Source organism: Pseudochaenichthys georgianus, chromosome 13, assembly GCF_902827115.2.
Source record: "Pseudochaenichthys georgianus chromosome 13, fPseGeo1.2, whole genome shotgun sequence".
NCBI lineage: Eukaryota > Metazoa > Chordata > Actinopteri > Perciformes > Channichthyidae > Pseudochaenichthys > Pseudochaenichthys georgianus.
In genome coordinates, this window is record NC_047515.1 from 10818160 (window position 1) to 11394875 (window position 576716).

Consider the following 576716-nt stretch of genomic DNA (forward strand, 5'->3'; position numbering starts at 1 on the left):
TTAGAACACATCATAGCACAGAGACAGCTCTGGTTAAAGTCACAAATGACATTCTAATAGCCTCTGACTTGTCTCTATTCTTGTTTTGCTCGATCTCAGTGCTGCATTTGATACTATCGACCATGATATCTTATTGCAAAGACTAGAGCACTTAGTTGGCATACAGGGAACTGCTTTAGGCTAGTTTAGGTCCTATCTGTCTGAACGCTCTCAGTTTGTACGTGTCAACAATGAATCTTCCACGCAAACCAAATTTAGCCATGGAGTGCCACAGGGCTCAGTGCTCGGACCTATTTTGTTCACATTATATATGCTTCCGTTAGGCAATATTATAAGGAATCATTCTGTACATTTTCATTGTTATGCGGATGATACTCAACTATATTTATCAATAAAGCCTGATGAAATTAATCATATAAATAAAATTCAAGACTGCCTCAAGGACTTAAAAATGTGGATGACCTTAAACTTTTTGATGTTAAACACGGCCAAAACTGAAGTTATTGTACTTGGCCCAAAGAATCTATGAAAAAAATTATCTAAAGATATACTAACTATGGATGGCATTAATTTGGCCTCCAGTGAGACTGTAAGGAATCTTGGTGTTATATTTGATCAGGATTTATCCTTTAACGCCCACATAAAATCAATTTCAAGGACCGCCTACTTCCATCTACGTAACATTGCAAAAATCAGGCATATCTTGCCTCAAAACGATGCAGAGAAATTAGTCCATGCATTTGTTACTTCAAGGCTGGATTATTGTAACTCCTTATTATCAGGGTGTACCAAGAATTCAGTCAAGTCGCTTCAGCCGATTCAAAATGCTGCAGCTCGTGTACTAACCAGAGTTAGGAAAAGGGACCACATTACTCCTGTGCTGGCTGCCTTACACTGGCTCCCTATAGAAAACCGCAGTGACGCGTCGTAAAACCCGGAAGTAAGTTAGCATTTTTAGCACTTCCGGTTCCTTCGTCAAAAAGCAATGCATTTTCTCCATAGGGTTTTGGAAAATAGCTCGAAATAAGGTCTGTGGTTGACACAAATTTAAGAGATAAATCACGTTTTGTTCTACGACATTAAATACATCAGCAGTGACCCCACTGGTGATTTTTGAAGAATTTACGTGTCTGAAAAACGATGGTTGTTACCGAGTGGCAGAATAGGACTACAGAAATTGTCGAGGCCGTTGTACGTCATTACGCCTAACACGTAAACACTCCCGCTAAGTTTTCCCCCCCCTGTGTTCTGCTTGAAAGCAAGTACCTGCCTATCTTTAGTATCTGTATCTATATCTGACCATTAGAATCTGTATTTTTGAATTTTTTAACACCGTAGTTTTACAAATTATAGAATAATTAATTACCAGTGTTTTCCAATTTTACTCGGCAGTTCGTTTCGTTAGCTAAAGCTAGCGCTACTCAGAGCCCTAGAGAGCTCCATCTCTCTAGGGCTCTGGCGCTACTAGTTAGCTACGCAATGGTTTGTTGCTTTGCTCCGGGTTGCAGCCACAGGTCTTCGCATGAAACGTGCTCGTTCTATCGTTTCCCGGCTAATGTTTTCCAAAGGAGAGTCTGGATTCGTGCCATGAAGTAAGCTGACGTTACATTTTTGTCCATGTCACGGCGAACTTAAATGATGGGTAGTGACTGTATCGCCGTTTTAGAGATGGCGCTGCTGAAAAGACCGCAACATAAGTAAAGATAATGAATAAATCCTATTAAAACCTGTGTGGCTTATATGATAAGTCTAATTAGTACAAGCAGCATAACGTTTCACCATGTAACTAAAGATTGTAGTCAGAGAAATCAGTTTGACATATTGAACTAATAACAAATCACCTCTGGCTGGCAGAGAACTCTCTGCTCCATAGCTTCTCTTGGACGTAAAATTACATGTACATTTTACATTTATATTCAATTTAATATTCCATCCCTCACATACTTTTGTATATATAATAACTTATATTTTGTTTTTCTTGTTATGCTGCTGCAACACAAACATTTCCCAAATTGGGATCAATACAGTAATATCTTATATTAATTAATTAAGAAATGTAACTATTATAATTAGTGTAGCAGCTGACACCTATTTTCAATATGGATTCATCTACCATTTATTTCGTTAGTTCAATTTTCATCTATAAAAATGTCAAAATAGTGAAAATGTTCACGAGACAAAGTGCAAGGTTATATCTTTAGATGTTTTGTTTTAGCCTATGTACTGTATGTCTTAATGCTCTTATATGTGACGGTGTGACTTCCATGAAACTAATATTTTATATCTTCCCAACAGACGAGCTGACAGGAAACCTAACACTCTAACAACCACAACATTGCAAAGGCGAGTAAATGTAAATTAAAAACGATTCACAATTTTTTAATTTCTTCTTCTTTCTTGCAGTGAGTTGAAGCTGACCTTGTACTTGGTGCCAATAAGGATGTTCCTCATTCCTGATTGGAAGAGCCACAAACCTGACTCATGGACCTGCATCTGGGTTGCAGTGGTGAATGCCCTGACGCCCTCACATTCATTCATAGTCCCCCACTGTACAGACAAAACACCATCAAGGGCCTGTTGTTGCCCTAGCACCCTGGCAATAAGGGAAGCAGTCACACGCTTTGACCTCATGACAGCTCCAAAGTTGCTGGCAGTCAACCTTCCTTTCCTGAACAAATGCCAGTTTGGGTTGGTTCGCTGACCAGTGGTAGCCACCTGAATTGCCCTCTGTTGCTCCTCAGACAATGCCATGCTTGCCACAATTGCCTCAGGTCCCTGATGCCCAACAGATTTGAGAATTTCAGGAACAGTAAAGTTTCCAAGCTGTAGTGTTCCTCTTCTGGCTCGGGAGAGAGAAGCCAAGAAATTCCTGAGAATCTGCCCCAGAGTCTGTCCCTCAGCCAGTCACGATCTTCGGAGGTGGGCTCTCTTGTCAGCGGGTTAAATTAGTTATTCGTTGGAGGAAATAGCTCCTCCACTGAATGCGTACGTTTAGCTGCCTTTGGCTTCTTCCACTGACAGGGGGTGTCAGTGCAGCTGAAATTGCGGATGGCAAAGATGCCTAATGCAGCCGCATGACTGCATTTCCATTCTCCACGTGGGCATTCACATTTTGTCGAGAGAATTCCCTCTTCTCCTGTAGATACCTGTGGTGGTGGAATTGTTTTATTATTTAAAATATATTTACATTTGTAATGCCTTCCCAATTATCCCTTTAATTGTTTATAGCCTATACTGTATGTTTATTTCATGGATATTTCTGTGTTTTCTGGTGTGTAATATTTGTAATCTTGGGGCCTCTTCTCTTTAACATCTACATGCTACCACTGGCTCAGATAATGAAGAACAACAAAATAAGTTACCATAGCTATGCAGATGACACACAAATTTACGTAACCATTTCACCAGGAGACTATGCTCCAATTCAAACACTGAGTAAGTGCATTGAACAAATCAATGACTGGATGTGTCCGAACTTTCTCCAATTAAACAAAGATAAAACTGAGGTAATGGTTTTTGGAGCCAAGGCAGAGCGTATAAAAGTTAGCGCTGAGCTTCAGTCTGCAATGTTCAAAGCAACCGATAAAGCCAGAAATCTAGGTGAAGTGATGGACTCTGACCTGCGTTTCAACAGTCACATTAAAACAGTTACTAAATCAACTTACTATCACCTAAAGAACATATCTAGAATTAAAAGACTAATGTCACAGCAGGATTTGGAAAAACTTGTCCATGCTTTTATCTTCAGTAGACTGGACTACTGCAATGGTGTCTTCACAGGTCTCACTAAAAAATCTATTAGAAAGCTGCAGCTAATTCAGAACGCCGCTGCTCGAGTCCTCACTAACACTAAGAAAGTGGAACACATCACTCCTGTTCTGAAGTCTTTACACTGGCTTCCTGTGTGTCAAAGAATAGATTTAAAAAATACTGCTGCTGGTTTATAAAGCTTTGAATGGTTTAGGCCCAAAATACATTTCTGACCTCCTGCTAAATTATGAACCATCCAGATCTCTCGGGTCTTCAGGGACTGGTCAGCTTTCTGTCCCCAGAGTCAGAACTAAACCTGGAGAAGCAGCGTTCAGTTATTATGCTCCAAATATCTGGAACAAACTCCCAGAAACCTGCAGGTCCGCTGCAACTCTGACTACTTTTAAATCCAGGCTGAAGACTTATCTTTTTGTCGCTGCTTTTAATTGAACTATTCACATGTTAAACTGCACTGTAACTTTTATCCATGTATTTTTTCTTTTAATGTTTATTTTATAAGCTTTTCTTTTTAATGAATGATTTTAAATGCCATTTTCTTAATGTCTTTCATTTTTTGTAAAGCACTTTGAATTGCCTTGAAAAGTGCTATATAAATAAACTTGCCTTGCCTAATAAAGATTTCATGTGACACATAAAATGGATTTGTTGATGGGAATTAATGTGAATAAATTAACTCTAGGTTAACGGTACTCTTGCTATCACTACTAACCAACACTATAAACCTTGTCCCTCATGCTAGCCCTGACAACACCGGTAAGCACACCTTCATCTGATAAAGACAGTGATGCCCTGGAATCAGTACAAAGAAAAGGTGCAAGATTCATTTTTGGAGATTATGAATGGGACAGCAGTGTCACAGAAATGCTCAAGCGGTTGAACTGGGTGGAATTAAGTGAAAGGCAGCGATTGGCTCGTTTGGTTCTCTTCTTCAAGATTGTCAATAACATCTCAGCCATTGATGCATCAATGTACCTAGAGCCAGTTAGAAGAAGTGCAACCCGCAAAGCCAACTCTTTGAACTTCGAGCGAATTTTCGCAACTAGTGACACTCTTAAATACTCCTTCTTTCCGAGAACAATCAGAGAGTGGAACTTGCTACCAGAAGAAGCTGTCATCGCAGAAACCGTGGAGTGCTTCCGGCAAATTTTAAGAGACATTTAGCGGGGATCATCCATCCCCCACTGAGCGTGATACCTCTGGGTTAGGGATGCATGTTGTTGGGCATGATTATGGGGTGCTTTGATTCTTCGGGCATAGCAGATTTACTGAGTCGACTTCCAACTCTCAGAACGCCATCCAGCAGCACTGGGTCTCCGAATGGGACTATTACCTTTGACCAGTGTTTTTTCGTTTTTTAGAGCAGAAATCTCTGCCGGGAAACTGCGGCGTTGACAGTAGCGGATGATTTCCATCTCTGATTCGTTTAAGTCCTCCACAGTAAGGAGCCCCATGCTTAAGGTGCCTTCATACTGCTGCGTTTTCTTTTTGGCCCTTTGCCCGTTTGAATCTTCGTCGTCTTTGTGGATACGCACCTCCAATTCTTGACGTCTTTTACCTAGAATCAGGAGACCTTTTCTTAGTCTGAGCATCCATGCGATGGCTCTTTTCAGACGATACCAGCTTGAATAGTAGCGCATTAGCTTGTCCAATGCGTCCATGCCTTCAACAACATCTATACGGTGCATGAAGACAGGTTTTCTCACCTCATTGTCCTCCTCGGGGAGTTTCACACTGTCCTGTTTTCAGGCCATTTGTAGTCTGGGTCTTTTAGGATCGCTGGTCCTTCCATCCAACTCTGTCTGGCCACAACCTGCTCTGCTGTGATACCACGAGAGGCACAGTCAGCTGGATTTTCTGCGGTGTTGATGTACCTCCATTGATCCACCTTTGTTTCTTCATGTATTACAGCAACCCTATTGGCCACGAAGGTCTTTAGATGTAGGGCCTCATTTGCTATGTACTTCAAGACTGCAGTACTGTCGATCCAAAACACTGATTCTTGTAGTTCTAACTGGAGCTCCTTTCTGAGCAGTCTGTCCATCTTTACAGCTAGTAGGGCAAGGAATCCTAGTGGGTCATAGATGGAGCTTACCACTGACAACACTCCTCTTCTTGTGGCTGCTCTCAGGCTGATGTTGACTCTGAATGAATCTGATTCTATGCACCAAAGGACGCCGAGTGCTCTTTCGACAGGTAGTAGTCTCCTGGTTTAAGCTCACCAGTGCACTTGAAACTGCTGTGTTGTCTGACCTGGCCACCTTTTGGCTTTCTGCACGTGCATGATTGGAAACATTGTCGTTTTTGTGAATGTGCAGCAAGCTTGGGTGTCTTTCTGAACATGTTTGGCATGTCATTCTCTTTTTGCAGTCTTTACTCACGTGCCCTTTAACTAGGCATCCAAAACATAGTCCAGATTTCCATATAAAATCCACCTTGTCTTTATGAGGTTTTTCTGCAATCTGATGGCACTCCAATAGTACGTGGTCCTTTTTGCAGAACAAACATGGCTTCATGAAGGCAACATTACTTGACGTCCTGCTATTTACTGTCAGTGGTTTGCAATTATCTTCCTCTGTTGATGTGGCCACACTGGTTGCAAAGATGCTTCCTTTAATCCTTTCACTCCTGGTATTTTTCTCCATTTGTAAAACGTTCCTGCTTTTCGCTTCGGCAGCAGATCCCTGCAGGTCACCAAAGAGAGGGTCAGCCAGGATTTTGGCTTGTTTATCCACAAAGTCGACCAAGTCTTTGAATCTCACTCTTCTCTGGCTCCTTTCTTGGATCTTGAATGCCAGCACTTTCCATCTTTCTATGAATTTATAGGGTAACTTCGAGACGATAACTGTCATATTTGTAGGGTTATCCAGCTCCTCCATGTAATTCACATCCTCCAGGGCGTTTCTGCAATTTAAAAGGAATAGGGAAAACTTGTTGAGTGCTTGTGAGTCCTCTGGTTTTATTTGCGGCCATTTTAGCACCTTTTCCATCAAAGCGGTGGCAATCTTCAGTGGGTTGGCGTAGCGGTCTTCCAACATGTCCATGGCTCTCTGAAAACCACGGTCGGGGGGCATATGCTGGCAGCTTTTTACAATGTCTTTGGGATCACCTCTTGTATACTGTTCCAGGAAGTACATCTTATCTGCAGCATTGTCTGTTCTGGAGCTGACTGTGTGTTGGAATGCCTTAAGAAAAGATCTGAAGTCGAGCAAGTCACCATAAAAAACAGGAATATCACGCTGTGGGAGAAGGGCGAGCTGCTGATATTTAACAAGCATTTCTGTTATATCAGTCTGCTTCTTGATTACTTTGCATATGTCCTTTTCATAGTCACTTTGTCGCTGATGTGCCCCACTGGCTAATGTACTTGAGTCCAGAGCCTTTGGTACTTTAGGTCTAGCTCCAGGTGCTGAAATAGACTGATGGGTTTACATGACTGCTTGGGATTAGTGGATGGCTGTGTCCTGCTTGCTCTTGTGCGTCTTCTTTCTGCCGTGTGTTTGCATTGTCCAAAAACGTGTTCATTGCATCACTCTTATCCTGTGCGTCATACTCTTCATACATTTTAATTTTAGCATTTGACACTGCTAAAGCTGTTTTCATTTTCAGCTCTTCTTTCTCAGCCCGAAGATGTGCCTCCTTAACTGCCAAGGCTTGACTTTGCTTTAGCGAGGCAGCCTTGGCTTCCAAAGCTGCACGCTTTACTTCCTCTCTTAATTGTGCTGAGGATGCTGTTGAAGCGGATGAAGCCCTGCTTGCTCTACTGGATCTTGACACCACAGATACACTGTCCAAATGAGAAACCTCATCAATGCAGGCTTGTGGTATTTCTTTGCAATGCTCCTCACAATTAATCCACACATCAGATTCTTTAATAAAGTCCTGAAACCTCTGAGATTTAGGCTCAAACCAGCTCTCTTGATCATGGCTCTTTTCTTCTTCGTCCATAAAAAGCACAACTGAGCAGTTACAGTCTTTAAACTCTTCAAAGATTACCTTGAAAAGTCTCATCTTTGAGATAACTTCCATCAAGTTACAGGTGTTGCCCATTAAAAGCTCAACTTCATTCATTTTGGCAGTGAGTTGTCTTAATTTACCTCTCCTTGCATTGATGCAGAGCTGTAAAAATAAAATAAAAATAGCCTTACTGTTGCATTTAACTCTATATTAGATTCTGTTGGTTTCTGTCAGAGTGTAAATAAACCAACCCATTGCTATAATCACACTCTCGACCTTGTTCTGACTTATGGTATTGAAATTGAGCAACTATTAGTCGAACCGCATAATCCTGCTTTATCCGACCATTTCTTAGTAACTTTTGAAGTACTGTTACTAGACTACAAAGCATTAGTCAAAAGCTCTTGCAGCAGAAACCTATCTGTTAGTGCTATAGCGACATTTAAGGAAGAGATTCCACCAATACTTAACTCGATAGCATGTCTGCATGTAGGGGAGGAAACTTATACAAAATGTACACCACCCCAAATTGATCATGTTGTTGATAGTGCTATAGATGCGCTGCGAATAAAATTAGACTCTGTTGCTCCTTTGAAAAAGAAGAAAATAAAACAACATAGATTAGCTCCATGGCATAATGCCGAAACCCGCAAAATAAAGCAAAAGTCTAGACAACTTGAAAGGATATGGCGTTCCACTAAACTTGAAGAATCTCGTTTAATTTGGCATATTACTCTCAATGAATATAAGAAAGCACTGCGTAAAGCGAGAGCAGCCTACTACTCTTCATTAATAGATGAGAATAAGAATAATGCAAGATTTCTTTTCAGCACTGTAGCCAGGCTGACAGAGAGCCACAGCTCGATTGAGCCTTCTATTCTCATAGCACTCGGTAGCAATGATTTTATGTGCTTTTTTAACGATAAAATTGTTACTCTTAGAAACAAAATTAATGACCTCTTGCCTTTGACCAGTATAGTGTTATCAACAGCTCCCGGAAACGTAAGTTCTAATATTACACTAGATAGGAAACTAGAATGCTTTTCAGCCATAAGCCTTGAACAATTAAATTCAATGATTCTCTCTTCTAAACCATCAACGTGCATGTTAGACCCAATTCCAACTAAGCTGTTGAAGGAAGTTTTTCCATTAATTAGCACTTCTTTATTAAATATTATGAATATGTCTTTATTATCAGGCTATGTTCCACAATCATTCAAAGTAGCAGTGATAAAACCGCTTCTTAAAAAGCACAACCTCGATCCAGAGGTTTTAGCCAACTATAGACCTATTTCTAATCTTCCGTTCCTCTCAAAAATTCTTGAGAAAGCGGTCGCAAAACAGTTGTGTGATTACTTAAAAAACAATGATTTATTTGAAGACTTTCAGTCTGGCTTTAGAACACATCATAGCACAGAGACAGCTCTGGTTAAAGTCACAAATGATATTCTAATAGCCTCAGACAAGGGACTTGTCTCTATTCTTGTCTTGCTCGATCTCAGTGCTGCATTTGATACTATCGACCATGATATCCTATTGCAAAGACTAGAGCACTTAGTTGGCATACAGGGAACTGCTTTAGGCTGGTTTAGGTCCTATCTATCTGAACGCTCTCAGTTTGTACGTGTTAACGATGAATCTTCCACGCAAACCAAAGTTAGCCATGGAGTGCCACAGGGCTCAGTGCTCGGACCTATTTTGTTCACATTATATATGCTTCCGTTAGGCAATATTATAAGGAATCATTCTATAAACTTTCATTGTTATGCGGATGATACTCAACTATATTTGTCAATCAAGCCTGATGAAATTAATCATCTAAATAAAATTCAAGACTGCCTTAAGGACTTAAAAACGTGGATGACCTTAAACTTTTTGATGTTAAACACGACCAAAACTGAAGTTATTGTACTTGGCCCAAAGAATCTACGAAACAAATTATCTAAAGATATACTAACTATGGATGGCATTAATTTGGCCTCCAGTGAGACTGTAAGGAATCTTGGTGTTATATTTGATCAGGATTTATCCTTTAACGCCCACATAAAATCAATTTCAAGGACCGCCTACTTCCATCTACGTAACATTATAAAAATCAGGCATATCTTGCCTCAAAACGATGCAGAGAAACTAGTCCATGCATTTGTTACTTCTAGGCTGGATTATTGTAACTATTTATTATCAGGGAGTACCAAGAAGTCAATCAAGTCGCTTCAGCTGATTCAAAATGCTGGGGCTCGTGTACTAACCAGAGTTAGGAAAAGAGACCACATTACTCCTGTTCTGGCTGCCTTACACTGGCTCCCTATAGAACACAGGATAGAATTTCAAATTCTTCTTCTCGCCTACAAAGCCCTTAATGGGCAGGCGCCATCTTACCTTAAAGAACTCATTATACCCTACTGTCCTACTAGGGCATTGCGTTCCAAGAATGCAGGGTTGTTGGTTGTTCCTAGAATCTCTAAAAGTACAATGGGAGCCAGAGCCTTTTCTTATCAAGCTCCACATTTGTGGAATCAGCTTCCAGTTTGTGTTCGGGCGGCAGACACCCTATCCGTTTTTAAGAGTGCGCTTAAGACCTTCCTTTTTGATAAAGCTTATAGTTAGGGCTGATTAGATTCAGCACCTAGTTTTGCTGATATAGGCTTAGTTTGTCGGGGGACATCTTACTTCTTCCTTCTCTCTGTCTATACCTGTGTACTCTCATGTTCCGATTAACCCAGCTTCCCCAAATGTCTTTCTTTTGGTGTCTATATACGCTGGGATCCGGAGTCATGGATGATCCTGCGGTCCTGGATCGCGAATGCTGGATCTTGAGTCGTGGCTGTGGTCCTGGATCATAAGTCCTGGATGGATATCCTCGTGGATTCATCTTCCTATTATACACACATGCATTTCCAAACATCTGGACTACCTATGCTGCAAATGTATTATCTTTTCAATTTACACACGGCATCTATTGCACGTCTGTCCGTCCTGGGAGAGGGATCCCTCCTCTGCTGCTCTCCCTGAGGTTTCTCCCATTTTTCCCTTTAAACTGGGTTTTCTTTGGAAGTTTTTCCTTGTACGATGTGAGGGTCTAAGGACAGAGGGTGTCGTATTGTCATACTGATATTCTGTACACACTGTGAAGACCACTGAGACAAATGTAACATTTGTGATATTGGGCTATATAAATAAACATTGATTGATTGATTGATTGACTGTAGCCGCTGCTCCATGGCCTTTTCTGTTGGTTTTGCTGCCCTCTTGTGGGCGTCGACCTTAAACGCACCCTCAGTGGCGCTGTCCTCCGACATTATTCAGCTGGTTTGGCTGAACAAAAGACAACAGCTGTTTTACCAATATTCAAAAAATCAGATACCTTGCTCGTTCCATTCAGGTGCTTTATTGAGAGGTTCAATAGATCAGCTGGTGGCCCACTGCCGACGTGCAACATTTGCACGGTATTTAAACAAATAAACAAACAAGATCCATTGGTCATACGGATGTGTGCGGTCAAAAACTTTTTCCAACTGCCTCTCTAGACTTCCTGCTGCGTCATGCTGGCAGCGTCATTTATACCTGAGCACGCCCCTACCAGCTCCATATAGATAGAAGAGTTACGACAACGGAAGTCCAAAAACGGTTATCGTCACGTGGTTCATGTAGACGAGGATCGTTCCCCGGAAGTTCATGGCGGGCAATATGAATGCATTGATAACAGGAGATAGAACTACGATTTTTGGTAATTATTAGTGAATAAAGGTTTTGATTTGCAATATTTATACAACAAATCGATATGTGTATGTATTTACATCAATATGTTTTAAAAAATAAAATCGAATTTGCTAATATTAAGTGATAATATTAGGATTAGTGTGAACAACTAGTTTACATGTTAGGCTAACAGTGCCTTGGTTAAAGAGCCTGTTGCTGTTTATTTATAGCTTTGAATTCTTTCAAACGAATATTATCTTCTTAAACTTGTATGGTAGTCAGGAGCATCACTTTCTAAAGTTTATTGATACATTTAGAGGGAGGGGATCTAAAGTAATGCTTTAAAATTCAGATTGGATTCATTTCTACCATTTTCTTAAATTCATGGTAGTTTCAGTAATCCCCTGGTAATTGAGGACACAAGTTATCTAAATGACTAATGTCATCTTTATGGCTTTCAGAAAGGACAGAAGACCGACAGGTGACTATCAAAGGACTAGCAGCAGCAGCATGATGATGTTAAATGTGTTGTTTTAGGAACATCCATTGCAAATACATGGAATTCAATAAACATTGAATAGCATATCATGCAGTTTGTCGGTGCCTTTTCCTCCGTGTTGTCCTGGTTTGCTGTGCTGCCTCCTAGTCGCCACCATGGTTTGCTGTGCTGCCTGGGGATGCTCAAATCGCTCAGAGAAAGGAGTACGAAAGTACGGCTTCCCCACTGACACAGAACGAAGGAAAAAATGGCTGGCTCAAGTCAGCAGGAGCAATTTCACGACCAACAGCAACAAAATATGTGATGTAATCATATACAAACACTGCATTTGCACTTTTTCACAAAACGAAAACCACACCATTGGGAAAGCTTAATGTTTTGTTTAATACAAAAAAACAGGGAAAGGCTTGAGAGTTGAGACTCAGGGTGCAGGGTGAGGGTCTCAGTGCAGGTATTCAGGCTCCATTGAATCCCCCTCTGGTTCTTGTGCTGAAAGAGGGAGTAACAGACAGGAGAAAGGGTTATACACACACAGCACACCTATTGGATGGGAAATGCCTTGGGGAGATAAGGTGTTTACTTATATAAAACAGTAGTATTAAACTTACCTTGTGTTTTCACTCTCACTTAAGTCCCTCTCCCTTTGCCATCAATCCAAAATCAGCTGAGCTGCAACATTATACAGACAGGTAATAATCAACAGAATCACAAGGACACAATATGGCTCTGCTAAAACACTCACTCTTACACGCACCAAAGTTATATTTATCTAATATTTAACTCCCTCCACCCCCGCATACAATCCCGTTTAGAAGCCCCTCTTCTCTAATTCAACATGTTGGACGAAATGACATTAAGAGAACGGAATTTACAATTAACAGGCTGTTTAACGTGTGTTGCTAATTTGCTTCGGTATGCTAGCTTAATCTGTTATCTGTAAACGTTCCCTAAATCTACTAATTTAGGGATAATCCACTGACATCCTTTAATACACATGTTCATTTGAATCAGATGTACTGATAATATCCGCAATATAAATCTTTAAACTTCTTCTTACCTTTAAAAGTCCGTCACGAACGGTCTATTATGCTGCAACTCCACAGCTCTGCCAGCCTTGGCGCTAACTTCCGGGGAACGATTGAGAGGCTCCATGATCCGCCATTGCTGTAAAAAAGTGGTCCATTGGAGTGAACGGCGATGTCGTAACTCTTCTATTAAATGGCTCTGGCCCCTACTATTGCTTTGTATAAATAATAACAAAACATAAACTAGAGCTGTCCATAAGCAAGATGACACGTTACAAAAACAGTATAATAATAATTATTCAGCTCATTTAAGTTAAATTAAAGAATATTCAATTGGCTCACAAAACCATAATTAATTACCATAAAATAATGTGCCTAAATGACTCTTACAGACGGGTCTCAGTTGGTTTGGTGTCCTCTGCTTACTTTTAATACTTGTAAATACAACTGTTGGCCCGTAATTTCAATTCCCCATTTCAGCGACCAGAGAGAGAGGGGGGGATATATCCAGTCTCTGATTGTGTTACGTTATTATGAGAGTGCTCTACTTGTTTGATTCTGAAATTGTATATATTTATATAAATATATGTGTGTGTATATATGTCCGCATATGTAGCCTGTTATTGTCTCATTATACCGCACTGTCAATGAATTAAAAGTAAATATATAAGTTGTCAAGAACACATCTGTCTTATTATACATCCATGGTGTCGGTTATAGCTCCTCCAGAGAGCCTCTGTTTGTAGATGTATGTGCATTAATGAATAAGGCAACTCAGGCTGTGTCTCAACGCCGTGTATTCACATTAAGCAGGCAATCATACAACTGAGGTATATTCACGTGAGGCAGATATATCTATAACACAGGCACAATACGTCCACAGGGTGGAGCTGCAACCTAGCCTAAACCACCCTGTAACATCTCCCTTCCTTTTGTTAAGTAACAACACAGGATCAATACTGCCATTAAACTGTTGACCTTCAATCAGAACATTAATCAAATGATTTCAACAACAAATAGTGCACATAGCAGAGACACTTCAATAATAGCCGGATCCGAACACATCAGCAATAAACTCAGAACAATCAATCACATTTGTTTTACAATCTCTCCACTTCCTTTTTTTCTTTTTTTTTTCCAATCTTTATCTTCCATGTGTGTTTGAGTGCGCACAGTCCAAGTGTGTGTGTGTGTGTGTGTGTGTGTGTGTGTGTGTGTGTGTGTGTGTGTGTGTGTGTGTGTGTGTGTGGTGTGGTGTGTGTGTGTGTGTGTGTGTGTGTGTGTGTGTGTGTGTGTGTGTGTGTGTGTGTGTGTGTGGTGTGTGTGTGTGTGTGTGTGTGTGTGTGTGTGTGTGTGTGTGTGTGCGTGACCTAGAGGTCAAGTCTGTCAGGAGGTCTAATCAGCCGAGATGGCCCGGCCCTGTAACTCACGGCATGGTGTATCCCCAGTCTGCGGGGAAGAGCGCGACGACCCCGGGGTTGATGGCCTTGGAGACTCCTCGGGGACGCCAACGACCTCTCTGGCGCTCCCCCCACTCGCAGGCTGCTCCGGGGCCGATTCTGGGAGAACTGACGGCTGGAGAAGGGCCGCCTCTGCTGGTCGAAGATCAACCCTGTTGCGCCGATACGTGGTCCCCTCCACACCGACCAGATAGGACCGGAGTCCCAACTGCTGAAGGCACACACCTCTCCTCCATCTGCCCGTCCTGTCTCCTGGGAGTGGCTTCATCCGTATGGGCTGGCCGACGTTCAGCTCCGGCAGATCCTTGGCTGATCTGTCATATGTCAGCTTTGCTGCTTGATGTTTCATTTTCAGCTTGTCAGGAACACCCATGACGACCTGAGGCACCAGTAGCTGGTCGGCCACAGGGAGAAGGGTTCTCAGTCTCCGCGACATAAGCTGCTGTGCTGGGCTGCAATGCATACCCTCAGTGGGCGTATTTCTCCAATGCAATATGGCCCTCCAGGGGTCCTCTTTGGCATGGTCTGCCCTTCTGCACAGGCTCTTTACAATTTCCGTTAGCCTTTGGGTGCCTCGGTGAGGACATGACATGCTCAAAACCCCACTCTCTCGCAAACGTCCGGAACTCTCCACCGGCAAACTGGCCTCCACCATCAGAAATGGCCCTGTCTGGGACACCGTAGCGTGCAAACTGTGCCTTGCATCTACGGATCGTGGTGTCCGCTGATAGGTCAGGGAGGAGGTCGATCTCCCAAAAGTCAGAATAATGGTCCACCACGAGTAAGAAGTTCTGTGCTGCGTAGCTGTACAGATCCATGCTTACTAGCTGCCAGGGACGTGTGGGGAGCGGGTGTGACATCATAGTCTCTTTCTGTTGTTCGTGTGCATACTCATTGCACACAGAGCACTTTTGCACATAATCCTTGACTTCCCCTTGCATACCGGGCCAGTAAAGTGTATCACGGGCCTGCCTGTAGCACGCCTCGCCCCCCACGTGGTTGTAGTGGATCCGTCTCAGCATTTCCGGGCGCATAGCTTTTGGAATGATGACGCGCTGACTCCTGAAGAGCACGCCATCCTGGGCACTTATCTCATCTCTGATGGCCCAGTAGTCCCTGACGGCAACAGGGGTCTCCTCTTTGTGTCCTGGCCATCCCTCCAGCACGACAGACTTAAGTGTTTGAAGACACACATCCTCCTGAGTGTGTGTCCGAATCTGTGTCAGGCGTTGGCTGCTGACATTTAAATAGTCTGCCTGCTGAATGGCCGCCGTGTCACCCTGCTCCTGCTGCATGCTGCAGACCATTTCACGTTGGTACAGTGTGTCTGTTCTCTGTGGCGGGGTGGTGGCTCTGCTGAGCGTGTCACTTATGTACATCTCAGGGCCTGGCTTGTATACCACAGCAAGGCAGTAGTTCTGAAGTGTGAGGAGCATGCTCTGAAGGCGCTTTGGCGCACTGAGGAGGGGCTTGGTGAAGATGGACACCAGCGGGCGGTGGTCGGTCTCTGCAGTCACATCACTCCTCCCATATAGATAGTAGTGGAAGCGTTGGCAGGCGAATACAATACTCAGGCACTCCTTTTCAATCTGTGCGTAATTTTGCTCTGTTTGGGTCAATGCCCGGGAGGCCAATGCGACAGGCTGTCCCCCTTGAAGCAAGCAGCAGCCCAGACCCGCCTGACTGGAGTCGCTCTGTACGGTGACTGGCTTGCGGACGTCATAGTACCTTAGGACTGGCACCGCCGTGACCAGTGCCTTGATTTCCTTCATGGCGGCATCATGTTTGGGCAGCCAGTGCCACATCACATCCTTGTCCAGCAGTCTCCTCAGCGGCTCACATACCGCTGACAAGCGTGGCATGAATCTGGACAGATAGTTCACAAATCCGACACACCGCTGGACCCCTTTTGCATCTGTGGGGTTTGGCATGTCCAGAACCGCCCTGACTTTTTCAGGGTCAGCCTTGAGGCCCTCCGCGGACAGTATGTGGCCGTGGAAGCGGACCTCCTTCACTCGGAACTGCAGCTTTTTCAGGCCCAGTCTCAGTTTTACTTCCCTGCATCTGTCCATCAGAGCGATGAGGTTTGTGTCATGGTCGCGATTGGCCTCATCCTCTGTGTCCCCACAGCCGACTATAAGGATGTCATCGGCTATGGGCTCAATCCCTGTCAAGCCGGCCAGCAGCTCATGCTGCTTCCTTTGATACAGCTCCGGGGCAACTGACACACCGAAAGGGAGTTTCAGCCAGCGTTTCCTACCCCACGGTGTCCAGAATGTTGTCATCAGGCTGCTTTCTTCATCCAAGCGGCACTGCAGGAATGCATCACGTGCATCCACCAGGGTGAATATACGTGCCTTTGGCAGCTTATACAACACGTCATCTAAAGTGGGCATAAGGTAGTGGGACCGTTTCAGAGCACGGTTGAGAGCCTTCGGGTCAATGCATAGTCTCAATTTGTCTGGCTTTTTCACTATGACTAGATTGCTAATCCAGTCCGTGGGTTGAGTGACTGTGGTCAAGTGTCCCTCCTCTTCATATCGATCAAGCTGAGCCTTAACAGCTGCCTTGAGGGCCACTGGAACATTCCTGGGAGCACACTGCACCGGTGCCACAGTGCTGTCCAGCTCAAAGTTAATATCACCGGGCAGAGACTCAACAGGGCTGGTGAACACGTCGTGGTAGGTGCTGACCAGACACTCCTTGGTCAGGTCTCCCTTCCTGCAGTGCTCCACCTTATTCAGCTCCTCAGGAATGGTGAAGCGTATCAGACCAAGTCTCTCACATGTCTCACCCGAAAGCAAGGGCCTCTGGCCAGTATGCACAATCTCAAAGTCCAGTCTGTGCGTCTTACCCCTAATGACGCATTGTGTGCTGTACACCCCTAGTGAGCTCATCCACTCACTGTTGTATAGTTTTAATCTGGTGAGACTCTTCAGAAGAGGGGTTCTAGGCGCCAGTGTCGTCTTATCCTTGATGCTCATCACATTGCAAGTGGCTCCAGAGTCGAGCTGGCACCTCTGAACCCCACTTTGCAGTGGCAGGTTGACAAACCACTTTTTACCTCGAGTGTTCACAGCCCCCACGCTCTCCGCTGTGTACACGTCTCTCTCATCGCTGTCCTCCAGTTCCCCTGGCAACGGGTCATCCACAGCATTCAACTGACGTGCCTGCTGGCCTCTTTTCATGCATACTTTTGCAAAATGGTTAGCAGTGCCACACGAGCGGCACGATTTACCAAAAGCAGGGCACAGGTCCCGCCCACGCTTGTGCCGTGTGCCACAGTACTTGCATTCACCAGCGTCTCTCATGCTCTGTGGTTGTGCAGATGTGTTGGTGGACTCGGATGGCCTGCTGCCAGACCTCCGTCCATATCGCTGTCCTTGTGTGGCATTAATGCTGTCCCCAGGTCCAGAGCTGCCCAGTGACATGGTTTTTAACTTGCTGTCCATGACCTCGGCTGCACGGCAAATTTTAATGGCCTCGTCCAATTTAAGGTCCTTTTCCCTTAGTAAGCGACGTCTAGCACCCTCGTCAGTTATCCCGAGAACAAGCCTGTCCCTTATGAGTTCATCTTTTATAGCTCCATATTCACAAGAGGCAGCCTTTTCCCTCAGCCTGGTAGCAAACGCATCCAAGAGCTCTCCATCCTCTTGTTTAAGGTTGCCAAAAACGTACCTCTCAAAGATTACGTTCTTTGCGGGTGTGAAGTATTGCTCCAGTGCCACCAGTATAGCACCCGCATCTTTTTGTTGGTCCGCGGTGAGTCCCAGGTTGTGTTTGTAAACATGTCGGCAGTCGTTCCCCATTAGCCTCCTGAGCGCAGCTGCTTGTACCGACTTTACTTTCTCGCTGAGCCCGGTCGCAAGCAGATAATCCTCAAATTCTGCTCGAAAGCTCACCCAGTTGCCGTGGATGTCCCCCGCCATCTTCATAGGCTCCGGAGGTGGGATGCTGGATGCCATTGTTCCAACGTGACGCTAATGCTAACAGGCTAACTGAAACTGCTAAACCTCACCAAAACAAATAAACGCACTCTGTCTCAGCGACGGACAGTAGCATGCAATCCACAGCTGGGTCCTATTTGAGCTTCTGACACCATGTTTGTAGATGTATGTGCATTAATGAATAAGGCAACTCAGGCTGTGTCTCAACGCCGTGTATTCACATTAAGCAGGCAATCATACAACTGAGGTATATTCACGTGAGGCAGATATATCTATAACACAGGCACGATACGTCCACAGGGTGGAGCTGCAACCTAGCCTAAACCACCCTGTAACAGCCTCCTCGATGCTCTATGCTCGGTCCTCGAAGTGCATTTAGATCAGGGGTCTCCAACACGTCGATCGCGAGATTTTTTTTTATTTTAGAATTGTTTCTGTCACACGAATATAAAATTGGTCGGTGACGCAGAGATCAAGGAACAGACGTAACAGCGGCTGGGCGACACGCCGACACCACACACGGACCAACGGCAGAACCAACGGCAGAATGACCCGCTCTGAATCAGGCCGCGTCGCTGCGGCTCAGAGACACACAGGGAGGGATTTGTGTTTTTGAAAAACACTCGTTATCGTAATGTCAGGTTTTTGGTCGATTTAATCAAGTCTTGGATTGCAGAGTATGAATGTCCTCTTGCTATTTTCAGTTGATAAATACGCGTGTACAGTTTGTGAAGGCAGGAGGAAAGCTTCCGCGATCACCGTCTCCTCTCCGTTCCTCCAAGCCCCGCCCCCTCCTGAAAATAATGAGTGACAGGCTGACAGTGATCCGATAGAAACTTTATTATTCACTTAATCACTGAGATATAATGAAGCTAACTTAATCTCATACATTCATGGGATTCATGTAACAGTAAGACAGAGAATGTAAGTGTGCACCCACATGCACTATTTTTGTTTTTATAATGCTGTTGTAAATACTCCTGTTGTGTTCAGACTCAAGTCATGTGTGTGATGCCACATTCAGGACATTCAGTGTCCTTTTTTTAACAGAAGACCGTTGCTAGAAGCTGCAGCTAGACTGCAGCTGTATTAGTTTTTTGTTTTTGAGGATGGAAAAATGTCACACACAGATATAGGGAGACTAGACCTACAATTGATTAATTATGGTTTATAATTTCATGTCAACACGAAGAAGAAGAAAAGATGGCTGCACTGTTCAGTAGGGCTGTGCATCTTCACTGGTCTCACGATTCGATTCGATTACGATTATCCTGTCAACGATTCGATTCGGTTCGATATCCCGGTGCATCACGGTGCATCACGATTCATACCAATGCGTTGCATCCTCAATTTTCTATATTACTGCACATGGCTTATTTTTCATCAATGCAAACATGCAGTAAATACATATGAACTCTCTTTTTATTATTTAGAAAGTGCTTCAGAAATCAATAACATAAATGTCTTGACATTCATTTATAAACCAAAATAAATTAATTGTATAGGTCTAGCCTCCCTATATCTGTGTGTGAAGTTGTTCCATCCTCAAAAACAAAAAGCTAATGCTTCTGCAGTCTAGCTGCAGCTTCTAGCAACGGTCTTCTGTTAAAAAAGGACACTGAATGTCCTGAATGTGGCATCACACACATGACTTGAGTCTGAACACAACAGGAGTATTTACAACAGCATTATAAAAACAAAAATAGTGCATGTGGGTGCACACTTACATTCTCTGTCTTACTGTTACATGTATGAACACAGCAGACAACAGGAGTATTTACAACAGCATATACAAACACAAATAGTGTTCAGTGTCAATCCTGTGGAGTTGGAGGTTATAAATCTCCAAAATCATGTTCAGCTTAAGTCTCAGCAAAACTCACAACATTTCTGGAGCCTTGTATATGCCCAGAAAACGATAAGAACATTCACCAAGCAGCACTGAACATGTCTGCTTTATTTGGTTCTGTATACATCCCTTTGTGAAGCAGCTTTTTCTGGCATGAATGAAATCTAAATACAGAACAGGACCGACTGATGAACCAACACATCCTCACTCCCAGGTCGGCCTATGTTGACGTTATGTCAAGTCCCCTGCCGGCTTTTTCCAACGCAAGGGGGGGGGCCTTAGCGTCCATTTTCAACGCAAGGGGGGGGGCCTTAGCGTCCATTTTCAACGCAAGGGGGGGGGGCCTTAGCGTCCATTTTCAGCTTTCCGGGATGTCCATGTGCTTCTATGGACGCTCATGGAAGCGGCATTCATTTGTGTCGACTGCCCTTAAAGGCAATGTGAGCGTCCATTCTCATTGGATAGCGGAGAATTGTACACCCGGAAGTAAATATTCCCCTTACTGACGATTGATTTTACAGTGATATCTGCACTACTCATCGACTAAAAAACACCAGATTATCCTTGTTAATTACACAACATTGATTGGTTTAAATTGTGTGCAATGCTTTGTATTTTTCCCCTTCGATTCGGAGAAACAAATCTTTTTTCGGAGTAAATGATGGCAGAAGACACTACACTACCCAGAATCCCCAGCTATCATTTCTCCCTGCAGAAAAAGAAAACATGGCCGAACTTCGTTTTATTCTGGGTGTAAAATGCCTATTTTAAAGTTAGTTTGGCTATTAAAATGCGTTTTGATGTCATTTGATGCGAGAAATATGAGTTGTTATTTCAGATTATGTGTGCAGTGGATGTACATGATCTTTAGTTTGCTAGTTATTACGAAGATTACTTCAGGAAATTGCGTCCAACGTTTTCATTGTTACCAAGGTGGTTGCTAGGGACGCTGCTATCGATATTATTTCTGTTATGTTGTGTAACTGTTTAATGGTGTTATCTTTATTGCTACCCCCTTCCCCGTCAATGTATAGTGTTGGTCCACAGCGCAAACATATTAGTTAACAAAATCCGCATCTAAAGATACGTTATTTCCCCCTGTGCAATTCCAGTCTCACATCTCACAGCACATCGTCATTAACAAATACCGGAAACAGACCGAAAACGTTTAAAGAAAAATAAAATAATACCTTATTCCGAGTGTGCTTGCATTTCTCTTTGAAAGTCATCACATAACGGCATTGTAATACACGGTTCGGCTGCATTAAATATTACATATCTGCCGTAGTTCTGTATTTATAGAGCCCTGATGAGAAGACAAACATGAGGAACTGAAAACGTGACGTGGATCATAAATATATCAGCCATTAAACAACATCTTACATTTCTTTTCACACAATACGTCTCTTTGCCGTATCAACACTAATTCGGCTCACTTTTATATTTGATCCAATTGGTAGATAGGCTGTATTTACACCATAAAGGTGCACAGATGATATAAAGAGACACCTGGTGGTTAAAGCATGTTATTGAATTTCATTATTTTTATTATTAGATATTAATAGGATCCCTATAAAGTATATTCATTACTCGTTATTCTCTACTAATAATTAATTAAAGACTGTATATAATGACTATTTTGCACATCCCGTTCAAGATTTCAAGATTTTCTAAGGTTTATTGACAGATCATATAGGCCTACACAACTATGGTGTAGTTCTGCACTGAATGAAAAACTTGGGTCGCAGGTTCCTCAATAGTGCATTACAAGACATCTATCAATATTTGTGCATACCTCCAGCAATGTTAACTATGTTGAAGCACTTATTTTAACTGATATTATACATAATGTATTATGCTCTTATAAGATGTATGCAGATATTTCATCTCCGGCCTTGTCAGGTATTGAACAATCAATAAATAAAGAACACAGAATTGTTAAATATAAAACACAGAATTTGTGTGATTATACTAAATGATTTTCAAATAAACACCACTGCAGATTTAACTGTTACACATGCTGATGTAACGCAAATGTTCCAACTTGGGATCAATAAAGTATATCTTATCTTAAGCTGATCGATGGCTACTGCCATATTTGCAAAATGTGCCTATGAACCTTGACAAGTGCATGTTTCAGGCTTATCAATTAATGTAATGTAATGTAATGTTATCAATTAACAACAGGAGGGGTCACAAACATAAGTCCAGCTGTTAAATAAAGCTCTTCTGAGCTTAGCTGGCGTGTGGGTATATATATTAATACTGCCCATTATGGGCACCAGCAATTTTCACCCATTTATTAATTATATGTTTTAAATGTGAGTGTTTCCTGTCCCCTAAACCTCCAGGGATGTACACAGTTTAATACTGGCAACTTCTTATTATGGGAAATACGAAAACGTCTTTTAAAACTACAACTCCCAGTAGAGACGTGCCATAGAGAACATGTTGCGAAACAGAATAGCCAGCATGTGTAGTTCTGGGGACGGGGTGGGGGAGGGGGGGGGGGACGCGGTGGACCCGTTCAAATCCAGTTTTGAACAGTCTGCCATGGTTCCATCCCATTTCAAGTGCTGTTCGAGGCTCGGTAACCCTCGGAGCACACTCTCCAATCACAGAGCTTGAGGACTATCACGGGGTTTGTCAAACAGAGCACATGGTGTAGTCCAAACGATAGCTGGGGATTCTGGGTAGTGTAGTGTCTTCATTGCCTTTAAGGGCAGTTGACACAAACGAATGCCGTGCTTCCATGAGCGTCCATAGAAGCACATGGACATCCCGGAAAGCTGAAAATGGACGCTAAGGGCCCCCCCCTTGCGTTGAAAATGGACGCTAAGGCCCCCCCCCCCCTCGCGTTGAAAATGGACGCTAAGGCCCCCCCCCTTGCGTTGGAAAAAGCCGGCAGGGGACTTGACATAACGTCAACATAGGCCGACCTGGGAGTGAGGATGTGTTGGATGAACATGTAAATGACTCTATTAGTGAACCTAAGTGGGTCCAGCATACACCTGTATGGTAGACTCCATGCAGCGCCAGTCATCTCACGAACTGTAAAAAAGAGTGAATGCACTTATTTTACACACGTGCCATAAGATGCTTGCAAGGTGGTGATTAAGGCGACTTATTTACTATGTGGGCCATACTAAGAAGTGAAAACATTGTAATTTGCTCTTGGACATGTGTGAATCTTCAGTGAAGTACTTACTATGTTGTCCATATTAATATGTTAGAAATTGTCGTTTTCTTGGACCTTGATGTGAAGTTAAGATTTTAGATAAGCTTTAGGTATTGCAATTTCACACAAAAATAGCTTAATTCAACTGATGAGTGCTATGTGAATAAATGTAAGCGATGCGATGCAAGTAGCTCTTGGCCACTTTCATTTTTTCAAAGTAGCTCTCAGGTGGAGAAAGGTTGGAGACCCCTGATTTAGATAAATGAGATGTCCTTCAACATGGTGCGCTGAAATTCATTTCCGGGTCACGACCGGAGGACTAAGGAGTTGAGGAGTCGAGGAGGGGACATTTAAGAATTGAGAAGCCTCTAGTGCTGCTGTGCCTCCTGTCATCATTGATGGACGTCTCTTTAAAATTACCGCTCAGAAGAGAGGAGTTCTCATTTCTCTAACCGCCTGCTGCTTGCCCTCCTCTCTCCTCAGTTCCCCTCCTCAGTCCTCCGCTCGCAACTCCTGTGGGCGGGACTAAATCTCGAGGATAGGAGTCGAGGGGGGACATTTGAGAATTGAGAAGCCTTTCTTGCGTCTCTCCAATCTCCATGCTTCCCTGGTGGGAGGGCCTAAACGCAGGGAAACGACGAAAATAAAGGACGCAAGGATTCCATTTAACAGACTTGAGATGCAGCCACATGTCCAACTGATTCTGACAGGTCGCGTGGGAGTGGAGCGCACGTTTCCTCCAGGCAGTGGGCGTGGTCGTCATCCTATTATGATGGCAGACTGAGCGTCTACCTGACAAACAGGTGCAGTCAACTCGGTGAGCGGTTCGAGCTTCGCCCAGCCACAGGAATTGGGTAGGTTTTTTAATGTGTATTTTGAACGTAGCCTACATTGAGCTCAATAACGTTTTCTGACTTTTTAGTTTAATTTTCAGTAGTTGTACAACATGGGAGGACGGTGCAAACTAGAGGAGCTCGAAGAAAGAGGTTATGAAACAGCCGACATTGGGGCAGGGCTCTCTCCTCGGCCAAGGGAAACCGCGGCGGGCATACCCGAGCCAGACTCACCTTTTCACCGCGGGACTTTCCAGGATGTGGGTGGTAAACGAAAAGGTAGAACAACTTATTCAACAAACAACTTTACTCGTTCAGTTTCAATGTAAGCCGGTTTTAACTGGTTGTTAAACTCAGTAGACCTATTGCTAAACAGTATGCCATGTACAACAATGCCTTTAATTCTCAACTTTAGAGAGGCACTAAATGGTAGGTTTTGATTCTAAAAGCAATTAAAAACATATACTGAACATTGCCGTGTTTCATACACTGCCAACTGAGTGTATGAAATATGTAAAACTGTAAAGCAGGGGTGTAAAGTAACTAAGTACATTTACTCAAGTACTTGTTCTTGAGTTCAATTTTTAGACTTTTACTTTACTTGAGATAAGACTTTAGTTACACCTGGAGTAAATTCACAAGCTACCCTGCAGTATAACAAGTCATTAATAAGCTGCACCTTTACCAGCTGTGATAAACACATGAATGCATCAATAATTATAACAAATATGCATAATTATTCATTATTCATTCATAACTTTTAAGTATATTTTGTTGCTAATACTTTTGTACTTTTACTTAAGTACAACATCTCAGTACTTGTTCCACCTCTGCTGTAAAGTAACAACCTGTCAAGTAGTCTAAAGTTGTATACATTTTCACAACATCTTTTTTGTAGTCAATCAAATTGCATAAAATGGAAATACTCAAGTTTGTAGGCTACAAGCCTCAACATTCTACTCAAGTATAAACTTAACTTAATATTAGTTACTTTCCACCACAGATGGAAAGCTGTTGGCTTTGAGGTACCTGACTGCTTTTGCCATTTTTGATAACAGACAGTAAAGATACAGGCGGAGGAAATAAATATGCACTGGGCAGTGCCACATGACGTTGTACTATATATCAGAGCTATTTGAAGCTAGTTAAAGCTTGTTCAATCAAAATATGTTATGTTTACTCAAGTCAGAGAAAACAGTGTATTTAAAGAGTGTGTGTTTCATATTAATAATTATCTTTTTGACAGCAAGATAACTATGCTGATCTAAATGCTACACATGTGTATAGACTGATAATGACCTCCAATTGAAGTGTTAAATATGTTGGTCTGTCAATTATGTATAGTTGGATCCTGCAATTAATCATCCATTGTTACCTTAACAGGTGAAAAATGTTCCAGTTATGATGGTGACAAGGTCTACCTTGGGGTCCGTGTCAAAATGCCAGTAAGGGATTTACTGAAAAAAATCCGCATAGACCAAGGCTGGGAAGATAAAGACTTACAGGTAATCTTTTGTTTTGCCCAGGTGTACTTCGCTCAGTGAAACAAATAAAAACTGATATTGGTTAAGATATTCATCAAGATAGGGATTTTCAGTGAACATTTAGACAATCATTAATATTAAAATAACATTTCAATCAGGAGAGGCTTAATGTTGTTTATAGAACATTTATTGACACATGCCATATGATAAATGTTAAGTCTTTGGCGATTAGACCCCAATCCTGAAATCGTATATCTAAAGGGGGAAATGCAGCCGTGAGCATATAGGGAACCCCCCGGGGTCTAGACACTGGTGATGATGCTGAAGATCTGGATTTGATGAGGAGGTGTGATGAGGTCTTTGGATTAGCTCTCCTGGCACTGGATATGATAAAAGGAGGTGAATGGGGTCGGCAGCATGAACACCTGAAGTCACAGCTGACTGCAGGAGAGAGGAGAACCATTTTAAAGTGTGGCTGCCGCACGATGATTGGCTGCTGGAGATTGAGATGAAATGTAATGGGTTAAAAAGAAAGCTTGTGATGAGCTGATTATAAGCAGCTGCGGAGTGAATGTATACCAGTCTTCCTGAAAGAACTTGCGCAGAGATTCATTTCATTCTGTAATGCATTTTAAAGTTGGTTTCTTGATTGTTTGCTGTCTTATATACATAAAGTGTAAAGAGATACAAAAGTTGCATGGGCTCAATAATAACCCATATTTGAAGAAGTTTTTGATATGTTTAAGTGGCCTATTTGGATATGGTTCTTATTACTTCTGATGAGCATTATTATAGCCAAATATGTTGTCCCTCTTTCTGTCCGTCTCCCTTTTTTTGGCAACAACTTCTTCAGAGAAGTCAACATTTGCACGATGAGAGGTCAACATGCTGTCTTCTGGCTCTCTTAGCAGGTTCACACAAACAGTAAGGGGCTATAAAAGCTGACAAATTGCCCATTGTCAGTATGAAAATAAATGACAAATCAGAGTTGAACTGGAAGCATAGAAAAAATAGCACTAAAATATGAGAAGACATTGGCTGATTTGAACAACAACAACAATCTAAATGTTAAAAAAAAATGAGTTACAAATCAGCCATTTGAACTTTGGGTTTAAAGTTTCATCGAAATCGATTTGCATTTGATACACAGAAGACATGGGCTTATGAATGTTTTTGATTTATTATTTGTATTTGGATTATAAAAATGTGCCTTTCCTTGTGTTGAATATCCACCAAGAGACTATATACATAATATACATGATAAGCGACAGTACAGTTTTGCTTAAAGGAAATCTTTGTTTTTTTATCTGCATAAATATGCTGAGCGATATAACTTGAGATGTTAACAAACCACTGACTCCTGACCTCAGGCAATGTCGTTTTGCCTATTAAAAATCTGTACTTTTATACCGGTCAGCAGGGAACTCCTATGTTTGTGTCTCAAAAATCTGAATCATAAAACTACCACTGATGCTACTGTTGTTGTTTCTTTTGGTGTGAACAGGAGATGTACAGCAAAACAGTCAAAGGTCAGTAAAAACCAGATCTATTAAAGTTAGTAACGTAATTTGGTACAGTGAGATGTCTGAGAGCAAATGTGTCTGAATGATCTTAATGTGTGTTACAAGTTGGTGTGCATATAAATAGTCTGCAAAATCCCAAAGTTCGCTCCAGAGGGAGTTTCTCTCCCAAAAATACTTATGAGTAACATTGAAATTAGAAAAAAACTGACATTTCTAGTCATTGCTAAATAACTGGAAGCTTAAGCCTCAAAATGTGTGCAGATTTCACCAAGTTCACCAAAATGCTTTTCATAAGCTGAAATTCACAATAGGAGTAGAAGTTGGAGGGTTAGCACTATTTAAATAGCAGCTGATTACATCATAACCTGCCAAATGACAGTTTAAACGTCTTCAATCTAACCGTGAGAAGTTGCAAGGGCTCAAAGGAAAACAGAAATCTCAACATATAAAGCCACACAGCTCCGTTGGGGTTCAATGATGACTAAAGGGAACTTACACGTTTCTGGACTGGAAAACAATTTTAAATTGAAATAATTTGTTGGGAATAAATTCTTCAGGAGCCAAAACAACATTTGGTGTCTAACTTAAATATATAGTAAATATATTTCTTTTAATCTTGGTTTAATAGAACAGTACAGATTTGATTAAAAAGTAAAAACATCAAATCAACTCTGGAATTATGAACGTATAAACCAAAATGTGTATATTCTGTATGAATAGGTTGTTTGGCTAATAAACCAACAGGAAGGAACAAAAACCTTAGGCCAAATATATTCCACTCTTCTTTGATGGAAAACACTGTAAAGTCCTCTCAACCCTGAACTTGACATTTTCTTCAACAGAAGGCAAGCAACGAGTCAAAACTCGCAGGGGACGCCGAACCGCCAAGGTGAGTGTTGAGTGTACGAAGCAGGTTTATGGAAAGCTGTAAATCACGTGTCAATTTTAAGAAGCTTTTTTATATAATTCTGCATACCACTTTGGCTCGCAGAGAAAAGGCTCCACACAGAGCCTGGAGGAGCTGGCAATTATCGTGGAGGTGCTAGAGGAGGACCTCAGGACTGGCAGCATCTGCCACTCCCCGCCACCTCTTATGTCCTCTCCAACTGGTAAGTCATGGAAACCTTGATAAATATGCTATTATTACCCTGCTACTTACAATATTGATTTTCTAATTACTTGTATTGATTTTAAAATGATCGTACTATTTCGCTATGAAGAAGTAGTCCATTCTGCTGCGGCACAGGAACATCAAATAAAATGACGGCAGAACTGATCAAGCTTTTTCTGCAACTGTTCAAGTCTGTTCACATTTTCTTTTCCATTAACCCGTCTTCTGACACTGCCAGAGCCCATAGTGTTCCTGTTAGTGTTTACTTCCTGTCTGTCTTCTTCTGCCATTCCCTTTAGTGTTTACCTTCTTCTGTTGATTTCTCTGACGTCCAGCACTCTGTCATTTAACCTCTTTCCTTCTCTTGTGCTCTTTTTCCCTTCTTTTTGTCTGCGGGGTAGTTAAACCATGAATCCAAAGGTTTGTGCTCTCCACAAATACAAATACAAAATAATATTGAGAAGAATTCCAAGGTGTTTCTGACAGAAGAAACAAATGTATTTTAAATTGACCCGACTTCTCTTTGTGGATTGATATGACTGCGCATAGTCACTTAATCCTCCTTAGCAACAGTCTAGCGAAAAATAGCAGACCTCCGAATGTTTAAAGTTGACCAATCAGCATTGAGTATTCAACTAAATCGAATAATAACTGCATCTATTACCAGCCCTTACATGATGCCACATCCTCTCACCGTTTCCCAGGCTATAACAGTGATGATTCTGATGAGATGATCCCCAGCCCCCAGTCCTACATGAGTTACTCCCCCCTCCCAATAGACTACCAGCAGACCTTGTTCCCTGATGGCGTCATGCACACCAGCCTCCAGCCTTCCAGCATGGGACACTTTGGAAGAAGAGGGGAGTGTGTCGACCCCCAGAACCACGACTGGAACCTGAACAACTCCTCTTACTTCCTGGCTCAGCTTAAGAAAGAGGAGAGCCAGCTCATGGACGTCTCAAACGCCGTACTGCTCGCTCCCGATGAACACGGCAGGACGTAAGTTTAGTGACTGTAAATGTATTTGGAAATCAGCATCAGAGTTGGGTTTATTGCCAAGTTGGTTTACACATACGAATAATTGGTGTTGATGTATAACGGTGCCAACTTTAACACAAAAAAAGGAATTATTTGGTAAAAAAGGGATCAAATGAGCACTTCTGTGTTAAAGGAACACATTGTGTAAAATCTCTAAATGAACAAACAAAACAAGACAACGCGTATTTTACACCCAGTCAGCCATCATGCGCCATCTTTATCATCTGATGCAGTTGAGTTGGCGGTGAAAATGAAAATCCCATCATCAATTGTCGATACAAATTTCCATTGTTAGACCAGCAGATCACTTTCTTAAAGGGGACCTATCATGCAAAATGCACTTTTGTATGTCTTTTATACATGAATGTGTGTCAGGGAACTCACCAAGTGTCAGAAAACACAGCCCTCTCTTTTCCTCCGTACCCATATCTCTAAAAACGGGGCTACAACGGAGCTGATCCAGATTTCCATCCGCTGTGACGTGTCCATCCGCTGTAACGTCATGGCGGCGGCGGACCCACAGAAAGTTGCTATCAGAAACAATGCCTGACGTGTTTTGGACGTAAACTCGTCTTTCTTTACATTAGCAAGCCTCGCTAACACTCAGAGCTAACCTGTACTGGATAGTGTTTTTAAAAAGCAGGAAATAAAAAAAGAACTCACCTTGTGATAAACCTGCAAGAGAAAAAGCATTTGAGCTCCATACTGTTTCAGAAATAATCCTTGACGTGGTTTAGAACAGGATGGCGTATCATCACAGCAGAATTTAACTTTATAGCCGGTAGAATTCTGATCAGGCATTAGCTCCGCCTCCTCTTCTTTTTTGTTTCAAGCTAAGGACCCAAGATCCGCGTTTCTCTAACAGGGCTTCAAAAGAGGGGTTTGAGCAGAATGAGGCATGGCTACAACGGGTGATCTGTTTGGTATTTTGAAAAAAAAACTTCACAGACATGTTTTCTATAGGTATGGCCCGACAATATATATTTCAAATATAGCATGTAGGTCCACTTTAAGTAGGGGCAATATTTTTTTAAATAATAACAACTCAACGTAATTTACATTGCGGTACTTTAATAGTCAAGTTACAATTGTGACATTTGAAAACTAAGAAAGTAAGACCCAAGGGGCACAGAAGAAACTGGGCTAATACTCCACATGCTGTCAACATTTTCAATATGTTTTATGCATTGGTCGTGCACAGGTTTTATTTAACCTGTGTGGTGTCTTATTAATGAAAAGCTGATCCTAGTTTGCTCTTTAAAGATTAAACATATCTATCTTAGCACGTAGAAGAATACTCCTAGAATGGAAATGTTCTACCACCTAAAGCATCTCTATGGCTTAAAGATTTAATGTTGTACCTGAACTTGGAGAAGATTAAATATAACCTGAGGGGCTCCTCAAACCTATTTGAATCTGTCTGGGGCTCTATGATAGCCTACATAGCTGAACTTAAGACACTACATTAAGAAGAAAGGGGGGGGAACTACGTATGTATGTATGTATGTTTTGTTTTTTGTTTTTTTTCTTCCTTGTGTCTCTTTTTATCAGTTTGTTTTTGTTATTTTAATTTATCTGTTCTGTCTTTGTATACATGTATGTACAGTAGGTACGTGTATGTGGGTATGTACAAACACGTATGTATACTGTATGTGGGTATACATGTGTGAGTATATGGGTACAAGTATTACTGTTACTATTCTTTATTCCCTTATCTATACATTTTCTTTTAATATTATCTTCTACATTACTTTTACCTATACATGTATCTATTTTATTTAGTTATTTAATTTACTAGCTAGGACCGGGAGGGGGGGGGGAAAAGGGGAAAAATAAATAAAAATATTGACTGTGTCACTGCATCCTGGTAAAATAAAACTCATTGTGCCTGACTCAATAACAAAAAAAAAAAATATATATATATATATATATATATATATATATATATATATATATATATATAAAGATAAAACAGTATTTATTATTGAGAATGATGATGGCTCACCTCTATTTAGCTCATAGGCGGCGCGTGAGGCTCAGGTTTGGGAAGGCTAAATAATTTTTTTTTTTACCTGACGCTGCCCGCTCCCGGCGTCTATAGAAAAGAGATCAACTCAGTGAAAGCACCGCCTGCTGACCAATCAGAGCTCAGTGTGCGGAGTTTAAATATATAAAGTCTTATTACCATGGCTTAGTTGAATACTCGATTCTGATTGGTCAATTCAGAACACGTGACACGTTGTTAATACCCGAACAGACAGACCGCTGTCAAGGACTTATTGACCCGTTGTTAAGGACGATCACATCTTCAGAAAGGAAGTCCGGTCGATTGAACTGTATACAGTTGGGGCCGAAAAGCAAACTGCATGCAGTTTGCTTTTCGAACTGGGACAAAGAAAAAACTGCGGAGAAGTAACGGGCAGAACCCTCCTTTTTACGCAGCGGTCCAGGACATAGACATCAAACGGCGACACATATTCACTTGCCAGTACTTTGTCATTAGGGCAGGGATATCTAGATACTTTCCAATGTTTGACATCATGAATTGTGCTACTTTTAAAGCAAGAGAGCGATGTTTTTCAAATCTGTAATCAAAAAGCTCCTCAAAAAACGCTATCGAAGCCAGTTCCCTGCCGTTAGTTCAAACGTTAGTTCAAACAGTAACAACGGACTATTTTTCTTCTGCGGATGCATGTCAATTTAAATCGATACATACAATTATTTTTTTAAAATCAATAAAATCATTTTCTAAATCCATAAAAGGCATTTCAATTAATATTGGGAGTCATAACGTTACTTTGTTGAGAATGTGGCCATGTAATAAGCGGGATAATGTGCAGCGACTTGGTCATTATGGGGAAAAGAACACCTTCATGCCGATCTAGATCCCTCCGCTTCGCGTCGGGCTCCTGATCAGGCCTGTCGGTGTTCTTTTCCCCATAATGACCGCGTCGCAGCACATTATCCCTTACATATTACAGGATAAAGGAAATACAGTTTAAACTGCTGTATGCAGAGAAGACGCAGACGTGTCGCACTTATCATTCATATCACACTGATATCACATCATCAATCAGATCATCGATCATATAATATCACAATATTGCCTTATCTGAGTCAGCTTCTCGAGCCGTATCTGGCCGTGCAACACTTACATTGTCACATATAGGCTACTGTATGCAGAAGTATTATTTTAAGCAACACATTAAGTTGAAGAAACACTCAACTCAAATGTAATTAAAGTCAGATCCACTCGTGTCTTAGATGGGGCAGTGATATCATAAAACTGTTGTATGCTTTCAAACACTCGGTAGTTTATTTATTTTTTACCAGTTGTTCTGTATTCACCTTGCAGGTGCAACTCTGTGGCTTGTATCCTGGATTATATGTTTAAAAGTCATGGATGTTTAAAGTTCATATTTGTCTAATATTAGTTTACTTTTTCATTACTGAAGTATGACGCTGCGCTGTCAGTACACTTGTCCCTGTTTGTGATTGGTCAAATGTAGCTAACCCCGCCCTTTCACGTGAACGTGCTCTCAGCTGGAGAGAGAACCTCTGGCTTGATTTTACCGAGTTTGATAACCAGCGTCGTAGGACCGCTTAGCGAGATCTCGTTTGTTAGGGTTAGTTAAGATAGACTCAACATATCCAGGGTCTGTTGAACTGGCTTCGTGGTACAGGGCACAGTTGGCTGCATAGCAGCGCTAATGTCAAGACACAAACATTATACATTATATTCTTTATTTTACCAGGATGCAGTGACACAAGTATTTGGGAAGGCTTAGCCTTCCCTAGCCTACAGTACCCGCCGCCCCTGATTTAGCTGCTTCACCTCCTGGCAGTGTGCATGTTTGCTAAATGTCACACCTTATTTACCTTAAGTGACACTTGATCACATTGTTAATACAGTTGTTACACCCATCCTTGTTTTCTTCTTTGCCAAGTCGAAACGTCTGCTGTGAAAAAAGACCTGTTGTTGTTGTTCAGCTTGTTGATCTCGCTGAAGGCCACAGGCTTCTTGTAATTAGAAGCAAAAACGGCTTTTCCAAATACCTCCGCTAACCACATGCTATATAACCCAGGTTCAGACCTGTTACCCTTTTACAGGACTGCCTTCTGGTGTCAGGAAATACTGATGGTGTGAAGTCATTTTTTAATGTCTGATGTTTCTTTCAGAGCCTTCCATAAAGTGGTATGCGTCGGGAAGAGGGCGCTAGGCTACGCTATCGCAAAGAGGATGGCTGCGCTCAACAGCCTGGACCTCAAAGACTCTGATGGAATGGTGCGCTATTTAAACTATAAGATTTAGATCTCTTGTTAATGCAAAAAAACATAAACAACTATCAAGGGTGCAAGATTAGCCTAACTGTCTGTATTGTATTACATAACAAATTCTGGACAATCAGAACTGTTATGCTTATACTTTCTGTAAAATACATGTTTAAGATTAGGGTTTTAAGAACTAATGTGCTAAAAGAATAATGACATAAATACCTTCTGCAATGCAAATCAACACATAATCTATGCCACAGGTGGGTTGTTAAGATAGATTGGATCATATTGTATACTCAATTGTTTATGTCCAATTATCAAGTAAGTCACATTCTCTCATGTGTAACTCTCTGTTCATAGACCGCCCTGCTCCATGCAGCAAAGCACAACCAGCACCTGATGGTGGCAGATCTGATCCGTCTCGGGGCCAACGTTAATGAGACCAACAACCTAGGGAAGACCTGCCTGCACCTCAGTGCTGAGAAAGGCTACATCAGAGTCCTGGAGGTGAGAGCATTCCTTCATCTCTAAAGAGGACCTATGAAGCTTGTTGGGGTTTTCCCTTTCCTGTTGGGAGTTGTATATTTCTTTGTGCAGGTTAATGGTCTGCAAAGGCTGTGATCCCAACATCCCCACCATAATTGTAGAGAGGCTTGAATGGTTGTCCATTCGCATGAATAATGAAGTCGTACGTGATAAGCTAAAGTGCGATCACAACCGAGCCGGCCAGCTAACCAATCGGAGCAGACTGGACTGCAGCACAGGCAGTATGAGAGAAATAAAGACCTTTTTGAACATTAAAGCATGGAAACATGTCGCAGTAGAGAAAACATATATAAATATGAACCTGAACATGAGAAGAATAATGCCCTCTTAAACTGTGGCAATGATGGGGTTTCCTCTGTTTGTCACGAGACACAAGGTATTTCAGACGTAGGTTACTTTGAGGCTGCGGCCCCACGAGGACGAATTCGGTCGTTTGCGTTACTGTTTAGTGTCATATAGACCGTTCGGCCACACGAGGACGACCGAATATGGCACTAAACGACTGAGGAAACGACAACGGGTCCCAAGGTGGATAGAAAGGCATACGCAGCTCTCTGGGGGGTCAAACAGCTCCGTGTGTGCGCCCTATACGGACATTTTCAGATCACTGATAGTGATTGCGCAATAGCCCCGCCTCTCCCCACCTCTTCTGCTCCCTCCGCTTACCCCGCGCCAGTGCTGAAGTGTTTCGCCACCACCAACAACAACAAAATGGCGGATCGCAGAGTTGCTATCGTGCTCCGACGCTATTGACCATGCTGTCTGTTCACATTTTCTTTTCCATTAACCCGTCTTCTGACACTGCCAGAGCCCATAGTGTTCCTGTTAGTGTTTACTTCCGTCTGTCTTCTTCTGCCATTCCCTTTAGTGTTACCTTCTTCTGTTGATTTCTCTGACGTCCAGCACTCTGTCATTTAACCTCTTTCCTTCTCTTGTGCTCTTTTTCCCTTCTTTTTTGTCTGCGGGGTAGTTTAAACCATGAACCCAAAGGTTTGTGCTCTCCACAAATACAAATACAAAATAATATTGAGAAGAATTCCAAGGTGTTTCTGACAGAAGAAACAAATGTATTTTAAATTGACCCGACTTCTCTTTGTGGGATTGATAGGACTGCGCATAGTCACTTAATCCTCCTTAGCAACAGTCTAGCGAAAATAGCAGACCTCCGAATGTTTAAAGTTGACCAATCAGCATTGAGTATTCAACTAAATCGAATAATAACTGCATCTATTACCAGCCCTTACATGATGCCACATCCTCTCACCGTTTCCCAGGCTATAACAGTGATGATTCTGATGAGATGATCCCCAGCCCCCAGTCCTACATGAGTTACTACTCCCCCTCCCAATAGACTACCAGCAGACCTTGTTCCCTGATGGCGTCATGCACAACCAGCCTCCAGCCTTCCAGCATGGGACACTTTGGAAGACGAGGGGAGTGTGTCGACCCCCAGAACCACGACTGGAACCTGAAACAACTCCTCTTACTTCCTGGCTCAGCTTAAGAAAGAGGAGAGCCAGCTCATGGACGTCTCAAACGCCGTACTGCTCGCTCCCGATGAACACGGCAGGACGTAAGTTTAGTGACTGTAAATGTATTTGGAAATCAGCATCAGAGTTGGGTTTATTGCCAAGTTGGTTTACACATACGAATAATTGGTGTTGATGTATAACGGTGCCAACTTTAACACAAAAAAGGAATTATTGGTAAAAAGGGATCAAATGAGCACTTCTGTGTTAAAGGAACACATTGTGTAAATCTCTAAATGAACAAACAAAACAAGACAACGCGTATTTTACACCCAGTCAGCCATCATGCGCCATCTTTATCATCTGATGCAGTTGAGTTGGCGGTGAAAATGAAAATCCCATCATCAATTGTCGATACAAATTTCCATTGTTAGACCAGCAGATCACTTTCTTAAAGGGGACCTATCATGCAAAATGCACTTTGTATGTCTTTTATACATGAATGTGTGTCAGGGAACTCACCAAGTGTCAGAAAACACAGCCCTCTCTTTTCCTCCGTACCCATATCTCTAAAAACGGGGCTACAACGGAGCTGATCCAGATTTCCATCCGCTGTGACGTGTCCATCCGCTGTAACGTCATGGCGGCGGCGGACCCACAGAAAGTTGCTATCAGAAACAATGCCTGACGTGTTTTGGACGTAAACTCGTCTTTCTTTACATTAGCAAGCCTCGCTAACACTCAGAGCTAACCTGTACTGGATAGTGTTTTTAAAAAGCAGGAAATAAAAAAAGAACTCACCTTGTGATAAACCTGCAAGAGAAAAAGCATTTGAGCTCCATACTGTTTCAGAAATAATCCTTGACGTGGTTTAGAACAGGATGGCGTATCATCACAGCAGAATTTAACTTTATAGCCGGTAGAATTCTGATCAGGCATTAGCTCCGCCTCCTCTTCTTTTTTGTTTCAAGCTAAGGACCCAAGATCCGCGTTTCTCTAACAGGGCTTCAAAAGAGGGGTTTGAGCAGAATGAGGCATGGCTACAACGGGTGATCTGTTTGGTATTTTGAAAAAAAAACTTCACAGACATGTTTTCTATAGGTATGGCCCGACAATATATATTTCAAATATAGCATGTAGGTCCACTTTAAGTAGGGGCAATATTTTTTTAAATAATAACAACTCAACGTAATTTACATTGCGGTACTTTAATAGTCAAGTTACAATTGTGACATTTGAAAACTAAGAAAGTAAGACCCAAGGGGCACAGAAGAAACTGGGCTAATACTCCACATGCTGTCAACATTTTCAATATGTTTTATGCATTGGTCGTGCACAGGTTTTATTTAACCTGTGTGGTGTCTTATTAATGAAAAGCTGATCCTAGTTTGCTCTTTAAAGATTAAACATATCTATCTTAGCACGTAGAAGAATACTCCTAGAATGGAAATGTTCTACCACCTAAAGCATCTCTATGGCTTAAAGATTTAATGTTGTACCTGAACTTGGAGAAGATTAAATATAACCTGAGGGGCTCCTCAAACCTATTTGAATCTGTCTGGGGCTCTATGATAGCCTACATAGCTGAACTTAAGACACTACATTAAGAAGAAAGTGGGGGGAACTACGTATGTATGTATGTATGTTTTGTTTTTTGTTTTTTTTCTTCCTTGTGTCTCTTTTTATCAGTTTGTTTTTGTTATTTTAATTTATCTGTTCTGTCTTTGTATACATGTATGTACAGTAGGTACGTGTATGTGGGTATGTACAAACACGTATGTATACTGTATGTGGGTATACATGTGTGAGTATATGGGTACAAGTATTACTGTTACTATTCTTTATTCCCTTATCTATACATTTTCTTTTAATATTATCTTCTACATTACTTTTACCTATACATGTATCTATTTTATTTAGTTATTTAATTTACTAGCTAGGACCGGGAGGGGGGGGGGAAAGGGGAAAAATAAATAAAAATATTGACTGTGTCACTGCATCCTGGTAAAATAAAACTCATTGTGCCTGACTCAATAACAAAAAAAAAAATATATATATATATATATATATATATATATATATATATAAAGATAAAACAGTATTTATTATTGAGAATGATGATGGCTCACTTCTATTTAGCTCATAGGCGGCGCGTGAGGCTCAGGTTTGGGAAGGCTAAATAATTTTTTTTTTTACCTGACGCTGCCCGCTCCCGGCGTCTATAGAAAAGAGATCAACTCAGTGAAAGCACCGCCTGCTGACCAATCAGAGCTCAGTGTGCGGAGTTTAAATATATAAAGTCTTATTACATGGCTTAGTTGAATACTCGATTCTGATTGGTCAATTCAGAACACGTGACACGTTGTTAATACCGAACAGACAGACCGCTGTCAAGGACTTATTGACCGTTGTTAAGGACGATCACATCTTCAGAAAGAAGTCCGGTCGATTGAACTGTATACAGTTGGGCCGAAAAGCAAACTGCATGCAGTTTGCTTTTCGAACTGGGACAAGAAAAACTGCGGAGAAGTAACGGGCAGAAACCCTCCTTTTTACGCAGCGGTCCAGACATAGACATCAAACGGCGACACATATTCACTTGCCAGTTACTTTGTCATTAGGGCAGGGATATCTAGATACTTTCCAATGTTTGACATCATGAATTGTGCTACTTTTAAAGCAAGGAGCGATGTTTTCAAATCTGTAATCAAAAAGCTCCTCAAAAACGCTATCGAAGCAGTTCCTGCCGTTGCTACGTTAGTTCAAACAGTAACAACGGACTATTTTTCTTCGCGGATGCATGTCAATTTAAATCGATACATACAATTATTTTTTAAATCAATAAAATCATTTTCTAAATCCATAAAAGCATTTCAATTAATATTGGGAGTCATAACGTTACTTTGTTGAGAATGTGGCCATGTAATAAGCGGGATAATGTGCAGCGACTTGGTCATTATGGGGAAAAGAACACCTTCATGCCGATCTAGATCCCTCCGCTTCGCGTCGGGCTCCTGATCAGCCTGTCGGTGTTCTTTTCCCCATAATGACCGCGTCGCAGCACATTATCCCTTACATATTACAGGATAAAGGAAATACAGTTTAAACTGCTGTATGCAGAGAAGACGCAGACGTGTCGCACTTATCATTCATATCACACTGATATCACATCATCAATCAGATCATCGATCATATAATATCACAATATTGCCTTATCTGAGTCAGCTTCTCGAGCCGTATCTGGCCGTGCAACACTTACATTGTCACATATAGGCTACTGTATGCAGAAGTATTATTTTAAGCAACACATTAAGTTGAAGAAACACTCAACTCAAATGTAATTAAAGTCAGATCCACTCGTGTCTTAGATGGGGCAGTGATATCATAAAACTGTTGTATGCTTTCAAACACTCGGTAGTTTATTTATTTTTTAACCAGTTGTTCTGTATTCACCTTGCAGGTGCAACTCTGTGGCTTGTATCCTGGATTATATGTTTAAGTCATGGATGTTTAAAGTTCATATTTGTCTAATATTAGTTTACTTTTCATTACTGAAGTATGACGCTGCGCTGTCAGTACACTTGTCCCTGTTTGTGATTGGTCAAATGTAGCTAACCCCGCCCCTTTCACGTGAACGTGCTCTCAGCTGGAGAGAGAACCTCTGGCTTGATTTACCGAGTTGATAACCAGCGTCGTAGGACCGCTTAGCGAGATCTCGTTTGTTAGGGTTAGTTAAGATAACTCAAACATATCCAGGGTCTGTTGAACTGGCTTCGTGGTACAGGGCACAGTTGGCTGCATAGCAGCGCTAATGTCAAAGACACAAACATTATACATTATATTTTTATTTTACCAGGATGCAGTGACACAAGTATTTGGGAAGGCTTAGCCTTCCCTAGCCTACAGTACCCGCCGCCCCTGATTTAGCTGCTTCACCTCCTGGCAGTGTGCATGTTTGCTAAATGTCACACCTTATTTACCTTAAGTGACACTTGATCACATTGTTAATACAGTTGTTACACCCATCCTTGTTTTCTTCTTTGCCAAGTCGAAACGTCTGCTGTGAAAAAAGACCTGTTGTTGTTGTTCAGCTTGTTGATCTCGCTGAAGGCCACAGGCTTCTTGTAATTAGAAGCAAAAACGGCTTTTCCAAATACCTCCGCTAACCACATGCTATATAACCCAGGTTCAGACCTGTTACCCTTTTACAGGACTGCCTTCTGGTGTCAGGAAATACTGATGGTGTGAAGTCATTTTTTAATGTCTGATGTTTCTTTCAGAGCCTTCCATAAAGTGGTATGCGTCGGGAAGAGGGCGCTAGGCTACGCTATCGCAAAGAGGATGGCTGCGCTCAACAGCCTGGACCTCAAAGACTCTGATGGAATGGTGCGCTATTTAAACTATAAGATTTAGATCTCTTGTTAATGCAAAAAAACATAAACAACTATCAAGGGGTGCAAGATTAGCCTAACTGTCTGTATTGTATTACATAACAAATTCTGGACAATCAGAACTGTTATGCTTATACTTTCTGTAAAATACATGTTTAAGATTAGGGTTTTAAGAACTAATGTGCTAAAAGAATAATGACATAAATACCTTCTGCAATGCAAATCAACACATAATCTATGCCACAGGTGGGTTGTTAAGATAGATTGGATCATATTGTATACTCAATTGTTTATGTCCAATTATCAAGTAAGTCACATTCTCTCATGTGTAACTCTCTGTTCATAGACCGCCCTGCTCCATGCAGCAAAGCACAACCAGCACCTGATGGTGGCAGATCTGATCCGTCTCGGGGCCAACGTTAATGAGACCAACAACCTAGGGAAGACCTGCCTGCACCTCAGTGCTGAGAAAGGCTACATCAGAGTCCTGGAGGTGAGAGCATTCCTTCATCTCTAAAGAGGACCTATGAAGCTTGTTGGGGTTTTCCCTTTCCTGTTGGGAGTTGTATATTTCTTTGTGCAGGTTAATGGTCTGCAAAGGCTGTGATCCCAACATCCCCACCATAATTGTAGAGAGGCTTGAATGGTTGTCCATTCGCATGAATAATGAAGTCGTACGTGATAAGCTAAAGTGCGATCACAACCGAGCCGGCCAGCTAACCAATCGGAGCAGACTGGACTGCAGCACAGGCAGTATGAGAGAAATAAAGACCTTTTTGAACATTAAAGCATGGAAACATGTCGCAGTAGAGAAAACATATATAAATATGAACCTGAACATGAGAAGAATAATGCCCTCTTAAACTGTGGCAATGATGGGGTTTCCTCTGTTTGTCACGAGACACAAGGTATTTCAGACGTAGGTTACTTTGAGGCTGCGGCCCCACGAGGACGAATTCGGTCGTTTGCGTTACTGTTTAGTGTCATATAGACCGTTCGGCCACACGAGGACGACCGAATATGGCACTAAACGACTGAGGAAACGACAACGGGTCCCAAGGTGGATAGAAAGGCATACGCCACTCTCTGGGGGGTCAAACAGCTCCGTGTGTGCGCCCTATACGGACATTTTCAGATCACTGATAGTGATTGCGCAATAGCCCCGCCTCTCCCCACCTCTTCTGCTCCCTCCGCTTACCCCGCGCCAGTGCTGAAGTGTTTCGCCACCACCAACAACAACAACAATGGCGGATCGCAGAGTTGCTATCGTGCTCCGGACGCTATTGACCATGCTACAGTTGTTTGTGCAACATCTACAGCAATAATGATGAGGCAATAGCCCCGCCTCTCCCCACCTCTGCTGCTCACCCCCACGTCAAAGTAAACTGCACCCTGAATTCAGATTATTTATCTTTCTCTCGCGAGTGAAGTCTAATCTGACAGGACGGAGACACGCAGCTCTGCCCACCTGCAGCTCCTCCCGCTGCAGCAAAACACACACTTCAAGTCAGATCATCACCCTTAGCTATTTTAATTACCTCTCAAACTCCCTAAACTAGTTATAAATATGTTTATTTTTTACTGTCGGCCGGGTCACTCATTACTGGATCAGCTGCTGCATGAGACAGACACTGACGCTGTCCGAAGAGAAGGAGGAAAAAGAGAGGCTCCGTGTATTTTATCATTATATTATATAGAGTCGTTATTCATTTGTTTTAAAGCTCAATAAATAACAAAGAAGACCTTTGACCGGCACTTTTATCATTTTGTCCGGAAGATTTCAACTTTAATAAACGCTGACTGGCGAAAAACTCTGCCCGGTTCCCTCGGCCCCCACCGCGGAGAATAAACAGAAGGGCAACCATGACAACCGTGCTTCTTCGCTGCTTTTGTGGAGGAAGTTACAGCGCCACGTAGAGGCTCCTGCATATGTACTGCAGCTTCTCCAGCGGTTGGAGCTAAACGGAGCGGTCTCGTGTGGGCAGACACTATCCGGATAATTATTGCATGTGGACGGAAGCCGTTTGCGATTGCGTTTGCGTTAATCCTATGCGTTTAGCCGTTTTCGTCCTCGTGGGGCCGCAGCCTGAGTCAAACAAGTTATTCAGATCTTTGTTTTAGGCTTTTATGGCTGGAAGGTTTGTATCTGTGTGGGAGGTAGTATATCTGTCAACTGATGAGAGGAACACATGTGACAAAGCAACAGAGCCGGTTCTGTTAAACACATTGTACAGAAAGTCATTAACTTCTCATGGGTGCAGCCAAAGAGCAACTTGGGTAACCTGTCAGTATGTGTCACACTGTTTTTCACAGAACTAGATTTTATGTGTGGTATAATAACGCTTATTGTTACATTTCCTGGCATCTCATCTGTGGGAAAACTAAAGTGTTTTTTTAACATTAAAGCGTGGAAACATGTCACACTAGAGGCACAAAATACAAATGTGAATCTGAAAATGATCATAATACGGCCCCTTTAATATTCCTGCAGGCCAACTGTGTTTATGAAATGGCACATTCTAAGTGCAAACTGTAGATGTTGTTTGGCAAGACAGGCGTGTTCTCCGCAGATAGACAGCAGAACAACATTATAAGGGTCAACAATCGCACACTATTTGTATTATGGTGACTCGCCAAGTCAAAAACAAAGTGGTATTCTTTTATTAATTTGCATCTGCCCCTTAATGTCTTGTACACAAAACAGATTTGACTGATGTAACTGAACAGCAATCATACTGTCAGTATTAGGCAGACGCCTCCAGACATCTGAAGACGCCAGGGCCCTTTCTCATTTCTCGAACTCCCCTCCTCGACTCCTATCCTCGATACTTAGTCCCGCCCACAGGAGATGCGAGCGGAGGAGCCGAGGAGGGGAACCGAGGAGAGAGGAGGGGAAGCAGCAGGCGGTTAGAGAAATGAGAATTCCTCTCCTCTGAGTGGTCATTTTAAAGAGACGTCCATTAATGATGACAGGAGGCACAGCAGCCCTCTGTCTGAGGGACAGATGTGTTCATGACCACTTCTATATTTACTTTGATTCATTCACAGTGCGGTGTAATGAGACAATAACAGGCTACAGATGCGGGGACACATGTATATATTTATATAAATATATACAATTTCAGAATCAAACAGAGCACTCTCATAATAACGTAACACTATCAGAGACTGGATATATCCCCCCCCTTCTTCCCTCTGGTCGACTCGCTACAATGAGGGAAATAAATTACGGGCCAAAAGTTGTATTTACAAACTATTAAAAGTAAGCAGAGGACACCAAACCAACTGAGACCTGTCTGTCCGCTGCATCTATGCACACACTGTACCACACACCACACACACACACACACACACACACACACACACACACACACACACAGCTCCTAAAACAGGCTACAGCCGTTGTGTATTTTATTGTGAAGCACTAAATGGTTTTAGAAAAATATCGACTCTTTGTTTGTAGATATCTACTAAACTAAAGCAAATAAAGAGAGTAGGCCTGTTCTACTGAGTGATATATATTGTACACACTGCTCTGCTTTCTGCAAGGACCTCACAGCTGTTCTCAATGTAAACATCGCGTCGCGATGAAAGCAGTTAATAAAATAATATCCAGGGGATGCATGCAGAGCTGTCATTGGCTGAGATAAGTCCGGCCGTGCGTCACGACTCTTTGAAACATCTCTGTTGCCGGAAATGCATCCTTGAAGGAGCCGTGGAGGACCCATCAGTGTATCCTTGGTTATAGATCCTCCAGAGAGCCTCCTCGACGCTCGGTCCTCGGTCCTCGAAGTGCATTTAGAGAAATGAGATGTCCTTCAACATGGCGCGCTAAAATTCATTTCCGGGTCACTACCGGAGGACCGAGGAGTCGAGGAGGGGGATTTGATGAAATGAGAAAGGGCCCTGGTGTGCGTTCCTTGAGATCCACTCTTAGTGAACAACACCACTGATATCCTGTGGTGTTGTTCACAAGTCTTCACAATCATTATATAGTAACGGTAGAAGAACCATAGTCTTAATATCCTCCATTTAAAGTAAAAGTATTGCATTACAAAATTGTTATATCAATTTAAAGTGCAGTCGACTTCTCTTACATAATAAAAAATATATTTCCGTCTTGAGTAGAAGTATAAAGCAGCAGAAAATGTAAATATTCAAGTAAAGTACATTGTGTGTGTGAACTTCTATCCTGAACTAGTGTTTATATTTTCCTTATAGGTTCTAAAACAAACAATGATGGATGGTGTGTATGTCGACGTCGAAGCCACTGATAGCTACGGTAAATACTGTCACCTTTCCAATTCTTTCCAAAACCCACTTTGTTGTCACATACTGACAATAATGCATGCCATCACTTAATTGGCAATATATGGCATGAAAGCTGTCGTATCAGGCATTCAGTATCTGTGTCAAGTTAAATAGTTGACTCAACCAAAATAAAAATAAATCCTGCGAATAAGTTAATATAATTCTTCTTGTCAGTTACCATTTTACAGATATGTTTAGATGTTATAGTTGAAGACTGTTTGAGTGGATGTAGTCTAAAAAATATGTGTGTGTGTTTTCAGAAATGAGCGTCATCCAGTGCGCTTCTGTGGCTCTGAAGGCCACCGTACGTCAGCTAAATGGCAGCATGACCCCGAGTCAAAGCAGAATCCAAATGCTGCGCCAGGAGCAGATGATGGAGACGCTGGAGTGTCTGCTGCAGATGGGCAGCTACCTTCATACCATGGTAGGACACTCTGTTAGATGCCATTATGGTCTCTTTCATTAGCTTTTGCATGCATATTAATTGTGATTAAAGCTGGGATTTCTACACAGCTGCAGATAAAGACTAGGCCAACATTAGTTTTATACTGTAAATCTAAAATAAAAAATGTAAGAACGTTGTGAAACCCATTTAATGGTTTTATCTAACAAAATATTCTGCCTCACTCCATATTCCGTTGGCGTTTAGTACGGTAGCCGACAAATGGGCTACAAAGGCCAGAAACATTTCCATTAGGGAAACGGGCTGCAGATTCAGAAAACTATTCAAATATAAAGAAAGAAAATGTGCTGAAACACATGCAAATGAAGAAACATCTTCACAAACTAGTAGGGATGTAACAATACCAAAAAGTCCACGGTACGATATTTATCGCGATATTGGAAAACAATGTGATTTATTTTTCTTTATTAGATAATAAGTCTCATTGTACAGCATTTTAGTAGGATAGTAGTATTTTAAAGTGTCAACAATATAATAAAACCCTGAAATAGAATAAATCCAGTTTCACTTTAGTTTTTCTAACTCACTCACTCACTCACTCACTCAGCATCATTAAGGTTATCTTTTAGGAATATGAGCATGTCCACATTTCCAGGTAGAAGCTGGGATGTTTGGGCGTTTACAATATCCCCTGCTGTGGACAAAACTCTCTTGCTTGGTACTGATGTTGCTGGGACAGAGAGATATGCTTTGGCCGTGACAGCAGTGGGTCAAACTGTGCATTGTCTCTCCACCACTTCAAAAACAATACAGTGTTTGCCAAGAAGGTGAGGCTTATTGACAGGGCGAGATATAAACCTACTGTTGGTACTTGTCAGTGTCTCTAGGTGTGTACATGTAGCCCTCGATGTCCTTTATTGTTATCTGTTGTTTTATGTCCATGTTGTAACCTACTTGCTGCCATGTTGGACAGGTCTCCCTTGAAAAAGATATTGATGATCTCAATGGGACCACCTGGTTGAATAAAGGTTTAAAAAAAAAAAAATCTATATTTAAAAAAAATTATAACAATTATTAAAAAAATAAATAAAAAAAAACGCGGCATATTTTGTCAGTCTCACGACAGTATTGAGAAATGTATTTACCGCGATATTCGATATATCGTTACATCCCTACAAACTAGACCACACATGCTCTCACATAGTTAAAATAAGCTGATAAAACGTACACTTTAGGAAACTTGCCAACAACAATGACAGTGGGCCAACTTTATCAATCCCGATTCTCCGTTTGCCGCTCACAAAGACATGCACACATTTCTATTAACGGGGTAGTCTAAGAGACAAAATAAGCTTTGAATAAAAATCAAAAAGACATTCAGAACGTCTTGTTACAACTTAAAAGCACTATTAAAATTCAATTTGTAGGAAATGATGGTGAATGACACGTGATCATGCTATGGGAAAACTAATCCAGTGTTTAAGAAGCAGTTCAGACTGGGGATGTGCATCTCCATCACTGAGGCCGATACGATGCGCATCTCGATACGTTGCCAATGATACGATACATTAACGATACATTTGAAACACCAGGCGATGCGATACGATACGAGTCACCCCTGTTGCGATACAGTTCGATGCGATTTGATTCAACATTATGCAAAATAATGATACAATTCAATTTGGTACGACAGAGGATTTTGTTGTATTCCTTATATGCAGCAAATCATACATTAACAAATAAGTGCTTTACATATTTGGTTCTCTCTACAAGTATTGCGCATCGCATCATGCTGTTTATTTTTTACCTTAAAAAAAACAAACACTTGGACCTTTCACAAACTGGCCCTCTCACAAGTATAGTAGTGTTCTCTGTCTCCAGATTAAAGTACAATGTTATACTGTAACACCTCACAGTTAAACAATGTAAGGATGCATTGCTCATGATTAACAATGTGCAAATAACAGCTACCATCGAGCAATGCCCATCGGCTGACTCACCAGTGAGCAGAAAGCAGTGGGTTCTATATGAAGAATAAAGAATACAAAGAACCTTTCACAAACAGGTATTTCATAACTGCTTACAGGAAGACATTTAAACTATTATTGTCCGTCACAGGCTGCTGTAAACTAAACACCACTCTCTCTGACAGAACACCTCACTGAGTGATTTAACTCATAGTCTAACTTTCAGGTTTCTCTTTTCAGCCGCAGACCCCATGTCGCCTCTTTATGTGCGTCGCTAAGTTCCTCGTACTACGTGTGTACTTTAAAGCGGCTTGGCATCGTTTACAATTTGCGAGCGATTTTTCAAGTTGTCCGTCTTTCTTGAAAAATCCGAAGTGTTGCTAAACGTTTAATTTGTAGGTATTTTTCGGTGCGCTGTGTTTCTCTTCCTCCTCGACTCCGTAGTGCGAATCAAAGATCGTCTCTGCTGAGTGCTGACAGGATGAGAGGATATTACATTACATTGCATTTAGCTGACGCTTTCATCCAAAGCGACGTACAATAAGTGCGTTCGACCAACAAAATACAAACTTGAAGAAAACAGAATGATAAAGTACATCAGGCTTCATAGAGCAAAAACATTTCAAGTGCTACTCAACTGGCTTTAGATAAGCCAGTCCTTTGTTAGTATATAAGTGCTTTGTTGATAGTTCTATCGCTCGAGGTGGAGTCGAAAGAGATGAGTTTTCAGTCTGCGCCGGAAGGTGTGTAAGCTTTCTGCCGTCCTGATGTCAATGGGGAGCTCATTCCACCATTTTGGAGCCAGGATAGCAAACCCACGTGTTTCTGCTGATGGGAACTTGGGTCCCCCTCGCAGTGCGGGTGCAGCGAGCTGTTTGGCTGATGCAGAGCGGAGTGCACGTGCTGGGGTGTACGGTTTAACCATGTCCTGGATGTAGGAAGGGCCAGATCCATTCGCAGCATGGTACGCAAGTACCATTGTCTTGAAGTGGATTCTAGCAGTTACCGGAAGTCAGTGGAGGGAGCGGAGGAGCGGCGTGGTGTGGGAACATGTAGGAAGGTTGAAGACCAGACGAGCTGCTGCATTCTGGATGAGCTGCAGAGGTCGGATGGCACATGCTGGTAGACCAGCCAGGAGGGAGTTGCAGTAGTCTAGGCGTGAGATGATGAGAGCCTGGACCAGAACCTGCGTCCCTTTCTGGGTCAGCGGGGGACGTATCCTCCTGATGTTGTAAAGCGTGTATCTGCAGCAGCGGGTTGTAGCAGCTATGTTTGCAGTGAAGGACAGGTTGTTATCTAGGGTCACACCCAGATTCCTGGCAGTCTGAGTCATATTATATGAATGAATCGTTTTTTTACCTATGCAAAGACGCTACAATCGATGCATCGCGAGTTCAACCCAAACTGTAGCCGATGTGCACTCTTTCAACCGGTGCACTCGCATCTTGAACGTTTATGCCGGTGCACCGATGCGAATTGGTGAATCTTAACATCCCTAGTTCAGACCCCCTCCCACACAGCCGGAGATGCACACACTGAACAAACAGTGCTGTAGACACTAAGCACGGATGTTCCTTGTTTGTGGTTGAGCTTTTTGGCGCTTTCTGGCCTTATTCGAAGAGCATGAACTAATGGAGTCAACGACAATGTTAAACTTGGTTAACAAATGTACTTGGGCTCTATTGATAAACGTCCAAAAATGTCTGAAATTTTAGGAGGGAGGCATAAGTAGTGCTATTTTTTTATTTAAAGGTGGTAAGTTTGAGAAACCGGCTCGAGATCGCTAGAATTTGAAAATACACAACCGGAGAAAATCTGCCACTTCCTTACAGAGCCCCTCCTCCAACACACACGAACGCGCACATGACCAATGAGGGCACGAGATAAGTTTGTGCCCCGATGGAAGGCTGACAGGCAGGTAGGCGGTCCGGCTAAACGGATTGGTTGTATAGTATTACGGCTTCTACAGATGACATTTTTTTATGGATTTTTTTGTGAAAGCACTTAAGATATTCATTGCTATCGGGATGTTAAGAGCATTCCATGGAATATAACAACAATTCTATAACACATAGGTGTGAGCAAGCTCTCTGATTGGTCAATAGGCGTGTTTGATTCCACGATCAAACAACGGTCAAATAGAACGTGCCTTTCACAACAAGTCAGTATCCCTCCGCGTCTGAGAAAAACGGTATACCGTTGGGCCGAAAAGCAAACTGCCTGCAGTTTGCTTTTCGAACTGGAACAAGAAAGCAAATGCCCGAATCAGCAAAGGCTTTTACCACCATCCAAGGAAGTCGGTGAAGCCTGGGGATGCGGTGTGGTATAGCATGGAGCCCTTGGGGGTGAACAGCCTGGGGTCCATGATGACCCGCATTAGTGAAGAGGCTGGCACTGCTACGCGTTACACAAACCATTGCGTCAGAAGCACCTGCATACAGCGGCTTGCGGAGGCAGGGTTGGAGGCCAGAGAAATCATGTCCGTTAGCGGGCATACAAATGAGTCATCGCTTCGCAGCTACTGGGCTCCATCTCTGGACAATAGAAGGATGTGGAGCAACGCGCTTTTTGCCGGTCCGGGACACGCCATGAAACGGCCACTGGAGGAAAGCTCTTCCGATAACCTACCCGTGAACACCACAGCACCACCTGCAAAAAAAGTCTGGCATGGAGTTCATGGAGAGCTGTTTCAAAAATTGCACTTTTAATGGCAGCATGAACATCCACCTTCATTCTGAAGCCAAAATGTTAAATATGTAAATAAATAAATAAATAGCTTAATTCAAGAATTGTTGTCAATAAATTGTTTTCAATAAATTGGTTAATAATATATTATTTACTATAATTATATCAATAACTGTAAACGGGGAAGCAGGAGTGTTCGATTGATCGGCTAGCGTTACCAAGGGAACTACTTTATAGGAACTACTTTCTGACGGAGATTAACTCAAGCAGAAAGTGTAGGTTTGGGAGCAAATTAGCCCACATTATGAAATAATTTTACGATATTGTTGATTACAATGATAGTTTGTGTTATAGAATCGCAATCATACACGAGAGGCCGTTCTTGAACGTCATTATTGGTACTCCAGTACAGGTGTACGGACCTTGGCGCAAGCGCCTCGGTCCTGCCGCAGTACTGTCGTACCAATAATGACGTTCAAGAACGGCCTCTCGTGTATGATTTCTTAAGTGTATCTCGAGCCGGTTTCTGAAACTTACCTACCCCACCTTTAAGAAGTATTGAATAGGCCTTTTTTAAAGTCATTTATTCGTAAAGGTGAACTCGCACCCTGAGGCCTTGTTCCTATCTGTTCCAATGGTGTTGTAGAGTACTGTGACTGAGTATTCTGGTATGCTTATGGCGTGTCAAACAGTCATTTGCTTCTTGAAGATGAGTCGGCAAAAAGGCTGGTGCCATTTGACTGGTGCCGTTTGCTTGATTGGTCTTAAATGTACTTGCTGTCACCGCAGAGCCAGCAGCGTGCCTTTAGGGACTGAAATGTCTTTCCTCCAGTGGAACACTAAGTTCAGATTCTTGATAACAATAGGAGAGGATAAAGGGGAGGCTACAAGTCAACCGCCTCATGACATTTTACTAAGACTACAATTTACCTTGAGCGGAATGATAATTATGGTGGAAGGAGCTGCCTATTAATATCAGGACAACAGAAAAGCTACACACCTTCTTCTGTAGACTGAAACCCTACCCGTTTTTCTGGTACCTTGGCCATTGACGCCAAAAGAAATTAGCACTTGAAAATATTAATATTTGAAGCTAATGCACCAGCAATGGTTTAGCTTACTTAAAGGTGATATATCTGCATTTTTCAACCAAATTATACTTTTTATTCTTCGTAAAAACTGAAATGAATATCATTTTGTTGTTCTAAAATTGAAATAAGTAAATGTTATGATGCTTGATCAGCTGGCTTTTATAAAGTCATTTTAATGAATAATATTACTAAAAACCTCCAAATTGTTCAATACTGACCGCTAAACAATTGAACACTTTCCAAATATATTTATGTGAAACCCTATATTGCATTAAATGGCAAAAAAAAACTTTGTGTTCCAATAAAATGTACTCTCATATTAGGTATTTTGTTTAGATTAATGTGTATTGCGCTTATTTATGTATCTAGTACGGTGGCTGACGGGTGCATAAACGCTACAACGGCCCAAAACATTTCCATTAGGCGACTGAACAGAAATATAAAAACACAAATGTGCCAACTTGACAAAACATCCGCAGCATTTAGGCAACATTCACCAAACACAACTGCGGTAAACACAAACGCTGTTTCATAACTGTAAGCGTTTTGTCAGTATATTCAAAATGACTGGGTTAGGTAGCTCGCTTACAGCAGATCTGCAATCATATTGAGAATGAATCATGTGATTACATTGTTGAAATAAGCCAATACAACAGTGACATTGAAAGTTGGCCAACTTTAAAATCCAGTCCCAGCTGTGTGCATCACTTTTTAGTGTCCCCGTTTCCGTTGTGTTTCGAACTTCTTGCAGCGTTTGGTATTTGCAGCATTTAGTTTGAACCTGTCAGACACCATACTCTTGATGCACTTACTTTTACATTTGATACAGACTTTTGATGACTAACATTATTTTTCCTTCTCTTTCTCAGGGGAGCCTGAGTTTTCAATCTCGAATTGGATGACTCCCTGGTAGTTCGGCCCGGCAGGGCTTTACGGAGACCCGACAGTAATGTTCTGAGTTGGTTCAGGCTTAAATTCAAATGGAGAGTTTCATTTCTCTCTAAACTTGAGTTTTGCCATTTAGGTAAAGCATCTGGAGTTGTGTGTGTGGTAAAAATGCCTGACTTGCAATCAGGTGTTTTTTGTAACCCGCACAGAAACGTTAGATTCCCATAAGTTTGGTTTCTGTGAAACTTCCATTGTTTGTTACATTAGAGTAACAGGTTGTCCTCAGTTAGTGTGTCCGTGGAGATTTAAATGTACAATTCTATGAGAATATTTTTTATTATGACAAACAATTGGCTTTTTGGACCGTCTCTAGGGTCAACTATTGTTTTATAAGGCTGGGTAGAAGAAGTGCCATAAAACAATGTTTTATGTAATATTAAGGGAGCACTGAACCACAGTTTGTAGTTCAGTGCTGTATACAGTATTCCAAAATGCCTGTGGTTACATGAACAGGATTATTCTCTTGGAAGAACAAGATAATTTCTCATAGAATTTCCATGTCAGATCTTATAAAGGACGTTTGCACCGAGGACTTTTAAATAAGTATTTTATGGTGATGGGTAGTAAATCCACTTTTCATATGTGTTGTTCCTACTGGGAGGATGCAGTTTAATCTCTGTGTTCTATAGAGAAGCATTACAAATGTGTTTAGCCTAGCTAGCTTAGCTAAATTCCCTGTGTAGACTCTACTGTATAAGAGGTTCTGTGATGACCTGATCTTAGTCTTCTATACTCTTTGTTTACTATTAAAAAAGATGGGAGTATTTTGCCATGCTAGATGGTAACTAAGTGGTAGACCACAGCTTGTATGACATGTATTGGTTTGGAACGAAACTTTAGTCGTGAACTTATTTAACCTTGAATTAAATGTCTGGGTGTTTTTTTATGACAGTTTCATACATATTCATTTATATGGCTATAATGTGAGGGGTTATATATTATAAGGAATTAATAGTTCTCTGAAAGTGCAATTTTTCAGTTATGCTCATTATTTTACCTTTGTATTTATCCACCAAGTGAACAATGTTTTTTCTCTTTTCAAAGTTGAAATTGTATGAAAAGTTTTGGTTAACAGAAAACTTGAGTCATGTGATTCTGGTTTAAACGTTTATTACATTACACTGCATTTATACCAATTATATCTTGTATTTGTATTACTTTATAAGTCATGTGATTGGTGGTGGGCACGATGCATGCTGTGTTAACAACATGTGAGTTTTCATCATTAAAAAACTCAATACACTTTTGGTTTATTGAACACTGTCTTTTAAATTATTTCTTGCTTGACGTTAAAGTGCAAATCTTTAGTTGATTTATTTATAGTGTCGTGGACAGTCCCCATCGATGAACTGTCACAAAAACAGTAAATGGAGCAGCTTTAGCCGACATGGCTAATTTACAGCTGTTGGCCAGATGGTAATAGACACCCTTAAAATTACAATATATCAACAGCATTAGTTATAAGAAAATATATAAAAAGGAGGAAAGAGGATAAAAGAGAACAATAAACAACACACGTTACTATATACAGTACATGTCACATATAGCACATCACAATCACATCACAGAAACGAGGGGCAACATCCATGATCACAACATGTAACACTCACGCCATACTTAACACAGACTAGTGTGTGCAGGTGTAGTTCTCAGTGAACCATGTTTTTAAGTGAGCTGTGAAGGTGGGATGTGTATGTATGTATGTCTTTGATTTTAGTGGGTAGAGTTCCAGTTTTGTATTGCTGTGACCGAGAAAAATACATTGAAAAAACCCTAGAAAGCAAGACTTGATTTAAAGGTCCCCTATTATACTCTTTTCCATCAATATATTATAGGTCTCAGATAAAACATGTCTCTGAAGTGGCTGAAATACCAAACCGATCACCCATTGCAGCATCCCATAATCCCCTCTGTTTCAGCCCTGTTTAAAAAGTGCTGATTCTATGTGATTGGTTATACAAGCCAAAAACAATTTATGACATCACAAAGTGGCCAAAATCTGATCAGCTCATTTTCAGACAGGTTTTATACAAATGGATCAGGACAAAAAGAGAGTGAATCTTTTTTCCTGAAACGTTCAGAATCCCTTTACACAGAGGGGACACATGTTGATGTGTAAAAGACATGAAAAAGTGGATTTGACTGATAGGTGACCTTCAAGATGAGATGGATGAGTGATTTAACTGTCGAGCCTTCCTCCATTACAAAGCATTGAAGCAGAACACTCCCCAAGCTGTCGGCCTCTTTCATGTGTCACACAACTATTCCCTAGATGTGTTGGTGCTTGCTGGGCCAGCGTAGGTAGATGAATAGCTGCGAGTTGTTTGTTTCTTCGCACCACAGTTTGATGGGAGAACAAACCTTTGGCATAACATGAGAAACCGTGTCATGACACCCAGTTAGGAAACATATACATATGACTAAACAAGATCCTGTGCCAGATGTAGAGACATTATCTCAGGTCAGGTTTACACACCTTTTTGTACAACACATTTCAGAAGCTTTATCACAGAAACATTTCAATCTTGATCATTTTAAAGTAGTGTTTTTATGATTTGGCTGTGTTTTTCCTCTTTCACACATATTTCTATCTTAAAGTTTGTACATATCATTATAGAGATGAATCCCCAACTATGTGCTAAATTCACCACTTATTTTTGGTTTTTGACCATGTAATTTGCAATTGTGTAGCTCAACTTACATTAAATGACACACAGGTAACGCTGTGTGCTGAAAAAGGAAATGAAAAGCAATCATAAACACATCGAACCCAGCCAATTTAATCAAAATTGAGTGACGTTCAATCAGCTGAGGAAAAAAACCACTCTGACATCAATGATATGGGTGCGGCCAGAGGTGCAACATGCTTGAGGGTTTAATTCCGGAGAGCTGTAGCAGTAGTTTGATTCCTGTAGATGTGTGCAGAGGGCCTTCAACAGGAACACTCGCCACAGTGCTGATCATGTCCTAGCTATTTGGCCTATCTCTCCATAAAGCTGTATTCACATGATACGAAATGTTGTCTTTGCTCACAATATAACTGGCCAGCTCACCAATTTGATCAGACTGGGCTCTGGTTTCAGACAGAGGGTGAACAGAGGTATGAAAAAACCTTTTTGTACATTAATGCATTTAAACATGTCCCAATAGAGGCAAACAAATACAATTATGAAACCTGAAAATGAGCATAACAGGGCTGGTAAAACACAGAGTTGCACCACTTGTTTGGTCTCTCCCAGACTGGCCTTATTCTACCCCCTATCTACTCACCAAGCAGAATTAACCTCACCCCCCACCCCCTACTGTTCCTCCCCCACTGGCTGCACATGCTGCTCATAACATATTTAAAACATTCTTGCTGGTGTACACACAGCCTCAAACAGAGCTGCAGGCCATTCTGCAACACTGAGCTCCATCTAATCCTCTGCTCTCCACCATTACTAAAGTCTCACTGTAGGCGTCCCCACCCCCTTCCCTCTCTTTCCCCCCGTTCTTGCATCACATACCCTCTCCCACATTGCCCACCCCCCACTGGCTCTAACGTGATCCTGTGTTGCCTTGGTATTACCTCTTTTTTTCTTAAACCAGTATCTATACTCACAACCTTTTCAATATTTCACTGAGCAGTGGCGAGCCGTCAGGGCCCTCTGTGAGGGCCTAAGATATTCTACAAAATAATATTTTAAAACATTAAAACAAATTATATATTTTTTTAGTTATATTTTTCATTAGTTTTACCAAAATAACTTGATTTAATTGTATTTAAAATTACATTTCCAAAGAAATAAATCCTTCGAATCTGCCTATTCAGTTTATGTTGGAATGTGAAGGGTTAAATTAAAGAAGCTCGTCTCTGCGAGTGAAGAGAGAAGCTGTTGGACGTCCAGGCGGTCCAGCTATGAATTCACAGAGGGCCCCGAACGAGAGAGTAATGTCAAATGACAGTACAATTGACCAATCATATCTTCCCTCTAAATGGGTGGGTGTTATTATCGCGGACTTTATGACAAGTTCCGCCCGCTGTGAAACTTGTCTTGTTTCCATAGCAACAACAACTTCCTGTCAACAGCATTAACTCGCCTTCAAAATAAAAGCATGCCAAATTGCACTTAAGACATACAACTGTAACGAAAGTAACAAACACAATGCAATATCCTTTTCAATTTCAAAGAACACAAATAGGTTTATTTACAGGTGTTGTTTTGTGTGGTAGAGGGTCGCTTTCATTGATGCGTTTTGCACCCCGTGCTGTTGTTTTGATATTCCGCTGAAGTATACGCTGTGACGTAATAACTCGAGGGAAGGGGTGAGGGTCAGAGGGCCTAGGTATAAAAGTCATGGCTCGCCACTGTCACTGAGCATGGTTAAACCTGTTAAGCCCGAGAGACCCCGGTACCGGGGCACTGCCACAACATCTTGCAGGAATATAAATATAAATATAAATGTTTTATATCCATGTTACGGGAAGAAACTCATCTAACTGATCATTATTTTATTTTTTTCAAAATAAAACCCACAATGCTAACGCTGAGCCTCCGAAATCGCGACTTTATAAACAAAAACAGACATCAAAACATGTGGTGCTACGTAGCTAAAAATGCTAACATGGCTCACCTGTGTTGTAGTCTGGTCAAAAGTGGTCTTCAATGGCATTACAACGATTGGTTAATCCAATGTCCCTTTGAAATCATTTCTGATAATCCATGAGCAATAAACCTGCTTTTCGGTTTCCAGATGTCAGAGCTAGAGACAGCTTCACTCTCATGCAAAACTGCGTGTACGAAGCCCACACCTTTTTGTTTTACCATGTGTGTGAGTGGGGAGAATCCCCTTCGATTCTATTGGCTCTAACGGTCAGAAAGAGATGTCAATCACCAAAATCGACCAATTGGTTCCAGAGAAACGGTAAAACCCCCATTTTCACCCAAATCACCTTTTTGTTTTACCATGTGTGTGAGTGGGGAGAATCCCCTTCGATTCTATTGGCTCTAACGGTCAGAAAGAGATGTCAATCACCAAAATCGACCAATTGGTTCCAGAGAAACGGTAAAACCCCCATTTTTACCCAAATCACCTTTTTGTTTTACCATGTGTGTGAGTGGGGAGAATCCACCTCTCTAAAAAGGTCAAATGTCACTTGTTTTGCATCAATCTTGATGCAGGGTACTTATTATATGTTGTACTTTGGATTCCTAAAGCTTTTAGTCTACCTTACCATCATCCAAGGGTAGTTTTCACCAGTGCTTGAATTGGGCTGGTACTCATTGGTACGCAGTACCGGCACTTCTGATTTTTACCCATGTGGTACCGGCACTTCTTACGGAGTACCGGTACTCAACCGCCGGTGGAACGTCATGACGCATGACAACAAATATGCCCAGCCGGCGGCATCTCATGACCCATCTCATGACCCATCTTATGACCCATCTCATGACCCATCTATGGCGCGCTGCAGCGATAGACTAGAGCAGAAAAGACATCACATAACGTTAGCATTTCGAAAATGTTAGCGTGGCTTAATAATAGTGCGAAAAGACAGCGGTTGTCGCTGGACAAGGATTCCCTCTCTCCTTTCCTGCTGAAAGATGGTGAGTGTACTCGGGGACGAGGAGTCATTTAACCAGCCACCAGTAGGAGTCAGGCTTTACTTTCTTTTATATCCATAAAGAAAAAGTAAATCTGTTTACAGTTGTTTCATATGGATGTTGAGAGGTATCCATACATCTCTTCATTTTGCTCTCAACGTGCACCAGATTGATGCATCTAACTTCAATATTTAAAAAAAAATCTTCCCGGGGAAGCATGCCCCCGGACCCCAGGGCCACTCCCCATTTATAAAAATAGCACTTTACAACTGCACCCCCTCTAATCTCAGAAGCATCCCGAGTCATTCTGTTTAAGTAGTGAGCCTTTCTAAAATATACAGTAAAGAGACAACCCCACCAGCATTATAGGATATACTACATGACTTTGAGCCAAATACTTGTTTTTGGGCTGTATAAATAAATTGACTTGAAACAGTTGCTGATTTTTTAGAGTACTGGCACCTTTTTTATTCCAATTCAAGCACTGGTTTTCACTATAAGTAAAAAAGAATTTTTGGACGGACACTATAATTTACAGTTTTTTATGTTCAATCTGAATTTTCTTTAAAATAAAAAACATCTATATTGTTCTGACTCTTCTATATCCAACTCACAGGTTTATCATTACTGTGAAGCTGACCGTTGAGCGGCCCAGACCAAGCAAGGAGGCAGAGGCAGAACGTCCAAAAATATAACCCGACGTGGGCATTTATTAAAACATGGGCACAAAGTTCACAGCCTCAATCCTGCTGTTCTCCTTAGAGGCTTCTCAATACTCAAATTTCCCCTCCTCGACTCCCCTCCTCGAGACTTAGTCCCGCCCACAGGAGATGCGAGCGGAGGACCGAGGAGGGGAACCGGGGAAAGAGGAGGGGAAGCAGCAGACGTTTAAAGAAATGAGAACTCCTCTCCTCTGAGCGGTCATATTAAAGCGACGTCCGTTCATTATTACGTGGCAACAGCTGCATCAGCTGTCGAGTGTTTTGTCATATTTTATAATCTCTGTTAGATCAGCTGAACATTGTTCCCCCACATATTTACCTTGAATTCATTGAGAGTGAGGTATAATGAGACAATAACAGGCTACAGATGCGGACACACACACACAAATATATTTATATAAATATATGCAATTTAAAGTATGAGAGCACTCTCATAATAACGTAACACAATCAGAGACTGGATATATCCCCCCCCCCCCCCCCTCTCTCTCTGGTCGCTGAAATGGGGAATTGAAATTACGGGCCAAAAGTTGTATTTGCAAGTATTAAAAGTAAGCAGAGGACACCAAACCAACTGAGACCTGTCTGTCCGCCGCATCTGCGCACACACTGTACCACACACACACCTACACACTGTACAGGACATACCTACACACTGTACCACACACACACACACACACACACACACACACACACACACACACACACACACACACACACACACACACACACACACACACACACACACACACACACACACACACACACACACACACACACACACACACTGTACCATACACACCTAAGCTCCTAAAGCATAATCAGGCTACAGCCGTTGTGTATTTTAGTATGTGAAGCACTAAATGTTCTTAGAAAAATATCGACTCTTTGTTTGTATATATCTACTAAACTAAAGCAAATAAAGAGAGTAGGTCTGTTATACTGAGTGATATTTATTTTACACACTGCTCTGCTTTCTGCAGGACCTCACAGCTGTTCTCACTGTAAACATCGCGTTGCGATGAGAGCAGTTTCTAAAATAATATCCAGGGGATGCATGCAGAGCTGTCATTGGCTGAGATAAGTCCGGCCGTGTGTCACGCCTCCACCGTTCCCGGAAATGCATCCGCGGAGGAGCCGTGGAGGAACCATCAGTGTATCCTCGGTTATAGCTCCTCCAGAGAGCCTCCTCGACGCTCGATCCTCGGTCCTCGGTGTGCATTTAGAGAAATGAGACGTCCTTCAAAATGGCGCGCTGAAATTCATTTCCGGGTCACTACCGGAGGACCGAGGAGTCGAGGAGTCGAGGAGGGGAAATTTGAGTATTGAGAAGCCTCTCTTGTCCACATCCTGCAGCCACAAGGATCTCACACACACACCCAGGCCCTTTCTCATTTCATCAAATCCCCCTCCTCGACTCCTCTGTCCTCCGGTAGTGACCCGGAAATGAATTTTAGCGCGCCATGTTGAAGGACATCCCATTTCTCTAAATGCACGTCGAGGACCGAGCATCGAGCGTCGAGGAGGCTCTCTGGAGGAGCTCTAACCGAGGATACACTGATGGGTCCTCCACGGCTCCTTCGCGGATGCATTTCCGGGAACAGAGATGTTTCAAAGAGTCGTGACGCACGGCCGGACTTATCTCAGCCAATGACAGCTCTGCATGCATCCCCTGGATATTATTTTAGAAACTGCTTTCATCGCGACGCGATGTTTATAGTGAGAACAGCTGTGAGGTGCAGAAAGCAGAGCAGTGTGTACAATATATATCACTCAGTATAACAGGCCTACTCTCTTTATTTGCTTTAGTTTAGTAGATATCTACAAACAAAGAGTCGATATTTTTCTAAAACCATTTAGTGCTTCACAATAAAATACACAACGGCTGTAGCCTGTTTTAGGAGCTGTATGTATGTGCGTGTGTGTGCGTGTGTGTGGTGTGTGTGGTGTGTGTGGTGTGTGTGTGTGTGTGTGTGTGTGTGTGTGTGTGTGTGTGTGTGTGTGTGTGTGTGTGTGTGTGTGTGTGTGTGTGTGTGTGTGTGTGTGTGTGTGTGTGTGTGTGTGTGTGTGTGCTGTGTGTGTGTGTGGATGCAGCGGACAGACAGGTCTCAGTTGGTTTGGTGTCCTCTGCTTACTTGTAATACTTGTAAATACAACTTGTGGCCCGTAATTTATTTTCCTCATTGTAGCGACCAGAGGGGAGAGGGGGGGGGGGGGGGGGGTATATCCAGTCTCTGATAGTGTTACGAGTTATGAGAGTGCTCTGTTTGATTCTGAAATTGTATTTATTTATATAAATATATACACATATATGTGTGTGTGCGTGTCCGCATCTGTAGCCTGTTATTGTCTCATGACACCGCACTGTGAATGAATCAAAGTCAATATATAAGTGGTCTTGAACACATGTGTCCATCAGACAGAGGGCTGCTGTGCCTCCTGTCATCATTAATGGGCGTCTCTTTAAAATGACCGCTCAGAGGAGAGGAGTTCTCATTTCTCTAACCACCTGCTGCTTCCCCTCCTCTCTCCTCGGTTCCCCTCCTCGGCTCCTCCGCTCGCATCTCCTGTGGGCGGGACTAAGTATCGAGGATAGGAGTCGAGGAGGGGAGTCGAGGAGGGGAGTTCGAGAAATGAGAAAGGGCCCCAGACAGGGCAACAGAGCCCAATACCCACACTCCAATCATCACAACACGACACAGGTGAGGGGGGAGGAGACAACACAGGACACCAGGTGCACACAATCATCAGCCACAGATAACATATACTGTGCAATCACGCTAACAAAGTGCCACATTACCCGGCCTGAAGCCGTCAGTCCATAATGACGAAGCTGCCTTCGTCACAATTACTTTGAGGAAAAAGATTATTAATTTAACCCTTTTAGAAGGGAAGATAAGGTCATTTGTTCTGGGAATGTTATTTTTCGAGCCTGAGACCTGAAAAACAGGCTCAGGGCTAAACTGGATGCTGCTGGTGATGGAAGTTGTCATATGGAATTTGGAACGCCTCATGTTATTGGTTATTAACTGGGTTTTAAGCCACAGTTCTGAACACAAAACTAATTTCATGCAGTTTTTTTAGCTGCATTCACACTTGAAAATGACAAAACCCAGTCCAGTCAACGACTTGTTTTTCAGAGTGTTTTTGATGGACCACAATGCAACGCATAAACGAAATTGAGGAGCTGTTCACGGCAGGAAAAAATTACAAAAATGTGGATAATTATAGACAAAACCTTGACTATGAGATGAGATTGGTGTATCAACTTTTGTTTACAAGGTCGGGAATGAACTGTGATGCTTTATTTCACTTTTTCTTCTCAGTTTAATTAGCAGCAGTGTTCCAAGGTTACCATTAGGTTTACATCCATCTGTGCATGTATTGCATCATTTCCAGTAATATATTTGTTCGTGTACTGACTGCAAAAACAGAATACAATGACAATGTGAGTATGACTTCTGTTGAGGTCAGACTTCTCAAGGAAAAATAATGAAGTTGCTTTCATTTCGATGTTCTCTCAATAAGACTCTCATTAAAATCAGCTACATGTCTAATGAGCTCACACAAATCATAAAGCTCCTGATTTTACAGCAAAGCCCATCAATATGTTGGTCAAATAATGTTCAGATTGCCATGACGTTTTGTGTGGATTTTCACAAGCCAACTGATGACTTTTGTCTTTGAAATTAATTTAGCGATTTGCTATCATGTGTTGTAGTCACCATTTGACCATCACTTTGAGTCAAGGCAATGTATACCACAAAGTAATAGACTATAATGAAATTAGCTGTTTTATGCTTGTTTGTATTTAAGAATGAATCGTCCTGTTTTTGTTCCCATACAAGAAATATTCAAATCCATTCTCGGTTTTGCTAGGAATTGACTAAATGTTTTCAAGCTCCCCAGAGGATACGCCCTTTTCATTTTGAACACTCGATGACTTAAGGACAAAACATTCAACATTGGCAAAGTGAGACGGTTTGATCCAAATGATTACATGTTTTTTATATTATTCTAGGGGTTGAAATGATGGTCAACAATTGTGGTCAAGACTAAAATATGGTCCCCAGATATTAAATTCTACACACTTTGGTGATCCTCTAACATTTCCACTGGTGCCACAATAAGGTTGACATTTGTGTTTTTTGTGAGATGTCTGAGGATGTCCATGTCCCTTAAGGATGTTTTCCAGTGATTTTAGTGATATTTTCTCAAATGCCACCAGCATGTCAAAGGTTTAAGTTCCTCAGTAAAAAAAAAACCTATATTAAGAATATATTGTCACAAAGTTTGGGACAGAAATGAAAGGTGCCAAGAGGATGTATTGTAAGGAATTGTCGATCACCTGACTTAACTTCTAGCATCACGATCCAATTGACAATTTAGGTTTTCCTTGATATCAATAAAATAACTGGTAGTTTACTTAGGATAATTAATAATAACTTTTAGATTCCTGACCTCACAGCTTGACACATACATGTACCTGCCTGGTGTGAGAGTGTTTGAAGAAAGATGTATGACCTTAGCCAAAATGCCAATTTACGGTTTCAAAACCAGAGTCCACAAATGAATGGGGGCACTACGTCCACTTCTTATTTAGAGTCTAATTTGTTTTGGTGTTTGGGGCAGAGTATAATATTTCAGTTTTTAACATTGAAAAAGCTTTAGGTCATCTGAGTTGAGGCATATTTCAAAAAAAATATGTGATTGGTTTCCTCTGGCTTGATCGGTATATAATTGGGTTTCAGTTGCATAACAATGAAAGTGATTCTTTAAGAAGTTGGCTTATGTAAGCATATATAAGGTGAACAGAATAGGTCATAGTACAGAACCCTGTGGTAACTAACTATGATTTCATTGAGAAATTGTCGTTAACATTAACAAACTGAGACCGTTCAGATAAATAGTACTTAAACCATTTTAATGCAGTTCCTTTTATTAGTTGCTTAGTGTAGTTGCCCTGTTGTATACGATCTACATACAAAACAAATGGCTTGGTTTATGGAATACATGTTATAGATGAAACTATATTCTTGCATGCATTATATTTTAGTGGAAACACTTTATTGGACATCCCGCCTACAAAAAGTGAATGGAGTATTTGTAACATTTCAACAGCTTTTTATATTCTTCCATCACTGGTGTTCTACTACCTTTTCTTCCTTGTTTGCTTCTATGCCTCTTCTTCTGTAATTTGTTTTGATTGAATTGGACCTTTTTAGAAAGAAAACTGTACAAAGCTAAACATCTGTACTGGAATGTGGTACACTATTTCTTGTTGCAGGACTACTGTGTGCGTGGCTTTTTCTCAGCTTAGAGGGACACCTGGTGGTGAGAGAGATCTCTGTACAGTAAATCTGAATGGAAATATGTGCGCTTACTAAAACTGGATTCACTTCTCCCTGTAGACACGGTATTTCCACCACTCTCACTAGAACCATTCATTTGAAATGTGTTCAAATGTGCATATCCAGTCAGTTTTAAACAATATTTTATTGGGTGGATTTGATTCTTGGTAATACTATATTATTTGCTTAGTATGTCAGAATACATACAGGCTACACAGCTTCATTCTGCTGATCGATTGAACATATATTGCTCAATTCAAAATGAAAACATTTGTAATGAAGCACAATTATGGCTCTGAATCAATCTTATGTATAGCAAATGTATCAAGGGATATCAAGTGTGTTTATTTGTAAAGGAATCCTTCTCCTGACCCTTGAGGTAGCCAGACTTTAAAAACATCAACAGGAAGACAGCAGGTCACATTTTCTTCAGTTGTGTCCTTGTTATAATGAGTCAACAATATCTATTGACACTGACTGACTCACCCCTTGAATGCACATCATGTGACCACATCTTGTTTTGTTTAATACTGTGAACCCTGCACATCCCAGCGAATATTCTGCACCTTTCTGTTTAACACAACCTCTTTTAAAATCTACACAGCCCTCCACTTTTAATATACTGTACTTTGTCATATTTTGACTTTTTCGTATATTTATATTCCATGTAAATATTTCTCTTTATTTTATAAATGATAAATCGTTTTTTATATATTTGTATATATAAATAGTTATTTAACTTTGCACCATACTTGATAATAAACGTAATTCTGATTCTATAATAACTGTCTGTTAAAAATCCAGTAAGGTGTTAGTGATCTGTCAATGACAAAACGGTATGCTTATTTCAATGTAGTCCTTTTTTTAAAGCTTGGGGAAAAAAGACCAGGATGGGTAAATTGTGATTTTATCATTTTGTATAGTTATTTTATGCTCTGGTTTAAGGTATTTTTACGTATGACTGAAAGAATTGGCAGAAAATATGTTATTTAAATAATGTATATATAGTACATTGTTAATTAAAATGTATTTCCCCACATATTCTCTTATTTTTACATGTGCTTTTATCCTTCGATTACACTTATCATCTTAGATATTATGAGCTATGATGATTTAAACAATATAGAACTCGTTATTAATGTTTCAACAAGGCTCCGTATTAATGTTAGTGGATTAAAATGTTAAATAAATCCAACTTTAAATGATACATTTTCCCTCAACATGTATTTTAAATGTATTCGCTATATTTATATGCTTTTTTAGATAGTCATTTAGCCCACTTCTCTGCCTTATATTCGTGTTATTGTATCATCTATTTAACAAATCAATAATCTGACATGAGTAATATGCAATGGCGGAGATCACTATTGAACAGGCTGCAACATCCCATTATAAATCATGTGTCGGCATTACAATCCGTTTTCACATTGCATCTTTATCAAACAACCAAACAGAGAGAATCAATAGATTTAACGGCATTCTCTGTCAACCCTCTACTTTCTTATTCTGATAGTTCACTCGCATCTCTCCTCCTCCTGCAAGTATTGTGTGATATTGCCTCATGCACTTGAAAGGCCTACGACTGCTAGGAGAGATACCAAGAGATTTCACACACACACACACTCTCTCTCACACACACACACACACACACACACACACACCCTCAACGAGCTGGGAGATGAGATAGGCAAATTATGTTGTCTGTTGACTGCCGGAGTTTTGATATCACTCCTGCCCTTAGGCTCAATCATAATGCTGAAATATTGGTAACAAAAACATTAAAGATACTTATTAGTATTTTCATTTGAACATTTCCTTCTGTTTGGAGAAGTTGCCTCGATCCAAGCTCCTGCGTCTAGAGGGAACATGTTGTTTTGATGCTCAGATGTCAATCAAAACCTCACGGAAGAAACTGAAACGTTGACTTAAATGAATTATGTCAACAGATTTCACATAACTGTATAATGTTAGTTGAAAGCAATACTATTAAGTCTAAATAGGTTCAACTTAATATGATTGCTTTCAACTAACCTAATATATAGATGATAGATATATACTTTATTAATCCCAAATTGGGAAATTCTTTAAATACAGTTTAGGTAAAGTGAACATTTCAGTTTTTTCAGTGCTGTCTTGCTGTGCTGCCGTCCAGCGGTGAATCCTGGGAAATAACTTTAACTGCATTGCAGCCCAGAAAGAGGGCAGCAGTTATTATGGGCAGGGTAATGGGAGTGCCCCTCTCTATCTCTTAATCCCACCCCTCTTATTCTGCGTGTGCTGTTTTGGGTGTGATACACTGAAAAAACTCAAATGTTGACTTCAATTAAATGTATTATGTCAACAGATTCCACATAACAGTATTAGGTTAGTTGAAAGCAATACTATTAAGTTGAACCTATTTAAACGTTTTACTCTGGCTGTCAACTTACCTAATATAGTTATATGGAATCTGTTGACATAATACATTTAATTAAAGTCAACGTTTCAGTTGTTTCAGTGTATGGACGGTTGTGTTGTAATGTCTGCGGAATGAATGAGCAGTGAAAAACAGTCCAAAAGGCAGAGGTCAATGATACTACATAACTTGGTTTATTTGGCTGTCATTTTCCTGATGTATAATATCCTGACATTGACATCGGTTATTAGTAAAAGGACCTGAATTTCAGACAAATTGATTGATTGAAAGGAACATTCCCATGAAGTTACCCAACAACGATTTATTGTTGCGTCAACAGGTGATTGTTTGTCCGCGAAATACAGCCGAAAGAGACAAGAGAAGAAGAAAAAAAGGAAATAAAGCCAGTGAATGTTTCACATAGCGGGGAAACAAAGAAAAAAAGGCCTGAGCATGAATCACACTGGCGGGGGGCGGGGGGCTCAGGGGAAAGTCGCCAGCTGATGAGAAATCAGTTGAAATTGGAGATCTTGAAGCCATGCAGTTAACAGAATATTGCCTTCAAATAACACTCGCACATGCTTTTTTTTCCAAAATCAAACATGCATTGGGTATTCCAGTGGGGGGGGGGGGGTAAAAAGAGTGTAAATACTCAACATTTTAGCAATGCAAATTCTATAAATGTTTCCGATTTGTAGAGCACACTCTTTTTTATTTCCAGCAATCCCTTTTATTTCAGTCATTTGATTGTTGAAAGCAAATGATAAATGAACATTATTAAGTAAAAATATAAAATAAAATATATATTTAGCGTGGATCTGCCTCGATGTGTGTGTCACAAAAAAAACACAAGCATATTCCGTCACTACTAACTAATTCAGTTTGTAAAATCATCGCAAGCACAGAGTCAGTCATCGCAAGGCTGTGAGTGCAGTTCGGATCACAGTGGTCACGGACAAGTCCAGCATCTCCTCCACCTCACTAAGGCTTCTTAGAAATAGTCACTCGTTTGGAAACTTCCCCGTTTCTTTCTCCTTTTTTTTTTGGGTCATCCTCTTGGAACATATTTGTTTTGTTGTTGTTTAGAAAAGAACTATCAAAATCATGCAACTACCATTTCATTCCTGTGAGACGAAAAAGCCAGTCTTGACTTGATTTTTCTCTTGGTGCTGGTTTTTGGGGAGTTCTGGAAACGGAGGTCGGCGTTTCTTTTATTCATTTTTTTCAGGCACTGCCGTCTGTTTTGTGCCGCTGACTGCGAGCCTTGTAGACCTCGATGAGTAAATCTTTGACGTACTGGATCTCTCTCTCCACAGACTCCGCCTTGTCACGAAGCTCCCGGTTCTGCCCCTCGAGGCCGTGCAGCTCCTCCTCCAGACAGTCCAGCTCCGCCCTCTTACGCAGCCTGTACCTGCAACACAAGGGACCGCTTAGTTCCACATTTCTGCTGCCTTGCATCTTTGTTAACGATCCTTGCGAGCGTGACCCCTGAGCTACATCACACAGACATCTCTCCCCTGAGAAAACTCTGATCAGTTTCTTTTCCTTCCAACTTTTTACTATCATTTTTAAGACTTTTCCTGCATATTTAGCTTTTCACATCTCATACACAGACAGAGCAGACTTAAATAAATGGTTAGGTGGGGCTGAATTTGGCAGGCAGTGAGGGACTTTCCATTCCCCTCCTACACACTGCAGGACATTTAAAGCTTTATGTAACACTCCTGCCATGTTCAGTTTCTATTGACAAACTTTCACTTCTGACTACAAGTCTAATTTGTATACGTTTTTGAGGCATGCTTTCAAAACGAGGAGGAGAAGAAAAGAAAAGCTTACCTGTGAGCAGCAGTTTTGTTCTGGTCTCTCTTCTTCTGCTTCCTCTCTCCGGGGACGCCTTCCACAGGAACGCTGCCCATCACCAGAGCCGGCTTCATGGAGCAGTGCTCATCCTTTAGCCTCTGGGTGGGGCGGTGGATGGGGGCACCCATCAGCGTCCCCTCGCCCTCCCCTCTGGACAGACATTCATAGCTTTGGTCTGCAAGGCATTCTGGATAGAGGTAGTGGCCATGTTGGGGCTCCACAGCCTGAGGCTGTGACGGCTGCTCGAGGTCCCCTATAAAGCTATGGTAAGGCTCCGTGCTGGCCATGGACTGGTGGAAGTAGCCGTCTCCGGCCACCATTGTCTCTTGGGGAATCCCCCCGGAAAGTCCTCCATCCTTACCGCAGTGCAAGACCTCCAGCCCCGTGCTGTCGTAACTTACATTGACCTTCACATTGTGCATCAACTGTCCTTCGCGCTTGTGGTGGCTGTCGTACGAGCCACCCAGACAAAACCCTCGAGCGATCTCCTCGCTGCAAAACATTCCCTCGGAAAAACAATAACTTTCCTCTTCCTTCAACGATAAAGCACATTCTCTCACCTTCTTGACGCTGCTGAAGCTGTTCTTGCTCACTGTCTTCAGCGTGGAGTAGTGGTTCACAGACAACTCCGCACTTCCTGAGTAACTTCCCCTCGAGCCCCACGTATCGAGTCCTACTTCCTCCCCGACCTTCACTGCCTCGCTGATGATCCTCCGCCCGTTATTGTGGTGGTAACGGTGGTGGTAGTTGTACGGAGCAGGCCGTGCAATTTTGGTTCTGGCGATTGGACCGCCACAGAAGCTGGCCAGGTCCAGTTCCCCTGTTGCCAAGGTAACAACCACAGGGCTGGTTTCTGATTGGCTGGTCCCATACGAGCTGTAGGGTAACTGATAATAAGACTGGGAGCCCATGGCTTGAGCACCCTTGTCACATTTTGAGGATTTCTCCAACTTGTTTGTTGTGGTTGTGGTCTCAGAGCGGAAGTAGTCCTCCAGCTGAGCCAGCTCCTCCTGCAGTAGAGAGGTCATGACCTCCAGATCCGAGGGCACCTTGACATCTTGTTCTAACGGCGAGGGTGGAAGGGATGAGCTGGGAGAAGACTCGGTCGTCGACACAAATGAAGACAAATCAACTTTTTCCGTCATCCAATCTGAGTGACCATCACCTATGAAAAAAATCAAAAAAGAATAATAGAATCAGTAAAGCAATCCATTTTTTTTCATTTCAGCTGATTGTGTAAAATAGCTGAAATAAAAACTACAAATTTAGAAAAAAAATCTTAAATCACGCAAAGAGGATAAATCAAATTAAAAATAAGCCCAAAATGAAAGAATACATCCGAGAAATCCAAGTGAACAACTAACCGATCATCTGAAAATGATTGAACAGCATCGTCTGCGTTCGATAAATATCCACTTAGCTGTACTCACTGTACGACATTAGCCCCGTGCTGCACTGCGGCTCCGACCTCGGGATGTGGAAAAATAAAAAAGCGTCTTGGCAAAACTCACCAATTAAGTGCTGCCTCTCCGCTGGCTCCGCCCCCTTCCTTGGCCGTGATTGGCTTTGGCTAGCCTGTCGGAGAGGGGGAGCGCCAAGCTCGCTCGTGGAAATGGGAGGAATATTCCTGCGAAGGATCGATGCCGCCATTGTGTCTTCTGCCTCGATTAAATTGTTCAAAAGCGAAAACCATGCAATGGGTGGATGAAATAATTGTGGAAACACCTGAAGACCTGTGGGAAAGAAATTAGGAAAATAAACAAATGTTAAAAAATATATATATATATATTAATGTACATTTCAAATTCCATCCAATAAAGCGTTAAATATTTCCCCAAAAAGTAAAAAATAAAAATGCATATACATATTTGAAAGCTAAAACAACAAAATAAAATAATTATAAAAGTGTATTCTGTTCAACTTAACCCTTTACATTTGTGAGCACCTGTAACCTCATGCTGTGAAGCCATTACTGATTAATGTCAAAACATAACAATTTCCCAAAAAAAACTAAAAACAGTTAGTTGAAATACTTTGAACAAACAATAAACATGAAAAGATAATAAAAAAACATTGCAATTTGTTTAAACATGATATAGTCTTAAGCACTACCTTCATAACCTAATTATATACTAAAACATACATACATACATAGATAGAAAGCTATTGTTCAGAATGTAAGTAGTAGTTGTCAAGTTAAAAACAGTATTAAGGAACACAAAATAAATAAATTCACATTTTAAAATAGTCACAATTACTTTAACATAGTTATTTTAAAATACTAATAAAGGCTAATAAAGTCCTGTAAAAGATGTTAATACAAAATAAATTCAGGATTAAATTAAATGTTATTTTAAAGAGTGTCTAAAGTGGTTTGTTAGCTTTAGTAAGACTTTATTCACCTAACTTTCCCCCAAAGCCAGAAAGCACTTCTTACTCACCCCATAGTTTCAGAATAGTCTTGGAGTGCGTCGCGAGAGCAAAGCACGCGGAGCTTTATGGTGAGGAAGAAGACGGTCGAGGTTTAAAAAGCCATATTATCCCTTTTCATAGTCAGCGAGTCTTCCTCAAGTGCTATTTCGACGAACAGAAATGCAGACAGAAAGTTTTTTAATCCGCTACTTCTGCAAACTCCTATTGCTCCGGACCGGATCACAGCAGACGAGATTCATCCGCAGTTTACAGAGTTCAGCTGGCCGTTACGTCATGAACCTGGGGACTTTCCCATTACCCAGAGACACGCTCAAATAACATCTCCTCATTCCCTCACTGTATAAACACACTGTTATTGTATCTCATCTGAATTTTCTCCTTTAATTTGACTAGTTGTATGTTATTCAAGTTGCCTTTTCATGGTAATATTGACATAAAGTACAAATAAGATGCATTTAAAATGACATAATTTCGCTTTAACAGTATTAAGGATGTATCTAGATGCTGAAAGTATTGCAAACAAATGTATATCGTAACTAAAATATTGTAGGTTGCCTGCCGGTAAAAGCTTTTTGACAGAAAAACATGGGCATGAACTCTATCTTATCTAAAAGTCCCGTCACGCAACAAGAAAAAACATAATAAAAACACGTAAAATATATTATTAAAAACCTAAATATCCTTAAAGAGTTGACCAGAGACAGTGTGGAGAGCATTCAGGGAGAATTAAGCAAACGGTGAAGCCGGTACTAGTTTTCGTAGCGCCACAGCGGAAGGACATCATGTTGCAGTTCGAAGGTGTAACTTTAGTTGCAGCCCTGTTGCATCAGATCCGCAGGGGATTCGCTGAGCGCTGTAACAATGTAGCCTCACCATTGGTTTATGTAGGGGAACTTTTTTATTTCTATTGGCCTGCCATCGGTCTTCCACTGATTGCTAATCATTACACATTAACACCAGCCTGGGACTGCTTTGTTGTAAATTATCACAAGTTAATAAAGCATAACCTACAACTAGGATCATAACCTGACAGACAGCCACTTAAAATCTATAACAACTCCAGATATGTTGCTTTTCTGAATGGTTCCCACTTTAACCTCAGTGTATGCTACTTAGTGTATTGCTGGATTAACTTTAAAAGATTCTCAATTGAATTAAAACATTTAGCCTGCTAACATAAACACTGAATACAATCCCAAGTAAAGTCACTTTATTAAACTTTTTATTTTAGTAATTAAGTTACCGGCTATTTCCACGGCTTCTATTCAAATGTGTTATCATATTAAACACTTTACTTTGTTGTATCTTAAGTGGGAAATATAATTTAAAAAAACATTGTGTGAAACTGCAAGAAATATAGATATTATGTCACTGTGTTGATGGTTAAATGGTTTTATTAAGTGTAATGACTAACGCAATATATTTCTTCATGATATACGTATTGAAGGACATTAAGTTCAATTGAAGTTAAGGATATACTTTATTATTAATCCCCCACTGTGTTCACCCATCCTCGTTTTTTTTAACCTAGTTGTATCTAACTTATATTCCTTTTTGGTAGATGTACAGTAGAAGAAGCTAGTAGAAGAAACTTAAGCAACCTCCACACATAAAGTAGTCCTTACAGACACCGATTCAAATGGTGTATTTGAATCTGCAAGGATGCAAAAGAGCAGTGAGGTTAGATTCAAAAAGTAACTTCTATGATCTGAATCCAAAACAAGATAGATGCTCACAGGTAACTCTGCCACTCATAACAGTCAGTTTGTGAATCATCAGTATCCAGCTCGTTGATATTTAAAGAGAAAGACTGATCAGTTTATATTTAGAGTATACATAGGAGTAATACAGCTCCTCATTTGACAATATTAGTGCAGTACAAAACCCTGTATATCCATTCCCACTGTGCATGTATACTGAAAGGTGTATCTGAGTCAAAATGCATTAACCGATGCCACCACACACATCGTTCTTTACACGTAACAAATCACTGGGGTGACACACACACACACACACACACACACACACACACACACACACACACACACACACACACACACACACACACACACACACACACACACACACACACACACATGTTGAAACACATAACCTTCAAGAAAAATACCATCTTTAATTAAAAATAAAAGTGGAATGTGTAACATTTACAGTTAAGATATCAACACTGCACTACAGTACACTGTGTTCACCTCACCACTGTTTATTCTAATTGTATTACAAAATGGTCAGCAAAGTCAGTAAGATATAGATGTGAAATATAGTAATAATATGTATTCTTTTGTTTTTGTTTGCTGCTGTGGACAACCATAAGTGGAGGTGCCTAAGTAACAGGTAATATATGAAAATAGATGAAAAAAACACACTTGTAATAATAAGAATTAAGATATCATTTCAACAATTACTGTTTTCTTATAAACTTTTAATACATATAATTATATTTAATAACAACTACACTAAAGTATATTATCATAATTCAAAAATTGAAAAAATAAGAAGAAATATCTTTAACAAAACGGCTCTTAAGTTACCTCTGGCATATTTATATCGAAGATGGAAACGGCAATGTTGATTAATGTGCACTGTCCGTGTTAAAACAAAATATACATAACAATCAAATCGCTTCAAGTGGTCTGCCAATAGTTCAGATTGTATGTGTGTCATATAAAACATGCTTTTGGTACGCCATCACCCGGCTCTCTACTCTTCTATGGTGATGAAATCCTCGTCTCCGTCACTTCATTATTAATCAACAGGCTTCACAAAACATGATCTTTATTAATGTTTAATGTGTGTAACGTGTTCTCATGAGTTTTTTTATGACATGTGCTTGCCTCTTTATTTAATACTGTTTTATTTCGGCTTTTGATCTATACTGTGCCCCGTTGCGGTTACAATGTCCATCGAGTGAAGGATTTCTGATTCTGATTTGACCTTCTTTAGCCTCTTCCTCTCGGGCAGCACATACCCGGAACACTGTACCCACAGAACTAAGGAACATTACATCTCTCAAATCTCTTTCCAGATGTGTAAAACAGTGGTTACTGAACAATCCAACTCGCTGTCACAAACTGGAGTAAGGTTTATATCATTGTTTTTCATCCATTCTGCTTGTATCTTTGCTTATGTATGTGCTTTTGTGTTGTATCCTGTTCATGTGCATTTACCTGCGCTTAATGTTGCCGTTGTGCTCATGTGTTTGTCTGTGCTTATGTGTATGTTTTATTTTAACGCCATCAAACTGCACTTTCAAAATCCAAATGAGCCCCATGGCTAGATCTGGCACATGTACATGATGGACGAGGCACTCATGTTCATTAATGTGCATTGTCCCTTCTTAGATAAAGAAATACAAAAAACACATTTCTAATAAACCATAGAAAAAGATATGCTAGAGCTGCGATGATTGCAAGAATAAAACAAGTAAAGACATGTAAGTTAATGCAAAAGACGTAGAAGTTATTGACAGAGGAAGAGGAGGTTACAGACAGTGGAAACACAGCACTCTGGTGACAGCGATTTAAACCAAATAAAATGTGTGTGTTCTTCTGAAAATCCCTCTGTAAAGTGATGCCGGATGTTAGTCCCAGTTTTGCTGTCGCTCTGTTTGAGCCGCTGCTCGCTGACCTCTGCAGACAGGCAGCGTGTCGGCCGGTGACAGGCCACTATGGGATGTGTGGAGGCCTCATTAGTAAAACCAGGAGGACTCTGCATGTCTGCCCGGCTGGAGCTGCTCTGCCTATCCTCTGCCTCTGACACACCAGAGCTGATTGAAGCAGCCAGGTCTTCTTGTTGCTATAGTAATAGGCAACACTGGCTCACCCCTCTCCAAATCAAAACATGTTTTTTGGCACCCCTGTAGCCGTGGGTTTAATATGGCCTCCCCCTCGGAAGCTCTTACACCCCCATTGTTTACACTCTTCCTCTTGCTATTTTTGCAGACAGTGCAGTTTTTATTATGCATCATGCGCCGCATTAAATCGTAATTAAGCGAGGTCGCAGGGATCAGGAGAAAGTTGGGGTGATGTGTGCAATAACCGTGCAACAATTTAATATTTCATCTGTTTCTAACCTCTAACAAATCACCTATTTGAATCAGTCGTGAACGCATTTTGTTTTTAATATTCAAATGTTGCAGTTACACTAGGATATAGAGAAACACTCTTTATTTCTTAGATTTTCAAGAAACAATAATAAATAAATAACTGTAATAATATACAGGTATTCACAAGACCAAGAAATAATACATCTAAATAAAATATAATAAATACATATAATATAATAAATACATAAAATACAATAAATATAAATACAATTGAATGAATATTTTCTTTTAAAAAGAAAAAAAAATGAATAAAAAGATAAAATAAATATTTGTCCTGAAACTAGGAAAACCAATGTCTAACTGTAATGCATGCAAACAAATTCAAATGATTAACTCCAGCATATTTTTGATTATGTTTAATGTAATTGCTATTTCATTGACTCAAAAGGCCAAGAACCTGATTATAAAATGCTGATTTGTAGAAATAAAAGAAATCACAGCATCTCAAAAATGTAAAATCTCAGTGACCTTGGCATAAAATTACATATCCTGATGAAATGAACCCCCCATACTGTAAATACATATTTACAGTAGCGTCCACATATTTCAGTGTTGTGTGCAATCCACAATGAATTCCTGAACTCGCAGCCGTTTTTCTGTATTGCGGCAAAACGATTGCTTGCTTTTCGTGCAGTATTGCCCCCCATCTGTCCGTTTGTACTGTACAAGCACATACAGGAGCCCTCTCCAGCAGTGCATCGTGGGATGGGAAGAGCCTCCTTCAAAGACGAAGGCGGCCATGCACTCCTCTACCATGGCACGTTGGTATCAGTTACACCATCATTTCATCACCAGCAGCTCCCTGTGAATCCCGCTTACATTAACTTTTTACAGGGATTGGCAACACAGACGCAGGGAAGCATGGCAGTGCCAGCACTTGAACCCATTTTAGGATTTTAAACAGTGGCTCCCGACGTATTGTTATTTGTTGATTAATTGTTGTATTTGTACGGACAAATGGCGGTGAAGAATCCCTGCCGTTACAGTGGGATTACATTGAGAGAAATGGGAGAATGGGGGATTAAAAAAACAAGAGGACGGGGGAGACTTCAAAGTGGCAAAGTATGCAGGGCTGTGTGTGAATGATGGCTGGCGTATTGTTTTGATAAGTGTTCCCTGAGGAGAGCATGTGAGGGAGCGTGTCACTTTCTCCTCTCATCTCCACACAAAAAAAAGGGGCACCGAGAGAACATCAAAAAAACTGCCGTAATTACAACATTCATGCCTCACATACACACATGCACATTTAGAATACAACATGCAGCTAAATGAACATGCTATAGTCCCTGAGATGATTATGGTGATATTACCGGTGCACAGGGAGCAAGGAGGAATCAAAATGTAGACAATTGAATTCAATCCCCCTGATACACACATGCTCGTTGTGGTTTTATTAGCTACTGCAATAGCATGTTCGGAGACAAAACACAATGTCAGATACACTGTGTGTTTCTGGATTTGTTTACAATGGAGCTGAAGCGTTAATTAATTGTGTAGAAGTGAATGCAAATGAAAGCAGCATGAATAAAGATGAGTTCATTAACCCATTATTGTGGCCATGAATGTCTTTTATATGATGGAATGGTTATGAAATTACGTTTCGACCTAATTTACAGATTTGTAGACTGCAACCAAGTTTTTCTTAACATGAAAACAGACAAATTGCAGGTAATGTCACAGATGAAAGTGCAAGCTATTTGGCAACAAATGTAAATATTCAGACAAAAGGAAAAGGCCTTGACAACAAAAACAATACTATTCAACCCATTGTATTCTGTCAATTCTTTCTTTTGCAGTTCCCCCCAGTTGTTTTTTTTGTTTACCTCTTTTCAGAATCTTTGCTTTTGTCTTGAAATACTGCGACGTTTTATTTACTCGTGCCTTAAAAAGGAAACAATTTGAGCCGCTCACCGCCCGGAAACATGAAGCCTTTAATGAAAGGGTGCAAGAAGATGCAGCTTTTGTCAAGGAGATGTCAAACAGAACAGTGATAGTGATTTGATTTATATCTGTGCCAAAAAAGAAATTACATCCGGATAGAAATTGAAGAGCAAAAGAGCAGGGATCCCTGTGCAAAAAAAAAAGCAATGCAAAAAAACCACTGTTTTAATGATGCAATGGGATCCTTTTCCCCTATGACTAATATTTGGTTGTATTAGGAATTTATTTTACAGATGAGGGTGGAACAGATCAGGGGTATGCTGTTGTTTACCAAATCCCAAAACAATAATATTCCGAGGCAAGATTTTAATACAATTCCACCTAAAGGAGCACTTTACTGAGAGTGTAGTAAACCATTTGTAAATCATAGCGTTTAATAATTATCAGTACTTGTAGCTGAGTGGTTTCATTCCGTCAGATTGCTTTTCTTGCATGTCGTACCATTATCGAGTGGCCCATGGTGGTGGTGGGGTTATGGTATGGACGACGAACACAGGCCACTCGATTCACAACATTACCCTAACCCTAACCCTACCCCTCACACCAGATACTGACTGGTTTTCGGACCCCCCCAGACCCCCCCAATAAAGCAAAACTGCATATTTCAGAGTGGCCTTTTATTGTGGCCAGCCTAAGGCACACCTGTGCAATAATCATGCTATCTAATCAGCATCTTGATATGCCACACCTGTGAGGTGGGATGGATTATCTCGGCAAAGGAGAAGTGCTCACTATCACAGATTTTTTCAGATGTGTGAACAATATTTGAGAGAAATGGTTATTTTGTGTATATAGAAAATGTTTTAGATCTTTGAGTTCATCTCATGAAAAATGGGAGCAAAAACAAAAGTGTTGCGTTTATATTTTTGTTCAGTTTAGTTGAGTGTCAGTGAACTGAGAGAAGAAAAGGAGCGAGTGCTAAATACAATTATTTCTGTGCAGAGCTATTCTTTCATTGCAGGAAAACTGATTATATCCTCAAAACGCTGGTATTTATTAAAGCTCAGATATTAAACCGCTCTCCAAGCAGGATCACACACACCGACACACACACATGGAGAATCCAGCAGAGCAGTTTACATCCAGAGAAATCCACATTACTAGATTACTGTTGTCTTTCAGGGTGTTCCACCGCCGTAACGATGCTGTGGTTTGGGGGGGGGGGGGTGTACCGAGCCGTCCCAGCGATTTCAAGTCATCGTGGTCTCATTACAGCAGGCTGTTGGTAATCCTCTGCCTTTGATGTGGGAGCTGAAGGGAGCTGTGTTTTACTGTAGTTTAAACAATGTTCTGCCTGCTCCCTCAGCACCTCCACCAGGAGCCCTGTGGTGGCGGAGCAGCCACAGCCCCACAATATGAGCAAATTGTGTGGGGGGGGGGTGGTGGTTTGTTTTTCAGCTAAATAAAGGTGAGACAGTAACACAGATGGAGCATTGTTGGGGTGAATCTGAGATTAACCAGAAGGAGATTCATTCCGTTGGGGGGGCGGCACAACAATGGGCTCAGATGAAGCCTGCTTCATATATTCAATTCAGAATACTTTATTTATGCCTTAAGGGAGGATTCAAGACAGGCGGGCCACAAATAACAAGAGCACAGATTATCATTCATACACAAGAACCCATGAATAAAACAAGAGATGGAACAACAGCGTTATCATCACAAAAAGTGCATTTATTTGTTTATATATCTGGTTTGAATTATAACGTTTATTTATAGGGTCTTTTTTAAATGATGTTCCTGATCATCCAATGCGACCAGTGTTCTTAAAACGTTGATGACCTATTTTTAACTTACTTATGTACTTAACCAATGTCATATACGTAACACATTTTACTTCATACGCAACGCAACTAATTAAAGGGGCCCTCTTACGCTAATGTTCACGTTTCATATTTGTATTTCATACTTCTACTATAACATGTTTACATTTTTCTCATACTGCCTGTGCTGCAGCACCTCTTTTCACCCTCTGTCTGAAACCAGAGCCCAGTCTGCTCTGATTGGTTAGCTGGCCAGCTCTGTTGTGATTGGTCAACGTCTTAGTGAAATACTGCCTCAAAGCCTGTCATGTACAATGTGTTGGAGCGCTAGCCAATACAGGCTTGAGTGTTACAAAGTGATGTCACTATGTTACGAAAGTAAACAAAGGAGTCCAGCCGAAGCATTTCAGAAAGGGGGACGAGTGTGTGGGAGAGAAACTCCCTCTCGGGGGAACTTTGGGATTTTAGACTTTGCAGACCATTTACATGCACAATAGCCTATAACACACTATAGGGAAAGGGAAACCCCAGAAATAGTGCCACTTCAAACACAAACTATGATATTATACTAAACCTAAAGAAGAAGTTGTCTTTCAATTTAAGTTAAACGTAGTCTGGAAGACAACAAGTCTCTCTCGAAATGTAATTGATAAGCAGATGGTTGTGTGATGAAGTAGTAGGACACATGGGTTGCTCCTAGAGTAAAATATGTCTTTCTTCTTGTATTTTGTTTTTGCGTAAAAGACTCAGTAATATTTTTGAAGGATGGCTGAAAACAACACAACAAACATTTTTTCTTTTTAAAGAGGCCGCTATTAAATAACATTCAGTGCTACGATCACTGTAAGGGATGCAAACTAACATAAGTGGAAAGGTGATCATACTTTCAATAAAAAAAGTCCCCAAATGGTTTTTGCCTACACCAAAAGACAATCACATCACACTGACATCATCTTTGAATTCTGAAACTATGCAGGAAATCCCATCACAAAGTATTTTGCTGTTTGTTGGCCTTATTAATATAGCATTTGAAGGCATCCAAAGAGTCACAACTACACACTGGGAGGAATCCATCACAGATCAGGCAGATATTTCATAGTTTACAGTAGCCTTATTTCGAGGGGTGAGAACCAGAGGGGCGTAAGTGACATTTGACCAACTTTACAGGAGAGCCAAAACAAAAAACTACCATACTTTGTCTTGACTTTGTTTTTATTAAATTTAATTTAATATGAAAACTTCATAAACATGTGGATGACAATATACTTAATGAACAATATTTTGACTTTCATTGAAATATTCTTCTATCCTTTTTTTATTCGGAAGAAAGTCACATGCGCCTTTTTGGAACTAAGATTTTATCTCATATGAACTAAGAAAAAGGGCGTATCTGATCAAAATAGGAAAAAGGCTTTACATTAATGAGGTCAAAAGTAACAGTAATCAATTGTTATAATAACAGTAATATATGAAAATATCCTTATATTATATTAGTTCATTGAATGTAATTATTTAAAAAAAAAAAAACATTAATAACCATTTTGCCAAATAGTTCATTGTTTAGCCATTTCCCCAAATAACCAATTGAAAATAGGCTACAGAGTCCATTGTGATCATATCAAATATCAATATCACATTAGTTCACTGAATAACAATACATTACATTAAACCTGGCCTAATAACTGTTTGGCAAATCAAAAACTACTTTAGAACATTGTATACCACAATTTCCCCGCAGCGAGGCCCCCCCGCCCCCCTGTTGACAGTTCACGAGCGTGCCCCCTCGACTTCATCCACCATATCACAGTCATCAATTAAGGACACGCTTTACAGTGCCACGGCCTACTCAACCAGCTCGCAAGGACACAAAGATATAACACATGCCATCACATTCCACATAGCTAAAGACATGTGCCCAGTTAGCACGGTTAGCAACCAGGGGTTTAAGCAACTGGCTAGTGGCTAACACTATGGACACTATGGACAAGCCATCTCGGCATCATTTCACCAGATCTGCACTGCCTGCCCTATATGACAAATGCCGTGGGGAATTTAAAAAAGATGTGGCTTCAGCTAAATACTTTGCAGTTGAGTTATACTTAAAGTTCAGGGTAATCAACTGTTAAAAAGATACTGTTCAAATTATTATTTTAATTTTTTTAAGTTCAATATGTTTTCAAAACAATGAATAATCGTATTTAATAATCGTGATATCAATATTGACCAAAATAATCATAATTAGGATTTTTGCCATAATCGAGCAGCGTGTTGTGAGAAGGACTTGAAATCCAGAAAGTCACTGTGCCCAAGCTCAATCACCTTCTATGGCATGTTCCTCCTTGCCATCCTCACAACAGTGTAGTACCCCTCCGAACTGTACACAGGCCCTTTTTTTCTGTCGTCTCAATGGCATCATGAACATTGTCACATTCCATCTCGCTGTGTCCAGACTCCATGAATGGAGATGGGCAAGTTGTTGACTGCAGACACATGGCACTAAAACCAGCATTCCTGTTCTGCCCACCACATGTGTCAGAGTACAGCACCACATGCTCAGTACCTGAAAGAGTTGACAGATACTGGAACATGCATGTGCTAATCTCTGATGAGGTGAATTCTCTGTTGAAGATGGATCTGTAGAAACTAAGTTTCCTTTGTCATTCAGCATTGACTTTGAATCCTGGATTATTTCATTCTCTTCATCAAGCTCTTCTGCATCTTGAAATAAGCTTAGTAACACTCAGGGGCGGCGGGAGCTGTAGGCTAGGGAAGGCTAAGCCTTCCCAAATATTTGTGTCACTGCATCCTGGTAAAATAAAAATATAATGTATAATGTTTGTGTCTTTGACATTAGCACTGCTATGCAGCCACCTGTGCCCTGTACTACGAAGCCAGTTCAACAGACCCTGGATATGTTTGAGTTATCTAAACTAACCCTAACAAACGAGATCTCGACGCTGGTTAATATCAAGTCGGTAAATCAAGTAGCCAGGGCTTCTCTCTCCAGCTGAGAGCGCGTTCACGTGAAAGGGGTGGGGTTAGCAACATTTGACCAATCACAAACAGGGACAAGTGTACTGACAGCGCAGCGTCATACTTCATTAATGAAAAGTAAACTAATAGTAGACAAATATGAACTTTAAAGTTCATATTTGTCTAATATTATTCATCCATGACTTAAACATAATAATCCAGGATACAAGCCACCTGCAAGGTGAATACAGAACAACTGGTTACAAAATAAATAAACTACCGAGTGTTTGAAAGCCTAACAGTTTTATGATATCACTGCCTGTAATATCAACAGGAATATGAAAAAGGTTTCTTACAGACTGAGCAGCTGAATGGTTTCTCTCCTGTGTGGACTCTCATGTGTTTCTTTAAATATCCACTCAGTGCTACTGTACTGCTAAGACACGAGTGGATCTGACTTTAATTACATTTGAGTTGAGTGTTTCGTCAACATAATGTGTTGCTTAAAATAATACTTCTGCATACAGTATGTGACACTGTGAGTGTTGCACGGCCAGATACGGCTCAGCTGACTCAGATAAGGAGATAATATAGGCTGTGATATTATATGATCGATGATCTGATTGAATGTGATATGAATGATAAGTGCGACACGTCGGCGTCTTCTCTGCATACAGCAGTTTAAACTGTATTTCCTTTATCCTGTAATATGACTTGATAGTTTTAAACTCCGCACACTGAGCTCTGATTGGTCAGCAGGCGGTGCTTTCACTGAGTTGATCTCTTTTCTATAGACGCCTTAGGCGGGCAGCGTCAGGTAAAAAAAGTTATTTAGCCTTCCCAAACCTGAGCCTCATGCGCCGCCTATGGTAACACTTCTTCAGCAGTGAAAAGCTTTCTTCTCACGGTTGACCTGGCTTGCTTACATATGGTGTCAGCCATTTTGACTCAAGTGCTATCCAAAGGCTTTACCCACAATACATTTCTCAGGGCCAAAAGGGCGTAAGTGCACTTACGTCCTTTTGGCCCCAAATAGTTCAGTGTGTTCTGTGTTAGGTCTTTTGGTTTTTGATGAATAACTCTGGATTGGTTTTGAATTCACATGCACCCTTTTGGCAGCAGAAAGAGCTCATCGAGAGCTTTCATTTGATATATATAACTCATTTTGGACCAAAATGTCACTTACGCCCCTCTGGTTCTCACCCCTCGATTTGACCATAATGCAATGCAGCTGCTGAGCATGTTCTCTGAGTGACAGATGGGGCCAGAGGCTTAAAAACACAATCAGGTACAGTAAAGGTAAGAAATATCATCTTTAAAACAAACTGTGGCCCTTTTAACTTTTTTTAATCAGATCATGTTCTTCGAGAACATATAAGTTCAAAGTTAACATAAAGCCAGGAAACAGGGGGAAACCGCTAGCCTGGCTTTCCCCCAAAGGTTAAAAAATCCACCTCGCAGCATACACTGTATTACATGCAGAACATGGTAAGTGTTTCTCCAGGGATTAAAGCAACCAGTGGCTTCATGGTTTATTACTGAACCTAATTTTAATAACTTTATGAAGTGAGTTGGAAAAACTGCTCATCAATTCCCTGAAGAGCTCTTTGAGGCATTGGGGTGTTTCTATTCTTCATTGCTCCACTGGGCTTTCCCCATGGATGCTTATGTCATCATCTCAGAGAAAACAACCAATCAGGAACAAGCAGTTGCAATGATAAACAACAATTGCAACATGAATGTTACATTGTTTTTCTTGTTGCACGAATTGTAATATTTCTGCATTGAATGACAATAGTTTCTATTTCCTATTTTACCTAGTGTAGCTCTTTTCACGACACAGAAACAGGTCGGGAAACGGGCATTTATTTCTTGGAGTTTTAATCTTGTAGCCTCCCCTCGTCAGTTACGCCGTGAGACCTACAACAACGAATTACACATATACATAGCCAAACACATTAGCATAGTGTGCTACACATATATGAATGAAAATATATAAAGGAAAATAGGACACATGAAAACATAAAACAAATACCTCATTGGCCGCTTGTCATGAAAGGATATTAATCTTAAAAGTTCCTTTTCCGAATAACCTTGTCAAAATGATAACTTTGTCACAGACTTCAGCAGAGCTTCAAATAAAGACGTCAACCCACGTTGAGTTGTCCAGTGTATCAACAAAACAGCAGTACCAGTACATGAACAAACATTAGTTCCTAGGCACAACAAACACTTACGCTTATTGGTTTAACATATAAAACAAACTGTATTAAATCATGCCATATTTAACGATTATAATATTACATGAAATAAAGTACCCATTTATTGAATTCAACTATGAAACCAATTGTGTTGTTATTTTTGATTAAGGCAACTTTGTTACGTAATTTACACCTAGAACACTAAACTCGTTATATTTTTATTTTTTTTATTTTCCTTGAGTCACTTGCAATGACTTATACATTGTTATTTCAAGATAGATTAATTTTCAGACACAGGTTTATTTATTATCTGTCTGTTGTTCATTTTTAAGCTTTGTTGTGCTACGTGCACATCTAAAACAATGACCACATCTTACCTGCTTAGAAACAGGCTTTTCATAGTGAGAATGTTAGCATGAAGACATTAGCTTTCATTAGGCACCACTTCTTTGTGAGCTTGTAAGCCAACCCAGTCTCACGGCATTTCGTGTTATAGTCACGACATTTAATCTATTGATTTTTTTCGTGTCACACAGAACTATTTTAAAAGCAATGTATTTCTATTGGTAGTGTGTTTCGTGCCTGCACCACGTCTTTTTGTCCGGTCGGGTCTTGGAAGACCAGAAGCTGTGGGTTGATAAAAACATGTTCTTACTCAATATCAAGCCACGATTATTGTTTTTTATTTTAAATCGTATAGTGTCGGACTTTCTTTGCCGTCCGCGAGAAAAGGAAATGGGGCTCAGAATACTGAAATCTGTATTTTTGTAATCTTTTTTCCTTCTAATTTGTTATTCTTTTCTAACTAACACACAATTAAACACTATTTGTTTGATTCTATAATATCGGGCTTATTTGGCGTCCGTCAGGAACTGAATTTCAAATAAGAAAAAAGCTTTGGGGGTATCAAAAGATAAATATTAAGCCTGACAAAGTACTTAACGTCTAATATATTGCTTTCCTGCAATGTTAACTATGTTGAAGCACTTATTTGAACTGATATTATACATATTAATTATACTCTTATGTATGTAGATAGTATAAGAAATGTGCAGAATAGGACAGTTTAATGGTGGAGGTACACACATATTGATAGATGTCTTGTAATGCACTGTTGAGGAACCTGTGACCCAAGTGTTTCATTCATTGCATAACTACACCGTAGTTGTGTATATGATATGACAATAAACCTTTGAAAATCTTGAAATCTTGAAAGGGATGTGCAAAATAGCCATTATATACAGTCTTTAATTAACTATTAGTAGAGAATAACGAGTAATGAATATACTTTATAGGGATCTGCAGATACATGTTTAGTCTTCTCAAGCACCAACTATCAAATATCTCTCCTGATTGTTGGCACTTGACAATCACCTACCCTGAATTTTACTCAGGTGTAACTAAAGTCTGCTTTAAGGGTTGTTTATATTTCACATAATTAATCAGAATCAGCAAAGTAACTAAAATAAATGTAGTAGAGTCAAAATACCAGGTTAACCTCTGAATTGTAGTGGAGTAGAATTACAAAGTAACAATGAGCTGTCATATATTAATGCTGCCCATTATGGACACAAGCGATTTTCACCCATTTAGTAATTACATGTTTTAAATTTGATAACACCAATGTGTTTAATACTGGCAACTTCTAATTGTGGGAAAAACGAAAACGTTCCCAGTAGAGACGTCCCATAGCACATTTTGCGAAACACAATAGCCAGCATGTGTAGTCCTGGGGGGGGGGGGGTTTATGAACCCCACAGCTTCCGGTCTTCCAAGACCCGAGCAGACAAAAAGACGTGCTGCAGGCACGAAACATACTACCAATAGAAATACATTGCTTTTAAAATCGTTCTGTGTTCATGAAGAAAAGGGGGAAATCGTGTTGGTGAACACGAATCAGTAGATTAAATGTCATGACTATAACACGAAATGCCGTGAGACTGGGTTGTGTAAACTGCTAAAACGGCATGTTAGCATACTCACTTCATTATCAGAAATGCCAGATTGCTGATGTTAGCATAAGCTCGATAGTGCAGGATCACAGAGCTTTAATAGACTGATGCTGTGTCTCAGTGTGCGTTTTTAATTACTTTCGTTTAGTATTTTAGGTGTCGCTTAGCAGTGATAAATATGGCAAAATTAAGTGCAATTCCATGTACCCACTTAGTGTACTCATAACCAGTGGCGACTGGTCATTAGGGGCAGGTGGGGCACAGCCCCACCTAGTGTCAGCAGAAAGTATTACAAATAATGATTACAACAAAATGCAAAAAATAAATTAAAAAATATATAAAATATATTTTAAGATCATGTTTAATCATCCGATTAGTCTGTACATTGCTGTTTTAGTATGTGTTCTTCTAATTAGTGTCTACAGTGTGTGCCTATTGAGCTGTTTAGAGCCATGTGGGACAAAACCTGATCCTGCCCCTCCCTCTGACTGTCTAAGTGAACGATGACTGCAAAAACTACACTGCGCATGCTCAGAGTATTTTCCTATTTAATGTGTGTGGCAAAAAATAATGACCATAGGGGCAAAGTGCTGCCATCCCCACCATACGTCATCTCACATAATTCAGAGCTGATTGGCTGTAAGTACGTGTGCCGCGAAAAGTGTGGTGTGTGAAGAGGAGACGAGTGAGCTGCAGTGAGGCGTCCTAAAACCAGGAAGTAAGCTGCGCATGGCTTCCCTCCACAAAAAGCAACGAGATTTCTCCATAGGATTTTAGAAAATAGCTCAAAATAAGATCTGTGGGAAACGTAGCTGTTAGATAAATGTACGTTTTGTTCAGCCGGATAATATCCACATGTCTACCCTACTTTTATCATTTTCGAATCAAAAATCTATTGATTAGATTAGATTTATGATAGACTTTTGAAACTACAAGAAGATAAGGAGGACTTTTACAAAAAAGTAATAGAGATTTTTGTCCAGAAGGATAGGCAAATGGACTTAATCTTCAAGTCAAGGTAAGACTGCAATTTTATTGAAAATGGGATCTTACTAAGAGAGAACAATTCAATATTTAAATGATAAAATTACATTTTTTTGGGTATCCTTCTGTTGAACTGTCTGTTTAAAAGTAATTGAAGCATCAGACAAAAAAAGCTTTTGAAAATAATATTATATTTTGATTTAATATATTTGTAAACCTGAAGAGTCAGTGCCAGTGCCTCACCAGCCATGAACCTCTCTGCAGAAGCGTATATATAGACATCTGAGTTTTTTGTGCCCCACCACTTTTGTACATATAGAAACGCCACTGCTCATAACTGTAAATAAGTTAAAAGTGGAACAGTGGACACTCAATTGTCGCCACCTTGGCTACAGTGTGGCTGTAGTGTGGTTCCTACAGTGAACACCGCACTATACAAATATAAGTTATACATATGGGCTGTTTTTGACCAAACAACTGCTGTTAAATTGAAGCCATCAGTATTGGCTTAATTAATGCTCTGTAATGACTTTATACTGCGAACGATATGCTAGCTAGCTAGCCTATGGCTACTACAGTGAATTGTAACAAAGATATCTAAATTAGTTTCTTTAAGAATTAATTATTGTAAGAATTGATACAGTGCTTTGTAAAAACACAGTAAAAAAAGAATCTGCAATAGATAAGATGGTGGTAGATGATTTCACATTTCACAAACATTTCACATTTAATAAAAAAGTTATCAAAAACATGAGTGAGTCTTTTGGATTTTACAAAATGGACATTTCTACCAACCTTATCAGAGTGGGACGATTCCTTTTAATTGTAAGCCACACAAAGCATACATAAGCTTTAAGGCAGTGTCCAGGTCTCTTGAACACTCATGGGAATCCAACCAAGACTGCGCTTAATACACCTCTAGAAACTATACGGCTAAAAGAACTGAGGGAACCAAAGGTAGCCAGCTCTCTGATAAATCCACCACCTGAGGCTCAACATATCCCTGTTCAAGCTCTGTACACACACAGACAAACACACACAACCCGTGGATTCTGTTATACCAATATGGGAATCATATGGCTCGAGATGGCCTCACTGACAAAAATTCTCTGGGATTGTGCTCATCGCTGGCTCATGTACCGCCGCTGTGCACTTCTGTTTGTCCCTGATCTTCAACATTTTGGTAGAAGTGTGGATTCCAATAAAGGCTTGTTAAACAACAGATTTCATTCTCCGACTCAAGAGGGTCTCGCATGGCCCAGAGGCGTAAGCTGCTCCTTTGAACATCTAAATCCCTATGCAGCGTCTGACTTCCCTTTGTTATTCGCTGGTGGATGTTCCTTCACTGTTTTTCCGTGTGTACTATCGCTCTGGAAAGGCTCCAGCAGACCGTGTAGAGGGAGCTTTTAGCTGTAAAAGATCATCTCATTGAGATCATCAAGCCCCAGTTAATTGAATTTTAATATGATATCTTTGTAGGGGCGCAGGATGAACATATTGTATTAATAAAGAATTCATCAGCCAGAGATGGGGAGCCAGATTTAATGAGCCCCTCCCTGGATTGGAGACGAGAGACATGAAACAAACAGTGTGCTCTCAGCCTGAATGTCTGCTGCCCTCTCCTGCCTGCTGCTGTGAACACACACGCACGCACGCACGCACACACACACAGTCACACAGTCACACACATTCATTTTTAAAAAACACGATATAATCCACAAAAGCTGTTGCTATAATTGCTATCAGTACCAAGTTGCAGGAAGTACTGTACAAATGCAGTTCCCAAAATCCAAAATGTATTTTATTATCTTTCTGCTAATATTTGTGCGCGTACATGACCTACTTTTTTAATTTCAGATAAATGTAATGACATTACGGCAAACTAGCTGTCAAAAAAACTGTGGCCTGGTACTACTCCAGTATTGTTTGCCATTCAGGGTACATACACAGGCTCCAGGGGGCCCCACTAACATAAAATGTACATCTGCCCTCCTGAAAAAACCAGCATAGGCCAATTTAAGATGGTTGCTGGTTTTAGTTGGTTTTAGCTGGTGTTAGGCTGATTTAGTTGGTTCACCAGGCTGGACAAGCTTGCATGATGGTGAAGCTGGTATTCATGCTGGTCTACCAGAAGTCTTGCTGGTGAAACTGAAACAGACACAGACAGACAGAGAGGGCGGGACACGGGGGAACGGCAGTGGTTGAAACAAAGCAGTATAAAACATGGTTTTGACTGGCGCTAACGGTCGGGGATTGAAGATCTGTTGAGCATTTCTGTGACTCCACCCAGCAGCTGCTCTTCTGAGAGGAACCGCTCTGACAGCTCTGTCTACTGTGAAATGCGCTAAAAGTCCTTCTAGAGGGAAGCAACACTACACAATTTCACCCAGTCAGAGAGTAAAAGGTTCGTTTTGCTTTCTTACAACGTTACATTAATGTTAACTTCAACTTAAGTTTGCTAGGAGGCTATATTGTTACTTCCCTTAATGGTCCCATGTTATGCTTTTGTCCCCTTGTGTGTTATGTATCTTTTTCTGCATGTAAACGGTCTTCAAAGTCACAAACCCTCAAAGTACACCCTGTAGCGAGTAAAACTCTAACCTGTCTATGCTGCCCCAGAACGCCTCGTTGGAGATTTTTCTTTTTCCATTTTTTTCTTCCTGAGTATGGTGACGTAACCATACCCAGGTCCAAATGGACCAATCCGTGGAGCCACACACACAAACTCAATCAGCCTTATCTTTTCTCAGCCGCGGTACTCCACGGAGTTTCGCCGGCACACTAACTCAGCCTTATCTTTTCTCAGCCGCGGCTCTGTGGATCTCCACTCACAGTTCGCCACACACTCACGTGTGTGTGCTCAGACTGAGTTCCGCTGTGTCTCGCTGTCTCACAGACCCCACGCAGCAACCAGGAAACGACACCAGTAACCCAGCTCACACTGTCCGCTCCTCGAGCCTCAAAGGGCGGAGCAGCGAGCGGAGCAGCGAGCGGAGCAGCGAGCCCTGCAACGTCCCGCCAACACGGCACCCAGACACCATGCAGCGTTCTCATCTGTTTGTCATTACTGGTGTCCTTTTCTGGTTGCTAAGAAACTCCATTTTAACACATAAACACACATCAGAGCACAGTGGGCTCATAGGAAGGGGGAGCTCCAACAAGGCGTGTAGGACAGAGAGTGAATACACATACTATACAGAGATGCTGTATGAGAAACCAATGTGATTTTGGAACATTGAACAATATAAATCTATTCTAGTAGACCTCAACAATGGAATTATGATCAGTAGAAATTGCCATGACATGGGCCCATTAACAAGAGCTAGCTGTCTTAGCTGTCTTAACGTTTTCTGCAGTTTGTGTTTCCCCTAAAAAACGTGATGTAGTTATTTAAGGGTAAGTTAACTTAACGTTTTCTTACAAGTTGAGAGTTAAGTTTTGTTTAAAATCGTCAATGTAATGCACGTTAGAGGTTTTGTGTTTAGCTAACTGTAGCTCACTCTACCAAAGGTTAGCATGTTAAGCTGTACTTTCTGTGGCAGCTCGCTTAGCCTGTTAAGCCCCAAGCCTATTTTTCAGGTCTCAGGCTCGAAAATGACATTCCCCGAACAAATGACTATTATCTTCACTTCTAAAAGGGGTACATTAATAATCTTTTTTCTCAAATAAATGATAAGCCTGTGAATTGGTTGTAGAAAAGTCAATATAGATGTTTTTATTTTAAAGTAAATTCCGATTGAACATAGCAGAGTTCCCGTTACAATATTTTTTCGCCGGTCAACATGTCCGTTAAAGTTGAGATCTTCCGGACAAAATGAGAAAAATGCCGGTCATAGGTCTTCTTTGTTATTTATTGAGCTTTAAAACAAATTGAAATGATTCGATATTAAACAAACTAATTATAGTAGATCAACTATTCAAAAGTTAACAGTAACTTACAATAACACGGGAATAATAAACGGAGCGCGCTCTCCCTCTCCTGACAGCCCGTCAGTATCATGCAGCTCGAGGATCAGTAATGAGTGACCCGACAGTAAAACTAAACATATCTATAACTAGTTTAGGTAGTTTGAGAGGTAATTAAAATAGCTACGTGTGATCAGGCCGCCGGATTCATTTTAGAAGTGGGGGGGGCAAATAAAAAGTGTGTGTGTATGGCCCAATCCCAAACCACGCCCTACACCTACACACTCCCCCTCCGTGACACATGAGGCTCCCTCCTGTCAGATGGAGGGAGTAAATACAGCAGCAAGCTTTGGGACAAACTCCCCTCTCCCCGGCAGAAACAGGAAATGCCGTAACTGTATGTAGGCCTAACAACGGTTTCAAATCAGCATCTCTTTGACAAAAAATGTAAATGAATAACTCAAATAAAACTCCAAACATCTTTAATTGTGTTACTTTTTTGTAAAGCTCTTTTAGTTTTAAACCTGATGTTTATAAGCTTCTTAGTTTTTGCAATAGTCTGTAAATATACACAACTTTATAATAAAATGCACACATTTACCTTTTTCTAGACTAAACACAGGTATGATCCTAAGTTAAAAAAATATGAGGTTATCATGAGGTTGTTAACATCGCAATTTATCACTATCGTTTAGTGGTTTTGCAAAGAATTAACCACTCTCTGTTTTTGTACCATTCTGCGTTGAAGTACCTTCTCTTTGCTCAAATAATCCACTAGCGGTCTCCTTTTTTCCGATAGTTAGCTGTACAGCTTTACCCGCCTCAATGTCCCTACAACAAACCTCCATACAGTCGGAACCAGCCTGTTTCGGTTCAACGACGGTAGGGGCGGCGGCGGCGGTTTTGACAGTCTCTGTGGCCGCAGAGCTGCTGCTTTTGGGTTCATCTGGCTTCGCTGTTTCTATGATTGATGAAGGTCCAGGCTCCGGAGATGTGGATGTCAGGGATGTGACCTTCCAGTTGTTAAATTTAAGTTTAGATTGACTGTATTTAGTTTTCTTCTGCGCTGGTTCTTCTGACATGTTTGCAAGTGTATATATTATTTATAGGTTAACGCCGGGCTGACACACACAGAACAACGTAACAAATAAAGTAAACAACGTAACAAATAAACAAATCTAAGCTTTTTTATTGGTTGTAATTTACATGGATACATTTGAATGGTGTGACAATGTCCTATTTGATTGGGTTAAAATGTACATATTCTTCCTGTTATGTCTGCTTGCTTTATTTTACCTAATGCAAAGTGACCTGCTCCATCGAAATCAGTCGCATTGACCCGAAGACACATTTTGATTCCTTGCTTTCTAATGATATCAGGATTGTTTTTGTGCTCCAAATATTAAGCAAAATATGTCACATTATATAATGACTGTTACAGAGTCATCATTTTGAAAAAAAGGCCTTTAAAGTTTTCTCTTCTCTGGAATCCATCATTTCTCATCATCATGATTGATTATTAGCGGAGCAAATGATCAACATACTACGGAGGGAAGATATTTTCGTTTGGATTACTGCACTCACGAGAAACACCGGCTGTTGTTATGCCTGCTGTGACGTTAAACTACTCCGTTCTCCGCTTTTAATTATGCCGAAGCTTCAAAGTTGTATTTATCATCTGAATTTGCCGAAACAAATTTAATATTCTGAAAGCCAAGACTTTGCTTATTTGAAATCAGATAAAAACAAACTGTAACGGACCCTGCTGTGTTATCTATGATTACTATACACCAGTGGTTCCCAAACGGTGTGCCGCGGCACACTGGTGTGCCGTGAGGCAAGTCCGGGTGTGCCGTGGGATTTTGTGACAACCATACGTTATTATTGCAATATACAACTACACAGAAATAATAATTTTTTTATTTACTATAGGCCTATCAGTACTTTGTAGGTTTATATGTACGTAATCTGCGCGACTTGCGCGTCCACATCTCCACGTGCAGTGCTGCATAAACATGGCTGAGTCAGCGATAACTTTCGAGGGGTGGAGGTATGCCCATTACTTTGAGTTCGTCCGAGGAATAGACAGGAATGTGACGGTGAGGTGCAAACTGTGTCCAGGCCAGAAGCTGTTATCCACTGCTGGAAACACCACGTCAAACCTCAACAAACACCTGCAAATAACACATGCTAAGGTGAAGCTACCGCACACGCTATTTGTTGTTTTGTTTATATCAGGTAGTTCTTCTTCTCTGTCTTCCGGTTGTTGCCTGTTTTGAATGACAAATACACACTACCGCCGCCTGCTGGTAAGGAAAGTTATTGCCACTCACGCATGCGCAGTTCGTACGTGCTTGGCGAGTAAAGTAACGAGTTACTTTATGTAGATAGTAACGAAGACGAAGTAGTGTAATATATTACATTTTTTTAGTAACGACCCCATCTCTGGAGTTGGCGTTCTCTACTCTGATTTATATGAAGAACAACAGGAGGTCACGGCTCTCTGTTGAACAGGACTTGCGAGTGGCCCTCTCCTCAGTGCCACCAAGGATTACAAAATTCTGCGTGCCCCGACAGGCACATGTATCTCACTAATTTGTAAGTCGGCAACAATATTTACAATAGCACATGTTTCAATGCTGATTGCTGAAATGTTACATTTATAATTTGTAGTTCAGGACCATGGAAAATGCAGCTTCCTTGCATTGACAGTTCTCTGTGCTGAATTTCTGCTGAGTTTCCTTTGCCTCATTTTTAATGTTGTGACCTGTCTGGTTTAAATGAGTGTGTTGCTGTTTTGATGAAGCCTAATTTGATACAGTTTCAAATTAATTTCTGAAATATTTCGTTAATAAATATTTCATGAGTAATATAGTTGTCTTTGTCACATTTTATTTGGCAATAGTAAATAATTATTCACATTTACAAATATTTTACATGATATGAGTGATAACATGTGTTATAAGGGCTATTGTGCACAATAGGTGTGCCTTGAGATTTGTACTTGTCCTTTGGTGTGCCTTGGGCACAAAAAGTTTGGGAACCACTGCTATACACCTTACATTCATAATTTCAGCGGGAGGGAGGGGGGGCGGCGCTGAGGAACAGCAGAGTGGCGAGAGCTGTCATCTTCCCTTTACAAGCTTCAAACATGCCTGTAGCTAGTGAGATTGAATATAACAATCAAAAATAACAAAATATACACAGCTAGATTAGATCACGTTTTAGATGCGACTTTAGAGTAGAGGGGAATTATTGAAACGGGATTTGTACAGTTTTCCGCGGCACAGTTTCATGGAAACACATCAGCTTTTGGACGACAGTCAATATGGATTCAGGAAAGACAGATCAACATCTATGGCACTAATGGAATTAAGTGAGGAAATAGCAAACTGCATGGACAATAAAAAACAAGCAGTGGGAATATTTATAGACTTACAAAAAGCATTTGACACCATAGATCACAATATTTTACTGATAAAACTGGAACGGTATGGCATCAGAGGGGTGGGATTAAACTGGGTGAGAGATTATTTAAGCAACAGACAACAATTTGTTGAAATTGGTGAACATAAATCAGAATACATGAACATAACTTGTGGAGTACCTCAGGGGTCCGTGTTGGGTCCAAAGCTGTTCATAATATACATCAACGACATTTGCAGAGTATCAAATATATTGAAATATATTTTATTTGCAGATGACACTAATATTTTTTGTTCCGGTGACAATTTGAAAGAGCTAATGGAAGTGATAACAGCAGAAATGATTAAAGTAAAACATTGGTTTGACACAAACAAATTATCATTAAATATAAGCAAACAAAGATTATGTTATTTGGAAAATATAAAACAAATCCACAGATACAATTAATACTAGATAACATACACATAGAAAGAGTATAGGAAATTAAGTTCCTTGGTGTGGTTTTAGACCACAAAATCAGCTGGAAACCTCATATCACTCATGTAAAAGCAAAACTGGCTAAAACTATCGCAATATTGGGAAAAGCCAGATACATTTTGGACTATAACTCATTGTATACTCTATATAACACACTAATATTGCCATATCTGATTTACTGTGTGGAGATTTGGGGAAACACGTACAAAACCAACCTACAGCCGTTCTGCACATTACAAAAAAGGGCTATAAGAGTTATCAATAATGTTGGATATCTTGAACACACTAATGTATTATTTTTGAAGTCACACATATTGAAGTTCATTGATCTGGTTAAATTTAAAACGGCACAAATCATGTACAGAGCCAGACATAATCTACTTCCTAGGAAATTAAAAACATTGTTCATAGACAGAGAGGGTGGGTATAATTTGAGAGGAAATCTACATTTTAAACAACTCAAGGTCAGTACATCTGGTACAACAAGTATGAGTATAACAATCTGTGGGGTGATTTTATGGAATGGTTTGGAGCAGGAGTTAAAACAAAGCACAAGCATAATTCAGTTTAAAAGGATGTACAGAAACACTTTTTTGGAAAAATATGAGAATGAAGAAAGGTGATTGAAGATGAGAAATGATTGTATATGTATGTATAAATGTAAATCTAATTAGGAATAACTTGCATAATGATTTAAAGGACAATCATTGATCAAGTAAGGGGTGGGAATTAATAAGCATTTGCTTCCTCCTACTCCCTTTCGGACACATATGATTTATTATTATTATTATTTGTTATTTTTTATTTGTTATGTTATCTGTTCGAAATAAAGACGGGAAAAAAAAAAAATCTGCTGCTGCGAAAATGTGGGGCAGGGCTGAAATAAGTTCATGTTACTCTGAGAACTGGGGTTACGGAGGCAGGACGAACAGACCTGGTGTGTGTCTGTGCCCGAGATCTTCAAGCCACCGAGTCCCTGACTCCTCTGGTGTGAGGGACAGGGGCGTCCATTTTGTTCGCCTCGTGGCATGGAGAGGGCCCGCTCTCGACAGGTGGGACGGGAGAAAAATATGTTACCACCTTGTCCTTAATCCGGGGAAAAGGACGGTGGGTCTTTTATTCCCGGAGAATACTGACTGGTGTGGCAGTATGCTCCTTTTTAATCCTTTCCTCCTCCGTGGAGAAGAGAAAAGAAAAAACGTCCTCGCTACCGTGGTGTCGGTAGAGAGGGAGCGAGCTAGCAACGGGTGTGCTGCTAGCTTGAAAAATCTGACCTACCTTACTTTCTCGGGAAGAGAAGGGCGAGGTCGATTTTAAATACTAACAGCGTTAGTACTACCGTCTTCCTGCGAAGCAGAAGGAGTAGCCGGCGAGCGCCCGTCGACCGAAATGGGTATTTGGGTTCAGTCTGTGGACAGTGAAGCTTGCCCGGCTACTGTGAGATGTGCTCTGAAGCGAGAAGAGGTGTTTGAATGACGCATGCGTCGTGGCGCAAGCTACTTATAGGGGGTGATTTCCCTGACGCTGACGTCAAGATCACCAGCCAATCAGGATTGGCGTAATGAGATTGATGCTTCTGTTTGCTCCGCGATGAGGTGCATCCCATAGTGAGACATTGAACGGAGTGTTATGAATGAGAACTGCTCTCATGTCAAGAAGCATCAGATCAGCATGCACTGCCTGTCCAATCAGTGAGCGATACGCAGTAAGGGGGCGGGGAGAGTGTCTGAGGATTTCATCGAAGGATGGTCTGGTGGTTCCTCGGTTATAGCTGCTCCATTATCGCTCCTCGATCCTTCGGCAAAAATAAGGCCATTGGGACGCTACTCAAGATGGCGCAGACAAATCAACTTCCGGTGAGACCAAGACCGAGGAGCGAGGAAATGAAAAATAAGAGAAGTGAGAAGGGCCCATGCACTCTGAATGCGAGGATGGCTCCTCATCCTCCTCCGAGGACTCAGAGGCTGACACAGAAGAGGCCTCAGAGTCCACGGAGGACGCCTCAGAGGTGGGAACAGACCAGCTAGAGTCCAACTCAGACTCATCTGAAGCTGAGAGCGGAGGGGAGATGGAGGAAGCAGCAAAAAATGGAAAAGTGTTTTGGTCTCCCACACACACTGAGACGCTCCGCTACGTCCCAGCAGCCAGAAGTTTGATCCCGGTGTTGCAGTACAACTTGAGTCATGACAACTGGCGACATTCTATTATTTTCGTCATAGAAATCCGGGCGTGTACATTGAGGACCCATTGTTGACTTACCAGGAAATAAACATGTTGATCGCCTCGTTTGTCGTTTACGTTCATCTTTTGCTATATCTGCCTTCCTAAGATCACTTTGATGCACATTCAGTACTCGTATGTGAGGTTGTGGGGGAGAGGTCGATATCGTGACGCTTACAGGGAGGTATCGAACATTACAAAGTAGGTGACTGTGTGGATGCCTGTTCAAAACATTGCAAACTTGAATAAATCATTTATATTATAAAAAATGTTGTCCGACATTCATTTGTACATCGTTCTTAATGTGATGTATAGTAGCTTTGATAGCTGTCCATACCTTCAGACAGCCTAAAAGTAAAACACAAGTCGTTTATTCACAGCTCGAACGCTCATCGAGATGACTGGATCACTCATGACAAGTTGTGATCAGCTCCGATTCAATTGTGATATAAATGCTGTAGCTATTCTGCAGCTAGCACGTTTTTTTATGAAATACCTGTATCCCTCTTGTGACGAAGGTAACTTCGTCACTGTGAACTGACGGCTTCGGGCCTGGTAACTCAGCACTTTAGTGAACAGTTTTGCACTTTATTAGCGTGATTGCACAGTACCGTTTGGTATGGCATATTTGCACATTTTATATAATTTATACTAATTATTGAGATAGTATTTATTAAAGGATTAAACCGTATTAATTGAAATGTCGTCTGGCAGGTGCTGGTCGGGTCCTCGGCTCCACCTGACAAGATAGGGGAGTTAGCGAGAGCTCCGAAAGTGCTTATGCTGGTGTAGAATGACAGCGGTTAAGAATAATCCGAGTGCAAATAATATGTGGAGGGTGTAGACATCATAGCGTTAAGTGGCATTAATTGTACAAGTGCTGACTGCGTTTAGTTGGGTTTGTATGTGTGTAATTCTGTTCAGTTATATGTTTGTGTTTGAAAAGTGTTCCCCCTCCCGTTATGTCTGTTGCTGGATTGTGTTTACCTGGTGCCCTGTGTTGTCTCCTCCCCCCTCACCTGCGTCTAGTTGCTGATTAGTGTGTGTGGGTATTTCGGCTCTGTTTCCCTGGCTGTTAGGGGCAGGGAGTGTGTGTGAGATCCTGGTGGCTGCAGGCTGGGCTCACGTGAACAGCAGCAGCAGGATTGAGGCTGTGTGTAATGTGTCACTGTTCATGTTTTAATAAATGCCCACACCGGGTTGTATTTTTGGACGTTCAGCCTCTGCCTCCTTGCTTGGTCGGGCCGCTCAATTGTCAGCTTCACACCTCTCATCACAACAAGACTCTACACTGTGCAGGAAAAACAATTACATACATGAAAATATAACCTTGATGCATAAGAATAAAACACACAAACTATCTTCCGTGGCTATACTGATATGTCACAGTAACAGTCAACCACAGAAAAGTAAGTCCAGTGGGGCACAAGTTGAATATATAACATTTGTACATTGTTCTTAATGTGATGTATAGTAGCTTTGATAGCTGTCCATACCTTCAGACAGCCTAAAAGTAAAACACAAGTTGTTTATTCGCAGCCCGAAAGCAGCAACGAGATGACTGGATCATCTGCAGTGTTGGGCAAGTTACTTCCAAAATGTAATACAGTACATTACTTATTACTGTCTTTTTTAAGTAATAGCCTATGTTACATTACAATATTACTGTCTCTGAAATGTAATGAGTTACACTACTTTTATATTAACCTACTTTTGAGTTACTTTACCAAAAGAGCATCAGGACTGTTTTAGGCATATGACAGCTATGTGATTAACATGATGATTCAGCCTCTATGGAGATAGACATATGACAAGCATGATCATTTCTGACGTGGAGCTAAACATAGAATACTGCTTTATATTCCTCCATCTTGTGACTGTGTAACTCCCTCTCTTGGATATCAGCATGTGAAGGACACTGTTCAGGAACTAGTTGATGCTCTGTATGTGATGACTAATTCCATTCTGGAGAGGATCACAAATACATGGATCCTGAGATTGAAGCTCAAGCCGGTGACGAGTGAGATTGTTCTAACAATTTCCAATAAAGGTTATTCTGAAACATAACTATCACTGTTGTCTTTCCTTCTATAACGGTAATGTAGGCCAAGAAAAACTTTGCATTGCATAATATTTAAACTTACATTTAGGCACTATAAATTAAGCCAAAAATATGTCAAGTTGGGGCTTAGCCCACCAAAAAGTGCATAGTTGCAACTTAGGCAGTTAAGCATTTTATATCAGTGGGTCCTAATGGTGCAACACGGAAGGCAGACAGAATTGCTAAGACACAGGTGTCACATGAAATTTAAATGTTCTGGAAAGTTCCTCATACAGCTTTAGCCTTTTTTATCTCATGAAGTCCCAGTGACACACCCTGAACAGTCTGGTGGATCATGGTCCTTGTCATTTGCTTTTGTGTTCCCATAACAACATGTCAAAGATGTCCATGTGACAGAACTAGCTACATTTGGAAAGGTTTTTTGTTGCTAAAGTTAACATTCAAGACATTTAAGAATAAAAATGCTTACATGACATTTGTTAAACATTAAGCTGTCTTCGGCTCTTTTCGGCTGTAACAAATTTAAATGTCACCTCTGTGGGACGAATAAAGGTATTCTGATTCTGATTACATTTAACCTGTTGTGGAAACATTTCTTGATTAAATTGATATGAAACAAATGCCATAAATATTGCTGTGACACTGGTGTCACATCGGGACTTTAGCCCTAAACATTCACAGTAAACCCGGAGTGACATATATGCACAATTAGAAATAAGATTATGATCTGGTCAGTTAATTTAGCTGATTCAATTATATTTAGTTAACATATTCTTTATTCTTCAATTCAAAGTATGTTCAAACAAATGTAAACCAAAAACAATACTAATTGTGGGCTTATCATGTTGATTCGGTCACAACAGAAAAAAGAAAAACAAACTCTCGCTCTCTCCAGAGGGGCAGGTCAACCAAAAAGGCCAAACGGGCCGTTGCCCGGGCAACATTAGCCCGTACATGTGCACGTCCCTGCTCGTTAATTAAGTTATAAATAAGAGTTACTTTACCATTGAAGCGCAGATATTTGACACTGGGGGGGTTACATTACATTTACATTACATTGCATTTAGCTGACGCATTTATCCAAAGCGACTTACAATAAGTGCGTTCGACCAACAAGATACAAACTTGAAGAAAACAGAATCATATAAGTACATCAGGTTTCATAGAGCAAAAACATTTCAAGTGCTACTCAACTGGCTTTAGATAAGCCAGTCCTTTATTAGTATATAAGTGCTTTGTTAATAGTTCTATCGCTCGAAGTGGAGTCGAAAGAGATGAGTTTTCAGTCTGCGCCGGAAGATGTGTAAGCTTTCTGCTGTCCTGATGTCAATGGGGAGCTCATTCCACCATTTTGGAGCCAGGATAGCAAACCCACGTGTTTTTGCTGATGGGAACTTGGGTCCCCCTCGCAGTGAGGGTGCAGCAAGCTGTTTGGCTGATGCAGAGCGGAGTGCACGTGCTGGGGTGTACGGTTTAACCATGTCCTTGATGTAGGAAGGGCCAGATCCATTCGCAGCATGGTACGCAAGTACCATTGTCTTGAAGTGGATTCTAGCAGTTACCGGAAGCCAGTGAAGTAAGCGGAGGAACGGCGTGGTGTGGGAGAATTTATGAAGGTTGAAGACCAGACGAGCAGCTGCATTCTGGATGAGCTGCAGAGGTCGGATGGCACGTGCAGGTAGACCAGCCAGGAGGGAGTTGCAGTAGTCTAGGCGTGAGATGACAAGAGTCTGGACTAGAACCTGCGTCGCTTTCTGGGTCAGCTGGGGACGTATCCTCCTGATGTTGTAAAGCGTGTAACTGCAGCAGCGGGTTGTAGCAGCGATGTTTGCAGTGAAGGACAGTTTGTTATCTAGGATCACACCCAGATTCCTTGCAGTCTGAGTCGGGGAAACAATAGAGGTGGCGATGTTGATTGTTATGTCAAGAGTGGGACAATCTTTTCCCGGAAGGAAAAGCAGTTCAGTCTTGTCAAGGTTGAGCTTGAGGTGGTGAGCAGACATCCACTGAGAGATGTCAGCTAGACAAGCAGAGATGTGTGCGACGACCTGGGTCTCTGAGCGGGGAAAGGACAGAATTAATTGGGTGTCGTCAGCGTAGCAGTGGTATGAAAAACCATGCGGGCTAATAACAGATCCGTGCGAGTTTGTGTACAAGGAGAAGAGGAGGGGACCAAGAACAGAGCCCTGAGGGACCCCTTTAGTTAATTGACAAGGGTCGGTCTATTTAGTCTAAATGACGTTCCCCCTAATTTCCCCAAAAGTAGAAATGGGTCCGGGTTCTTATGGGTTAAACGTATAGGCAGCGGTGAGGATCTCAGCCTGCCGTTACTGACGTTCAACCAGAAAACATCAGCCATTAGCTGTTAGCACACAGAGATCACAGCTCCTCATATCTGTTCAGAAACTGGACAAAAGTTAAACAAGTACAAACCACAGACTGTCTGTGTCATGGTGAATACAGTCGCTGGTTTATTTATGTCTGTAGGCCGTTGTTATGAGTGTGGAGTGAGCAACGTTAGCTTAGCCTGGTCGACCCAATCTCCATTCAGAAAACAAGCATTTTAAAAGGTTTTTCGCCTGCCGTCTTGTCTGCAGACTTGTCAAGCATTAATTCATGGTTTTTACTAACCGGTATCAGTATGTTGTTATGTCGGCATAATTTAGAAACGTGTATTACAATTTAATCACGGTAAAATATGTTCATTTTGTTGTAGTTGTAGCTCCTGAGCCAGCGCGTCTTGTTTGAATGATGCGAGTAAACACAGCTAGCAGTCGCGGTGAAACTCGAGCTATTAGAGCGAAGCGAATATTCGCATCGCGTCCGGTGTGAACGCACAATTAGACTAGAGCAATGCGATAGGAGAGATTAGAGCGAAGCGAATATTCGCATTGCGTCCGGTGTGAACGCAGCATTAGTAAGATCCCATTTTCAATAAAATTGCTGTCTTACTTTGACTTGAAGATGAAGTCCATTTGCCTATCCTTCTGGACAAAAATCTCTTACTTTTTTGTAAAAGTCCTCCTTATCTTCTTGTAGTTTCAAAAGTCTATCATACATCTAATCGATAGATTTATGATTCGAAAATTATAAAAGTACACTGTAAAATGTTTGGCTGTAAAATTACAGTAAATGACTGGCTACTAGTTGCATGGATTTCACAGTAATTGACTGTAAAAATGTCACAGTAATTGACTGTAGATATTTTACAGTAAATTAGAATAAAAGTACAACTAAATACTGTGACTTTACAGTTGCCATGCCCATGGAATTACTGTGATATAGCAGTACAGAGCTGTGGTATTATGGTACCTTGCTGTACATAAATTACAGTAATTACTTGTATTTTCACACTTTTATTGTAGAAGTAATGCAACACATTAGCCAGTAATTTACTGTAAATATAAAAATGTAAATAATACGTATTATATATTGTAAATCTGACTAGTTAACTGGGATTTTACCACAATTCAATCAGCTCAATCAACATAGAAAAACAAAGAAAATGCCCATTTTAACTTTGTATTACTCCATTGAAGTACAAAGTATATTTCACAGTGTCTTGGACACTACTCCACGGTAGTGGCTCGTGCTGAGACCCGCAACATGAAAGAATACACGCAATAACCGGTACTTGGTAACAAGCATTTATTGATAATCAGCCGTTTGCTCACACAAGCGAAACAGGAAACAAAAAGAGGTCTGGAGGACAAAAAAGAAGGAGGGAACCCGAGCCAGCCACACACCGGGCTGTAGGGCCTGGGGTTACGTACTGTAACCCAGTTTCTATGAGTATAGGCGCAGCCCTCTAAGGCTATCGCTATTGGGTAATCCCCACTGCACGTGTGCAGCACTGACAGACTTATTTCACGCCCACCTATGACGTGTGCCCCACCTCCAGGTTCACTTCCGTATAAATAGGAAGTAGGCCCTACAATCCACTCCAACAGCTTTTCTTCAGCTATTCACGGAACCAGTGGGGCCCGAACCTTAGAGGGCTGCGCCTATACTCATAGAAACTGGGTTACAGTACGTAACCCCAGTACTATATCGTATAAGGCTTCGCCCTCTAAGGCTATCGCTATTGGGTTAAGGGCGAAGCAGGATGTAGTCTACGCCCCACTGGTTCCGTCCGTTACCAGAAGCACAAAACACACCTACTCAGTTAATAACCCATTTCCATTTCACCGTGCGTAAATGGAGCATCACATTCCCAGGGAATATAGCATTAAAAAATGAATATTTCTCCATCAGGGAACGAAGGTAAGCTTACTCGGGCTACCTGTCGTTTATAAAAAGTAGAGATCGAATCTCACTTGTTAAAAACGATCAAGAGAGGGGAACAAAAGTCCGCTCTCTAAGTGCCGACAGGCAGGAGATCCAACCCAGAGGAGATCCAACCCAGAGGAAACATACGCCTGTGACACAGCCTCACACAGCCAATGTGACAGGCGCTGTGCAGATAGAGGCTGCCCTAATGAGCGCTCTCTATAATGCACAAACAGACGCTGGGATTTGCGTAAAGCAGCCGTGCGTGCAACATAGCATGCCAGCGTGCGCACGGGACAGAGGAGATGAGATGTGGCTTCCTCCTCTGATGTGTGAGGAGGAGGAAAGAAGCCATCCAAGGTTATCACTCTCGATCTAAACGAGCTCGTGATCACCTTTTGGCATAAAAGCCGGGTTCGGGCGCAACACCGCTGAGCTGCCATCTCCTTGGATCTGGAGACATGACAGAGCCACAGAGAGAGCAGACAAATCACTCACCCTTTTAGCTGATGTCAGAGCCAAGAGCAGAGCTACATTGGCTGACAGAAACTTCAGGGGAACCTGATCTAATGGTTCAAAAGGAGCTTTACTTAGTGCGCGCAGCACTACAGCCAAATCCCATTGAGGCGCTAAAGCGCGTGATACCGGTCTGAGTCTCTGTACTCCTCGTAGGAAATGTTTTGTCAGAGGGTGACTAAACACCGTGCTGATCTCAAAACCTACATGGCATGAAGAAATGGCAGCGCATATGTTTTTATCGTGCTCGAGGCCAAATTCCTGTCCAGCAACAGCTGGAGGAATGACAGCACATGAGGCAGGGGCCACGCAACGGGGTCCAAGCCTTTCCCTACACACCAACGCTGGAACGCTGTCCATTTGGCTGTGTAAGACGCCCTGGTGGACGCGGCTCTAGATCCCTGAATAGTACTCACAACATCTTGAGAGAGGCCGAGCCCCTCTAAGTGTTCCCGTTCACGGGCCATGCCCACAAACGTTGGCCTAACACTGGGTGAGCGCTGATTGCTCCCTCCACCTGGGAGAGAGCATCCCCGCGCCACGAAATTTCCCACGGTCTCCCTGACAGCATCCGCTGTATGCAGGGAAACCAGGACGCTCCCGTGCGCTTCGGGGCTATTAAGACCGCTATCAGTCGCTCCTCCTGCACTCGGTCCAGGAACCGAGGAATCAGAGGGACTGGTGGGAAAGCGTACAGTACCACCCTGGGCCAAGGTCTGTGTGCGAACGCGTCCACCCCCAGAGGGGGGTGATCCTGCCTTCTCAGGGAGAACCAGAGAGCACATTGCGCGTTCCCGCGTGCAGCGAACAGATCCACCTCTGCTCTCCCGAACCTGCTCCACACTTGGGAGACCAGCTCGGGGTGGAGGCTCCAGTCCCCTTGTCGAGGACCTCCTCTGGACATGAGGTCTGCCCCTCTGTTCAGCTCGCCGGGAATATATACTGCTCTGATCGAGAGTATGTGTGTGCGCGCCCAGCACAACAGCCGTCTGGCTGTGTCCAGCAGCTGCGCTGATCGTACACCTCCCTGATGATTTATGTAGGCTGCCGCCGTCTTGTTGTCTGTTCGAATCAACACATGATGATTCCACAGCAACGGGGCGAAGTACTGGATTACTCTCCATATGGCGAGTAATTCCAGCGTGTTTATATGAAGGGACATGTGAGGCGGCCACTGTCCCCCCACTGCTCGCAACATGCATGTTCTCCCCCACCCTGAGAGCGATACGTCTGTAAACACCGAGGTGTGTGACGTCACTCTGCCGAGGGGAACCCCCCCGGAAAGGACGTGGGGATTATTCCAGTAGGTCAGATCTAAACCTACGGATAGAGGAATGCACACCCTGCGTCTACTCTGACGCACGGGGTCGATGCGCAGGCGAATAAACCACCTCTGGAGTCTCCTCATGTAAAGGAGACCCAGGGGAATCACCACGTCAGCTGACATCATGCCCAACAGCTGCATCACGGAAAGGGCTGTCACCACCCTGCCGGGTGTGACGCGCCTGAGGAGAGCTGTCAGATTCTCCACTCTCCGCTGTGAGAGTCGTGCTCTCATGCGGGCTGAGTTGAATTCCATTCCCAGATACATGGTGATCTGGGAGGGAAGAGGACAGCTCTTCTCCCAATTGATTATGAAACCCAGGCTTGACAGGTGAGATACGAGTTGTACCGTCTGTAAAGCAGCTTCCTCTCTGGAGCGAGCCAACAACAGCAGGTCGTCCAGATAAAATAACACTCTCATCCCTCCTCTGCGTAGCGGCTCCAGCGTCGTCTCCACACACTTTGAAAAAGTGCGTGGATTCAGGGAATATCCGAACGGCAGTCGATTGAACTGGTACGCTATTCCCTGGAATGAAAAACGCAGGAATTTCCTGTGTTTTGGGATGATGGTTATGTGGATGTAAGCATCCTTCAGGTCTATGCACCAATCTCCCTGGTGAACACACTCCATTACCTGTTTGATTGTCAGCATGTGAAACGGTCTTTTCCGTATCACTCTGTTGAATGCTGACAGATCTAGGATGGGTCTCATCCCCCCGGTCTTTTTCGGGATAAGAAAATAACGGGAGTAAAACCCCCGATTTTCTTCCCCTTGAGGAATCCTGGAAATTGCTCTGTTTAACAGGAGTTTCCGCAGCTCTGACTGGAGCGCAAGACACTGTTCTTGGGATGACAGAAGTGTTTCCTGAATCCCCTCGAACTGCGGGGGGGGGGGGGGGGGGGTAAGGCAAATTGCAGAGAGTACCCTCTGCTGATCAGCCTGCTCATCCATCCGTCCATTACACATAGCCGCCTCCACTCTGAGCACCGCTCTGAGAGCGGGCGTACCTGTTTTTGTTGTGCTGTGGTAGTCATGGTGACAAGCCATGCCAGAGCCCTTGTCGCCGTTGCTTGTGAAGCAACCCAAGGGGGGCCCCGCCATAAAGGGCTGTGAAGGGGTCTCCACACGCTGCATCACACACCGACTCTCATCCTGTCTCTGTTTAGGAGAAGGCTCATAAACAGGACCCTGAGGTGGGTTTACGCTCCAACCCGCGGAGGTGTGTGCAGTGCTTTTCACCTCGTGCGTAATAGCCGCACTAGGCTTAATACAACTGTGTGTAGGCACAACTGAGACAGAGGAAAAACCGCGCTGCTTGTTACCCGAAAGGATAGAAGCGGCCGATTTAAATGTCAAGCCCTGCTGTCTTATAACCGACTGGTTAAATACCGCAGGCTTATACAGCGAGCCTAGCTGTTTGCTAACCGACAGATTAGAAACAGCTGGCTCAAACGGCGAGTCCCTCTGTCTATTAACCGACAGGTTAAAAACAGATGGTTATGCAACAAGTCCTGCTCCCTTTTAATCAATAGATTAATGGCAGCCGGCCTGACTAGTGTGGGGGAAATGTGAGACACAGTTGCTACAGACACACTGTTGAGATTTGAATCATTTTTATTAATAATTCTCTCTTCCCACATAACCCCCCTAAAGAGTCATCTTCGGTTCTGCTTCCTCGGAGGTTCTCTCGGAGGAGCAGACCAGGAGCGGGGGTTCATCCTTCCCCTCCGACTCGTCGCCTGCAGATCCTGTCTCTGCGGCGGAGGAGCGGAGACCTGGGACGGAGCCCCTGCAGCTGCCGAAGAGCGATTCTGATGCCGTTGCTGCTCTCGCCGCTGTCCGCGCTGCCCCCGTTGAGACTGTTGCGGGGGCTGCGGGTGCTGTCGTTCCTGTCGCTGCTGTTGCTGAGGACGTTTGTCCTGAAGCCAGCTAGCGTGACACCTTATGTCGTCTGCCTGCTCTGCCGCAGACTTCATAGTCTCCACCATGGTGTGGAACTGTGGTCCAAATAGTCCGTCCGGACTGATTGGAGCCTCCAGCAGATCCTTTCCTGCACCCTCCAGTATATTCCCCTGCTGTAGCCAGAGATACCGGTGGACCTGTGTCGCCCAGGTCGCAATCCGCACCTGCGAGACTGCGACTGCTGCGCACAGTGTAAGTGCAGTACTGGCCGCCTTACCTATCTCCTCAGCCTCCACTGAGGACATGGTTTTTGACTGCTCGGACATTTCCACCATGGAGTTTGACAGCAACGCTATATTGTTCGCCGCCGCTGACGCCTGAAACGCACACTGGTGCATTCGGTCCGTCTGTCGGGCGACAAACCGATCTTTGGTGGCAGCCAGCATGGGTTGCCGTCAGGATCACTCCTGACCCTGTGTACCCGGGAGAACACCCCGGACATATCATCCGGAGGCGAGCTCTCCTGAGCTAGGGGAACGGGGAGATTTCTCAAGACGGCCGCCTTAGATATAATCTCCGGAAGTTCCAGGAGAATCCCGCCAATCGACGGCAACGCCGTGGTGGCGGAGATAGGGATCACGGGATCATACACCGGACCTACACCGGGTCCCCTACCTGTCTCCTCCGTCCGGAGGGGAGAGATAATGGGGGAATCACCCGGTGATCCCTGAATGGAGGGGACGTAGTCGTCCGACTCGTGCTCGCCATTCGGATCCAGGAAGTCAAGGGCTTTGTCCCCGGAGTACTCTTCCTGGACGGGCCAATCGTCCTCGGCAGCCGCAGCAGCGAGAGCGTCCACTCTCTGCTGTCTGAGGGCCAGCGGGAGACGGGCACAATGCGAGCATGATACCCCGGGAGGGAGAGCAACGTTCGCATGCTCTATTCCCAGGCAGGACTCACACTGTGAGTGCCTGTCAAAGCTCATAATGTAGCCCGACCCGCATACGAGGCAATCCCTGACGCAACCTTGACTTTCCTGCCTAGTCTCCATCTTACCAGAAAAACAAAGCTTTTTAGGAGGAATGTTTGCTTTTCAGTAAGTAGCTCTTAAAAGAACTTGTTTTGCCTGTCAATGCTTCTGCAACGGAGTGCTGAAGAAAAGTAGGAGTGGATTGTACAGTAGGGCCACTTCCTATTTATACGGAAGTGAGCCTGGAGGTGGGGCCCACGTCATAGGTGGGCGTGGAATAAGTCTGTCAGTGCTGCACACGTACAGTGGGGATTACCCAATAGTGATAGCCTTAGAGGGCGAAGCCTTATACGATATAGAACCAGAGCTCCCCCCCCCTAACCAGAAATCAATTATAATCCCTATGGGAAACAAAATAAAGCCGCGAAAACTGGACTACCAGGTCCTCCAGGCTAAACATAAACACATCTGCAAAAATATGGCCTACAGCTCAAAATGGCAAAGAGGTATTCTAAGGAGAGTGTCTCCCGGCGTTAGGATAGGCGAGACATCCTTCTCCTCCAGCTTCTCTTTATATACACGGCTGAGTGGAATTTGGAACACCTGGGCAGAGGCAGAGCCAGGGGCAGACCAGGTGCACCTGGGCAGCAGGGAGACAGAAAAGAAAACTAGGAGGGGTGCACATGTCTACACAGACATCCACTCGAAGTCAACAATTTTCTGAAGAATGTGCTGACATGGGGGTTTAAATTGCCATGCCTCTTTTTGGCTTTCGAGCCCCTCTCAGGGTTAATGCCCAGGAAGCACCTGAAAACAATAAGCCAAGACAACAATTTCAATTTTACATAGATGTATATGTTGCATAGTTTATTTTAAGGCACATGCAGCGGTGCCCCTTTCAATTTAAGTAAAACCTGCACCAAAGAAAGAAATTAGTGTTTAAAGCCAAGCAAGAAAATCACTTAATTTGTTGTTTTATCACAGAGGATGGTCTGAATACAGTATTTTACTGTGAAATAATACAGTAACATGTTGTGAAATCCTAGTAATCATGTATCCTGTACATTCACTGTACCTGCATTGATTTCACTGTGAAATTCAAAATTAGAGTATTATATTGTGAACATTACAGGTAAAGACTGTAAAGTGGTAAAACAGTAATTTATTGTAAAATATTACAGCTAAATATTGTGAAATCATGGTAATATTTTACAGTGTAGAGTAGACATGTGGATATTATCCGGCTGAACAAAACGTGCATTTATCTAACAGGTACGTTTCCCACAGATCTTATTTTGAGCTATTTTCTAAAATCCTGGATGAACAGCTCGTCCCATTCAGAGGCAGGTGCAGCTTCAAGCAGTACATACCAAAAAAGCCGGCCAAATACGGTATAAAGATTTGGGCAAACTGTGATGTAAAATCATCCTACGCCTGGAGACTGCAGGTGTATACAGGCAAAGCAGCTGGCAGTCCTTCTGAAGTCAACCAGGGGATGAGGGTGGTCCTGGAGATGACAGAGGGGCTCCAGGGTCACATCATTACCTGTGATAATTTGTTCACATCCTTCGCACTGGCTGAGGAGCTGCTCAGGAGAAAACTGGCCCTGGTTTGCACAATTCGCCAAAACAAGCCTGATCTTCCCCCTAATTTGCTCCAGGCAAGAGCGAGAGCCGTCCTCTCCTCCACCTTTGCCTTTACGAAGACCCACACACTGGTCTCTTACATCCCTCGACGGGGCAGGAATATGCTGCTTCTAAGCACGAAACACCGCAGTCCAGACGTAAGCGACGAAATGAAGAGAAAGCCAGTCATAATCAAAGACAACAACCGATGCAAAGGAGGTGTCGACAACAAGGTAGATGCCATTAATTACTTCAAATGAGCATTTTCCTATAAAATAAATAATATCTGCATCATGAGAGAAAATACTTGGAATCATTTATTCAAATTGTCTTGTTTTATGTTTTTGTTAGGTTGTTGCCACCTACTCCTGCAGGAGGAGAACAAATAGCTGGCCACTTGCCCTCTTCCACGACCTGGTTGACATTTCCATTACAACGCCTACGTCCTGTGGACATCAATCGAGCCATCCTGGCAGCAGCAGAAACCGTACAGGAGGAGGCTCTTCTTTGAAGAGGTGGGAGAAATGCTGGTGACCCCACACATCAAGAAGAGAGGGCGCCTTCCTCCCTCATCAGCCACTGCAACAATAGTGTCAGATCTGCAGGGTGCTGCAGGCCCCTCTCTCATCAGTGAACAGAAGAGCAGGAGGCAGTGCCACTTTTGTATGGACAGAAGAGTTTGCAGCACCTGCTGCAAATGTGGGAACTTCACATGCAAGGACCACAGTCTGTCCATTTGCAGCCCCTGCTCGACCTGAGCTGGACTCTCACAGCCAGACACACAGTGTTCATCATTCAATGTTCATCTTTGCAAAAATAAATGTTTTTCTGGTTCAACATGATCTTGTATTATTCATTTTAGCACACAACAGGGTAATAGGCATTTAGTGGGGAAAAAACTTGTGGTAGGAGACGGCCTAGTAAAAATCACCATATATCATTATAGGCTAAGATTTTAAACTTTAATCTGACACTGCAGAATAACAATGCATTCAAATCAATGTTGGTGCCAATCATTGACCAATCTAAGGACCTAATAATAACAATAATCAAATATTCCTTGAAATGTATTTTTTGAAAATTATTCTAGTTTTTTGTTTTTTTCAATAAAAAAACAGTGGAGTTTTTTCAACAAACTGGCATTTAAAGGGTTAAAATCCCCAAAATATAATTCATATTTCATATGTGTATGTCAGGCTGGAGTAGTTTAAAAAAGATTGACTCTTTTAAAGTGGGAACAAATATGAATATATAATTTTTTGCAGTTTTTGTGAAGGTGACATTTTTTGGCCTTAGGAACAAATACGTTGGTGTTTTTAAGGGACTCTTAAGGGTTCCTATAATAATTGTTTTGTATTGTTGATATTGTTTTGTTATTTGTTTTTGTTGTGACAATCACTTAGCAATTGTGTAAGTGCTATATAAATAGTTGTACTAATATTATTGTTGTTACCATCATTACTATTATTTAAAATGTTTTCTTTGTATTCTTTATTTATCGCTGCAGAAAGGATCATGCCAGCCCACATCAAACACCTGATCAAGAAGTTGTGAATCTTCAGGCAGAAAAGATGAAAGTTCCAGTTTCCTGTACATGGAACCATGCCTGTCTGGGACTCTGTTCCACATGTCTTCAGTCAGTTCTGGACCCAATGACTCGGACACTAGTTCTACCGAGGCTTATTAGAGGTAAGAGTGGTAGGAGAGGAGTGGAGCTATCTTTGTATTTAGGCTGCAAGTCGACAAAGGTGATCAAATGCTGATGCTAATAATGATCCGATTCATTTGATATTGATTGTCTGCCAAACCAGCCAACCATTCCAGCCTAATATCTACTGGCTGGTCAATTTAGCAGGTCAAAGCTGTTTTTTTCAGCAGGGTGGCATGGTAAATGTATGTTTACATTCACATAGATAGACTATGACAGTGTTCAGTAGCTGCCAATATACTTACACACAGTATCACTAACAACTGTGTACAGTAAGTTAAGTACAGCCTGCTTGAATGTACTTTGACAGTAAATTGATATTATGAAGTCATCGAACTGTGTCAGTTTTAAAAGATTCTTTTTTTCCTGAATAACTACCAATAGGTATTTATATGCTTCATTAATCTCCATAAATCACACTGAAATACTTTCATGTTGGCAGCTACTGGGCAGCATGTTTCTCCCACAACACACTGGGAATTGAATGCAGCTCATGTGATGCCTGCACACCATGGCCATCTTTGATTGAAAGCAATAGTGCATCTTATCCTTTAGGGCTGTAAAAAGACATTCTGGAATATGTGACATACTGTATAAGTAAGGGATAATGTGCATTGAGATGGTCATTAATGAAAAAAGAACACTGTCATGGTCAACCGGCGTCTCGACGCGAATACTAAATAACGACTTGACTCACAATATTGATTCAAAATAATTATATTGGTTTAGAAATTGACGTAGTCCGTTCCACTGCAGACCAACGGGTGGAAATGAAGCTTAGCGCAAATTCAGGCAGGAAGACCTATCACTCCGTATTCCACGTCATGGCAATACTCGCTCCCTTCACTAGATGACAGGGAGCGCCACTCCTTAGCTAACCTATCACTTCCCTCCATTCACAAGCCTAATTATCGCACCTGTTAATCCCTCTATATATGCTCTTTCCCCTCAGCTGTCTTCCAGGTGTCAACGCGCAAGTTGGTAGCTTACACTCCTCTTACGCCTAAACACTCGATACCAAAAACCTCAAACATGTCTAATTCAGACTCTTCAGAGGACCTACTTTTTTCGAAGGATCTCGATCCCATCTCCGATGCACTTCCAGAGGAAGCGTCAAACTCCTCAAGTCACCGTCGCCTCAGTTCTCGTCTGAGCGCCCGCAGCGGCTCTAGCACAGCAGAGGCAGAATTCCTCGTCGCCCATCTCCAGAAGCAGGGCATCACCCCAGCCCCAGATCTCCTGCTTTCCCAGCTCTGTGAGCTGTCGGACCAAGCCTCCGGTGCGGTCTCCCAGCCCAGGCCAGCAGCTCCAGCCAGCCCCCCCGGAAGAGGGCGAGGGCGCTCTCGCGGCCGCGGGGGCAAAAGCGAGTCCTCCAGGAGCTCGCTCGGCGAAGAAATCCTCCACTCCTCAGGCTCACTCCAGCGCCGCCCAACCCAGCGCCGCTCAGCCCGGGAGCTCCGGCACTCAGCCCCTCTTCGATGGCAGCCTAGCCAACACACTGCAATCTCTGGCAAGTTCTATGCTGCTAATCGACGCTCGCCTTCAGTCCATGAAGAGAGGTCAGGCCGGAGCCTCAACCTCTTCGGCGGCCCCGCCGGGTCAGGATCTTGCATTTGGCACGGTAGTTCCTTCTCACACTCTGGCTTCCGCCCTCCCGGCTCCTCCCTCAGGTAGGCCCTACATTCCCCAAGCCGCTAACATCTCCTCACGGCTCAGAGCAAAAATCCTCGACGGGAAAGACATTAATTTGGTTAGCCTTATTCTGCCTTCACCGAAGTGCGACAAAGCCATCGCCACGGTAGGAAGCATTACTGCGGTATTTAAATCTGCAGACCCCCGGCTCCTCAAAGACCTTTCTATAGGGCAATTCCTGGTAGCTTTTAGCATCTTCCGCAATGTCCTCTGCGCAGTTTACCCTGGAAGGAGAGTGGAGTTAGATGCTTATCTGGCCATGATCGGCGATCTTCACATCAAATGCGGGAAATCAGTGTTCTATCAATACCATAAAAGCTTCTCCAGCAAAGCAGCGCTACACTTAGCTCATTGTAATACCGAGCTGCTCGTAATGGCGACCGGCGGGCAACAAGTCGTCTCGTGCATTAGCTGCGGAGCGCAGGGCCACACCTCTCCGCTCTGCCCCTCAGTGCCCCTCTCCGGGTCTAGCGTCTTCCCCACGCAGTATTCCGGGAACAATAAACCAAACCTTCTGGCGATCAAGCAAAGGTATAACAAGATTTGCGTTTCTTTTAATGAGAACGTGTGTTCTTACCCTTACTGTACTTTTCTTCACATTTGCAGTACCTGCAGGGATGCTCACCCGAGTTCAGTTTGCCTCAGGCGCCGGCCCCCTTTCCCGCTCCAGAATCAACGTGGCCGAAAAACCTTTTAAAACATCACCCCTCGACTCCCATTAACACCACACACTTAGCAGCTGCGCTTTCCACTCACCCAAATCCCTCGTTCGTTGATTATCTTCGTCAGGGCTCTCTCAAGGGTTCAGGGTAGGGGTCCTTTCTCCCCCCTCAGTGACTTTAGTGGCAAAAAACCTGTAGTCAGCCGCCAAAGAACCCACCATAGTCTCTCAGCTCATTTAAAAAAGAGCTCTACAAAGGATATTTAATCGGTCCTTTCCATTCCTCTCCGTTCCCAGTGTTCCGGACAAGCCCAATAGGGGTCGCTACACGCAATACTCCGAGAAGAAAAGGCGTCACCTTCTCCTCCGACTCCATGAGATTCTCCACGGACGCTGCCCCATCCGTGGGTTTTGGGGGGTTTCTTCCAGGGAGAGTGGTCGCAGGCTCGTGGCCTCCGTCATTCCCCAGCCATGCTCTTCCTCCGCTCTGCATGAGATCTTTCTGATCGCTGTTGCTGCCACGTGTGGGGTCACCTCTGGCCCCGGAAGCGGATCTCAGTACTCTGTGACAACCAATCAGTGGTCGGGATTAATAAAGCGCGCTCCCCGTGCCGCGACATCATGCCGTTCATGAGAAGCATCACGTGGTCTCCCATCACCCACAACTCTCCACTCGTCACGTTCCCGGCCACCTTAACTCAGTGGCTGATTCCCTCTCTCGCTTCCACTTCCAGACATTCCGGAACCTCTGCCCAGGAGCCAGCGCTCAACCCGTCAGGATTCCTCCCATGCATCTCCTCTCTCTCCTAAATAGAAGCCCCCTAGCAAGGCACCTCGAATCCGCCAGGTTTTTTAATGAGGAAGGGCTTAGCCGCGTCCACCCTCAAAACATACGATTTCGCTTGGAGAACGTTCGCGTTATTTTGCTTTTCCGTAGGCATCACACTTAAACCTGTTCTCATCTCCACCGTGTGCGCCTTCATGTGCTACTGCGCCACTGATCGCCACCTCAAACCCCAATACATCCGGGGCCTCTTAGCAGGAGTTCAGTTTAATGTTCGCTGTTTCGATCCCGGCTTTCCCAGCCTGTTCGCAAACCAGTCAGTCAAACTCATTCTTAAAGGTCTTATTAAAACGTTTCCCCCCGTCTTAGACCGGAGACGTCCTATTACACTCTCCACTTTACGCCTTATGCTCTCCAAACTTAGAAGTGGGTTGTTCTCCCCTTATATCGATGCGCTACTTGATGCTCTATTTCTCCTAGCTTTTTATGCTTTCCTCAGACCAGGTGAATTTACCACAGCTTCTCTTACGTTCGATTCCAATCGAGACGTCAGCTTTTCTGATATATCCTTTCACGTCAGACATTTTAGCTTATATCTTAAACACTCCAAATGCGGCGGCGCCTGCTCCGTCATCGCCGCCCGCAACGACTCCCAGTTCTGCCCTTATAAATCCATGATCAAATTCCTACAGCTTAGACCTACCTCTAATCCTCTCTCACCATTATTTCTTATCTCAGGGAATTTTCCCTTAACTCAACGACAGTTCAATCACTATTTAAAGCAAGTTCTCATTAAATCCGGGTTATCACCCCTTCTATACACGGGGCATTCATTTAGAATAGGTGCAGCTACTTCCGCTGCTAATCAAGGCGTCTCATCCTCATCCCTGCAACAACTCGGACGGTGGTTGAAGTAGTTGGGACTACTTTTCTCCGCGCCGTTCCTAATGAGCTTGCTTTAAAAGAAGAAACACTCAAAACAACCAGGACGAGGGTTAAACAAAAATCTGTTTTAATCATAAACGGTAATAATGCAATACCATATAATACATTACCATACAAAGCCATATCATATGCGTAATGTCAGGAGTATGCCTACTCCTGGCCTTGTTCACGGGCTGCCCTGACCTCCCGGTCCGAGCCGCGCGTGAAGAGAGGACGAAGCAACAAGTTGCACGTCCCAAAACCAACAGAAAGGGGTGGAGTTTCATTTGGGAGATACCAACACGCTGTCTCACAGGGAATTAGCGCGGGCAGCTATGAAAGCCACAGGTGTTGGGAAGGCCTGCAGGATGCGCATCATTATATCTGGGGGAAATGTCCCTCGCAATTTGCAAAGCCTATCGATGGTTTAACCCAGAAAAACACTCTGGGATAATCTTTTCACTCAAAACAGAAATCACCATTAATTCTGCATCTTCCTTCTTCACAGAAAAATGTACTTTTTGTTCCTTCAACTATTAACACACAGGAATGTATAAACCCACACATATATTAGAGATATGTAGACTTCCCTGAAACATGATGTGCTCGAGATCTTAAGCAGAATATACTATTCCCCCACCAAGCACCCTGTCCTGCATACCTTCACCTCCCCCACATGGCAATAAAACCCAGTTTACTCTTAACAGCCCTTTGTCTATCGCCATTTTAGTCCTCACATTTATGAAAGGATAAAACAGAGAAATCAATATAAAACACAAACACAGGTATTGTTTGAACAGTATTCACTTAACTGCTACTATTGATAATTACCAGAGAAACTCAAAGGGACCTCTTTTAATATCTGGAAATTGCAACAAGACTTTCTGCCATTTTAAATGTAACACCCTTCTTCGGTACAATATCTCACATCAATTTCCACATGGTCCTCCTCCGCTTTCTCATTCTACATTCGTCCGGACCTCAGTGCCGTGCTGGCTATCCAAAGGTCTCTCCAACCTTAACAATTGGTACGTATGCATATAACTGGTGGTGGTTCTTAGCATGTCAGCACGTATATTCGCCTCGCGGCTCATGTTTATTCTTGCCATGTCTAACCCTGTATGTCCAGGTCGTAAACCTTCGGGTCTGTATAAATGTGTCCCTGCTAAGTCAGGTTGCCCCGCACGTTCTGGAAGCCCTGCACGTTCAGGGCGCCCCGCACGTCTGGGATGCCCTGTATGTCCGTGAAGCCCTGTATGTCCAGGACACCCTGTATGTCCAGGACGCCCTGTATGTCCAGGATGCCCCGTACGTCCGGGAAGCCCCGTATGTCCGGGACGCCCTGTATGTCCAGGATGCCCTGTATGTCCAGGATGCCCCGTACGTCCGGGAAGCCCTGTATGTCCGGGACGCCCTGTATGTCCGGGATGCCCCGTACGTCCGGGAAGCCCTGTATGCCCGGGACGCCCTGTATGTCCAGGATGCCCTGTACGTCCAGGAAGCCCTGTACGTCCAGGAAGCCCTGTATGTCCAGGAAGGATGCCTGGGAGGCATCAGTACGTCTAAATTCCCACATGTATTAACCTCTCATTTTCATCCATAGATTTCCACTGCATCCCACAAGGTAAGATTTATTCACGTTCAGTACTTCATACTTCACTTCTTTTGGGGGTAGTGTGAGAAAAAGTTTTTAGAGAGTACTTGTCCATGGACAAGTGAGTTTGGCAATTTACTTGTCCAAATACATTTTTCACTTGTCCAGAATGGACAAAAATTGGGACCACTGGAATCTTCTTCTTCGCCATCGTATTTTACATTTTCCCACGGTTTTTACGACACCGCTAACGTAAGTGAGCGGTACAATTTTACTGCATCACACATAGGGTTGGGTATCGTTTGGATTTTAACGATTCCGGTTATGTTTTTCGATTCCGGTTATTTTCGGTTCTCGATTCCGGTTCTTTGAGAGGGTAAAAATAAGTCCCATGACAAACTCGGAGAAAAATATATTTATGAAAACATTAAGTCAAATCTGTATTCCTATTTACAAATCACTTCATACTGTTGAATTTCGTTATGGTTATTGAATAAAATTATATAAAAATAATCTCTGCATTGTTTAGTTAGTTCTAAGTGGTGCAGTTTGAGAATGTACAATTGGCCCAGTCTCCTCTGATGTTACACTGCAACCTGCCTGTGAGACACAGTTCAACCACACATGTCCAACACATAGGACATAACCTAATAATAATAATACATTATATTTATAGCCTATAGGCCTAGCGCTTTTCTACAACTCAAAGATGCTTGCACGCTTATACATGTCCTGCAATACAGATGCTGCAGCTGCCCAGCTGCTCACTGTTTCTAAAAGTAAATAAATAGTATTTTCATTTCAATAATGTACTTTCTATACCCTGCTTCATAAACAATACTGACATCCCTGTGCTCCTCCGAGTCTGGGGGTCCGGGGATGTGAGGACAGCGCGAGGACAGACAGGGAGGCTGCTTCATAAAGGAAATGGCGGTCAATATTAACAACACAGGAGCTAAAACGCTTAATAACCTTCAACAATGGCGGACACGGACAATTTGCGAATGACTTCTGCCTTTTGTAAACTGAATGTATCAATAATTTGTCAATAAATGAGGGCGAAAAACGTCACTTGTCCGCCGGACAAGTCAATTGAAAGATCTACTTGTCCGATATCGTAAATAACACGTCCCGGACGGTGGGACGTGTACTTTTTCGCATCGGAAACGGTTCTTTCCCTTCCCGAATGATGTCCTACAAAACCTGGGCCTAATCGCCAAAACACCATTTCATTCACTTGTTATAAACTGTCATCATTATGTTTCATGTATATAATCAGACCGATAATAAACATGTATTCCATACATCACGTCTCTCCTGATTGAACTGTGGCGACAACAACTTAACTTAAAATGAGGGCAGCACTGTTTTCTGTAACTGTGAAGTCTGTTCACATTTTCTTTTCCATTAACCCGTCTTTAAACACTGCCAGAGCCCATACAGTGTTCCTGTTAGTGTTTACTTCCTGTCTGCCTTATTCTTCTGCTGATTTATCTGACGTCCAACACTCTGGCGTTTAACCTCTTTCCCTCTCTTGCGCCTTTTTCCTTTCTTTAATGGGGACCGTAAAGCCATCATGAATCCAAAGTATATATTTTCTTTTAAACGTATGTTTTGGTTTGTTCGTCTTTTGAAAACATTTTGAAGTAAACACGTAAAACGTACCCAATTGTACAGAGTAAACTCTGTGAAAACGAATACACTTTAGTCTAGCTGTGTAAATAGACCTTGAAACTCTTTTTGTGTTAAAAAAGGCTCATTTGAGTAGTCACTGATAAACATATAAAAGCTATTGTCAGGGGTATTTGGATTGCACTGAAGCAATGCGATTAGCTCGTAAACTGCTCTTAATGGTCGGCTTGATTACTTTGAATTGTTTCTACATAGGCCTAAACTCTACCCTTCTTCTTTATTCCCCATAATGTCGTGAAATAAACTCCCCAGTGGACACATAAAGTCCTAATATTGACTCTTGGGTGCAAGCTTGATCCTAGACCCCGGTTTTGTGTACATTTCAGTTTAATTGCCCAGAGTAATGTTTCTGACCTCTGTCTTTACTGAAACGTCAAATGCTGCACTGTGGATACATCTCATAGCAGTATAGCAATAATGATACACACAGTCAGACTGAAATACAGTTCACTATTAACATTTCTGCGGAATTCAGTCTTATCTTTGATAGATTTGTGTAGCAGAAGAGATCAAAGGCGGGAGGAGACAAAAGATAAAAGAAGATAAAAGACAAGCTGGAGGACAGATATCCCGGAGACTGTCACTGTGTCACCTCGAATATCATGTCAACCTGAAATGAATGAACGACTCAACACAATGCATTTTCAGCACTTGCCCTATAGTATGAATTGTTATGCAGGTTCCTGATGGTATTTGAAAATGTCAGGCCACGCCACCATATCTCCTCTGATATGTGTTCTGTTTCCTATCATCATGACCAGAGGGCGATTCAGAGGGAGGACTTTTAATATCCTGCCTGTGAGTTATTCTCCCCATATTGTACCCTGTTCTGTTTTTCAGAGGATGATGCGCCATTCCTCAAACCAGAGATTACTCAGCTGTGTGTTTAAATGACTCACCTCCCTCTGGTTGTATTGAACCTTGTTGTTGCCAAAAAGCACAGGTAGGGCAACATGACCCCAGCTGCCTGCAGGATCCTAATGTTGGTAAAACGAGAATTCAATTGAATTGATGCTGTGACCCCAAGCTGTATCAAGTGTTTTCATATCAAAGTGAACCATATTAAAGGAGTATTTCAACTCAATCTACAACAACAACAACCTACATGGTAAAGTCTATTTCTGAATACTACTTCCTGTGTAGATCACTAATTTATAAATGATAATTACTGACTTTTTATTTTATTTTGAAAGTAAACAAATATAAGTTCAGGACAAATGTTAGATAATATTGCATAGCTGCAATACCAAATTAAACATTGTGGCCTTCAATACAAAAGGTTAAAAGTAAAAATTAACTTATTGCAGCAGTAAACAAAATAGATTTATTAGATACGTATAAATGGTCTAAATATTTTTTTCCATTTATAGAGCTTTTCCAGTCATTGCTACCTGCTCAGGGAACGTAGCCATGCCATCGGGAGCAAATTGGGGTTCAGTATCTTAAGGAACACATATACATGTGGAGTCAAACATCAAATTGTGTTTATTTAGCCCAAAATCACACATTTCTATCAATGGGCTTCAGATGTTATATAAAAATAGCCTCCACAAATCCACTGAATCTGGTATAATTTATGAATCTCTGCTGGTTATACTAGATATTCACCCCATCCACATTCTTGTTGATTGTGGGACAGAGGAATATTCATTCAAAACCTGCTGATATTTGGTTCTATCTTTAAACTCATCAGGAGACAATCTTATGCTGTCTTTAGCTAAAAACTCCCTCCTGGGACCATTTAGTTCTGCAGTCTGGGTTGTTCTGCAAGTATGGTTAAAGGAGACCTATCATATTTGAATAATATATTGTAGGGCCATACCTATAAGGTATATTTATATGTTTTTTTTTTCAAAATACCAAACAGATCATGCATTTTAGCCATGCCTCATTTTGCTCTATTTTGCTCTCCTCCACCCTGTCTTTGCATGCGCTGCAGCTGACCACGCCCCTCTGCAAAGGAGGGGGCCGAGTTACGAGCGTCATGTTACCATGCTGTTACCATGCCAGGGCAACCTCTCATTCCCCTGATTGGTGGAGAGTTGGCCATATAGGCGGAGCTCCTCGTCACTGACATCAGACTATTTTTAAATCTGTATCAGTCTGTATCAGATCCGTTGCAGCCCCGTTTTTAGAGATTTGGGTATGGAGGAAAAGAGAGAGGGTTGTGTTTTCTGACACTTGGTGAGTTCCCTGATGCACCGGGGACACATATTCATGTATAAAAGACGTACACAAGTGCATTTTGCATGATAGGTCCCCTTTAATTTAAGATTGAGGTACAGCCCTTTGATTGTTCATAAGATATTCTAGTACCAGTTCATACTTTCACATGTCAAACACATGCTCCCATTCTCTTCAACTTAATTTTCTGTTTAAACCACATGTATGTCTTTTCTTATCTCTGTAAATTATAAATGGTATGCTTATTATTTCTAATGTTAATGTTTTCTATATTAATTTTAGACCTCCTATTTGTCCAGTGCAGCTTCAGAATCCTTGGCCTGCCTACAAACAAAATAGAACTCCAACATCTTTAGGTGAACTAAATAACATATTTTAATAGCTCTGAAATTCTGATGAGCATCTGTGTTATTATTAAATCAAATCCTTGAAATCCTATTTAAAATCTAAATATAATAATGAACTGCTCATGTTTCTGGTAAAGAAAGAAACACACTAATGTTATGGATTCAATAACAACTAAAATCATGATACTTTCAAAGTGAATGATTGCCTGGCAATACTGCTTCTACCTGTCAGTGCTTAGATATTATCAAGCTGAAAAAATGAATACAGAATTCCATCATACTGTCATCAAATGTATTTCTATTGTGAATTTAAATTGCCCTTGTGAAACTAGTCTTGTGTTCATTTATATCCCCATAATGACCTAAACCAGTGGTTCCCAAACTTTTTCTGTCAGGCTTTGGAGAAAAAAAAAAGTTGGGCCCCCCCAACACAAGTCCGGCTCAGTGGCGGCGCCAGAGATTTATTTTGGGGGTGCTGTGGGGTAGCTTGACGTTTCATAGAGGGTGCTCAAACATTTAAGGTTTCCCATTAATGTCCCGGGCGCTACAGTGGAATGTTCTACTGCAACACTCCCCACGCATAATACAATGTACCCGCGACTGTTACAATGAAGGGTCGATAATCAGCTCACGGCATATAGGTGTAAGCAGGGGTAAAGTGCTATTTTTATAGGTGGTGTGTGGACCTTACATAGGAGGGTCCGGGGGCAAGCTCCCCCGGGAAGATTTTTAAATATTGAAGTTAAAAGCATAAATCTGGTGCACTTTGAGAGCAAAATGAAGAGATCTATGGATACCTCTCTCAACACCCATTTGACAGAACTGTAAACAGATGTACTTTTTCTTTATGGATATTTTACAAATCATCCTTTTAAACTTTATTCTTTTTTTACTGTCACATACCTGTTTTTCATTTATTCTCTTATTTTTTTATAATGATCATATAAACGTGTGCCTCGGAAATAATTGTTTACATTAATGGTGACCAAAACGTTTGAGACCCACTGAGATAACACTGAGAGAGTCCTTTAGCTCACTGAGTCTCTCAGTCTGACAGGAGAGGACTCTCCTCCACTTTGTTGTTGAAAAAACTCCTTATATCTGTTAGCGTAGCTCGCTAGCACCAGAAGCTAACAACAACGATCTCCGATACCGGTGCGCTCTCTCTCGCTCACGCACTCACACAAAATGGCTCGTTTCACACACACACAGAGCCGAGCTTTAATGAAACACAGAGAGCCAGACGTAATAGTGCTGTACTGTATCATATTATTTTCTAATCAATCATTTTTCAAATTATGATTTTTTTTTTTTTTTAAATCTTTTTTTTTTTTTTTTAATAACCATTTTTCCTCCTGGTCTCTCCCGCCCCCCTGTCATTCCCCACACTTTGGGAACCACTGACCTAAACAATAAAGTCTATGGCTTTTACTTCTAATTATTTACCAGGCTAGAGACAGAATGTTGTCTAAATTAAATTCTGTCTCATTACATTACTATGTTTTAGCTTAACTTAACTTAACTGTAATATGTTCTTTCTACATTTCAAACCCCACTTACTCTAACATCTGTTCAAATCAAGCCGGTATCACGGCAAGACGTGAGCATGTGACGATTTACCATGCTGGGAGACGTGAAGATGTCACGATTTCGTCCCTTCAAACGTGACAGTTACACGGTATTGTTAACATGGCCCAACCAGTGGAGATATACCTGGAAATGCCAAGCAAATGCTACCCCAACGGTCGGTTGTTATTGTCAATATTAATATAATCATGATTTATTTTGTAATAGTCACACTCGATTACGCCGATTTTCTTATTGCCCCAGCTGGTCGACACCTCTTTTAGCAGAAACAAAGGCTACATTAATGTATTAAATCGATATTAATCCATGTGTGTGGATGTGGAATTAACGGACGTGACGTTGTGCGATTGCGTTTCCAGGCAACAGCTTCGGTTCATGTTAATTGACAAACTCTTCAACTAGAACCGTAGTTATATTTAAAAACATGTTAGAATGCCTCACGAAATACTTTAATGCAAATTTAAATTTAAATGTGAAGGAATGTGTGTATAACAAAATGTATACGTCATAAACAATACCAGAAACGGACGTGGGCAAGGCATGAGGCAAGGTCCTCAGCTCGGTGATTCAATGGTTTAGCCGCAATGCACGTTGGGAAATGGCGAAAACATTTTTTTTAAATAAAATGATACTTTATTCCGAGTGTGCTAGCTTTTCTCTTTGAAAGTCATCATATAAGGGCATTGTAATACACGGTTCGGCTGCATTAAATATTACATATCTGCCGTAGTTCTCTATTTATAGAGCCCTGATGAGAAGACTTCTAGACAAACAGGAAGAACTGCCGCCAAAACTGAAAACGTGACGTGGATCATAAATATATCAGCAATTAAACAACATCTTACATTTCTTTTCACACAATACGTCTCCTTGTCACTCTTCAACACTCTTCAACACTAATTCGGCTGACTTTTATATTTGATCCAATTGGTATCCAATTGTATTTACACCATAACGGTGCACAGCTGATAGAAAGGGACACCTAGTGGTTAAAGCACGTTATTGAATTTTATTATTTTATTATTTTTCATAAAAATGAAACCATCAATAGCATAAAACTGAATCAACTGTCATTAGTAAACCACTCAAATAAAAAGATCATAAGTGGTTTTGTTTTACATATATTTTAAGGATAATAATAGCAATGTAAAACGGTCTATGACACTTATAACACTGATTTGAAAAACATATAGAACAAATTAATTCACTGCCCTTAATAAAGTATTTAAATATACATTTCAGGTGTGCTGTTTTGTTTAGTAATGGCAATTAGTCTCTTGGCAACACGACCTTCCAATGAGCATTCGGCCGGCCTGTGGAAGTCCCTCCCTACTCTGGCACCATCATACGTAATTTGTTTTCGCTAACGTTTCTACAGAAAAAGTGGAATCTTCATAAGGCTTTTTCCTAGCTATGTGTGAGAGCGGAGCTCACCTAAAGCTCAAGGCCGGAGTGATGTCCTGTTTATGAATAACTCTTTGTATTCTTCCAGTGTCTGCACCTGACCTTGCTACTCTGTATTGCAGGCTAAAGACGTCTATTTATTCCAAAGTCTCAGCCACATAAAATGAGCACAATAAGCTTATAATGTAATAATAAGAATCAGTCTTTCTAATGTTATATAAAAATAGCCTCCACAACATTGTAATTGTAATGTTATGGTAAATTGTTCCTGCGATGCAAGAACACTTTCAGACTTGATTTGACAATAAAGTATTATATATCTTATTGTAAACCAGCCATATATAGACATATAGATAGCACTTTTTACTGTTGTGGGGGCTCCTCAGGGCCCCCACAACAGTAAAAAGTGCTATCTATATGTCAATACTCAAACAGCCTGTTGTAGTCAGGCAAGTTGTTGCTCAACAGTTTTAAAAGTGCATGGTCATCATGCCTATATCAGACAATGGCTCCTTTATTCCCACCTTCCACTGTTTTTCACTTTCTTACTGAAACTGTTGTTGATTTTTTGAAATTATTTGGAAGAGGGGAGTACTGGACTGTGTGATTCAACTTTTGGGAAGTGGAACTCTTCAGGGAATAGGGAGGAGGCTTCCGAGCTCCAACGGATTTGGGGGGGAGTGACTCCAGAGGGAGGGGTGGCGTTGGTTTGGAGTTATTAAAGCCAACCACCGCCTCCACCCCCCCTACGTTTGAGCAACTTGCCCTGCACATCACTGTCCACTCTCTCTGCATACGGCCTGCAGTCAGTTGGTCTGGAAGTTCGTGCTCCTCCGGTGCACTCTGCTCAACTTACCCCGCTGCAAAGCTCTGTCTCCGGTGTGCAGACATGGCACCGCCACCTGTGCTGCTAATGCTCGCGGTCGTCATCGCATCAGCGCTCGTGCAAACTGCAACATCGGCCACTCTCGATGGAACGTGAGTACAATGTTTTTCCCCCCCAAACTGTCGGAACTCGTGTTATTGTTTGCAAAAGTCGCTACGTGCGTCCCGGCACGCAGTGTTTGACGGTTGAGATGAAGTTGGCTAAAAGTAAAATTCAATGTGGTGAATGTTTGGCATCACTAAAAGACTTAAAATCCAGTATCGTGTCATGGAGAGGCAAAAAGTCTTGTAGTTGGCCTCAGGATCACTGTTATGCAATCTATAGTGGTGTGTGTTTGTGTGTGTGTATGTCTCAGAGAGTACCCCCCCACCTGCTAGCAATAACCACCATTTGAATTTTAAGCTACCAATAAGTGGTGTAATGTAACGAAATGCAAGTACTGTACCAATTTTGAGGTAATTTACTTGAGCATATTCATTTAATGCTACTTTTGTACTTACTCCACTACAATTCAGAAGTAAATCGTGTAGGCTACTGTATTTCTACTCCACTACATGTATTTATCTTAGTTTACTCTGCATATTTAGATTAATGATACATTCACAATCTACCCTGCAGCGTACAAAGTTAAGTAATTAACATGTGTTCAACCTTTACCAGCTTTGATTACTCTGTAATGCAGCAATACTCATCAAAACATTATATTATTCTAAAATGGGCCAATATTCATAATGAGTACTTGTACTTTTGGTACTTTAAGTATATTTTAAGGCCAATACTCTTACTTGAGTAACATTTTGTTTGCAGGACTGTTACTTGTAACAGAGTAATCCGACACTCTGGTTCTTTAATTTTACTTACAAGATCTGAGTACTTTTTCCACCTCTGGCTGGCCATATCTGCTAAATTACTGAACAATGATAAAGTATTTGGTTAATCTACTAAATCAAGTGGTGACCATAAGTTTAAAGGGAACACTTTGTGCTGTTTTAGCCTTAAAGCCAAACATGTCTTTTTCCTAAATCAAGATAGGCCTTCTAGCTCTTATTTTCACAGACACACTCTGCATATTGATCGAGTTCTGACCTTTGTTTCGCAGCCCTCCGTGTTATCTGCTCTGTGCTCATCTTGACTCGCATGCCTTTCATAGTTTAGTGTCAGAGTCAAATGACTTTTCCTCATCATGCAACTTTTGCTCAGGCTGAGATGACATCAATATTCTCAGCAGCACCACCCAAAACTCAATTAAATGTGTCCTTTATTTCTCATTGGCGGCAGTGCAGGCCCCTGTGTGCCAACCAGCCTCAAACACAGCATATTCAGCAGAGTTTTGTTTGGGCGTGTCATTTCATGCAATTTACAATAACACCAGATTTCAAACACCAATTTGCATAGGTTTTTTTCAGTGGTGAAAGAGGAGCTCAATTCCAGGAAAAAACTGAACTGATTTTATTATATAAAATATATTAAAGACTTAAAGGTGGGGTAGGTAATTGTGGAGAAACCAGCTCGAGTGCACTAGAATTTGAAAAAATCTGCCACTTCCTTACAGAGCCCCTCCTCCAACACAAACGAACGCGCACATGACCAATGAGGGCACGAGATAAGTTTATGCGTTTATGCCAAGCGGCAAACTCTGGGGAACAGCCCGGAAGCCAATACGGAAGTGCCACACACTGCAGTTCATACATGGGCCGCTAGGGACTGGCTGCAGAAAGGAGCAATTTCCATAGACCCCCATGTTAAAATGCCCAACTTTACAGCAGAATAAAACATGTTTCTACTAGGGCTGGGCGATTTGGCCTAAAAATAAAATCTCGATTTGTTTCTAACTAATGGACAATTTTCGATTTAAACCTCGATTTTTTTCTGTTTTTTTCTAAACAAACCAGACCAAGGCAACATATAAATACATATTTTCTTTATTAACACAATACAAATAAATGAGATTACCAAGTAGTCTAGGCCTATGTGAACAAATCAGTTGTTCAAGAATAAAAAATAAATAAAATAAAAACAGCACCACGGCACTTGGCTGTCATTAATGCGCAAAGATTTTTTTAAATCAAAGTTTTTTTTGCGGAGGGATCTAGATCGGCATGAAGGCACATTATGCAATGTGCACATTATCCCGCTTATTACACATGGCCACATTCTCAACAAAGTAACGACATGACTCCCAATATTAATTTAAATGCTTTTATGGATTTAGAAAATGATTTTATTGATTTAAAAAATAGTTTTATGTATTGATTTAAATTGACATGCATCCGCTAAGAAAAGTAGTCCGTTGTTACTGTTTGAACTAACGTAGCAACGGCAGGAACTGCTTTGATAGTGTTTTTGAGGAGCTTTTTGATTACAGATTTGAAAACATCGTTGCTTGCTTTAAAAGTAGCACAATTCATTATGTCAAACCTTGGAGAGTATCTAGATATCCCTGCCCTAATGCCAAAGTAACTGCCAACTGAATATGTGTCGCCGTTTGATGTCTATGTCTGGACCACTGCGTAAAAAGGAGGGTTTCTGCCCCATTACTTCTCTTCTTACTTCTATAAGAATAAAACACGGAGGACGGAGATCTCTTTTTCTCCCCCTCTTCTGAAAGCCCAGCAGCTGATCTCAGAGCACGCTCCCCTCTCCTGCACGGGGGCGTGGTCAGCTGCAGCTCACAGAATCAGCCCCCTGCAAAAACAGCGCTGGAGCAAATGGAGCGAAATGAGGCATGGCTAAAATGTAGGATCTGTTTGGTATTTTGAAAAAAAAAATATATTATATACTTTATATAGGTCGATACAGTAGCCCCTTTTTTTAAATAGTTTTTATAGGTGTTGCCATCTGTTTTGTGTAGCGTGGTTCTACAAGCAAGTCAATGCATTCATTGGGTGGTATCAGAGAGTTACACGGGTCTGTAAATGCAATGAAAACAATTGGCCACAGCAAATCATTTATATTAAACATGTAATTTTTACTTTTGAATACTTCAGTACAAAGGATGTATTGAATAATTTAAGTGATATATGTGTACACAGAGCTGCAGATCGGGTAGTCACAGGCAATGTGGCTGAGTATTGTGCGCGTTCTGGAAAGTGAGAGAGTAAGTTACTACGGAGTCCCTTAAAGCTAAACAAATCTGCGGAGTCTAGAAATGTTTTTAAATCGCGATTTTTCGGTTCAGCCATTTCACAAACCATAGGAAAGTAAAAATGCAAATTAATCGTTAAAACCGAAAAAATCGCCCAGCCCTAGTTTCTACCCATGGATGCAATAAATATTATTATCGATATAGTTAGATTCCACCTTCATGATTATGAATCTGTAAGTGAATTGTTTTCTAACACGACCCTTTTATTTATATTAGGTCTTAACGTTTTTGCATAAATTAGGGCGCGGTCATGTTGATGGACACGTACATGCCTCACTGTCAGCTAACAGCAACTTGTCCACTCTGCTAGGCTACAACCATAGAGGCTACAACGTTAGTTAGTCATAGTACTGTACTTGACCCTTTAGCTTTAGCCGTGTTCGTGGTGATTGTGCCTTTTAGGGAATATTGTTACAAATACTGTCGGACCCTTTTCCGGTGAGGGTTGGCCAGGGCTGCGCTTTGTCACCAATCCTGTTTGTAATATACATGGATCGGATTTCGAGGCGTAGTCGTGGGGGAGGGGGTCTGCATTTCGGTGGACTAAGGATTGCACCACTGCTTTTTGCAGATGATGTGGTTCTAATAGCTTCATCGGTCTGCGACCTTCAGCACTCACTGGATCGGTTCGCAACCGAGTGTGAAGCGGCTGGGATGAGGATCAGCACCTCCAAATCTGAGGCCATGGTTCTCAGCAGGAAACCGATGGACTGTCCACTCCAAGTAGGGAATGAGTCCGTACCCCAAGTGAAGGAGTTCAAGTATCTCGGGGTCTTGTTCTCGAGTGAGGGAACAATGGAGCGTGAGATGGGCCGGAGAATCGGAGCAGCGGGAGCGGTACTGCAGTCGCTTTACCGCACCATTGTGACGAAAAGGGAGCTGAGCCAGAAGGCAAAGCTCTCTGTCTACCGGGCCATTTTCGTTCCTACCCTCACCTATGGTCATGAAGGATGGGTCATGACCGAAAGAACGAGATCGCGGATACAAGCGGCCGAGATGGGTTTTCTCCGCAGGGTGGCTGGTGTCTCCCTTAGGGATAAGGTGAGAAGTTCGGTCATCAGGGAGGGACTCGGAGTTGAGCCGCTCCTCCTTCACGTCGAAAGGAGCCAGTTGAGGTGGTTCGGGCACCTAGTTAGGATGCCACCTGGGCGCCTCCCTAGGGAGGTGTTCCAGGCACGTCCAGCTGGGAAGAGACCAAGGGGTAGACCTAGGACCAGGTGGAGGGATTATATCTCTTCGCTGGCCTGGCAGCGCCTTGGGATCCCCCAGTCAGAGCTGGTTGATGTCGCCAGGGAAAAGAAAGTTTGGGGCTCTCTGCTGGAACTGCTACCCCCGCGACCCGACCACGGATAAGCGGGAGAAGATGGATGGATGTTACAAATACCAGACAATTAAAATGTCGTGCTGTGCGCTTGAATGTACTAACAGAACTTCCAAGAAGTCTAAAATGATAATATTATACATGTTAACCCCGTTCACAGGTGTTTGTGTGCTTGGTAGCTTAGCTTGTTACTTATTAGCCAGCTAAGGACGTAACCCTTTATGCATACATATTAGGGCTGTCAAACGATTACAATTTTTAATCAGATTAATCACAGTTTATAAATTAATTAATCACGATTAATCACCATTCGAACTATGTCCAAAATATGCCATTTATTTATGTATATTGTTGGGAATGGAAAGATAAATGAAAGAAGGCGGATATATCCATTTAACACAGTATCCATGTTTATTATAACATTGTTCTGCGTGTCAAAATGAAAGACAACCCACACACCTATCAATCATCAAACCGTGGGGTCTTAATTCATTACTTGTTGATTTCTATCAACGGGGGAGTACTTCAGTAAAGTCGACAGAGGGGGGGGGCGCTAGTGGAGTACTTCGTGACCACAGAGTGGGAACGTTGTGATCAGCTGTTTTAGCGCAGTTCTCCAGTGAGGGGGGGAGTCTCCCTCCGCAGCCGGTTGGCGTAGTTTGGGCACAGTTCCGTTATACAGACCGACGTTAACAGCAGCCCTGTCTGTGCACACGGAGACCGACTCTGTCGTCCGGTGATCGAACCGCCTTCTGAAAAGCTTCACAAGTACGTCGGTACGCAAATGTGCTTTGTGACACAAGTGACGGTACGCATTTCAGATTAGGCACATAACCTGCGTACCAGTTATGTGCACCCCTGTACCAGAGCCATATTATTACTATTATATGGCTCTGCCCTGTACTACAGCAAGAGTATTCTCCGTCGATACTTCCTGCAACAACACCACGCCGTTATCAAAGATGTTCTATTGAGAAGACGATCACTACGTGACAAAAGTTTTCAAAACCGTGGCTACTGAAATCAATCTTACTAACTGCTGTCTGTGCAATTTACTCCGCGAGTTGGCAGACTTTCTTTTGCTTACTTTAACATCATTTTTCAAGGTGGGGCTAAGCCATTTCTTGGTATGGGTGTAGCCTACCCCAGCCATACCCTGGCGCTGCCACTGGTGGCACGTATGGGGCGGGCCATTCTGCACATGCGTTAAATGCGTTAAATATTTTAACGCAATTAATTCAAAAAATTAATTACCGCCGTTAACGCGATAATTTTGACAGCACTAATACATATACATTTTAGTTTATGATTCAGCCTTGGGTAAGACTTTTATAGTCTATGGCTATGACGCCCATAATGCTAAACGGGAGCAAATGTTAATAGGGGACCCAATTATCCCAGTGGTGGCCGCCGGAGCTAATGGAGCCGCAGGGGGCTAGCTCCAGCCGGCGTCCCGGAGCTAGCCCACTGCGGCTCCGTTGGGTCCGGGCGGTGGAGTCCGTCTTTTCTCAACGTGTGAATGACAAGCAGTAAGAATAACAAAATATAGCTAATTCTCTTGCAGATTGTCTCATTTGATTATGAATGTAACGTTTATATAGGGGAACTACATTGTTAGCAGTAACTTGGTATGCATTTATTTCATGTTAGCTTAGCTTCTTAGCCTGAGCTAGCTCTGTTTACTTCCAGTTCGGAGGCAGCAGGTCCCGCCTCGGCTCCGCCTCTTTGCCCTTATTTGGAGTAGGCGGGATTAGACTCTGACGTCACAGTCGAGCTGTTAGTGGCCGACTCCGCCTACTAAGGGCTTCACGGCAACTCTGCAGAATCTTATGGGTGACGTCACGGACACTACGTCCATTTATATATACAGTCTATGGCAGGGATACTCAAATACATATCTTAAAGGTCCAAAATAAATGTTTAAATAAGACAAAGGTCCATTTATTACGGTCATTCAAACTTTTAAACAATTGCAACATAACAAGATTCTTAACACGAGGTTGCAAAAACAAAAAATAATCTGTATGCAGCAGTTTTCATTGTTATTGTGTCTGTGCTTGACCCCTCTGAGTCGCAGTGTAAGAGCTGCACAGTTATGAATAAAGGCAGCTGCATCCTCTTTCATTCAGCATTCCCCATTATTGCTTTATAAATGTCTTGCCCCCTTGTGTGTCCACTGAGGTTCGTCAGGCCCAACACATCTTCAACAAACTCCCCCTTTGCCTCATCATAAAAACTCACAAACACCAGCAACTGAGCAATGTCAGTGGTGTCAGTGGACTCACCCACAGCTAAGGAAATGCACTGTGCATTTTTTATTCCATCACAAAGCTGATTAATCAAATCACCAGCCAGTATTTATGTTCTTCTGGTTGCTGTGGAATCTGAGAGGGGGATTTGCTTGATTTGACCTGTTATTTCCTCTTTTTGTTTGCCTTCAACATGGTCTCCATCACTTCAGTCATGCATTCTTTTATACTTCAGTTATTATCCAGTGGAATGTCCTTACCTACTGGCCTAGTTAAATCAAAGTGGTTACTTTTTTTTGGCTGGGCGGTGTAGTTTTACACACTGTCTTATTTGACTTTCTCAGGACTTAAAACTGTTTTTTTGGGGCAGATCCCCTCAAAGAAAAAAATATATTTACACACCTAAGGTCATCATCTTAATAGTTTTGTATGCTCATCCGTGACCAGAGCATCAAGTTGACATGTCTATTACAGCTGAATGCGGCGATTACCATTTTGTTCAGCAAAACGCCTAACAAACGTATTAAGATCAACAGCTTTAGTGCGTTTTGATTCAATGCTGAGTACAGCCAAACTGACAGTCTTTTCTCTGTCAGTGTAGACCGCAAATACCTCATTCCTTCAGTGCTTGGGTCTGAATGCTTCTCGTTTTGCGCCGTCCTGTTGAAATGAAATCGCCGCCAATAGAGATGTCCCGATCACGTGATCGGGGATCAGAGCCGATCACGTGATTTTCAAAAGATCGGAATCGGGAGAAAAAAATCGGGGATCGGGAATTTTATTTTATTTTTATATAATTTTTTTAAATAATTTTATTTAATGTTACAAAACAAAAATGACCATGTTCACGTCTTAAAGTCATCCTGAGGACTTAGTTTTGGTTTAAAATTACACAACATCATGTATGTGTTGCTTTCTTTGGGCTTGTTTTCATAGACCTGGTTGCTTATTTCTCTGAAATATGGCAACAGAGTGGGTGCAGTGTCTAATAGTAGCAGTAAGCTAACGAGAGGCTACGTTTAGCTGGTGACTCGGGAGTCGGGACAGAGAAAATGTCAGGAGTTTGGAAGTATTATAAAATTGAAAGCGAAGGCAGTGTAACAGCCAGATGCAATGTTTGCAAGGCAGAGGTTCCGCATGGTGGAAAGAACAGAGCTACATTCAACACGACTAATCTAATACGCTACCTGAGAAACAAACACCAACAACAACACGACGAGTACACAGCGGCCACTCAGGTAACGGCACTGAAACAACCGACACTTTCAGAGACTTTTAAAAGGAAAGAGAAACTGCCCCAGAACAATGAAAAGGCCAACAAAATAACAGCCAAGATAGCTGAATTCATCGCATTGGATGACCAGCCGTTATCTGTTACCTTTTTTTTCTCTTAATGCATTGCATAAAGATCGGATCGGGAAAAATCGGTATCGGCAGATTGTCAAAATCAAATGATTGGAATCGGATCGGGAGCAAAAAAAGGTGATCGGGACATCCCTAGCCGCTAGGGCTGTAACGGTACACGTACCGAAATTATTCGTTAAACGTAAAAAATTGAGAACGTGAACAACTTCTTGGAAGTAATCTCAGGTGCTGCGTCGCAGCATTCAGAGTAATTTGTTCCCATTGTGTTCAACGCGTCATAGAGCGAGCAAGTCATTTCATTGGACGAGCTGGTCAGAGGGATGCGTTCAAATGTAGTCAGTAATTTGAGGAACTGTCGAAATGGCGAACGCAGATAAAGTTGAGCTCGAAAATCCTCCAGCATCATTGAAGTCTCCGGTTTGGGAACATTTTGGTTTCGCAGTTACGTACAAGGATGACGGACAAAGACAGGTGGACCGAACCAAAGCTGTTTGTCGGCATTGTTCAACTAAAATTAGTTACGCGGCTGGCAATACATCAAACTTGCACACTCATTTGAAAAGGCATCACCCGAACGTGAATATCACCGGTACCAAAAGACTGAAGTGCAAACCCAACTCCCATTAGCATTTAGCCTCCACCACTCGCAAAAACTTCAGACCGAGCCAAAGCTATTACAAACGGCAAATATCCTTATGTTGCCATGTTAGCAAAGCGCTACCTGGCTGTATCTGCTACTACCTCTGTCCCTAGCGAGAGGGTGTTCTCCACGGCAGGAGACATTGCTAGTGCCAGCTGATCTGCCCTTTCGGCAAGCAATGTGGACAAGTTCATCTTTCTTTAAAAAAACATGAAATGACAAGCAAATCCTAATGTCAAGCTGGCTGCTTAGGTACTAGTACAGTACAGTACAAAAACAGATTATTTCAGTTCATCGAAAAGCTGCACCTTAATGTTTATTTTATTATATTTTGTATTTATTAGAGTGAATATTCATAGTTTAATAATAATTAAAAACCCAAAACTAATAGTTTGTTTTGTGAGTACTAGTACAGTAAATTTCAAATACAGATTATTTCAGTTCATCGAAATGCTGCACCTTAATGTTTATTTTATTATATTTTGTATTTATTTGAGTGAATACATTATTCACAGTTTAATAATAATTAAAAAAATATATGTTATGTTTTGTGATAATTTTTTCTGCTGTACCGAAAACGTACCGAACCGAACCGTGACCTAAAAACCGAGGTACGTACCGAACCGAAATGTTTGTGAACCGTTACACCCCTACTAGCCGCCAATCATATGTCCAGGCTCGCGCCAGGACCTGGGGAGGGGTTACATGACGTGCATCTTGTGCTGCATTCACTTGCACTCGGACATTAGAAACTTTCTCTCATAAATGTCCGATGAGCCACAACTGTGTCAGTTGCCACCCCGGTAGGTTAAACTAGGCTACTAGCTACAGTACAGATGGAACTAGATGAGCTGTTAACTCTCGCTCTGAATTTTTTTTTTTAAACTCTCGCTCTGACTAAGACGGGTTGAAAGAGACGAGACACACATTTTTCACACCCGCATTCTGCGAAGACCCGCCCTACTGTGCCTCTGATTCGCAGATTGTTTGGGGGGAAAAAACGCTGACGGGATGCTGAATGTGATTGGACCAATGTGTTGATAGATAGACAGACACACACAGACAGTGGAACAGGACATGCAGAGCGCTGTTTGCAGTCTATGGACATAGCGGACCATTTTGACTCGTTGCGTTGTGGCGATGTCTCGCAGATAACACAGATAATGCATATGAAAAGTATAATTTGCTCAGAGTCCAGAGACAGTTGTGGTTCGGTCCGGATCCGGACCGGAGTCCGGACTTTGAGGATGCCTGGTCTATGGTTTATGCACAGATGATAGGCTGACAGGCAGGTCCTTTTTGCCGGGCCGGCTAAAATGATTGGTCGTGCTTTTTACAGTACTACGGCTTCCACAGATGACGTTTTTTTAATGGACTTTTTGTCAAAGCACTTCAGATATTCATTGCTATCGGGATGTTAAGAGCATTCCATGGAATATAACAAAAAGTGTATCTTGAGCCGGTTTCTCAAATGTACCTACCCCACCTTTAATGAGATTTAAAAATAAATTTCAAAAGACTCCTCTCCAGTACAGTTAGCAGCACAAATGACAAGGTTGCAACCAAAAAGACAATATAAGAATTTAGCATAAAATCAAAGAGCAAATTAAAGGCCGACAAGAAATCAAAATACATTCAAAGCATGTTATTATTTTAGAATCACTTTTAAATGCGTCCAATTAGACCAGGTCCTGAAGGTTCAGAGGATTTTGCAACAGATTCTGAACTGCAGAAGCAGCATACTTGGATGGCATTTTTCCAGTTCGATATGGACTTTATGGAAAGCTAGTAGGAATAAGTCCTACTGTAGGAGCAAAACAACAACTTTCGTTTTTTATTGCAGGGTAGTTCTAAAAGTAAACATCCTTATAAAGTACAAAATGCCATAAGTTAAGTCTGCCAGTATACAAAGCTTCTGGCTCCATCTTTCTGGCTAAATTAGCGCAAAAAATGCATGGCAGAAGTAGTTGGGAGAAAAAAGACTCCTGGACAACTGCAATACTAATGCTACTGTCAGAATGTAGAATTCAACGAGGCTATCAATTTAGTAAGCTAGCTAGCGGGTATATAATACATAAACTGACAAAAGAAAAATGTATAAAATAAAAACATTTTGTAACTAATATTACAAAAATAAAACCCAAACTCGCTCTTTGATCAATGTCAGCTGCTGACACGCACCACGATCAGAATCAGAATGCCTTTATTAGTCCCACAGAGGGGACATTTACGAGCCACAGACAGCTTAATGTTACATGCATTAAAAAGTACTAAGTTATGATATAATAAAAAATAAAAAGTTACATAATTTTCAAAATACACATCCTGTAACAGTTCTTACATTACATTGCATTTAGCTGACGCTTTTATCCCAAGCGACTTACAATAAGTGCGTTCGACCACCAAGATACAAACTTGAAGAAAACAGACACACACACGCGCGCACATGCGTGCGTGCGCGCGCACTCACGCACGCACGCACGCACGCACACACACACACACACACACACACACACCTACCTGATAAGTACATCAGGTTTCATAGAGCCAAACATTTCAAGTGCTACTCAACTGGTTTTAGATAAGCCAGTCCTTTGTTAGTATATATTGTGCTTTGTTAATAGTTCTATCGCTCGAAGTGGAGTCGAAAGAGATGAGTTTTCAGTCTGCGCCGGAAGGTGTGTAAGCTTTCTGCATAGGGTTTTTAAGTGTTCAGCTCCACCTTATGGCTTTAATTGATGTAACCGGTGATGTCAATAACGGCTAATTAATTCCTTCTGCTCAGCCTCAATGTGTAGTAGAAGAAATCCATGACTCCAATAGTTGATATAGGAGCATTTTGGCAATAACCAAACACATAAGAATGAGTACTAAAAACCCTGCTTTCTGTTCTGATGTGAAGCACACATGTCCTTTTTTTTAACTAATGTAATGTCCTCTTTCTGGCTGCAGTATCTTTGCAGTGACTGTGAGCTCCCAGGTGAGAGGAGGGAAACAGGAGACCCTGTGTGCTCACATCCATGGCCCAACGAAGCCCGTCAATTTGACCATCACCCTCGAGATGGGCCCCGGCAAAACCACCATACTCGAGCAGGCTGTTGACAAGGACTTCTATCACTGCTTAAACTTCCAGGTCTGACTCAGCATGTGTACACCCATATTTTGGCAATTTGCAAAGTGTTGTCTCAAATTTCAGTCAAAACAAATACAATTTATAACTGCTCTTAGTCATTTGCTTCTGCATGTTTAGTGCCGAAGTAGAGTATGGAAGATCGGGAGGGGAGGGAAGTTGTTGTTAGTGGTTAGATGCATTCATGAGCTTTCAAGGCACGTTCCTCTCGCCCCCCCATTAAACGAATGGCACAAAAACTATGGAATTATGATGTACCTAATCAGCCAGTTGGCTCCATGACTGAGGCTTTCAACACCAACAGTTCTCTATAAAGTACTGATCTGGGTTCTGTCACAACGCTGCTCACTGTTATGCAACTTATGGGCCTTGCTCCATATTGATGGAAATGACCCGCCGACCCCAATCAGCTCTGTGACAATAGCACTTAGTTTCACTTCGTTCACCAGTGTTCCACCCTGCTTCAGGCATAGTCTGACATTTGGCTTTCTGCAACCAACCAAAGGCTGCTCTTTACCAAAGGCACCTGCATTCTTCTGGAAAACAACCCTTACCCTCAGTCTCACGACACACACATGCATACAGGAAAATGCCCATACACATTTTGGAAGTAGTCCCTGTTATATAACATCACAAAGTTCTCTCCAGAGGGAGTTTGCCCCCACCCAGCGCTCCAACACAACGTCCATGATAAGCTCAGGGGAGGGACATTTTAGTCATCTCGAAAAGGTTGAACAATCACAACAGAGTCTGCCAGCTAACCAGTCAGAGCAGACTGGGCTCTGGTTTCAGACAGAGGGTGAGCTGCAGCACAGGCACTATGGGGAAAAATAAAGACCCTTTTTAACATTAAAGCATGTAAACATGTCACAGTAGAGGCACAACATACAAATATGAACCTGCAAATCAAGTAACATGTCCTAAGCTTTAAAGGGGCCAGATTATGCTCATTTCCAGTTTGCTCTGATTGGTAAACTGGCTGGCTTTGTTGTGATTAGCGCTAGCAAATAGAAGCACACGTGTTACAAAGCAATGTCACTTTGTCGCAGAAGTAAATAAAGGAGGCGTTTTAATTTAATGCAAAAACGTATGCAACACACTACAGGGAAGAGAAAACTCCAAAAAGCATAATATGGGCCATGTCACCCTCTGTGAAAGATGTATGTGTTCTTCTTTTACAGGTCCCCACAGTGCGTCACAGAACTGTGGCATCCATTAATGTCAATATTATGGGTGAGGGTGTCTCGATGAGCAAGAAAACCAAAATCCTGATTGAGCGTCCTGCTTTCATCCACATCATCCAGACTGATAAACCCATCTACAAACCTGGACAGACAGGTTAGTATCACATGTTGTGGGTTTCCTGCTGTGTGGTAAAATGACTGCTCTGCTGCAGTCGTGCTGTTCATACAGCCCACATTCTCCCCTCTGCAATGCTTAACGATTCAGCTGCACTTGCACAATTTTGGACTACATAATGCTGAGCCACTACTTGACAACTTTAGGAATTATAACCATATTCAACACACAGAAAGATGGTGGTTGAGTTCTTGGTGCAGGTTTAATGCAAGAAATATCACCAAAAAAAACAATCAAACCTAACTTTTTAACGTGCATTAATATAATGTGTAATGTGCTTTTTTTAATCACCACTTTATTGCTAAATTAATATTACCGTGGTATATTTCCTATAGAAAGACGAGACCGGTGTCCTAATGTGACAAAAATACTACAATTAGGAGAAACACGCTGCACTTTAAAAAACGATGCAAATACAAAAGAAGCATTCACCAACCTGACTAAGGTACCGGCATAAACAAAACCCTACAAACTGAACATACAAAAACGCTGCAAGATGCTCAAATGAAAACGAGGACACTAAAAAGTGATGCTGGAAGAAGAGCGCTTGTTGACGTTTGTCTGTTCCATAATTAAGTGTCGTCAGTATATTTGAAATGACTAGGTTGGCTACGTTCCCAATAGCTTACAGCAGATTTGCAATAATGTTGGAAGGAATCGTGCGATCACATTGTTAAAATAATCCAATAAAAAGGACATTTTTATGAAAGTTTCCAACAACAGTTACAGTTGGCTAAAATTATTCCTGAAGGTGCTCCAGAGTGCATACATTTTAGTGTCCCTGTTTCCGTTGGGTTTTGAGCCACTTGAAGCGTTTTGTCTTTGCAGGGTTTCGTTTATGCTGCGCCTTCAGTAACCAATGTGCATTGTGAAGTTGGTGAAGATGTTTCCTCATTTGGATGTGTTTTGGCAAATTTTAGTCTTTATATTTTAAAACTGCAGGGAAAAATGTGCAAAAGTGTGTTTGCTGGTTTTGAAGAGTGTTGGCACATGCTGGCCACTGTACCGTACATATGTAATCAAAAGTGCTTCGGTAGTAAAAGGCCTTTCACGAAATCGGGTTGTATTTTAAAAACCTAAAGAAACGTTTCTATGGTGACCTCCCCTACTAGCTTAATTCAGCTTTCATCTGATTGGTTATCTGTCGAAAAGGCAGTGGTAAGAAGGTCTTTGTCATCTTTACCATAAAATCCTCTATGATTAGACCCTACCCCCATTGATTCTCTGTTTCCCTTACCGATGTTATGTATTGCTATTTGTGTTTTATGTTGAGAGAAAACATTAATGCTATTTATTTTATTTTTTTCCTGCTTTTTATTTACAGTCCAATTCCGAGTCGTCTCGATGGATTCCAATTTCATTCCTGTAGCCCGACTGGTATGTATATTTATTTGTTACCGCCTTTCAAAATTATTCTATGTCGAGTGATATATTTAGTTATTCCATCCAGGGAACTTTGCAATCTGGTGTGATTTCTACCAAGCAGTCACTGAATCTGAGGAGCGAGGTCTATTTTGGTTCAGGAGAGTGGGAGGTGAAAGAAGGGCTGTTTGTTGATTTAGAAGACAGCGTGGGCGTGAATCGCCGTGTGGAGTAGTGTGATAAATATGCCGTCAGAGTTCATTTGGCACACACTGCATCTGACCCAAACATCTGAATCAATACAGGCTCGCGGCATTTTCCCTTTGTGTTGAGAGGATATAAACAAAACTGTGTTGCCAAAGTGAAATAAATTCAAATGGATCATATCATGCCGGTAGAAAGCTACAAGTAGTCCATTTAGCTGTGATATTGTGAACCATTTAAAATGCGGGAGTGTGGGAGAGAAACTCCCCCTGGAGAGAACACATGGAATTTATACCAGTTAAATACACCTAACACACTACAGGAAATAGCATAACATGGCCTCTTAAAAGTATTTAATACAAAATGCTAGGTAAAGTGCTTCCGATGTGTTTTAGTGCCGTTTGAGAGGATTTTTCTGATTAATGGGATAATATTGTTAATTTTAATTAATTCATAATATATGTGTAATACTGTCTGACCTACCATACAAGTCTCTAAACTAAAACATGTGAAACATATTGAATATGTGTGAAATTCTGTGAATATATAAAATGACAGAACAGATGTGTTCAAATCAAATGTTCAAAGTCAGAAATGGATTTATTTTGTATTATTATACCCCTGCTGAAATGTATAAGGTTTATTTTTTAACTGTATGAAACTGCATCCAAAACGATGTAGCTGCTGCTTCCAACACTATCACAGATATATCATTATATTAGTAAGTGAATGAAAGTGTATTTTCTTTTTCTTTGATTTTCTGTATTTTGCACTTTTGTGTTCAACCAGGTACATCTTGCCCATTACCCAGTACTCCTCCAGTTTGTGGATTGTAAATGTTTGCTATTGAAGCTGCTAATGATTTATATTCTGTGCATTTGCTTTACAGTTGTATTCTTCTTGCATAATATTGTACAAATTCTACATGCAACTGAAAATGTTATTTTCTTTTTCAGTACAAAGTGGTGGAGCTCCAGGTAAGACTGACAACAAGTTATATATAGTATGAGTAAATGGCTCTAATGATTACTGTACAAGACCCTTATACACATTGCCTGCTCATTATATAATTATATGCTAATGGCGTACATAAATGCAGTGTTTTATTTTGAGAATGTTTTATCATTGGCCTATTGGCTATTTTAAAATCGTTTTGGGCTTTCCGTTTGATTATGGCGACCCCTAGTTGTAGTGCCAAACATACAATCCAATCAACAAACATTGACATGAACTGAAGGTATTACACTTAAGTATTATATTGTCTTTATACAAACTGCCATCTGAATAATTTAAAAGATGTAACTATTACAGGAACAAATCCCTAAGGTTTTTGTTGCCTTATTATGAAGGATAGAAAAACATCCTTGTGAGCATAGACACCATGAGCCACCACCATCAGTCCACAGTAAATGTTTGGGTCTCAACTCAACCTCAAATGACCCTCTGCCTTCATGTAGGATCCCAATTCAAATCGCATTGCTCAGTGGTTGGATAGGAACCTTGTTAGCGGTATCCTTGATATTGCCCACCCCGTAATTCCTGAGGCGGTTCAGGGAAGCTACGTGATCACTGCCACAACGGACCAAGGAGAGCAAATATCCCACAGCTTCGACATCAAGGAATACGGTCTGCTGCTGTTATTTGCTGAATATTACCAACATGATTGATATGCTTGATCTATGTACCTTTTCAGCAGTTCGATTTTTAAATACTTTTCCTCTCCTTCAGTTTTGCCCAAATATGAGGTAAAGGTTGAATTACCCAATGTGATCTCCATCCTGGACCGGGAGGCAACGCTAAAGATTTGTGGAAAGTGAGTGTCTCACATAAAAGACCGACAGTGGTTAGCAATGGCAATGAAGTTTAGCATAGTGGCTATTTTATAAAAACAAATAAAAAAATGTAATTCTCCTCAATTTACGGCTGCAATTTTGCACATTTTTTTCTTTGCAAGAGTATACAACTGTTTTAGGAAATGGTGTCCGAGTGTGCGTCTCACACAGAAAGCTGTTCACTGGTATCTGAAGGCCAACACCCCAATAGTCCAAAACATGTCCCACTGGACCGAAAGCTCATTTGTCCAATGGCCTATTGCTTCACAAATACACAAACAGCAGCTTATAGCTATTGCAACAGACCTTAAAAGTTATTTGGGGATTTTTGGGGAATAACGTACAGCACTGCAATAAATACACATTTTAAATGTCCATTTATCCATTCCTGAAGAGCATTCCTCAATCGTTGTGCTCTCTCCTGCAGATACACCTATGGGAAACCAGTTGTCGGTTCAGTCAAGGCAGTTTTTTGCAAAATTGCTTCCCAAATGTACTGGTTTACAAGTAAAAGGGAAAAACATATCTGCAAGACTTATGAACTGACGGTGAGTACTCCAGATTAATGAAAGACATGCCGCTATTTCTCTCTAATTCTCTTTTTTGGGTTGAAATTGACTTGTGCTATTATCTTCCAGACTGACAAAGCTGGCTGTGCTACACAAACTGTGAACTTGGCGGTGTTTCGACTCAACAGGAACATGAACGATGGCACCTTTGAGCTGAATGCAGAATTGGAGGAGTACGGCACAGGTAGCTTGACTGTTTACACAGGAACATGGACTGTTCATCGAGTAATCACCATCTTTTCCTGATGAGCTGTGATCTGTATGTTTTCTACCATTTAGGAGTCATTCTTGCAGGCACTGGGCGCACCAGCTTCAGCGCTATTGTCAGAACTGTCACCTTCGAGGATGTGCCTGAAGCATACAAGCCTGGCATCTTGTTCGAGGGAAAAGTATTTAGAGAGAGACCACTGGGAGCTACGATATAGCTGCCGTCACCACATGATGCATAGTTATTCATATCCATGCTAGTGGATCGTTAGCTATACCACAGTTTGGGAAATTATCCACAAACAGTTGAGAGGGTATCTTTGAAAATGCATTCCGTTACAGTGACCTGTAAAAAAATAAATGTAACCTAATCTGAGTATCTAAATGTAAAGGGAATTTAACCTGATTTGTTACTTTTTGATAACCTCAATATCAAATAAATAAAAGAGGTACAAAATATCAATAAGATGTTTTTTACTTGTAATGTAATTTAACCTTTAGAAAAGAGAAATACAAGATATTTGGAAAATGAGCATATTCAGGCAGTAGCCTATACACCAACAATGAAACGTATGAGGACACAATACAGTTAAAGAATTCTGAGCTGACAGAAAATGCTTTTTTATATATACAGTTAAGCTCACACACACTATTTTATGAACATAGGTTCACCTACTGAATTAAAAGTAGGCCAATATCGCCATTGCTAATAGGCTAGCTTATACTGCATACATATTTACCATTTGAATATTTCTTTCACACAGAGGACCAGAGGGAATAACCCCTTTCGGCTTAAACCCTTAAATGACCAGCATCGCAAAGTGTACAATTTTAGAGCTACAGTACTTGAAAGTGTCGCCTTGTTGAATGGATGAAGAACTTTTAGCTTCTGCTTGCTCACTTATTTACAGGTCAAAGTGATCGGTCCAGACAACAAAGCTGTCGCCAATGAGGCCGTGTATGTGTCTGCTGGCAACTCTCAAGGAGTAACGCTGACTACAGGCACGAATGGCAAGGCTTCATTTTCCTTTGACACCGCCCTCTGGAAGGACAATGTGAATCTACAGGTTGGTTACTGCAGAATAATGAATTCAGTTCAAGAGCTTCCTATTTCTAACCAATTCACTATTGATCAATTATGCAATCCAGAAACGTTCCACCCTATTGATCATGTTGGAGGTGAACAAGACGGGCGTAGATTATTTTTTAATTTATCCCATTTTGAGATCATTAAGGTTCATATGTGATAGGTAAAGGTATATAGAGTGCAGGGATAAGGCCTAACATCTGGAAAAGACTTGGTAATGTACCACTTCCGGTTACATTGTCTCAACGTTTTTTCCAACGTGTTTGTGGTTAGCAGCCTGAAGAAAGGTCTGTGGCTAACACAAATGTACGAGATTTTCACATTTGGTTCTACAATATAAAATGTCAGTAGGTACCCCACTGCTGTATATCCAAAGCTTCAATGAGTCAGAAAAATGGCGCTTGTTCCCATCATGTAGTTTGTTTATAGCTTTTTACTTCTGCGGATTGTGTTTTACTCTTCAGAAATCATAAAGTGGTGTTAATATGTGGAGATAATTCTGCGGAAAAAAACTTGTGTTTGCCACAAAGCTTATTTTCTGCATTAGACGGAAATCCAATAAGGAAATCCTGTTGCTTTTTGACGATGGAACCCTTGAGATGCTAGACTTCAAAAATACGCCAATACTGCACCTTTCTATTGTGGAGGAAACTTCTGTGTAGCAATGCAGTGGGAGTCACCGACTCATGAAGGAGACACAGGACGAGCAGGAGTTCTGATGTCAAACACTGGCAGTTTATTACAAGCATCGGCCGGAGAATTCATATCACAAGTCACAGCAGCAGAACGTTCTGACTGCTCAGGTGGGTTGCCATGTCAATTCTGAATCCCTTCTCCCTTGGCAGACCTCTTAATTAGCTTCACTCAGAGTCGACCCATATTTTGGGGGGAAGGTGTACGTGACCACCTGTAGGCACTGAATTACTTATTTGACTTTATGGCTCTTGTGACCGAGAGTTGACCGGTCACAAAACTCATGTCAGCAATAGCTGACAGTTCCCATTCCCTAAGACAGATAACAGACTTCGGCTTCGTCGTAAAACGTCAACAGGCCGAAAGGTCAAATATCTTAGGAGTAAGGAGAATTATTCTTTGACACTTAGGGATTAATTTTGTCTTTACTCCTAACATCTATAAGTGAAGGCGGTTGTTTTAAAACCTGAGATGTGATTGTTTGGTCTACAGGCGCGATCCAGAAAGACGGAAGTGAGTGAGCCGTATGTGGCAGACGTGCGCAGACCAGAGTACAGGACTGCATACCACAACGTCATAGCATTTTACTCCAAGAGCAGTAGTTTCCTGAAACTCATGCAGGTGAACGGGAAGCTGGCTTGTGACAAAGATGCTACGGTGCGTGCTCAGTACATAATCCAGGGGGCGGAGCTGAAGAACGGCCAGGAGATCCTCCAATTCTTTTACCTGGTAAGACTCGTGTAATAAGTTATGAGGTACTGTCAGTATTGGCTCATTGGAATGACTAGTTTTGCAAAGATCAGCCACATGTTGCCAGCTTTTTGTTTGTAGCTGAAGCACACTAACGGACTGGGAAAGTTAGTTGCAAAATGTCATGTTTTTTTTTGCGCTGTTGTCTAGTTGGACAGTCTTTTGTTTTTCTAATCTAATGTCTGACTGAACTTGAAAGACTGTAGGATGCACTGCAAAACTATATCTAATGTAATTATTTAATTGATCTGCCTGCGTCATGTTTCTTCGTAGGTGATGTCCAGGGGTGGAATTGTTCAGCATGGCAGTCTCCCAGTTGCTGTTCAAGCGGGAATTGGTAATAACAACTGCTACTTAAACTAAGATGGGCATCAACATGGATTAGTCATGATTGTATTTCTATTATTGTCAACAGATGCCAATCACAAGGTAGCCACGCCCAAATGCACAACCTACTTCATTGTCTATTTGACTCTAAATGGGATCATAATGTACAAAATTAACATCATGATGTATTAAAGATAATTAAAACTACTCAATGAAACCATAAACTCATAAAGAATATATTTACCGAATTATTATATTAGGGACTTTTTTTTCATAGACTTCTATGCATTCAGAGTTGTTGCAACCAGTGGAGTCTCCACCTGCTGGGCATTTATTTAAAAAAAAGAAATATGTAGGTGCCTATTGGTACCTACATTAGCATCAGGCTACTTTCGCAGGTTATTATATTATGTTCGTTGAATGAGAAGTATATTATTTGTGTTTACTTATTGTGATAATTGTAATTTCTTTTTCTCTGTGTGTCATGGTTCAGTCAACAAAGGAGAGTTGTCTGTGCCACTGCGGCAGGTTACAAACCTGGCCCCTTTTGCCCAGGTGGTCGTGTATACTGTGATGCCCAAAGGGGAGCTTGTGGCAGATAGCATGGACTTCCCAATCAGGCTCTGCCTCAATAACAAGGTATTCAACTTCATGGTTTTAAGTCTTTACCATACAGTAGGTCTTTACTTCTTCACTTCTTTTGGGCTGTCAAACTAATGCTTCCCCACCTCGGTGTCTTCTCTGTCTGCAGGTGTCTCTGAGGTTCTCCTCTCTCCAGGAGCTTCCAGCAGAGAAGACCACGCTCACCCTGCAGGCTCACCCAGGCTCCATGTGCTCCGTCAGAGCCATCGACCAGAGCGTCCTGCTGCTGCAGAAAGAGCAGGAACTCACTGTTGACTCGGTATGAAGAAACCATATCATATCTTTACGCACACCTGAGCATGATGTTTTTGCTTAAAATGCTTAAAACAAGGCATGGATTTAAAAGGAGTAAATAGTATAGGTAGAAAACAAGGATTCTCATTACGCAACATATGGTTGCACAACCAAATGTCGTTGTAGCTTAGTCCATTATGCTAGACATGGAAACCCGATGGAACGGAGAGAAAACACTTTACAAATCGACCTAGTTAACATTAATTTAGCTTCCTCTTAATCCTGGAGTCAAGTGCAATAGCATGATATTGGATGATAGTATGATACTACTACAGTATAGCCCCTGAAATATCTTTTGAATTGTTCAGTAATGATTGTCCTTGATCTGACTGTAAATCATTTTAACACTCAACAGAATCGGTAAATGCAATGACTTCCTGCTAAAGATAATATTCAGATCAGTCCTTTTCATTTATCAGTTAACAGTTTTTTAACATAGAGCTTACATTTTTGACACTTTTTATAGCCTACAGTTTTCACAGAAAGATTCAGCAGAGCTGACCTGTGGTGCTGTGTAGCTACTGACTATTCACACTACTTAACTTGAGGAATCAGTCTTTTGTTTTCCCGCAAACTAACATAAATTAACCAGTTATAGAAACCAAAAATCAAGTCTCCAGATAAAGGCATTACAAATATATTTTCCCCAATGTCCGCTGCCAGATCTACACTGAATTTGAAATTAGCTCAGCAGTACAGCTGTTCTTTTTTAATTTTAACTTACTTTTTTTTAAGATCATGATTTAAAAGGAACTTGAAACTTGGACTGATCTTTACCTCCTGTGTAAACTGATGACTTACCCTGACTCATGTGTGTTTTTATGCAGGTGTACAGCCAGTTGCCTGTGCAAAAGCTCTCAGGATACAGCTATGAGCTTGTAGACGCTGAGTCCGATCCCTGCAAGCTTCTGCCAGAGGATGAAATCGAGATAATAGAACCAGAACCAGAACTGGAGCTTGCCCCTGACGTAGAGCCAGCTAGTCGAGCAAAGCGCTCATTCTACTTTCCAGAGGACGATCAGAAGAATGACGTTTACAACATTTTTAAAGTGAAACATTTCCTTTTTTTATTGGTTTTAAATAATGGGCTGTAGATATTGATCGATATAATATACATTTTTAAGGAGAAAATGTATCCTTTTGTAATTTCTGTCAGGGTCATTTAAAACTGTGACTGCGTTAAAAATGTGTGACCAATCATATACAAAATATGACTTCATATTTTGTTGGTTGACTAATAATCTCTCTCTTTCCCCTTCTAGGGAATAGGGATCAAAATTGTGACCAACTCCGATGTTAGAAAACCTTATGACTGCGATCCAGGGGTCTATTACACCGGTATGTTTTATAGTTTGCTACTGATATCCATTGATATCATCAGTAGTGCAAGAAATATAATATACTGTACACTATTACAGCACTGATTCTTGAGGTAAGTTACAAAACAAGTTTTAAATACAACCCTTATTTTAATGTGGTATATTTATTAGACAGAGGAATGAGCCAACAAATCAGGTAAGGGAACACCTTTTTTATTAAAACACTTTTTAGTAAACTTGACATTTATTCACTTCCTTGATTTTGTCAACTCCGTCAGATACACCAAAAAGCATGCCATTTTAATTAAATTAAAGTGGACCTATCATGCTATATTTGAATAATATATTGTAGGGCCATACCTATACAAAACATGTCTGCGAAGGTTTCTTTTCAAAATACCAAACAGATCATGCATTTTAGCCATGTCTCATTTTGCTCTACTTGCTCTCTTTTTTTAGCCCTGTTTTTGCAAGGGCTGAATTTGAGAAGTCTTCTTCACTGCTTTTGTGGCAGACTACAGCTCCACCTACAGGCCTGGCATATGTACTACAGCGTCTCCAGTGCTTTCGAATGGCAATGGCCGTGGCTGTCTCCTCCTGATAGGTGGAGAGTTGCCCATATAGGCGGAGCTCCTCGTTCCTGACGTCAGATAATTTTTAAATCTGTATCGGATCCATTGCAGCCCCGTTTTTAGAGATTTGGGTATGGAGGAAAAGAGACAGGGTTGTGTTTTCTGACACTTGGTGAGTTCCGTGACACACCGGGGACACATATTCATGTATAAAAGACGTACAAAAGTGCATTTTGCATGATAGGTCCACTCCATTCAACAAAAGTTCTTAAATATCTGATTATGATGTTTATATAATCCATAATCTAAGGCAAAACATTTCATTGCATGATATTTGGCTGATGTTATTACACAATAAATGTAACAAAGAGTAGCACAGTTATTTAACAAAATTACAAAAACCTTCTTCTGACAGTCTTAACAAATTACTGATTCTGATGAACACTTTGTTAGTATTATTAATAAAAAATATTATAAAAACACAAATTCACGTTTACTTTTTATGAAGTGTCAAATGTGATTTAACTATTACTTTCATTTAATATTTATATTTATAGCATTAATAAACACTTTTTTTTGGCAGACATGGATCTACCTTTCGATGACCACATGCCAAGTATGTGTTTTTGGGTACAGAGTCTAGCAATTTCATAAAAATTCCAATGAAACAGATAAACTGTTTTGTACCTTATCTCAATCAGAGGTATTTTCGGCCCAAGCAGCAGAAGCAGACGGAGCAGGGGACGAGGATGTGCCAGACATTGAGACGGTCAAAATGAACAAGAAGACTATTAGAACATACTTCCCTGAGACCTGGATCTGGGAACTGGTTTCTGTTGGGTAAGTTCACGTGCTTAATTCGATTTTTGTTTTGTATTTGTGTGTTTCCAGTGCTAGACTCTCCGTTACCCATGGCCTTCAACATGATGCCACAAAGTTCAGGTGCCGCCGTGAGCGGTAAAGAGGAGCAGAAGAAAGAGACTCTCAGGACATTCTTCCCTGAAACCTGGATCTGGGACCTAGTTTCTGTGGGGTAATAATAACAACATATATATGAATAGGAAGAAAAACAAGACATTTGTGACTTTCAAACGCACGTGTGAGCAAAAACATTACGTTTAACAATATAGGCATTATATAATTAACAAGTTATTTTTCAGTTAGAAAGATTAATTTGTTTATTTATGTTGAAAGGAAATCAATGTTCATCATTAACCATCACATTTTCTGTCTATATAGTCCATGATATATTAAATAAAAAATGCTGTTGAACTGTAAACAAACGGCAAATTGTTACGCTTTAGAATCTGCCGAGAATTAATATTACACCTGGTTATAAATCCCAAGTATGTTTCCATCAAATTAATAAAGAATGGACAAAGTTGTAAAATTTTTGAAAATGCTTCGAAACTGTTACATATTTACAGCGGTTGCACAATTGGTTCAATGGAAAGTTGGAATACAAGTGTCACCTAATTTATATGAAAAAGATATGGTACAACATCATCCTCTATCTTTTTAGTTTGTTCCTTTTAAACAAAATGCCCTGAATTTGAGTTCCCCTAGTTTAAATGTTTTGCATATATCTAGGTATTTTATTATTAAAGGTAAGGACAGGAAGAATGTATCTTGTATGAGCTGCCTTTGTCAAGGTTGCTTGCAATAATGAAGTTTGACATTTTTAATAAATGTAACTATTATTGTTTAAATAATGTATTTGTTAGTTGTGATAGCAGTGTGGCTCTCAAAGGCTATTTTGGTCTGTTCAGCACATCGTACAGTTAATAGTTTTCCACAAAAGTTGTCGAGAGATATTAGGGTCAGGAGCAGGTAGTCATGCTACTCAGAGGATGCATCCTAATGACGTTGTCTGTAGGTCAACCATTTCATACATTTTCATGTTAATCCATCCAATAGTTGTGGAAATAATTCAGTAGGGAGCAGACATTCATGATTCCAGAGGCCGCCATAACGTTGGTGATTATTTGTTTTCCTTTCTTTTCTTACTGACATTCATGGTGCCTAGTGAAATAAACCTGACACAAATTTGGTACATACATTTATGGTGCCCAGTGGATGTAACTTAATTACCTTTTACCTTGCACCACCATGGAGTCAAAATTCATATTTATCCAATACTTTTGTTTATGACAAAATACCTGGAATACCAAGCCCCAGAAGTACCTTTTACCTGCATTATTGCCAACTAGCAAATGTTAATTTTGTACAGACATTCATGGTTCCTAAGGCAAACATGACATTGATGATCCCCTCATTAATCTTCAAGCACCACCAGGAGCGTGACTATTTAAGCTTTTAAAGGAAAACACCTTTGTTTCCTTACTGACATTCAAGGTGCCCAGTGAAGTAAACCTAATGACACACATTTGTTAATCATTCATGGTGCCCAGTGGATGTATCCTAATTACTCTTTTTCTTGCCGCTGTCGTCATAATTCAAATGTATCCAATACTTTGGTTTATGACAAAATACCTGCAAAACTAAGCCCCATAAGTACTTTTCACCTGTGTTATTGCTTATTAGCTAATTTTGTTGAGACATTTCTGCCCAGACAAAGCCTGATATTACAACTTTGTGTTTAACTTCAGACAGTGGCTAACATTTGTAGTTTTTGACTTAATGTCTTAGCAACTACTGGATGTTTTATCAGGATGTTTTGCATTTACTTAACAACTTCTGATAGTGAACGTGGTTAATATTATACCTGCTTGATATTAGCAATTTAGCATTGACACTGTTAGCATGTTGATGTTAGCATTAACTCAAAGCAATTTACAGAGCTGCTAGCATAGCTGTAGACCTTTTGTTTTGTTAGAAGTTGTGTTCTTGGGCAGGAATGAAGTTCCATTTCACCCAAATGCACTATTTATTTATCATTTTAGCTGTAGTAAAGAATATTCACACTGAAATGTACTGAGCACTTAAATGTCATGTGCAGTAGCAATGCATGGAATGTGCTAAGCATATGTATTTTTTCATGCTACTTTTTTATTTGACTCTTGCTTGTTTGTTTGAACAGAGACAGTGGCTCAGTGAACGTGGAGAAGACGGTCCCTGACACCATCACTAAGTGGGCAGCTGGAGCGTTCTGCGTCTCGTCCGTGGGCTTCGGCGTGGCGCCCAACGCAGCGCTTGTCGCCTTCCAGCCGTTCTTTGTCAGTCTCACCCTGCCCTACTCAGTCATCCGAGGGGAGGTGTTTACACTCAAAGCAACAGTCTTCAACTATCTCTCCAAGTGCATTATGGTAAATATTCTAGCTGTTGCAGATGTAATTGATTTGAATGGATACACGTAGGACTGTGGATAGGGTAGTCAAATTGTCTTTTTTAAAACGTTGTTTACATGTTTAGTTTATTTGTTTATAGTGTCGTGGACAGTCTCCATTAATCAACTGTCACAAAAAACAGTAAATGTGGCAGCTTTAGCCAACATTGCTAATTTCCAGCTCTTGACCCCGACCGGATGATAATAGACATGTATTTTATATATTTCTCTGATTATGTTTGTCTTTGATTGTGTCCGCAGGTTAATATCGCTCTGGCTGATTCCGACCAGTACACCTCCAGAAACTGCGACGGTTGCCAGTACAGTGTGTGTTTGTGCGGAGAGGAGAGCAGGACCTTCTCGTGGATTGTAACTCCAACCGCCCTAGGTACTGATGGCTGGCGCATTCCGTTTAGAAACATGAACATGTTATTGCAAATTATACCGTATGTAGCAGTCAGTGTTTTTGTTCACGTAGTTTCCATTCTTTGGTGGTCTGTTGAAAGATCTTAATTATTTGTACAGGACATTAAAACAAGAGTTTGGCCTTTTTGACCATTTAAAGCTCCTGAAAAAAACATGATTAGAATGATTGCTTAGTAACATTAGATTTGTATGACTAAAAAGAGCACTACGAGTGAATGTATGCTGTAAAAACATCCTTATTGATTTTGAATCCACCTATGATCTTTTTAACTAAACTCCTGATAGTGCAAAAACATGTGACATTACATTTGCCGAGTGAGCTTTTCCCTTTTCAATGAGTGAGAAAAATCACAGAAAGAAATACACCCAAAAATCTCATCTGAAATATATATATATATGTTTTTATATGTCATACATAGGGTGTTAATTAAGTATCAAATTCTGATTGACAAAATATCAATTATAAGGTTTCTAGATATTTTTGGGGAAATTGTTTAAAAACTACAAAAACGACATCCATATTGGAGATAGTATATTAATGATAATCATGAAACACTGTGGTTTGAAGTAGTGATGTCTAGAACACTAAAACACTAATATGGTCCAAATGTGTAAGCTTCAATGCTCTTTCTGGGGCACCTTGGCAACAATACGTTCTGGATTTGAATTTAAGATCCGTACAAGATTTCAGCTTCAATAAAAAATTGGCTGACTGTTTGAGATGTTGTTCATTTTAGTCACGGCTTTACCTCATAATTACGGCAAATAATACTTCCGAGTGACTGTTGTTGCTAATAATAATATAATGCAATCTTCTCATCTTTATAATTGAATACTGATTGTTTGTTCCGTCATTGCTAAACTTCCACTCACAGATGAGACGGAACAAGCTAATTAATCTGCTTTATGGGCACTGGCAGCTTTTTGCGTCTGCACTGCTGGAAGCAAAGACAGGGGCTTGTTGTTTTACCGCTGCCTGGTCTGAAAGCTGAGGATTTCTATCAGCCTCAATCAGCAGTGATGGAGACGCGGCTCTGATGAATGTCAAATTGCGCTCCTCTAACTCCCCCTTAAGGAATGCTGACAATTACTTGTACTAACAAGTCAGGTAGTATCTCTGACGAAACACTCCGAAACCTCTCCCTCGGGGGCTGATCTGTACTTGTCCTCCGTGTGAAGGATTGTGGGCTGTGAAGGGAGGGAGGGGGTGGGAGATGGAGCGCTATAATAAGGCAGCAAATTGGGATTAATGAGGGCGAATAACACGGGGAAACAGGGGGAGGAAGGAAAACAGACAGGCGGTTTGGAGGATAATGAGTTGGATTGAAAAGCAGACGGGGAAACTGTTTCTGCCTCCGTACACAAAAAGTGACAGGGTGACAGGAAGCGCTAATCAATACGACTGTATGTGTACCCACAGGTCAGGTGAATCTGAAGGTCAGCGCTGAAGCCATGAAGACTGACATACTGTGTGGCAACGAGGTGGCAACTGTCCCCGACATGGGCAGCATCGACACGGTGGTCCGCACCCTGCTGGTGGAGGTCAGTCTCTGTCAAACACAACACACCGGAGAAACAAGGTGGCATGAGCAGAAGAGTTTGACTTCTGATACGGACAATATTTTCATTAATATTTGGGAAAATGTATTTTAGGGATTTGAGAAGAATGAAGCTGAAGCTGCACACCATGTTTGGTAGTGTATTTGCATCTGAAGAGCCTTCTCTAAAGAGGAATTTATAAAATACTAGAATTTGTTTTATCATTAGACAACACAAATGTATTACCCTGTTATATTTGTTAATTGGCTTTGTTGTGGCCAGTCTTTTTGATGAATGATAGTGGCAGTTATGTCTATTCCCTGTTTATGGCACGTTGGCCATTTCTTTCTACTGAAGACGAAAATCGTAAATGTACTTTATTTAAAGGGTCCAACTTTAAGGTGCAATAATGTTGGGACTACAGTATTTCCAACGGCCGATTAATCCACGTTTGGTTTACTAGTTTGGGTCAGCTGGACGATGAATGTTATTTTTAGTTTGGGGAATTAGTCCAAATGAACTGTTTGTGTTGATGAAGGAACATGGTGCCCAGGGCAACAGCATTTCAAATTGATTAATTTAATAGTTTTTGCACCCTGAGGAATAACTTGTATTTGAAGCTGGATACACACAAATGTTGCACTTGTTACAATGCCTTCCAGTTTTCCTGAGGTATATCTTCAACCCAATCTAATTCTCTTTGTCTCTTTCTCCACCAGGCTGAAGGAACACCACAGATGGTCAGTCATAACGCTCTCCTCTGTCCTGCAGGTGAGCACACACACAACCTGTGTATCAGCGTCTGTAATCTGAAGCCTCGGGGTTAACGGCCATCTTGATTATCTCTCATTCTGTCATGGAGACCAGAGTCAGGGTCAGGGGTTGAGTGTGAGGGATGATACAATTTCATCTGCACTATTCATTCATTGTTCAGAAGCCTTTTGTGTTTGTCGGATTGCAGATGAGTATGTGTGAAATAGTTGTAATTTTAGACCATGTTAGAACAAAAGCATAACAGCTGTATACGGTTGCTAAACTAAATACACTGACTCAATACAACCCTGCTTTGTTAAAAACATTCATCACTAAGAAGCCAGGAGCAGATTATCTTAATTTAGTTTAGCGTAGAGACTAGGAAAATAGGGAAACAGCTAGCCTAGTTGTTTTCTTCTCTCTAAAACTCACGAATTATCATTTTACGTTGTTTTTAATCCTTTTTCTTTGGTAATCCATTCAAAAGAAATGTGTGCGGTTAAATGCTAAGCTAATTAGCTGCTGCTTTTATTTACTATACAGGCATTTTTCTTCAAGCTGGGAAAGGTTTTTTTTCTTAACCATTTTTCTTTGTTTCCAGAGGGGCCTGTGGAGAAGAAGATTTCCCTTCTGATGCCCGAGATGTTTGTGGCTGGTTCAGCCAGGGCCTCTGTCTCTGTACTGGGTCAGTCACACAGTCTCTCTTGTCTTTATTTTAACTCTAGTTATCAATACTAGTTGTTCCTGTATTTTTAATAGTGCTGTCAATCAATAACAAAATGTAATCATGTTTTTCACAATAATAATCTTTAAAAGTTTAATATAATAGCATTTACTTGTATTTTGGTGGGAGATAAAACAAATAGAGATGTGGTGGCGTGACAAACTGGTGAGAGAAATCGGATGGTTTAACTTAAACAGTATTTCTGAATTACTGACCTTGTCACGGAGAGCTCTCCTGTCTGTACTTTATATGTAGCTTGTCCAGATTCCTCTGCTTTCTCAGCCTTTTCACTGCCATGCAATTCATGGTAAACATCTGTGCTGAAAATACAGGACGTTTGGGTCAAACTTGGTTTTCTAAACGCGTTGCGGTTTTCAGATCAATCATGGCGTTAACGTTGACTGCTCCAACTTTTCACCCTCCAACCTGCGAAGAATGAAATGTTGAGAGGGTGTTATATTTGTCCTGTTGCTCCTGCAGGGGACCTGATGGGCCGGGCCATGAAGAACCTGGACAAGCTCCTGGCCATGCCGTACGGCTGCGGGGAGCAGAACATGGTGCTGTTTGCGCCCAACATCTTCATCCTCAACTACCTGAAAAGCACAGAACAGCTGACCAAGGACATTCAGGAGAAAGCCACGCGCTTCCTAGAGAGCGGTGAGTGCCATCTTTGACAGACAGTGAAAGTGGAAAATAGTTCACCAGGTGTTGCATCAGACAGTAGATCCCTATGTTACATGAATGTCACCTCAGTCATCTTGAAAAAAATCTCGTCTCCAAGTATTATAAATGCTGTGCAGTATTCTGACATCTGATAGGCCGTCAGACTCTTGATGTATTATTTAAAGCAGCCTGCTGGGATTGTATCATGGTCTCACCAGCATGTGAAACAACAGGGCCTAACCAGTGTAGCCCCCAAGCACTCTTCTTCTTCTTCTTCTTCTTCTTTTTTTTTTTTGTCCGTCTGCAAAGGGGATTGTTTTGTAAGTGTGTGATTGTTGCAGGATATCAGAGGGAGCTTACCTACAAGCACGATGACGGCTCCTACAGCGCCTTCGGAAAGAGCGATGAGTCTGGAAACACCTGGTCAGTAAACATCCTCAACATCTGTAACAACATGATGATTAGGATAAAGCTAATGACCTAACATTCGCTATATTTATTAACAGCTGATGGCAAAACCAGTGTCATATCTTTTAGATAAGAAGATCTTTTGTGCCTTATTTTGGAATACATTTTTAGTTGGGATGTAGCACAGCACACATTTCCTTTTATTAGAAGAGGCATTTTTATCATTGCTATTTTAAAATGCATTGTATGCGTCTGTTCTGTGATGTGCCATTTATACATTTTAAATTATTAAAAAACCAAGACTGCTGTACAAAGAAATAACAACTACATTTAAAGAAAATACATTTGAAAGATGCAAAGTCAATTAGATGACATATTTAGGAATAAGACATAATAGTAACATTGATATAAATATAATTTATATAATACAAAAATAATAATAGAAATGATGGGGGTTTGGGCCGAAGTGTTTTTTAATTTCACCGATACAGAAAGCACATTTGGAAAGGGGGATTAGGAAATGTTGGGACAGTGTGGGTTTGCGGGAGCTTTCACTGGCCTTTTTTGGGAGTCTCCAATAAAGAGGCCTTTTTTTGGGCAGAGCATATACACAAAAGAATACATATTTTTTTAAACGCGGATTTTCTGCTGTTGAATATATGGCTTACATTTTATTATCTACGCGTAAAAACTTTATCACAAGGCACTGGTGACTTGCACAACAAGAACTAGATTTAGTAAATTACATTTAAATTAAGGAAAAGATTACTTTTATTCCTTGTCTTTCAAACTTCATTGATTTTTACTTTGGATTTCCCTTCAGCATATTTTTAATTGCTTGTGTGTGAATGCTTTATACCTCTACTAAAATACACAAGACCACTACTGTACATACTGCTCGCCGGCTACTCTTCTGCTTTGCAAGAAGACTGTTAATGCTAACACACCAGTTAGTATTATAATCGACCTCGCCGTTTCTTTCCTCGGAAATTAAGGTAAGGTTTTGATTTTTTCAAGCTAACAACACACCTGTTGCTAGCTTGCTTTCCCTCACTACCACGGTAGCGAGGACGTTTTTTATTTTTCTCTCACAGAGGAGGAAAAGATTAAAAAATATTAACACACCAGTTACTATTCTTTGAGAAAAAAGATCTACACCATTCTTTTTTTCTCCGGATACCTGTTACGAGCGGGTCCTCTTCACGCCACGCGGCGAACAAGATGGACGCCTCTCTCCCTCACACCAGAGGAGTCAGGAACTCGGAGGCTCGGCTCTGCGGCTGCGGGTTGAAAATATCAGGCACAGACTCACACCAGGTCTGCTAGTCCTGCCTCGGGCTGGATCACGCCCAGGAGGCTATTGACAACCCCGGCTCGTGCGGGTATTGTGCCCGCTTCACCGTAAAGAGCCTCCGCCGACGGTTAGCACGTCAAGCTAGCTTGTCGGGACAGGACCCCCTCATGTCCGTTGATTTGCCGGCTGGCAATCAAGACGCGGGGGCGTCCGCCGCAGAGATTGAGCCCCTCACTGTGTCGGTCTGGGGCTCATCAACAGCGGCAGCTGCAGAACCGGAGTCCCGCGCCGTGTCAGGCTGGGACCCGGTGGCGACAAGAGACGCGGGAACGGAGCCCAACGCTTTACCAAGCTGGGGCTTGGCATCCGCCAAGCGGGTCAGTGACATTCATGCGCTATCTGTACATCCCTCATGCACTCAGTTCGCCCCAGGGCAAACGAGAGTGTTGTTGAAGCCCAACCCTGCCTTTATACCTAAGGTGGTTGGTTCGTGTACCCCAATTGACATTGAGGCATTTCCTCCGCCGCTGTGTTCCTCCGGGGAACAGCGGCCGGATCTGTTGTGTCCAGTCCGTGCTTTACGCACCTATATGGACAGATCAAAAGAGTTTCGTCATAATGACCAACTCTTTGTGTCCTGGGCTAATCCTCACAAGGGCAAACCCGTTACTAAGCAACGGCTCTCCCAATGGATTGTGGAGGCAATTGCTTTGGCATATACGAGTCGGGGTTTGCAAGCACCTTCAGGTCTGCGGGCTCACTCTACTCGGGGCCTGGCTACATCCTGGGCTTTGTTCAAGGGTGTTGCCATCCAAGACATCTGTGCAGCGGCGAGAAGGTCCTCGCCGCTCACTTTTGTCCGCTTTTACAGGCTAGACGTCTCTGCTCCTAGTGTGGCCCGAGCAGTGCTGGGCACCTTGTTGAGTCAGAGCTCTACCTGTTAAGTTCTGGTTGGTTTGGTGAATTTCGAGATAAGCTCATCTGGCAATACGGGAGCTACAATATCCCATAGTGAGACATCGAACGGAGTGTTATGAATGAGAACTATAGGTTACTTACGTAACCCCAGTACTCAGAGTAACATGTAGTGAGATGTCTCACCAGACGGCCCTCCTTGCTATGGTGAAGCGAGAAGAGGTGCTTATTTTGAATGACGCACGCGACGTAGCGCAAGCTACTTATAGGGGGTGGATTCCCTGACGCTGACGTCAAGATCACCAGCCAATCAGGATTGGCGTAATGAGATTGATGCTTCTGTTTGCTCCGCGATGAGGCGCTTCCCATAGTGAGACATCTCACTACATGTTACTCTGAGACCTGGGGTTACGTAAGTAACCTATAGATATAATACAAATGATAATTATCCAATTGGTTTTAAAAACATTTTGATTAAAATGTTTTCTAGTCTGAATTTAAAAGCTAGTTAGGTTGTAAGTAAGAATATAAAAAAGTAATGCCTTTGGGATCATCAATCACTGTCTCACTCTCTAACACACCCGGCACTTAAAGTTGACAACCATAGAAGAATCAAAATAATATGAATAATAGAAAATGTTCATGATTATATAACTTGACATGTTGCAGTTGCATCAGTGATTTAAGAACATTTTAAAAGATTCTTAAAAAAAAATGTTTGTAGCTTTGCTGTTAAACTGAGTATTTTCAGCTCAAATCTCACACACTCCCTTTGATGAAAGAACAAAATGACATGCTAACACAGTGGGAGACACACACACACACACACACACACACACGCACACGCACACGCGCGCACACACACACACAGTCCTTTTTGGCGTTTTAAACCAAACATCCTAATCATTTACTTTATGGGTAACCTGCCAGAGAATATTAATATGTGCCTTTAATGGGCTTAAAGCAGAGTGCCTCGGGGATTGAACAAACCCGTTTCTGTTTGGAAGGGTGCTGGGCAGTTTGGCAGTCAGTGAGGTGTGGGTGTGTGTTTGTGGTGAGCAGGAAGTAGGGCTCTCAAGTGTTTCATTTAATTAGAATTCCAAACAGAGATTGGCTGGAATGGTCTAAACTTGAATGAAAGGGCTTAGTATATTCAAATCAATGTTATATATTTATTTCCAAGCTACTATTATCAGCATCTTATATGAACATTTGCGCATTTGGTTATGTGTTGATTTTTTCATTACTCTTGGAAATACAGCTGCGGAAATGTTTTTTGAGTATGTAACAACATGGCAATAATCGCCTTAACAGACAATTTGGTCAATGTTGTGTGTGGAGCTTGCTTTGTTGCCCCCAAGTGTGCAACTTGTGCACTTTTTAAATGGTCAATATAAAGATCAGCAGGATTGACCAATACTGTTTAGAAAGACTAAATGTTTAGTAATGTAATATATCTAATGTGAACATTTTTTGACGCATTACATCTGAAATACAATATTAAAATGAGGGATGTCACATTACCACATTAATGCTCCGGATGTTTTAGAGTGTCGGGAAGTTGTCGAGCTTCCTAGCAACAATTCAGAAATCATGTTGTATTAAAGTGAAAAACCTTCTTACCACTCAAATGTCTTTATTATAGCCGCACATGTATTTGTTTTATCTCCCCCCAAACATTCCAAGTAAATACTAATATTTAAATGAATGTGATTAATCACAGATTATTATTGAATCTATGTACAGCACTAATCAGAATATAATATGTGGATATTCTACATCCCATCGTTATTGTGGGCTCTGAGGAATAGGATTGTGTTGCAACTCTGAGTCAGAGACGGACGGCTCTTATGTAACTGTCCCAAGGCTGGGTTCATTTGGGGGTAACTGAACACAGGCCCACTTGGTTGGATTTGTTTATAAAGACTTTGTGTTTGTATCCTTCCAGGCTGACTTCTTTCGTGATGAAGTCCTTTGGCGGGGCGAAACCGTACATCTTTGTGGAAGACAAGCACATTCAAGAAGCCCGGAGCTGGCTCTCCAAACTCCAGCGGCCTGACGGCTGCATCAGATCTGTGGGGAAACTCTTCCACAACGGCATGAAGGTGACGACATCAGTCTGAAACTTGGACATTTTAGCTGGGAATATAGTGTCTCACATCATCTGCCTTTAGTCGTTTAGAGCTCTGCTTGGGTGATTTTCTTCCTATAAGACATAAACCAGAGAATTAATTCAATGTGAGGAGCAAATTGCATGTTGTCTCTGAGAGCTGTGTGCAGGGAGGGAGGATAGCCCCAGGCCTGCCAGCAAGCAGCACACTCTTAACGGCAGAGGAAATATCCCAAACTAATTATTTCTAGCCGATCCAACTACAACATTTCATGAAGCCAACCAACACCAAAATGAATGAAAGATGCGCGGCATCTGCCGGTACCTATGTTTTTTGGAAAGTAGTTGTATTAGATAAAAAGCTCTTTAAAATAGATTAATCAGCTGATTACTGTGTAGAGCGACGGATTATTCTCAGTCACACACACACACACACACACACACACACACACACACACACACACACACACACACACACACACACACACACACACACACACACACAGAGATTCCCACTTAGGACGTTCTTAATACAATCTGAATACATGGCACATTCACCTTGTAATACATGTTGAACATCTAACTTAATCATACACTTTCAATACCGTAACCCTTCTCACTTTCATCACAAGAACACTTTGGATGCAAATGAGATAAGGTGTGTTGTTATAAAGATCTGCAGCCCCAGTTTTCTTCTGGCCCAGTCAAATGTAATGTTGTGGATAGAAAAGGGTTTACTGCGGTGGGCGACAGGTGCAAATGTGCTACACCAGGTCCAACACACTTCCATTAGGAGAAACGTGCTTCACTTTCAAAAACAATGCAAATATAAAAACACAAATGTGCCAAAACACATGCTAATAAAAAAACATCTTCACCAACTTGACGAAACATGTGCAGTGTTTACTAAAAGCACTGCATAAACGTTTTTAGACAAACAGAAGTTTGCACACGCTTCTTCATTTAGATTGAATCAAGAGTTTAATAGCCGAGGGCCGTGCATCTGTAATAAAACACAGAAATGCTTCCAATCAGCAGTAACTGAATCAATGTTGTCACCAAATGAATAAACCTGCACATAAAGGGCTCTGTGGCTGAGTATGTTTCACACATTGTTTTAGGATAACGGCCTATCAATACCAAGAACATGGTTAAAACGTTTCAATGGATGTCAGTCTTTAAGCCACTAAATGTGTTCTGCAATAGATTAGCTTGTTATTAGCCTATGGCTGGAAATAACTTTAGCTATAGATAGCTGTTTATCATTTGCAGCCTCTACTAGCCTATTAAAAGGAGTGATGAGTCCACCTCAGTTTTGTTTACGAATAACATCTGAAAATTGCAGGTCACGCATGCTTAAAGTTAACGCTTATCACTTACTTTCATTTAGATTATTGATAGGTTGATAGATATAATCGGGTAGCATCTGCAAAACAGTGAAAGTTAATGGAAATGTTCTCAAGCATATATAAGGTGAATAGAATAGGTCCAAGTACAGAACCCTGTGGGACTCCCCGAATCATTTAGGCTTGCACCAGCTTTGCCCAGCTCATTCATGCCAATGACATGTTCCAGCCTATGTAATGGACCTATAAGATACAGCAAGACCAAAAAAGAAAAAAATCCATGATCTTAATCTTTTTTTTTTTACTTTTACAAGTGCTCTGATGCACCCTAAATTCTGATGGAAATCGTTAAATAAAATAGTGTTGAGTGTAAAGAATCCCACACCTGTGAAGTGCAGCTTTTGCAGGATCCTACAAAAATAAATATCATATTAAACATAACCGCAATAGCAACTTGTGTGCCATGTGCATGCATTTTTTAGTTCTTTAAGTTGCCAGTATTGACACTGACATGAATAAAAGTGTTTTCTGACTGCTCCTCCTGTGATGTTTCTAACAGGGAGGAGTGAGTGACGATGTGTCTCTGACGGCCTACATCACAGCTGCCATGCTGGAGCTCGACACAAACACCTCGGTGAGTCTCGGTCACAACTCAAACTCTGATGAACTTTCATTGTTTCATTGTTGATATCCACCTGTTGCATTCCTGATTTGAGATGTTATCATATGATGTTCGTCTGAAAGGTGCTTGTACTGCAACAATGATACATTTACTGTAAATATTCTGCAACCTGGATCCTTTAGATTAATTATTAAGTCAAACACTAAACATAAAAACATTGTTTTCATGCCCTGGTAAATATTACAACTTTGGGCTATTTGCTCCCGTAACTCTTTCAGACAATTTTGAGAGTAAAACATCCAAAATACACGGGTGTTTATTTGTTTCTAACTTTGTATATTTCTTAGTGTGGGTTTCTCTTTAATTCAACAAAAATGTGGCAACTTGTCATTTAAAAAGGATTATCTTATTGTAAATAATTAACAGGGGGAAAAATAAATGTTTATCTATTACTTAAAGTGTTACCCTAACACATGTAGTGGAATTGTACAACACATGCACTATTTCACTATCTTTCAGTGATGTGCGCTTGTGTTCTTTTGACTCTTCATCTTGAAATAGACTGTTTGAATATTTCCGTTCAAATGACTTCAAATTCGTATACCAAATGAATATGGTTAATTGTTGTGGTTGATACAGTTCTCTCCCTCCTTGTGTGACAGGACCCCGTGGTGCAGAGGTGCTTGAGCTGTCTGAAGGCATCAGTGGACTCCCAGCTAGAAAACCTGTACACCACCGCGCTGCTGTCCTACACCTTCACTCTGGCTGGAGACGAGGAGACGAGGAGCAAACTCATCACTTACCTGAACCAGAAGTCCAACACGCAGGGTAAGACGGTGGAATCGGCAACATCTGAACCTCTCCTTAAACTAAGTTAATGCTACATCAACACGAGCATAACGCTGGGAAAGGCTAGACCTCTGAAAACACCGTCTCATTGATACATGTTTTACTAAAGCTGAGTTTGTAGCATGAAATAGTATTAAACAAAACTGCAAAGTTCAAATATCAGTCAGATTTAAAAGAAATCAGCACAACTGTTCAAATGGAAGTGCTGACAGGAAGTAGATGTTGTAGTGTAAGCCTTGGACACATTCATATTTCTCTTTAACTACTTTAACAATTGCTTGCAATCTGACGTAAAGAAATATTAAACGTAAGTGGGATTTTAGTTCAAGTGGAAAGCCTGAACTCTGTGCACTGTAAGCTGTTTTTTCAAGCAATGAAGGCAGTTAAAAAAAACAAACATTTATCTTTAAGAACTAAACTGTTAAAAATGAAATGTTGGAATAATAGATTTCTTTTTTGTCAGAATATTGTTGTTTTAATGCGGATTCTAGCCACAAGAGACAATAAGACTGAACAGATAAGCGCAGATGCATTTGTAGTCACAAGTAATACATAACACTTATGTTGTAGAATAAACAATATATATAGCTTCTGTTTGAAGTTCAACGAGAAATCAAAACTCACCTTGAAGAAAACATGAATGCTTTTAGAACATGCAGTTCAACCTCCATTAAGGATTATCCACCTTCATTTAGAAAACATTGCCAAACAACGATTAAAAGTTCTCTTACAAAAGCTAGCACACCGAGCTAGTGCACAGGGTCGGTCATTGCTTACCTAAAGGATGAATCAACGGTTCTGATTGACAGGCGGCTCCCGTCACTGGGACAGAGCCGGGGCTTCTGGGAAAGGCCTGGACTCTCTGGAGGTGGAGATGACCTCCTACGTCCTGCTGGCTCTGCTCTCCGGTCCGGCCCTGCCAGACTTCGGTCTGGATTACTCCTCCAGCATCGTGCGCTGGCTGGCCCAGCAGCAGAACCCGTACGGGGGCTTCTCTTCCACACAGGTAACACGCATCACACACAGGTGGCTTATGGGAAAACTCTTCTTAGTGACACCCGGCGTAGCAACTTAAACATCAGCTGCTGAGAGAGTTGATTGAGGCAACAATTGCATTAAAAAAAATGTTATTAGTATATTAATCCTGCTAAAATCTTTTAATGCTTGCAATGATGGCACCCTCCTAATGAGTGAGCACCACTCAACTATGAAACACATACTGTACGTAACGTAAAACACCCACAGACCAGGTACCGTTATAAACCCTAGACATATACTCCCAAGGGGTTTCTCAAAATGTTGGCCTGATGACAGGTACTTTCACTTTACCTGAGTTTTCTCATTTAATGCTACTTTAGGCACTTTATACACTCTACTATTCTTTGGAATTGGAAGCCGACGCGACCTTTTTACTCCTCTCTATTTATCTGACAGCTTAAGTCACTAGTTACCTTGAACACACACATTATAAGCTAATCTACTGTAGGTTAAGATATTCAGCAGCAGTATACAAAATGATTACTATCAGTCACCATTTAACACCTTGGATCCAACAAATATTGGGATCAAAATATACTTAGTAAGATCTTGAATGCAGGACTTTTACTTGTTACACTTCATCCTATAACTTTTGTTTTAAACGTGTAACCCTGATGTATCTCGATAAAAACATATTTTAAGGTTACATTTAAAACACCTTCATACCAACATTTCCGTTCCTCATGTGACCCCTCTGGCCCTCAGGACACGGTGGTGGCCCTCCAGGCCCTGGCTAAGTACGGCGCGGCCACCTACAGCGCGGAGGGCAGCACGGCGGTGACGGTGACGTCTCTGGGAGGCCTGAACACAGAGTTCAGAGTGGATCAGAGCAACAGGCTGCTCTACCAGGAGCAGAAGCTGAGCGAGGTCCCCGGAGAATACACCGTCAGGGCCCAGGGCCAGAGCTGCGTCATGGCACAGGTACGGGGCATGGGGGCATGGGTGTATATTAAAGAGAACTGGATACTGTGTCGGAGGAGGGGCCTCCTTCAGTCCAAAGATGTTTTTTTTTTTTTATTTGATCAAAGCGTATTGTTCCTTTGCACTGTGTATTGACTGTGATGACCTGTCTCTCAGATCTCCATGCACTACAACATCCCCCCTCCCCCCGACTTCTCTGCCTTCAACATCACCACCAACACCATGACCAAGTGCAACATCAACAGGCCGCAGCTCATCCTCTTTGTGCATGTCAGGTACTGTGTGTGTGTGTGTGTGTGTGTGTGTGTGTGTGTGTGTGTGTGTGTGTGTGTGTGTGTGTGTGTGTGTGTGTGTGTGTGTGTGTGTGTGTGTGTGTGTGTGTGTGTGTGTGTGTGTGTGTGTGTGTGTGTGTGTGTGTGTGTGTGTGTGTGTGTGTGTGTGTGTGTGTGTGTGTGTGTGTGTGTGTGTGTGTGTGTGTGTGTGTGTGTGTGTGTGTGTGTGTGTGTGTGTGTGTGTGTGTGTGTGTGTGTGTGTGTGTGTGTGTGTGTGTGTGTGTGTGTGTGTGTGTGTGTGTGTGTGTGTGTGTGTGTGTGTGTGTGTGTCAACAAACAAGGACTCTGGCTCCCACAGACTGCTTACAGAAGTCCTTTTCCTTTAAAAAGTACTCTTAATATCAACTTGTTACCTGTCCACATAATCAATCAGTCAGATTCAAACCTCTCCACCTAGATCTAGAAAAATATTCATGGGGTGGCAAGAGAATTTCAGGGGTGGCGTCCCCTGGCAGAAGTATATGCTGATTTAATCGCAGTCATATCAATCAGTGTTAACTTGGAAAGCCACAATATTAATATTTTAACTCAATAACATTAGGTGACATTATTGGGCACATCAGTAAAGCCTTACATATAACTATATAAGGTGGCAGACGTAATTTAATTAATTTTAACTGAACAATACCAGGGGTACCAAATCTGCTGCAATAAGTACATGAATTAACTGTCTCATCGATGTTTGTCTGTATGAATATGATAATATTAACAATCATATTATTCCTATCAGCTGTCAATCCCTTTTATGATTCACATATTCAGTGTTGTTATTAAATAAACTATATTTGTTGGAGGAGATAATGATGAATGTTCCTCAAGATGCTTGCTCACCCTCCTTCAAATTTGAAAGACAAGTCATTACTATCATAAATCAAAAGAATCAAAAGAACAGTTCAGCGCCCCACAACTTCATTGCAAACAGGTGTGTGTGTGTGTGTGTGTGTGTGTGTGTGTGTGTGTGTGTGTGTGTGTGTATAGGTACCAGGGCAGGAGAGAGGAAACCAACATGGTGATCATCAACATCAAGCTGCTGTCTGGATACATTCTGGATAAGAGCTCCCTGGAGCTGGTCAGTTCTTCCACTGAATGGCACATATATAGATACTTTAATACACATGTAGTCTGTGCTAGTACTATCAGACTGTAGCAAATTCATACTACATAATATATTTGTATATTGGTGTATACTGATGGCTGTGTGTTCTGTGCCTATTTTTAGCTGAAGAGCGACCGCTCAGTGAAGCGTGTGGATCTTGACGAAGGATACATAAACATCTACTTAGACGGGGTAGGAAGCACTGAATGTGTGCCTCAGAGACTCATGAATTCATCCTTTATTTTGTATCATTTATTTAAACCATTACGACCTGTGTGCAGAGCTTGTGATAACATAAATATTAAAGTATGAGTTTGTGGTTGCAGTTGAAAAAGGATGAGATGCTGATATACAGTGTGACACTGGAGGAGGATGTTCCTGTCAGGAATCTGAAACCAGCTGTGGTCAAAGTCTACGATTACTACCAGACAAGTAAGAGCTTCGTGGTTACTTAGTTTGTAATGTATGTGATGCTCAGTTTCTTTAAAGGTGGGGTAGGTCATTTTGGAGAAACCAGCATTCATTTGAAAATACACAGCCCCTCCTCCAACGCGCACATGACCAATGAGGGCACGAGATAAGTTTGTGCACAGATGGAAAGCTGACAGGCAGGTAGGCCATCCAGTTATTTTAGCCGGGCCGGCAGATGATTGGTCGTGCTTTTTACAGCGCTACGGCTTCCACAGATGACATTTTTTTTAATGTATTTTTTGTCTAAGCACTTCAGATATTCATTGCTGTCGGGATGTTAAGAGCATTCCATGGAATATAACAAGTGTATCTCGAGCCGGTTTCTCAAACTTACCTACCCCACCTTTAAGTTAACTAAATGTACGGAAGCCCTGAGAGGCAAGATTTATAAAATAGATCACAAGGGGAAAAAATAATAATAATTTGGATTTATATTGTTTTCTCGCCTGTCTTTGAGTCAAGAACACTTTATAGAAAAGGTATGCTCAGAAAATCTTTCTAAGATAAATAATATTAAAATGTTGTCAATTGTGAAAACGAGTTTTGCCAGGACAATTTTTCATCTTTTTCGATCCATAAACCGATTTTTTTTTTTAACCAAAAGCACTTCCAAGCACTCTAAAAACAGGGAGCATGTACCTGAAATAAAACATGTCTGATTCATATGGTTCACTTCCCGCCTCTTGAGCCCAAAATAAGAATAACAACAAACGCATCCTAAAAATAGTTTATCCTGGCTAACTTTTAATTTGTCACAGATAAAATAAGAACTTAAAACATTTTCCTAGCAAAGGTTTTCCTAAGTCATAAAAACAAATTAAACATTTTATTACAAACTTCTCATGGCTTCCATACAACGATACAGTATTTCCTCCCTCGTATTACTCAACCCCGTTTCTGATGTTTGTGGTGGTGATTGCAGGTGATGAGGCGGTCACAGAGTACTGCTCCCCCTGTGCAGAGAGTAAGTAACATCTGTGATGACTTCATTCTTACTGTTGTGCCAAGTGGAATTCAAAACTAGGGTTTCTGTAAGTGTCGTATTGAAACAGTAAATGTGTGTAGTCCACAGGTAAATAACAAAGTTTTCTCTTCCAGGTGACGTCATCAACGAGCTGTAACTCACTTGGCAGAAAGAAACTTCTCGATGTTCATTTTTTTCTTAGACTGTCTTCATTTGTTTTTACTCTTTAACTGTTTTATTGAGTGAATTCCACAATTTTTAAACATTTTCTTTTTTGTTTCTACTTGCCGATCCATTGTCAATGAAGCAATAATTAGTCTCTCCTGGACACTGGAACCTACACATTAAAACCCGCTGAGGTGAAGAAAAGCAGACAGAGATTGTGTAACAGTTCTGTTTTTAATAGATTTAACAAAATCCATATTATTCATACGTGAAAATAACGCATGAGACATACAGGGTACCGATAACACAGTATGGTCCGAGTAGATTGTGTGTGTGTGTGAGAAACAAACTATTTTCTAGAAAAGTACAGTCTCATGAGTGATAGGTGTGTTATACTGTGTGTGTTCTGCTGTACCAGTAAATAGAAAAGGTAGATTTATACATCACTACCATACCATTTTCAATGTAACTGACCGACAATAAAATTTCTAAAATGACAAAAATAAGTAAAAATTGTCTTTTTCATACAATACCGTTTCATTTCAATAGTAATATTATTTTTTTCATTCAGGCATCCTCTTTACAGTATATTTAGTTTCCTTTCTTCTCAACAGATTACAACAGTAATGTATATACCAGCTACTATCAACAGACATGATTTAACAGCCTTGCCAGTGTTGAATAGTTTGGTTTGCACGCGGTAACTGTGCAGTGTACGGAAGCCCAGAGAGGCCAAATAAACGTTTTTTTTAATCTGCCATTTTTTCCCCTCCCCAACTTCATTTTAGATATTATTTAAATCCTAAGAAAAAAAAAATGGATCATCAGATTTCTTTCTCACTTATATCTCTGGGCTTCCGTAGAAGGGGAAGTAAAGGCAAGGGGACAGAATATATTAAGGTCTTTTCACTAGTCTTCTTTTTTAATAGTAAACGTGTAACTATCTCAGGCACCACAACCATAAATTACCGTTACATGAAACTAAACGCGAGTTCCACATGCTCTGAAAATCACAGTTTGTCGTCTGCTTCTACAAAACAAACGGCATCCGGAATCTGTTTACTACAAACCGTCTATAGACTCACAACGCGATGGTCGACACTTGACGACAGTCTTTTAAAGCTGAAGATATTTTTTTAATCCGCTCTCGTGCATGCAAGCCGCCACTCAGGGAGGATTCAAAGCAGGGGTCTTTATCACTTCCAATTCAGTGAAGTTAAATAAAAGGTGACTGAACAGAGTGTGAGTTCAAACGACTACTTATATATTTAAAAATAGTCAAATGAATTGATAACCACATTTCCAGGGGGTTTGCATCATATCACAAGTTTACTTACTTTTGGCAAATATTATTTGTAAAATAACAGCGTTTTTTGTTTATGTGATCTTAAGACGGTTCATTAACAGTTGCAAACAATGCATAGTGCTAACAGCAGCCGCAATCAATTATCTGTGAATTCCCCCATCAGCTTCAATAATGCCAGTGAACTAGCTGCCATGGATGTATAAAGAGAACTGGATAAAGCTTTGGAGGCAGGATCACTTTATCCGGGGTTTTGGACTAAGAGCGCTTGAGTTTGCGTTAAGCCCCGCCTCCAATATGCCAGTCTTGTCTTAGTCGAATGGATAGAGAAATAAAGCTGAATTCGTCTGTTAGCGCATTTTAAGACTTGTAGACCCTCATGCTTTAAATAGGGGCTATTCAGGTGTTCAAACTGGGTAGTTGATTTACCTTTATTTTTTTCCCCAATGCAAGTAAATGTGAAAATGTATTTTTTGGCCCATTGACGTCACAGGCAAAAACTGTAGTACCACCATTCGGCCACTTGGAACATCTGCTTTAACGTCCGGCTCTCGTCCCGGGGTCTTAGCTGATTCCCACTGTGCTCAGGGCCTCTGGTATATCTGCCTGGAAGGATGCTAGAGGCATGCTAACGGCTAACTCTCTACATACGGCCTTTACAGCATTAATGCGATTGTAGATGTCAACACAAAGTCAAGGCACAGTTCAGGACGTATTGTTGATCCTGTGGTGTCCTGTAGCGCTGCACTGTGGCTTTAGGCTGGCAATGATGATGATGGTGTGAAGAAATGGGATGTGTGTGGTGAGCATATATAATGTGGTGAGCATATATAATGTTTCACGTAGAGTGGACTAAAATCATTTCCAGGTCCTGTTGACTGACTTTTTCTCACATTTCATTCACAATAAGATTCTTTCAAATATATTTCCAATAATTGATTAACCCTTTTCAATGCGGATTATTTTAAACTCTTTGTCTTAACTAAACGTACTCATGATGGAACACTCAAACATTGGCATGACGTCATTTGGCAATATTCTCTAAAAAGAACAAAGAAAAATGAAAACAAAATACAAAACGTTCGACAAATAGTAACTAAAAGGTCTCCATTTGGCAATATAGAAAGGCTTTTTAAAAGTCTTTGACAGGTTTTGGTTTATATACAGATGTGTGTGTCCCCTCCAAGGGCTCCCTTTTTCAATCCGAGCTGAATCACGTAGAAAATGTGGAGGTGTCTACATAGTAAAATAAAAGTGTGAAAATAAAAAGTAACAAACAAGGCGTTGTGTCCGCCAGAGCGGCAACAGGAAGTGTCTGTAGAGTCTGTGGGGGGGGGGGGGGGGTCCGCACTGTGTGTCTCAGTTCATGAACTGTGTGTATCCCTCGGCTCCCGTGACGATCACGTCCATCCAGATCCTCATGGCCTCCGCTGCGGGGGCCACCATGTAGTACAGCCGGTCGTGGGTCTTCACGCAGAACGTCAGGGAGGGGTTCGGACTCTGGAAGAAGGAGAGAGAAAATACAAATTAGACCTTCAAAGTGGTTCAGAATGCAATTTTTTGTTATTCAGGAATCTAAAATCAGTTGGTTTTCGTCTAAATTACATTTAGATTGGTTGATTTGGAAGTTTGAAAAAAAAGTCTGAAGAATTTAACATCAGCTATTCTCAAAAAGACTGATTTGTTTGGATACCCCTACCAAAAAAACACCATTTAATACTTTTCTAATAAATATTTGTATATATGTGGCGCCCACAAACATAACGGGAGTGGTTCAGTCTGTAGGGGGTTGGACTTTGGACCGAAGGGTCGCCGGTTCACGTCCCGATCGAACCAAACAATACGTAGTGTGGACTGGTACTGGAGAGGAGCCAGTTCACCTCCTGGGCCACTGCCGAAGTGCCCTTGAGCAAGGCACCTAACCCCCAACTGCTCACTGGCGCCGGCTAGACTGGCTGCCTCCGCTCTGACCTCTCAACTGCATGTGTGCATGTTTGTATATGCATGTTGTCAAAAGTGTGTACTGTATGACGTGTAAACGCATGTGTGTGTACGACAGAGTGCAAACTGAATCTTCTTCTTCATTTGGATTCATGATGGCCACACTATCTCCAGTAAATAAAAGAACAAGGAAGATGGTCCAATATATGTGAAGAGGTTAAATGACTAGAGGACAGTGAAAATCAACAGAAGAAGACAAACAGGAAGTGAGCTCTAACAGGAACACTATGGGCTCTGGCCGTGTTTAGAGACTGGTTCAGTGCTGCCGCCATTTTAAGTTACGTTGCTATGTCGCAGTTCCAGCCGTTGGTATGCAGTGGAGTATTTTAACTTTGCTGAAGCAATACGTTCATTTTTAAACAATATTCATTGGTTTATTATGTCATGTTAAAGGTGGGATAATGTGCAGCACCGGGATCCGGGTCACCCATGTAAGGGTCTCTTACACGATACATTTCAACATTAACAACACTAAATCCATTATGAAAAACCAACACTTGGCTCTGGGACTGAAGTATGACGGACACATCTGTATTCTATTCAGCCCAAAATACGAGCATGAATACAAGAATACTTGCTGTCAATGAGTTTTTGTCAAGCAGTCCGAGATGTATGAATGTCAACAATCCATTTGACAAGTAACCCTTTAAGGGCGTCTTCTGCATTACACTGGTGTTGTTGGAGGCGAAGCACCCATGCTACTGGACACTTGATGTATTCCTTACACACATGTTCCACTCTGCATCACTTTCATTCTAAAGCGTCATCTTTAAGATAAGACTTTATTTATCCCGAAGGAAATTCTTGTGAGAGAGTAACAAAACACAACAGCAACACTGTACACTAAAAGTGCAGCAAAAAGAGCAATTTAATATTTTTTTATTTTAATCTTTGTGTCTAAGTGCCTCAGACTTTATAGTTTCTCCTCTGTAATCACACACACACACACACACACACACACACACACACACACACACACACACACACACACACACACACACACACACACACACACACACACACACACACACACACACACACACACACACACACACACACACACACACACACACACACACACACACACACACACACACACACACACACACACACACACACACACACACACACACACACACACACACACACAGAAGATGAGGAGGCAGCAAAGCTTTATGTGTGAGGCTCAAGACAAGCGGCACTCAGCGTGGATCATAAAGAACGGAAGAGAGAATACTAATGGTTCTGTCAAACCCTAAATAAAATAAAAATGCTTGTTCTTTATCTTTTTGGTGTTCTCATTACCCAGATTGTCAAGCAAAGTCTACCTCAAGATAGAAATGTTATGTATTAACTGTATCTCCTTTATACGGAAGCCTTGGGAGGCAAATTAAAAAAGATACTTTTTGATTATTTCCATATATTCTACATGCCAATTGCTTAATGTTGAAACATTTTCAATTGTATGCATATATATATGAAAACAAAATGATTACACATTCCTAATTGAATACTTGATTCTAATTGTGGCTGTGTATTAAGCGGCTCATCGGGCTTTGTGGTCACCCTGTCCGTGTTCTTTTCCCATAATGAACGCCTTGCTGCACATTATCCCGTAGACACATATCTGTCTATACAATCACCTCATTCACACCTCCCCATATTGCAGTGGACTGTGCACATTGGATTTAACGTACTGTTTCCTTATTTTATATCCCTAAATCTTATAATTGCATATATGTTGTGCTGTTGGAGGAGCCTGGGATTTAAGAGTTTCAAAACTACCAGCAGCTATTGTGCACATGACAATAGAGCCTATGAATCTACACTTTCAACCCTGAGACAGGAAACACAAACGATCATTTCAGTTGTTGGAAAAGGCTGAAATCATTTGTTTTGTTCGATGTGGCTTTTTTCTTTTTGCACTTTAAACGCAGGGTAGTCTGGTGTTGGCATGCGACTGTGTTATTGTTGCCTTACAATGTATTTCCATCAGCACTAATCTGATTATTTTAGTCCTATTTAGAATATAGTGCCCTCTTGTGGTAAAATTACAACAACTGCAACGCAAAGAAATATCCTAAAACAAACGACACTTACCTGTGTTTTTATTTTCACCTGTTCCAAAAGATCATGAATCTAAAACAAATGTTAACTCGTTCTCATTGGCCCGTAAAGGCGTCCACACCTCGCCTATCAGCAGGGACTTTATAAAACCACTTGACTAGTTGTCACTGGGACTGAACAGGACTGAACACTACATGTTCACACAAGACTCGTGTCCGAGGCAACAGAACCCAGATCTGAACCATGCATCATCAGGCTGCTTCACTCCATCACAATACACAGTGTTTGCTTTGCACACCCAGGGCTCAGTTCGGGGTAGGAGGGAGAGAACAGAAAGGCTCATACATACACTGGTCATATTCAAGTTGAAAAATCCCTTCTGTGACAGCAGCCGGCCAAAGCAAAAGCACAAACCGAGGAGAAGAGAAGCAAACGGCAGAATGTGCAGTTGTAAATGAAAGAGAGTGCACGAGGAAAGCAAATAAAGTGTGAAAACAAATGAGAGGAAAGCTGTCAGAGTCCATCCACTACAAACCTTAGTGGCGCTGCGGAGGTGGTCGTAGTACACCTCTTCTATCGCCTGGAAGTAGATCACTCCCTTCAGCTTGGTCTCATGTTTGTCTGTGGGCGGGAAAATAACATGGGTTTGGTCCAAGACGTAAACACATCGGCAAAGACAGGCGTCTCTTGGGTGTCACCGAGAATAACAGCGTTAAAAGAAGGGAGGAATCACACTTTGATCATGACCAATTGATGGCTGCCGGTGATGGATGGGAAATGACAAGCGCAGCACTTTTTCCCCGTGTTTCGAACCGATGGAGCTCTCATTGTATTTTCAGACTTGCCTGCATTCTTACGCTGCTCTGGTACATCATTGCAGTTTGTTTCATCAGCCACTGCAGAACTGCAGTGAGGAACTGGTGGGGAACTCAACAGCCGCCTCTACCTCCAGGCACAAACACTCCACACGCCAACTTAAAGTGTAGTAGGTAGAAAACACGGCGCCTCATTTCCAGGAATAACAATTTCCTCTTAATACGCAGCTATTATCTGTTAATGACCTCTTTAGCATTCAAACAGCCCTGCATTAGCATCTCATTTGGCTTGCATCCAAACTCCCAGAGTGCTTAGCGTGGATTAGCTCGTGACTCGTCACCTCTCGTTGTTCAAGGTCAACAGACAAGGGTGAGCGGTGCATCTCAATCAGCCTCCTCAGAGAGCGCCGCGCTGCGAGCGTTTTAACTAGCGGCGGAGTAATCTCAGCACACCTCCTCACTTTCAACAAGGTACGCTTAAACCGCTTGAAGCAGAACCTTGTGAGGACTTCAAAGGGCCGAGTGCAACAAGAGTCCCCGAGCTGGAGCCGCACATTACAGTCTGCTGCTGCTGCCACTCGCACACCTCACATGCTAAATGGGAAGTTTACTGCAGATACTCCAACATGTTTGACTTTTTTAAAGTCTTCCTTAGATATTCAATCATATTCCACCAGGGGCTCAGAGTCAATGTTGATCAATATTCATTGAAATGAAGAGAACAACTTTTCTTCCTTTGAAACAAGCTACTTCATCATTATTCAACAATTTAAAAAAATCTTTACTAGCAGATACATATATATATATATATATTATTATACACCAGACAAAAAAAAATGGCTTTTTCCACCAGGCTGTCAGGATGCTGAACTCTCACGGCTCGCTCCCACCTCTCCCCCCTGCCGCCATTGGACCTGGATTGGAACAGTAAATCGCCCCGGTAACGACCCCGCCGCAGCACCGAGTATCCTCCTCACTCCTTACCGACATAGTAGGAGAAGGTCCTCTTGAGGCGGTCGAAGACGAACCAGCGCTTCTTCCAGGACTTGATCTTCCCCCCCATCTTCACCAGGTAGCCCTTGCACATCTTCTCGGTGAGGATGAGGTGGTAGCAGGTCTCCACGCTGTGGCCCGACGCCTCCACGTGGGAGCGCAGGTCGAACTCCTCCTTCCTGATGGGCAGGTAGCGGGTCATGGGACGGGCCTGAGGGGAGCGAATACACCACAGTGCTCACGGTTAGAGGATGTATTCAGAACTGTGCTGCAGTAAGGAGTCTGTTTTCAGTTTGAGCTGCTCCACTGACTCACAGCAGTGAAAGGACTGGTCTGCTTCCACTCTCCGACTCTATATAATAAAGTACTACTTCTTAGATCTCTTATTGCTGGGTTTAAACAAACAAAAGAGCTTTTTCTGAGATTATAATCAGAATTCTGATTTAAAAAAAAGTGTTTTAAAACATTTAATTTAATTTGCTTCTGTTGTGTTTTTAAACTAATTCTCGAAATGTTTTTATTGATTAATTATTGCTAATGTTTTTAGTTTCCTTTACTTTCACATGTATTTGATTAAAATACATTTCATTATATAATTAAATGTCTTTTAATGGTCTATTTATTCTTTTTTTAATTGCTGCTTTTTTATTAGTTTTTGAGCTAAAACTCTTGCAAATGCTATTTAAATACATATTATTAATATTATTATTATATATAGTAATTAAAGATTAGAAATTGTGATCCAACGTCACACATAGGAGTATCTGTAATTGTTTGCATCTTTTTTTCATAGAGATTTGGTGTTTTGTGACGTCGCAAACATTTTTATTCTGATCCAAAACTGGGTTACCTGGGTTACCTAGGTTACCTGGGTTACCTAGGTTACCTGGGTAGAAAACGATCACACTTGAATAATATTGAATACCATTAAAACCTGAAGCTGGAGTTCAGGGCTCGTTGTCCCCTCAGACTCGACCCGCTCTCCCTCACTGACCTGAGCGAAGTTCTTGGCCCTCATCTTGACCTCCCGCTCCACCAGCTGCTGCCGGTGGAAGGTCTCGTCCTGCAGCCTCTTCTCCGCGTCCTCCCTCCTCCTCCTCTCCTCCTCCAGCATCTGACGGCGAGCCAGGCCCTCTCGCTCCTGCAGGACAGACAGAGGGCTTCATTTCAGATGTACTTTAGACCCATGGAGGGCTTTGCACAGCCTGCAGCTGACAGCCAGATCTCAGCAGACCTTCATGTCCATTTCTCTGTGAGAGCTGCTCCGCCTCTTTGACTAAAGCAAAGGCGCTCTTGGCTATTTGGTAGAGTTGGAATGAAAGCGTAGACAGGAACACACACTTGTTTATTTACATCATATCTACATGCAGAGACCTGAAGGCACCCAGAGGCCTGTACTACGAAGCCAGATTTTGGCTTAGCGGCTAACTTCAGGGAAAACTCGGGGTTTCCAGTCCTACGACGCTGATTCTCTTTTTAGCAGGCTAGATCTCCATGGTAACTTATGCTGTGCGGCTAACCTGCTCCGGAGCAAGTTAGGTTGCAGGCTAAGAGCTCAACTCAGTGAAAGCACCGCCTGCTGACCAATCAGAGCTCAGTGTGCGGAGTTTAAAGCGATCAAGTCATATTACAGGAGAAAGGAAATACAGAAAAGCTGCCGTCGCAGGAAAGACGGCCGGCAAAAATCACCGACTGTGTGAACGTGAACATTAATAGAATATCACCTCCATCTTCAGAGCAATCTGACTATCATAACATTAGCGTTAAGAAAGCTTACTTAAATATCGGCCACAACATAAGTAACCGGATCAGAGTAACATTAAGTACAGTCCGCGGCATATCACTTCATAATGTATCATATATCTCCTTATCTGAGTCAGCTGAGCCGTATCTGGCCGTGCAACACTCACAGTGTCACATACTGTATGCAGAAGTATTATTTTAAGCAACACATTAAGTTGACGAAACACTCGAGACAAATGTAATTGAAGTCAGATCGTGTTTTAGACGGGCAGTGATATCATAAACCTGTTAATGTACGCATTCAAACACGTGTTCTGTTCCAGCTGTATTCACCTTGCAGGTGCAGCTATGTGGCTTTTATCCTGGATCAAGTGTTTAAGTCATGGATGTTTAAAGTTTAACTTCTTCATATTTGTCTAATATTATAGTTGACTTTTCATTCAGGAAGTATGACGCTGCGCTGTCAGTACGCTTGTCCATGTTTGTGATTGGTCAATAGGGTGGTCCTTAAAATTGAAAGTCGGAAAGTCTAAGCTCCAACTCCCAGAATTCATTCTATTAGTCAAGAAAACTCTCCATCCTCCCTCATCGACCTGCAGCATGGACCCCTCCCTCATCGACCTGCAACATGTACCCCTCCCTCATCGACCTGCAACATGTACCCCTCCCTCATCGACCTGCAACATGGACCCCTCCCTCATCGACCTGCAACATGTACCCCTCCCTCATCGACCTGCAACATGTACCCCTCCCTCATCGACCTGCAACATGTACCCCTCCCTCATCGACCTGCAACATGTACCCCTCCCTCATCGACCTGCAACATGTACCCCTCCCTCATCGACCTGCAGCATGTACCCCTCCCTCATCGACCTGCAACATGTACCCCTCCCTCATCGACCTGCAACATGTACCCCTCCCTCATCGACCTGCAGCATGTACCCCTCCCTCATCGACCTGCAACATGTACCCCTCCCTCATCGACCTGCAACATGTACCCCTCCCTCATCGACCTGCAACATGGACCCCCTCCCTCATCGACCTGCAACATGTACCCCTCCCACATCGACCTGCAACATGTACCCCTCCCTCATCGACCTGCAACATGTACCCCTCCCTCATCGACCTGCAACATGTACCCCTCCCTCATCGACCTGCAACATGGACCCCTCCCTCATCGACCTGCAACATGTACCCCTCCCTCATCGACCTGCAACATGTACCTCCCCCTCATCGACCTGCAACATGTACCCCTCCCTCATCGACCTGCAACATGTACCCCTCCCTCATCGACCTGCAACATGTACCCCTCCCTCATCGACCTGCAACATGTACCCCTCCCTCATCGACCTGCAGCATGTACCCCTCCCTCATCGACCTGCAACATGTACCCCTCCCTCATCGACCTGCAACATGTACCCCTCCCTCATCGACCTGCAGCATGTACCCCTCCCTCATCGACCTGCAACATGTACCCCTCCCTCATCGACCTGCAACATGTACCCCTCCCTCATCGACCTGCAACATGGACCCCTCCCTCATCGACCTGCAACATGTACCCCTCCCACATCGACCTGCAACATGTACCCCTCCCTCATCGACCTGCAGCATGTACCCCTCCCTCATCGACCTGCAGCATGGACCCCTCCCTCATCGACCTGCAACATGTACCCCTCCCTCATCGACCTGCAACATGTACCCCTCCCTCATCGACCTGCAACATGTACCCCTCCCTCATCGACCTGCAACATGGACCCCTCCCTCATCGACCTGCAACATGTACCCCTCCCTCATCGACCTGCAGCATGTACCCCTCCCTCATCGACCTGCAACATGTACCCCTCCCACATCGACCTGCAACATGTACCCCTCCCTCATCGACCTGCAACATGTACCCCTCCCTCATCGACCTGCAACATGTACCCCTCCCTCATCGACCTGCAACATGTACCCCTCCCACATCGACCTGCAACATGTACCCCTCCCTCATCGACCTGCAACATGTACCCCTCCCTCATCGACCTGCAACATGTACCCCTCCCTCATCGACCTGCAACATGTACCCCTCCCACATCGACCTGCAACATGTACCCCTCCCTCATCGACCTGCAACATGGACCCCTCCCTCATCGACCTGCAACATGTACCCCTCCCTCATCGACCTGCAACATGTACCCCTCCCACATCGACCTGCAACATGTACCCCTCCCTCATCGACCTGCAACATGTACCCCTCCCTCATCGACCTGCAACATGTACCCCTCTCTCATCGACCTGCAACATGTACCTCCCCCTCATCGACCTGCAACATGTACCCCTCCCTCATCGACCTGCAGCATGTACCCCTCCCTCATCGACCTGCAACATGTACCCCTCCCTCATCGACCTGCAACATGTACCCCTCCCTCATCGACCTGCAACATGTACCTCCCCCTCATCGACCTGCAACATGTACCCCTCCCTCATCGACCTGCAGCATGTACCCCTCCCTCATCGACCTGCAACATGTACCCCTCCCTCATCGACCTGCAACATGTACCCCTCCCTCATCGACCTGCAACATGTACCCCTCCCACATCGACCTGCAACATGTACCCCTCCCTCATCGACCTGCAACATGTACCTCCCCCTCATCGACCTGCAACATGTACCCCTCCCACATCGACCTGCAACATGTACCCCTCCCTCATCGACCTGCAACATGTACCCCTCCCTCATCGACCTGCAACATGTACCCCTCCCACATCGACCTGCAACATGTACCCCTCCCTCATCGACCTGCAACATGTACCTCCCCCTCATCGACCTGCAACATGTACCTCCCCCTCATCGACCTGCAACATGTACCCCTCCCTCATCGACCTGCAGCATGTACCCCTCCCACATCGACCTGCAACATGTACCCCTCCCTCATCGACCTGCAGCATGTACCCCTCCCTCATCGACCTGCAACATGTACCCCTCCCTCATCGACCTGCAACATGTACCCCTCCCTCATCGACCTGCAACATGTACCCCTCCCTCATCGACCTGCAGCATGTACCCCTCCCTCATCGACCTGCAACATGTACCCCTCCCTCATCGACCTGCAACATGTACCCCTCCCTCATCGACCTGCAACATGTACCCCTCCCTCATCGACCTGCAACATGTACCCCTCCCTCATCGACCTGCAACATGTACCCCTCCCTCATCGACCTGCAACATGTACCCCTCCCTCATCGACCTGCACCCCTTTGAAGTAACTACTATTCTAAACATGTTTACAGATTCATTATCTATCCGTGTATGAGAGGAGTTAGTAATAGTTAGTATGGTCCATCAAGGCAAACTGATCTGAGTCAAAGGAGTGACATCATGGATTAAATCAGCTTTACTTACTTTATAAATAGTTCAAAGTGAACTCGTAAAAAATAAATCAAAGGGTTACATCCAGCTGTTTGATGTGAGATGGAGGAGGAAAGTCAAATAAACTAAACCCACAGAGGTATTTCCTAAGCCAATTTTGACGTAGTTATTGTCAGAGAATATTTTAATGACATCTCTTTGTGTTTTTAAGATTCTCAGTCTTTCTTACATTTCTCCTGCAAGTAACTTCTCAGGAAGACACAGGTCAAAAGGTCCTTTGCCTTTCCTGTGGGGGAGGGGTTTGGGCACATGAGAAGTTGCCATACAAACTGTTTTTGTTCCAGGGTCTGGTATTGATTACCAGAGGCGGGAAGATAGGCCACACCTTATGGATATCCAGACCATGCATTGTGTCTCATGTCTTCAGAGGTTGCTAGGTTGCCCACATGCAAGTGTGACTATGCTGTGTGGTCTCTCAATAGATCCCAGTGTTTGACCTTCAGAACTCTTGCTCCTCCCGAGTCTCTCCGAGTCCTTTCCATTGCAACAGAAGTTTCCCTTACAGTTATATTATTTTATAATAATTATTTATATTTCTTATGTCATTATTAGTTTAATTCTTGATCAATTATTACCACAACTGTCGTTAAAAAAGGTTGTATTATTATGTATTCTTAATGTGTATTATGTATTTGTTTGGGATCGTGCGGTGAGGTGGGGGGGGTACACACTAAAGCTTATTATAGAATTGTAATTAAACACGTTTTCTTATTTGAAAAGCAACTGTTTTAAGGATAATAATTTAATGAGTAATAAAAAGAGAACTTATGGTGCAACATTTGCAACAGAAATTATGAAAACATATATATAATGAATGACTTGTACATACCGAGATGTCAGATTCTTAGCTGTTGTAATCCCAATAAGCGTATACAGATCATCTTATTCCTCAGATAAAAGGCGGATATTATTCGGGCCGCTTTGATATGTTCCGTAAAGCCACCTCAGGAAAGGGTGTGCGCCGCGTTAGAGACACCTTTTGTTTTCAACCTGAACGTTCCAGATAATGACCCGTCTGTCTCCATAGGTTTCAAGGACTTCAAATAAAGACGAAGAAACAAATCGATGTGTCCCATGTCGTCCTCCAGCCTTAGCGGTTCAGGCACACTTTGGAAAAAGGCCACAAACCCCAAAGAACCTGACACAATGAGTGTATTATTTATAAAGGACGAGTGAAGCAAAGGCTGCTCAGTGACAGGAGAAGCTTCAGAGCAGAGAAGATATTTTTATTTCAGTCTCCTCGTCTTCATCAGGACACAAAGAGAGGAAGACCTTTGAAACATGGAGGCCAATACATCTGAATGAAAGCCTGGAGTTGCTCCCCAGAAGCTTTTTTTTATCAAAAATCGAGATCAGTGAGAGCTAGTGACAGAAACACAGTCAGAACTCTCATCAATCTCTCCGTATGGATTCTGGATAGTCCATACTCTCGCAGTAACTCTATTATCCAGTCTTACCCGCGATTCGATAAGTCTGGCTTTCTCCAGATGCGCCTCCTTCAGCATTTTCTCCATCTCCTCGATCTTCAGCGTGTCCACTCCCCCGAAGCTGAATCAAACGCAGCAGCACAGGGTTAGCACACAACCTCCACACAACCTCCACCTGACTCCACATTTCATATCCTGACTTCTACATCGGACATCATTTCATATCAAATCAGTTTAATATAAGATGGGGTTCAAACTGCAGGGCAAAGCTGTATCCTGTATAGGCAGTATTGTGAACTATTTCTTCTAAAAAATCAACATTGTAATTTAAATCCCAGAGAGCCACAAAGTGACTTTAGCTAACTTAAAGTCTTGGCATTTTAATCTACTTTAATAAAACCCTAACTATCTAATTAGTTAAGTTCATAAAAACTGTTTTCGTCAATGGATGTATTAAACCTTTTCATTTCTTTCTTTTAAAACCTGCTTTTGCTTTCCAAAGCTCTCTCGCCATTGTTATCTTAAACTTCAGGAATGTGGAGACACATTGTAATAGTCTGTTCAATGTGTCTCTTCCTTTTTGTCAATAAGTAGAGGAATGTTGGACGCCGGATAGCTCAGTGGTTAGAGATTGCGGCCCGTATGCGGTTTCCATGGCACAGAATGCGGTTCCACTCCTTGATATTAGTTTATCCTTTTTTGTAAACAATATTCCATGTCGATATCGTCGCGGTAAGTGTTCCATGATGTCGGTGCCGTCTCATCAACGCCTCATCTTAAACGGCTCTGCGCTGACATTCCCCGGTCTGTCTCTATGGAGGGACGGTGCAGCACTGCTGACGATCGCCAAATCGAGTGCTGCGCTAACATTATTTAAAACACTTCAACTATGGCCTTGTTTACCGCTCACATTTCAAAGCACAACCAATCAGATTAAGGATGCATGTAGCGCACAAGCTAGTAACGGACGGAACCAAACTGAACTAGTTGTTTTAGATGAAACTCTGCGCCCAACCTTGCGAAAATTACGTATCATATGAATGCAGCTATAGTCTTCGAAAGAAAAGTCGTATTTAGTCCTAGCTTTCATTGGGAGATCATTTCAATAATCTCAGGCTTGTTAACATTATTTAGGCGATCTGCCTGTGTACCTGGACATGTTGTCAGGCGAGCAGGCCGAGTTGTTGCCGGTGGAGATGCTGGTGTCCATGCTGTCGGAGCTCTCCAGGCTCAGGGTGTCGTAGGGCTGCTCCCCGGCTGAGGGGGGGTGGTGGTGCAGGATGGAGTGGTGCACCAGGGGGGGGGCGCCTCCGTGGCTGTACGACATGATGGGGGAGTAGGAGGGCGAGATCATGAGGTGGGACTGAGAGCCGTGCAGCGCCTCCCACTGGCACTGAGCCTCCACCGCCGCACGCTGCTTCAGCTCCGCCAGGCGCCGCCGCTGCTCATCGATCACCTGCTGACCTGGGGGGGGATGATCAGGGAAAGTTCTGACTTTAAAATGAAGCGGAAGATGGAATATCTAAATCCTGAAGAACCGTCACCAGCACCACCCACAGACTGCATTACATCACTTGTTAGACGCTTTTATCCAAAGCGATTTACATATTCAACACTGTGGGCAATCCCCACGGGAGCAACTTGGGGTGAAGTGTCCCAGGGACACAACGACATGCTGACTGCAGTGGGGTTTGAACCTGTGCCCCCCTGATCCGAACACCTACGCACTAACCCACTGCGCCACACGCCTCCCCTAAGCACCAAAGATACAACGATGTTCTCCCTCAGTAACACGAGTACGATGGCCATTGTAAGTTAAACAAATACATACATTATTGTGTCAGGGGTCAGGGGTCATAATCTGAGAAAAAGATCAAGAGATTGAGAGAAAACAATCAGGGAAAATAAGAGGACATTTCTCTGAAAATAAAATGGTACATTTAATTCAGGAGAACATTTTAATAAATGTATTAAACATATATATATTCTAGGCCTTTATGCGGAGGACTAGGGTTCCAATCCAGTCTGGGACTATTTGATGCGTGTCACCCCCTCTGTCACTGGTGGCCCAACACATATTGTAAAAAACAAAACAAATATTCTTTGAGAAAAACCGTGCATATTTTGGTTGTCAAGGGACCAGATGGCTTCACTTCAGCAATATGAACATGGGGATATCCTTCCTCCTTTAAGTCCTTTAAGTCAGGTTCTTATAAATCGACCGATTTACAGCAATGTGTCTTCAAAGTCTGGATGCTTATGGTAATATGGTGGCCGACAGGTGCAAACGCACTACAACGGCCCAAATGACTTCCATCGGCAGAAACGCGCTGCAGCTTCAGAAACTATGCAAATATAAAAACACAAATGTGTTTTTGTATGACCAGTGTGTTTTGACATATTTCTGTTTTTATATTTGGATCGTTTCCGAAGCTGCAGAGCATTTCTGCTGATGGAAGTGTTTTGGGCGGTTGAAGCGCATTCGCACCCGTCAGCCACCGTAGGTTCTGGACAAAAAACGTTCCCTTATTATCTGATTGCAAAGTGTTCGATAACGTCATCCACTGTAGGATGATTTTTACGTCATGTGGTTCCTTTAGAAAAAACGAATCACAATTTATTCAGGTTTTATCTAGTAAAATAACTAGATAATTATTAATTGCAGTACTTTTCGGACTATAAAGCGCACCTGCATATAAGCCGCAGCAGCTAAATTGTCCGTCTGTCTTGCTCTCGTTCTGTCTCTCGGTTCCACTTTTACTTTGGCGCGCTACCTGTCTCACTCTTTTCCGGCCTCCAGCTTTTCCTGCTGGAGCCCGCCGCTTAAAGGTGGCGGGCGCGGACCGGTCATAGAGCCCATAGCGTTAAAGGTGGTTAATTTTACCTGTAAAATCCATAGATGTAGGAGGTTCCCTAGTGGCCGTTAGCTGTACAAAGAAAATGGGGAAAAAAGTCACGGCTTATAGTCCGAAAAGTACGGTACAGTTTTTCTCGGATATGACCCTCGTTCCATGGCTTCTTAATCGTTTGTTTTCTTCCCACAATGGCCCTAATGCACTGTCGTAACCAAGCTTAAGGATGATTGCAAGAAAACCCATTAAGCCCTTCACCATAAAGTTCAGAATCCATCCAACTTCTCCCATCTCAGCTCCAAGCTGCTGTGCACCGTCTAATAAGCTCTCACATCTGGAGAGAAGTGTCCAGGTCGATATCTCAAAAAGGAGGAGCTCACTGAACGCTGAACATGCAAGATTTATTCTCCAGCAGCAGGAACATTCATAGAAAATGGATGGGAGACGAAAGCCTGCTTCGATGTAACCGACCCAAAAAAAAAGATGAAAAGACATGTTCGCTGGGAAAGAGTTAACGACACACCAGAGATGAAGAAGAGACGTGGATGAAGACGGGGTCTGAAATGAACAGCTGCCAAGTGTCAAGTTCTGGTAAATGTTACCTTTGAAGGAGAAATCAATAAGAGTAACCTGCCAGACCGGCTTTAGTTTTAGATAGGTCTTGAATTGTTAAGGTACATACAGTCTTTGGTCTGTTGAAGCTGCCTCCTGATTGGCTGTCTGCCAGGCTGTCTGCTGTATAATGCTCTGCCTCTCCTCTGTCTGTCTAGTAGGTTCATTAGCCCCCTGGTAGCTTAAAGCGATGATTCACATTGTTTGAAGAACGCTTTAACTAGATCCATCAACAGTGTGTTGGCTACAGGAGATGGTCAGCAGTTTGGAGAAATGGACTGAAGGTACAACATGGAAACCAAGCAGAGTGGTGCCTACAGTTCATCTGATTTCTTTTGTTGGGCTTTCTTTTTAGGTTGGTTCTGCTGCTGCTACCAGAAACAAAAGGTTTGGCTTAGTGTATTGCTTAGCTCCAATACTTGTCCTCCTGTCATCTACTAAGAGAAATACACTGCCAATAGATAAGTTCCACAAACAAACCCCAACTATCCCTTCAAACGCAACCTAGCTTCATGTAAAGTAAACAATAGGGGAGCTCTTTGAGTGAGTTAAATAACTTCACTTCACTCTACAGAGAAATCCAGTTCATTTCAGACCTTGTTTGAGACGTATGTTTAAATCCTGCTGAACAAAAAGAAGAAAAGCAGAAGAAATAAGGACTCCTGGACACACACACACACACACACACACACACACACACACACACACACACACACACACACACACACACACACACACACACACACACACACACACACACACACACACACACACACACACACACACACACATCAGATTTCCGACCTAGTGACTGCATTTCTCTGGTTAAACAACACTAAAGCGCACACACACACACCCACACACACACACACACACAAAATGTATCTATCCTCATTGGGTCCCGACATAGAGGGTGGGAAAGACTGTCCTTCATAATGCTTGTTGACTTCGAACAGCGTATGTTTGAATTTATAAAAAATTGCAACATACTCTTACAAATAAGAAAAGTGGGGGAAAAAAACCTCTAGTGAAGATTTGGACTAAATAAAACATTAAATAATATATATATATATTATTATGTCATACACATGTCGGTTTTAAATATATTAATTGTAATTAATTACGAAAGGGATCCTGATCATTTGAATTTTTCTATTTTCTTTTATTATGTCATGATAGTAGAGGTGGGAGTTACCCCGGCGCCGTCTGCGCCGCGTTACGGCTGTGCCGCGGTTTTGTTCCGACCTCCTACAGCGTCAAACCTCACCGGGCGCGTTTCAGAAGCGGAGCGTCTTGCCTGCCGGCTCGCAGTTTTGGTTGATTTGGGCATATTTCCTGGACAGGCTACTTTGTACAGACAAAGTTAATAATAATTGTAATATCCCAGTTATAAACGACATGAATCAAAGATGTGTTGCTGTATTTCAGTGGTAAAAAAATGCATTCATCATCATAATTATTCTATATATATAATTTACACAGTGCCTGTAAACCGGAGGAGAACGCTGGCATTTCTCCTCCTACTTGAAAGGCTACGGAGGGATAGGGTCTGCAGAATTAGTTTATTTTGGGGATTGACTGGATGCTCTGACCGGTCCACTTCCTGCCCGGCACTACAGTGTATGCAACGCCTCGCGGCGAAAATAGACCAGCCGCGTATTTTTTGCGGAGCCCAGCGCCGAGACACTTCTGGGAGGCTTCTGAGCCGTAACGCGTGATATCTAAATAATGTATGCACTGCCATTTCCCAACATAAACATAACAGTCTGCGATGAAACGGTTGGCGCTCCGGTAACTTTCTCATGCGAACGAGATCAGTATCTTTTTTTTTTTCATTGCCCTTTAGGGGCTCCATACAATACAAAAACAAATGCAAATATTTAATTAAAAAAAATAAAGTCCTTTCGAGTCATCTGTCTGAAGTCAAGTCAAGTCTTAAGTCATGAATACCAAGTCAAAGTCAAGTTAAGTCTTTTATCAATGTTAGTCAAGCAGGTCCAAAAATATGCGACTCAAGTCATGTGACTCGAGTCCCCCACCTCTGCATGATGGTGTCTATTTTGTTATGAGTATTATTTTGCATGATTAAAAGAAACCTGTTGAAGTGAATGAGTTGTACGTGGCAATCATACAGTAGGTGGCAATGTGTGCTAATGATGAATTGCGATCATTAAGTTAATTCCTGCTCTAATTACTCACAACAAATACTTTCCCCTTAAATGAGTAAACAGTGTTAGGCAGGGAATTATGACTGAATCATTCATGTTGATTAATGGACACTGCAGGATGAATTCTTCAGGAGGTTTTACCTTTCTGCTGCAGAGCCAGCTGCCTCTTGATCTCGATGTCCTGCAGGGTGGCAGCCAGGTTCCTGGGCAGACTGCCGGTGCTGTTGGCTGCCAGCAGGGGGCTCTGCAGGGGCAGAGGGAGCAGGTGGAATATTGAGAATTAATTCATTAAATAAATAAATACTGAACAAATATTTGCTTTCAACAATTATCAAGGTTTAAGGGGAATTTAAGGAGGTTTTAATTTTTATTTGGATTGACAGAAAATCTCCCATTTATATTCCAAGAGTCCCTTTTATAGTGTTACTGTCCAGATTTAAATTAAATTATTTCTGTAGATACAAATCAATTACATTTGACAATTATAGTGAGACACTAAAAAGAAAGAACAATAAATTATACATTAAATACAAAAATGAAGACCAATAAAAATAGTCATAAATGAGTGGTGAGAACTAAATAGGAAATATTGAATAAAATGTGAGTGACAAACAAATAAATACGTGAACAATGTGTATCATGGGTAATTATATTGTCGTACAAAACTACAGTATAATACCAGTGGGGTCTATTCTTCCACACAGTAGAATGCTGTATAGAATAAAATATATGAGTGAAGCCCCTGATAATAAAGACAAAATAAAGGTTGGAGACGTGTTTGACAGGAAGACGCTGCTCACCCTGGAGCTGGAGTTGCGTCCCAGCGTTGCTGCTCCGTGCTGCAGAGGGGGGACCGAGCCGGGTTTGGGCTGGTGCAAAGACAGACCCGGATCACTGTCCAGCTTAGAGCGGAACACCTGAGGGGGGGGGGGGGGGGGAGCACAGAGCAGGAGAGATCAATTTCAGGAAGTCCTGATTGATACAGACAACGTGAGGAATCCACACCATGCAAGCATCTGCTGGGAAACAAAATGCTGAGAGAGCCTCCAAACTCTGCTGCAGAAACTCTCCTCTCTCCTCTCTCACCCTCTCTGGACTCTCTCTGTCCTCTAACATCACGGCAGGCTCGTCAGTCCCCTCCTGCTCCCTGGCTAAATGACGCACTGCGTGCTAATAGAACCATCCTTAGGGCAGCAGAGCGGAAACGGTGGAAATCCAAACACCGTGACGACCTCCTAACCTATCAGGCTCTCCTCTCCTCTTTCTCTGCTTCGATCTCTCAGGCAAAAAGCACTTTCTTTCAAGATAAGATCCAATCTTCTTATTCCAATCCTAAAAAACTATTTTCCATCTTCTCCACCCTCTTGGACCCCCCCAAAGCCCCTTCCCCCTCCTCCCTTCTGTCAAGCGACTTTGTTAACCACTTTGAAAAAAAGGTTGATGATATTCGTCCTTCTTTTTCTGACTCACTGCTGGGTCACCAGACCCTCCGTTCACCCACACACTGACCTCCTTTTCCCCTCTCTCTCCAAGTGAGGTTCTTACCCTCATTACCTCTATCGTCTGGACCCTATCCCCTCAAACCTCCTTCAGACTATCGCTCCTGATATTCTACCCCTTCTCACCCATCTCATCAACAGTTCTCTAACTTCTGGTCACTTTCCAAACAGTCTCAAGGAGGCAAGAGTAAACCCTCTCCTAAAGAAACCCACTCTCAACCCGTCTGATGTTATAAACTACAGGCCTGTCTCCCTCCTCCCGTTCCTGACTAAAACACTTGAACGCGCTGTCTTTAGACAACTCTCCTGCTATCTCCATCAGAACAACCTTCTGGATCCGCACCAGTCTGGTTTCAAGGCAGGTCACTCCACAGAAACTGCCCTCCTTGCTGTCTCTGAGGAACTGCACACTGCTAAAGCAGCCTCCCTCTCCTCTGTCATCATCCTGTTGGACCTGTATGCTGCATTCGACACGGTGAACCATCAGATCCTCCTTCGCACTCTTCAAGAACTTGGAGTTTCAGGCTCTGCACTTTCCCTCCTCACCTCATACCTCAAAGACCGTACCTACAGGGTCACTTGGAGAGGGTCCGAGTCCGACCCTTGTCAATTAACTACAGGGGTCCCTCAGGGCTCTGTTCTTGGTCCCCTCCTCTTCACCCTGTACACAAACTCGCTCGGATCTGTCATTAGCCCGCATGGTTTTTCATACCACTGCTACGCTGACGACACCCAATTAATTCTGTCCTTTCCCCGCTCAGAGACCCAGGTCGTCGCACGCATCTCTGCTTGTCTAGCTGACATCTCTCGGTGGATGTCCGCTCATCACCTCAAGCTCAACCTTGACAAGACTGAACTGCTTTTCCTTCTGGGAAAAGAGTATCCCACTCTTGACCTGACTATCAACATCGGCACCTCTGTTGTTTCCCCGACCCAGACTGCAAGGAATCTGGGTGTGATCCTAGATAACAACCTGTCCTTCACTGCAAACATCGCTGCTACAACCCGCTGCTGCAGATACACGCTTTTCAACATCAGGAGGATACGTCCCCAGCTGACCCAGAAAGCGACGCAGGTTCTGGTCCAGGCTCTCGTCATCTCACGCCTAGACTACTGCAACTCCCTCCTGGCTGGTCTACCTGCATGTGCCATCCGACCTCTGCAGCTCATCCAGAATGCAGCGGCTCGTCTGGTCTTCAACCTTCCTAAATTCTCCCACACCACGCCGCTCCTCCGCTCCCTCCACTGGCTTCCGGTAACTGCTGGAATCCACTTCAAGACAATGGTACTTGCGTACCATGCTGCGAATGGATCTGGCCCTTCCTACATCCAGGACATGGTTAAACTGTACACCCCCAGCACGTGCACTCTGCTCTGCATCAGCCAAACAGCTCGCTGCACCCTCGCTGCGAGGGGTACCCAAGTTCCCATCAGCAAAAACACGTCGGTTTGCTATCCTGGCTCCAAAATGGTGGAATGAGCTCCCCATTGACATCAGGACAGCAGATAGCTTACACACCTTCCGGCGCAGACTGAAAACTCATCTCTTTCGACTCCACTTCGAGTGATACAATTACTAACAAAGCACTTATATACTAATAAAGGACTGGCTTATCTAAAGCCAGTTGAGTAGCACTTGAAATGTTTGGCTCTATGAAGCCTGATGTACTTATATGATTCTGTCTTCTTCAAGTTGGTATCTTGTTGGTCGAACGCACTTATTGTAAGTCGCTTTGGATGAAAGCGTCAGCTAAATGCAATGTAATGTAATGGAACATGGACGATGTTAAAATAAATAAAAAACAATAAGTGAAGGTTCCATGAGCAGAATAAATGTAGGAGGAGATTAGTCTCGACTTTTTCGAAACATAAACTGACTTCATGTTAAACACCAAAACAAACACTGATAAAGTGCCAGTCACAACAAAAACACCCATCATGCCCCGGTGTCGCTGAGTTTGTTTTCATTTGTCAGGATAAAAAGAAGACACCATCTTCATACCTCACAAGGTTGTTTTATTATATCAAAGCTGAGGTGAACTTTATTTCTCGTAGTTTTCTGGAGGCATCAAGGAGGCTTTTTCAGTGTGCAGCCTGGTCTCCAAAGTTGGCTTCACATACATCAGAATTTGCAATAACATTTGTAGGGAAATGTATTGCATCCCGGAATTAAAAGATCATAGAAAATGTTTCTGGACTCTGTTTCTGGTTTTGAAACTACATGGGACAGTTCCCATTCACCTTATCCCTCCGCTCACAGAGTGATCTATGATGGCCTTTCAATCCACACTATATCCACAGAGATACTGTACGGCCCACTGAAATCTGTAAGAACACAGAGAGGATGCAGAGGTAAACCAAAGCGAAGGAAGAAGTGAGCTGGGTCTCGATTTATGGAGAAAAGGAGATATAAGCTGTGTCCTCATCATGGACATTGTAAGATCACTGGCTAATGAAATGGACAAGCTAATGGCGTTAGCTAGGAGTCAGATGGAATATCTGGAGTTCATTTAATGTGCTTTACGAAAAATGTACTGCACCAGGATATATCTGACAACTGTGTTTCCAACAATTGCTTCCGCACTGTGGGGGACGTTTCCGTCAAAAGGCTTCCGTACTGTTTGGGCCAACAGGATTTTAATTGTGAGCTTTGCCATCGTCGCTTTGCCATCGTCTTAACCATTAGCCTTAGCCTTTGCCTGAGTCTTTGGAGGGTCCCTGTGATGTGGAGGACTGTGTCCCAGTAGCTACAAGGACTTAATTAGGCATATTTTACCTCTTTTTCTATATAAATATGTATTTATTTTATTCTAATATGGTGCAACTGTCACAAAACGTAACTTCCCTCTGAAATGAATAACATATTTTAATCCTGATTCTAATCAAAGTCCGTGGAAGTGTGCTTATGGAAGAATGATGGCTGAAACAAACACAGGACTTCTGTTTTTGTCCCGTGGGAAACCAAAGTTAATGTTAATATTAGAAATATATTTATTTTAAGCGGAACAAATATATTTTTCTAACCAAAGATGTTCTATAGTGATTTAGCTTTGTTTGAATTCACAATTCAAACCTTGTTTAAAAAAGCGACATCATCCGGGAGAAAGTGTGTTCAGTGTTGTTGTATCGGACGTTTCCATACGATGTGAACGCAGCGTTGTTCACACACATGCAGACTTGTATTCCCTAGCTGAAGGTTGGCAGAGGAATAACAGCACAGACAACAGCTGAAGAATGGGGGGTAAAGAGGAGAAAGAAGAGCGGCCCTGTACCTGCAGCACAGGCCTGCGTCCCGACTGAGACTTGGCTGGCAGAGGGGGGGGGCAGAGCTGAGGGGAGCCTGACATCAGCTCCTGGTACCACTGCTCTAAATCTAGCTTGGGCAGGTGAGGCCTGCTGCTCTCAGAGCGGTACTGCAGAGGAGCAGAGAGCGAGCGCAGAGGAAACAAAGAAGAAGAGAGATTAGAAAGCATTCACAGACAGCAGGAAGAGGACAGGAACATTTGTTTGATACACCCTCAAAAGCTTTAATTAAATTATTCTTAAATATCTTCAATGTTTTAATGTTGTCAGCAACATTATGCTTTATACCCTCCAGCTGCATATCCCTATTTAACATATCTCTTCTGTAATGTCGCTGCGCAATGACCCAGTTACTCATAGGGATATTTCAGTTTTCATCTCATTTTATGTTTTACTTTGTTCCTCGGAGTCATGTGCTGCGAATTACAATTAACAATATCTTAATGCATAAGAATAGACCTTTGTTTTCTAGTTGCAATTAACGCTGATGTTGTTGTTTTTTACTACAGTTACAAGAACAAACTGCCTTCCATTGTTCTGAAAATGTTAAACAGCTTACAGTCCGTACAAAATACCAGAATGAGAAATAACAGAATGTATGCACACATTTAAGAGGAGATGCTATTAAGAACTTAAGGATTTATTCATTATATATCAGGTGAAACTATAACTTCAAGCCAGAGCATGGGGACTTTAAAGGTGTCACAAATCAATAAACATAATAATTCTGAGCTGGTTTTAAGTATTTAGTGTTTTTTTTACTACAAATAAAGAATACATAACTGGTTAATATTATTAAATATTACAATGAAACAAACCCAACACTTTTTGGTTGAACTGGTGACAGCTGGTAAACAAAGGCAGCCAAAAAAGGAAGAAAATAAGGAAAGAAGGACAGAGGGAACGAAGGAACGAACAAAGGAAGAATGGAATGAAGGAAAAAGAAAGGAAGGAAGTGCTAAACGAAGGAAGGAAGGAAAGAAAGAGGGAACGAACGAAGGAACGAACAAAGGAAGAATGGAAGGAAGGAAAATGAAAGGAAGGAAGTGATAAACGAAGGAAGGAAGGAAAGAAAGAGGGAAGGAACGAACTAACAAAGGAAGAATGGAATGAAGGAAAAAGAAAAGAAGGAAGGGATAAACGAAGGAAGGAAGGAAGAAAGCACACACCTCTACAGACAGAGAGAGGGAGGAGCTGTGAGGAGAGGGGAGGCAGGAGAAGGCGGGGTCTACAGGTCCAGACTGCAGGGGCTGGCGAAGCGGGGAGGTAGGGGACGACTCCACCTGCGGCATCCCATACATCTGACTCAACTGGCTCACTGTCACATACTCCTTCCAGAGGCGAGGCCACACACACCCACACCCACACACACACACACACACACACACACACACACACACACACACACACACACACACACACACACACACACACACACACACACACACACACACACACACACACACACACACACACGTCAGCGGGACAGGCAGCAGGAGGAAAACTCACGCAGTCCACATACTGTATATATAGCCAACTGGTCTCTGATCATATCATTCAAATATAAAGCTGCCATCACCGTGTGTGTTCTCTTGAGTCACATAAATCACTTTATAATTTGAATACTTTCGTGACTTCTTGTGCATTTAAACAGAATAGATTTGAAAGCAAAACTTTGGAGACAGTCACTGGATAAATGCAGAATAAAATGATACAAAAGTATAGTTTGCTGTTGATCTGAATGTTGATCCAGAACATGTGAAAATGGGTATACACATGACTTCTTACGTAGTCTTTGGAAACTTCTGTTTGTCTATTAGAAATTCCAAATATATACGTATAAAGCTATGCTTTTGTAGAAAAGAATAATGAGCGGTGGAAGAAGTATTTATTTTAAAATAAACCCTTATTGGAGTTTCTTGGACTTGAAATTCCTGTTCTTACTTCTATTTTTAAATGTAATAAAAATGTGATAAATATGTGATCTAATGTCCCTATGGTAAATACCAATATAATAACTATATATTTTATTGATTAATTGAATTATTATTTTGTCCATTTGAATATGAAATATATGCAAAATGAAATACAAATGGCAGTTGGTTATACAAAAGAGCAGCTTTGTCCGGGTAAGAGTGCTCACTGCAGAGTGAGGCCACGATGCTCCAACATGTAGCAGAGAGCAGAGCCAACAGCTGACCAGCAGAGGGAGCAACGTGACATGGAAACGGCAGGATGGAGAGAGACAGACGGGAGGAATCAGGAAAAGGACAGACAGGAAGTGATGGTACCTCGCCGGGGCCAGCTGACTCAGCGTCTACAGCAAGCGAGCGGGGGGGCGTGCTGCCTTCAGGGCAGCCGTAAAGCTTATGGACATCGGACAGCTTCAAGTACTCCTGAATACCCATAGCCAACAGCAGTCAGACAGGAGGAGAAGCCATGAGGACAACACTACAGCGCACTGCGTATTACAGCTTATACATTACATTGCATTATCCAAAGCGACTTACAATAAGTGCATTCGACATGAACACACACACGCACACACCAAGCCAATCGTACGTGTTGGGGGGAAACAAACCCGACTGTTAAAGTGCTGCTGTTACAACTAAAAAGTGGCGCGACAGACAAACAGGAACACACCAAGCAACACAAAGTGCTTCTCACACTGCAGTTTGCCGTTCCGACCACCAGGGATGTCGTGTCAATAAGAATTGCGACCTCCAGTCCTCACAAGTTAGATTTAAATAGGGCTGTGCCGAATAGTTTGAAGCTTCATTCATAACCGTTTTATATATTCTAAACCGAACGAATGCCGGTATTCGTGCACAGTTAATGTTCTGGCTCCACCAATAATTCAGAGTGTTTCTCGTGACTCCTGCTCTTCACTTCTCACGTCGCAGTGTCTGAGTGTTTCTAGTTCCCATGTGACAGAAAGTTAGTCTGGCTCATTCCAAAATGGATGTGTTAGTCTTTGTGTTGTGACACTATATATCATCTTGAGTGCATTCTTGTGTTCAGATTGGAGACACTTATACATTTTTAATTTCATTGCTCATACAAGTGAAGCATCTCAACATCCCGTTGCATCTCTGAGAGTGACTGTATGGACGTGTTTATCTCGCTGGACAACTGACATATGAATGTGGAAAGTCCAAAAGACAAAATGGGTTGAAAAAAGGAATAGATGTATTAATTTGCAAGATCCATGGTAGGGCTGCTCGATTATGGCAAAAATCATAATCTCGATTATTTGGGTCAATAATTGATATCACGATTATTAAAAAACGATTATTCATTTACTTTGAAAACATCCATTTATTGGAGAAAAAAAACGTGAACAGTATGTTTTTAACAGTTGATTACCCTGAACTTTAAGTATAATTCAACTGAAAAACCCAAAAAAAAAAAAAAGTAATAATAATAAAAAAATAATCGTTTTATTTCGATTACGTTGTTTTCGTAATCGTTGCAACCCATAATCGTAATCGCGATTAAAATACGATTAATTGAGCAGCCCTAATCCATGGCATGTTTTTATTTAAGGAAATATTCTAATTTAATCTATATTTATTGTCTTTTAGCCTTTCAAAAACAACATTGTCAATGCTTTTAAAAACGGTTTAGCCTCCGCCTTGACCCAGACAAAGCATCTAATCCTATAGCACTGAAATGTATAGCTTAATATGATTTTTTTCAGTGTGATGACATCTTAAAATATGACTGAACATTCAAGAAAACAACGTTCGGTACAGCCCTATATACAACCTCTATCAAATATAAATGTTTGCTCCTGTTCAACAATGGTTATTTGTGTGCCAAAAGCATGGGAATTGAGGCTTCTTCTGCTACATCCCTGGGCTCGGACCCAACTCAAACTGAGAGCTGCTGTGCTGGCTGCTCTAAAAACAAGCGACCCGAGTGAAAACCGGTGCAATTAGAGTGGAACTGTGACCCGGACAAAAACAGCAAAACAGCAGAGGGGGGAGCGGGGGGGCTTCATGCAGCGATCATTAGTCTGGTTACCTCTGTAGGGCTGCTGGGGTACAACTGACAGAGAGGGGGGGGGTGTAAGAAGGAAGCAGAGGCTCGACAGAGGGAATGCCGGGAGGAGTGGACGTCCTCCGACAACAGGTCTGCCTCGCTGACATGGAGCGCATCCTGTTTCAACAATGCAGGAATAAGCCTTTAATGCCTCCAGAAAACTGATGCAACACAACTTCTGCTGCCACAATAAATGAAGGATTGTGTGAATCGGGTTCTGCCGTTTGCCCTTCCTCTGTTAAAGGGTAACTTCTGTATTTGTCAGCCGATGTATCTGCAACTGAGCAGAAAGAATGTCTGTCGCATTCGTTGACTTTGCATTTCAACAATATTAATGATGTTAAGAAGCTTTCAACCCCTCGACACTGGCTTTTTTGAAAGCCTGGACCCTGCTTTAAAATGTTTCTCAGATTCACAGTACACAAAAGTGTGGCCCAAATGTGTTAGTTTTTAAAGGGGCTCATTACGCTCATTTTTAGGTTCATATTTGTATTGTGTGCCTCGACTGGGACATGTCTCCGTGCTTTAATGTTCAAAAAGCTCTTTATCTTCCTCATACTGCCTGTGCTGCAGCACCTCTTTTCACCCTCTGTCTGAAACCAGAGCCCAGTCTGCTCTGATTGGTTAGCTGGCCGGCCCCGTTATGATTGGTGAAACGCTAAGATAAAATAAGATAAGACCTTATTCATCCCAAAAGTATGGAGATTTCTCGCAGCAGCAGCAGCAGCTTGTCAAACCAAGAGATGGCCCGCTGCTTACCGTGTGGGAGAGCAACTTTGGAATTGTAGCGTTTGCAGACCCTTTACATGCAGCAAACACTGCACTACAGGAAATGGAAAACCCCAAACCCCCAAACAGGCCCCTCTTAGCTCATGAACAGGGTCCAGGTACATAATAGCTGGGAAACACAGGAGTTACCCTTTAAATCACCAGCTGTTGCACATGTCTGACGGTGATGTGGTGACCATGTAATGATTAGTTTGCTCCACATAATCATCGGCAACTCCACATTGTAAACAAACGGGCACAAACAATCCTGCCATTAGTCTGATCACTCCTTTACAACACTTAGAGTTAAAGGGCTTCATGGGGTGAGCATGGAATCAGCTGAGGCCTGAACAGTCCTCACTGTTTTCAGGCCGGGAGCACGGAGGGTGACTTTGTGTTTCTGGGAGTGGTCGTACCTCTCTCATGGCAGTGGAGGACTTGGGGAAGTGCTTTCCTCCCGTCAGGCTGTAGTATCTCTTCTCCAGGGCGGACAGCCTGTCCTTCTCCTGTTCGGCACACATATCAGAATTAGAAAGATAAAACACAGGTAATAATCTGTACTTAAATACTTAATACTCAGGGTGAGCTTTTATTCCATGTACTCATAGAGCGAGTGTTACTTGGTACCTTTTGGAGCATTTGCAGGGTGAGGGTCCGGTCTTTGGCCAGCCGCTCACACTCCTGAGACGCCTGCAGGCCCAGCTGGTTGGCCTGGCTCTCCAGGGCAGACACCTTCTCCTGGGGGGGGGGGAGAGAAAGACATCATTAATGCAAGCTGCTCTGTGACAGTGTGGCAGGACAGGATACATGGATGCCTGACTGCAATGTGTCTGACTTTAAGACCTCTGTGTGGAAACGCCAGATGTCTGTGGTGGAAGTTATAATAGTATTGTTGAAAAGAAATATTGAAAACAAACAACAACCTCTCCAGATGTTGGTGTGCGAGTGGACACTGTATTCTTTTTACACAGGATTCTAAATAACCTTTTTTTAAAGCTTTATAGTTCATTAAAATCTATTTTAAATCATTAATCATTTGTAATATTATTATCATAAATATATATATAATATGATATTAACTAATTCAATATATATGAATTATAAATTAAAACATACAAAAATATATATATTCATACAATAAATGTAGCATCTTTAAATAAGATGAATCCATTGTTTTTCAAATGGTCCCTTTTCTATTGAATTTCATTAAATATATGTATATTCATATGGGAGCAGTGTTACTTTCAGCTAGTTTAATTACATTTGGTTGCATTGTATTGTGGGTATTCTGTGTTGAAAGGGTGCAACTACTTTTAATACAAGTCTAATATCTTTCAAGAACATTTCTCGTTTGTTCTTCAACCTAACCACGACCATAGAAGTGTAAAAAATAGGCTAAATGAAAGGATTAATGGTGATAAATACACAAAAACAATAACCCCACAAAACGTCATTGATTGGACAAATGTAACTAAATGGAGATCATTACTATTATTTAGTTAATTCGGTATAAGAATGTCTACAGTGTCATTGTTTGCTTCAACTCCTACACAGAAACGCATACGGTACAAAGCATTATGTACTGAGGTGCTGAAGCCTGTCCGGAGTTCCCTCACCTTCCTCTTGGCCACGCTGCGATGGTACTCGGCTCTCTCCTGCAGCAGCTGCTGACTCATGGTTTCTCTCTCCTCCTCCAGGCTGCTCTCTCTCTCCAGCTGCTGAAACTCCAAGTCCTCAAACTTTTTGGTTCCTGTTTCCAAGGCATCTCCGTCCTGATGGAGGCCCAGGCACAACAACAGTGGTTACACACACTCTCCGTAACACACTGCTCAGTTTAAAAGCCATCCACTATGCTCAGAGCGTCGTTGCTTAAAGAACAACTAAACGTATTTTTTCACTTTCAATTGTTCTTTGGAAGCTCTGAGAAGCAAATAGGATATAAATAATTCTGGTGATTATTTATTTCAAAGTATGAGCTTAATTGTTTTCTCTCCCATTAAAACATATTTGCCAGGATACTTTTTTTTTTTTTAAAGATAAATCATTTATAATTAATAATAATTTCGTTTTAATTGATTTATGCTCTCATCTGCCTCTTGTGGCCAACATAAGTATTACCACAATGTCCTGTTTCCCACCTGTTTTTAAGTCACATACCAAGGAGAGAAATAAATTAAGGGTCACCAGTTTTTATTTCTCACTTGCCTCTCAGGGATTACATTTCTTTTGCAGAATAGCTGAAGCTCTTTTTGGGGAACACTACAAGCACCGTGCTTAGTCAAGCAGCCGCTCATGAAGAACATGCTTCTACTGCAGCGCAGACACTGGTGTGTGTGGGGACTACATGGACCGTAGTTCACAGGAGGCAAGGGACGGTGACGTCACGCTCAGGTTATTTAACGCTTTTAACTGTTTTCAATTTAGCACCCAAGAATGACACGTAGTAGCAGACTGGGCCTGAAACCTACAAAGGAATACAAAAATAAAAATTATATTTCAGAGTCGGAGAGGAAATAACTCAAGACCTTAAAGGTCTACGAGACAAAAAAACTTTGAATTCCTGAGATTAAAGTTGTACATTTATCAGAAAAACTCACAGATTTACAAGGAAAAACTATTTCTCTGAGATAACAAACACGTACAAAAATTAATGCCAAAATAATCTCCATGTTAAAATGCCTAATTTGACAGCAGAAATAAATGTTTAGAACCTGGTAAAAAAAATGTTTTGGTTACCCGACATTCTTTTGAACCTACAATGTTCTTAGAAATCCCCACCTGTTAATCATAATGATCTGCAAACAGGACTCTCAAAGCTTTTTCCCAATACAAATAAAAACGGACAAAACTGGTAGAGAAGATCCATCATTTCTTTTAAACAGCAGCACTCACTGACTTAAGAGAGTCACAGGATGAGAGCGGGGGGGACACAGAATGGATCTAGTCAGGGCCTATGTTAATCGATTAGTCAGCAGTTATACACATAATGACAGAGGGGGGGTGCAGATCAGATTCACACAAGCGGTGCAGCGACGCCATCACATGATGCACATTTTACCAAAAAGCATCACCAGCAGCTGAGGGGCCCAGGAGCCGTCAGTGGGCTACTGTGGACCTGAGGGTCTCAGTAGCACGGAGGTGTGGTGCGGCAGAGGGGACATTACTGTCACCCGTGGCAACAGCACGTCTGTGAGGGAGCACTGAGTGTGTGTGTGTGTGTGTGTGTGTGTGTGTGTGTACACGTGTGTGTGTGTGTGTGTGTGTGTGTGTGTGTGTGTGTGTGTGTGTGCGTGTGTGTGTGTGTGTGTGTGTGTGTGTGTGTACACACACGTGGTAAACCATATGTAGTGGGCCCCTGCTGAAGGGTTAAAGGTGCCTGGAGCACTATGTGTGAGGGCATGTGCCGAGGCCTGGCACACACATGCTGCTCTGAGGCAGAGATACGTACAGGAGCAGTGAGAGGGTGGGGCTTCAGGCAAACTGTGTTAACGGTTTTATTTATTTTTTTAAATGAGCTGTCAATCGTTTTTTTCTTTCTTAAGATTTGTCGAGCCACTCGGGCCTAAATTGAAGAGACTGAGGTTGAAAAGGGGCGACGGAGGGGAAGACACCCAGCAAATGGTCCCAGATCGGATTCGAACATGAGCCCTGGATCGAGTCAGTTCAACCCAGTTAGCAATACAGCAGCCCATTGGTTAAAATATATAATCACAATTAATTGCATGATTGTCCGTAGTTAACTCGCCATTATCCCTTCAAAATAACATAATACCTTCATATGATAGATATCACATTCTGCTTTTGGATAACCTCCCACAATGCATCACCCAACGATTCTTTAGTTTTTTCCACTTCTAAAATATAAACTTTGATCTCATGATTTACGGTTCTTGTATCTTTGTGTCGGTAGGTGTCTGCCTGCCTGCCTGCCTGCCTACTATTATTATTTCAGAGTCCTAAGGCCCGGAAATGACTTAGCCTTATTTCACCAGCCTTATTTCACCACCTCCGTCTCCCTCATCTCTAAGTCAATGGTTTTTGGAACTTGTTTATCGACAGATTCTCACAAAGCTAATGAGATTTCAACGTTTTGATCTATGACATAAAATACGTTTTTTTATGCTACTCACTAAAAGGTTTTGGGTGGGATGGTATCTGTGCTGATTTATTAGGTATGTAGGTGTGTGTGTGTGTGTGTGTGTGTGTGTGTGTGTGTGTGTGTGTGTGTGTGTGTGTGTGTGTGTGTGTGTGGGGGGGGGGGGGGGGGGGTCTAGGTGCTTCTGTTGTACTGGTGACCCACCCTTTTGAGCTGTTCCTGCAACTGTTCCCTCAGGGACTCGGGACAGTTATGAAGCTGGTTCTCCAACTCAGCGTAGCCCTCCTGGAGGCTCTGCAGGGCCCGGCGCTCGGCCTCAACATTAGCCCTCTCCTAGAAAGACACAACACACACCCACACACAGGATGGATGGACAGGGGGGAGAGAAAGAGAGACACACTGCTCAAAAATCACGCCATGCAAATACAAAGCTGTAGGGTGTTAGCAAACAGACATGTCGGGACATATTTTAAGGGCTTGGCAGGGGACAGGAAGTAGGTGCTGATTTGTCAGGATGTAAGCAGTCTGGGATCCACAAATTGTATGTGGTCTTCAAATAGCCAGAACATATCATTCCAACTCTCCAAAGTGTTCATATACAATTCCAATAACATTGTATAGTGCTTTTCTTTCTTAAAACGTCCCCTGTCAAAGTGACAATTAAAGGCTCTGCATGCCCTTAAAGAACATACTGTATATCTTTTCTAACAATTATAACTCAATTAGGTTGAACAAAAAAGTTGGTCTATAATTTACTTGGCCGTAAAATATTTTTTAAATGACGTGGTAAACGATGCAATGTCTGACAGTCGTTACTCTGTCTAAGCAGTTAAACTGAAACATCTCGTCTCTTTGGTGCTAATCCTATGGAAGCCCTGAGAAAAAAAGCTCTGATGATCCATTTTTTAAGTCTGATCCAAACACTTCTCTCCTGTGTTTATGACAGCTGAAAATAAGGATCATTTTAATTTACTATTTTTTGTCAAGTCATATTTTTTTTCCTATGACAATTATTTAATCAAGTGTTTTGTTGTTGTAATACTCGTGTTGGCCACAACAGACTAAAGTGCAATCTGAAGTTACCTACTGTAACTCCAGCTTCTATGAGTATAGGCGTAGCCCTCTAAGGCTATCGCTATTGGGTAATCCCCTGCGCAGCACTGAAACACTTGTAGTCCACGCCCATCTGCGAGGTGGGCCCCACCTTCGGTCTCACTTCCGGTATAAATAGGAAGGAGGCCCGACAATCTGCTCCGACACAAACAGCTTTTCTTCAGCTATTCGTGGAGCCAGTGAGGCCCGAACCTTAGAGGGCTACGCCTATACTCATAGAAGCTGGAGTTAAAGTAGGTTTTGACGGACAGGATCGTAACATTTCCGTCAAAATCCATTATTACCCGTCGGCCTGTACACAACTCTGCCGGGGGGGAGCAAATGCTCACAGACATTGCAATGATCTGTACGGCAAAGTTAGGTTTGGAAACGGTATAATTTCCTTTTGGGCGGGCATGCATAACACGGCATAACACCGGAGCCCCGCTGCGGGGAAACGTTGGCGCTGTTCTGACTTTGTTCTAATCTGTCAAATTGATGGAAGGCTTTCAGATTTTTGCTAAAGAAAATCCGCCATAGACGGAAAATATTCGGTTAACGCGAACTCTGGTCTAGACTCAGTAAATGGATCACACATTTTAGTTTTTTTCTCAGTTTGCATCTCATGGCTTCCATACGTTTCAGTTTTGTGCTCTGGGATACGAGGTTCATATTGAGATGTAAAGTAAAAAGGACTACCAGGACTGACAAGAGTTCTCTTTCGTCTTCAGAGATGAGGGTAAACAGGTGAAGCTTTCAGCAGGTCTAAGCAGTTCTTCCCCAACGTTTCTATGTCAAATGTAGTTTAACATTTCCCACAGAATATATATCTTGTTATCTTAGATGTATAAACAAATGTCAACGTACCCTATCGTACAATAACACAATCTAGAAACACACAATTTCAGATGTCTATCTTGCTTGTGTTCAAATGTGGTGAGTTGTATGTAAAAAGAAGAAGAACCCCCCTTAAACCACTAAAGAGAACATGCTAGTAGAGTTTCATCTGTCCACTATTGGAACACTTTACTCAGTGTCTTTCAGGACCCGTGCACTACAGAGCCCAAACAGCCTTTAAAGGGCAGCTTCCTGACCAGCAGGGTCTGTCATGCAGACGGGAGGAAACAGGTGAGCACAGTGTGTGACAGTAACTGTGAGTGAGGAAGAAGCAGAGAAAGGATTAAGGGTTATTGGAGGTCAGTTAGTTAGCAGAGTAACAAAGGAGAACAAAGATGGAATTTGAAAACTTCTAGGGAGCAAAAACATGCAAAACAATTCCCAAAAAGGTCAATCCAATCCTTTTTCCAGCCCTTTATACGGCTGGAGTTGACTGTACCAAGCATTCCTGAGGTGAAGAATTGAATAGATCGACCCAGACAGGAATTCTGAATTGTGTCGGACACCAAAAGTGACAAACCATCAGAGTTCAGAGAGGTTTAGGAGACTGCAGGAGCACAGGCAGAGAGTGTATACGTGTGTTTTCTGGTTTCCAAGAATGTAGAATGGCAGATATTTGAATCCAGTAGACTTGAAATGTAATTGGCGGATTCAAATCCAGCATTTAACATGTGAGCTGTGTGCATCCACTGCTCTCCGTACCTTGTCCTTCTCCCTCCGGATGGCGCTCTCCAGCTCGTCCAGCTTGTGCTGCAGCTGGGTGATGATGTCAGTTTCAGCCTCCATCTGGTCCAGCTCCGCCTGCTTCTCGCCCTGCAGCAGGGCCCGCTCCATCTCCGCCTGGAGGGGGGGGGGGCACTCAGTGTTACCGGTGTGTACAATTACAGAAGTATTAGAAGCTAAATGTTGTCTAAGTATTAAAGTACTGTTCTGTTCCTTCTGACTAAAATATTATGATATCATCCGATTAATAATAATAAAGAATAAAGGTGAGAGCAGCATGTCCTTTTTTAGCTGACAGAGGTGGAGCTATTACAAACTACTTTATATAAAAAGGTCGGATTCACAAATCTGTTTTCCTATTTTGGCAAAGCAGTGGATCATTTGAACATTTATCACAATTAAACCATGTGAGAAGTTTAAAGGAAAAGCAATCTATTTGGTGGAGTTGTTTACTAACTCCATCAAAGTTAAAGGCATCTGAAATTGGACCTCCCAATACCCATAAAAGGGATGGTAACCACTAGTTTACTCTTAACTATGTGTTGGATTTCCAAAGCTTCTTATAAATTGTGTCAAATCTTATTTTCTTTTTGTAAGATGTGTTCGGACGGCCAGTGCCTTCAGTGAAGTGGCCTGGTTAGACATCAAGGCATGATTTGAACCCGGGTACTCGCACACCGAGTATATGGGCAGCCACATCTAACAACTAATCTATACGGTGGCCCGATTGTGTCAAATCTTTATCTGTCAAACAAATATAGCCGCCAAATATGGAATCAGCCTGAGCTTTAGGTTTTAGGCCGCCACAGAGTAACTGAGGCACAGTGTAATGACGCTGTGGAGAACACAAGTTTTAGGTTGATTACAATGTAGGTGTTTCACTTGAGTGCAGCCTGTGTTCACACCGAGGTAAACAACAATCTGTTTCCGTCAGCTGTCGTACCTCTTGTTTGGACTCCTGGAGTTGTTGCTCCAGCTCCGTAAACCGGCTTTTCAGCTCATCGATCCGAGCGAGAACGCGAACGCGCTCGTCTTCCAGGTAACCGAGCTCCAGGCGGCCCGAACCCAACGAGTCCTCGTGCTGCAGAGGAAGGGAGAGAGAGATGGGCGGTTTCAGTGGGTAGAAGTTTGGAAGTTATAACCCATTCAAACCAGATAATGGCACATTACAGCAAAGTGCAATGCCAAATGAAGATGGCATTCACTAAAACCCGTATATAACAGCAGCAGCAAGAGAGGAAAAAGACACGAGGCGATAGATAGGTTCATGCAGGAGCCACTGTAACGAAAGGCTTCATCTGTCAGACCTCCACAAACAGTCTAAAAGGCCAATAAATAGGAATACAGAATGGACTAAGTAGTTGAGTTTAGTGGTGTATCGCCGATGTATTCCTCTAATATTTACACTACAGCAATCATTTGTTCAATAATTAGTTGAATCAGTCCCTTGATTTTTTTAGCCAACGATTATGTAAAGACAACATAAACTAATAACTTTGAATTATTGACTGATATTGTTTGTACACATGCCGAGCATAGCGTGACAATCAAGCCGTTAGTGACAAAGGCTCTTCTACGTGCTTTACAATAAGACAACTAGGATTTCCTGAATTTTGATGGATTATTTTTAGAAAGCTGCATAAATAACTAACTGTTCACCGTTTAGCTATACATTTATAAAACAACAAAATAGACGAAGGAGCATTTTTACTTTAACTCCTTATTTTTAAATAAATATTTTATTTGATATTTTATTGGACATTTTACTTTTCTTATGTTTCTATAAATATATTATATTTTATTTAATGTTTTTTATTTGAAATTCTAAACTAACTTTTTTTGGATAGATATTTAAAAACAATTATTTCATCTAAAATTGAGCAGTCACAAACTTGATTTCCCCCCACGATAAAAAAGGTATTGTGATTAAACCTGATGGCAGATATTCACATGCTTTGGCATAAAGGACTTATGCACACATTCCTTTTGAAGCTTTCACTTGAAGAACCAGTGATGAAGCAAAGCCATGTTCATTATTAGCACATGCTGGTTCCATAGTGGCATGCAGAGAGCGTCCCCTCTGACCTGTCTGTCCCCATTGTGCAGAGCTGCGCTGAGAGCAGGAGACGTCCTCACCTCCTGATGCGTGCTCTCCGTGCTGCTGCACTCCTCCTTCAGGTTCTCCTCGTCGCTCTCCCTCTGCCTCTGCAGCAGACGCAGCGTGGCCTGGGACGGCGTTCCTCCCAGGATGTTCTCCTGGGACAGCATCCGCCCCGAGCCGTCCGTCAGCGCCCCGGGGAAACCCGTCCTCCCCGAGCCCAGCGGCTCCAGCTCGCTGCCGTCTCCTTTGTTGTACTCTGCGCAGAGGTTCAGGATGGTCTCCAGTCGCTGTCTCTCCTGTGACAAAAAGTATACACTCGATTAAACAGGGACTTGAGTTAAGGGTTTTCTCAAACCTTAGCAGCAGATTGGTTCAGAAGACACATTATCACATACTTTACAGAGGCCCTGTTATGCTTTTGGGCTTTTCCCTTTCCTGTAGTGTGCCAAGTATGTTTGTGTGCATGTAAATGGTCTGAAAGGAAAAAATCCCAAAGTTCCCTCCCTGCCTGAAACGCTTCCATTGGACTTCCTTGTTTCTTCCACAACACAGTGACATCACTATGTAACACTTGCACTTCTATATGCTAGCGCTCAAACACATTGCACGCTGATATATGACTCATTTCTTTAATAAAAAAGGAGCTATATTAGTTTGTATATCTTAACACACTGATAATAATGTAAGCCTACGGAACATTAGATCTGTGGTCGGGAATATGTCCCTTCTTTTTCATTTCCTGTGTGTGTGCAGGGTGGCGGGCGGAGCTGCTGATGACAGCTGGACAGGGGAGGAGATAGCAGGCTTGATGCCAAAAGAAACATGCTTTATTTGTAATACATTCTACATTATATTTGCTGCATTCCGACAGAAAACACTGATCTGTGAAACAGGTGGGAGGAAAGGTTCTGGGAGGTGAAACACTTGTATAAGTTACTTTTATTTGTAACTGTGGAAACACAATACTGTCAGTATGAAACAAAACCAGGGATTTAGCAGGATCAAAATATGCCATTAAGTCTCTTCGAGCAGACATGAAGTTTGTCATGACTTCTCTCCCCCCTGAAACAACACAGCCGCCCACAGGACTCCCCCCGAAAGCTGCACGGGAGTCAGATATGTGTCTGGTTGTCCAGCTGTCACTATGAGGGGTCAGCCCACCTATGGGGGGCCAACAGGCCAGACTCTTAATGTCAGCTGCTGTCTGCCTGCTGCTGTAGCCCTGTGCTGCGGACTCAGCGTCTCTCAGGTCTGCACCGCACTGTGAGCCTTAAGGAACATGATGGCTCTATGCTTAGTGGCAAAAATAACAACGATTCGCTCCTGTTATCCGTGCTTAAAGGAATATTTAAAAAATAAAGTAAACGAGACTGGTATCAACACTAAAGTAAAAAAAGAGCTTTTAATGGAATGGCAATGTCTTGCTTGAATGATGGGGTTTTCCACCCATATATTGAGGAAGACTTATTTAATATTAAATTAAGAGCTAGTGTGTGGACCATGCGTTAAGACTTTAGATGTCCACTTTTTGGAACTGTATATGGATGGAAACCAATTTTGAAAATATCCTTGCTCAGTGTGCGAAAAAGTACACGTCCCACCGTCCGGGACGTGTTATTTACAATATCGGACAAGTAGATCTTTCAATTGACTTGTCCGGCGGACAAGTGACGTTTTTCGCCCCGATTTATTGACAAATTATTGATACATTCAGTTTACAAAAGGCAGAACTCATTCGCAAATTGTCCGTGTCCGCCATTGTTCGTTTATAAATGTTAGTTTCGGTTCTGCTTGTCGATTCCTAAGGAAATGCATCTCGCCGCTTTCTGTACAGTTAGACGGGGGCGGGGCGGGAAGTGTAGCACCGTGGCAGGGTTGGGAAGCAAAACTCGGTTCCGAGTAGGAACAAATAACAATTGTCCGGTACCGGGATTAATAAGAGTTGTGAGGACAGGAGGCCGAGCCCCGCGGACTGCAGCTCTCTCTATGCTCCGTATCAGCTGATCGCTGCACGGTGCAGCTCAGCGTCTCTCTCTCTCTCTTTCTACACACAGCGGATCTGCTGCCCGTTAACAGCCTCATCTTTGTCAAACGTTCTTATGTTCTCTCTCTAACACGTAATGAAGGTTATTAAGCGTTTTAGCTCCTGTGTTGTTAATATTGACCACCATTTCCTTTATGAAGTGAAGCAGCCTCCCTGTCTGTGTCCTCGCGCTGTCCTCACATCCCCGGACCCCCAGGCTCGGAGGAGCACAGGGATGTCAGTATTGTTTATGAAGCAGGGTATAGAAAGTACATTATTGAAATGCTATTTATACTATTTATTAACTTTTACAAACAGTGAGTAGCTGGGCAGCTGCAGCATGTGTATTGCAGGACATGTGTAAGCGTGCAAGTGTCTTTGAGTTGTAGAAAAGCGCTAGGCCTATAGGCTATAAATATAATAATAATAATAATAACTTTATTTGTATAGCACCTTTCATACAGGGGATTGCAGTTCAAAGTGCTTTACATCAGTAAAAAACAAGACATAAAATCAGTGTAAAACAAGCAGCAAGAGCAAAATAAAATAAATAAAATAATTAAAAATAAAAACATGGGGAATAAAACAGAGAAATAGTGCAATGTCAATCACAGAGAATAGTGCAGTATAATAGTGTAAAATCAGTCAAATGCTTTGGTAAAGATAGGTTTTAAGCTGCCTTTTAAAAATGCCTAATGTATTGGCTTCCCTAATATTGTTGGGTAACATGTTCCACAGTTTTGGGGCGTAGTTTACAAAGGCTGCATCACCGATCTTCTTTTATGACTCTTTCTGGTGACCTCTAATAGACCTGCATCTGATGATCGCAGTGTTCTGGCAGGTGTGTAGTTCATTAGAGAGTCAGCAATGTAGCTGGGTCCTTGTCCATTTTTAGAGCCTTGTATATGAGGAGAAGTACCTTAAAATCAATTCTAAAAGTTACAGGAAGCCAGTGTAGAGTAGCTAAGACAGGACTAACGTGTTCCCTCCTTTTGGTATTAGTCAGTAGTCTAGCTGCAGAGTTTTGAATGAGCTGGAGTCTTTGTACATTCTCAAACTGCACCACTTAGAACTAACTAAACAATGCAGAGATTATTTTTATATAATTGTATTCAATAACCGTAAGAAATTCAACAGTATGAAGTGATTTGTAAATAGGAATACAGATTTGACTTAATGTTTTCATAAATATATTTTTCTCCCAGTTTGTCATGGGACTGATTTACCCTCTCAAAGAACCGGAATCGAGAACCGAAAATAACCAGAATCGAAAAGCAGAACCGGAATCGTTAAAATCCAAACGATACCCAACCCTATGTGTGATGCAGTAAAATGTTACCGCTCACTTACGTTAGCGGTGTTGTAAAAACTGTGGGAAAATGTAAAAAATACGATGAGGAAGAAGATTCCAGTGGCCCCAATTTTTGTCAATTCTGGACAAGTGAAAAATGTATTCGGACAAGTAAATTGCCAAACTCACTTGTCCATGGACAAGTACTCTCTAAAAACTTTTTCTCACACTGTTGCTCCTTTTATATTAAAGTATTGAAACGATTCCAATGGAGTGTTATTCTTTGTATAACTTCTAGCACAAAACATAAGATGTCCTGAATTTTGACGTTCGTTTTTTGGTCACTATAACCACACGTGGCAATCAGTAGTAATAAAATAAATTAAATTAAGTAAGTCATCAAATATAGCATTATTTATCTAAAGTTAGCTAACTTTGGATGTTAGCTTAAAAGCTATCGCTGAGCAACAGTTGGTTTAATTTCTTCTGAGCTGCATTTAAAAAAGTGCTATTTCCTCTTTCAAAATGTATTTAGTCTAAGATGTTTTAATAAAGAATGTAAGACATTTCTAATAAAAAACAAAACAAATATAGAGTTACGGTTTGACCTTATGACCAATAAGTCTATGAATTGTGTTGCAGAGAGTGAGTATGATAACATTTGAACACATTCGCTTGTGTTAAAAGCAAAGGGGTTTGGAGCAGAGGAAGCCCCATCTGTTTCCTGTCGCGTAGGAACACTTGGCAGCTAAATAAATGCCCTGGTGTATCTTCTCCCCCAGACTGCAGGAGCACAGCCTCCCACTGTGGGAGCATCTGCATGATGAGGAGCTACAGCCCCACCATTAGCTGCAACCTGTAATCTGTAGCTTCTAACTGAGTGGGCGGGAGAAGTAAAAGACCCCTTTGGGCTGTGTACCAGTGCTGCACATTTTCAACAGAAAAGAGTCAAACTTCAAACATCTACTGGCAGGTCTACAACTACTCATGAGTCCGCCCACTCAACATCTGCTTGAACATACAGATTAGACCACTCAGCGTTCTGACGCCCCGTGAGAAAGGCGATTGAAAGCCGGCTCTATCATTGTCTCGTTTCCTTGCCAGACAGCCTTCAGGCTACCAAACCTGTATGATGCATGAGTAGCAGGATCACAGACAGATTTGAAACCATTAAATGTGTTATGGCCTCAACATAAAATCAACTCGTCGACACAGAATCATATATGCAACCTGTGCTCAGTGCATGCTCCTTATCAGCCGCATGTTGACAGTTTTGCGTGAATCCCATATTTCCTGTGGTTCTCAAGCGGGACTTTTAAATGCCAGACACATTTTTAAGATCAGACGTTGTTTTCCAGAGGCACTGAACATCTTAAATTACAAAATAAATCTGTAATCAAAACTTCACTTGGATCTGAGAATATAGAACAAAACTGCGTGTTTACTCACTCTCATGATCGCTGGGACAAGTTACAGCTCAAAGCTTGAAATGAGGCACACGCTCAAGACAAGACAGATTGGTAACAAGACAGATGAACACATACTGGCTTTAAAAGGCTGTACCACCATCTCCCCCCCTCTGTGACACCACCTTAACAACAAACCCCCCTCATCCTCTGAATGACAAAGCTCCATGGTAACAGTCAATCACCTGCTGCTCCACACACCACAACCAATGATTTCATATTGATTCACATTGGAGCGGTCTTCTTTGATAGAATGTGGCAGGTGTTCATATTGAGAAACTGCTTCATTTACCAAGGGTTATAAAATAGATTTCAAGTGCACGCAAGTAGGCTAATTGCCACCAATATAGCATTTGGTTTTGGTTGTACTCTAAAGTGTCATGTCGTTAGCCCTAGCCTATTTCCTACTTGTTCCTAGCTGTAACTTGAAAGCTAGCATGCTAACGAGCTACATAGCAAACAATTAAGTGGGACCATTTCTTTAACATTATTCTAATGATAATATTAACATATCAGGTCAACACTGCATCGACACTTTTACAAAAATGTAATATTGTGACATGAAATATCCATAGTGTGAATGTTTATATAAAGGCTGGTGGACCAGATATATATCAAGCTAACAAGCTAAAGTGAAATGCAATTAAAAAAAAGATGGTGAAAACCATGGCAAATTGTTATGTGGTCACCAGATGTTTTGTTACATCACCTGAATATACTATGTATAATGTATATAATGTAGATATGTAATGTCATACATAATATAGAGCCTAGATTCTCAACTTGTTTATAGTAATTAGCCTAGCAGTCTGTATGTTAAAAAGGCCCAACTAACATGATACATAAATATGTTAACAGCCTGGTACATATATGATTTGGCTTTAAGTTAAACATAGCCTTAATAAACATGATGACCACGGTGAAAAGCCAAACCCAAGGCTGATAAAAGGTATGTTAGTCCACATAAACGGATGACCTCACCGTCACCTATTTTATACCATCATTGTTTCTTTATTTTTGGAGCCGAATTGTCATTTATGGTTATCATCAAATTCATTGTTTTGTCTCAGGAAGCTGATCTGCTATCAGTTGGAACAGCCTACATGAACTCTGCTGTGTCACCAGGGCTTAGAGAGAAAAGCCAAGTCACAAGTCTGAAACCACCAACAACGTGATACACACACAAAGCTAAGTTTAGCCATGGTTTGCTAAAGACCTCCTGAAAAGCAGTGTAATCATACACTGTAATAATATCAAATAACACGGACACAAAATGTCCTTTGATGATTAAAAGTGAGTTAGTTTAGTAATATCAGCAGCTGCTGTAAATCCCAATCGCGTGAGTGTTTAGAAAGAGCCTCAGTGCAGGGTGATAGTGCTCCAGACTCAGTGGCTATCAGAGGTCCGCACTTCCAGACAACCGTGAGTTTTTAGAGGAATGCCTGGTTGCCAGAGTCTCTGAGCTCCCCACCCACAGACACATTCCTAAGGCCTCCACCGCTCACCTAGTGGGCGGCTCTCTGGGTGTGATGAAGACAGATGGAGCAGGTGATGTTTCTTTCTTAATATATGGCTATTCAAAGCTAATGGTTCATAATAAACCCTACTGCCAAGTTGACTTAAAATCGGCCCGTTAATTCATTGTAAACCTGCAGACAAACTGACCAACAACCCAAACCAGGTCATAACTTTAACTGTATTCAATACAATTATTTCATTGCTAAAACCATAATGAATAATCCTGAAAAACAAACCAGCAACTCAAAAGTATGAAATCCAACGGAAACTTTTTTTTAGATGAAACAACTGGAAGACGAAATGACTACTCTCAATGCCATTTACTTATTGTGTTCATGATTCTCTTGAGACAGTTTCTGAAAAAGGGGTCTCAAACGTTCTCAGGTTTATTTGGGCCGGTTCCACTTTTCTGCACACCTTGCTAAATGTGAAATGGAAATAAGACGTTTCCATGCTCAAAATGACCAAACATAGAAAAAGAGACTAAGGGAAATGACGTAATGTCACTTTAAACTCAGTAAGGAGTATGGACTTCCGATAAGTAATGATTCCATCTCATGTATTGTAGACAGTATTTCTAACGTGACATCCCATGTTGTCAGTGTTCCCTCTTTAAGTCAGCACGATCTCATCACTTTACTCTTAACTTTCCTTATTTTCATCCTCGCAGCAGTCGGCATCTCTTCCTCATGTCTCCCCCTCTCCCCAGGGAGTCAGCGTCTCCTGTTTTCTCTCATGCCCTTTAAAGTTTCTCCCTCCTCTTCCCCTTCTTCTCCCGAGCGCCCTGGGGCCATTCCCTGCCTGCGTAATTCAGATCAGAGCAGCTACTTCAGAAGTGTACAGCCGTATTTTCTTCACCTTCGTCACAGGCGTAAACAGAGTTCTCAGGCTCATAGAGTAAACCGGAGAAAGTTCAACAAAGCTGTATTCTCTACATATATCTGCAGGGGCGGCGCAACAGTCTGCAAAACAAATCCCATTCATGATCAGATTCTGATCCTTAGAGGGTCTTTGAGTCCCAGAGGGAGGAACAAACAGATGAACCTAACAAGAGATTTTTATTCTGAGGCTGCTTTTATCTTCTTCTCCTCCCCCTGTGGAACACATGAGCATCAAAGCCAGACGGGGGGATAGGACAAGCCGGCTCTCCGCGAACCTCTCAGAATAATAAGCTGGTGGTCCTGCGCGTTGATGTCACTGGAACTGATCTCACGATGAAACTGTGGAGTTGTTGCTCCCGAAGGAGGCCGTCTGGCATTTAAACCGCTGAAGCTTCCTCTTCAACCGGGGTCCAAGCCCTGGAGGCGTCTCTCAAAGTGACGACTGGGGTTCCAATTATCACGTCAAACACTTCCAGCGTAGAAATAAAAACATCAAAGACTATATACAGTGACTAAAGGCAGGGGTTGTGTTTTCAAGTTCCCAAAAACACTGCTGCCGATAATAAGAAGGCTTGATTATTGTCCTAAGACCGAGATAAGTTGGCAAGAACTGCAGTTGGTTGCATCAGCTACGTTAAACCATTTGCTGTGCACAAGAAATGATGAGATGAAATGTCTATAAATCAATAGCAGCTGGTTGGTGCAGTTGTGCTGTACAGTGTATCCATGAGTGTTTGGCCAGAGGAGATTTATAGAGCCAGAGTAAACGGCAGTCCTGAGCAACCATTCGTCCAGCTGTCAAACGGGGAGATGCACACAGCCGCCTGGAGCTCAGCAGCCACTTTACAAGGAGTTCTATGTAAACTGTGAGCTTTTACGGAAAGAAAGAATACTACAAAAAGGTTGTTATCTATTATGGCAAATGATAGTATTCTGAAACTGTTAGAAGTTTCTGGAACTACATAGCAGAAGTTCTTCAACAGGATCTCGTGTTATTCATTAGTCCAAATCAGTCAACGAAAACACCTAAGATATCCATCAAGAAACGACATAAACAACCATGCTAGTAGCTTTGCGCGAATTGTCAGCACCCTCGTACAAGTTGGGTTACTGAATGTCCAGAGTGTTCATTGTGGCTGGTGTGAAAACAAATATCCAAGTGTGAAGAAGAAGAAGAAGGGTTATAGAAATAAAGTCGCCAATGACAAAGTCGAAATGGAGCGAAACAAAAGATTCATGAAACTTTTGTGTGATGCCGAAATTCTTGGACACATTTACGGAACGCCTACAGTTCGAGACCGCTACATGTCAGTGGTTCAACTGGTGTAATGTTGCGCCTCCTGCACGCTCTACCTCGGTACAACCCTCACTTAAACCCAACAGATTCAAAGTCATTTAGATCGATGTGAATTCCTGTTGTGTCAACGAAGAACTCCAGACAATGTGAGGACGTGAACATACCACCCTCTACATTCAACACCACTCTCGGTGCCAATGCCTTTCTCTCCAAACAGGCCTTTCCCCTGTACAGTTCACAAGCATTAACCCCCCAATAGTTTGTCTGGAACAGTGTTCGTTTCCAATAGACTGTATGCAAACACTTAGTAGACCATGAGGAGATATTTGTTGAACTTGACAACATTTTCTATTCGAAAATATATAACATTTCTTCATCTTTCAACTCAAATGACTTCCATCGACTGCCGGCATGACTCTCTGACCTCTTGACGCACTTCAATAACCCCCATCTTTGATAAATCACTCTGGCTTTGATGTTGTGACTTATCGTCTGATAAATATGTGAAGTATTTGCCAAAAAATACCCCAGAGAATGGCTCAAGATGTCATTCTTACATGTTATGTTAACTGTCCATGTGGGAAAATATATACTTAAGGGATTATGTTAGTACATATTGCAGGATTCTGATTCACTTAGTTACGTCACTTTTGAATTCCCGTACGAAGCAAGTTCCTACGTGCCCCTCAGGTTTGAAACTTCCACACACCACAGATTAAGTCAGTACCCCTGCCTAATGTGAATACAACATATATCTCAAGCTCGACAGGCACAGTGAAGCAGTGTGAAGGCCTGAAAGCCCCCCTTTGTTAATATCGGACCCCAGCAGCAGTGGGCCTTTCCAAACATTGTGTATCTTATCCAAATCAGAACCATCACAGGAACATCCTCAGTCTCTGTAAATCCCTTCAGAGATAGACAGAGTTTGTTCATATTAGCAGCGGCATTGGTTACCTTCATGAGTGCTGCCACGCTGTTGAGGAAGAGCGGCTTGTCTTTAGCCAGAGCCAGCAGATAGAGCTGCCCCCTGCTCTGACCTCCGCTCAGCGCCGGGACAGTCCTGCTGCCAGCCAGCACATGATACCGGTCCATGCCACACACACACACACACACACACACACACACACACACACACACACACACACACACACACACACACACACACACACACACACACACACACACACACACACACACACACACACACACACACACACACACACACACACACACACACACACACACACACACACACACACACACACACACACACACACACACACACACACACACACACTCAGACACTGGGGATCACCAGCAGTGTAGCGTTGTTGCTCCCTATGCCTCCACACAGCTCCTCCTGTACTGTAAAGTGATTGAACAACCGGCTGTGCTACTTGGGGACGGATGGAGAGCAGCCCCCCCCTCCCCTCCCCAGGTCTTGTGAGAGGAGGTGAGGGATCTGTGTGAACAGGGGCGGAGTTACAGTTCAAAATATGTAGGGACTTCCTCGAGTGGGAGGCGGCTTGCCGTTTGGTTCTAAGAAAAGCAGAGGGGCTAAGTTTAAATATTTAGTGGAACATCACACTCTTTGTTTTGAAATGGACTAATGGATTAAATAATAACAAAATATATATGACTTTTCTTTTACTTTAGGTAACCGGTCTGCAACAAGCTTGACGTTTTAGCTTTAGCAAATGCTGCATATTTCCTCATCGCCTCATCATTTCTCTTTTGCCTGATCAGTAATGCAGCGAATAAGGGCAACTCTTTGAAGTGCTTTGTGTGACGCATATAAATAAAAACTATAAAGACCTACAGACAGTTATATTTAAGTGAAGCGTATCAGGGGTTTCCAGAGTCAGTGTGGCGATACATAACAAGGAGCAGGCCATGTCAAAAGGTGTTACTTCCAACCCTAATAACTCTGAAGCTACGGAGCCACTTCAAACGTGATCCTTGATGATTTCACACATTTGATTTCAAATGTTTCTTTTTCTTTACTTTTGTTGAGTTGTGCATGTTTGCTAATATTTTTGGACTGTCTTATTCTATGTGGATAATATGTATGCATTTTTTTTTTTTTGAATGGGCTTAGTTCCCCTTTAAGGTATTCAGTTTAATTTCTATGGATTACTGCAACGCATATTTTAATATTGTTATTAAGACTATTTAGTTTTCTCTCTAAGGAAGTACGATGATTGATAAACGATGAAAATAACCTATTCTGATCATTCTGATATTATTTAATGCATAAATGCCAAACAATCTCTGGATCTTTTTCTGCTACTAAGATATTTGGTTCATTCACTTTAAGAACATTACACAGGTAGACGACCCCCTCTAGTGGTGAGGTCACAACACAGTCATGAAATGATCATAGTATTTTCAATGTCACTCCTCTGCTGTATATTCTCTCATGATCACTTTAGCATCATGGAGAGAAAGTAGTCCAACCTGCCTCTGTGACATGACCCGTCCTAATCTGTAATTGTTTTCACACAGGAAATCCAAACAGGGCATATTTGTTGATGTTGTCTCAACACTGGATTACTGCAGCTGTCCTTTGGACAGGCTTTTTATCACTGTCCCAGATTAACAGTCACCTTAACTGTCTTTTCTGTTTGAGCCCTTTTAGTTAAAATTCATAACAGTAAGAAACGTAGTATCTGCCTAATGATGTGTGCACATCCGCAGGTTGATCCCTTGTATTAACATTTCAATTTGTACAATGTTTTATACAAAAAAGGGTAAGGCGTGTGGCGTAGTGGGTTGTCCGTAGGTGTTCGGATCAGGGAGTCACAGGTTCAAACCGCAATATTGAGTATTGGATAAAAGCGTCTAACAAGTAACTTGTAATGTAATTCACAACTCTGTAAAAACGTTTAATTAGCAATTATAAAGCTACACGTTCTGATTTTAAGTACTGTTTTGACATACTTGATATAACTTACCTGAGTACTTCAATGTTATGCTACAAATAATTCTACTCCAGTACATTTTGGATGTAATTAGTTTTTTTAATCTACTGCTTACTTCTCTTTTCACCTTCTGTCTGAAATAAGAGCCCAGTCTGCTCTGATTGGTTAGCTGGTTGTGTGATTGGTCAAAGGCTTAGAGATGTCCCGACCCTTAGCCTATCACATACAATGTGTTGGAGCTAAAAGTGTGAGTGTTACATATGTCACTATGTTACGGAAGTAAACAAATGAGTCCAATGGAGGCATTAATAGGGCCTCTTTAAGTGCTTCCTCACCACTGACAGTATACAGTGTAGGTGCAGGATATATTTGGCAGCCTGAGTGAGCAGATCTCGTACCCCGGTAGCTGCTGGATATTTCTGGTCGTTGCTGGTGTTCTGTTCGACAGTGTGAGAGTATATTTGGTCTGTCAATCCTTTTGGACAGCAGCAAAGATGCCAACAATGCAGGAGGAACATTTCACTGTGTCACGTACAGCCAGTGATGGAAGAACTAAGTACTAAGTATTGGCATCGAAATATACGTATAATACTCAAAAAAGTTCTGGTTATGGGTTCTGGGAATCTTCACCTATAATAATACATCAATGTATATTTAACGCTTCAACACGTGTATTTCGGTTTATTCACGGCATTCATTTTGTTATTCTACAGTATTGTTGTTTTATAGTTATTTGTTCATGTATACAACCCAATTTGTGTTCTTTGAAATTGAAAGGATATTGCATTGTGTTTGTTACTTTCGTTGCAGTGGCTTAAGTGTAATTTGACTTGGCTTCCTATTTTGTATGGATATGCTTTTATTTTGAAGGAGAGTTAGCGCTGTTGACAGGAAGTTGTTGTTGCTATGGAAACAACGTGACGGAGATTAACGGAGAAAAAGTCATATCTACATATACAGATGGAGAAAGTAAACGATAACGTCTATGGTTAAGTGTTAGCACCCCCAGAAGAGGCACAAGCTCTTACGTTGATATTGGAGTTTTCAATAAATTGAATTGAAAAAACGAAAAAAAAAGAATATCCGAATAACGAAATTGAAACCCGAACAGTAGGCTACTCCAACGAACGAATATTCGGGTACAGCCCTAATATTTATTAGTTGATTTCAACTTTGTTTTATGTAATCATCTGTATCTGGAAAGTAACTAAAGCTGTCAGAACAATATTGGCTTCTATAATTTAAAACATGTAAAAGTACCTCAAAATTGTACTTAAGTCGAGTACTCGAAATAATGTACTTCACTAAATCCCAGCACTGAGTACAGCAGACATCTGTGTCACAAAGACAGAGTTGAAAGGCACTCTGAGAGCACAGACCCCCGCCAAGGTTGTTTACCAACGTGAAAATGTATGTGGGTAACGGAACTGCTCTAAAATGGAATGGGTTCTTCATGGCTCTTTAATGACTACACCCTTTCAAGTAAATAAAAATGGGGCCATTAGTTTCTCCATAAACATGCTGGCAGACAGACAAACAACCTAAGATAGAACGTTGCCATGCCGCAGCTCCAGCCATTAATACACCATAAAACGGAAAATCTTTTCTGAGAGGAAGCAATACAATAGTTTCAATATCATCATTTAAAATCATTTAAAATCAATATTGTGAGTCAAGTCGTAGGTTTATTTAGTATAAAGTATACAGCGAGCCTGTCATCAATGAAAAAAGAACACTGACAGGATCCTGATCAAACTGTCAGTGGTCTTTTTTTGTCATTCTCACGGCACATTACTCTACACCTATTTTGACCTTGATTCAATATGTTTGCATTATTCTCATGTCTCGGTTAAAATCATCATGTTGCGCCTTTTTCTGAGGATCTGTACCAAACAAAGATATGTTCTCTAAATCTGTAGAATGCAATTACTTGGCCGGGACAGCTTTTAGGCACTTCAAGCATTTATTCAGAATATTATTTTGACACATATTTCCTGCCTTTAAGCCTCTCATGTTGGGCTTTACCAAAGAAGCATTTAACAATGTTTGACATGAACCAACCTCCCCAGGGGAAATCACACCGGGATCATCACAAAGAGATAATGTATCACTTTGAGCTCAAACGGCCAAGAAAAAAATAGCAAATGACAATTCAAGAGTTTGCCTTTGTGAGTTGAAAGAGAAGCTTTCTTTATCCCTCTTTGAAGAAACACGTGCTGGTCTGATCTGATTCTGTGTAACAGAAAGTGATGAGGGAACCCAACGGGCTGCTCATTCAAAACAAAGCAGTATTCCTCATAACGTCATAGGAGAGATGAGGTCATCTTCAGTGGACTGAAAAACAGCCTGGGTGTCAGACAGACGGAGCACGCTGCGACTCGGCTAACAGGCCAAGTGTGTTAGCCAAGACGGAGTCAGACAGCCATGTGGAGAGAGCAGCGCCAGGCTGGACCCAAGAAAACAGCCCCCCCCCCAACAGACTGCTTACTACACAGGGCGCATCCTCAAGATCCAAAGAAAATGTCTCCTCTCCTTTTACACAGCTGTCATTAAATGATAAGAGTGTTAGTTTTTTTAATTTAATTTAAAATGATACAACTCACAGATGATAATTCAGATCTTTTTAAAGGGTGAACTTTTTTCTTGTCAGTGTTGAAAAGTCTCCTCTGAAACACCATGGACAACTTAAAGGGGCCCTTATCTACTTATTTGCAGGTTCATAATTGTATTTAGTGCCCCTAATGCTACACGTTTTCATGCTTTAAATGTTCAAAAAGCTCTTTATTTTCCCCATAGTGCCTGTCTTTTCACCCTCTGTCTGAAACCAGAGCCCAGTCTGCTCTGATTGGTTAGCTGGCCGGCTCTGTTGTGATTGGCCAACCACTTAGAGATGTCCGAACCCTTACCCCATCACGTACAATGTATAGGAGCGCAAAGTGGGTTGGTGAGAAACTCCCTCTGGAGTGATTTTTGGGATTGTAGCCTTTGTCGACCATTAACATGCACACAATCCTATAAACACACTGCAGGGAAGAGAAGAGCCCAACACATCAAATAGGGCCTATTTTAACACTTGGCTTGATAATAATAACAATAAGGTGAGGGCACATTTTGAAACTAGGTCCAGTGGCAGCCAAAGATCTTTCCCTGTCAAATATGGAAATATAATGGGTTTTGTCTGTTTCATTTCCTATTAAAGTGGATATCTTTGAGTTTAAGACTGAAAAAACTTTCATTAAGAAACTGGAATGGATATTTTTTCCATTCATTTCTGACATGTTATAAACAATTTATTGGCACATTATTTGATAAACAAAATTGGCAGTTGTAGCACTATTCTTTGTAGAGTATTCCAGACTGTGCTATTCACATGGGAGGCATTTAGTGGACTCTTGCATGCTGGTTGTCGAGGCAACAAGGGTGCTCAATGACTTAAATACAATTGAATGCCAACTTCATGGCCCAAGTTTATGACACACGTTTTCAAGCAAATACTTGAAGTCTCATAACTCATGATAACCCTGAAGACATTGTCAGCTATCAACAAAGTGGGGTTGATATCGTGAATGCGTGTTGACCATAGAGCTATTTGTGCTATATATTGCAAACATTGAATATCTTAAAAACATATTGCATAAAAAGTCCTCAGGTTCTCCCAAATATTTCCACTAATTAGGTTGGGATGCCTAGACTCACTATAAATATTTCAGCACTCCCTAACAGATGGGGGTATTAATCAAGTGTACAATGTAATTAATCTACATTCTAACAGCCAAGCCTTTTGCAGTGGGTGTAGTGCGCTGCTGTAGTCTGGGTGTAGTGCGCTGCTGTAGTCTGGCAGCAGCCTCCCGCTGCCTCGGAGCTGTGTGCGCCTGTTGATTCCACAATAACACTCTTTTCTCCCGAATAAACTTCTCCGAGGCTCCCTGTTCACACAACTTTGTTTTTTGGTAATCAGTTGTGTGAATGAGTAGCAGGCCGTGAGCGAAATGATTTAAAAACAGACGCTTTAGGGCAAGAAAAATGTGTCATGACAGTGAGTCAACTGTGGCTAATTACAGGCCCTGCAGCTCCACACCCTGCCTCCTCAAAGAGCTGAGAGTGTCTGCGTCGGAAAGAACAATAACATCACAGGCTGTGGAGGAATCCTGCCTCTGTATCTCAGGCACCTTGTCCCTGTGTGCATGGGTGTCACTTTGTTTTGAAAAGTGGTGGTGATGCATTTTTTTTAAATAAACAAAAAAGGCAAATAGAGTAGTGCAGTGATCTCGATTGTTATCGGCCAACCCAGAAATGAACATCACAAGGGGTCCCTCAACAAAAAGCACTGGGATATTCTCATTGCAATACAGTATACTTCAGGAAATAAATGCTGTGCCCAACAGACGTTTGTGATAATTAACATATTTTGGTCAGCAGGATAATCTCCACATATTAATAGCACTTTGTGTTTTTGAAGCGTAAATGCAATCGGCAGGAGTAAGAAGCTAACGCTATGCTATAAACAAACTACTTGGTGACAAGCACATTCATCATAGTTTCACCATACGTGTAATTGTCATGTCTTCCCATAACTGTGTTGAAACACCCTGGATACGTTTTTCTTGAGGTAAGTTACCTGGTGTGTTTTTCCAAAGTATCACATGGTTTTTGTTCCATGTTTGAGCGAACGCATCGTCTGTATGTTGTTCACGTTGCAGCTACCCAGTTCTGACATTTCGCCAGCATACCGAGAGTTAATGATGCCTGTCCCTATATGCCTTATTTAGTTGACAAAAGTCCTGACCTCATGCACCATTTGCACATATCTAATGTCAATATGTTCCTTTGTGTGCCTGCAAGTTGTACTAGTCCAAAGGTGGTTGTGGCTAACATACTTTCAACAACATATTTAGTGTATGACTCTGGAGTATGAAGGCTGCTGAGGTGTGCAGGATATCACGCAGAGAAATGATCCCTACAGGTGTTGTTGGTGAAAGAGGGAAAAAAGCTCATAAAAGCCAAGTTTTTACTGAACCCATCCTAATGAAATGTCTTTAGGTACGCTGAAAGTTGCACCTGAATACCAACATAATATTGGGCAATTCAATTTTGTCTATGCGTGAAAAGATATCGAAATAAAATCCGGTTCTACCGATTGCTTTTTAATAAAGAGAACAGAAGTCATGATATTTATAGTAGTGTCAATCGATTTAAATATGTAATCCTTTTGATCACACTAATAATGTGTGGTTAATCAGTGGTTTATAATCAGGGTTGGGTTGTAACGGAATACATGTGACGGTGTTACGCAATCAGAATACAAAAATCAAGTAACTATATTCAGCTGGCGTTACATTTGAAAAACGAGTAATCTGATTACAGTTACTTTCGTAAACCTGAAGTGAATACATTTTGGAATACTTATTGGAGGAAAGATTTCCTCACAACATTTAATAGGCTATTCATTACTAAAAGGTACAGCCGAAGCATCACAGCGATGATCCAAAAAAGGAAGCGTTTGAAAAAAAAGGGGCGGGTCCGCTCAAAGAAACGATAACAACGAAACATGGAGGAACAAAAGGCTGCGTTTAAATTGCGCGTCTGTGTCTGTGTGTGTGTGTGTGTGTGTGTGTGTGTGTGTGTGTGTGTGTGTGTGTGTGTGTGTGTGTGTGTGTGTGTGTGTGGAGAGGTGTGTGTGGTTAAAACACATCAGCCACACCGCTCTTTAGCCTTTCTAATGATTCTGAAGGTAAACACAGCGAAGGCGGAGCGTGAAAGGCGCGGCGCGCTCGTCTAGAGGCTGAGGTAACCCTCCCGCTGCCTCCTGGCGCTGCAGAGATGTCATGAAGTGAAGGAGGTGTTCCTTCTATAAAACAGCTGTGGGCAGCAGATACTGTGAGAGTCACAGACATGAATTCATAGATCAAGGCAGACTGGTGCACACACTCTCCTGTTTTGCCAATCCGGTGCTTAAACTCTAGCTCTACACCCCTGGCCGACATGTCCTTAAAATGAAGTCCGAGTTCGACATTTTAATTCATGTCCTACCAACACTGGCAGGACAGAAGGCGACACGCCCGTTCTAAGCCGTGTCCTTCACTCCTCACATCCCAAGCTGCATCCCCAAAACGTCTGTTATGGAAAAAGAAAGTAATCCAAAAGTAATCTAAAAGTAATCTGATTACGTTACTTTTAAGACCCGTAACTGTAACTGTATTCGGATTACTTTCAGAGCCATGTATTCAGTAACTGATTACATTTACAAAGTAACCCGAGTCCCAACCCTGTTTATGGTAGTAGTCTTTACTGGAATGTTCTGGTGAAATCAAACAAAAACATGTGTGGTGTAGTAATTAGAAAACGTGTGACAAACTGGTGTTAAGTCTGACTTTGTTTTGAGTCATTATAACATCGCAGCTTAGTTTTGATGATTTCTGGATTATGGATTTCTGTGAATCTTTACTAACGCGTCACGTTTTCCAGACTAACCACCAGTGCTAATGTGTCAACGTTGACAGCCCTAAATATTACATGCTAGCTGCTGGTTTGCTAGCTCCTGTAACTCAAAGGTTATTTATTTGCTTTTTTTTTTTAATTGAATAATGTCTACACTTGATATGTTAGTATATCTACTACTAGAAGTGTATGATATGACCTGTGGGTCAGGAGTCAGGACATCTCTGCAGCACCACAATACTTAATTCAGAATGATAGTTGGACACATTTTGCCTTAAATAAACATTGCACCTCCTTTGATCTATATATTGTCTACTATATTGTGATTTTGTATAAATTCCAATTATTTTTCAGCCTGAAAACTAAAAAAGCATATACATTTTGACCTACACGATTTCCTAACACCAGAAACTTGAGCGGTTCTCTCTCATTTAGCATGGCCCGCCTCCCCCTTAAGGGTTAAACACTCTCTCATTGTATAGATCTGGCGCTGCCGACACACTGTTTAACTGCCGGGCCTCTATAGGAGGTACCAGAACATGACCTGGTACACAGACAGAGGGCATGTCGCCTCAGCCTGTCCAACAGAGCAGCCTTCAGTCAGCCTCACTCTGAAAAACTCATTTTGTAATTACAAGCCGGGCAGACAAACGACGTCTCACGCAGCAAACACATATCGAGGCTTGTTAAAAGGGACTTTGTCTCAGTAGTTTCATTCAGACTGGCGGACATGTTCAATATGTCTAACGCCGCTCCCTCCCCCGCCTTCGTTCAGTTTAGGAAACAACAAACAATGCGGTTGCTATGGGCTCATCTGGGCGCCCTGAGACCGCATTTCAGCAGCAGATCAGACGGCCAACAGTCGAGTTACTGACAACTCACAGAGGGTTTACTCCTTTCCCAAACAAACATGGAGCTACTGCAATCATCCAACGCTGCTTCTCTAGGAGTCAACACTAGTTCAAGAAAGACTAAGAACAGTTTCATTGCAAACTCTTGTGGTAATCATAAACAATTGTTATGGGTTACTATGTGCTTGAGGCAAGTTTCTAAAATGCCTGAAGACCCTGCACTCTCACTGGAATTATTTTCTTTGTCAAACTAAATATAAAAGTCTAAAGCTTACTTTGGCGATGAATCAATGTTGTACAATAAACTCATTGCAACAAGAAAAGAATAGACTGGTAGACTCCAAGGCTCATCAATATCAATATATTCAGTTCTCCTGAAAACACCAAGATATTGCAAAAATAAATACATTCTAAAAAAATCCCCAGAACTTCCGAGCAGTAATCTCCAAAGATGAAAGAGTTTGAATATGTTTATGATTAGGCAACACACAAAACACCTTGGTTATACAAGCCATGCACATGATATTCAGCTGAAGCAGATTACAGATTACTGTAACAGAAAAAGTCTTCCACTTTTGGAAGCATAACAACAATGACAATATTAAAATGACTCCTTCCAGCATCTTCCTCGAAATCAAGTCAGAAGAAAAAAAAGACTCAAAGATAAAAAAAAAAAATGTCAGTCCCATTCCCAAAACTCATTTGGTAACTGTAGTCTGGGATGAACCCTTGCTATATTTAGTGAAGCGATAATATCATCATCGCAGTATCTTTCTAAAGTGGTAAACTAGGATTAGGATTATATATCAGGTACAAAACAACTCTACTGTAAAACTGTAAAAGTTGGTCCAAACTAAATAACAGCCTTGTCCTGGTGACATGTGTTCCTGACTCACCAGTTTCTCCATCTCCTGCTCTCGTAGCCTCTCCTCCCTCTGTCGACGGTGGTACTCCAGCAGCTCGTCCTCGTTGTCGCTGATCTCTGTGATGCTGTTCTTCCTCTCCCTCATTCCAGGGTGGGGTCTCCCTGAGGACATCTTCCTACGGGTCCTGGGGCTGGAAACAGGGGAAGATCCTGGTAGGGAGCCCAAACTGTAAGCAGGTGACAGGGAATTCCCAAAGCTCGCCTTCCGTCCTCCCGAACCCCCACCGCCGTCCATCATCATGGAGGTAGGCGACGGACTGCGGGCTCGGACCCCCCTGCTGCTGCCAGTTGGCTCCTCGGACGTAGATCCACTCCGGCGTCGGAGCCTGGGACTCACCGGGATGAGCTTGCCCAGACTTGAGGGGTTTTCTGGAGTTCTTAAGGTTGGTATCGTCCCTGGGAGAGCCCCTGGTAGTACTGGGACCCCTCGTCGAGCCATGGAGGGGCTAAGAGGAGGCAGCTCCCTCATATTGCAGCTCCCTCCACCGCCACCGTTCAGCTCCATGTTCCTCCTGGCCATGCGAGGGCTTTCAGGGGGCTGCAGCGAACGCGGATGCTGCTGGAGCGGCGATCCTTGGATGATGTGGACGATGGGGTCCAGAGGAGGCTGGAAGGCTCTGTTGGGTTGGGAAAGCTGCCTGGAGGAGCTGGGGGTCAGGGGGAAATCAGCTAGACTGGTCTGTTCTCTGTAAGGACTGGCAGGTCTTTCCTGGAGCACTGTGGTTGACTTGGTCCTGGGACTGGAAGGAGACTGCGATGGACAGTTAGAGAATTTGGTAGTGAGTCTTGGGCTGCTTGGCACTATGTGTCTACTACTGAGAGATTCACAAGAGGAGAACATAATCTGTCGGGGGCTCTCAGACCCATCAGGGCCAAGTCCTCTGCGGCTTGGCTTAGGGCTTGGAGGGGCCTCTGATAAGACCTTCCTCTGCAGCCTGGGGCTTTCCTGAACCTTCTGGCCCACCCCACCGCTGCTGAAGTTAGGCAGTATAGTCCGTGGCTGGGGGACAGGCGCACCCCAGCCGGCGATGGGATTGGTGGAGAAGTTGTAGCTTGAGGAGCGTACAGGCACTGGCGGAAGAGAATAACTCTGGTCCTGGGGTCCTCCAATAGGAGATGGGCAAGTAAAGCTCCCACTGCTGGCTGCAGACGGGGAGGAGAGGGGGGAGAAGGGAGGGGATGTATTCTCATAGCTGGATCCAACGGACATAGCCCCTGGGCTGGTAGGAGGGGACAGTAGATACCTGCCACCTCCATTGAGCATTGGGGACAGGGGGGAATGGGGAATGGATTGGCCTCCAGAAGGCTTTTGGCCATCCGAGGAAGAAGGCTGTGGATCATCCATGACTAGAGAGTCCATGATGTCCTGGAGGTCTTTCTCAATAGAGTTTACGATTGCACTGTGCTCAGACTGGACTCTTTCTCCATGAGTTTGGGGAGACTGGACTGGACTGGCCTGGTGATTCCCATTGACAAAGCTCTCTGTGCCTGAGGTTAAAAAGACAAAAAACAACTTTCATTAGTCTTTGTCAAAAATGTAATAAACATAGAAACTAGACTACAGTTATGTTTAATCTATTGTGCAACAGAGTCTGAATTGGAAGTATACTCATACTGAATAATTCAGAAACACTCTTGTCTTACAGTTTATAACATTTTAACATAGAAATGTGTCAGAAAGGAGAGCATAAGGGCAGAGGAAGAATTAGTGGTGAGGAAAGAAGGAAGGACACAGAGGAGCAGATAGGCCTGTACATTGGATAGGGATCAGGAGAAAATGTGCCTACATAACCCAATTACTGTGTGGCTCGAAAGCAACATAGGACACGGGGTGGGTAATCTAATCTTAACTGTCTGTTTGAAGTCACTATAGTAGATTATGACAACAGAAACGCACGGCCACGTGGGAGATTCAACAGCATGGCCTTGAGGCAGGGATCAGGTTGTATTAATGCAAAATGAAAGCTGTTTGAATAGACTTCTTGACTGTTTAAATAGAAATATAAAGATAAATGTTGCAGAGTCATCCGTGCAAACACAGAGAGGTAATAAAAGGCCACAGAAAAAAGCTGTCATGTCAATAGCATTGTTATGATATTACAAATCGTACAAAATGACTGTGGAATAGTGCAAACGATTACACAAACATAAGAGGGAACAGAATACATTCTGTTTTGTATTACAGTAAATTATGATGTCAGAGAGAGAGACGTCCCAATGGCAAAACTGCTCTAAAATATAAAAACTTCACAAATAATGCATTAGCTGTGCTTGTTCAACAGAGATGGGGGCAGCTTCCTGTCTGCTCCCCTACAATGCAATACAACGAAGCTCTGCCTTCATGACAACCTGACCACAATTCAATCTGAAGATTGTGTCACGCAAATGTTACAGCATCGAGGTCTGCAGGCTGTCACAGTAATGCATTGTATCCGTTCACCAATGCATGAATGTCAATGTCACATCGTGTCGCACGGACAACAAACCGTCTTGAATGTATGTACAGTCAAGAACGACTGGGGTGGGTTGACGAGAACCGTTTGCTGAGGGAAAGCCCATGCAATGATGTCATGGGGTACAGACGATCGGCTCGAGTGCACCAAACCTCATTTAAAAATATGGCAATTTAATATTCGCTTGACTATCGGTAATGCTGCATGTGGGATGTATCATGACTTAACACATTTTCTTACATGTGAGGACCCCAACAATTCGGCATTGATTGCATCGCCAACAAGATGTATTTACTTAAATATACACTTGATTCATCTGACATCCCTTAAATAACCCTAACCATAGACGACCAGAACACATTAGGATATTGTGACACAAAAAATCAATTATTTTAACGAATAAATGGACATATGTATCGATCTTCATTATGCCGAATGAAGGATGACATTCCAATAAATCGAAGTAAGAATGTAATTGTGTCCCACACTGTTCACATTTCCAGAAAAGCAAGTGAACATAAAACCGACTGATTTTGTAATGAAGTTTCGCGTGACACCGGTTCCTAACACTTCTCACACCCAGAGCTCAGCAATAAGCAGTAGGGTTAACGTTACTCACATGAAGGAATACAACCCGGTCAGTTTCAGGGCAGTTCACCTGCAATAAGACACACACTGAGGCCCACATCCTCCGGACACAGACCGGGTGTGACGGAGCCCTGCCGTGTCTAGCTCCACACACAGTGAGGGAGATATAAGATTCACCACCGAGGCGGTCTTTCAGCAGGGCGGGGGTAGGGGTGCTAAGCACCGCTGCTGCTTACAGTATCACGATGGTCAAGTTGCCTGAAATGTAACATGACGTTTTCCGGTCAAGACCTTCAAAATAAAAGCATGACTCACTTAATAAGTCCGCTAGGAAACTATATATTCTCCTATGCTCTCATGGCGAAGACGAGCATATGATAAAATACATAGGCTACTTACTATAATATACACCTCAATGGGACAGACATAATGTGATAGACACAATCTAACGTAGAGTGTGACAAATACCAACATTGTTCCTAATGTTCTGAAAGGTAATAATATAGCCTACTGCCTTTTGTACTTTACAGAGAAGACACACACAAATGAGACCGATAAGTCTCAAAACATACCGTTCCCCCCCAAATCGGACATGTACTTTAATTTGAAAGAAAAGGCGCCCTACTTCCTTTGCCATGGCTACCTTGACCTATCTTTTCCTCTCCAGAGTGATGTGAACTACTGCGAGATTTACAGAGCTGTTTTTAAAGAGTCACAGCAGTGGATGTTATGGCTTGTCATTGTTATTGTCTCTATAATGCCGATTCTGTCCGTTTTAGATGACACAGGGGAGAAGTACAGGCATCCACAAATTAGCCATTAGCACACTGTGGCACTTCGCTCATATTTTGCTGGCATGAAAAACTAAATTTCCTAGATGAATTGAATTATTGTAGGCTTCCATTTTTAAAATACAGTGTTGTCATCCAGGCCAGGGGAAATGGCAGGATAGCTTTTTGTATTTAGGTCTGATTAACCAGAGCAACACAGTAGCCTGAACAAGTACAACTATCAAGGTCTAAAAAGCTGGACATATTTATTCGCATTTGTTTACAAAAATACAAGCTTTGGCAGCATTCAAACACTGCATTGTTGTAATAATAGTGCCGGAGAATATTATTATCATATAATGTAGGATCATATAGAAATATTTCATTACCAGTAAAGTCCTCCAATGAAAATGACATTATATTAAAGTATTGATAGCCAAATGTACTTCTAAAGTTAAAAGAAAGTCAAGTTAAAGTAATCATAAAGCATAACAATGTTCTATGTGCATGTTATACCCACACATATTAAAAGATACAATTGAATAAGTGTACATGTAAGCAGCACTTCAATGTTGAAGTTGGTTAGGGAAGAGCTAATTTTGAAACTGTATTATACAATGTTATACACTTTGCAGCTGAATTTATATCAAAGCATCATATTTTACAAAACCATTGATGTCTATGTATTTTTTACGTATGTAAAATGTTCATCTGCAAAGTAACTACATTGGTCCATAGTATTGGTCATACAAATGGAGTAATATAAATTATAATAGTTCCCTCTGAATTGTTGTGTTTACTTTAAGTACAACATAGCATGAAATGGAAACGTTTAAATACAGTACAAGTACACATTTTTGACATTTTTCAATAGATTAGTAAATATGCCTTTTTAGATCTGACCAAATGTACTTAGATTTGTTCAAAATACAGCTCTATTTAAATGTGACTGTGTATTGGGAATATAGAACAACCTAAACAGATTTAATTCAAATGAGACATTTGGAAGGTTTAAGTTGCTTATCTATACTTTATCAGAATCAGCTATATTTTTAAGTATATGTAACATACAAGTGTATCTATGTTATGCTTTCTGACTGAACTTTTCCATACAAAATTCTGATACAAAAAAGACCTCATTGGTGCACCAAAATAAAGTATTAACGGAAAAAATGTGTTTTCCCTTAGAGATGGAAATGTGGGTTTTAAACTGGTTTGGAAATGTAAATGAAAGGGCACGAACGAAGTGCTGACTGCTTTAAATGGGAATAACATTTTCTCCGATTGCCTAGACGTATTTTATTTATGGTCCCTTATTTCATTGCATAATTAAAAAATAGACATTTTAAGACCTGGAGGTGAAACCCATTGAGGAAGGGAGGGTGCAAAGATGGCAGACAGTAGAATGGGGCTCGAGGTTTATAAATAGTCCCTGAAAAAGATACTGTAACCCCATCCGTCGGCCATTTGAGTAAGCAGCTCAGAGCCACAAAGCCGTCTGCTGGCCAGGCAGAGGCACAGGAAACGTCCAAGCAGTGAAGAGGTGTTCGCTGAAAGACGCCTGGCTAAAGACAGCTGGTCAGTGGACCGTCACTGACCCAGTGAAGATAGCCAAAACGGAACAATAGCCAGGTGAATGTGACTTCATAAAGACACAGTAGCTCACAACACAAGGACATTTTTTGTAATACATGATGTGCCTGTTATGGTACATTCACAACTGTAGCACAACAGGCACATCATAGATGGCAGCAGCAGATGTGCACGTTTATTTCACCCAAAATGATATAAGTGACTTAAAAAATCATTAGTGAGTTTCAACTCATCAATAAAAACTGATTGGAATTAACGATGTGCATTATGCTTTTTTTTACTAAGGTTTATTAAGAAAATTGTATATTTAAAATAAGTGTAATCATTTCTTGTAATGCTAGCAAAGAGGCTTTTGATACATCGGGACACATTCCTGAAAAGATACTGGGATTGTATACATTTATTGTACATATTTGGACCACTTAACTTTAAACAAATAAATGAAAATAAGTTATTAAAGTCAGTTGGCCAGCTCAGTGACTTTTTAATGTGTTGGGAAGCCAGTGAGGGATCAGTTACTGGCACTTACCACCTGGTCTGTCTCCACTGTCACCATCACAACATCCAATTGGCCAAGACTAGGCATTGCCCAATACAGTGGTGCAGGTTGACCTATTTTTGTACACAAATCTTTTTCAGGCTACTTCATGTATGTTCAGAAAACTGAAAAAAAATTGAGCCGAGGGAACCGGAAGTGGTAACATGCCAAGTCCGGGTTTTAAGACTCAATCGTGCACCACTCTACTTAAATGGTGAAATAAAATAAGCCATTAAATACGGTTATGTACAGTTTCTTATTCCCTAATATTCACACCATTATTTTAGGTACATTGTGGTAGCTGTGGTAAGTAATACTGTCATTAGTTTAATGTAACTCGTTTTGTCAAGTTGTTTGAAGGAGATATTTTACAGCATTATGAAGTAGATATCACAGAGACAGGGACGGTGAAGAAGGTTTCTCTGGAGTCTCCTGCACCTCTTCAAAGTAAAGTTGTGGTTACAGACTCCCTCTTCCCCTATAAACAATAGTATGTTGAGGGTAATTCATTTGGAAAAAACTGACAAAGTTAAAAAAGTATTTTACTTTTTTTAATTATTCCATAGATAACGTGATGATATAGTCGTTGTAAATTATTGTGGCCAAAATAATCATGTAGTGTTTATCGGATATTGAGACAGCCCTTACGTTCCTATATATGGATATTATCATTTTACTGCATGCAAAAAAAAAAAAGGAAAAAATCTATGCTTTCAAAACAAAGTGGGTCAAATGGGTTCGGCTGGGTTTGCCCCTCCATAATTGCTCTGGCACTAGCATACACACACAGATAACAAGTGTAATTTCAAATAGATATGACATGCACAGATCATCATGGGAGTGGTATAAGCAAGTTTCATCTGAACGCAACTCAGGAATGCATAATTGAGGAAAATGACACGTTTCTAAACAACGGAAGGCTTTCATTATTGGAGCAGGAGGTCCACAGCTGCCAGCATTCCTGTGCGCTATACTTATAATGTCCACAGTAAACAGAAGGAAATAACAAGATGCTATGACAGATCCCCGGTCGTAGAGCTGGCCAAGAAAAGGTCCACTTACAGGTTTCTCCATTCCATTTTACATTTTTCCAGAAAAATAAACTCCACAGCAAACTAAAGTTGATGATACTTACACAGTTGACTTGGCAATATGTTCTTCAGAAATAAAAGGCATTCATTAAATCGTCATAAGTGAAAGTCTAGAGTTGGGCTTTAAATGAATGTCAACAACAACAATAAGAAAAGACACTTAAAATGATCCACTTTTCCACCTGTTCCATTGATGAAATGGAAATGTGTTTTTAAACATCCACCCTCCCGATCTTTTTTCTTTTCAAGTGTTTGGTGTGATGATGTTTACAAGTGACGTAAAAGATTCAAAATCCATGCATGGAGTATTAACTTACGTATTTTTTTTACACTTTTTACACAAATACATATTGACTTTGAGACAAGGTAATGCAATTGCAAAAATGCTGACTCATTTCCGAGTTTTCATTCCTGCAGCACTCTATGGTAATTTAGTTTAACAGAATATTGTGAGAGCCTTGTATTGGCCCAGTGTTGTTTATCACCAAATGAACCTACTGTTCTGGTCCCAGCAGGTTTCCCTGTGCTTCTACACTCCCCTCCACCCTTCTACACTCCCCTCCACCCTGCCAGGCTATAAAAAAGGAATAGTGCTGGGTTTTACTGCTGTGCAAACATCCACCTGTAAAAAACACTGCCCTGCTGCTCCACCTCACCATCCGTCGGTTAAACAATCCGGCCCATTCATTGAAACTGGAACTCAAAGACGGAAATGGCATTTCTAGGCTTTATTATTAATGTGACAAAAGGTCAGTGTGTTTTACTCACAATTGGCCTATGTTTGTGGAGGAAAGAAACCCTGGCAAGATGATAAATGTAGCACTGCTGTGAGAAAACGGGCTGAAAATACAGTACAAGTAATGAATGGGTGTAATAGGAGCCTGCAGGACTCTAAAGTACCTGGACTGAGTCTGTAGTCCCCGGCGGAGAGACCTCCTCCCTGAGGCACCATGCTCTTCATCCTGAGGGCTTCTTCAGGGTGGTTGAAGCGAAAGTAGGCCGACTGGCCAAAACACAGCATACAGCCTGGAAAACAGAACAAATATCATTTTAATATTTCGTTTTAGAAAACTCTCGGGAATATATGAAAGGAGGGCTTAAAGAAAATAACTAATTATTAACATATACTGTAATAGTATTTCTTTATTGTCATTGCACCAGGTACAAAGAAATTAAGCTATCTGGTCAGTGCATTTCCACATCAATAAGAAAGTATATGATTAATGCAATTTACAACACATCTAAAATCACAGCAAGTGATTTGGTGAAGGCGTCAGAGTTGTTCTGACATCATCAGGAGAGAAACAAACAAGAACAGACTGTGTCCACCATCATCATCACCAGTGTTGCACACAAAATAAAACAAAGCATGAGGGCACAGACTCGTTGGTCCCTGTGTACAAACGATGAAGGATGAAACTTTGATAAACTGAGATGAGGAAAACTGCAGCCGATTTAAAACATTTTGAAGTAAAGATCTTTCAATAACTGCTAAAATTAGACCTTAATAACTTCCACAAAATCTCACATTGATATATATGTTTCTTTCTGCAAATCACTTTGAATGAGTAAAATACCCCCGACATCAAATAAGTCCGTCTTCTCTCGGTTAATTAACTCCCATCGGTTTACGCAGTTGAACTATCTGATGTGCCTCGCCCGACATCCTGCGTCTACTGATAATGCGAGCAATTAGAAAGATAGGATGCTCTAAAAATGCTGTTTCTGGACGTATTCAATCCCAGAGTAAACAAAGTGATGAAAGAAGAGATCTTCTACCAGAAGGTTGGTTACATGTTCGTTGGCTATGGCCAGGGTTGGGAGGGTTACTTTGTAAATGTAATCACTTACTGATTACTGAATACATGGCTCTGAAAGTAATCCGAATACAGTTACAGTTACTGGTCTTAAAAAACGTAATCAGATTACTTTTGGATTACTTTCTTTTTCCATCACAGATGGGTATGTTTTGGTGTAGGCCTACAGGAGACACAAAGAGCAAAAGGAAACTGAACGTGTTTTTACTGTTTTAATGGCGTATCAAGAGCACAACTGAAACATCACATCTGAAACGATGTAACAACATAATACACGTTTTGGGGATGCAGCTTGGGATGTGAGGAGTGAGGGACACGGCTTAGAACGGGCAAGTCGCCTTCTGTCCTACCAGTGTTGGCAGGACATTAATTAAAATGTCAAACTCAGACTTCATTTTAAGGACATTTCGGCCAGGGGTGTAGAGCTATATTTGTTTAAGCACCGGATTGGCAAAACAGGAGCCTCTGTGCACCAGTCTGCCTTGATCTATGTATTCACGTCTGTGACTCTCACAGTATCTGCTGCCCACAGCTGTTTTATAGAAGGAACACCTCCTTCACTTCACGAAATCTCTGCAGCACCAGGAGGCAGCGGGAGGGTTACCTCAGCCTCTGAGAAGACGAGCGCGCAGTGCCTTTCACGCACCGCCTTTCACGCTCCGCCTTTCACGCTCCGCCTTTCACGCACCGCCTTTGCTGTGTTTACCTTCAGAATCATTAGAAAGGCTAAAGACTAAAGAGCGACCGCAGGCTCATGTGTTTTAACCACACACACACACACACACACACACACACACACACACACTTTTGTTCCTCCATGTTTCGTTGTTATCGCTTCACTGAGCGGACCCACACATTTTTTCAAACGCTCCCTTTTTTGGTCCATCTGCGGCGGTAATAGGTTTTGTGCGCTGTGATGATTCGGCTGTACCTTTAGTAATGAATATTAAATGTTGAGAGGAAATCTTTCCACCAATAATTCCAATAAGTAATCCAAAATGTATTCACTTCAGGTTTACGAAAGTAACTGTAATCAGATTACTCGTTTTTCAAATGTAACGCGAGCTGAATACAGTTACTTGATTTGTGTATTCTGATTACGGAACACCGTCACATGTATTCCGTTACAACCCAACCCTGGCCACGGCAAACACAACGTTCCCCTACAACTCATTTCAGCTTTTTCAGGCGCATGGTGCTCTCACTACGGTCAGGTTGATGGTCACATGCACTCGTATTTGTTGTTGTTAAAAGCTCAAGTTATATGAAAATACACGAGAGCTGCTTAACTACTAGGTTATGCACCTGATATTTTAATCTCTTGGAACTAATATTCATTGACTCTCATCACTAATAATAGTGGTTGAAATGACTAAGTGTAACGTTAAATGTGTCGCTCATAGTGTCAAACCCACATAGAATAATCACCAATTACAGGAAAGCCCACACAACTGAACAAATGACCGAGTTCAGAGGTTCCTGTTGGATTTCCGATAAAGGGATTCAGCTGAGGATCACGCTTTTACTGAGAAACAAAACATATCAACATCAGCAGCTAAAAAGCCACACTCTTTCCTAAAGAGATGGTGGAGACCAAAACAGAGCAAAAAAAGAAAAGAAAGGACTTTTGGACCTTCGTTGATCAAAAGGACACAAACACGATTTCATTTGCACCACAATGTTGCCTCCTCTCTGTTGGATATGCAACTTAGCAACAGGTTTTTTTAACCACTTTATAAAGTGTTGATGTCAATGTTGTGTATTAGCAAGTTTCTGCTCACCCACAGGATCCGGAAAAAGTGAGAGTTGCCAAATGCTGCTTTGAAATGTCACATATACAGTTTACTGTAGTGTGCATGTCACTTGGGAGTTCTTCCAATGATTCTTCACCTTTTTTGCTGAATTAAACACTGTTGTGTCAGTGTGTGGTTTTGTCAACCTGTGCACACTGATTGTGAAGTATAAAGAACAACAAACTGCTTTTGATTTTGCTTCAAGGTGTCTCTAGTGTGAAGCAGGCAGACAATATTAACACAGCCGATAGCCATGAACTGACAGTGTTGCTTCTCACACTAATCAGGCATGTATTCACATGACACAACCCAACACATACTCGGTTTCTATGGTAGTATTAATCACATCCACTTACTGTCGTAGTTAGAAATGTCAAAACAAACTGTACGCATAACTAATTCATCCCGCCATGCGCAACAAGCTCGATGGCAGATAAGCAATCTTGTGTTTATTGCTTTCTCAATATTGCACCATTGTCCTGCCGAGATTAAAAGGGAAAGGTCTTCCCGCTCGGTCAGAGATAAGATCCCTGCCTGTTGTCACTGACAAACACGAGGCAGAAGGTAAAGGCGGAAACTTCTCCGTTACACAAGAGGCTGCGGTGATGTAGAACAAAGCCAGATGCCCTTTTATTTTGGACAGACGCACACTGACAGCTTGGAGAAAAGCACCTGATTACATCATGAGCACCGGGCAAAGGAACAGAGCCACATAGATGGAAAAACTGTGTTTATTCATTTGTTGTCATTAGTGTTGTCACGATACCAACATTTTGGTTTCGATACCAAGTCAAGAATTGCGATTCCGATTCTTTTCCGATACTTTTCTTTTATTATTTTCATGATCAATACAATTGTAGTTTATCTGTCAAGTGTTTTCTTACAACATGGTCTCTTCTTTATACTTGAGTTTATGTGATTTCTTTGATAGTTAACTTTATATTTTATTAACATGTAATAGTACAGCAATATAAATAATTATTGACAAAATGTATATTGCAGATGTTAGCCACATTGGTAAGTTAGCTAAAAAGATAGCCATATTAGACAGTTATCATTGCCATTAATTGCCTCTTCAAACTACGAAAACGTTCGTTTGTCACAAAATAAATTACACTTGTTTGACTTAGATTTGAGGGCATGGCTTGAGCATGATGTAATTATGTTATCTATCACATTCGCTAACCTGTCTGTCTTTAAATTCTTTAAACAGCTCTGGATGCCGGTCGGCGAGGTGCTTAGCCAAGTCTGATGTGTTGGCTCCCTTGGTTTGCAGGGATCTAAAACATGTCTCACAGACGGGCCTCGTGGTGTCCGTAGGCTTGCCCTCACTGTCAGAGATATAGCTCAAATACTTCCACATTTCGCTTCTGACGTCTTTTTTGTCAACAAGCCGAGGCGCAGCAGCAGTTGCACTCCCACTTGTGGGCCATGCTTCTCGTTTTCTCACATGCTCTGGCAGCTAGCGCGTGCTTGAGAGGGGAGGGACTTGGAGCGTGTTTGAGAGGGGAGGGACTGCAGGCACGGCTGCAATGCAGGGAGTGGAAGCAGAGCGCTGAACACACACGGCTCTTAAAGATAAAATGCAAAGCTTCCAAATATGCTACATTTTTATAGAAATGTTGTTTTTAAGACTGCCTGTATTTTTTATTTAATTTAAATCGAGATAAGACACCCGAAAAAAAAAGCTTTTTATTGATACAAAACTCGACCCAAAGCCGTCTAAATTTCTGACATGTCATTCCCAGCAGCCTCCGCGCGCGTGACGTCATTTTGGCCAAACAGTCTCTGGGCCAAATATCCCGACTCGGCAGTCTCGTGCGCTGTTCACATGTCAGCGGTGTTTTTCAAAAAGAAAACTCTGAATTATATCCGCGAAATCACGCAAAACATGGGTTATTGTTGTGCTTTCGTATTTACGAACGGTGCGGGATCTGGTAGAATTTTTCATTCATTTCCACAAGACAAAATCATCCGCCGAAACTGGATTATTTTAGTGAATCGTGTTGGCTGGCAGCCGACAAAATGGAGCAAGTTGTGCTCTGACCACTTCGCGTCTGATGCATACGATGTTGATCCTGCCATTGTCAAGTCTGTTGGTGGAGAAGCATTTACACATCGGAGTACATCGGAGGCTGAAACCCGGAGCCGTCCCCTCCATATTTGAGCACAAAAAACAACCGAAAGAACGAAAGAGCCGGAATGCAGAAACGCCAAAGAATTGAGGTAAACAAATTTTGATTTGATTTCAAAGCGCACGGAGCACAGAGCACAGAGCGGACAGCAGATAACGGAATTGCAGTTGTATTGCTTATAGATTATCAGAACATTTCAAAGGGGACACAGCCCCATTGGATATTAACCTAAGGATTAACTACATCATCGTTTTAATGCCATTTTAGACCAGACAAAGAGGAAGGTAAGACATGTTAGCCTAGCTCATGTTAGTACCTAGCACCACTTGTTTTGATGTACGTTTTTGTTGATAACCTCGCGAGTTTGTATCTTTCAGTGTTGAGGTGGGCACCGTTAGATTCTGTGTCTTTACGATCATAAACAATGTGTTGGAGGTGGAGCTAGGATAAGTAATAAGGGAGCTAGGAGTGATTTTCGGTGCAGTAATAGCATTAGCATTTTTCGCTCGGGGATAACAGAGTATGTTTTATTTTTTTTATTTTTTTTTTCACAACAGTTGTATTTGGATGGAATGAATACCTATAGTGATAATTCCTCTTCGACATCAGAGGCTCGTATAGATATGGTTGGATGTCGACAACATACTCCAGATCTTGGGTGGCCTCCGACTCAGAATCAGACATGATAACGAAACTAAGTTGTACTATCGGCGGAAGCAGCTGTGAGCGATAAGCCAGGTGGAAATATGTTTGTACACTCTGACGTCACGCAACGCCATCTTGCGGAGACGAGCTGCTGTGAAATAAATCGTCGTACTTGGTGTTGGGGGTTGAACAAAATAAATATTGCGCATTGCTAGACGCATATTATCTCCGATTTTAATACTGCAATATCTTAGATAGTGTTGTAGCTATATGATTTCGATTTTACTGGCAATTATAAAAAAATCTTTGCATTTGATCTTTAAAACAGCGCTTTCTCACCGGAGTACTTTTCCCCGTCATTCTTAAAGTACCGATACTAATGAAACGGAGGAATCGTAACGTTTTTAACGACAGGGTATCGCTGTACCTTTCAAGTATCGGTACACCATGCAACACTAGTTGTCATATATATGTCCTACAGATTTATTTATTTTTTTTACAATTTTTTTCTTCTTTTTGTGTGTCAGTCATCCACACCAATCAGAAGTGCTGTGCTCCACATGTACCAGCCATTGTTAATCAATCAGAAGTGGCCCATGATAGAAGGTGATGGCAGGTGATTGGATCAATCTGTCTAAGTGCTTTTGAAAGTGTCTGCCATTTCCAAATGGCTTCCAATGGAGCTTTAGGCTGCGGCCCCACGAGGACGAAAACGGCTAAACGCATAGGATTAACGCAAACGCAATCGCAAACGGCTTCCGTCCACATGCAATAATTATCCGGATAGTGTCTGCCCACACGAGACCGCTCCGTTTAGCTCCAACCGCTGGAGAAGCTGCAGTACATATGCAGGAGCCTCTACGTGGCGCTGTAACTTCCTCCACAAAAACAGCGAAGAAGCACGGTTGTCATGGTTGCCCTTCTGTTTATTCTCCGCGGTGGGGGCCGAGGGAACCGGGCAGAGTTTTTCGCCAGTCAGCGTGTATTAAAGTTGAAATCTTCCGGACAAAATTATAAAAGTGCCGGTCAAAGGTCTTCTTTGTTATTTATTGAGCTTTAAAACAAATGAATAACGACTCTATATAATATAATGATAAAATACACGGAGCCTCTCTTTTTCCTCCCTCTCTTCGGACAGCGCCAGTGTCTGTCTCATGCAGCAGCTCATCCAGTAATCAGTGACCCGGCCGACTGTAAAAATAAACATATTTATAACTAGTTTAGGGAGTTTGAGAGGTAATTAAAATAGCTAAGGGTGATGATCTGACTTGAAGTGTGTGTTTTGCTGCAGCGGGAGGAGCTGCAGGTGAGCAGAGCTGCGTGTCTCCGTCCTGTCAGATTAGACTTCACTCGCGAGAGAAAGATAAATAATCTGAATTCAGGGTGCAGTTTACTTTGACGTGGGGGTGAGCAGCAGAGGTGGGGAGAGGCGGGGCTATTGCCTCATCATTATTGCTGTAGATGTTGCACAAACAACTGTAGCATGGTCAATAGCGTCCGGAGCACGATAGCAACTCTGCGATCCGCCATTGTTGTTGTTGTTGGTGGCGAAACACTTCAGCACTGGCGCGGGGTAAGCGGAGGTGAGCAGAAGAGGTGGGGAGAGGCGGGGCTATTGCGCAATCACTATCAGTGATCTGAAAATGTCCGTATAGGGCGCACACACGGAGCTGTTTGACCCCCCAGAGAGTGGCGTATGCATTTCTATCCACCTTGGGACCCGTTGTCGTTTCCTCAGTCGTTTAGTGCCATATTCGGTCGTCCTCGTGTGGCCAAACGGTCTATATGACACTAAACAGTAACGCAAACGACCGAATTCGTCCTCGTGGGGCCGCAGCCTTAGATGGTTTGGTGAAACAAACCATCTGAGTCAGGTTAGTAATGCTCCATCACATGTTCTACATCTATTACAGGGTGAATCTTAAACTGATGCTTGACTTTAAAGCAACCCAACGGAAGTTTCATGTAAGTTTAGTTTTTTCACTCGTAGCTCGGGCTGCTAGAAACGGGAGTACGTTGATACGACATTCCTAGCCGGAGATATGGCCGCATTTTACAATAAACTTCCGTTGGGTCGCTTAAAAACAAATATCGCAATTCGAATCGCAATCGCAATATTTGTCAGAAAATTCACAATTAGATTTTTTCCCAAAATCGTGCAGCCCTAAACCACACCATCACTCGTTTTAATTGTTTCATTTGATTTGTTGTTATTAACTACTGAGTATCATGAAATATCCTTGTGATATTTCAATGGACTACACACCAGTGATGGATCAATGCACTCAGGACTTATGACTAACACTTAGTCATCTTGAGACTTTCAGATGCCTAATAGTCGAGTATTGTCTCTGAACTGAACTAAATAAACTCAGAATGGAAGAATCTGATGAATGACATTTATTAAATGGAAGAAAAAATGGGTTGAAGAATGGGTGAAATATAGAACACCAACCATTACTAATTACACTATGGTAAGATGTGACAATACATTTAGGCATGAGTATCAATGATGTATCCGTTATTTGTAAACTATATACTATAAGTTATTGTTAAATCATTTTTCTCTCTTTTTGCACATTTTCTGATTTGTGAATTATTATTTTGTTATTTAGTGTACTTTAGCATTAAAATAGCACACCATATGGAACTTCACCGCTTGTGAAGAACTGCTGACAAGCAGTGGTTCTAAATACCAGTTAAATTGATACTCTTTATTGGTACAATAAATACCACATGCCTACATGAGCTGTCCACATGCAGCATTTTGCTTATTTGCATTTCGTTTTTGTAAATGGAAAGAAGAGGCCAGTTTCCATCAGCCTTCCCTTCAGTGGTTACGACACTGTCCCGACTTTGGTTGGTATTTTCCACATTTGAAATTGTTTCCTTCAATATTTGGATGTCTCATCATCAGTAAATGACCGAGCCATAAGTCTGGTCATGAAACAGAAAAACAGAAAGACGCTGAGTGGGATAATTGAAAGCGGTCATCAGGATGTTCATACTGCGGTCTGCGGAGCCACGTCAGCTCAGCCACCGTGTCTTCGTGCAGTCATCCGACTCCCTCACCTAGCTCCTGTTTCCTCAAGGATTCTGGCAGCTCCTCTGCCTACAGCCAGTGATGTACCTGAACGCGTTCAATGAACGATCGTTCATGAACGCGTTCATATTTTGGGCGAACGTGAACTGAACGTACTGTATTTCCGCTAGATGAACGTAATTGAGAACGCGTTCATTCTCAGCGCTGTATAACGGCGTTCAAAAGTCCGTTCATTCTCAGCACTGTATTATAACGGCGTTCAAAAGTGTGCCAGATTTCATATGCCTTTCAGCCGAAAACCCAGTTAAAACACACAGTAAACAGGCTTCAAAATAATGCGGAAAACCACCCAATCTGGCAACAGCAAGCTGCCTGTGACGCGTACGCGCCTGTCACCCCTTGCTGTCGCACTAAAATATAAATATACTAAATAATATATCAGACTCCTCACAACAAACAATGTGGAACCGCGGAACCGGCGAGCATTGAATGAATGAATGAATTAGTATGGACGTAGCCGAGAGCAGCTGGAGCAGCACTCGCTCAGAGTGAGACTCTATGCGTCTGCGTATGAGCATTTAAAAGAGTTTTACGTTAAAGTCAGTACTGACTCAGACGGAAAAAATCAAACGTTTGCCTGTAAACTGTGTCCGCCCGGTTTGAAAAAGCAAGTCCGTACATCGACGACGTCGACAACAAACCTTAAACGGCACATTGAGAATAAGCACAAGACTAGCCTTTCACGGTATGTGTGAGTGGCGAATAAAAAAGAGAGCCAAAACAGATCCACTACCACCCAAATCCCATTAACATCGTACAGGAGACAAATAATAGCTCGCAGCAACGTATTGAAAAAATAACTATAAACTATAAATTAGTTCATTTTTGAAACCATGAACTTTAGTTCAACATTTTGAATTATGAACTATGAACTGAACTAGTTCATTTTAAAATGTGTGAACTGTGAACTGAACTAGTTCATGTAGAAAGTGAACTTTCCCAACACTGCCTACAGCACACACTCTACCCTACATCTGACGTGCCCTAACATGATCTCCCCGGTGAAGATCAATTCAGCCACCTCTAAGGAACATGTTGAATAAAAGAACGTAGCTGGAAGCGATGTGTTTCTGACGCAGTCATCTCTCACTGAGATCTTGCGGGGTCTTGGTGACAGCCCTGTGGCGCACACCGCACAGTCAGTTTTACTCAGCAGTTCTGTCGAACAATGAGCGTGTCAGAGACAGGGGTCGGGAGAACAATGATGACTGAGGATATTAACTTAGAGGTGTGGGTTGATGAAACATTGAGCCTGTTATGATCAAATAAAGATTATATGTCAGCTATTGTGAAGTTTTTTTTTTTTATTGTAATATTGATTTAAGGATTTTTTTTTTTTACCGCATATCAATATATTTTTTCCAACTGTGGCTTTTGTCATAATTACATTCCATCAGATGTGAATATTTGGTGGTGGAAAAAAAAAATGATGATTTTCTTGTGCTATGGAAGGGCTCAAAGATGTTTGGGATGAGTCTGTTTTCCTGGCTTGTCTGAAACACAATCATGACATAATCTTCCAGAGAACTTCATAACAAAACGTAATGGTTGGAATGGGAAGTACACAAGTAGCCTACATCTACTCAAAAACTGTGCTTAAATAAAAATGGTGAGGCATTAACTTATATATGCATGTTATGTATTATTATAGGTTAAGAAATTGACGAGCTAACTGCCAGTTAAGTAAAAAGAAAACTGAAAATAACACCATTTCTAACAGTGAAATGTTGATGACGCAAATGGAGATTTGGGGCTGATGTGATCCCCCATAAAACTCAGACTTGACAATAAAGTATTATCAGCTCGTATCGTATCATATCATATCTGAAAAAAGGTTCAAACAAATGTGTGCCATTACCGTTAAGCGTTATCGTTTTTCAAGTTTAGCATACTGTACAGACAATGATATGCTTCCATTATCACACTCAGTTCAGTGCATCAATTTCTACATCCATTTGAAATTGAAATGATCAAAATCCAACAGACTGGTTCTGGTACCAAAGGCTATGTGTTATAGCCACAGGCAAGGAACTGATTAGTGGTGACCGAGGCTCCAGGGAGTTCCATGCATGTGCTACATACAGTCATACACTGGGTATCTGTGAGTAGATCCCACCCAGCACCGACAGCATTGTTCAGTGTGTACTTGTTACTGTGTACATGCAGAGGCTGCCAGCTGATGGATGCGTGGAGACATTTCTCCTCCACTGCTCTGTTCTCGCAGGACACTGCTGCTGGCAGCTGACGCTCACACTGACCGAGTCCTCTGCTGCCCCCCGGGAGCCTGACCCGCACCCTTGCAGGCCCTCTGTGTGTGTGTGTGTGTGTGTGTGTGTGCGTGCGTGCGTGCGTGCGTGCGTGCGTGTGCGTGCGGTCACTGACAGGACAGAGGCCACACGGGATCAGCTCATGATGAGTCAGCAAAACAGAGAGCACAAACAACTGTATTCGCAAACAAACACATTCAGAAACAGTGTACCATTTGATACGGTGGTACTAAGTTCTCTGACTGAAAACACTAGGATGTGTAGTGGAAGCTAAAGTCGCTCATAAAAGTTCACCAACCTTCATTGCAGGATATATATATTTTGGTATAATAAAACATTTTTAGGTATTAATTCTAGTCTATTCATCATTTCTGCACTCAGTATCCCCATTCGTCTAAAGCTGGATGTTAATTGAACAAAAGGACTAATTATGACACACTTACTATGGGCATAGTAGTTCAAGATGAAGAGGTGGATTTAGTTCAATCCAAATGTCTTTTAAGGGTTTGCTTTCTTGCAGGAATAGACCACCATACGGGGGGACAGCAACATCTGATATCATACATTAGCAGTGGTGGAAGAAGTACGTAGAGCCTGGAGTGGAACAGTATGATCCTAAAAACTCCATTTCAAGTCAAATTCCTGAATTGAAAAACTAAAAGTATTCAGTTAGCAGAATGGCTCTTTCAAGGTAATATAGAATACTATTTTAAGATTTTATCACTAAGACATGTTGCCAATTTGAGTTATTTGATTAAAATATGCATAGTGGTACAGTGGTATCATACAGGCAAATCATCTGTTTTCATGTACAAAGGAGCTAGTAGCTAATAGCTATAAGTGTTTTTTTTTTAAATGCCATAGAGAAAAAAAGGTACTGGCCTCCAAAATGTAGTGCAGTAAAAGTATATATGCATAACATGGAAAAGTAATGTATAGTTTCTTAAAATAGTACTTAAGTACCATACATGAATAGATGCTGCTAAAAGTTCTCTGTTTACAAGTTGGTTAAAAAAAGAAGCGGAAGTAGTGCATAACTCATAAGTCATGTTGTAGGCTTTGTATTCCTTCCTGCCTTCCTTCGTAGAGTAGATTGTTTTTAGATGGCTAGTTAAGCGAAATGCTTCTATTAAAATGTTTTATTGTCAGCTCAGTTGTTCGAGGGAGGGTAAAAGACTGATCGACTGGCAGCCTGAAAAGTGATACTTAACATAACTCGCACACCATGACATGTTCAAGCAAAGCAGGCGGTAAATACAGGCAGAGTGACCTTTAAAAGAGCTTTTCAATACAAATAGGATTTAGGGTTGAAATGCCAAGCAGAGCCGATGACATTAGCATCAATTCATGGGCTGAGGACATGATATTTTGCTAATCAATCCATCTGGTTTACGCTTTCAGAAAAACGCTGCCGCTGAGTTCCATTACTGGCACTCTCTTGATGCCAATTAGCGCTCATCAATTCAGCCATTACAGTGGCACGCATCTACTTATCGTGATGGATCCTCCCGCTGTGAGAGACACACTGCAGGGAGTGTCAGACAATAGATCTTCGTGGAGATCAACAGAGTATTTATCTAGGTCCCTGGCAGGGTTTTGGAAATGGAGACGCTCTAAACAGGCCATGTATCATATTCTAAGGCTGGGATCATAAATCATGCAGATATTCATTATAACGCACTCACGCAGTGTTGACACCGAGAAAACTGCAGTGCTTCATATGCAATCGCGGGAATGAAGGGTAGTTTAATGGAGGCACTTGGTGTAAAGTCAATACATTGGATATGGCGGATGTATGAAGAGAGGTCTGCTAGGACTTTTACAACTAAATCAAATGTTGTAGAAGGAGCCGGAAGGACAGGAGTTTGTCAATGGCTTATCTCTCTTTTTATGGAAACCATGTATGTTTCTGGTTTCCAGTCTCCACCCAAACAATGAGGGGTTTCCCCACCTTATCTCCAGCACTGAACAGATCTGCTGCGGATGTGTTGTTCTGATATTAAACAGACGGCTGGGCGGGGGCGGTTAATGAGACCGGAGAGACGCCGAACCCTAATCACGCAGAGAAATTAGCCACCCCTCAAACCACTAAGTCCTTATTTAGACTGGAAGGGCTCAAAGATGTTTGGGATGAGTCTGTTTTTCTGGCATGTCTGAATGTTGTTCAACACATCCATGACATCCTCCAGACAACATAACAGAACCATAGACTGTATATATAAAGGAACAGAACTCAATGTTTGCAATAGTGCAAGGTAAATAAGAAGCCTACTTTTACTCAAGAACTGTACTGAAATGAAAATTGGTGGGTTTTTAAAAATAAAAACCCACCTATTCCAGTTAGATGTTAAAGTGATGAACATGTCAATCCAATGTGATGATCCAATAATATAATATGTATTCTTTCAAAGCCTGGTGTGCTGAAGGGTCTTAAAAATATGATCTTCAATGATTTTAATGTTACGTTAAGTGTATTTTCCCTGGTTTGTTGTTTTAATGGAAGTCCTTGTTGATTGTATCGTATTGTACCATATTGTCGAATGAGTATTTCTGGTGCTAATACTCTTATACTTTAACATAATATTCTGAATGCAGGACTACTACTTGAACAGAGCATTTCTACATTTTGTTACTACCTTTACTTAAAGAGAAAGGTCAGAGTACTTTGTCCACCTCTGAATATTCCATAATGATATAATCATTTATACAGCCCTTTTCTGGGACTCAAAGATGCTTGATGGTGAATCTACCCTTAGCTGTCGTAACATCACCTAGTTAGGAGTGAATTATGATTATGATGTTTAATACTGTAGAATCTACAGCATGGATTATTCCCCTACATAACACGCACACATCTCTCTTGGTGGTCCATGGAAACTCTGGTTTTAACTTGCGAGAACCCGTCTCCAAAGGTCACGTTCTTTACGGTGATCATAGGAGCTAATCAGCTCAGGTGACAGGGAAAGTTAACCCAGGGGTGATGACGGTTCAGCGTTCTGGTGATCTTTCCCACAGCAGGGAGGGTGGTCTCTTTGGCATTTGGAAATTACGTTTCAAAACTTGCTGGCTGTGAAACATGTTTTCAACCAAGGAATGCAAGCAAGCAAATTAAATGTATGCTCTGGGTTGGATTTAGAAATAAAACCACAATTTAGTTGGGTATTCAGATCTGCATATTTAAGCTGTTTCCAATTCTGGTCTCTGCTGGTACTCAGATTTACTGTAAATTAAAAGGGCATCCAATTAAACTCAGAGTGTTGAATGGCCCATGCTTGGTGAACCTAGTGGATCATCTAGCAGCTGCGAGATGATCCACTAGGTTCACCAAGTAAACGCATACTCTGCCATTTGTTAACAGGCAGACAAACTCATTATCAGAGCCTCATAAACAAGGCCCGCCCCCCCCACTGACACTTTACCTCAGCCACATCATATGCATTACATTATTGCACACAATGTACAACAATATTTTGTATTACTGCTGATTTTTATTCCATATTTTATTCCTTCTATTCCATTCCATTGCAATGGGGTTAGGGTTATATAAATACTGTTATATTTTACAAGATTTTAATTATTTTTTATATTTTTCTAGTTCTCTACCTGTGTTTTAAATTTTTGTTTTACCTTTATGTATGCACCACGACACCAAGTCAAATTCCTCGTACGTGTAAACCTACCTGGTAATAAACCTGTTTCGGATTCTGATTCTGTAACTACAATATAAACAAGGTCAATGAGAGCTGTGAGACTCAACCAAACCCCACAGTTGCTATAAACCAAAACACTGAGCTTAGATAAGCTATCACAAGCTTATTAAACATATACATACAATTAAACATATCCATAAAAGAAAAGTGAAAAATATGAATCATCCTTGATTAAATTCAAGTAGATAATTTACAGTGTTGCCAAAAGTAAAACATTTCCACTGCCTGAATAAAAAATGAATAACATTCTGTGAAAATAGGATTCATATGCACATCATGAAAACCATTATTTTTAATTTATAATATTGGTTACATGTTTGGGCGGTTGGAAAACCTGATTACATTTTTCCCTATTTAATATTGAAATTATTCTATCAACAAAAAAAGTCACTTTTTAGCACTTTTCCTATATATGATTAATGGCATCATAGCTATGTTGAACTGTCCAAAACATATGTGTGAGTTCTTCCCATTTCTAGCAATGACTGTGCCGTTTCTAGACAGGTGCATGACTGGTGCATTTCAGAGAAGAAGCATGTGAAACTTTTAGGTTATTTAAAACACAAGTATCTATTTGCTCCTCCCTCACTCCTTCATAAGAACCCTCTGACCTCGATTAAGCATTTTAAGATTTTTCCAAGAACCAGTGGTTCAGGATATTTTCTCTACATCGCTGAGTTCAGCGAAACCAGCATGCGGTCGAAATTGAGATCCGTTTAATCAACCGATGTGCGTCGAACACTTTCCAACGGGGAAAATATGACACTAGCTATTTTCATGATTAAAACAAAGTCAAATAGAAAAAGGACAGGCAGTGTTGGTAGGAAATATTGGCTTCGCAAAACAGGAGGGTGACTAGGCGTGTGTGTGCATGTGTGTTCGATGTGAAATCCCCCCAGGTAATCAGTTAGATTGATTCTCTTCCCAGGGTGAGAGAGAACAATTTCTCCTTTCAACACTCCAGGAGCGATCGGTCTAATCACCGCCTTCATCACAGAGAGTGCACTACAGCAAGAACAGCATCTTTCAGCAGCACTGGGCTCCAGATTGGCTGCGCTTTACCCAAAAAACAACCAAACACTAACAAGGAATATGCTTATAAATGATTTGTTGGCTGTCATTCTTTATGTCGTGTTTTCAACACTTTCCATATGGCACGTCTTCAGGAGTGAGGACACAAGATCACCACTGCGTTCCCACAAGGACACGATAACCCCATTCTCTAATGAAACTGCAGGAACACTAAGTGGATTATAGAGCACATACTGTAATGCAAATAAAGATTGATACAAATGGAGTCAAGGTGAAAATCTATAAATAGCACGTGTCAGTTAGCAAAATAAACAAAGCACAAGGGGCCTTCTTCGACATATTCTGCTTTTGGTGCACCATAAAACTGTATTTTCTGATGTAAGATGTATAATGACGACAATAAGCAATATACGTTAGAGTAGTTGGAAACGACCAATAATTGGCCTTTTGCGCGTGATAAATGTCTTCAACAATAAATACCAAACACAACCTCCAGGAAACACATCAATTTGTATTTATATTATATACATTTAAAGCTGATAATTGTATAGACAAAGTTCTAGCCATATTGTTAACCGATGCATTATGGGCAATTTAGCCCCTGCGATACTACTGAAATTTGGACATGGTATAAATAATGTAAAATACACCAAACCTTCATTCAATCATAAAATCAATTCCATGATCTTTGGAGCAACTAATAGCATCATCGTTTGATTTGTTGGAACTATAAATAAAATGAAGTTGGTCTGTTCAGAGACTTGAACCGGCGTTCCTCTGGTTCAAGTTCCTACCAACTGCTTCCACAACTATAGATCAGCATTTGTTCCTGATAAGTATTTTTTTTTAAAAGAAAGATTGTATTCAAATTGTGACAAATGGTCTCTAGAGACTCTTCTCCGTGTGAGATTTAAGCTTTCATATTAATTCAATACATAAGAATGTTTTGTGTTGCATGTTAAAGGGGATATTTCTAAGCCTGTGTCACAGTCCTCTAGAAAAGCCCATCTCCGCTCCGACTATGCACTTTGTCACCATGGAAGCGAATTTAAAAGTAATGTGCATCTTCCCCCGATCTGGATTTGCTCCAAAAGCTAATGGGTTTTTCCTTGGCCAGTACAACACCCTTCTTCCAAGTTTCATGAAAATCTGGCTTTTGGTTTTTCTGTAATCCTTCTTAAAAGAAAAAAGACATAACCTCCTTGGCTAAAGAAAATAGCAAAACAAGTAAAAAAGAGCTTTATCAGAAAGAATCTTCTTAAAATATGAATGTAATACCAGAGCCGACAGGAATGATTATTGTTAACCCATGTGAGTACTCCTTTGGGAGCACTCGGGCCAAACAGCGCTAATGCCAAATCATGCCTCAAGGGTATTGTGGCATTTAGAGGAGAAGTTTTAGCGGTCTGTTCAACCTATCCGACCTGCGTCTTTGGAGCAGATATCCCATGGTTTCTCTAATAACATCTCTGTGTTTTTTCTCCTTCACTCCGGTATGACCACATTAAATCTTTCCAGTGCGTCGGCTCAGCCCCGAGTACATTTCGCAGAAGATTAGATCAGAGGGAGCAGAGGTGGTCAGAGCGAGAACACTTCGCATACTACCACAGTGAGTTCATGCTGAGTCAGGGGACTTTGTGAAAGTCTTGCTTATACTTGTATGGTGTGATAAAGACAGGCTGTGGAAGAAATACGTGATTGTTACAGTGTCTTGGCTCTTTGAAGTGGAACATCATGGCTGCTGTCCAATGTTGTCCTCAGATCTGATGTGAAAACATGATTGTCATTCAAACACCGGAGCAAAAGAGCATAGATATATAAATATTGGTAACAAACACTATTTGCAACACTGTGACGCTTCTTTTTATAATTTTTCTTTGTTGAGGCTTCTGTTCTTTCTCTTCCAGCAACATGGTCCTCACCAGTCACGCCAACAATCTACTCTTTGTTTTTTTCAGGAATAACCAAAATCATGAACCACATCAACTTTGCTGACTACTAGAGGAAAAATCTACCACATTCTCGGGGGTTTGGAACTTTGGACAACCAAAGACTATGGCTGGAATCTGATTTGTTGGAGTAAGTACTGCCCTAACTAGTTATTTGTTAGTTCCACTTCTTAAAAAGGAGCCTGGACTCTTTAAAAGGATTTTCCAATAGAACAAAACAGCATTTTCAAATCTGTTTTGATGGAAACTTTTATATATAATATAAATATATATGATATATAATACGTAGGGATGTAACGATATATCGAGGTAAATAAATGTCTCAATACCGTCGTGAGACTGACAAAATATACCGCGATTTTTTTTTTTTTTAAATATATATATTTTTTAAACCTTTATTCAACCAGGTGGTCCCATTGAGATCTACAATCTCTTTTTCAAGGGAGACCTGTCCAACATGGCAGCAAGTAGGTTACAACATGAACATAAAACAACAGATAACAATAAAGGACATCGAGGGCTACATGTACACACCTAGAGACACTGACAAGTACCAACAGTATGTTTATATCTCGCCCTGTCAATAAGCCTCACCTTCTTGGCAAACACTGTATTGTTTTTGAAGTGGTGGAGAGACAATGCACAGTTTGACCCACTGCTGTCACGGCCAAAGCATATCTCTCTGTCCCAGCAACATCAGTACCAAGCAAGAGAGTTTTGTCCACAGCAGGGGATATTGTAAATGCCCAAACATCCCAGCTTCTACCTGGAAATGTGGACATGCTCATATTCCTAAAAGATAACCTTAATGATGCTGAGTGAGTGAGTGAGTGAGTGAGTGAGTGAGTGAGTGAGTGAGTGAGTGAGTAAGAAAAACTAAAGTGAAACTGGATTTATTCTATTGCCGGGTCTGATTATTATATTGACACTTTAAAATACTACTATCCTACTAAAATGCTGTACAAATCAGATTTATTATTTAATAAAGGAAAAAAATGCAAGTAAAAAAATATATATTAAAAAAAAAATGCACATTTGTTTTCTTTATTTTTCAATATCGCGATAAATATCGTACCGTGGACTTTTTATGGCGATATTATCGTACCGTGAGTTTTTGGTATCATTACATCCCTAATAATAGGTCTTTTTTTGACATATTAGTAATATGCTTCCAAAACAAAATCCACGGAAGTCCACCTATGGAGGAGTTGGAGAAGTTGGAGAAGACTTAGCTTCATTCTCCATCTGAAACCATTCACTGAAGACATATTTTAATTTATATCTGTATCATGTAAAAAGTGTATTCATTTTAAGCCAAACTATGAAGTTTTACTAAATCTAATCAATAACTTTTGTTTTCTATTTATGTCAATTCACAACACATGTTCAAAACTCCAACTGTAATCCAGTAGAAAATATATTTCTCTCAAAACTAAATTGAGAATGCAGTTTAGTTTTTGAGGAGAGTTGCGTAAAGAAAGAAAGGCTGGAATCATCTAAAGTGGTGTAAAAACAACCAAAGTTAATGATCTTCCTTATAAAGAATCTCTTTCGCTACTTGATTTCAGAAGGAGGTCACATGACTATAGCACATTAAAGGGAAAGAAGGTGCTTTTCCTTCTTTTATCAGTTGCATAGACTTTATTAAAGTGGCTTTAAATCCAACACCAAGTTGAGCTCCAACACATCTAAAGAGCTTATAATACATGTTATTTACCGCATATGGTAGTCTTCTAAACACGCTTAGAAAAAATGATCTAAAAGCTGCAGTATTATAGCGCATTCCTCTTGATACCATGATCAGAGCACTACATATACAGCTGAGCAAGTCTGCTTCCTAAGTCCTGACTCTGATTCAAATAGCTGAAACTCACCAAACACCCTGCAGCTATGTACTTATGAAGCTTCACTACACTTCATTCCACTCACCCTGTCAGCCAAAAGGAATTCTCCTCACCAAGACCCCGTAGTTACTCCATTTGAATTCATTATCAGCTAACCATTAGGAAAAACAATGGACATTTTGTGATCTCACTGTTGTGCGTGACAGACAAAAGCTTTTCCAATAAAACACCAGCATGGGACGTCACTAAAGTGCAGACTGAGGAGCCGCGGACAAAAGAGATGCCCAAAACTAAGGCTGACGGTTTCTATGGAAAGCCGACGGTTTACAGCCTCAGCAAAGGCCAGCGAGTCGAACCCACCAGTTAATCAATGACTGCCTGTCCCGTCAAACAGAGACGCACATACCAGAGGAAGATAGGGTCTGCTTTGAAAAGAGAGCACAGGGAAGAGGAGGAGGGGGGGAGGAGGAGGAGGGGGGGGAGGAGGAGGAGGAGGAGGAGGAGGAGGAGGAGGGTCGCGTTCTAACCAGCCTGACGCCAGATGCCACGATGGAAAATATCTGCAGACAGCGGTTGCTCCTGGGCCGCTTCTTCACACACATTCATATGGTGGGTCACGACCAGTACAACATCACTGGAAATGGATAGTGTCCTTTAAGTGCCTTTATCAAACTGTGATTACAACATTACAAATGGAATACAAATAGGCATTATGCATCTTGTTGGGTAGGTTTGACAAAATGACTCTCATTCCTGATAAGGAAATGTATATTTATTTTCAGTGATATTTTACCTAATCACCAGAAAACCTTGAGGTCCCAGTAAACAAGTTCCACATAGAAGCTAAATAGTTTCAGCATGTGTTTCTACTGAGAACCTCACAATGATGAGACCAGAAGGAGTTCATCATACGACAAAGACCTAAACTTGTATTTAATTAAAAATGAAAAGAATATAACACAGGCAAAAAGTGTGTGATGAAAGTGTCAGAACCAAGGTACTGTATGCCGAAAAGCACTGTGCTCATTGTGATCAGCTCTTAAACAATGATTTCCAGACTTCCATAACAGTTAAAGCGATCAGAAAGTTAGACGGAATCAAAGCAGCGGAAGCCAAATATATAGATGTTTATCCCCTGATCGAGTTGAGCAATTAAAAACCCTGAATCCTGCTTTTCACAGCCACAAAACAGCATATTGCTTTTTCACAGTGCGAGTAGTACTCCTCCTGATGAGTAAACCGACCACACGCAGTATCCAACAGACTGTCATCTGCAGTCTCTAGTGGGCGCTCATCACGGTGACGTGTCGCAGGCTGGTTACCACTTGTCTAAAAACAGATGTTCCCTGACCCCCCCACCCCTCCTTCCTCCCTTTGTCAGAACAACTGAAGCCAGTCCCCTGCTGTTAAACATGCTCCCAGAGGCAGATGGCTGCAGGCAGGGCATCAATACATATTAAACAGACAATGTGATCTACACGTGGCTTAGGGGTCGACTGCTGCGCTAAGTGGCCTGATGTGTGTCGTATTTTCAACCTTTATATCATCGATCAGATAAATGCACAGGCTGTGCTTGATTTCCTTAAGGTGTCCGTATGCATGTTGGTTTTGTCGGTTACTATTCGTACCTCAAGATGTAGCAGATTGAGCCAATCGCACATCCAAACTTGCTCCCAGCATCTCCAGGTGTTTTAATAAATCCCGTCGAATTGACAAGTGTAACCTTGCTGTACAATTGCTCATGAAGTAATTCATTATGGCTCCCTTAATTAATTAAACTTAATAGGTTGTGATATTTTCTTAGATTTGCATTTGCACATCACATCAGAGTGCCAAACACTTAAAATATACAAAACATTTGTGAATCTGCGAGATCATTGGGTATTAAAAGGAGCCCTATGCTTTTTTCTCTTTCCTGTAGTGTGTTATATGCATGTAGGTTGCTGTGCAAGTAAATGGTCTTGATTGAACTCCTTGTTTTACACCCATAACATAATGACTTCACTACGTAACACTTGTGCTTTTATTGGTTAGCGCTCCAACAAATTGTACGTGATATGTAAAATGCCCTTAAACATAAAAATAAGTAAATACGATTAAATTATATATATTGCTTGCTACATGAGGCCCGAAGTTCAAGGAAAATTAAAAAAAGTGACAAATTTATGAAGATTAATACTATAAAACTCAAGGACATTTACTTTAATGAAATTGTGTTGAGCATGGGTAGATACAAGAATAGGTATTTTGCTACTATGAATCTACACAGCTGGTCATGTCATACATAGGTATTATTCATATCTTTTTTAGATATGGTAAAGTAGTGTGGACTTCAGTACCAATACCTTCAGTGTGAACACAACCTTGGTGTACTCAAGGTAACCCAGGTCTCATTTGGACACATTGCCTTGACCTCGGTGTAGTCAGAGGATGTACGGTCAGAGTCTGTGTCAACAACAACATGCAGGAACACACCAGCTGCTGCCAGCATCCTTTCCCCTCTCTCTGTAATGAGCTGCTCCGTAGTCCCTCACACATGTCTGACCTGTGCTCCGGGCCCTCTGGGAGCCCACATCACATTCACAGTGAGCCTTGATGACTGTTTGCAGAGGGGTTCTCTCTGACTCCTCACATCCTTTCTTTACAATGGGGTCAACGCAATGTGTCACAGATGACAGATGTTGAGGAGGTGTGTTGGAGGGGAAAGAATGACCACACATGTAAAGAAGGTTTTGAACGGAGTGTGATCTTTAGTAAAAACTCTATGCAACTGTAAAATATGGACCCATTGGCCACTGAATATGCAGAATGCATGGAAGGACAGCTCAATTCTATTCCAGTTACCAGCCCTGGTTAGGTCACATTGGAAACCAGGAATAGCAGTGTAACAGTAGACAGAGACAGTGAGGCCTGGTCATGCCAGGCTTGATGGGGGGGTCTGCAGATCTGTCAGACTTGTTTGTGGTCTATAATCAGAACTCACATGGTGGCAGGGGGAAGTCAGAATGTAGAGTACCGGTGACTGAGTGGTTGGAGACAGCAAAGTTAAAGCAGGTGTTCATGTTTTGAGTGTGAAGTAATAGTCCAAACTCCCTAAGAAATTCGGCTAATTTAAAGTTGTCTTGCATATTTGCAAAATGTATTGGTGTTGAAGTATATTTAAACAGCTCAACAATGTCAAAATAGTATGTTTAGTAATTCGGCATAGAAATTAATTCGAAGTAGCCCTAATGTAAATAAAATAAGATGTGTTTAGCTGTGCTAATGCATCTACAGTAGCTACCACCCACCAAGGGTAACCTTCAGTGGACGATGCAATAGAGAATAACAGGCAAGATCACTAAAAAAGTAGAATTTTTAAAAGCTTACATCAAAATTGTTTTGTTATGTATGCCGAATTAAAAATAACATCCTATTAACTGGTTAAAAGTCGTCAGTAATGTTTTGCTACATCTAGTCTAACAGTTAAAGACTGCAATGTTACATGTGTCCGATTTATAAACGGAGTTTGGCGGAAGTGTGAGTTAAGAGTGAAAACAACTGAAAAAGTAACGGGAAGCAATGCAACAACAACAAATCCCACATTGGCGACTTTTGCCCACACTATGTGACCAACTAGTCCCACAAACTAACTAAATGGAATTACTTGGAGCCATTCCAGTTTAAAAGAACGATACTCTGTCAGTTGTCTCCCCACCGTGCGTAACTCCATCCACCGGCTTCAAATAATTACAAGACCGGCAAGTGCTGAAAGCAAACACCACCACAAACACCGACTTAAAGCCACCGCAACCTTTATAACTAGCCCACAGTAGAGAGCAAACAACTTACTTTAACTGAAATGAATGTAGCTCCTCTCTCCCTCCGTTGTTTTCATCGCCTCTGCTCCTTAAAGAAAGCCACGTGTTTTTTTCTCCGTATCTTCGAATTATTGAGGAACAACAGGAGCGTTTATGGGGTTTTGTCCCGACGCTCTTTTGTTATGATAATCCTAAAAGACTTAATATATTCTGAAGATATCTGAAGGTCCACAAAAGCTGCTTTCCCACTTGTTAAAACACGGGTTCATCCAGTGATGCGTTGGTATCCCAGTTCATTCAAACCAATGCGGGAGTTTACAGTCATGAATGATTGTCCATTGTCTCCTCCCCGCTATTCCCGTAGTAAAGAAGCTTTTCCAGGGGCTGCTGTGAGAATCAGCCGGCTCTCAGTCACCTCTCAGCCCGCAGAGAGAGTCGTGCTGTCAGGGTGCGAGGACTGGGAAAGATACCAGAGAGGAGGAGCAGAGAGGAAGAAAAGAAGGTGGGGATCCTGAGCTGAGTCAGGGCTGTGCAATGAGAGAGAGGGGGGCGGGGGCTGCTACCACTAGGCACACATCTTCATCAACAACACAGCAACTTCACTGATCAAAACAGTGATTCAATCATCGATATTGTAAATGTCAGATTGTTATGGAAGATTATAAAGGCCAGGAATGCATACGGCCTAGGGCACTACATATATTTAATGCATTTCCAAATGTTGACAGTAAAGCCAAAATACATTTTCAAGAATAAGAGAATGAAGTCTGCATTTTGAAAATAAAGTCTAAATACAATTTAAAGAAATGTTGGAAATTAAGAAGAAATGTGATTTCAAGAATAAAGTCCAAATGTTGAGGACTGTTCACTGATCAATATCAATAATTGATTAACCGATAATGTTAATGCCAGATTGTGATGGAAGAGTATAAGTGTCGCATGCATTTGGCCTTAGCAAAAAAGATTGTTTAAAGATTTTGAATTAGCATTTTACATGTTGAAAATTAAACACCATTTGACGAGCAACCTTGAATTGTTGAGAACAAAATTGAAATATTATTTTGACAACAAAGCCAAAATACCAGTATAGGAATAAAACTGGGAATGTTGACTGTAAAGTTTACATTTAATCATAAGTCATTTACATTTTTTTTAAAACAGTAAAAAATGTGAGAATAAAGTCTAAATGTTCAGAGAAAAGCCCTTTGCACACTGGACATTTTGAGAATAAAGATTACATTTAGAAAAAAGTTCAAAGGATAAATGTCAAACTCTAAGAATAAATCTCAACTCCAAAAAATCCTCCTCCTCTCAGTTTTGTTGCTCTTAGCGTGGCCCTAATGATCTTCCGTAGGCTGTGGCCTGAATTGAGCTTTCGTTTTTATCCACTATAGGGTTTAATGTCATGTCAATAAATAATTGATTTGATCTGATACAGAGCGGCGGCAACAGAGAATGCCAAGGTGTGTCTCTCTCTCATGTCCCACTTTTATCTCTGTATGAAAGAACAAAGGTGAAGCCAAGATATAACCACACATAAAAATAAACATTAAAGGGAGTATTCAGGTTAAGTGTTCCCTCAAGGCATATTATTCTCCGTAATAAGTATTATGATAGTGTGTGTGCCATCATTTTCTTGGTTATGATATGTTGTCCTCCCCACTGACTTTAAATAGAGTCAATGTGGTCCTACTGAAACAACTGGCTATGTGAATGTTGTAAAATGTTGTAATTATTATCACTAATACATTATTGTGTAAGCAGTGTTTTCCTGTTCAAGGTTGTCATGATAGAGACGTACTACATAAACCTATTCAGTAACAGTGCATCATGTGTTCCTCAATGTTTTGAACGTAATATCAAAAGTAGCTATAGCCGGCCAGATATATAATAAAAAATAAAATGGTGACAGTCACTTAAGAGTATCTATTGTATTATGAACAGTGTTTGACCAACTATGTGTACCCAGAATGAGAAGATTATTATAGTCATAACAATGGGCTACAGAATAATGGAACTACATGGATCAGCAGAAAGTCAAACCTATGATCACCATGTTAAAGAAGTTAAATTAAAGCAAAAAACGGAGATATCCTTTGTGTGTGTGAAAGAAACTCCATCTGGAGGGAACTTTGGGATCAACATGTAACCCCTAAACACGTCCGCTCATCTCGCTTTGAACACACTGGCTTCACGCGCCCTTTAATTATTGGGATTTCCGTGCACCAGCTCTTCTGGTTTATGTTGTAAATCCAAGCAGATTACCACTAAATGCTTGTTGAGCACATTTAAATTGTTCTAATATTACCGACTTGTTGCTGCTTGATTTTCCTCACAAGTCGAAGTCAAGTCAAAGCCATCACTCACTATGTATTTTCAAAGCAAAAACAAAAGAGTGCAGACAGCATTAGACTACCTGCGAAACACTCATCAGTGTGTAGTCATAGCTTACAATGATGCTCTCTCTACTCCTTTAAGGATACATCAACGTATTACTCATATAATACTCATATGGGAGTGGTGGGTTCAATGTTTGTCTGACCCACTTCGTGTAGAATCAGGTCTGTATCAGCCCACTTTAACACTGAAGGAAGTGATTACACCTTGTCATCAACAACATTTCATGGCTACTGCAGCTCTTCACGCTGTCATTACAGCGCTGACAGTGAACTCTGGTTTACCCTCGCACTCATTCTTTAGCCTGACCCCCCCTCTGGGGCTAAAGTGGGATCTGTCTGGGGTTCAGGGCCAGTATAAATAGCCCTGTGTCTTCGCTCAGGTTACCCTGCCAGAGTGCAGGATGAAATACCAAAAGACAGAGGGACACACAACACACATGTACCTACTGCACATACACGCATCATAAAGCCATGCAGAACACTGACTAGCAGAGGTGAGATCAAGTCATCATTGTGTCACTGCATTCATTCCCCAAGTCCTAGATCTCAAGTCAAAAACTGTTCTTAACAAATCGTGGTGCCATTGTAAACACACAAGTTTTTCATTCTGCAAGTTTTTTGTTGACCACAGTTTAGTTTTTGAAGGTGAACACATTTGGTATGTTTTTTTCCAACTGGCGCTCAATGACATATATTTGTTCTTTATTGTTCTTTTCTCCAACATGATTTGATTCTGTCGGATTGGTTCAAACTAAGTTGATCTGGGGAATTGAGTGTCAAGAAAATCAGAAAGTATACACATTTGCCATCTTCTGTTTTGTTTATACCTTGGTCAGTCAAACCTGAGTTGTGTATCTTTATGATTTAAAGCACTTGTAAGTTGCTTTGGGTAAAGATATCAGCTAAATAAAATGTAAGTACTTAGATCAGGGGTTTTCAAAGTGTGGGAAGGTGAGCCTCCCCTCAGAGAACATAAGAACAGTCGCGCCCCCCCCCCTCCCAATTATTACTGCTATTATTATTATTATTGTTGTTATTGTTGTTGTTGTTGTTGTTGTTGTTGCTATAATGCAGGGGTATTCAATTGCATTTCAAAGAAGTCCGAATAAGCGAAAATGTCATTAAATGCTGTTTTCGTTGTCTTTCTCTTTGTTGAGCACGCCATTTGAAATTGCTCACTGACTGCACCGATTTGATTGGCTGAGTAGCGTCACCTCCTTAAAACATTTTTATCTTTGTGTTCTACATTTTTTTTAAAACATGTTTAACATTTTCAACATCCTTATATGCTCCCGGCAACACAATGAACGTCAACTTTGCCTCCTTATTACACTCACCCCAGTGGGAACGATGAGTCTGAGTCTGATGCGCAGAGGCGGATGATGCGGGGATCATAGTCCTGCATCGGGTCGGGTACCCGACGGGTACCCCACAAAAAAAATGATTCGCAGGTGGTATTTTTTCAAAAAAGAAAATCCGGGTTCGGTTCTGGGTAAAACAAAGATGATACGGGTCGGGTCACGGGTGTTGCATAATAAATATATTTAAATAATAATCATTTAATTTAATGTTTAAAGATTCCTCAGACCTCTCCCCCGCGGGACCGCGCATAATCATAACCTCTGCAGCGCATCGATCTGCTGCTGAGCGCCACGTTCAAAATGGCTGAGGTGAAGCTCTAGCGGAGAATACAGCATTTTCAACAACACTTCCTCAAGAGCGAAATCCAACGTCTGGGAGGCTTTTGGTTCCTAGATGGAGGAAATAACCAACATCCCACGCTTTTTGAGCCAAATACGCAACTGCGTGTGTTAATAATCCCCCCCCCCCCCCAGGGAGGCGCGCCTTAGATAAAGGAATGTACTTTATGGGAATGAATAACAGTAACATCAGTTGATTAAAGAAGTGACGGAGACATGGAGAAGAAACCATCCTGTGAGTAATGATGATGAGTAGTGTCCCTTCACCTCATTCTCATAACTTACCGAGGGAAACTTCCATGTATTTCTATGACTTAATCAACAGTTACGTACTTCACAGTTTCACTTCCTCATAGATCTTTTAGGAACTCCGTTGAGGATTATGATCTACATGCTTGTAAGTCACTCAAGTACAACATTTATAGTGTTTGTCTCATATGATAAGTTTAGGTGTTGGTATATTAGGAAATATGTGCGGGGAGTTCAGTGTTATATATTGGAGAAAAAGCATGTGCCAAACCATACTTTCTGGAAAGGACGAGTTAACAGTTTTTAATTCTGTCGTAGAAACAATATTCAGCTGTTCATATAAACAGTAAAACAGGCTTGATGATAGTTACAATTCCAATTCAACCAACCAACCAATCAACCAATCAATCAATCAAAAATACTTTATAAATAACCTTTTGTGACAGTTATTATAAATATATATATATATATATATATATTTGTATAAACATAAGTAGAAGAAGAAATGTGCAATCAATCAATGGAAGTGATGGAGATACAATTTAGAGTTCTGTTGAACCAAAGTTAATATCAGGCTTGAACTGTTAGAGTTAGACAACAGTGGATGTCTCCCAATGCTCCACGTATGTATTTCATACTAACAAGACATTTTGGAACAAAAGTCTGCTCAGACAGCTGAAGCCTGTATATGCACTTTGCAATACATTGCTAAAGCATGTTTACTACCGGTTAACTAACAATGCATGTTTTTGTGAGGTTCTGAGAATACGACTGAATATATTAGACTTGGTCCATTTTCATGAGTTGTTTGACAGTTTTTAAAATGATGTTTTGATATAGTTTATAACAAGCCCCTTCAATTCATCAACACCTTTCTCTGCTTTTGGATTCTTTGTGTACTATGGAGGAATGTGAGAAGAGCAAAGCTATCTTGAAGAATTCAACGTGACACAACGTGACAATAATGAATCTACAACTGACGGCTTTGTAAGTTACGTTTTCCTTGAAGTTGGTGCTATGTCTCAAGATCAGTGAGTAGATTGTTAGGAATCAAAGCCAGAAAGCATATTTCCTGTAACTTCTGAAAGTGTGCAGCTATGCAGTTCTATCACTGCTCATCTAAACAACAGCGCTTAATGCAATGAGTAAGAACCAATTTAATACATTTTGCATTTGGTGAATTCCATAACATTCCAGTATATTTCCTGAACCTTCCCTTCAGACATTTGATTGACTATCTGTACACCTCTTTTTCTAAGTTCCATGCTCAGCGAGATCTTTGCAGTTACATAGTGACTTTCACTCAGTTAACCTCTGCCCTCACTGTCCTACTTCCATTTAAAAGCAATCCTGTACCTTTACAAAGCCTCCCAGGGAATCACTTTTGTAAAATTCTCCGCAGCGCCCAAAGATCCTCCCAGTATGAAGCAGATAGAAAATCAATTGTTCTGGTTTCTTCAATATCTGCATACACAGGTCCTCTCTGTTAGCTCGTTAACACAGGAACATCAGGCTCTTCTAAATCGAAGGCTATTTAAAAGCCCAGACTGTGCTTTTTACTGCACCGAGCTGCTGAATGGTACTCTGTGTTTCCATTGAGGCAGAGAGCCGATGGATTGATTTCTTACCGAGATCATACTCTTCAGTAAAAACACACATCATTTACGTCTGGTCATTGGTTTCCTCTAATGTTTCATCTACAGGAGAAAATCAAAAAATCCATACCAAGGAGAAGCAACGTCAACATACAGTAAGGTACAAATATGAGATTTTGATGTCACAGACTATCTGATTGCACTGACTCACTCAGGGTTGGGAAGATAACTTAAAAATGTATTACGGGGAAACTGTATAGCTCGATTGGTCGAGATGGTGGCCCATGTGTTGGGTCTTGGTCCCCAAGCAGAAGACCGGGGTTTGAATCCCGTCTGGGACCATTTGCTGCATGTCATCCCCTCTGTCATTCAACTCTGTCTCTACAACAAGGGCACTGGTTGCCCCAAAATCTTACATTTTTAAAAATAATAATGACTTACTACGTGAAATTATTTTGTAATGAGTAACCTAATCTTAGCATCACAATATAAAAGTAAAGTAACCTGATTTATTCCCGTTTGGATTGCCTCAATATCAAATGCAGTGCCAATAAATAGAAAAGAAAAATCAAACATATGAAGCATACAGAATATTAATCACCCACTACAGTCACCCATGACTACACCAACACATTGCCTAAATGACAATCGAAAAGCAAGTTCAGGCAGTATGCCATCGACAACAAAATAGTATAATTTATAACGCATTCACCTCCAAATCTTTCTTCAAATGATATGTCCACTCTTTGGATAATGACAGTGTATTAACATCTCGAAGTACTGATTGGTACTGAAGACTATTTTTGTTTCCTTTTTCTCCTTTTAAAATAAAACATGATGGTCGAGATAAATTGCAGATTAGCTATGGTTTCGTTGAAACTCAATTAACTCGGGGTTGTGAGACTCTTGACGTTTTTAGTCTGTGTTTCCTAATATATATCGTAATTAAATTGTTTTGTAATCTAAATACCTTCTTTTTGTATGTAACTCTAATGGATTACAGTTAGCCTTATTTTTTACCCTGGTTACAAAATCTTGTCACATGTTATCCGTTATCACAGTGCTCTCTGAATGCAGCAACAGGAAGCCTCCAGCTCACTGAGTTATATAATACAGATGTTTGGGCTGATTCCTACCTTGCGACAGGCGGACGGGCTGAGTGACCTGGAGCCCGTCGATGGCGCAGAGGTTCCCACAGGGGTGCAGCGTGATGACCCCCGACCTGTTCTCGATGTAGCAGTGCTGGGCAGCCACTCCGGGGCCCTGCAGGTTGATGTCCATGGGACCATGACCCATTGTGGTCTGGCCTGGGGAAGAAAGAGGATATTGATAAACCAATATTACCTGTTAAGATATATATATCAAAGGATTTTTTTTAAGTCTTTTCATTGATTTTCTCAGTCTTTAAACATTGAGTACCATACAAAATATTAAACAAACCGGAGCATATCCAAACCTTTATCCTTCCTCCCTACACATGCACCTACTTACATCGTAAAATGAAAATTATAATAATAATTACAATACAAAATTCTAACTTGGAAATAAATAAATATTATTTAAATAGATATTTGATATGACAGGCCAAAGTGTGCATAATCCAAATCCATATTTTGAGATCAAATGATGACTACTATAACCATGTAATTATATGGAATTTAGCTGTAACTGATTACATTTAGGCAGGTACTTATTCTGGCTGAATTCAACAACCTCCACCAACAACTAAGGTCTGCCTGTCTGTAACCTAAGAGTCGAAACCCAGGGCATAATAAGGCTGAATTTCTCTCACTGCCTTGTAGGTAAGAATGGAGAAACCAGCTCGAGTGCGCTAGAATTTGAAAGTACACAACCGAAAAAAAATCTGCCCCTTCCTTCAGACTTCCTTACAGAGCTCCTCCTCCAACACACACGAACGCGCACATGACCAATGAGGGCACGAGATAGGTTTGTGCACGAGATGGAAGGCTGACAGGCAGGGAGGCCATCCAGTTATCTGCTGCGGGCCGAGGCAGATGATTGGTCGTGCTTTTTACAGCGCCACGGCTTCCACAGATGAAATATTTGTATATATTTATTGTCAAAGCATTTCATTCATTCATTGCTATCGGCATGTTAAGAGCATTCCATGGAATATAACAAAAAGTGTTTCTGAATTGAATTACCTACCCCACCTCTAAGAGGCTAAAGTAGTAACTGACTCACAAGAGTTATCAAGATGTGTATCTTTGTGGCTGGACAACAATCAGAGAGTTCATAAAAGAAGGAGGGACAGCCCCCCCTACCTAGAAACAATAGTTTCGCTAACGCCCTCCAGAAGCTAATAGAATGTCAAAGGCAATACACCTTTGCACAGACACAGACACACACACACACACTGACTCACACACACCATCCTTGCCTGGACATAATCTGTGGAATCTTCCTGCATACCAGCCTGCAGAGGCACAGACAGGCAGGAAAGCCAACAGACGGACAGAAATAGATGTTTATAGACCCACAAATTAAAAGATTAATGACACCTGAACAATTGCCTAAAGGTTCCACCTGAGAGTGCAATAAAATACAGTTTGCAACAGTTCGTTTTATATAACAAAAGCTGGCGTACTGGACTTTGAAATATAAATGAAAATCCTTTATATTGAAGCCCTTGCTTGAATGTCCACAAAATGTTGCTTAAGTGTGGTGTCAGGAGTGCTCTCCTAATGTCCTATAGACGGTCTGACAGACAGACAGGGCATCAAAGAAAGAGCTAAGAGGTCACCAGACAGAAACACAAAGAGGCTGACAAGGACGAGAGAGAGAGAGAAAGAGAGAGAGAGAGAGAGAGAGAGAGAGAGAGAGAGAGAGAGAGATAGAATAGAGAGGTGATAACAGGGTCAGGTCACCAGAGATAGTTGTGTGTGTGTGTGTGTGTGTGTGTGTGTGTGTGTGTGTGTGTGTGTGTGTGTGTGTGTGTGTGTGTGTGTGTGTGTGTGTGTGTGTGTGTGTGTGTGTGTGTGTGTGTGTGTGTGTGTGTGTGTGTGTGTGTGTGTGTGTGTGTGTGTGTGTGTGTTCATATGGCTTGCGTGCGTGTGTGCGTCTGTGTGGACCATTGTTCAAACCAATGTACTGCAGTGTTATGACTTAGCCATGGGCGATAGGCACCTTGCACCCTGATATAGGTCATCTCACAAAAACTAAATTGCGATCTTGAATTGATATTACCTCAAAACATATTGCAATACACTTTCTGAGTAACTTGAGTTTGTATGTAATATTATGAATGAAGTCAATGTAACTGTGCATCCTGATATATCGTGATATATCGTGACAAAGACGTCAGTAGCATCTGTGTGATTCTGTGAAGCTAAGCTAAGTGTGGGTGTCACAGCGGGGTCTCACCCTCGGGCAGGGGCAGCAGGGTGATGGCGGTGCTCAGACGTCCGCTGCCCAGGCTCACCAGGTGGGGGCGCTCTGCCTGGAACTTCAGACCCTTCCCCGTCTCAAGGAAATCCAGAGGAGTGCTCTGGAGAGGAGAACAAAGGTCACAAATACAGTGTAAATTATTATTGCCTTTATTTTGGGTTCTTGGTTTTAATGTCCCGTTCAGCATGATCATTGGACGCTGCTTTGAGTTGAGATCACAATAAACAACAGAACAGAAGCAGATTTGACATTGATATTAGAAAATATATATATACAGTATAATCTATATACACGATTGTTCATCTTGTTTACTCATAACATTTTACAAATGTAGCTATGCACTTACTGTACACAAACCATGCATACATCAGAATCAGAATACCTTTATTATTAAAGGAAATACGATACATGCAACAAGTTATAACGCAAACATACTAAAAAGTGAGAATAAAAAGAGGAAACAAACAAACAACCCCATAGACCTATAGATAAAAAAACGAGATATGCAATATACCTGTAAAAGACGGTGTGATTCTGGGGGTTCTTAAAGAGGGTCGTTATAATATTACATTATTTTCATTTCATTTATGTGTCTTAAATAAAGGCCATACTGTAATTAAGAAAGTTATCTTTGGAAATGTGACTTTATTTGCACGTTTCCCAATGCAATCTGTGCTGATTAAAAAACGTCTTTGTGATATGATACGCAACGTAATCCTGATGACATTTAATACGTTGTTATCCAAAACTGGACATTACGACATACTGCATGTAATCTACACCTCGAAAGTAAAGAGGTCACTTTCTTTTCTCTATTTCCCCACAACTGAACACCATGGACCTGACCAGTAGTGTGTCCTCTCCGTTAGCTGAATGAACGAGTTGTGCATGACACATCGTAGTGAATATGTGGCACTGAGGAGATACCACTCCTGCACACGCTGCAGCTTTCCTGCCTCACTTGTGTCTTTCGCTATAGGAGGTCCTTTCCATAGACCGTTAACATATCTTACACTGAGAGGAAGTGTGTGTATGTGTGTGTCGTCTACCCCTTAAAGCCTAAAGCGCCGATGCGTGCTCTCGGCACAGCAAGGGGGAAGGGACGTCGCCATAGCAACAGCAGTTAAGAAACATGGAGCTCCTGGAGGGCGCTCGACGAGATAAACTTGTGAAGAGCAGATTTCACCGCAGCGACGCCACGACATAAAGACTATTCTGCTTTTTAGACATCTGCTTAGTGTCAAATGACTCTTTCTCTTTGCCTCCCAGGGTTTCAAATAATACATCACATCTCCTGTTGTGTAACCTCAATTATTCCAGAGATAGAACATGGTGAGAAAGAATGAAATATACACCAGGACTTCCTTTGGAATGATTATCCCTTTAGCGCTTGTCGATTTTTTTTTTTTAAATTGAGTGATTTATTTTAGTTTATTAGCTTTACCTTATAAGTACAATGAAAAGGTCACAGAAGGTACACGATTAAAAACTCTACTAAACAATTCCCTATGTTATGGAATCTCTATTTCTTGCATTTCTTAGGATATATCAAAGGTTTCCAGATTCCCACAGGATCATATTTGTCTTTTGTGCCTCTACTCCATGTCTCCATGCTTTAATGTTCAAAAAGCTCTTTATTTTTCTACTGCCTGTGCTGCAGCACCTCTTTTCACCCTCTGTCTGAAACCAGAGCCCAGTCTGCTCTGATTGGTTAGCTGGCTGGCTCTATTTTGACAGCTAAGAGATGTCCCGCCCCTAATCTCGTAAAATGTGTTTGAGTATTAGCCAATAGAAGTGGGTGTGTAACATAGTGATGTCACTATGTTACTAAAGTAAACAAAGGAGTCCAATGGAAGCGTTTCAGGCAGCGGGGGGGATTGTGTGGTCCAATACAGGAAAGGGTCACCCAAAAAAGGCGGGAAAGGGCCTCGTTAATACTTAGATCTATTAGCTATATTCCTTCTTTCTTCAAATTAAACCCTCTAACTCTTAAACCAATCCGTCACACATGTGTTTTAAGATCACACATAGGACATAATGATTTGTTGTGTTACTTAAGTATTGCTTTATGTAGTGTTTAAATCATATCGAAATAACAGTATATTTCAATAAAAATACTATACATCAAAATGTAGAAGCATCCGACTCACAGGAACCCCCAAGGTGGACACATTTTGCTTCACAATTTAACAGATGATTTCGCTTCCTTTATAATTCAGCATGACTAGAATTGTACACGCTGTGTGAAACAGTGACTGCTGATCATTTAGCATTCACGGCTAAGGTCAGCTCTGTGCCAGGTGAAGTGTTAAATGAACTCTGATGGGCGCCGTGGATTTACATTTTAAAACCTGCTGCGTCAGCGTTTTTTTGTCCCACTTTGGAGCCCTTTCACATTTCTTATTTACAACCTGTACGCGATCATTGACTCGGCTCTCGGCTGGCTAGCTAGCTGTGTGGGCTAATAGGATTATGTGATTGTGCTGTTGCCGTCTGTGAAGTGGGGTCAAGCCTAAGAGGATTGCTGAGATAGAGACTGGGAGGCAGTGGGGGGGGGCTTTACTGGGAGTAATGGCAGCAGGGGGGCGGGGCCAGATAGCCAACACTGCAGGACTCCTTCAACCTCATCCTCTGTGTGCTGCTGCTCCCATGTGGAGCACACTGCAACAACCTGATACATGCAGAGCATCAAAGTGTAATGAGTGCATGCAACGTCAATTCTTTAGATCATATATTTGATTAAGTGTTTATCATCAACACCTTTTTCCCACTAGGTAACATAATCTGTGTTATTGCCAGTTTTTACTTTATTTTACATTTTCTAACATTAACTTACAAGTCAATTCCATGCACCTTCACTAGACTGATTGTATCTGTGTTTTTGTTACTTTATCTATTATAACTTATTTTGCACCACTTATGTTGTCATGCCTTATTTATTCTTAAAGTGTAAATTCTTTAAGTATGCGTAAAGTTTTAAAAACAATATATTTGAGTCTGAAACAGCTAATATACAAATAAATGAACTAAATAATAATAATAATAATAACTGTATTTGTATAGCACTGTTCATGGATATTAATAATAAAGTTATTGGATCTGGAATCTGTCTGGCTTTAGCATTTTCAACACAAATTAGAAAAAACATAGTCCTTGCCAACAAGACTCGTCTCTAGTCGCTAAAGTCCTAAGTGTTAAAGACAGGACACATCAGTGGCGGCCGGCCCATAGGGGCGCTAGGGGCGCCGCCCCACCTCTTGCCAGATACAAAATAAAATAAAAAAATATATATTAAATAAAAATATATATATTTTATATTTTAATTTTTAATGAACAAGGTAAATATCATACAATTAGTATCACAAAAATGTATAATCTACAATACAATCTCGTTTAAAATTGTGTTACGATGTCTAAAGTTACTGATAAGTCACCTGTTTCCTGCCTGGCCTTGCCCATGGCATTAGTTTATCATTACCGGGCAGAGCCCCCGAGCGAAACAGCAGCAACCAGCACGTTGCAAAAGTCTCAATAGTAAACTGTGCCGCCGAAACATAATTTCAGCCAATCAGCACCGTCAAATATTTTGGTCACGTGGGCGCTCACGTTGGCGCCCATGTTGCTTACGTGCGTTGACCTGAGTTGTTTTTTAGACTCGTGAGTGACCAAGGTGACGCAGTCTTTGGATGAGAATGGTGTGCAGGTGGAGTCGCCGGAACCTTGGTCCGCCCAAGAGCTACTCTCCAATCCTTTTGAAAGGAGAAGTTTGGGAGATAAATTGATACTTAAAGACCTTGGACCGGACCAACCCGATTTGTATATATCACACAAGCTCGTGAAAAAGACAAAACGTATCAACAAGGCTTCTCACATGGCTAGCTGGATGCAAACAGGTAAATGCTATCTTTCGTTTCACATGCTTGCTCTTCAAACAGCCGGGGACAGATACGATCTGTTCAGAAACTAGACAAAAGTTAAACAAGTACAAACCACAGACTGTCTGTGTCATGGAGAATACAGTCGCTGGTTTATTTATGTCTTGAGGCTGTTGTTGTGAGTGTGGACGGTCGGAGCATATATAGCGTTAGCTTAGCCAAGCTACATTCAGGGAACAAGCATTCTAAAAGGTTTTTCGCCTGCCGTCTGTCTGCAGACTTGTCAAAGCATTAATTCATGGTTTTTACTAACAGGTATCAGTGTGTTGTTACTTCGGCATCATTTTGAAACGTGTATTACAATTAAATCACGGTAAAATATGTTCATGTTGTTGTAGCTCCCGAGCCAGCGCGTCTTGTTTGAATGATGCGAGTAAACACAGCTGACAGCCGCGGTGAAACTCGAGCGACTAGAGCGTTTAGAGCAAAGCGAATATTCGCATCGCGTCCGGTCTGAACGCAGCATTAAAGCGAGCTCCGCGCTGCACTGGAAACGCGCCAGAAGTCCTAATTTAAGGGGTCATTTCTCCCAAAAATGTTTTACTCACTCTATCAATAGCCCACCAAAAATATTTTCCACCAGCCGCCACTGGGACACATAATACCTTTGTCAGACCCCTGCCTTCAAAACTGCCTCAATTCTTCGTGGCATAGACTCAACAAAGTGCTAGAAACATTCCTCAGAGACTTTGGTCCATATTGACATGATAGCGTCACGCAGTTGCTGCAGATTTGTCGGCTGCACGTCAATCTCTGGTTCCACCACATCCCAAAGGTGCTCTATTGGATGTATATCTGGTGACTGTGGAGGCCGAGTACAGTGAACTCATTGTCATGTTCAAGAAACCAGTTGGAGATGATTTTATATCATTGCCTTTCTATCATCTTGAACCAGCCTGGCCATTCTCCTCTGACCTCTGGCCACAACAAGGCATGTTGGCCCAGAGGACTGCCACCGACTGGATATTTCCCATACGAGCAGTTGAACAGGTGTACCTAATGATATGGCCGGTGAGTGTATGTATATATATATATATATATGTATTATTTGATTTTTTTTTAGGAAATGGCACTTTTGGAGTGGTGCAGGAAGGAGTTGTTAAACCCGTAAAAGACTTAGTACATTACCACTTCCAATTCCCTAGTGTCAAAGTCAAATCATTTTGAATGTCTGATTTAATCCATGAAATAAGGTTTGTGGTTAACACAAGCTTAAAGAGCCTGTGAAACGGTTTTCCCCCATCATCCAAACCCATCAATTTGAGTACATATTGTCCCCTTGAAAACCGTTACTGAACTGATTTTGGATATTTGTACTTTGATAACCATTAATCTGCCTTCAATGTTGACAATTTTCTGGATCTTCTCGCGGATTCTTCAAATCCCGCCAAATGATGGGTGACGTCATTGCGGGCACAGCGCTCCAGCTGCACCGTCCAGGATCCCAGCATCGGCATGTAAACCTTTATATATATACAGTCAGATGTAAACGCACGACGGCGCACACAGCAGCAAGCTCAGACAGCGATGACAGGTTAATGTTGAACGTGTCTGAGAGCTCATATGAGGCTGAAGGATCGGTTTATGTTGTATCTTCTAAGTTTAGGAATGAGGTGCGTCAATATGGGCGATCATATGGTCATGTAGCCAGTGGTGGAATGAGACTAAAAATCATCCCGGGACTCTCGACCGGCCCACTTCGGTACCGCTAGTAAGCTGTCAACGGGGGGAGTGGGGGATGTAAAATACAAATATAATGTATAATGTCTGTGTCTTTGACATTAGCGCTGCTAGCCACCTGTGCCCTGTACTACGAAGCCAGTTCAACAGACCCTGGATATGTTTGAGTAACAAACAAACTAACAACAAACTAATAAACGAGATCTCGCTAAGCGGTCCTACGACGCTGGTTATCAACTCGGTAAATCAAGCCAGGGTTTCTCTCTCCAGCTGAGAGCGCGTTCACGTCTAAGACACGAGTGGATCTGACTTTAATTACATTTGTCTCGAGTGTTTCGTCAACATAATGTGTTAAATAATACTTCTGCATACAGTCTGTGACACTGTGAGTGTTGCACGGCCAGATGAGGCTGGAGAAGCTGACTCAGATAAGGAAATATATGATATATTATGATATTATATGATCGATGATCTGATTGATGATGTAATATGAATGATAAGTGCGACACGTCGGCGTCTTCTCTGCATGGCAGTTTAAACTGTATTTTCTTTATCCTGTAATATGACTTGAGAGATTTAAACTCCGCACACTGAGTTTATCTCTTTTCTATAGACGCCGGAGGCGGGCAGCGTCAGGTAAAAGAAGTTATTTAGCCTTCTCAAACCTGAGCCTCACGCGACGCCTATGGGGGATGTGCTAGTTACTTATCCGACCGGCCCACTTCGGTACCGGCCCATCGGGATTCGTCCCGATGGCCAGTCCGCCACTGCACCCAGCCCACGTAAACTGTCAACGGGGGGAGCCTCGCTGCGGGGAAACGGTGGACCTAGTGTCCCGATCGGAGTGGGAATAATAATAATAATCCATGCATTTTATCCATTAATTTCCCCAACATTGTGGTAAAAAAAACACACGTTTAATCCATGTTGTTGGTGTACTACAACTACAAAAAGCATCGGTTTGTTTTCTCATCAGTAAATGCAGACCGGCTCAAACTAACGATTTTTAATCACCATCCTCACTCATCATTTAATGTATCATATGTTCGCCGAATTGACATGAAAGCACTCATAAATGTAGTTTCATTCACTTGAGTTTATAACCACAAAAATAATCGATTTGTTTTTATATCACATCCGACGGGAGGAAATTCAGCAGCTCTCACTCCCGATTTTTGTGTATGTAATCATCATCTTCACCACGATCATTTATGTTTATGTCGCCGAATTGACATGAAAGCACTGACAAATATGAATATACTATAGTCAACTTCATTAAAACGTTATTAACGTGCCTAATCTCAGTAATTCACCATTTCTACGCATGACACAACACACTTTGTCCGTGTTTGGCTCTCGAAGCGTTCCCGCATTGACGTCACTTCCGGCTTCCCCCAAAACTTCAAAATGAATGAAGGAATTTCCCCGCGATGTTCGAAATTATTGATATTTAACGAAAAGGTATCGCTTTTTCTTTTTTAAACTGACGGTTCGAGATTACTAGTAGCCCAATATTTCATTGCACAACAGTTGTTGGGATGGTGTCACAGGCTCTTTAAAGAGAGTGACTAAATAAACTAAATGTCATCACACATACAAATCTCTGCCTTTAGCTTAGCATTGGTGATGCGCAGCCATGCGACAGTGATTTAAAAGGCCCAATCCCAAACCGCCCCCTACACCCTATCCCTACACACTACCCCTCCGTTTGCGCGTTCACGCGGAGGGTCCGCCATATTAAGTGCTGTTCCAAACCAACGAGTGTGGAGCGGTGTGGAGGGGGAGTGGGCTATCAAGCCCTCAAACAGCGAGTCTGCAGCGGTGCTGACTTGAGACCGGTCTCTACCTGACCGGAGTCACGCTGTGTGTGTCCGTCAGGAAACACGCTGTTTACAAGTAGTTCCAGCAAACATCCACTGATAAACTGCGATGTTAACAACCTCATGATAGCCTCATATGTTTTTAACTTAGGATCATACCTGTGTTTAGTCTAGAAAAAGGTAAATGTGTGCATTTTATTATACAGTTGTGTATATTTACAGACTGTTGCAAAAACTAAGAAGCTTATAAACATCAGGTTTAAAACTAAAAGAGCTTTGAAACACAATGAAAGATGTTTGGAGTTTTATTTGAGTTATTAATTTACATGTTTTGTCAAAGAGATGCTGATTTGAAACCGTTGTTACATGTTAGATGTATACAGTTACGGCATTTCCTGTTTCTGCTGGAGAGAGGGGAGGTCGTCCCAAAGCTTGCTGCTGTATTTACTCCCTCCATCTGACAGGAGGGACCTCATGTGTCACCCCACGGAGGGGGAGTGTGTAGGGGTAGGGTGCAGGGCGTGGTTTGGGATTGGGCCAAAGTTTGTTTATAGCCTAACGATAGTTTTTACATATACCAATTGCATCCGATCGGAACATTCTTACAACGTGTTGTTAATATGTGGAGATTATCCTGCTGAACAAAAAATTATAAGTATCGATGTGGGTTTGCCACAGAGTTGACTTGTGGCTGTATACCAAAATCACTGCATCATTCTATAGTGCCTTAATACGATTTTAGACACGAAAACAATTCCAGATTCTCACAGTTTCTTTAGAGAAAACATAACATTTAATAGGGTTTTATCTTCCATTTTATTCCTTATAACTATAGAAGTAGTTACTGAACATACGCACACTCACACACAGATACCACATCATTTTTTCTTTGTACTGTTTCTTTTCTGATTTTATGTAAAGCGTCTTTGAGCATTAGGAAAAGCGCTATAAAAATCCAATGTATTATTATTATTATTATTATTATTATCATTTTGTTGAGAATTACCATAGCCCAAAAATAGACAGAAATGTGTTTATTCCAAAATGTTCACACTTTTGTCCCCAATTGTAGCTATAAGGACACGCACACACACACACACACACACACACACACACACACACACACACACACACACACACACACACACACACACACACACACACACACACACACACCCCCCCCCCCCCCCCCCCCCCCTCCCCTTAACACCTAATGTGATTGACCCAGCAGGTGGGAAACACAGACATCCAATCTCCGGTTCTGTCTAATTACTGACTCTGCCTGAAGTTTCCTGCTTTACACATCCTGACATATGCTGTCAGGACGCGTCCCACCAAGCTGTACCACCTGACCTGACCTGCTGGGAACATGGAACAAAACTGACACTGAAAAGCAGTGGTGGAAGTATGCAGAACCTTTACTTGAGTAAAAGTACAAATTCTGCAATGTAAAAATACTCCAAAACAAGTAAGTACCCTGCATTAACAAGCCTGTAGTTAAAGTATTAGAGTAAAAGTACTGGTTTGATTGATATAATGATAATTCATACTCAATCATCAATGTAAGAGCAGCATGTTACTGTGTTATCTGCTGAAGCTGGAGCTATTCTAAATGAATAGTTTTGAATCCAGATTTAAAACTGTAAAATAATATTTTTTTAATTGTGGTAAACAATGGTAAAAAGTAGCAGTAAACCAATGAAAATAAAGCATAAATGCACATACAGTAAGTGTATATTGCACAGTGGAAGCGAAAGTTTGAACTATCACACAACAGAAATACTCCACCATGACAGATAACATATAACTCCCACTCGTCCCCGTCATGTGTCTCCCATCACCCTTATCCCCAAAACACACTCACCTTTAGCACCTGGTGTGTTTTCCTTCCAAACTCGGGCATGTTGCTGTTCAGCCGGTCCATGTCCACTGAGCTGTCCCCGGCTCCCTGCGACACATGCATGTCCTGAGGGAGGAAATGAGAACATTCATCAGACACACTATGAGTAACCAAAAGTGTCCACGGGTGACTTCATCTCTGCAGGACAACAACGGTTAGTAACTATCAAAATCCTGCTTAATGGGATTCCCCCTCCCCACTCGGCCTTAGTGTGTCAAGGTGTGATTCATGCTGTCAGCGCACTCACGCACACAACAGATGGTAGACAGCATTTAGCGACGCGCTCAGAGGAAGTAAAACACGCACACACATTTAAATCTCTTGAGAGTTGACACATTCGCTGGAAATCAGCCACCTTGGCTGTTCTCTTGTCTCTCAGTCACTATGAAAAACACACTGTGCCTAAATTCCTCCCTTCTTACTCAGTAGTTTTGGGCCATTTCCATCAAGTCGGCACAGAGCAAACAGCTATAAATATATTCCATGTCCGTACACGTGTTAAGTGGCCAGATTCGGTATGAGAAGCACAGATAAACACATGGAGAGGTTAGAAAACACATTCACAGTGTAACAATGTTAAAATGTTTTGCAGCCAGGATGGAAAAGATGTTTCTGATGTGCTCTGCCCTCAGGATAACAACACACTGCTGCAATATCATCTTATTTGCTCTTCTGACATTCCCATGGAAGGATATTCAGCAACGGCGTCAGCCTCAGGAAGCAGTTCATCACAAGAAATAAAAACAAATGTTGGGAAAATGTCTATCTGGAAACACTTTTGTGCAAAACTATTTTCTGAGCCAGAGGGAACTAATGCAAAAAGGCTTCCCAGCTCATGTTTAAAGCAATATTTCAACCAAATGTCTTGTGTTAACCTGTCTGTTGCTGCATCTTAATATCATAATTACCTGTCTCCAGTTGTCCAGCACTCGCAGAGCCTCCATTGCAAAGAGCTGCTCCTGGCTTCTGACTCACTCCTATCAGTGCGGACTCGATTCACCGGGACACCTCTAAGACTGAATGACAATTTCTTCAATGCTGCTTCTTCTTGCCATGAAACACAGATTGTCTCTTTGTCTTGATCTCGGCTCTTTGTCTATAAGCAACCGGTGCAGTATCCTCCATAAGCTACCATTCAGGAGGAGGACCTGTTGCTGCTTGCTCCACTAAACTAAGACATACATTCCTGACTGGCAGCACCAAAGTCCCCGATAACAGAGACGTGTGTGTGTGTGTGTGTGTGTGTGTGTGTGTGTGTGTGTGTGTGTGTGTGTGTGTGTGTGTGTGTGTGTGTGTGTGTGTGTGTGTGTGTGTGTGTGTGTGCGCGCGCGTGTGCGTGTGTGTGTTTAAGCAGTGATCAAAAGAGACGACGAAGTAGAAAAGAGGAAAGGAGGAAGAGAGAGTGATGACTGAAGGGATTTGATACATAAAGCTCAGAAATAGAAGTGTAGAGTAGTGAACTTGTTGTAGGAGGAATCAGGGCCCAGTCCAGTTAAAGAGTTTTTCTCCATCAGCGTTTTAGATAACTTGTAAGTGATATGGTCGTCTCTGTGACAGCACCACCATCAATGATACCACAAAGACATTAGATTTGGGGCTGGAAAGTGACGTCACTTTGAGGCAGCAGTCTTCATGGATTAGAGCCCAAGGCTATACTAAGGTAATACTCGCTGAAGATGATTTAGGTAATCAGCACTAAAGGTACTTTAGGTTATACTCAGTATAGGAACTTAAGTGATACTCACTATAGGTCATTTAGTTAATTCTCACTTTAGGTACTTTCGTTTATACTCACTATAGGTACTTTTGGTTAAATATACTATAGGTATGCCTACTTTAGATAATACTCAGTATATGAACTTCAGGTAATACTCACTTTAGGTCATACTCAGTATATGTACTTTAGGCAATACTAGATGTAGATAATTTAGGTAATAATCATTATGTACTTTAGGTAATACTCATTATAGGTACTTTAGGTAATACTCACTATACGCAGCGGTTCTCAACTGGTGGGCGGACCCGTTTCGAGTGGGTCGCAGATGTGTGAGTGAAGACATTTTCTTTTGAAAATTGATTTTTTATTTTGAAGGCCCGATGTTCTAACGCTGTGCATGCAGTCGGCATTGGACTGGAAGTACCGGAGACCATCAATGGTTTTGAAAACTTCTGTCACGTAGTGATCATCTTCTCAATAAAACATCTTTGCTGATGTTTTTTCGAGTCTTCTGGCCAATCAGAATCAAGATTGTTGCCGGAAGTCCCCACGGAGAATAACTTTGTGGAAGAACTCTTTATACATCCATGGGTACAACTTCAGATAAAAATGAACACATAATGAAATATGACCCCCGGTTTGATGATTGGCAGGTCACAGAACAATGGGGGCTATCTACCCTTACCCACAATCTCCTCTTTGCTCTTCTCTCTGTGTGGGGCAGCAAGTTCAGCTGTCAGAACTAAGTGAAAAACAAACAATGGCATAAAATATTATTAATATGTCGCGTACTAATAGATTTATATATTTTCTTCTCAGAGTGTACCAGAATGCGTAGTTATATGTTCTGGGGGAGAATCGCCCCAGACCCCCCTTCTGGGGTTTGTATGCTCCAAGTCTGCCTTTTTATTGAGTACAATACAAGTGTGCCTTTTTATGTTATCCAGTTCAGCTTTGATTCTAGAAACTTGATGACCATCATCTCATTAAACCTTTTTTAAAAGCATACTTTAGTTCTGGGATATAAGGGATATATGTACTGTACTTCACTTTAATTAATATAGTATGCTGAAAACAAAGCGTATACATATTACAGCACGATTTTTGTTGAATAGATTTCAGTGGTTCAAAATGGCTATAGATGTTTAAGGTAACACTTGCTATAGGCACTTGAGGTAATATTCGCTATAGGTACTTTAGGTAATACTCACTTTAGGTATTTTTCATTAATATACACTATAGGCCTAGGTACTTTTGCTAAGGTACTTTGGGTAATACTAACTATAGGTTCTTTAGGTAATATTCAGTGTCGTTTCTGACTTAGCTCTCAATTTAACAATTTAACAATCTAAAACATTCTTGAGGTAATACTCAATATGACATGCACATTCTATACAAACTAGCAACATTAGTGTTACGAACTCAGACACTTAGGATGTAGGACCCAATCGCACAACCCGGGAGACCGAGGTAAAGTATTTGTAAGACTTTATTTTCCAATACAGCAGTGAACAACAAAAAGGGTAACTATCTATCTCTAGCCGAGATGACAAAAATAGCGAACAAAAAAAGAAAGCGCTCACGTAGCGAGGAATGAAACTTTTCACGAGCACAAGAAACATCGACCTGACCATAGCATAAGACAATACGAACTGACAAAGAACACTGGGAGACAGGGGAATTTAAGCACAGGGTGACAAGACACAGGTGGGACCAATCAGGGGCGGGCTGACACTGATGAGCACAGGAGACACAGGATGGATGACAGGTGCAAACAATCAAGAAGCCTGGAATGAGAGAAAGCAAACATAAACAACATGAACCTCTCTAGCATTTCTGTCGGTGCAAAAACAATTAGTCATCAAAGTAGCCTCAGCTAGCCAGATAGCATTCTGATTCTCTCTGTCCTTAAAACAACACAGTGAGGAAAGCAATAGGAGTTATTGCCATTTGTATTTTCTTAACATTACTTACTTGCTGTTACATTCTAATCTAAGCTCCCATATTGCATGTAAGTATGGGTGTTTGTTCTCAGCGCATCAAAGCCCATTTCTCTCAGACTGTGGGAGGATGTCCACAAACTCTCACTGAACACAAAGAAGTCTCAATCTCTCTATTTCATTATTTCCCTCCCTCCTTCCCTCCCTCCCCCTCTCCCCCTTATGCCAGGGCAGAAAGGCTGGCATTGTTTCATGAAGAGCAGGCATGGATGATCCCTCCTCACACATGAGGGATTCTTGCTTCTTTTTTTTGAAGGGGTTATGAAAGCGAGGGAGAAAGGAAGGCTCGCCATTTATTTGGAATGCAAAAATGTAGAAGCAGGGAGGGAAGCTTGACAGCCTGCCAACTAGATGGTGAACAAAAATGTTGATGTGAGGAACACAAGAGAGAGAAAAGATGAAACGAAATGCAGCTGCAGACAGGTTCTTTTTTTTCTCCTCAAAGGCTTATCATTTTCTGTGAATTAATCCTTAAATTGAAAAACTCAATGTTGTTGAGATGTCATCTTAAAGTCTGCTTATATCAGAACTTGATTTATATCCATGTTGCAACATGAACGTTGTTTAAGTTTACCCCATAATACAAAGTGTAAAACACAACTAAGAACATACTGAGTTTGCTTTGCCGTTAGATCAGTTGTTCCTGTTGGCGGATCTTATTAAATCATTCATGAATCTGGTTTATCTTCCTGAGAGCAAGAATAAGCAAACTTCACGGAAATGTTTCTTAAGTGTGAGATATGTATATGAAATATATATTTTGTCTTGATGGTGGGCTAGACAAAAGCTCAACATGTGTCCAAAATTAAAAAGGTGAATCCTCAGGGGAGCATGACTATCCACAGCAAATATAACCAAGTGCTTAATATAGCGGCTTGGGTGTAGTTCAAGGGATACATCAAAATCATCTGAAAAGGAAATTAGAGTTGCGTCTGTGAATCTGTGCAGAGGAGGTTTGGTATGCTTTCCATCCTCCCGTCCACCAGATGTCCTCTGGGACAAATGAAGTGGTAATTTAAACATTCAAGGGGCCATCTCAGGGAATGTGAAGATAATCAGGAATGTCATAACAGAGAAACGGATGGGTCATTTCCTCATAACTCATGCAAGGATAACGTGCACCCATCATTCCTTTTGTATCAGCTCATATAGCTGTTCACTGCACAGATGCTATACCACTACAATGGCCATTTCAATTCACTATTGTTCTATCCTACTCAATGCCATTTCTCAACTGTACATAATGTGTGTTTGCCCAGTTTAATTAGTTTGTACAAAAGTAGAGTTCAGAATTACATTGAATTGTATCATATTGGTCCCTGTTTACCTATAATACCTCCTGTCCCAATCTTGACTCCTCCGAAGAGGTTCGTTTTTCAGCAGCATTACAAGAATTTGACTGAAGAAAATGTCCTGAAACTTGGTGAAAGAGTGAAGGATTGGGCAAAGGAACCCATTACATTTAGAAGTGAATTATGTATCAATATGTGTTTCCTTTTGAAAATGAAGTTCCTTTGTAATTTGGTTTATAGTTTTATATTTCATCTCTAGAAAATATGTTTGAGGTTTTGACATTTTAGATTGGCACCTGTATTTCTCTTAGCTTGTTTTTTCCCCTTTTCTTAGATCTTAAAAATGTTCATTTCGTCACACACTGAACTAAGTAAAGGACAGATGTACTGACTCCAGCAAGCATTCAGTAAACTTTCTACGAATAATTTGAAGTGTTGAAAGCAATTATGCATACAGACACAAATAACTTTAATCTAACCTCTTTTCTGAACGTGCAAAGGGAAGTTTCTTCTGTATAATCTATTTCAAACATTGCTTTTCTATGTCAGGTAATTGTATTAAGCAGTGCTTAATTGCAACAACTGCATATGGTCCTGTTTTAGGTTCAACCCACAACCAATAGCCTTTCTCCCTGAAAGGCCAGAGGTCACTGTTTGATGTTAGGAACAAATGATTGCCCTAAAGCAGCAAAGGGATAAACTCTGCTACCAGCCTGTTTCATGTTTGATCATGTGCTTGAATGATTTGGCCTGAGGATAGATGCAGTCTGTAGCCACAGGCAAGACGCTGGGTCTTAGACGCTATACGATCACAGCAGACAAACACTGAAGCCTTGGAAACAGCGTCGAGGATTCAAAAGAATGAAGGGGAAGGAGGAATCAAGGCCATGCAGGTGTGTAACAAACGTCCTTGCAAACACCTGGCTGCTTTATAGAGCTCCAACGGACAAGGGTAGCTGTGCAAATAATACCAAAACACTCTTTAAATATCAAACGGTCTAGTCTCCTTCCGTTCCCATTTTATTTGTTCTGCTTTCAAACAAAAAAACAGTAAGATGACTCAGACATCTGTCAACCGTAGTGTTTGCTTGTAAGATAACAAAATTCACTTTTTTAATAAAAACCACTTCCATGGTGAAATGTGGAATCAGATTACTGAACACTGCTAACAAAAACCGCTACTGTGTGTTGGAAAATGCCAATAAATAATCAAACTCTGCAAATGTTGCCAAGTCTCCTGGCTAGCAGCTAGTCCCATGAAAAATGACATGATATTTTTACCTGATGACCACATATATCCATAATTTTGAGTTACATGCCAGTAAGCACTCTTTCACAAGGCCACTGCTATTGCATTCCTGTTGGCACAGTGTGTTCCTTCTTTAAGTGTGTTGGTAGACGAGTGGTTACATAGCTAACGGCTATCAGCTGGCAACAAGGCAGTGCAGCTATGTGTGATATTTCCTAGGATTTAAACTTTAAAATGCGACAATTTTTTGGACTATAATAAACAAGTGACTACTGAGAGTGTTTGTTTTCCATGTGACCAGCACTGAGATTTTCTTTTCATTTTCTATGGTTACTGAATGTAGCTAACATGAGCTAAAAACCAGCTAGCTACCTGTATCTCACAGCATTCACAGCAAACACTAGATATTGCAAGATCACTTAAAAACTATTTGTACTTACATGTCAAAGATTATATAAGATTATATTTTTTCATTTCATTTAAGATATTGAGTAGGAAAAAAGCAAACAAGTTCTCCCAATTCAGAACAAAGGGGTGTTCGGCACAACCAATGTATGTAGGCTACACCTTTTTGCGATAGATTTCAACATGTGGTTAATGTTAAGAAATGCTTAAAGTTACTTTAAGTATGTACATTGGATATTTTACAGTATTCTTTTGATTAGTTCATGAAAAGATCATGATATGGGTTAAAATAAAAGGGTACAAAGTACTACAATTAATAATATTGTAGTAAAGCAACTGATAGTTATTTAATCTCTAGCTTTTCTAGCCAAACTATGTAACATATCATGAAAGGTTACACATATAAGCAAAATATGATGCATTTCTTTGCTCTAAAAAAGAACTTAACTAATATACTGCAGAGAAAATGTTGTTTTGATAAGTGCTTGATCCATTGCCGGCTATCATTGCCTTGAGTTAATGGCTCGCAACATGGCTGCGGAGAATGGATCACATTCATGAGTGTTACTGACTCTACATTAGTCAGCTGAGAGTGGAAGGATGAAGGGGGGACGGAGAAAAGATAGCAGGATGATAGAGGAGGCATATTCAGATAGTAGGCAGCAGAAGAGACACAAGATTTTCATCGACATAACTACACTGTAGCTATGTTCGTTTGACACATAAAGAACCTTGAACCTTGAACACTTTCTTTCTTTTGTCTATCTTTTCCAGCCAGCTGCCACCACACAGCTCCGCTCTGGTCTCCTGAGTTCTGATAATGAAGGCCGTTGGATAATCCTCCCACAGCAGGAACATCTTTCTTTCCATCCCTCCACATTTGTCGCTGGTTGTCTACTTCATTTCTCTCATCTCTTCATAGTTCTTCCATTGCGTTATCATTTAAATGGCTACTATCTTTCTCTTGCTGCATTCTCCCTGACCTTGGGTTCTCTTCGTATACACACCAGATGGATAGACTACGAAAACAAATACGAAGGACAGGCTACAATTCATGTAATTATATTAAAGTTGCTCTTAACCTGTTTTTCAGGTCTCAGGCTCGAAAATGACATTCCCAGAACAAATGACTATATCTTCCCTTCTAAAAGGGTTACATTAATAATCTTTTTTCTCAAAGCAAGGTTACACCTGTGAGTTGGATGTAGAAAAGTCAGTATCAATATAGATTTTTTTTTAAAAAGTTAATTTAGATTGAACATAGTAAACAAAATGTAAATTATAGTGTCCATCCAAAATAAACACGTTACTTATAGTGAAAACCACCCTTGAATGATGTGATGGTAGACTAAAAGCTTTAGGAATCCAAACTATAACATATAATAAGTACCCTGTATCAAGATTGATGCAAAAAAAAAGTGACATTTGACCTTTTTAGAGAGGTTTAGAAAAAAAACACTTCTGGGGTCATTTGGGTGTATTTGCCATATCGCTGGCCCCCCTCGGTAGATGTTGATGATTGACACCTCTTTTGAACCGTTAGAGCCAATGGAATTGAGGGGAAGTTCCTCAAATCCATCTAAACATTACCAATGGTGAATGATGCGCAGCATGCCCAAAACCGGAAGCTGGGTTGTAGCTCTCACACACTCTATGAAATCTCTGTTTTTGACAAAAAATGGAATGATGGATTATCAGTAATCATTTCAAAGTGACAGAGACACATTGGATTAACCTTCAGCAGCGTGTTTATCGTTGTAATGCCATTGAACACAACTTTTGATCAGAAAACATCAAAGGTGACGTATTTGCCGTTTTGGCTCCTTAAAGCTACGTTGTGTGTTGTCTGGGTTTGGCTTCGCTGCCCTGGGTTTTGGTCGCACTGTGATGATACTTATACCTCTAGAATCTGTGGAATATCAGCTTTAATCTGATATATTGTTTGTGCAGATCCGATAAGTAATACAATATTTCTACCGTGAGTTCTGTGTTAAGTGCGTTAGCATTTTTTCGCTCAGTGCTAATTCAGAGGCTTTTACCCTTGTGTTTCGTTTAGCTAAAAATGGTTCATATCTTCAGTTAGCTGAGTTTCCTCATGTTAAGTGGGTATGATACATTAATAGGTTGTTAAATGTTAAGAAGCCCTGAGACACAGTTTTGTGAATATTGTTGTTTTTCCCCCCGACGGCAAGGGCATGGGGTTTAACAGGTTAACGCAATGATATAGAAACAGAGACAAGGGTCAGGTTGCTCTAGTGGCCATCATTGGCATCACACCAGTTTCTATTATTATAACTGGCATTTGGAGATTATTGCCATTTCAGGCAGTGATTATCCTGAAGTGTTACTTTGTTTTTCTCTGATGGGTGCAACCAAAGCGGAATGACACTTTCTGTTTTTAGAAACAAACCACAGAAATCCAGTAAATAGTGCCGTGGGAAGAAGGGTGGATTCACTTTAGGCGCATTTCAGACAAGACGACATGCTGACCACATGCAGTGTTTGTAAAAATTAGTAAAAATGTGGCATAACATACAAACGAAGCCGTTTTTTAATCTCTCCATTACAGCTGGAATGTTCTCCAAGATAAATTGTTCTTTCAGCTGCAATGAAATGAGGTGATTCGAATACAACATCAAAACAACAATGACAACATGGTTAAACATCTCAAAACCATAACATGAATTCTATTTTTAAAGTGTGCTTCTAGGGAAAACACAGCCAGGGAGGCATCCAGCACAAAGCTAAAATGGAATTTATGGCAGTTTGGAGGAAGCAGCCTTCACACAACATGTATGTGTGTATGAAACCACAGTCTGACAACACCCAGCAGACAGCCTTCAACAGCGCTCAACTGCAAAACCCTCAGACACTCTTGGTTTGGTCTGAGACTGTTAATAACATTTCACCGCATCAATATGACGGCCTTAAGAATTCATCATAACAATATTATCACAATGGTCTAAAAATAAAAAGTTAAAAGTCAAATTCCTCTTGGATATGGTGGGTTTTGGCAGATTTTGGCAAATTACTTTGGGGGTATTGGGGGAGGTAGAAAGGAAGGTGAAATGAAAGAAAAGGAAATTATTAAGAAATAAACAAAAAAAATCTATGGAAGTTTGGCTTTGTCAAATGTCCCCCATTTTTTTGTTACATCATAATCACTAGACTTCAGTGCTCCTCATCTAGTGGTGGAATCTTAACCCAATCATAGCATTGACAAGTTTATTGGGCCAATCCTGAATAGCTCTGATTAGTGGCACCTTTAGTTGTGGCTTCAAGAAACAACTGCTACAAAAACAAAAGCATCAACTCTCTATTTTATGAACTTTGACAGAATTTTTTGTTAAAAATCCATGAAATATTTGCAAGAAAGTTAAAACTTGCAGAAATTGTTATTGAAGTTTTGAGAAACATGAGGTGTAGAATAAAGTTAGTGGCGCTTACGGAAATGACAACTTCTGTTACATGATAAAGATATCATTTGTGATTTTTGATCAGTAAAATTATTCGATGTTAGTAGTTCTACGACAAATAAAATGACTGGTTACAAAAAAAAAACAATAACATTAAATACATTTACATGTTTGCAATGAAGAAGATTACAATGCAACACTCCTATGGGAATTTCCCCTGCAATATATCTTAGCCTTGAATCACGAAATGTGTACTCAGGCATATTCCCAGACTTAAAAGATAGACAAAGAAAGATTTTGGGATCAACAGGGGGAAGCGGGTGACAGTTAGAGGAAGAAGTTGACAAACAGAGCGTCTTCATCCAGCAGTCTGAGTGTCACTATAAGTAGACTTCCTGTGCAGAGAACTGAGCCAGGGACCGTTTCCTGTGAGTGACACAGGTCAAATACGGGTTCGCCTCTGCTGTGGGACAGGACTGACCTCAACTATGAAAACTACTTCTGCTGATGTATGTGATTATTACATCTGCTCAGACTGCTACATTTTTGTTTGAATATTTGAGTTTTGCTCACAGCAAATAGGGAAAACGCATAATAAAAAGTACCCAAGCTGCTGATTATTATAAGTGTCTGTCAAATTTGGAGCTACAGACACAAGATGGTTATCTTAGCATAACATCTCATAGGAACATAGCTTGTTTTTGCATTTCTGTTTTTGTATATCTTAAACTAGCAATATAACATGTTAAAGGTCCCATGTCATGCTTTTCCGGTTATTACCTGTCCCCTTGTGTGTTATGAAGGTTTTAATGCATGTAAACGGTCTGCAGAGTCAAAAACCCTCACGGCCCTTCCACACAGCGGCGTGCGTTGACGCTTGCCGGCGGGCGTGTCTGACACTCGACCAACAACCAATCACATGAATCTCCCGCTCCTGACACACAAGCAGCGGTTTGATTGGCTAGAGCTTGTACTGGCATATGATTCGATTGGCTGACGCTTCTGCCGAGGCGTCAAAAGTTGAACATTGCTCAACTTTTTAAGCGAGCAACGCCAGCAACGCTCCGTGTTGCTTCCCAAAATGCAGTTCGGCTAAAAGTGACGTCACCCCATTCAAAGTGAATGGGCAGAAGCGTTGGAAGCTTCAACGCACGCCGCTGTGTGGACGGGCCGTCAAAGTACACCCTGTAGCGAGTAAAACTCTAACGGAGCGTCCACACTACAGCTTCAAAAAAAGCTTGGAGCTGGGCGTGTCTGAAGCTTGGGGATTTTATTCGAGCAACGCGACCAACAACCAATCACATGAATCTCCCGCCCCCGACATACAAAGCAAAAAACCCCCGGGGATTTTATGCGAGCAATATATATATATATAAACTCCCCAAACAGGCGAAAACCTACCAGTTTCACCCACTGTCTCTGCCACCTCCCTCCATGCCTGGTTCTTCCGGTTTGTATCCCGGTAGGTGAAGAGGGTCTGGTCATACAAAACCGGGTGATTTGCTACGGCGATAATTAGTTTCTCCTCCTTCTTTTTTTGAAATATAGAAATGAACGGCGGGATATCTCTCCCAGCTTAGACGCGGTTTGATTGGCTAGGGCTTGAGCTGTCAGATTTTCAGAAACGGGATTTGATTGGCTGGCGCTGGCTACTCCGGCGTCTCCGGAGACGGACCGCTATGCTACCCACAATTCAGTTTGGCGAAAAGCGAGGCATCGTGACGTCACCCCATTCAAAGTGAATGGGCAGGCGCGTTGGAAACCGTTTTTGAAGCTGTCGAAGCTGTAGTGTGGACGGGCCGTAACACACCTCCCCAAAACGCCTCGTTGGAGATTTCTCATTTACTTCCTGGGTATCGCTACGTAGGGATACCCAGTAGCCACGCCCAGAGCTATGGCCGCACGCCCGCACCCTCTGCCAGCCTTTCACGAAACAAAGCTTCCCAAACCTTTCAGCGATTCATGCCGGATATGTACAGCGTAGGGCACTGAAGAACGATGCTGTTCCTACTTTGTTTGGACCAGCGGGAGATTCGGGTACACAACCTGTAAGTATTCATTGTTGTTTGTGTATTTATGATGTGTAAAACAAACAAGGTATCTACCACAACTGTTTAAATGGGCAAACGTTTTTCGGACTGCTAAGTTGGGATCGCGGAAAAAAGCTCTCCGCAGACCCATTCTCACAGCGTTATAAACCTTTTTCTTACTCAATATCAAGCCACATTTATTGTTTTACTTCGGCTGTGAGTGTTTGTGTGTGCTCAGGTACTTGCCAACCCTCCCGATTTTCGCGGGAGACTCCCGATTTCATTGCCCACTCCCGGTTTCCTCCCGGGGTCATATTTCTCCCGATTTCTGACCAAATCAGATTTTCTCAGGACTGTTTCCACTCGGACTTTAATACAGCTACACAATTGTTTGGTTTCCATGGTAGCACATCTCTTCAGTAGCGCGCGCAACTGAAAGTCTGAGAGGGTGAGGAAGATAGTCACAGAAAACAGGTCCAGCCCACACATATGCTGCTGCTACAGGCCGCAAGGCAGTGCATTTACAACCACAATAAGCATGTTAATGTTAATCTAATACAGCTCCGGCGACCCCGCCCCCAGTTTTAAATAGTTAGCTAAAGAGGTGCTGGTAGGTGTATGCTGTTATAGAGCCAGCTTAGCTATCCCCAGTGATTATGCTAACCTAAACTAACGGGTCTATTTTGGATCATCCCTTTGGTTTTCAGCCGACAGCTTTCCGCTAATGAATCAACTGCGTTTCCAGAAACAAGAGGTTGACAACTGTTTTCAGATAAACGCTTTGATAAACCTACTGTACACTAGAAAAAAGACAAAGTAAGCAATCAGCTAGGGAACATAGTGCATAGCAGAGCTTGAGGAAGACATTTTTCTCCGGATTTGGTGGAGACCAAAAAATTACTAAAACAGGAGAGTGAATATTAGTCGTAGATTTATCAAGTGACCAGAAAAACAACTTCAAATAATGCTAATAGCTCTGTGTCTGTTAAATTAGCCAAAATAGGTTAAACATGTGTTTACTTTCTAATGTGTGTTTTGGTGACAATTTTTAGAACAATACTATGTCACTTTCTGTTAACTAGAAACACTCTTTAACATTGTTCCGCTGTCCCTGGTGGTCAAATAAATTACATGTGTGTAATAGCTTTTACTGGTCATCTTCAAGATTATAGTGTTTGTGTTTGAACCAAAGTACCAGTTGCTGTCTCAATGATTTTATGATTGGACTCTCTGGAAGCTTATTTGCACTCTGTTTTTAAATTAGGTTTGGTTTGGATGCGCACGGACAAAACAGCCTGTCAGCATGGTAATGTGCTAATAAATGAATTATGTGCTGACATCAAATTAGAAGTTCAAAAATAAATGCTTATAGCAGAAATAGTTTAAAATAAAATTAGTTTCAAACTTTTGACAATGAACTGTCATTCAAACTAATTGGTTTCAATGAGGAATCACATTTGAATGTTTCAGCTACACACTTTAGCATTTTTCCACAGGGCCTAACCACCACACATTAAAATGCTAATCTATGCACAGCAAGTTACCAGTGCATCCCTCGCAGCCTGATAGCATGCATAAACAGATTCATTACTCTGGCACCAAACCATCAGCATTGGAGAGATGCCCTTATCAGCCGGCAGCTAAACACACCAGCTGCCCCGTCTCTGTCTCAAACAGACACACAGTAGTGAACACACACATCATAACATAATGTACACACTACGGTGGAGGGAGAGGTTTCAGAAATTAATTGCAGGACTGGTGCGGAGAGTGAATGCAATGAGTAGCCTTCTTTTACAAATACGGAATATTCACTTTTGCCATATTCCAAAAAAGACAATATTCCAAAGAAGCTATTTACTGAAAATGAATATTCCATTTATATTCCCCTTTACATTCATGCATTTCATACAAATGTGTTGTTTATCGCTCCAAACTATTAGGCAAGGCAAGTTTATTTATATAGCACCTTTCAACACAAGGCAATTCAAAGTGCTTTACAAAAATGAAAGACATTAAGAAAATGGCATTTAAAATCAGTCATTAAAAAGCAACGATAATAAAATAAACATTAAAAGTCAAAAATACAGTGCAGTGTAAGATATGAATAGTTCAATTAAAAGCAGCGGCAAAAAGAAAGTCTTCAGCCTGGATTTAAAATTAGTAAGAGTTGCAGCGGACCTGTAGATTAGTGCAACGACTGAAGCTGGTTGTCTTCTTACTTCTTTCTGTCAAAATAGCATGTTTCAAAGATTTCCACTGGTGGCAAGATTGAAAATGAAGGAGTTTCGAGATCTGTCCATATCCAAAAACCTCTTGATATTTGAAGTCTTTCGGAGGCATTTAAGGTTATCTTTGGCATGTCATATCTTTTACCCAACACTTTCAAACAGTTGGCTAGTTGGTTAGTGTACAACACACACAGCTGGTTGTAATGGGCATAAGGCAAACTGAGATATAACAATCTCAAATGAGATTCATCTTCTCGAAGTGTTGTTGACATGACAAAAATATGCTCCTAAAGCTCCTCAAAATATGCTGTATACATGACCTGAATCAAACTCTGAAAACTATCATAGCATATTCTGAATAATAGTTGAAAAATAGTGTGCATGTAGTGCAAGCCAACTCTTTAACTGTCTAAGAATGGTCATATAAAAAAAGCATGATCCTCAGGAGGCTTTCTACAGATGAATAAGGTTCTACAAAAGAAAAACAGGTAAAAAAACAAAACAAGGAATATATTGTAGCGTGTGTTTGTCATCAAAGCTGAACTCATCTCTAAAACTGCAGAGCAGCACTTCAGAGGATCAGAGACCCTGTCATTATCTGATTATTGTCTCCAGTGACAGTATAAATTATACCTCATCCATGAAAGAATACTTGTTGTCATTATCCAAACCACTGTAATCCAATGCATCAAAGTGATGAGATAAGATACTGAGCTGCAGCCAGGTAGGAATGAGGTAGGAGTGTTTCTCTGTCCGCCTCTGTACTCAAGCAAAGTAGATAGTTGTAAAACAATTGTTCACCTTCACACATACCTTTTTGTGAGAAAAGTAAATTATAGAAAATTAGCTTGAGAGCCACCAATTGCAGATATATTGAATACGCTCAATATTTCCATTTGCTGTGTCAAGCATTTCAATCTACCCAAACAAATCTTAGCTCCAGTCCAAGACTAACATTGTTGATTATTAGCCGAGGACTAATAATGCCTTTCATCAGTCCTCGGCTTTGAGATGAAAAACATGTCCATCTTAAAGGATGGTTCATCACAGCCTGTAGGCCTACATATGATCAGGAGAGATTGGTTGCAGTTAGGGGTGGGCGATATTGAAAAATATGTTATCACGATATTTTCAGGCAGTATCACGATAGACGATATATATCACGATATTTTTTCATGTCGGTTATTATGGTTATTTTTCAAGTTACTTAACAGTACAAGCACCTACAAGGTAACAGAAACTAAAACAAAAAGGAGTAACAGACCAAAATAGCATTTCAAGCTGGTTTTATTTCAGAAATGAAACCCTGAATGAACAAGTGAGCAGTGAACATCAATAAACATGAAAAGGAGGGTAAAACATAACTAAGTAAAACATAAAACATCAATGAGGAAAAGTCAGTGCCAAATAATTAAAATGTAAACTTTAGAGTAGACTTGAAGTATAATAAAAGACTTTAGCATAACTGAAGGGAAAAACATAAAACGCCACAGCGTCAGTTATGTCTTTCCACCGTTTGCTAGTCTTTTCATAAGGAGCGCCTTTATGAAATGCCTGCCATAATGGTTGCTCGCTGCAAAGAAAGGGGGCGGGGTCCGCGGGGACTTTGGGAGCGTGTCAAACAACTCGGACTGAACGAAAGCAGAGGTGCGCTGACATTGTGAAATCGATCGGGCTTGATATATGGTGAAATTAAAATCAGTAGGTGAGGCTGGGGGAGCGGGAGGGGAAGAGGCTCTCCGTCCGCTGTCATAGCCCCCTGCGCCGCGCACGGAGAGCCTCTTCCCCTCCCGCTATTTTTTTTTTTTATCACGATAGGACGATATCTCTGAAAAAGCATATCGTGGAGACCTAATATCGTCACGACGATATATATCGTCATATCGCCCACCCCTAGTTGCAGTATGAATACTTTACTGGTAATCTATAACGCGTCATGAATACAGGCTTTTGCAAAACTTCTTGCAAAATTACTGAAAATTGTTACTGCAAATAGCAACACAGTTAAATTGGCCATAATAAGCGCCACTGAGCAATCTGTTAAACCACAAGGTCCCCGCCGGCGGGAACCCTGTTTGTTTTTTTTCCGCGACACTGTGTCTCAGGGGATCTTAATTTTTAAGAACCTATTAATGTGTTATACCAGATTAACGGGAATAATCTCAGCTAACTGACGATACGAACCATTTTTACCAAAACAAAACACAAGTCTCATAAGAAGCATCTAAATGACCCCTTAGCGAAAAATGCTAACGGACATTGGCACAGAACTCAAGATAAAAGTACCCTAATTACTTATCGTAGCTGCATACAAGATATCCGATTAAAGCTGAGGTTCCACAGATTATTTAGGTATATAGTATCATCACTGAGTCATCCGAACTCGCGACAGGGGAAGCAAACACAGACATCACAACACGTACCTTTACGGAGCTTCTAGGGAGATCGTCTCACCGTAGCTGTCAATCTGATCAAAAGACGTGTTCAATGGCATTAAAACGAGAAAAAACGCGGCTGAATCGGTTAATCCATAGGTTTTTAACGTCTCTGTATAAAAAGATTATTTCATTTATAATCCATAATTCCATTTTTATGTAAAAATCGCAGAGCAAAAGTTAGCTGCTAATGGTAGCCACCAGAGTGGCTGCTGCTTCCGGTCTTGGCTATGCGGCAGTCTAACACACACACATTACCAAATAAGGACTATGTGTGAGTTCCACTCGATTCCATTGGCTCTGACGGTCAGAAAGAGATGTCACATGTCAAAATCCAGCAAGGGGGGCCAGAGATATGGAAAATCCACCCAAATGGCCCCAGAAGAGTTTCTTTTTTGCTAAATCTGTCAAAAGGTCAAATATCACTTGTTTTGCATCAATCTTGATACAGGGTACTTATTATATGTTGTACTTTGGATTCCTAAAGCTTTTAGTCTACTAACCCATAATCCAAGGTTAGTTTTCACTATAAGTAAAACATATTTTTTGGACGGACACTATAATTTATGTTCAATCTGGATTTTCTTTAAAATAAAAAACATCTATATTTATTCTGACTTTTCTACATCCAACTCACAGGTTTATCATTACTTTGAGAAAAAAGATTATTAATATAACCCTTTTAGAAGGGAAGATATGGTCATTTGTTCTGGGAATGTCATTTTCGAGCCTGAAACCTGAAAAACAGGCTCAGGGTTTAACAGGTTGTTTTCTCAAAATGAGTTTTTTCTCCTATTCTGAGTGAGAAATGTCCACTTCTGTAGCACTTACAGTACATACACCAAACCTTCCAGTTGTATTCCTATCAATATTCTCTATGTCTCTATATGCTCTATGATTACTATACGTGTACATTCATAATGTCAGCCGGAGGGAGGGGGGCGGCGCTGCGGAAGAGCAGATTGCGAGTGAGAGGTGCCTGTCTTCGTCCCTTTACAAGCTTCAAAAATGTATTTATCGTGGGATTTTGGAAATAAAAGTTTCATATTCTGAAAGCCAAGACTTTGTTTGTTTAAAATCAAACAAAACACCCGAACCCCGAAAAAATAGTTTTTTACGTAAATCCACGTTTATTTTGAAATGAGCCGTTGCGACTTCCGACTGATTTCGATCGAGCGGGTCACTTATTATTAACACTTTTCATTCAGGGTGGAACCAGAGTAAACCTAACCCTTTTTCCCACGACAACAGTGCAAGTTGTTAAACATGTGTTCAAATCGGGTACCAACTATTTGACCTGCCGCAACCAAGAGCTCCATGAAAATAAGCATAATATGTCCTCTTTAAGAGACGCAGTTGCTGTATCTGGTCGGAGCTGGCAGATGCTACTCCTGGTCAGTCTTCTTTGGGGGGATTGTCAAAGGATAAAGTAACCCAAAGTTTCACAAAAACTGACTGATGCAGCTTTAAAATGTCAGCAGTTCATTGTCAGACAGTAGCAAACCAAAACCCAGGATTTAAAGCAAAGATACATTTATTTAGTTTCATGAAAAATAAAGGAACAAAATGTGTCCTGTTGCCAGGGGCAACCTTAACTAAGTATTGAAGATGAAAAACATCTGGTTTACACTAGTAAGAGTAAGTGTCATGTTTTACTTTCACCTTGAGCAGGGGGATTGAACAGGGAAACCGTTGGGAGAGGGAATGTGGTATCGGGTTACTCAATGGTTCCGTTGACTTTTGGCTCAGTGTTTCCAAAGACGTGGAGCTGGACAGGCATTCCCGCCTTGTGCGGACAAAGAGGCTCTTTCAACAGCAGTAATCCTCTGGAGGAGAGTGCCAACGCTGAGGCCTGCTGCTGGACTGCAGGACACACTAAGGTTCACTCGATCTGCAAGACCTGGGATTTTATTAAAAGTGGATATTTTTCAAAGCTTTTCCGCCTTAGTGTTATAACTCACTTAACTCATGTGTTAGCTTCAGAGCTCTTATATCAGCAGATCAATCTCCATCACAACCTTTTGAACTCCAGGAATTGATGAAGACCATACACTTTGTTATGGGATCGAAAGCTCTGGAAAAGCTAGCAAGAGGAACTTGGTTTAAAAGGGTTTTTTCAGCAATTACTTCAACAATATTAAATATTTGCAGCTTTAGTGCAAAATATACCTTAGTATACTTTTGACAATGGTTTGCATATTCCTCCCTTAAAAGTCAAGAACCTCCAATGGGTTTCCAATATAAATATGATGCTCTTTAACCTTCAAAAAGTCTGAAAATAAAACAGTCCAAGAGGGAAAAGACACACTCTTTGGTTTAACAGTTTACAAGTTGCTTCCATACTGATTGATTGTATATAAGAAGTGGAGGTAGCCATGGTGACGTCACCTATTGGTTTGTGGACTACTGTCTTCAAGCCTCAACTTTGGCATTTTGGAAGATGCCATACAATTTGTTTGGACTCAATATTGACACAATAAGTTTGTACAATTTATTTTCTTGAACTTAAAACCCACCATGAAAGGTTTAAAGTTGTAAGATGAAAACACAAACACAACCTCACTGGACACAACAGCCAAATTGGACAACAATGGTGCATGGGAGCACCCTAATCAACCATCAAGCCTATCCTGCGTTATTATCGTATGTTTTACCACAATTCACTGTATGAATGTCTTGTTGTATTAAAGAGAACTTTCATAGGAGACAGGAAGCAACATTCGCATGAAAGGCAACCTATATACTTCAGTTGGTCGGTTTTCATGATCAGAAACAAATTCATTACCATCCTTAGGTTTTTAAACACAAAGAATACAGTAGTGATCAATTCTACCATAAATGTAGTGAATCAAACTACACCATATAAACCTGACTTGACAAGCATTGAAAACACCCATCTAGTTTAATGTATTAGCTAACCAATAGACACAGTATGAGTGTACTGTCTATTGGTTGGCACTTACACCAACAATAGCGCATTTCTCACCAAAACAACCTGACATCATGTTTCCATCCATACCTCCACCCTAAAGGAGGAGCTTTTACTTCAACATGTACAACACTCATGTACACATTCACAGTGTCACTCACCCCCCCCTCTCTGTCTTCTATCCAGCTCAATGCAATTCGCAACGGTCAACTCCTCCAAAAGTAAGATATCAAATCCATCCAGGGTCCATATCTTAATGCTTCCAACATCCACCCAGCTTATGTAGGAAAGAACATTGTTAGGGCTAAACTATGAAGGGAGTGACAGGGAGGAGTTGAAGACGGGGAGGGAAGGGAGGTGGAGGGGAGGGGAGGGGGGGGTGCTGGAGGCAGCGTGGGATATCCCTTCAGTCATGGAAAGGGATCCAAAGAGCAGACCAAACAGCCCTCTGTGTCTCTTTGTATTGTCCTGTCATTCAGCCTCATTACACTGTGGGGACATTCAACAGCCTCTGGAAACACTTACTGTACTTCCTATTGGAAAACATGCATCATATCACTACTGAATACACACATTCTCTGGCCTGTTACTATGATGGAGAAAGGTTCACTTATGTTAGTAAGGTTGCATGGAAATCATTGTTCTTGTCTGTATGTTCCAGGGGTGGGAGAAGTACTCATATTATTTACTTGAGTAAAAGTAGCAATTATACAGTGTACAATTATTCAGTTACAAGTAAAAGTTCCAAATTTGTACTAAAGTCGAAGTCAAAAGATATATCATTAAATAATAATTGAGTACCCAAAGTAAAATAACTCTTCAGCGAAATGGCCATTTCAAGCACCAGAAATGTTAAAATGATTTAATTCAAATTATTGATGCATTTATGTATTCATCACTTCAATGTTGGGGTTTTATTGAATTACTTTATACACTATGAGATAGCTTAACCAATACTAATATATTATAATAGATGTTCTATGTTTTCATTGAGTATCTTGTTAGATTTAGCAATATCCCTGTGTTATTAGTAATGTGTATTTCATTGTATAGTGTACGACACAACGGTTAGCATAATCAGCACTGTATCTGCACTGGAAAAACTGAAACCTTGACTTAAATTAAATGTATTATAACAACAGATTTCACATTACTTTACTAGGTTAGTTGAAAGCAATAATATTAACTTTAAATAATAAACCTAATACAGTAGTGGGACATTTGTTGACATAACACATTTAAATAAAATCCAGGTTTCAGTTATGATAGTGTGAACTGAAATCCTATCTTAACAGCCAGACTGAAAGTGTCAGTGTGCGTGTGTGTGTGTGTGTGTGTGTGTGTGTGTGTGTGTGTGTGTGTGTGTGTGTGTGTGTGTGTGTGTGTGTGTGTGTGTGTGTGTGTGTGTGTGTGTGTGTGTGTGCGTGTGCGTGCGTATGCGTGCGTGTGTGTGTGTGTCCAAATAGGCCAGGTGAGCAGCAGCAGCCAAAACACCATGACATCATCTTTTACCAGATGGCTGCCTCCCCGCCAAATCCTTTGTTGGCATAGCAACTCCTCAGTGAAAACATTGTGGGTGCGTGTGGGTGTGTGTGTGTGTGTGTGTGTGTGTGTGTGTGTGTGTGTGTGTGTGTGTGTGTGTGTGTGTGTGTGTGTGTGTGTGTGTGTGTGTGTGTGTGTGTGTGTGTGTGTGTGTGTGTGTGTGTGAGACCACTGCAGCATATGGCTTACAGTTGGTTAGATGTTGTAACATGTCACATTATAAGCCACCAGTGTCCCAGACAGTCCTATCAGCGTGTGAGAGAAGAAACGCTTCTCAGAGAAAGGGGGAAAGTAAAGTGAAGTGAGCAGCAGAGAGAATGATGACGTCTTTCTTTGGGATGAATCGCAGGCCCGAAGGCATGTAGCAAATAAAAGACAAAGACAATGAAGGGAGGAAATGATGGGGGAGGAAAAAGAAAGGGAGAGAAATCTGCAGAGGTCATATCCCAGTCTGCAGATGAAAGGCGTTCTGATTGGTTGCCTGCTCTGAGTGTGTGTGCAGAGCTGTAGTGCTGCAGCTGTGGGAATGGCAGATTGTACAGCTGTTTGTGAGAATAACAAAGTGAGCAGTATGAGAGGACATACAGTTATGTCTGTCCCCTGAGCTCCTCATCCTCACTGGGTCTTTCCATCTTAGTAATAAGGTCCTTCAACATGTAAAACAAGGATTTGTATTATCGTAGTTTAGATCATATTCATCTGTTGTGGTAACATTGTGCTCATAGTACAAGATCAATATAAAAGCAACTTTAAATACGCACATTTGGAGTCATGTACGTTCACCTGCGGAAAGTTCAATACTCTACTTTGTGCTCTGCTTTGTTCCGTGAGAGGAAATCTTAGGCTGTAGTCGATAAGTTAAAAGAAAAGTATTTCCCTAATCTCTTCCAATCCCCTTCACTTCTTTATGGGTTTAATTTAGGTGATTAAAGGAAGTGATGGATAATCTGTAAGGTTTCAGGAAAAGACAGTCTGACAGCATTTACACTGCTGCATATTTATACAATGGTGGATGTTATCAGTGTCATTTCAAATGTTTCCAATTCAAGCAATAGTTGGTCGGCATTTTTTATAATTTGCTTTGGTAAAGGATGCTCCAGTGTACCCTATGCTAAAGAATAGTATCTCTTATCATGGCTGACACTTAGATACTTCAAAATCATTTCACTCAGAAAGGAACCTTCTTAAGTAAAAAGGCTTTTGGACGTGCTAAATGCTCCACTTTGTTCACCAGCTAGTCTTTACCTCTCTCTGCTGTGTGCTGCTGGGCAGGTAGGGAACAGTGTGGTATCAGAACTTGTTTCCCAAACCAGCTGCAGCTGGAAACAAGGCTGATAAGAGCGCTGAGGGTGAAGCGAAAACAGTTAACAGTTGGCTGTAAAACCCAAACAATGAGCTGAGAGAAGCTAAAACTCCTGGTAGAGCTTAGAGGAACTGAGTCTGGTGCTAAATCTCTATTGTCTCCTCACTATGAGCAACATTGTTCACATTACATGTAGTAATGTTCCAAGGTTCCATTTTGTTCCAATATTAATACAAAATATGTGAATTCCGCATCTGAATTGTTGTAAAAAATACTTAACTGCAAATGAATATTGTTCTTAAGACTACAGCGGTTATGGTACGTTGACAAGTTGAACAAGAAAGTCGGTGTGCAAACTGAATGTTTATAACAGGTAATAATTTCATTTCAACCTACATGTAACTAATCAGTGCACTATACAATTCATGTTAGTGATCAGAGAGTTGGTTAAAAACCAATTAGGTTAAGTTTAAACTTTTAATCTAATCAGTTACTTATCAGTATCTTAACTTTACATTTTCAGCCCATCAAATGACCTGTAAACAGAACCTTAATCAAGTCAATAGTGCATTCTTTACCATTACAAGGTACATCATCAAAGCGGATCATCCCCCAAGTTCTCCTCTGTATTGCATTTCTTTTATCTGAGATTTGTAAATGAATCGAATAACAACACAACAATAATATTGTCCATTCTGTAGGTAAGTGCACACATTCATCCTGCCCTCAGTTTTTGCTGAAAACAGTCAATTACTGTCACATTAAATGAATGGACACAAGCCAATCAGTGGTTCACACCTACTCCAGTTTACACGGAGGTCAATTATCCCTCAAAGTGCCACACTCTGATATATATTCTCCACCCGGACCCTGATGTAGAAACTGAGCATCTGATGCAAATTCAATTGATGTATCTCTGACTCCTACTCCACATTTAGCACCAACCACCTGCCAGCTAATTGCTCATTTTCCTTTTCATTCATTTTCCATGGCTCTTGCACTAAGCAGCAATAATGCTCTGAAATTACAAGCTTATTACAATCCTACAAGGTCGTCTCGTTCCAGGAAAATCTGTGACATCCAAGGTCGACAGTATCGCTAACAGCAGAAGTGGCACCCAGAGGAGGCATTAGGAGCAAACACAGGGGAGCCAGTGAGAGAACGGGTCTGGATGGATGTTGAGTGTTGGGTTGAGGGTGATGGAGTAGGGGGGGGGGGGGGGGGGGGGCTCTAGATAGAGTGCCTCTGTGCTGGCCTGATTATGCTCTCAACAGAATGAGCTCACATAACAAAGGATTTATTATCACTAGCTGGAGAGTTGCTGCGGTCTGGGAACTCTGCACAGCCGTTTTCTCTGCCAAGCGCCCGAAAAATGTGGCCCAGCTCTGCTTTGGTCGGGAGGTTCAAACAACAACGAACCCTGTATGGGTCTCTCTCTCACTCGGCCTATGAAGCAGCCAGTGTTTCAGGGGGGTGGGAAGAGCCAGAGATTATTTGACTGACACTCATATGCCCATGCTTTGCAGTTTTCCCTTCAATCTCCAACGTCTTTCCTCCAGGTACAGCAACAGGTCCATCTGTGCTAAGAGGGTTAAGTGATTATAGGGTGCTTATGACTAAATTCAAAATTAGGATATGGATTGTTTAAAATGGGAATATGTAATGTTTTATAAAATAATTAACATAAGACAAGTTTAATCAAATCAAAGTTCCAAATCTCAATTTAATGCAATTTGGCAGTGATTCCTAGATTTTAGTACTCATACTCCAATTGACCATAGTCCTTCATTTGAAACAAAATATATGTCATATTTTAAGTTGTTTTTTACATGTAGGCTACAGATAAAAAAAAAGATTAGCTGTAATAACTCAAATATTTTCTGAAAATTATTTTGTTGGAAGTGAAAATGTGACAAAGTTTGAACTTAACAACAAGGTTACATTAGCATTAGCCAAACGCAAAGGGATTGTTGCTAGTTCCGAGTTGAGCTGCTAAGCGGTGTCATTTCTAGCAATAAAATCCACACTCAGAAAATGTTTCAGAACCATTGCAGTAAATGGTGTAGCTGCTACTGTATATGCAATATGACAACTAGCTAACTGTGGCTAATGTTAGCAATCATTAGATGTTTTAAAGTTTTGCTAAAACTAATTTCTCCTGGTTGCAAGTGAACCGGTGTTGATTAAAAATGTATTTCTACTTATGAATGCCACCATCATTTAACATCAATAAGAATATCAGTTATTCTAAAGTAATACCATCAACATTAACAAACAAAGCAGACACGTGATTTTGCTCACATAGCTAGCATAACAAGCTAAAACTATGCTAACATCAAGTTGATATCACAAACATTGTATTGAAATTCAACGATCTACGTCATTACAGTGAGCAGAATCCACCTGACCAGCACAGCCTACACTATTGTGTCTGCTACTGATAACAAAGGACATACTGAAGAAACATCCAGAAGATCCCACCCAGGACAAATACAATGCTAGTCTTATATGGATGATTTCTGATTAATATAAGCAGCATGGTTATTTTTAAGGTTTATGGATACATTCTTGGTTTATCATAGTAAAAACACATACAGTATGCAGTATGGGTATGGAACATTTCATATACTGTACGTCCTCCAATCAAAACTACCAACCCTATTCTCATGACCTCATGTATTTAGTCAATGATAGTAGTAGCACTCATAGTTATTACACTGTATCAAACCACTGGACAACATAACCAAATGTCACTCTAACTAGGGCAAAAATACAATAGGATAAAAAAAGTACAGCACATTAGCCACCTCCATAACTTATCAAGCGTTAGTAACGTATTAATTGAGTAATTGTTATTCAAAAATGTATCACAGAAACTCATTTTGATGTGCCTATTCTGTAACATTTGGTTCTGTTTGACATTATGAGAAGCTTCTGCCTTTTTATATGAAATGTGTCAAGTGTCTACTTTACCTGATGGAGTGGTGGGTGGGTGTGTTGGGTGGGGCGGTCCAGTAACACCACAGCACTAAACACACTGCTGCTGCTCATAAAGACGAGATGGGTGCATAAACTGCTGCAGAGAAAAATACAAAACTCTGACTAGGATCCAAAGAGGAAGCTCCTTTCTTTGTTGTGTTCCCCCCTCCTCTCTCTCTGTTTTGTCGTAAGGGTCTCTCACTCACTGCCTCTTCTGAACACACATATACACACACACACACACACACACACACACACACACACACACACACACACACACACACACACACACACACACACACACACACACACACACACACACACACACACACACACACACACACACACACACACACACACACACACACACACACACACACACTGTCTCTCGCTGTCATAACACACACTGGGCTAAAGCCATGTGGCTGCTGACACACACTGTCTGCTGCTGCTAGTCCCCTCCCTCTCTCTCTTTCACTCCCTTTCTCTTTCTTGCCATCACACACACACACACGCCTCTCTCTCCCTCTCTCTCTGAGGTGTTCCTGTCCGGTCAGCCTCGCCCCAACACGCTGACACAAGGCGCTCATTCTTTTGGATAAAGAAGTGCTGTGTTGTTCATGAATAGCTGCAGAAATGTTCACCTTAAACATGACTGGAAGGTAAACAAGGTCGTGAAAAAGAGTGGAAACAAGTGCATTTATTCTCTCACACTGGAACTACTGTGAGTCATATTTTCCTACATGTTCAACTCACCAGCGTGAGGTCGATTCTACGCTGGTTTATTCTAATTTACGAGCTGAGGTATCGTAGCCATGTGTTAACAAATACTAGCTCTGGCAGCCTTTCCTGGACTATTTTAACAAACTCCCCTGTGCCAGTCTGACTGCATGACTCCCCCCCCCCCCCGACCCTTTTATTTACTGTTTATTTTAATTTTATTTATTTAAGTGCATCTCTGTGGGTGTGTATATGTATATATATATATTTGTATGTGCGTGTATATATGCTTGCACATTATATGTACTGTAATGACATTTTGATTTGTGGTACAAATGTAATCACACATCTGCATTTTCATGTGCCCTGTTCTGTTTTGATATAAGTGAAAATCAATAAAAAAAAGATGAAATATTCTAATTTACATTCTGTTCCAAGTTACATGCTACTCCAAGTACATGTATAATTTAAGGTTTCCCTATTATACTGTTTTTCATCAATATATTATAGGTCTCAGATATATACAAAACATGTCTCTGAAGTGTTTGGCTCCAAATACCAAAGAGATCATTGCAGCATTACCCATAATCCCCTCTGTTTCAGCCCTGGTTCAAAAGTGCTGATTCTGTGTCTGTTATTTTAGATGAAAATAAGGAGCCACTCCCCACGCCCCTCTGAGAGATATTTGGTTAAAAAGAAGTTAGGGATGCACGATATTGGTTTTTTGAAACCGATACCGATACCGATAACTTCCTGCTTCTCAAGACCGATACCGATAATAAAAACAATTTTTACGCCATTAATTATTTTAACGCATGTGTATTTTTTTTCCTTGGCCGCCCCGTAGTTTCAGAGCGCATCGAGTTTAAAATACCATCTACAAGCTGATGCTGACAGCCCCGCTCCTGCCGCCCGCTTGTGGCAGACCACACTTCCACGCTCACCGGCAGGCACCGACTGGCCATCTGGAGGACCGGGAGGGTGTGTGTATGTGTGGCCCGAGAGAGCGAGAGAGAGACCTTACTTGCATTGTTGTTGTTAGCATCTGGTGCTAGCTAGCTGTGCTAACGGATATAAGGAGCTGTTTAAATGAAAACAGAGGAGCGACATTTTGCCACAACTGCACACACGCACACACACACACACACACACACACACACACACACACACACTTTGTATTGTATTATTGTCTTCGTACGCTTTTAACACACCATCGTAGCGATGGCGATGTTTCAGGTGACTGATCAGGTTCGAAGTATTAGGGAGCGCTGGATTTGTGAAGAACTCCCCTCTTCCTAAACCACTAATACCACAGTACTGGCAACACGGGAGGAGCCGAGTGAAAAACAAGCGCCCCTCATCCCAATCCACCCACACCGCAGTATTTTTTTCTTTTTTTTTACCCAAAAAATATATTTTATATTATCGGGGCTATTAATACTGGTATCGGGTTTATCGGGATGACGTCATAATTCCTAATATCGGACCGATAATTATCGTGCATCCCTAAAAAGAACACAATGGTGCTCTAGGAGGAGATTCAGGTGATAAGGGGGGGGGGGGGGGGGGTGATTGGCTAATGGTTACACAAGCCAAAAATCGTTATGACATCATAAAGTGGCCAAAATCTGATCAGCTCATTTTCAGACAGGTTTTTATAGAAATGGATCAGGACAAAAAGTGAGCGAATTTTTTTTCCTGAAACTTTCAGAATCTCTTTACACAGAGTTGATGTAGAAGAGACATGAAAAAGTGGATTTTGCAGAATAGGTCCCCTTTAAAGACATTAAATGTAGGGTTTGGAATTAGTATTGAAGTGCACAACTATCAACATTTGTACATGTGTAAAAGAACATGAAAATATGCAGGTACTCAAAAGACCTAAGTTGTTGTTATATTGATGGTGGTGTAGAGCGCTGCACATCACTCAGGTGGGTTGACAATATTGACTATGCATGAATATGATTTACACAAGTTACAAACTGATCCAACTACATCATCTACTCTGTGCCCTGTATGAAGACATCCTCTGTAATGTTAGTCTACCTAACATATATATTTTTTTATGTGTCACCTGTTTGTGAGTCACATTAGATTTGAGAGTTTTGACAAGAGACTATACACTGGAGGATGTTGCATGTCCCTGTGCAATGTATCCTCTGCTCGTATAATGTCTTGTGAAAAGTTATTAGGGAATCTTCCAGCGTCTTTCTATGGATGTCTAGCAACAGGAGCGATCAGTATGTGCAAGCCCATGCAGTGCTAACCCTGTTTGTGCAACCAAACTACTAGGTAAGGTTTGGAAAAATATCATGGTTAAGGTTAAAACAACTGTAGAAGTTGTTTCCCTTAGGTACGAAACCAAACTAGTTTTCAGAACAGAAGTCTCCCAGCTAATGGTATTGCAATGATAAACCCCCTGTGGCTCAAAAAGTATTTTTCCATAGTTCATTATAAAAGAGGTCTTTTACACCTTTGAAGGACACTCTACAGTCAGTTACCACTCTGATAATCTGTGACGTCATCACAATGAAAAGTCTATGGGCTGAGGGCAGGACCAGTGGGAGAAAAACGAATACAAATATTTAGTGTGTTCAGGATGTTGTGGGTTACTAAAGAATTGATCGCATACGTTTTATGTGATTGTTGCCATCAGAGAACATTTGCAGATGTTATTGACTGTGACCCCTATGTTGGCTTTATGCTATAGAAAATCGACATATATAGAATATGATGTCCTTAGAGAGTCAATTTCAAGGATGGGGCCACACAAATATATACATCCACAATGTAACAGAGTGTACTCTGCAGAGTTATGGATACACAAAAGTAAAATCAAACTGTCACAATACTAAAAAAACGGATTCACATACAGTAGCTTCAAAAAGGGCTAAAGTAAGAATGTCTTTCAGAATCTTCAGTACTTTGTGAAGCCAAGGAGAGATGCATACTCTCATCAAAGTGGTTCCTCACTAACCTACCTCTTATCTGGGTCCAGAGTGTCTCCACTATAATATCATAAAGCCTGAATTCCAGCTGAAACCACTGTGTGTATATGTGTTGTTCTGCAAATGTCCCTATCTGGAAAAGCTTCTTTTTCAATTATATGACAAACTGTAAATGCGGAACATTCCTAAAAGGCTGGGTGGGATTCATCATGATTTAAATAAAGTATACTCATTCTCTGTCAGCCTAAATAACACAGCTGGGCTGTACCAGAGAAAAACATCCCAACCAAAGACTGGCTGGCGTAGTCAAACTGATGTAGTTATGGCAGCTGCTGGGAAGTAAGTAGTCTCCTTAGCAGACACTTTAAAATGCACAGATGATTTAGTTAATTTATTTATAGTGTCGTGGACAGTCTCCATCGATGAACTGTCACAAAAACAGTAAATGGAGCAGCTTTAGCCGACATGGCTAATTTCCAGCTGTTGTCCAGATGGTAATAGACACCCTTAAAATCACAATATATTAACAGCATTAGTTGTAAAAAAAATATAAAATAAAATAAAAAGGATGAAAGACAAGTAGATACAGGCGAAAGGATAAGAGAGGATAAAAGAGAACAATAAACAACACACGTTACTACATACAGCACATGTCACATATAGCACATCACATAACAGAAACGAGGGGCAACATCCATGATCACAACATGTAACACAACATGTAGCACTCACACCATACTCAACACAGACAGGTGTAGTTCTCAGTGAACCATGTTTTTAAGTGAGCTGTGAAGGTGGTATGTACATGTATGTCTTTGATTTGAGTGGGTAGAGAATTCCAGTTTTGTATTGCTGTGACCGAGAATGATGACTGGCCAAAAGTACTCTTCCTGAATGGGACTGATAGGTCGCCACGTGTGGTCCGTCTGGTGTTGTTACGTTGAGTAACCAATGAGCTAAGAGGTGGAGGGGCTGTATTGTACAGGACTTAGTAAACCAGAACGATGTTCCTATACTTTATTAAATCTTCCCAACTCAGGATGTTATGCTTGTTGAGGATGGTACAGTGATGGGAGCGGTTAGGTTTCCGGTCCAGTACTTTGAGGGTTTGCTTGTACAGGGTTGCTAGTGGCTTCAGTGTGGAGCTGTTAGTTTGCCCCCAGCTTGTGAGACAGTATGTAAGATGTGACATGGTCATGGCATTCATGTATCATTTGGCAGAATGCAATGTCATTGTGTTTCTAATGTATTTAAAATTTGCTAGGCTAACTTTGACTTGTGTTTTGAATGTTAAATTAGAGTCAATAATGATTCCAAGGTACTTAACCTGAGGCACAATGTTAATATGTTCACCTGAGATGCTTATATTGGACACAATGTTGCATTTTCTTTTTGTGAAAAACATTCCTACTGTTTTGTTGACATTAAGATGAAGACAGGATCGGTGTAGCCAGCTAGTGATCAGCACTAAAGCTGAGGTCAGTTTATCAGCAGCCTTTTGCTTTGTATTGGCATGCACATATATCACAGTGTCATCGGCATATAGCTGTGTTTCCACATCAGGACAGACAGCTGCTGCAATAGCATTGTTAATCACTACTGCAATGTCTGACCACCATTTCCAATTGTTTAGCAAAGTTACAACAATGCATGACTCCTGTTCTTCCTATAGCATCAGTATTTATGTATTTCATCAACAGGATATAGTGGCTGGTTCACACTTCTATTGAAAATATACTTTGATTCCTATTGATATCAATAAACCATACTTTTATAGTGCTTTGCTGTGGGGTTCATGTTTCTGCCAGCAGATCTTTTCACCAGATTAGCGTCACAGCCTTGCAAGATGCACGAAAATGAACATGTGTGCAGTTAAACCTAGAATGAGGGTTGAGTTCAAAGATGCCATGTTCCGAGCAAGAGGGTCAGAGGTATGGGATACGAAGCAGGGAGTGGGCCATTAATACCCTGACTTTACGCCCTGGCTGGTGTGTGCATTGGAAGAGTGTCCCTTTGTTTTATTGGCCCTTGCGTTGCAGTTAGTAAACATACAAAAACAATTTGGCTAGTTTAAGGAAAAAGATTATGGTTTGGGTTAAAATAAACTTTGGCCATAAGGTCATGTGACTCAGTGGCCCAATTCCCGGTTATGTTTAACATTCAAACTCCAGGTTCCATTTCTAATCCAATTCAGGGTTCCAATTCCACATTTAAGTCAATTTTCTAATCCCAATTCCTGGTTACAATTTGACATCCATTTGCAATTCCACATTCCAATGACCAGGTTCCAATTCTAGGTTTCAATTCCACATTTCAAATATGGAGGTAGATCTATAAATTCAAATTGGATTTCTCAGCTGGCAGTTTGTGCTAAAGACATAGGACGAGTTCAGGTTCCCAATCCAGGCTTCATATCCAATTTATTATTCCAAGGCCATGTTCCAATTCCACATTGCAATTCCAGGTTCCATTTTGAAATTCAACAATCCAATTCCCGGTTCAGAGGTTCAGCGAAGCAACACCACTTGGTTAGTTTTAGAAAAAGGATCACGGTTTGGGTTGAAATAAACTTTGGATTTACGGTCATGGTGACTCAGAGACATGACATCACATGACATAAACAAAACCAAAATGTAGCTTTTGGTTTCACAAGAGACTAGAACACATCTCATGGGTTAATGGACATTTAACACAGGACTAACACTAATACAAAATCAAAGAGCTGACACAATTATAAATGAATTATTCAACTATGAACTTAAATCAAGGCAGTCTGACAGTGTCACATCACAGTATTCATCCCGCAACAACAAGATTGCCTTAAGCAACTAAAGAAATCATGCAGGGAATGTACAAAAAGAAGCAACAAGTGCATCTTTGAAGTGTCCTTTGTATGGATGTGTCTGCATGCAGAGACGATAAGCAACATGACACGGCAATACGCCTCAAATTTCCTTGTTGGAGCGGTAAAAAAGCACCAGACATGCAGTGTGACCAGCTTGCAGGTAAACCACCGGGGGTCAAAGGTACATTTATCTTTTATGTGAACACACACACACACACACACACACACACACACACACACACACACACACACACACACACACACACACACACACACACACACACACACACACACACACACACACACACACACACACACACACACACACACACACACACACACACACACACACACACCCTTTCACTTAGCATAAACAGACGTCAGAGACAGTAAAAGCTCTCTCTCCTTTCATCTTTAATGAAAAGCATATTTGGCTCTGCTCCCCTCCTCCCCATACTCCACACCAGCACCCACGCAGCCATTCAGGTCCTTTATAGAAACATACAGTGTGCAGCGCTGCAGGGCTGAGCTGAGGGAAACGCTCATTATGAACATCAAAGCCCCTCGATGGGCGCTGACTTGATCCTTTGAGATGATTGGAGTATCTCACTCAGGCAACAAAAAGCTCGGACGTATCTGCGCGGGATGCACATTCAACTACCCAGCGATTCAGGGCCGGCAGGGGGGGGAGGAATGTAAAGATTTTTGAAGGAAGTGGGTCATCATTTTTTGCAAGGATGTGCTTGCAGTTGACGGGTGGGGGATCAGACTCCCACATGTTGCACCCGGGCCCCGGGGCCATGCTGAAGGTAGCTGCGGCTCTGTTGTGTGCCACCACAGAAACAGCTCATTGAACAACACTATCACCGAGTGACTGAGGATTCCTACAATAACTTCCACGTCAATCTGCATGTCATGCTCCATCTCTCAACTTGACATGTTGTTCGCGTGTTTTCACGACGGCCAGCAGGGATTTATGGAGACAACCGTCTGGGAGTGCTGCTGTTCTGACGGATTACTGAGTTTAGCTGCAGGCATTTTCTTTATGGTGGTGTTTGAGACAGAGAGCAGGGGAACAGAAGGACTCTAGTGCCACCTACTGTTGATCCTGTGACCTGCTTCAACACTCAGGAGAAATCAGTGGTAACACATATGGCATTTACTTTCAATAAACGTTTGATAATAAACTATTTAGATTAAACTAAATGACTTTATTTTCTGCAAAGATTATAGCATTTGATGTGCATAAGAGACACTGTTTCTTTAATGAAGGTATAATATGGGACTATTTTCGCTTTTAAAACGTCTCAAAACAAAGACCTATGTGATATTTATTGTTGAGTTGAGTAATCTTTTCAACAATTTTTTCAACCTAAGGAAATTCTACAATTGTGTAGTAGACACACATTCCCATGATCCCACAAATTCCCAGGTCACATAAGAATGGTTATTTTAGATGGTTTTTTCGACAGATCTTGGTTTCAGGAAGTGAACTGAGTGTGGATGTTGAGAGTCAGACAGAATGTATGAGGGGGTGCGAGGAGAGACAAACAAAGAGCTGCTGACCTGCTGCTGTTTGAACGCTCACACTGAGGAATTTCCACACACAGGTATAGATTTCACCCAAGATCCTCTCTGTCTCTCTCTGCTCTTAATACAGACAGGTAGACATAATAGCACAACATGGTTCCTTCGTAAAGTAAACAGAAAAGTATAATCCATGCCTGCATGGTTCTAATGTAGGTTATGGTGCTCCAAACAACCATTTGCAAAGGCTATGTGATGCTAGAAATACATGTACCAGAGCTCTGATTGGGCATTTGTGCGCAGTGTAAGCAACTTCACGAGTTTCTGATAAGTAGCCAAGTCACAGGATTGATGGACCTTTGTTTGTTACTCTCCTCACACCCCCCTCATACATTCTGCCTGACACTCAAGATCCACGCTCACTTCACTTCATAAGCCAATTTAGAAAGAAATCAACTTGTAAGTTTCAGGAAACCTTTTTAGTTTTGCAATTGAAAGTGTTCCGTGCTTGTGACATGATTTAAGAGTTAATCTAGAAAAAGTCCGTTTTTTGTTTTAAGGCCTTACTTCGCTTCGGTGTCCTTTCAAGGGACTTTGCCTTGCGTGAGAATGAAGGATACAACAGACATGCCTTTCATAAATGCATGTAAATATTTCATTTAGATACCATGAAAAGGATCAATTGTAATACATTGTTTTATGAAAGTCATCACAGAAATGCAATTGACTACAAAGAGGCACAAACACATCGCAAAATTACTACATGAAAATCTAAAATAACAAAATTACCACAAAGAGACCCCGGAAATCTGAGGGTAAAATTGCAAAATGATTACAAAACTACCACAAAAAGATGTACAATTATTACAAATAGATTAATGACAAAGATACTTAAAATGACTAAAAGTAAACTATTTCATTCAATTCAATTCAAAACCTTTATTTATCCAGGTAAAATCCCATTGAGATCAATGATCTCTTTTTCAAGGGAGTCCTGCAGCAGTAGGTTCCACAAGAAGACATACAAACATAAACAACAGAACAACAAAAGGACATCATACAGCACAATGTACAGGGATTACAATTTACATATTTAACCACATGTACAGGTACCAACAGCATCTGATTTTGTAGCATCCAACCGAGCTTTAAAAACATGTAGTGGTACTAGCTTGGTAATGTTCCATTCTTTTTGCAGACTGTTCCATGTTAGTGGAGCTGCACATCTAAAAGCTTTCTTCCCTAAGACAGTCCTAGCACTTGGCACATTTAATAAAACCACAGCATGCGATCTCAGGCAATAAGTACTTTCAATTCGCAGAGAGATCAGGGAGCAGACATAAGATGGTAGTTTATCCAACATGGCTTTGTAAATGAAAAAGTACCAGTGACTGAGCCTCCGTACAGTAAGTGATGGCAAAACCGCCTTGGTATACAGGGTACAGTGATGCGGAAGTGCTTTACAATTTGTCAAAAATCTCAGTGCACTGTGATACGCAGCATCTAACTTGCGATATTTAATCGTAGGTGTCTTGTATATGTAGACAGAGTGAGGGGCCGCTAACATGTCTGTGCCCAGGGGCCCGTTATCTTGCAATCCACCCATGTGTAAAAGTCAGTGTTGGTTCCTTAGACAGAACTTCTCAACCCACTACTGTGCAGGAGGCACTGCTGAATGTGACTTGCTTTTTCTCCCAACTCTAAGTTGATAAGTGAACATACAGTAGGACAACTCTTCTGCACCATCTTATCATGTATACATATATTCCAAAATACAGGTTTATCTGATCAATGATATCACCTAATCTAAATATCATATCATTTTCAGGTTCATATTAGTATTTAGTGCCTCTGTCTACTGTGACATGATTCCATGCTTTAATGTTCAAAACATGTTTAATTGTTCTCATACTGCCTTTACTGCAGCACCTCTTTTCCCCCTCTGTCTGAAACCAGAGCCCAGTCTGCTCTGATTGGTTAGCTCTGTTGCGATTGGTCAACCACTTAGGGATGTCCCGCCCCTTAGCCTATCACGTACAATGTGTTGGGGCGCTAGCCAAGAGAAGCACAAATGTTACATATTGATGTCACTATGTTGCGGAAGTAAACAAAGGAGTCCAATGGAGGCGTTCAAGGCTGGAGGGAACGTTGGGATTTTAGCCTTGGCAGACCATTTACATAAACCTATATAAAACACCACAGGAAAGGGAAAACCCTAAAAAGCACAATAGGGATGCTTTAACAAAACGATAACAGCCCTCGGAGAGCGCAACCAAGGCTATTTTCATAAGAGAAAAAGTATGCTTTCATCCACCGTGAATTGGCTACGCTTTGAAATATATTAAACTCCGGTCTTCCAAGTGTCATCAAAGCAGTTGAAAAAACAAACTGAAGACAAAAGCTCCTTTATTGAGGCAACTAAAGAGAACAACCTTTCACTTCTGTCTTGATTTGTCTTGTTTCCTTTCACTCTTCTTCCTCACACTCTGTTTGACACACTGCTCGGGAAAAGCGTCACCTCTCAGAGGACGGCAGCAGCAGCAGCAGCTGGCCTAACAGGTGAGAGTGAAATAACATGATCTGTGCATGACCCTCCATTCACTCTCATCCTCTGTGTCCCGCAGCATCTAAACTTACCGTCCTCCATGGTAACCTATTGTCAGAGTTGTGACAGTGATGACGTGATTCTGATGGCTGCATCGTTAACAGTCATAATGAATGAGCTACAGTTCCCTGCAGGGGGTCGGCCTCCTGCAGCCCACCATCATCTCGTGCTCCAAAAACAAAGTGGAAACTTGCAAGTGTTTTCAGCTAAGTGCCCGAAATGAAAAACGTAGATGGAGAAACAATGTTGTTGTCAATGGGAAATGTTTTACTTGAGCGACCGACAGTTGGTTGAGTATGGTTTTTGATCTGATCACAGGGAGAGATAAAATGTGTTGTAAACGTCGGTAAAGGACTTTTATTCTGTAAAGCACATTGGTTGTAATAATGAAAGAGTGACAATTCATCTGGTCATTTGTACACAATGCTTTGTACTTAATAATGTGTACTTTGTGCTATGTTCTTAGCATAGCTTAGTACTTACGGAAAGAATACTGAAAGGATCTCTGTTAGGGGCACTGAGCATTTGATGTTAAGTTGTTCAAACTATTTTATAAGGATTTTGCATTGTATTTTAAAAGTGTGATTCGTGTCATCAATGTTAAACTTTTTACTTTTTTTCATACCTTTATTTTATCATCAGTGATGACGATCATTCGGGACTTTAGATATACGCTGTATTTGTTTGTTTCTGAACACCAAATCAAGATAACCAAGAAAAGGAAATGTTTAACTTGCGTAAAGTAATGATACAGATAAAGAGATTTACATAATAATGTCAAATAATAAGCGTCCCCCTTATACTTGCATTAGTGATAACAGTATATCTTTATTACTAAGGTTGCTGCTGGTGTTACAGCTTCTCCTGTTCCTGTTCCTGAGCTCTAATTATCACCCTGGTGTCACGACACACACTCCTGCCTTTGAACTGCAGGCTGGGCCGCTGCTGAGGACACACACAGCTTTGATCACACACTTAAATCACACCGGCTTTTTAAAGCAAAGGACTCAATGCACCATGATTACAGGTGAGTTCTGAGTCTGAGTCCTTTTATTGTTAAAAAGGATACAGAGATAATAGTAATTATAATCATAGAAATCATTTTAAAAAACAAAACTGAATTATATTTGATATACTATTGTTATTATTCTTTCTTTACTGTTATTTTCTTCTTTTTTATTGCGAAAGAATTGCACATATTTCATATTTACTTGAGAAGCTTATTCACCCGAAACCAACTGTGAACAAGTTTTCGTACCTGAATAGTTTTAATATTAGCACAGAGTTTATAATGTGTTTTGACGGAAGGACTAATAAAAGCGCAATAAGGTAAAAGAAGTGCGAAAAAAAGATTGCAGAGAAGACACGATGAAAGATATGAACAATGAAAAACATGTCAACAAAATAAGACAAACATAATAAATCACAAAAAAGTAAATCAACAAATAGGGTTCTTATCTGTCAGAGTTGTATTTATTATGTGTTATCTTTGATGTCAGGCTCTAGTAATTGTCCTCAATACCTTATCACATCCCCAGAGTGTGTATCTCTCTGCCGGATGTTTCTCGTTCCTCTGTTTAGTTAGAAACAGCATGTATGTCTCAAGATAAAACCTAACACACATCACTTCCTGTGAGCCAGAGGACTTCACCAGGAAGAAGCGAGCAGACACTGAGTGGAAAAGTTTACAAAGCTTATATTTGTTGGATCACTGCTGTGTTATGTGGAAAGTGTTCTCTAATAAAATGTCACATGTCTGAATAACAAGTGGAGACATGAACAGTATGGGTTTTATTACATGAAACTTTTCTCAGTGTTAAGTAATAAGCAGGACAAAAAAGAGCACGTTCCTACCTTAAATCGCACTTTCTTGAGCATCATCTTTGGATCCAGGTGAATAAACTGTGAAAATAAAACGACACTGAACTTTTCCAACTGCTTAATCCAATCAGTGTGGACTGCCTTTAAAAAAAAATCAGTCGACCCTCTCAATCCAAACCCAGTAAAAACATTCAAAGTGAGTGACGGTGATCTCCGCAGTGTGGTGTGTCTGCCCGCTGACTGACTGTGTGTTTAACGCCAGAGACAACAGTGTCTGCTCCAGTGTGGCCCTGCTCTCCCTCTTCCCTCACCCCCTCCCTCCTCTGAGACCCTTCACAAAGCTAATCAGCCTGCTCATTCATTCGTAAAACAGACACACCCTCTTTTTATGACTGGAGGGCTGCTATTAACACCCCCCACCCCCTCTAACAAACACCTTACAGTCCAAATATGGCTGCTGCTAAGCTCTCTTGAACCTATCTGACCCTTTAAAGCCCCCCTCCCCCCTTTAACGCTCCTCATCTCCCAGCATTTACCCATCTGTTGGTCCGGCCTCGGCGTCTCAGCCCAGCATCTGACTCTTCTCCTCTTCGTCGCTCTTCTTCTGTTCACTGTCTGCAAGAAAAGTAAACTCCCTCTGCTATGAATCAACATCATCATTCATGCTCCCAATAAACACTAAAACAGTCCATGTAAGTGTCAGGGTAAATTACAACAATGTCAAGAGTTACATTTTGGGAACATTTATGCCCTGAGCCTTTTAGTAGAGGTCATATGTTCCTGTGATGACACAACATGTGACTGAATGGGGCTAAAGAAATAAGAGAGGCACTGTTTTGACACTCGAATAAGTGTTTGTTTGGCCTTTGACCCTATGCTGCTTCTCACACACACATTAAAAAGTGCCTACGGTGATGGAAGTATTCTCCAAATTCTGTATACAAGTATACATTTCAAGCTGCCAGTAGTTTACTTGAGTATTTCCATGTTCTGCTACTTTATACTTCTATCTCGGAGTGGAATATTGCTCTATTTACAAAAATAGATCTGACAGCTTAAGTTACTCTTGCATAAAAACACATGTTTGAAGGATTTGACAAGCCCACTACACAACATTTATAATATGCACTTACATTTGGAGTAAAACCAGAAAAACCTATCATGAGCTATGCTGCATTATATGTTGTTTTACTTTTTATACTTTAAGTACATTTGCTGATCATACTTTTACTTGAAACAGTGTTTTGAGATTGCAGTATTTGTGATTTTGCTTAAGTAGGCCTAACAGATTCCTCCACCATTGTCTGTACGATAGTATTTACAGTTTCCTGCTTAATGTCAGAGAATACACTTTTCTTCAGGCAAACCTCAACTCACATTGTCGTTAAAGTAGATGAACCCTTTAGAAGTTTACTTAACATAAGCCCAGCTGTTAGTCATTGCTGACAACAATTCATATTTTGTGTTAAAATATTTACGTTGCTGATGCCAATTATACCTTAAGTTTGTCATACATGACATGAAGTGATATGTGATATGAGAAGAACATGACTGTTTAATGTTTACAGGTTGACTGTATGTATGATAACATAAGTATTTCAACCATTATTATTATAACGACACGGTGAACCATCAGATCCTCCTTCGCACTCTCCAAGAACTTGGAGTTTCAGGCTCTGCACTTTCCCTCCTCACCTCATACCTCAAAGACCGTACCTACAGGGTAACTTGGAGAGGGTCCGAGTCCGACCCTTGTCAATTAACTACAGGGGTCCCTCAGGGCTCTGTTCTTGGTCCCCTCCTCTTCTCCCTGTACACAAACTCGCTCGAATCTGTCATTAGCCCGCATGGTTTTTCATACCACTGCTACGCTGACGACACCCAATTAATTCTGTCCTTTCCCCGCTCAGAGACCCAGGTCGTCGCACGCATCTCTGCTTGTCTAGCTGACATCTCTCAGTGGATGTCCGCTCATCATCTCAAGCTCAACCTTGACCAAACTGAAGTGCTTTTCCTTCCGGGAAAAGATTGTCCCACTCTTGACCTGACTATCAACATCGGCACCTCTGTTGTTTCCCCGACCCAGACTGCAAGGAATCTGGGTGTGATCCTAGATAACAACCTGTCCTTCACTGCAAACATCGCTGCTACAACCCGCTGCTGCAGATACACGCTTTACAACATCAGGAAGATACGTCCCCAGCTGACCCAGAAAGCGACGCAGGTTCTGGTCCAGGCTCTCGTCACCTCACGCCTAGACTACTGCAACTCCCTCCTGGCTGGTCTACCTGCATGTGCCATCCGACCTCTGCAGCTCATTCAGAATGCAGCGGCTCGTCTGGTCTTCAACCTTCCTAAATTTTCCCACACCACGCCGCTCCTCCACTCCCTCCACTGGCTTCCGGTAACTGCTAGAATCCACTTCAAGACAATGGTACTTGCGTACCATGCTGCGAATGGATCTGGCCCTTCCTACATCCAGGACATGGTTAAACTGTACACCCCAGCGCGTGCTCTACGCTCTGCATCAGCCAAACGACTCGCTGCACCCTCGCTGCGAGGGGGACCCAAGTTCCCATCAGCAAAAACACGTGGGTTTGCTATCCTGGCTCCAAAATGGTGGAATGATCTCCCCATTGACATCAGGACGGCAGAAAGCTTACACACCTTCCGGCGCAGACTGAAAACTCATCTCTTTCGACTCCACCTCGAGCGATAGAATGACTAACAAAGAACTGCTAACAGAGCACTTATATACTAATAAAGGACTGGCTTATCTATAGCTAGTTGAGTAGCACTTGAAATACTTGGCTCTATGAAACCTGATGTACTTATATGATTCTGTTTTCTTCAAGGTTGTGTCTTCCTGGTCGAATGTACTTATTGTAAGTCGCTTTGGATAAAAGCGTCAGCTAAATGCAATGTAATGTAATGTAAAGATTGCCATATAATGTGTCACTAAGATCCAATGGATGGACCCTAATCCACTAAGTTTCTCTAGCACCACCATGAGGTTAATATTGATGGTTGTCTGTGAAGCCTCTTGAAAGCTGTTCTCATTGACGTCATATTTTAGCAAAATTACGTCTTATAACTTTGGTTATCCTGCAGTTTTCATATTATTCGATACGATATACTTTATTGTCCCCGTAAGGAAATTTGTTCTGGACTCCGTCCTGCAGTTCAGCATACATGTACATATACAAACATAGTGGACATTAAAAGACATACACATATCATCAGTCATACACCGTTTGAACAAACACAATACACAGACGCACATACTGACAATGGCGAACTATTGCACTACCCCTCATGGCCAACATTTAAAAAGTACATTTCATTACATTTGACTACATTTCATTTAATTTCATGTGAAAGTTAAGAAGCTTAATAGACATAGGTAGGAATGAGTGCTTATAGCGGTTCAGCCTGCTCTTGGGAACCCTGAATCTTCTACCAGAAGGTAGGAGCTGGAATTCTGGGTGGGATCAGACACCATTTTGTCTGCCTGTCTGATAATGGACTGCTCGTATATGTTTTGGAGAGATGGGTGTTTTTTAACCCCCATCATTTTCATAGCAGTCTGTACCAGGCGAGCGATCTGTGACTTTGACTGCACTGTCAAGTTACCATACCAGGCCGTAATACCATACCTAATGATGCTCTCCAACACTGCATGATAGAACAGTAACATGAACTTCTGGTCGACTCCGAAAGCCCGGAGTCGACGCAGAAAGTACAATCGCTGTTGAAGTCTAGAGCACAGACCTTGAACATGCGCCTTCCAGCTGAGTGTATTATCTAGATGGACACCAAGGTACTTATAGGAGCTGACCTGAGTTATGGGTTCATTGTGGATTAACCACCGGCCTAAGGTCACCCACTGCCTTTGGGTCCCACACCATCTCCTCAGTCTTCCTCACATTCAGCACTAGATGGTTAAAATCACACCACTGCACAAATCTCTCTATTTCAGAGTGATAAGCCGATGAACTGCTGCCTTTGTGCATTAAGCCAAGGATGGCTGTATCATCTGAGAATTTGATGATATAATTCTCCGGGTGGATTCTCGTACAGTCGTTTGTGTACAGTGTGAAGAGGACCGGGGAGCTCACACAACCCTGGGGGGCTCCTGTACTGGTGGTCCGGGGCTCTGAGAGGGCATTGTTGACCCTGACATGCTGAGTGCGATTGGTTAAAAACGAAAACTACCATTTCAAGATAAAAGGATTTATACTGATCTTTATCAGTTTTTGAAGCAAGATGTGAGGCTGCAGTGTGTTAAAAGCCCCGCTGAAATCCACAAACAGTAGGCGTACATATGCCTTAGGGTCTTCCAGGTGTTTAGTGACCAGGTGTGTGATGCTATTTAGAGCATCGTCTGTGCCACGCCCTTGCTTGTAGGCAAACTGAAAAGGGTCTAAATGTACATCAACCTCTTTCTTTAGCAGCGGCACCATGATCCTCTCAAAACATTTCATGACAATGGATGTCAATGCAACAGACCTAAAATCATTGTTTACCTTTGGACAAGGTTTTTTGGGGACAGGTTTTATTATTGATTTTTTCCAGAGGGTGCCATCAAATTTAAGTTTGTATTCATAAAAAAAAAAAGTATGACCAAATACCCACTTAACTAATGACATTTCTCATCAGCCTGCTTATTAGCAAATGTTAGCATGCTAACACACTCATACATGGGGTGAACATGGCAAATACACCTGCTTAACATCACTATGCTAGCATTCAGACATTAGCATTTAGCTCAACGTCCAGTCCAGCTGCAAGCATGACTGTAAAAAAAGGTCTTAACTTGTGAATTTCTGGATAATGTAAGATATTATTATCTATTACACTTTGAGGTCACACTACTCCAAAGGCTTTGACATAATGCTAATGCTACAGGTGACATTGGTTTTCAAGGCTTGATTTGAGAGGGTTACGAACTTACAAACCAAAAAGGCTGGGAACCACTGTGTCACTAAAGGCGCTGTGCTCTTTAGCAGTACAATAAAGATCAGACATGAGTCACTAATGTAGAAATACAACCTGTGGCTCACAGCTCCATGTTTAGACTGGCTCCTGTGACCCTCACAGCTAATGCTAATGAGGGATATCTCGTGTGACCAGACAGCATGAGTCATTTCCATGGTCATTTCTGAAAGATTAAAGTTGACTGTGGTTATTCAAATAAGAGCTAAAAAAAAAAAAATTAACTAAATGAAAGACCTATAGCCTATTGAGCTCATACAGGCAATACATGTTGTGTATAGTTAAGAAAATATGCATTCATGTAGTTTATTTAGCTACAATAAAACGTTCCGTTTGACCATCTGACTTTAACAGTTGAAAAAAGTGTTCCTGAATAGTTTGTTGTGATCATAGGTTGTGATACTAATTGTGTGCACTATGCTCCATGTCGTAAATTGCAATTGGACTAAAAACATTTAGCCTATCTTATTCCAGGTGAGCTTTAATCTTTCAATGTACTCTAATACCAAAGACCCTTTTCCAATAATCCTGACATTTATTTTTTGCTTCCAAGTTCAAAACAATACTGTATAAAGCAACTTTATTCAGATGGGGAAAAGTTAACTGTATAATGCTCCTAATTCTGAATTAAAGACAATTTAGATCGCTATAAATATTTATTTCCACTTACCTCTCAGGGCTTCCGTACTAAATGACTGTTTACCTACATGGTACCGGATTTATGAAATGCCCAGAGCCAGAGAACTAGCTCCATTAAACAGTAATACATTCTTGTATAATTCCCAACTGGGTAAATTCGTCTTGCTAAATCAAGCCAATCTAATTTGGCTCATTACCAACACAAAAAACCAGAGTCAGGCGTACATTTTCAATAATACATTTTATTCCATTAAAGATTCTTTTTTCTAATTGTACACTGGAATGTTAAGATTCCCCATCAGTAATTTAGTTAAAAATGCTCAATCTAGTCATTTTCAACCCCACAGCCACACTTTGCTAAATCGAAAGTTGGGGAGTACAAATGAAAAAAAACGAAAAAACGATAACATAAAAGACAAATGTTGAATAATGTTGATGTACTACGAGAATGCAAGTAAAGGATGAGCGGGTGGATGAGCAGGCGGGGTGGGGTAACAGGATGTGATTCTTCTCTGTGTGTGTGGATAACAAGCCAACACACACCCACTCTGTACAGGATGTTAGATTAAGGGCTTGAAAGTTGTTCCTGGGTTAAGATCAAAGTACTTTTTTCCTACTCCGTGATATCTGAGGGCTGGTCATTGGACTTTAATGGACCGGAGAGAAAAATGGCGTCTATTTTTGAGGAGTGGTTGTGTTGGCATTACGAAAAAATATAGGAATTCCACAGATGCAGAAGTGTTCATTGGTAGGTAACTTCGCCTGCGTCTGAGAAACCCTCACAAAGTCCTGCTCTTCACTGTCAAACGCCATTATCCGGATAAGTGGTATAAACAATGATAAATCATACAGTAAAAAAATATCAGTTAAAAATTAAAAGAAGAACGATTTTGCTGATGATAAATGCACACAGATTTAACTGAGAACTAAGTGTCCTCGCAAGAATGAAACAAAAAAGATAATCTATGGCGAGATATCAAGAGTAAATCACGATAATTTAACGAATAAAGAAAGAAAGGCTTATAATGATTGGGACAGCTTCAAATCAGCAGTTATTATGGATAGGGAAATCTGAAAGACAGAAAGCAAGAACCCCCGTTATCAATGAACCATTGCAATGTGAAGAAGACGGGGTGGGGAGGGTGCCCCCCGCAGTCATCCTCTACTTACTCTCAAGTCCTCTTTACAGTTCTGCCTGGCGAACAGCATCGGTTTACTTTTTTTTTTGTGTTTTTTTTTCCTGTTTCAATTAACTCTATATATAGATGATCCTCTCTCATACAAACATATAAATACACCACCGCTGCTCTGCTCCACCACAGGAAGAGGCTCTACCGGCGGGCTGATGTAGTCCTGTCGATGTACACAGTCACTCAAATAGTAGACAGGGTGGGCAGGCAAGAAAATCTTCAATCTTTCTCTGTAGCATAGATTTGGACTTTTTTTTTGTTGGTGATTTTTTTGATTTAGTTGTTTCCTTTGAATTATTTATTTTTTTACAGGATTTCGTATTTGTCGACGAGAAAGGAGATTTCTGAAGAGAATCGAACGGAGGTGTCGCCGTCTACGAGTGTCGCTTTGGTAACCTGGGAGAAAAGGAAAAAAAAAGAGAGGAAGGAAATGAACAACAAACAGGAAGCAACAACAACAACAGCAGCAACAGGAAGTGGTTTATCGTAAATAACATTCCTGAGCACAGGCAGGAGAGATGAACTGGTTTTGCATAATTTTACATTTCTTTCCTGTAAGTATACCACTTTAATTTCCAATCTTTTGTCCATAATACACCGTAATAGTACACATTTATCTGGCCATTAATTAGCCTCAGGCCAATATAAATGCATTGTGAGATTCGAAAATCAATCAAAATCATTATAATTTGGTTGATAACTTGTTCTGAAGTAAGGGCTAAGAGGCAATGTACTCTGCCTTTCAACACAGTGGAGCTGCAATAAATTATGTTTCTAACGTGCAGTTTTGTAGCTTTGACACTAATGTTTACCCTTTGTGTCGTCTTCCTATCAACTTTGCAATTGTTGTCCTCTCAGTTTATAAAGCAAATAATATAAATCCTTACCAAAATTAGTTTTACACCTTCTTAGCCAAATTGAATCTGAGTTAGACTATTCTTTTTAGAACTGTGGTCATAGTTAATGGTTCACCACAAATAAATGGAGAAGCAATTCAAAGGCTTCTTCCTATATACATGAAGGAGGTGGTCAGAATATTAGGAAACCTCCCCAAAGTGATGCAGTCCATTACAACCCCACTAACCCTGACCTCAATGTGTTAAACTCTGAGTGGATAGTGTGGGGGAAACTTCTGAAGCAATTGGAGTCAGGACTCAGAGACACGAGGAGAGCTGGAGCTTTGATGGCAAACACTGACGGTTTATTTGGAGCTTCGGCCGGAGAATTCACAAGACATGTCACGGGCCACCAGTTGACCACACGGTTGAGATGCCACATCAATTCTGAAGAACCCTCCTGTAGCTCCAGGTTTTAACTAGTTCAGAGTGTAATAATCAACATTCTTCAATAGAGAGACTAAACAGCTGAGGACACTGAATCACAGTTGTTGTCGCTTATGGCTCGGGGTCATCTACACCCCGAGAAGGATGTGTTCCAGGTGTCCCACAACAATAACTATCTCTGACCGAGAGTTGCCCGGTCACAAACTGGTAACATCACCAATATGCTAGGGCAGCCCTTCCTTATGGGAGATAGCGGCTGCTCAAGGCTGGGCAGAGGGAGGACAGCTTCCGGTATCTCACCTGGATGTCGCAGTAGTTGCGCTTGGACACGAAGGTCACGGCGATGGGGAAGAAGTCGTTGGGCTGCCCGGCGATGCTGAACTCCATGCTGCCCGTCTTGTTGTTGGCGTCGATGACGGGTAGGCACCACTCCAGAATGTTCCGCCTGCTGTCGTGTTTGTACTCTCCGTCCAGATCCCCGATTAAAGGAGCGCCCACTCCAGACCTGCAGGGGGACAGGAGCACACAGAGGGGTCAGGAGAAGAAGAAGAAACAGAGGTACGACGATGTTCTGTTGGCATGCCTTCACATTCAATAAGCCTTAGAATAGGGGCCCAGACTCCAAAACAAAAGTATTTAAAATATATATCACACAACACATCTAGAATTGGAGAGAGAGTTCATGTTTAATACAGAAACATTACAAGCTAAAAACATTTAAACTAACCAAATATACTAAAGAATAAGCAAAGAATTAAAAAAACCTACTACTCATACTTAATGTACATTTAATGCTACAGGGATACTTTTACAACTGCTGGCAATATGCCATCGCTTAGCAACTTTAACTTTGATGCATTTACATTTTTTGTGTCATGTCAGATTTAACAAAAAAATAAAAATGACTCCCACCTAATGGAAAGTAAAACCCCCTTCTTTGCTATAAAAAAAATAATTATTCAGTCGTTATCATTATTACCAAATACTTATTGATTTTCTGAATTCAACCCATTTAAAGCTATTCTTTGATATAACGCACGAGTCTTTTTCTATAAGAAATCAGTGGAGGTACTTACGGTACAGGGATGCTGATGACCACGTCGTTGAGCTCGAGGCTCTCCTCCTGCAGCTCGTATTCGATGTTCACATCACAGCCAGTGGCGCTCTCTGAAGGCCAGCAGTTTACTGTGGGAGGAACCGGACACTTTTAATATGTCATACGTCACATTAGAGTCTTCATGTACAAACTAGCCTGTCAAAAGGAGACGATGAATAACTGTATGGCTCTACGAGTCCCTCAGGAGAAGCACACTCACTGGTTAGAGGTATGAGGGCCTCGTCTGTGGTCTGCAGTCTCCACTTGAGCACACCGACATCGTTGTTGAGAGGGAAGGACTTCTCCGGGTTCTTCAGGCCGATCACCGAGTCAGTTGTGAACAGCTTCTTGTCCACGTTGGGATGTGTCTGAGGAGGGGAGACCGAGACACAGTTAATACGTTATTCAATGTTGTGAAACTAAGAAAAGTTGGATGTGGATGCATGTCCGCATTACGAAAATGAGTTTCGTTTTCCTAAATGAAAGCAGTTTGCCATTTAAAAACTGCAAGACGTTCGTGGTGCTCTTACTCTGAAGGCAAACTCCTAACCCCTTTCATTTTAACTTAATCACTCCCTTTATCTTTTGGAATTAGTTTTTTATTTTATCAAGCTAAGATTGATAACAAAATGGCAATGATCCCTTACATATAATATATCCTTCATCTTTACTGTCTGTCACATTATTGTCTCAGAAAATGTTGAGGATCTTTGGTAAACGTACTTGCAGCTGCAGCCCTTTGTTGTCGTTGTTGTTGATGATGAGGCGGATGCGTCCACTCTTCTCGTCTGTGACTCGGAGCGTGACCATGCCCAGCAGCTCCATGTTCTGAAGACCGCCGTCACGGCCGCAGGTCAGCGAGATCTTCTCCTCCACACGCAGATGTACGCTGCAGAGGGAAACAAACCCAAACAAACTTCAAGTCATGGACAAACCCCAGAGAACACTCAGGTAATATTTATGAGATGTGCAGTAAAGATAATTTCACAATGAAGAGTTTTAAACCAAAACTCCTGCACATGTAACATGTATTAGAGTGTGGAGTAAATACTTCCTTTAAAAACAGCAAATGGGCTATTAAAAAACCATCAAAGACTATTCAAGGCAAGTACATTATTATTACAGGAGGACATGAGAGGATTCGCTTATTGGTTCTTAAGAAAAACCTCCCAAATATTGTAGATGGACAGCCCTGCATGCATTTAATGTCATAATATTGAATTCCATGTTCAGTTAAAACAATATAATAATTGTAATAGTACATGAAACATAACAATTCTTAATTTGAATTGAAAACTGCTTAATGAAAAGATTGGTGTCAGTCTGACAAAAAGCAGCTCTTGTTGCATTCAAGTCCATATTATTAATCACTTTCGATAGTCAATATATGAACTTTTCGACTCTTGGTTTGCTATAACTTATACAGATTCTATGCAAAAGACATTTGACGTTCATGCTATCCCTCTTTTCAGCCCCCATGCAGCTCCTACGGTGTGCAGCTAAAGCAGCTAAAAAGGGGATTACTTCAGGAAATTCATCCAGATCCCGAGGCTGATGTGGCTCTTAAATTGTCTAGCTTCCAAACGTATTATCAGCTAACTTACTAAGCAACCAATCCATGTAGCTTAAGTAGCTAAAGTACAGCTAACTGGCTGATGTATCTTACCGTAGGTAAGATACATCAGCCAGTTAGCAACAGTATGGTTGCTTTGTAAATTCAGCTGAAATGTTTAAACCGACAAGCTTGTTTGTATCCTGGAGCCGATAATCCCCATAAAACATAATAATAGACATTCTAAATATGTGATATATGATTTCAAAGTCAAGTCAATGTTTTGGCTGAAGCACAGCGACTACCGAGTGTGAAAACAGGATGCTGACTGCAGTTCCCTAAACATCCACCAGTGTCCACAGGGGTTATTTGAAGGTTCCACATAGCACCTTGAAATAATTTATGGCGCATTTCCACTGCAGCGCGTAGCACGCTTTAAGCGTGCCGTGCCAAACCCGGCCCGTTTTTTGTTGCGTTTCCACTAGGGGTAGTTCCGGCTAGCGGGTACTGTTACACAGTTTTTCTGGCCTGCCAAAATCGTGGTTCTTTCCGGGCCAACAACCGGGCTGAGTATGCTGAACTATAGAGAGAATCGCTGGCAAGGGAGCTACTACAACAAAATGAACATATTTGACCGTGATTTAATTGTAATACACGTTTCAAAATGATGCCGAAGTAACAACATACTGATACCGGTTAGTAAAAACCATGAATTAATGCTTTGACAAGTCTGCAGACAGACAGCAGGTGAAACACCCTTTTAAAATGCGTGTTTTCTGAATGAAGGTCGGCTAAGCTAACGCTGTATATGCTCCGACCGTCCACACTCACAACAACGGCCTACAGACATAAATAAACCAACGACTGTATTCGCCATGACACAGGCAGTCTGTGGTTTGTACTTGTTTAACTTTTGTCTAGTTTCTGAACAGATATGAGGAGCTGTGAGCTCTGAGTGCTAACAGCTAACGGCTGTGTTGTTTTTCTGGGGCGCTCATTGAAGATGACGTCACGGCTCCGCCTACACTGCGTTACTATAGTTACTATCCCTGGTACTAAACTGTAATGGAAACGCAGCATTAAGTGAGCCTGGCCTACCAAGGCCTAACTATACCGTACTAAGCCGTGCGAGGCCCTTCAGTTGAAATGCGCCATAATGGCGCATTTCAGAGCTGAAGCCACTTCTATGTCTATGACAAAGTATTGACTATTTTATCTGTTTTTCCAATAAAGCTTTGAGGCACTTGCAAAAACGAACAATTGCAGAGTAATAAACAATATATATATAATTAGTCATAAAGGTTGCGGTGAGTCTTTACCCCTCCACATTGACTGGTGGCGGCAGAGCTTTAGATACATCGGAGCCTCTCTTCCCTGAGGTTGGCATGATGGTTTCACCCTCGGACTTGAGCTTGTCAACAAAGTTGTCCACCTCCTTCCCTTTAGCGCCCAGTTTCAGAGCCTTGCTGGGTCCACTTTGTCTGGAAAAAGAAAAACATCACAACAGGGTTTTCAACAACTAAAAACAGGATCAACCATTGAACATTCAAAAGCCTGTAAACAACAATGAAACCCAATACTAGTTACCTTATGCTTCAACAGCTACAGGGCATTTCCACATTGCTTTATTATGTGTTGGTACTTCCGGTTAAAGCGTAATTACTAGGGCTGTCAAGTTAACGCGTTAATAACGCAAACAAAAATTAACGCCACTAATTATTTTAACGCGATTAACGCATGTGTATTTTTTTTCCTCGTCCGCCCCGTAGCTTCAGAGCGCATCAAGTTTAAAATACCATCTGCTGACAGCCCCGCTCCTGCCGCCCGCTTGCAGCAGACCACACTTCCACGCTCACCGGCAGGGTGTGTGTGTAATGTGGCCCGAGCGAGCAAGAGTAGCATCTGGTGCTAGCTAGCTGCGCTAACGGATATAAGGAGCTGTTTAAATGAAAACAGAGGTGCGAAATTTCGCCACAACTGCACCGAGCACTTGACTTGATGCAGGAAGCCAGACAGCGGGACATTGTAGGAGAAGTCAGCACACTCATGATTGCAGCGTCCAGGCAACACACACACACACACACACACACACACACACACACACACACACACACACACACACACACACACACACCACACACACACACACACACCACACACACACACACACACACACACACACACACACACACACACACACACACACACACACACACACACACACACACACACACACACACACACACACACACACACACACACACACACACACACACACACACACACACACACACACACACACACACACACACACACACACACACACACACACACACTGTATGAGAGAGGTTCCAGGTTGTATTGAGGCGAATATTTGTAATGTTCAGAGGTTGTTGTTTAATATTCATGAGTATATTTGTCATTGTTCAAATGATAATAAACATTAGCATAAAGCATGTTTGTCCACTCATATGTTGATAAGAGTATTAAAAACTTGAAAAATATTCCTCTAAGGTACATTTAGAACAGATAAAAAATGTGCGATTAATTTGCGATTAATCGCGATTAACTATGGACAATCATGCGATTAATCGCGATTAAATATTTTAATCGACTGACAGCCCTAGTAATTACTATTACTTCGTATAGCGTTGCCACTTTTTGTTTTGTTATTAAGCTTTTGAATGTGTGTCTGAGTTTATCCAAATAAAGCATTCTTGAGAATATATTTATTATCAATGTTTGGAGCTGTAAAAAGAGGTGGTCAGCTTAAAGAAAGCACTTTTCAACACAATGTTTGAATGTTTTAGATGGGTAGCTAATGTAAACTAGATGAGGTCGATAGATCACGATGGTTTGTAGCTTGTAAAGAAGATGGCTAACGTTTGCTAGCTTGTTAGATAGATATATGGCTAGAAAGCTAATGTTTGCTAGTTAGCTAAAGTTTGCCATCTTAAAGAGATATCCAATATCCCTTCTGTAAAAGCCTTAGATACTAATATGACTACAAAATGAAACTTTAAAAGTGTCCTCATATAGCTTTTGGGCAATTTTACAGCCGACGGATGTGGTAATGTAGACCATTCCATCACTGCAGTGTAACTGTAAATGATCCAAATAAATGTTTTATTGTTAACAATCTTGCAAGTGCTAAATCGAAAGAACTTACACATATGCGTTTGAACACGAAGTGGGGAAAGGGGCGGGGCTTCATAAAGTGAATGGCAAAACCAGACGTATTTCTTGGAGTGGTACCTGGCGGTGGCTGGTGTGATCTTGGGCTTCTCAGGCTCCACGATGGTGTCTGTGATGATGGACCCTGAGGACATGCTGGTCATGCCGGGGGCGCTGCCGAAGCCTCCGTAGGTCGACACCTTCTTTCCAGAGCGCTCAGCGTCCCTCCTGGCCTGCTGCAGCTCCTTGGCCTTTCTCCTCATCTCTGCCTTAGCCTCTCTTTCCTGGGTCTGTGGATAAAAAACAAAAACATTTTCTGTTTTTGGAAACAATATAACAGTTATACACAGAAAGAAACATGGTTTTCACTTGTGTTTTGATTGCTGAAAACCTGTGCCGTGTTGTGAATACATTTTCAACTAATGGATAGAAACGGTAACCTCATCTACCATGTGATACAATGCACACTTTGTATAAGGTGTAAAAGCACATTGCTGACAAGACAGCCCCATGGAGATGATTAAAATGTGTCTTTCTAATAAACCAGACAGTGTGATCTCACCTCTCTGACAGCCCGGAAAACCTTCTCCTCGTGGGAATCCATCTCTGTGAAGGTGCGGATCTGAGCCAGGTTGACGTTCTCTCTGTAGCCGAGTGCAACGATCTCATCGAAGGCAAAGATCAGGTCGAAACAGTGATCTGATATTTCGCTCTCCTCTAGCACACGACAGTATTCTGGGATCTGGAAGGGGAAGGGGGAACAAGTTAAATCAGACAATTAAAGAAAAGTAAGCATTTTGAGATAAAGTGAAAGCACAAGTGGCACGGGTCAGTAATCATGTCTACATGAGTCTTGGCTAAAAGCATGACTGCTGACAAATCCACTGAACACTAGTTGCTGTACAGTATTAAAGGCAGTGCTGGATGTTCAAAACTCTGTGTATTTTACAGAGGTCAGGCTCAGAGTATAATTGTGGTATTGATTTATGGTGGAGTTTATGGTAATGGCCTCGATTATTTGAACATTATAGACTTATCTCACTAGATGGATATGACCTAGATCATTCTTGTTTAACTTCATTGCGTTTACATCTGTGTTTGTTTATATAACAGTTTAATTTACAACTTATCCATCAGGATACCAGAATATTCCACAGGGTTTTTCTTATTAAATAATATTGAGCATTACACAGACATTGCACAGTTTTGTTAAAATAGCCTGAGGGTTCATTTTACGTCATAATTGTAATAGTGTGGTTTTGACTATTTGTTGTTTTCCTTAAAGGTGGGGTAGGTAAGTTTGAGAAACTGGCTCGAGATACACTTTTTGTTATATTCCATGGAATGCTCTTAACACCCGATAGCAATGAATATCTGAAGTGCTTTGACAAAAAATCCATAGAAAGAAATGTCATCTGTGGAAGCCGTGGTGCTGTAAAAAGCACAACCAATCATGTTAGCCGGCCCGGCTAAAGTAACTGGATGTCCTACCTGCCTGTCAGCCTTCCATCTGTGCACAAACTTATCTCGTGCCCTCATTGGTCATGTGCGCGGTGGAGGAGGGGCTCTGGAAGGAAGTGGCAGATTTTTCCCGGTTGTGTATTTTCAAATTCTAGCGCACTCGAGCTGGTTTCTCCAAAATTACCTACCCCACCTTTAAATAAGGAAATTGTAGTATTTTCTCAATTCCCGATTAAAATGTACCTGTTTTGTAATACATGATTTAATTATGAAAAATTATGCTTGGTATTTCAGAACTACTTTTTTAAATAAAATGTAATACGAACATAAATCCCAGAAATCAACCCACAATGGGTTTTAGTACTAAAAAAATATTCAATTTCCTGCTTGCTTTTATCCAAAACATAAAAGGGCAATAACATAAATTAAATAGTTAAAATAAACCAGCGGTGTGATATTTCTTGAAAATCAATAACATTTACTATAAAATACAGGAACAAAAGCAGTGCAGCATTATTGTGATAAAGAATACATTTTGGTTTTTAAACAAATTATTAACTTATTAGCTTGAAATTAATAGCTTTTAAGTAAGCTAAATACTATCGCTTTATGAGTTGTGGTCATACTGTTTTCTCTGATGATACTTATTAATATAACAACTACTTATTATCCATATAATATTATCCTAATTCAGTGCTTTCTGTTATGAGATATGATATAAAAGACCCAGTGTTGAACATGACTAAAATGTGAACATCATTTTCTGGTCTTTAGTTTATTTTGTAAAATTAAGAAAAAATTAAATGGTTCATAAATGGTTGTACTTAGGAATTTATAATGGAGTATTAAAGAAGCAAACAGTTATCCATTATGTTGGTTTTAAGCTTCATATGTACATAGTGTTGGATTTCCAAATGCATCCATATAAAGCCATGAATGCACACTGGGATGCTGAGGATTGCTATAGTACATGCTAAAATAACTCAAAGGAGAAAAACAAGAACCTGGCTGACAGCTTTCAGTAATGTGATGTGTGATACAGAAAGGGATCATTAAAGCAATTGCCATTCTCCACACTGCAATGTGTCATGTTAACTGTATATCCTCTTATAATGAACATCATTCCTAGGCATAGGCAGAAACAGCTGCATGTTTCCTTACCACCCGGGAGAAGAGTCTGAGGGTCTCCAGGTCCTCCAGGATGTTGCTGTTCTTGGTGGTGATGAGGACCATGTAGAGTTTTTCCAAGGGCTGGTACACATAGCGAACACTGTCTGTTTCCACAAAGGTGTGCTGCTTGCCCGTGTTCATCAGTTTAGGGAATGCAGCCAGGAGACCCTCAATGCGTGTCCGGGTCATTTCCACAAACTGCCGCGATACGATGGCCTTGCCGGCCTTGGTGCACACCGCCGCTGCCAACAGCACCTGGAGGTGGAGAAAAAACAGACTGTTGTAGTACCTGCAGTGCTTCAGTTTTATTATTAATAAAAACACATTGTACATGCATACTTTATTTGAGCATGGAACTGTTCGCTCAAGGCAAAGGTAAGTCATGGGGATACATTAACTGTATAAATGATACAGTTCCTCTTTCCTTGAACCCAAATTCCAATAATGAAAGCCTCTGTCTAGGGAGATCACATCTTACCAAGTCGAACATCACTAAATGAAATGTTTTCTTAAGACACATTTGTGTTTAAAATGCAGCCAATCCACCATCTCACCAGAGGTCCTACTTTATTATTTGTTTGCACTGCTTGAGGCAACCTACTGTGTTAGGTTTTTCGTGGAAGAAGACTGTAGTTGCTGCGTGGCAACTAGCCATACAACATGGCATTTTATTAAAACAATTGCTACAACATGTCCCAAATTTGACATTGTTTATAATGAATTCAGAAAAGATAAGGTTGTGTTAACAATGTTTGTATGTCTGACAAGAAACCAACAATTCTAAAGGGGTCTGGTGAAGCGTTCTCAACACACTAGACTAGGACCAGAGCAGTGTTGACCGGTAGCATTTGTTTCCAGTAAATTAGTGGTTTAAAGACACCAAGTAGATTACTCAATTACAATTTTGAGAAATTTGTACTTGACTTAAGTATTTCAATTGTGTGCTACTTTGTACTTCTAGCCCACTTCATTTGAGAGGTAAATCGTGTACTTTTACTCTGCTACATTTATTTAATACCTTTAGCTACTTTGCAGAAGTAGGAATAATGATGTGAAATATAATCAACCCTTAAATAAGACTTAAGTTACACATGGAGTAAATTCACAAGCTACCCTGCAGTATACAAAGTCATTCAAACAAGCTGCACCTTTACCAGCTGTGACAAACACTTAAATGCGTAAATGATATATACTTTTGTTCCTTTACTTGAGTTACATTTTGAATGCAGGACTTTATGCAGGATTGTGACATTCAGTGTATTTCTACATTTACTGAAGTACAAGATCTGAGTACTTCTACTACCCGAAAATAACTTACATAAAACTGTAAGTGAAGGTTCATTAAATTAAGCGTAATATGGGTACACTGTAAATTTCACTTAGGGAAATGAGGGAAGGAACTGTATGTATTCCACGTTGACAAGGGCTGAAGTTAGAAATGAAAGATACCGACTGCAACGGATCTGAACTTGATGCAGACAACCAACAACTGAGGTTAACGTTGACAGCCCTTTATACATGCTGTAACAACATGTTAGTAAACATGATAATGTATATATAGATTAAGATAACTCAATGACATTATACCGTGTTGCCTGGCTTTAGACATAATGACAGCAGGTAATGTTAGCTCGGGATAGGCTATTGACAGGAGCTAACGCTAGCGCTAGCTTGTCAGGCTAGTTAACGTCAGCAATGTCTGCACACTCTGAATCAACTACTGACCTAAAATATGACTCTGTATAATGAAACGACGATTCATTTAGTTAATTTAAAATACATTAATATGAAGTTAGTATTGTCAGAGCAGTGGAAACCAACGTGTGGTTTTCCTGTTATTTCGCTCTTGGACAAGCTAACTAACTGATACCCAGGTTTAGCTAGTTGCAGGTTAGCCAGTGTTATGATCATTGCTAGGCCCGATGAAAGCCAGGGAAATACCCGGATATTAGACTGTCACTCACCATTTTGGTCTCTCTCTATGGAACGACGATCTTCCGTCTCTCGTGTTTCTTGATTTGGTGATTTCTAGTCCGTCTGGAATAGAAAGGTGCGAATGTACAGCTGACTTCAAGTTGTGTGATTGTTAGCTAGCTAGCGTCAATATGGCAGCAGGACAGAGCCACGTCTCCACCGGAAGAGCAGCGATAGAACTGCCCACCGTGGAAACCAGTGACGTGTTCCCCAAAATGTTGGCCGTGTTGCATAAATAAGTTACTCGTTCTACTTCCACACACAGACGCTCCTTCCTCTTTTCCTCTTTTTCTCTTATTGAGACTCTCAATAAGAGAAACAGAGGAAGGAGCGCCATATCTATTACTCTCTATTTGAGAGTAACAGATAGATAGATCCATATAAATAGATAGATCCAGCTACCGATGTCTACCTTTCATCCATATTCCGTATTAACAAACCATGGTTGTAAGCATTTTCATTTCATTTTGAGTTCATACTGTATAGTCTACTGTATTTTATATATGTATATAAAAAGCACATACTTGCAAAAAACAACCTTACAAATGAAATACATTGAACAATTATTCTATATTATTAAACATTTATTTATTGTACATTTATAAACTGTATCAAACTGCATTTAAACATGTCAACCAACCCTTTGACCTTCATGTAGCATAACTAAACTGGCGTGAACTGGTTTGTGTTCAATTAAATAAATGGGTTGGAAAAGCACAATATCAACTGACTTTATTGGACCTAAGAGGCTTATCTACCTGATCTTAAGATATGTGTGCTTATTTGTTGCAGATTCCGGAAACATGTGTTACAATTATACAATTATACAACATATGTAAGAAAGCGTACAAAAATATCATCATATTTAATCCTTGAAGATTATGTTTTAATTGGACAGCATGACATGTTCCATTTAGATTATTATTCTCCACCACGATCATACAGAATTCATCTGTTATAGTACTTTTATTTGGTCACCAGATGACACTGTTGTGTGCATAAAGGATTTAGAATCTATTTATTCAATAGGAACAGAAGCACAACACATTTTCATCCTCCTTTTCCTGATATTCCCTAAGAAAAACGTAGTTTTGTTAAGTAGGCTAGAAAGCTATGATAACACGTGCTTCCACTCACTCCCCAAAGAAGGTCTGAACCTTCTATTATAGCAATATGTTATATACATATAACGAAGTTCTCCATAAATAAACAATAAAATACAACATTTATTTTTTATATAACCCAATAATAAAATGAACTGTAGGCCTATTTGTTCCCAGTAATACTTCTTATAATGTTGAACATCCACTTAAAATAATCATACAGCAATAAAACAAACTCCAAATGCAACGTCTGGATGCCAACCGCCTTTAAAAACACATGTAGAAGAAGCCAAACGTCTGATTGCAGAGGTGGGAGAAGTACTCAGATATTGTAGTTAATTAAAGCAGTGGTTCTCAACATTTTTCTGTCAAAAAAAAAGTTGGCCCCCCCCAACACAAATAGTCACGTAATGGGCCAAGTTAACATTTATTAAAATACATCAATATGAACGTGAGAAAAAAAGTCCATCCTAGGGGGGTCCGGGGGCATGCTCCCCCGGGAAGATTTGTTTTTAAATATTGAAGTTAAAAGCATCAATCTGGTGCACTTTGAGAGCAAAATGAAGAGATATATGGATACATCTCTCAACACCCATATGAAACAAAACTGTAAACAGATTTTCTTTTTCTTTATGGATATTTTACTAATCACTCCCCTTTTAAACTTTACTCTTGTTTTACTGTCATACAGTATTTCATACCTGTTTTTCATTTATTCTCTTATTTTTTTATACCCATAATGATCATATAAACGTGTGCTTCGGAAATAATTGTTTACATTAATCGTGACCAAACCGTTTGAGACCCGCTGAGATAACTTAGACTAAAGTTAACTATCTAAACACTCAGAGAGGACTCTCTTCCTTGTTGTTGAAAAAGCACCTTATATCCGTTAGAGTAGCTCGCTAGCACCAGAAGCTAACAACAATGATTTCCGGTATGGTGCGCTCTCTCTCGCTCGCGCACGCACACAAAATGGCTCGTTCCACACGGTTCCACACAGAGCCGAGTTTGAATGAAACACAGAGACCCAGACGGCTACTTGTACTGTAGCATATTATTTTCGAATCAATATTTTTTGAATTTATGACACTTGGTGAGTGCCACTTCCTTCAGACTTCAAAGCCCCTCCTCCAAAACACACGAACGTGCACAACGTGAGTCGCGAAGTCCCGCCCATCTACTTCCGGTCCACGGGACCTTATTTCGGAAAAATAATGTATTGAAGTCAATGGAGAGAGAACACTTATCTTTCGATCCCGTTTGAATTGTGCCATGAATTACACATATGTTTGTCAATCTTAAAAAATAATTTCCATGTCAAAAAATTCACAGTTTGTCGTAAAACTGTTGAAATATAAGACTATGAAAAATACGCAACTAGAAAGACTACAAATCCCAGAGTCGCGTAAGTGATACAATTGTTTTCCTCCACTAAGAGATAGCTAAAATCAGCGCCATATAGATATAATCTATCTATATGGCGCTGGCTAAGATAAGATAACTTTAACAAGATGCCTGTGTGCTTAGTACCAGGTTGTTATCATACCAGCAATGGGTCTTGCTCGTTCTTTCGCTTCCCATCTGATGAAAGGACCAGGAGTGGCTGGATCAAGTTAGCTACCTAGCTAGTAGCTAGCACGTTAGTTAGCATTACCGCCTTGTCATTTTTATTAGCCTTAATATGAAGAAACATTAAGTAACCCAAAATGTTAAACAGTAAGAGTAGTAGTCATATTTCGTGAACCCTTTGAAGAGTACTGTCACCGGTGTGATCATTCTATAATACACAATTTAAGCCCGGGGGAGAAATGCTAACGCTAGCATTGGCGATCGCCGATCTTTTCTACTTCATGCTATCTGCACAAATGGTTGACATTAAACATTAAAAAGACCAGGGAGTTCAGAGAGAATCAAAGGAAGGCAGGCAGGCAACTTTGCATGACATTCTTCTAGACGTGTTTCATTGTGGTGATAGTGAGGGTTGTCAATCGTTTTGTTGACAAGACGGTAGTGACGGCCATTGGTGACGTGTGTTGTTCTGCGAGACCAGAGATATAGTTCATTGAGCGTTTCACACAAACAGATGTGTTTTACTTCACAGTTTTACGACACATTTACTTGCAAAATTATCTTTTAAATTGAAAAACATCATATATGTAATTCGTGGCACAATTCAAACGGGATTGAAAGATAATCTTTCTCTCTCCATTGACTTCAATACATACTTTTTTCGAAATAAGGTCCCATGGAGGTCCACCGGAAAGGGAGGGACTTCGCCACTCTATAGAGAGGCGAAGTCACACCCATCTACTTCCGGCCCATGGGACCCCGGAAGCGAAACATTTACATTGAATTCAATGGAGAGAGAAAACGTATCTTTTGATCCCGTTTGAATTGTGCCATGAACTACACATATGATGTTTGTCAATCTTAAACAATAAGTTCCATGTCAAAAAAGTCACATTTTGTCGTAAAACTGTTGAAATATAAGACTATGAAAAATACGCGACTACAAAGACTACAAATCCCAAATCCCATTCTGGCTCGCGTAAGTGATGTCACAGGCGATAATGCTCCAAGTGGTTGCGACTCGTAATTAAAGCGAAGAAGAAGAAGAAGATCTCATAACTGATTTATTCCCTCCAATAAATAAGAGATTGCTAAAAATAAATTCACTTTTACAAGATGCCTGTGTGCTTTGTACCAGGTTGTAATCACATAAGTGATCATACTTATAGATCATAGCTCGTTCTATTGCTTCCCGTCTGATGAAAGGACCAGGAGTCGTTGGATCAGACATATCAGGTAATACACATATTTTGCATGGAACATAGTCAAGTTAGCTACATAGCTAGTAGCGAGCACGTTAGTTAGCATCACATTCCTTAGCCTTGTCATTTGTATTAGCCTTAACATGAAGTAAACCCAAATGTTAAACAGTAAGAGTAGTCATGATGGTAAGTATTTTGTGAAACATTTGAAGAGGAGCCTATCGCCCCCTCCACCAGGTGCTAAGGGGGCGGGAGGTAGGCTAACGGCACATTAGCATCTGCGATCTTTTCTACTTAATGCTATCTGCTCAAATGGTTAACATTGAACATTAAAAGATCAGGCAGTTCAGGGAGAGTCGAAGAAAGGAAGGCAGGCAGGCAGCTTTGCATGACATTTATTTATTTATAGAAGGACCATGCATACAAAAACATTAATCTCAGCAAAGAGAAGAGATGCAATATGCCAGATTACAGCTAATAGCTCATTTCTATCTGTGGTCCATTCTTCTGGACGTGTTTCATTGTGATGATAGTGTGTCAATCTGTTTGTTGGAAAGACAGTAGTTGAGTGATTACTGATAGAACATTATTAAAAGAGATAATTATTCAAAGTGTTGTTACTTTAAAGTGTTGTTACTGACCTTTTTCTCTTTTATTTTATTTACCTCACCTGTAACTGCTGAGACCCTGAGGAACATGCACACTGGACTGACCTGCTCTGGCAACCTGATTTCCACTGTACGTAATAGTATTTGGTTATGGTATATTATTTATATACATCAAAGGCACAATGCACCCCCCAGAGACACACATGTATTGAGTGTGATATTTTGCATAGGTCAAGTGAAATCATCTTTACACACTAGAAAACTGTAGGAGCGGCAACTTGTTTTGAAATTGAATTTTTAATATCCGATAATAAAGTTGATCTGTTTTCTTTATTCTTCTCTCTTCCCAGCTCCATCCATCACCATGCTCTGTTCCTGCAGGTCCTGCTTGCTAATCAATGCTCATATTTTTTTACACAATTACAAATAAAGTCAATGTATTGTATGACATGAAGTTGTGCTTCATTCGGAGTCAATAATAAATTCATTCTGCCTTCAACTGCACAATGATTGTGGACTGCACCGACATCCATGTAGCTTCCCCCCAGTAAGATGAACCAAGCAAAGAGGGTCGCCATCATGCCTAAGGACATCCAGCTGCATCCGCGAGAGAGGGCTTAAACTGACCTGAGACCAGCACACCCAAACACAACGGCTCTTTTAAGAGCCACCTACAGTTTCAAAGAGTTGCAATCCTACGTTATTATAATTATTAAACTGGTTCATGTATCACTTAGTTTACTGAACCGTGATGAATGAAAGAAATGAGTGAGGTAGTGGTTTACTGAAGTTACAAAGACATTAATATATGAGTAACAGGTCAGTGTAAACACAAGCTTCTGTCAATTATGGATCATTCAAACTATATATATAAAAATATGTAATAAAGTTCTAAAACAAGTATTCGGTATATTCCTTGATAGCTTTTGGAGAAGGTTGTTTTTAAGTTTACTAAAATCTATCGTTTCAACTGTTTCACTTTATAAAAAGGAACAGGTGAGTAGAGCATCATTGAGTTTCTTATTCTGTCAGTAAATTATCCAAATGAAATGTTTATCATTATTTTATTCAACCCTAAACAAATTGATTGTACCTTTTTAATAATGACCTTACATGGTTAAGTTAAATTAACTTCAGAAAATCAAATCTGTTCTGAGAAAAAACTAATAAATGTTTAAAGATAGGAACTTGCCATCCCACTGAAAAACCGTCCGTAGAGATTTAAAGGCGTAGTTGTAGTTCAGTCCAACGTTTCATTTGGATTCATTTCTCCAACCGTCAACTATTTTCATAAAGAATATATATATTTTTCAAAGTCAACTTTATTGTCAATCCTACTCAGTTTGTGTTTATAGACAGAGAGATCAAAAAGACTTTTAAATCAAATAAAATTATACAATTTACAGATATGTATACAAATATATATATATATATATATATATCCTATATAATGATGGTGGACACTTCACCTCCAGCAGGGCAGATGGCTGCACAAGTCCATCGGGGGATGCTCCCAAAACACCGACTCACTCACAAAGAGACCAGACTCGAACACTGTCTCCTGATAGGCCTGCACAAAAGCCTTCACCCCTTCAGCCTCGTTTACAACCCCCCAGTTGACAGCCATGACTCCGTCCAAGTTGTACCCCCCGAGCACCCTCTTCATGAGGGACGCGCATGGAGTGGATGAAAGTCCCGACCACAGCACAGCACCAAACTTGCTGGCTGTCAACCTGCCCCGCCTGTGTAACTGCCAGAGGATTTGTCCGCTGTCCTCCGGTGACTGTCTGGATGGCAGCTTGCTGGTCTCTGCTCAGTCGCATTGAGGCAAGAATTGCCTCAAGCCCCCGACCCCCATGCCCCTTCACCAGCTCCGGCACGGTGACAATGGCCTGATGTTGAGGCCGCGGCTCTGGCTCAGGTGACAAAAGCCATGCCATGCCACACTGTGCGCCCCTCAGTGCAGACCTGAACCAGTCTACATCCTGAGTGGCGATGTCTCTGGCCAGTGGGTTGTATGTCTCCTCTCACTGTTGGTAAAGTTGAGACACTGGCTGGACTACTTTGGAAGTGCCAGGCTTCCTCCACTGGCACTCAACATCTGTGGAGCTGATCTGCCACATGGCACATATTGCCAATGCTGCAGCGTGGCTGCATTTGTACATCCCCCGTGCACAATCACAGACAGCGCTCTGCATCGCGCCATCGTCTCCCATGCAGATCTGGAAAAATAAAGTAAGTACCATGTTTGTTAGCATGCTATAATAGATTGAATGAGCAATAATACAAGGATGGTCCGGATCTGGGGGTGGGAGGGTTTATTTTTCCATAGTTTTGTCCTCTTTTTGTATTTTTTGTAATGTGTGTTGTACTGGTTGTGATTGTACATTGTATTTTTCTAAATGTGTATGAATACATTTTTGAAAAACATTTGATCAACAATAAAAAAGGATTTGGTCAGGATCTAGACTCAGTGTGTAGTTTATTAATTAATCAATGCTCTTTACATTAGGAAAACACATATCAGTGTACCAGAGGGAGTCACACACAGCTGTGCCTAGATAACCAAACAAATTGACAAGATAACCAAAACCCTTGAATCTACACACAGCAAATAAACTCAAATGACACAACGAGATGTAAAAGGAGATCACACATACAGTATGGTCGATATAAAACTGGCCGCTTCAATCTGAAGAGCAACTAAAACAAAACACGGGAGTTTACCTTGTTCTTGTGAACACTAATGTTATCCACAGCATACACAGAGACGACGAAGTTCTTAAGGAGAAAATTAGTTACTGAAACAAAACACGTTAGTGTACCTTGTTAGCTAATGTTAGCTAGCTGACATTAACGTTACACATTGCACTCATATTACTCACCAACATCTTGTAAAGCCGGTCCCGCTGCTCTTACAGAACCGACTAACTCCCCTTTCGTGTATGTACAGCTCTCAACGTGTCCAGACTTGTAGTGATGTTCACCTCGTTTTATACTTGTATTCTCATTCTGAAAGAAACAGGTGAAATGTGCTAACGTGACGGCCGTCTTTGTGATGGTGACGCGTATTGTGCGCGACCAGAGACCTGTAGTTCACTCAGCGGTTTCACACAAAAAAATGTGTAACTTCACAGTTTTACGACACATTTGTATTTTTTTGACTTGCAAAATATTCTTTTAAATTGACAAACATCATATGTGTCATTCGTGGCACAATTCAAACGGGATCAAAAGATAACCTTTCTCTCTCCATTGACTTCAATGTATAATTTTACGCTTCCGGGGTCCCATGGAGGCTCCCGGAAAGGGAGGGACTTCGCCTCTCTATGAGGACACGAGATACATTTGTGCACAGATGGAAGGCTGACAGGCCATCCAGTTATTTTAGCTGGGCCGGCTAACATTATTGGTCGTGCTTTTTACAGCACTACGGCTTCCACAGATTAAATGTTCTCAATTTGATGAAAGTTTCTCAAATGTACCTACCCCACCTTTAATAGATTACTTGCATAATTTCACACACCTCTTTAACTCTATTTACAATGTGATCCCAAGTTAACCACATTGTGTGTATTTATTTGAGTTTTATTCTTGCTTATGTCAACTTGGAATATACGATCATAATTACATGGATCGATCATAAAACCCTCGATCACTGACCCTCACGCTAACCGCTGCTCGTGGAGAGAACTAGAAGGCGGAACCAGGAAATGACCTCTGGACGGTCCAATGACATCACAGCCTCGGCGGCGTTCACTCATGGGGCTGAATGAGAGCAGCACCATGATTTTTTTCAAGGATTTCGTGTTGTTTAATGGTCTCTGAGTCAAGCAAATCGCGCTGTGGATCCTTGCAAGAACGGTGGGGCGAACCGGGTCAACGACATGTCGGCGGAAGGAACTTCTCCGGTAGGTTTTAAGCAAATTAACCCGGTGCTTTGCGCCATGCATGGAGAACCTTCTGTACTCGCTGTGGTTGGCAAACGCCATTTCCGTGTGCTCTGTCATTTGGAGAGCGGTGATTGGTTAATCCGTGTGTCGGTTCCAGTGCTTCGGTTCTCATTGGTCGAGCAAAAAGAGAGTTGTCAAACCTTGACACCATGGACACATGCGAGCTAGAAAAAGCTAATGAACATGTTTAAGAGTTGAGTTTGAAATGATAAATGTTGAGGTCATAGACTAAGTTTTTAGGGTAATAAACTGCGATAACAGACTAGTAATATGTCGTCAACATTGCTTAAATAGCAAGCTGTAAACGTTACCCATCCAGTCGGCGTCCCTGTTTAACTTTGCAACCCAGAATGTTAGGACACTCCAAAACATATGGTGGTTAACTTCCATTAAGATATATATTGGGAATTGCAAAATAAACCACCATAGGAGTTTCATGGTAACTGCTTTAATAGCTTTATTACACTTTTACAAAATAGGCAGCTACTTCCGCTCTCCGACGTTACGTGTTATGATATTTTTTATAATATTAAGTGCTGTACATTTTACTAAATGCATGCATGCCTAAAGGATTAGCATAACCACTGCAGATTTACATGGGTTAGGCAGCAAAATGCCACATTGTATTGATTCGAGGGAGGATGTGGCTCATTGGATGGTGTGCTGGATTTCGAATCAGGGGATAGCAAGTTCGAGTCCCACTGCAGTCAGCATGTCGTTGTGTCCCTGGGCAAGACACTTCACCCCAAATTACTGCTGACTGCAAGACACTTCACCCCAAATTACTCCTGTGGGGATTGTCCACAGTACTGAATGTATGTAAATCGCTTTGGATTAAAGCGTCTAACAAATGACATGTAAGTATAAATCCTAAATACCGAGTATAACTATTATACATTGAGCATCACCAGAAAATATACATTATTACTCGGAGCAGTTTTTCTTGGAGTCAGTTGATTACTAATTTAAACATTGTGCTGAAACCATAGACTGTATAGACTGAAACGTATTATTATTATTATTTTTATTATGGATACATATGTTCTATTCTTAATCTGTCTTTTATCATTGTTGGTTGGTTTTTCATCATCAGTGAAACCTGCAGATGTCATTTAACAGGGAAAAAAAAGTGTTTGAAAAACTGGGACAATAACGTTAATTATTTTTGCAAATCAATCAATGTTTATTTATATAGCCCAATATCACAAATGTTACATTTGTCTCAGTGGTCTCCACAGTTTGTACAGAATGTGTGTGTGTGTGTGTGTGTGTGTGGCCCAATTGCTTTTACAATAAATAAACATTGAATGTGTTTAATTGAATAGTTAAGGGGTTTAACGTTAGTGGCAGGTTGTGTGTGAGAGAGAATAAATAAATAAGACAGCCCAATATTTATTTATTTCGCAACTTTTCACCGCATAAAATCACTTAAAACCCTGCATGTTTGATCGCATAATCAAGGATTTTTTCCCGCGTTTTTCTGGAGGGTCTATAGCAGGGGTGGGGAACCTCTGGCCCCCGGGCCGTATACGGCCCGCGAGACTATTTGGTTTGGCCCTCTAGGTAATTTATAAACACACGCAAAAAAGAAAAAAATTAAAGAAATCTAGACCGCAAAATAATTAAACAAGCGAGTGCCTGTTTTTCCTGCCAACGGTCATGGTCCTTGAACACAACACGAGCCAAACGTGTCATCACGTGGTATATGTCTCGTCTGACAGGGGTGCAGTGCTGACGAAGAGCACCAGAACGCCACTCCGGGACTTCAAAAAATTGCAGTAGGCCTACCCATAAATCCGTAGGCTACACATGCTGCAGTTTTTGCGTGGCTGTGTCTTAGTTGTAAGCCCAGTGGTGATCTGTTCATCTGTCATTCTGATCATACAGTCAATAACTTTGTTGTTATTAGCATCTGGTTAGCTAGCTATGCTAACTAATATAAGAAGCTTTTTCTCCAACCAGTGAGGAAAAGGCACATCTTTATATGATCATTATAGTTATCAAAAACAAAGAATAAAGTAAATAGGTATAAAATACTTTATGACAGTAAAAAAAAGTTGTTATTAATAAACAAGAATACAGTTTGAAAGGAGAGTGATTTGTAAAATATCCATAAAGACAAAGTAAATCTCCTTACAGTTCTGTTTCATATGGGTGTTGAGAGATGTTTCCATAGATCTCTTCATTTTGCTCTCAAAGTGCACCAGATTGATGCTTTCAACTTCAATATTTAAAAAAAAAAATCTTCCCTGGGGAGCATGCCCCCGGACCTCCCGAGAGGAGGTTAGGTCCCCCCCACTTAAATCATGTCCATGGATAGGAAACTAAATACATTTGCACACATCTTGTGTCCATATCTTTCTGTTTGGTGGTCATGCCACAACCGTGCACGTGAATGCATGCGCGAGTCATGGCAAGATATCTGGATTAAGAGGTTGCATTTTCTTTGCACAGCATGAAAGAAAGGCCAAATGAATGTGCTGTGATGTGACGTCAATAATTTGTACGGCCCTCGGAGGATGTTGAAAAAATTTAAATGGCCCTTGAGAGGAAAAAGGTTCCCCACCCCTGGTCTATAGGAAGAGGATATCTATCCAGGACCTATGATCCAGACCACAGCCACGACTCAAGATCCAGGGCTCGTGATCCAGGACACAGAACGGCAGGATCATCCATGACTCCGGATCCCAGCGTATATAGACACCAAATAGAAAGAAATTTGGGGAAGCTGGGTTAATCGGAACATGAGAGTACACAGGTATAGACAGAGAGAAGGAAGAAGTAAGATGTCCCCCGACAAACTAAGCCTATATAAGCAAAACTAGGGGCTGAATCTAATCAGCCCTAACTATAAGCTTTATCAAAAAGGAAGGTCTTAAGCGCACTTTTAAAAACGGATAGGGTGTCTGCCGCCTGGAAACTGATTCCACAAATGTGTACTTTTATGGCGCGTTTCCACTGCAGGCCTCGCTCGGTTTGGTTAGGCCTTATTAGGCCCGGCTCACTTTAATGCTGCGCTTCCATTACAGTTTAGGAACTGGGGTAGTTACTATAGTAACGCAGTGTATGCGGAGCCGTGACGTCATCTTCAATGAGCACCCCAAAAAACAACACAGCCGTTAGCTCTTAGCACTCAGAGCTCACAGCTCTTCATATCTGTTCAGAAACTAGACAAAAGTTAAACAAGTACAAACCACAGACTGCCTGTATCATGGTGAATACAGTCGCTGGTTTATTTATGTCTGTATAGGTCGTTGTTGTGAGTGTGGACGGTGGGAGCATATATAACGTTAGCTTAGCCAAGCTCCATTTAGAAAACACGCATTTTAAAAGGGTTTTCCGCCTGCCGCCTGTCTGCAAACTTGTCAAAGCATTAATTCATGGTTTTTACTAACCTGTATCAGTATGTTGTTACTTCGGCATCATTTTGAAACGTGTATTACAATTAAATCACGGTCAAATATGTTCATCTTGTTGTAGTTGTAGCCCCCTTGCCAGCGATTCTCTCTCTAGTTTAGCATACTCAGCCCGACTCAGCCTGGTTGTTCCTGGCCTTACAACCACGATTTAGTCGGGCCAGAAAAAAGGTGAAAAAGTAGCCCCGGGCCAAAACTAGGCCAAGTGGAAGCGCAACCAAAAACGGGCCCCGCTCGGCACGCTTAAGGCGAGCTACCCGCTGCAGTGGAAACGCGCCATTAGAGACTCTAGGAACAACCAACAGCCCTGCATTCTTGGAACGCAATGCCCTAGTACAGGGGTGGCCAACCCGCGGCTCTCGAGCCGCATGCGGCTCTTTGCCTAGTTTCATGCGGCTCTTCAGTTCATATCGAATTGTATATGTGTGATCTTAAAATGAACTCTAAGATGGACAGGAAGCCAGTGGAGGGAAGTCAGAATAGGTGTGATGTGCTCATGCTTGCCTGTTCCTCTAAGCAGCCGAGCCACAGCGTTTTGTACAAGCTGCAGGCGTGCCAGCGAGGTCTTGTTTAGGCCGGCATAAAGTGCATTACAGTAATCTAGACGAGTAGAAACAAAGGCATGAATTACACGCTCAAAGTCTAAAAAGGATAAAACCGGTTTAATTCTGGACAGGAGCCTCAAGTGATAAAAACTGGACTTAACGACAGAGTTGATCTGTTTATCTAATTTAAAAGTACTGTCGATTTTGACACCCAGATTAGTGACCATGGGTTTTGCATATGGTTGCAGGTAGGGATGCTCCGATCGCCAATTTCGGTGCCGATCGCCAGAATCAGTATCGACCTATCGCCGATCCGATCGAGTGGGCGGGGCCTAAATGGAAGATTTAAACATCACTTTAAATCTTCCATTTAAAGTGATGTTTAAAACTCAGTTAATGGGGCTCATTCACTGGAGCTTCCACAAACAACAATCAACTTAATTATTACATTCAAATGATGTACATTATTCAAGTTTACATTCACTTTGGATAATAACACGGGAGAAACGGAAGCGCTCTCTTTTCCTCTCTCCCTCTCCCCTCTCTCCCTCTCCTGACAGCCTGTCAGTATCTCATGCAGCTCACTGATCCAGTAATGAGTGACCCGACAATGAAGAATACATATATTTATAATAACTAGTTTAGGTTGTTCCAGAGGTAGATAAAATAGCTAAGTGTGTTACGGTCTAACTCTTACGGTACGTCCACACAGCAGCTTTTCAAAAATCTTAAAAATCTTGGAGCTGGGCGTGTCTGAAAGCTTGGGGATTTTTTGCGAGCAACAACCAATCACATAAATCTCCCGCCCCCGACATACAAAGCAAAAAACCCCGGGGATTTTATGCGAGCAATATATATATATATATAAACTCCCCAAACAGGCGAAAACCTACCAGTTTCACCCACTGTCTCTGCCACCTCCCTCCATGCCTGGTTCCTCCGGTTTGTATCCCGTTAATAGTTCTGGTCGTAAAGAACCGGGTGATTTGCTACCGTAATTTCTCGTTTGGAATATGAGGAAATGAACTGCGGTCTGGCTCTCCCTGTGTGTGTGTTTCGCTGCGCCTTCCGGTCCGGCGGGCGGAGCTGCAGGATTTCTGCTTCACACACGTTACATACCGCTATTTTACTGTCTTTTTCGGACACCTTAAAATAATGCCAGACCGGTGAAGCCATTTTGGCGAGCTTGTTTTGCCGCACACAGAGAAAAGTGTCATGTATTTTACGTCATGCGATCGGCTCTCGCGATCGGCATGTTTAGAGAGCACCGATCGATCGGTAGAGAGTGAGTATCGGCCGATCTCTATCGGTGACCGATCGATCGGAGCATCCCTAGTTGCAGGGAACCCAGGTCAATGGAAGGGACATCACCATTTGGTCCAAACCAAGGGGCAAACTCTGGGGAATAGCCGGGACGCCAATACGGAAGTGCCACATACTGCAGTTCATATATTGGCCGATAGGCGATGGCTGCAGAAAGGAGCAATTTCCATAGACCCCCATGTTAAAATGCCCAACTTTACAGCAGAAAAAAACATGTTTCTACCCCTGGCTCCATACATTTTATTATCGATATAGTTAGATTCCACCTTCATGATTATGGATCTGTGAGTGAATTGTGTTCTAACACAACCCTTTTATTTATATTAGGTCTTAAAGTTTTTGCATAAATTAGGGGGTGGTCACATTGAGTGACGGCTGTGTCAAGTGACTGCTGCTGCTAGCTTTTTGTCTCTCTGCTACCTGATCCGTGAAGCTACAGAGACTCTGCCTGCTCAGTTCATCAAGGAAACACAACTTGAAGCCGGCCGTGGTTGTTTGTTTTCATGCTTATATATCGGACTATTGTGACTCGCTCTGCGGTTAAAACAGACGGTGCATGAATGCGGTTTTGCGGTAAGTGAAATTCGAGTGCTTTATTTATGTGTTAATGATTTTAATCCGCTACGTAATGAATGTTAAGGCTTGGGTTAGCGTTTAGCGAGTGGTAGCTACATCGGTGCTAACGATGCTAATCGTAGCCTCCAAGTTAAAATAATAGACTGTATATATAAAGGTTAAAACGAAATAGACGTTAAGTGGGATAATACTGTTGAACAAACGGCTTCTGTTTGAGGTTGATAAAATAAAGTCATCCTTGTAACGTAGAGAGATATTTTATTATGTAGCTAGGAACTGTATGCATCGCTAAGGTTAATTTAAATTGGCTATGCTCAAGTATGTAGACAAGCTAACGTCGAAGTAGTGTATGTGTAATCAACCTCACAATAAGATGTGTATATTACAAATTATTAATGTCATATTTCAAGATGATTACTTAGATATTACAATATGGTTGGTTGAGCTGGAGTTAATTATTGAGCTTACACGTTAACGTCACAGTCATCTGAAGAACGAACCCAAACCTTGTTTTTATTAATTGCATTACCAAATTGGTATCAAATAAACAGTAAGCATTGGTAACACAACTTCCAAAGTTACAGTAAAATAAAAAGGACCCTGACTCGGACAATACACAATCCAACATGTTCAACAGAAGAGAATCAGTTATATTGTTTGTACACATGGTACTTTACATATCTGTTTATTTAAGGTGTCCAGGTGATGCAGACAGGCTGGACCAGAGAGTGAGAGACAGAACTGGACTCCTCACAGCAGTGAACTTCAGCACAGGTACAAAGACTCTTTTTTCATACTGTACAAAGAATCAAGAAAGATATTGGTTTAAATGAATGAAGTATTGACTTTAATACACTGATATACATTCCATTAAACAATACTAAATACTAGATCACCTACACATCAGTGAAGTTGAGGGTTTTTTCCATGCAAAAAGTTACATTTAGATTTTAACAAGCACTATGATTTTGTCAGCTTTCTAATTTAATGTATTGAAGGCAAAGATATTTAACACATAGTGAGAACTGCTACTATTTATCTCTCAATATTGTCTGTAAAAAACGTGGTAAAAGTTATTCTTTCAGTGAGACAACAGAGCAAGCTTCTACAGTTGCACTACGTTTTGTAACAGTTCAATATTATTTTGATAATAACATATATTTCAATGTTGATGAACTTCATACTGTTCATTCATAATATGATTGTCTTTATAGCTCACTGTTGAAATAAAAAAAAAAACATTACAATTACAAAATTATATCTACAGCCCCTAAACACACAAACACACCGCTTTCATAAATAACACACTTGTTCTGCAATAATATGTTTTATGTTTCCTGTAATTTTTGTTAGGAAAGGACATGCCTGAAAGACACGACATCTTCTCCTTCTCTGAGGGTCAAGAAGAATATCCAAGAGGAACATTAAAAGCTGATGTTATGAGATTTTAAGACCAGTACACTAAGAAACTACTTTCATTGTAAAAACAGTCAGCTGATCGAATGCACCTATTTCCACATCTACACTCCATCAGCTGATTATTTATATTTGCCTCACTTTATGAGCTTCACATCACTTGTGCCTTGTACCGCAGAGTTTGCAACGTCACAAATAAATGGGGCCAATCTTCAGTCAGATGTGAATGTGTAATCTAACATTTTCAGTAAGAATAATGGACAAAAGGAATGCAAATACAAATACAATTTATTGAAATGTGAACCAAAAGTTAATCAAATGTTTTAAATAAAAAGCACATATGGACAGAAGGTGTAAACCTATTAAATGTATAAGTAAACACATTTAGTCAAATAAAGTGACGGACTAGGCCTGTGCAGTTGGTATCAGCTTTGCCCAGCATGGGCTCCTCCATCAGGCCTGGTCCTCCTCGCTGAGGAAAAACCCTCAGTCCTCTCTAAACCAACAGACAGGACGTCCATCACACAGAGGTTTCTCCCTGAAGTCTCTGCAGCTCTCTGGAAACCACGCTGTCTCAATCCGTCCACACTGAATATGAGAGAGGGAAAATGAAAATAATAAATGCTTTAGACAATAAGAAATATAAAGTTGACTGTTGAGTTGCTCAGTTTTTTTAGATTGTCAATACTAATACTGTATAACTAATATCTCAGGTTAAGAGGCACATTCAAATAAATATTGGTCTTTAAATACATGTTGTCTTTTGAATTGTTTGTCTAAAGTCAAGGATCTAGAACTGGTACTTAGTTGTAATGATACAGTCTGGTTATTATGCTGTTTGGAGGAGGCATCACAGGTAAGAGCAAGCTACCATCACATGTACCTTAGCTTGACTTAAATGTATTAAACGTGTAATTAAGTGATATCAAAATATAAATAACTAATGTCATGCAAACATATTAATATTTGCTTGATTCCAGTGTTGAATTTAGCACAATTGCATACAAACGTTAAGGGGTTTTAAGATTCTGAAGTATGCTAAAAACTCAATAACTTAGATTATTATTTATAGTTTGCTGAATAGTTTCATGTCCGCTTACCTTAGAAACGTAAAATGTGACGGCAGTGTGCAGATGGGGAGCATGTTAGCTTAGCTTGGTAGCTTCAGCTAGCTCTGGAACTTCCAGCTCGGTGGCAGCAGGTCCCGCCTCTTTGCCCTTATTTGGAGCAGGCTGGAACAGGCGGGTGTTGAACTCTGACGTCACTGTCGAGCCGTTAGTGGCCGACTCCGCCTACTAAGGGCTTCTCGGCAACTCTGCAGAATCCTATGGGTGACGTCACGGACCATACGTCCATTTATATATACAGTCTATGGTCCAAACACAATGACCTCCGTTTTGCTCTCATTTATATTTAAAAAGTTTAGCGCCATCCAGGTCTTTATGTCATTAAGACAGTCAACCGGGGGTAGGTATATTTGCTAACAGCACAAACATCATTGGGTTTCTAAGTTTTACAAAGTAGCCTGACTCCTAGCAAACCAACATTCAAACTATTAACATTGGCTAAGGAACTCCAATGAGACAAATTCTAAAGCAATTGGATGCATGATCTCATATAATACATACAAACCTTTATCAATGATGTTACTCTACTATAATGTAATACAGATAAATATATGTTTTATTAACTGATGTTAATTGTATATTAATCTATTTGGAGTTCTTTTATATTGTTACTCTTCTCTCTGACAATTAGTGTGGTTTTCACCACTTCGAGCCAATCAAAAGCTTCCAGACACTTTTAATGACAGTTCTCATCATAATTGAGAATATCTTCACATGAAAGTGTTTAAAAAGTTGTCCAGCTCACTTACATTCTGGAAATGTTTAAAAAAGTGTGTAATTTTAAACATTGAGCAAGTATTTATATATATTTTCAAAGTATCTTTTTTATATGCAGAAGGACCTTATCTAAGATAATTTTGTACTGAAAAAGGGTGTTCACAAAAGAAAATAACATAAAGGAAAGGGATTTAATTGCCATTTTAAGAGTTTTAAGCATAATTGGACAGTTTTGGGGATAATATCACTTCACAGAATTATTGTAGCCTGCAAAATCAAGACATTTACGTTTTTATACTATCCCATGCCTACCAATAACACTTATCGACACATTAAAAACTGCTTGTTTATGACATGCAAAGTGTTTTTTTAATTTAGTTTCCTCAACGAACCAGCAACATGTGCTAAATGTTGATTTTACATATATTTATATTTCATATTCTATGGCAGCTAGCTGTTTTCTTCTTTTTTTTATCGATAAAATATAATGCCTTGCCAAGAATAAAAGTCTGTAACCCAAGTTGCTCGAGAACCCTGGGACCACACCTCATATTCAAACCCTCCTCAGCGGCCCCTCCTGAACTCAATGAATCGGCACTTATCTTTTGGAACCAGAGATATCTGGGTTGGAGGTCCTGTAGGAGGGGAGGGAGGGAAGGAGGGGGTGTCCGGTAAAAAGACCACTGTATCTAGACAAGAGGCTATATGACCTCAGCTCCTCACCGAGACACAGCAGGCAGCCTCAGCCTCTCAAACACACAATAGCCTCCACAGTGCACGGACACAGAAGCATGGAGCAAGGACCTTACAAGTACATCAGGGTGAGGCCGGCGGAGAAAATGTTTCAGCATTACATAGAAAACTAGTTCTAGACGAGGTTGATAATGAGTTTGGACCATTGTATCTTTAAGGAATTTGGCAGACAGTGAGTTTAAACCTTTCTTTTTTTGTCCCGGCAGGATGGAAATGGCAAGGTTAGTCGTATCTTCCGCATTGGAACCCGCAAGAGCCAGGTACAGTTCTACATTAATTAACCAGAGCTTAACTTTGATTGCTTATTTTTTCTAAATATATTTAAAAAAGAGAGGGGCTTTTGCATCAGTGTATATTTAAATGTTTGAACATGAGCCTAAGCCAGTTAAATGTGAGTTATCTGATGTAAAGATACAGCAGAGCAAGAAGTCTGGAGCTCCTCCTGCAGAGATAACGTAGCTCAACCTCAACAATGTCTTTTTAAGATAACATGATTTGACTGTCACTGTGTATGGCTATTTGAAATATATCAGCTAACATGTTCTTCTATCCCAGTTGGCTCGCATCCAGACTGACAGCGTGGCAGAGAAGCTGAAGGAGCTGTATCCTGAACTTAACCTGGAAATAGGTAAAAACCCAGCCTTTATTCTATATCACATGACCCTGTAGAGGTGTCGGCACATTTGGCTTGAATGTAAGACGTAAGACTCTGTGGAGATCAAATAAGATTTGTCCCCAGCTAATCTTGCTCACTACTTCATCCAGCCTCCTAAACTAATGTATGTCCATTAGTGAAATTCCCTTTCATCAGGCTGTCCCAGCACATCCCTTCTTAATGGTCAGTCTCAATCCTACCTTAAAGAGCTCATAATCAGCAACCAGCTTTCTATCAGGGAGGCAGACAGCGTCCTCACATTAAAGACTAGGATTATAGTTAGGGCTGGTTAAGGCTTCCCTAGAACTTCCTCCAGTATCCTATTTGTTGGTATGTTTTACTCTTTTCTTGTATTTTACATTCTAACCTGTAATTTAAATATATGTTGTAATTGTATCTTGTATTTTTACACTGTCATTCATATTTGTTGATCTATAAAGCCTTAGTTGTTTCTTGATATTGGGCTATATAAATAGAAACATTTGATTTTGATTTAAAAGACACACTCTGTATTAACAGTGTGTTATGTCATCATTGACTGCTGACTCCTCACTACTCTTACAGCGATCAACAACTGCTTCATTATTAAATTCAAAACCTGCCAGTCAAAAGGTCCGATGCTCCGATCGATTGGCTGCCGGTCATTATCGGCCGATATTCACTCTTAATAGTTTGATCTGTGCTCTCTATAAAGGCCGATCAGGAGAGCTGGATCTGATCGATATGGGAGGGAGGGAGGGAGAGAGAGAGAGAGGGAGGGAGGGAGAGAGAGAGAGAGAGGGAGGGAGGGAGAGAGAGAGAGAGAGGGAGACAGAGAGGGAGAGAGAGAGAGAGAGAGAGGATCCGTTTCTCCCGTGTTATTATTCAAAGTTAATTTAAACTTTTTAATAATGTACTTCATCTACTACAAGTAGTTTCTTTGAATGTAATAATTATGTTATTATGAAAAATGAATCTGAATTTTTCGATCTGTTACGATTATAAACTGAAGCAATATAAAAATGACTCCCATTAACGGAGTTTTAAACATCAGCATATCCGGTCCTAGTCCGGTAATTACCTGCTAACGGAAACTCTGCTACACAATTCTTATTATTATTATTGAAACATGACCGGTAATTTTCAAATTTGTCCGGTAAAATAAATTCTGTCCAGACATTTGACCGGCGAGAAAAAATCCTAGCGGAAACCCTGCTGTGGACATCTGTTTCATGAGACAGTACTGGGTTGCGTTCCAATAGTCCATTTAGCTTAGGAACCTTCCTAACCAAGTGAAATGACCCGGAAGTACGTCAGTGGCAGCCATGATAAGTGCCGTTCCAATTCTCCAAATGAAAGGAAAGGAGGTTTCAAACTTCCTTTATAACCTCCTTTAGCTTAGGAACCACTGGACCTCCCTTACCGAAAGGAGAGGAGAAAATGCTGCCCCACAATGCATTGCAGCCGCAGCATTTGCCGTCACACAACAGTCGGCCGTTCACGGAAACAACCGATTATGACCAAGAAATGATATCATGAAAGTTACGGTGCTTATTAAGCATTTTAAAACATAGGTGGTAAGTTGCCAAAGTGCTTTGATTTGAACGTTCACCAGTATTATAATCAAAGAGAGAAATATGAACGTTAGTTTTTACTGAAATGATCAAATAAAGTCAACATTTCACAGTCTTTACTGAGCTGTGTGGAGTTTGTTCAACTTTTAAAAGATGTTTGAATGGTGATATACACAGTGATAGATGTTAAGGACTAACGTTTATAATAAATACATTTATATTTCTTTTAAGATCTTTTCATAGTTCATACAATCATACATATTGGGATCATTCGTATTAATTTACCGGGCGGAGAGGGTGACGAGCATACATTTCACTTTCCTTTTTTATTTCAATTCCAACTTTGGTCCTGAAGAATATGTTTCTCTGTTGTCCACGTTCATAAAGCAAAGCAGCAGCATCAGAGCACGGTGCAGAGTCTCTCGATGAGTTTACAGTAGTCCCTCGTTCTTATTAAACATCCATGTTGTAGTCCGCTGTATAGAAAACTGTAGTTTCCATAGTTCCCCCACAGCAGCAGACGCACATTCAGGACGTCCGCTGGCGCATCATAAACATGTCGGATAGTGAAAGTGCAGTCGGATTCTCTAAAGTACCGCAGTCTCTTCTCCTAAGTCCTTTTGAATTCTCCTATCCACTATCCCTTAACCCCGTGACGTTTCACTCAGAGGTCAAGGAATAGGAGATAGGGTTAGAACTTAGGAGCTGATTTTTGGATTATCGGAACGCAACCCTGGTGTTTCTGCGAGTTATATCTGGTTAATCAAATGTCTTCTCTCTTCCAGTTGGCATGGCAACGTTAGGAGACAAAATCCTGGACACAGCTTTATCAAAGGTGAGGCTTTTCATGGGGCTTTACATCAGCACACAGAACATTTTAATTTCTAGTTTACATATTAATCAAATAATCCCCAAAACATGCAGACTTAAAGCAGTTAATATTTAAATGACATATAGTACATTACAGACTTTTATAACAATGTATTGCTCTCTACCCTAAACTTTCCTTGCCTTGCCTCAGACAGGATCGCAGGATTAGTGTCTAATTTATGATATATTGGGAGACACTACAGGTGAATAGGGTAAACAATTATACTAATAGATATTACTACAATACACAAAACCAACTTAAATTACGACAATAATTTTGATGGATTATAAGTTTAAAAAATGTCTGCCTTTATTTTATTAAACATGTGTAAATATGGTTAAAAATGATTGTTTCATTCTCGTTGTCATTTTAGATTCAACGTCTTTTTTAACTGGATATTTCTTAGGACTACAAACACACAAAGACAAACTAGTTGACATGTAATGGAAGCAAAATAAACTCATTGACCAGGGCATGAAAACAATGCTTTTCCCTATAGTGTTAACGCTTGATTACATACCATACATGACATGTAAGGTCAATTTTGATTAGCTTATAGTAGTAGTATATTTGTCAATGCAACAGGTAACAATGCACCCTAAATCCCTCTCTGTTTGTGTGTTTTCTCTCAATGCAGATTGGCGAGAAGAGTCTGTTCACCAAAGAGTTGGAGAATGCTCTGGAGAGGAACGAGTGAGTGTTAGCGCTGTCATCTGTGGCTGCACACCATTGTTTCACCAACCAACACCGAGCGGTAGAGCTCACTGACAGGGATCACTTGAGACAAAGCATAGCGTCAGTTACAAACACTTGGGCCCGAGCCACACGGTGACGAAACGGGTCGTATCCGCTACAGTTCTCTATCTTATAGACCAGAGGTGCCCAGTACGTCGACCACTTCCACCCAGAATGGGAGGAAGAATATTTGTTTGTGATGTCACATTCAAAGGTTATTTGCCTTATTTGTAAAGCAAGCGTCGCTCTGCCAAAGAAAGGTAACGTGGAGAGGCATTATCGGAGTGTTCACAAGGCATATGACAGCGACTTCCCTCCGAGTAGCGAGTTGAGAAAGAGAAAGGTCATGTATTATTGCTACACAAACATTATCTCGCAGTCTTAGTGTCGCCAACTCGTTTCTAATATGTAAAAAGACAAAAAAAATGCGTCTATGGTCAGTGTATTTTCGACCTTTCCAATCCAGGCGAGATCTCTCTCCCCCCTGTCTGTGTGCGAGGGGGGCGAGGCAGTTTACACACACGCAGCTGCTCCATGCAGCAACACACGGAGGAGATGGCGGAGAGAAACGCTCCAAAGTGTGGTTAAATGTTACCCGTCTTGAGGTGGACAATAGCCGCGTTCACACTGCGGTACTTTTCCCACAAAGGTTCATGCGAACTTAGTTCATGCGAACTCTTTAGTTCGCATGAACTAAGTACAGATCGCGTTCACACCAGAAAAAGTCCCTGGGGGTGGATTAGGCAAATGAAGCCGCTGACGTCACTTCTTCTTCTTCTGCTTTGGGCTTACTGGCAGGCCGCAAATCACTTCACGGCGTATACTGCCGCCCAAAGTCCCTGGCCGGAAGTCCCCGGAGTTGGGGACTGGCTTCAGTAGAAGCTGCTGGGACTCCCAGCAGCTTCTACTGAAGCCTTCCGAGTAAATCGCCAGAACGCCGACACCTCCTCATCTCCACCGCTCCCATGTTTTATTTTGTGTTGCCATAAGTTAGTCTCTCTGCGTTTCTGCGCTGGGCTAATGCTAATGCTAATAATGCTAATGCGAGGATAATAAAATGGCGGCTTCACAAAACTTTTTGGGAGTTTTACGGGGCGTGGTTTGCAATCCGCCCAGCCAATCAGGAATATAGCTCTTTTCTCAAAAAAGAGCCGCTCGAAAGTCCCTGCTCTCTAGCAGGGACTTTCGAGGGGGTAAAAAGGTTCGCATGAACTACTTTTAGTACCGGCTCTTTTTGGTGTGAACGCGATCATGAACTAAGTTCGCATGAACCTTTGTGGGAAAAGTACCGCAGTGTGAACGCGGCTATAGCTCATTGCCTAGAGTGTTTAGCTAAGGGCGGTAACACGAGCAATTTGTCTAAACATTTAGCAAAAGTGCTCCACATTCAGACGGAGGAATGCACCGGGTTCGACTGTCTTTCTAGTAGCTCTGTAGCCCCCCCCATCCACGAGGAACGTTTCCACGTCAGGTGTTATGTATGCTAGCAGCACCACACGGAGTTAACTCCATTATATATGGGTTAATGATTAGAGGTAACAGAGTTACTCTTTATTTTGTTAAAGTTTCAGCTATTCTGTTTACAGTTCTGTCATCAGATTATTTAATACGATTTGTTAAAACATTGTTGTTTCTTTTGATGTGAAATATTATTTATTTAATTTAAATAAAAAGCAATGTTAGTTGTGTTCACAATTTGTTAAGTTAATTTAATAATGTATGTATTTTTGAATCAAGTATTCATCTTTATTGTCTTCATTGTTAGTTTCCACATGCCTAAAACAACCTCAAGCTAAATCTAAAAGTTGATGGCTAAATAAGAGCATTAGAGAAATTGTGCAAGGCATACAGTAATAGTCCGAATAGTCGATTAATCGTTTCATTAATCGATAGATTAATCGACTATCAAATGAGTCGTTTGTTGCAGCCCTATTGTAGTTATCCCATGTATAAATAAAACGTGTTATTCAGCAACCCTTGCAATTTGGGATTTTATTTTTGGTTGGTAGACCTCGGTGAGCTGGTCATTTGAAAAGTAGCTCACCAGCCAAAAAGGTGTGGGCACCCCTGTTGTAGACGGTTCGGCCACACGAGGCGGATAACGATAACGGGTCCCAAGGTGGGTAGAGGGCGGATGCAATGCTCTGGGGGGGCCAAACGGCTCCGTGATTACGCCCTATACGATCATTTCCTGATAACGAAAATACTGACGGGCTGTCAGGAGAGGGGGAGGAAAAGAGAGACTCCGTATATTATTCTTATATTATTATATAGAGTCGTTATTCATTTGTTTTAAAGCTCAATAAATAACAAAGAAGACCTTTGACCGGCACTTTTATAATTTTGTCCGGAAGATTTAAACTTTAACGGACATGTTGACCGGCGAAAACAATTCTAACGGAAACTCTGCCTCACGGTTCCCTCGTCCCTTGGAAGAGGCGGAGAGGTGGGTGTTTTTCATCTGCTGGTGGACTACCGGGGAGATTTACAGCAGAAGCACACGCTTGCCTCGGGGAGGGAGGAAAAGAGAAACAGCCAGAGTCCTGCCTCTCCCCACCTCTGCTGCTAAATCCACAGCGGAGAATAAACAGAACGGCAACCATGGTAACCATGCTCGAGAAGTCTTCTTCGCTGCTGTTGGTGTATTTTGTGGCGGAAGTACAGCGCCACTTATTGTTATTGATTAGTGCATCAGTGTTTCTTAGGGTCAAAAACACTAAACTCATAACTGAAAATGAAAGCGTTTAGTTTATTTAATAAAAGAGCACATGTTCAATGTGAAGAGTGACTGTAGATATAGATTAGTTGCAATTTGATTCCAAATAAATAAAAAAAAAGAATTTCTTTTAAACACCTTTAATTTCCGGGGCGGCGCGGGGGCACCGTCGGGGCGGCGCGGGGGCACCGTCGGGGCGGCGCGGGGGCACCGTCGGGGCGGCGCGGGGGCACCGTCGGGGCGGCGCGGAGGCACCGTCGGGGCGGCACCGTCGGGGCGGCGCGGGGGCACCGTCGGGGCGGCGCGGGGGCACCGTCGGGGCGGCACCGTCGGGGCGGCACCGTCGGGGCGGCGCGGGGGCACCGTCGGGGCGGCGCGGGGGCACCGTCGGCGTGGGGGCACCGTCGGCGCGGCGCGGGGGCACCGTTGGCGGGGCGCAGCGCCTATTGCGTGTGGATGGAAGACTTTTTTGATATCGAATTCGGTTCGTTTTCCTTTCCGTTTCTGTGTGGCTCCAGCCTTAGTGTCAATAGAAAGCTTCAGGTATACATGAGAGTAACCCATCCAGGTCCTTCCCATCTACGTCATGGCCCCGCCCCTTTGTGAGTCAAACATCCGCTGTCATTGGACTGGAAGTTAATACACATTCTGAGGTCCTTGCCAGTCAGATCAAAAAAAGTAAGAGTACCATGCATTATTTTTACTGAATGGAGTCTAAATATTATTGTCAGTCAGGAAAACAATTACACGATGATCGGCGTCAATATACGATTAAATTAAATCAATAGGGTATCCATGTCACTGAAACTTGGATTGTGGGTGTTTTGGATTTCATACAGTCACTTCTTTAAATTGTAACATTAAAACTGAGTAAGAAAAGTAGTATTATCGTACCAGTAGCAAGTATGAATTCATAGCAGTTTATGCCAATAAAATCACCCAAAAAACTCAGCAATCAGCTGTATTAAGGTACTTTCTTCTATCCACAACCCCCTCTCAGGACTCCATAAGAGCAGCTCTCTTTCATTTCCTCTCCGCCTCAGATGTAGCAGCTGCTGTGACCATGTTAAATATCCCAGGACTGAATGGCTGTATTATACCATGAGACATAAAGAGCCTGTATATATGATGTAATCTTCCTGCTCTCTGTCCCACAGGGTGGACCTCGTGGTCCACTCCCTGAAAGACCTCCCCACCACGCTGCCTGCAGGATTCACCATTGGGGCCGTGCTCAAGTAAGTGCTCTCACAGTGGTGTGCAGTAATTCTGTTATATCAGAACCTAAAGACTATTTATTCCAGGGGGGATTTGGTATTGTTCCATTTGAATGAAATAAATAAAAAAAATTTTAATTTTTTTGTACATTGTAAAACAATATAACACATATTTATCACACAAGGCAAAATAGTTTGAGTGTTCATCTTGAAAATTATAATCAAACATTTGACCTTTTTACACGGTTTAATTATCTTTATCTCCCTGCTTTAAAATGGGTACTGATTTTTAATATTTTTTTACTATATTTGATTATAATTATTTTGCATTCTATGAATACTTTTTAATATATTCATATTATTTACATATATTATTTAACTGTTTTTTTTTTCTAATTATCAGTGTGTGGGAGAGAAACTCCCTCTGGCATCTATCAGAAATCTCATTGTGTAAACAATTTAGGAAAACATTAATGGTCAACCCGACAATATCATCACAATATCAAGATATTGATCAGAAATATTGTGATACTTGATTTTTCCCATATTGTCCAGCCTTACTGGGTATAGGAGCTGTGCGTCAGCACAAATAATATAGGACATACTACTTTGTAGTGCTGGTTGTCAGCTGTAACCATTCACTGTGCTTTCTGCTGATTTTAGGAGGGAAAACCCCCATGATGCAGTGGTGCTACACCCCAAACATGTTGGCAAAACTCTTGACACTCTGCCAGACAGCAGGTACAGTCCAACTACATGTGTATTTCACTCATATCAGAAGTATGGATAGCTCATCTTCATCCTGTGTGTTTGTGTAGTGTGATCGGCACCAGCTCCCTGCGCCGCGCCGCCCAGCTGAAGAAGAGGTTCCCCCACCTGGAGTTCAAAGATATCGTATCCTTTCTAGGAAGCAATGTTACAACATGATGATCACTGAGAATTAGATGGGAATTGGATTGAATTTACTACACTCTGCCCATCTTTAGCTTAAAGGTGGGGCAGGTAAGTTTCAGAAACCGGCTCGAGTGCACTACAATTTGAAAGTACACAGCCGAAAAGAATCCGCCCCTTCCTTCAGACTTCCTTACAGAGCACCTCCTCCAACACACATGAACGCGCACATGACTTCAGCAGACTGGTGAAAGTGGCCGCCTGTTGCTGGCGAGTCATTGAAGTACTGCTGCAATGCACGCCCAATGACGGCACGCCCAATGACGGCTCGCTCAATGACGGCACGAGATACATTTCTGCGTGCACGAGATGGAAGGCTGACAGACAGGGCGGCAAAGTTGTACTTTTTACAGTATTACGGGTTCCACAGATGACATTTTTTTTTATGGATTTTTTTGTCAAAGCACTTCAGATATTCATTGCTATCGGGATGTTAAGAGCATTCCATGGAATATAACAAAAAGTGTATCTCGAGCCGGTTTCTCAAACTTACCTACGCCACCTTAAGTGTGAGTCTCAGAAGTGTTGTCCTTAGCCTTGTTCTCCAGCGTGGGAACCTGAACACACGTCTGAAGAAGCTGGATGAGAAGGAGGACTACGCCGCCATCATCCTGGCTGCTGCCGGCCTCGGGAGGATGGGCTGGGATGACCGCATCAGCCAGGTAACACTTCATGATCATCACAAGCCCTCCCTGTGAAGTCTCTCTGGGTCACTATCCGTCATTTCAAAGTAGTGTTGCGTTGTATGAGGGTCTGATCTGTAGATGGTGGTGAGAACACCCCCGTTTGGAGTAACAGTGAAGAGTAAAGGTATTTCAGACATCTACAAATATGTAAATCAGTCACGTTTAGGCTATATTTAGAATGGTTTCCCCATATTTCCTTGCCGATATAAAGGGCTAAAGGCGCTATATTTGCTGTCTTCAAATCCACCAGACTCCATTGACAAAAACTGTAGTTCTACCTTGCAGAACACAGGAGTCTCTGATCTCCCGCTGTCTCGATTGGTGTGTTATTGTGTGACTTTGGAGTTTCAATCGGTTCATTTCGATTTACCAAAGTTGCACAAAAACACACACAAACTAACCGACCAAGGCAGCGGCCATTGAGATGATGTTACATTTTTAAGACACACCACTGCACTTAATTGTTAAAATGACCGTTTTTTCAATGGAGTCTGGGAGAAGAGAAGAGAGCTTCCGCAGATAAGTACCTCATGTAACTAAATGTTAACACATCTGAGCTACACCCTTTAATGCTTTATGTATTTTGGGGGATACAATCATTTGACAGGCTGTGTTCATGTGTAACATTGGTGTATTTTTGTGTAAAATGGGTATAATAATAATAAAAGTGCAAATAAAGTGTAAAATAGGTTGAATAACAGTGTGATATGGGTATAATATGCATGTGATAATGGTTGTAATAACGGAGTAAAATGGTGTATAAATGTGTAGTATACGTTTATTGTATAGAATAGCAGTCACTTATTTTTCCTAAATATTTATATGATTGCCCATTTAAGGTTAACAATCAAACTGTCTGATTTGTACACGTTAGATCCTGGGGCCTGAAGACTGTATGTACGCTGTTGGACAGGTAAGAACAACATGGAAAATATAAATATTAAATAAACAAAAAAGTGAAACACGAGCTAATAATGCCAAACTACATCCATGTGTGTTCTTGAGGGGAATAATCCATGTGTGTGTTGTCAGGGGGCTCTGGCCGTGGAGGTTCGGGCCCGAGACTTAGACATCCTGGAGATGGTGTCGGTCCTCCATCACCCGGAGACTGTGCTGCGCTGCATCACTGAGAGAGCTTTCCTCAGATGCCTGGTACACAAACACACACTCGCATATAAACACACACACAAACATTGAAAACTATTAAGAAAATGTCAATCCCCATATATTCAATTTAGCTGTCGTTTTTAGGAGGGTGGGTGCAGTGTTCCGGTGGCAGTAAACACTGAAGTGAAGGACTCTCAGGTAAGAACACTAGGCAGAGGCACACAGTGGTTAGAGCGTTGATCATCAGATCAAGGGGCCTCGGCCGCCACTGCATCAGGCCTTGGGCAATACACTCTACCCGCATTTGCTCCTGTGGGTAATGTCCACAGTATTGACATTTACATGTCTAATATATGTAATTGTAAAGCGCTTTGAGCACCTGTAAAAGCGCTCTAATTAAAAAATGTAATCTATTATTATTATTATAAACACATTTGGATAGCATAAAATGCGTCATTTGCTAGGCCCCTCCCCCTGCTAGTTACTGTTGCTATACCTGTCAAGCTTCATGTAACACACACACACACACACACACACACACACACACACACACACACACACACACACACACACACACACACACACACACACACACAATTCACAGCAGAAATGCTGGCAGATTTATAACTAACAATGCTTAGTCATCATTGAAACCATTTTTAATGTTTCCAGCTGACTTGTTTTCGATGCAAACCCTGTGTAAGTTCTTGAATCTGAATTCATTGCTACATACATGATATCATGCTAAAAGGCTAAAGCTAAGTGGTCCCAGGTACAAAGTAATCTTCACTAGATGTACCCTAACCCGAACCCAAGACAAGATACAAACATTAGAGTTACAGTTTAGAGCTGTAATAGTTAGCTTTCGGATCATAAGTAGGATAAGTAAAATGTAAGAAGATGAGACTGTTAATTTGTTTTAACATACAATAGAAAAATATACTTCAACACAGATGTTAAAATAATGATTTACTCAGGCAATCTCCTTTGCAAAAAATTTGAAAAGTACTTTAACTGAGGTCTTTAGCCTATACATTGTTAAAGGATTAAGATTAAGACAGAGCTGCTAATGCTAAGCTACATATGCTATCATTGCACAGTCAGAAGTCTGACATAGTGGAATCTAAGCACCAGCACTTCATTGTGAATGAATACCCCACTCACATTGTTCCAGTCTCGAACAAGGTTTTTTCTAACATGATCTGTAATTCTGCAAAATAATGTTGACTGATGTTGATGGTCAAACTGTTTTTGTGTTGTTGCAGCTCTACCTGACGGGGGCAGTGTTCAGCCTGGATGGCTCAGACAGTCTGAAGGAAACCATGCAGACAAGCATCGCTGCTGATGACAAGGTAACGGCTCGATGACCACTGAAACCCTAAGAAACAACACAGCGTTGATCGTTCAACTTCACAAAGAGTAATAATTATGGGTTTGAACCAAACCCAAAGCATATTTTAACCTTGGGAAATGATTATCAATACAAAGCAAAGGCATTTCAGGAACTTTGTGCATGTAGAGCAAAAATGTGTCATAAAAGCCCATTAGTGTTAAGATCATCTCGAGGAGACTGACTTTGATTTAGAAATTGAGGAAAAAGTTATTGTGGTCGTCACAGCAGAACCTGCTTATTTTGGGTTCATACTGCTGCTATACAAAGCCAGAAAATTCAGCAGCGTAAATGAACACACCTCACTAAAGGACTGGAGAAACTGTGCGAAGTGTTTTTTTTTTACTTTTCCTTCACCATACCACATAGCAAACCTTCTGTTGGTATTGTTTGTGTGACAGAGCGTGGACGAGGAAGTGGACGAGCGTGTGCAGCGTGTGGGAGTGACAGCCAGTAAGATCTGCGGAGGCGCCCAGGACCGGGCTGAGCGGCTGGGGATCGACCTCGCCAACCTCCTGCTGAGCAAAGGAGCCAAGGAGATCCTGACGGTGGCCCGGCAGCTCAACAACGCCAGATAATCCCGCCCCCCTGGAGGGCAAGGCTCTGGAGGAGATTGGGTCCTGGAGTGCAGTCAGTCACAGCCAAGTAAAATCTTAAATTCCTACACATTTGACTTAGCGCGAGAAAACGAACAACTTTGCTGCCCCTTGTGAGAAATCAAGAAAATATTGAGGATTTGAAACACTACTTGAGCCAAAGTCCTGCATAGTTTGGTCATAATCAGCTTGTTAAGAGTCACTATGGGTCCCAGCCTGTTACATGAATACCTCATGGAACCATCATCTGAGCCATTTAGAACCCGCCTTAATACAAAATGGCCTTCCAACATCGTCCTCAGCAATACAGTACCGTCATTGGCTGATATCCTTACAATAAAATCCCTTTTTTAAAGCATATCAGAATCAGATTATTAAAATGGTATGCCACTTGAATTCAACGTTTTCGTACTCTTTTTCCCAACATAACCAATTAGACCTCCTCTTTTGCTTTTTACATTCTCCGTTGGAAAGGCTCGTTTTGATGGTACCAAAGATTCCGGGGATGTGTGCAAATTTTTTCGAGTGCAGTAGGCATACGCTGTACTGAAAATGGGCCTCATTTAGGTGTGAAAGTGGAGAAATGTAAATATAAATGTGAATTCAGTCGTGAAAAATTGTATTTTTTCTAGAAGCTTCACATTTTTTCATCCAGCTCAAGTTGAATGCATCATTGTCAGCTATGGAGGCTATTTTAGACTATGCTAGTTCCCTTTTTACAGAGAAAGAATATATTTAATATACACATGATGAGAACCTTGTGGGAGGATTTTGTTTTACTCCGTTGGTTAACGCTGGAGCAATAAATGCTACTTTTTTTGTGCACTGAGCTGTTATACTGCAAAAGATTGTCCTGTTCATTATTTGCTGATGTCTCTTAGAAGCACCAGTTAGGCTTATGATATTTAAATATGGTGTACATGCTACATTTGTGTGTAAAGTATGTAATCGACTGTTTAAAAGGTATAGTACACAGGAGTGAACTCGTCAACTGGCAGTAGGGGTAATTACCGTTGTTAGAGATGTTAAGTGGTCAAACAACCCTTATTTAACTGAAAATACTACAGGCTATTTCTTTACATTATGAATGTTTACGGCTGCATTGCCATACTGAATAAATAGTCATCATTATGGTACAATTTGCAACATACAAGTTTTTGGTGTAGTTCTTCTAAAGCATCTTTGCATTCATAATGCAAAGCTCTGCCTTCTGTATCTCATAATCATACCATATTTTTCTTTTAATTACAAAATAAAGATCTTGTCGTCATGAGATCGTATTCTTGTAATTATGGCTTCTGTAATTGTCTCACATTAAATTACAAAATACATATTTCCTTATTACGTGATTTGAAACTTGTAATAATTAAAAATTGATCTCTTTTTTATGCTTACAGTATATTTTTCTCTTTTACTATGAGATATAATCTCTTATATTAAAATATCCTATTAATTAGACTTTTTCTCAAGTTTTTAGATGTGGATGTCCTAAATAAGAGAATATATCATTAAGATATACAGAGGTCATAATTCCAAGAATATATACTTTGGTGAATGTAATTCAAATTAACAAGGAAATGAATGAAAACACATTTGTATTTGCTGTAATGCAAGATGCTGTAATCTTCATTATAAAACTGAAGTGTTTCCAAAAGCAAAACATTTTCAGACTTGTTTATTAAATAAAAATGTCTTGAATGTCATTTTTTGTGTTAATTTCTATCAAAGTGCCATTTCTTCAAATGTCTTTCTGCATATCTGCCTTACATTTTACAATGCCTGTTCTCCTTCATTCTGCATCAGTATACTCACTGTACAGTTTGTGTGATGCCATATCATATTTCTTTTTATTTTATAGTTCTTCATTGTATATTTAAACCTCCCGAGACAATGTTAGCCATATTTGTTTTTCAGCTTTATTTTCTATATGAAGTATCATAGAATATCTCTGTGTTCGGTTTTCTTTATTCATTGTTGCACCAATCTTTTAATTGTTTTGCCAGTTCTGGGAACATCATGTCAAATAAAACCACTGATTTCAAGAAACAAAAATCAATAAAGCTATGTGTTAAACCTGTTGATTATTGTTGTCCTGTTTATTTGAATTAAAGTGGACCTATCATGCTATATTTGAAACATATATTGTAGGGCCATACCTATACAAAACATGTCTGTGAAGTTTTTTTTTCAAAATACCAAACCGATCATGCATTTTAGCCATGCCTCATTTCGCTCTATTTGCTCTTTTCCAGCCCTGTTTTTGCAAGGGCTGACTTTTTTGGCAGACTACAGCGCCACTTACAGGCCTGCCATATGTACTACAGCGTCTCCAGCGCTTTCGAGCGGTCTCTCATTCCCCTGATTGGTGGAGAGTTGGCCATATAGGCGGAGCTCCTCGTCACTGACATCAGACTATTTTCAAATCTGTATCAGTCTGTATCAGATCCGTTGCAGTCCCGTTTTTAGAGATTTGGGTATGGAGGAAAAGAGAGAGGGTTGTGTTTTCTGAAACTTGGTGAGTTCCCTGACACACCGGGGACACATATTCATGTATAAAGGACGTACAAAAGTGCATTTTGCATGATAGGTCCCCTTTAAGTGTGGAGAGCTCAGACTTGTGTTGCTGATGATTTACATTACTTTCCTTTCTTACCTATATACGGAAGACTTCAGTCTACAGTGCATTTAAAAACAACAATTCCCTCATCAGGGGGATAGGAATACATGTAACTTAATCCAAATCACCTGATATTTATCGAGGCAAAAGTCAAAATGCCCGTGTTGGTAAAGGAAAATCAGGGATTACCGAAGTCATAAGGGATCCATCATCTCCATTAGGAAGCATGAATGTCTTCAAAATTGTACAGAAATAGATCTTTTAGTTTTTGAGACATCAATTAAAAAATGTCAAGCTTCTGGATGGTGCTAGCAGCTAGGTGAACGGGATCCCCTAATGTATCATAATTTCTAGGAATGTCTAGGAACTTGATGACAAATGGACATGTGAGTGATGTGACCTGCAGTTGGCACTAAAAGACAAGTCACATTATCTGTAAATACATTCCTGGGACCATGAATGTCTGTATACAATGTCATGCCAATCAATTAAAATGTGTAATGAGTAAGATTTGAGTCTGGACCAAAGTGAAGGAACATCCAAACCAGCATCGCCATCATAGTTTGAAACTACACTTACAACATGTATGCATAATGCAACATTTTATTTTATTGTTAAGATGGTACGAGTTGAGCAGTATCTTTCTCGTTAACCACAACCACACAGCAGCTTTTCCTCATCATGTCCACTCAACCAGTCGAACTGCAGCCTTCCGTACTGAGTCTTCCCGCTGAGATTGGAAGTGAAGAAGCTCTGCTGGGAGTTCATTGGGATCACATAGTGGTCCTTAAAGTATGCAGGCTCTCGGGTGTCTTTCATCTGAACCTTTTGCACCACCCTCTGATGTGCTGCTGCCTGGCCTGGCTGCAGTGATGGGATGATTGTAGCAGGTTGGCTGGCATTGGAAGGCTTGACCGTATGCTCTTTAGCGGCCAACCTTGCTCCCTGTGGAGAAGAGAAACCTTGGAGAGCAATACGTTGGTACAGGGTCTTCCTCCATTCCGGCTTGGAAATGTTGCCTTTTTGTTTTTTGTTGGGAAGGTTAGTTTGTTCAAATTGTAGAGATAGATCAGAGAAGAGTTGGTCGCTGGGGCCTTCAAGACAGCTAACGCTTGGGGGATGAGTTGGAATAGTGGACATCTTAGACCAAAATTCAGGACGGCGATACAGTCCCCCAGTATTAGTCTGAACTGGGGAGTCGGTACCCTTGGAAGCAGAAAGTCGTTCAGTTTTTGTGGAATATTTTCCAGGGTGTGACAAGTTTTTGTTGCCATACTTGGACTTCTTGAAGAGTTCTAAGGCCTTTCGATCAAGGTGCACTACGTCTCTGACGTTTTTACACCTGCTGGTCAATGGGCGAAAGCTTTCATCTCTGATTGGTGGACATTCAGGAGACCCAAGTTCTGGTTGTGGTCGAGGATCCTCTAGTGTTGGTGGGGTAGGCTTCAGTGGATGAGGAGTCAAGTTTTGAGGTTCGGTAGGTGGTTTGTTCAAGGTTATCCTGGGTTCTGTAAGTATGGAAAGGTACATGCAACACAAAGAATGTGAAATTATAAGAGTGGTCATCTCAATACTGTAAGAAGCAATGGGCATCAGGCAAGAACGTTTTCCGAGTCCTTTCCTAAACATATATTTTGCCGACCTTTTTCTGCAAGGTTTGCTTATACAAGTGTCTCATGTTAGACTCAGCACAACTATACCTTTAACACCTCTGTTCTTGCATGAGGCCCAATGTCTTCACGCATCAAATTAATACGCTATGTTCTCTTGAAGACAGTAACCTTGCTTTGAGATGACAGCAACTGGAGACACCACAGGACTCATCAAGGAAGGTCTTGGAAGCTTCAGGGTTTCAGTTGGTCCTTCAAACAATCTTAAATGAAGTTACATGATATTTAGGACAAAAATGTTCCTAAATATATAGGTCCTAAAATTAATTGTTGTGTTAACTTCAAGTTATCAAGAGGGTTGCGAAATTATTTTCTTACCCTAGTAGATTAATTGCTTTTATATAGGCTACTTATGTATTGTGAAAACATGCCAAAATAACCATCTAGGGTGGTTTGTTCAAGGTTATCCTGCTGGGTTATGTAAGTATGGAAGGGTACATGCAACACAAATAATGTACAATTATAAGAGTGGTGATCTAAATACTGTAAGAAGCAATGGGCATCAGGCAAGAACAGTTTCGGATTCCTTTCCTAAACATATCTTCTTTTTCTGCAAGGTTTTCTTGTACAAGTGTCCCATGTTAGACTCAGCACAAATATACCTCTATGAGTCTACAGTAGTTCTAACGTCACCGTGAGACCATGGCTGTTGTGGATTACATTAGCTTTGATAGTATTTGGTCATAATTCAAAGTACTGGAAAGATACAACATGTGCTCATCATAGTGAATTACAATTTTTCCCTGTTGTGAACAAGAAAATTGGTTCCAAATTACATGACAATTCATCTCAAATGTAGCTAACATCTTGGTGGTGCATGAGGTTTACCAAAGCTAATCAGTCAGTTTGCTAGCCATGATGCACATCACACTAACAAACACAACAACAACAACAACAACAACAACAACAACAACTGTACTTTACATTTGAGTTGAATTCTGTAACATTTACAAACTCCAATATATTTTCACATTGGGTTTTTATAATTTTCAACTTGAATCAGGTTGTCAGAGTTAATCATGGTCTGGTTTGATTTGGATCTCCCTTAAATCACATGGACTTCCCGCTTAACATCACCTCTGTTCTTGCATCATGTCTTCACGCATCGAATGAATACAGTATGTTCTCTTGCAGACAGTAACCTTGCTTTGAGATGACAGCTACTGGAGACACCACAGCACTTTCTGCAGACACCACAGGACACATCACGGAAGGTTCTGGAAGCTTCAGGGCTTCTGTTGGTCCTTAAAACAATTAAGTTAAATTCAGGTACATTTAGGACAAAAAGGTTCCTAAATATATAGGTCCTTAAACTGATTTTCTGTTTACTTCAAATAATCAAGAGGGTTGTTGAAATGTCTTTCTTATCCTAGTAGTTCATTGCTATAGACTACTTATGTATTGTTAAAACATGCCAACATATTAGCATACATTGCTAGTACCTTTGGAAATGAAGCTGGATGTTTTCTCTCTGAAGGGCACGGAAACATATTGGAGGGGAGCTGTGATGGTCTCTTGAAGCTTGAAGTCTTCTCGTTTCTCTCCCAGTTGTTTAGGTCCATTGTCATGACAGGTTAGCCTAGAAAAAAAAGTTTACGTAGAGCTGTCTTTTCTAAATTGCATCAGAAATAGCAATCATAATTTATTGTAACACTTACAGGATTTTCTCCACAGTCTTTCTTGAATTGTATGTTGAACGAACTTCTTGCCTCTGAGGCTCAACATTCATTTGTCCTTCATCAGATGTTATCTGCTGGTTCTGCAGAGTAGTCAGGATGTCGTAGGAGGGCTTCAGAAGGTCAAAGCCATCTTTCTTGTATTTTTCTTCCCTTTCTTTATTCTCATACGCCCTTTCGTGTCTCTCCACCTTGCCTTTCTCATTTTTCTTATCTTCCTTTTCTTTCCCGCGCTGTTTCACATCATCTGTCTTTATTTCCTCTTCCTCTTCCTCTTTCTCTTCCTCTTCCTCTTCCTCTTCATCGTCTGCCAACCAGAACACTCTTGTGCTCTCATCCTCCTCATCATTTGTTGTGCAGTGCTGAAGACTATCAAAGATATCATCCAAATAGCCCGTAATGTTAATAGCCTTTCCATTCCTACTCCAGCTCCGGATCACAGAGTTGGGGATGTATCCATCTGGAGCTATGGGCCACTGCAGAGGCTCCATGTTCACATCAAAAGTTTGAGACATAATGTGATATCTGGCCCTCTTCACATGCTTAGCACTTAACTTAACTACTGGAAGAGACACAAAATTACCACAATGACATCAAAAATTACTACAAAAAGACAAAGATAGCTGTTTCCGGTCTTCGGTGCTGAGGCTAAGCTAAACGGCTGCTAGTTCCAGCTTTACATTTAACAAACCAACATGAGGGTGGTATATGTGCTCTCGTTTAATTATTGTGAGTAAAAAGATTACGTTTATTTTTTTTAATGTACTATTGGGTTAATGAAAGGATTTCAAATTAGCCACATCCTACTTCTGCGCTACCTTCCTTTGAATAAGAAACACATATAAATACCAGAAGCTTATCATATCAGCCAAAAACAATATGTGTAACTCACCAGGATGACCTTCTTTCTCCTTGTTGTTCTTAAACTACTTCTGAGCAGGTGCTTTCTGCAGTTTTGTATTACCTGCTGTCAGCTTAGCTTAACTGGAAAGCGCCCCCTTAACTTCTGCTGTGATCGATTCATTGTTCAAATGTAAACATTGCAATTGGAATTTTAACAACTCATCTACGAAATGGAACTGACAACAGGGTTACCATTCCAAAGATAGAAACAGGGCTTTCTAGAACAATATTGTTAATTCCCGAACTGAGGCAATTTAACTGTATGAAATGGGGCTTCCCTGCTCACGTACCACTCTCTCTTTTCTTTCTTAAAATACTTAAACACTCCAATTGACTAGGAAAATAAAAATAGTATTTCCATGCACCTCCAGTATACTACACCCCAGAAAAAAAGAAAAGCCAGATGCATTTTACATAAGAACGGCATTACTTAAAGGTGGGGTAGGTAATTCACTTCAGAAACACTTTTTGTTATAGTCCATGGAATGCTCTTAACATCCCGATAGCAATGAATATTGCTTTGACAATAAATACATACAAATTTCATCTGTGGAAGCCGTAGTACTGTAAAAAGCACGACCAATCATTTTAGCCGGCCAGGCTAAAATAACTGGTTGGCCTACCTGCCTGTCAGCCATCCATCTCGTGCACAAACTTATCTCGTGCCCTCATTGGTCATGTGCGCTAGCCTTTCGTGTGTGTTGAAGGAAGGGGCAGATTTTTTTCGGCCGCGTAGTTTCAAATTCTAGCGCACTCGAGCTGGTTTCTCCATTCTTACCAACCCTACCTTTAAGTGGATGATTCAAAGCCTTCTCCTGGCTACCCATTGCAGCGAGACATACTAAATTATATATTTACTGGTCTTAACCTGTTAAGCTCTGAGCCGGTTTTTCAGGTCTCAGGCTCGAAAATGACATTCCCAGAACAAATGATTATATCTTCACTTCTAAAAGGGGTAAATTAATAATCTTTTTTCTCAAAGCAATTATAAACCTGTGAGTTGGATGTAGAAAAGTCAGAATCAATATAGATGTTTTTATTTTAAAGTAAATTCAGATTGAACATAGTAAAAAAATGTGAATTATAGTGTCCGTCCAAAAAAGAAAACATTACTTATAGTGAAAACCACCCTTGAATGATGGGATAGTAGACTAAAAGCTTTAGAAATCCAAACTATAACATATAATAAGTACCCTGTATCAATATTGATGCAAAACAAGTGACATTTGACCTTTTTAGAGAGATTTAGAAAAAACCCCACTTCAGGGGTCATTTGGGTGTATTTGCCATATCGCTGGCCCCCCTCGGTAGATTTTGATGATTGACACCTCTTTTGAACCGTTAGAGCCAATAGAATCCTAAATCCATCTAAACATTACCAATGGTGAATGAGCGCAGCATGCCCAAAACCGGAAGCTGGGTTGTAGCTCTCACACACTCTATATGAAATCTCAGTTTTTTACAAAAATGTTATGATGGATTATCAGTAATCATTTCAAAGTGACACAGACACATTGGATTAACCTTCAGCAGCGTTTCTATGCGTTTTAATGCCATTGAACACCATTTTTGATCAGAAAACAGCAATGGTAAGACTATTTGCCGCTTTGGCTCCGTAAAGCTACGTTGTGTGTTGTTTGGGTTTGGCTTCGCTGCCCTGGGTTCTGGTCGCACAGTGATGATACTTATACCTCTAGAAGCTGTGGAATCTCAGCTTTAATTTGATATCTTGTTTGTGCAGATCCGATAAGTAATACAATATGTATACCGTGAGTTCTGTGGTAAGTGCGTCAGCATTTTTTCTAATTCAGAGGCTTGGTATTACCCTTGTGTTTCGTTTAGCTAAAAATTGTTCATATCGTCAGTTAGCTGAGTTTCCTCCCGTTAAGTGGGTATGACACATTAATAGGTTGTTAAATGTTAAGAAGCCCTGAGACACAGTTTCCCCCCAGGCGGGGGCTGCCGGGCTTAACAGGTTGGGTATACAGACACGTAAGCCTTACCTCACTATGTATTTAGTCATTAAAAGTTCAAAATAGGCATAGAAGAGGTGATCATTTGTACACAATTGGATGATTTTGGTAGAAAAGGAGTCAAGAATAATCTTGTTGGAACAACTAAACTTGAAGTGTATTTATTTTTAGGTTTGAACTATGGCTGTGGTGGAAATTCCACACTTAACCCAACCAATGCATCCAGTTGTCTTAAACTGAAACCCCCATCTTTTGGAAAACCCAATTCTTCCCACTTTTTTTAATTGTTTTAGACTATTGTTGTCTCTGTCAAATATTGTTTGCATTATTGAAGAGAAGACTGGTGCTGGACTAAGATCATCCTCAGACGCAGCTTTACTGTTATAACCACCCACTATCTCTCTGTAGTTATTTTGTCTCTTGTGAGATGAACAAAATCTGGTCCAGTTTTAACCAGATCCACCAGATAATAACAACCACTACATAATAACTAGACACGTCTGTCTAAAAAGAGTCCTCGGTAAAAAAAAACTTGATTCTTACACAGAAAAGCAATGTCATTTATAGAGATGAGACACAGGAAGGAAGGCAATCCACATTACAGTCCTAAATTGGGTGGGGGCAGACAGAAGGAGAAGCACAGCATGTTAATTCAAATTAACATCCATATGATAATTGCCTGACAATGGTCAGGGCGACTCCCTTCGGTCTGAGAACATTTCATAGCGAGGAAACGTTCATATTGAATCACTATAAATTCCCATCATAATGGCTTTAGAAGCAACTCATGTCATAGACAGGACACATCATTTTCAATTCTGAAAGATGATTTTTATTCTAAAAGGCAAAATAAATTTACCCTGAATTGAGATGTTTTCATCAACAAGGCTGTGATGACAACCGTCTCACAAACGTACTGATCCTTTAAAACAGCTTATTTTTCTGCACCAGGGGAAAGTCAGAACATCAGGAGACATCACTTTATTCCCAACAGGCACTCACAACAACACAGTCACTCAATTACTGGAACATGTCTTAAATGCAGTCAACACCTGAGATACCGAGCATAACAATTGTGCATGCTGTTAATATGTTTGCTTGTAACATCTGAATGAAAGGTTGATAAATAAATAAAAATGCAACTGGAAGACTTTTTTCCCCTAAAATATGATTATTTACAGCTACTCTGAATTTTGAAGAACATTTACCAAACTCAAACTTACAAAAGAAAAAATCGGAACAGAATGAAGCAGTTACCGTATGATTGTCAATAGTGCAGGTTGTGCTGTTATATAGTTACTGTTCCTTTTACATACAATACATTAATGACAGAAGACACTGCTGTACTGGATGTGCTACCAAAATAGGCGATTCCCTGATGAAGACGTGAAGCCAGCACTGATATGTTTTCCCTCACTGAAGAAGGGCAAGCAGCGGTGTGAATGAACGGTGAATATGCTGCTGGGATCTGTACACAGAAGCAGGGATTTTACTGTATGATATTACACTCTCTTTACAGTCTCATTCAATTTTGTGAACTAAGCACATACTCAAACTAAAGTTGTGCAAACTTTCAGTTACATTGGAGGCACATTTGTTTGTTGTTATTGTTTGTTTAGTGGGGTTTAAATACTGCCAAGTCAAAATGGTTTACAGTATCCTAAGTAAAAAGCAAGTGCTACGAGGTTTAGCATCTGAGATACTGTACAGTATGTTGGAACTAATGCTGCTGTCAGATGGTACTCATGAGCTTGTGCTTATGACATGGGTGTACACAATATATTTGTTGTTAAAGATGTTAAGTCGAAAACAACGTGTCAAGCTACCATGGCTAACATTTTAGTAAGCTAGCAAGCATGTAAGGTAATGCATTAAATGCAAATACATAATCATGACGTCAATAATTCACATCATCTCTTCACTTGAAGATGCTCACCACAATCCCTTTGGAAGGCAACATAAACATAATCATGCTAATGTTAGCATACCATGTTTAATTGTTATTGCATGATGACAGGCTAATAACACATGCTAAAACCTACATTATAAACACCACATGGTAAGCATGGTCACGCTGATTTTTAGCAAGACATACTTTGAACATTTAATTCAATTAATTTTAATGGATTTAATGTATAGGCTACTCGCTTACAGCTAATGTTTAATTTTAGTAAGCTAGGTTTAGTAAAGTCAACCAATTTGAGTTTTGAGTTATCCAGTTCATATTTAGGGAACCACAAAATGTGAAATACATATTTTATTGAGGGGAAATGGGCCTGCAAGATATAGTCTAAATTCAAGTGTAAATGAGAAAAAAACAGATAGCTAAAATTGCAGTGACATCAGTCTGATCATTTAGAATTGAATTAGCCTATAAGGCATGCTGATTTCGAGAGAGGCCTCAGTAATGTTAGCAAATTGAGACAATGAAATTAAGTTGGAGTTCAGAGATGACTTCTGCGACCAGGTTGTTTAAGAAGTAGCTCACCTATTTTTTTTATTAAAGAAAAAGGAAATAGTCGTCAGAAAACGGTTGATGACTTCAAAAATGGGAGGGAGGTAATGCGTTCCGCTCTTACATTCTCAACACAGTGACCTCCCCTGGGTGCAAGCAAAGCACGCAAACAAATAATTGGTCAATAGGCCTACTGCTCAAAATGAGATGCAATAACAAAATCTTGTCATGTTGCCTCAAGATTCTGCATTCATACAGTTATTTGTTTATAAAAACAACAAAAAAACTAAATTTTCAGGCATTTTTGTTTGTAATAAATTATTTTTCTTTACACAGGACAATATTATCTGTTATAAAATGTGCTTATTTCACAAAATGTTCTGAGACTGGGATGACAAAGTCAGCTGGTGTTCAGTGAGAGCTCTCCCACGCAGTGTAGCCAACACCCGTACTGCCAGACTAATTCAATCTCACTCTACCTGCAAAAATAAAAATGCAATACTGTAATTATTGTAAGTGGATTTAAATGAGTTAAATCATTGTTTAATCCAGCCTCAGAGTCAGAGCAGTCAGTTCGACAACTATTAATCGGCTGCGACTTTTCTTCATATTCAGGCATGAAGCTTTTTCATGGCTCACTGCTGAGCCACCAGCTCTGTGAAGAGGCGGGAAAAAGAAAGCTTCCAGTATTTGAGTGGCACTGGTCTGAAACTTGTTCCTGCAGTCAGTGGAGGGGAAGGAGCACAGTCTGATCAGGTGGGACAGAGTTCAGATCAGATGTCATTCTTGCATCAGTGTCTCCCTCCAGTCCAAGGAGTGGTTTGGTCCGTGTGTGAGGGGGAGGATGGGAGGGTCCACTAACTGCCAAACCCCTGTGTCTCCCTGCTCCTCACAGGAACAGAAGCCGAGGTAGGGGATCTAAGACCAAGAAGAAGATTTTAGAAGGATGTTTTTTTGTGATTACATTTTTTCATATGGTACACGTATTCTCAAATATGGCCATTTTGTGGGGCCACTTCTAATCTATATGATCCATATATTTCTACTTCTCTACATTTAATTTCTTACTTAGGGAATACTTTACCTCGAGTAAAGTACCTCTAGAAAGCTAAAGTTGCCCTGTCTGCTCATTTACATTTGAAATACACAGATATAATCAGCTTCTAAATGGTGATGTATTTTTCAAGAAAAATACATTGTTAGTTTAACAGTTGTTGATTGTATTGATTGATAGATAGGAAATGTCTAAAAGCAAAACATCTATTGAACAGACCTTTCGGACTACTTGGATGAAGTCCTTGGCGCTCTGTGGGCCGCGGCCCTGCAGCTGCCGTGTGCACGCCTCTAAGGAAGACGCGTGGGCTACAATCAGCACGTTGTTTCCTACGAGAGTGGAAACCCAGGCAGGATGGAACATCAGCAGTGGACAAACCCATGAGCATGCAAAACAATAAAGGATGAGGTTCCTCTCTTAGCAGGAGCTCTGCTGTGTTTCTCACCAGTGTTTCTGCAGTCTGACAGGATATCTTTGGTCACTTGGTAGCTCCGGCTCATGTAGGTCTCGTAAGGTTCGGACACACTGAGCTTGCTGACTGGGATCAGAGGTCTGCATTGAGACAAAAAGAGATTTTTACAAAACCACTGGTACATCAAAAAAACATTAATAAAAAAAATATATATAAATCTTGATTAACTTTGAATGGAAGTGCACTGTGGTTTGGGGTTGTTGTTTTCAGTTAAAAAGATCCAATTTAACAAACATACAGGTCAAAGCTATCTACAACTTCTGTTAGTGAACTGGCAGAATGGATAGAAAACACAGCAACATCTACTGCATGTTAAGCATGTAAACTGCACAAATAAACCGTACATTACCTTATCTACATCTTTTATTTTTGTATTTGAACCCAGGCGGGTAAAACTAAGACATGGGGTTCCAGCCTACCAGGTGATCTACTGCCAATCAATTGACAGGCAAACATTTAGGCATGACTTTGTAAAACTATGTGGGACGTTTTGCAGATGACACATTCTTCTACATGTCTAATGAACACAGCATTTGAACTGCACAAGGTGTGCCTTGTTTGTATCACCTGTAAGTTGTGTCCACACTGAAGTGGGCTGCAGCCAGGTCAGTGGGGGGGATCCACGCAGGCAGGGAGGTCCCAGAAACCCACTTGGTCCACTCAAAAAGCCCCGGTTCCACTCGCACCTTCAGCTTACCATCCTGCTGCAGACCTGCTCTCACACACACACACACACACACACACACACACACACCACACACACACACACACACACACACACACACACACACACACACACACACACACACACTCACACACACACACACACACACCACACACACACACACACACACACACACACACACACACACACACACACACACACACACACACACACACACACACACACACACACACACACACACACACACACACACACACACACACACACACACAGCTCTTTAGTTCATCGTCACATGAAAAAGGAAATCCAGGCAAACGTAACCTCTTCTCTCACCTTTCAGGATGTTCTGTGCGGTCTGAACACATCGCAGAGAAGGAGAACAGTACACAAAGTCGATCACTGTGTTACTCTCTAGCAGAGCCTCACCTGAGAAGAAGCACATATGAGTCACATTAAACAAACAGATGTCTTCCCCTGCCAAGGTGTAGTGCATCATTTCAAAAAGTCTTTTAGTGACGTACCCACAAGTCGAGCCTGTGTGGATCCGATCACAGTGATGGGAGCGTCCATGTCGTAATCTCTCTGCCCCCCCCACAGCGGCAAACTGGGAGGCATGTTCAGATTGGAGCGTACATATCTGCCTGCAGAACAACAGAGCACACATTCTCAACCGTAAAGCCATTTCCTAATGCAGTGAAAAGTAGAAATGTTTTTGACTTATTGTCTACCAGCAGCTTTTCACCTTTACTGTCGGAGCAGAGGGAGTGCCAGTGTTTTCCGAACACCACGTCCATCCTCTCCCCATGCCGACAGACGAAGAGCGTCCGCTTGGGCTGCCTAGAATGACTGCTACTTATCCGCAGAATCTGCAGGGATTAAAATGCATCAATACATTGCTTTGTACAAATATTTAGGCGTGATGTTTGACAGGTGGCAGTGAAGAGGCAGAGACTATGGCTGCAGCCACACGGAGACGATACAGGTCGTATCCGCTACAGTTCTCTATCATAGACGGTTCGGCCACAGGAGGCCGACAGGGAAACGTAGACACGATAACGATAACGGGTCCCAAGGTAGATCTGCAGACGCAACGCTCTGGGGGGCTAAACAGCTCCGTGATTACGACCTATATGATCATTTCCTGATAACGAAAATACTGACGGGCTGTCAGGAGAGGGGGAGGAAAGGAGAGACTCCGTATATCATTCTTATATTATTATATAGTCATTATTCATTTGTTTTAAAGCTCAATAAATAACAAAGAAGACCTTTGACCGGCACTTTTATAATTTTGTCTGGAAGATTTAAACTTTAATGGACATGTTGACTGGCGGAAAAAAAAAATCTGAAACTCTGCCGCACGGTTCCCTCGTCCCTTGGAAGAGGCGGAGAGGTGGGTGTTTTTCATCTGCTGGTGGACTACCGGGGAGGAGCACACGCTTGCCTCGGGGAGGGAGGAAAAGAGCCAGAGCCCTGCCTCTCCCCACCTCTGCTGCTAAATCCACCGCGGAGAATAAACAGAAGGGCAACCATGGTAACCATGCATGCTCGTGACGTCTTCTTCGCTGCTTTTGGTGTATTTTGTGGCGGAAGTACAGCGCCACTTACAGGACCGGCATATGTACTACAGCGTCTCCAGCGGGTCGAGCAGTCTCGTGTGGATGGACACGTTTCTGGTGCCGATTGCGTGTGGTGGACGGAAGACTTTTTTGATATCGAATTCGGTTTGTTTTTGTTACCGCCTCCGTGTGGCTAGGGTCTATAAATGTGGATATAGAGAGGGGTATGACATGCACTGTTACCACTCGGCTACCAAGGCACTTTTTGTCATAGGGGAACCATGAGGGTATTTTCTCTTGTCTGAAAGAAGCCCTTTCCTGTATTGTGTTCAATAGTTTTTTATGCATGTAAATGGTCGGCAAAGGCTAAAATCCGTGTGCTCCCCCCAGAGGGAGTTTCTCTCCCTCACCCTGCCTGAAACGCCGCCATTGGACTTCCATAACATAATGACATCACTATGTAACACTTGCGCTTCTATTGGCTAGTGCTCCAATGCATTGTACGTGATAGTCTAAGGGGCGGGACATCTCTAAGCTGTGTGAACAATCACAACCGAGCCGGCCGGCTAACCAATCAGAGCAGACTGGGCTCTGGTTTCAGACAGAGGGTGAAAAGAGGTGCTGCAGCACAGGCAGTATGAGAAAAATAAAAGAGCTTTTTGAACATTAAAGCATGGAGACATGTCCCAGTAGACGCAAAACATACAAATATGAACCTGAAAAAAATGGCATAATATGTCCAGGTTTTGCCAGGATCATCTTTTTTATATTCTTTTTTCATCTGTTCTGCCGTTAGGGGGAACATGAACAAAAACAGAACAATAACAGTTATGAAGGCTAACGTACCTGCATTGGATGACAGATGAGACTGAGGGTGGGGGTGTCTCCAGGACTGCTGTTCTCCATCCGTCGGCTGTCCAGCAGCCCGTCAAACATCCCTCTGTCCTTACTGCTCCTGTCACTTGGCCCACAGCTGAAGAAGGAATGGGAGCTGTGGGGGGAGAGCAATTCAATAATTGGCAATACCTTCCTCCATTAAAATAAATTGTTATACTTTCAGCAAATATAAGTTAAAAGGCAAGTTGTACATTTTAAGAGGGACCACAAATGATTCCCATTCGTTTTTAACTGGCTAACATTTGGATCTAAAAACACCTGCAAGATTAAGTTAGAATGGCTTATGATTGACTGGAAAATTGCACTTTTGATAAACAAATGATTTTATTTAATTTAATTGTTTCTTTACATCCCCAGATGAAATTAACAGTATTTTTCTTTGATATTATTATTTTTTTTTTTACTTTTTATATGGTTTAGGCATTTAGGACCATCTCCTGTGTCAGTGTGGCGTGCACTGCTCACCCGTGGAACACCCAGGTCTCGGACTCATCCGCCAGGCTGACATAGTTCTCAGGCAGCAGGCCGGACAGCCCTGAGCCCAGCGATGTCCCGTACACCCAGCCCTCGCTGGTACTGCTCTGATCCACCGGAGACATGAAGACAAAATCTCCAGGAACCAGCTCCAGCTCATCCTCGTTCTGAGGCGAGTAGGGGTACATTACCCGCAGCGTCTGCAGAGGAACTCATTAACTAACGTAGTGACATTTACAACTCATAAATAAGCTTTGGTTTTGAATATCACCCACCTCATGGTTTGCAAAACGAATGTCCCGGGAAAACAAGACTGCCAGCCAATCACAGCCCAGCTTAACTTCGATGCCCTTGGCCAGTTTCTCCAGCGAAGGCAGGTGATTGGTGGGGAAGTTGTAGGCCAGAGTTACATGGAGCTGCTTCTTATGAGGCTCCACATGCACCTCTGGAAGAAAAAACGTCCATAGTTCAAGAAGTTTCAGTAAGGTCAATGTTCCATAATCATCAGAGAGTCCAACCAACAACGCTCAACATTTCCCCATCAGATTCAAAAGACACTGATCTTTACCAGAAACAGAAATATGACAGTGCGTTAGTGCCAACACCATGGATCGAATCTGATTTGGCTCTGAGCTGCCTGAAATACTCTTTGGCAGTCAGTATCATTTTCGCCTGTGTTTAAAGGAGAGTTACAGCGACAGATGAGCGAGAGTTTTAATAACCCGCCACGACCGCCACCCTGACCAATCATTTACTGACATTGCTGGGGCAGACAGCCGGTCACCACACATTACACGGCCATGGTATAGTGATGAACTGATGCTGAACTCTATACCAGCGGTGAAAAGGAAGTACATTTACTCAGCTACTGCAATTAAGTGCATTTAATGGTGCTTGTACTCTACATGAGTGTTTCCTAGGGCTGTCAAAGTTAATGTGATAATAACGCGTTAATGCAACTTCCTTTGAAAACCACAATTCATTTTGTCACTCGTTTTTGCACACATGTTCCTTGACCCTCAGCCCGCTCCGTAGTTTGGGAAATCAGGCAGCGATGGTGCAATAAAGTTGTGAATGGCGAGCAAAAGAAAAAGCCTGAAATGTTTATAAAAGTATATATTTGTATAACGCCATCATATTCGTTCATAAGTTTATTGAAAACATGGAAAATATCCCTTTAAGGTACATTTAATGTCCAATCTGCATAATGAATACTTGGTACGTGAAGCATTTCTTGATGCTAAAACTATTAATCTTTTACTGAAGTTACATTGTTAAGTAGCAAGGACTTTTACTTGTAACACTTCCTAAACAAGTGGTAATCCCAGGGCATTGTGTTTATGTTTACTCATTTGATTCTTTATGTAAACAGGCAGGCTCATTGAGAGCAGAGTATGAAACACAAGCACACACATAATGAAGATGATGCTGTGTTGCGCTTCACTGCTAATGCTTGTTGAAGTGACTGATTTCTGGCTTTCACTTAAGCCACATGAGGTCAGGTGAGGCTGTCCAAAACACTTTTCCCAAATAGAATGCATCGATATGTTGTTGAGTTCTTCTTAAACACGATTATGATTTATTCAGCAATACACTCTGGTTGACTCTCCGGGAAACAAAAGAAATCCAACTTCCAAATGTCACTACTGTAATCAGGCAATCGATTGTCAAAAATACTTAAAATAGTGTGCCACATAATGCGATCTTCTATGTAAAATAATGCGCCAAATAACGTGGTCAGAAAACTGTAGGCCCTCCGCCATCTTACTGGAGAACACTACAATTATCTCGTCTCTTTAAAGCCCCGCTCACCACAGCTGCCCACAATCAAAACATATTTATATAAATACTAGCTTTCATAAATATATTTCAAACATTATATTTCAACTCAAAATATATCTAAGATATGCTCATCTTAAAAGGCTCCAATGCTTGTGCTTCCTACCTGCCTTCCTGGCGGCCTCTGTGGAGAAGTCAGCGGCAAACTGCTTGAGGACGTCGGCCACCGTCTCCTCCACGAACAGGCCGATGAAGTTGGAGGATGTGTAGAGCTCCAGAGGCAGAGGGCTGGGGAATCGACCCCGCCACTGCTGGACGGACGCCTGCAGGGCCTCACACAGGGCTTCCACTTTGTGGTCTGCACACTGTGTGGAAGGAGGGTTCATGGGAAATTGGAAAATAAACAAATGGTTCTTTGTTGTGCAGACAGAGGTAAGTTAGGGTAATGAAGTACATGTCTGAAATAGTCATAACACACAGGATGCAATCACAGTGCAACTGATATGAATGAACATTAATTATTGTCCTTCGTGAAGCTGCACAACTCACCATGAAGAACTGGCAGAGGGTGATGTGTGGGAAAATGTTGTGTGCTTTGTTTTTGCCACATGTGACGCGGCTCTGCTGCCAGAAGTGTGAGAGCTGGTTCTGCAGGGGTCCGCTGGGCCGCAGGTAGAGGACAAACTCCCTGGGCAGAGGCTCGTCCAGGAACGGGTCATCGACATGAGAGAAGAGCCTGGAGGGAGAGGGAGCAAGCCTTCAGTTACTTTGAAGCTTCTATTGAGGTTTAGAAATGATGCTTCGAATGTCTGTCGTCATTATAATAATAAAGTTATTCTATTCATTCGAGTACAATGACTGGGGCAAGCAGGTGCGCAAAGTGGGGCCATACAAAATGGATTGAAGCAGAATATATATATATTATTTAAAAAAAAAAAAATGTGTGCAACCAGTCCCTTTATTATAGAGATAAAATAGTAATGGGGAAGCAGACATGCGTCAAATGGTCCCAGGCCGGATTGGAACCAGGGTCCTTCACTTGGCGCTACAGTACATGGGCAGCCAGCTAATTCACACTATTGGTCTTTACAACACTCGGGAGTTTTTGTAAATGTTCACATTTGCCTGAATCATACATATGCAGCTACAACTTGAATCTAATTCTACAAATAGTATCATACTTATAATAAATTAGAGATCCACTTTAATTAATCCCAAGGGGGAATTCAGTTTTTCCCTCTGGTGTTATTTTATAATTACACATAGGACCTATAGATGGAAAGGTGTCAGAGTGAAAGGGCTGCCAGTGTTCCGGCGCCAGTGAGCAGTTAGGGCTCAGTGCCTTCCTCAAGGACACCTTGGCAGTTCCCAGGAGGCGAACTGGCACCTCTTCAGCTACCAGTCCACACTCCGTATCTTTTGGTCCAATCGGGACCTGAACCGGGGACCCTTCAGTTCCCAAGCTGAGTTCCTTCCAGACTGAGCTACTGCGTCCCACATTGGTCTATCGTACTCCTTAGATGCAAACATACCAGCTTTAAACACAATTCATATGAATAGACACACAGAATGCATTTAAAAGCATTTGAATGTCAATGTTATTAAAAAAACATTGATGCTTCTGACTCTTCAGTACAGCTCTTTCGATGGTAACATCACTCGACCTTGAAGTCAATGACAACAAACATTTTAAAAGAACTCTTTGGCATTCAATATTCCAATGATCCTATTTGCTGTACAATAATTAGGGGGGACTTTGTTCTGCCGAATGCATTCAAAATATGCAGCATGCTTCAATTTACCAGCACTTTGATAACATAGTGTGTAAATGATAGGTAGCACTTTTTTCTAATTTGGTGACATTTCTTATCACACATATTTGTATTAAATCTGTTGAGAGGAAGCTAATGAAATGATTAAATATATCATTATTAATATTATATTATTTTTGTTATTTATTTGCCGACAGAGGTTGCATTTCATTTCTCAAAAGTAAGAGGGCTGCTTGAAATGAATCAATAAAATCATTATTTCTCAACAACATACACAGGATATACTGTACCAATTTGTACAACAGAGGGCAGTATAACACACATTTTCCGTAACTTTGGATGGGTCTATAAACTATACATAAATGTAATGTTTTCACTCACCAGTCACATGCTGCTTGAACACTCCGACCTCCTGTTGATACCAGAGCTTTGAGTCTGTAAGAGAGCAAAGCAGGAAAAGAAAATGTCATTATTTTCACATGACATGTTATTTAGCTGACACTATAATCCAAAGCAACTAACATACGCTTCAATTTCCAGACATGCCAAGAGAGCAATTCAGGGCTAAGTATCTTGCCCAAGGAAACGTACACATGTTGGCTACAGGTCATTTGAACACCACTGAGAATTTTCATCTACATTGTAATCATGTATAGAGTGAAAATATGCGCAGTAACAGAGTTTGAATAGCCAGCACTGCAACAAGGAGAAATGTGGAGAAGATACTTCTATCTGAATGAAGTTAATCATTGATCTTCTCTTTACAGGAGTCTGCTTCAAGAAAAACTGTCTTGGATCCACACCTATGTGGAAGCTCTGTAGATATTTAGAGATGAAAATTAAGGCTTTAAAGACGATAACCAAACAAAATAAGGTTTAAAGCTGTTGATGGAATACTGCCACTCTAAATGGGAACAAAACATATTATTGGAAAACAATCTCTATAAATAATTGTTGGAGTCCTTAATGTTTTGAGATTGTGTAGAGTTTTTAGATTTATTTCACACCATTACATTGTAACTTTAAGATTAGGAGTCTGTATAAACTTGGGCTATGAAACCAATAGAATACCATTAAAAGTGTCACATTCCTCCATAGAGCTGAGGCGAACTGCAAAGTCGATGGTCATTTGCTGTTGTTGAACTAGAAAGGCTTTTGCCGTAGAACTCCGCCAACGCTGTTTCCATAAGTAAAACAGTACGTGTGTCCACCCCATGATTCGTATCCTCCCTAAATCTACTCTTCCTTGGCTCATGCTTCAACTTTCCACCAGGTTTCAGGACATTTTGGCCACAAGATGTTTTGACAATCTTGCTGACAAACCAACAAACCAAACCGTACATTGTGAAAGGTAACAATTCAGTTTTGTATTCTATATCTATGTGACTAGAAGGGATTTTGGAGAGCGCAGATCTCCGCCAAGTAAAAAAGAATACATGTATCCACCCCTTGATTTGGATTTAAACGTGAGGAACAGAATACTGGCACATTTTCACCAAGTTTTATTAAAATGTTTCCATAATCTTGCTGACAAACAAATAAACTGAACCGAAAATATAAAGTCATTAGGGAAGGTAACAATTTAGTTTTGTGTTGCAATAAAACCATTTTTAATGTACAACACCTTCATTTAAAAAAGGTATTTATATATTATTTCTATTCCCACCTTTTAATGCAAAAGGTCAGCGTGTGTAAATGAGTAATGGTACATTTATGTCAGACAGACTAATGGCCAACTGGGGGCAGAACAAAATGGATTGCAAATAAGAGGAAGCGTTGACTAGTGATTCTTTAATATATCATTTCATAATACATTTGGTGAACTAGAAGGGCTTTCCGAGAGCATAGAATTCCACCAACGCCCTTTCCATAAGTAAAACATTAAACGTGTATATTCACCACGTGATTCAGATTCACCCTGAAATGTGGCCAATGCTCTACGCTTCCATCTAGTTTGATGAACATTGTGCCAATAGTTTTTCCATAATCTTGCTGACAAACCAAAAGCCGACAACCTCTTAATCTCAAAGGTCAGAGTGCCAATGAGTAATGGTAAATTCATGTCAAGATTTGAAGAATACTACATTCTTAAACTCACGGAAAATGATACATTGTGTAGTAGGACTCATGAAGGACTCCTCTTAACCATAACGTAAGACTCTCAGTTACTTAGGAAACACTTTTAAGTGTATTCTGGTTTGAGTGAAGAACCTCAACCTGCATATCATTATTTTCTTAAAATGTGTGTTTATTATCTACTTTGAAGAACTGAAGAGAGTGATCAATCAGTCAGTCAAAGAAATCTAAATACAATACTTTAAAGAAGAAAAATCAAAAGAGAGCTGAGAAAAGACTGAACTAACTGGCTTCAAACAGCGTTCCCAATTCAAAAATATATAAAAGTCCCGATTTCACAAAACAAACAATGTTGCAGCTAATGATGAAAACAGATTGTTAAATTTTAATTTTTGCCATGGCAACTCCACATGTTTTAATTTGCCGGGAAGCATTACAAAGGATGAAAGAAGCGGAGAGAATGATCCATTCATGTCTCCATCCTTACCTCAGCAGCACCTGGAGGCGCAGCTGATAAGCAGGAGGAGGAAAAGGCAGATCAGATAGCGCACATTAGAGCCGCAGAATCTAATTAGTTGCCACTCAGGAGATAAGAGCTTGTACATGCTAATGTGGTTTTCATCTCTCGGGGGCTAGCAGCTTCCCTCAGCATGGCATGAGATGTTGTTCCTGTGGGATGGGACGGGTTGTGTGTGTGTACAGAACAAGTGCATTATAATATAGCACGCACTCTTATCGACCTCTAAAATGAAAAGCAAGCATTCACACACAATTTCATACAATGGTAGCAGGGGATACAATACACCATGCCACTTGATTATCAAGAAGGACAGATATTCATATGTTTAAGTATCTTGAGTTCAGTGTCTTGCCCATTGAAACTTCTATGTGTAGACTGCAGAGACCAGGGATGGACATTTATGAGTGGCCCGAGATTATATTGGACTTTCCACGGAAACCCTGAGTTTATAATTTCAAATATATAACTATTTAAGGGACCTTCAGGGAAACCCTTTTAGAATGATAGCACATCAGCAGAGGGCAATGCAGATTTTCTTTTAAACAACTGGTCTTTATACACAAGACCCAAATCACATATACCAAGCAAAACGACATCTGGCCTTTTTGTATTCAACTTCACCACAGAGAGCTCAGTTAGCAGCCGTTCTGACCACAGCCGAGACATCAGAGTCAGCACACTGCGAAACACTGTGCAAAAGGCGGCTTGGGTTGTGTGAAGCTGCTGTGTCCCACAGGTGTAGACCTACATACCATTGCATGTGTGTGTGAGAGAATCAGAAAGAAGGAAGAGAGAACGAGAAGCAGCGGCTGAATAAGGAACCACTTCAACGCACACCCACACAGCAGTAAACAGTATATCGAGAGAATGTAAAGAAAAGCTTTGCCACATACTAACACCTGGTTTACATAGCAGTAATAACCGTCCCATATCTAACACAAGGTTTTCAAAACCATGAGAAAGAAATGGTTTGGGGAAGTAAGTCCTGCAATGCATACGGTATCATAACGTAAGTCATTGTGCAAGACAAACACAATGTCCCATACTGTAGATACTGTATTTGCCTATACATTATCTAAATGTGTGCGTATGAAATACAGACAATCAAGCATATCATTCATACTGCTATGCTAGGACTCAAGCGGACAACAACCTAATCCTGGTTACTTAGAATGTGTTTGAAGAGCTTGTTTTGACCCTTCCCCAAGCCGTTATTACAGGAGAAAAGTAAAAAGTGAAACAGTGTTTGCTACAGTGTTAGCCGCTAACGTTAGCATGCCCTGCTTCCTAGCTTAATACCCATAGCCACCATACTACTAAGGCCCTCCAAGGCCAAGGAGCAATTCACACCTCATCATTGTGTGGGGTTACAGGTTGTGTAAAGAGACTAGACTAGCATACCCACTGTAGCATTTCTTACTGTGTGGAAAACGGATCTGAATGCCTCTGGGCATTGACTTCAGGCTAACATGAGCAGTTATGTCCTGCCATATTGTATTTAGTGAAGTGGATGCTCCCACAACCTTGTACAAGTGATTACTTCATGATACCATGTATCTTGTCATAAAGTGTATTTAAGAGCCTTTTAAAGGGTTTTCCTTTAATAAACACTTGGTTGTAAACATACAGTAACACATGGTTGAACTCAACCAACTCATGCAAATAATATTAGCTTCTGCCAACTAGTTAGCTACAGTTGATCTGACAGAAACAGTTTCAGCTATTTCAGCCGATAAAAGAAGAGTAATTTTTTAGATAAGTTACATTTAAGCACATATATTCTAAGATAGAGATACAACATATACATAGCAATGAGCAATTTCACGATAGACTTCATGTTTTTCTTCATAAGGTAATGCAGGGTTGCCAACTTTGGGTACCTGGCTGGAGTGAGATTTTGGTATCATGGGTTTAATTACACATATGCGCACGAAATGACTGCTATCGTGTCAGTAGCGGGACCTTAGCATATAGGATATATACAATATATACAAAGACACAATATTGGACACAGACTATAAAGGGCACACAGTTTCATTCACTAATGAAAGTCAAACATGTTTGTTTCCACTGTTTTATTGTGTGCATAGGCCTGTCGCGAATCGCGATAAGCAATTAGTTGACTTATCGTAGGATAAATAAAAATGAACTCGATAAATTGCCATTTACTAGCAGTTTGAAAGGATGTACTTGAATTATTATTATATATTATCATTATGTCAATGGTCTAAAATGGTCATACAACAGTGCCGACAATATTATCGTTTATTGCAATAATTTCCGGGAAAATGTATCCAACAAAATTAATTATCGTGAGATGCCTATACATGAAACACACACACACACACACACACACACACACAAACAAATGTACAGACTTACTCCAAACTGCCAAATATATTAATTAACACACTCTCACTCTCATACTCTTTGACTATTTTGGCCTTGTAGTAGAACAATAAGCAGCAAACTTTTAATTTTTATCATTTCTACTGGATCTTAGATCTGCGCATGCGCAATACGGGTCGGCAGTGGCGGCCACGGAGTATTTGTGTCGGGTAATCTATGGTAGGGCTAACCCATACAGTGGTGGGGCTCAAGTCAGTATTTGCAATGTAATTACATACACGCTCCCCTTGACAGTGAAACGCCGCGCGTAAAGTTTAGATTATTTCCTCAATCCAAATTGAACTGTATGAAATAAAAAGGCAAATGTGTCTTGAAGTAAATAAAAAGGGCGACCTGGAGCCAATCCTGCAATTTCCCCACAAGTGAAAGAGTTGACATGCTGAAAACCCAACCCCTGCAGGGGGGTCTGGGGGGATTCTCCCCCAGGAGATTTGTTGAAATACTAACATAAAATGCACATGCTGGTACTCTCTTGAGAAGAAAAATAAATACATCTATTACTACACGACATATTTTAAAAAATGAATGCCATTTTAGGTTTTTGTTACTTTGTTCTGAAAGCTGAACCTGCTGCTCCTCACAGAGAGAAGAGGGAAGAGGCTGTGAATTACTTTACATTGTGGATAAGGGTGGATAGCCCCCATTGTTCTGTGTGTCAAAATGAAAGACAGCCCACACACCTATCAATCATCAAACCGTGGGGTCTTATTTTGGGGTAATGTGTATCTTATGTAGTATATAGAGATGTACTACAGCAAAAGTATTCTCCGTCGGGACTTCCTGCAACAACAACACAACGCTGTTATCTTGATTCTGATTGGTCAGAAGATATTATCAAAGATGTTCTACTGAGAAGACGATCACTACGTGACAAAAGTTTTCAAAACCGTTTCTAGTCTTCGGTATTCTTGTTTTGGCGTGAGAATAGTTTGGGCAGCGTGAGAGCGTGAGATTGAGAGTGTGTCACATGCCAGATGCGTGAGAGTTGGCAACCCATCAAAACGTTAATCTTGTAAATATATAATCTCATGGTAGAAAAGTAATTCATATATTGTGTTTGAGGCTGTATGTTAGATGTATTGTCAGTCTAAAAAATGGCTCCAAAGGCAATCCTAAAGCTTGGAGGCTTCAACAAATTACAAAAATGTTAAGAAGCAATACTATGGCATTAATCATTGAACAACGGGCATGGGACAACATGTTTCGAAAGAAAAATGTGTATAATGGGGGCAAAGATCTTTGCACAGATAGTTGATGAACAGATGATTCACAACTCGTTATTTGTGGCACCATGGGCCCTTTTATGTCTGGTGACAAGCAAACATTGCATTCCTCGGTAAGGCCTTCGCATGTGGTGGCAGCGGTGTTTCTCTGCATCAAGACTTGTATCACTTTCAATCACCTTATTCTGCCCTGTATGACAGAACCATGCAGAATCAAATCAGGCATTACGTTCACAGTTAGAGATGTCCCGATCCGATCACGTGATCGGGGATCGGAGCCGATCACGTGATTTTCAAAAAATCGGGGATCGGGATTTTACATTTTTTTTTTTTATAATATATATATTTTTTTATTTAATGTTACAAAACAAAATGACCATGTTCACGTCTTAAAGTCATCCTGAGGACTTAGTTTTGGTTTAAAATTACACAACATCATGTATGTGTTGCTTTCTTTGGGCTTGTTTTCATAGACCTGGTTGCTTATTTCTCTGAAAGCTGGCAACAGAGTGGGCAGGGCGCAGTGTCTAATAGTAGCAATAAGCTAACGAGAGGCTACGTTCAGCTGGTGACTCGGGAGTCGGGACAGAGAAAATGTCAGGAGTTTGGAAGTATTATAAAATTGAAAGCGAAGGCAGTGTAACAGCCAGATGCAATGTTTGCAAGGCAGAGGTTCCGCGTGGTGGAAAGAACAGAGCTACGTTCAACACGACCAATCTAATACGCTACCTGAGAAACAAACACCAACACCAACACGGCGAGTACACAGCGGCCACTCAGGTAACGGCACGGAAACAACCGACACTTTCAGAGACTATTAAAAGGAAAGAGAAACTGCCCCAGAACAGTGAAAAGGCCAACACAATAACAGCCAAGATAGCTGAACTCATCGCGTTGGATGACCAGCCGTTATCTGTTACCTTTTTTTTCTCTTAATGCATTGCATAAAGATCGGAAAAAATCGGTATCGGCAGATTGTCAAAATCAAATGATCGGAATCGGATCGGGAGCAAAAAAAGGTGATCGGGACATCCCTATTCACAGTAAAGCCGAAGCACTGCAACATGACAATAAAAAAACAGCCAGAAAACTATGAAACATAAACAGATGGGAGCCAAATCCGAAATCCAGAGCTTGTTCAAGCGACCCCTGCTCCAAAGCAAACACATGTCACTAGATTGATATCTCGAATGAGCCAAACAACACTTTGTGACACTGAGCAAGTACTACAACTATTGTTGAGTTATACTCATTCCTGCCAAATGTGGCATAACCAGTGAGTTAATCTAACTGCCACATAACCTTTTTACATCGGGACGTGTGGTATTTTATAACTTCACTCCATTAATAAATCATCTAAGGATCAATGGTGCAATATATCACATCTTGTGGTTCTTAACTCTGTGCCTGTTTGCTGCTGATGCTTGGTGTGAAATAGTATGTAAACCACAAGGATGAGCAAATTGTCAGCAACTATGAACTATCCAGGGTTAAAATGTGGAATAAAGAGATACTTGAACAGTTTTGTATTATAATTCATGAATGTAGGGAACTTGTTAACATCTCATTTAAAAAGGATGGTACAAATTGTAGCAACAGAGGTCGACATATGCTGACTTTTACTCCTTAGGGAGGATCAAGCTCCAGAAACACTAGATATTACAATTACCATAAAGCAACTCAATAGCTTCTTTCCTTATATCACTGTAGATCTTCGAAGCCTGGTTAACGTCCTCTTTTTTCAGTAGTAGTTGTTCCTTCTCAAGCCTAATTCCAGATGACCCTGATGACATCATCCAGGCTACTTTGTCAGATTTGACTAATCTCCACAGACACAGGAGACATTACAAAACTGTTCTTAATGATTAAGTGGTATTCTCCATGGTGAGTAAATTGACCTTTGCTATGTAAAATAGTTGTTTAAATTCTTGAGTTGATTTATTAGACTTAAAAAGAAAAATGTTTGAGCTGATGTTCAAAACATGACTTGTGATTCTTTGTATCTGAATGACCTTTGCTGATCACGATTTAGAGCAGTGGTCACCAACCTTTTTAAGCCCAAGATCACCGACCTCGGCCTAGGTGAAAGGCGAGATCTACCTATTGCAGAATTGAGTGAAAAAGACGGCCTTTGAGGCCTTTTATATAGGCTAATTGCATCTGAATTACTGTTAAATGAAGGCTCCATAATCAGCTCACGGCATATAGGCAGGGGTAAAGTGCTATTTTTACGAGTGGGGGGCGGACCTCACCTCCTCTAGGGGGGTCCTCACCTCCTCTAGGTCCTCACCTCCTCTAGGGGGGAAAACAGAACTGTAAACAGATTTTCTTTTTCGTTATGGATATTTTACAAATCACCCTTTTAAACTGCATTCTTGTTTTACTGCCATATAGTATTGCATACCTGTTTTTCATTTATTCTCTTATTGTTTGTATAACTATAATGATCATATGAAGGTGTGCCACGGAAATAATCTTTTGAATAATTTGTGACAAAACCGTTCTAAACACTCAAGAGTCCTTTAGCTCACCAGAGCCCCTCAGTCTGACAGGGGAGGACTCTCCTCCAGCTTGTTGTGGAAACAGCTCCTTATGTCCGTTAGTGCAGCTAGCTAACCAGATGCTAACATGACGGTCCCCGCTAGCACCGGTCTCTCTCTCTCTCTCTCTCTCTCTCTCTCTCTCTCTCTCTCTCTCTCTCTCTCTCTCTCTCTCTCTCTCTCTCTCTCTCTCTCTCGCTCTCTCCTCTCTCACACTAAATGTGCTATTGCCACACACACACACACACACACACACACACACACACACACACACACACACACACACACACACACACACACACACACACACACACACACACACACACACACACACACACACACACACACACACACACACACACACACACACACACACACACACACACACACACACCACACACACACACACACACACACACACACAGCCGAGCTTGAATGACACAAGCACACGTGTATTTCCATGCAACTTTCTGATTGGTCTGGTGACTTGCCTCTGTTGCATTCACTGAACACGGGAAATTGCACTCCTGCCGTCCTCTCTTGTGTCATGATGAGGTTCACGTAAAGCACGGTTAATGTATTATATTATTGAGGTGTCTCAAATATACGGCAATCAAGTGGTTCCTGCTAATGGGGTGGTGGATGATAGGTTTACATCTAAAAACGTATTTTTCAAACATTATTATTTGTATTATATTTGTATTTCTTTTGTTACTTTTTTTTGTAACGGTCCGCGATCTACCCGCACCACACTCGCGATCGACTGGTTGGCGACCACTGATTTAGAGAGGATACGTTTTGTGTGGGGGAATAGTTATAAGTAAAGGCCGGCCCAAAAGGCACCAAACCAACATCAAATAACTAGTTTTGACGAAGCCACCTGCTAATTTCCGTGTTGCCTTCATCTTTGCCAAAAGGCTCACTTGAACACATCACTAAGACACCTATGTTCGGCCCCTTCGTGAATGGAAATCACTCTCCATAGCAGCAGGTGGCGAGTATTAGAATCAGATGAGATGAAGGTTTACAATGAGCAGATTATGCCCACAGCACAACACACACACAGCAACAACATGGTCAACGTACGCTGATCGAGGTCTCTAACTTGACCAACGTTCAATAATCGGCTTGGTGTCTCAAGGCCTTTAGACAACAACTGTAGCTGCATGTCAACATGAGGGGTTGGAAACCCCAATTTAAAGTGATTTTTCTCAGTGTTGTACTCGTTTCTGAATCATGGCTGTAAAATAACCACAACATAAAAAAGCTGTCAAAACATATATTTTTGGATTCCCCATGACGTCCCACGTTTCCTTCCTCTGCTGCTGCCTTTCAGGGTTTCCATAGCCGTGGGTGGTTTGTTTCCTAAGGCGAGCCCTAAGCTCAATCAAAATGCCGATTAGAGGGTATGGCAACCCAAGGAGGATCCCATGTAAACAGAGCAAGGAGATTCTTTGGAACTCATTTCAGTTTGGATCATGAAAGAAATCAAAGCTGATGTGTATTCGGAGAGCTGATGGTAGTGCAGACTGTCCTGAGGTTTGTTGATCAAAGTGCTCACAAAGGTCTGGTGGGAACAGAGAGCTGCCTCGCTAAAGGCCAGCTACTCACCACTCCCTCCGTCCTAATGATGACAGTGCAGCTCTGCACCATCGCTCCCCACCCTCCACACTGCTCAGCATAATGCTGAGGAGCAGAAGTCAGTGGCTTCAAGCAGTCGCAGTCACAGCAGAAAATGAAGCTGTCAACAGACATACCCACAGAACCATGACTTCTGTATCTCCTTCACCCTTCTTCCTAGAGGAACTGGGTCTCTGGAAAGCACTGGACACTCCAATGGGATTTAAAATGTTTGTTTGTTAGAAGACTGGTGGTACAAATCCAGCTTTACAAAGAAAATATGAGCTTTACTTTTACTTAAGCTACAAATTATGTAGCAGAAAATGACAGCATGTGACGATCAGACATGACACCTCAAAGAAAATTAAATTAACTTTGAAGAAAAATGTAATGGTCAGTGTAACAAGCTGGAACCTCAAATAACCTGCCTTCAAACTACTCAGACACTTGCTATCCAGGGCCATAGTGATTATTTTATAAATATTGAAGTCATAAGCCAATTGCTTACCCCACCCCAAACACACACAAAAGTCTCTATTTTGTTTTTTTAAACAATTTGACAAAATATATACTAAAACTGTATTTTGCCGCCAACAATGCTGATATCTGATATTTTTGTATTCATAGGCCTAAAAATATTAAAAGTTAAATGTAGTGAGTAAAATATACACTTCAATCATACATTTAATACCAAAAAACCCACAATTCAGACAATCGTTAAATCATTTAAGACCATTTTCTAACAAAAATGTACATTTGCACAGAATTCATTCCCTCATATATTTGAGTTTTTTGCACTTGGTCGGACAAAAAATTGCATGTGAACATGTCACAACAGAAGTTAGGGTTTTGTTTCTCGCTAATTATTTAGTCTTAATCGACAAAAAAGAAATCAGCCCTACAGCATGTATTTGTCCAATTGTGGTTGGTGTCCACTTCCTGTTACCCCATGATAATGTGACTGCCTGCCTTACAGCCCCAACAGACACTATTCCAGGCTCTCCACCTGTGAGAGGACAGCACAGTGTGCGCTGAGAGCTCAGTCAATGAAAGCTCTTTGTAGGAAAATGTCCCTTGATGATTTCTCCTATCAGTAATGAAAACAGAGGAAAAAGTAAAAACAGGCTGTTGAGTGCTTCATTGGTTTAGAGCTGATGAATCCACTCAATGGTCAAACTCTCAAACCTCACATTACACCAAGTCTGAAAAAGACTTCTACTTCAGCTAAACAACAGCTCTTTACACTGTTGTCACCCACATACAGTACAGAGTTATCCTATTATCTTAAAGGCATTTATTGTGAGAAAACCACTCTTTCTCGCCCACAGAGATGTTAAAGTACGTTTTCCAACCGTAGAGAGATCCTCCGTTTAAAGCTTGACGCAGGGACAGGAAGAGAAACAGACAAGGCTGCGAGCAACACGCCCACGCACGCACGCACGCACGCACGCACGCACGCACGCACGCACGCACGCACGCACGCACGCACGCACGCACGCACGCACGCACGCACACACACACACACACACACACACACACACACACACACACACACACACACACACACACACACACACACACACACACACACACACACACACACACACACACACACACACACACACACACACACACACACACACACACACACACACACACACACACACACACACACACACACACACACAAAAGCCCCTGACAGGAGATGTCACATGTACACACGCACAGGCAAGCAGCAACAAACAAGAACCAACTACATTAGTGCACAGCCACCCGCAGACTAAAAACCTTGAATGAACACACGCAGACACAAATACACACACACACACACACACACACACACACACACACACACACACACACACACACACACACACACACACACACACACACACACACACACACACACACACACACACACACACACACACACACACACACACACACACAACACACACACACACACACACACACACACACACACACACACACACACACACACACACACACACACACACACACACACACACACACACACACACACACACACACCACACACACCACCCACTCGCGGGAAGCCTCGCTCGGCTAAGCAGTTCTGTCACTGTGGGAAATCCCATGGCTGTGTTTCCTCTAACTGCATGCATCCTTACACTTCCTGTTCACACACACACACACACACACACACACACACACACACACACACACACACACACACACACACACACACACACACACACACACACACACACACACACACACACACACACACACACACACACACACACACACACACCACACACACACACACACACACACACACACACACACACACACACACACACACACACACTGTAGAGACTTGAACATGTATATAAACACGCGAAGAGAAATGGGTCACCACAGTATCCATGGTAAAAGCCACAGGCTCTGCGACTCTCTGTCTCTCTCTGTATTTTTTAACACAGCGGCTCCAAATGTGCACGAGATGTAAGCAGTTAAATCAAAGAGACATTATTTCTGAAGAGGTAAAACAGTCCAGGATTTCAGAAGAAAAACTCAGAAAAATAAACAATGTTTCTTTGTCTTTTCTACCAGTACATACTGTAGTAGCGCTAGTGTCAAGAATGTATTGCAATTTCTGTCACTGTTAATGTGTAAAACCTGATTCAAAGCTCTATAACAAAATGGGCATCATTATCCCCATAGAGCGGTGCAGTGATGACATCTTTTTTTAAACAACCCGGAAGTCAGCATAACAAGAGTTCCCTTGAAAAATCAATGGGATGTTGGAATATTCCAGCCAATATGATCTGTGGCAAAAACACGTTAATGATACTTAACACGTTCTGTCCAGCAGGATAATCTCCATATGTTAACAGCACTTAATAATATTTTAATTAAACAATTAAAACACCAGAAGTAAAAAGCTAATGTCACGCTAAGCTAAAGGTGGCAAATGTTCGGCGTGATGGCGCTTATTAGTCTAATTTAGTAGCAAAACCGTTGTCTTTAAAACAGAGCTTTAGATATTCCGGAGTGGGGTATTTAATGTCATAGACCAAAATGTGAAAATCTTGTAAGCTTGTGTTAACCATAGACCTTATTTTAGGCTTCTAACCACAAACACCTTCAAAAATACGTTGACTTCAAGACAAGGGAAGCAGTAGAGGCAAAAAGCTAACTCATTTCTAGATTTAAGAAAGTGGTCTTACACTACTCTATATTCAAACTAAATTATATCTCCTCCATGAGTTATGGACTTTCTTATCAAACCTTTGAGTGTGGCTGCTCAAAGCAGCCATAATCACTTTTGATTTCCCACGTGGTCGGACAACACGAGTCAATCTCGATTAAAATCCCCCAAAAATGTAATTTTCAAATGGGTCACAGTTTGCAGACCTGGCACAGCTCCCTCTGGAAACACTTAGACCTTTTTTAATCACATGCGCCATAGTCCTCCAGCACATGCAACCATACCTTTATAAAGAAATGTCCCCTTTAGACTCGAAGGGGTTTTCTGACTTCATAACTACAGAAAAAAACTTTAAATACACGTATCTAGCCTGCTCCCACTCTTTTTTATGGTTCATTTTTAAAAGATGCCAATTTTCAATAGTATTTGTTATTATGGTCACTAGCCTCAGCACTAAATAGAATAGGGAGGGATGAAACCCTCTTTAATGGTCACACATGCAGAGCACACACAGTGAAATGTGGCCTCTGCATTTAACACATCTTATACCAGGAGTCTAGTACTAGGAGCAGTGGGCAGCTATTGCACAGCGCCTGGGGAGCAATGGGAGTGAGGGGGGAAGGGGAGGTGTCCGGTGCCTTGCTCAAGGGCACCACGGCAGGGTAGGAGGTGAACTGGGACCTCTCCAAGTAGCAGTCCACGCTCCATATTTTAGGTCTGGTCGGGGACTTGAACCGGCGACCCTACAGCTCTCAGTCCAAGCCCCTACTGACTGAGCTACTGCCAGATAAAAGAAGCCATTCCGCCTCACTTTACGTCCAGTTATTTTCTATCCTTATACCACAGGGAATGTGTGTGTTGTCCTCCCAGCAGGTAATGGTTTAGAACATCATCATGTAGTAAAAAGCATCAACAGTGAACTACACTGTATGTTCTATATTCTTTTAGAAAGTGCAGCTTTTACCAAAATAACTTGTTGGACCTAAATCTATTAATACATATTAACCTGAAACAGAAAGCTAAGCTAATATCAAGGAGAAAGGTCTGGTGACCATTCTGTGCTAATTCATTTCTGAAAATACTAATCATAATCTAAAAATGTAGCAAGCACTTTCTGTAGAGTAGTGATGGGTCGTTCGCGAACGATTCGTTCTTTTTGAACTAATCTTTTAAGTGAACGAGATGAACTGATTCCTCCCACAAAACGATTCGTTCGCTGTTCGCGAACGACGAACTTAAAGAACTGGCGGAAACAGTTCAGAACTGTTTCCTACAGTGTAGCTACTGTAATCAGAGCCTGAGCTCCGACACACACACACACACACACACACACACACACACACACACACACACACACACACACACACACACACACACACACACACACACACACACACACACACACACACACACACACACACACACACACACACACACACACACACACACACACACACACACACACACACACACACACACACACACACACACACACACACACACACACACACACACACACACACAGAAGCGGGACATCCTCCTCAACCTGTCCGCAATAAAGAGGACGGATACCTGAACCGTAGCGTCCAGCTAGCTTAGCGATAAATACACACATCTTTGTATTCTCCTCCCCCTGTCGGCCCTAAAAGCTTCAGATGGTGGATACCTGAGCTCCATAGCGTCCCGCTAATGTGAAAAACACACACAGCGTTAGCGGGACATTCTCCTCCCCCTGTCGGCACTAAAAGCTTCAGAGGGCGGATAGCTGGGCTCCGTAGCGTCCAGCTAGCTTAGCCGCTAGCTTAGCAATAAATACACACAGCGTTGTATTCTCCTCCCCCTGTCGGCCCTAAAAGCTTCAGATGGCGGATACCTGAGCTCCATAGCGTCCCGCTCATGTGAAACACACACACCGCGTTAGCGGGACATTCTCCTCTCCCTGTCGGCCCTAAAAGCTTCAGAGGGCGGATATCTGGGCTCCGTAGCGTCCCACTAGCTTAGCCGCTAGCTAAAGGTAAACATAGATGGGTACATACTATAGAATATGAATAAATCGTCACCGATGTAGAGGATATATTTTTGTATTCACTTTGAACTCGCCCAAATGGAGTTTAATGCTTTTGGATTTAAGCACATAGTCCATGCATGGGTTTGAAAGTATAACGTGCTAGCCTGCTGTAATACATCGTATAGTCAGGCACACATTTATGAGAGATTTAACAATGGCCAATTATATTTCTTAAATAATATGTAGCCTATTCCCAGAGCATAATTCATGGGGCAACAAGGTGAGGTGTAAAATGTGTTTTAATATCATAAATGTTACGCCAGCAAACTTCTTGTACGGACTTCGGCAGTAGTGAAGACTCACTAAGTACAAAGACGAATCGTTCGCGAACGTGCAAATCACCAGATGTCGTTCGCGAACCGGTGAACGAATCAGTGAACGAATCTTTCAAGTGAACTGAATCAAAAGATTCGTGTCCCCGAAGGGAATCGGAATTCCCATCACTACTGTAGAGTACGGCCCGTCCACACTACAGCGTCGACATGACGTCACGTTGCCTCACTTTTTCGCCAAACTGAATTGTGGGTAGCAGAGCGGTCCGTCTCCGCCGGAGACGCCGGAGTAGCCAGCGCCAGCCAATCAAATCCCGTTTCTGAAAATCTGACAGCTCAAGCCGTAGCCAATCAAACCGCGTCTAAGCTGGGAGAGATATCCCGCCGTTCATTTCTATATTTCAAAAAAAGTTGGAGGAGAAACTAACTATCGCCGTAGCAATCACCCGGTTTTGTATGACCAGACCCTCTTCACCTACCGGGATACAAACCGGAGGAACCAGGCATGGAGGGAGGTGGCAGAGACAGTGGGGGAAACTGGTAGGTGTTCGCCTGTTTGGGGAGTTTATATATATATTGCTCCCATAAAATCCCCGGGGGTTTTTTGCTTTGTATGTCGGGGGCGGGAGATTCATGTGATTGGTTGTTGGTCGTGTTGCTTGAATAAAATCCCCAAGCTCCAGACACGCCCAGCTCCAAGCTTTTTTTGAAGCTGTAGTGTGGACGCTCCGTAAAAACATGATTTAAATGAAAGCATATTCTCTTTATAAAGCTTATATGAAAAAATATGGTGTGGATTGAAATCTTCTCACCCTAATAAACAAATGTGTATGTTGGATCATTTATTTCCCCTAGTCTGAAAGGAGACATTAAAACAAATAATTGAAACTCTCAAAATTGAGCAGTGCATTAAAAAATAAGTATCTGCATAAAAATAAGGCTCTACAAATACAGTATTGTTGAGCTGGAAAATGTTGTTCTGTACTACAGCCCAACATGCCTCTGCAGTGTGTTTGACAGTGTTCTGGTGAATGGAGATTTCTCAAGGTCGCTCCTAAGCTGCTTTAGTGGCTCTGGTCGTATTGGCACAAGTTTGTGTTTGTTCTCCGAGACTTTGTTTCTAAACTCAGCCAGCATTGTGATGTGTGTGGCGGATGAGGAGACTTTCCGTCACAATAATAGAACCGATAATGTTTTTCCTGTGTTACTGTACATTGTTTCAGGGAGTCTGCAGCTGAACAAAAGCACAGACGTGTATACAGTGCACTTCAGCAAACTTCCCCACAGAGGTATTTTGGGATTTAAACTGCTGTTGGCCTATATTTTGTGCCAACTCACGACAATTTTAAATATGCAGAGCTTTTTCTCCAGGAGTTTCCTCTTGACCTCCTTGAAAGCATTTGTAGGCTGGAAAGTTGGCATTCACACTAACACCATGAAGCACACTAACACCATGAAGCACTATGAACAAATTAAATCATGGATGCATTCAAATTACTGTGCATTTCTGCATGGATGCTTGAGTCCAGCGAGCAGGGATGCGGACTGTTTTACCCTTTACATGATGGGCCATTTGCTTCAATATGAAATCATACAAATTACAAAAGAATCACAGCAATATTTTTACTTCTTATACAATTTCTGCCAGTTATTATAGTGTGGTGCAGTGATAACGTATTTGTGTAGGCCGAACCAGAAGTAAGCTTTGCAGAGGGGTCCCTCGACAAAAAGGAATGGGAGTTTCCCATTACGGGAAGTAAAAAGCTAACGCTAGGCTACAAACGAACAACATTGCGGCCGCATAGCTGCACATCACCACCGCTAAGCTACAGAAGATTCCCTCTCTTTTTGTCCTGATCCATTTATATGGAGGGGGGGTAGTGTTTGAATTTTGACTTGAGCCGTCCCTTATAGATACTATCTTTTTACGTTAGTGAGCCGGATAATTTGGCTCGGCTCTCTTAAAGCGTCGGCTGCTTCACCTCCCAAACGGCTCTTCACGTTACCACAGTTTACCACGGAGCCTCAGTTTTGCCACTGCGAGGCTCTGGTGCTCGCAGCTCACGCGCGTGCTCCACTAGCACCGCTCAACTAGCACCGCTCATCGCGTCCAAATCGCACACGTTCCGTGTTGTCCTGTAGCTGGCACCGCCGATGTCGGGGAAACGATCTTCAATACTCCGAAAAGAATCCCACCAGACTCCTTTGCCCCTCCAACAGAGGGATGTCCTTGTCCTTTTTCCTTTTCGTTATTTCAAGCGATAAAAACTCTGGATCTTCTCTCGAATTATTAATATTTGTGGACGCCCTCGGCTCGAGTTCAGGGCGTTCCGAGCTGAATAAGGGCGTCAAATGACGGCAAGACAGCCCCCTGGCGGAAACGCTGCAACCGAGGTAACACCCGCCCACCTTATCACCGGAATCTCCTGTATGAGCATCATTGTTTTTTTTACAACCAAACACTTCACAGAGGGGCGTGGCCAGCAGCAGCTCATTAGCATTTAAAGCTACAGACACAGAATCAGCACTTTTGAAACAGGGCTGAAACAGAGGGGATTATGGGATGCTACAATGCATGATCAGTTTGGTACTTTGAGCAAAACATTTCAAAGACATGTTTTGTATATATCTGAGACCTATAATATATTGTTGAGAAAGAGTATAATAGGGGACCTTTAAGTCGGAGAATTTTTTTGGAAATGTCATAGGCCTGTTTTAACCACAGACCTTATTTTAAGCTTTTAACCACTAACACCTTGAAATAACCGTTGACTTAAAGACAAGGAAAACATTTGAGGGTTCATTTTTTGTATTTCCGGATTTTAGGACTTGCACCCCTCTATTAGCTTTTAATATGAATGTACCCTGTAAAGGGAGTACGGATTTTAATGTTAATATTCTTCATCGAAATGCAGAACATTATTTTCCTTTTTTGGTTTTTATTGTTGTGATGTTCAAATACATTGGTTAGATGGTTATTAATATCCACTTGATACATTTGATGGGATGTTGTATCTTGTGGTCAGTGGAGGAGAAGTTAAGTCTTTATAGACATTTAGTTGCTGATCATTTTGATAAGGCTGACATCCACTAATTTAAATGGACCAGATTAAAATGCTGCTTAATTGAAGATCTGCGGAAATAGCTAATAAGAGTAAGTATGTCTTTTAAATGTCAGTACTAACTACATTTAATGGACTCCCATGCCTTGCAGGTCTCCCTTGAAAAAGAGATCTATGATCTCAATGGGACCAATCTGGTTAAATAAAGGTTTGAAATGAAATGAAATGTACAAAGTATGTGCACACGACTTTATGTTTTGTAAGAGCTCCTAGTAGCGAGAAAACACCGACAACAATGACAAAGTAATTCTGATTCAACCAACTTGATGCTGCTGGAGCTGTAAATAAACAGAACCTATGTCTTCATTTGCATGACTGTTCATTGTTGTCTCAGAATTACACACAGCTGCTGTGCCCTCATCAGAAGTGAGGATGCTATTGTTATCTAGCTAGCTAGCTAGCAACTTGCGAAAGAAAATCATGACAGACTTCTCCATTAACGCAATAAATGAAAAGCTGTCTTCTTTTTCTTATTCAGTACATTTAATGAATATAAAATAAATCTAACCTGAATAACTTGTATTAGTTTAGTGTTGTGTTGACCTGGAGCAACCGTAATTGTAGCTCCTGTAGTCCTGCGACTTCCGACTCATACCCAAGATGGCAGTCGTGCAGAGTTGTAAGAGCAAAGCAATCCACTGGTACTCTTGGTGCATTTTACCATACTTTGCAATAGGATATTATCGCCATGTAAGTAAAAAAGTATGCTAATTGAGACAGAGCAAAGCACTATTTTGCTAACTAGCTAGTCTGGATATGTTAGGCATCAAATTGAGTGCCAGGGTTAATGGCAGCAGCTGGTTGGTTTATTCTGAGATACTTTTGAAGTGTTTAAAGATGTTCTAAAGAGTAAAGTCTTTGAATAACGCAAAGAAAAACAATCTTTATATGTGTTTGCTTAAGCCAACAACACAGCTAACACTTGTTTGTCACTTTTATATACTTTATTAATTTGACAATTTATTTCATAATAACTTATTTATTTTTATATTAAACACTTTACATCCCTTTTCAGTTAATGGAAGCAGAAAGACTCAAAAAATATCCTATCCACGTTACATTTCTATAAGCTTGACTTGAATGATGGAGAGCAGAGAAATCTCATTTACAAGTAACATGTAATGTCCCATTTCTTTTCTTTTGTCTTTACAATCAAAGCTTCTATTAGGTTTTTGAATTAAGTATTGACTGTGTTGTAATATTAAATAAAGCCATATTGTTGACTTTTGGGTATTACAATGGTCTGTAGTTATGAGAAATACTTGAATAACACATTATATTTATATTTTATTTCCTATTTTATACCACTGTGTCTTTGAGCACCTGAAAAAGCTCTTAGAAATGAAATGTATTATTATTATTATTATTATTATATCTATCATTGGAATTTAATTCTACAGTATAATCTAATAACATCGGTATAGCCTCATCCATATCTTCAAACACAATGAGTGGATAAAGATAAGCAGTGCAGCATTCCAATGTTGATTAAGAATTGGATTTTCAAGGTTATAAAATAAGTTTCATAGCTTGAAACTATTTGGTACAGCAATAACATATTCTTAAAAAACAAAAAAAACAAGTATCTCTTAAGGTACTATTTATTGCAGGGCTCTGGCATTTGAAAACACATTTTTATTGCTTTTCTGCTGGGCTAGCACTGCCTCTAGGAAAATGTTTAAGGAGCTTAAACTCTAATCTGCTTGGTAATAAGAGGAGATTCACCCTGTTTGTTATTCATGGAGAAAATGAACTCTTGGTTTAGAGCCTTTTGTTGGCTTCAGGGAAACAATAAGCATCTTTCTCCACAACTCATTTGTGTTTGTCCTCCAAACTCATTAATCCTAATTGGTCTTTGCTGCAGAGAGAGACCGACGCTGCAGCCGCCCAAAACCCACAGAGAGCGTTCTGTTCTGACTGCGTACTCACTCATGCCAGTCCAATTACACACACACACACACACACACACACACACACACACACACACACACACACACACACACACACACACACACACACACACACACACACACACACACACACACACACACACACACCACACACACACACACACACACACACACACACACACACACACACACACACACACACACACACACACACACACACACACACACACACACACACACACACACACACACACACACACACACACACACACACACACACACACACACACACACACACACACACAGCCCCTGATGGAGAGCAGAGAAATCTCAATTATATTCCACTGCTTAAAGTTTGTCTTTGACCGGCCACTTTTCTCACTGGCCTTCCTTACTGGACAGACCACAGTTCGAACATCACTGTGAGGTCTACTGATCTCTCAGCGTGTTCTTTTATTTCTGTCCAGAAATATGATCAACATCATGATTACAATAAGACCAGTCACTATGAAGCAACACTAGAATTAACGCATTGCAGTTCCTCAGCCAACCAGTCAAGTTGTAGGTTGCGCCTACATTTGTATAACTTTAGACATTGTGCAGAATTGTCATAATTAGTGTATGAATTCTTGAGTTATGGCTAAAAACATGTTTTGTGATGTCACTCCAGTGTTTGACTGCTTGAAAAAAAGTGGCAGCTAACGTTAGAGTTACGCCTCACAGCCCTTCACTACAGCGAAGTCCAGTTAGTGGAGGTATGTTGAGTAGCCAATAGCTAGCATTGCAAACAACAACTACTTGCTCGGAATGTTAGCCTTACTTTGAATTTGGCTAACACGTACTTGTGTGCTAGTGTGTCAGCTCTACGTAGCTCGGCAAATCGCCACTGACAGTTGGGTGAATAAAGAAACTCCGTAGCTAGGAGTTTGTACACAAATGAAATTAGTTTGCCCGATGCCGGGCCTAGAAACAGTTGTTGTTGCAGTATGTGTTGGCGCAGAAGCATACAGTTTTTTATTTTTTTTGTTTGTTTATTTTATTTAAAGGACAGTGCACATTAATTCACATTGCTGTAAATGAGCCAGTATTAGCCAGCAGGCTAATTTTCAACTGTTGTCCTTGGCAAGATGTTAACTGACCACAACAAGACTAGAAAATAAAAACATAATTAAATAGAGTACAGCAGACAACATCAGTACACCAATAAATAAATAGCAGTACAACAATAAATAGGAACAGTAGTACAACAATAGAGAGGAACAAACAAACATGCAAATAGATGAAATATCATCATACCTTGATTCAGTTAAAAGTGTTCACATTTTTGATTGTTTAAAAGCCAGTTCTTATGATTGTGGTTAAATGTATGATAAGAGGTGTTATTCCTGATCTGTATTGGTATTGTGTTCCAGAGTGTAGGTGCCCTCACAGAGAAACAGTGTTTGCCAAAGGAACTGGACCTAAGAGGGACTACACAGTCCCCTCTTAGGGCAGACCTTGTGGTTCTGCTGTTTGAATTTTTCTGTTGTATAAAAGTGCAGAGTGGTGGGGGTGCCTTGCCCTTTAGAATTTTAAAAATGAGACATGCATCAGTGTGTTTTAATATATTTTCCCAGCTGAGCAGGTTATGTTTGTCCAGGATTTTACAATGGTGGTATAACTTTGGTTTTTTGTCAAAAACGTTGAGAGCTTGCTTGTAAAGTGACAGGATAGGCCTTAATGTTGTGCTATTCGCCTGGGTCCAGCTGGTCATACAGTATGTTAGGTGGGGAAGGATCATGGCAGTCAGTTTTGCAACAGGTGTTGTCAAACAGTTCCTTATATATCTAACATTTGCTAGATTGTATTTAGTTATTTGCATTACCTTTCTCACTTGTTTATTGAAGGATAGAGTAGTGTCAAGGATAATGCCTAGATATTTGAAATGTGTAACTGTTTGAATGACCTCCCCAGACACATAGACCTTGGGTTCACAGTGTGGTACAGTGTTGGTCTTGCTAAAAAACATACAGACTGTCTTCTTAACATTCAGACATAGCTGTGAGTCAGTAAGCCATTGATTTACATGAACCATTGCATCATTTAATTTGGCCGCAGCTTGGGCCTTGGTTTTTGCATGGACATAAATGACAGTGTCATCAGCGTACATTTGCACCTCACATCCAGTGCACACTGAGGGCAAGTCATTTATATAAAGGCTGAATAGTATTGGGCCCAGGATAGATCCCTGGGGTACACCCAGTTCATTCCTCAGGGGTGGTGATGTCTCGCCACTTACCCTTACACACCTTACACATTTTGTGAATGAGTACTTGATGATTGACTGTATCAAAAGCTTTCTTAAGATCTAAGAAGATTGCTCCAACAATGCCTCCTTTGTCCATTTTTTATTTAATATTTTCCACAAGGAAACAATTTGCGGTCTCAGTGGAATGATTGGCTCGGAAACCGAATTGCATGGGGTGTAGTGTGAAAGGACTACTGTTAAGATGTCCAGTCAATTGCTCAGCTACACATTTCTCAGAGATCTTAGACATGACAGGTAAAATACTAATGGGCCTATAGTTGTTTGCATCAGTTGTGTCCCCGGATTTGTGGACTGGCACAACAATGGCTAACTTCCAGTCTTTTGGGAATGTTCCCTCCCTAAAAGAGGTGTTAATTATTTTGGTAATTGTCCCTGTGAGGGTAGTAGCATGTTTCTTTAGAAACAGAGAATCCAGTCCAAAAGTGTCTTTTGATTTGGAATTGTTTAAAGAAGAAATTATAGAATTAACTTTGGATTCAGAAGTCTCTGTCAGGGAGAAGACTGGCTGTGTATAATCAATAGGTGATGAATGTATTTGACCAATTTGGGGACTGTTTATAGTCAGCCTCACAGAATCAATAAAATGGTTATTAAAAATAGCCGCTATTTCTGCTGGCCCCTTACATAAGGTTCCATTGTTACTGATCTCCAGCTGCTTTGTTATTTTATGTCCTTTCCCTGTTAGGTTCTGCAGACAGTCCCAGATTTGTTTATGATTTCCCTTAGATTCATGAATGAGATTAACAAAGAAGTTGGATTTAGCTGCCCTGATTTCCTTTGTAACTCTGTTTCGTAAGGACGCAAATATAAGCCTGTCAGTCACTACATTTGACTTAAGAGAGTGCTTTAGAGCATTATCTCTCTCCTTCATTGATTTCCTGATGTCACTATTAATCCAGGGGAGGGTGTGTTTATTTTTGGACTTAGATTCGCTTTTCCTGAGGAATCGTTTTGATATATTTTGGATTGTTGACATAAGGGCATGTGTGTTGGTATCCACATCTGTACCTGATAACATTTGGCTCCAGTTAATGTTTTTAATTTCCCTGTCGAATTCATCGATATCACTCTTGGGTATTCTTAATTGGTAAGATTTTGTACTGGGTTTCAAATGGAAGCGGGATTTAGTGAGCTTTCTGACTATGAGAGTTAGGTTGTGGTCAGACAGACCAGTGATAATATTGTAGGTTTTTGTCACCCTTTCAGGTTTGTTGCTGAAAATCAGGTCAATCTGGGTTTTTGAGGATGTGGTTATTCTAGTAGGCCCCTTAATTAATTGTGTGAGATCAAATTGATTAGATACCCGTTCTAGTGCCTTATTACTTGCTTTGTCCTCCCAGTTAACATTGAAGTCACCCATTAATATTATTTCCTTGGCAGAACTGCATTCTCGAAGCATTTTTTGTAATTTGTCAAAGAAAATATATTTTGCAGATGGTGGTCTGTACACTCCAATGAGAATGAAAGACATCTGTGGGGACAGGCTAACACTAAGACAGATATGCTCAAGCTCATTCTCAGCAGAGCATTGAAACTCATTACATGATGTGGTCTTTGACATAAAACAGTAACCCCCCACCCCTGCCCACAGCTCTATCTTTCCTAAAAACATTATAGCCAGTAATGTGAGATGTGCTGTCAGAGGTAACTACAGTCAGTGACAGACCCTGCCCTCTGTGTTTAGCCACACAGCTGGGGACGCAATCAGTTAGAGATCTTAACTCTCCCAGGTGGTCAACATGCTTAAGAGATAAGAGTATCAATAAATAACAAACATCCATAGATAAGCAGTATCAGGATTGGTATCAATACAATCATGACGACACCCATCCCTTTAACCATCACATTTGTTTAATTTCATCCTTGAGTCCAAGAGGGCATCTTTGCTACATTTGAAGAAATTCCCTCCACTCAGACCATTTAAATACGTGATAACTCTGGTCACAGTTATCGACGACCCAGAGGCATAACAATGAAATCCAACAATATCTTTGATTAAAGTTGCTTTCATCGTTTTTTGGAAACTGTTGGGCAGAAGAAGACACAAAGTATAGCGGGAGAACAGTGGAGCCTGAAGATTCTTCTTCTCAACAATGAAGCCGTTAAATGCTGCCTCTTGGTCACACTTTCATATTGTGTTTACACGCACTGAAAGTAGCAGGGCACACACTGCGAGTTCAAATCAAAGACATGATTCTGTGTGCGGGAGGCCGGGGCAAATCTTAGGAGCAGCAGTGTGTGTTGTAGCATAGGAGAATGATCTTCCAACCTAATTTCTTCCCCTGTTCAATCATTTACATCCTACAGACCAAACCATTATCATCGTTTTGACACAACATCTCACCGTACAAGAGTAAAGCATAGCAGAGTGCTCTTATCAACTGGAGCGCTCAACACAATCATTTTCATCTCACGCACCAGATGGGAGCACGCACTTGAATATGCTAATGTGCTCACTGAGAGACACTGAGGTCACTGCAAAACGAAACAATAGGCAATATCCAGAGATCTACCGTCAACCAAAAATATGCTATCCTTTAACACACTTTTGAAATAATTTGACTATGGTCAAACATTTTCTAATTTCAAATGAATAGTCTACGTGCAAAAATATTTTGAATTTGTATTCCAGAATTTGGAAATATTCCGGTTCCTCATGATCCAGGTTTCCTTTGAGCAAATTACATTTTTATTAATTTAAATCTTTGTTCATTTCTGTACATTTGTAACACAATTGACATTGTTATACTACAGAAGGTAAAGATTCAAATGTACTTTATTTTTCACATCATCCAAAATGTCAATCTGTATATTTATTCTAGAGATCTCTTAGACGTTTGCGAGATATTTGTGAATTAGAGCCAAAATGTACAAATGAATCAAACATTTACCATTTGTGTTCCTGTAAAAGTAAATGTTCTATTTATTAGATGCTCTTTGAGTATTAGTCTTAGAAAGGAACTTGAAGTTTGAAAAACTAAAAGACATTTTGTGTTTTTTTAAGGCTGGTTAGTTTAAACCCAAGCGTACAGAGTGTCAAACAATATTGTTCAGTCTGACTATTTTAATGAATGTGAGAATGACATACATGTATCTCTTTATACTAAACTTACCTACTGATGAGCAATCATGGATTCAAATCCATCCCCGGTTGCTTCATTACAATCAGTCAATGTCACGTTTTCTGTGTAACTGGCAAATACATTTCCCAGAGGTGAAGTCACTTTAAAGCTTTCTTATTGCTTTTCTCCAGAGCCCAAGGTATTGATTTCTGAAGGATATGCTTCACAATTTAGAATGATCAATAAACCGAGTGCACATTACCGACTAACCAATTTGGAAAAGATCACTGGCTCACAGTGTCTGATGGTTTTACTCTCTCTTCATTTAAAAGCATTTGGCCTGATCCAGAATTCATGAGCAGCTCTTCATGGAAGGCTGAGCAGCGTTGGCCTGTCCAGAAGCCTATCAGCTTTACATGTAGCTGTAGATTAGACATCACGTAACGTTAACGTGCGGTCATGTAGCTGTGCCTTACTCCACATCAGCGTGACCCTTGTCTCAGTAACTGATTGTGATGTGGTTTTCAGGACGATGCCTGCTCTGCTGCACTTGGATATGCCAGGTTCTCTGTGCCGGGTTCTACAGAGTATAATGGGTACAGGAAGAATAAAGAAAGAAGGCAGCTATAGATACACTACACAATGTCAATATTGTTATACTGTATCAATTCTTTAAAAAAACGAACCTTCCATTTTGATATTAATCATTTAAAACCATTGACTTAAAGAGGACGCATGGCGCTCATTTTGAGGTTCATATTTGTATTCTGTGCCTCTACTGTTTACATGCTTGAATGTTCAAAAGCTCTTTTCTCGTGCTACAGCACCTCTTTTCACCCTCTGTCTGAAACCAGAGCCCAATGTATCAAGCACAAGTACGGGCACGAGCAAAAAATAGGACTCAAGAGCACAACCAGGCAATAAGGTCTTTAGTCAAGCGTTTAATCCAAAAGGTAAAAATAAAACAGGCAATGATCAAAAAATGTACTGACTTGAAGTAACAAAAAACAACCAACTAAGTTGGCGGAAAACTACTAGAGAAGCAACAAAAAAACAACCAACTAGGTTGGTACAAATGCTAAGCAGCTAGAACAATAGCTGCCCTCAGAAGAGAAACATGGAGCACTTTCTGCTATACAGACAAGACGAACTGGCACTGACCAAGGAAACAGCACAGACTAAACACACAGGTGAGGAGTGATCATTAGGGACAGCTGAGGCTCATTGAGACCAGGCAGGTGATTAACAGGGAGCGAAAATACACAGGTGAGGGAGTGAGGCGATCAGCCAGGGCCAGGATGTGACAAATGTGCTCTGATTGGTTAGCTGGCTGGCTCTGTTGGGATTGGGCAACCGTTTAGAGATATCTTGCCCCTTAGAAAATTACTTCAAATGTGTTGGCGCATGAGAAAACGCATTGCAACTCGCTTTACCAACGGGCTCTACAAAACACCCACGTATCCACATCCAATAAGGCCTGTAATTAAATGTCTCATCAAATCTGTTTTCCTCCCAAATCATTTCAATCCAGTCATCCAGCAGGATTACCGGAGCACAGGGGGAGTTGGATGGGGGGGGTGAACGGAGCAGGAAGCCCGTCCAAGTTGTAGGAGCCTCCTGTCGCGTCTCAGTGAGGAGAATGTGAGGGCAGACGGTAGGAGCTGCTGGAGCCGCTCCAGACGCTGTGTTGGCAAAGGTACTACAGGCACAGATGGCTCAGTCACACACACACACACGCTCAGACAGGAGATGACACTCATGACAGGCGATGACACATGTACACATGTACACACACGCGCAGGCAAACAGCAACACACAAGAACCAAATACATTAGTGCACAGCCACCCGCAGACTAAAAACCTTGAATGAACACACACACACACACACACACACACACACACACACACACACACACACACACACACACACACACACACACACACACACACACACACACACACACACACACACACACACACACACACACACACACACACACACACACACACCTTGATTTCCTGATCCTTTCGACCCCTTAGGACCCTGCTACACAAAACAAAAATAAAAACAGCAACTGTGCTCTCAGATGAGCCGTGTGTGCAAGTGTGTGTGTTCAAGAGAGTGTGAGGGACAATCTGACATGACAGTAGGGCTGCAACAAACGACTAATTTGATAGTCGATTAATCTATCGATTAATGAAACGATTAATCGACTATTCGGACTATTATGCCTTGCACAATTTCTCAAACGCTCTTATTTAGCCATTAACTTTTAGATTTAGCTTGAGGTTGTTTTAGGCATGTGGAAACTAACAATGAAGACAATAAAGATGAATACTTGATTAAAAAATACATATTATTAAATTAACTAAGCAAATTGTTTACAAAATGAACATTGCTTTTCATTTAAATTAAATAAATAATATTTCACATCAAAAGAAACAACAGTGTTTTAGCAAATAATAAATTATCTGATGACAGAACTGTAAACAGAATAGCTGAAACTTTAACAAACTAACTAATTCAGTTACCTCAAATCATTACCCCATGTTTGTATAATGTAGTTAACTCCGTGTGTTGCTGCTAGCATACATAACACCTGACGTGGAAACATTACTCGTGGACGGGGCTACAGAGCTGCTAGAAAGACAGTGGAACCCGGTGCATTCCTCCGTCTGGATGTGGAGCACTTTTGCTAAATGTTTAGACAAATTGCTCGTGTTACCGCCCTGACATGCTAAACTCTTATTGCACTTTAGGCAACGAGCATCGAGACGGGTAAAGTTTAACAACACCTCGGAGCGGCGTTCTCTCCGCCACCTCCGCAGTGTGTTGCTGCATGTAGCAGCCGCGTGTGTGTAAACGGCCCCGCCCCTCCCACACAGACCGGGGAGAGAGATCTCGTCTGATCGAAAATACCTCATAGACGCATTTGTTTGTCTTTTTACATATTATAAACGAGCTGGCCACACTAAGACTGCGATATAATGTTTTTGTATCAATAATACATGACATATATGTTTTAAATGTCTCCAGTACCAATAACGTTGTAGCTTAACGGCGCGTAAAACGCACGTGATGACGTCACCAACGAATCGACGACTGAATTAGTTGGCAACTAATTTGGTAATCGATTTTAATCGATTAAGTCGATTAGTTGTTGCACCCCTACATGACAGCAGAATCCCGGGACATTAAGGACACACTCTTCTTTCCCGCTATATGGCAAACCAGACTTGCAAATGAAAGTAGAAGAAAAGTGTAAATTCACTTTTTTTTTTGCAGTCACAATGCAAATGCAGAGTCTGCTCTCTGCCCACCCGGCAGCTGCTTTTGAATTTGATCTTGCATAGTAAGACTTGCAAAACTGAGAAAGAGAAAATGAATTTTTAATAAGTTCTGGAGAGCGGGGAGAGTGGGTTCATGAGAAAAGGCAACAAGGCAGGGTCTGAATAATGATGGTTTGAAGGCTGAAACTGATATTGTTAGAGGGTGGACTGCTGTTCTAAGCTGAGACGATCATGCTATATATGAATGAATAAATTATGTCAGTGTGGAGAAACCTGTTAAAGATCACACTGCCTCCTCTAGGCAACCAGTGTCCAATATATATAGACTTAGTCTCTATATGGATTTCTAAAGATATATTTAAAGCGATGTACTGTAGAGCTGCTAAGATTTGAAAATTGACTAGAAATTGCATAAAATGCTGTTTTCAGTCTCTTTAATATTTAGATTTCCCACTTTTCTCTTTATTATATGAAACTGATTATCTTTGGGATTTGCACTGACAAACTGTGGTTAAAGTCCGCCTTGAGACAAATTGTAAAATATGTCAAAATACTCTGTTATGATATATATTTAGTTTAACAATGGCTCTGCAGATAAAAAGTTCTGAAAATGGGGCAGAGATATTCTAGATGCGGCCCCGCCTACTAACGCACACGCTAGCATTGTGCACCAATAAGCTTTTATTACCAAGGAGGTCATGTTTTGTTTTTTTGCCGGAGTTCAAATCAACGCATCTGCATACAGCGATTGGCTCTTCTAAATGTGTACACAATCTAGTGCTATGTTGTTCACAGGCATCTTCCCCTTTAGTAGAGAGATGTTTAAACGTTTCTTTAATATAAAAACTTAACAGCTTTTCAAGTCAGTATAGTCAAGGTCAGGCATTTAAGGTGACAGAACATAAAGGACATTAAAACAATAATATTAAAAGCCTAAAGAGAAGACACAGTGGATCAGACAGATTGTCAATGACTCATTTACGAATATGAGGTTTTATTTCATGCTTGGTGTGAGACATAGTGAGATTCTAATATTGCTGAGCACAGACACGGTACTGTCTCAGGAGTGTTGAAATGTAAGGGGCTGCCCATGAGTAAGAATCTTACGGATAGTGTTTTTTATCATCTGGAAGGGACCCAAAGGCTGCAAGAATACGAGGCTTTAATCCTGGAGTAAAGCACTGCAGTGAGATTTGGGAAAATCCCACTAGGTTATGACTCTCCACTGAAAACCTTTTACTATAAATTACATCATGTCCGAGTTCAAGGCCATGCCAGCGTTCAAATACTCAGAATAAAAAAAAAGATATACAAATGACACCTTTCAACTTATACTGTATGAGAAAGTGCTACATTGACTGCTTATGCACAATCCCTTGATATAGTGACAAATACATTGCCCTATACCAACTCATCTCATCTTATAATGAGATAAAGTCAGTAAGAAGTGGAGCGGTGGTCATTTCATGTGAACTTGACTTCCCTAATTTGAAAAAGGAAAAGATAATGTAGTTGTTGTGATACAGCATTACTATAAGTAGGACATTAAAAGAGGAGATAAGATCACACTATGTGAGAAAGATGTCAGCATACTGCAGTTCATCGGCACATTATAAGAGAACTTTTTTTTTCTTCACTGTTAAAACAAGAAATTGGGTAATTTACCATTTTCTCCATTAACATCCAATTTGGAACACCTAATTCCCTGAGCATACTGAGTATCTATCTGATAGTGTTACTAACGAACATGTAGAATTACTGGCAGAATTGGAAACTGGAAATGGAATTGGAATTTTTTACTTGGAATTTGGAATTGGAACATGGAAATGAAATGTGGAATTTGGAACCTGGATCTGGAATGTGGATTTGTAAAGGGAACCTATCATTTGAATTTGCAATAAGACCAGCAGTTCAGCCATACATGGCATACAATAATCATTTACTAGTTTATTATCCCCTAAACAAGTCCTTCATTTTAACTGGTGAGGCCATTTTCCTCCACGCATGGTCCTATCTCTACCTCAAACTGTCAGCTGACAGATGCACTTTGAATATAGTGATGTAGTACAGCCATGATTGGAATGTGGGTAATTATCTGGTACCTTGAATTGGATTTCTGAATTGGATTTCTGAATTGGAATTTTTAATTCGAAATTATAATTTGGATTTAGTACCTGGAATTGGAATTGGGATTCAGAACTTGCAATTGGAACTTGGAATTTGGAAATTAAACTGGAATTGGAATGTGAAATTCGAAATGGAACCTGGAATTTGCAATTAGCCATTCACAGTTCAGCCAGAAATGGTTTCACATACATGAATTATTTACCAGTTGAATTTTCCTTTTTTATTCCTACATTTTTTTAAACCATAGTGTGGCCATTTTTAATCCAAACATAGTCCTATCACTCTAGCACAAACTGTTAGATGACAAATACACTTTGAATATTGTGATATGGAAAATAAATTGGTAGTCTGAAGACTGAATTTGGAAATTAAATTTGAAATATGTTATTTGGAATTGTAACCGCCAATTTGGAATTGGACTTTTACATTTGGAATTGGAATTGGAATGGGTAATTTGAAACAGTACCTTGAATGTGTAAATAGCCCAGCAGTTTGGGGTTGAATCAGGGACGTTTTAAGAGACCTGGATAAAGCGTTGGAAGCAGGGCCCCATTCATCAATATAAATGTTACTCTGTGACCCTGACTCGTGAGAACAAAAAACCCAGATCTTCAGAAAGTGGGTCCATAGAGCATTCGTAGTTACATTTTCCTTAAACCCCTGAATCTCCAATCCACTGTGTGTGTGCTGTGTACATGTGTGTCACATTTAGAGGATTTATTTGAAATCTTTCATTGACATGTTCTTGGTTTTGTTCATTTATATCACTTAAAAGGACATTAGCAGCCTGTGGTTATTACACCTCACTTTGCCCTCTTGGAACTTGGATAGGCCATTTGTTTCTTATATTCAATTTTGACAATATTGTTTTCTGATAAATGTAATCTAAAGAGTGAGCTCAGGTGAAAGAAACCGTGTGAGACTGGTGGAGTGTTGTGGTCGAGGGGGGTGCAGAGGGAGGGAGAGGACAGCTGTCAGGCAGCCTGCAGGTCTGCATGAAACCTGCTGCTGACTCGGCAACTGCAGACTGACAGACAGCTGTCCTGGGAGCTGCGCACAGAGGTTAGACTCATATGCGGCTGATATTCTCCATTTATTAGAAACTTGTCAGCACCCTCAGCATAAGCCAACCTCACTAGCAAATCCACAGCAAGTGATTATGCATTTGGCCAATAACGCAACCCTTTATCGTAGCATATTATTTAAATAAAAATGTGTTTTGCCGTATTGAAATTGCAGGAAATTGAACAAATGTGTTGACAGATGGAAAAGACGAGGCACTCATAAAAACAACAAAATTGCAACAAAAGTGCAATTGAAATTACACCAATGAATAATGATGTACACGCAGCATGTGATTTAACAGTCTAATAATGTTTCTACTCCACTGAAGACACATCAAATGGTGGCAGAGACAATGATCATCTGACAGAAGGATTAGCTCAACCAGCCGATTATCACGATGCATTCAAATACTTATATTTTCAGAAGAGTTCTGAAGTGATTCACAATTTTCTGTTGCTTTTCTGAACAGTTGAATGAGACTGAACAGCTTTGCCCATGGATCCAGTTAACTCATTTACAAAGTATCACAAATACTGGAAATCATCAGACCAAAAATACGCAATCTACTAACCTATTTATATCAACGTTCAAAAGTCCCTATCGCTCAAATCGTGAAGCTTACTCACTCCTACACTTTAATGCTGCTCGTGTTGCATCTCTCCATCTTTTCCTGAGGCCAAGAGCTGCTTTTAACACAAATCCTGTTTCTGGAGCGAAACAATGAATGAATGTGAAATCATCTACTGTAGGAACGAGAGCTAAATAATACTGTGGGTCATTATTAACCAAGCCTTTGATAACAACCGAAGAAGACATTTGCCTGTAGGTCATTTGTAATGCAAAATTGCCTTTACAACCTTAAAAAAATCATGCAACCACGGTGAGATTTTTGAGTGGAGACAAAGACCCCATCATCTGATAGCGCTGCCTGTTTGCCTGCTTCCGGACAGAGCTTCAAATGAACCATGATATGATCGCCAAGCTGCAGTGGAAGTGCACCAGTGAACAACAGCAGACGGTGATGCAGCTCTCATATTTCAGGAAGGAGACTAATGACATTGATATGACCTTGTTAGAGACTCCCTATTTGAGCGGACATACTGTATAATGATGACACATGACATGTAATAATAACCATATTGCTTTGATTTTACAATCATTTTCAAAGAGCTGGACAGGCAGAATGGAAGTAAGCCTTCAGAATCAGCTCGTATTAATCTGCATTTCAAAGATAGTGGGCTAAAAAACAAGGAAATGACTCAATAATTCATGAGTTACCAACTCCACAGCTATTTAGAGTTCCCGTAGCGGTGTGCAGGATTCAGAGATGTAGCCCACTTGGACCCACAAACTGTAGGCATTGTCCTTTCCTCCTTCAAATCAGTAAATATGCAACCCTTGAGCTGAGCTATACAGAAAGTACATTTCCTATGTAGACAGCTGTTGGAGCGAAAACACTGAGAAAGTGAAGTGTAAATATAGCGCTGTGAATGCAAATGTCAACCATCTCAATGTTTTCAACTGTTCATCTAAAGCCCAGGAGAAACATTATAGTTCTCAGTACATTTATGACCAGTATAGCAATTGTGAAAACCACATTATCTACACAGGAAGTGAGTGGGCGTCCACTTGATGGAACATAAGAACTCAAATCTAACTTCATGAACGGACAACAGCTGTATGTCGAGCGAAAAGAAGGTCAGTCTCCCTTTCGATCTATAAGACTTTGTTAACACTGCATTGGTACATCCATGCCACTGCAATGCAGATTAGTCTACTTGTAGCTGTTTGAAAGTGCTACTAGGCTGTTATGAAACATATTTGACATCTCTAGCAGGGGTATAAAAGGAATTGACACACTTTGAAACACAGAGAACTAACTTTAATTGTTTTGCCCAAACAAGAAGCAAAATAAGATAATGATCCCATCAAAAATAATAAGACAGCTGTGGGTTCATTGAAGCAGATGGGGATACTATGGTGAAGCCTTTATCCTTCTTACTTTTGAATGTGTATATTTCTACCACTCTCCAGAGGTCACACATGCTGACCACAAGACCGAGGACTTCAAAAACTGGGGGGATATAATAAATACCACTTGACTTACTTATAGCATTTTATCATTCCCGGTTCCCTCGTCTCAAATTCAACGCTTTTTTGAACATGGTTGTGGTTTGAAGCCTGAAATAGGGTCTGTGGTCAATACAAGCTTACGAGATGTTCACGTTTTGTTATAAGACATTAAGTATGTCGGTAAATACCAGACTGGTGAATGTCTGAAGTTCGTTGTAGAATGTAGTCCGTTAAGTATTACAAAATCTAAAAGTGTTTTAGAGATTATCCTTCTGAACAAAACATGTTAATCATAAACACGTTCTGGCCACATGCTTATTTTCTGCCCTATACTGAAAGCCAATGGGGGAATCCCATTGCTTTTGGTCGAGGGAGCCCTTGTGAAGCTAACTTCCAGTCGGGCCTAAAAAGATACGTCATCATGCCTGACTCAATTGCCTTACGTCAAGATTTTAGATTCTGCCAGAGCTCACGCCTCAAAAATTATATTTGTGAAGAATATGTTTCTGAACGAAATGTGTCAATTTCATCAATCCCATTGACTTGAAATCGAGGTAACCAATGCGATGCTAAGTTCCAGGTCGACCTACAAAAATACGTCATCCCTGAAGCAGTCAATAGGGAACATTAAGTCTGTCCGTCCTGGGAGAGGGATCCCTCCTCTGTTGCTCTCCCTGAGGTTTCTCCCATTTTTCCCTTTAAACTGGGTTTTCTCTGGAAGTTTTTCCTTGTACGATGTGAGGGTCTAAGGACAGAGGGTGTCGTATTGTCATACTGATATTCTGTACACACTGTGAAGACCACTGAGACAAATGTAACATTTGTGATATTGGGCTATATAAATAAACATTGATTGATTGATTGATTAAGTCTAAAGGCCCTGACACACCAAGCAGTCACCAGAGGACTAGCCGACGCTGAAGTCGGCTGTTGCCTGGCCGTGTTCTCCTGCGTTTTGGCCATGTGTCGCACGGGAACACACCGCACCGACTTCAGTGCATGAGTGGCAATAACTCTCCTTACCAGCAGGCGGTGGTAGTGTGTATTCGTCATTCAAAAGAGGCAACAACCGGAAGACAGAGAAGAAGAAGAGTATCTTTTCTCCGTAATATCATACAGAGCTGGCCTCTCCTGGATCAAGGTGATGAGCAGGTCTTCGTTTGCATCATTCCAGATCGCCATGATGAGATGAAAATGAATAGCAGTCTGTGTGTGCCTTCTTAAATCGTTTGTTTACGTCCCTCACTTCCGCTTCGCTTCTCATGCACTGATTTGCTAGCTGAACAGCCAATCAGAGTGATTATTTGGTCCGACTGCCAGACCCGATGCATGGCCGATTCAACATGTTCAGCGTCGGCTAGTCCTCTGGTGACTGCTTGGTGTGTCAGGGCCTTTAGACATCAGCATGAGAGCTTGTTAATGTTTGCTGAACAGAGGTCCCATAGAGCTTGTATGTAGTCTTGTAAAATGCAGGAACATAACTTGTTTTACTTTCAAAACAATATGCAAATGATAATAAATGAGTCGATATGGAATTCCATTCCATTAATTGTTTTGTTTTTTAACGAAGTCTCAAATGGGTTAATTTACTAGTTTTGGTATTGACTTATACATTTCTGGAATGGTGACATTTCTATACCAGTACATGTCACTGGAGTTCATCAAGGACTACTAAGGAAATGCCAAGTCAGGTCTTACTTTGGTAGGAAACATTGTGCTTATGTATAACCCCATTATTTATAGAGAAAGGGTGATTGAGAAATGATGTTTCAGGGCCTTTAAGAGTGAGAATGTTTATCTCACTCTTAAGAGATGTTGGTATCCTTCAGCCAAGATTTTTTTTTTTTTATGCGTGGACTGAGAATACGCCCGTGCAAGTTCTGATTTTCTTTGTATGACCTTGGATCCGGAGCTCTCTCTCTTTAGCTCACAATGATTCACCCTCTTGTCATTCTGTGCCAACCATGTGTCAACCATGTGTCAACCATGTGCCAACGTGCAGAGATGTTTAGTCAGCCCTGTCCGGCTGCTCTTGTAAAAGTGAGCATGACTCTGCTTATTTTATGTATAATTAATCATTACATTAAGAGTAAACTGAATGCACAAGGCTGTCATTTACAAGGTATGAGTGTTGGCTTTGTTCATGGCTGGAGGTGTATGTTTTGGAAGGAAGAATAATTTGCACAATCAATGTTGTATTCCTTCAGTTGTTTCCCCTGGAGGGGTTGTACAATCATCCTCATGTCAAGATGATGGAAATGTCACTTGTTAATAACAGCAAGATAGATATTTTCATTGTCAGCAACTGACTGGTGAGCATGCTCCTTCTACATATTGTGGTTTTGACAACATTATTTCACATTTGATTTTACCTAACAGTCTTTCAATCTTAAATTAAATGACATTCTAAGGATTTGCATTCTTGTCTGGGGAGAAAGGGCAGTAACATCCCTACATTGTTACTCAGAATAATGAGAGAGAGAACAACGTAACAAAGGTCCCCAGCCTCGACTCCAACTGGGGGTGTTCTAGTTCATCTGAACCCCTAAGCTATGTTTGCATCCCACTTAAACTTGAATCTATTTAAGAACTTTCCATTCATGTGACCAATATAAGTTTGATATATCGCTTCTACGGCAGTTTATTTGTACACTACGCTACTCTCAATACTCATTTATTAAATGATTCATGGTAAGTACATAGCCCTAGTTGAATCAATATCGTTCCGATCCCTGAACCCATCAGCTCTGACAGTTTAGCGTCTGGGCATAATGGCCAATATTTTTGGGGGTTCTAGCGTAGCCAGCTAATATCCCGATAATGGGACACAACTTCCTCAATTAGCAGCATGAGATGAAATAATGGAGTTGGAGTTAAAGGGGATGATGTCTACGGTAATCTCTTGAATATCTTAGATGAAAGAGCAAAATCAATGTCAGACGATGGGTGATGGGTACCAAGATTGCCTTTCAGTCAATGTGTTCCACCTCTTTTGTTCTCAAAGATAATTGCCTACCTGCATGAACCCAAAGCCCGTTCAATCACGATTGGTCAACAATACTCGAACTACACTAAACTGAATTGAGAATGAAAGCAAAATCTTGTCTTGTAGCCTTTTTACTGCACTCATATGCAGATGTATTCAAAGCGATTCATATTTTTTTTAGCACTCTCAGCTCTACATTTGTAAGTCAAATGTTATCAAGTTAAAGTAAAGTAGTGATAAACCAGTGGGTGTATCTACTCTACACTGGTAGCAATGTGGGGATGCCCCAAACCAAAACAATAGATGAACATCTTTCTACACAGCAGCAATCTTTTATAGCAAAACCAGGACACAAGAAGTTGGTCAGGAAATGTAGTGGGTCAACCCCTTAAGACAGAAAAAAGAGGGAGTGAGTCAGACAGACAGACAGACAGACAGTGTCAAGGCCAAGCAGTCATGGGCTGGTATTAAAGAGGTTGTGGCTTCCCTGAGGGAGTGTGTTCTAGGCCAACGATGGCCTGCCTGCCTGGGGGCCTGTCATCATATGCTGTGTCCATTCAGCAAACCACAGCACACTTCCTCTGACATACACCATTACTAACACTTACACATGTACACACAAACGCTCTTGAAGTGTGACATCTGTCTGGGTGAAAGGGGTGGAAAGACTTCCAAGGTTAAGTGTATATACTGAAAAAGAGAAGTGCAAAAGTGGTTTAAACTATACGGACACAAATAGGTGATTTCACTAATTAAAATGACACATGACAATACTGAATCTAGCATAAACTGTTTATGCGAGCTTTATCTGCTGCTCTGACCAGCTGTATTCAAAGGGTTCTTTCCTTGGAAAATCCACTGGGAAACGGGAGGTGATTTTTTTTAGATGTTTATTTAGCTAACATTTCACTCTACCATGTTTGGCTGGTTCCAACACTTCCTCTGTTAGTTTGTAATACATATATTCTCAGTTAATTTCTCGATAGCTAAAGATCCAGTGGTACAGTGACTAAAATCATCAAATTAAAGTATATAGCCAATTAGCCATACAAATCCTTTATTACAAAATTATAAATGTGGCCTGAAAAATGCATAAAAATACAATTTATGTTTCCAACAGACAACACCAACGCATGCGACAAAATAAGACCAAATGACGTATTACATGCAGGCAACCAGAGAGGGACTGTTAATTTGATTAAATTACAGATTACTCTAGGTTGAATGCTCAAACAAATGCAAGGAACACTCTGAAAACACATCAGATCTCAATGGGGAAGAAAATCATGCTGGATATCTAAACTGATATAGACTGGGTAATGTGTTAGGAACGAAAGGATGCCACATCGTTTGATGGAAATTAAAATATTTAACCTACACTGGGCTGAATTTAAAGACACCCCGAACATCTAAGTGAAACAATTATTTGGTAGGCTAGTCCATTTTGCGGAAATCCATTGCAGCAACTAAAAGTGGTACTCAGTAATGTGTTTTATCCTAATGTGCTTTTCTGCATTCTTGACAACGTCAGGGAATGCTTTTTATGAGACGATGGATGGTGTCCTGGGGTATGTCCTCCAAGATATGGAACAGGGCATCACTGAGCTCCTGGACAGTCTGAGGAGCAACCTGGCGGAGTCGGATGTCCCAGAGGTCATGGATTTAGGTCAGGCGAGCGTGGGGGCCAGTCAACGGTATCAATTATTTCATCCTCCAGAAACTGCCTATATACTCTCGCCACATGAGGCCGGGCATTGTCGTGCGCCAGGAGAAACCCAGGACCCACTGCACCAGCGCAGGGCCGACAATGGGTCCAAGGATTTCGTGTGGTGGACCTGCTAATTTTGGTGTTCTATAGCAAATGCCAACTGAGCTCCACGGTGCAGGGCAGTGAGCACAGGGCCCACTAGAGGACGTTGGTTCCTCTGTAGGTCCGGTATCAGGTACAAGTAGTGACACTGACCCTAGCCAAATGCAAAACTAGTAAAAAACAATCAGAAAAGATGATGAGGGAAACATTTCAGTGGCCTCCGCCTGGAAAACAATTCCTGTTTTGGGGGATGTCTCATTAGGCGCATTCACACCGCAGTACTTTTCCCACAAAGGTTCATGAGAACTCTTTAGTTCTCATGAACTAAGTCAGATCGCGTTCACACCGGAATAAGTCCCTGGGGGTGGATTAGGCAAATGAAGCCGCTGACGTCACTTCTTCTTCTTCTGCTTTGGGTTTACTGGCAGGCCGCAAACCACTTCACGGCGTATACTGCCGCCCAAAGTCCCCGGCCGGAAGTCCCCGGAGTTGGGGACTGGCTTCAGTAGAAGCCACAAGCTAGGTAGTTAACGATAGCAAGTTAGCTGACAACAAACATCTTTTAAAAACCAAATTACAGTGTACAAAGTAAACACTATCCAGCAGTGTAAACGTTACAATATGAGTATTATCTGCTGACATCACTGACTCAGTGTCCATTCAATCTGAAGTATAAACAGAGCCAGGAATCCCTTTTTACTGTGGTGATTCACTACGGGTCAACTCTGACACTGACACCACAGACCTCTAGCCCAGTGGTTCCCAACCTGGGGGGCGCGCCAAAGATCGCAGGGGGGTGCGCCAGGCCTCAGATGATTTGAGGCCAAATATCATATTTAGACTTTTTTTCGTTTTTTTTTTTTTCATTTTTTTTTTATAGAATTGTACGGAGCCCTGGAGGGTTCATTGAGAGAAAAATAAATAAAACGTGGCCACGCTTTAGTAACTTGTGCGCACGCTTTAGTAACTCGTGCGCACGAGTTACTAAAGCTTGCGCACGAGTTAATAAAGCATGGCCTCGTTTTATTTAAATTGAGGGATTCCTGTCCGTGACTCACAGAATCTGCTGCTGCCCACAGCTGTTTTATAGAAGGAAAACATCCTTCACTTTATGACATCTCTGTGGCACCAGTGGCCTGTACTACGAAGCAGGATTTGCTATTTACACTATTCATTCATGAAGTATGACGCTGCGCTGTCCGCATGCGTCTCCATGTTTGTGATTGGTCAAATGTTGGTAACCCCGTCCCTTTTATACGGTGGCCCTAAAGTGCAAGACACCACAGCATTTCACAAAACACTACAGCATTTCACAAAACGCCACAGCATTTCACAAAACACTACAGCATTTCAGAAAACACTACAGCATTTCAGAAAACACCACAGCATTTCACAAAACACTACAGCATTTCAGAAAACACTACAGCATTTCAGAAAACACCACAGCATTTCACAAAACACCACAGCATTTCAGAAAACACCACAGCATTTCACATTGGACGGAAAGGGTATTCCTTTAGGGAGAACACTTCTTGTTTGTGATTGGACAGAGCCAGCCAGAGAAGCACTGCTGTGATTGGTTGTTTTTGCTGCCAGTCAAGAAATGACGCTTCGTGATTGGTCAACACCCGACAGCCAAATATGTCCCAACCATGGTCCCACAAGGTATGGTCCCAACACATCAGCCGTTAGCACACACTCAGATCTCACAGCTCCTCATATCTGTTCAGAAACTGGACAAAAGTTAAACATGTACAAACCACAGACTGTCTATGTCATGGTGAATACAGTCGCTGCTTTATTTATGTCTGTTTGATGTTGTTGTGAGTGTGTACGGAGCAGCTACAGGTTAGTTTAGCCTGATGAATCCGATTCAGAAAACACGCATTTTAAAAGCTTTTCGCCTGCCGTCTTGTCTGCAGACTTGTCAAAGCGTTAATTCATGGTTTTTACTAACTGTTATCAGTATGTAGTTACTTCGGCATCACTTTGAAACGTGTATTACAATTAAATCACTGTCAAATATGTTCATTTTGTTGTAGGATTTACATGGAGATACGCCCCGTCCCCTCTCCAGCGCCTCTTGTTTGAATGACAGCATTGACAGGAGCAAACACAGCTGACAGCCGCGGTGAAACTCGAGCAGCCGCGGTGAAACTCGAGCAGCCGCGGTGAAACTCGAGCGATTAAAGCGATGCGAATATTGGGTGGTCTACCATAGTATTTACATGGAGATAAGCCCCTTAAAAACCATGAGTTAATAAAGCATTAATTCTGTATTTACTCCTGTCATTCAAACAAGACGCTGGAGAGGGGGCGGGCCGTATCTCCATGTAAATCGGAATCGGATCAGGCTAAACTAACCTGTAGCTGCTCCGTCCACACTCACAACAACGTCATACAGACATAAATAAAGCAGCGACTGTATTCACCATGACATAGACAGTCTGTGGTTTGTACATGTTTAACTTTTGTCCAGTTTCTGAACAGATATGAGGAGCTGTGAGCTCTGAGTGTGTGCTAACAGCTAACAGCTGATGTGTTGGGCTAATCACAAGCGTCATTTCTTGACTGGCAGCAAAAACAACCAATCACAGCAGTGCTTCTCTGGCTGGCTCTGTCCAATCACAAACAAGAAGTGTTCTCCCTAAAGGAATACCCTTTCCGTCCAATGTGAAATGCTGTGGTGTTTTCTGAAATGCTGTGGCGTTTTGTGAAATGCTGTGGTGTTTTCTGAAATGCTGTGGCGTTTTGTGAAATGCTGTGGTGTTTTGTGAAATGCTGTGGTGTTTTCTGAAATGCTGTAGTGTTTTGTGAAATGCTGTAGTGTTTTGTGAAATGCTGTGGTGTTTTCTGAAATGCTGTAGTGTTTTGTGAAATGCTGTAGTGTTTTGTGAAATGCTGTGGTGTTTTCTGAAATGCTGTAGTGTTTTGTGAAATGCTGTAGTGTTTTGTGAAATGCTGTGGTGTTTTCTGAAATGCTGTAGTGTTTTCTGAAATGCTGTAGTGTTTTCTGAAATGCTGTGGTGTTTTGTGAAATGCTGTAGTGTTTTGTGAAATGCTGTAGTGTTTTCTGAAATGCTGTGTTTTGTGAAATGCTGTAGTGTTTTGTGAAATGCTGTAGTGTTTTGTGAAATGCTGTAGTGTTTTCTGAAATGCTGTGTTTTGTGAAATGCTGTAGTGTTTTCTGAAATGCTGTAGTGTTTTGTGAAATGCTGTAGTGTTTTGTGAAATGCTGTGGTGTTTTCTGAAATGCTGTAGTGTTTTCTGAAATGCTGTAGTGTTTTCTGAAATGCTGTGGTGTTTTGTGAAATGCTGTAGTGTTTTGTGAAATGCTGTAGTGTTTTGTGAAATGCTGTAGTGTTTTCTGAAATGCTGTAGTGTTTTCTGAAATGCTGTAGTGTTTGTGAAATGCTGTAGTGTTTTGTGAAATGCTGTGGTGTTTTCTGAAATGCTGTAGTGTTTTCTGAAATGCTGTAGTGTTTTCTGAAATGCTGTAGTGTTTTCTGAAATGCTGTGGTGTTTTGTGAAATGCTGTAGTGTTTTCTGAAATGCTGTGTTTTGTGAAATGCTGTAGTGTTTTGTGAAATGCTGTAGTGTTTTGTGAAATGCTGTAGTGTTTTCTGAAATGCTGTGTTTTGTGAAATGCTGTAGTGTTTTCTGAAATGCTGTAGTGTTTTGTGAAATGCTGTAGTGTTTTGTGAAATGCTGTGGTGTTTTCTGAAATGCTGTAGTGTTTTCTGAAATGCTGTGGTGTTTTGTGAAATGCTGTGGTGTTTTCTGAAATGCTGTGTTTTGTGAAATGCTGTAGTGTTTTGTGAAATGCTGTAGTGTTTTGTGAAATGCTGTGGTGTTTTCTGAAATGCTGTGGTGTCTTGCACTTCAGGGCCACCGTACTTTCACGTGAACGCACTCTCAGCCGGACAGAGAAACCCTGGTTGATTTGCTGAGTTAATAACCAGCTTCGTAGGACCGTTTAGCGACATCGCGTTTGTTAGGGTTAGTTAAGCCGGGTAAACTTCCAACAGGAGTCATTTGGGGGGGCCCTTGGGAAAAAAGGTTGGGAACCCCTGCTCTAGCCCATAGCAGCTGTGTTAGCATGGGTAACATTAGGGAAAATGTGATTTTAGCATTCTTTTCTTTTCTAATTGAGAACTAACACCAAACTAATACAAAGTGAACATACTACCAACAAATGCATCACGTAGCCTAATAATGATCAGTCCAGCAGCGGTAATCCAGTATTTAGTATAAACTGCTGCTTTCCTGGCCGGTGATACAGTATACAGCAGTGTTGTGTTTACAGTGAGAGGCTGTAGCAACAGTACGGATTCAAACTCACAGATCTGGCCAAGTTAAAGACAGTCGCTCCATTCAGAAACAGCAGAGCACACAGGGTGAACCGTATGACACCTCCCCTCCACAAACACACTCAGTCATGATTCCATGACTCCTGACTCCAGTTTCCTCAATAGTTTACATATGACAGCTTCTCAAGATTATAGGCGAAACATACGTTTCCTACTTATGGTTCATTTGACACAAATGAAATTGTGAAAGACCGAAGAAATTTTTTTTTCTTCATTGTATTTACCACAGTATTAACCATAAAGTTTAAAATTAGACCCAGAAGAGACGAAGAAAACCTCCCCAATTAATGTATTTGATGCACACATTTTACTCAAGCAATAGTAGAAACAGTCTACAAATACTCTGTTACAAGTAAACATTGTGCATTTGAAACTCTCACGTAGGTAAAAGTACAAAGGTATTGGCATCAAAAAATACTTAGAGTACCAAAAGTAAAAGTACTTATAGTGTGTAATGTCCCATCTTAGAATCATATATTACATTAGTGGAGGATTTATTTGTATGCATTAATGTCTTCATTATAGCTGTTAAAGATGGAGCTACTTTAATTCAGAAATCCTTTATTGGTCCCACAATGGTCCCACAATATCATTACAACAGCAGATATTGCAGATAAATGGCTTAGTAGGCTATGCACAGTAAGTTAAAAAAAAACACACCATGGTAATTACTTTAAATACTGCTGCTGGATATCTTAACCCCTAATTATACATCACAGTTTATTTATTAGTTCATTTATATTTTTGTCAAAATGTTGTCAAAAATGAATTTTTGCTAATAATCTGAATGTGTAAACTATAACTCATTTTGTCAAATACAATCAAATACAATACAATATTGGCACCGAAATTGATGTGGGGTAGAAGTATAGAGTAAAGTAGTATACAATAAAAATACTCGAGTGAAGTAAAAGTACCCCAAAATCGTACTTGAGTACAATACTTGAGTAAATGTACTTTACTATGACACCACTGCTTATTCTGTTAACTTTGGTAATTCTGTCTCGGGCCACTCAGGTCTTTCTTTGCTTTTCTTATTGAGTTATATGCAACATTGTTCTTCATTTTTACCTAAACATTTCTGCTATATGATATTTTATTCGACTGTATTCCACTATAAAGTTGTGTAGGCTGTATACAGGGAAACACAGCTAGCTGCTCATAGTGAAAAGCGACGCAGGGAAACGGCAAGAGAGTGGAGTGATCCTGCGTGTGACCCGTCCGCTAACTCCCACAACAAAACCGTTACACACCGGCCGTGTCCCCGCCTGGTCCCCGGTCGACCTCTGAGAGGCATGTAATCCCCCAGCCAACACACACATACGGGGTTAAGGTCAGGCTACTTACGCTCTCGGTCTGGGGAAGCCCATAGATAACAGCACGTCCAGGTTGGAGCCACATTTCACTGAACCCGGTCGGTTCTGCCGGAGCCTCCGAGGGAGGATTTTACTGTAGAGGTCCTCTTTGGCAGCCATGGTCCACTGGGTGCCCTACTCCGCTACAAACCCGATACAGTCCACCACCACACCTCCAGCTAGTCCATGAGCGTCGGCCGGGTCCGCATGAGTGAGAGTGGAAGGCAACAACACGGAGCGGAGCTGAGAGCAGCGCTGTGCGGCCAGGCAGAGCCCTGCTACGCCGCCCACTGGAGGAAACCGCAAATTAGATCTGCTCATTGAATACACACAGTACAGGGAAACAGTACACAATATACGAGAGGGTTAAATGAAAACATGATCATATAATGTTATTGGCAGTGGTGTAAAGTAACTAAGTATACTAAAGTACTGTACTTATGTACAATTCTGAGGTACTAGTACTTTACTTGAGTATTTCCATGTTATGCTACCTTGTAATACAACTCCACTACAATTCAGAGGTAAATATTGTACTTTACTCCAATACATTTACAGTTATTTAGCAGATATGGATTAATGATCAATTAAATATGATCAATTATTAATTAAATAACACTAAAGTTACACCTGGATTCAATTCACATGCTACTCAGCAGTACATACAAATAATACAACATTTTAAAAAAAACAAAAAAACATTTGTTCCACCTTTACAGGGCTTGATAAACACATTGATATATCAATGATTATAATTCAAATATATAATATATTTCATTCTGAAATTGGGCAAAGCGAGTACTTTTACTGTTGGTAGTAGTATATGCCAAACTTTTGTGCTTTTACTAAGGTAACATATTGAATGCAGAACTTTTACTTCTAACAGTGTATTCCACTCTGGTAGTTGTTCTACTTAAGTACAAGATCTGAGGACTTGACCCACTTCTGCTTATTGTTATTTAAACTAGGCTACTGTGTAGACTATATTTATGTACAGGTTGAATAATGTTGCTTTGAGAATTGGAATTGGTACATGACTATTACAGGTGAACAATACAACTGAGAAAACACTGACAACGATACAGTTGCTTTTAATTTGTGTACAACAATTACATTAATTATACAAAGATAATATCTATAAAATATCACATGTAGAAAAATAATTACATAATTTTCACATTACTGCGATTGATATATTTGACTTAAGGTAATTCTCGTGCAGAACCTTACATTTCCATATGATCACCATTGTCATATAATTTGAAATAAAAATGTAAAATATGCAGACTCTCTTATTGTCCAGAGATCAAGTGACGCAAATCCTGATGGATGATAAAGCACCATTTGATCAATCTGATTAATAATTACACACAGTATCCCCAAATATTTAATCACCTAATGGCAACCCTGATTTTTCTTTTTTTAACAATGGCTTTCTTATATTTGCATGTATCAGAATACCTTTATTCATCCCACAGAGGGGACATTTACACATTTGATCATAAAACAATCATGATCTCCGCTGTCTGTTTTAGTAATAAGGGCTATGAAATGATATCGGGCCTCACTGAGGGTTGCACTCTGCCATATCCAGCCGATGGCCATGAGCTGGCCTCGGGTAGCCCTGACTGAGTCGTGGGGAGATGTGAGGCTAGTGTTGGCCGCCCACAGTGCTAGCAGATGGGTTGTATGGAGCGATGACACAGAAGACACAGCCTGCCTCCTGGAAAGCTTGCCTCATTTCCACCTAGTGGGGAAAACACAGACTGCATTAAACAGCATTGATTCAAAAATAAAGTACACACTCAGAATTTGCAAACTATAACAGGTTAATTACTGTTACATCTTAAGACCTCAAGTCCAAGATCCTATCAAATTACACTATATGGAATTATAAAAATGCCTGAGCTTTGACATACTGCGACGTTAGGAATAGTTTGGATCTACTAACAAAACCTTGCAGAACTTGGGATTTGCTGCCCCACTGCTGCCTCGATTGGTTCATTTTATTTATTTTTTTGATTTATGACTCTGATGTATCTGAAATAACCCTTAAATAACACAAACTACTAACCATCCTGCAACCTTCATGTTCCGCAAGCAAAAAATACAGTTTTTGTCAAAGATGGCTTCGAAAAGAGCATCAAAAAAGGGCTTTTTGACGGCAAGGTAAAGGGAGAATTTATTCTAAACATAACCTACACTTAAACTGATCGTGATTTATTTTAGGTGTCTAACAAATATTTAACCCTCCCTTTTTTTGGGTGTTGACTTTGCATAAGACTAATATAATTGTATATACTGTATGGCGACGTTTCACTTGATTCTAAGCTCCAGACGTTTTTCGATATTACTGGCTAACTTTGACCCCAGCCATTAGACACTGCACGCTGACATAATATTTGTAGTTACTTTGAATGTTGAATTAAAAATGCTGCGAAAACGTAAAAGGTATAAATGCATAAAAAAGAAAATAAGGAAATGTTACTTTGGATTTGATGTCATCTAAATACTAGTGTTATTGCAAGACATATAACTTCCTTTACGTGGAAATACGCTCACTATTTTAAAGCTGTTTTGTTTTCTGAGCAATTTTTTTATCAAAATAACTTATTATTGTTGGGATGGAGCCAAAAGGTAGTGCAATATTTGCCATAAACAATGTATCAGGTTGAGTATTGTTGGAAGAAATACTACATTAATTAATTAAGGGTTAACAAAGCAAACATTGGACATCCCTACATGGAAACACAAATTAAAAAGTATTTCACATCTTTCCTTTAGCAGAGAATCTTAATGAGGATTTCTTTTGATTTAATCAGAAACTAGAATCATGGTTTCAGATGTTTAGAATGTGCTCTGTGACTACACATCACCCTCTGATCCATAGAACATGTCTGCTTAGCTCTCCTGTTTACTAAGGTAAGGGTTAACTCATCTATTTTTTATTTATTTTTTATTTATTAGTTTATTCCACTCATGGCAATTATAAAACAAAACATGTACACTTTATGCAATGTTTATAGCCCATGATGGAAAGGAACAGGGAGAAGACAATCTTATTTTACCGGCCCCTTACTCGTAAAAAAAAAGTCACAGCTGCTTAAAAATACAGAAACATGAAACCAAAAGTCAACATAACAATCTTCTGTACCTTCAGCAACACGGGTTACCTGACATCTTTATTCTGTCTAATTTGTATTTCTTTATACATTTTATAAAACCTAAAGATGTTCTTACAGCCCTTTAAATAATTTGGTAATGAATTCCACAGTTTAACAGCAACTACAGAGATACACAGCTGCTTTAAGGTAGTCTGTGCAAAAATATTATTATTATTTTATTTTACCTTGATTTAACCAGGATAGGTCTCATTGAGATTAAAAATCTCTTTTTCAAGAGAGTCCTGGCCCAAGAATGGTAACAGCACAGTTTCAGACAGTTTTACAGTTACAGACAATTAAAAAACACACAATCACAACACAGTCTTACACCAAGTTTAGCCAAAGCATTTACAGACACAGCGGCCTGCTACAAGGTCAGTTCAAGTTGCTTTGAGTGTGTTTAATGAGACCTGGGGGGTATACTGCGAAGCAGGATTTTCGCTTAGCCGGCTAAATTCAGGGAAAACTCCGGCTTTCCGGTCCTACGAAGCTGGTTCTCTTTTTAGCAGGCTAGATCTCCATGGTAATATATGCTAAGCAGCTAACCTGGTCGGGACCAGGTTAGGTTGCAGGCTAAGAGCTCAACTCAGTGAAAACACCGCCTGCTGACCAATCAGAGCTCAGTGTGCGGAGTTTAAAGCGATCAAGTCATATCACAGGAGAAAGGAAATACAGAAAAACTGCCGTCGCAGGAAAGACGGCCGGCAGAAATCACCGACTGTGTGAACGTGAACATTAATAGAATATCACCTCCCATCTTCAGAGCAATCTGACTATTATAACATTAGCGTTAAGAAAGCTTACTTAAATATCGGCCACAACATAAGTAACCGGATCAGAGTAACATTAAGTACAGTCTGCGGCATATCACTTCATAATGTATCATATATCTCCTTATCTGAGTCAGCTGAGCCGTATCTGGCCGTGCAACACTCACAGTACCACATACTGTATGCAGAAGTATTATTTTAAGCAACACATTAAGTTGACGAAACACTCGAGACAAATGTAATTAAAGTCAGATCGTGTTTTAGACGGGGCAGTGATATCATAAACCTGTTAATGTACGCATTCAAACACTTTTTCTTTTTCCAGCTGTATTCACCTTGCAGGTGCAGCTATGTGGCTTTTATCCTGGATAAAGTGTTTAAGTCATGGATGTTTAAAGTTTAACTTCTTCATTTTTGACTAGTATTAAAGTTCACTTTTCATTCAGGAAGTATGACGCTGCGCTGTCAGTGCGCTTCTCCATGTTTGTGATTGGTCGAATGCTCCAGATACCACCCCTTTCATGTGAACGCGCACCCTACTAGATAGGACGCGGCTGGCTTGAGCGATCCACTTGATAACCAGCGTCGTAGTACAGTTTAGCGAGAGCGCGTATGTTTTGGATTAGGCCAACCGGCTAACTCAAACATATCCAGGTTAGGTTGAACCAGGTTCGTAGTATAGGCCCCAGCTCTCTGAGTTTCAGCTCAGTTTGAAGCAGGTTCCAAGCTTGAGGGGCAGCGTAACTGAACGCCCTTTTCCCAAGTTTCAATACGGACCTTTGGTACAGTTAAAAGGAAAAAGTTCTCGGAGCGAAGCCGATAAGATCCTGTGTATTTTCTGTTTATGTACATTCTTATATAAGGATGTGCCAATGTTTCAGTCTACGCGTGGTCAGGGAAGACCATCCAACACGAGTGTATAATAATAATAATAATTCCTTACATTTATACTTCTGCCCGCACACACTGTGATCTGCATGATAGATAGTTCTCGAACCAACAGACAGCCTTACCTGAAAGACCAATACTAACAAGTCTTTGTAACAGTAAGGCATGATCTACTGTATCAAAAGCCTTTGACAAGTCAATAAAAATTGCTGTGCAATGCTCTCTATTGTCTAAGAAGTAAATAAGATAATTTACTACTTTTAAGGCAGCTATTGTAGTGCTGTGTTTTTTCCTAAAACCAGATTGAAACTCAGATAAAATATTATTTGTTGATAAAAACTCCTTCAGTTGGAAATGTACCAGAGATTCCAGTACTTTATTTAAAACACATAATTTGGAGATGGGTCTGTAGTTGTTTAGGAGAGTGGGGTCACCCCCTTTTAACAGTGAGAGAACAAAAGCAGATTTCCAAATAAGGAGAATTTCGTTTGACTCCAAGGACAGATTAAAAAGATAAGCCAAGGGCAAAGCTATAAAATCAGCTGCTAACTTTAAAAAGTAAGGCTCCAGGTTGTCAGGACCTGCTGATTTTCTTGGTTCCAAACTTTTCAGGGCTTTATGCACCTCTGAGACTGTTACTGGAATAAAATTAAGCGGTTCACCCTCCCAGATACCACCGTCAGAGCTATCAGTGGCTCCTTGAGCTATGTTCTGCGAGGTAAACAGCGAACCAGAAGCAATACAAATGTTCATTAAACCAATCAAGCATTTCTGCCTTATCAAAGATTTGAACACAGTCCTCCTTCACAATGCAATGTGGAAGCTCTATAACATTTTTGTTTCCAGCTAGTAATTTAATAGTTTTCCAGAGTTTAAGGGGAGTATATAGGTTGTCTGAAGTTTCAGTTAGGAGATGATTTGCTTTGGCACTTCTGATTTTAACGGTAAATGCATTTCGCAGCTGCCTGAAGAGCAGCCAATGTGACCCAAGACCTGTACTCCGGGCTTTTGACCATGCCATAATGCGCTCGTGTAGTAAATCAGAAAGATCTGATGTGAACCATGCATTGTCTCTGCCTTTTACTCTGTAGTTTCTTATGGGGGCATGCCTATCAACTATTTTAATAAAACCATCATAAAATAATGTCCAGGCAGTTTCAACATCTGATGATACAGGGTTTTGTATTCCGTACCGTGGCAATGACACAGTGGTCACTGATGTCATTTGCAAATACAGAAGCAGGGGTGTATTTATGAGAGGCATTTATAAGGATTAGATCAATTAAGGAGGTTTCAGATTGGTCTAGTGGGACTGCCAACAATCTGAAAGAGATTTAAGGAATTGCAGTATATTTTAACATCATCAGATGCTGGTAGCAGCCAGTTCCAGTTAAGGTCACCCACAATGACAATTTCAGTATAGTTAAGACTGGACAAAAGCTGCATTAAAGATGGTAAAGCGTCGCTGACAGCTGAAGGTGGTCTGTAGCAACCAACAACAGTAATATATGGAGCGCTTTTGATACTTCCAAGTCAAGAGGCAAAAGTTCAAATTGTTTTGTCAGTGATTTAGAGAGAATAATATTTACATGAAACTTTGATTTAACATAGACCAAGGTGACCAGATTTTCAAAATGAAAACCGGGGACATTTTGAGTTTTGCGGTCAATATATCATTAACATATCCAGTTGTCTTCACTGTTAAAGAAAAAAGGGGGACAATTCTGGTTTAATGTAATTCGAACATTTGAACTGTTTGACCAAACAGAAGGAAGATAGCTCATATATGAGACCTCAAAGGTCTTTTATTTTGAAACTCTACATCAGATTGTCCAGATTCTCTCTGAGTGATTAGATGGGGTGTCCTGCCATCACCCTGGAGTGAAATAAGTATTTGATAATTTGACAGTTTTTTATTTATTCTTGTATAAAAACAGAAGGACGATAGCCCATATATGAGATTTCAAAAGTATTTTATTTTGAAACTCTACATCAGATTGTCCTGATTTTCTCTGATTGACTAGATGGGGTCTCCTGCTATCACCCTGAAGTGAAATAAGTATTTGATTGACTTCGAATGACTCTTTGATTATGGACGGTTTCCATTAAATAATAATCAAAATATAGATGGACAATAGATCTAATTTGAGATTTTAAACAGCATATATTTTAAATTGTGCTTCAGAAAGTAATGTTGAGCGAACTATGGATACATCAAGTGTTGTGAGATGGTGTCAACATCAATTGAAATTAGTCACCCAGTGGAAATGTCAGATATGTCTTCATAACTGTATCCTTACATTTTACATTCACTCAGTTATAATGTGGTAGTTATACATAGTTTGTTTTAAATTATTATTGATCACATTATATAGTACATATTTCTTAATTTAAGCTCCAGTATATATGAATATGTTTGTTGTGTTTTTTAGGTATATTTGTTATTGACCGAGTAAACGCTTTTATTTTGAAGACAGTTTTTACAGGCCTCTACCGTAATGCATAGGATATTCGCGCACCGCAATACAACGTGCTTTTGACTGTGTTTTCCGAAGTGGGTGCTGGCTTGACCACAGTCTGTTTACCCAGTGTTTCCTGACATGAAACGTTTTATTTCACCTTGCTATGTGTTTTTAACGTATATTAACAAACGGGGACATTTCCGGTGACAGTTTCAACCGGGGACAGGCCAATACAAACGGGGACTGTCCCCGGAAAACGGGGACGCAGGGTCGGCTCTAGAACAAATCAAATGGGGGGGGGGCAATCATTACCAAGGGGGGGCACACACTGCCGTCAACAACCAACATACAAACACCAACGCAACTTCAATTTAAAAAAACATGCTGTAAAGTCTGTTGTCTTTCACACACATTGCAGGGTGTAGTGCTATTTTCTAGCGCACCTATGACTTGTGCATACATGCACGGTTGTGGCACGACCACCAAAACAGAAACATAATGGACATAGGCCACCATATAAAAAGTGTGCAAATGTATTTAGTATCCTATCCATGTGAACATGTTTTAGGTGGGGGCTGGACCTAACCTCCTCTCGGAGGGTCTGGGGGCATGCTCCCCCGGGAAGATGTTTTTTAAAATATTGAAGTTCAAAGCATCAATCTGGTGCACTTTGAGAGCAAAATGAAGAGATCTATGGATACATCTATCAACATCCATATGAAACAGAACTGTAAACAGATTTACCTTTTCTTTATGGATATTTTAATAATCACTCCCCTTTTAAATGGTATTCTTGTGTTACTGTCCTATAGTATTTCATACCCGTTTTTCATTTATTCTCTTATTCTTTAATAACTATAATGATCATATAAAGGTAGCCTATTCCTTGCAAATACTTGTTTACATAAATGGTCATCAAACCATTTGAGACCCACTGAGATAACTTACACTAAAGTGAACTATCTAAACACTGAGAGTCCTTTACCTCACTGAGCTGACGTTATAAGATCCTCTCAGTCTGACAGGAGAGGACTCTCCTCCACCTTGGTGTAGAAACAGCTCTTTATTCCGTTAGCATAGCTAGCTAACTAGATGCTAACAACAATATTCCACGTTACCGCTCGCGCACTGACAAAATGCGCTCGTGCCACACACAGAGAGCCGAGCTTGAATGAAACACAGAGACCCATGTACTTGTACTGTACTGTATATCATATTATTTTCGATGGCTTTACTGTATAATCAGTATAACAGATGGACAGATCGCCACTGGGCTTTCATCTAAAACACACAGCCACGTAATGATAACAAAACAAAGGTCATTGGTCAAGCAACACACCAATCAGAGAGCAGCAGTGAGCACACCTCAGGCTGTGTTTCATATAAGAATAAATAAAGAATACAAATTTGTATTCTTTATTTCTGATGTATTTCACAGAAAAAACTTTTAGTGGAAACGTTTTAATTTATATGATTAAAAAGAAAACGGCAAAAGTGGCAATAAGGCTTGCCCATCCTGCTTTGGGGGGGCACAGTGACTCATTTGGGGGGGCATGGCCCGCGAATGACCCCCATGACGCCGACCCTGCGGGGACGTCTGGTCACTCTAACATAGACTGCAACACCTCCACCCTTTTTAGGTCGATCAGTCCGATACACATTATAGCCGTCAATGCAAATATCCTTGCTTGAAATTGATTTGGTTAGCCAAGTTTCAGATATCACTATTATATCAGCATCGGTTGAATGTGCCCAAATACGAATCATATCCATTTTAGCAATCAAACTGCGCACATTCAAATGGATGAGATCAAGACCTTGATTTAAAATCTGCAGGGGTGTTAAAATTAACACAAGAATCTGGTCCAGGGTTAGGTTGCACATTTCCTGAAAAAAAATCAACAATAAGAGTACAATTAGACACCTATAGACAGGCCTAGGTGGACTTTTTGACGGCTCTCTCTTAGTGTTTAAAAATAAATAAATCACAAAATCATGAACATGACTTGAAGAAATACTAAAGTTGTCTTGTAGAGCCATGAGGCTAATCAGACGGGCCAAGTCCACAGATCTGCACTTGACAGATGCGGAAGAGAGGATCAGAGGGAGGGGGCTCAACACCGTGCCCAGCGGACTGCAAGAGGAGCACGTTCCCCGTCCTGCTAAAACCGGGGTTGGGAGAAATGGACGGGATATTTCGGTCCCGTGGGGACTTCCCCCAGTGCTGCTCCAAATTAAAAGGAATAGGACAGCCAAAAGCAGTGACATAATTAAAATCCCGCGAAACGTGGAGAACCCGACCAAAACAGCAGACTCTTGAGCTCCACGCCACAGGACAAGTCATGCGGCTTTCACACCAGCGCTTTCCCCTTTCTAGCTCGGAGCGGGAGCTTTTCTGGTTCAGCTCCGGTTTCCCTTTTCTGCTCCCGCTCTGTTCACACCGCCCAGAGCTGCCGCTGCTGCGTCATGACGTCACCGTTTACGTGCCTGCTTCATAAAATCCAAACCGCGCGGATATCCCTCACATCGACAACAACAACAACAATGGCCGATTGCTGTTCGCTTTGGTTATCCTCTTACGAAACGAAATGGAAGGCATCGGATGACTTTACAAGGGACGACTTTACTTGGAACTTTACAAACATCACATGCGAAATCCAAGACTTCTTTGTGGTCTTCAGCATCTACTTCAACGAAAAATCTGCCCCTGCCCCCGCCTCAATGTAAGAGAGACGTAAGCGACGCGGCCTCTTAGCTCTGAAGCTCTTGCCTCTAGACCGACAATTTTTTGGAGCTGGAAGTGAACCGGATTCCGGAGCTAAGAGGCGGCGCCGCTGCGGTGTGAACAGGAAAAACAGGCAAAAAAATGTACTTTTCAGGTCCGAGCCGGAGCTGAAAACGCGTTGGTGTGAAAGGGGCATCAGTGCAGAACAAAATCAGGGTCAATCCCATGTAAATCCGTTCCGGGAATTTTCAACCACCCGATCAGCTGGGGACGATGCGTGTCGTGACATGTAAACAGGAAGCCCGACCCGATACATCGCTGGTTTAAAAGTTAAAAAACTGGATCAGTAGGGATCGTAACACAGTCAGAAACAGATCAGTGCACAATTAAAAAAGCCAGGAACTTCCCTTTAGGATGAGAAAAAGAATTGGACCCATCAAGATCAACGATGTGTATTCCGGTTGCCGAGTTGAACAGGCTCCAAAAGTCCAAGTAGCCGGTATTTCCGCCGGTAAGTCACACTACTACATTTACGATTAGGATTTGAGATGTAGCAGTTGAAAAATTGAAAGTGTCCGCCAGACAATTTAGATGTAATCACTCAATCATACAAGTCATACAGACATACGGACACAGAACGAGGCGTGCTGCCAAGTTACATTTCCATCCAAGTTGCTCATCCTCTGAAGTTAAAACAAATTAGTTTTGTATATTTTCTGGCAGTATGGTATTTGTTGCTTTATCCATAACTAAAGAAGTCTGTAATTCAATTCAATCTTTACATGTTAACAGCCTCGACTCAATAAACAGTTAATTTGTGTGTTCTCAGGGATGTGCATTATGCAAAATGCTCACTGCTTTTTTCTGTAGTGTCAATAAAGGTTTTAAATTACACATATCTAATGGAGTACAAAGGGAACCAAGACGAAGAAAATAAATATGAGGCTCCAATCTCACATAATGCAGTCTTACCAGTTTCTCTTCATCCAGACACAGACCCACCACGGCCCCCCCACTGCCGGGTAACTTCACCGCCGATCCAAACTGCAACGAGCAGTAAAACTTCATGAATGCATAAACAGAAAAACATTCCACACAGATGGAGATGGATACAAGTGTGAATTAATTAATAATGCTTGCTCTATGCAGGTGGAAGAACATTTCAGTACCGACCTGCCTCGCCAGCTGAACCATCTTCAGGTTCCCTGGACCCAGACAGTCATCAGTGTACACAGACCTGTGGGATATGTTGTTACTGTAGCTAAAAATGTACCTGTAGAACCTTCTGCCTAATGCCTAACATCAAAATATACTATTTACCTCCGCAGCTCAAAGTTCTGGTCCATCAGTTGAGCCAGGCGCCTCCAGTCTTTGTCCTGTAGAGCCAACCTGAGGAGAGAACAATATTGAATCAGCTTCACATCTAATGGTCCTATCTCTGAAATGTCACAACATAGCCAACACTTCCACAGTATTTCACACAACAAGTCAAGGAATCCATCGGTTCTCTGTCCGTCCGTCCCTTCGTCCGTCCATCTCCAACCGCTTATCCAGAGTCTGGTTATGGAGGAAACAGTTCCAGCAGAGTCCCTTTCCCCGGCCACATCAACCAGCTCTGACTCGGGGATTACAAGGCGCTCCTCCTAGGCCAGCGTGGAGATATAGTCCCTCCACCTGGTCCTAGGTCTACCCCTCGGTCTCCTCCAAGCTGGACGTGCTCGAAACGTCGGCCTGGTGGATCCTTACTAGGCTCTACTCCGTGTTCCTCCCAGATGATTTAAATTCTCACTTATCCCTAAGGGAGATGTCAGCCACCCCCGGAGCGAACCAATTTCGGCTGCTAGTATCCGCAATCTCGTTCTTTAATCATAGGTGAGATTAGGAACAAAGAGCGGTAGATTGAGAGCTCTGCCTTCTGGCTCAGAACTATGCGGTAAAGTGACTGCAATACTGCTTCCGATTCTCCTGCCCATCTCACCCACCATCGTCCCCAACAGATACTTGAACTCCTTCATTTGGAGTAAGGGCTCGTTCCCTACTTAGATTAAGGGTTCAGGAATCCCAAAGCCATTTCACAACAGTTGAAAAAGAGCCAGACATAATTGTAGTCAGGCTTTTGCCATGAGATGTTTTAACCAAACCTCCAGTGCTTTTTATTGCATACATTCTTGATCAACAATCCACTTCAAAGTGCTCAAACCAACCTTGCTTGATCGGTGAGCTCAGCAAAACTCTTCATGGCCTCGACAACCAGAGGCTCTCCTGTGGAAAGACAAAGCAGCATGAAAGTAGTCCAACTAACTATTTCCTTTTAATAAATCCAACATGAACAGAAATATGTACATGAGCTTGCATGTTATTTTTTAAAAGGAACTGAGGATTTTTGTTCGTTTATAGAAAAACTGAAATGTCTGTCATTACATACGTAGGAAAAGTTAATCCTAATTACACACAATTATACAAGACAGTATCTTCTAAAGGGGTGTGAAAGAGAAACTCCCTCTGGAGGGAACTTTGGTATTTTAGCCTTTGCAAACCATTTACATGCACTGAAACCTATATAAAACACTACAGGAAAGCATGATAGGGCCTCTTTAATTAGCAGTGAAGATTTGCTGAGTCATTTTCCATAAGAAGACTCACCACTGAGCCAGCGCTGTCTGATGTTGCTGTGGATGCGTCCAGAGTCGCTGGGGTCGCTCAGGTAAGCCAGCCAAAAGTGTGGGAGCCCACTCATGTCCATAGAAACATAGTTCCCTGACAACAGGAAACACACATTAGGAAAGACATTTCTTTGTATCATTCACTTATCATCCACGGACAGATGTTGACTTCAATACCGTAGCCCTGCTCTGCCATGAGATTCTTGCTGAAATCCATGTAGACTAAGCCTTCATACACCTGTAAAGACAAAAGAGTATTGCATTTAAGTTAAGTGACATGGTTTGATGTTGTGACGGTACATTTGTGGAGAGTTTATTTCTTTACTGACCTGAACAACTCTGTCCTGCAGGCCCGCAGTGATGAAGAGCTCATCAGTCTCCACGTTGAGGATGAAGTTGGCTCGGATCGGCTTTGGGAGATCCTGGAGAGTCAAATAGGAGATACATAAACAAGTTAAAGACACAATAGATACCTTGTATCTCATTTTCACTTATATGTAATAAAAAGTGTTTTTTGAGTGTTTTTTTGACCATGTAAGACTAAGCCATATTAATGAGGGGTCATGTTTGGGTCTAATCTGTCACAATTGTGTGTTATTATGTTTGTGCGTAAAGTGACACTGTCCTAATCCTATTGCCAAGGGCAGAGATACAGTATTTAGAGGTGCTGTGTCATATGATTGGGTGTGTTACGTTGGCGAACATCTTTTGAACGGCTCTTTGGTACGAACGAAGGGAACCGAGTCGTACTTGGTGAGAGCCATTCTTCAGTGGTACAGGTAGACGACGTGTGTTTCCGGTGAAAAAATTAGCCAATCGCGAAAACGCAGCAGCATTTGGATGCACTTCAACAAAAACATGAGCAATGATAAAGCGGAGTGCAATAGTTGTAAAGCTAAAATATCATTTAAAGCAGGGTCAACAAATAATCTCCACCGCAACTTTAAAAAGAAAAAAGGCTCTTTTGAACGGCTCTCGGAAAGGAACGGAGCCATAAGATCCGGCTCCCTTCAAAGAGCCGTAATTCCCATCACTAGCAACGTGTGTAGAAACTGCTAGCATTGTATGGACTTTACTTTTATAATGCACATGCTCAGAAAATAAATGGATTGTATTAAGCTTCAACAAAAGAGCATGCAGATTCTTGATTGAGGCCACACAGCAAACGGTATCTTATTGAAACAGAATCGTTTGTCAGCCAGGACACTCCAGGATGTTAAATGCCTCGGTAGCTTTAGTATTTGACTAAGCTCCTATAAACTAGTTGGGAGTCTTTCATGTCACTTGTTTAAAAAGGACTTTGATGAATACAAAGAAACACATTGCAGCTGATGTTTTTTTTCATTATCACAAACAGCGGAAGATATGACAGCATATCAGGGCCATTTCAGGTATCAACAATATGAAGGGAAAGAGGGGTAATATTCAGTAAAAAAAACTAAAACTAAGATCAACTTAATCAAGAATCTTGGCTGCCAGCTCCAACCACTGAGCTATCAAGTGACCCGTATGTGGTATCCGCTGCCGAGTGCGCGAGTTTGAGTCCGGCACACAGAACTTAAAGGCATTGTCGACCCCTCTGTCTCCACCCTTTCAACACTGTATCTCTCAATAAAGGCACTCTTTAGGCCAAAGATATCTTTAAAAACAAATAAATAACTTGGATAATCTCTAAAATAAAATTGGTAAATCTACTTTAAAAAGAATAACTCCACACCTCACTAATGTTATTTAAACTTCTGTGATGAGTTTTTCATGTCTTACATCAGTGACTATCTCTGATATTATTTTCTCAAATGATTAACCCACTTCCTCGGCTATGTATATTTGTTGTTCTTTGTTTCATCATATGTTTTTAAAAATCCTTTTAGGACAAAATGTCCTCTCCATTAAACTGAGATACGGGATTGTCCCACTCTCAATAGTTTTAAAGGTCCACTAAAAGAATGGTTGAGAAACAAACAGACGTGCAATCACCGCTAAATGCACTTTAATACAGGGGTATCTCCTCTTGCACTTTATGTAGCTCTTCTATCTTCTCTTGCACTTGATATGTTGTTGCTGCTATAGTGTACTGCCATGTGGTAAATGCTTGTGTGTGCTGCTCTTGCTCTTTTGCATATCATGTATTTGTTTTTGCTATGTATATCATTTTCATGTTCTTAAATGTTTTATGTGAGGGACTGCGGATGGAAAGGAGCTCCAAGCTAAAATCTGGCATATTTACACTATTTGCATTTTTTTGTTTTAAGTGTTCATTAATGTGCATTGCCCCTGCTAAATAAACCAACAAAAAAAACTGCTGTAGTGGTAAGGTGTAACTGAAAAGTCCAGATAGCTTTGATGTTTTGGTAACTCCATCAGATGGGACAAATCCTTACATTGTCTGTGATATTGTAGAACTTCATGAGACACTTCAGAGTAGCTGAGACGATGGCACTGTGAAATAAGAGGGCCGTAAATTATTTAAATAAAAAGCATAGAAAATGACCTAAAATGACCTTATCCAAATGATCAGACAGAATGTTTTACCTGCTTCCAGCAAGGCCCTGCAGTAAATCAGAGACAGATCATTTCATCATTACGGAAGGTTTTCACATTAGACCAATACTCTGACTGTTATCCAGTATTTAAATAGATGCTCACCACTTGCCGAGGAATGTTGGTGTCATACTTCAGTGTGAAGTTCTGCTTTGTCAAAGCAATACTGTGGAAAAAAACACAGCAGACATTGAAGGAGCATTATAAGCTAGTGTGACTCTAATTAACAAATAAGGTAAGGTAAGTATTTAGGATTAATTAATACAAAAAAGTGTTTTATTATTATTGTATTTTCATTATAAGTATATTGAGTTTTGCACACAGAACACACAGATATGATACACATATCTTTGATCTTATAATGATGGAACTATTCAGTTGTCTTGATTTAGGGGAGAGCCCCACAGTGTCAGATTGTTTTAATAAATACGTCATGTATTTAAAGCAGTGCTTTTAATTGTAACTAAGTATTTTTACAATATTCTATTATCACTCAACGAAATTATCTGAAAACTTTATTTATTTATTCACTATTTTAAATTGCAAAAGTAACCCATAGAGTTGGAGAAAGTTAAAGCAGTATCCGTGGTGATATATAAATGATATACAAAGTTGGAGGTAAAAAGAATGCTCAAGCTAATATTTAAATTAAATATTTTATACAATAATAATCTGACCTTACCCTTGTTTGGAGCAGAACTGGTAGAACTTCTTGCAGGTAGCCTGCAGCAGCCGCAGGCCTCCCAGGTACCTACAGGTTGGGGGGGTGAACAGAACATGTGGAAAAAGCCTGAACATGACTCGTGTATTTTTGCTCATTTCACGTGTGATGTACTCACCCTTCCTTCCTACTGATGCAGAACAGATCTTGCAAGCTTCCAAACTCTGTGGGGTCGTTGAGGGGATGAGGGACTAACACCTACAGAGTCACAGAAATTCACAAATGTTTTCCAAAATATGTCCCAGATGAAGTTCTATTTCTTTACTCCTGAATTTGTAAGTGTTACCAAAGTCTGGCTCTCCACAAGAGTGACCTCGGCCCAGAAGTTAGAGATGGACATGGCGATGGTTTTCCCGTTGAAGCCATCCGAGGGGTTCCCCATCAATCCAACCCTGTGAAGCATCATACAGTTGCAAGAAAAAGTATGTGAACCCTTTGGATTCTCCACACATAGCGTTGTGTGTTCCTTCCAAACAACTCAACTTTGGTTTCATCTGTCCACAGAATATTTTGCCAGTAGTGCTGTGGAACATCCAGGTGCTCTTTTGCAAACTTCAGACGTGCAGCAATGTTTTTTCTGGACAGCAGTGGCTTCCTCCGTGGTGTCCTCCCATGAACTCCATTCTTGTTCAGTGTTTTACGTATCGTAGATTCGTCAACAGAGATGTTAGCATGTGCCAGAGATTTCTTAAGTCTCTAGCTGACACTCGAGGATTCTTCTTCACCTCATTGAGCATTCGGAGCTGTGCTCTTGCAGTCATCTTTACAGGACGGCCACTCCTAGGGAGAGTAGCAACAGTGCTGAACTTTCTCCATTTATAGACCAACTTGTCTTACCGTGGACTGATGAACATCAAGGCTTTCAGAGATACTTTTGTAACCCTTTCCAGCTTTATGCAAGTCAACAATTCTTAATCGTAGGTCTTCTGAGAGCTCTTTTGTGCGAGGCATGGTTCACATCTGGCAATGCTTCTTAAGAATAGCAAATTCAAAACTGGTGTGTATTTTTTACAGGGCAGGGCAGCTTTAACCAACACCTCCAATCTCGTCTCATTGATTGGACTCCAGGTTGGCTGACTCCTGACTCCAATTAGCTCTTGAAGAAGTCTTTAGCCTAGGTCAGGGGTGGCCAACCCGCGGCTCTTTGCCTAGTTTCATGCGGCTCTTCAGTTCATATCGAATTGTGTGAGTTTGGGGGAGAGACACTGACTCCTGACAAGTGTTGCACGGTGTACCGATACTTGAAAGGTATAACGCGATACCCTGCCGTTAAAAACGTTACGATTCCTCCGTTTCATTAGTATCGGTACTTTAAGAATGACGGGGGAAAGTACTCCGGTGAGAAAGCGCCGTTTTAATAAGAGCTGTGTGTGTTCAGCGCTCTGCTTCCACTCCCTGCACTGCAGCCGTGCCTGCAGTCCCGCCCCTCTCAAGCACGCTCTAAGTGCCTCCCCTCTCTCTGTGCACGCGCTAGCTGCCAGAGCATGTGAGGAAAACGAGAAGCATGGCTGCAAGTGGGAGTGCAACTGCCGCTGCGCCTCGGGTGTGACAAAAAAGACGCCAGAAAGCTACATTTGGATGTATTTTAGCTATATCTCTGACAGTGAGGGCAAGCCTGCGGACACCACGAGGCCGGTCTGTGAGACATGTATTAATTTTATTTAATACGAATTCTTGTCATTTATTTTATTCATTGTTTTCATTGTTTAAAAGTTTGTGTTATGGTTCTGGTGTGAAATAAAGCACAATAATTACATTTAAGACTGTTTCCCTTTTTTTTTTAAAGTATCGAAAATAATCGGAATCGCAATTCTTGACTTGGTATCGAAACCAAAATGTTGGTATCGTGACAACACTACTCCTGACAGTTAAACCTGATATTTAGTAGTTCTGTTAAGTATTGAATGCTGATCATTCTGACGTAATTTGGCCGGTCAAAGTTGTTTGGGCTCGGATAAAATCGCTCCGTTATTTGCGTCCCGTCTTACTTTCGTCCCGGCTCTCCCTACGTGTGTATGTGTGGTGTCAGGGTTGTCAGTATGAGAGGATGACAGCGCGTCTAATTTTGATGTGGCCCAAGAGCCAATCACAATAATACCTGCGATGCAGTGAACCAATCACCTTTGAGGGGGGGGAAACCTATCGTTGATTAAACACTATCCAGTGTTTCCCCTACCATCGTCTTGGAGGGGCGCTGCGCCCCGCCAACGGAGCCCCGCTGCGCCCCGCCAACGGAGCCCCGCGCACCCCCCTGAAATTCAAGGTGTTTTAAAAAATATATATAATTTTTTTTTTAAATATATATGTTGCACCAAATTGCAAATAATCTATAACTACTGTCACTTTTCACATTGAACATGTGCTCTTTTATTAAATAAACTAAACGCTTTCATTTAAGTTGTGAGTTTAGTGTTTTTGACCCTAAGAAACACTGATGCATTAATCAATAACAATAATCCACAGCTCCTCTCTCTGCTCCAGAGGATTTAAAAAATATATATCCCAATACCACAAAAATGCATCAGTGACGTGGTTTGAAATCTTGTCTCCAGAAAACAAAAAACTGAAACAAGCGGTATCAGTGACTGTGTGTTTGATGTGGCTCTTTGCAGTAACAGAGAAACAATGTGGCTCTAACCTCTGACTGGTTGGCCACCCCTGGCCCTAGGGGTTCACATTTTTCCACCCTGCACTGTAAATGTTTACATGGTGTGTTCAATAAAAACATGAAAACATATAATTGTTTGTGTGGTATTAGTTTAAGCAGACTGTGTTTGTCTATTGTTGTGACTTAGGCCCCGGCCACACGAGGACGATAACGGTCGTTTCCGTTACCGTTTTGTGTCATCTAGACCATTCGGCACATGACAGAATACGGCACTAAACGACTACGGTAACGATAACGGGTCCCAAGGTGGATAGAACGGCATACGCAACGCTCTGGGGGGTCAAACGGCTCCGTGTGTACGCCCTATATGATCATTTTCTGATAATGATGAGGCAATAGCCCCGCCTCTCCCCACCTCTGCTGCTCACCCCCGCGTCAAAGTAACTGCACACTGAATTCAGATTATTTATCTTTCTCTCGATATGGACCTAACGCGAGTGAAGTCTAATCTGACAGGACAGAGACACGCAGCTCTGCTCACCCTGCAGCTCCTCCCGCTGCAGCAAACACAACACTTCAAGTCAGGTCGTCACCCTTAGCTATTTTAATTACCTCTCAACTACCTGTCGGCCGGGTCACTCATTACTGGATCAGCTGCTGCATGAGACAGACACTGACGCTGTCCAAAGAGAGGCAGGAAAAGAGAGGGCTCCGTGTATTTTATTATTATATTATATAGAGTCGTTATTCATTTGTGTTAAAGCTCAATAAATAACAAAGAAGACCTTTGACCGGCACTTTTATAATTTTGTCCGGAAGATTTAAACTTTAATACACGTTCACTGGCGAAAAACTCTGCCCGCTTCCCTCGGCCCCCACCACGGAGAATAAACAGAAGGGCAACCATGACAACCATGCTTCTTCGCTGCTTTTGTGGAGGAAGTTACAGCGCCACGTACAGGCTCGGCATATGTACTGCAGCTTCTCCAGCGGTTGGAGCTAAACGGAGTGGTCTCGTGTGGACAGACACTAGTATCCGGTGAATATTGCGTGTGGACGGAAACTTTTTTGCGATTGCGTTTGCGTTAATCCTATGCCTTTAGCCGTTTTCGTCCTCGTGTGGCCGGGGCCTTAGATGAAGATCAAAACACATTTTATGACCAACTTATGCAGAAATCAGGTATTCCAAAGGGTTCACATACTTTTTCTTGCAACTGTATGTTTTGAAATCTGTTCATATAGTGTATTTCAGACTGTAGGGCTCTTGTTGTGAGGTAGGAGGAAGAGGGAAAGTTTGAGTGCGTTGTTTTGAGGTTTTTCTTACCGGGCAAAGGACTGTATGTGATTGGTTTAGCAGGGTTGTCTTGTTGCTTGGTGGAGTAGTGGGTGAGCCACTTGGTGTAGTCTGACAGGCCCTGAGATTTCAAGAGGATGAAAGAAAAGATGTTAGAACTACTAAAGGGCTTGAATGTAATCAGAGGGATACTATATTAAATCAGAAGTAACATGCATGGCCACTCTTCTAGATTCAGAGCTACATGAATAAAGTAACCAAAACAAACCTTTAATCACCTAAGAAACATTGACAATGTTTGGCTTTAAATATCCTGTTAAAGAGGCAAAAAACTATGTTTAGACTCAAAATAAATCTCTCTTTATCATCACTAAGGATCAAAAGGTCAGCCACTTAGTCACTTTAAGAAGAGACCCGTATGTGTTTTGGGGGTTTTCCCTTTCCTGTAGTGTGTCAAATAGGTTTCAGTGTATGTAAATGGTCTGCTAAGGCTAAAATCCCCCACTCCCCCCCCCCCCCCCCTGCCTGAAACACCTCCATTGGACTTCATTGGACTCCTTTGTTTACTTCCGTAACATTATAAAAACACTTGCATTGTTGACCAATCACAACAGAGCTGGCCAGCTGACCAATCAGAGCAGACTGGGCTCTGGTTTCAGACAGAGGGTGAAAAGTGGTCCTGCAGCACAGGCAGTATGAGAAAAATAAAGACTTTTTTGAACATTAAAGCATGTGAACATGTCACAGTGGAGGCACACAATACAAATATGTTAATTAACTCATGCTTTGTTCAAAATAGATTAGGTCATGACAATGTTCCTTTCCTGATCTTATGAAACGGTCAATGGAAAAATGTCAATAAACTGGTTCTGGAGTTTTTACCAGAAAAAGGAAAATAGGGTTTCTTTGCTAAGCTACATTCAATTCCAGTTTTATTTTAATTGTATTATTGTTATGTTAAGATGTATGTACTGTATATAACATCTTAGTATTAAGATTGGTGTACTTTGTAGAACTTTGTACTTAGAACTTGACTTTATATAATCTGTAATGAGCTCTTAGATCTTCTACTGTTAATAATAATTATTACTATTACTGTTGATTTTTTCTACCAAGATCTATTACAGAAGTAAACCTTTTTCTAAAATGCCAGCTAAAAACCTTCAATTTAATGGCCTATAATTAGTTTGCACAGGGAAGAGGTCTGAGTGGATGCCTGTTTAAAACTCTGGTCTCTCAAAGGGAGAGTCCTGTTGGCTGGCTGATGATGATGAACTGAGGTAGAATACAAACCACTTGTCCAATGAGCTGGAAGCCAGTAGGAAGCTTCATCCCAAACACATCCAGTTGCTTCTCATTGACGAGCCACTCCTAAAGAGACAGGAGCCACACATTATTATTACTTTATTCATTCATGACAATGCACTTGTTTTTTTTTGGAGTAAAGTAGGACTGATTACAATCTTAATGAGTCATATTTTGACAAAGAAATGAAAATCAAGGTCATACAGTAATTGTCCATAACCTACTTTTTAAATCATGTGCAGATAGAATAATCACACAAGGGCAACATTAGAGTCAATTGACCCCATTATACATTTCTCGTAGGGCTCCACAAATATTGAGAATGTATCTAAATCACATATGGACTAGTGCAATATTCAAATTGTTTAAGCACAATATTGGTCAAAGGCTTAATATGTGTTAAAAATATTTTGAATATACAGTAAGTATTGTGGAGCTGCAGCGATATCCAAGCCTACAGATCTACACTCCTGACAAAACTTATCTGTCTGGTACAAATTATCTTTAAACAAAAGAAATCACACTGTAATCATTTAATGTATTTTCAATGAAAATTAGAACAATAATTCCAAATCAATGTTTACTTAACATTACTAGGCAATTAGTTAGTAGAGAAAAGTCCAGTTTAATCTTGTGAGGGTGCTTGCAACATCTACAGTTTATAACTTGATCTGAGGTCACACTTCTTGTATTAGCACTTACGAACCCAGAATCGTCCGAAGGATGCCTGAGGCTGCAGGCGCAGGAAGTCGGACAGGTGGGACAGTGTGTCTCTCTGGAGACAGTAAACACAACGCTGGCCAGCCGGGACGCTGTGAGCCCGTCCTGAGGTTTCTCCAAGAAGCGTGTTACCCTGATTCAGAACACTACAATAGATTAAAATCTAATCTGCAAAATAATGAAAATGCCACACACAAAGTACTTTTGTAAAAAGGTCAAACATGAGAAATTTCTGCAATATTGGTTTTCATTTGTTTGTTTTGGCTTGGATAATTCTTCTGTGGATAACTTGGCTTCCAGTAAACCTATTGATCGATGAACACTAAACAAATCCTCATCGCTAGAAGTAGAAGAAGCATTCGTGGTAAAGGCAGCACCTCCAATGATCCAAGGCTATTTCACCACGCCACTAAACTCTTTTGTTATTGTTTTGATAGAGACCCCTAGTGGCAGAAAATAACATTACTGTGCATGTGTTTGCTGCTGTCACAGCATGTGGTGCATTTTAGAGAAGTGTGCTAGAATGAGTCCTAAAACTCTAAATGAATTAGCATTTTACAACATCCGAATTCGTCGTCACGAGGTTCGACGTCTTTTTTTTATGTGATTTTGGTCAGAAGCCTGGAATAAGTATTTGGTTAAAACAAGCTGAAGAGATTTTGAAGTTTGGTTCTTTGAAATTAAATAAGTCAGTAATTACACCACTGAATTTCCGAAGCTTCTATGTGTCATAAAACGGTGGTTGCTAAATAACAATTAAACTACTAAATGTCCTCAACCACAAAGGATATTTTCTGCAATTTTCCGAAATCCAACGGGAGGAAATCTCTCTGATATTTGAAAAGGGAGGCCTTGCGATGCTTCAAAAATACATCACTTCTCCCATTTATTAAACTATAGGTAAATAACGTCTCCTCACCTGTGGGTGTCGGGGCAAACCTCCACTATGCCTCTGGAGCTGCTTTTCTCACTTTCCTCCAACTCGTAGTATATGATTAACTCTCCAGGCTGCAACACACCACAAAGGGAAGGGCTGCTCATGACTTAAAAATCTATTTTACCTTGATAAAAACTCTTAACACACACCCGGTTGTATGCTTTTATGTCCACTTAATAGATGAAATCGTATTGTGGCGAATCACCTCTGACCTGAAGAAGCGGATCACTTGAGCAATGTCAAAGTTTTGGTCTGCACACAGCATGTCTCCTGCAATCTGATCACACACAAAGAAAACCGTCACTGAAAGACACCCATTCATTCAATTCTAATAGCATACACCCTGTCAACACAATGAAATCAAACTAGGCAGCAGGGCTGGGTAACAACAGATGAATGTTGTAATCAGAATAACGTGATCAAAAAACAAAAACCCAGTATCTACTAGCTGATTACATTTTTAAAAGGTTGCAATAAGAGTACCAGCTACCTCTTTAATTTGTTTTTGGTTTTATTTTATTGTGTTATTAATAACTTGTGCATATTTAGCAATTTTTTGTAATTTTTATCCTCACTTTATCTGCACTATCCTCTGTTGTAATCATGTTAATTTCCCCATTGCAGGACAAATAAAGTTTGAGGCAGGGGGGGGGGGAACCAAAAGGATCACGCCCAAAGGATGGGGAGTGGCGACATTAACCCGATAACACCTGGAGAATGTGCCAGAAGACGCCCACGACGCCGCGGCGCAGATGGGCTCCAGGGGCACACCCTCTCAGGGCAGCCCAAGATGTTGAGATGCTCCTTGTAGAGTGGCATCTCAGCCCTGATGGCAGGGGGCGGCCACTGGCCCCATAGGCATGTGAGATGGTATCGACAACCCAGTGGGGCAGCCGCTGTTTAGAGGGCACAACCTCTTTTAGTGCCGGGAGCGGGAGCGAGAGCCACTGCCTTCACCAGCTGAGTTAAATAATGAAGCTTAAAAGTATAGCAAGGTGTTAGCCAAGCGGGCTGCTGCTAACAATCAAGCAAGTCCAAGTCAAATAACACAAATGTTAAGCCCAGATAATAGCTTCTAAAGAAGAGAACAGCACGGCATAGCACCGTAGTTACAGTAGTAACCGTGGCCAGTGCCTACGCGGCAAGTGCTTACACGGCATAGAACCGTAGTTACAGTAGAAACCATGGCCAGTGCCTACGCGGCATAGAACCGTAGTTACAGTAGAAACCATGGCCAGTGCCTACGCGGGATAGAACCGTAGTACAGTAGAAACCATGGCCAGTTGCCTACGCGGGATAGAACCGTAGTTACAGTAGAAAACCATGGCCAGTGCCTACGCGGGATTAGAACCGTAGTTACAGTAGAAACCATGGCCAGTGCCTACGCGGCATAGAACCGTAGTACAGTGGAAACCTCGGCCAGTGCCTACGCGGGATAGAACCGTAGTTACAGTAGAAACCATGTCCAGTGCCTACGCGGCATAGAACTGTAGTTACAGTAGTAACCATGGCCAGTGCTTAAAAGTGTCAGCCAAACGGCTGCACACTAGCAATAATATAATATTGGGAGGGAGGGATGAAACCCTCTTTACTGGCCACACATGCAGAGCACACAGCACACACAGTGAAGATTGTGATATGCATCCAACCCGTCCTAGTGCTAGGAGTCTAGTACTAGGAGCAGTAAATACGATATAGTTAGGCTGAGTCACGCTACTGCTAACTAAATAAAATGAGAAACGCAGCTAAAGCTGGAAACTCAAAATGCCAATGATAGCTCGGGCACAACGCCACAAGCAGAAAGTACAAAAGAGCACAATAAGGGCAACTTTATGGGAGAGGAAGTGGGAACACTGTCGTCACCAGAAAGTCTTAAGCCAAACAAAAACAAGACAGCGATCAGGACAACTAGCTGGGAGGGTGCCGGTGACACAGCCATCACCAACAAAGTTGACACAAACCTATCCGTCGCGAAGCTGCACGCGGCCAGCTGCATGCAGAGGAAATCCCACAGATCAAACGTTCAAACTAAACGCTGTAGGCTACAAGAATGTAGCCACGGTACTCTCGAGCAGCGAGAAGATGAAAGGAACAGATCCTCTGACGACATCGGCTATCTGCCGGTGTCACGTGGGGTCACAGGTGACTTTGTTGTTATTGGTACTCGAGCTGCGCATGCGCGCGATGGACATATCCAGTGCTAAGCACCGCCTCTGGCAGTTAGTACGGACGAAATAGAACTCCCTCTGGATGGAGCTTTGGGATTTCTGCCTTTGCAGACCATTTACATGCACTAAAACCTATAACCGCTACAGGAAAGGAAAAGCACAAAGAGCATGATAGGGCCCTTTAATCTTTTTGAAATCCAATAGATGTTACTTATACAAAAAAATGTAATGCGATTTGTGTGCAATAGCTGACTACACTACATTTGATCAGTTATCTGATCCAACAGTGATGAGCAGCTTTTTAAATAGAGATGCTCCAACACCAATAGCAGATGAATTCACCATACCACCATGATGTCGTCCCTGCAGCTTTCGGCTGCGTATAACCAGCTCCAGATCAGCCACGGCTCCGAGGCGGTCCTCCAACGTCGTGCTGCCGTCATTCACAATGTTTTCAACCGGGAAGTCATTAGCTGTGGCCCAGCGCTCATAGTACTTATACCTGGTTGGTGAAAACACAATGAGAATGGAGCCACCAGAATATAAAACATTCACTTTGTAAAGATCACTTTTTCAGAATTGTGGGAATTGTAAATTCAAAAAGGCAAAAATATTTGTATCTCAAGTAGGGGTATAACGGTTCACAGAATTCACGGTTCGGTACGTACCTCGGTTTGGGGGTCACGGTTCGGTACAGCAAGAAAAAGCAAAAGAAAGTCCAAAATGCATGATTCCAGGTTTGTTGTTACTTATTTTTGAACAGTAGTGCAAGTTTCAGTATAAAAATAAGGAACTCTAACATTTTGAATAATTAACTGTATTACACAGTTAAAAAGCAACCACAAACAGTAGCCTTCCACAGACACTCAGATGGCCATTATTATCTATAATGGCTGATGTCAAACAAAAAGGTTTCATAAAGCTGTAAAACTAAAAAGAATGTCTTGAAAATATTACAAAATACCGTGACGTCCGAACCGTGACGCTAATCTCAAGTGAATGCACTAGGCTTCCTTATTCCAAAATAGCACCAAATGGGTATATTTGAACTCACTGTCCGCATTAGTCACCAAATACACTTCTGTGAAAAGCTGTCGCCTGGAGAGAGACCATAAGAAGTTAACCAGTCAATGTTTTCAAAATAAATGAAAAACAGGCATTAGGAAGTATCATGTTGGGGCGATTTGCGCCTGTCACGCACATGTTGACGGTTTCCCACCAAAAGTCGAGGATCTTCCTTCCTCCCACGCCAGGAAGTAAAGCCTTTGGTACTCCAGTCAGGTGGCTGTATAAGCCTGTTTCATCATTCTGGGAGAGGAGAGTTGGAAAAAACAGGTGAACTCAAATACAGGTTACTCAACTACATATACTATGATGATGACAGTATATAGAAGGAATGTTCACATGCTCGTCTAGAACAGAAGGAGTAGTATGTGGGAGAGAAACTCCCTCAAGAGGGAACCTTTGGGATCTTAATGTTTGCAAACCATTTACATGCACAGAAAACACATACTAAATTACACTATAGGAAAACAAAAATCACAATAGAGCTTTTTTAAAGAAATAAAAAAGTAAAAGTATTGCTACACTGTATACATGTATAATGTTCTATCATTTATTAGTTAATTCATGTAGCCTACTGAGAATGATTATCTGCAAACTAACTTATTTAAAACATATCATTTTTGTAGCCGTAACAATTCAATTGGGTAGTGCAGTACTCAAATTGACGTAATAACAGTCCGCTGCAGTATCGTATGTGTTATTCAGGTAAACTTTGGATTCCCTAGCTCATTGTATGCGTTTTACATAATGTACAATTTTATATTTAAAACAAAAAAGGATAAATGTTCACGTGGGGTTGTATGATACGTATAGGTGACATTAAATAACGTCAACTCAAACACAGGTGTCCGTGTCCCTAAACACAACACGTTCTCCTCTGATAATAATAACGTTTTTTTTTTTTTAGGGAATATCATGAGCCAACCTTAAGAAGTTAGCTCCATAATTGTGTCTTTCTTTCTCGGTGAATGTAATTGTTAAAAAAAGAATTCGGCAGTAGGCTATAACGTATACGAGGCAAGGTTTTTCACAAAGCTTTCATTTCATTCCAACACAATGATGGATAGACGGCGTTCCAGAGCTAATGACAACAATTCCATTTTTTTAAAGATTATCAGAAATATTGTTCGGTCACATGTGCGCCCGAATGTAATTTAACACCCCTGTGATTCTGTGCATGAGGTGGTGGTCTAACAGGTAAACAGGACCAGCCGACTTGTAAATAAGTGGTAAAAAAAGGGGGATTCTTTAAGGTAGTTCTTGTACCATTATTGCTACATACCGAACCGAACTTTGCACTCCTTCAGCTTATCTCCTTTCTGCTGCAACATTCAAGCTTCTCACCTTAATTTGAGCCTCTAAAACGGTGCCGTGGCCCGCTACCAGCAGTATACAGATCATTGGTGAAACTTCACTGTATCGTTATGTTGCTTATAAGTCAATAAAAATAGAGTCCAGTGGTTGAAAATATCTTCGGTATATCCAACAGCTTAATTACCCAGCGTCAGTGGAGTAACTTACTTCCGCAAAGATCCTTCAAAATAAAACACCCATGACTTTTTTAGTAGTTCTTCTTGGTAGAGCAATACATACAAAAACAGCGTACAGTGGTGGAAGAAGTACTCTGATGTTAGCAATAATAAATTGTAAAAATATTCTGTTACAGGAAAAGTCCTGCATTCAAAATGTTACTTCAGTAAATAGTACAAAAGTATTGCGATCAAATTATACTGAAAGTACCAAAGTACTTCAAACTGTTGATACATAAATTATTGATGTATTGATTTGACTTTTTTGTATCTGAAACAGTAAGTCCACTAGTTGAATGTTTAGAGATTGCATTATGTCAAAAGTTAATTTAGTGCACATTTTTCAGTTAAAAAGTCACTAACGCTGTTTAATAAACGTACTTACAGTAAGTAGTAATTAGTAACTTTAGTAATTAATTACTCAAGAAAATTACAATACAAGTACTTCCTAATTGTACTTGAGTACATGTACTTAGTCCACAATATACAATGTATACTCATAAGTCATGACTATGATACAAGGAAATAAAAACAGGTTGTCATATTTTAACCAATTTACCGCCTTTAATAAACAGTGGCTTATGTACGTACAGTATATTATTTACTTTTTCCTTTTATTATAAAGACATACATAGCCTACCTACAATGAAAAGCTAACCAACCTCTGTTACTTTATTAGGTTAAATGGTAGCAATTAAATTATTGTCCCCAGTAAGGCTTTATGAAACGTACAAAAATACAAAGCAAAGAGCTGAACTATGAAGTTGGTATCATCTGGTCTTAGTGATATTGATTAGATCAAAACAAGTCAAAGCATGGATACAATGAGACATTAACATGAGTGCATTTGATGCAGAGAAGCACGGTACTGCAGAGGTTAAAAAAAAGTGACATGAGTAGCTGGTCATGTTTTGGAGCTTACTGTACTGGAGGTTAATGAACAATCATAATGTTTGTGGAGGAAGGCATTCTACAAGGGCTTTGTTTGACTGATGACTTTCAATGACATTCTTTACATTTCAATGTTGTAAAAAGCATTTAAGATAATATTCAAAGATTTCATGATGCAAAGATGCTGGATTTGAATACCAATGACCATATTCAATTGTTTTCATGCACTCTCGATCACAAATAAAGTATCTCAAAGCATTTCAAGTACTCTTTTGGCCCATACGCGGTTGTCTTCAAATACCCCGGGGCATCAGGGTTCTCACTGGGGGTCTGTGCTGGATGATCCCACAATGCCGTGCTGTCGTAGGAGGTTCCTCAGGATCTGATTCTTGGATTTCCAGTCCTCCACCTAAGCAACAGCAACAAAGATAGTTAAGAAGTAGTAATACTGCCTCATCAGCTGACTCTTGACCTTCTTCATGCAACAACTGTGACTAACTCAAGTCATGTTGAAGTCTGGACAAAGGAGCATTAAGTGTTTCATTAGAATGTAGGTATCCACTACATGCTTTAGAAGTCATATTCTGGCTTTAAGTAGACACATCCTGATTATAAGTTAAACCAATCACCAGTGCCACATTTGCATCTAAAATACGACGCAAACACACTTATTAACCAATTTTGTCAAGAAATATGTCAAGTATGTATTGTAGTACTTGTAATATGTTGAAAATATATTATTCTATTGCCTTAAAAAAAGATTCTGATCAATAACTACAAGATGTAACAGATGGCTAGATGTTTTTTTTAACCTGCAAGCCATTGTATCAACTCTTAAACTAGACTGTTCTACGCAACCAACAGCAGGGTTTACTCATCATCGATTATGCAACTGTTTTGATAATTTTTTAATCGTGCAAGTACATTTTCAACCTATTAGAAACATTTGATTCAAATTGATTGCTGGGTATTTAGCATTTGTTTCCTGCCTGAATTTCTACTTTTAGATATAGCATTTTCCCCATTTCTGTTATTATGTATTTCAACCAGATGAAATACATAATAACAGCATTATGGATCGCAGATTCATAACATTTAGTAAGCATGTAATCCTAGTACAGTACAGTTTTGCTTAGGGATGCACCGATCGATCGCGAGAGCCGATCGCATGACGTAAAATACACTTTTCTCTATGTGCGGCAAAACAAGCTCGCCAAAATAGCTTCACCGGTCTGGCAGTATTTCAAGGTGTCCGAAAAAGAGAGTAAAATAGTGGTATGCAACGTGTGTGAAGCAGAAATCCTGCAGCTCCACCCGCTGAGACGGAGCCAAACACACAAGAGTTAGACCTAACACACTTAGCTATTTTATCTACCTCTGGAACAAGCTAAACTAGTTATTATAAATATATTTATTCTTCACTGTCGGGTCACTCATTACTGGATCAGTGAGCTGCATGAGATACTGACAGGCTGTCAGGAGGGAGAGAGAGAGAGGGAAGAGGGAAAGAGAGCGCTTCCGCTAATTTCTCCCGTGTTATTCTCCAAAGTGAATGTAAACTTGAATAATGTACATCATTTGAATGTAATAATTAAGTTGATTGTTGTTTGTGGAAGCTCCAGTGAATGAGCCCCATTAACTGAGTTTTAAATATCACTTTAAATAGAAGATTTAAAGTGATGTTTAAATCTTCCATTTAGGCCCCGCCCACTTGATCGGATCGGCGATCGGTATCGGCCGATACTGATTCCGGCGATCGGCCCAGAAATTGGCGATCGGAGCATCCCTAGTTTTGCTTGAGACTTTGGAGATTGGAAACAACTTGTTTTCTCACAAGACCTGCGTCATAACAAATGTCACACAACAGCTTAAGGAGAAATGAGTCCTACATTGACACAGAGTGCCTAACTGTGATTGTGGGTGGTTGATAAACCAAACATTCTCTTTTCAGTTGTCAGTGTACACATGTTCAATTTATGAGTAGAACACATAAATCGGATTTGTCTGTAAGTTATGTTCAATTTAAGACTTTTTTAGAGTAGCTATAAACCTGGAAATATGTCAGCATTTCACAACTTCCGGTTCCCTTGTCTCAAAGTCATCAATTTTTTGAACATGTTGTTGGTTGGATGCCCGAAATAGAGTCAGAGGTTGACAAACTGGAGAGATTTGCCTGTTTTGATCTACGACGTAAAATACATCAGTAAATACCCCAATCGTGAGCGTCTGAATTTTCTATGTGTCATAAACACTAGAACCGCCAGAGGTCGCTGTATACCTAAAACCGCCAACGGGTCAAATGTACCCGCTATTGATTTTCAAGGTACAATGTTCTTTTATTTATCATGTAGAACAGCGATTTTTTCAATCTGACTTCATATTGACAATTTTTAACAACAGAGGGTGCTACATAACACCCTTTCAGGAAAAGTCACGGACTGGGAGACCTTCATATTTTATTGAAAAAAAGTCACATACAATCAAAAAACAGCTGCGGGTAAAATTGACCTGTTAGCGGTTCTAGTGTTACAACAGAGGCTGCTAACAAGTGACTAAATGAGAATACTAAAATGTCACCACAACGAATATTGGCGTGATGCACAGCCATGTGATGTAGTTTACATTTACGCCTCAAGAAGGTGGTGTTAATATATGGAGAATCTAATGCTTGATAAAATGTGTTATAAGAGTACGTTTGCCACAGATCTCATTCTTTGCAATATTCCTAATCCATTGGAAGAATCTCATTCCTTTTCGCATTCCCTTGCCCTATCACTGAACCACCACCACTATATTGTTTCCATGGCTGTCCACTTTACTGACAAAAAGTAACTAGACTTGACAGCTGTCTAAAAACACGTGCAGTGGTACCTCCTGTCTGAGAAGCTGGTTGTCCATCCTGAGGCGGTCCAGGGTGCTGATATCCTCCCCCAGCTTCAGGTTACTCTGTCGGAGCTCCTTGATGTAATCACAGGCTTTGGACAAGATTCCTCCTTTACTCTGAAACAAAACACAAGACAATTTAGGAATTATAGAAATGGCCAGCTCTTTCTTTCCCAATCCTTTTTAGTGTAACAAATGTTGTGCTTCTGGAAATAAAAACAAGAGCTCACCTGTCCTGTCTTGGTGTAGTCAATGTTACAGTCTGGGATTGCCTTTGACAGCTGCACTATCCAGTTGTTAATCTTGTCCCTGCGCCGGCGCTCAACTGTTTGAACAACATTAAAAGTTGAATTTATAATCCATACCTGATCAGATATTAAATTGATACACTGGACATGAGCACTGACCTTCGTTGTGCTGAGCTCGCCGCTTATCATCTCTGGAACCCCGGGGAGCTTCTTGCTTTCTAAAAAAAAAGATGAAAGCAAAGATTTTGCTAGATATAAGATACACTTTATGATTCCCAAACTGGGAAAACATTTTTTTATAGAAGATGTTCTACGATTGACTGCGTATTGATGAAACAGTGCTGTATTTCTGTTAAAGGAGGATGTAATTACGCTATGTATGGCTGAGTGCGCGGTGCGATTGTCCTTTGATTGGAACCTGTCAGAACTTCCTGGGGTGACATCATCACGTAAAGCTGCCCTGAAAAACAAAAGCTTACTGTCAGCTACAGATAAAACGTTAAGCTCTCATTTATAGTCTCTATCACATTAACATCTATACAGATAAAGTATAGATCCTTGCAACCTGATAATATATCATATTTAAGTAGTTATTATAGGAAAATAGCATTATATATTTTTTCCAACAAGAAAGCAGCCTTAGCTGCATAAACACACACACACACACACACACACACACACACACACACACACACACACACACACACACACACACACACACACACACACACACACACACACACACACACACACACACACACACACACACACACACACACACACACACACACACACACACACACACACACACACACACACACACACACACACACACACACACACACACACAGCAGTGCTTACCTGTAGGTGTGGTCTGACCCAGCAGGGTGTCGGAGGCCTGCACTGTGGTTACCATGGTTCCCGTGGTGGCGTCTGCGATGGTGGCAGGGTAGTATGTGTACTGTGCCTCCGAGCTGCCGTCTCCCTCTAGTTCCTCGGGCTGGGAGAACACAGCCTGACACCAAACACACACTCACATCAGCACTCCTCACAGGTACACAGTAAATGAGCGAGTTTATCCAAACACTGCATGTCTTAGCTCGAAGAATACATTTTCCAGGCATACATTTTTTATATTATATGAATGAGAATTTAACTGGGAAAATGTGATTCTTGAATGTGATGGCCAGTGCCGACAATATTATCGTTTATCGCAATAATTTCCGGGAAAATGTATCGTCCAGCAAAATTAATTATCGTGACAGGCCTAGTGATGGGGTGCAATCTGATACAGAGAGGAAGATCTATCACTCTGTTTGAGTTGTGAGAACTACAAAACTCTGTCTACAGAGTGGGGACTCTTTCCTTACTAAGAATCTTTGTAAGAAGCACTTTAACCCTGCTTATATGTAAAGTATATTGATTTTTTTACAGTTTATGACCATTGCTTATGATGAATGACAATGGCTCCTTTAATACATTTACATCTTCACTTCCTTATTTAAAATCCAGCTTTTTATAAAAAAAATTACCAAGAATGTACATTTATTTTTTCATATTTGTATTAACGTGTAGTTGCCTGTTTTTTAAAATGTAAGTTCTCCGGTGCATGACGGACAAGTTTCATTAAGGCCTGTCTTCATGTTACATCTATTTCGCTAACCTCTGTCTAAACTATGCTTGATTTTAGTTTCAAATGAATAGTTTTTGCCTTTATAGACACTTATTCTCGGTTGGTCAGTGTGGTTCTCACCTGTGTGACAGCCTGAGTGGATGCTGGGAAACCAGTGACCAGGCTGACGGCTGCAGCTCCATCTGTTTGACCCTCCAACTGGCCATCGGACACCTGGATCACTCTGTAAGTCACCTGGGACACAACATGTCACACTGAGTGATCAATACATTATCACTGAGGAGACCAACACACAACTGTCGAGCATACGGGGTTTGTGCAGCATTTTTTTTGACTAAAATTAAGTACTTTTAAGGAACCTAAACTAAAAATGTCCAGACTCTCAAAGCCTTTATCATTAAGATTAATACATACTTTATTTAAGAAGCACTATTATGCTATTTGGGGTGTTTCCCTTTCCTGTAGTGTGTAACGTAGGTTTGCATGTAAATGGTCTGCAAAGGCTAAAATCCCTGTGTTCCCTGAGTCTAGAGCAGGGATGGGCAACTAGGATGGTGGTGGGGGCCACATCATTGATATATTGGCCACCAGGGGGCCGCAGATTCACTTGGAACACACATACAAATTCCATGTGTTGTATGTAATTATTAACAAATTTACTAAGTCTGACATCTTCATTGACATTTTACAATCTTTCAGGGAACATCCTCTAATAAGCTCACTAAACAAATATCAGTTCACAGAGATGTTATTTCATTTTTACAAGTGGCATGTTTTTATTGAACAGGTTATTAACAGTGGAATAAAACTATTTTAAACTATTGGAAAGCACGGAAAATGTGTGTGTATTGAGATTAACCATTAAGATGACATAAACATGAAGTCATGAACACTAACCCAGACATTAGTTGTCTAACTTGAACCTAAGACACTTGTAGCCAGTCTCTGCATTCCCCTTATTCCACAATAAGGGGAATTTCAACACAGGCACCTGTCAGCCTGCACTCTGCTGTTCCTCAGCGCCGCTCCCCCTCCCTCCCGCTGAAATTATGAATGAAAAGCGTATAGCAGGGGTGCCCAACCAGTCGATCGCGATTGACCGGTCAATCGCGGGGAGATTCCCAGTCGATCGCGAGATGTGTCTAAAAATAGAACAACAATATTCTGTTTTATCGTTAATGTCCTATAACATAATCTTCCTGTGCCAGAATAATGCACTTGAACGCATCAAAGCTTTGTGATTGGCCGGCATGACCCCATGTGTCGGGGCGTGGCTGGTGGGCAGTGGTCACTATTTCGCTGACGTTGTCCGTGACACACACAAGACCGCAATTATGGCAGAAGCAAAAAAGCCCAAAATATATAATTGTCACTCCGAGTGGGAGGATGATTACTTTTTTATCTATTCCAATTCAAAGTCCATCTGTCTCATCTGCAATGCGAGCGTGGCTTTATCGAAGAAGGGTCATTTAGGAGCGGCATTTCAAAACAGTGCACAAACGCTACGAGACGGAATTCCCTCCTAAATCTGCCCTACTCTCCCAAAAGGGGAGGGGCCTGAAAGGACAGCTAAATGCACAGCAGTCCATTTTCACCAGGCCCAACAACAAGAGCAAGGCTGCTACCATAGCAACTTATCGTGTCAGTCACGTTCTTGCGAAACACATGAAGTCTTTCAAAGACGGTGAAGTTGTGAAAGAAGCATTCCTGGAGGCTGCCGACGCGCTTTTGGGGGACAGTAAAAATAACAGTAGCATTTCAACAGGTTTTTGATATAATAAAAACTCAAGTTAGATACCGTTATTAATCAGCTGTAAGTTTTAGTTTGTTTGAACTTATTCATTATAATTATTGTACAAAATGGTATAAGAATGCAAACATTAAGATCTGTTCTGTTTAAATTGATTATAGTCTATTATCAATTCAGGTTAAGAAACTAGTGTTGCTTGCATCCTATTTTAAAGGCATTTCTTTTTATACTCTACTAAAATGCAACAAAAAAGTGTTTGATTCTATTAATGTTGTCTTTTGTATTGCACTTTGGCAGAAGATTCCTGTGTAGCTTCAGATCTGAGTTGTCTTATTAGTAAGCCTCATTTATACTTTTACACTATTTTTATATAATGGCAAAGAAAGGGTTCAGCGTCTTTTCTTTTTTCCCTGTGTCATATGTGGCAGCACTGTTCAATGTTTCTTGAAAACATTACCCACTGTAGTGACGTGTGAATAAACTCCAACTCTGTATCAACAACACTGTTGTGTAACTTCAGTTAAATACTTTTATGTGTGTAGATTAGAAAGAGGTAAGATAAAGGATCTGCAGTATTTTATGAAGTATTAATCGTACAAAGGTCAGTTTTATACAAGTAGAAGTGTGCATTTACCTGGTAGTAGGCTGTCAGTAATGGCTACGCTTCTCTATTTGGACTTTAAAAGTAGCTCTCGGTTCAAAAAAGGTTGGGCACTCCTGGCGTATAGTAATCATAGATAACACGGCAGGGTCCGTGACAGTTTGTTTTCATCTGATTTCAAATAAACAAAGTCTTGGTTTTTAGAATATTAAACTTGTTTCGCCAAATTCAGATGATAAATACAACTGTTAAGCTCAGGCATAATTACAAGCCGCAACTTAACGTCACAGCAGGCATAACAACAGCCGGTGTTTCTTGTGAGTGTTTCCCCGGGAAACAAACACAATACACACAAACGCGTCACAGATTATTTCGCGGTATTTGAAATCATGTACGCAGCTCGCGACGTAACTAGGAGTCTAGTGGACGGCATCAGTACTACAAGTAAAAAAATTTGGCCCCCGGGCCGCCATTTGCCCATCTCTGCTCTAGAGGGAGTTTCTCTCCCACACACACACACACACACACACACACACACACACACACACACACACACACACACACACACACACACACACACACACACACACACACACACACACACACACACACACACACACACACACACACACACACACACACACACACACACACACACACACACACACACACACACACACACACACACACACACACACACACACACACACACACTGACCTTTATGAAATGAGTATAATATGTCCACCTTAACCCCTAAGGGGAATTGCAATTACCTAGTGTCACTATGAATGCAATGGAAAACAACAAAGTTATAACTATGAATGCAGTTGAGAAAAAGTTTAAATATTTTCTTTATACGCACAACAATCAATGTATCTAGGTAGTTGTTCATACCCACTTTGATTGTATGTTATAATCATGATTATTTAATGCTGAGCTAGCTTATTTCATCATGAGTAATTGTGTAGCCAAAACGCCAGATTATTTTAAAAAATCAAGCATTTATCCAACATTATGCTCAAAATTAAGCTTACAGCTAACCTTAATGACATAACTGTTCAAAATCAAGCTCTGTCCAACACTTTGTAAGAATTCTGAGCATACAGATAGAGAGATTGAATCTACCTTCTACTTTTAGGTCTCCATTAAGTGAAGTGGGTCATGAGTGCTGAGACCAGGGGGTATTGCAAACTGGCACGATTATCAAGAAAGGTGGAGTCACAGACAAGATTGGCACTTCAAATGAGTTGCATGTATCAGGGTAATACTGTGTTCTGAGAACCAACAAGGACAGTCTGAAGGGGGGGATTTGGCAAATCAAAGCAGCTGCTTTTGGCCTTAACTTATTTTGGGTTTTTTTAGGGGGCGGGTTGGCTACAGTCGTCAGTCATGTGACCCCCCAAGGTCTTGTGAAGAAGCTGTTGGTTCAAGAGAGAATAGGCTTGTTTGAGATGAGCTGCGGCTCGTCTTGAAAGTAGACGAGAATAGCCGATTGCAGCCGGGGGAGTACTCAAAAAGCTCGCCTGAAGTCGGACAGCTCGGAATCGGCTTCTTCTCTTGGTTTTTTGGCAGATTGCAAACAACTTTAAGGTGCATACCGCCACCTCCGGAGTCGGCTTGACTCGGTTTGCATTTATAAAGAATGCATAAATGTGTATAATAATTAATGTCAGATATGTACTAAGTAAATACATTTGTTCCTGCTCAAGATTAGATTCAACTTTATTGTTATTGCACAGATTACAGGAGACAACGAAATGCAGTTTAGCTTCTAACCAGGAGTCAGTGGCGTAGCTGTGGGTGGGCCTGGGCCCACCCACATGCACGTCTGGCCCACCCACAGCCAATCAGCGCGTTATAGTGCAGAGCCGGGAAGCCCAGAAGGAAGTGCCACACACTGCAGTTCATCTAGTGGCCAACAGGGGATGGATGCAGAAAGGAGCAATTCCCATATACCCCCATGTTAAAATGCCCAACTTTACAGCAGAAATAAACATGTTTCTAGTCTGGATCCAATCAAACTTATTCTGGATATAGTTAGAATCCACCTTCATGACAATGGAATAGGGAGTGCATTTTTTTAACGTGAGTAAATTAGCAAGTAAAGTAAGTTTTGCCGTGAGTGAATGAAAGTCTTATTTCTTCTTGAGGTCTGCAGTGAAGCGTGTACACATTTGCTGAATATGAAAAGACTCTCTCAGTGTGTGCCCACTGTGCGACTGTCAAGGATAAACAACCTGTGGCCGCCGAGCCAGCCATGTGTAGGGATGGGTACCGGGCCCCGGGGCTGAATTATTAAAGACCGTGTTACCATTAAGCTCCAACGTTATCGGCCAGTACTGGAGAGAGACATGTAAAAAATATCTGTCATATGTATTATTGCTACACACACATTATATTGCAGTTTTAGTGTCGCCAACTCCGTTTCTAATATGCAAAAAGACAGCAAAATGCGTCTTTTTGCGAGGGGGGGGGGGGGGGGAGTTTACACACACGCAGCTGCTACATGCAGCAACACACACACATGGAGGAGATGGCGGAGAGAACGTGCTCCGAGGTGGTTAAACTTTACTTTACCCGTCTCGATGTGGACAATGCTCGTTACCAAAAGTGCACTTTCTAGTAGCTCTGTAGCCCCATCCACGAGTAACGTTTCCACGTCAGGTGTTATGTATGCTAGCAGCAACACACAGAGTTAACTACATTATACAAACGTGGGTTAATGATTAGAGGTAACTGAGTTATTTAGTTTGTTAAAGTTTCAGCTATTCTGTTTATAGTTCTGTCATCACATTATTTAATATGATGTGTTAAAACATTGTTGTTTCCTTTGATGTAAAATATTATGTATTTAATTAAAATAAAAAGCAATGTTAGTTTTGTTCACAATTTGTTTATTTAGTTTACCTTGTTTTTTTCTCCAAAAAAAACGATAAAAGTAACGTTAAAGCACCGGATCGATAAGCGGTATCGATAAAAGTAGTAGTAGGCCTACTGTTAAAACCTTAACGATACCCATCCCTAGTCATGTGGATGTCAGTTTTACACACATTCTGAGGCCGCCGTGCCTATGTTTTTGTTTTCACTGCCAGTTTATGCTTATGTTCAATTAGTGCATTAAAAAATCATTCAAATCATTAATGAATTTTCAGCTCAGACCCCACGCTTAATAAGTCTCCCCTGGCCCACCTACATTTCTCCAGGCCCACCCACACAATAATTCCTGGCTACGCCACTGGCAACAAGCAGTAAAGTGAAAAGTAATGTATACAATCTACAGAATAAAAGGCAAGGCAAGTTTATTTATATAGCACCTTTCAGCACCAGGCAATTCAAGGTGCTTTACAAAAATGAAAGACATTCAGATAAAGGCATTTAAAAACAGTAAAAGAAACATTAAAAGAAAAACAAAAAATGAAAGACATTAAGAAAATGGCATTTAAAATCAGTCATTAAAAAGAAAAGCTAATAAAATAAACATTAAAAGATAAAATATAGAATGAATTGAATGATGATGAACAAACAGTGAGGGGTATGAATACACAGCAGCCTGTGAGCAGTATTAACAGTGTGTATGAATATGATGTATGATATATAAAGTATGAAAACGGTAAGCAGTGCAAGTATAGTATAAAATATATAGATATTAATTTCATGATGAAAAATGTGAATGGAAGTGGCGACGTAAAACTGACACAAAACAACAACAAACTTTTGCCGAGCCAATTGGAGAGTTTCATCAGCAGCACGGGGTAAAAACCACCAATGAGCGCTCAGCTCGAGATACCAGCGAGTCGTTTCCCATCAAGCATTTAGCTTCCGCAGCCCATGGAGAGGAACTGCGCCGCCTTGCCGCGCCTCGCTCTCAAGGCTGCGGGCGTCTTTGTCCCGCGAGATTTCAACGGCTCATGTAGGCGAGCCTCCAGAGCAAGTCGGACAAAATGACTAACCATCATGCAACGCACTAGAAAGACGGCGATCGCAATTGGGCAGGTCTGCGTCGGTCTGGCTCGTCTCAAACAAGCCTGATATCTACAACTTGATGTCTTTCTCCACAAATATAGATTGTTAATGACACTTCACTCCAGTGTGCTTTGACTTTGTCTTCTGTTCTGTATCTGCATAATAATCCTAAAGTACATTTTTAACTTTGATGTCTCTTTCTGATTTGTGTCTGTGTGTTTTCCCCTGAACACTGAAACTCTTTCCTACCTGTCCGCCTGCTCCTTCTGTCTTGAAGAGATATTTGATGGGTTGGTCGGTGAAGGTGGCGGAGGACTGAATGGTGGCAATAGCTGCCGGGTCCTCTGCCGTGGCTACGGACCCTGAAGGAGCAAAAAGTCACGGAAAATGTTAGTAAACTTTGAAAAAATCTTACAGAAATAACAGCTTTATTGTACTATGGTACATGTCATTCCACAACCGTGTGCCATCTTATAGGTACAGTTGAAATGTAAGGATATATAATAGGCACACACAGCATGTTTTCATGGTTAAAATGCACTCATATGGTGGTTTTATAAAAGGGTTTCATCCTCAACCCATATCAAATAATAATTGTTTTTAACTTTAAAAAGGTTGTGTCGGAAACCAGGTTGTTTAACTTGTGTATAATAAAACATACACAGAGCATAGCAAATACTTGTAATGATACACAATATATAAATGTAAATATTCTTTGACATACTGTAAAGATAGATTTAATAGGCAATGATGTGTTTTTATCAGTGGTGTAAAGTAAATAAGTAGATTTACCCAAGTAGTGCGCTTGAGTAACATTTGAGGGGCTTGGACTTTATTTAGTATTTAAATGTTTTGCTCCTTTGCACTTCTACCCGACTAAAGATCAGAGGTACATTGTGTACGTTTACTCCACTACATTTAATTAAAACCTTTAGTTTGTTTGCAGATTTGGATTAATAATTTGAAATATAATCAACACTTAAATAAGGCGTTAGTTACACCTGGAGTAAATTCACAAGCTACCCTGATGTATACAAAGTCATTAAAGCTAGCTGCACCTTTAATAACACTTTAATGCATCAATAATTATAATCAAAACATATAATATATATTATTCTGGAATGGGCCAATCTGCATGATGACTGAGTACTTCTACTTTTGGTACTTTAAGTACATTTTGATGCCATTACTTTTGTACTTTTATTTAAGTAACATTTTGAATGCAGGACTTTTACTTGTAACAGAGTATTCCTACACTCTGGTGCTTTTACTTTTACTCAAGTACAAGATCTGAGTACTTCTTCCACCTCTGGTTTTTACCTTCCTCGTTGACGGTTACACCCCCATCTGGTTCGGGGCTTTTCTGTTGGCTGCACAAATGGAAATACAAGAGAGGTGTCATGTTGTTGTTAACGAATGCACTACTAGTTAGAGGATGTGTAGTCCTGTCTATCAATGTCTTTCTGTTGTTATACGTTGACAATAGCGCATGTTACGGTCCCGCTCACCTCTTCATTGCTGCCGACAGTCTTGGACGACGAGACCGCCTTCACTCGCGCCCACAGCCAGACTGTGAAACAAGTTCATAAGTTAGACAATGGAAATAGTGAAACCTAGATGAAAACTATACAATACTGTCGACTCATATGTCTCTAAACGACATGCCCCCAAAGCTTAAACCTGGAACGGTGTTTTGAATAAGGTTTTGGTAGCTAGCTTTGAGGCTGTGTGAGCTGAAGTTACCGTGGATGGTACCGGAAGGTAGCCGTCGTCGCCTTCAAAATTAAAGCATAAAATGATGCGGGACAAAATAAAAATCCTGTGTGCGGTGAAAAACGGTTTTATGAAACCACGTTTTTATTTACTTGCCAGATTGCTTACATGAGTTGTGTATTTTCGGTTGTGTGCTATTTCACTCAGATAGCTAACCATTAGTATTTGAACAAGTATGTTGCTTTGGGGCTTCGCACCGGAAATCATGCTTTCTTGTAGCTAGCTTGACGGAGATTCTACATTTCTGCTACATTACCCGGCCCCAGCGGTTTTTACAGATGTTTAACAAAGCACTTTCCATTCCTCTAACCTTGTTCGGGCAGTGACTGCAACAGCATACACAGCCAATCTAAAACGAGTTTGAGGGGCTATAATATACACACTGCTAAATTATGTAGAATATATTCCATTCTGAACAAAGGTCTACTTACGCCGCAGTGGTCCCTCCCCCGATATTTGTCAACAGACCAGCGTCGATGACAGCGTTACGCATGCGCGATAAGGAAGACATTTGCCTGATTCCAGATCAGTTCATAAGTATTTCATATTCATTTTAATAAACAAGGAAATACAAATATCTGACGCACGGGCTGTTGTTGATACTGCCACATTCACGGGGGAGGAGGTGCGTTCAGGAGCAGGTGGAAATCTGAAACACTCGGTATCAACCCATCATTGGACAGTTCTGTTAGGTAAAACTTATCGTTTAAAGAGAAATCTTGAACCCATGATTATTAAAGATATTGCACAGTTCAATGTATACATTTATCGTATAAAATGTTTAAAATAGTTATGTTGATACATGAGAAATCGGAAAACCAAAATATTGCGAGATTAACGCTGCACAAATGAAGGCAGACCACAGCCGACAGTGTTGAGGCGAGTGTCAGCCGGACGTCTGAAATAATATATTCGGTTTAAAAAATAAACAATAATACAAAATATATATATATTTTCTGTAAAATGAAATGGTGTGGTATGGAATTATTAAAAGAGAACAAGTGAATACAATGCCATTACTAAAACAAACTCAACATTTATTTCAGAACAACTTTGCTTCACTGATTCAAGTATTTTTATATTTGAATCTACACACTGAGGCAATTTAAGAAAAATAAAATGTTGATATGCATGTGAATCCTTAACATGATGGCAGCATGTCAGACCAGAGGGACAGAAAACACTGGACTGCGCCCGTGGGTCGATCCCGCGAAGGGACAGAGAACGGTAAGAATTCTGGAGGGGAATTGTTGTTTGAAGTAACCACTGGGCTAAGTCAGCGCGGATCTACGAGCAGGTGGGTGGCACCATAAACATGACAACAATGATATGTTGCTTGAGACATATATAGAATAAAAGGAAATTAATCTTTCTTCCAGTCAATAACTGCTATCGTGGATAAAGAACATTGAGAACAAAAAGTGATATGCTTGGATAAAATAAATACAAAACCAAATAAACACATGACTATCGAGAAAGAAAGAAATAAACAAAACATGCAAGACTTTTCTTTAACAACATGTAGGCTATGTTTCTATGTTTGGCCGTGAGAAATGTAGGCTACTGTAAAATGACATGGCACGTTATGGAATTAATTAGCCTAGTTAAATACAATGTAGGCTAATGTACTGAAACAAAATCAACATCAACATTAGATATTCTTTCAGAGCAACTTTGCTTCAATGCTTTGCTTACTATTTTAATATCCAAACTGAGACAGTTTTGAAAGTAGGCTAAAAATGTTGGTATTTATGAGAATCCTTTACATGATGACAGCATGTTAGACCAGGAGGACAGAAAACACTGGACATCGCCCGTGGTTCGATCCCGCGAGGAGACAGAGAACAGTTGGCGTTCGAAGTAACCACTGAGCTAAACCTGCGCTCAGCTGTCAATTCCATGAGTGACATTATAAACATGATAAGAATGACGCGTTGATTATGACATCCATATAAGGAAGAAGAAGAAGATGAACCTTTATTAATGAATGAAGGAAATTAATATATTTTTTCCTGTCCAGAAATGCATCATGGATAAAATGGAGACTACAAATTACAATTGCATGTAGAATAAATGCAAAACCAAATAAACATGTGACTAAAAAAAGGAAATATTAAACAAAAAATGTAAGACTTTTCTTTCCAAACATTTATGTTTTTATGTTTGGTCGTGGGAAACTATATTTACCTTAAAATTACATGGCACGGTATGGAATTATTTAGTTTACTACAATTGAATTTACTGAAACAAAATCAACATCAACATTAGATATTCTTTCAAAGCAACTTTGATTCAAGTATTTACTATTTTAATGTCCAAACTGAGACAGTTTTTGAAATTCAAATGTGTGTATTTATGAGAACCCTACATGACGACAGCATTTGTGACCAGAGGGAGAGAAAACACTGGACAGCGCCCGTGGTTCGATCCCGCGAAGGGACAGAGAGCAGTAATTCTGGGGAGGAATTGTTGTTCGGAGTAACCACTGAGCTATACCAGCGCGGAAATTTAGGAAGGTGGGTGGCTAAATAAACATGACAAGAATGACGTGTTGCTTGTGACATCCTTATAAGGAATACAAGGAAGTCAATCGTTCTTCCAATCCATAACTGTATCGTGGATAAAGAATATTGAGAACAAAAAATGACAAATGCTTGGATAAAATAAATACAAAACCAAATAAACACATAACTATAAATAAATAAATAAAACATGTAAGACATGTATGTTTCTATGTTTGGCAGTGGGAAATATTTATTGTAAAATTACATGGCACGTTATGGAATTAATTAGTTAAAGGTCCTGTTGAGAACACGGCGTGCAAAAGTATACGGGTCGTGCTGCAGCTAGATTTTCCTGTCCTCTGTTAGAAGGTGTCGGCGACGGACATGTGAGGAAGAACGGCTTTCCACAGGCTGTAACTACTTTATTGATTTCCAGGTTAGTGAATTTTACATGCAATGGTAATTGTATGGGTGTGCTATCTGTAATATAAAGATAAACACGGATGAATAAACATGTATTATAGAGGGATAATTACCAGTGACATTGTTACACAGTAAATTAGGTAGATAAAGAAATGGCACAATTAGCTGGCCTATGTGGCCCTCTATTGGCCAAAGGCCGGAACAGAATGGCGATTGAAATGACACGTTATTACATAAAGTAATTAACTATTATAAACAATCACGCATGAGCAACATACAGGAATGCACACAATGAAGTCTCTATAATGACTACAATATAAAGAACACTGCATACATTGGCCCCTGCATCAACTTGGCGTTACATTGTTAATTATGCAATGTGAGGGAGCGTGCCTGGTGCGGCCGCACCTCGTGCTGTCCCATAGTCAGCATGGCAAAGTTAGCGGCTATTGCTAACTGCCTTCTATTTCAGAGTAAGCTCTGTATTATGAACATTAACCAATAACCGAACTAGGCAAGAATATATGCACTTACATTTTCATGCACGCACACGCTTGTCCACAACACACAAAATGAACAACTAGGCCCTGTTCCAGAACAAAATGACTCAGGGTGCATCTGAGATTAGAGAGGGTGCAGTGGTAAAGTGTTAATTTTATAAGTGGGGAGTGGACCTAACACCCTCTAGGGGGGTCCTCACCTCCTTTAAGGGGGGTCCCGGGGCATGCTTCCCCGGGAAGATTTTATTTAAAATATTGAACTTAAAAGCATCAATGTGGTGCACTTTGAGAGCAAAATGAAGAGATCTATGGATAAATCTCAACACCCATATGAAACAGAACTGTTTCAGAACCTCTCCTTCCACAAAGCCACTGACTTCATGTGCTCTTTGCTTGATTCATGCCTTCCCAGTCCCTTATCACATACAAGAGCATGGTGCCAGTTGTTGTAGCCAGTTGTGGTGAAGGCATCTGACGTTGAACCGAAATGTCTACATGCATAGCAGAAGATGGCATCTTTTTTTACATGAATATTCCAGCCAATCTCTGTTTTGAAATCATGAGCTGCAAAATTAGCGCCTTACCCCACTGTACAGGCGAGTTGGGCACTTTTTTAAATATACCTGGGCAGGCTCTGTTTTGCCGAGGTCCTCTGGCACTTGTGGGCCGCCGAGGGGTGGTGGTGTTTGGAGCAACGAAGACGGCTGCGGCTGCAAAGCCGGCGAGTGGGGCGGGAGGACGTTATTGTCCAGGACAGTGGCCGCGGATAACGTAATATCCCCATGATCTGAACTGTTATTACCTGCAGTAGATGTAGTGTTACTGCTGGCGATAAGGGCTGGTTGTTTTAACCATTTTCTGATGTTCATCACTGACTGCTGTGTAAGCACCTTGCAGATGACGAACGTGCAGCGGCACAGGTCCCGCGCACCTGACATAATAACGTTACTTACCGTTTAAATTGACCAAATAAATGCAGCAGACAATGTTATTCAACCACAATTACAATTTATTTTATTTCAACTATACTCTTCTTCTTCTTCTTCTTCTTCTTCTTCTTCTTCTTCTTCTTCTTCTTCTTCTTCTTCTTCTTCTTATTACTATTACTATTACTATTACTATTATTATTGTTATTATATATGTAATATTTTTCAAATGAGGGTGCATAACGACTCAACCGAGGGTGCAATGCACCCTTATGCACCCCCGTAGAACCGGGCCTGTGAACAACACTCTCAATTGTCAGATCGCTACTAGTGTCCCTGCGATCCTGTTACGACAAGTGTACGTTAAGGCTGCTACACACCAACCTGAGGCCAAAGAACGCGTACCGAAGGCGTCCCGACATTTACGTCCGCCACGTCCCCTGCATCGGCTATGCCGCCCGCCTACGCCTACGAACACACCGCAAAGACTTCAGTCAACGAGTGGCAATAACTGTCCTTACCAGCAGGTAGCAGTGGTTTGTATTCGTCATTCAAAAGAGGCAACAGCCAATCAGAGTGATTTCTTTGGCCGACTTTCTTTGGCCGATTCAACATGTTGAAAATGTGCCGTGAAGCAACAACGGTGCAGGACACACCAACCTGAGTAGGGCGCCACGAATGCCCGACTGCCTCTGACTCCCAAAATCGGGTAGGTGTGTCAGGGCCTTTAGTGCTGCAACATGGTTGAAACCATTCGGGCCCATGCTAGGGAGTGCAAGGAACAGTCCAAGTAATGGGGGAGTTTTATACAGGTCCCATGTCATTATTTTCCGGTTATTACCCGTCCCCTTCTGTGTTATGAAGGTTTTTTATGCATGTAAACAGTCTGCAAAGTCACAAACCCTCAAAGTACACCCTGTAGCAAGTAAAACTCTAACACAGAAAATACCTGTCTATGCTACCCCAGAACGCCTCGTTGGAGATTTCTCTTTTTCTTCCTGGTACCAAGTGACGTAACGACGACCCAAATGGACCCATTGGTCCAAATGGACCAATCCGTGGAGTTCCTCACACACACACACACTCTTTTAGCGTTCGCAAATATCGCGGCCACTCTAGTCAATGGATGCTATTCCACCAGACGCGCCAACCCAGTCTCACATCTAAACGTGTAATAACTACGTTGGTCCACAACTTGGGACGTAGTATTTCTTCAAAAACGCCTCTGCAATTGTAGGATCCCTACGTTTTTTTTCACCATTCATTTCCAATGGCTGACGTCTATGTCACGTGATCTTCAACTTTCTCTCCGTAGAAAAAAAAAAACCTGACCGACCTTCGTTTTATTCTTGGTGGAAAATGGCTCTTTTAAGGTTAGTTTGGCCATTAAAATGCATTTTGATGTAATTTGATGCGAGAAATATGAGTTGTTATTTTAGATTATTTGCGCAGTGGATGTAGATGGTCTTTAGTTTGCTAGTTATTACGAAGATTACTACAGGAAATTGTACACATTCAACATTTTCATGGTTACTAAGGTGGTTGCCATAGACGCTGCTATTGAGTGCGGTTGCAACCCTGTCTCCTAAAAATTACGTTCCCAGAGAACTAAACTGCATTCTCAATTACGAGAAACGTATTTTCTCCCACGTTACGTTTGTTATGAACGTATCTTAAATACGTATCTTAAATACGTTTATTTTCTACATATCTTTGCCATTTATTGTCTTGCTTATAATGACTTATAATTAAATAGTCATTTATAAATATCATTTTAGAGCACACATTTGAAATCGAGAATCAGGCTCGATATATGGTTACATTCAAATCAGAAGACGAGGCTGTAATTTCGCCAGCATGCGCGAGGCAAAAAATAATAGTTTTAACTTGCCAAAAAGCTGCTGTGTCGTTTATTGCACCTCAAACATTAAAACAAATCCAGAGTAACATGTTTCTGTACTTCCTCTAAGAAGAAAGGACAGCAAAAGAAGAGCTCTGTGGCTTCAGGCTTGATCGCCGTTCAAATGACAGCGTTGGTTTCCCCAAAAGTGGGCGGGGCTGTAAAGTGACGTAGATTTTACTCTCATCTATTATTCAAAACCATTCTATTTATTCTAACGTAAATTACATGCCAGTGTTTTATCTTTTCATTTAGCGATTTATTTTTGCATGTTTAACTGGGAATGTTTTCATGTTGAACCGGAAGTACGTCACTTCACTTTATCTTCTTCGTCCCTTTTACGTTCCAGACAATGCATGGCTCCGCGTAACAGACAGAACAGCGACCCCAGGTGTGTCTGCATTGGAATTACATCTTCATTACTGAAGGAAAATACTTTAGCTAGTGTTTGTTAACTGGGTTTTTAAAGCAGTTGGCTTTTCTTAATGGTTACAATATTGCTATGAGTTATATCTGAAGCAAATTATGTTTCTGAAGATAGGTAGCATAAATGTGAACTCTCATTACAGGAACAATACCGGAAACAGACGTAGGAAAGATCCTCAGCTCGCTGATTGGATGTGTTAGCCGCAATGCACGTTGGGAAGCCTGTGTTTATGCGATGTGAAAAAAAAAATACTTTATTCCGAGTTTTCTTGCTTTTCTCTTTGAAAGTCATCACATAACGGCTTTGTAATACACGGTTCGGCTGCATTAAATATTACACATCTGCCGTAGTTCTTTATTTATAGAGCCCTGATGAGAAGACTTCTGGAAAAACTTGAAGAACTGCCGCCGAAACTGCATACGTGACGTGGATCATAAATATATCAACAATTAAACAACATCTTACATTTCTTTTCACAAAATATGTCTCCTTGCAGTATCAATAGTAATTCGGCTGACTTTTATATTTGATACAATTGGTAGATAGGTTATATTTACACCATAACGGTGCACAGCTGATCGAATTACTTGTAGTTTTTAAAGATATTACTGATTTCTTTGAATATAAGAATGTAAATACTGAGAGGATAGGATAAATAGGAGGATGTGCTAAACAGACAAACTAATCAACCTTTATTAACACTTTAAAGAATGCTTTAGGTTAAGGTCTTCTTTCAAATAAGAAAAAAGCTTTGGGGGTATCTATCTACAGATAAATATTAAGCCTGACAAAGTACTTAACGTCTAATATATTGCTTTCCTGCAATGTTAACTATGTTGAAGCACCTATTTTAACTGATATTATACACATTAATTATACTCTTATGTTTGTAGATAGTCTAAGAAATGTGCAGAATAGGACAGTTTAATGGATGCATAATTTCACCGTAGTTGTGTAAATGATATGTCAATAAACCTTAGAAAATCTTGAAATCTTGAAAGGGATGTGCAAAATAGCCATTATATACAGTCTTTAATTAACTATTAGTAGAGAATAACGATGAATGAATATACTTTTATAGAGATCTGCAGATAAATGTTTAGTCTTCTCAAGCACCAACAATCAAATATCAACCTGATCACCTTTCCCTGAATTTTACTCAGGTTTAACTAAAGTCTGCTTTAAGGGTTGTTTATATTTCACATCATTCATCATCATCAGAATCTGCAAAGTAACTAAAATAAATGTAGTGGAGTGAAAATACAGATTAACCTCTGAATTGTAGTGGAGTAGAATTACAAAGTAACAATGAGCTGTCATATAAGCGATTTTCACCCATTTAGTAATTACATGTTTTAAATGTGTACACACCAATATGTTTCCTATCGCCTAAACCTCCAGGGTTGTACACAGTTTAATACTGTCAACTTCTAATTTTGGTATAAACGAAAACGTTTTTTAAAACTACAATTCCCAGTAGAGACGTGCCATAGAGAACATGTTGCGAAACACAATAGCCAGCATGTGTAGTTCTGGGGGGGCGTTCAATCCAGTTTTGAATAGTCTGCCTTGGTTTCGTTCCATTTCAAAGAGCTTGACGCTCGGCGTAACCTTGGCGCACTGCCACTCCAACATCCAATCCCAGAGCTTGAAGATGAATCATGGGTTTTGTCAACGGGACTGTAGTCCCAAACGATAGCTGGGGATTATGGGTAGTGTAGTTGCTTCGGCCATCCTAAACTCTGGTTGCGGTCGGAAAAATCCAAAAATCATCTCCTAACGTCTAACCCTATCGTCTATTCCTTGACCTCTGAGTGAAACGTCACGGGGTTAAGGGATAGTGGATAAGAGAATTCAAAAGGATTTAGGAAAAGAGACTGTGGTACTTTAGAGAATCCGACTGCACTTTCACTATCCGACGTGTTTATGATGCGCCAGCGGACGTCATAAATGTGCGTCTGCTGCTGTGGGGAAACTATGGAAACTATAGGTTACTTACGTAACCCCAGTCCTCAGAGTAACATGAAGTGAGATGTCTCACTATGGGATACGCCTCATCCCGGAGCAAACAGAAGCATCAATCTCATTACGCCAATCCTGATTGGCTGGTGATCTTGACGTCAGCGTCAGGGGAAATCACCCCCTATAAGTAGCTTGCGCCACAACGCATGCGTCATTCAAAATAAGCACCTCTTCTCGCTTCACCATAGCAAGGAGGGCCGTCTGGTGAGACATCTCACTTCATGTTACTCTGAGAACTGGGGTTACGTAACTAACCTATAGTTCTCATTCATAACACTCCGTTCGATGTCTCACTATAGGATATTGTAGCTCCCGTATTGCCAGACGAGCTTATCTCGAAAATCACCCATCAACCAGAATTTAACAGGTAGAGTCCCGACTCAACAAGGTGCCCAGCACTGCTCGGGCCACGCTTGGAGCGGAGACGTCTAGCCTGTAAAAGCGGACAAAAGTGAGAGGCGAGGACCAGCTCGCCGCTGCACAGATGTCTTGGATGGAAACACCCTTGAACAAAGCCCAGGATGTAGCCAGGCCCCGAGTCGAGTGAGCCCGCAGACCCGAAGGTGCTTGCAAATTCTGACTCGTATAGGCCAAAGCAATTGCCTCCACAATCCAGTGGGAGAGCCGTTGCTTAGTAACAGGCTTACCCTTGTGAGGGTTAGCCCAGGACACGAAGAGTTGGTCATTAAGACGAAGCTCTTTTGATCTGTCCATACAGTATATGTGTGTAAAGCCCGGACTGGAAACAACAGATCCTGCTGCTGCTCCCCGGAGGAAACCAGCGGCGGAGGAAATGCCTCAATGTCAATTGGGGTACACGAACCAACCACCTTTGGTGTAAAGGCAGGGTTGGCTTTCAACAACACTCTCGTTTGCCCTGGGGCGAACTGAGTGCATGAGGGATGTACAGACAGTGCATGAATATCGCTGACCCGCTTGGCGGATGCCAGGGCCAGTAACAGCACTGTCTTGAGTGACAGATGTTTCATGTCAGCTCCTTCCAGGGGTTCAAATGGGGTCATTTTGAGCCCATTTAAAACCACTGCTAGGTCCCATAAGGGCACCAGCGACCTGGAAACAGGGAGGAGCCTGCGAGCTCCCTTCATAAAACGGCAGACCAAAGGATGTTGGCTAGCCGTCTTACCCTCAAAGCCCACATGGCATGCAGTAATAGCAGCCAGGTACACCTTGATCGTGGAGAAAGCTGTGTGTTTATCGATCAAGTCCTGTAGGAATGATAAAATCACCCCGACAGGACATTGAAAAGAGATGTGTCCTTCTTGAAGGCACCACTCCTCAAACACCCTCCACTTACAGTCGTAAAGAGACTTGGTGGAGGAAGCTCTCGCACTCTGAATAGTGTTTATCACCTTCTGAGGGAGTCCCACTGTATTCAGATTGTACCACTCACGGGTCAGGCCCATAGTGCCCCGCGCTCCTGGCGTGGGTGAAGGATCACCCCCCCCCCGCCTGAGACAATCTGTCCCTGCGTGGTGGGGGCTGCCATGGCTGCCCGCACAACAGCTGATATATCTCCGCCAGCCCGTACGTTGCGGGCTAGGGCGGAAACATCAGAGTAAGTGTGTGGTGTTGCTCCTTCACTCTGGCCAGAGTTGGGGGTAACAGAGCCAGGGGTGGGAACGCGTACAGAGGACCCGGAGGTCAATCGTGTACGAGTGCGTCCCCGCCTAACAGTGCGTTTAAATCGTGCATTAAAGAGAACAGCTGTCATTGAGCATTTTTTCTTTATGCGAACAGATTTAACGCGGCTCCGCCGTAACGCACCCACAGCGGACTCACGATCCTTAGATGTGGAGTCCAGTCTGCATAGAGTGGTGCACCTCTGGACAGTAGTTCTGTCCCGAGGTGCATCACTCCCTCGCTCTCAGAGAGAGGAGACGTCTGCCGCTCCAAGTGATCAGTTTGTGTGCCAGTGTGTGTGACTGGAGACAACGCAACCTCCCTTGGCGGTTCCTACACGATATCGTGTTGTCTGTCCTCACGAGGACATGGTGTTCTCTGAGAGAAGGCAGGAAGCGTTTTAGGGTGGGGAACACCGCTAAAAGCTCCGGGTAATTTACGTGCGCCCGCTGGAGGTCTCTGCTCTAGAGACCTCTCACCGGGCGACCTTCGTAAATACCCTATCAGCTGACATGCGTCCGTGGTGACCACCTTCCGTGAAAAGACAGCATCCGTAGGCACGTCCCGCACTAGAAAAGTCAGGTGTAGTGCCACTACGCCCTTTACAGCTCCAGCCGGCACAGCGCATGCATGTGACGGTGGAGCTCTTACGACCCCAGCCGGCACTGCGCATGCGCGTGACGGTGGTGCCCTTAAAGCCCTGGCCGGCACTGCGCGTGGCGGTGGTGCCTTCACAGACCCGTCAATAATCCGCCTTTTGAGAGATGCCGTAGCTGCTCTCAAAAGGGGAAGAATTGGCGGGCTGTTTATTGGTTTTATTGATTTTCTTTTCATTTTTTTGAGCTGCGCCCTTGGCCTGAAGCCTGGATGCGTCAGCGGCAAATGTTTTATGACAGAGGAATCAATCAGCATGTGACATGTGTTTGTGCGGACTTGAGGATGGTGTTTAGGCATCTCTCGAGGCGGCGGGAACACATTCACGGAGGGGAGAAGGAGGGGCTGTCACGCCGCTCGCTTCTTCTTCCTCGACTGCTGGCCGAAATTCTGGGTTGGCTGAGCCTGAGCTGCAGCCGGAACCGAAGATTTTCTCGGCCAACTTGCCCTTGTCTCCAGCCTGGGCTGGGGACTCGGGGTGGGCTGCGACCTCTGCTTGACCGGTGCTTTGAACCGGGCAGAGTTCGCTTGGGTGAAGGACTGCTGCTGCGAGGGCAGCGGCTGGACCCTTCGAGGGAGGCAGAGGTGGAGTGCCTCGTCCTCCTTCTTCTTCGTCTCACACCTCCTTCGCATGGAGGCGAGAGTGGAGCCGAAAATTCCCTCGGGAACGATGGGCATATCCAGCACATCTTCCCTTTCTCGGTCAGGGAGGTTGGTGAGGTTGGGCCATCTCGCTCTTTCCTGCACCACCATGATCCCCATTACCTTGCCCGTGGCCTGGACGGCGCAGCGCTGGACATGGAGGCAAATGTCCGTGACCGCTGCCATCTCGTCCAGAGTGGCTGCTCCCGGGCTACCCAACAGGTCCTCGCAGAGCTCCGCTTGGTAGGCGGTTAGCAGCGAGGACACGTTCAGGGCCCTGGCGGACAGCGCTGCATCTTTATAGGACTTTTCAGTCATTGTGGACTGAAAGCGGTAGCTGGCAGCGTGGGGTTCCTGCTAGGTGAGGGGCCCACCTTCGGTAGAAGGTGGGCCGCCACCAGCGGTTCCATGGGCGGTATGCGGAGCAGGCCGAGCCTCTCCATTCCATCGCAATCCAGGGAAGAGGCACCCTGGATTGGGACCTTGTTGCTGAAGGGCCGGTCTCTCCACGAGACCGACACTTCATCCAACATTTCTGGAAAAACCGGGAGGAGTTGCCTCCCTTTGCCCGCTGTTTGGGGAAGATGCTTCCCCTCGTAGCGGGACCTGGAGGTCTCCTTGGCCATTTCAGGCCATGGAACATTGAGTCTGACCACAGCGCGTTTGCACACGGCCTGCAGGTCCATGCTCAGACCGGGCGAAGCTGGTGTGCTGTCGCCCGGGAGAGCAGCCCTCGCTCCAGGCTTTGCAGCCTGGGCCGATGACATGAAGGTGTCCTCTTCTTGGTCATCCGACTCGGACAGGAGGAACGCCAGGGCGTCCCCCTCATCGTCCTCCTCATAGTCCAACTCGAGGACATCCTCCGCGGGTGAGACCATGGTGAGGTCTAACCGGGAGCCCCAGCTTGGTAAAGCGCGGGAATCCGTTCCCGCGTGTCTTGTCGTCACCGGGTCCCGGCCTGCCAGGGCGCGGGATTCCGGTTCTGGAGGCCATCGCTGATAATGAGCCCCAGACCGACACGGAGAGGGGTTCGCTCTCTGTGGCAGACGCCCTCGTGTCTTGACTGCCGGCCGGTGGGTCCATGGACATGGGGGGGTCCTGTTCCGACAGGCTAGCTTGTTTCACTAGCCGTCGGCGGAGGCTCTTGACTGTGAAGCGGACACAATGTCCGCATGAGCCGGGGTTGTCGATAGCGCCTCGGGCGTGTTCCAGTCCGAGGCAGGACGAACAGACCTGGTGTGTGTCTGTGCCCGAGATCTTCAACCCGCAGCCGCAGAGTCGAGCCACCGAGTCCCTGACTCCTCTGGTGTGAGGGACAGCCGTACCGGAGCTAGCAACAGGTGTGTTGCTAGCTTGAAAAAATCGGACCTACCTTACTTTCTCGTAGAGAAGGGCGAGGTCGATTTTTCAAATACTAACGGCGTTAGTACTACCGTCTTCCTGCGAAGCAGAAGGAGTAGCCGGCTAGTGCCCGTCGACCGAAATGGTATTTTGGGTTCAGTCTGTGGACAGTGAAGCTTGCCCGGCTACTGTGAGATGTGCTCTGAAGCGAGAAGAGGTGTTTGAATGACGCATGCGTTGTGGCGCAAGCTACTTATAGGGGGTGATTTCCCCTGATGCTGACGTCAAGATCACCAGCCAATCAGGATTGGCGTAATGAGATTGATGCTTCTGTTTGCTCCGCGATGAGGCGCATCCCATAGTGAGACATCGAACTGAGTGTCATGAATGAGAACTACAGTTTTCTATACATCGGACTACAACATGGATGTATAATAAGAACGAGGGACTACTGTAAACTCATCTAGAGACTCTGCACCATGCTCTGATGCTGTTGTTTTATGCTTTATGAACGGGGACAACTTTGGTCATATTCTTTATGACCAAAGTTGGAATTTAAATAAAAAAGGAAACTGAAACTTATGCTCGGCACCCTCTCCCTCCGGTCCACATTAATACAAATGATCCCTATACGTATGATTGTATGAACTATGAAAATATCTTAAAATCAATACAGATGTATTTATTATCCCCAATCTGATCAATGATGACATGTATAGCCGCATGTCATCATTTCAGCGCTGGTTGTCTTGGTGGTGCCCAGCAAACAATGTGGGCTTTGTAATTAATTGGACAGCCTTCTGGGGAAAACCTGATCTGATTAAGAGAGACGGCATTCATCCTACTTTGGAAGGTGCAAATCTTATTTCGGCAAAAATGTCAGGGCTTTGTGGACTTAATCCATGACAAACTGGAGTTGAGACCAGGAGACGGAGTCGCAGTCTTACACGCTTCTCTGCGTTCTCTCCTAGGCAGTCATCCATAGGAATCCCGAACCCAATAAAATAGGTGTGATATCAAAGGTAGGTGTGATATCCTTTGATGTGCGGGGTGAGGTGTTATCACACGTGATATGCCCCCCTGTAGTAGATCCTTTGTTGTCTAATCTAATTAGCCTTTGATGTCTGTCCTTTGATCACAGTTAGTGGCCGTCTCCGCCTACTAAGTAGTGTTAATTTCGTCAGCTATTTTTTTATTTAGTTTTAGTCTTAGTCCTGTGTGAAATGTTCTTTTTAGTTTTAGTCATATTTAGTCACCTTCATCCTGTTTTTGTTTAGTCAAGTTTTAGTCGACTAAAAGTCTGAGCATTTTAGTCTTATTTTAGTCGACTAAAACAGTAAACATTTTAGTCAAGATTTAGTCGACTAAAAGTCTGAGCATTTTAGTCTTATTTTAGTCAAAGAAAACTAATTATTTTAGTCTACTTTTTGTCAATGAAAACTGTTGAGTCTTTTTTAGTCATCAGATTATATAGAACATTTCAGTCAAAGTAGTCTAGCCAAAACCAATAATTTGTCATTTTAGTCCAACGTATTTCACAATAAGATTATATCTTGTCCTTATTTGATGAAAAACACGGGTTGATTAGAAAGCAGCTTTGCAGAGAGTATCTGCTCAGGTTAGTGGTGTTTTTACCAGCTGTGTTATGGCCACATTGCTTCCCTTCTGAGAAAACAATGCATTCGCTTTTTTTCTCCGCCTCATTGTAGTGAAAAAGGGCCCACATATTACGTTGTTTCTTTCTCCCAAGCAGTGGTGGCTTTCGACTTTTTCGTTGTCAGTAATTTTGACGGACAGGATCGTAACATTTCCGTCGTAATCCATTATTATCCGTAGAGTGCACAATTTATCGCTCACTCACGCTGACGGGGGGGTATTCGGTTAACGCGAGTGCGACCACTGCTCCCAAGCCCTGTTGTTACCATTTTATTTTCTGTTAAATAAGGTTAGTTAGACCATGAGTTAGACCCGAGTCTTCCTGACAGTTCATATTTTGCCGCTGCCCGGTGTAATTCAAATCTACCGCCGCGCGCAGCACATACACACAGCTGCTGCCCAGCGCAGCACCGGAAATGGAACTGCTGGGAGAAAAACTGACTATCAGAGATGTAACGTTATCTTTGATAATATTTCGTCTCCTCATTTTTCGTCAACGAAAGTAAAGAGAGATTTTGGCATAGTTTTTATTTAGTAAACTATATTTTCGTCTCGTCACTTTTCATCAACGATATTGCATGATGATTTCGTTACAGTTATTGTTTACTGCCGTCGGTGCCGTCTCTTCATCGTCTCGTTTTCGTCATGGAAAAAAAGGTCGTTGACGAACATATTTCGTCATAGTTTTAGTCAACGAAATTAACACTACTACTAAGGGCTTCACGGCAACTCTGCAGAATCCTATGGGTGACGTCACAGACACTACGTCCATTTATATATACAGTCTATGGTTATAGCGTGCAGATGTGATATGCCTCCCTGTAGTAGAGCCTTTGTTGTGTAATCTAATTACCCTTTGATGTCTGTCCTTTGATGTGAGGTGCCGGTACGATATCACACCGGAATGTTACAAGCCTTCGATGTCAATCGAAGTGTTAATTAAGGCAGTCTTTGAAGTTGTGTGAGACCCCGCTCAAACTAAATAAAAAGCCATTCATTTTCACTCACTAAGTCACCTACAACTTTATTGTCCTCTCTAAGTTAGATTAGTTTTTAATATGATTTGTGTTAACTAAGGATGTTCTTTTTAAGTTGTATGGCTTGTGAACTAATTACTTTATTAACTATAAGGAAATCTCTTTTATGAAGAGGGTAATAATAATTTAAAAGACCTTAGTGACCCCCTGATCTTGTATTTTTAATGTTTAATTACTTCACATAACTTTAAAAGCCCCTATGAAATTGTTGTTAACCAAGGATGTTCTTTTGAAAATTGTATGGCTTGTGAACTTGATGTTCTCTTAAGTTGTATGGCTTGTGAACTAATGTTTAATTACTTTATTAACTATAAGGAATGTTAGGGATTAATTGTGTCTTTACTTAAGATATTTACATATTGGCGTTGTTCGGCAGGATACCAACATATCTTCAGAGACTGGTAAGTGTAATTTCAAATCCACATTTGGACATTGCCTTACCAGAATCTGTGATTGACGGTATCCTAAAATTACCTGTGAAACTGAGCGGTTGTGTTTCATTTTTGGTTGATGAACATTTGGCAGATTGCCTCTGTGCATGCTGCTTGGGACGAAATTACCATACAAGCATGCACAGCTTATGTTCAGAGTAACCTTAAAGAAATACATCAGTAAAGTGGAGCTTCTGTATGAAAGCAATGTAAAGATTTGTATTGGACAAATCGCCGAATTCTGGGGGTTTCAGCGGCCAACACAGCAGTTAAAAATAAGCAGCTAGAGATATTCCCCCTATCGCCTCTGTAAGCACGGCTCCAGCAGCAGCTGCGGGTGTGTGTGTAAATATCCCCCCATGTCTGGGTGGCTGCAGCCGTGCAGCTGAGAGGAAGAAAGTCACAGCTTTTTGTCTATAAGCTTTAACTCACACCACCGCCGTCTCTATTAAAAACGAGATGGTCTAAAAGCACTCGTTGTCTGTGACCATCTTCTGCATTGCTGGTAAGGCTGGGGCCGCGCGAGGTGCGTGCATCACCCGATGCGCCACAGCTCTCTACTCTGCTGGAGGAACATTTCCTACGTTGCTTGGAAGCGTTCCCTACTTCGCTGGACCAGCTGGTGGCGATCCGGGGTGCATACATACAATTATAGGCTAATTGATCACAGATGGGCAGTGGTAAGCAAGCGTAGAAACAAAACTGTGTTTCATCGTTGTGATGAACTCGATGGCGGGTGTATAGGATGGTCGTGTAGGACTACAGTTAAGTGTGCTGTTTTTGGAGAGAAAGGGTAGCGGAAAAAAGTCTATGTTCTCCTGGTCGGGGGATCATAGCGCCACTAGAATAGAGTAGTGGTTGTCGCAAGAGGATAAGCTAGTTATCTCTTTTGGACGGTCTTCAGGCACGATCTTAGCACTTGTACAAGGGTGGATGCGCGAGTCAAGGTGCTCCATTTCTATAATTCCCTACCCCCTCTGAAAATCTCCTAATTCGGACTAAATTGAGCTGAATGAACTTTGCTGTCACGCTGGTATTTATTGCGAGTTCATGTTTGTTTGTCTAATTGTTTCTATATTGGTTTGCCTATCCGCCGTCTTGTGTATGCTTTGTAACAACTAATAATGAATCAGTCCATAGCCAGGGTAAAATGAACTAAACTTTAGTTATCTCACCAAAAGTAAATGACTTGAGAAAAATAAATAATGTAAAGATGTAAAGCAAAATTATACATTGTAGTATAAATGTGCTGCAAATGTGCTGCAAAAGGAAAATAAATAGCAAAAGAGTGTTTTTATGTCCTGCATCTGTCTTACACCCTGAGACCCTCAGAGGCATCACTGCTGGTCGTAAATACCGGCCTGAGGAAATCAGGGTTGCAAAAAATCTGTCTGCTCAAATAGGTCAATGTTGTATTATTTGTTTCATTTATTCTTAATCTATGTATTGTATGATAATAATGAATAAAACAAAACGTCATGTATTGAACACATTCCGAAAACAAAGCAGATAAGACAGAACTAGACTCAGACATAATACTAATTGTGGTTGAAACCTTTTGCGCTGTTGCTGCAAAATGAAAACTTTGTTGATTGTCTATTCCACTGGAATCAGATAATTGATTTAAGTTGAAGTTAAATTACAGTTTTAAATATAGTTTAACATTCTTTATTAAACTGTTTCAAATTATTTCTAGTACAATTGGTCTACAGACATTACTACAATTCTAATAGTTGTTAAACTACTGAGCTTATGAACAATAGAGTAAAGGTCGCTGGTTAAGCCAGGATCAGTATATTTGTTGAGGTTTTTATTGTGTGCATAATAAATGTGTTTAAATGAATTGAGCAACTTTTAAGGGAGTATGATGTAGCATTTATTTTAATGGTGTAGCAGTCAGTTTATAATTTTGGCAGCACTGTTGAGCATTTTGAAAATGTATTTTCATGCCTCTGCAAGGCTTAGTCTTTCTATCTGTATAGCCACTGGTGTTAAGTAACTAAGTACTATACTTGGGCACAATTTTGAGATACTTGTACTTTATTTAAGTATTTAAATGTTTTGCTACTTTGTTCTTCTACTCCACTACAGTTCAGAGGTACATGGTGTACTTCTACTCCACTACATGTATTTAATACCTTTTAGTTACTTTACAGATCTGGATGAATGATGTGAAATATAATCAAGTGTTAAATCAGACTTTAGTTCCACCTGGAGTAAATCCACAAGCTACCCTGCAGTATACAAAGTCATTCGAACTAGCTGCACCTTTACCAGCTTTGAGAACACTTTCATGATCAATCATTATAAAACATATCATATATATTATTCTGAAATAAACCAATCTGCACAAAGACTGCTTTTACTGTCGCTATTTCCACTATATTTTGATGAGAATACTTTTATATTTTTACTTGAGTAACATTTTGAATGCATTACTTTTACTGTAACTGCTACGATGACCTCGTAAGAACTCAGATGCTCGATTCCGTTTGCTTGGTAATATTCTTTATTGTAAATAAACCAAGCTATCCAATAATGTCCACTAGGATCTACTAAGATTCTACATCGAATCACTAGGTTCTACTAGGTCTTGTAACATGGTTCTCTGGTACACATGCATGGAGATAACGACAAGACAAAACGAACCAACACCAGACAAAGGGAGAGAAGGACTAAATATACATATTAGGTAATGGGGCACAGGTGAACACAATCAGGGGCGGGAACAACAATCAGTCTAGCAGGTGCCACACGGACAGGAAGTGCCGACACCTGGAGAGAGAGAGAGTATAGTAATTATCATCAACAGACCGATAGCCAAAACACTAAAACACAACAGCTAACAGGATACTAGCACTAAACCCTGACAGTACCCCCCCTTTTACGGACGGCTCCAGACGACCCTGAATAGTGAGACCGTAGTCTGTCAAAATCCGTGATAAGGGACTTGTCGACAATGAAGCTGCCCGGGATCCAGCATCTTTCCTCTATTCCATACCCTACCCAGTCGACCAGGAACTGTCTCCCTCTACCCCGCTTTCTTTCTGACAGTATCTTTTTTACTGTATAGATGATACCTCCGTCGATGACCCGGGGAGGTGGAGGTGGTGTGGAGGGGGGAACCAGTCTGCTCTCTAAAACTGGTTTCAGCTTGCTGACATGGAACGTGGGGTGGACCTTGAGGGACTTTGGGAGACATAGGCGAACAGCAACAGGATTAATCACTTTTGAAATGGGATATGGACCAACGAACCGAGGAGCCAGTTTCCTGGAGGGGACATGCAGAGGAAGATCCTTGGTGGACAACCACACTCGTTGACCGACCTTGTATCTAGGAGATGGATGTCGCTTTCGGTCAGCCAACCTCTTCATGTCGGTCGCACTTCTCTGCAGCATCTGGCGAACTCCCTTCCATACCCGGCGACAGCGGCGAACCAGAGCATGTGCTGATGGTACGATAACTTCCTGCTTGAGCTCCGGGAACAATGGAGGCTGGTATCCATGGACACATTGGAAAGGAGAGATTCCGGTGGCTGATGTGGGTAAGGTATTGTGTGCATACACAACCCAAATCAGATGTTTGCTCCAGGTGGTAGGTTTTTGGGACACCAGGCATCTCAAACAGGTCTCCATGTCTTGATTCATTCTCTCCGCTTGGCCGTTTGACTGGGGATGGTATCCGGACGTCAGGCTCACAGTGGCTTGGATCAGGCGACAAAACTCCCTCCAGAAACGTGAAACAAATTGTGGGCCTCGGTCTGAAACGACATCGTTTGGGAAACCATGGATACGAAAAACATGGGACAACATGGCCTGTGCTGTTTCTCTGGCCATAGGCAATTTGGACATGGGGATGAGGTGTACCATCTTGGAAAAACGATCAATGACTGTGAGTACTGTGGTGTAACCTGCCGAAGGTGGAAATCCTGTCACAAAGTCCAACGCAATGTGCGACCATGGTCTGTTGGGAATGGGCAGAGGTTGGAGAAGACCTGCCGCAGCTTGACGAGACGTCTTGTTCCTAGCACACACAGGACATGCTGTCACATATTCTGCCACATCTTTCCCCATAGCAGGCCACCAGAATCTGTGTTTCACCATAAAGAGGGTCCTCTTGGTTCCAGGATGGCAGGAAAGACCAGATGTATGGGCCCAATGAATCACCTTAGAACGAAGTGTCCCTGGAACAAACAGGCGATTCTGAGGACACCCTTTAGGGGCAGGATTCCAGCTGTTAGCCTGTTTGACCTTGGCTTCAATGGGCCAGGTCACACTCCCTATCACTCGGTCTGGCCGCAGAATGGGGTCTGGACTCTTGGGAACTGGCTCAGGATCATACATTCTGGAGAGTGCATCAGGCTTTCCATTCTGTGAACCAGGTCGATATGACAGAGTGAACCTAAATCTATTAAAGAACAAAGCCCATCTGGCCTGCCTAGAGTTCAGGCGTTTGACCTTCCTGATGTATTGCAGGTTTTTGTGATCCGTCCAGACCAAGAAATCCTGCTCCGCTCCCTCCAACCAGTGCCGCCACTCCTCCAAAGCAATCTTCACCGCCAACAGTTCCCGATTTCCCACGTCGTAATTCCTCTCAGCAGAAGATAGCTTACGGGAGAGATATGCACACAGATGAAGTTTTTGTCCCCCGATGATTTCTGGGACAGTATAGCTTCAACGCCGTCGTTGGAGGCGTCCACTTCCACCACAAACTGTCGGTGGCGATCAGGTACAGTCAGGATGGGAGCTGTGGTGAACCTCCTCTTCAATTCCAGGAAAGATTTCTCTGCCTGTGGATTCCACACAAACTGAACATGGGGAGAGGTAAGGGCATGGAGAGGAGAGGCAATAGCACTGAAATTGCGTATGAAACGTCTGTAAAAGTTAGCAAACCCCAAACATTGCTGAACTTTCTTTCTATTGTCTGGTGTTGGCCAATTAGCCACGTCACTGACCTTAGCTGGGTCCATTTCCACCTTGTTAGGGGAAATCACAAAGCCCAAAAATGACACTGAGTTGACATGAAACTCACATTTTTCGGCTTTCACAAACAAATGGTTAGCCAGGAGTCTTTGAAGTACAAGGTGAACATGGTTAACATGAGTATTCTCATCTGGAGAAAAGATGAGAATATCATCGAGATACACAAAACAGAAAACATTCAGAAAATCTCTTAACACATCATTAATGAGGGCTTGGAAAACAGCAGGTGCATTACAAAGTCCAAAAGGCATCACCAAATATTCGTAATGTTCCGTAGGTGTATTGAAATCTGTTTTCCACTCATCCCCCTCCCGGATGCGCACAAGGTGATAAGCATTCCTTAAGTCAAGCTTGGTGAATATCTTGGCTCCCTGTAACAGTTCGAATGCCGTAGAGATGAGTGGAAGGGGATATCTGTTCTTAACTGTGATCTGATTTAGCGGACTGTAGTCAATACAGGGCCTCAATGTCCCGTCCTTTTTCCCCACGAAAAAGAAACCTGCCGCTGCTGGGGATGAAGATGTCCGAATCAAACCAGCTTTGAGTGAAGAATCGATATATTCCTTCATGTCCTCCCTTTCTGGCCCAGAAAGTGAGTACAACCGTCCCTTGGGAATAGTAGAGCCCGACAGAAGGTCTATGGGGCAATCGTACGGTCTATGGGGTGGCAAAGAAGTAGCTCGTGTTTTATTAAACACCTCCTTGATGTCTAAATAACACGCCGGAATTTTAGCCAAATCAGGAAAGTCAGAAGGCTTAGTGAAAGTGTCACTGTTATTGCCTGACCCCTGCTTAGAGTTACTAGATCTATTCAATTTACTCAACCCTGTTTTACTGGTTAAACATGAACGAGAGCACTCAACTCCCCACCCTTTAACCCTTCCTGTCTGCCAGTCAACGTGAGGGTTGTGTTTAACAAGCCAGGGGTACCCCAAAATGATAGGATGTTGAGCAGAGTTAAATAAATGAAAACTTATTTGCTCACGATGTTCCTGATCTATGACTAATACCATGGGCTCAGTGCGATGAGTAATAGTACATAAAAGGCGGCCGTCCAAAGCACTAGCCTCTAAGGGTTGATCTAAAAGAACGACCTTTAAGTTTAAACTTTTAGCCAACTCCCAGTCTAACAAACTCTCATCAGCCCCAGAATCGACTAATGCATCCTGAGTCATAGTATTATCACCAAGTTTGATTTGTACCTGCATTCATTTTCTGACTGGAGAGTCGAAGGAAGTCACTCGGCTCACCAGCGTCCTCCTTCCCGCTGATGAGCCCGATCTTTTACCGAACAGGCTGCCGAAACATGACCCTGCTGGCCGCAGTAGAAGCATCGCCGTTCCCGTAGACGGCGCTGACGCTCCTCCGGAGTGAGTCTGGCTCTACCGAGCTGCATCGGTTCCTCCGTGGCGATAGGGGGCGCTGGTCGCTCTGGAAATGAAGACTGGGAATTCCTCTGCCAAGTGTAGTGTAGTATTCCGGTAATTTCAGCTAGACGTTGATCAACCCGGATAGCCATGGCGATGAGCGAGTCCACATCTTCAGGCAGCTGTAATTGAGCCAACTGATCCTTTATGGGATCCGATAATCCATGCAGAAAGGCATCAAAGAGAGCCGCTGAGTTCCACCCAAAGTCCGCTGCCAAAGTACGGAACTCGATTGCGTAATCCATCACTCTCCTCTGCCGCTGCTTAATGTTCACCAGGACTCTCGCTGACTCTCTCCCGGGTGATGTCAGATCAAAAATCTTGCTCATGGTATCCAAAAACAGTCTTAATGACTGACAAACAGGCGAGTTCCGGGACCACTCCGCTGTTGCCCAGGCTTCCGCTCTCCCCGTCAGATGAGAAACAATAAAAGCTATCTTAGCTTGATCGGTGGGAAATGTTGCGGGCTGGTGTTTGAAGTGGAGATCGCACTGCACCAGGAAAGGACGACAGTTTCCAGATTCTCCGGGAGAATTTCTCTGGCAAAGCGAGGCGGATCGTGGCGAATGTACGGGGACTTGAACGGGAATATCAGCAGACCCGACCCCCGCTGGACCGGAAAACTGTGCCGCAGGAACACCAGTAGGTTTATTTCCGTTGACACAGTAGCTTGAAGGTTGTCTTGACGAACATTCAAACCCTGGACCCCTTGGTTAATTGCTGACAGCTGTTCCTCATGCTGATGAAGGAGTCTACCCTGCACCTGCAGGGCCGTTTTTAGCGTTGTAGAATCGGCTGAGTCCATCTTGTTGGGTTGGTTCGTTCTGCTGCGATGACCTCGTAAGAACTCAGATGCTCGATTCCGTTTGCTTGGTAATATTCTTTATTGTAAATAAACCAAGCTATCCAATAATGTCTACTAGGATCTACTAAGATTCTACATCGAATCACTAGGTTCTACTAGGTCTTGTAACATGGTTCTCTGGTACACAGGCATGGAGATAACGACAAGACAAAACGAATCAACACCAGACAAAGGGAGAGAAGGACTAAATATACATATTAGGTAATGGGGCACAGGTGGACACAATCAAGGGCGGGAACAACAATCAGTCTAGCAGGTGCCACACGGACAGGAAGTGCCGACACCTGGAGAGAGAGAGAGTATAGTAATTATCATCAACAGACCGATAGACAAAACACTAAAACACAACAGCTAACAGGATACTAGCACTAAACCCTGACAGTAACATAGTATTCCTACACTCTGGTACTTCTACTTTTACTCAAGTACAAGATCTGAGTACTAAAGCTAATGTTAGCAGATAGTGACAATATATGCTAGTTAGCTAGCTCAACGATTCCTTAAATAATACTGCGACAGAAAAAAAATTCAGTTCACATCACGCTCTGCCGCTCCGACAGGGAGCTCTGCTCTGAACACTTGAACGCCCCGTTCTAACAGCTGTTCACCAGCGGTCCAGTCTGTGCCACAGTGACTCCGGACCACACAGTTAATATTAACGAACGCACCCGTAGGTAATGTAGCTGCTGAAGCTAGACCATCTTAGCGGAAGAGCAGAGCCTTATTATACATGCAAAAGCAGAGCCGACAGGCAGGAAGACTCGAACATTCATTATAATATATAAATAAAAGAACACCATGCGTGTCATGATGGCACATAACAGCTCGCGGCCGCAGATTCCTCCGGGTCCCAGACCCCCCCATACCCACAAAAAAAAAAAACGACCTATTTTGGATTCAAAACGGCGAATTTCACCGAAAGGTGACAAGTTTGCATCCCTGCTTGTTATCCTTTAATCACAGAGCTGGGAAAATGGCGTACTGATTAGATTCTGATCTGTGCAAGTCCAATTTTAACTGACTTTAGTTCTAATGTTAATGTTAATTTGATTTCAACCCATAAGTAATTATTTAAATTAACTCAACATTTCACATGATGGATTAGTGTTCCACATTTTTCCCACTAATTTGTTTTATGATTAGGCCAAAGGTAAAGAGAGACATTGATGACCCTGTGTCCTTTTTGTTAGTACGTGGTTCCATTTTGTCTATGGCCTTGGACGGCTTCACTAAGAGTCACCCAGTTCTACCCTGATACAGTCCGGCTGAGTGCAGTCACAGAGATGCTATGGCTGCTCGACATGACATTAATGGTCTGGTCCGAGAATGGACACCATTTCCTGCTCCCAGAGAGAATGACGCTCCTCAAACTGAACATTACAGCCGTTGATACTGTCTCACGTGGGTCTGCTCCCCCCCCCATCGAGCCATGAACTGAAAGCTTGACATCTGCTTTGAACACTTGGAACTGTCACACCAGCACCAACCCTTGGGTCAGTCAGATGACACTAACGGCTTCACTTAGGGCATATGGGTCAGAAATATGACTCTCGTTACCACAGAGTGGGTTGTTTGTTTTTTAAGGCTATTCATACTGCTATGCTGAGGATGCCTGTAAGTTGGCAAGCTGTTAAAAGCCCCTACTATTTTTAGTATAGGCCTAATGTCAGGGGCCTCTTACTGTCTACTTCTGCATGCAGGGGTGGACTGGCCATCTGGCATACCGGGCATCGTCCCGGTGGGCCGTTGACCCAATGTGGGCCGGTCCTGTCTGTTTTTTTTCTTTTCGTTTTTTTCTCTAAATTCCCTCCAATTGGGCCGGCCAATTGGATACAGAGGGCTCGCAGTGTGTTGCCAGCATCGACACCTATTATTGGTCTATTGTTTGTCACTGTCAATCAATCATGGGCTGACCGGCTCAGAGAGCCCTGACAGTGCTGTCAATCACAACACAAACCAGGGTGGGGCGGGACCTCATGGCATGGGCGGGAGTCGCGGGACGGGCTGCTGCTGAGCAGAACATGGATAAGCGGAAGAAACGCCCGGGTGGCGCTGAAAAACTGCGACTTAAAAAGCTGAAGTCTCTGGAGGTGGAGGCTGCTAAATATTCTAAATTGACGGACCTATTTGGTGCCGGGGTCACCACCCCAGCAGGTGCTGCTGCGCCGGGAGACGAGCGAGTGGAGGCATACATGGTAGTAACGTTAGCCTGGGGCTGGCGAGGCTACATTTTTGAGACATGTCCAAAAAAAAACGTTTTTACATTGAATGTGATGTGACCTAATTAACTGCATAGTCCTACTTGTGACAACATATTAGCCCAGAGTTGACGACGCTGAAGTTGGCTTCCGATTCAGGGCATCCGATTTGGCAGTTAAGGGACATTTAATTTACAGCGCTGAGTGAACAATCCTCCGTGTTTGAACCTCTTAAATCGCTGCATAGCCGATTTATTTGGACTGGATTATCCCAGAGAGTCTAAAGATTCTTTATAACCCAGTTTGAGATTTGTGAAACCTTTATTCTATTTGTGAAAATTAAAAAAAGGGAGATTTCAGTGCTTTTTTCGCATCTTCACCACATTAGACCAGGTCCTGATCTAAAACCACTAGACCAGGGGTGGGGAACCTTTTCCCTCTCAAGGGCCATTTACATGTTTCCAACATCCTCCGAGGGCCGTACAAATGATTGACCTCTGCTTAAAAATACTAAAATCACAGCCCATTCATTTCGCCTTTCTTTCATGCTGTGCAAAGAAAAAGCAGATATCCAGATATCTTACCATGACTTGCGCATGCATGCACGTGCACGGTTGTGGCATGACCACCAAAACAGAAAGATATTGGACACAACATGTGTGCAAATGTATTTAGTTTCTATCCATGTGAACATGATTTAAGTGTGGGGGGGGTGGGCCTAACCTCCTCTAGGGGGGTCTGAAAATATTTTTTTTTTAAATGTTGAAGTTAAAAGCAACAATCTGGTGCACTTTGAGAGCAATAGGAGATCTATGGATACCTCTCAACACCCATATAAAACGGAACTGTAAGCAGATTTTATTTTTCTTTATGGATATTTTACAAATCACTCCCCTTTTAAACTGTATTATTGTTTATTAATAACAACTTTTTTTTACTGTCATATAGTATTTTATACCTGTTTACTTTATTCTCTTATTTTTTTATAACTATAATGATCATATAAAGATGTGCCTTTACCTCATGGTTGTAGAAAAAGCTTCTTATATTCGTTAGCATAGCTAGCTAACCAGATGCTAATAACAACAAAGTTATTGACTGTATGATCAGTATGACAGATGAACAGATCGCCACTGGGCTTTCAACTAAAGACACAGCCACGCAAAAACTGCGGCATGTCTACAGCTCCTTATGGGTACTACTGCAGTTTTTGGAAGTGCCGGAGCGACGTTCCGGTGCTCTCCGTCATAACTGCACCCCAGACGAGACATATACCACGTGATGACACGTTAGGCTCGTGTTGTGTTCAAGGACCCTGACCGTGGCCAGGAAAAACAGGCACTCGCTTGTTTAATTTGTTTGCTGTCTAGATTTCTTTAATTTTTTTCTTTTTTTGCGTGTGTTTATATATGGGGGGGAACCTCCGGCCCGGGGGCCGGAGGTTCCCCACCCCTGCACTAGACCTACACTCATCAAATCTGGACTGGATTATCCCAGAGGGTCTAAAGATTCTTTATGACACAGTTTGAGATTTGTGAAATCTTAATTCTATTTGTGAAAATACAAACAAGGGAGATTTCAGTGCTTTTTTTGCATCCTGACTACATTAGACCAAGTCCTGATCTAAAACCACTGTACCTAGACTCATCAAATCTGGACTGGATTATCCCAGAGGGTCTAAAGATTCTTTATAACCCAGTTTGAGATTTGTGAAACCTTAATTCTATTTGTGAAAATACAAACAAGGGAGATTTCAGTGCTTTTTTTGCATCCTGACTACATTAGACCAAGTCCTGATCTAAAACCACTGTACCTAGACTCATCAAATCTGGACTGGATTATCCCAGAGGGTCTAAAGATTCTTTATAACCCAGTTTCAGATTTGTGAAACCTTTATTCTATTTGTGAAAATACAAAAAGGGAGATTTTGCTGCTTTTTTTACATGTAGACCACATTAGACCAGGTCCTGATCTAAAACCACTACACCTAGACTCATCAAATCTGGACTGGATTATCCCACGGAGGCTAAAGATTCTTTATAACCCAGTTTGAGATTTGTGAAACCTTTATTCTATTTGTAAAAATACAAGAAGGCATTCGAAGTAACCACTGAGCTAAGCCAGCGCAGAAATTCAGGCGGGTGGGTTATAAACATGACAAGAATGACGTGTTGCTTGAGACATATAAGGAATAAAAGGAAATTAATCTTTCTTCCGGTCAACAACTGCAATCGTGGATAAAGAACATTGAGAACAGAAAATGACAAATGCTTGGATAAAATAAATACAAAACCAAATAAACACATGACTATCAAGAAAGAAAGAAAGAAACAAAACATAGACTTTTCTTTCCAAACATTTATGTTTTTATGTTTGGTCGAGGGAAACTATATTTAGCCTATCTTAAAATTACATGGCACGTTATGGAATTAATTAGTTTAATTACTGAAACAAAATCAACATCAACATTCGATATTCTTTCAAAGCAACTTTGCTTCACTGATTCAAGTATTTACTATTTGAATGTCCAAACTGAGACAGTTTTAAAAGTAAGATGTTGGTATTTATGAGAATCCTTTACATGACGGCAGCATGTGTGACCAGAGGGACAGAAAACACTGGACGGCGCCCTTGGTTTGATCCCGCGAAGGGATAGAGAACGATTGAATTCTGGATAAGAATTGTTGTTCGAAGTAACCACTGAGCTAAGCCAGCGCGGATGTTTAGGAAGGTGGGTGGCTTTATAAACACGACAAGAATGACGTGTTGCTTGAGACATATAAGGAATAAAAGGAAATTCATCTTTATTCCAGGCCATAAATGCATCATGGATAAAGAATATGGAGTAGGCCTACTAAATGTGACAAATGCATGCAGAATAAATGCAAAACCAGATAAACTGAGAATGAGAATCCTTTACATGACTACAGCATGACAGACGACCAGAGAGACAGAAAACACGGGACAGCGCCCGTAGTTCGATCCTGCGAAGGGACGGAGAACAAACGTTGTTCAAAGTAACCACTGAGCTAGTGCAAAGGTTGTTGCTAGTAAGTGGCATTATAACCAGGACAAGAATGACGCATTGCTGGTGACATCCAAATAAGGAATGAAAGGAAATGTATCGTTCTTCCAATCCATAAATGCATAGTGAATAAAGAATATGGAGGATTAAAAATGACAAATGCATGTAGAATAAATGCAAAACCAAATAAATACTACATTTAATAACAAAACCATATTGTGTCAACTCATTTGTCACATCCACCGGCTCCGTCTGCGCCGCGGTTTTGGTCCGACCTCCTCCAGCGTCATAAATAACCGGGCGCGTTTCAGAAGCGGAGCGTCTTGCATGTGTGACCAGAGGGACAGAAAACACTGGACTGCGCCCGTGGTTCGATCCCGCGAAGGGATAGAGAACAATAGAATTCTGGAGATGAATTGTTGCTCGGAGTAACCACTGAGCTAAGCCAGCGCAGAAATTCAGGCAGGTGGGTGGGTTATAAACATGACAAGAATGACGTGTTGCTTGAGACATATAAGGAATACAAGGAAATTAATCTTTCTTCCGGTCAATAACTGCAATCGTGGATAAAGAACATTGAGAACAACAAATGACAAATGCTTGGATAAAATACAAAACCAAATAAACACATGACTATCAAGAAAGAAAGAAAGAAACAAAACATAGACTTTTCTTTCCAAACATTTATGTTTTTATGTTTGGTCGTGGGAAACTGTATTTAGCCTACCTTAAAATGACATGGCATGTTATGGAATTAATTAGTCTAATTACTGAAACAAAATCAACATCGACATTAGATATTCTTTCAAAGCAACTTTGCTTCACTGATTCAAGTATTTACTATTTGAATGTCCAAGCTGAGACAGTTTTAAAAATAAGATGTTGGTATTTATGAGAATCCTTTCCATGACGACAGCATGTGTGACCAGAGGGACAGAAAACACTGGACAGCGCCCGTGGTTCGATCCCGCGAAGGGATAGAGAACGATAGAATTCTGGAGATGAATTGTTGTTCGAAGTAACCACTGAGCTAAGCCAGCGCAGAAATTCAGGCAGGTGGGTGGCTTTATAAACATGACAAGAATGACGTGTTGCTTGAGACATATAAGGAATAAAAGGAAATTCATCTTTATTCCAGTCCATAAATGCATCGTGAATAAAGAATATGGAGGATTAAAAATGACAAATGCATGTAGAATAAATGCAAAACCAAATAAACACTACATTTAATAACAAAACCATATTGTGTCAACTCATTTCTCACATCCACCGGGTCCGTCTGCGCCGCGGTCTTGGTCCGACCTCCTCCAGCGTCATAAATAACCGGGTGCGTTTCAGAAGCGGAGCGTCTTGCATGTGTGACCAGAGGGACAGAAAACACTGGACAGCGCCCGTGGTTCGATGCCGCGAAGGGATAGAGAACGATATAATTCTGGAGATGAATTGTTGTTCGAAGTAACCACTGAGCTAAGCCAGTGCAGAAATTCAGGCAGGTGGGTGGGTTATAAATATGACAAGAATGACGTGTTGCTTGAGACATATAAGGAATAAAAGGAAATTCATCTTTCTTCCGGTCAATAACTGCAATCGTGGATAAAGACCATTGAGAACAAAAAATTACAAATGCTTGGATAAAATAAATACAAAACCAAATAAACACATGACTATCAAGAAAGAAAGAAAGAAACAAAACATAGACTTTTCTTTCCAAACATTTATGTTTTTATGTTTGGTCGTGGGAAACTATATTCAGCCTACCTTAAAATGACATGGCACGTTATGGAATTAATTAGTTTAATTACTGAAACAAAATCAACATCGACATTAGATATTCTTTCAAAGCAACTTTGCTTCACTGATTCAAGTATTTACTATTTGAATGTCCAAACTGAGACAGTTTTAAAAGTAAGATGTTGGTATTTATGAGAATCCTTTACATGACGACAGCATGTGTGATGTGGACATTTATGTGAGATATTGTACCGAAGAAGTGTGTTACATTTGAAATGGCAGAAAGTCTTTTTGCAATTTCCAGATATTAAAAGAGGTCCCTTTGAGTTTCTCTGGTAATTATCAATAGTAACAGTTAAGTGAATACTGTTCAAACAATACCTGTGTTTGTGTTTTATAGTGATTTCTCTGTTTTATCCTTTCATAAATGTGAGGACTAAAATGGCTGGTTGGAGTAAACAGGGTTTTATTGCCCTGTGGGGGAGGTGGACAGGGAGAGGGTGCTTGGTGGGGGAAGAGTATATTCTGCTTAAGATCTCAAGCATGTCATGTTTCAGGGAAGTCTACATATCTTGAATAGTATATGTGTGGGTTTATACATGCCTGTGTGTTAATAGTTGAAGGAACAAAAAGTACATTTTTCCTCTACCATATAGAGAGGTTTTTTATAGATTCCTGAAACAATGTTCCCTTTTTCTTAAAAGTAGATTAGCGCAATAGTCTTTTTGTTTGATTTTTTACCTGTTTATCAAAAGAGTGTTTTAAGCTATTTGTGAAGAAGGAAGATGTAGAATTAATGGTGATTTCTGTTTTGAGTGAAAGGATTATCCCAGAGTGTTTTTCTGGGTTAAACCATCGATAGGCTTTGCAAATTGGGAGGGATATTTCCCCTGATTTTAATGATGTGCATCCTGTAGGCCTTCTCAACACCTGTGGCTTTCATAGCTGCCCGCGCTGATTCCCTGTGAGACAGCGTGTTGGTATCTCCCAAATGAAACTCCACCCCTTTCTGTTGGTTTTGGGACGTGCAACTTGTTGCTTCGTCCTCTCTTCTCGCGCGGCACGGACCGGAAGGTCGGGGCAGCTCGTGAACAAGGCCAGGAGTAGGCATACTCCTGACATTACGCATATGATATGGCTTTGTATGGTAATGTATTATATGGTATTGCATTATTACCTTTCATGATTAAAACGGATTTTTGTTTAACCCTAGTCCTGGTTGTTTTGAGTGCTTCTTCTTTTAAAGCAAGCTCATAAGGAACGGCGCGGAGAAAAGTAGTCCCAACTCCTTCAGTGACCAGAGGGAAAGAAAACACTGGACTGCGCCCGTGGTTTGAACCAGCTAAGGGATAGAGAACGATCGAATTCTGGAGGCGAATTGTTGTTCGAAGTAACCACCGAGCTAAGCCAGCGCAGAAATTCAGGCAGGTGGGTGGGTTATAAACACGACAAGAATGACGTGTTGCTTGAGAGATATAAGGAATAAAAGGAAATTCATCTTTATTCCAATACATAAATGCATCGTGGATAAAGAATATGGAGTAGGCCTACTAAATGTGACAAATGCATGCAGAATAAATGCAAAACCAAATAAATTGAGAATGAGAATTCTTTACATGACTACAGCATGACAGACGACCAGAGAGACAGAAAACACAGGACAGCGCCCGTGGTTCGATCCCGCGAAGGGACGGAGAAGAAATGTCGTTCAAAGTAACCACTGAGCTAGTGCAAAGGTTGTTGCTAGTAAGTGGCATTATAACCAGGACAAGAATGACGTATTGCTTGTGACATCCAAATAAGGAATGAAAGGAAATGTATCGTTCTTCCAATCCATAAATGCATTGTGAATAAAGAATATGGAGGATTAAAAATGACAAATGCATGTAGAATAAATGCAAAACCAAATAAACACTACATTTAATAACAAAACCATATTGTGTCAACTCATTTGTCACATCCACCGGCTCCGTCTGCGCCGCGGTTTTGGTCCGACCTCCTCCAGCGTCATAAATAACCGGGTGCGTTTCAGAAGCGGAGCGTCTTGCATGTGTGACCAGAGGGACAGAAAACACTGGACAGCGCCCGTGGTTCGATCCCGCGAAGGGATAGAGAACGATCGAATTCTGGAGATGAATTGTTGATTCGAAGTAACCACTGAGCTAAGCCAGCGCAGAAATTCAGGCAGGTGGGTGGGTTATAAACATGACAAGAATGACGTGTTGCTTGAGACATATAAGGAATAAAAGGAAATGAATCTTTCTTCCGGTCAACAACTGCAATCGTGGATAAAGAACATTGAGAACAAAAAATGACAAATGCTTGGATAACATAAATACAAAACCAAATAAACACATGACTATCAAGAAAGAAAGAAAGAAACAAAACATAGACCTTTCTTTCCAAACATTTATGTTTTTATGTTTGGTCGTGGGAAACTATATTTAGCCTACCTTAAAATTACATGGCACGTTGTATGGAATTAATTAGTTTAATTACTGAAAGAAAATCAACATCGACATTAGATATTCTTTCAAAGCAACTTTGCTTCACTGATTCAAGTATTTACTATTTGAATGTCCAAGCTGAGACAGTTTTAAAAGTAAGATGTTGGTATTTATGAGAATCCTTTACATGACGACAGCATGTGTGCCCAGAGGGACAGAAAACACTGGACAGCGCCCGTGGTTTGATCCCGCGAAGGGATAGAGAACGATAGAATTCTGGAGATGAATTGTTGTTCGAAGTAACCACTGAGCTAAGCCAGCGCAGAAATTCAGGCAGGTGGGTGGCTTTATAAACATGACAAGAATGACGTGTTGCTTGAGACATATAAGGAATAAAAGCAAATTCATCTTTATTCCAGTCCATAAATGCATCGTGGATAAAGAATATGGAGTAGGCCTACTGAAGGAGTTTTGGGACTACTTTTCTCCGCGCCGTTCCTAATGAGCTTGATTTAAAAGAAGAAGCACTCAAAACAACCAGGACGAGGGTTAAACAAAAATCTGTTTTAATCATAAACGGTAATAATGCAATACCATATAATACATTACCATACAAAGCCATCATATGAGTAATGTCAGGAGTATGCCTACTCCTGGCCTTGTTCACAGGCTGCCCCGACCTCCCGGTCCGGGCCGCGCGTGAAGAGAGGAAGAAACAACAAGTTGCACGTCCCAAAACCAACAAAGGGGTGGAGTTTCATTTGGGAGATACCAAAACGCTATCTCACAGGGAATCTGCGCGGGCAGCTTTGAAAGCCACAGGTGTTGGGAAGGCCTGCAGGATGCACCTCATTAAAAATCAGGGGAAATGTCCCTCCCCATTTGCAAAGCCTATCGATGGTTTAACCCAGAAAAACATTCTCAGGGATAATCTTTACACTCAAAACAAAAATCACCATTAATTCTGCATCTTCCTTCTTCACAAATAGCTTAAAACACTCTTTTGATAAACAGGTAAACAGTCAAAGAAAAAGACTATTGCGCTTATCTACTTTTAAGAAAAAGGGAACATTGTTTCAGGAATCTATAAAAAACCTCTCTATATGGTAGAGGAAAAATGTACTTTTTGTTCCTTCAACTATTAACACACAGGAATGTATAAACTCACACATATACTTATTCAAGATATATAGACTTCTCTGAAACTTGGCCTGCTTGAGATCCTAAGCAGAATATAGTCTTTCCCCACCAAGCACCCTGTATTGCATACCTCCACATCCCCCACAGGGCAATAAAACCCAGTTTACTTTTAACAGCCCTTTGTCTATCGCCATTTTAGTCCTCACATTTATGAAAGGATAAAACAGAGAAATCACTATAAAACACAAACACAGGTATTGTTTGAACAGTATTCACTTAACTGCTACTATTGATAATTACCAGAGAAAATCAAAGGGACCTCTTTTAATGTCTGGAAATTGCAACAAGACTTTCTGCCATTTCAAGTGTAACACACTTCTTTGGTACAATATCTCACATCAATTTCCACAATTCCCTCTTTTGCACTCTTAAAAAAGAGTCCAACTTACACAAGGCACTTGAAACATACTTATTGTCACTCCTCTCAACATTATATTTAGAGCCCTTTAAACATTTGGAAACAGCCCTTCATAGCAATTTCTTATGGCAGAATGAGAGGGAGCCCAAAAAATGTCAAAAAGCTGACTCCCCATACTCGTCCTCTCCCTCCGAGACATAGGCCAACAGAGGCATTTGATACGGGGGGGAGAAGCATCTTTTCCTTCAATGGTGGAACTGATTAGTCTGACACATAATGAGCGGATGCACGGCACACAACAACACCCACATGATAGTCTTTGTCCATGGATATAACTCGAATGGTTTCATCAGACCCCTCTGAGGGAAGGATGGGCTGGTTACACGCAGCACATTTAGGCGCCAGGACCCTGTGGTAGTCTTTCAGACAGTAGATTTTATTCTCAGTGTCCACAGTGAAGGGCACTCGTTCCAGGCTCTCGTTGCAGATGCCGCAGCGGAAACAACCGGGGCGGTACGACTTCCCCAGGGCCTGCAGGATCATGTCCATGATCAGATGTCCACATGCGTTGCACTTGTCTGCAGACTGCTGGAACCCAGAGTACAGAAAGTCCTCTTCACAGAAAACCCTTCCTGCGTCATAGTAGAACGCCTTCCCTCTCAGCCTTCGACTACAGGCGCTGCAGGTGAAGCAGCTGTCATGGTAGAGGCTGCCCATAGCTTGGCAGGCCTGGCTGGCTCCATACACCTGTCTTGTTGCACTTAACCCACACTCCTGTTTCAGCGGAGAGTGGAGTCACCTGTGCCGTCCTGGCTTGCTGTGTCTTTGTCCCCCCGATCAGCTGACGGCGGCCTCTGGGCTGCCTGCTAGAGAGATGTCTTCCTTCTCCTCCGGCTCGCTGATGGCGGCTTCCGAGTCGATGCTGAATAGATGTCCTTTCGATCTTCCTTCTCCGGTCCGATGATGATGCCTCCTGGGACGACTGCTGGATGGATGTCCTCGAGGTCCTTCTCCTCCAGTCCGCTGATGACAGCATCCGAGTCGACCTCCATGACGAGAGCCAGATCCGTCCTGATGTCGTCTAGGGTCCTCGCAGGTGTTTTCCCCCGCCGCACACTGGCTCCAGGGGTACCAGTTGTCCCCCTTTCCTTGTAGGCGGACGGCATGGGATGTCCGCTGGGTCACTCGGTCGGGGCCGGAGAGCCTGGGGTTGATCCACTTTGTCCTGCTGACAGTCAGCCTCCTGCGTCTCGGGTCCCCCTTTTGGCGTCAACAACCTGTGTGGAGAAATCTGATACAAATCCATCAAGCCTACGCTCCGGGCTCTGGGGCCCTCGGCTGTTTGACCCACCAGTGCGTGGCCACTTGGAGCCTGTTGGTGGGGTGTCTTAAAACAACAGACGTCTGTGCACAGGTTTTCTAAATTAATTGTGCAGCTTCAGAATCTTAATACTTGGACTGTGCCAACTAAATAAGAACCCCAACATCTTTAGGTAAACTAAATAACATATTTCAATAGCTCTGAATTTCTGACAAGCATTTGTGTTTCACAATACTAACAAAGTGAATGGCTTCCTGGTGATACTGCTTTTACCCGTCAGTGAATACAGAATTCCCACAAACTGTCATCAAATGTCTTTCTATTATAAATGTAGATGAAATGTATATCCCCATAATGACCTAAACAATAAGGTCTATGGCTTTTACTTCTTTACCAGGCTAGTTACATGATGTTGTCTAAATTACATTGCGTCTCATTACATTACTATGTTTTAACTTTAACTGTAAATATGTTCTTTCTACATTTCAAACCTCAGTTACTTTAATACCTGTTGAAACATTAGTTGACACATTACTCACAGGTCAGCTTCTTCAGTATTCCATTCTGGACTTAAATCTCTCTGGCAGCCCCTTGGCCACAGATTCTTTATCTGTGTTACCTGCTATAACTCAATCAATATTAGAGACATGTCAACATTCATCAAACAGTATGTTATCCCAAAATATGGAGCAGGTCAATTCTAAAACTGTCAATCAATGGTCAGATTGAACAATGGAGTTGGAGCAGCAGGTTCCCTTCAGTCCCTAAATAAAAAAATGTACATTGTGAAGTTTACACTCCCCCTTTTTTACACATTAACTCATGTGTAAACAAAATCCTGTATGGGAAGAAAACCTTCAGGTCATAATGGATTATAAGACAATACCAAACATTTTTCCCAAATGTACATCCATCATTTCCACAGTAAACACTTCAGTGAAATGAAGTGTTTCTCTCCATCGTTCAGTCCTAAAAGAAACAGAATCCTCAAATGTCATAGTTTGAGTTTCACATTCTGCAAACCGCCACCTCCTGTGGGAGTGAAATATCAAGTAGGTTAGAAACGGTTTCCCCTTTTGTGCAATGTTAGGAAACCTCTCATTTCACACATTATTATCACACAAAAATAATGTGTTAGTCCAAAAACATGCTTGATTAGTCATTGTTTTAAATCATGCAGTTGCACTGATCAGATGCAGACATACACTCACTCACACTGTCAGGTTGTAAAGTCAGGTTTGGTCAGGTACACCTCAGAGTCAGTCATTGAGAGTGCCTGCCTTCCCAAGTTACCCTGTCGGTCAGGGTCAAAGGTCAGTTGGTCTCAGTCTTTTTGGCCATGTGTCGTGCTCTGCAGAGACTCCGATCTTCCAGCACAGGCCAGCATCCTCCGTCTATAAAAATCTGTATATATGGAGCGGCATCATTTATTAATTCACAATTACAACTATAATGTTCAAGATATCTCTAACTTTTCATTGGAACAGCTGTTTTCCCACATTCCCTGAAAAGTGTTAGCCAAAAAATGTCACTTCCTTATTGTACTACTACTGCAGTTCATTAACACCTAATCAATATCAACACATCTAATAGATGTAATTCAGAAACTTGTGCACACAATTATTATCTTGAGTCAAACCTCTACTACGACCTATGTAGCTCTTCATCTCTCACTATACCCATGTATCTTCAATTCTGGTATACCTAAAAAACAATGTTAACGTCTTTAACCGTGCGTGGAACCCTGGGTGTCCGAACATGTAACAATCACTCCTTCCTCTATCAAGGACCTAAAAACAGAAGTAATTTCATCAATGGTTTGTAGCTGAACTTAGGAAGTATCCCTCATGGTAGGTATGTTTTTACTTTTTAACATCTCTAAATGTCAGTTAATTACTAACTAAATGAATGTACATTAGGAGGTGGTGACGCTAGTCCTCTAAACTCATAATCTGGTGCCGTGCGCTTCCTGTGAAGCTGCAAGTAAGATTTTAAAAACCACTGCAGGGTGGGTCGAGCGACCCCTCCTCCCTATTGGTCGTCAATAGTATGCACCATTACAATGGGTGATTGAAGGCCCCACATTATTTCCCATTTCAGCATCAGCCCTCTTTACTCTAACATTACTTTTTAAATAGGAATATGTAGAAATGGAACAAATATTCAATCTTCAGAAAAGTTCTTAACCAATGTCTATCTGGTGACTAGCCAACATATTTTAAAAATGTCAGATGTATAAAAATAAGCCTAAATACTCCCTTACCATCAAAGTCCAAATCTAGACACAAGGTGAACAGTTTTGGTAATGGACAATTTAATCTAAAAACAAAACAAAGTTGGACTTGTGTCCTTGTTATTTGTTCTTCAAAATACATTAGCAAATACTAGTATTCGCAACATAACTAACCCTCCCCAGGATATGAACTCCATTAATCCCTTTACTCATAGTTAGTTTATATGTCTAGATTATTATGTGTGACCTAATAATCAGATGTCTTGTTTGCCAAACAAGGATATTAAACTTTAATCTTTTCAGTATTCCAGACCATCGTTTAAACAATCAGCCTCCCCTCTCAAACACTAATGTTATTGTTGTACACCACCCTCTGGAAAACTCTTGCACAGTTATGCTGTCAAATCATCGCATAATTTCCTCAGAGTCTGAGACCAGCCTGTCTCAAGATCTTGTCACAATGTGAACAGTCAGTAATGCGTTGTCCTCTGCAGCTGTAGTCAATAGGATCAATGAAACTCTTGCACTGGGATGTCCTGAGGGGAAAGGCACCTCTGGATCAATGTGCTACAGTCAGCAGACACACGTTGCACAGCAGGAATCCCCAAAAACTGCTGTTCCTCTTCCCACCACTGTTGCCTTGGCAACGAGGTACACGCAAAATGTCAAACCCTCCTCAGATGCGTTCTTTGCACAGTTCTTCTGTTTCTGTAGTGAGCAACTCTTCACCAACACACTGATTCAGAGTACAACCCAAAGGTGGCGCACAACTTTCCAGTGCCGCTGTAATCACAATAAATCAGCAACTGGAGATAAACTCAATTTAAATCTCTCCCCCAAAGGGTTACAAAATAAAACGGCTGAGTGTCTATATGGTCAGGAATGCTGAAACATGTGAATGTTAAAACAAATCAATGGCAGTAGTCTACCCAGATTCTTTACTCCATTAAAAGTAGTAAAACCACATTGTAAAATCTCTTTTGTCTAGTTGAAGTCCTGCTTACTTCATCTTTAAAATCTTCTTTAATTTGAAACCAAAAAAGGTCTTCCTTCTCCACCATGATCCTATCTCTACATCAAAGTCCATACAAACTGATGATTTATCTTTAGAAACCATGAGGAATGACAGTTCTCATAAAACACTATTCTTCCTTACTTCAGTTCTAAACCAAATGAGCCAGACAGGAAACCCCCTTTAACCACTTGCTTATTCTATTCTTTTTGAAATTGTTTATCTAAGTTGTGTTACAAGCAGGTTAGATCTGTAACAAAATACAAAACTAACTGTATTTAGCGCTATAATTGAAAAACAAGTAATCTGATCATATCTAATGAATATATATGTTTGAACACTTATTATTGCTGGAAAGGTTTCCTCACAAAATGTAATCTCCATTACTAAAGCTCAAACCTAAAGAAATCATCACGGAACAGTTTTCTGTCCTTATCACTTAATTGTCTCAATACAAACTAAAAAGCGTTGTGAAAACTACCACTCTTGAGAACATCTCAACACCTTATTCCATCTGAGCACGAGTGTTTGACAGACACGCCCTATTAATCCAAAACGGTCTTTAATGGTATCAATTGTGAACTTCCTTAATATGAATTGTAAATGCAACATATGTTCTCTTTAGAACACAGATATGACAGTAGCTGCTGAAACTGGTTAATAGCAGTTTTCTGTCAACCTAGTTAAGCATGTTGTTGTTATATCTAGTAAATATATTTTTATTTCATGTTTACTCACAAAACAATATGACATTATTTAGAAACAAGTTGTACTCTCTCTGAACTCTTCAAAACATCTACTTGTCTTTCTCTTTTACTCCCTGTGCCCTGCAGCTACCGGCTCAAGTTTCCTCTCATCAATCACCTGTGTGTTTGTGCAACACCTCTGTCATGCGTAACCATTTAACAGATTCATTCTGACTGACAACCTTATAACAACCTCCCGTTTACTTTCTACTCTTTCTTCATAAACTTACAAACACAATTAATGTCTACTAATGATATTACAAAAACACTAGGTGGAATAATCCACTATTATGTTCAATTTGAATCAAACTTTAACCTGCTTCATATACTCAGCAATAGCTATTATTACTTTCCCTCAACGATACTGTATGCAATAAATGCCTCTGAAATATAAGTAAACTTCTCAGTAAATGACAAATACCACGAAATTCACAATGCAATGTTTCTTATTTATTTAAATATCTACGACACATTGATCTATTAATCTTCAATGTTATTCCCTCCTTTTTCAGAGGAAAGCTGTGAAGTGGGGGCTTTCTCAAACCCACGCCTCCAGCCTGCCTCCAGCCTGACTTCGCATGTCTTTATCTGACTTTTCTCCCTTATCTTATTAGTAATTATTCACAGAAAATTATTCCCCGTACAGTCTATCGAGCTTTTTTAGATTAATAACCCCACAGAACAAGAGAACGAGATTCCGTTCGTTTCAAAATGGCTTTTTGAAATTTGCGTATCTCTCCCTTGAATTTATAACATATAATACACTCCAGCTTCCTATGAAGCTGAAGAAGCATTATTCAGATTCGTCCTGGGTGGATATCATTTCTTATGAAACCCACTGGACTTCCCCGACTGAAATTGCCGACTTGATTTCTCTAAAACCAACGAGGCCTTGCACCATCGTCTTACATTTCTCGTCGCTTCACGCGTAGCATATCCCGAGGTTCCTAACCGTTGCTTTATCAATATGAGTAGTCCATCGTTACCTACCTATTATGATATATGCATTGCATCATTTTACTGTAGTCCTTTGTTACCTACCAATGCAATATAAGCAGTCCTTCGTTACCTACCTATGTTATTTAAATATCTACATTGCACTCTTTACCGTAAATGACACCTGGAAATATGTTTGACAACTCTAAAATTTAGCTTGAGCCAATTACAGACCTTCGATAGAAACAGGCGTCCGTTTTACCTTTCAGTTGGATCCATAGTTGTCAAATATTATTCCAGGCATCTCCCTTCTTCCGCTGGCTGCCCGTGTTCCTCAAAACAAAACACTCATGACGTCACCACGTCGGCACGTCCTTACGTCTCCACGTCATGACGTTGTCGGGGTCGCCATTTTGAAGGAGTTTTGGGACTACTTTTCTCCGCGCCGTTCCTAATGAGCTTGCTTTAAAAGAAGAAGCACTCAAAACAACCAGGACGAGGGTTAAACAAAAATCTGTTTTAATCATAAACGGTAATAATGCAATACCATATAATACATTACCATACAAAGCCATCATATGAGTAATGTCAGGAGTATGCCTACTCCTGGCCTTGTTCACAGGCTGCCCCGACCTCCCGGTCCGGGCCGCGCGTGAAGAGAGGACGAAACAACAAGTTGCACGTCCCAAAACCAACAAAGGGGTGGAGTTTCATTTGGGAGATACCAAAACGCTATCTCACAGGGAATCTGCGCGGGCAGCTTTGAAAGCCACAGGTGTTGGGAAGGCCTGCAGGATGCACCTCATTAAAAATCAGGGGAAATGTCCCTCCCAATTTGCAAAGCCTATCGATGGTTTAACCCAGAAAAATATTCTCAGGGATAATCTTTACACTCAAAACAGAAATCACCATTAATTCTGCATCTTCCTTCTTCACAAATAGCTTAAAACACTCTTTTGATAAACAGGTAAACAGTCAAAGAAAAAGACTATTGCGCTTATCTACTTTTAAGAAAAAGGGAACATTGTTTCAGGAATCTATAAAAAACCTCTCTATATGGTAGAGGAAAAATGTACTTTTTGTTCCTTCAACTATTAACACACAGGAATGTATAAACTCACACATATACTTATTCAAGATATATAGACTTCTCTGAAACTTGGCCTGCTTGAGATCCTAAGCAGAATATAGTCTTTCCCCACCAAGCACCCTGTCTTGCATACCTCCACATCCCCCACAGGGCAATAAAACCCAGTTTAATTTTAACAGCCCTTTGTCTATCGCCATTTTAGTCCTCACATTTATGAAAGGATAAAACAGAGAAATCACTATAAAACACAAACACAGGTATTGTTTGAACAGTATTCACTTAACTGCTACTATTGATAATTACCAGAGAAAGTCAAAGGGACCTCTTTTAATGTCTGGAAATTGCAACAAGACTTTCTGCCATTTCAAGTGTAACACACTTCTTTGGTACAATATCTCACATCAATTTCCACACTACTAAATGTGACAAATGCATGCAGAATAAATGCAAAACCAAATAAACTGAGAATGAGAATCCTTTACATGACTACAGCATGACAGACGACCAGAGAGACAGAAAACACGGGACGGCGCCCGTGGTTCGATCCCGCGAAGGAACGGAGAAGAAACGTCGTTCAAAGTAACCACTGAGCTATTGCAAAGGTTGCTGCTAGTAAGTGGCATTATAACCAGGACAAGAATGACGTATTGCTTGTGACATCCAAATAAGGAATGAAAGGAAATGTATCGTTCTTCCAATCCATAAATGCATAGTGAATAAAGAATATGGAGGATTCAAAATGACAAATGCATGTAGAATAAATGCAAAACCAAATAAACACTACATTTAATAACAAAACCATATTGTGTCAAATCATTTGTCACATCCACCTGGTCGGTCTGCGCCGCGGTTTTGGTCCGACCTCCTCCAGCGTCATAAATAACCGGGCGAGTTTCAGAAGCGGAACGTCTTGCATGTGTGACCAGAGGGACAGAAAACACTGGACAGCGCCCGTGGTTCGATCCCACGAAGGGATAGAGAACAATATAATTCTGGAGATGAATTGTTGTTCGAAGTAACCACTGAGCTAAGCCAGCGCAGAAATTCAGGCAGGTGGGTGGGTTATAAATATGACAAGAATGACGTGTTGCTTGAGACATATAAGGAATATAAGGAAATGAATCTTTCTTCCGGTCAATAACTGCAATCGTGGATAAAGACCATTGAGAACAAAAAATTACAAATGCTTTGATAAAATAAATACAAAACCAAATAAACACATGACTATCAAGAAAGAAAGAAACAAACAAACAAAACATAGACTTTTCTTTCCAAACATTTATGTTTTTATGTTTGGTTGTGGGAAACTATATTTAGCCTACCTTAAAATGACATGGCACGTTATGGAATTAATTAGTTTAATTACTGAAACAAAATCAACATCGACATTAGATATTCTTTCAAAGCAACTTTGCTTCACTGATTCAAGTATTTACTATTTGAATGTCCAAACTGAGACAGTTTTAAAAGTAAGATGTTGGTATTTATGAGAATCCTTTACATGACGACAGCATGTGTGACCAGAGGGAAAGAAAACACTGGACTGCGCCCGTGGTTTGAACCAGCTAAGGGATAGAGAACGATCGAATTCTGGAGATGAATTGTTGTTCGAAGTAACCACTGAGCTAAGCCAGCGCAGAAATTCAGGCAGGTGGGTGGCTTTATAAACATGACAAGAATGACGTGTTGCTTGAGACATATAAGGAATAAAAGGAAATTCATCTTTATTCCAATCCATAAATGCATCGTGGATAAAGAATATGGAGTAGGCCTACTAAATGTGACAAATGCATGCAGAATAAATGCAAAACCAAATAAACTGAGAATGAGAATCCTTTACATGACTACAGCATGACAGACCAGAGAGACAGAAAACACGGGACAGCGCCCGTGGTTCAATCCCGCGAAGGGACGGAGAAGAAACGTCGTTCAAAGTAACCACTGAGCTAGTGCAATGGTTGTTGCTAGTAAGTGGCATTATAACCAGGACAAGAATGACGTATTGCTTGTGACATCCAAATAAGGAATGAAAGGAAATGTATCGTTCTTCCAATCCATAAATGCATAGTGAATAAAGAATATGGAGGATTAAAAATGACAAATGCATGTAGAATAAATGCAAAATCAAATAAACACTACATTTAATATCAAAACCATATTGTGTCAACTCATTTGTCACATTCACCGGGTCGGTCTGCGCCGCGGTTTTGGTCCGACCTCCTCCAGCGTCATAAATAACCGGGCGCGTTTCAGAAGCGGAGCGTCTTGCATGTGTGACCAGAGGGACAGAAAACACTGGACAGCGCCCGTGGTTCGATCCCGCGAAGGGATAGAGAACGATCGAATTCTGGAGATGAATTGTTGTTCGAAGTAACCACTGAGCTAAGCCAGCGCAGAAATTCAGGCAGGTGGGTGGGTTATAAACATGACAAGAATGACGTGTTGCTTGAGACATATAAGGAATAAAAGGAAATTAATCTTTCTTCCGGTCAACAACTGCAATCGTGGATAAAGAACATTGAGAACAAAAAATGACAAATGCTTGGATAAAATAAATACAAAACCAAATAAACACATGACTATCAAGAAAGAAAGAAAGAAACAAAACAAAGACTTTTCTTTCCAAACATTTATGTTTTTATGTTTGGTCGTGGGAAACTATATTTAGCCTACCTTAAAATGACATGGCACGTTATGGAATTAATTAGTTTAATTACTGAAACAAAATCAACATCGACATTAGATATTCTTTCAAAGCAACTTTGCTTGACTGATTCAAGTATTTACTATTTGAATGTTCAAGCTGAGACAGTTTTAAAAGTAAGATGTTGGTATTTATGAGAATCCTTTACATGACCAGCATGTGTGACCAGAGGGACAGAAAACACTGGACTGCGCCCGTGGTTTGATCCCGCAAAGGGATAGAGAACGATCGAATTCTGGAGATGAATTGTTGTTCGAAGTAACCACTGAGCTAAGCCAGCGCAGAAATTCAGGCAGGTGGGTGGGTTATAAACATGACAAGAATGACGTGTTGCTTGAGACATATAAGGAATAAAAGGAAATTAATCTTTCTTCCGGTCAATAAATGCAATCGTGGATAAAGAACATTGAGAACAAAAAATGACAAATGCTTGGATAAAATAAATACAAAACCAAATAAACACATGACTATCAAGAAAGAAAGAAAGAAACAAAACAAAGACTTTTCTTTCCAAACATTTATGTTTTTATGTTTGGTCGTGGGAAACTATATTTAGCCTACCTTAAAATGACATGGCACGTTATGGAATTAATTAGTTTAATTACTGAAACAAAATCAACATCGACATTAGATATTCTTTCAAAGCAACTTTGCTTCACTGATTCAAGTATTTACTATTTGAATGTCCAAGCTGAGACAGTTTTAAAAGTAAGATGTTGGTATTTATGAGAATCCTTTACATGACGACAGCATGTGTGACCAGAGGGACAGAAAACACTGGACAGCGCCCGTGGTTTGATCCCGCGAAGGGATAGAGAACGTAGGAATTCTGGAAATTAATTGTTGTTCGAAGTAACCACTGAGCTAAGCCAGCGCAGAAATTCAGGCAGGTGGGTGGGTTATAAACATGACAAGAATGACGTGTTGCTTGAGACATATAAGGAATAAAAGGAAATTAATCTTTCTTCCGGTCAACAACTGCAATCGTGGATAAAGAACATTGAGAACAAAAAATGACAAATGCTTGGATAAAATAAATACAAAACCAAATAAACACATGACTATCAAGAAAGAAATAAAGAAACAAAACATAGACTTTTCTTTCCAAACATTTATGTTTTTATGTTTGGTCGTGGGAAACTATATTTAGCCTACCTTAAAATTACATGGCACGTTGTATGGAATTAATTACTTGAATTACTGAAACAAAATCAACATCAATATTCGATATTCTTTGAAAGCAACTTTGCTTTACTGATTCAAGTATTTACTATTTGAATGTCCAAGCTGAGACAGTTTTAAAAGTAAGATGTTGGTATTTATGAGAATCCTTTACATGACGACAGCATGTGTGACCAGAGGGACAGAAAACACTGGACTGCGCCCTTGGTTTGATCCCGCGAAGGGATAGAGAACGATCGAATTCTGGAGATGAATTGTTGTTCGAAGTAACCACTGAGCTAAGCCAGCGCAGAAATTCAGGCAGGTGGGTGGGTTATAAACATGACAAGAATGACGTGTTGCTTGAGACATATAAGGAATAAAAGGAAATTCATCTTTATTCCAGTCCATAAATGCATCGTGGATAAAGAATATGGAGTAGGCCTACTAAATGTGACAAATGCATGCAGAATAAATGCAAAACCAAATAAACTGAGAATGAGAATCCTTTACATGACTACAGCATGACAGATGACCAGAGAGACAGAAAACACGGGACAGCGCCCGTGGTTCGATCCCGCGAAGGGACGGAGAAGAAACGTCGTTCAAAGTAACCACTGAGCTATTGCAAAGGTTGTTGCTAGTAAGTGGCATTATAACCAGGACAAGAATGACGTATTGCTTGTGACATCCAAATAAGGAATGAAAGGAATTGTATCGTTCTTCCAATCCATAAATGCATAGTGAATAAAGAATATGGAGGATTAAACATGACAAATGCATGTAGAATAAATGCAAAACCAAATAAACACTACATTTAATAACAAAACCATATTGTGTCAACTCATTTGTCACATCCACCGGGTCGGTCTGCGCCGCGGTTTTGGTCCGACCTCCTCCAGCGTCATAAATAACCGGGCGTGTTTCAGAAGCGGAGCGTCTTGCATGTGTGACCAGAGGGACAGAAAACACTGGACTGCGCCCGTGGTTTGATCCCGCAAAGGGATAGAGAACGATCGAATTCTGGAGATGAATTGTTGTTCGAAGTAACCACTGAGCTAAGCCAGCGCAGAAATTCAGGCAGGTGGGTGGATTATAAACATGACAAGAATGACGTGTTGCTTGAGACATATAAGGAATAAAAGGAAATTAATCTTTCTTCCGGTCAATAACTGCAATCGTGGATAAAGAACATTGAGAACAAAAAATGACAAATGCTTGGATAAAATAAATACAAAACCAAATAAACACATGACTATCAAGAAAGAAAGAAAGAAACAAAACATAGACTTTTCTTTCCAAACATTTATGTTTTTATGTTTGGTCGTGGGAAACTATATTTAGCCTACCTTAAAATTACATGGCACGTTGTATGGAATTAATTACTTGAATTACTGAAACAAAATCAACATCAATATTCGATATTCTTTCAAAGCAACTTTGCTTTACTGATTCAAGTATTTACTATTTGAATGTCCAAGCTGAGACAGTTTTAAAAGTAAGATGTTGGTATTTATGAGAATCCTTTACATGACGACAGCATGTGTGACCAGAGGGACAGAAAACACTGGACTGCGCCCGTGGTTCGATCCCGCGAAGGGATAGAGAACAATCGAATTCTGGAGATGAATTGTCGTTCGAAGTAACCACTGAGCTAAGCCAGCGCAGAAATTCAGGCAGGTGGGTGGCTTTATAAACATGACAAGAATGACGTGTTGCTTGAGACATATAAGGAATAAAAGGAAATTAATCTTTATCCCAGTCCATAAATGCATCGTGGATAAAGAATATGGAGTAGGCCTACTAAATGTGACAAATGCATGCAGAATAAATGCAAAACCAAATAAACTGAGAATGAGAATCCTTTAAATGACTACAGCATGACAGACGACCAGAGAGACAGAAAACACGGGACAGCGCCCGTGGTTCGATCCCGCGAAGGAACGGAGAAGAAACGTCGTTCAAAGTAACCACTGAGCTATTGCAAAATTTGTTGCTAGTAAGTGGCATTATAACCAGGACAAGAATGACGTATTGCTTGTGACATCCAAATAAGGAATGAAAGGAAATGTATCGTTCTTCCAATCCATAAATGCATAGTGAATAAAGAATATGGAGGATTAAAAAGGACAAATGCATGTAGAATAAATGCAAAACCAAATAAACACTACATTTAATAACAAAACCATATTGTGTCAACTCATTTGTCACATCCACCGGGTCGGTCTGCGCCGCAGTTTTGGTCCGACCTCCTCCAGCGTCATAAATAACCGGGCGCGTTTCAGAAGCGGAGCGTCTTGCATGTGTGACCAGAAGGACAGAAAACACTGGGCAGCGCCCGTGGTTCGATCCCGCGAAGGGATGGAGAACGATAGAATTCTGGAGATGAATTGTTGTTTTCGAAGTAACCACTGAGCTAAGCCAGCGCAGAAATTCAGGCAGGTGGGTGGGTTATAAACATGACAAGAATGACGTGTTGCTTGAGACATGTAAGGAATAAAAGGAAATTAATCTTTCTTCCGGTCAACAACTGCAATCGTGGATAAAGAACATTGAGAACAAAAAATGACAAATGCTTGGATAAAATAAATACAAAACCAAATAAATACATGACTATCAAGAAAGAAAGAAAGAAACAAAACATAGACTTTTCTTTCCAAACATTTATGTTTTTATGTTTGGTCGTGGGAAACTATATTTAGCCTACCTTAAAATTACATGGCACGTTGTATGGAATTAATTAGTTTAATTACTGAAACAAAATCAACATCAATATTCGATATTCTTTCAAAGCAACTTTGCTTCACTGATTCAAGTATTTACTATTTGAATGTCCAAGCTGAGACAGTTTTAAAAGTAAGATGTTGGTATTTATGAGAATCCTTTACATGACGACAGCATGTGTGACCAGAGGGACAGAAAACACTGGACTGCGCCCGTGGTTTGATCCCGCGAAGGGAAAGAGAACAATCGAATTCTGGAGATGAATTGTTGTTCGAAGTAACCACTGAGCTAAGCCAGCGCAGAAATTCAGGCAGGTGGGTGGCTTTATAAACATGACAAGAATGACGTGTTGCTTGAGACATATAAGGAATAAAAGGAAATTCATCTTTATTCCAGTCCATAAATGCATCGTGGATAAAGAATATGGAGTAGGCCTACTAAATGTGACAAATGCATGCAGAATAAACGCAAAACCAAATAAACTGAGAATGAGAATCCTTTACATGACTACAGCATGACAGACGACCAGAGAGACAGAAAACACGGGACAGCGCCCGTGGTTCGATCCCGCGAAGGAACGGAGAAGAAACGTCGTTCAAAGTAACCAGTGAGCTATTGCAAAGGTTGTTGCTAGTAAGTGGCATTATAACCAGGACAAGAATGACGTATTGCTTGTGACATCCAAATAAGGAATGAAAGGAAATGTATCGTTCTTCCAATCCATACATGCATAGTGAATAAAGAATATGGAGGATTAAAAATGACAAATGCATGTAGAATAAATGCAAAACCAAATAAACACTACATTTAATAACACAACCATATTGTGTCAACTCATTTGTCACATCCATCGGGTCGGTCTGCGCCGCGGTTTTGGTCCGACCTCCTCCAGCGTCATAAATAACCTGGCGCATTTCAGAAGCGGAGCGTCTTGCATGTGTGACCAGAGGGACAGAAAACACTGGACAGCGCCCGTGGTTCTATCCCGCGAAGGGATAGAGAACGATAGAATTCTGGAGATGAATTGTTGTTCGAAGTAACCACTGAGCTAAGCCAGCGCAGAAATTCAGGCAGGTGGGTGGGTTATAAACATGAGAAGAATGACGTGTTGCTTGAGACATATAAGGAATAAAAGGAAATGAATCTTTCTTCCGGTCAATAACAGCAATCGTGGATAAAGAACATTGAGAACAAAAAATGACAAATGCTTGGATAAAATAAATACAAAACCAAATAAACACATGACTATCAAGAAAGAAAGAAAGAAACAAAACATAGACTTTTCTTTCCAAACATTTATGTTTTTATGTTTGGTCGTGGGAAACTATATTTAGCCTACCTTAAAATGACATGGCACGTTATGGAATTAATTACTTTAATTACTGAAACAAAATCAACATCGACATTAGATATTCTTTCAAAGCAATTTTGCTTCACTGATTCAAGTATTTACTATTTGAATGTCCAAGCTGAGACAGTTTTAAAAGTAAGATGTTGGTATTTATGAGAATCCTTTACATGACGACAGCATGTGTGACCAGAGGGACAGAAAACACTGGACTGCGCCCGTGGTTTGATCCCGCGAAGGGATAGAGAACGATCGAATTCTGGAGATAAATTGTTGTTCGAAGTAACCACTGAGCTAAGCCAGCGCAGAAATTCAGGCAGGTGGGTGGCTTTATAAACATGACAAGGATGACGTGTTGCTTGAGACATATAAGGAATAAAAGGAAATTCATCTTTATTCCAGTCCATAAATGCATCGTGGATAAAGAATATGGAGTAGGCCTACTAAATGTGACAAATGCATGCAGAATAAATGCAAAACCAAATAAACTGAGAATGAGAATTCTTTACATGACTACAGCATGACAGACGACCAGAGAGACAGAAAACACAGGACAGCGCCCGTGGTTCGATCCCGCGAAGGGACGGAGAAGAAACGTCGTTCAAAGTAACCACTGAGCTAGTGCAAAGTTGTTGCTAGTAAGTGGCATTATAACCAGGACAAGAATGACGTATTGCTTGTGACATCCAAATAAGGAATGAAAGGAAATGTATCGTTCTTCCAATCCATAAATGCATAGTGAATAAAGAATATGGAGGATTAAAAATGACAAATGCATGTAGAATAAATGCAAAACCAAATAAACACTACATTTAATAACAAAACCATATTGTATCAACTCATTTGTCACATCCACCGGGAGGGTGGGGGAGGGTGGGGGTTCTTTCAACCCAACTCCTCACCGCGTGTTGTTTTGACGAGTCCTGCTTGAAATCATAACAGGGAGGGAATTAGAAGACACCAGGATACCAGTTAAACAATAATCCGTTTTAATTAAACAAAGTAATAATGCAATACGATATCATATAATACATTACTATACAATTCAAAGAATCATATAAGCAACGTGTGGAGTACTCCCGCCCTTATTCACGCGCTGCGGACATCGTTTCGTCTTGTCAGCGCATGGAGAGAGACCCAACAACCAGAAAAACATTTCCCTAATACTAAGAAGGGGTGGCGTTTCATTTGGGAGATACCAAAACACTATCTCACAGGGAATCAGCGCATGGCAGCTATGAAAGCCACAGGTGTTGGGAAGGCCTGCAGGATGCACCTCATTAAAAATCAGGGGAAATGCCCCTCCCCATTTGCAAAGCCTATCGATGGTTTAACCCAGAAAACATTCTCAGGGATAATCTTTACACTCAAAACAGAAATCACCATTAATTCTGCATCTTCCTTCTTCACAAATAGCTTAAAACACTCTTTTGATAAACAGGTAAAAAGTCAAAGAAAAAACTATTGTGCTCATCTACTTTTAAGAAAAAGGGAACATTGTTTCAGAAATCTATAAAAAACCTCTCTATATTTGAGAGGAAAAATGTACCTTTTGTTCCTTCAACTATTAACACACAGGAATGTATAAACCCACACATATACCATTAAAGATATGTAGATTTCCTTAAAACCTGGCCTGCCAGAGATCTAAAACAGAATATACTCTCCCCACCATGTACCCTGTCCTGCATACCTTCCCCTCCCCCACACCAATACAACCTAGTTTACTTTTAACAGCCCTTTGTCTATCGCCATTTTAGTCCTCACATTTATGAAAGGATAAAACAGAGAAATCACTATAAAACACAAACACAGGTATTGCTTGAACAGTATTCACTTACCTGCTACCATTGATAATTACCAGAGAAACTCAACAGACCTCTTTTAGTGTCTGGAAATTGCAACAAGACTTTCTGCCATTTCACATGTATCACACTTCTTTGGTACAATATCTCACATCAATTTCCACAATTCCCTCTTTTGCACTCTTAAAAAAGAGTGCAACTTACACAAGGCACTTGAACCATAACTATTGTCGCTCCTCTCCACTGTGTTCATCTCTCAACATTATATTTAGAGCCCTTTAAACATTTGGAAACAGCCCTTCATAGCAATTTCTTATGGCAGAAGGAGAGGGAGACCAAAACATGTCAAACAGCTGAGTCCCCATACTCGTCCTCTCCCTCCGAGACATAGGCCAACAGAGGCATTTGATACGGGGGGGGAGAAGCATATTTTCCTTCAATGGTGGAACTGATTAGTCTGACACATAATGAGCGGATGCACGGCACACAACAACACCCACATGATAGTCTTTGTCCATGGATACAACTCGAATGGTTTCATCAGACCTCTCTGAGGGCAGGATGGGCTGGTTACACGCAGCACATTTAGGCGCCAGGACCCTGTGGTAGACTTTCAGACAGTAGATTTTATTCTCAGTGTCCACAGTGAAGGGCACTCCGTCCAGGCTCTCGTTGCAGATGACGCAGCGGAACAACCGGGGCGGTACGACTTCCCCAGGGCCTGCAGGCCTGCATGTCCATGATCAGATGTCCACATGCGTTGCACTTGTCTGCAGACTGCTGGAACCCAGAGTACAGAAAGTCCTCTTCACAGAAAACCCTTCCTGCGTCATAGTAGAACGCCTTCCCTCTCAGCCTTCGACTACAGGCGCTGCAGGTGAAGCAGCTGTCATGGTAGAGGCTGCCCATAGCTTGGCAGGCCTGGCTGGCTCCATACACCGTCTTGTTGTACTTAACACACACTCCTGTTTCAGCGGAGAGTGGAGTCCCCTGTGCCGTCCTGGCTTGCCGTGTCTTTGTCCCCTCTGATCCACTGACGGCGGCTTCTGGGCTGCCTGCTAGACAGATGTCTTCCTTCTCCTCCGGCTTGCTGATGGCGGCTTCCGAGTCGATGCTGAATAGATGTCCTCCCGATCTTCCTTCTCCGGTCCGATGATGATGCCTCCCGGGACGACTGCTGGATGGATGTCCTCGAGGTCCTCCCTCCCCGGTCCGATGATGATGCCTCCTGGGACGACTGCTGGATGGATGTCCTCGAGGTCCTTCTCCTCCAGTCCGCTGATGACAGCATCCGAGTCGACCTCCATGACGAGAGCCAGATCCGTCCTGATGTCGTCTAGGGTCCTCGCAGGTGTTTTCCCCCGCCGCACACTGGCTCCAGTGGTACGAGCTGTCCCCCTTTCCTTGTAAGCGGACGGCATGGGATGTCCGCTGGGTCACTCGGTCGGGGCCAGAGAGCCTGGGGTCGATCCACTTTGTTCTGCTGACAGTCCGCCTCCTGCGTCTCGGGTCCCCCTTTTGGCGTCCACAACCTGTGTGGAGAAATCTGATACAAATCCCTCAAGCCTACGCTCCGGGCTCTGGGGCCCTCGGCTGTTTGACCCACCAGTGCGTGGCCACTTGGAGCCTGTTGGTGGGGTGTCTTAAAACAACAGACGTCTGTGCACAGGTTTTCTAAATTAATTGTGCAGCTTCAGAATCTTAATACTTGGACTGTGCCCACTAAATAAGAACCCCAACATCTTTAGGTAAACTAAATAACATATTTCAATAGCTCTGAATTTCTGACAAGCATCTGTGTTTATTTTTAAATGAAATCCCTGAGATCCCATTAAAAATCTAAATATGATTTGAACTGCTAATGTTTCTGGTAAAGAAACACACTAATGTTATGGATTCAAAAACAACCAAAATCACAATACTAACAAAGTGAATGGCTTCCTGGTGATACTGCTTTTACCCGTCAGTTCTTAGATATTATCCCGCTGAAAAAATGAATACAGAATTCCAACAAACTGTCCTCAAATGTCTTTCTATTATAATTGTAGATGAAATGTATATCCCCATAATGACCTAAACAATAAAGTCTATGGCTTTTACTTCTTTACCAGACTAGTTACATGATGTTGTTTAAATTACATTACTATATTTTAGCTTTAACTGTAAATATGTTCTTTCTACATTTCAAACCTCAGTTACTTTAATACCTGTTGAAACATTACTCACAGGTCAGCTTCTTCAGTATTCCATTCTGGACTTACATCTCTCTGGTAGCCTCTTGGCCACTGATTCTTTATCTGTGTTACCTGCTATAACTCAATCAATATTAGAGACATGTCAACATTCATCAAACAGTATGTTATCCCCAAATATGGAGCAGGTCAATTCTAAAACTGTCAATCAATGGTCAGATTGAACAATGGAGTTGGAGCAGCAGGTTCCTTTCAGTCCCTAAATAAATAAAAAAATGTACATTGTGAAGTTTACACTCCCCCTTTTTTACACATTAACTCATGTGTAAACAAAATCCTGCATGGGAAGAAAACCTTCAGGTCATAATGGATTATAAGACAATACCAAACATTTTTCCCAAATGTACATCCATTATTTCCACAGTAAACACTTCAGTGAAACGAAGTGTTTCTCTCCATCATTCAGTCCTAAAAGAAACAGAATCTTCAAATGTCATAGTTTGAGTTTCACATTCTGCAAACCGCCACCTCCTGTGGGAGTGAAATATCAAGTAGGTTAGAAACGGTTTCCCCTTTTGTGCAATGTTAGGAAACCTCTCATTTCACACATTATTATCACACAAAAATAATGTGTTAGTCCAAAACATGCTTGATTAGTCATTGTTTTAAATCATGCAGTTGCACTGATCAGATGCAGACATACACTCACTCACACTCACACTGTCAGGTTGTAAAGTCAGGTTTGGTCAGGTACACCTCAGAGTCAGTCATTGACAGTGCCTTCCCAAGTTACCCTGTCGGTCAGGGTTAAAGGTCAGTTGGTCTCAGTCTTTTTGGCCATGTGTCGTGCTCTGCAGAGACTCCGATCTTCCAGCACAGGCCAGCATCCTCCGTCTATAAAAATCTGTATATATGGAGCGCCATCATTTATTAATTCACAATTACAACTATAATGTTCAAGATATCTCTGTTTTCCCAAATTCCCTGAAAAGTGTTAGCCAAAAAATGTCACTTCCTTATTGTACTACTACTGCCGTTCATTAACACCTAATCAATATCAACACGTCTAATAGATGTAATTCAGAAACTTGTGTACATCACTATTATCTTGTGTCAAAATATTACTAGGATCTGTAAAGCTCTGCTATGTATTCCATAACTCATTCTATTAATTTATCTTCAATTCTGGTGCTCTTAAAGAACAATGTTACCCTCTTTAACAGTGCGTGGAACCCTGGGTGTCCTGAACATGTAACAATCACTCCTTCCTTTATCAAGGACCTAAAAACAGAAGTAATTTCATCAATGGTTTGTAGCTGAACTTAGGAATTATCCCTCATGGTAGGTATGTTTTTACTTTTTAACATCTCTAAATGTCAGTTAATTACTAACTAAATGAATGTACATTAGGAGGTGGTGCCGCTAGTCCTCTAAACTCATAATCTGGTGCCGTGCGCTTCCTGTGAAGCTGCAAGTAAGATTTTAAAAACCCACTGCAGGGTGGGTCGAGTGACCCCTCCTCCCTATTGGTCGTCAATAATATGCACCCTTCTAATGGGCGATTGAAGGCCCCACATTATTTCCCATTTCAGCATCAGCCCTCTTTACTCTAAAATTACTTTTTAAATAGGAATATGTAGAAATGGAACAAATATTCAATCTTCAGAAAAGTTCTTAACCAATGTCTATCTAGTGAACAGCCAACATATTTTAAAATGTCAGATGTATAAAAATAAGCCTAAATACTCCCTTACCATCAAAGTCCAAATCTAGACACAAGGTGAACAGTTTTGGTAACGGACAATTTAATCTAAAAACAAAACAAAATTGGACTTGTGTCCTTGTTTTTTGTTCTTCAAAATACATTAGCAAATACCCTGCGAAGTATTCGCAACCTAACTAACCCTCCCTAGGATATGAAATCCATTAATCCCTTTACTCATAGTTAGTTTATATGTCTAAATCATTATGTGTGACCTAATAATCAGATGTCTTGTTTGTCAACCAAGAATATTAAACTTTAATCTTTTCAGTATTCCAGACCATCGTTTAAACAATCAGCCTCCCCTCTCAAACACTAATGTTATTGTTGTACACCACCCTCTGGAAAACTCTTGCACAGTTATGCTGTCAAATCATCGCATAATTTCCTCAGAGTCTGAACCGTCTGAGACCAGCCTGTCTCAAGATCTTGTCACAATGTGAACAGTCAGTAATGCGTTGTCCTCTGCAGCTGTAGTCAATAGGATCAATGAAACTCTTGCACTGGGATGTCCTGAGGGGGAAGGCACCTCTGGATCAATGTGCTACAGTCAGCAGACACACGTTGTCCTCTGCACAGCAGGAATCCCCAAAAACTGCTGTTCCTCTTCCCACCACTGTTGCCTTGGCAACGAGGTACACGCAAAATGTCAAACCCTCCTCAGATGCGTTCTTTGCACAGTTCTTCTGTTTCTGTAGTGAGCAACTCTTCACCAACACACTGATTCAGAGTACAACCCAAAGGTGGCGCACAACTTTCCAGTGCCGCTGTAATCACAATAAATCAGCAACTGGAGATAAACTCAATTTAAATCTCTCCCCCAAAGGGTTACAAAATAAAACGGCTGAGTGTCTATATGGTCAGGAATGCTGAAACATGTGAATGTTAAAACAAATCAATGGCAGTAGTCTACCCGGATTCTTTACTCCATTAAAACCACATTGTAAAATCTCTTTTGTCTAGTTGAAGTCCTGCTTACTTCATCTTTAAAATCTTCTTTAATTTGAAACCAAAAAAGGTCTTCCTTCTCCACCATGATCCTATTTCTATATCAAAGTCCATACAAACTGATGATTAATCTTTAGAAACCATGAGGAATGACTCATAAAACACTATTCTTCCTTACTTCAGTTCTAAATTAAATGAGCCAGACAGGAAACCCCCTTTAACCACTTGCTTATTCTATTCTTTTTGAAATTGTTTATCTAAGTTGTGTTACAAGCAGGTTAGATCTGTAACAAAATACAAAACTAACTGTATTTAGCGCTATAATTGAAAAACAAGTAATCTGATCATATTTAATGAATATATATGTTTGAACACTTATTATTGCTGGAAAGGTTTCCTCACAAAATGTAATCTCCATTACTAAAGCTCAAACCTAAAGAAATCATCACGGAACAGTTTTCTGTCCTTATCACTTAATTGTCTCAATACAAACTAAAAAGCGTTGTGAAAACTCCCACTCTTGAGAACATCTCAACACTTTATTCCATCTGAGCACGAGTGTCTGACAGACACGCCCTATTAATCCAAAACGATATTTAATGGTATCAATTGTGAACTTCCTTAATATGAATTGTAAATGCAACGTATGTTCTCTTTAGAACACAGATATGACAGTAGCTGCTGAAACTGGTTAATAGCAGTTTTCTGTCAACCTAGTTAAGCATGTTGTTGTTATATCTAGTAAATATATTTTTATTTCATGTTTACTCACAAGACAATATGACATTATTTAGAAACAAGTTTTACTCTCTCTGAACTCTTCAAAACATCTACTTGTCTTTCTCTTTTACTCCCTGTTTGAGTCCACTGAGAATCAATCTCTCAGTCTGTCCCCATTGCTCTCGGAAACTTCCGGGAATTGGGACGTGTAAATCTTTATTTTCAAACTGTCCCTCCATGGTGATTATATCTTATTTATCTGACTAGGTTGCTATGTGTTCAGTGTTATTTATTAATATAATGGACAATACTCGTCGTTACTCCTAACGTAGTTAATGTATTTATTTAACTGTCCTGCCCTTAATTCAAATGTGTAACTATTTTGAGTGTAAAAAACTGAAGTATTACACCCCCACTTTGAATGATGTATATTTATATATATATATATATATATATATATTATATTAATCAAGAAGTACTACCAGAAGCACTTATAATGCTATTAACGGACTGGCTTATCGAAAGGCAGTTGAGTAGTACTTGAAATGTTTTGGCTCTATTAACCCAGATATTTTTCAATTATCCTGTGTTCTTATTTTTTATTTTCCTAGTCTAACGCACTTATTGTGAGTCGCTTCGGATTAAAGGCGCCAGTCAAATGGAATGTAATAATGCAAGAAGTACTACAAAATACCTCCACCAGATGGCGGCACCTCACCAGTTCCACCTCACTTGAGGGGAAAGATGCTTCTGAGAGCAACCAGCTTTGCCTATTTGTCTGACCTTTTCTCCCTTATTTATTAGTAGTTATTCACATAAAATGATTCCCGTACAGTCTATCGAGCTTTTTTGGTGCGATGTTTATTTCAACAGATAATGCGACCTTAGAATGCGCTTCAACACGGCTTTTCAGCTATGTGACATCCTCATGGAGCCGAAACCCAGGTCAACAGAATCCTTTATCGTCACGTTTAGCTTCTTAGATTAATAACCCCACAGAACAAGAGAACGAGATTCCGTTCGTTTCAAAATGTCTTTTTGAAATTTGCGTATCTCCTCTTGGATTTATTACATATAATACACTCCAGCGTCCTATGAGGCTGAAGAAGTATTATTCAGTTTCGTCCTGGGTGGATATCATTTCTTATGAAACCCACTGGACTTCCCCGACTGAAATTGCCGACTTGATTTCTCTAAAAACCAACGGGGCCCTGCACCATTTTCTTACATTTCTCGTCGCTTCACGTGTAGCATACCCCCTAGGTTCTTAACCTTTTCTTTATCAACATGAGTAGTCCATAGTTACCTACCTATTCTATATGCATTGCATCATTATATTACATTCATAGTCCGTCGTTACCTATCTATGCTAATGTATGCATTACACTATCTTATAAGATTAGTAGTCCGTCGTTACCTACCTATACTAATATATACATTGCATTATTTTATCATAAAGTCTATGACACTGAGAAATATTCCTGACAACTCTAAAAAATTTGAATATATCCAAATCACAGATTTCGAGTGTAACGGGTATCCGTGCTTACCTGTGTTTTTGTATAGAGCTCTGTTTTTAGTTGTCAGAAGTATTTCGAGGTGCCCCCCTGGACTGGTTCGTCCGCTGGCTCCTGATGTGACTCCCTTTGAACTCCCACTCGCTAACGTCGGGTCACCACTTGTTGTAAGGTAGGGGTTCTTACAACCCAACTCCTCACCGCGTGTTGTTTTGACGAGTCCTGCTTGAAATCATAACAGGGAGGGAATTAGAAGACACCAGGATACCAGTTAAACAATAATCCATTTTAATTAAACAAAGTAATAATGCAATACGATATAATATAATACATTACTATACAATTCAAAGAATCATATAAGCAACGTGTGGAGTACTCCGCCCTTATTCACGCGCTGCGGACATCCTTTTCGTCTTGTCAGCGCATGGAGAGAGGGCCAACAACAAGATAAACATTTCCCTAATACTAAGAAGGGGTGGCGTTTCATTTGGGAGATACCAAAACGCTATCTCACAGGGAATCAGCGCATGGCAGCTATGAAAGCCACAGGTGTTGGGAAGGCCTGCAGGATGCACCTCATTAAAAATCAGGGGAAATGCCCCTCCCCATTTGCAAAGCCTATCGATGGTTTAACCCAGAAAACATTATCAGGGATAATCTTTACACTCCAAACAGAAATCACCATTAATTCTGCATCTTCCTTCTTCACAAATAGCTTAAAACACTCTTTTGATAAACAGGTAAAAAGTCAAAGAAAAAACTATTGTGCTCATCTATTTTTAAGAAAAAGGGAACATTGTTTCAGAAATCTATAAAAAACCTCTCTATATTTGAGAGGAAAAATGTACCTTTTGTTCCTTCAACTATTAACACACAGGAATGTATAAACCCACACATATACCATTAAAGATATGTAGATTTCCTTAAAACCTGGCCTGCCAGAGATCTAAAACAGAATATACTCTCCCCACACCAATCATCCTGTCTTGCATACCTCCACATCCCCCACAGCAATAAAACCTAGTTTACTTTTAACAGCCCTTTGTCTACCGCCATTTTAGTCCTCACATTTATGAAAGGATAAAACAGAGAAATCACTATAAAACACAAACACAGGTATTGCTTGAACAGTATTCACTTAACTGCTACTATTTGATAATTACCAGAGAAACTCAACAGACCTCTTTTAGTGTCTGGAAATTGCAACAAGTCTTTCTGCCATTTCACATGTAACACACTTCTTTGGTACAATATCTCACATCAATTTCCACAAAATGCATGGTGGATAAAGAATATGGAGTAGGCCTACTAAATATGACAAATGAATGCAGAATAAATGCAAAACCAGATAAACTGAGAATGAGAAACCTTTACATGACTACAGCATGACAGACGACCAGAGAGACAGAAAACACAGGACAGCGCCCGTGGTTCGATCCCGCGAACGGACGGAGAACAAACGTCGTTCAAAGTAACCACTGAGCTAGTGCAAAGGTTGTTACTAGTAAGTGGCATTATAACCAGGACAAGAATGACGTATTGCTTGTGACATCCAAATAAGGAATGAAAGGAAATGTATCGTTCTTCCAATCCATAAATGCATAGTGAATAAAGAATATGGAGGATTAAACATGACAAATGCATGTAGAATAAATGCAAAACCAAATAAATACTACATTTAATAACAAAACCATATTGTGTCAACTCATTTGTCACATCCACCGGGTCCGTCTGCGCCGCGGTTTTGGTCCGACCTCCTCCAGCGTCATAAATAACCGGGCGCGTTTCAGAAGCGGAGCGTCTTGCATGCGTGACCAGAGGGACAGAAAACACTGGACAGCGCCGGTGGTTCGATCCCGCGAAGGGATAGAGAACGATCGAATTCTGGAGATGAATTGTTGTTCGAAGTAACCACTGAGCTAAGCCAGCGCAGAAATTCAGGCAGGTGGGTGGGTTATAAACATGACAAGAATGATGTGTTGCTTGAGACATATAAGGAATAAAGGGAAATTAATCTTTCTCCCGGTCAACAACTGCAATCGTGGATAAAGAACATTGAGAACAAAAAATGACAAATGCTTGGATAAAATAAATACAAAACCAAATAAACACATGACTATCAAGAAAGAAAGAAAGAAACAAAACATAGACTTTTCTTTCCAAACATTTATGTTTTTATGTTTGGTCGTGGGAAACTATATTTAGCCTACCTTAAAATTACATGGCATGTTATGGAATTAATTAGTTTGATTACTGAAACAAAATCAACATCGACATTAGATATTCTTTCAAAGCAACTTTGCTTCACTGATTCAAGTATTTACTATTTGAATGTCCAAGCTGAGACAGTTTTAAAAGTAAGATGTTGGTATTTATGAGAATCCTTTACATGACGACAGCATGTGTGACCAGAGGGACAGAAAACACTGGACTGCGCCCGTGGTTTGATCCCGCGAAGTGATAGAGAACGTACGAATTCTGGAGGCGAATTGTTGTTCGAAGTAACCACTGAGCTAAGCCAGCGCAGAAATTCAGGCAGGTGGGTGGCTTTATAAACATGACAAGAATGACGTGTTGCTTGAGACATATAAGGAATAAAAGGAAATTCATCTTTATTCCAGTCCATAAATGCATCGTGGATAAAGAATATGGAGTAGGCCTAATACATGTGACAAATGCATGCAGAATAAATGCAAAACCAGATAAACTGAGAATGAGAATCCTTTACATGACTACAGCATGACAGACGACCAGAGAGACAGAAAACACGGGACAGCGCTCGTGGTTCGATACCGCGAAGGGACGGGGAACAAACGTTGTCCAAAGTAACCACTGAGCTAGTGCAAAGGTTGTTGCTAGTAAGTGGCATTATAACCAGGACAAGAATGACGTATTGCTTGTGACATCCAAATAAGGAATGAAAGGAAATGTATCGTTCTTCCAATCCATAAATGCATAGTGAATAAAGAATATGGAGGATTAAAAATGACAAATGCATGTAGAATAAATGCAAAACCAAACAAACACTACATTTAATAACAAAACCATATTGTGTCAACTCATTTGTCACATCCACCGGGTCCGTCTGCGCCGCGGTTTTGGTCCGACCTCCTCCAGCGTCATAAATAACCGGGCGCGTTTCAGAAGCGGAGCGTCTTGCATGTGTGACCAGAGGGACAGAAAACACTGGACAGCGCCCGTGGTTCGATCCCGCGAAGGGAAAGAGAACGATTGAATTCTGGAGATGAATTGTTGTTCGAAGTAACCACTGAGCTAAGCCAGCGCAGAAATTTAGGCAGGTGGGTGGGTTATAAACATGACAAGAATGACGTGTTGCTTGAGACATATAAGGAATAAAAGGAAATTCATCTTTCTTCCGGTCAACAACTGCAATCGTGGATAAAGAACATTGAGAACAAAAAATGACAAATGCTTGGATAAAATAAATACAAAACCACATAAACACATGACTATCAAGAAAGAAAGAAAGAAACAAAACATAGACTTTTCTTTCCAAACATTTATGTTTTTATGTTTGGTCGTGGGAAACTATATTTAGCCTACCTTAAAATTACATGTCACGTTATGGAATTAATTAGTTTAATTACTGAAACAAAATCAACATCGACATTAGATGTTCTTTCAAAGCAACTTTGCTTCACTGATTCAAGTATTTACTATTTGAATGTCCAAGCTGAGACAATTTTAAAAGTAAGATGTTGGTATTTATGAGAATCCTTTACATGACGACAGCATGTTTGACCAGAGGGACAGAAAACACTGGACTGCGCCCGTGGTTTGATCCCGCGAAGGGATAGAGAACGTACGAATTCTGGAGGTGAATTGTTGTTCGAAGTAACCACTGAGCTAAGCCAGCGCAGAAATTCAGGCAGGTGGGTGGCTTTATAAACATGACAAGAATGACGTGTTGCTTGAGACATATAAGGAATAAAAGGAAATTCATCTTTATTCCAGTCCATAAATGCATCGTGGATAAAGAATATGGAGTAGGCCTACTAAATGTGACAAATGCATGCAGAATAAATGCAAAACCAGATAAACTGAGAATGAGAATCCTTTACATGACTACAGCATGACAGACGACCAGCGAGACAGAAAACACGGGACAGCGCCCGTGGTTCGATCCCGCGAAGGGACGGAGAACAAACGTTGTTCAAAGTAACCACTGAGCTATTGCAAAGGTTGTTGCTAGTAAGTGGCATTATAACCAGGACAAGAATGACGTATTGCTTGTGACATCCAAATAAGGAATGAAAGGAAATGTATCGTTCTTCCAATCCATAAATGCATAGTGAATAAAGAATATGAAGGATTAAAAATGACAAATGCATGTAGAATAAATGCAAAACCAAATAAACACTACATTTAATAACAAAACCATATTGTGTCAACTCATTTGTCACATCCACCGGGTCCGTCTGCGCCGCGGTTTTGGTCCGACCTCCTCCAGCGTCATAAATAACCGGGCGCGTTTCAGAAGCGGAGCGTCTTGCATGTGTGACCAGAGGGACAGAAAACACTGGACAGCGCCCGTGGTTCGATCCCGCGAAGGGATAGAGAACAATAGAATTCTGGAGATGAATTGTTGTTCGAAGTAACCACTGAGCTAAGCCAGCGCAGAAATTCAGGCAGGTGGGTGGGTTATAAACATGACAAGAATGACGTGTCGCTTGAGACATATAAGGAATAAAGGGAAATTAATCTTTCTTCCGGTCAATAACTGCAATCGTGGATAAAGAACATTGAGAACAAAAAATGACAAATGCTTGGATAACATAAATACAAAACCAAATAAACACATGACTATCAAGAAAGAAAGAAAGAAACAAAACATAGACTTTTCTTTCCAAACATTTATGTTTTTATGTTTGGTCGTGGGAAACTATATTTAGCCTACCTTAAAATTACATGGCACGTTATGGAATTAATTAGTTTAATTACTGAAACAAAATCAACATCGACATTAGATATTCTTTCAAAGCAACTTTGCTTCACTGATTCAAGTATTTACTATTTGAATGACCAAGCTGAGACAGTTTTAAAAGTAAGATGTTGGTATTTATGAGAATCCTTTACATGACGACAGCATGTGTGACCAGAGGGACAGAAAACACTGGACAGCGCCCGTGGTTTGATCCCGCGAAGGGATAGAGAACGATCGAATTCTGGAGATGAATTGTTGTTCGAAGTAACCACTGAGCTAAGCCAGCGCAGAAATTCAGGCAGGTGGGTGGGTTATAAACATGACAAGAATGATGTGTTGCTTGAGACATATAAGGAATAAAAGGAAATTAATCTTTCTTCCGGTCAACAACTGCAATCGTGGATAAAGAACATTGAGAACAAAAAATGACAAATGCTTGGATAAAATAAATATAAAACCAAATAAACACATGACTATCAAGAAAGAAAGAAAGAAACAAAAAAAACATAGACTTTTCTTTCCAAACATTTATGTTTTTATGTTTGGTCGTGGGAAACTATATTTAGCCAACCTTACAATTACATGGCACGTTGTATGGAATTAATTAGTTTAATTGCTGAAACAAAATCAACATCGACATTAGATATTCTTTCAAAGCAACTTTGCTTCACTGATTCAAGTATTTACTATTTGAATGTCCAAGCTGAGACAGTTTTAAAAGTAAGATGTTGGTATTTATGAGAATCCTTTACATGACGACAGCATGTGTGACCAGAGGGACAGAAAACACTGGACAGCGCCCATGGTTTGATCCCGCGAAGGGATAGAGAACGTACAAATTCTGGAGATGAATTGTTGTTCGAAGTAACCACTGAGCTAAGCCAGCGCAGCAATTCAGGCAGGTGGGTGGGTTATAAACATGACAAGAATGACGTGTTGCTTGAGACATATAAGGAATAAAAGGAAATTAATCTTTCTTCCGGTCAACAACTGTAATCGTGGATAAAGAACATTGAGAACAAAACATGACAAATGCTTGGATAAAATAAATACAAAACCAAATAAACACATGACTATCAAGAAAGAAAGAAAGAAAGAAACAAAACATAGACTTTTCTTTCCAAACATTTATGTGTTTATGTTTGGTCGTGGGAAACTATATTTAGCCTACCTTAAAATGACATGGCACGTTATGGAATTAATTAGTTTAATTACTGAAACAAAATCAACATCAATATTCGATATTCTTTCAAAGCAACTTTGCTTTACTGATTCAAGTATTTACTATTTGAATGTCCAAGCTGAGACAGTTTTAAAAGTAAGATGTTGGTATTTATGAGAATCCTTTACATGACGACAGCATGTGTGACCAGAGGGACAGAAAACACTGGACAGCGCCCGTGGTTTGATCCCGCGAAGGGATAGAGAACGTACGAATTCTGGAGATGAATTGTTGTTCGAAGTAACCACTGAGCTAAGCCAGCGCAGAAATTCAGGCAGGTGGGTGGCTTTATAAACATGACAAGAATGACGTGTTGCTTGAGACATATAAGGAATAAAAGGAAATTAATCTTTCTTCCGGTCAACAACTGTAATCGTGGATAAAGAACATTGAGAACAAAAAATGACAAATGCTTGGATAAAATAAATACAAAACCAAATAAACACATGACTATCAAGAAAGAAAGAAAGAAACAAAACATAGACTTTTCTTTCCAAACATTTATGTTTTTATGTTTGGTCGTGGGAAACTATATTTAGCCTACCTTAAAATGACATGGCACGTTATGGAATTAATTAGTTTAATTACTGAAACAAAATCAACATCGACATTAGATATTCTTTCAAAGCAACTTTGCTTTACTGATTCAAGTATTTACTATTTGAATGTCCAAGCTGAGACAGTTTTAAAAGTAAAATGTTGGTATTTATGAGAATCCTTTACATGACGACAGCATGTGTGACCAGAGGGACAGAAAACACTGGACTGCGCCCGTGGTTTGATCCCGCGAAGGGATAGAGAACGATCGAATTCTGGAGATGAATTGTTGTTCGAAGTAACCACTGAGCTACGCCAGCGCAGAAATTCAGGCAGGTGGGTGGGTTATAAACATGACAAGAATGACGTGTTGCTTGAGACATATAAGGAATAAAAGGAAATTCATCTTTATTCCAGTCCATAAATGCATCGTGGATAAAGAATATGGAGTAGGCCTACTAAATGTGACAAATGCATGCAGAATAAATGCAAAATCAAATAAACTGAGAATGAGAATCCTTTACATGACTCCAGCATGACAGACCAGAGAGACAGAAAACACGGGACAGCGCCCGTGGTTCGATCCCGCGAAGGAACGGAGAAGAAACGTTGTTCAAAGTAACCACTGAGCTATTGCAAAGGTTGTTGCTAGTAAGTGGCATTATAACCAGGACAAGAATGACGTATTGCTGGTGACATCCAAATAAGGAGTGAAAGGAAATGTATCGTTCTTCCAATCCATAAATGCATAGTGAATAAAGAATATGGAGGATTAAAAATGACAAATGCATGTAGAATAAATGCAAAACCAAATAAACACTACATTTAATAACAAAACCATATTGTGTCAACTCATTTGTCACATCCACCGGCTCCGTCTGCGCCGCGGTTTTGGTCCGACCTCCTCCAGCGTCATAAATAACCGGGCGCGTTTCAGAAACGGAGCGTCTTGCATGTGTGACCAGAGGGACAGAAAACACTGGACAGCGCCCGTGGTTCGATCCCGCGAAGGGATAGAGAACGATCGAATTCTGGAGATGAATTGTTGTTCGAAGTAACCACTGAGCTAAGCCAGCGCAGAAATTCAGGGAGGTGGGTGGGTTATAAACATGACAAGAATGACGTGTTGCTTGAGACATATAAGGAATAAAAGGAAATTAATCTTTCGTCCGGTCAATAACTGCAATCGTGGATAAAGAACATTGAGAACAAAAAATGACAAATACTTGGATAAAATAAATACAAAACCAAATAAACACATGACTATCAAGAAAGAAAGAAACAAAATATAGACTTTTCTTTCCAAACATTTATGTTTTATGTTTGGTCGTGGGAAACTATATTTAGCCTACCTTAAAATGACATGGCACGTTATGGAATGAATTAGTCTAATTACTGAAACAAAATCAACATCGACATTAGATATTCTTTCAAAGCAACTTTGCTTCACTGATTCAAGTATTTACTATTTGAATGTCCAAGCTGAGACAGTTTTAAAAGTAAGATGTTGGTATTTATGAGAATCCTTTACATGACGACAGCATGTGTGACCAGAGGGACAGGAAACACTGGACTGCGCCCATGGTTTGATCCCGCGAAGGGATAGAGAACGATCGAATTCTGGAGATGAATTGTTGTTCGAAGTAACCACTGAGCTAAGCCAGCGCAGAAATTCAGGCAGGTGGGTGGGTTATAAACATGACAAGAATGACGTGTTGCTTGAGACATATAAGGAATAAAAGGAAATTCATCTTTGTTCCAGTCCATAAATGCATCGTGGATAAAGAATATGGAGTAGGCCTACTAAATGTGACAAATGCATGCAGAATAAATGCAAAACCAAATAAACTGAGAATGAGAATCCTTTACATGACTACAGCATGACAGACGACCAGAGAGACAGAAAACACGGGACAGCGCCCGTGGTTCGATCCCACGAAAGGATAGAGAACGATAGAATTCTGGAGATGAATTGTTGTTCGAAGTAACCACTGAGCTAAGCCAGCGCAGAAATTCAGGCAGGTGGGTGGGTTATAAACATGACAAGAATGACGTGTTGCTTGAGACATATAAGGAATAAAAGGAAATTAATCTTTATTCCGGTCAACAATTGCAATCGTGGATAAAGAACATTGAGAACAAAAAATGACAAATGCTTGGATAAAATAAATACAAAACCAAATAAACACATGACTATCAAGAAAGAAAGAAACAAACAAACAAAACATAGACTTTTCTTTCCAAACATTTATGTTTTTATGTTTGGTCGTGGGAAACTATATTTAGCCTACCTTAAAATTACATGGCACGTTGTATGGAATTAATTAGTTTAATTACTGAAACAAAATCAACATCAATATTCGATATTCTTTCAAAGCAACTTTGCTTCACTGATTCAAGTATTTACTATTTGAATGTCCAAGCTGAGACAGTTTTAAAAGTAAGATGTTGGTATTTATGAGAATCCTTTTCATGACGACAGCATGTGTGACCAGAGGGACAGAAAACACTGGACAGCGCCCGTGGTTTGATCCCGCGAAGGGATAGAGAACGTACGAATTCTGGAGATGAATTGTTGTTCGAAGTAACCACTGAGCTAAGCCAGCGCAGAAATTCAGGCAGGTGGGTGGCTTTATAAACATGACAAGAATGACGTGTTGCTTGAGACATATAAGGAATAAAAGGAAATTAATCTTTCTTCCGGTCAACAACTGTAATCGTGGATAAAGAACATTGAGAACAAAAAATGACAAATGCTTGGATAAAATAAATACAAAACCAAATAAACACATGACTATCAAGAAAGAAAGAAAGAAACAAAACATAGACTTTTCTTTCCAAACATTTATGATTTTATGTTTGGTCGTGGGAAACTATATTTAGTCTACCTTAAAATGACATGGCACGTTATGGAATTAATTAGTTTAATTCCTGAAACAAAATCAACATCGACATTAGATATTTTTTCAAAGCAACTTTGCCTCACTGATTCAAGTATTTACTATTTGAATGTCCAAGCTGAGACAGTTTTAAAAGTAAGATGTTGGTATTTATGAGAATCCTTTACATGACGACAGCATGTGTGACCAGAGGGACAGAAAACACTGGACTGCGCCCGTGGTTTGATCCCACGAAGGGATAGAGAACGATCGAATTCTGGAGATGAATTGTTGTTTGAAGTAACCACTGAGCTAAGCCAGCGCAGAAATTCAGGCAGGTGGGTGGGTTATAAACATGACTAGAATGACGTGTTGCTTGAGACATATAAGGAATAGAAGGAAATTCATCTTTGTTCCAGTCCATAAATGCATCGTGGATAAAGAATATGGAGTAGGCCTACTAAATGTGACAAATGCATGCAGAATAAATGCAAAATCAAATAAACTGAGAATGAGAATCCTTTACATGACTACAGCATGACAGACGACCAGAGAGACAGAAAACACGGGACAGCGCCCGTGGTTCGATCCCGCGAAGGAACGGAGAAGAAACGTCGTTCAAAGTAACCACTGAGCTATTGCAAAGGTTGTTGCTAGTAAGTGGCATTATAACCAGGACAAGAATGACGTATTGCTGGTGACATCCAAATAAGGAATGAAAGGAAATGTATCGTTCTTCCAATCCATAAATGCATAGTGAATAAAGAATATGGAGGATTAAAAATGACAAATGCATGTAGAATAAATGCAAAACCAAATAAACACTACATTTAATAACAAAACCATATTGTGTCAACTCATTTGTCACATCCACCGGGTCGGTCTGCGCCGCGGTTTTGGTCCGACCTCCTCCAGCGTCATAAATAACCGGGCGCGTTTCAGAAGCGGAACGTCTTGCATGTGTGACCAGAGGGACAGAAAACACTGGACAGCGCCCGTGGTTCGATCCCGCGAAGGGATAGAGAACGATAGAATTCTGGAGATGAATTGTTGTTCGAAGTAACCACTGAGCTAAGCCAGCGCAGAAATTCAGGCAGGTGGGTGGGTTATAAACATGACAAGAATGACGTGTTGCTTGAGATATATAAGGAATAAAAGGAAATTAATCTTTCTTCCGGTCAACAACTGCAATCGTGGATAAAGAACATTGAGAACAAAAATGACAAATGCTTGGATAAAATAAATACAAAACCAAATAAACACATGATTGTTAGATAATATTATAAGGATGTCTCTTTGTATTTTAAGATTCTCAGTTCTTCTTGCCTGTGCTCTGTCTGTAACTAGAGGAGGACAAAGGGCAAAGAGGTCTTCTGCTTTCCTGTGGGTGAGGGGTTTGAAGGCGGATATAGAGATGTCTTGGTTTTTGGGGTCTGGTGTTGATTACCAGAGGCGGGAAAATAGGCCACTCCTTATGGTTATACAGACCATGTTTTTGAGCTATGTCTTCAGAGATTGCAAGGTGGCCGACATGAAAATGTGACTATGCTGTGTAATCTCTCCCGGCCGTTGGATCTCTCAATAAATCCCAGTGTTTGACATTCAGAATTCCCGCTCCTCCCGTGTCTTGATTTCCATTGCAAAACAAGTTTCTCTCACACATTGGCGTCACAAACAGGATACCAAAAGATCTTCAGAGGCTGGTAAGTACATTTCTATTTTGAGATTGCTTGCCAGTATCTGAGGTTGACGGTATCATAAAATTACCTGTAAAAAAGAACAGAGCTGCTGCAATGTGATAGATTTGTAAAAAATCGCCGAATTCTGGAGGTCTCAGTGGTCAAACTGGTTTAAATTAACAGCAGAAATCGGCTCAAATCTGCCTGCAGCTGCTGCTGGGTGTGTGTGATTTCACCCCACCCCCTGCGGAGAGCAGACAGAGACAGAGAGGGAGAAGCACAGAGTGCCACATGCTCTTTTCCTCACACCATTTGTCGATTTGGAACTAAACAGAACGATTATAAATGGGAAGGGTGGTATGCGGGAAATGTGACATGGAGCTGTGTTTCATAACTGATGAGTTGTTAAATTTGGCTGTTGTTGGAAGACAGGAAGAAAGTCACAGCCTTTTTTTGTCTAAGCTTTAACTCACACCACCGCCATCTCAATTAAAAAACGGGATGGTCTAAAAGCAATCGTTGTCTGTGACCATGTTCTGCATTGCTGGAAATTCTGGGACAGCACGAGGTGCGTGCATCACCTGACGCGCCACAGCTCTCTACTCTGCTGGAGGAGCATTTCCTGCGTTGCTTGAAAGCGTTCCCTACGTTGCTGGACCTGCTGGTGGCGGTCCGGGGTGCATAAATAACAATTATAGGCTAATTGATCACAGGTGGGCAGTGGCAAGCAAGCGTAGAAACAAAACTGTGTTTCACCGTTGGGGTGAACTCAATGGCGGGTGTATTAGCACTTGTACAAAGGTGGATGCGCGAGTCAAGGTGCCCCATTCCTATAATTCCCTACCCCCTCTGAGACTCTCCCTAATTCGGACTAAATTGAGCAGAATGAAGTTTTCTGTCACGCTGGTACTTGTTGCGAGTTCATGTTTGTTTGTATAATTGTTTCGTGTTTGTTTGTCTACCCGCCGTCTTGTGCATGCGTTGTAACAACTATTAATGACTCAGTCCACAGCCAGGGTAAAATGAACTAAACTTTAGTTATCTCACCAAAATTAAATGACTTCAGAAAAATAAAACAATAATGATAACGTATGAAAAGCTCAAACAGCTCAATGTTGTATTATTTGTTTCATTTATTCTTAATCTATGTATTATATGGTAATAATGAATAACAAAACTTAATGTATTAACAAAGAGGATAAGACAGAACCAGACTCATGCATGAAATACTTGGCTCTATGAAACCTGATGTACTTATATGGTTCTGTTTTCTTCAAGGTTGTGTCTTCCTGGTCGAATGTACTTATTGTAAGTCGCTTTGGATAAAAGCGTCAGCTAAATACAATATAATGCAATATAGTCAGACAGTAATTGAAACTTTTGCGCTGTTGCTGCAAAATGAAAACCTGGTTGATTGTCTGTTTCCAACTGGCCACTGGAATCAGATAATTGATATTTGTTGAAGTTCAATTACAGCTTAAATATAGTTTAACATTCTTTATTAAACTGTTTCAAATTATTTCTAGTACAATTGGTCTATACAGACATTACTACAATCCTAATAGTTGTCAAATACCGAGCTTATGAACAATAGAGTAAAGGTCGCTGGTTAAGCCAGGATCAATATACTTGTCAATCAATCAATCAATCAATCAATCAATCAATCAATCAATCAATCAATCAATCAATCAATCAATCAATGTTTATTTATATAGCCCAATATCACAAATGTTACATTTGTCTCAGTGGTCTTCACAGTGTGTACAGAATATCAGTATGACAATACGACACCCTCTGTCCTTAGACCCTCACATCGTACAAGGAAAAACTTCCAAAGAAAACCCAGTTTAAAGGGAAAAATGGGAGAAACCTCAGGGAGAGCAACAGAGGAGGGATCCCTCTCCCAGGACGGACAGACGTGCAATAGATGCCGTGTGTAAATTGAAAAGATAATACATTTGCAACATAGGTAGTCCAAATGTTTGGAAATGCATGTGTGTATAATAGGAAGATGAATCCACGAGGATATCCATCCAGGACCTATGATCCAGGACCACAGCCACGACTCAAGATCCAGCGCTCGCGATCCAGGACCGCAGGATCATCCATGACTCCGGATCCCAGCGTATATAGACACCAAAAAGAAAGACATTTGGGGAAGCTGGGTTAATCGGAACATGAGTGTACACGGGTATAGACAGAGAGAAGGAAGAAGTAAGATGTCCCCCGATAAAATAAGCCTATATCAGCAAAACTAGGGGCTGAATCTAATCAGCCCTAACTATAAGCTTTATCAAAAAGGAAGGTCTTAAGCGCACTCTTAAAAACGGATAGGGTGTCTGCCGCCCGAACACAAACTGGAAGCTGATTCCACAAATGTGGAGCTTGATAAGAAAAGGCTCTGGCTCCCATTGTACTTTTAAAGATTCTAGGAACAACCAACAACCCTGCATTCTTGGAACGCAATGCCCTAGTAGGACAGTAGGGTATAATGAGTTCTTTAAGGTAAGATGGCGCCTGCCCATTAAGGGCTTTGTAGGCGAGAAGAAGAATTTTAAATTCTATCCTGTGTTCTATAGGGAGCCAGTGTAAGGCAGCCAGAACAGGAGTAATGTGGTCCCTTTTCCTAACTCTGGTTAGTACACGAGCCGCAGCATTTTGAATCAGCTGAAGCGACTTGATTGACTTCTTAGTACTCCCTGATAATAAAGAGTTACAATAATCCAGCCTAGAAGTAACAAATGCATGGACTAGTTTCTCTGCATCGTTTTGAGGCAAGATATGCCTGATTTTTGCAATGTTACGTAGATGGAAGTAGGCGGTCCTTGAAATTGATTTTATGTGGGCGTTAAAGGATAAATCCTGATCAAATATAACACCAAGATTCCTTACAGTCTCACTGGAGGCCAAATTAATGCCATCCATAGTTAGTATGTCTTTAGATAATTTGTTTCGTAGATTCTTCGGGCCAAGTACAATAACTTCAGTTTTGGTCGTGTTTAACATCAAAAAGTTTAAGGTCATCCACGTTTTTAAGTCCTTAAGGCAGTCTTGAATTTTATTTAGATGATTAATTTCATCAGGCTTGATTGATAAATATAGTTGAGTATCATCCGCATAACAATGAAAGTTTACAGAATGATTCCTTATAATATTGCCTAACGGAAGCATATATAATGTGAACAAAATAGGTCCGAGCACTGAGCCCTGTGGAACTCCATGGCTAACTTTGGTTTGCGTGGAAGATTCATCGTTAACACGTACAAACTGAGAGCGTTCAGATAGATAGGACCTAAACCAGCCTAAAGCAGTTCCCTGTATGCCAACTAAGTGCTCTAGTCTTTGCAATAGGATATCATGGTCGATAGTATCAAATGCAGCACTAAGATCGAGCAAAACAAGAATAGAGACAAGTCCCTTGTCTGAGGCTATTAGAATATCATTTGTGACTTTAACCAGAGCTGTCTCTGTGCTATGATGTGTTCTAAAGCCAGACTGAAAATCTTCAAATAAATCATTGTTTTTTAAGTAATCACACAACTGTTTTGCGACCGCTTTCTCAAGAATTTTTGAGAGGAACGGAAGATTAGAAATAGGTCTATAGTTGGCTAAAACCTCTGGATCGAGGTTGTGCTTTTTAAGAAGCGGTTTTATCACTGCTACTTTGAATGATTGTGGAACATAGCCTGATAATAAAGACATATTCATAATATTTAATAAAGAAGTGCTAATTAATGGAAAAACTTCCTTCAACAGCTTAGTTGGAATTGGGTCTAACATGCACGTTGATGGTTTAGAATAGAGAATCATTGAATGTAATTGTTCAAGGTTAATGGCTGAAAAGCATTCTAGTTTACTATCTAGTGTAATATTAGAACTTACGATTCCGGGAGCTGTTGATAACACTATACTGGTCGAAGGCAAGAGGTCATTAATTTTGTTTCTAAGAGTAACAATTTTATCGTTAAAAAAGCACATAAAATCATTACTACTGAGTGCTAAGGGAATAGAAGGCTCAATGGAGCTGTGGCTCTCTGTCAGCCTGGCTACAGTGCTGAAAAGAAATCTTGCATTATTCTTATTCTCATCTATTAATGAAGAGTAGTAGGCTGCTCTCGCTTTACGCAGTGCTTTCTTATATTCATTGAGAGTAATATGCCAAATTAAACGAGATTCTTCAAGTTTAGTGGAACGCCATATCCTTTCAAGTTGTCTAGACTTTTGCTTTATTTTGCAGGTTTCGGCATTATGCCATGGAGCTAATCTATGTTGTTTTATTTTCTTCTTTTTCAAAGGAGCAACAGAGTCTAATTTTATTCGCAGCGCATCTATAGCACTATCAACAACATGATCAATTTGGGGTGGTGTACATTTTGTATAAGTTTCCTCCCCTACATGCAGACATGCTATCGAGTTAAGTATTGGTTGAATCTCTTCCTTAAATGTGGCTATAGCACTAACAGATAGGTTTCTGCTGCAAGAGCTTTTGACTAATGCTTTGTAGTCTAGTAACAGTACTTCAAAAGTTACTAAGAAATGGTCGGATAAAGCAGGATTATGCGGTTCGACTAATAGTTGCTCAATTTCAATACCATAAGTCAGAACAAGGTCGAGAGTGTGATTATAACAGTGGGTTGGTTTATTTACACTCTGACAGAAACCAACAGAATCTAATATAGAGTTAAATGCAACAGTAAGGCTATTTTTATCATCGTCAACATGAATATTAAAGTCACCTACGATAATTACTTTGTCTGTTTTAAGAACCAAAGTTGATAAAAACTCAGAGAATTCTGATAAGAATTCTGAATAAGGACCTGGTGCACGATACACTGTAACAAATAAGATTGGCTGCAAAGTTTTCCAGGTCGGATGCGTAAGACTAAAAACGAGGCTTTCAAAAGAGGTATAATTACATTTTGGTTTAGTATTGATAAGTAAACTTGAGTCAAAGATTGCTGCAACTCCACCTCCTCGGCCCGTGCCTCGAGCAATATGAGTGTTGACATGGCTGGGTGGAGTGGCCTCATTTATGCTGACATATTCTTCATGTCTCAACCAAGTTTCAGTGAGACAGCATATATCAATATTATAATCTGATATTAAATCATTTACCAATATTGCTTTAGATGCTAGAGATCTTATGTTTAAGAGACCACATTTAATCTTCCTGTTTTGTTGCACTGTAGTAGTTGTTACATTTACTTTTATTAGGTTATTATGTATAACACCTCTATTAGGTTTTACCTTAAATTGTCCTTGGGCAGACACACACACCGCTAATATTGGGTATTTTATTGGGTTCGGGATTCCTATGGGTGACTGCCTAGGAGAGAGCGCAGAGAAGCGTGTAAGACTGCGACTCTGCCTCCTGGTCTCAACTCCAGTTTGTCATGGATTACGTCCACAAAGCCCTGAAATGTTTGCCGAAATGAGATCTGCACCTTTCAAAGTAGGGTGAATGCCGTCTCTCTTAATCAGACCAGGTTTTCCCCAGAAGGCTGTCCAATTATTTACGAAGCCCACATTGTTTGCTGGGCACCACCAAGACAACCAGCGCTGAAATGATGACATGCGGCTATACATGTCATTATTGATCAGATTGGGGAGGGGACCAGAGAAGATTACGGTGTCCGACATTGTTTTAGCATAACTACACACCGACTCCACATTAAGTTTTGTGCATTCTGATTGGCGTAAACAAACACTACTTGTTGAGGTTTTATTGTGCACATAATAAATGTGTTTAAATGAATTGAGCAATTTTTAAAGGAGTATAATGTTGCAATTTTTAAGATAAGTAATTGCAGTTCAAAGGTAGATGTTGTTTTCTCCTTCTCTCGTTCACGAGCACACCAAATAAATCATAAACATTTCCAAATCCGAACAGACAGAGAAGTAAACTAAACTATTTTGCTCTTCATTTTTAAATGGGATTTTCCGCTACATAACAGAAGACTTAATACAGGACTTAAAGAACGTTTTAAAGACAAGTCATGGAGAGGTTTGCATTTTGGACGGAATCTCCCCCTTCCTCTGCTCCTAAAAATCCTGCACCCGAGGTCACACACAGGCGTGACCTTTGGAGGGGCAGAAAATCTGAGCAAACCACAGAGCGACCATTGGGGGCTTTGAGGAACATTTGGCAACCCCCAACCAAACACACACACACACACACACACACACACACACACACACACACACACACACACACACACACACACACACACACACACACACACACACACACACACACACACACACACACACACACACACACACACACACACACACACACACACACACACACACACACACACACACACACACACACACACACACACACACACACACACACAAGTCCTCACTGACACTAAGAAAACACCAGTTCTGAAGTCTTTACACTGGCTTCCTGTGTGTCAAAGGATAGATTTCTAAATACTGCTGCTGGTTTATAAAGCAATGAATGGTTTAGGCCCAAAATACATTTCTGACCTCCTGCTAAATTATGAACCATCCAGATCTCTCAGGTCTTCAGGGACTGGTCAGCTTTCTGTCCCCAGAGTCAGAACTAAACATGGAGAAGCAGCGTTCAGTTATTATGCTCCAAATATCTGGAACAAATTCCCAGAAACCTGCAGGTCCGCTGCAACTCTGACTACTTTTAAATCCAGCAAGAAGACTTTTCTCTTTGTCGCTGCTTTTAATTGAACTAGTCATATCTTAGACCGCACTGTAACTTTATCCATGTAACTTTTTCTTTTAATGTTAAATTGAACTATTCATATTTTAGACTGCACTGTAACTTTTATCCATGTATTTTTCCTTTTAATGCTTATTTTATTAGCTTTTCTTTTAATGCTTGATGTCTTTCATTTTTTGTAAAGCACTTTGAATTGCCTTGCGTTGTAAGGTGCTATATACATCTGATGGAGATGGATAGAGGCATTTATTTTAATTGTAGCAGTCAGTTTGTGGTTCTGGCAGCACTGTTGAGCATTTTTCATAGATGTGTTTTCATGCCTCTGTGCAAGGCTTAGTCTTTCTATCTGTATAGCCACTGGTGTAACTAAGTTCATAAAGTCAACAGGTACTATATTTGGGCACTATTTTGAGATACTTGTACTTTATTTGAGTATTTAAATGTTTTGCTACTTCATTCTTCTACTTCTACAGTTCAGAGGTACATGGTGTATTTCTACTCCGCTACATGTATTTCATACCTTTTAGTTACTTTACGGATCTGGATGAATGATGTGAAATATAATCAAGTGTTAAATCAGACTTTAGTTCCATCTGGAGTAAATCCACCAGCTACCCTACAGTCTACAAAGTACTTCAGACTAGCTGCACCTTCACCAGCTTTGAGAACACTTTGATGATCAATCATTATAAAACATATCATATATATTATTCTGAAATGGACCAATCTGCACAACGACTACCTTTACTGTCTTTCACTATATTTTAATGAGAATACTTTTCTACTTTCACTTGGGGAACATTTTGAATGCAGTACTCTTGCTGTAACATAGTATTCCTATACTCAAGAACAAGCGGCTGCAGATTGTCACGTAGTGATCGTCTTCTCAAATAGGACATCTTTGATAAATAGATTCTGGCCTATCAGAATCGAGGTGGCGGCGTGGTGTTGTTGCAGGAAGTCCCGACGGAGAATAATTTTGCGGTAACACATCTCTATATACATTGATACAACATTACGTGTTGATAGAGATCGTCACATAATGAAATAGGACCCCACGGTTTGATGATTGATAGGTGTGTGGGCTGTCTTCCCTTTTCACACACAGGACAGTGGGGGATCCACGAATGTAAAGTAATTCACACAGCCTTTTTTCCTCTGTGAGGAGCAGCAGGTTCAGCTTCATTTAAATATGTCGTGTAGTAATAGATGGATTTATTTTTCATCTCAAGAGAGAATGTGTATTTTATGTTAGTATTTCAAAAACAATCCCCCCAGACAGCGCCGCTGCGGGGGTTGGGTTTTTAGCATGTCAATTTTGTCACACAAATGTGCCTTTTTATTTCATACAGTTCAATTTGGATTGAGACAGGGAAATAATCCAAACCTCATGCGTGGCGTTTCACTGTCAAGGGGAGCGTGTATGTAATTACATTTCAAATACTGACTTGAGCCCCACCACTGTATGAGTTAGCCCTACCATAGATTACCCAACAAAAATACTCAGGAGCTGATAAGTAAATTAATTGCTTATCATGACAGGCACACAATAAAACAGTGGAAACAAACATGTGTTTGACTTTCATTAGTGAATGAAACTGTGTGCCCTTTTATAGTCTGAGTCCAATATTGTGCATTTATATATATATTATATACATATCCTAAATATATGCTAAGGTCCCGCTACTGACACGATAGCAGTCATTTCGTGCGCATGTGTGTAATTAAACCCATGATATTGAAATCTCACTCCAGCCAGGTACCCAGAGTTGGCAACCGTGCCCATACCCCAAATAATATTTGTATTGCAGATCTACATGAATCACACAAACGACCTATTTTGGATTCAAAAGGTGACAAGTTTGCATCCCTGCTTGTTATCCTTTCATTACAGAGCTGGGAAAATGGTGTATTGATTAGATTCTGATCCGTGCAAGTCCTATTTTAACTGATTTTAGTTTCTAATATTAATGATAATTTGATTTCAACGCATAAGTAATTATTTAACTTAACTCAACATTTCACATGATGGATTAGTGTTCCACATTTTCCCACTAATTTATTTTATGATTGAGCCACTGGTAAAGAGAGACATTTATGACCCTGTGTTCCTGTTGTTGGTTGTTCCTCGGACGGCTTCACTAAAAGTCACCCAGCTCTGCCTGCTGCAGTCCGGCTGTGTGCAGTCACAGAGATGCTATGGCTGCGCTACATGACATTAATGGTCTGGTCCGAGAATGGACATCATTTCCTGCTCACAGAGAGAATGACATTCCTCAAACTGAACTTTACAGCCGTTGATACTGTCTCCCATGGGTCTGCTTCCCCCCCACCGAGCCATGAACTGAAAACTTGACGTCTGCTCTGAACACTTGGAAGCCTCCCTGTCACACCAGCTCCAAACCCTTGGGTCAGTCAGATCAGACTAACGGCTTCACTTAGGACACAAGGGTCAGAAATATGACTCTCGTTACCACGGAGTGGTTTGTTTGTTTTTTTAAGGCTATCCATACTGCTATGCAGAGGATGCCTGTAAGATTGGCACGCTGTGAAAAGCCCCTACCATTTTTAGTATAGGCCTGATGTCAGGGGCCTGTTTACTGTCTACTACATATATTTACATTATATAGACCATGAGGCTGCACGGAGCTTAGGCTAAGAATACAACCATTCTGTTCTGCTCTAAAGATTCAATTTATAGATTCTATATCAAGATAGTTTGTTTTTATTGTTTCCAATGATAACGTCACCTTAAGTGGAGGAATGTAAACCTGTTTTCAAATGTAAGGTTTTGAATTTGTTTGACATTTCTCAGTAAAGACACCCTCAGACGCCCACTATCATTCATGCTCCTTCAGTGGTAACTCAGATGTTAAGGGGGATGAAGCTTTTCCTCCCAAATCAGAGATGCTTTGTTTGGTTTTTTTCAACAAAGGTGTGCATTTCCTGCATAATATATGTTTCTCACAATTGTTTTTGTTAGTTGCGCACAGCTGATACTGAGTTTTCTCGAGTGATGGATTATGACCTCTACCATGCTTACGTGGATTTCTATGTTTTATTTCATATCTAACTGAAGTAAGAGAGAATAGAGAGAGCTGTGAGAGAGATGGGAGATGAGGATGTGAGAGGGATTTATTTATTTATATATTTATTTGACAGGGACAGTGCACATTAATTGACATTTCTGTAAATGCGCCAGAGTTAGCCAACAGGCTATTTTTCGTCTGGATGTGGAAGAGAGAATAGAGAGATGAGGATAAGAGAGGGATAGGAAAGAGAGAAGAGTTATTTGCAAGTTGCGTGCTGATACTGAGTTTTCTCGCTTAATAGCTTATAGACGATACCATGTTTAAATAGATGTTATGTTATGTTACGTTGTTATTACATTATGTGACATATGTAAGAAAAGGGAGGGGAGAGTCAATTATATTTGAGTAATTGATCTCATATTGAAACATTCATTTCTCAAACCTATGTTTTATGGAAGAGGAAATGTACTTCTGATAAACTAATCTTTTATCAAACGGTAAATGGTGAATTAATTTAACATTTAGAATAATTGAGAAAGGGTTATATCCACAGGGACTAGCTCACATTTAACTTAAAATAACATTTCTCTGCTTTGGACTGATGAGTATATGATTCTTGCATGTTAAATGACTAACACAAACCTTACATGTATGCATGTGCATGTGTCAGGAAGGCTCCCAAATAATTCTGAGGGGCCTATCCTAATTTTGTAATTGAATGATAATGTGCTAATCCATTACTTTGAGTTGTCTGCACTCAGGAAAACATCTCTATCAAGTGTTAACCCAATAACTAGGACAGCTCTGAAGACCAAGGGTCAGAGAGAGAGGGTCACACTCTCTGGCTGCAGAGAGCACCCCCAACCACGGGCAAGGAGGCACGAGGTCGTTCGAGATGAGAGGATTCTAATCTTCAACTTTCTGATGGGATGGGATGCTTCTTCATCTTTCTGCTCGGGGGGGGGGCAAACAGACAACTCTGCAGGACGAGCGATGGCTTCAGAGGCTCCATGTTTATTGGAAGGGCAGATTTCTTCCTAAACATCTCCCATCACGGGGGGTGGCATCTGGATGTGCCATTTGGAATAGGCTCTGCTCTCAAGCAGACAGCAGAAGGAATGCAGGCAGATGAGCCTCTGGTTCACTGGGACATCATAAAGTGCTCACTGAATGAGCCACAAAAGCAGAGCAATTGGGGGGTTTGAAATATGGTGCTCTGGTGAAGAAGAGTTTTGAGCCAATCAGCACCTCAGTGCTAATCTACAGTATCAGGATGCCTTCACACACCAGACAGGTCAGGAGGACATGTTCTTCTAGCTCTTGTACAAAGATAACAATTGAATTGAATGACCAGAGGATTACAGATGTACAATTAATGATTGTTTTTATATTTCCGATGAACAGATATGTGTTAAATAGTGGTGACAAATATATTTTGTCAGATCAGATTACACTTTCACACTAAACAAAATAAATTAATTGATATTTTCAGATTGATAAGGTATTGAACAATACAATATTTCTAATATTATAACAGACAATGTTACTATCCTTAATCATTACCAGGTAAAATGTACAACGAGGAAACCAGATTACCAGGTTCCCAATCCAGGTGCTACTGCATGCTAAATTTAGATAGAAAAACAAATGTTCTATCCACTCCACTTAAATACTCAGCAGGTGATGTAGATTTAAAAAAAGGCCTTAATCACTCCTTTTAAACGAACTAAAACTAATTCTGCAGCAAGTTTAATGTTAAACTACGCACATGAACGCAATATTAGCAACTGTTTGCTGTGCCAAAATATGCCAGAATCTATGCATTCTCCCATGTTTAGCCCAATTCCTTTCACGAAAGCTGGTTTAGTGAGCTGGACATAGCATCCAGAATTAGCGATGAGGCTGAGGATTGGTACAACTTTTCCCCATAGAATCTTAACAGTAGAGGCTTAGTCTCTCTCATTGTTGATACAGTAAATAAAATTACCTGCCTGACAGTTTCAAACGAATAGATGTTTTGATTTTTCCTTGAATAAAGAATAAATGTTTTTGACTTTTCCTTCCTCAGGTTGTTTACAATAAAATGTCTGACTTCTCCTTTTCAGATTTTTGAACAAATGTATTTGAATAAAATGTATGTAGTAAGTGCCTTACTCTTGAATAAGTGTATTGAAGTAAACGTAAAGTAATGTTAAAGATTGTGGACACTGTACCTTTACAGATTACAGATTGATCGATTCATCACTGTGAATTGATACCTTAACTGGGAATCTTAACTGGATCCCTTATGATTCTGATTTATACCTCAATTGGATTTCTTATAATCCTACATTCTAATTGTGTTTTAATAAGTAATTGCCTTGAAGTAAATCTTTAAGATGTAAGCTGATTTTGAATTTGTGTTTGATGAATGAGATTAACTGAGTGATAAATGATAAAATATCTTGTTTTTGAAACATATATTTTACTATTATATTTTTGTATTGCATGTGTTATTATTGTGCTTTTTGACAAAATAAATCAAACACTGAAGAAAGATGATTTTTCTATTGTGGTTGTCTGTATCAACCATTGTGATTGACTGTTTCAATCTTGTTCTGCTTTTGATGTAATTAATGTAATGAGAATCCACACACAACTCCGAGGACGTTTTATTTGATTTAAGTAGTGACTGAAATATTCTTAGACTAATGTTAATTGGTTATCAATAAATTGATAAAAGAGTGGATCTGTTAGATAATATTATAAGGATGTTTCTTTGTATTTTAAGATTCTCAGTTCTTCTTGCCTGTGCTCTGTCTGTAACTAGAGGAGGACAAAGGTCAAAGAGGTCTTCTGCTATCCTGTGGGTGAGGGGTTTGAAGGCAGATATAGAGATGTCTTTGTTTTTGGGGTCTGGTGTTGATTACCAGAGGCGGGAAAATAGGCCACTCCTTATGGTTATACAGACCATGTTTTTGAGCTATGTCTTCAGAGATTGCAAGGTGGCCGACATGACAATGTGACTATGCTGTGTAATCTCTCCCGGCCGTTGGATCTCTCAATAAATCCCAGTGTTTGACATTCAGAATTCCTGCTCCTCCCGTGTCCTGATTTCCATTGCAAAACAAGTTTCTCTCACAATGACTATCAAAAAAGAAAGAAAGAAAGAAACAAAACATAGACTTTTCTTTCCAAACATTTATGTTTTTATGTTTGGTCGTGGGAAACTATATTTAGCCTACCTTAAAATTACATGGCACGTTGTATGGAATTAATTAGTTTAATTACTGAAACAAAATCAACATCAATATTCGATATTCTTTCAAACCAACTTTGCTTTACTGATTCAAGTATTTACTATTTGAATGTCCAAGCTGAGACAGTTTTAAAAGTAAGATGTTGGTATTTATGAGAATCCTTTACATGACGACAGCATGTGTGACCAGAGGGACAGAAAACACTGGACAGCGCCCGTGGTTCGATCCCGCGAAGGGATAGAGAACGTACGAATTCTGGGGATGAATTGTTGTTCGAAGTAACCACTGAGCTAAGCCAGCGCAGAAATTCAGGCAGGTGGGTGGCTTTATAAACATGACAAGAATGACGTGTTGCTTGAGACATATAAGGAATAAAAGGAAATTAATCTTTATTCCAGTCCATAAATGCATCGTGGATAAAGAATATGGAGTAGGCCTACTAAATGTGACAAATGCATGCAGAATAAATGCAAAACCAGATAAACTGAGAATGAGAATCCTTTACATGACTACAACATGACAGACGACCAGAGAGACAGAAAACATGGGACAGCTCCCGTGGTTCGATCCCGCGAAGGGACGGAGAACAAACGTTGCTCAAAGTAACCACTGAGCTAGTGCAATGGTTGTTGCTAGTAAGTGGCATTATAACCAGGACAAGAATGACGTATTGCTTGTGACATCCAAATAAGGAATGATAGGAATTGTATCGTTCTTCCAATCCATAAATGCATAGTGAATAAAGAATATGGAGGATTAAAAATGACAAATGCATGTAGAATAAATGCAAAACCAAATAAACACTACATTTAATAACAAAACCATATTGTGTCAACTCATTTGTCATATCCACCGGGTCTGTCTGCGCCACGGTTTTGGTCCGACCTCCTCCAGCGTCATAAATAACCGGGCGCGTTTCAGAAGCGGAACGTCTTGCATGTGTGACCAGAGGGACAGAAAACACTGGACAGCGCCTGTGGTTTGATACTGTGAAGGGAAAGAGAACGATCGAATTCTGGAGATGAATTGTTGTTCGAAGTAACCACTGAGCTAAGCCAGCGCAGAAATTCAGACAGGTGGGTGGGTTATGAACATGACAAGAATGACGTGTTGCTTGAGACATATAAGGAATAAAAGGAAATTCATCTTTCTTCCGGTCAATAACTGCAATCGTGGATAAAGAACATTGAGAACAAAAAATGACAAATGCTTGGATAAAATAAATACAAAACCAAATAAACACATGACTATCAAAAAAGAAAGAAAGAAAGAAACAAAACATAGACTTTTCTTTCCAAACATTTATGTTTTTATGTTTGGTCGTGGGAAACTATATGTAGCCTACCTTAAAATGACATGGCACGTTATGGAATTAATTAGTTTAATTACTGAAACAAAATCAACATCGACATTAGATATTCTTTCAAAGCAACTTTGCTTCACTGATTCAAGTATTTACTATTTGAATGTCCAAGCTGAGACAGTTTTAAAAGTAAGACGTTGGTATTTATGAGAATCCTTTACATGACGACAGCATGTGTGACCAGAGGGACAGAAAACACTGGACAGCGCCCGTGGTTTGATCCCACGAAGGGATAGAGAACGATCGAATTCTGGAGATGAATTGTTGTTCGAAGTAACCACTGAGCTAAGCCAGCGCAGAAATTCAGGCAGGTGGGTGGCTTTATAAACATGACAAGAATGACGTGTTGCTTGAGACATATAAGGAATAAAAGGAAATTCATCTTTATTCCAGTCCATAAATGCATCGTGGATAAAGAATATGGAGTAGGCCTACTAAATGTGACAAATGCATGCAGAATAAATGCAAAACCAAATAAACTGAGAATGAGAATCCTTTACATGACTACAGCATGACAGACGACCAGAGAGACAGAAAACACGGGACAGCGCCCGTGGTTCGATCCCGCGAAGGAACGGAGAAGAAACGTCGTTCAAAGTAACCACTGAGCTATTGCAAAGGTTGTTGCTAGTAAGTGGCATTATAACCAGGACAAGAATGACGTATTGCTTGTGACATCCAAATAAGGAATGAAAGGAAATGTATCGTTCTTCCAATCCATAAATGCATAGTGAATAAAGAATATGGAGGATTAAAAATGACAAATGCATGTAGAATAAATGCAAAACCAAATAAACACTACATTTAATAACAAAACCATATTGTGTCAACTCATTTGTCACATCCACCGGGTCGGTCTGCGCCGCGGTTTTGGTCCGACCTCCTCCAGCGTCATAAATAATCGGGCGCGTTTCAGAAGCGGAGCGTCTTGCATGTGTGACCAGAGGGACAGAAAACACTGGACAGCGCCCGTGGTTCGATCCCGCAAAGGGACAGAGAACGATAGAATTCTGGAGATGAATTGGTGTTCGAAGTAACCACCGAGCTAAGCCAGCGCAGAAATTCAGGCAGGTGGGTGGGTTATAAACATGACAAGAATGACGTGTTGCTTGAGACATATAAGGAATAAAAGGAAATTAATCTTTCTTCCGGTCAACAACTGCAATTGTGGATAAAGAACATTGAGAACAAAAAATGACAAATGCTTGGATAAAATAAATACAAAACCAAATAAACACATGACTATCAAGAAAGAAAGAAACAAAATATAGACTTTTCTTTCCAAACATTTATGTTTTATGTTTGGTCGTGGGAAACTATATTTAGCCTACTGAAGGAGTTTTGGTATACTTTTCTCCGCGCCGTTCCTAATGAGCTTGCTTTAAAAGAAGAAACACTCAAAACAACCAGGACGAGGGTTAAACAAAAATCTGTTTTAATCATAAACGGTAATAATGCAATACCATATAATCCATTACCATACGAAGCCATCTCATATGAGTAATGTCAGGAGTAGGCCTACTCCTGGCCTTGTTCACAGGCTGCCCTGACCTCCCGCTCCGGGCCGCGCGTGAAGAGAGGACGAAACAACACGTTGCACGTCCCAAAACCAACAAAGGGGTGGAGTTTCATTTGGGAGATACCAACACGTTGTCTCACAGGGAATTAGCGCGGGCAGCTTTGAAAGTCACAGGTGTTGGGAAGGCCTGCAGGATGTACCTCATTAAAAATCAGGGGAAATGTCCCTCCCCATTGCCTATCGATGGTTTAACCCAGAAAACATTCTCAGGGATAATCTTTACACTCAAAACAGAAATCACCATTCATTCTGCATCTTCCTTCTTCACAAATAGCTTAAAACACTCTTTTGATAAACAGGTCAAAAGTCAAAGAAAAAACTATTGTGCTCATCTATTTTTAAGAAAAAGGGAACATTGTTTCAGAAATCTATAAAAAAACCTCTCTATATGGTAGAGGAAAAATGTACCTTGTGTTCCTTCAACTATTAATACACAGGAATGTATAAACTCACACATATACTTATTCAAGATATATAGACTTCTCTGAAACTTGGCCTGCTTGAGATCCTAAGCAGAATATAGTCTTTCCCCACCAAGCACCCTATCTTGCATACATTCACCTCCCCCACATAGCAATAAAACCCTTAACAGCCCTTTGTCTATCGCCATTTTAGTCCTCACATTTATGACACAAACACAGGTATTGCCTGAACAGTATTCACTTAACTGCTACTATTGAAACTCAAAGGACCTCTTTTAGTGTCTCGAAATTGCAACAAGACTTTCTGCCATTTCAAATGTAACACACTTCTTTGGTACAATATCTCACATCAATTTCCACAATTCCCTCTTTTGCACTCTTAAAAAAGAGTGCAACTTACACAAGGCACTTGAAACATAACTATTGTCGCTCCTCTCAACATTATATTTAGAGCCCTTTAAACATTTGGAAACAGTCCTTCATAGCAATTTCTTATGGCAGAATGAGAGGGAGACCAATAAATGTCAAAAAACTGCGTCCTTGTCTGCTGAGTCTCCATACTCGTCCTCCGAGACACAGGCCAACAGTGTCAGGAAGGGGAGAAGCAGCTTTTCCCTCAATGGTGGAACTGATTAGTCTGACACATAATGAGCGGATGCACGGCACACAACAACACCCACATGATAGTCTTTGTCCATGGATATAACTCGAATGGTTTCATCAGACCTCTCTGAGGGCAGGATGGGCTGGTTACACGCAGCACATTTAGGCGCCAGGACCCTGTGGTAGTCTTTCAGACAGTAGATTTTATTCTCAGTGTCCACAGTGAAGGGCACTCCGTCCAGGCTCTCGTTGCAGATGCCGCAGCGGAAACAACCGGGGCAGTACGACTTCCCCAGGGCCTGCAGGATCATGTTCATGATCAGATGTCCACATGCGTTGCACTTGTCTGCAGACTGCTGGAACCCAGAGTACAGAAAGTCCTCTTCACAGAAAACCCTTCCTGCATCATAGTAGAACGCCTTCCCTCTCAGCCTTCGACTACAGGCGCTGCAGGTGAAGCAGCTGTCATGGTAGAGGCTGCCCATAGCTTGGCAGGCCTGGCTGGCTCCATACACCGTCTTGTTGCACTTAACCCACACTCCTGTTTCAGCGGAGAGTGGAGTCCCCTGTGCCGTCCTGGCTTGCCGTGTCTTTGTCCCCTCTGATCCGTTGACGGCGGCTTCTGGGCTGCCTGCTAGAGAGATGTCTTCCTTCTCCTCCGGCTTGCTGATGGCGGCTTCCGAGTCGATGCTGAATAGATGTCCTCCCGATCTTCCTTCTCCGGTCCGATGATGATGCCTCCCGGGACGACTGCTGGATGGATGTCCTCGAGGTCCTTCTCCTCCAGTCCGCTGATGACAGCATCCGAGTCGACCTCCATGACGAGAGCCAGATCCGTCCTGATGTCGTCTAGGGTCCTCGCAGGTGTTTTCCCCGCTGCACACTGGCTCCAGTGGTACCAGTTGTCCCCCTTTCCTTGTAGGCGGACGGCATGGGATGTCCTCTGGGTCACTCGGTCGGGGCCGGAGAGCCTGGGGTTGACAGTCAGCCTCCTGCGTCTCGGGTCCCCCTTTTGGCGTCAACAACCTGTGTGGAGAAATCTGATACAAATCCCTCAAGCCTACGCTCCGGGCTCTGGGGCCCTCGGCTGTTTGACCCACCAGTGCGTGGCCACTTGGAGCCTGTTGGTGGGGTGTCTTAAAACAACAGACGTCTGTGCACAGGTTTTCTAAATTAATTGTGCAGCTTCAGAATCTTAATACTTGGACTGTGCCCACTAAATAAGAACCCCAACATCTTTAGGTAAACTAAATAACATATTCTAATAGCTCTGAATTTCTGACAAGCATCTGTGTTTATTTTTAAATGAAATCCCTGAGATCCCATTACAAATCTAAATATGATTTGAACTGCTAATGCTTCTGGTAAAGAAACACACTAATGTTATGGATTCAAAAACAACCAAAATCACAATACTAACAAAGTGAATGGCTTCCTGGTGATACTGCTTTTACCCGTCAGTTCTTAGATATTATCCCGATCTCTCTGGTAGCCCCTTGGCCACTGATTCTTTATCTGTGTTACCTGCTATAACTCAATCAATATTAGAGACATGTCAACATTCATCAAACAGTATGTTATCCCCAGATATGGAGCAGGTCAATTCTAAAACTGTCAATCAATGGTCAGATTGAACAATGGAGTTGGAGCAGCCGGTTCCTTTCAGTCCCTAAATAAATAAAAAAATGTACATTGTGAAGTTTACACTCCCCCTTTTTTACACATTATCTCATGTGTAAACAAAATCCTGTATGGGAAGAAAACCTTCAGGTCATAATGGATTATAAGACAATACCAAACATTTTTCCCAAATGTACATCCATCATTTCCACAGTAAACACTTCAGTGAAATCAAGTGTTTCTCTCCATCTTTCAGTCCTAAAAGAAACAGAATTTTCAAATGTCATAGTTTGAGTTTCACATTCTGCAAACCGCAACCTCCTGTGGGAGTGAAATATCAAGTAGGTTAGAAACGGTTTCCCCTTTTTGTGCAATGTTAGGAAACCTCTCATTTCACACATTATTATCACACAAAAATAATGTGTTAGTCCAAAACATGCTTGATTAGTCATTGTTTTAAATCATGCAGTTGCACTGATCAGATGCAGACATACACTCACTCACACTGTCAGGTTGTAAAGTCAGGTTTGGTCAGGTACATCTCAGAGTCAGTCATTGACAGTGCCTTCCCAAGTTACCCTGTCGTTCAGGGTCAAAGGTAAGTTGGTCTCAGTCTTTTTGGCCATGTGTCGTGCTCTGCAGAGACTCCGATGTATTCCATAACTCATTCTATTAATTTATCTTCAATTCTGGTGCACTTAAAGAACAATGTTACCCTCTTTAACAGTGCGTGGAACCCTGGGTGTCCTGAACATGTAACAATCACTCCTTCCTTTATCAAGGACCTAAAAACAGAAGTAATTTCATCAATGGTTTGTAGCTGAATTTAGGAATCATCCCTCATGGTAGGTATGTTTTTACTTTTTAACATCTCTAAATGTCAGTTAATTACTAACTAAATGAATGTCCATTAGGAGGTGGTGCCGCTAGTCCTCTAAACTCATAATCTGGTGCTGTGCGCTTCCTGTGAAGCTGCAAGTAAGATCTTAAAAAACCCACTGCAGGGTGGGTCGAGTGACCCCTCCTCCCTATTGGTCGTCAATAATATGCACCCTTACAATGGGTGATTGAAGGCCCCACATTATTTCCCATTTCAGCATCAACCCTCTTTACTCTAAAATTACTTTTTAAATAGGAATATGTAGAAATGGAACAAATATTCAATCTTCAGAAAAGTTCTTAACCAATGTCTATCTAGTGATTAGCCAACATATTTTAAAATGTCAGATGTATAAAAATAAGCCCAAATACTCCCTTACCATCAAAGTCCAAATCTAGACACAAGGTGAACAGTTTTGGTAACGGACAATTTAATCTAAAAACAAAACAAAATTGGACTTGTGTCCTTGTTTTTTGTTCTTCAAAATACATTTAGCAAATACCCTGCGAAGTATTCGCAACCTAACTAACCCTCCCTAGGATATGAACTCCATTCATCCCTTTACTCATAGTTAGTTTATATGTCTAAATTATTATGTGTGACCTAATAATCAGATGTCTTGTTTGTCAACCAAGAATATTAAACTTTAATATTTTCAGTATTCCAGACCATCGTTTAAACAATCAGCCTCCCTTCTCAAACACTAATGTTATTGTTGTACACCACCCTCTGGAAAACTCTTGCACAGTTATGCTGTCAAATCATCGCATATTTTCCCCAGAGTCTGAACCGTCTGAGACCAGCCTGTCTCAAAGTCTTGTCACAATGTGAACAGTCAGTAATGCGTTGTCCTCTGCAGCTGTTTCCAATTGGATCAATGAAACTCTTGCACTGGGATGTCCTGAGGGGGAAGGCACCTCTGGATCAATGTGCTACAGTCAGCAGACACACCCTCTGCACAGCAGGAATCCCCCAAAACTGCTGTTCCTCTTCCCACCACTGTTACCTTGGCAACGAGGTACACGCAAAATGTCAAACCCTCCTCAGATGCGTTCTTTGCACAGTTCTTCTGTTTCTATAGTGAGCAACTCTTCACCAACACACTGATTCAGAGTACAACCCAAAGGTGGCGCACAACTTTCCAGTGCCGCTGTAATCACAATAAATCAGCAACTGGAGATAAACTCAATTTAAATCTCTCCCCCAAAGGGTTACAAAATAAAACGGCTGAGTGTCTATATGGTCAGGAATGCTGAAACATGTGAATGTTAAAACAAATCAATCAATCTATATCAAAGTCCATACAAACTGATGATTAATCTTTAGAAACCATGAGGAATGACTCATAAAACACTATTCTTCCTTACTTCAGTTCTAAATCAAATGAGCCAGACAGGAAACCCCCTTTAACCACTTGCTTATTCTATTCTTTTTGAAATTGTTTATCTAAGTTGTGTTACAAGCAGGTTAGATCTGTAACAAAATACAAAACTAACTGTATTTAGCGCTATAATTGAAAAACAAGTAATCTGATCATATTTAATGAATATATATGTTTGAACACTTATTATTGCCGGAAAGGTTTCCTCACAAAATGTAATCTCCATTACTAAAGCTCAAACCTAAAGAAATCATCACGGAACAGTTTTCTGTCCTTATCACTTAATTGTCTCAATACAAACTAAAAAGCGTTGTGAAAACTCCCACTCTTGAGAACATCTCAACACTTTATTCCATCTGAGCACGAGTGTTCTGACAGACACGCCCTATTAATCCAAAAAGGTCTTTAATGGTATCAATTGTGAACTTCCTTAATATGAATTGTAAATGCAACATATGTTCTCTTTAGAACACAGATAGGACAGTAGCTGCTGAAACTGGTTAATAGCAGTTTTCTGTCAACCTAGTTAAGCATGTTGTTGTTATATCTAGTAAATATATTTTTATTTCATGTTTACTCACAAAACAATATGACATTATTTAGAAACAAGTTTTACTCTGTCTGAACTCTTCAAAACATCTACTCGTCTTTCTCTTTTACTCCCTGTGCCCTGCAGCTGCCGGCTCAAGTTTCCCCTCATCAATCACCTGTGTGTTTGTGCAACACCTCTGTCATGCGTAACCATTTAACAGATTCATTCTGACTGACAACCTTATAACAGCCTCCCAATTTACTTTCTACTCTTTCTTCATAAACTTACAAACACAATTAATGTCTACTAATGATATTACAAAAACACTAGGTGGAATAATCCACTATTATGTTCAATTTGAATCAAACTTTAACCTGCTTCATATACTCAGCAAACAGTATTATTACTTTCCCTCAACGTTACTGTATGCAATAAATGCCTCTGAAATATAAGTAAACTTCTCAGTAAATGACAAATACTACGAAATTCACAATGCAATGTTTCTTATTTATTTAAATATCTACGACACATTGATCTATTAATCTTCAATGTTATTCCCTCCTTTTTCAGAGGAAAGCTGTGAAGTGGGGGCTTTCTCGAGCCCACGCCTCCAGCCAGCTTGACTTCATGTCTTTATCTGACTTTTCTCCCTTATCTTATTAGTAATTATTCACATAAAATTATTCCCCGTACAGTCTTTCGAGCTTTTTCAGATTAATAACCCCACAGAACAAGAGAACGAGATTCCGTTCGTTTCAAAATGGCTTTTTGAAATTTGCGTATCTCTCCCTTGGATTTATAACATATAATACACTCCAGCTTCCTATGAAGCTGAAGAAGCATTATTCAGATTCGCCCTGGATGGATATCTTTTCAGGAAACCCACTGCACTCGCACCGACTGAAATTGCCGACTTGATTTCCCTAAAACCAACGGGGCCTTGCACCATAATCTTACATTTCTCGTCGCTTCACGTGCAGTGTTGGGTGTAACGCGTTACAAAAGTAACGGAGTTACAGTAATATATTACTTTTTGCTGTAACGAGGTAATGTAACGCATTACTAATGAAATGTGGGTAATATATTACCCATTACAATGCTCAGTAACGCAGTTACAACACATTTTAACCCGAAATGAAATGGTGTTTTGTTTTTTAACAATGTACTAACATAGAGACATTCCGACACCAGACAAATTGTGCGGGTAGATTAGTAAACCTGGTGTTTACTCTTCAGGCTTCGCGCCGGGATCTTCGGGGCAGTTGAATGGAATGCACCCTCTATTCAAAAAAGAGAACGGAGCAAAAAATACTAACAACAAATTGTGTCAGGTGCGCGTGACCTGCTCCGCTGCGCGTGCATCATTTCCAAAGTGCTTCCACAGCAGTGACACACATCTGTGGATAATCATTTATACGAAAATGGTTAAAGCAACCATCGCTAAACGCCAGCAACACTGCATCTACTGCAGACCGTAGCAACAGGTCAGATGGGGACATCACGTTACCCTCCGCTGTGGACACTAGTTTACTCCCGCCTGACTCGCCGCCCTCAACCCCGGAGCAGCACTCTTCGTTGCCCGAAACTACGCCGCCCCTCTGCGGCCCGCAGGTGCCAGCCAGGATACCACGGCAACACAGAGCCTGCCCAGGTAGATCTAAACAAGTACCCGCCTGTACAGTGGGGTTAGGTGGTCATTTTGCAGCTCGTGGTATACAAATAGACAAGGGCTAGAATATGTGAAAATAGGGCCATATTCTGCCATGCCTGTAGAAATGTTGGGTCAAAAATAATGCATACAATAGCGCAGATGCCTTCACCACGAATGGCTACAAAAAGATCTCATATCCCAAGCTTATCAACGAGCTGATGTTGCAGCTGAAATGATCTCCAGGTCACAAATTCAACCTCACATGATGATGATGATGATGATGATGATGATGATGATGATGATGATGATGATGATGATGATGATGATGATGATGATGATGTGATACCAGTTTTCAAGGACAGTAAATATTCTCTTCCCAGAGTATATGATGGGACCACAGTGATGATTTAGTTTAGCTACATGGTTTTAATAATACTTTTGCTTTTCAATGTTTGCCATTTCAAACCATGAGCTGGTTCAAATAATATTTGCCTTGATTTACAATATGTTCTCATTTGTTTTATCAGCACAGTTTTGAAGCTTTGGTGCTTTTCGTTGCCATAGTCCACTTTGGACTATATGACATTTTTCAGGATTGCACTTTTAACTCACTTGAAATGTTCTCACTTGCTTGGTTCAAAACATAACAAATGCCATAATCTGTTCATTGGGGACCATCAATGCTATTTTTCATTGCTGTTGCCGGCCACTATTGCTCATGTAAACCTACTACTGCTGCGCCCCCTGTAATCTCAGATTCACCCTGAGTCATTTTGTTCTGGAACCGGGCCTGTATGGCCATAAACTAAACACACTACAGAGCCCATTCCGTGTCCTGTTATTGTTTACTTCCTGTCTGCCTTCTTCTGGTGATTTATCTGACGTCCAGCACTCCGTCTTTTAACCTCTTTTCCTTTCTCTTTCTTGATCCTCCTTAGCAACCTTCATTATAGTCCTTGACAGTGGTCTGTACTACTGTATTAACAACGTGTCACATGTTAAGAATTTACAATCAGAATCGAGTATTCAACTAACCCGTGTAATACAAGTTGTTAGTCGCCTTAAGGGCCTACACCAGGGATGGGCAAATAGCGGCCCGCGGGCCGCATGCGGCCCCCACCTCCTCTTTTTGCGGCCCTCAGATTAATTTATAAACAACGTAATTAATTTTAAAAAAAATTGTTCTTTTTTTTTATTATTATTTTTACATGTAGTACTGATACCGTCCACTAGACTCCTAGTTACGTCGCGAGCTGCGTACATGATTTCAAATACCGCAAAATAATCTGTGACGCATTTGTGTGTATTGTGTTTGTTTCCCGGGGAAACCCTCACAAGAAACACCGGCTGTTGTTATGCCTGCTGTGACGTTAAATTGCCTCTTGTAAATATGCCTTTACAAGCTTAACATTTGTATTTATCATCTGAATTTGGCGAAAAAAGTTTAATATTCTTAAAAAGACTTTGTTTATTTGAAATCAGATGAAAACAAACTGTCACGGACCCTGCCGTGTTATCTATGATTACTACGCTTTTCATTCATAATTTCAGCGGGAGGGAGGGGGAGTGGCGCTGAGGAACAGCAAATGTTGACATTCCCCTTATTGTGGAATAAGGGGAATGCAGAGACTGGCTACAAGTGTTTTAGGTTCAAGTTAGACAACTAATGTCTGGGTTAGTGTTCATGACTTCATGTTTATGTCATCTTAATGGTTAATCTCAATACACACACAATTTCCGTGCTTTCCAATAGTTTAAAATAGTTGTATTGCACTGTTTAATAACCTGTTCAATACAAACATGCCACTTGTAAAAATGAAATAACATTTCTGTGAACCGATATTTGTTTAGTGAGCTTATTAGAGGATGTTCCCATCTTTTGGGGATGTTCCCTTTGATTGTAAAATGTCAATGAAGATGTCAGACTTAGTATATTTGTTAATAATTACGTACAACACATGGCATTTTTGTGTGTGTGTGTTCCAAGTGAAGCTGCGGCCCCCTGGTGGCCAGTACATTAATTATGTGGCCCCCACCACCATCAAAGTTGCCCATCCCTGGCCTACACAGTTGTTATGCTATACCACATTGCCCTTCATTGGATGTATAATGAGCTGCACTAAACTACATTTTAGCATTTAAAATACCTAGCCATTCTTTTGCGGTTATTTTGGTGAAAGTAACTAAAAAAGTAACTAAAGTAGTGTAACTCATTACATTTCAGAGACAGTAATTTTGTAATGTAACTTATTACTTTCAAAAGAGAGTAATAAGTAATATGTAATATATTACATTTTGGAAGTAACTTGCCCAACACTGTTCACGTGTAGCATCTATCCGAGGTTCCTAACCGTTGCTTTATCAAAATCAGCAGTCCATCGTTACCTGCCTATTATAATATAATTGCATTGCATCATTTTACCGCAGTCCTTTGTTACCTACGGATGCAATATAAGCAGTCCTTCGTTACCTACCTATGTTATTTAAATATCTACATTGCACTCTTTACCGTAAATGACACCTGGAAATATCTTTGACAACTCTAAAATTTAGCTTGAGCCAATTATAGACCTTCAATAGAAACAGGCGTCCGTTTTACCTTTCAGTTGGATCCATAGTTGTCAAATATTATTCCAGGCATCTCCCTTCTTCCGCTGGCTGCCCGTGTTCCTCAAAACAAAACACTCATGACGTCACCACGTCGGCACGTCCTTACGTCTCCACGTCATGACGTTGTCGGGGTCGCCATTTTGAAGGAGTTTTGGTCTACTTTTCTCCGCGCCGTTCCTAATGAGTTTGCTTTAAAAGAAGAAACACTCAAAACAACCAGGACGAGGGTTAAACAAAAATCTGTTTTAATCATAAACGGTAATAATGCAATACCATATAATACATTACCATACGAAGCCATCTCATATGAGTAATGTCAGGAGTAGGCCTACTCCTGGCCTTGTTCACAGGCTGCCCTGACCTCCCGCTCCGGGCCGCGCGTGAAGAGAGGACGAAATAACACATGAAGCTTAGCGCAAGTTCAGACAGGAAGACCTAACACTCCGTATTGCTCGTCATGGCAATACTTGCTCCCTGCATCTAAATGACAGGGAGCGCCTCTCCTCAGCTAAACCTATCACGCCCCTCCATTTACAAGCCTAAATGATTGCACCTGTTAATCTCTCTATATATGCTCTCCCCTGTTCTATCAGCTGTCTTCCAGGTGTCAACGCGCAAGCAGCAGCAGGGCTTCGTCCCAGCTCCAGACATTATTCATCAGCTCCGTAGTCTGGCGGATTAAGCTACAGGCGGCGTTCCCCAGTCGGCTAGCGGTTCCAGCCGGCCACCCCGCAAACCCGGACGCGGGAGGAAAAGACAAGGAAATCGGGCTCCACGGAAGTTCCTCCGGCTTAATGGAAACGGGCTTCTTCACCCAAACAATTGACGCACGCCTTCAGTCTCTCAAGAGGGTATCACAGGCTTCAGGGCCGCTCAAATGCGGCGCTTCCGGCTTCACGCGGAACGGGTCCTCATCGCATGCGAAGCTTTACCCATTCTGGCTTCAAACCACAACCCCTCCCGCAGGCAGGCAGGGCTCAAGCTACATCCCATTGAAGCTACTTCCCCCTGCGCCTCACTCTAAAAATAGGCGTTTGAGTAGCGCTGGCAAGAGGGGTAAGGTGAGTTCCAGGCAGTGTTGGGTGAAACGTGTTACAGTATGGAGTTTCAGTAACGTATTACTTGCATTACTAATGCAGTCGGGTAATTACTACCCATTACAATGCTCAGTAACTAACGCAGTTTCAAGCTTCAACACAGCGTTACCTGAAATGAATGGTGCCAACTCATTTCTAATATGCAAAAGACAAACAAATGCGTCTATGATGTATTTTCGATCAGACGAGATCTCTCTCCCGGTCTGCGTGCGAGGGGGCGGGGCAGTTTACACACACGCAGCTGCTACATGCAGCGGAGCACTCTGCGGAGGTGGCGGAGAGAACGCGCTCCGAGGTGTGGTTAAACTTTACCCGTCTCGACGTGGAGAATGCTCGTTGCCAAAAGTGCAATAAGAGTTTAGCTTTTGTCTAAACGTTTATCAAAGTGCAGCACATTCAGACAGAGGAATGCACCGTTTTCGACTGTCTAGCAGCTCTGTAGCCCCATCCACGAGTAACGTTTCCACGTCAGGTGTCATGTATGCTGGCAGCAATACACAGAGTTCACTAAATTATACAAACATGGGTTAATGATTAGAGGTAACTGAGTATTTTATTTTGTTGGGCTAGAGTCTTTCCCATGCTGTTTTCCGGGAATAATAGTCAAAGCCGTCAGGTGCAGCATAGGCAAGACGACAAGATTTGTCATAACTTTAACGAAAACGTGTGCTACCACCCATATCGTACATTCCTCCACATCTGCAGTCCTGCAAGGACGCTCATCCGAGGTCTGTATGCCCCAAGCGCAACCGCAGCTTTGCCAGTACCTCGTGCCAGGAATCACATGGAAAATAATCTTTCAACCCCCCCCCCCACCCGCATTAACGTTACACATTAGCAGCGGCCGTATCTACTCACTCAGACACTCAATGAGTCTTCGTTTTTATTCACGGATGCTGCCCATCCGTGGGGTTTTTGGGGAGTTTCTTCAGGGAGAAAGAGAAGTTCACGTAATATGATAGAAGACAGTCTAATCACCCAATCAAGTGCATCCATGTCTCACCGTGGCGTAATTAAACTGTTAATTAAGCTAGTCCCATATCATGGGTCATGTTTCAGTATTTACCTAAGCATACATCATTTTATGCTGCGCATATTGTCTCATTTATATTGGTTCATGCTCACATGGCTTACGATAAGCCAGGATATAACATTCATGTCTCATTGTACTCAAGCTAACAGCTGCATTACATTGTCTACATCTCCCTCTTCCCCCGGACATCGACTCGTGCCGGCAATCCTAGATCTCTCAGTTTACCTATGGTAAACATGCATATAACTGGTGGTGGTGTCTTAATAGCATTTCAGGGCTTCGTCCAGGATAGGTGCAGCAACCCTGCCGCAATCAAGGTAATTATTCCTCATCCCTACAACAACCAGACGGCCATCCAAGATCTCTCTTTCCTGGTATTTATACATTTAGTGGTAGTGTTCATCTGTGCATGTTTAACCCTGCATCGCAGGTCATCGACCATCGTGTCGGCAAGGTTTAGTGGTAGTGTTCACGTAAGCCCGGCGCTGATTCCGGCCGTCGACTCCCGAGTCAGCATCCTATGATGTACAGTAAGCCCGGCAGCGATTCCGGCCGTTGTTTAGTGGTAGTACGTAAGCCCGGCCTGATTCCGGCCGGTGGCTCTCGGGTCAAGCATCTTATGATGTACAGTAAGCCCAGCAGAGAACAGTAAGCCCGGCAGCGACTCCGGCCGTCGTTTAGTGGTAATGTTCTCGTAAGTCTGGCGCTGATTCCGGCCGTCGACCTTCGGGTCAGCATCTTATGACGTACAGTAAGCCCGGCAGTGATTCCGGCAGATTGTTTAATCCACATGTTAATCTCTCATTTCATCCATAGATCACCGCAGTCAGCCCACAAGACGTTCCGGAACCTCTGCCCAGGAGCCAGCGCTCAACCCGTCAGGATTCCTCCCCTGCATCTCCTCTCTCTCTCTTAAATAGAAGCTCCCTAGAAAGGCACCTCGAATCAGCAGGTCTATGAGGAAGGGCTTAGCGCGTCCACCCTCAAAACATGTGATTCGCTTGGAGAACGTTTGCGACGTTTTGCTTTCCGTAGGCTTCACACTTAAAACTGTTCTCATCTCCACCGTGTGTGCCTTCATGTGCTACTGCGCCACTGATCGCCACCTCAAACCTCAATACATCCGGGGCCTCTTAGCGGGAATTCAGTTTAACGTTCGCTGTTCCGATCCCGGCTTTCCCAGCCTGTTCACAAACCAGTCAGTCAAACTCATCCTCAAGCCGTGCTGGCTATCCAAAGGTCTCTCCAACCTTAAACAAATTGGTACGTATGCATATAACTGGTGGTGGTTCTTAGTATGTCAGCACGCATGTCGCCCCACGGCTCATGTTTATTTCTGCATATTTAAACCTGTATGTCCAGGTTGTAAAACCTTCGGGTCTGTATAACGTGTCCCTGCTAAAGCAGGTTGCCCCGCAAGAGAAAAGGTTCGGGAAGCCTCGCACGTTCCGGGCACCCGGGGCACTGGTCGGGTCGCTCGGTGCGTCCGGGTAGTCCCCGCTCACCCGGGATGCCCCGTACGTCCGGGACGCCCTGTACGTCCAGGATGCCCCCTCCGGGATGCCCCGTACGTCCGGGACGCCCTGTACGTCCAGGAAGCCCCATCCGGGATGCCCTGTACGTCCGGGATGCCCCATACGGCCGGGAAGCCCTGTACGTCCAGGTAGGATGCCCGGGAGGCATCAGTCGCTTAAATCCTCACATGTATTAACCTCTCCTTTCCATCCATAGATTTCCGCTGCATCCCACAAGGTAAGATTATTCACATTCAGTACTTCATACTTCATTCTTTTGGGGGTTCATCGGAAATGGTTCTTCCCTTCCCGATTGATATCCTTCTAAAACCTGTATGTCCAGGCTGTAAAAACCTTCGGGTCTGTATAACGTGTCCCTGCTAAAGCAGGTTGCCCCGCAAGAGAAAAGGTTCGGGAAGCCTCGCACGTTCCGGGCACCCGGGGCACTGTCGGGTCGCTCGGTGCGTCCGGGTAGTCCCCGCTCACCCGGGATGCCCCGTACGTCCGGGACGCCCTGTACGGCCAGGATGCCCCCTCCGGGATGCCCCGTACGTCCGGGAAGCCCTGTGTGGATGCCCTGTACGATCCAGGATGCCCTGTACGGCCAGGATGCCCCGTATGTCCGGGTTGCCCTGTACGTCCAGGATGCCCCGTACGTCCGGGAAGCCCCGTATGTCCGGGTCGTGAAACCTCCGGTCCGTATAATGTTTCCCTGCTAAAGTCAGGTTACCCCGCACATTCGGGAAGCCTCGCACGTTCCGGGCACCCGGGGCACTGGTCGGGTCGCTCGGTGCGTCCGGGTAGTCCCCGCTCACCCGGGATGCCCCGTACGTCCGGGACGCCCTGTACGGCCAGGATGCCCCCTCCGGGATGCCCCGTACGTCCGGGACGCCCTGTATGTCCAGGAAGCCCCATCCGGGATGCCCCGTACGGCCGGGAAGCCCTGTACGTCCAGGAAGGATGCCCGGGAGGCATCAGTCGCTTAAATCCTCACATGTATTAACCTCTCCTTTCCATCCATAGATTTCCGCTGCATCCCACAAGGTAAGATTATTCACATTCAGTACTTCATACTTCATTCTTTTGGGGGTTCATCGGAAACGGTTCTTCCCTTCCCGATTGATATCCTACTAAAACCTGGGCCTAATCGCCAAAACAACATTCATTCATTTGTGATGAACTGTCATCATTATGTTTCATTGATATAATGTGACCGATAATAAATATGTATTCCATACATCATGTCTCTCCTGATTGAAATGAAGCTTAGCGCAAGTTCAGACAGGAAGACCTAACACTCCGTATTGCTCGTCATGGCAATACTTGCTCCCTGCATCTAAATGACAGGGAGCGCCTCTCCTCAGCTAAACCTATCACGCCCCTCCATTTACAAGCCTAAATGATTGCACCTGTTAATCTCTCTATATATGCTCTCCCCTGTTATATCAGCTGTCTTCCAGGTGTCAACGCGCAACCCTCCTCCACCCCTTCGCCTCCTGCTTTCAACTCCATGCATGCACACACATGCATTGCCAAACATTTGGACTACCTATGTTGCAAATGTATTATCTTTTCAATTTACACACGGCATCTATTGCACGTCTGTCCGTCCTGGGAGAGGGATCCCTCCTCTGTTGCTCTCCCTGAGGTTTCTCCCATTTTTCCCTTTAAACTGGGTTTTCTTCGGAAGTTTTTCCTTGTACGATGTGAGGGTCTAAGGACAGAGGGTGTCGTATTGCCATACTGATATTCTGTACAAACTGTGAAGACCACTGAGACAAATGTAACATTCGTGATATTGGGCTATATGACTAAACATTGATTGATCGATTGATTGAACTCAGGACCAAGCTTAACCTTCTCCCTTCCAACCGGACCTAACCACTTATCACCACCACCAGTGTCTAGACCCGGGGGGGTTCATCGGAAACGGTTCTTCCCTTCCCGATTGATATCCTACTAAAACCTGGGCCTAATCGCCAAAACAACATTCATTCATTTGTGATGAACTGTCATCATTATGTTTCATTGATATAATGTGACCGATAATAAATATGTATTCCATACATCATGTCTCTCCTGATTGAAGTTGCACGTCCCAAAACCAACAAAGGGGTGGATTTTAATTTGGGAGATACCAACACGTTGTCTCACAGGGAATTAGCGCGGGCAGCTTTGAAAGTCACAGGTGTTGGGAAGGCCTGCAGGATGTACCTCATTACAAATCAGGGGAAATGTCCCTCCCCATTGCCTATCGATGGTTTAACCCAGAAAACATTCTCAGGGATAATCTTTACACTCAAAACAGAAATCACCATTAATTCTGCATCTTCCTTCTTCACAAATAGCTTAAAACACTCTTTTGATAAACAGGTAAAAAGTCAAAGAAAAAACTATTGTGCTCATCTATTTTTAAGAAAAAGGGAACATTGTTTCAGAAATCTATAAAAAAACCTCTCTATATGGTAGAGGAAAAATGTACCTTTTGTTCCTTCAACTATTAACACACAGGAATGTATAAACTCACACATATACTTATTCAAGATATATAGACTTCTCTGAAACTTGGCCTGCTTGAGATCCTAAGCAGAATATAGTCTTTCCCCACCAAGCACCCTATCTTGCATACATTCACCTCCCCCACATAGCAATAAAACCCTTAACAGCCCTTTGTCTATCGCCATTTTAGTCCTCACATTTATGAAAGGATCAAACAGAGAAATCACTATAAAACACAAACACAGGTATTGCCTGAACAGTATTCACTTAACTGCTACTATTGAAACTCAAAGGACCTCTTTTAGTGTCTGGAAATTGCAACAAGACTTTCTGCCATTTCAAATGTAACACACTTCATTGGTACAATATCTCACATCAATTTCCACACTACCTTAAAATGACATGGCACGTTATGGAATTAATTTTTTTATTTTTTTTCTACCTTTATTTATACAGATAAATCCCATTGAGATCATTGATCTCTTTTTCAAGGGAGACCTGCTCAAGTAGTTCCACATGAAACATACAAACATAAACAGAACAACAAAAGGACATCATACAGCATCATTTACATAATTATCCACATAAGCAGGTACCAATAGCTTCCGATTGACTAGCATCCAACCGAGCTTTAAAAACATTTAGTGGCACCAGATTGTTCAGTTTCCATTTAATTTGCAGACTATTCCAAGACAGAGGAGCTGCGCATCTAAAAGCTGTCTTCCCTAAGACAGTCCTAGCAGTTGGCACATTTAATAAAACCACTGCATTCGATCTCAGGCAGTAGCCACTTACAATTCTCCGAGAGATCAGGGAGCAGATATAAGATGGAAGTTTCCCTAACATGACTTTGTATATAAAAATGACAGTGACTGAGCCTCCGTACAGTTAGTGAAAGCAAACCAGCCCTTGCATACAGGGTACAGTGATGGGTTAATGCTTTACAGTTTGTCACAAATCTTAGTGCACTGTGATACGCAGCATCTAACTTGACCAGGCAATTGGCAGGTGCATTCATATACATCAGATCCCCATAGTCCAGCACAGGTAAAAAGGTCACAGTGACTAGCCTTTTCCTGGCCTCAAGCGAGAAACAGGACTTGTTCCTGTAGAAGAAACCTAGCCTAACCCTCAGTTTTTTTAGCAGGTTATTGACATGAAGTTTAAAAGTGAGACAATCATCAAGCCAGATACCAAGGTATTTGTAACAGGCAACAACTTCAAGTTGTGTTCCTTGCGTAGTTACAATATCTAAAACAGGCTCTGGGGTCTTTTTTGCTTTTGAAAAGAGCATTACCTTGGTTTTATCCACATTTAAAAGAAGCTTTAATTCAGAGAGCTGAGTCTGAATAGTGTTAAAAACAGCCTGTAATTTAACAACAGCCTCTTTAATGGAGGGACCTGCACAATACATCATGGTATCATCCGCAAAAAAATGTAGTAGCTTCATCCACATTATCACCTACGCTGTTAATATATATGGAGAATAAAAGTGGTCCTAAAACAGAACCTTGTGGTACACCATTAGAAATGTTTAACCACTCAGAAGACAGTCCATCAAAATGAATTAGTTTAATTACTGAAACAAAATCAACATCGACATTAGATATTCTTTCAAAGCAACTTTGCTTCACTGATTCAAGTATTTACTATTTGAATGTCCAAACTGAGACAGTTTTAAAAGTAAGATGTTGGTATTTATGAGAATCCTTTACATGACGAGAGCATGTGTGACCAGAGGGACAGAAAACACTGGACAGCGCCCGTGAGTTTGATCCCGCGAAGGGATAGAGAACGATCGAATTCTGAAGATAAATTGTTGTTCGAAGTAACCACTGAGCTAAGCCAGCGCGGATGTTTAGGCAGGTGGGTGGCTTTATAAACACGACAAGAATGACGTGTTGCTTGAGACATATAAGGAATAAAAGGAAATTCATCTTTATTCTAATCCATAAATACATCGTGTATAAAGAATATGGAGTAGGCCTACTAAATGTGACAAATGCATGCAGAATAAATGCAAAACCAAATAAACTGAGAATGAGAATCCTTTACATGACTACAGCATGACAGACGACCAGAGAGACAGAAAACACGGGACAGCGCCCGTGGTTCGATCCCGCGAAGGAACGGAGAAGAAACGTCGTTCAAAGTAACCACTGAGCTATTGCAAAGGTTGTTGATAGTAAGTGGCTTTATAACCAGGACAAGAATGACGTATTACTTGTGACATCCAAATAAGGAATGAAAGGAAATGTATCGTTCTTCCAATCCATAAATGCATAGTGAATAAAGAATATGGAGGATTAAAAATGACAAATGCATGTAGAATAAATGCAAAACCAAATAAACACTACATTCAATAACAAAACCATATTGTGTCAACTCATTTGTCACATACACCGGGTCCGTCTGCGCCGCGGTTTTGGTCCGACCTCCTCCAGCGTTATAAATAACCCATTGGGTGCGTTTCAGAAGCGGAACGTCTTGCATGTGTGACCAGAGGGACAGAAAACACTGGACAGCGCCCGTGGTTCGATCCCGCGAAGGGATAGAGAACTATAGAATTCTGGAGATGAATTGTTGTTCGGAGTAACCACTGAGCTAAGCCAGCGCAGAAATTTAGGCAGGTGGGTGGGTTATAAACATGACAAGAATGACGTGTTGCTTGAGACATATAAGGAATAAAAGGAAATTAATCTTTCTTCCGGTCAACAACTGCAATCGTGGATAAAGAACATTGAGAACAAAAAATGACAAATGCTTGGATAAAATAAATACAAAACCAAATAAACACATGACTATCAAGAAAGAAATAAAGAAAGAAAGAAACAAAACATAGACTTTTCTTTCCAAACATTTATGTTTTTATGTTTGGTCGTGGGAAACTATATTTAGCCTACCTTAAAGGGGACCTATCATGCAAAATGCACCTTTGTACGTCCTTTATACATGAATATGTGTCCCCGGTGTTCCAGGGAACTCACCAAGTGTCAGAAAACACAACCCTCTCTATTTTCCTCCGTTGCCAAATCTCTAAAAAAGGGGCTGCAACGGATCTGAAAAAAACGGATCCAGATCTCAACACTTTTCTACGTCACAAAGAGGTGCTCCGCTTATTGGTCAACTCTCCACCTATCATGGGAATGAGCCACGGCCACGTGCATTGCCAAACCTCTCATTCGCATATAGGCTATCGGCAGGCTAAATAATCAACCCCAGTCACATCTGTGTTTTTGCCTGCTCTTGCCAGGATGTCTAAGCCAGTTAAACGTTGTGCTGTTGTTGGCTGCAAGACTCGGGACAGGGGACTGCATGTAATGCCATCAGTGGAAAAAGAAAATAATCTGTGGCTAGACTTCATTTTCAAGGGACATGTGCCAGAAGACCCCGGCAGATTTCTGTTTGTGTGTTCCAAACATTTTACCACGGACATGTTTATGAACTTCTCTCAAGTCCAACACGGATATGCCTCCAAACTAATGCTAAACCCGGGATCAATACCAACCATCCGGGACCAGGCCAGTGAGGACACATCCAATCTTGAAGCTGTAAGTTTTTGTTTAGCTGTGTTTTTCCTGATAAAGCTATCTCTAGCTTGTATATGTAGCATGTAGCTTCACCGGATCAATGTCACCTCAAACCCAAATAGTAATCTGTTAGGTGTTTATATGTTTTTGTAACCTTTTATTTTATTTTGTACGCTCCGCAGTCTTTGCTTTGTCTTTTATTTTAATTATCAGGCATTTGCTAACATGTTCAGACATACTGCCGTAAAGGGGATCTGTGTGAAGGCTGTAAAGCCACGCCCTAGCCGATAACACAATTATTTATTCTCCTATTTATTAGTATTTTTTATCCTCTAAAATCATATTGAGTAAGTTATAATAACAAACGTAATCTTCTTTAGGTAAGTGCTGTTTTTTCCAGCGTTATATGTAAAAGCTTTTGTGATTGTAGTCTGTAAGAACGATCAGATATCATCGATCTGTAAGCTAAGCTACGCTACGCTAATGAGACATGCCATTTTTTGCAGCGTTATATGTAAAAGCTTTTGTGCGTTTACTTGTTTGCGCACATGAATATAAATGGGGGTGTGTTAGGATACAACACTGTGTATGTATGCGAGGGGGGACACACACCACGAGTAAAACGGAGATAAAGCCCCGTTGGTCTGTTGTTGTTGACAAGGCCTTACCTCTAGCAACAGGCTAATTAGTGGCTAGCACTCATTACAGTCAGTCTACTGAGCTCAGCCCCTCTCCAACACATCACCTGTATTGAGTCAGAAACACAGCATGCACGTTACGGTTCAAAACTAACTCAGATTGGAAAAGGCTAAGCAAAGAGCTTTGCTAAATAGAGAGTTTTAGCCCCATCTTTTGGGATTTCAGACTATATTTATCCAAATAGTATTTTCTCATCCTGAATACTAAGTTGAGATGATTTTGTTCTAACTATGTGTTCTTCTTTACAGGCCAGCACCTCACATACTTACTAATTAGTGACAATTTGTACATCCTTTGCTATTATTTACATTTTTTTTTATCATGGCGGAAATGAAAGACTGTACCTGGCAGCCCTGCACTACAATGAAAACGCTGAGCGTGCACAAGCCACTACATCCACTGGAAACCCTCTGTATAAACTGCAGTTCCCAAAGGCCAGGAAGGGAGAATGCAGAGCAAAACCAGTAAAGACTGACCCCACATTCCGTAAGTGTTTAAAATATTTATTATACAACTATTTACAAATATAAAATAAAAAAATTAGAAAGAACTTTCAGTTTTTTACATGCATATACTAATCTAAACCACATTTTTTGTTGTGCTTTTTTTAACATTGCACAGGCTACGTGGCCAACTTGATGGACCTCATCTTCGACCAAGTCTTTGTGGACCCTGCACCATTATGAGCGACCTGACAGGGAGGAGGTCATCGCCGGGTATGCTACACGGTTCAATTTGGCTGCTGTCTGAACCCAACATCGACATTTCACGGATCAGGAAACTCCCTGAGGACAACGCAGGCCGGAAACACCACTCTGATCCTGCGTCCAAGGAAGCCCCAGCACCAGCTCACAAAGCTTCTGTAAAAATATTTAGTGTCATTTATACAAAATACAAGTAGGCTACAATTAGTTTTTTTTATGGGTTCAAAGAACCGTTGATTTTGACAATAAAGTTCCGAGTTGATATCAAATGTGTCGTGATTATTCATGTTTGGATGGGTAAAGAATATTCTGATTTCAAAAGCATAAGGTTGTGTGTGGACTTTTTTTGTCGTACACATGGGTGTGTTATGCCATTGCTGTGTAGTATATAATATAATAGTACATGTACAATGACAGAATGAAAGATTGCATAAAGCCATATACACCAGTATTTATTTCCATGAACAATATTAGCATTCGTTTTACAATTTCAGTCAAAACAAACAAACAAACAAACAAACAAACAAACAAACAAACAAACAAACCACTCACTACTCTATTTGCCTCAACTGTAGTCCACCATGTTCAGCTCTGTAAATATTCAACGCATTCTGCAGGGAGAACACATTTAGGCACACAGGCTCCAATCCAGGATGGTCCACCATACAGGTTACAGAGTCCTCAAGTTACTGCATCCGTCTTGACACCTAGTGTGATAAACATATATTGAATGACATGTGAAAAATGTATTCTCTAAACAGACAACTTAGTGAAGCTATCAAAAATGTTACCTGTGGTATCTCCATGCAGCACACATTCTCCGGTTCAGAAGGCATCGTGGCGCAATTTGCACAAAGAAGTCAATAACTGAGCTTTTAAAAACACATGAAACTACACTACACTGACAACTGAGGTGTTGTTGGAGTTATACTTTTTATCACCCTAAGTTATTGAACTTTCCAACAGTTGTTGCACGATGTTGGAAGAAAAGGACTGTAAACTATTAATAAACGCAATGAGGCCATTGTATATATGCTGAAAATATGAATGTCTCCCTTTATAAATATATATATATATATATATTAGGGCTGTCAAACGATTAAAAAAATTAATCAGATTAATCACAGCTTAAAAAATAATTAATCATGATTAATCACCATTCGAACTATGTCCACAATATGCCATTTATTTATGTATATTGTTGTGGGAATGGAAAGATAAATGAAAGAAGGCGGATATATCCATTATATATCCATATCTATGTTTATTATAACATTGTTCTGTGTGTCAAAATGAAAGACAGCCCACACACCTATCAATCATCAAACCGTGGGGTCTTAATTCATTACGTGTTGATATCAACGGGGGAGTAGGCTACTTCAGGAAAGTCGACAGAGGGGGAGGGCTAGTGGAGTACTTCGTGACCCACAGTGTGTGAACGTTGTGATCAGCTGTTTTAGCGCAGTTCTCCAGTGAAATGGGGGGGGGGGAAGTCTCCCTACGCAGCCGGTTGGCGTAGTTTTGGCACAATTCCGTTGTACAGACCAACGTTAACAGCAGCCCTGTCTGTGCACACGGAGACCGACTCTGTCGTCCGGTGATCTAACCGCCTTCTGGAAAAGCTTCACAAGTACGTCGGTACGCAAATGCGCTTTGTGACACAAGTGACGGTACGCATTTCAGATTACATAACCTGCGTACCAGTTATGTGCACCCCTGTACTACAGCAAAAGTATTCTCCGTCGGGACTTCCTGCAACAACACCACGCCGTTATCAAAGATGTTCTATTGAGAAGACGATCACTACGTGACAAAAGTTTTCAAAACCGTAGCTGCTGAAATCAATCTTACTAACTGCTGTCTGTGCAATTTACTCTGCGCGAGTTGGCAGACTTTAGTTTGCTTACTTTAACATCATTTTTCATGGTGGGGCTAAGCCATCTCTTGGTATGGGTGTAGCCTACCCCAGCCATAC

General features: G+C 41.2%; 11 protein-coding genes and 1 pseudogene across 21 annotated transcripts; 5 read left to right on the forward strand and 7 right to left on the reverse strand.

The window, feature by feature from the left end:
• The first annotated feature begins 24190 nt into the window (after positions 1–24190).
• On the forward strand, positions 24191–35696 carry LOC117457569 (uncharacterized). Its single transcript, XM_034097719.1, has 10 exons — positions 24191–24236; positions 24320–24494; positions 25599–25720; positions 27204–27228; positions 28065–28111; positions 28214–28331; positions 29038–29332; positions 33551–33656; positions 34007–34153; positions 35544–35696. The coding sequence occupies exons 2-10, from the start codon at positions 24329–24331 to the stop codon at positions 35694–35696; spliced, it is 1179 nt and encodes a 392-aa protein (XP_033953610.1). The 5' UTR covers positions 24191–24236; positions 24320–24328.
• LOC117457741 (NF-kappa-B inhibitor zeta) lies at positions 35688–52657 on the forward strand. The gene is made up of 6 exons (XM_034097960.1): positions 35688–35765; positions 39942–40047; positions 40399–40545; positions 44274–44334; positions 44624–44787; positions 51379–52657. Exons 1-6 carry the CDS (start codon positions 35716–35718, stop codon positions 51409–51411), a joined length of 561 nt encoding a protein of 186 aa, XP_033953851.1. The 5' UTR covers positions 35688–35715; the 3' UTR covers positions 51412–52657.
• A 13024-nt stretch (positions 52658–65681) lies between these two features.
• On the reverse strand, positions 65682–70051 carry atf5b (activating transcription factor 5b). The gene is made up of 4 exons (XM_034097765.2): positions 69812–70051; positions 68882–69103; positions 67347–68535; positions 65682–66921 (listed from the first exon to the last, which is right to left on the reverse strand). The coding sequence occupies exons 2-4, from the start codon at positions 69018–69020 to the stop codon at positions 66735–66737; spliced, it is 1515 nt and encodes a 504-aa protein (XP_033953656.1). The 5' UTR covers positions 69021–69103; positions 69812–70051; the 3' UTR covers positions 65682–66734.
• A 25410-nt stretch (positions 70052–95461) lies between these two features.
• LOC139434932 (piggyBac transposable element-derived protein 4-like) lies at positions 95462–109195 on the forward strand (annotated as a pseudogene).
• A 14550-nt stretch (positions 109196–123745) lies between these two features.
• Positions 123746–167538, forward strand: LOC117457139 (alpha-2-macroglobulin-P). Of its 5 annotated transcripts, none has more exons than XM_034097026.2 (37): positions 123746–123992; positions 135573–135753; positions 136932–137088; positions 138434–138486; positions 139632–139652; positions 140133–140301; positions 140404–140488; positions 140935–141055; positions 141146–141260; positions 141356–141465; positions 142195–142350; positions 143556–143792; positions 144087–144150; positions 144634–144779; positions 144892–145041; positions 145904–146125; positions 146339–146414; positions 147551–147583; positions 147669–147807; positions 150008–150233; positions 150515–150641; positions 152100–152221; positions 152938–152989; positions 153573–153656; positions 154176–154352; positions 154700–154781; positions 158924–159080; positions 160991–161065; positions 161716–161881; positions 162712–162908; positions 163646–163861; positions 164018–164136; positions 165172–165262; positions 165413–165481; positions 165616–165721; positions 166683–166724; positions 166859–167538. In XM_034097026.2, exons 1-37 carry the CDS (start codon positions 123904–123906, stop codon positions 166879–166881), a joined length of 4455 nt encoding a protein of 1484 aa, XP_033952917.1. In that variant the 5' UTR covers positions 123746–123903; the 3' UTR covers positions 166882–167538. The 5 variants fall into 5 exon arrangements, with proteins under 5 accessions (XP_033952917.1, XP_033952918.1, XP_033952920.1 ...); XM_034097027.2 differs by having other exon boundaries at positions 147690–147807; XM_034097029.2 differs by lacking the exon at positions 147551–147583.
• A 1071-nt stretch (positions 167539–168609) lies between these two features.
• On the reverse strand, positions 168610–300040 carry phldb1b (pleckstrin homology-like domain, family B, member 1b). Of its 3 annotated transcripts, XM_034097024.2 has the most exons (25): positions 275135–275367; positions 274191–274292; positions 264868–264991; positions 262620–262790; positions 232346–232471; positions 224384–225900; positions 204786–205097; positions 203644–203781; positions 202680–202817; positions 200193–200321; positions 197509–197664; positions 196520–196630; positions 196309–196398; positions 195107–195241; positions 193372–193476; positions 192250–192411; positions 191050–191190; positions 187079–187195; positions 186420–186522; positions 181798–182110; positions 180677–180767; positions 175063–175209; positions 174060–174279; positions 172796–172881; positions 168610–169692 (listed from the first exon to the last, which is right to left on the reverse strand). In XM_034097024.2, the coding sequence occupies exons 1-25, from the start codon at positions 275168–275170 to the stop codon at positions 169552–169554; spliced, it is 4911 nt and encodes a 1636-aa protein (XP_033952915.1). In that variant the 5' UTR covers positions 275171–275367; the 3' UTR covers positions 168610–169551. The 3 variants fall into 3 exon arrangements, with proteins under 3 accessions (XP_033952915.1, XP_071061431.1, XP_033952916.1); XM_071205330.1 differs by lacking the exons at positions 192250–192411; positions 193372–193476; positions 195107–195241; positions 275135–275367 and adding an exon at positions 299749–300040; XM_034097025.2 differs by lacking the exons at positions 191050–191190; positions 192250–192411; positions 193372–193476; positions 195107–195241; positions 275135–275367 and adding an exon at positions 299749–300039.
• Positions 300041–318076: 18036 nt separating this feature from the next.
• arcn1b (archain 1b) lies at positions 318077–330949 on the reverse strand. The gene is made up of 10 exons (XM_034097266.2): positions 330745–330949; positions 328772–329035; positions 326712–326891; positions 326231–326439; positions 324295–324456; positions 322147–322312; positions 321644–321791; positions 321404–321512; positions 320628–320832; positions 318077–319440 (listed from the first exon to the last, which is right to left on the reverse strand). Exons 1-10 carry the CDS (start codon positions 330745–330747, stop codon positions 319351–319353), a joined length of 1536 nt encoding a protein of 511 aa, XP_033953157.1. The 5' UTR covers positions 330748–330949; the 3' UTR covers positions 318077–319350.
• An 8032-nt stretch (positions 330950–338981) lies between these two features.
• Positions 338982–363618, forward strand: LOC117457322 (porphobilinogen deaminase-like). Its single transcript, XM_034097331.2, has 14 exons — positions 338982–339150; positions 349272–349325; positions 349621–349693; positions 352059–352108; positions 352782–352837; positions 356753–356830; positions 357473–357550; positions 357628–357703; positions 358309–358422; positions 359321–359359; positions 359479–359598; positions 359698–359751; positions 360819–360905; positions 361345–363618. The coding sequence occupies exons 1-14, from the start codon at positions 339127–339129 to the stop codon at positions 361519–361521; spliced, it is 1080 nt and encodes a 359-aa protein (XP_033953222.1). The 5' UTR covers positions 338982–339126; the 3' UTR covers positions 361522–363618.
• A 1123-nt stretch (positions 363619–364741) lies between these two features.
• LOC117457320 (pinin-like) lies at positions 364742–368518 on the reverse strand. 4 transcript variants are annotated; one of them, XM_034097328.1, is made up of 6 exons: positions 368395–368518; positions 367485–368061; positions 367269–367405; positions 366969–367070; positions 365938–366018; positions 364742–365664 (listed from the first exon to the last, which is right to left on the reverse strand). In XM_034097328.1, the coding sequence occupies exons 2-6, from the start codon at positions 368015–368017 to the stop codon at positions 364805–364807; spliced, it is 1713 nt and encodes a 570-aa protein (XP_033953219.1). In that variant the 5' UTR covers positions 368018–368061; positions 368395–368518; the 3' UTR covers positions 364742–364804. The 4 variants fall into 4 exon arrangements, with proteins under 4 accessions (XP_033953219.1, XP_033953220.1, XP_033953218.1 ...); XM_034097329.1 differs by having other exon boundaries at positions 366969–367061; positions 367485–368064; XM_034097327.1 differs by having other exon boundaries at positions 367485–368064.
• A 2406-nt stretch (positions 368519–370924) lies between these two features.
• ubash3bb (ubiquitin associated and SH3 domain containing Bb) lies at positions 370925–427212 on the reverse strand. The gene is made up of 14 exons (XM_034097652.1): positions 426921–427212; positions 381907–381960; positions 380303–380489; positions 379920–380118; positions 378250–378419; positions 377966–378174; positions 377450–377594; positions 375787–375910; positions 375566–375685; positions 375378–375470; positions 374927–375071; positions 374333–374439; positions 374107–374216; positions 370925–373751 (listed from the first exon to the last, which is right to left on the reverse strand). Exons 1-14 carry the CDS (start codon positions 427046–427048, stop codon positions 373614–373616), a joined length of 1929 nt encoding a protein of 642 aa, XP_033953543.1. The 5' UTR covers positions 427049–427212; the 3' UTR covers positions 370925–373613.
• A 570-nt stretch (positions 427213–427782) lies between these two features.
• gkup (glucuronokinase with putative uridyl pyrophosphorylase) lies at positions 427783–454451 on the reverse strand. The gene is given in 25 exon segments (XM_071205331.1): positions 427783–428675; positions 437910–437981; positions 438111–438174; positions 438258–438326; positions 439142–439199; positions 439581–439694; positions 439778–439838; positions 439930–440022; positions 441982–442039; positions 442133–442149; positions 442247–442307; positions 442824–442892; positions 442981–443060; positions 443149–443272; positions 446812–446885; positions 448058–448135; positions 448776–448858; positions 448861–448922; positions 449709–449797; positions 449932–450003; positions 452242–452256; positions 452258–452396; positions 452945–452992; positions 453096–453202; positions 454304–454451. Coding segments are annotated over 25 exon segments (1860 nt in total). The 5' UTR covers positions 454361–454451; the 3' UTR covers positions 427783–428579.
• Positions 454452–455024: 573 nt separating this feature from the next.
• Positions 455025–468744, reverse strand: usf1 (upstream transcription factor 1). 2 transcript variants are annotated; one of them, XM_034098116.2, is made up of 11 exons: positions 468663–468744; positions 467967–468028; positions 467779–467828; positions 466708–466820; positions 460264–460377; positions 459372–459525; positions 458883–458970; positions 458670–458728; positions 458493–458587; positions 458251–458379; positions 455025–455788 (listed from the first exon to the last, which is right to left on the reverse strand). In XM_034098116.2, exons 2-11 carry the CDS (start codon positions 467972–467974, stop codon positions 455699–455701), a joined length of 900 nt encoding a protein of 299 aa, XP_033954007.1. In that variant the 5' UTR covers positions 467975–468028; positions 468663–468744; the 3' UTR covers positions 455025–455698. The 2 variants fall into 2 exon arrangements, with proteins under 2 accessions (XP_033954007.1, XP_033954008.1); XM_034098117.2 differs by lacking the exon at positions 468663–468744 and adding an exon at positions 468542–468560.
• Between the last annotated feature and the right edge of the window lie 107972 nt (positions 468745–576716).

Bases quoted from the DNA above. Each gene is read 5' to 3' on its own strand.
- LOC117457741 (XM_034097960.1), top strand. From the start codon at position 35,716: ATGGACGTCTCAAACGCCGTACTGCTCGCTCCCGATGAACACGGCAGG. The intron at 35,766-39,941 runs GTAAGTTTAGTG...TGTTTCTTTCAG, and splicing joins CCCGATGAACACGGCAGGAC to AGCCTTCCATAAAGTGGTAT. The intron at 40,048-40,398 runs GTGCGCTATTTA...CTCTGTTCATAG, and splicing joins TCAAAGACTCTGATGGAATG to ACCGCCCTGCTCCATGCAGC.
- arcn1b (XM_034097266.2), bottom strand. The intron at 320,833-321,403 runs GTAAGTACCTCC...GTCCCCCTGCAG, and splicing joins GTCATCAGCATCCCTGTACC to GTCTGGAGTGGGCGCTCCTT. The intron at 319,441-320,627 runs GTGAGATACCGG...CTTTTCTCCCAG, and splicing joins GCAACTACTGCGACATCCAG to GTTACCAAAGCGACACTCGT.
- LOC117457569 (XM_034097719.1), top strand. From the start codon at position 24,329: ATGGGAGGACGGTGCAAACTAGAGGAGCTCGAAGAAAGAGGTTATGAA. The intron at 24,495-25,598 runs GTAGAACAACTT...TTACCTTAACAG, and splicing joins TGTGGGTGGTAAACGAAAAG to GTGAAAAATGTTCCAGTTAT. The intron at 29,333-33,550 runs GTAAGTTTAGTG...TGTTTCTTTCAG, and splicing joins CCCGATGAACACGGCAGGAC to AGCCTTCCATAAAGTGGTAT.
- ubash3bb (XM_034097652.1), bottom strand. From the start codon at position 427,048: ATGGCTGCCAAAGAGGACCTCTACAGTAAAATCCTCCCTCGGAGGCTC. The intron at 375,072-375,377 runs GTGAGAGAAGAG...GTGTGAGAGCAG, and splicing joins CGCACAGAACATCCTGAAAG to GTCTGCAGCAGGATGGTAAG. The intron at 374,217-374,332 runs GTGAGAAACACA...CCACTCTCGTAG, and splicing joins GTCAGACTGCAGAAACACTG to GAAACAACGTGCTGATTGTA.
- atf5b (XM_034097765.2), bottom strand. From the start codon at position 69,020: ATGGCGGCATCGATCCTTCGCAGGAATATTCCTCCCATTTCCACGAGC. The intron at 68,536-68,881 runs GTGAGTTTTGCC...TTTTTTTCATAG, and splicing joins GGAGAGGCAGCACTTAATTG to GTGATGGTCACTCAGATTGG. The intron at 66,922-67,346 runs GTAAGCTTTTCT...CTTGTGTTGCAG, and splicing joins AACAAAACTGCTGCTCACAG to GTACAGGCTGCGTAAGAGGG.
- usf1 (XM_034098116.2), bottom strand. The intron at 458,380-458,492 runs GTGAGCTCTTGT...GTTTTGTTTCAG, and splicing joins ACTACACCAAGACAGGACAG to AGTAAAGGAGGAATCTTGTC. The intron at 455,789-458,250 runs GTACCACTGCAC...GCTGTTGCTTAG, and splicing joins ACCAGCTTCTCAGACAGGAG to GTGGAGGACTGGAAATCCAA.
- LOC117457322 (XM_034097331.2), top strand. From the start codon at position 339,127: ATGTCGGCGGAAGGAACTTCTCCG. The intron at 359,360-359,478 runs GTAAGAACAACA...GTGTGTTGTCAG, and splicing joins GTATGTACGCTGTTGGACAG to GGGGCTCTGGCCGTGGAGGT. The intron at 359,599-359,697 runs GTACACAAACAC...TGTCGTTTTTAG, and splicing joins GAGCTTTCCTCAGATGCCTG to GAGGGTGGGTGCAGTGTTCC.
- LOC117457139 (XM_034097026.2), top strand. From the start codon at position 123,904: ATGGCACCGCCACCTGTGCTGCTAATGCTCGCGGTCGTCATCGCATCA. The intron at 162,909-163,645 runs GTAACACGCATC...TCTGGCCCTCAG, and splicing joins GGGGCTTCTCTTCCACACAG to GACACGGTGGTGGCCCTCCA. The intron at 164,137-165,171 runs GTACTGTGTGTG...GTGTGTGTATAG, and splicing joins ATCCTCTTTGTGCATGTCAG to GTACCAGGGCAGGAGAGAGG.
- LOC117457320 (XM_034097328.1), bottom strand. From the start codon at position 368,017: ATGTCTCAAACTTTTGATGTGAACATGGAGCCTCTGCAGTGGCCCATA. The intron at 367,406-367,484 runs GTAAGTGTTACA...TTTTTTTTCTAG, and splicing joins AAGACTGTGGAGAAAATCCT to GCTAACCTGTCATGACAATG. The intron at 366,019-366,968 runs GTTACTGTCTGC...GATTGTTTGAAG, and splicing joins AGCTGTCATCTCAAAGCAAG to GACCAACTGAAACCCTGAAG.
- phldb1b (XM_034097024.2), bottom strand. From the start codon at position 275,170: ATGGAGGCTCTGCGAGTGCTGGACAACTGGAGACAG. The intron at 262,791-264,867 runs GTGAGACCCCGC...TTTCTTCCCCAG, and splicing joins CCTGCTGCCCCTGCCCGAGG to GCCAGACCACAATGGGTCAT. The intron at 197,665-200,192 runs GTGGGTCACCAG...GGCCTCCATCAG, and splicing joins TGCAGGAACAGCTCAAAAGG to GACGGAGATGCCTTGGAAAC.